General features: G+C 39.0%; 7 protein-coding genes across 13 annotated transcripts; 5 read left to right on the top strand and 2 right to left on the bottom strand.

Annotated features, from left to right (window-relative positions):
* Positions 1 to 90,563: 90,563 nt before the first annotated feature.
* On the bottom strand, positions 90,564 to 196,536 carry OTOG (otogelin). Its single transcript, XM_054068819.1, has 55 exons — positions 196,511 to 196,536; positions 192,290 to 192,359; positions 184,158 to 184,250; positions 183,776 to 183,930; positions 183,262 to 183,380; positions 182,676 to 182,881; positions 180,931 to 181,061; positions 180,045 to 180,151; positions 179,124 to 179,233; positions 178,164 to 178,289; positions 176,838 to 176,946; positions 175,987 to 176,033; positions 174,970 to 175,115; positions 168,388 to 168,520; positions 167,255 to 167,432; positions 165,883 to 166,007; positions 164,242 to 164,454; positions 162,494 to 162,659; positions 161,943 to 162,017; positions 156,363 to 156,406; positions 155,329 to 155,482; positions 148,418 to 148,525; positions 144,169 to 144,307; positions 143,789 to 143,923; positions 142,585 to 142,731; positions 141,786 to 141,905; positions 140,841 to 140,957; positions 139,408 to 139,564; positions 138,384 to 138,410; positions 135,452 to 135,619; positions 133,134 to 133,412; positions 125,189 to 125,306; positions 124,414 to 124,493; positions 120,207 to 124,003; positions 119,400 to 119,568; positions 118,281 to 118,417; positions 116,908 to 116,997; positions 116,356 to 116,539; positions 113,324 to 113,544; positions 112,292 to 112,430; positions 110,019 to 110,213; positions 107,833 to 108,045; positions 106,974 to 107,078; positions 106,485 to 106,595; positions 105,041 to 105,142; positions 104,456 to 104,554; positions 103,708 to 103,748; positions 102,489 to 102,564; positions 101,360 to 101,538; positions 100,473 to 100,577; positions 99,646 to 99,765; positions 98,402 to 98,447; positions 96,584 to 96,658; positions 93,384 to 93,463; positions 90,564 to 92,108 (listed from the first exon to the last, which is right to left on the bottom strand). Exons 2-55 carry the CDS (start codon positions 192,348 to 192,350, stop codon positions 91,908 to 91,910), a joined length of 10,578 nt encoding a protein of 3,525 aa, XP_053924794.1. The 5' UTR covers positions 192,351 to 192,359; positions 196,511 to 196,536; the 3' UTR covers positions 90,564 to 91,907.
* A 3,439-nt stretch (positions 196,537 to 199,975) lies between these two features.
* On the top strand, positions 199,976 to 252,855 carry USH1C (USH1 protein network component harmonin). 4 transcript variants are annotated; one of them, XM_054068366.1, is made up of 27 exons: positions 199,976 to 200,023; positions 204,003 to 204,070; positions 206,035 to 206,178; positions 206,679 to 206,817; positions 215,413 to 215,521; positions 215,625 to 215,649; positions 216,373 to 216,430; positions 217,156 to 217,259; positions 218,524 to 218,608; positions 219,011 to 219,070; positions 219,354 to 219,410; positions 220,983 to 221,125; positions 221,737 to 221,802; positions 224,631 to 224,755; positions 228,347 to 228,396; positions 231,169 to 231,321; positions 231,690 to 231,806; positions 234,101 to 234,346; positions 236,284 to 236,340; positions 239,617 to 239,736; positions 246,943 to 246,984; positions 247,249 to 247,302; positions 247,452 to 247,551; positions 248,961 to 249,070; positions 249,763 to 249,818; positions 250,698 to 250,818; positions 251,568 to 252,855. In XM_054068366.1, exons 1-26 carry the CDS (start codon positions 199,988 to 199,990, stop codon positions 250,795 to 250,797), a joined length of 2,424 nt encoding a protein of 807 aa, XP_053924341.1. In that variant the 5' UTR covers positions 199,976 to 199,987; the 3' UTR covers positions 250,798 to 250,818; positions 251,568 to 252,855. The 4 variants fall into 4 exon arrangements, with proteins under 4 accessions (XP_053924341.1, XP_053924339.1, XP_053924338.1 ...); XM_054068364.1 differs by lacking the exons at positions 228,347 to 228,396; positions 231,169 to 231,321; positions 231,690 to 231,806; ... (1 more) ...; positions 236,284 to 236,340; positions 239,617 to 239,736 and adding an exon at positions 227,514 to 227,587; XM_054068363.1 differs by lacking the exons at positions 228,347 to 228,396; positions 231,169 to 231,321; positions 231,690 to 231,806; ... (1 more) ...; positions 236,284 to 236,340; positions 239,617 to 239,736 and adding an exon at positions 227,511 to 227,587.
* Positions 252,856 to 266,332: 13,477 nt separating this feature from the next.
* Positions 266,333 to 343,612, top strand: ABCC8 (ATP binding cassette subfamily C member 8). Of its 2 annotated transcripts, XM_054067250.1 has the most exons (39): positions 266,338 to 266,672; positions 268,176 to 268,317; positions 270,912 to 271,033; positions 274,434 to 274,600; positions 277,228 to 277,470; positions 278,328 to 278,516; positions 284,894 to 285,058; positions 287,061 to 287,216; positions 292,022 to 292,156; positions 293,589 to 293,751; positions 298,412 to 298,452; positions 298,758 to 298,903; positions 303,297 to 303,402; positions 303,631 to 303,741; positions 306,117 to 306,192; positions 306,282 to 306,387; positions 310,758 to 310,793; positions 312,367 to 312,402; positions 315,683 to 315,781; positions 316,653 to 316,737; positions 317,975 to 318,055; positions 320,865 to 321,002; positions 323,373 to 323,498; positions 324,194 to 324,293; positions 325,297 to 325,544; positions 326,534 to 326,694; positions 327,807 to 327,876; positions 328,561 to 328,718; positions 329,917 to 330,009; positions 333,524 to 333,626; positions 335,052 to 335,165; positions 335,801 to 335,921; positions 336,082 to 336,212; positions 336,931 to 337,009; positions 337,894 to 338,002; positions 339,569 to 339,672; positions 340,435 to 340,568; positions 341,928 to 341,990; positions 342,997 to 343,612. In XM_054067250.1, the coding sequence occupies exons 1-39, from the start codon at positions 266,483 to 266,485 to the stop codon at positions 343,132 to 343,134; spliced, it is 4,785 nt and encodes a 1,594-aa protein (XP_053923225.1). In that variant the 5' UTR covers positions 266,338 to 266,482; the 3' UTR covers positions 343,135 to 343,612. The 2 variants fall into 2 exon arrangements, with proteins under 2 accessions (XP_053923226.1, XP_053923225.1); XM_054067251.1 differs by lacking the exons at positions 335,052 to 335,165; positions 335,801 to 335,921; positions 336,082 to 336,212; ... (4 more) ...; positions 341,928 to 341,990; positions 342,997 to 343,612 and adding an exon at positions 335,223 to 335,792 and having other exon boundaries at positions 266,333 to 266,672.
* Positions 343,613 to 350,285: 6,673 nt separating this feature from the next.
* KCNJ11 (potassium inwardly rectifying channel subfamily J member 11) lies at positions 350,286 to 367,579 on the top strand. Its single transcript, XM_054068643.1, has one exon. The coding sequence runs from the start codon at positions 350,442 to 350,444 to the stop codon at positions 351,633 to 351,635; it is 1,194 nt and encodes a 397-aa protein (XP_053924618.1). The 5' UTR covers positions 350,286 to 350,441; the 3' UTR covers positions 351,636 to 367,579.
* A 1,822-nt stretch (positions 367,580 to 369,401) lies between these two features.
* Positions 369,402 to 400,688, bottom strand: NUCB2 (nucleobindin 2). Of its 2 annotated transcripts, XM_054067100.1 has the most exons (14): positions 400,544 to 400,562; positions 396,975 to 397,054; positions 388,401 to 388,544; positions 387,915 to 388,022; positions 386,495 to 386,621; positions 383,329 to 383,432; positions 381,516 to 381,701; positions 380,873 to 380,963; positions 379,262 to 379,320; positions 377,678 to 377,770; positions 376,569 to 376,658; positions 375,804 to 375,974; positions 375,394 to 375,475; positions 369,402 to 373,618 (listed from the first exon to the last, which is right to left on the bottom strand). In XM_054067100.1, exons 2-14 carry the CDS (start codon positions 396,978 to 396,980, stop codon positions 373,506 to 373,508), a joined length of 1,374 nt encoding a protein of 457 aa, XP_053923075.1. In that variant the 5' UTR covers positions 396,981 to 397,054; positions 400,544 to 400,562; the 3' UTR covers positions 369,402 to 373,505. The 2 variants fall into 2 exon arrangements, with proteins under 2 accessions (XP_053923075.1, XP_053923076.1); XM_054067101.1 differs by lacking the exon at positions 396,975 to 397,054 and having other exon boundaries at positions 400,544 to 400,688.
* Positions 400,689 to 426,158: 25,470 nt separating this feature from the next.
* PIK3C2A (phosphatidylinositol-4-phosphate 3-kinase catalytic subunit type 2 alpha) lies at positions 426,159 to 480,059 on the top strand. 2 transcript variants are annotated; one of them, XM_054067713.1, is made up of 33 exons: positions 426,159 to 426,296; positions 437,394 to 438,568; positions 443,976 to 444,076; positions 445,775 to 445,932; positions 448,792 to 448,912; positions 449,550 to 449,661; positions 450,252 to 450,331; positions 450,436 to 450,499; positions 452,977 to 453,120; positions 455,225 to 455,267; positions 455,362 to 455,575; positions 455,659 to 455,781; positions 457,482 to 457,649; positions 461,053 to 461,161; positions 462,753 to 462,895; positions 463,495 to 463,683; positions 464,158 to 464,251; positions 464,446 to 464,540; positions 464,866 to 465,046; positions 465,636 to 465,740; positions 466,748 to 466,840; positions 467,174 to 467,303; positions 468,814 to 468,950; positions 469,643 to 469,812; positions 470,919 to 471,075; positions 471,474 to 471,583; positions 472,857 to 473,064; positions 475,584 to 475,708; positions 476,045 to 476,162; positions 476,259 to 476,340; positions 476,785 to 476,894; positions 477,130 to 477,255; positions 477,804 to 480,059. In XM_054067713.1, the coding sequence occupies exons 2-33, from the start codon at positions 437,459 to 437,461 to the stop codon at positions 477,984 to 477,986; spliced, it is 5,103 nt and encodes a 1,700-aa protein (XP_053923688.1). In that variant the 5' UTR covers positions 426,159 to 426,296; positions 437,394 to 437,458; the 3' UTR covers positions 477,987 to 480,059. The 2 variants fall into 2 exon arrangements, with proteins under 2 accessions (XP_053923688.1, XP_053923687.1); XM_054067712.1 differs by having other exon boundaries at positions 443,970 to 444,076.
* Positions 480,060 to 480,971: 912 nt separating this feature from the next.
* Positions 480,972 to 484,754, top strand: RPS13 (ribosomal protein S13). The gene is made up of 6 exons (XM_054068938.1): positions 480,972 to 481,078; positions 481,306 to 481,354; positions 482,703 to 482,781; positions 483,438 to 483,607; positions 483,964 to 484,064; positions 484,678 to 484,754. Exons 1-6 carry the CDS (start codon positions 481,056 to 481,058, stop codon positions 484,709 to 484,711), a joined length of 456 nt encoding a protein of 151 aa, XP_053924913.1. The 5' UTR covers positions 480,972 to 481,055; the 3' UTR covers positions 484,712 to 484,754.
* Positions 484,755 to 489,278: the final 4,524 nt, after the last annotated feature.

Here is a 489,278-nt window from a genome sequence, read left to right as displayed (position 1 = left end):
AGCAGCTGGAACACACACAGCTAGAAGTGACACCGGGCTGTAAACAATGGCTCCAGCCGCCCTTGTCAGATGGATCACAAATCACAGGGGCTGACAGGTGCCTGTGCCGGTGTCCTGCATGCAGGGTGTGCCTTGGTGTGGAGCAGCAGGTAGGAAACCTGCATGGTGGGTGGCCGCCTTGTGACTTCAGTGCAAATAACTCACATTCTCTGCTCAAGAGCAGCCTGTTGCACAACTTGGTGCAGAAACAGAAACATTTGCTTTTCTTTAAAGTGGGCTGACTGCTGTTCATGCTCTGACTTTGGGCTGGGTTGGCAGCACCATGTAGCTGCACTGCAAAGGAGGGATTTATTCTGCATCTCAGAGCAGAGCTGCTCAGACAGGTCCAGTAGCCTTGGTCAGACTAGTATTTCTGCATAAACAAAAACCTGCTGTCTTGCTCTTTGCACCAGCATTTCCTTCAAATGTGTCATTAAACTTCTGCCACTAACAAACTGGCATTAGTAGCTTCTAATTAGTAACCGTTACTTTAAAACTGGTTCTACATTCTGTAACAGTCATGATAACCTTAAAGTTAAGTTGTAGTGTTAAGGCAAGTGCTTTTTGTGGAACTCAAAACTGAGCTTGCAGTTGCTCATACTGGGATCCTGCCTTCAGCACCCCTGCTTCTTTCCCAAGGCGGGAGTTCTAGCATGTGAGAACTTTCCTTAGAGATATCTGGTCTGTCGCTGGGAGTAATTTCTCTTTTCTAAATGTAGCTGGAGGAATTGATGAGTCTCTCTACTGTGGGAACCTGAACCACAGTAAAGATTTGTGATTGTGATGATCTTCCAAAAATGCACATGACCCAATCTGCTGCCTGCTTAAAATTGTTTTTTACTGCCTTACCCTCTGCCCAGACACATTAATTTGTGTGCTGCTTTTATCCCCTCACCATCTCCTCCAGTATGTAATTTAAGGTCTTTAGGGTCTAATCCAAAGCAAGCAATCTGGAGCAGATTGCTGGTTTCACCTTAATGCCTTGTTCATGTTAACTGGAAGCAACTCTCACCCGTGTAGAGCCTTGTGGCAGGTCTGTGCTTTTACATCCCAGCCTTCAGTGAAGCGAGCAAGCTTTAGGTCAGAGTGAATAGTTTCTACATTGCTTTTTTTAGAACCACACGGCAAAGGCTGGGCCAACAGCTCTAAACACGCACTGCCTTTGGGAGAGGCTCCTCACTGCGATGCAGCTGTTGCGAGAGCTGGGGAGGACATGGGCCTCCATAGCAGAGTGCCATATGTGCTCAGGCAGGCCTTGGCAATCAGCAATCCCATCTGAAGTCAACTTCTGTTTAGGTGGTATTTTTTTTTTTTTCTTCCAGTGAGTCACTTGATAGGATGTAATCCTGTAAGATGCTCAGCGAAGAAGCTGATACAGTAAAGTATTTCTGCAGATGCTTAGTTTTCAGTGAATAAGTGGCCCTTTTATGTGGATGGGAGCACTCATGTGCTTAAAGTTAAGCATGTGCTTAAGTGCTTTCTTGGATCAGGGCCAAAATGCTAATGTGATGGAGGTTCCTTTGCTTTCTCAAGTAACATGCAGTGTTCAGGACCTTCATATGGACCCCTGGGCCTGGAGGATTACTGAAATACACCCATAGCTGACAAGTATTAGACACTTGCGTTCTTAAACTTTTCACTTTCTGCAAAAACTTCATGTTTGCGATGATTTTACACTTTGCGTGTGAAAATAGTCCTTGAGTAGACTTGTGGCAGACTTGAAGAAAAACCCATTTGCTGACTTCAAATTAGTTTTAATAGGATATTTTATTTTTCTTTTTGAGAACAAAAAAAAAAGATTCCTGCAGCATCTTCTGCTATGACCCCACTACCTTATCTTTGAACGCTTCCAGCTATGCTTCTGGAAGAAAATAAGCTATCAACAGGCACCACTAAGATGTTAAATCCAAATTCCCGGGTGTCTTTTGTGTGATGTTGCACTTACTGGTAATAGTCTGCTTTGATGACAACACTGGTAACGAGCCCAAAGGGCACATTTGGGATGTGACAGCAATGTGCACCTGTCTTAAGCAGGGGGCACTTGGGTCTTCCCTGCGGCAGCCTTCTTGTGCTAATCACCAAGAGTGACACTCGCCATCCTTGGCAGACAGAGGAGCCTAGCAGAGTGTTGTGAGTCTTAAATACACATCTGCTTCTCAAATTATGATGCAAAGGTGTAGAGGTCAGTGCAGTAAAAGCAGATAAAATTATGCTTTCTGCCACCACCATGCCACATCAGAATGGTAAGTTGTTTGTTTTGTAGCAGGTCTGTCAAGCTATTTGCCTCTGCTGAAGCAAACACATGAATTTTTCAGATCAGTTGTAGTGCTTTAAAAATAGAGGGGTTTGCTTTCTAAGTACTACTTTCTAAGTGCTTTCTAAGTATTAGAGGTTTCTTTCTATCCGCTGTTCTTCTTTGCTGCTGGAGAACTTTTTAGATTTCAAAGTGTTTGCTCAGTGGCCAAGCCTCAAGGCTAGGCAGTAGGGTGCGGGTGTGGAGCCAGCATTGCTACAGGACTTGTCCGCTGCAGTCATGCTCCATGTGGGCATAGCAGCCTGTGGGTTCTCCCTTAGATCCCTGGAACTTAAAGCTAAGCTGTGGCAGATGACTGTACACATGATGAGCCATCTAGGTTAATAATCTGGGCAATGATGTTGTCAGCCATTCTGTGCATAGCAAATAGGGCAGACCTTTATCCTGTGTGCAGCATCCGTTCACTTTTTCTCAAAGTGGGCTATTTGTTTGCACTCATGCCTTCTGTTAATCTTTTGCCATCAGCAGTGGTTTTCAAAGGACCTGTGTAAGTGTTGCTGTCCTCTCTTCCGAAATGTGGACTGCATGTCATGGATGCTTTCCTCCATACTGGGTGGTCCCAAGAAACCTGGGTGATGCTTCTTGTTGATTTGAGGTGGTGCTTTGTGTCAGTGCTCAGAATAATTCTGAACCTGTTGATCTTAAGGGTTTGTACAAGGTACATGTGTTGAATCATGTGAATTTTGGGGCAGTCCTCTACCAAGCTGCTGCCTGAGTCCTGTGGTGTTGTTCATCTAAGGAGCCAGCACTCAATATCAGCTAAGACTGCCTGCAGATCCTACTTGGCTCTCAGAAGAGTTGGGGGCAGGGGGACAGTACTTTTTAAGCTGTCATCCTTCATCACCATAGGGCAGATGGGAATAGCTAGAGGCCATGCAAAGTGCCCAGGGATGCTTTAAACTCTGGAAGCATTGAGGCTTCCCACAGGTGGTGGTGGTCATGAGTATGTTTCAATAAATGAAGTAGTAAGGATGTCTTTCTCTCTTCCTGGCTGGTCTATGGGGCAGTGTAGATATGGCCAGAAAAACAATTTGAAATGAGCTTGGTAAACACCTCTAGAACTTCTTGTTTAGTCACTTCGTATTTATTGGGAGGCTGAAGGGAAGAGCCTTTCCACTCCGGAATTTGTATTGAACAAGAGATGGGGTTTGTAAGAAAGTGCCTGAACTAAGAGTGAGAAGCAGGCTGGAAAAAAACAATGCAGGCATATAGGGTATGTGATGCTTTCTCCAGCTTTGGATTTTTTTGAGTTCCTTTTTATTGTGAATTGCTTGTTAATTTTTTGTTAAATTCTTTGAGCATAACTGTGACCAAAGAGAGGAATGCATTTGACAAGTGCAATAAAGCAACTGTTCCATGTTTATGGCAAGTGCTATACTTTTATGCTATTAATTTAAATTGCCTGGATTCTTATAAAACTGGGACAGTATAGGATTACCTACCTTGCTGGAACATAGGTGAAACGGATCATACTACAAAGTAGTACGCATCTCCCTATCAAATTTTAGAGGAAATAATTTTGGAGTCATAGGATAAGCATATGTTTCTGGAACACAACCATTTTAGATGCATTTTTTAATCCAGTTGGAGGCCTCTGCAGAGAAATAATGGAAAAATGCCATTAGGTAAAGTAGAATAGTTCAATGTAGAATAAATAACCATTACACTGCATGTGAGGTGATGACACTTCCTAGGATACAGGTAACTTCAAAAATGCATTTTGCTGTAGTGCTGTAAATAAGCAGAGAAACACTGCTGGGTGACTACAGTAGTCAGTTGTCTTCAAAGAGAGTTGAGAAGTGTATGTGGGGAAAAGTACTGAAGGCTACATGGTAAACACTCCTTTGAGCAGACTTCTGCTGAAAACTAGAGATGTGTGAATAATTGATTTTTTTTTTTTCCCCCCAGTTTGATAGCTGGACAGGCAAGGAAATGTATTTGGGGCCAGACAAACTGCAGAGAATAAGAGAAACATGAATGTGTTCAAAGAACAAGACAGTGCCTCTCTTTCAGGGATTGTAAAACTTTTTTTTCTAAATAAAAGTAAGAAATCTGTTTTTTGCAGGGTAGGATTCAGAAGTCATGTATAGTTCCAAGATACGCATGAGAGAGAGTGTGAGGGTCTCTACCCCTTCATGTGCAGGGTTGGGTGAGCATGTATGATACAGAGTTGCTGACACTGTCCTGTGGGCCTAGAAGAGGAAAAAAAGAATTCAAGTTTCTGTATCCAAAAATAGTTCTGACCATTGAATGAAGGGTATGAAGTGGGAAAATGAACATGAATGGCCAGAGTGATCAGTACCCGAGTTCCCATGCAGATTTAAAATCAAAATGTAGTGTTTTCTGTAACATGGGGTGAGGCGTTGGGGGTAGATGGGGCAAGGCAGGATGTACACTGCGATAAGCTTGGAAGACTTTTCTAGTTAAACCTTGCCCAACACCACTTGAGTTTAGGGTCAGCTCAGGTAAGTAATTAAATAGTAACTTTTGAGTTGAAACATGCTGAAGTATTCTCACATTTTCTTTGAAGGCTGGTTCAAAAAATTTCTGGTACTGAAACAAAGATAAGCTGCTCTGCTATCAGTGTCTCCTTCAAGGGAAGGACTATATGCTATTGTCTACTTGATCTTTGTGTCCATGGCGCTCTTGTCACTTCTGGTCAATGACTGCAACACAATAGCCAGGACTAAATCTTGAGTGTCTTGTTGAAATGACTCTACTGAAAAGCACAGGGCTAGTCACCTTGACAAGAATAGCTTGTACTTGCCTTAGGATCTTAGTAGGACCAAGGCACTTGGATTTCAGAGATGGCTGTGTGGCTAAATGGCTAATCTGTCTTTTTGACAACTCATTGCTTTAAGGGAAACTTCGCTACTTTGCTGCCTTAGTTCTCTTGTGGTGGCTATGAGTGTTAATCTAGATACCTGCAGTGTCTAGTATGTTAGTCTCAGCTCTAAGTACCTACTAAGGAGTTACTATGCAAATATATGGGTGGCTTCTTGAACTACAGTATTTGAGACTAAAGTGTCACTTGACCTCGAGGCCAATGAATGTCACTACTCATCTTGGACAGATTCTCTTCTCATTGTCAGACTTCTGTTCTGGAAGTGCCAATATCCTCCCTACTGTCACCCTCACCAGTGACAAATATAAGGCAAAAGGGACTTACCACTAATCCTGCAAAACTAATTTCATAAGAGTTGATTACTGAACAAGCAAATATAGCTGGGAAGATGGTGTAAGACATCCTCTTGTGGTTTGAGGCAACTCTCTTATTAACAAATACCAAATATTTTTACTTACGATACTGTTCTTGACACTAATAGCAAAAAGAACAATCTGATGATGCTTTGTAATTTTAAACTTGAGGTCTGTAGTACATTTCAGCATCAACCAGAGTGTGTCATTCCCTGCCTGTTGATTTTTAACTTGTGCATGAGAAGCAGGCTTGTCTTTGAGGTTTTTCCTTACACCTGTGTCCTCTCTTCTGAAAACAATGTCCCTGCTAATATTTAGCAACCATTTCTCTAAGCATTTCCTAAAGAAACTTTTCTTCAAAGATTTGGGAGGGTAGAGTTAGAATAGTTAAACTTTTGCAGCTTGGGCAGGCTTCCTTCCATATGTGCCTTTTTCAGAGTCCACTGTTAGATGCACTGTGGAGCCTGGGAGGTGTAGGTCATTGCATGCTGTGTGTTATTCTATAGCTAATGCCAACTGTAATTTCAAGTGCTCCATGCTAATCTCTTCCCCTCATGCATTATTTCCTTGTGCAGCATTAGTGAACCACATGCTGATCCACTGTTGCTTCATGGATTTAGAAAATAATCTGCAGGCCCGCAATGATGTAAAGCATTAAATATTGTTTTAAGTATTGGAGGCGCCATCCTGCCTACATGGTACTTAGGGTGGGCAGCATGCCAGCATGTTTGCTGGCATGTGGCTGAGGAATGGAGCATGCCCGCTCACAGTGAACAAAGCAAAGCCCAAGACAATAAGGCGAGAATGATGACAGACAGGAAAGAGCTGGTTTATGGGTTGTGCTATTTGACCATAATATCAGCTTTGGAGACTATACTGTCTGGAGGGCTAAAAGTTTCTTTCTACACTCCTGCCTTACTGCCTGCACCTGCCCATCTGAGGGCAGGCAAGAATGAAAAGACACTTCACAGATCTTCCAGGAGCTTGTCAGTTAGTTACCTCATAATGGGTTTGCACTATCTGCTTAATATTTGTTCTCGCACTCTCAGCATTGCCAAATAATACAAATGTTGAGTGCATTTCTCCTTGATTTGCTTCCCTCTTTGCAGCAGCAAAAAGCCTGTATGTTCATGCATACGGAAAGCTGAGAAAGCCTGTGTGCTGCCTCTGTGACTGATGATGGGAATCACTAGCTTGTAGGAGCTGTGACCCTAAGCATGGGAGCTGGGAATAACACTCTCATGCCCACCTAGGGGAATGCTGCTTCAAGGTTCCTCTGTATGTGTGTCCGAGGAGCATAGACGGGGTACTGCCTGCTGCATCATTTTTGTTTGTGGAGAACCTTTATGCCAACACCTCTGAGCTGTACGTTTTCTTTCTGCTCCAGAGAAGCCAACTGCCTCTACAGCCCTTCCTGTGGAGTGGCTCATCTTCGCTCTGTGATAACTATTCTAGCTAGTGTGCAAGGAATCCTGATGGGCTGCTCTTTGGCCCCTGGATTTCAGCAATGAATCCATGCCTAGGCTCACCTTTCAGACAGGACCAGCTAGGAAAGAGGATGTTTTTTCTTTTCCTTGTGTTGGTTTGGACCATGGAGGTATTAGTAACCATAGGGAGTTATCCTGTTTCCATATTGAAAAGCTGAAGTTGCATGGTGTCAGCCTAAAAGCTACAGAACCTCTGGTGGTCACAAGTGTGGTGTGTGCAACTGCTCACCCCTCCAAGCCTGCCTATTTGTGTGTATCCGCCAGGCATGAACTGTGCTAGGGTCTTCTGCCTCGTCCACTGCCTAAGGACTGGTCACTTTGTTCTTGTCTGGTTTCAGATGTTGGGAAATCGTCAATGACCTTTAATTTCCTCAGAACTACATCAGCTCCCATCTTTGCTCTCAAATTCTGAGAGGCTGAGCCCTCATCCTTTGCAAGGTGGTCCTGCGTGACTGAACTTGCAGCATGATGACTGGTTTTTGGAAGGAAAAAGCTTCAACTACTGTTGGAACTATCTACTTGTTAGCTAATTAATTTTAATGCAGTTCAGTATATTAAAGTGTCTGTATGGAAGAGATGGGAGAAAAGGGTTTCCCATGAATACTATTTGTACTCATAAGCATGGTATTAATATAGCCAAAGGTATGGTTTATTTATCTACCCACTCTTTAATGCATGTGAATGTGCTAATTCTGTGAGACCTTGTGTGAGCTGTATGAGCTTGGATGCCACACACTTCTTGATGCATTAGTTCTCCTTTTGTCTGTAGATCCTTCTAACACCAAAAGGCAAAAGAGCTTCAAAGACATATCTGTTCTTCATGCTTTCACTTCCTTCAACATCTTGCTGTGGCAAAGCCAACTTGTCACTGGTTGAAGATTCCAGGTTTTAAATATAAGCAAATTTTAACAGGTCATGTTGCCTGGCCCAACTGGACTAGAAATAGGCAAAACCCGGCATCTCTCTTCCACTCGACTCAAACTCCTCATTAGCCTTGAAATATTTCTCACAGGTTCCACCCCCCAAGTTACAGCTTATTTGGCCAATTCCATTAGTTCTTATTTCCATTAACTGCTATATTCAGAGGGCATCTGAACTGATTACAAGTGTGACTGTAGTGAAGGTAAGGTACTTGACCTAATTTTCATGTAATTGGCACAGATTAATTGCTGAAGCTGCTTTCATCTCTTGGAAAACAAAACAAGCCTTGCAGACTATTGGTGTGCAGTCATGGAAGTTTTATAGGACACAGAGGAGACTCCTGAATTTTTGCCTCCAATTGCTTGTCTGTGTTTGCTTAGACTGTCTTTTGGGGAGTTACTGTAACTAGTTACGTTGGAAGACAAAATGATTTAAAAGCAGAAATGCGACTTAGCTACAACCCTCTAAATGCAGTACCGTAATATTTTAACCTAGCGGAATCAATGTGACAGTAGGTATGTAAGCGATACTCTCTACTTGCGGCTGTCCCAGTGTGCTGCTCCTTCCCTTGCTAGCCAGCCGCAGGCAGTAGTGTCCTGTCACATTCAGGTGCACAGTGGGTCTCTAGCCTGAACTGCAGAGCTCAGTGACACTAGCTCTGAGTGTATTTGGTAGGATTGACAAAACAGAGAGCAAGAGGAAGCTATTACTATAAGGCGATATGTGTTGTCTGTAACGTAGAGTCACTCACTGTCTCTTCTTTCACCGAGCTGTGAGCAATCAAAAGATTCATGCGAAGTTGTTTGTAAAGAAGCCTCTAACTGTCCTGGATGCAGTGTTTCAGCCTGACGGTACATACTTGGCTTTGGGTGTATTGGAAAAATATCATATTGTGTAAAACTGAAAATTATGTGGGAAAGACTAGATGATGCACAATTTTAACTTGGTTTAGTTCTTCTCTTCTACCCCTCACCTCAATGTTGTATTCATAAGATAGGATGTTTTGTTCCACTAAGAAAATGGAGCATTAACCTGGAATACTGGACTACATAGAGCAGAAATATGGCTGTTATGTGCAAACTTCCTATGTTCTGCCAAGGTCATTTTGTGGGGGTTGAGATGAAACTGTTTCCTAAACTGAAAGTGATCCCAAGTATGCAGCCTCCTGGAATGCCTGGGAGGTTTTATGGATTCCTTCTCCTTTAAGCCTGCTAGCAGAGTATCTGCTAATGTAGGCTGCCTCTTCCCGCCTGCACCTCTCTAGCAAGGCTGACTTTTAAGAAAGGAAAGCACTGCTTTGTTTTGACTCTTAATTTTTTTTTATGACTCATTTGCTTCCAGAAGCATTTACAGCAGCCTTTTCAGTAGATAACTAAGGCAAAGGAACTCCAGATATTGGAACAGATGAAGGTAACAGATGCATATTTGACTATGACAGCAAACCCACAGTAGGAATTGGAGGGTGTTGGCTTATACTCATGTCTGCTGCCAGTAGTTCAGTGACACTCCTGCTGCTGACCTGGCTGGGCATCATGTGTGCTGCTGTGCAACCTTTGCCTTTGCCGAGGCAGAGAGCTGTGCTGAGTGCACAGAAGTTGTGTGGCACAAAAGTTGACTAGAGTGAGCCTAGATAATGAAGATAATGGTTCTTCAAGCAGGACTCACCAGGCCTGCCTTTAATTGGTGGTATCCCTTGAGATGAACCCATTTTCTGCCTATAAGACAGATAAAGTTAGAAATATGTGCTCAGAGTGAAACGAGGGAAATCCTGCTTTATGAGTCAGACCCAGATTATGTTCGTAAGTCTTCATTTATCTGCCTTCTGACTTTTTAAAATCATTCGCTCTTCACCTGTGTTATACAGGATGTTCACTCAGGGCTTAAAATTTTAAGGGACACCTGATTCTGCTGCAGTTTCCAGGCTTTCTCAGTGTAGCCAGCAGACGTGGATCCTGTGAGCTCTCTCAGGACCTGAAGATGAAGGTGCTGTGTAAGTACAGAAAATAGTACTAAATTTCAATCTGACTTAGAAATAAACAATGGTGAGCAGAAAGATGTCTTCCCTCAGCTGAAGGTAGATGCTCTTTTAGGACCTGTGAAGAGAACCGTGCCAGAAATCCCTGAACTAGCTTTAAAGTACAGCTGAGAAATAAAGTAGATCTCAGCTCTAATGTATTTACTGTCTGAACAGAAACACAATGCTCTACAGTATTGCCTTAATTTTATCTGAATCAGTTGCTACTACTCTGGAGCAGAAGCAAGAAAAAAAACCCCAACAAAATTAATATCTGAATAGACAGCCCATTAATTTGATGACAACTGTTGTTCTCCATTTCAGGATCCAGAAAGCTGCCCGGGCAGTGAGCTAATGAGGACACCAGAGCCATGCAGACTTGAGGGAGGTGGGGGTAGAGAAGAAAACAGAACAAACACTCTTTTTGTAGCTTGGAGCTAAGGGGATTCAGCCAAAGGTTAATTGCTTTCTACCCTAAAATGCTGTGAAGTGTTGCTCTGTGGTGTCATACAGCTGCTTCATTCCAGCCTTAGAGGTGTCTGTTTCAGTGGTGGGTGGCATAAGCCAATATCATTTTCTTAAACACACGGGGGTGTTGTGAGGTCTCTTGAGTTAAGACTCCCAAAAATCTGGTAGCGCTTGGTTGATATTATTTAGGATGTCACTGCACCATGGAAGCAGTGTGCAAAAATACCAAATGAGCAGCCTTTCTGTCTCCTCAGTTCTCCCTCACTGGCAAAAATATAGAGAGGGAGTGAGTGATAAATTCTTGATGGATGAGCCCTGCAAGTGCTGGGAGGAACTGGGGACTTGATCCTTTGAGGAAAGGGACAGACTCTATCACTCTGTGGTTACCCACTTGTGCAACAAGCATGTTTGCTACCTTCAGTGCCAGTGGCCAGCTAATCATCCAATTCTGGGAGGTCTTTGTGCAAGACCTGACTGTATGGCCACCGTTGTAGTGAAAGGCAGAGTCCTTTTGTTCTCCACTTGTGCTCAGCTTGATTCCAGAAACTTGCTTCTTACTCTTCAGTAGGAATTTTTTAGGGCATATAAGTTCATCATTTTCTCTAGTTCATCTTTAGACTATCGAGTAAAAGGTGCTACAGGAATTAAAAGATAAATACAGAAAGGAAATTTGGAGCAGAATTCTAGAATTAGAGGGATACAAAGTCATTCACAGAAGTCCTGGCCACCTGAAGTGAGACCAAAGTTAACGTTGAACTGTAGATCTCTGTAGTGGGAGCATTCCTGTTAGGGTCAACTGGCTGTACAGCAACCTAGGAGTGTTTGCTGTATTTATATAGTCTTGTCTTTACTGGAGCTCTACTTCTGGCGCATAAATCTGGAATAATAAATCCCACAAGTTTCCAAGTACTTTCAGTTTAGGACTCTTAAAACACTTGGGGTAGACCTTCAGTTGTGCAGAGAACACTGAACCTCTCATCTGTTGCGGTTCTTCCTAGACCCTGATGGCTGCTCGTGCTTGTCCCTGGGTATAGTCAAGAGACCTGGATCTAGTAGAGTCTAATAGTTAGCTTCCTGTCATTGTCAACTTTGTCTCTTTGCCAATGTTTCTTTTGTGAATGTTAACTTTAATGCTCAAATCTTTTATTCCTAAGACTTTTTTTGCCAAGCACAATTCTATCTGTCGTGCAGCTTTTACACTGTGCAGAACTTAAAGCAATAAAATAACTTTCTACTAGATTGAGGCTTTCATGACAGTGTGGAAGTCTCCTGCTGGCTGGTAGGAAACAAAAACTCAAAACCGGGAAGCTGGAAGAGGGAAAAATTGTCCTGCATTATTATGCAATCCTGTGGCACTGACCAGGTTTTCCTGTTTGGAGATCATCCTGGTGGAAGAGAATTAATAGTTGTGTATTAGGTGAAAGTAAATGGAAATGCTTCTGGCCTCTGGCCTGTCTGTGGAGTGGCTAAACTTTTGACTTAATGTTTGTAGATGAAGTGTCAATATTGGAAATGGTTCTGCTGCTATTGCTTTTGTGACCTGCTCGTCACTGTTTCTTCTGCCTGGTAATTCTGCCCCTTTACTTGTGAACATAGTTTCCTTGCTGGCTTTTACTTGTGCTTTCAACACCTATTTTAGTTCATGACCCCACATCTTAAGTTTATCTTATATAGGGTTTAAATTCATTACCTATCTTTTCTAGCTAGTTTCAAGACCACCTGTAATTGGATTCTGATGATTAAGCAGTGGCTGGTCTGGGACAGGAAAAGCATACAGGTTTGGTCTGTGCTGAAATCTGCCTGTGGTTGAAGGCAAATATATCAAACTAGTCATGGTTTTGATTACTAAAACAAATGTTTGTAGCCCGAACTACATGTCTGAACTTCAAAGCTACAAAGCTGTGTGGGTGGGGAGGATGCATTGTAGTAGCCTATGTGGGAATAGATTTTTAACTTCCACTACCCTTGCTGAGTGGATGGGAGCTCAGTCCTTTCCACTGTGGTGTTTGCTGTGGCAGTTGCAAAGAGTAGCAATAGAAACTCTTACCTGGGGAGGCTCGATCTACAGCAGCAGCACCTGATTCCTGGTGCTGTGTGCAGTGTTGGGTTTTTCCTTGAATATGTGTGTGTGCAAAGTCCTTTCTCTAGAAGTCTGTGAAATCTTAATGTTCTCTTCTGCTTCCTGTGTAGTCAGGATAGTATCGCTATTTTGCATGAAGCTCAGTGCAGACATCCTATTCACTCATGTTTCTGATAATGTCATGGACTAGATATGATTGTCTAGATATTTAACTCAGTTATGAGTATGTTTTAGTAAGGACTTAGAATAATTGCAACTGGCAACAGATATTGCTTTGAAGAATAAGCTTTCTGCCATGAAAAACCTGTCTTTGGTGCCTCTTGGTTGAAATTGCCCTGAACAAATATTTGAGCACCTTAGTGAAATTCTTCTTAAACTCTGTCTTGATCACTGTAAAACATTGCTGTCTCTTCTTGATCTTGCTAGTGTTTTCTGGTTGAAACTGAGCGCTAACATAAAAATCACCTTGCCTATTTCTGTACTATTAACTTGTGCTTGAACAAGTGTGTGCTCATTTAATGTCAGAACTAGGTTATTTTCAATGCCTAGTTGGATAAGGTGAAGTTGTTTCCTCTGTGAGTCATATACCGAATGACAGGATGGTCTGAGAAAGCCCTGGAGGTTTTCTCAGTGTCTGTTCTTATCTCTGTCATGTGTGCATGGCTCACCTAGCACTGCTGTGTGGCATGTCTCTGATTTGAAGTGAAGATAAAGTGAATAGACCTTTGCAGTTTTGCCTTATGTAAAGTGGTTAAAGGATCTTTTCATCAAGGTTTTGGTGTGTATTCTGATTTTGAAGTCCCCTATTGCAAGCAGGATGATGGACTCTGCTTTTGTTGGAGCTGGGTGTTGCAAATTGGATGAGACTGTCTTTCTGCATGTCAATACAACAGAAAACAATAAGTTTTTCTGGAAGAAATTTGTCTGAGTAGTCAGGATTGCCTAAATTCTTAGAGAAAACTACAGCCCACAGTACCAATGGTAGAATTGCATGGTATCAGTCTCCTAGTTTCTTTTCCCTACTTGCTTTCTTGTCTAACCCAAGGTGCTGAATCTGAGTGGTTAGTTTGTAACGTGAATGGTCACTGAACCTGTAATAGGAGTGGGGAGAGGGTTTGTAATCTTACTTGCCTGGCTTTATTAGCAGCACTTTGTATAAGTTGGTAGAATAGTGTTATGAGCCATCTGCCCGCATCTGCAGTTGCTCAGCAACTTGAAAGTGCACTTTGGAGTGAAGTCTAGTAGAGCCAGCCCTAGTAAGCTTTTATTTTTATTCTTGGAACTCTTACACATTAAGTATCAAAGAAGTCCTGGATCTTGTCAATGAAACGCATGGGAAGTCTGAAAGACTTTGCAGGGTCCAAGAGATCTCCAATGTGGCTTTAGAATTCTGTGACTACTGCATGGGAAACAAATCTTTCCTTGTTTTCTTTTTTTTTTTTTCCACTTGATAATACTATTTAAACTCATTTTCTGCAAACCTGCTTTCAACTGTCAGACTAATTTATACTGGAAATAATTGGACACACCTAATGAAAAGCATAATGGAATTTTGCTACGAACTGCAGTGTTCTCTCCAGGTCGCTGATCTCTTCCATTTGATAATTGTTGTAACAGCAGTTAAGTAACCCAGTTTCTCCCCTCCCCTGCCAGTGATGAAGGCTTAAAATAAGTCTTCAGGTCCATGACTATACTCCAAAGCTTCCTTAACAAAATGGCATTGATTATTCTGCTAATGTCCTGCCATCTGACGTTACGCTACTGCACAAACTTCAGAGAGATTTTACTGGAATAGATAACCATGGCAAGGGCTTTAGCTACTTTATGACTACTGCTTTTCTTGTGGAGGAGTTCACGGGGATTGTGGTGATTCTGTGTGTTTGACTGCAGTCTTTTTGTATAGAAACCATTTTCATCTACTCTCAAATCCATAATATTCGTATTATGTGCTTATCTACTCATTTCATCATGCGATCCTGGTCCATACCCAGGACTGCAGCATTCCTGGGCAACAGCAGTACTTATTCTGCTGTTCTGGTTGCAGCTCTTCCTAGTGAGCTCCTAGCATGGCAGGTGCCACCATGTACGGTGTGTTGACTTCCCACCCCAGTATTACAGGGTTTGTGTAATACTGCCTTTCTTGTGCTTTATTGAAGAGATCTCAATCATGTAGATTTCTTCAGCCTTTTGTGGTGATGAGTAAAAGCCCATTGGTGGCTTTTGAGCAACAGAGCTGTTAGCGAGCATGTTGCTGCCATCTACCAGCTAGTGTAGAGAGTTCCCACCCTGTATGGTGGGTTCTGTGGGCTTTGACTTCGCTCTGTAGGAGTGTGTCTCTACCTGGACCTGTTCTCAGCATTTGGGCCCTTCTTGTGATCTTCTGACAGAAGAAAATGTGTGTCCTGGTTGGACACATGCCATGAAGGCTTGGTGTGTCTCAGATGTCCTTCACCTCTTTCCAGCAGATGAAAGAACCTGAAGTACCAAGGTACTGCAGCTGGGTCTAACGTGCATTTGCCAGGCAGTGTGGCCAAGTCATTCCACCATCCACAAGCTTTAATTGCAGTGGGTCTCTCTGGGAAAGAGTGAGAGCTGAGCAGTAGACATGCAAATACTCAACAGCCTGTGTTAGTCTGCAAACCCCTGCTCTTTCCAAAACCAAAGCTTTAGGGTAGACCTGCCTCTGAGGGATTGCATACAGCACCAACCCTTTCAAAGACTTAGTAAGTGGCATTGCTTTTGTTAGCTTAGCAGACTGCATCCCTAACCACCTGTGGCTGTCTTCTCTCCACAAGAAACACTGTGGAGAAAACGCTTCTGAAGAAAAACTTGATTTCTCCCTTCATAGCTGCAGAGTTGCATCTTGATATTTCTTCTCCAGGTTGATGTATCTCCAGGTTGATGTATCTCTGAATGGTGTAGGTATTGATGGCTTCTGAGTTCTTGAGGTAGCTGAAGCAGGGCTGAGAGTCTGGCCAGAGGTGCTTCATGTCTCCAGAATCTAACTCTTGAAGGAGACGCATGCTTTGTCTTGATAGACAAACTAAGGCTTTTAAACAGTCATTATCTAGCATAAATTTATATGGGGCAGACTTTTGTTAAAGGGTCTGGTCTCAGAAGGTTTGTTAAGCCATCAAGAGGGCTGGAAGGCATTGAGCTGCTACAGTACAGCCAGCTCTCTGCAAGACCTTCTGCTCCATGTTCAGTCCAGCAGGGCTCTTAGCCTGTCTCTGTGGGAATAGCTGTAACGCTATTAATTATTTCTCGTGGAAACTTCAGCTATTGTGCTTAGTGGGTTTACAACAGCTTTTTGAGTCTGCTTTTAATGTATTTGTGTTGGTGGGGGTACTGAGTAGAATTACATGCCCAGGCTTTCGAATGACTGCTGTAAATACACAGATCCACTCTAGTCTCTTACTTCACAGGACCAGCTGCTGCAGTGTTACAGAAACTTCATAGCTTTGACTACATCTTATTAGTTCAGCACACTATTAATATCCCAGCAGCTTTCTGTATTAATTTCCACACTTAATATTGGTTGTTCTTCCTCTTCCCTGCTCCCCGCCTTTTTTTCTTCTCGTTCGGTGGTTAGGCTAAATCAGTCTTGAGGCTGTTTCATGTAAGATGCCTTCGCTTCCCACACCAAAGAGGGGAGCCAGACTGGAAGCAAAACAATCATGTTAACAGTCACTAGGTATATTTAGTGGCAGTGTCATCTGATATGCATTGATTGCTCAGAACTAGCATCTTTCTGCTTCCATATGGAGTGTTTGTACTGCTGGCAAAATCTTTCCAGAGAAACAGCTGCTGATTGGCTCTTCTTGTCTATTTGGGGAAGGATCTGCCCTTAAATACTTAGTTATTCTGCCTGCTAAAAATGGCATCAAGCACTTGGCAGTACCAGGATGGACTTGAAACTTTACTGAGATGTATTGACTGTGTTGCACCAATACCTAGTGAATCCTTGTGTTGCCCAGAGAAATGACTCCACAAGTACCAGCAAGAAAACTAGTGAGTGTAGGAGATACTTGGGCAAGTCACTGCCTGGGACTCTAAATTGCAAATTACAAGCTTCCTCTGAAGGGTTTTAAAACCAAATATTGCATTATTATGGTTAAGTGGCTGTAAAAAAAAAGGCTGCAAGACTGAGGTGCATCTCAGCCATTATATTTATAAAGAAATTATATCCCAAGTGGCAGCAATGCCTCTTCTTTGAGGTGCTGTATCTCTGTAAGGTGGAGAATACAGGTTGTCTTCTGAGTAGAAATTGGGAACCAACTTGCCTTTGCCAGTCTGCTAATAACCAGAAACAAGGCAGGAAGGATTTCTCCATCAAACATTTGGCATGACTTCCCCATCTGGTTGACAGCTAAATCTGAGTGAGGCATAAGGTCCTAAGCTGGGCAACTCAACAAGGTGAATAAAAGAATTTTACCCCTTTAGTTGAGGGTAAGTGCTTGCCACTTGTCCCCGAAGCTCACAAGGTCAGAGAAACATGACATCTAGACAACTGGTGGAACCTTAAGAAATGTTTCACCCCAGAGCCAAGAGGGTTTGCTCACCTCTGAGCTCTTGCTGTGACACCTCACACAACTGTAGGCAGTGAGTGAATTCATATGAAATCATCTTGAGAAAGAGGCTGATGTAGGGCACTTTGAGGGTTTAGGACACTGAAATACCTTCCTGCCCAAAATAGTTTGAATTAGTTTATCCACTTGGCATGCTGCCAGCGTTCAAGGAGAACTGGGGAGGCCTGGCTACTAGTCAGCAGGCTGGGCTGAGGGATAGGAAGTTATTAATAGCTGTTCTTCTGTGGAAATAATGAGCTTGTCTTAGATATGATGCAAAGCTGGTACTGCACACAAATGCTGAACGGCTTGTTTATTAACATTTGAATGAGCAGCTTTTGCCCTATGGAGAGCTTCAAGCCTCATGGCCTGAGGTCTCCTGGTATTGGCCTTTAAATCAGAGTTGTGTGGTCAGGCTATACAGGTGCTGGTCCGAAGAAAAGATGCTGCCAGCTCTTGGTCAGCCTCAGGGTCTGATAGGTGTTTCTTTTCCTCAATAACTTTAAGATTCTTCAAGTTTCCTTATGCTCCAGTTCTCACCTGTACGAGTTAGCTCTCTGCTTCTGAAGCAGCTTCATTTAAGGTCAAAGAAGTAAGGAAGGTGCTTTTCCTCACAGTGAAATTTTAGTAAAGAAAGTTTGTCTAAAAAATTAAACCCAAACATGACCAGTGTGGACAAATGGTGGAGGATATTTGGAGAAATAAACAAACAAAAGGTCCCCTTTTGAGTGGAACAGCATTCCGCTGAATCAAAGGTTGCCATGGAGAACACAAGTTTAATAGATTAGCTTTTCCAAGAATCATGCCTATCAGCGCAGTATGAACATTTCATCTTCTATGAATTTCCTCCACTGTAAGAATGTTCAAACCTAGCACCCTTTAGGGTCTGGAAAAGCCACTCTTCCTCAACTGAAATGGAAGTCTAGTTTTCTAGTTGCTTTAGACATGGTTTGTGTACAACTTCATTTGAGTATGATGAGGAAAATGCCATCAAGTCTCTGTTGAGACGAAAACACACGTCTGGAACTGAGCAGTCATGACAGCCGCTTGCCCAGCTTTGAAGACAACTGAAGTCAGGTGAAGGTTTCTGGTGTGCAGTAGCTATAATACACCCTGGCCCTCTCGGGTGTGACCAACTCCGAAGAAGAGGAGCTGGCAGAGCATTTCACTGAAGGTGCTTGGTGAGTGTCTTAGTCAAGCTGTACCAACAGGTCTTCTCCTTTAAATGGCTTTTGGGAAAACTATAATCAGACTTGCTTTAATAATTTTATTGCAGATGTCTGTTGGGTTTGTTCTTGTGCCTTTGATTAGAGTTTGCCACTGCGGTTTGTGTGTGGTTTTGGTTTTTTCCTCCACTTGGAGGAAACTAACACAAGGCTCTGGAGTAATACAGAGAGAACCACACCTTGTACATTTCCTGTAACAACTGGTGCTTCTTAAGGGAGCAGCTATCTCCCAGAATAATTCTGTGAATAAAGTTTTGTCCTCTTGCTTATCTTAAAGTTCATGCTTCTGATTTGTCCTGCTTAGAAAGAGTTGCCAACAGAGAAGGAGGGGAAATGAAAAGGAACCGATAGAATATCCATTTCTTCTTATTAAAAATGGTTCTTATGAGAGTTCTCCGAAGTCTTGCAGAGAAACTCTATTTCCTTGGTGCTTATGGCTGATCTATGTTCTTGTTAGTTTGATTTCCTCTGTGGAAAACAGGTGTAGAGATACTATAAGTAGCAAGAAGTTTAATGCATGCAGTGAGTTCCTTGCAGACTCTAAATTACAGTTTTCCTTCCTGTGCCACAACCTCAGGTCCCTGACCTGCAACTGCAGCATATTTTCTGTGACTAACAGCTGTAATTCCCTAATTATCATGCTCTGTCCTCCTGCTGTGCTGCAGATTTTGTTACAAGGAAGCAAACCAAGTTTCCTCATTTCTACCCTTGCTCTGTACACTTCCAACTGTTTTAAATCCACCATTTGATGCAGCCCATAAAGACAAATGACTGTCTCTTGTATTAGATATTCAGTCTCCAAAAACATATTACGTATCTACATGCTAGAGAGGAAAATGGCAAAGTAAGTCTTTCTGGCCTTTCTTTTAGTGAAGATAGCTGGTCAAAAGCTATTCCTAGGTTAGGAAAAGTACCTTTGTTAGCTGTAACCATCCTGTGCTGAGTGCTGGACTGAAAGTGGTCTCAGACAATTGGTCCAAGAAAATGGTACTTCTGTAAAACCCTGGAAAATGAAGGTGTGTCTTAAACTCCGATGGCAGGCTGTATGTGTGTGGTCTAATTGGCATATGAGCCTCATTGTTTAGGGATGACTGACATGGTAATGGGGCAAATGAGTTGTTTTTCTCTTGACCTCACCGTTTCTGAAGTTGGGGACAAATGATTGTGTGCCAGACAGAAATGAGAATAAGCCTTTTGCAGTTCTAGATGATTAGAGCAATTCAGCCAAACTGTTGTGACACATAAGCAACTCATTAAGATATCACAGAAACATGTTAAGCATCAGTAAAACTTAGCTTCTACAAAAAACCACAACTAAATATGGATCTGCTAAGCACCCAAAAGTATACTTGTCCACTGCATGCACCTTGGGCTTTATTGGATGATGCCCATCATCCTTTTGAAGGAGGCTCACAGGTAAGAATGCTCTAGATAATCATCAGTTTGGACTTGATCAGCCTGACGTGACTGTGTCGATACTTGTGTAAAGCCCATGTTGCCTTTGGTGGGAGTCACTTATGAATAGGAATGCTTTCCACTGGCCCAGCCTTCAGTGATTAATATTTCACATCTTGCTCCAGAAATATCATCCAAGTTGCAACATGAATGATGTCTCCGAGGTCACAGGATAAAAATTACTGACTCCAGGGGGATTTGCTGCATGACTGTTCTGTCCATTAAGCTAAGACAGAGGAGGATGCTTCTTCCTCTGGATCACTGGAGTTAAATCCACAACAACTGGGTCTACAAAACATGACACCCAAGGGCGGCAATAAAGGAAATTATCAGTTTGGCCTCAATCAGAGGAAAAGGAAAGATGAAATACAGCTGCCAAAGAAAAAGAATAAGTTTAGACAATACACCCGGTCTCCCTGAAAGTAAGACTGCCCAGCACTGCTTCATCTATAGACTTCATAAGGATCTTTATAGAGTGCATTTTATAGCTGGCAAGCATGAGTCAGGATGCACATAAATCTATATAGCCCAATGTAGATGTGTCTGCACTGCAGAATAATGATGGGAAGAACTAGATGTCTTCTGAAGATGCTTTTGTTCAGTTTCTGTGACTCTGGTCTTGTGTACAAGTGTTTATATGTTAAGTATCGTATACCTTAGCATATACTTTTGAGAATATATTAGTTTAACATAGAAACTTGTTTTTAAGATGCACTAAACTCAAGGTGAGAGGCAATAAAGTCAAACTGTACTTCATAGGAACTCAAGTTATAATGGTGGTAGCTCAGCAGATGTTTTGACTTCATGGCACCAGGACATGGCATTATGCTATAATATGCTTTGCTAGATTGTAGTTGTAACAATGCCTACTTTGTGGCAGCATGCACAGTCTGAATAAAATTTAAAGTAGTAAACCACTGGGTTTGCAAACTCTGTTGGATGAACTCCGCTTTACTTTCATCACTGTAAATCTTCAGATAAGAGTGCTGCTTGCATGAGCTCTGTGCAACAGAGGAATGTAATGAACTTGGAAGAAAAATTCTGGGTCTTGGTGCCTATGATATAACCTGTTCACACCTCTGCCTTGGAAGAAGAGTTGTTGAATAAGAGGTGCCAAGAGCTCATGGCTTTGACAGACACAATGGTTGTACTAATGACTTACCTGTAGGTCTTTACGTAAGGCAGAACTTACTGTTTGATGTGATTTTAAGGTTTAGTTTTTTCTGCCTGTTTTCTGAGCATACCTCTCCACACCTGTGAGGATTTCTGGGGTGTCTGGCAAGTTGCAGTGCATTTGCCTGAATCTTAGGATGGGAAAAGTCACCAGTGCCTGTTGTTACCTGTCCTTTTCATTGTGTGACCCTTCACCAGCAAGGTGTGCAGGTCCCACTCACCCATACCAGCAAGATCATTCTTTCTCACCAGTATTGAAAACCCTTCCAAAACAGGAGTTAGATGCATAATTTAAAACCTTTCTTTCAGGTATAAGAAAGGATCCGAGGTGCCTTTTCCCTTCAACATCGCCCAGGAGAAACTGCCTTGTACCACTCTACTCATGAAAGTGGTAGCAGTGCCTTGGAAGGGTATAGTTGAAGGTAGTCTCGTGCACTGAAGATGTGTACTCCTTATGAGGCAATTCTGAATTGTTCACTGTGTTCAGGTTTCATGAAATATGCAGATAAAGTCCTTCCCTACGCTGAGCTTGCATAGACATGTGCTGCTGATGGCCTCAAGCTGTGAGTGAGCAACTGCTGCTGGTGGATGGCTGTTGGTGAACCATGTGGCTCTTGGGTGCTGAAGGAGTTCAGATGGGAGGATGAGAAACACTCACTTGTTTCTGACTCAATGAATAAATAAATAATTTTTTTAAACTCCAGACCAAGAGAGCATTTACCTGTGCAGGAAAATGAGTGAGTAACCTAATGAATGATCCTAATAACGTAACTCATGTGGTAGCTCATTTGGAAACTGCTTGTCTTGACATAAGCTTTATAGACCAGAATCAGTGTGATGGACTTGACTGGTACTTGGCAGTACTGCTTCTGTACGTTGTGTAAGCATTAACTGTCAAGTGCTATGGTTGGCGCATGGGTACCTTCTCTTCAAACTTCAAGAAAAGTATTGTAGCTGAAATACATTCTAGATAAGCAAAAAGCAATGTTTTCATTAATCTTGAGTAACGTAGGTCTCAAACAGGAATGCTGGAGGCAGAAACTGGCTGAGTGCAGATTTTCTGCTCTTAAACTTGGAGATCTCCAGTGATGAGGTCCTGCAGCCATGAATGGGAGGCAGTTCATGGGGTGGCGGGCTATGCACAACGCTCGATTGCAAAGGCAGAGTGGGTCCTGTTCTCCTCAATTTCCGTGTGGCAGGGCTCAGGCCTGCACCCTAATGCAGAACATGCAGCAGCTCATAGGGCTTAATGGCTTTGGCTTTTTTCGAAGTGCGGACCTCCACCACAGCAATCCAGGTTTTCTACTCTATCCAGGCTTCAATAAAAATATGGCTCTTGCTCTAGACTTGGTTTGTTAACACCACCAGGAGAGGTTAAAATGTGAGAAAGCCGGGTGTACAATGCATCTGCCTGCGATGCATGGATGTGCCACAGGGAGCAGGAAGATGATGTGTGGGCAGCTTCTATATCAAAGCTATGCTTAGCATCCAGGAGCACTGTCCTGCAGTATTCCTGCGAAGGCATGCTCGCAGCTGAAATACTCGAGCTGTGGCACTGGGCAGCTGGGTTGCACAGAGAAGCAGGCTGACTCACTCATGGCTGAGCATCTGCCGTGCCACAGCACAAGCACAGACTGAGTTGCTTGCGGGCTACCTCTGACTGATTTTTGTGGAGGTAATGAAGGTGTCATACTGCATGTCTGGTTCTTCTGAAGGCGGAGGGAGGGTGTGCTGATAATCTGCGTGCTTAGATAGATGCTTTACGGGGGAAAGAGTACGCATACCTGGCAAATAAAATGAAGCTCTGACAAGAAAGTTGTGACTTAAGTAAGCCAAACTGAAACCTGAACTAAAGAGAGATGGTTGCTGTATGATAATGGTAAGATATAAAAGCTTACGGGTTTTGCTGTGTCTGGTTACCTTTTCAAACAGCTGAAGCAAAAGGAATACTTTATGATCATTGAAATTAACCACTGTTATTACATAGCTGGGGGGAAATGAGTGTCAGTCTCCAACTTCTACAGCCTTCTATTGCTCTGCTATCCAACTGTATTTTTAGTGCTTGGATTCTGGTATGCCAGCTACAGCATTGCCTCAAAGAATCCCTAAAAGCTAGCTAGTGTTGCTGAGCATCACAGGGATAAATGCTTTGGGAAAAGTAAAAGAATGAGATGGTCAAAGCAAATGTTATGGCTATTATTTGGTTGTGTATTTAAAGGTGGTGGGCAGAGGAAAGGAGTACATCTGGGTGGAGCTGGATGGATGCTGCCTTCTCCTCAGCTCTACTACAAGGCAGTGATGTGCTTTGCTTTTTCTTCTTGTCAATCCCATCAGTGGGAAGTAGCTGGGAAATGAAAACTGTAAAAGCATCCCTTGATGTATAGTGAGGTGGGCTGCTGACATGGGATGGATTGAGAGTGCCTGTACGATGTGCAGGCATGTCATTAAAGCGCAATAGTATAATGATAAAGTAAACATCTTTCAACATCCTCCCACAGTGGGGTTATGACATGAGGCTTTATTGAGCTTCAGTTATGCAACAACATCTTCCTTGCACAGTAAGTACCCATGGAAAAGGGACATGGGGGGTGGAGAAGAGGGTTAATGACATGGGGAAGCCTGTGCGTGGCAGAAGATGAATGTGTGAGCTACAGTGTGTGTGCAATGTGCAGGGCACAGGAGTGCTGTGTGCAGATGTGTTGGGTGAATGTGCAATGCACACATGTCATGTGGCTGTGTGTTCAGGGGACTGGTATTGTGGTTTGTGTCATGAGTAGTGTGTATGTTGGCACATGCCTGTGGAGTGGCAGGCAGCATGCATTTGTTGTGTGTCACGTCTGCAATCACATGTGGTGTCACATGTAGCAACACAATTGTGCGTTGGGTGTGTGGCATGTCATAATGTCACATGTGATGTTTCCTAGATGTGAAGCACATGCACAGCAGCAGCAGCAGGAGTGTTTTGTATGTGCAGCAAGTGTTTTGAGCGTGTGTGCAATACCCAAGTGTCTTGGGCTGAAAGTGTGCAATCCAAGAATTGTGTACTCACAAGTGTGGTGTGGTCCAAGTGGTATCTGTGTGGTGTTATGTAAGTGTGCAGCAGCTGTGGGTGTTGTGTAGCACACAGGTGTATAGTGAGCGCGGTTGGTGTGGTGCGCACACAGTGCACTGCTCCACTGTTCTGTGTCACACCTGTGCATTGCATAAGTAGCACACAGGTCCTGTGTCACTAGCGTGGTTTGTATCCCAGGCATGAAGCATAAGCCTATGCTTTCTCACATGTAAGTGCTGTGCAAGAGTGGGGTTTGTCTCCAGTGGATGTTGTGTGTGTTAGATGTGTGTGTTAGTGGTGTGTGTTTTGTGCCTCAGGTATGGTGTGCATGTGGGGCATACACAAGTGGTTGATGTCTTACATCTGCAGTATTAGTGATTTGTGCAGCACATGCAGAGGGCCCCCTGGGTGCCACTGAGGGTCTCCCCCACAGCTGCCCTCCAGCCTACTCTGACTGATTGCATCCCCTCCCTCCTGCCCCGCATGGGTGTTATCATGGCTGGCTGCAGCTGTCTGGGGATGAAGCACCTCGCTGGGGTGCCAGCCAGTCTGGCTGCTGTGCAACAGGAGCCTGCCTGCAGCTCTACTGGCATTTTTCAAGGCTGGAAGGGTTTTGTATGTCCCACTCCCTCTCACTGCACAGCTCTGCTCTGTGTAAGTTGTGTATCAGAGGAGGGCAGTGAAGCTGGAGAAGGGTCTGGAGAACAAGTCTTATGAGGAGCAGCTGAGGGAGCTGGGATCTCCCAAGTTGAGAGACGGCAGATATTACTCCTCTCTACAACTACCTGAAAGGAGCTTCTAGTGAGGTGGATGCTGGTCTCTTCTCTTAAGTAAAAAGTGATAGGATGAGAAGAAATGGCTTCAAGTTGTGCCAGGGGAGTTTTAGGAAGCTAGGAAAAAATTCTTTACGGAAAAAGTGGTCAAGCATTGGAACAGGCTGCCCAGGGAAGTGGTGGAGTCGCCATCCCTGGAGGTGTTCAAAAAGTATGTAGACGTGGCCCTTAAGGACATGATTTAGTAGGAGTGATGTTGGGCTGACAGTTGGACTTAATGATCTGGGAGGTCTTTTCCAAGCTCTGTGATTCTACAAAGCCCTACGGAAGGACATGGTGGGTAAATACTCCTGCTGTGCACATCACCAGGGCTCTGCTACAGCAAGACCCACCACATTGGCCACAGTCCTGAAGGAGAAGGCAACAGACATTGCAGACTGCTCCCATGCAGCACCTCCATCACAGCAGGATTGATGTTGAGGGTGTAGGAACATGTCCAAGCATGGTGAGACAGAACTATAGCTCCTACGGCCAAGCCTTCTGCTCTTCCTCCACCTGGCAGCACCTCTGTAAAAACCTAAATCCAAAGCAAGATGAATAGTTAGAGACATTGCTCACTGCACCAAATCTGGCTTTGTAACAGTTTGACTAAGGGTACTGTCACTCTGCTAGCACACAGGGGGTGAAAGTCTTGAAAGCATCTACCCTCATTGGGAACCAAAAACTCACTGGGCTTTGGCTCTGGAGCTGCTTGGATGCTTTTGACTACTTACCTTATGTTCTTACCCAAACATGGAGGAACACTGCTGGAAGGCCTTAAGTGCTTGTTTTCAGCCCATTTATCCTAGCTGACTTATGCCACCTCATCAACTGTTTATAATACCTTTTATCTGCTTAAGCCATTTTAACTTAGCTGAAAGAAAACCATGTCTGGTGGTCCAGTGTTTCACCATCCACCAGAAAAGGCTTATTTGGGCTGCTGGGCATGTGCAGAAGGGATGTCTTCACTGAAACTCCTTGCATAAAGGCTGTGGTCTCAGCTGCTGCCTGAAACAAGATTCATACATTAGAAAAGCTGCAAAGCTTTGATCCAAGAGCTGCTGCATCTTCTGCACGGATTTAAAGCACTGTGCCACTTTCTCAGCTGAGCAGCAGATCAGACCATTTGATTTTTTTTTCTTTTAAATATCTGCATGTGCACAAATGGTATTTATGTATACACACAGAGGCACAGATAAGTATGTATCTATTTATTTAGATGTATTTACATAGATAGATAGATAGATAGATAGATAGATAGATAGATGAAGATAGACGTATGCTTCACTAAGACAGTTGCCAATTAAAAACTGAGCACTTCGTTATCTAGTTCAGTGATGGGCTGAAATCCTGCACAGACCCATTTTCACCTCAGCAGCTGAAACTGTCGCCAGTGACATTTCAAAGCCTTCATGTCGTCATTTATAGACAAGGAACAAAATGAGGCTGCAGGTGAAGAGACGGGAGGAGTGGGGAAGGTTACATTTCCAGAGACACAATGGTTTGGCAACGGCAGACAAGATTTCCAGCCACTCCTCTGGGGCAAGGATTTGGGATGCCAGGCTCCACTGTCTCTGAGGGTATGGGAGATGGTTCACAGAATCACCAGGTTGGAAAAGACCTCTTGGATCATGAAGTCCAACCATTCCTATCAACCACTAAACCATGTCCCTGACTATCTCATCCACCCGTCTTTTAAATACCTCCAGGGAAGGTGACTCCACCACCTCCCTGGACAGCCTCTGCCAGTGCCCTGTGACCCCTTCTGTGAAATTTTTTTTTCTGATGTCCAGCCTGAACCTTCCCTGGCGGAGCTTGAGGCCATTCCCTCTTGTCCTGTCCCCTGTCACTTGGGAGAAGAGGCCAGCTCCCTCCTCTCTACAACCTCCTTTCAGGTAGCTGAGGAGAGCAATAAGGTCTCCCCTCAGCCTCCTCTTCTCAGGCTAAACAACCCCAGCTCACTCAGCCACTCCTCATAAGACTTGTTCTCCAGCCCCCTCACCAGCTTCGTTGCTCTTCTCTGGACATGCTCCAGAGCCTCAACATCCTTCTTGTGGTGAGGGGCCCAGAACTGAACACAGTATTTGAGGTGCGGTCTCACCAGTGCGGAGTACGGGGGGAGAATAACCTCCTTGGACCAGCTGGTCACACTTGGGTGAATGGCCCATCATTTCTTCCTGTGGTTTGTCCCACCTCCACATCTTCCTTCCCCTGGCCCAGTCTTAGGTACTCAGCTTTTGTTTGAGACACAAGCAATAGATTCAGCTGTTGTGCATTTGTAGTTGAAGTGTACTCAGCACCTACTGAAACTACCACAGCCCTTTATAGATATATAAAGCCTTATATATAATATATCCTGTTATGTATAATATATACTGTTATGTATAATATATATTTATTTATGAGGTCCAACACAAAAAAGAAATGAAACTAACCCTACAACTTGGGAACCATGAGTGGGAGGGGAGAAACAAAGAGGTGGTTATAGAACATGCTTTGACCCATCACAGTGAGACAAAGCTGAACTTGACCACCTTATTCTGTATGAGTGGACATGTGTTCAAATATAGACATTTCCTTACTCTCCGTTGGAAAATGTCTGCGTGCAAGAGTGAACAGGAAGTTAACAGCAAGACACCGCACCAGCCCACAACATTTTGTCTGTAAAACAGTTTTTCCGCAATAACTGCCTCTTCCCAAAGACCAAGCCAGTGCTCAAAGGAACCCATTTTTTGTTGGTAGATGCGAAAGCAAAAACAGAGGAGAGCCTCAAGTGCCTTTCAGAAAATAATTGGTGGAATTGCTTTGAATGTTGGCAGCACAAATATTTTTTCTTGACCTGGACAAAGATATCTGGCATAACAGCTGACCATCCAATACTGCCCAAACAATCCTGTCACCCACAAATGAGTGCAGCAATGTGTCGTCAAAACCATGGCAACTGGAAAAGCAGATGCCAAAGGTGCAGAGTATACTCCTGCACACAGAACAACTTCATGCATAGCTCACCTATGCTTGTTAGCCTGTTTCTTGGAAATGAAAGCATAGGGTAAGTTACACTGCAGCATATGTTTTTTCATAACAGGAAAGCATTCAAAATTTACAAGACAATTCTATAGCTGTAACAGGAGCTTATACTATACGTGCTGCTTATGACACCTTTTTACTAGACTCATGCTATAGAGACCTCACTGTTATCTGCACAAGATCTTGTCTCGGCGTTTTCTGCACCAAGCTTTGCATTCTTCCCCTTCTCCCCAACCATCCTTCCCCAACAAAGGCTCTTTTTTTTTTCAGGAGAATTAAGGCACAAATTGTCATATCTGTTCCAAGGGCAAAGTGTGTCAGTCTTATTTACTCTGTGAGGAGCACTGGCATTCGTGGGACACCAACAGCTGGATCTGAGCATTTCCTTTAATTGAACAGGTTTACAATCTTTCTGTGCTGAAGCAATTCTCCACATCACACAAGCCTGCATACCAGAATAAAATGAAAATTTAAGAGCGCTGGCTAACAAGACCGAGAAGCTCATTGTTTAAACAAGAGGCCGATTGTCTGGGTACTCCAGTGCCACATTTCTCCAACATTAAACCCACATGAGGGAGTGCAGCCTAATCCACAGCTTGCTGCCAGGTGGTATAGAAATTAATCTTCCACTTACGCGGGCTATTAGTTGCGGTATTCATAAAGGTTTGCAACCCAATGAGGCTACTGACTGAAATTTTCCCCTTGTCATGGAGGGTCATGGAAACGTGCTGATATGAAATATCAGCCTCTGGGGGTGTCCCCTGTGGTGAGGAAGGTATGGCCAATACGCGCCATGGGGAGACTGGGGGGAATGGCCCTCAGGACCTTCTCGTTCGACATACATAGCCCCTAACCCCCTAACCATGTAACAAATATGTTGGAAGACAGGGAATGGTCTGTGAAAGCCCAAGCTCACCAAGGGCCTGAGCATAGTCCACTGTAATGTACAAGGCTGAGTAAATTTGGTATTTATGAGGAAAGGAACTAAATACTGATTTTTCTTACCTTTCAGCAACACCAAAACTCCTGTTTCTAGTCTGACAGGGCTGCTGCGAATGCTGGGCATGCAACACAGGAACCCTCACTAGGTATTCCAGAAAGGGCATGCTTCGGATCTGCTTGCTGAGACATTTAACTCCCCTTCCTAACAGGGTACTAGTTGAACACAGGAGGAAAAGAAATCCAGTACTTCATTAGACTACTGCTCCATTAAAATCCAAGGAGCAAAGGCAAAAAATACTCAGCAGCAGGCAGGTGATCAAAATAGGGACAATGCAAGCCAGCCCACATGAACTTTGGAACAGTGAAACCTCACTAGTGTTTAGCTTGATCACTTCCAGCTTTCACCTGCTCCCATTTCACTGCAGACCTAATTCTTCACAAAGCACTGCCAAAGCTTTTCACAAGACCAAGATACATGCAGTTTAATGCAGATAATATTTACAAATACTACAACTGTTTTCCCTCTTCTTCTTAGTGTTTTCCCAGTAACTTACAGCCCCATTGGGCTACAGCTTTTATTACTACCCTCTCAATGACTTTCCTAGCCCCAGGAGCTCATGCTCCTGCCACAGGAAGCTGACAGCTTCTTAATTTGCCTGCATGGTGACCAATGTACTTGTAGTGCGAATGGTCAGGGTCAAGTGCAAGTCAGTCCCTTGACACGTGTTTGTGCATGACTCTGACTTGATGCCCAGGTATGTCTCCAGGGTGTCCCAGGTCATTCCCCATTCCAGAGAAACACTTTGCAAAACGCTACAGCTTTTTGCAAATGGTGGTGCCACAGTTCCCCTTCGCTCCTTATATTCCTCCTGTCCAGCTCCTCGCATGGCAGCAATTTAAGTTTATGCACCATGTCTGCTACCAGATTTCCAGCTACACCAAATTCTTATTTTCTCCAGGGTTTAATTAGGCTAAGGTCCAAAATCTGCAAGATACTAGAAGAACTCAACAACTCTGAAGGGCTTTAATGCCTCTTTTTTTTCATGGATCCCATGAATCTCAACAGAGCTAAAGCAGAGCTCGGTCTTAGAGGAATATGAATCCCAATTATTTTTGTTCCTCGTTTGGCTTGCTTTATAAAACATACAGCCAATAATTCCACAGCCTCTGTCGAACTCCTTGCTATAAATAACAATTTACCATTAAAAAGAAATGTAAGGGTCAAGAGCTGTGTTCAGAGATTCATGTATCATCCACAAAAGGACCTTCCAAGTGAGTTGGACACAGTAAATTTCCCCAATTGGGAAACAATGGGAAGAACTCAACAAATAAAGTAATCAATTCCTTCTGGTCCCACATCTCTACTTAACATGATGTTAATCCTACCTGCAAGCACTGCCCCGGGATGAGTCACTACACAACCGCACGCCCAGACCCAGCCTCCAGCCTAAACCAGAAAGGCAGAGCAAAGAGCAGAAGTCAGCCTACGGTCCTACCACTGACCTCCATCCTTAGCTGTCAGTAGATCTAACCTGTGGTAACTTGTTCTTCAATTAAAATTAACAAACCAGTTATGGGGACCAGATGGGGTCCTGGTAGTGGGAGCTGCAAGACTGGTTCTGTTTAGCAAGATAGTATATTTCTGACCAACACTGGACATGATAAAGCATTCTGATTTTCCTCAACCAACTTTGACTACAAAGTACAAGGATCCAAGAACTGAGCCAACAGCCTCTGCTTTTGTGAGCTGAGTATCTGTCTCAGCACTAATCACTGCCTTAATACTACGGAAGTGTTTAGTTCCATTTAGGAAAACTGAAACTTTGCCTTCCTCCCAAGAGGAGTAGGTTCCTGCCAGTTCTAGCTCTCATCCTACCTATGCAGGACTATGTTCCTACAATAAACGTGGATCTGAATCCCGTGTGTTGACAACCATAAATTCTACTCATAAACAAAGCCCCAAGCAGTAGACTAATTTACTCACAAACATGGCTGTTTCTGGCAAAAGCCGAAAAGAAATGTGTGCGTTTGCTAAAGCTAGCTTTTATCTTGTGGCTGCAAAATATTAAGAGATCCACTAATTATGTAGGCTCAACTACCTCTATTTTTCTGAAACAACCCTATTTCCCAACTTTGTTGCTAATCTTATAATCAATGGCAGCCTACCAGACAAGAGGAGAAGCCTCTGCATAGGACAGCAAAAATCTGCCCTTAAATTGCCTGGCTAAAACTGTTTTAAGGCAGCAGACTTAGGACAGCTTTCGTCTGAACCAGCCAGAAAGACACCAGTAACCTAAACCCTGACTCAGTGAATAGCGACAGCCAATCGTCCATGACTGGCTTTGAAAGAGTAGGGTGGCACTTAGTGATTGGACAAATCAGGAAAATTTTGAGTATTCACACATTGTGCTTACAGCCTGCAAGGTGCTTAGCAACTTTAAGGGACATACAATATAAACCCCTGCAGCTCTCCCTTTACAATTAGGGAAAAGCAGTGGCCAGATGAGGGCAGGATTCACCCAGCCTCCTGGAAATACCTCTTTCAGGAAGAGAAGCATTGTTATTTCTGTCCACTGACTGCTGAAGCGGAGCAGCTCCAATGTGAGTATCTCTTTGGTGGTTTAGGAGAGTCCATCTCCCCCCTCCAAATGGGAAGTGGCACTTCAGGGGAACCTTTTAGCTCTACAATAAGCTAAATACCTATTAATAACTACCAAAAGCTGAATATTTCCAAGTACTAAGGCATTTGAGGAAGAGAACACAGGAAATATTTACTGTTGCTCATTCTTCATGTGAGGAAGAGGAAGCTCCTTCTGGCCATTATCTAGCATTTAATTTCTAGATTTGTCACGTTCAATGTGGATTGCTGGGGTAAAGCAGAAGCAGAAGTCCTGGTTTTCTCACAACACATATAAGTTCGGGTTTGCTAGAAAAGAAATTAAATTTGGCAGAGCCTGTTTAGTCATGTAGGAAGGAGGGGGGCAGGAAGCACATCATAACTGACCCATTTTTGACATTTTGCCCAATAACACGCATAATGCATTTTCATGGGAATGTTACAAAGTCAACTACTAAATGGAAATGTTTTGTCCTGAAGTTGCTGAAGAGCTACAAAAGCCTCTCTGGAGAATCTGCCTGCTCATTGCTGCTTTGAGCTGTTGCAGGTACACTTTTCTAGAAAAGAATAACGTAAATTTTCAGAACACTACAAATTTTAATGAGAGAAATAAATCAAAATTAAATGCAATGTGTTTTTTTTGAAGACTATGGATTTCTTCTTCCAGTCATTGTCCATTGCAGAATATTCTTTATGTCCTTCATCAGTCTTGTACTGGGTTACAGATGGAAAATATTAGCTCTGGTTTACAAAACATGGCCCCATTTCCTGTAACACGGCACAGGTTGGACAAATCTGTCATTTGAGTAGTGTGTCTATTCTGTGGCCAATTCTGTAATCTACAAGCAATGTGATCCTAAACAAGGAATCTCATGTTAGCAGCCAAGATTGGAAAATCCCTGTTTAGTGCAATTGCTGCCAAAACCATCTCACTTGCTAAGGACAAACTAATTTTCAATCTGCAGTGTGGGAGCTGTTGCTTTTTCTTTTTAGCTCTTTTTTTTTAAATAAAGAAAACTTACCTCACTTTCTAAGATGACAAAAATACTTCATTTTAAAAAGTGCAAAATTGATCTAGAAAAATGTTTAAGGTATATGAAAAGTATCACACTATCTATAAAAACATTAGTCTGTTTTTTAATGCAACTTGAACAAATGCTGTTTTGCAAATTTGAAGAGTTGTATTTCAGAGCAACCAGCAGCCAGATTGTTGTGTACAAACAGGAGGAGAACAGCAAGGGAGTAAAAAAAAGGGTGTTATACAATACAGGTAGGACATAGATCAAGGATCATCTAGATTCAGCTTTAAATGAGAACGTGACTTCAAATTTCAGGATGGATCAGGGTGATATAAATAATGGCAATGAGGATATGATATGATCACAACTAAAATGGAAGCAAAACTCAATAATTTTAATATATCCAAGTTGGCAGACACAGAGTTGAAAGATCACCATTAAGTATCTATGATAAGTTTTCCAGGTCACAGATGATTGCAGATGATAATAGAGAATATAGTATAATAATATAGTGCCAATATTTAAAATAGAGCACGGAGAAATTACTCCAGAGAATTAGATATAAGTATTTAATGCTTTTAAGGAAATCTTGAAGGAAAGTGAGCGTACAGTGTAGCCCAAATTACCAAGCAGTGTGCGTACTCAGTTAAATGATTTTTTTCTTCTAGAAAACTTCTATCAAAGAAAGGCGACGTAAGAGATCTCTCATATTTGGACATTAATAAATCATTTGACATGGTGATACAGGAGAAACTAAATTACATGAAAAGTTGAGCCAAGACAAAATGAAAATGAGTATTTTTGAGAAGTATCAGGTTGGAAAAAATTACTGGTAAAAATTGTCAAGAACAGCTATCGGACAGGTATTTAAGTGTTTTTCTTTGCTATCTTGAGACAAAAATACAAAATCTTTCAATGAATGAAGTTGAAAAGCATTGCGAGCAGGAAGGAATTCAGGGGCTGCTGTATACAAGGAAATGGGTACAATTAAGAAAAAAATGCAAGCGAGGATGACTTTATTTTAGTGTAAAACTTTATTTTAGTGTATTTTAGTGTAAAACTCAATGTTAAGTGAATAAGACTAACTGCAAGGATTTATTTTTACAATCTGATAGCTCATTAAAATCTGCAAACGACTGAGAAGCAGCTGTGTGCTTGAGCTGATCCTGCAATAAATTTCAGCATCGACACGATGCACTTATGAAAAGAGTGAATGCTGTCTTATGCTTTATCACAAGAGAAGTCCTTGGCAGGCACGAGGAAGTATTCATGCCTCAATTCAAATGTCAATGGTATCTCCTTCAGTGAACTGGGTATGGTTCAACATTCTCAGTATTGAAGAAAGAGGAATTTCATCTGGAATATGTGCAAAAGTGTCACAAAAAAAATTGTGAGCCAGACCTTGCCTCTTTTGGTAATACACGTCCTTTCCAGGGTTTGAATTCTTCTTTCTTTGACCTTCTAAATGCTCCTTCTATGCTTTCCTGTGTGAAGAACCTGTTTCTGTTTTAAGAAAACAGGGCTGGGTGTTGTGAGTTCTTTGTGATGATTTGGTTTGGGTTTTTTAAAGTTAAATATTATTAATTTTTCCTGCCATTTCACTCCTTGCAGAAATTTGAATTTGTACATATTACAGCACCTGTAAAAGCAAACGTGGTAAGGTTAGGAGATGGGCAGTCCCATGTTTGCCACGACAGAAGGCCATCCATACAGGACAGGAATCCTGATTTTCCATGTGTTGCTGACATGGCATTGTCTGAACATTGCAATCCAGGTGCGATCATCAATGTGTGTCCAGTAGGTCTGTACTTCACCACCTGCCTTCAAATGAAAGGTCACCCTGGTCCTGCCTAATTTGAGAACACAACATGCAGAACAAAGTTCAGATTTAATTCCCCAAGCTGCCTCAACTCATGACATTTTTATCTCTTACTCAGTACATTTAATTACATTGAAGAAATGCTTCTCAGCAAAAAAATACTGCAAGTGTTGGACTCAGCTGTGGGGTTACCAAGCACATTTCTGCATCTATTGCCCTTTGTCTCTGCCATGGCAGGGCCTGGGCCAGCCTGGCTCCTGCTGGGACACACCGATTCTGGAAGATAGTGTGTGGGAGATGGGTACAGGAGCCTAGAAGAAATTTCCGTGGCTTCCTAATGAGCTTTTCGTATTCCCTGGATCTTCTCTAGCAGACTGTAGAAGCTAATAATATCCCTCTGCTTCTGTTATATAGCATTTCCTCCCCTTTATTTTAACTTTTACTGGTCGCATTACCAGCTGCTCTTTTGCCTCTGCTACATAACTGAATGTCAAAAGAAGCCATAAATCAGCTCTTGGTATTCAACAAACGATGAAATTGGCACTTTCTACCCTTCTACAGGACTAGAATTTTAAAGTGAAGCTTCTAAATACACTTTAAGATCTGATTATTTTATTTAATACTTAAAAGATTTTTAAAAGACAACACAAATCCAGCTTTCCTTGAAGAAGTCATGGACTGAGATTTCTTAAGAGTCACAGCCACCGACTGGCACAACAGGGACAAAGCCACAGCTCCCAGCCAAGGATGCACAGGGGTCCATAGCCCTAGCCACAACAGGCAAAACCCAGCACTGTCACACTTAAGAAGACATTTGTTGATGAAGCTGGAGCTTAAAAGAAGGATGGGCACAAGTCTACTAGGACCAAAACCTTGAGTCAAATCCTCCATGTATATCACCCTGACACTCTCATGTATCCCAGACCCTCAGCCTCTTTTTGTTAGCTGCAAAAACAAGCACATCTCACGGATGTGGGAAGCAACCTCCTGTGCAGTGCATCCCAGTCTGACCAGAGAGACTAGAGCCAAGAAGCCTCAATATGACACAACCATACAGGAAATGAAGAATTTCCAAAGGACTCTTTTGTGACCTGCTGCATGTTTTTCTTTCAATGGTTATTGCTAATAACACATACAAAGGATCAATGTAAGTATTGCTCAGCAATTGCATATTAAAAAGAATAAAGGTTATTATTATGACTCAATTATATAATTTATTCTTATCAACTTAACAAATAACCGTTCTCTTAAAATGTAAGTTAAAAGGCTTTGTCTAGATAGTTTCCTGAAATATTTTCTCAGCAACAGTGATTAGATTTCAAACCCTGGATATAAGCAATGAATGGTTGACCAAAGGTGGGGAGAGGAGGCCTAAACATTTCTTTTTTTAATACAGCAACTAATTTTGAACAACTGAAATTTAAGCTGCTTGCGTTCATCTAGGAAATACTAACAGGAGAAACAGTTTGCTATCTACTAGCAATCCATCTTTAGTTTCTCATGAATGATAATCCAGGCTGCTTTTGCCCTAGGAGCTGGGGGTAATATTTCCCACTGACCTTCCAGAGATTCCAAAAATAGGGAACCGGGAGAGGGATGGCACTGAGCACTGGCAGAGAACAGGCGGCTCTTCCTGCATCGCACCATGGATGCAAAGGATTTCAGCTTTCATTTTCTTGAATGCTTTTCCACCTTTTGTCTACAAAGATTACCCATGAAAACACAAACTAATGAAAGTCAAATGCCTTTTTTTTTTTTTTTCTGTCAGACAACTCATCTCCTTTTCTCTTCTAAGGAAATAATTTTAATATACTTCCACAAATGCTCAGGAATGACATTTGGAGCTGTCAGCTGAAAGATTCTTCTTTTTTTTTTTTCAGATACTTTCTTAATGCACGTATAAAATGTTTTCAGTGTAACAATTAAAATCTAATGACATCCATGTGATATGCAAGAATAAAATTAAGTGACTGAGGTCTTCCCCACCATGCCTCCAGAGAAACAGAGAGCGAACACTTGTGCAGCAAGGACAGGAGAAAGTGAACTGATATTTAACGTAAAAACTTGTGTGGTATCCCCTCTTCTACAGTTCCTTTTAGCCTAAAGATAGGTAGGAGAACAAAGAAGCTCTTCATTTTTGAGATGATTTTTACTACGTGTATCCAGTTCTCAATCAAAAGGCCAAATGGCACTGTACCTTTTCTTTTTTGTATCGCTTTTAAAAAACAAACAAAACCACGCAACTCTGTGTTACCATTCTTGAAAATCAAAAGCCTTTCACAAGGAATACTACAAAAATAAATGCAGCCTTTCATGTGACATGCTTACAAAGTTATTCTGGTTTTAATTTTGGGAATGAAAAGATATGTCAGAAAGTCTTTGACAGCACGTTTCCCATTTACCATACATTCTCCTTTAGCATATTTGTTTTCACTCCTGTAATATGCTCTTTGCTAAGGCACAATAGACTTATTTTAAGGAAGAAATATTAACTGTTTTAACTGTTTGGAATTTCATACCCTGTGCAGGTGTGAAAGGCTCCGGTGACTGTTCCTCCAGTTGGTGTACATTTCAATGGTAAAACATCACCAACTATCTAAATGTAAGTTACACTTTTCCGTTGTTCTTAAAACAAACAAAGAAACAAAACAAACCCACAAACAGTCCAATAAGAGTTTTATGTAGCACTGCCATTTCTGACATTTTATATGCAAGTTTTGTACTTTTATATCCATAAATAAAACTTCATAAGCAATTTTATTCAGATATCTGCTTCTTTAAGACATTTTCAGACTATGGACCTATTCCACTCAATGAATAATGGGTTTAAATAAAATAAGTATTAAGAGCATGCAAATAAGATTCTAGGCACTAAGAACTACCTAGAAGACGTAGTTCAACCACAACATAGCAGTCTGTCATAAATTCAGAGAATGCAATGAAACTCAAAATTCTTTTTCTGAGAGCCCCGTTAAACTGTGCTTATGTCTTACCCTACAAACTTGCATAATGAAGCTATAAACACTGCTGTAATGTCCATTGCAGGTTGGCTTAGCACAACAGATGAGCTAACTAAAAGAAGTTTTGTCTAGAGATAGGGAGGTATTCCCATCCCAAACAGGAGCACATTTTTTACCCTGCTGCCCATAGCAAAACTCCTAGAGTTGAATTTGCATTTGTATTGTTGAATTTACCCACAAAGTCGTGCACCAATCTACGACCGATGAACTAATTTATTCCACTAGGTAAGGAAAAAGAATGTCCTGAATACTGAACGTCGAAATGTCACCCAAGAACACAAGATTTTAGATAGTAACACATGGGAGCTTTACGGAGAGCCCCACAGGAGCCTCAAATCAACAAGAGGAGAAGATTTATTTGCACTGGCAAACCACAAAGAGGAAAGACGACAAAAAAGTCCTCTTTGGAGCTTAATCAAGCAGTGCATCAGTTACCCCTTTGCAAATGCAGATAACAGCCTTTCTTTGCTAATATCATGATGGTACTAGAGGGCATAAAATATTGACTATTGCTATGTCAATCTCTTGAATGCTTATACGCATAAAGAAGAATCAAATGACCCTCTCATACCTGTGAGCACAGGATATCAGAAAGATCTATGAGATCATGATGATATATAACATAACATAACAAAGCATAACATAAAACATAACATAACATAACATATCAGCCAGTTTCCATTCCTCTCACCTACTCCAAAAAGTCTTGGAATCTCTATTTTATAGAATAATTGAAATTAAACCATTTTCTTCCTGAAATATCCAAACATTTTGGGTAACTAAAGTGACATTGTTGATAAGTTCTATTTTTAAGGAAAATATTCTGTTTTCCTTTAAAATTCCCCTGAAATTATTGCAACTTTTGAAGGTACAGGGAATAAAAGTTTTCTTATCATTTATGGAAATTATTTCTTAGCTATCTCTATCAAACATGTGTGTGCTAGCACTGTACAACTTTTTCCAATAAAAATGCATATGCTAAATATCAGCTGCCTCTAAAGTGCACCATGAGACGTTGGTTAGACACGAGGCAGACTGAACCAGCCTGTCTATGCAATAGAGGCTGTCTAAAAATGACAGCATTGCAAAAAAAAGGCAGGAAAGGCCTGAATCTTTGCTAATTTATTTGCTAATTTATTTACAAGCACATACATAGATTCATAATATAGATAAATCTGCATTTAAGCTACCACATCCATTTCAAGATAACATAAATATACTTTCTCGCCTAGTGTTTAGTACAATTTATAGAAATCTTTGTTGTTCTTGTGAGAAAGAAACCCAAAGATTATTTTGGTTCAAATTATTTTCGATATATTTTGGTAAATCAATCTTCTGCATTTGCCTGAGACTTATCGCACATTGGGGTTGTACCAATTCCAATCTGTTACTTGGATATGGAAAGTATTGGCATCAAGAAGTTGCATGTAAACACCAGTATGTGCAAAGGTATTTTAGGGTGATTAAAAGAAGTATCACTTCAAAATTAAAACTAACAGCAAATTTAATTAAATTAATTTCCTGTCTAAAATAAATCTGAACATAAAATATCAGCTCATGTGAGAATGCAGCTGTGGAAGAACCTTAATCCAGGCAGAGGATGAGTGTCCCAGGGGATTTGTGCATGAAAGGTCACTGACAGCATGCAAGGGGTATCTTCATGTGTACATTATTTCCACAAGTCAGTGAAGTACATGGCCTTGATATAATCAAGACAACAGCGCTTGATTAAAAAAATTGGCAGCATCTCATGAAGAATGTAGTCTATATGTATGGAAAATGTCAAGAAATTATGATTTTCATCATATTTCTATATATCTGTAACTTTCTAGAAACAAAGCAACACAAATGTTAGCTACACAAAAAAAATTCAAAAATGTTTTCTTCAAAAAAACCTCCAGTACTTGAAATCCTAAATGACACTGTGATGAAGGACTGATGAAAATGGAATTAAATAATATATATTTTTATATATCATTTATAGATATAATTTCATATATATATATAAATAAGTGATACAGATAAAGAAAATCCTAACTTCATGCATGCAATTACAGACTCTGAAGTGACAGTGATCATTCAGGACTGAGATTTTAGAGTTTTAGTACCCCTTCTGTCAGTTTACCAAAATTTAAGAAACAGGCTGAATAGTAGGAAAATGGAATGGTGACAAATGAAATCCTTATGACTCTGAACAAAAACTCTCTTTGCAGCCAGACCATCCTGTTTCCTAACAGGCTGCGGGGGGACCTCCTGTCACACCTGCACAGCTCCTATGACAGTGTTTGGTGAGAGGATGCTCTTAAACTTAAAAAGGGCAAATAACAAGTTGCTGTCAGTGTTACTGGTACTACCTAAAAGGACTCAATGAAGCTCTCCTCTAACAAAATTTGTGTGGTTTTCATTATGCATGTAGAGTGAACAGAAGCACAGCTCCTCTCTGCCCACTGGGAAAGATTCCAAAAACCTAAGTCTCTTTCAGTCCCCCAAGACTATTGCAGTGCAATAGGCTGTTTCCACCACCATCTTATGCTTTCTCAGAATTTCACCAGCTTACGTCTTCCCAATACAGTATTACAAAAACAATTGCCAGTAGTGACTTTTTTTCTTTTATCAGTATCACTCCTTTTGCCTAAATAGGTGCAGTACATAAGAAAACTCTGCAGTGATAGTCTGGGTCCAGATCAAGTCTAAGACCCTCATCGGTTTTTCTTCCAGGTCTCAAACCCTTCGCTCAACAACATTGCTGGGCCAAACCCTGCCCCGCACCACCAACCATGTATCCAGCACATTGGTCCTGGAGCAGGGGGACCTCACAAGCTGCAAGCCATCATCAGCTGTCAACAGCCACAGCAAATCTCACAGACATCTGTGGCTTATCAAGCCAGCAGCATTTTTCCTACATTAATCTCCTCTAGGCCTGCCCCAGGTTTCATTTCAAAAGGCTTGGCATGGTATCTTTAAAAAAAAAAATAATAATTTTTTAAAAAACTTGCTCGATTTCTTCAGATGCAGCTGGTTGGGAGGACAGCCTTTGAAATGCGAGCACAGCGCAGAGATGTCGACATGCTCACTGCAGGCAGCTTGCGGCATGGAGGACAGTACTAATGACTGCAAAAGGCTTTTTCTGCCCTTGGATGAGCCCTCCCATTCCTTTGGGGGAGTTTGGGGAGTGCTTTTAGGCAGCTGTTGGTTTGGGGAGCTCAGCCAGATACAGCGCACTAGTGTTAAACACCCTCTATCAAACATTGGTTCTCCCAGCAGCTCTTAAAATCCAGCCAGGAGGGTTGTAGGATGCTCCTGCTGGTCACTAGTGATGCTGATGCACATGTTTTCCAACCCTGGTGTGGGCATGGAGCCCAAAGTAAGGCAACAGCCTTCACTACTGATTTTATGTGATGAAAGGTGAGGAAACTGCCCCACTTTGGACCTCTCACCCCACTGGTCACCCCCTTCCCCATGGCCCTGCCCACTGTGTGATCTCCATTGCCCTGGCTGTGCCCTGGTGCTCAGGGACATCCTAGTCTCTGCAAAGAGGCTCCTGAGGTCACATCTCCTCACTGCCCTGGAGATGCTCCTGCTACCATTACCTGTAGGCTCATGTTAAACCACATTAAAAAGGCAAAAACCCTCCACTGCACTGCTCTTACTAGACACTGAAATTAATCTTTAGTCAACAGAGATAACTACCAGAAGTTAAACTCCTGTTAGGACCAGATAGCGCCAGCCTGACCACCTGCCTAGTATAGCATATAGACTTTTCTCATTGCTCTTCAAGAGCAGTTTGTGTTAGATCCAAAGTGTTGCTTTATGGACAACAACAGGGTCTTACTTTTTTCTTGCCTCTTTTTAAATAATAAGCTGAAGGATAGCTTATGACCTTTTCATAAAAATCTTATGGCATAAGCAATAATTAACATTTATAGTTAATATTTGCACAGCCAAGAGATATTAACACAACCTCATGAACACAAAAGTGTAGCTGCCAGTATCTGTTTACCTCGCAGCCTTCAAGGTCCCTGTGGTGTGCGGGTAGGACAGGTAGACTGATGTCCTTACTGGAAATGTCTGTGTGCTCCAGTCGGGGGAAAAAAAGGACTAATGGTGTTTATAGTTACAGTCTGTCTTTAGCTCCAGCTGTCTCAAAGCAGAGTGATATAAAACACGTAAGAAGGTTATATTTCACAAGAGGATATCCATATGCTTTCATATCACATTAAAAATGTCAAAATAACTTTCTGTCTGGAGTGTGGATGCCAGGAAAGGGTCAGAGCAGCTTTTTTAACTTTGAGTGTGTGGTACCCATCACCAGGGCAACTCCCCTCTGCTATAAGTACGTCAAACTGAATCATCAACAGCCTTCCTCCTTAATTATACAGCAAAGTGATACATTTAAAAGCAGAAAGCTTAAAAAAAAAAAAAATATATATATATACACACACACACACACACACACACATACACGCACATGTTAGAGAGTACCACTTCATCAAAATAAAAAAACAGTTAGAAATGTAACCCAAACTTTAAATCAACCTGAAAACACATCACCTTCTCTGGTCAAGAGAATGTTAAAAATTTAAATTCTAGTTGCTCCAGAAATTCAGGTAAGTATTGTACATTGTTAGTGTGTTTGAGAAGAAGAAGTAGTAGCTCACTTATCTCTTTTTAGTGGTTTACATATGTTGGAGGAAAGATTTATTGCATTGTGGGCTTAAAGTTACTCACATTGAAGCAACCTGAAAACAGCTTTCATATCACCGATGTCCAATGTCTCCATTAAATGAATGGTTCACCAAGATGTTTGTTTCTTCACATAGTCAGGCAGGAATAATTGTGACTAAAAGTGTACTAACTTCAAGATGTCTTTTTTTACAAGAAACTTTTCAGCTGATTCATCCCAGTCCTGAAGTAGTGGAACATTTATAGCTCACTTACTGCCTTGAGGCAGGGTTATAATGAGGAGAGGTTGGAGTCCCATCAGATTTGACATAAGAATTTGTTATATTCAGAGACCGGGAATTTAATACAACTGGGGGTTTATTAAGAGAACTGCCAGAAACAACTAACCAATATCTCATGGGAACTCTGGTCTAGGCGCAACTCAGCAGAACTCAGAAAAATATAATCTGCACCAATTATCTAACAATTAATGAGAAAACAAAGCAAATCTGCCCAAAGGTCACATTTCTTTAAAAATTAGATTTCTATGTAACTAATGTGATGAGGATTCAAAAAGACAAGGAACTTCAGCCCTGTACACTGAGTTTACAGACTGTCCTGTCTCCTCTGGGTGATATTTCCAAAGCAGAAGAAAGCCTTAGAACACTGGGATGAGCACCACAGGGATAATGCACCCTTCTCCAATGTCCGTAATAAAAAAAAAAAAATAGTCACATTTGATGATAACGCCTACGTTTCATTTTCAGTCACAGTAGAAAAAAAAGTATTTCTAAATTAGACTTCCTTCACTCAGCTAAATAGGTAGCTCCCCATTGATAATATTCTTAAGAGACAAATTTGAAAGAATGATACCAAAATCAGGACAATTATATTAATCCAAACATTAAGCTCAACCATAATTAACTCTTCACTCTATTCTTAACATTTACTTTTCTCTGAGCTACTGTAAATCTTTATGGAGACGTGAGGGACCTACATCTTTGTCCAGGCTAACAACTCAACAACATAACCTCACCAAGATCACCTTAACAATTTCAGGACCAAGATTATGAACTACCAATTGTTTCTTGCTGGCTTGACCTTTAACGGAAGTTGTGACCATATAAGAACTTATAGCCTCACATATAATGCAAAGCAAAATAAAACTCCACAGGAAGACACTTGACTACTCTTAACTGATAGATTTTTTTTTTATACTTTTCACCCATGCTACCTCATCTTGACTGATTTCTTTATCTCAAGTGCTATTATTCTTAGTCATTTGGTTTACTAGAGACCAGCCTGCCATTCTTTCCAATGTCCATACATGTCCAACCACAGTTATCCCTCAGCTGTTTGCAATGAACCGGAGCCCTTTCTAGGTCTTATTTGAAGTAGCCTTGCCCATGCAAAAAGAGGACATTTCTTGGCTTGCTCTTGTTACAAGATTCTGTGTATATATATTATCTTATATATATAAAGTATGTATTTGAGTGACAGATTTCATTTCATCAAGTCTTCGCATAACTGGAGGATTCCAAACTGAAGCCGTATTGACTGTTCAAGTTCTAAAAGCCTTCTTGCTTACTAGTAGCTTCTCAAAATTCATGCTACTGAGTGCTAGCACAGTCATGACCTTGGCAGCTTCCCTTGGTGATGGGTTTGCCTGTCACCAACCAAAGCATAGAAAAAATAAACAAGTTTCATTTACATTTTGTCTGTTCTCAAGCTTGGTTTTAGGACATGTTTTAGTAGCTCTGCTTCTCACTCATAATAGCTTTTCTATATAAACCAGTAGGGTTGTTAAGCTGTTAGGCTCACACTTGCTCCAGGATTTAAGTCGACCAATAACAGTTTCGGGCTTAATGCAAGTGTTTGCTTTTGTAGCAGTAGCTTACAGCACTCCTCACTATATCCGATAACACTCTTCAACCCCACTGCACTCGCAGTACTAGGGAATGCTTTTTTGACATCGTTGCTGTAAGCCTGATGTCACCAAACAAGGGCTCCCATACAAAACCAAGAGTTTCACATTTTCTTTAATTCTCCCAGGCACCTTAAAGTCCCTTTGCTAAACTTATCACTCAGGTCTACATATCTTCTCTCTAAACGTATTCTATTTTTTGTGTTTTCTACATGTCCCATCTATTTTTACGACAGCTTCTAATTAATCAAAACCAGTAAAGAAGAATGGTGTTATTGTTCATTGTTTTTCTCCCCGAAAAATTTCTCTTTCCCCTTATTACATCGCAAGAAACTGGCTATGCCCAACACCATCAAGAACTTCAAAGCTGGCTCCTGTTGACATACTAATTCCCTATCACCTCAGAGATTTCATGTGCCAATTTCTTCAATAATTAGGCCCCGCTAGCAAAGAAGTGAAATTATTATTTTAATATTAGCCTTCCTTTTATCTTTGAAAAAGAGCATTTATTTTGGCACTATCGAGACAAACCTTAATAAACTCACTGGCAAACAGTATGTTTAGCAATGAAAATGATACCCGGGCAGGGATTATAATGTAAGCAATAAGAGGGAATAGAGAGATTTAGGAAAGGATGTGATTTATAATGACTTTAAGGAGGATAAGCTTCTACATCTGTGATTGCTTGATTCTATAATATTTTAATTGATTATCAGAGCTAACAGGTTTATTTTTTCATGTGAATTAAAGCTCTTTTACTTCAGCTTTCATTTGCATTTATTTTACAGCCTATATTAGCATGGATTTTTTTTCATAAATTTTGGCTCCATCATGTTGTACTCATTCCATAGGCTTAGGAACCTAAATTAGCTTGGACTGGGGGAGGGAGTGAGGAAAGTCTGTGGTTACACCTGTTACTCCACACAGTAGTGGAGGGGGTTTTGGGGATTTCAGTCCAAAAACAGTATCACTCTGCACTGACTCACCCTCCTTTTCTTTATTCTCTGACAGGTCCCCCACAATTGCTGCTCTCCCTTTCAGACCAGTTTTCAGCCTTGCTGGCAAATTCACTAAAAAAAAAGCCACAGAAAACCAACCAAAAAGCACGTTATCGCGGCAGTTGCAAGAGACACCTGAAACCATCCCAATGTAAATTGTTTGCATCCCGCTGAAAGCAAAAGGTGCTAAGCTGGTAACTGAGCCTCTACACCTTTTCCTGAACTGATGTAGGGGTGGTTATTATTTATTTCTCGATATACTAATCCTTTTCTCATGACTGAAAACTCTGAGAAGACTTTAGGTGCTGGTAAAATGGACAGAAATGCATGGTACTGCTCAGATTGGACTGCTCTCATACAACTGGTTTTAACTCACACTGGTGAAAAAAGGTGGGATTTGGAAATATTTTCATGAAAATTCTATTATTTATAGAATATATTGTTTACAATTCTTTGCTAACAGGGTGCAACTATGAGAAGGAGAGTACATCCTAAGCTGCTTTTACTCCCCTTAACGACTTGCGTGGAGTGGTCAAAGAGGCATCTGTGCTCACTTTTTATTTAGTGCAGATCAGGCCTCCAACAACATCTAAGGCAGGTGACTAACAAATGCCACCTGCATTGCAACCAAAAAGTGTCTTTTTCTCTCCGCTGGTTACAGGCTATCTCAGATAGAGCTTGTAGGTATCTAGTGTTGGGCAAGATGAATGCCATGCTGTACCCTCTACCAATTAAGAAGCTTATGAATTCACAATTTTTAAATTAAACAATCCAAATTAATTTCAGAATTAAGGACTTGTTTCCCAGCTGCACAATTCCCTGAGCTCTGTCATTGCTCGGTGAGATGAAGCAGTGATAAGGAGCAGTTACTGGATATGGCCAGAGGGCTGCTCAGCTCCAGCATTTGCCAGGCAGATCAGCAACAGGTTTCTGAGGCTTAGAAAAAAATTTTTGTATTTGTACACTTACCCAACCTCATTCGGCATTTGGGGACAGAGGTGATACAGCAGAACAAAGTTTTGGGGATCACAAAGGTACCAGTAAGGACATGACAAAATATGTCCTGGGGCAGCCCCTGGGATGCAGCCAGAAATAAGCAAGAGCTCAATGGCTTTAAGTAAAAATACTAACAGAAACTATTTACATATTTTCTGCTTCCCAGCTAAAAAATTCTGTCAGTAATGGCTTTTAAATCTAAACAGTGATAACATTTTGAAGATCTGACATTTAAGAGCTCTTATCTCCTTTTTCCAAATTGCATTTTTCATAGCACTGAATTTTCATGAAAATCATGTTATATTAAATTATTCTTGTGCATTTCCTTGTCCGTTTGTCCAATAGAGATTTTTCTAAATTTGTTGTTCTCTTGTAAGGGTTTCTGGGAAATTTTCAGTATAGTTTCTTAACAGAAAGCCCTAGCAGCCAAGAACTTTAGGAAAAATTTATTTCAGTTGATCCAAGTAGCTATGTGAGAATGGACTCATTTTGAAAAAAAAATAATAATTAAAAAAATCAAGGTCTACATGTAGATGCTAATCTTTTTTTAAGCAGTGAGAAACATAAATAATGAATAAACGAATAAGTAAAATATAGGTTCAGGTCCAGAGGGTTCTGGTTTCCGTGGTGGAAGTAAGCAAGAAAGCTTGCCATATATAAGCCTACAAATTATTTCAGTGACATTTTACATGTAGGCCAGCCTTTATATTTCTCAATTAAATACGCTCTTAAAATTCAAGATTAAATGACTGCTTACTTTTCTCTCCCTACAAATCTTTCCAGTCTTATCATATAGTTTCAAAGGAAAGCAAGTAAATATTTAAAATATGCAGCTGAATATGATTTGCATACATGCAAAACATTTGCTTTTAATAGAAATGTTCAAAAGAAAGAAAGATTTACCTTTAACGGGCTACTGCATTAGATTTTTCAGGGAGTAAACATCAAATTAAAACGGTTATCCCTTAAAATGTTATAACAGCTCTGAGCTAAATGTGTTGCTATGAAAATTAGTAGGCATTTTGCATATTTCAGCTGTGTGAAAAACTTGTAGAGCGCCTTGCTTCTGGCTCAAGGAAGACCTGTATTTTTAGTGTACTGCAGCGCTAGTTTTACCTTTCAACACTTGATGGAGCAGTTTCCCTGGCTTTCTATTTCTCCTGCGTCCCACTTTAGTCTACGTTCATGCTACCTCTATCCGTGAGGAGTGTTTTCTATCAGTTTACTCCCTTGGTGCTATTAACAAAACAAGCCCAGATTCAGTCTCTTGTCGAAAAGTGTGCACTTGCAACCATACACAGAAAAGAAAGTCAGAAGTTTAACATTCAACTTCTTACATTTCACAGAATCACAGAATAACCAGGTTGGAAAGGACCCACTGGATCATCGAGTCCAACCATTCCTAACACTCCCTAAACCATGTTCCCTAAGCACTTCATCCACCCGTTCCTTAAACACCTCCAGGGAAGGTGACTCGACCACCTCCCTGGGCAGCCTGTGCCAGTGCCCAATGACTCTTACTGTGAAGAATTTCTTTCTGATATCCAACCTGAACCTCCCCTGGCGGAGCTTCAGGCCATTCCCTCTTGTCCTGTCCCCTGTCACTTGGGAGAAGAGGCCAGCTCCCTCCTCTCCACAACCTCCTTTCAGGTAGTTGTAGAGAGTAATAAGGTCTCCCCTCAGCCTCCTCTTCTCCAGGCTAAACAACCCCAGCTCTCTCAGCCACTCCTCGTAAGACTTGTTCTCCAGCCCCTTCACCAGCTTCGTTGCTCTTCTCTGGACACGCTCCAGAGCCTCAACATCCTTCTTGTGGTGAGGGGTCCAGAACTGAACACAGTATTCAAGGTGCGGTCTCACCAGTGCTGAGTACAGAGGGAGAATAACCTCCCTGGACCTGCTGGTGACCCCATTTCTGATACAAGCCAAGATGCTGCTGGCCTTCTTGGCCACCTGGGCACACTGCTGGCTCATGTTCAGTCGGCTGTCAACCAGCACCCCCAGGTCCTTCTCTTCCAAGCAGCTCTCCAGCCATTCTTCCCCCAGTCTGTAGCACTGCACAGGGTTGTTGTGCCCCAAGTGCAGGACCCAGCATTTGGCCTTGTTAAACCTCATCCCATTGGTCTCAGCCCAGCAGTCCAGCCTGTTGAGATCCCTTTGCAGAGCCTCCCTACCCTCCAGCAGATCGACACTTCCACCCAGCTTAGTGTCATCTGCAAACTTGCTGAGGGTGCACTCAATGCCCTCATCCAGGTCATTGATAAAGACATTGAACAGGGCTGGACCCAATACTGAGCCCTGAGGAACCCCACTTGTCACTGGCCTCCAGCTGGAGTTAACTCCATTTACCACCCCTCTCTGGGCCCGGCCATCCAACCAGTTTTCAACCCAGGAGAGTGCGCCTGTCCAGGCCAGAGGCTGACAGTTTCTGAAGCAGAATGCTGTGAGAAACTGTGTCAAAGGCTTTACTGAAGTCCAAGAAGACTACATCCACAGCCCTTCCCCCATCCAGTAGTTGAGTCACTTTGTCACAGAAGGCGATCAGGTTAGTTTGGCAAGACCTGCCCTTTATAAACCCGTGTTGACTGGGCCTGATCACCCAGTTCTCTTGCATGTGCTTCATGATAGCACTCAAGATTACCTGTTCCATGACTTTCCCTGGCACTGAGGTCAGACTGACAGGCCTGTAGTTTGTATTGCTATTTTTAAAAAAAACTGAATTCCTCTGTTCTTTAAATAGAGGCATAACAGTATATTCTGACTTGGAAAAAATAATAAATTAAGCATAAAAATAAATTAAAGATTTGGATTACAAGCCTTAGGTCTCTATTCTGGAATGTTTTCCGGAAAAGAAATTGGATTGCAGGAAGGCAATGTCAGGTACAGCCAGTATCCTTTGAAGGCAACTGAAGGTTGCTCTTTCCTCGGTATAAGAACAGATTTCTGCACGTGTTTCTCTACTCATAATTTGTCAAAAATCTGGTTCTCTCTCACAACAAACCCTATAGGAAGAAAGAAAACCAAACAAATTCACAGATATCTACAGAAAACAGATCAAACTAATTGCATCTCGGCAACACGTTTCTTATGAAAGAAGGTCTCCATTTTACTAAAGACACACAGTTACAAGCTAAAATAGAAATAAGGATACAGGATGCTGTTCTGAAGGCTATAAAAAATCCTCTGTAATCAATATACTGGCAAATTACAACTTTAGCAGCAGCAGCATTTTGGTATCTGGCTTACTTTCTAATCCTTTAATCTTGTCTGCTAAAACCAAGCCAATACTGCCAGCAAATGCCATGCCATAAAAGGTGGGTATTCTCACATACTTTCCCGTGCTTTGCATGATTAGAGTTTAAATCTACTCATCGCGAACTTCCTGAATGATAATGGGATTTGGTCAGTCAAGATTTCATGGTGACACTTGTGACCTCTAGTCAGGTCTTTGGTTGAGAAGCTTCCCTTTAAGCTTATCAAGAAATAAATTGTCTTCTTTCCTTTTGGTTTTACAAATTTTAGCAGTCTTATTTTGTGGAAAGAGATTTTTATTTCTTATTTTTAATGTAAGTCCTTGTACAGCCCCAGTAGTTACTGCGAATAGAGCGGATGGCATAGGTGACCCATGGCATGAAAATAAGCAGTCACAGAACTGCAGAGACCCGCGTACAACATTGCTGACTGTTTGCCTGGATCTATTTTAAAAAAAAGCTGCTATAAGTTTCTTTTAGTCTTGTGCTGCAAAGTATCAATTACATATTTTGGTTAGGAGAAAGACATCCTAGGAACAGGCTACTGTCAGTTCACACCTCAGAAGTAAAGCCTGGACTTCTTATATTTCCACTGGAGTTGACATTCAAGAAGAAAACAAAGTCAGGGACAAATAAAAAAAAACCCAAACCAACAACTCTGCTTTGATTTAATTTGATGCATTTCCAAAGTTGACAAACAAAATGTATAAGAGCAGCAACAGAGGAGGGAGAAAAGAGAAAGGGGCAGCTCTAACATAGACATAGAGCTGCTGAATTAGAGAGTTTTTTAAAACAAGAGTCAGAGAGACTTCCTCCCGTCAATGTTTTAGCTTGACATCTTGGGCCAAGTTCCTGACTGGCATAAATCACAGTAGTTTCGCTGAAGTTGCCTCTATTTATAACAGATGGGGACCTGGCACTGCAGCCCTGCAGAAGGTAGAAGAGCTGGTTTGTATGTGTTCTTACCAAGTTCACAGTCGAGAAGTGCACTGGAGGCAAACATCACATACTACCATGGTGTAAAATACCAGTCCCTGCTTCTTCCTAAACCACCGCAGTAAACTGTCCAGGCTAGGCTGGAAAAAACATAGAATTTGCTCCTCTGCCTTTTTCCCCTACAGCCCTGGCACTACAGGCTTGCAAGGACATCTTCTAAATGATTTCTCTGTCTGAATGAAGGTTAGAAATTACCCTTGCCCAGGAAGATATTCGAGTTTCCTTCTCCCCCGACACACAGTGTGACTAAGAAAACATGAACATTTGTTCATCATCACTCCAGAGCTTGGCTGGGTACACCATGATCTACCCCACTTTCATTAAGTTGGAGAGCACCTCATAAACTTGCTTAGCTTATTCACTTTGTTTTTTAGCTTAAAGAAAAACAAAATCCCCCAAATACCCAAACAAGAACAACAGACCAATGAAGATTAAAGCAAAGAAAAGCAAGTTTCTTCCTCCACCACTTGCCAAACTCCATTAGGACAGTGGCAAATATAGACCCTTGAAACTGCTTGGCTTGAAGAGTTGCAGTGAAAGTAGAAGATAAGATAACAATATGAGACTGCACCCTGTCCCATCTTGCAGCAGAAAGGCAGTGATGCCTAGGCTCCTCACAAACTGTACAACTGACCATCCCAAAATTCCTGTGTTCATATCCCAAACTGAATTGTTCCTAGCTTTACATCCCCACTTTTGTCATACTTCTCCTGCATCATTAATGGATTTCTCTTTTCCAAACAGAAAGAACTTTCAAGCTCATTACTGAGCAGACTTTATCTGAAAGGAGCTACCATCCCTCAGGAATGTAGTGGAAAATATGAAATCACAATGGAAGTTATTTCTGGAAAATTCATTGTGATGAACTGAAACTTTGTTATGGAAAATATGTTGCTTCGGTTCAGCAACAACCTTGACAGAGTCATTTTTTTTCAACAGAAATAAAGTCCCACATTGCTATGTGACAAAAGTAAATAATGACTCATTAAATGATCGTAAGAAGGAAAACTGAAGGCTTGCTCCTCTCAAAGGTATTTGCACTGGGAAATTTGATAATGTCACCAACCACAGCAGCAAACATTACTTGAAGATTTTCTCTCTTCGTCGAGCCAGCCAGCAGCATGCTGAAACCACTGCTCTACATGGTTGTACAGTGACCTTCAAAACAAAGCTCTGTTTTCCCATCCTCAGACAAAGATCAATACAGAAGAAACTATACATCAAAAAGCCTGTATGAAGAATTGGACAGAAGCATTGCCACAGCTGGTTTTCTCAGTGCCAGACACACTGAGCTTAAGAGACCAACTCTCTCACTGGAAATCTTATTTTAAGTCTTCTTGAGTTTGACTAAATACTTCAAAAATATATACTTTAACACCCATTATCATAGTACTCACAGCCTTTATACCAAACCCAAAACTCACACAAGACTCTCAAAGGCAAGAGGCAGATTAAATTAAAAAACAGATAAATAGGAAAACACAACACAGAAAGTGTGTTATAGAAAGTCCACATGAAATACCTGATACTACACAGCAAATCCACCATGGAGCAGGGACTTGACACCAACTCTAAAGACATATTCAAAATAAAAAAAATATTATTACCCCCGATTTCACAGCAGTTAAAGCATCAGCACTTGCACGGGTTAAGCAGGCAATTAATTTACTTCTCCAGAGTTACCTCATCCATAGTAAGTTGTATTGGTCGGGGTTTTTCATTTGCAACTTTGGCACTGAAGGGTCTCTGCAACAATATTCTTAGCAAACTCTTTAGCACCTACCAGAATGGTGCCCTGGATTTTGATAGAGATAGCAGGAGCAAGAAGTCATATATATTAGATTGAAAACTAGGTAAGTTCTATTTAAGAACAAATTAAATCCTTTAATGCATTTCTGCAGCTAAAATCCATGACCTGGAACTTAAGTCAAGTCATTAAAATGCAAAAAAAATCAGATGTAACTATCTACAGTAATGACAGAATTTATATTTGCAGCTTGACTCTCAACTCTATTGAGATCTAGGAGATCCACACACAATCTTTGCCATGCCCAGCCATGAGCCCAGGTGCTATTCCAGCCCAAGTCTATTATCCCAAAATAAGCCTTAAATGCATTAACTTTAGGACAGAGCTCATCATCCTTTTCAACCTTTATTTGACAACAGAATATGACTGCGTCTGTCTTAGGAGAAACTATTTTGGTACCCACTGAAGAGGGGGCTACATCCACCAAGGGATGGGTGATGTTTCATAAGAACATGCTAGTGGTCATCTTGAAACCAGTAGAGGCAGGTTGATCCTTTCTAACTGCTTGCCATGCACTGCTCTGGGCCTGGATAACATTTGGCAAATGCAAAACTACCTTTTCCCAACTTTCACAAAAGGTGAGCTTTTTCTATTTAGGGCTCATAATCCTACTCAAGAAGGATTTTTAACATTCATATGCTTTGAGGTTCCAAAACTTTCTGGAAGACTTCTCCCATGCCCAAAAGTGACCTTTGGCTTGGGCTCTTTATTGTCTTTTCAATACCAATCTGTTTGACTTATCTCCTCCCACAATGCATAACTGCTTTTCAGACATTTAACACAAGCTTGTGTACTGTGTTTACTGCAAGAGGCAGAGTGGTGCAGTTTTCCTCAGTTTATAAATATGGACGTAGTCCTTAAGCCTTCCCTGGTAATTCCAGTGATATGGAAAAACAGGTTTTGTATCTACCTGTAAAGCCTTAGGTCTGCTATGTCTAAATAATTCCAGTAAGGAAAAAAGCTATTGAATTTTAGGAGTTTCTGTTCAGCAAGTGCCATGATGCTACACAAATATGTTTTTGTGTTCCGGACTCTAGCACACCCAACCAAATGCTTGTCATTCTTACAAGTGGCTGCAGTTTATTGCAATATTTTCCTTCAGTTGAGTTTCCTTTACAGCACCTAGATCACAAAAATCCTCCTGGATATTTAAGTGACTGAATTCTGAATGTTGCCAATGCCATGATCTTACATATAAACCAAGTTGCTGCTCTTTTACAGCTCCCTGGCACTTTTGCAAGCTGTCTGCTGCAACTTATCAAATATATTTAGGCTTAAATCAACTACTGTCAGTACCGCAGACACTAGTATTTACTTCTTCACATGTAAAACACTTTTATAACATTTGTTGCTATCTTCTGTTTCATGTGTAGGCAGTCATTTACATAGTGGAAATGCTTTACTGTTATCGGTGGGTTTGAAGCAGTTAATTTTGTTGCAGTTCCACAGTCTCAGCAAATATTTTTTTAAAAATAAGAAATATTTAGATGTTTTTGTACCCTCAACTGCTCAGCTCTGAATGTCTCTAAATTCTCTTTCATTTTCTCTTTTTTTGCTTCTCCACGGTCCACCTCTTTCTTTCTCACATCAGTCTGACAGCACTCAGAATATTTTGGTAGCAGGAAAAAAAAAGCAGTGTTTTTAAAATGCACTGAAAGCCAGAGCAGCATTCAGTTGATGTACAAAAGTCTTATCTCCAGAGTCAATATTTCTTGTGAATAGCATATGCATGTCAAAATTAACATGCCATTCCCGCATCCATGTTCATGTCCCATTTCTAATTCAGCCCTTCCAGCTAGGTTAGCATGAGCTGGAGGATGTGCCCACCCCTGCTTGTGGAAAGTGATGTCAAGTATCTCCAGCTCTCTCTCTTTGCTGCAGTCATTTCAGACCCAATGCCCAAAATGATCAACACTTGTAAGAGGACAACCTTTCTAGGGGAAAGGGATGGCTCCCACTTGCAAGAAGAGCAGGCACAGCCACCCATGCTTAGCTGATACCATGTACAGCATACCCTCCTAAAGCAACACCCAGCAACGTTAAAGCAGCGCCTCCAGCTGCAGAAATTAATCGAGTTCTGCTGAGGTGCATGAACTGGTGATAATTATCTCCACCTGACAACCTGCTCCAGAGGGCATCCTGCTGTATGAAGTTACATCAGCATGTACATTTGAACCATAGAATCCTAGAATAGCTTGGGTTGGAAGGGACCTTAAAGATCACCCAGTTCCAACCCCCCTGCCATGGGCAGAGACACACCCCACCAGATCAGGCTGCCCACAGTCCCATCCAACCTGGCTTTGGACACCTCCAGGGATGGGACATCCATAACTTCCCTGGGCAACCCGTGCCAGTGCCTCACCACCCTCGTCATGAAGAAATTGCTCTTTATGTCTAGTCTAAATCTGCCCCTCTCGTCTTTATACCCATTGCCCCTTGTCTTATCACTACACGACTCTGTAAAAAGTCCCTACACTACACGTCCCTCCACCACTGTGGACTCTCTAAGGAAAATCTGAAAGGAATAACTCAAGTTCTTGTCAGGGGCTACTTTGGCTAGAAATACCTAGTCAGGAAAAGTTAGCAGCAAGCATAAGGCTGTCTCTGACATAGAGCCTACCAGAGGTGCTAGTAAAGATTAAACAGCTGATCTTTCTGATAAGTAGTCCCTAACTTTCATATGAAGGTTGCTGTTTGAGTGAATTTTTTCTGAGCAGCTCAGGCTTGCCCTACACTGCCCTTCTCAAGGCAAGCTGCTGTCTGCTGCAGCATAAGGGAAATTGGCTTGGCCCGCAGCAGGGTAGAACTATTTTAAGTAATAGTGTCTGATAGTAGGAGAGTATGAAATTCAGTCCTATCATAGATGAAATACCTAAGCTGCCCTCCCCCCCCTCCCCGAAAAAAAAAAAGCTATTGCAAAAACCCGTCCAGAGGCACATAAACTGAACTCTGGGAATTGCTCTCATGTTGTAAGCCAGTAAAACTTAAGGTTTGTATCTCACAACTTACTATCAAAAAAAAAAAACCAAAACAAAATAATCTATCCAAATCACATAGATGTTTATCTATTGCTTGAGGACTGAGTTGTAGAGAAGAGCTTTCTTGTCTCTGTTCTAAGACCTGTTATTGTGTACACAACAGCAGCCCACATGGGCCCATGTAATGGGCAATACAGCTGGCTGAATTACACAAGGCAGCAGAAGATGCAGGGGAAAAATGCACTCTCGCAATAAATACCTACAGATGTGCAGCACCTCATTTTCTAATACAAAAACTAGGACAAAAGAGTCCCATTGATTTGGCTTTAGTCAAACCGTAAAACACACAGGATTCCATTTAAAAAGACTAAACTCAACCAACACCATAGACAAAGGAAGACTAAGATCCATGATTATTCTTGATATTAAATTCATCATCCCACATAAACAGTAAGAAAAAGGTCTACTAAATAATACTTCAAATTGATATCTGCCAAGTCCCCTAATAATTTTCCCCTCACAAAAAAAGCCACCAACAGTGCAATCAAGGGCAGCCAGGTTAGCCACACTCTGGTATATTCCTCTCTGAGGGTTTTTGGTTTCTTTATTTGAGTTTTGTTTTTTTTTTTTTGGTTTGGTTTAGTTTAAGTCCTGCAGAACCACAAATCTAAACTAAAATGATAGCTGAATATATGATCAAGAAAAAAAAAAAGTGATTTGCTTAATCATGACAAACCCAGCACCCAAATGCTCCAAACCAAAAGATGTTTAACCCCCTCATCAATAGAATTTCCACAGAGCCAGGGAAGCAGTATGTCTCTTGCCTGCTTGAAGGCACAGACAGAGAGCCAAAACCGAGATGATCAATGCCCCAGCACCCCAGAAGACCCCTTTTCCCTGGTGTGGGGCCACAGGTGCAGCTCCTGCCCCAAGCACTTGGGCGCCATGAGCATTATGGATAGACCACCTCAGGCCCAAGCCAGGCACAAAACACGCTGGGGTTTTAATTCTTTTCTTTTTTGGTTTTTTTTTCACACCTAATCCTTTTCTCCAGCTTCTTGCATCATTCTTCCTGATCTAATACACAATTTAACTCCCATGTCATGGGCTATTGGCATACTCAGCCCTTGCTTAATAGTGTAAGCAATATTTACACTCAGTCCTAACCTACTAATTTCCTTAACAGATATACTAAAATATCTGATTAAATGCATTTCTCATTCACTGTACATAAGTCACGCAAAAATAAAATGGAAGCTTTTTTTCGGAGCTGGTATTCAGCTGATGTTACTAATCAGAATTTGCTGCACTTTTCTGTTGCAAGCAGAATGCTTGGTCAATGTAATTCAATAGTTGTGGAGGAAAGGGCAGGCCCCTTGCTGGGGTAAGTTGTCAGAAATCCACTGAAAAACACTGAACCGTAGCGAGACACCAGCTGAACATTTGCCCTTAAACACAGCTCTTGCCATAAGATGCAAAAATAATGTCCCTGAATTGTCTTTGCATGATAGCATTCTATGTCTTAAAAATAGTAATAATACAAAAAAGAAAAGGATCAGGCAAATTTTGGCACATTGCGGAGAAGCAGTGACATTGCCAAGACTCAATAGACATTTGGCAAACGTATCAAAAGTGAATAGGAGGGAAAGTCAGTCCCACCTATCAGTATGGAGTAGAATTTTACTCCCATTTACAGCCTGAGTTGGCAATTAGTGGAAGACTATTATACAACCTCTTCAGAAGTGAGGAATGTAATTTTCTGGGATGCTTATTCTTCTTTTGAGAAGCTTAGAGGATGTCTAAGACTGAATAGAGCTGGGAGACCTGTTCACAAAGCAGTGGCAGAGCACAAAAACAGTATTACAAATCCAGGTTGCTGATAAACTCATATACTAGTATGAAGATGTAAAAATTGTTTTTGCACACACGTAACACTGCCTGTCTTGCTCAAATAAAAAAAAAAAAAATTTGTTTAAAATTTGTAATTTTGGGGGGATGGGGGAGGGATAAAACAGAAAGGCAGACATACAAGCAATAACCAATGGGAGACTTTTTTTCTAAATATTACCGTCATGAGTTGAGGTATTTTGCTGTTCCACTCATGAAAACAGCAGCATGTGTCACTGTCATGGGCTACAACCGAGGCATAGATTAAAAACAGGTTAAGGCAGTGATGCACCTTATTGGGCTTTTAGAAACTTTTTTCTTACTTGCCCTTCCCTCCTGCTTCTCTCTTGTGATGCCCAAAGCCTGAACCCACAAACAGCTTCCTCCTCTAATGCCCAGCATTTTCCTTCCTCACCACATTCAGATGTCAAGGGCAAATGCAAAAACGCTGCCAGCAAAAAAAGCTGAGTGCATAGCTCCAAAGGCAAATGTTTAGCACAATAGTAAATGATCATTTTGCTGTCCATGTGTTGCGTGTAATATTTTGAGACTTTAAAACTTTCATGTTTAATGGAGGAACAATGAATAAGCACACTTCAAAAGATCACAGAGGAGAAAGCCCTTCTTCAAAGCTTAAAACAAACCCCAGAACACACCTAAATACCGGTAGCACCTATCCATCCAGTAAGGGATCAGAGGACAGACGCGGTACAGACACACTTTCCTTATATCTCTTATGAATGAAGAAGCATTGTTTAAACAAAGCAAGAACAGCTGTTAAGCTGAACAGTGGCTCTTTGAAAGTTATGTGACATCTTTAGGAGGAAAAAAAACCCCAACTATATCCACAAAAATGTGTTGCTTATATAAGTGACAAAATAGAGAAAAGAGTTGAAGGATTATTTTTTTTAAAACTACGTACACCATGACTAATGCGAGCCCTCTTTTGTTACTTTCTACTGAAACATCAGAGTGTAAAAATATTACCCACCTATTTGGTGTCTCTTGGAATAAGTCACTTTGCCTGTGCTACACTATAAATAATGATATTAGTGACAGGGAGTCAACTGCCCAAATACTAGCAGATCCCCAGCACTTTACTTGTCTGGGCAAGAAAATGCTTCTACTCCACATGAGCAACTGTTGGCCACTAAATCTTATGCTCATACTTTTGGGTTGTGCTTTCTTTTGGGTTTTTCAAGAATTCAGTGGGAAGCACAATAACCCATAAGAGGTGGGGGGTTAACTGTTTTCTTTTCCTTTTGAAGGCTACTCCCATCTTTCTATTTTGTTTCATAATACACTTGCAAATGGATCATAGGTAGAAATAATTTATTACACCAATTCTGTAATAACAAACCCTCAAGAGGCTTATCACTATGAGCACAAACAGGTCAAGACTTATGAACCCAGGAAATGTTCAAAAATATATTTTAGAAATGTATTTTTCACCAGTGTTTTAAAGGTGTCCTGCATAGCCCAGCATTCGACTTGGCTGTCTGTTTACCTAAGAAATTACCTGAATTAAAATGAATAATGATTTACTTACTTGTGAGGTTAACTTGACAGTGCTTTTGACAAGATTCATAATATGATTCTTCTCTCTGCCTGGGAAGATGTGTTCAGTGAGGGCTTTTAGCCCCTTAGGCCACCCCTTTACTTCTACTCTGAAGCAAATGAGACATCTAGAAATTGCAGAACATTTGGTAGCATTAATAGCATGCACAGTTTTATGTGACCCATTTTAATAAGAGCATTCTGCAGCCAAATGCTTTAGTACAGTATCTCCTCTAGTTCTGCAAGTGTTTTTTCTAACCAAGAACATAGTACAGGACCTTTGCTGCTTTTTTTGGTCTGTTTTGTCTTACCTACATCCATGCCTAGCAACTGTAGAAGATAAACTGCGCAGAGACACTGCTTTAGTCAGGGATGGTGTCCATTGTTAACTCCACCCGCTTGTCCTGGGGAAAGGTAACTTAGTACCATTTTTCCCCACAGCATTCACAAATCAGAATTTCATAACAGAAATGTAGTTTTTTATAAATGGATGATTTGCCAAGTCTAATACAGGAACGTAGTTTAAATGTCATACACCCTTGGCCAAAGGCTTTACCACCAGCCGGCCTTGTTCATCTCCCCTACTTGTGCTTGCAAACATTGTCAACTCCTGAAAGAAAAAAATCTAAACCCCACAGACCACAAACACAAAAATACATTTTCACCATTTTGTGCTAACTGTTCCTCAAGTCGCTAAATCTGACACAACAGCCTTTCTTTGAGGTATGATTAGAAGGGCTAATATATGTAAGTTTCTCCACTTGAAGTTTAAGTATTTATCTTCTGTCCCAGTTGTCAACAAAAACTAATAACTTCTCTCTCTTGTTTCACCTCTTTCCTTCAAGGGAGAAGTTGCCGTGAAGTGCTTTGAGCCCTACCGTTATATACCAGGTTTCACTGTAAAGCATTGCTCTCACAATCAATAGTTCTTCATGCAGCACCACTGCCACATTCCTCCACTCAAATTTTCAGAAATGTTTTGGTCTATATCACTGTCTGGAAGTAGAACTTCGTAAAGCGTGTAATATGAAAGTACAGGGGAGATCTAAGGATCTAGTTGCGTATTGACTGGCTACCTGGCTGGTGCCATCATGAGGGTTTTGGCTTCTATGACAGAGGGACATTCTTTGATACCTATAATCTGTTAAAGTAGGATGCAATCCATCTATCTAGAAGAGGCAAGAGAATCGTTGGCAGCAGTTTGGCCAACTTGGTGAGACAGACTTTAAACTGAAAGAGTCAGGAGGTGAGATCCAAAATAACAATTGTCATGCCATCACATCCAGCTGAGGAATAAGTCAGGCCAGTCAGAGCCTGGCCACTTGGAAGGAATATAGGAACACTATCAGAGTATGAGGAAGTCTAAGGCCCACTTAGAATTCCATCTGGCAACTGACATCAAGGACAACAAGAAGGGCTTCTTCAAGTACCTCAGTAGCAAAAGGAAGACCACGGAAAATATGAGCCTGCTGCCAAATGGAGTGCCCCAATAACAGGGGATATAGAAGGTGGAGTTGCTGAATACCATCTTTGCTTCTCTACTGCTAAGGCTAGCCCTCAGGAATCCCAGATCCTGGAGGAAAGAGAGAAGGTCTGGAGGAAGGAAGACTGTGCCTTGGTCAAAGACGATTGGGTTAGAGATCTTCTAGGCAAACTGGAAACTTGTAGATCTATGGGCCCTGATGGGTTGCACTCAAGAGAGCTAAGAGAGCTGGCAGATGCTATTGCTAAGCTGCTCTCCATCATCTTTTAAAGATCGTGGAGGAGAGGATAAGTGCCTGAGAACAGGAAAAAATCAAATGTAACTGCAATCTTAAAAAACAGGCAAGAAGGAGGACCCAGGAAACTACAGGCCAGTCAGCCTGACTTTCATCCCTAGAAAGGTGATGGAATAGCTCATCCTGATGTCGCCTCCAAGCACCTAGAGGAAGTTATTGGGGGTGATAAACATGGGTTCACCAAGGGAAAATCGTGCTTGACCAACCTTCAGTGATTGACATAACTGTCTGGGTAGATGCAGGGGAGAGCAATGGATGTCGTCTACCTTGACTTTAGCAAGGCTTTTGGAACTGCCTCCCCTAATATCCTCTCAGAGGTAAGCTTAGGATGTGCAGGTTAGACAAGTGGACATTGAGATGGACTGAGAACTGGCTGTATGGCAGAGCTCAGAGGGTTGTCATCGACAGTGCAGAGTCTAGTCAGAAGCCTATAGCTAGCAGTGTTCCCTAGGGGTCAATGCCGAGCCCATTCTTGTTCAAGATGTTCAGCAGGCACAAATGGGATGACAGGAAGTTGCACCTGAAAAACTTCATTGTGAGGGTGACAGCACTGGAACAGGCTGGCCAGAGGGGTTGTGGAATCTGCTTCTCTGGAAGTATTCAAAACCCACTTGGACACATTCCTGCGCAACCTCCTCTAGGTGAAGCTGCTTTAGCAAGTGGACTGGACTAGATGATCTCCAGAGGCCCCTTCCAGTCACTACCATTCCGTGATTCTGTGATGTAACAAATATGGCGTTTGCTAGGAACAATTTCTGGGCTCATAGCCCTTGGCTGTTTTCTGATCTGATCAAGCCAAGAGTGCACGATGTGTTCCTCCATCAGTTCATGCAGAAAGCACCATCACAGCAACAATTATTAACATTTCATATAAATCACACAGAAATACCAGATACTGTATTATCGGGGCAGGTAGTCTTACAAGCAGTGGTAAATACAGTCTAGACTGGGATCAGACCTGGAAAAATACAGATTGCCATAGCACACAAGGCAGAAAATCAGCATGAAGAAATTGGGGAAGTCACTAAATATTAGGAACTCTTACCACAAGAAATAACAGAAACCCCTGCTGAAAAATAGAATAGAAACAATAGGTTATTTTATTTAATTAGCAGTACTTAGTAGGTTTCTATTGATATTTTATGTTGTAATTGAAATGATAATTCCAAATAAAGCCATTGTCCTATTTAAAAGCAGTGTTTCTAATACATTTTTTAATTTTATATGATAAACACACTTATTTATTTAGAGTTAAGCTTTGATTTACCTAAACCATTGTAGATTAAAAGTTGCTACTTTTTTAAAATAACAGGAGGCGCTAAATTTGACTACTCTAATTTAGAGTCTTCCCTCTGTTGGGAAGGATATATTAGTCTCTTAGGAAAAGAAAAAAAAAGAGAGAGAAACATTCACTTTCTCTCTCAAGTTGAATTATGGTAGGAGATTAAGAAGCAATCTGAGTGAGACTCGCTGGTTTCAGTTTTCATATTGAACTGAAACTGCTGCTTTTGTTGTTTAAGCATCATTCATGAAACTCTGAGAACTCCTTTTGAAGACAGACAGACTTAAGGTGAAGTTACAACTATCATACACATTCCTACTGTGTTTCACAAGCGTACATACACTACCAAAGACATTTTAGATATGTCACTATCTCACGTCATAACAACGTATCAATATTTATAAACAAGTCTAATGGATTTTTTAAATCCTTTAAATATGTAAGGGATGATGAAAGAAATTTGAAAGACAGGATAAAAAAGAAATGATGTTCCTTTTGTCTTCTACTGGATAACACAGTAGTCTGAAGTGTCTCCATGCTTGCAGGATAAATTGAAATAAATTGAAAATAAATCCATTGGTTTCAGCCTACAACCATACACCTCCTGCATTTCAGAAGTGATTCCCCTTGCTCGAGAGGCATTATACATTTTTGTGAAAAAAAAAGAATAAATAAAAGTAAGGCTCAGCCTCATGTATCTACCAACATCAATCCATGTCATCTTCTGGAAAAGTAACCCAATACTATTGCTAGGGCAACAAAAGATCCCATTTCATGGTCCATGACTTGTGAAAGTACTGATCTTTCCTTACAGCTGAAGAAAGCTGGCTAACATTGAATGCCTTGTTAAACACGGACGTTTCCTCCCTCAGCCACGCAGACCCACAGCAGCTGCCCAGCTCCACCTCTGCTCCCAGACTGCAGCTCCCTTGAAAGGCTGTGAGGACAAAGTTTTCCCCATGAGCAGAGCTGCCCTATGCACCTTCCCAAGAAAAGCAATCTGAGAACATCATTTCAGCTCCCCTTTTTTCCCCTCAACATATCTCTCTCTAACCCTCACATGAGCTATGGCAGTTCAGAATGCAGTCAGATCTATAGCACCTTTCATAGTTGGATGTCACTGCAGGAAAACTTACTCTTCTCTGTTGCTACAATTCCAGGGAGCTGTAACACTACAGATAAATAATAACGAATGAGACCACATGATACATTCTCCACTATCAATTTCCTCTGCATATTGCCATCCCAGGCTGTGGGCAGAGTTGCAGCCCTATTTACACAACACAAAGTTACAAGAGATCTTGTTAGGGAGACCAGTGATAGCCATGAACTCTCTAGTCACTCACAAATCATTTCCACCCTGCCACGCTACCCACAAGCCTCTGGCTGCAAGATGCTGCCACCCACAAAGGAGTGTGGGCATTGATTAGTTCTGCCCCATGCCCAGTGAGTACCGATAGCACAGTTAGGCTTTTTGCAATGGGGACCGCCAGCTGCTTTTTATTCAATGCTCATTGCAGGTCCACCAGACTATGCTGTATCTTCATATGCACCCTAATCTGCCCTCGAGGGGAAGGCACAACACACTGCTTTGGCAGCTGAAACAACTCTGCCATGATCTGACCTCCACTCTCCTACTCCACAGGTGACACTAAAAGGTGTCAGGGCACCCTCTGTCACTCCTCTGACCCTCAAAGTTTCTCGTACCACAGCCAAGGTGGTTGCTGCCATCTCCAGGGATGTGTGACAAGCGCAACCAGCTCCTTCCAGCAGCAAACAGCTTCCGAAAACCCAAATCCAGTGGGTCAATCTGACAATGAAACAGATTCTTTTCTGTCAGAGCTGTCATTTGCACTGGAGCAAAATGAAGGTCAAGAAGTGTCTATATAATATCACAATTTGCCATGATGTGGGTATATAAATGTGTTGAGTATAAGTTCTTTGCACAACGTAGAAGATAACACAGAAGTAAAACCAGTGCTTTTGTTCATAAGGAAAAGTAAATTAAATAGGAGCAAAATCCAGAGCATTTATAAAATGAACAGACAAATACAGACTTCAGGCAATGAAGTTTGATGTTTTTCATCCCTAAGTTTCTGAAAGATTTAGTTTAGTGCAACATTTATAACATAGTCTTACAGACCACATATTAGGTGACAGATGGAAGGTTAGCCAACTCAGACTCAAGAACATCTAACATAGATCTGAGGGATAAAAGTTTTCATTAAATAAGTGTTATCTCTACAGCCTAGCTTCAAGGGTAGTAAACTCAAAATGCTCAAGTGTAAGCAAAAGTTACTTAACTGGACATGCAGACACAAACAACAGTTGATTTAATATTATTCAAGATTTTTTTCCATTTTACAATTATAGTTGAGTCAACTAAGCAAAGGTTCTTTCCACAAAGTATTTTTTAAAATTTCTGGCATTTACGAGTGAAAGTTCCAGTAAAGAAATGAAGGTGTGGACAACTTTGAATTTAAATATCCATCAGGAGGACCATGAACCATTGTCTATTCAAGTTCATTTTTGTGTTCATGAGTGTGATATTCCCACTGTACAACAAAGATCTGGAATCCCACCTCTCGCATAGCTGGAGCCATGTAAAGGGGGCAGCAATTAAACAAGTGAATATAAAAAAAATTCTTGAAGAGTTTGAATTTTACTCTTGAGTACAATAGGAGCCTGACGCATGCATATGTGTATGTAGCATAATTTCTGTGCAGAACTTTTCACATCTTTCCATCATGCTGGAAGAAATTCTGACAGGGACACATATGTATATTCCAGCAGCTGAAGAGGTAAGGTGGCAATATGCCTCTGTGTGCTTTTTGCTAAATGAAGACCACACTAGTATTTCTGTGTCAACAGTCAAGAAAAGAAGGCACATTGATTTTTAAAATCTATAAACTGATTTTAACAGGTGGAAAATGTTAACATTACATTCTGACTTCCGTTGACAGACTAACCCTATGTCTAAAGGGAACAGAGAATTCAACAACATAGGCTTTCACTTATCCGCATAATTGTAAATGATTAGTCTCAACCTCTGTTAACACTGAGTGTTGAGCTTCTTTACAACCCCCATTTGGGCATAGGTATAGTAATAATAAAATTGTACAACCCAAAAATAAGGGGTTTTTTTGCCTATTATTTCAGCAATTACCTGGAATAGAATAGAAATAAGTAGCTGACACAAAGGCCTAGGAGACTATTAGAAACTTCAGTTAAAAATATTGCAGGCAGGCAAGCCCAGCACTAATCCCTAGTCAAGATTTAGAGGGGGGACAGCAAAGAGGTCTTGTGCCAGGTCCTGCCATGAGCTGCTAAGGAGTCTGCTCAATTTGTCTTCCCCGTAGACCACCCCCGGTAGCCCTTCAGGCAGCCACACAACCTGAATGATGATCATCTGCCACAGAGGTAAAACCGGCATTTGTGGGGGAGAAATGCACTGGGGCTCTGCAGGCACCACAGCAGGTAAAATGACCAGAGCTCCTGAGATTTCTTCTGATGGCTGAAGTAAGAGAGGACTTGTTAGTGAGGGATTAAATATCACCACTCAGGGAAAGTACCATAGATCATAGAATGTTTTGGGTTGGAAGGGACCTTAAGATCACCCAGTTCCAACTCCCCTGCCATGGGCAGGGACACCTCCCACCAGACCAGGCTGCTCAAGGCCCCGTCTAACATGGCCTTGAACACTTCCAGGGATGGAGAATCCACAACTTCCCTGAAAAATTTGTTTCACTGTCTCCCTACCCTCATCATGAAGAATTTCTTCCTAATCTCTAATCTAAACCTTCCACCTTCCAATTTAAAGCCATTCCCCCTTGTCCTATCACTACATGCACTTGAAAAAGGTCCCTCGCCAGCTTCCTTGTAGCCCCCTTTAGGTAGTGGAAGGTCTCTAAAAGGTCTCCTGAGAACTTTGTCTTCTCCAGGCTGAACAACCCCAATGCTCTCAGCCTGTCCTCATAGCAGAGGTGGTCCAACCCTCTGATCATCTTTGTAGCCCTCCTCTGGACCTGTTCCAACACTTCCATATCCTTCTGATGTTCGGGATTCCAAAACTGGACACAATACTTCAGGTGGGCTCTCACAAGAGAGAAGTTGATGGGCAGAATCACATCCCTTGACCAGCTGGCCACACTTCTTTTTTTGCAGCCCAGGATACGGTTGGTCTTTTGGGCTGCGAGCGCACATTGCTGGCTCATGTAGAGCTTCTCATCAGTCAGTACCCCAAAGTGCTTCTCCACAGAGCTGCTCTGAATCATGTATTAAAGCCTGTATTAAAACCACAGATTTCCCCCACCCAGGTGTAGGATCTTGCACTTGGCCTTATTGAACCTCACAAAATTCGCACAGCTTCTCTAGCTAGTCCAGGTCCCTCTGGCTGACATTCTGTCCTTCTGGTGTGACACTTGCACCACTCACTTAGTGGAGAGTACAAACTTCCTGATGGTGCACTTGACCTTGCTGTCTGTGTCATTAGTGATAACATCAAACAGCCCTGGTCCCAGTATGGACCCCTGAGAGACACCACTTGTCACAGATCTCCATACGGATATCAAGCCATTGACCTCTGCCTTCTGAGTGTGAGCATCCAACCAACTCTTTATCCACTGAAAAGTCCACCCATCAAATCCATATCTTTCCAATTTAGAGAGAAGTGTGTTGTGGTGGACCACATCACAGGCTTTACAGAAGTCCAGATAGATCACATCCATTGCTTTTCCCATGTCTATTGATGTGATCATGCTGTCACAGAAAGCCACTAGGTTGATCAGGCAGGATTTGCCCTTGGTGAAGCTGTGCTGGCTGTCTCTAATCATGTCCCTGTCCTCCATGGGCTTTAGCATAGCTTTTAAGAGGATCTGTTCCCTGATCTTCCCAGGCACAGAGGTGAGGCTGACAGGTCGGTAGTTCCCAGGGTCATCCTTTCACCCTTTCTTAAAAATGGGTACAATTTTGCCATTCTTCCAGTCTCCAGGGACTTCTCCTGACTGCCATGACTTTTCAAATACCATAGAGAATGACATATGTGAGGTGTTTCAGCAGTATCCAGAAGGGCAGCAGAGATTTTATTTACATAAAGCATTATTAGATGTTGCCTGATTTCAAGCTATGAACAAACCAAGAGTTGCCATAACTTCTGTGGTCATGCTGCCAGATCCAAGCCCTCAAAGTGACAGCCTAAGTAGTGACTAGGAGAATAACCAAGAAGAATTTCCAAGAAACTGGTGAGTATATCACCTCTGTGATTTCTGATATTTTTAACAAAAACAGACATAAAGAACTCAATAACAAAGAAAAAACTACTACTTCTCAGTAATTGCTAATGCACAGTGTTATGATAGTCATCTATCCTTATTTAAATACAGAGATGAGAGGGTAGTTGCATCTTAAATTAACACCATTGACTTGCAACTTCAGCTTAATTTTAGTTCTCATACATGTACATCTTATTGTCAGTAATAAGTGAAGCTAGGCATATATGGAGAAAAATATCCCAAAAACTTAAACCCCATACTTCAAATCTAGAGTACAGATCAAGTCAAAAGCATGAGTACAGCATTTCCTGATCCAAAAAGCATCAACTGACCTGAAATAGTGAAAAAGCCAAAAGGCATTACAACATGATTTTTTCCCTCATATGTCATTCAAGTCTGTCAGGAACAGAGAGAGGGAAAGGAGTAGCCTTACCAGGTATGATGCAACTAGTTATTCTTCTAACTTCTGTGTTATAAAGAATTAGATTTATTCCTCTATTGATGTTAATCCTTAGAATATTGACTAACATATATTAATTATAAAATAAGAAAGGACATTAAGTATTAATTTTCTAACATTAAAATCTGCATGGCCCGTAATTTAATTTACCCAAAATAATAAAATCCAGAGAGCCTTATTTTGGCAGTATATCATACTTCTGAATAATTTAATTAATCTGGTCTTAGCAAAACTTGGAATCAAAGTACAGCTGTTGAGACATAATGATTCTTGAATCCCTGGTATCATGCTGAAAAGTTTTCCTTTCTCGTATTACTGCAAGATCGTCTGATATTTGGGAAAGTTTGAAAAAATAGCATTGTAGTAAATTAATATTTGTCAAAAGCCTCGTCACTCTTTAAAGTATTGATAATTAGGACTGAAATATGGTGCCTTTCCTGGACACACCCTCCGATGATTGAAGTGGTCCCCAGTTTACACGCTTTCTCTTTTAGTGAGAGTCCAGATGGTATTTACTAGTGCAGAAGCAAGTATTGAAGGGGTATTTCAGTCAACAGTCTGAGGTTGTTTTTCCCTTTTATTCAACATTCCCAATATCCATCTTTTTGTTGCTGTTTGCTTGTGGCTAATGGTGTTTGACCCCACCAATAACAATCCACACTGGAGGCCAAAAAAATCACCCAAACCACACCCCACCACTGACCACTTTTAGCTTACACTTTAATTCTCTCTGCACACCCCCTGCATTACAACTGCAGGCAGAAACGCATTTCCTTTACAGCAGCTTTGAACCAGCCTTCACAGTTTATCTTTATGCTTAATTCCCCACAGCTGCTGGGGATGGCGGCCGGCACCAGCCACACACGGGACCTCTCCGCAGCACCCCAGCGCCGCAGAAGTGTTTTGTCATTTCTGCCTTTCTCCACCTAATCCCCTTTGCTGGCCACAATCCGACCAACGCCTCATGAAAAAACAGATGGCAGTAACCGATATGGTCTGTAATTGTGGCCAGTTAATAGCAGAGGATAAGAGTGAGATAAGGACCAAGCGCTGGTGGCCAGCTGCTGCTGAGTTAACCCTTCCCGGCATCACTTCAGTGGGGCTCAGCTGCCTGCAAAATCCCAGAGATGAATTATGGATATTTCCAGTTCCCCCCTCTCTGCTTTTTTTTTGCCATTTAATTAATTTCAGGGCTCCCATTATCCACTATCAGGATAATGAATTTTAAGCCTCATTATTCCCTTTCACCTTCCAGTTGGGGATCTCAACAGTTCCTGCTGCTACTTTAGTAATTCTTTAGTGGAACAGGTAATCCACACTCCATTTTAAAGAGGAGTCAAAAGGAGGAGAGAAGTTAAGTGACTTCTCCAAAAGTTCAGGACCAGATTTATGCTGCTGTACACCTAGCATAACCCAGTTTAAACAAAGGGGATGCTCTGTTTCAATCGAATTTCAGCCCTGTAAGTAATGATAAGCAGAAATTCCTCATCCGAAGCTAAGAATGCCAAACTGGAAAAAAAAAAGTAAGAATTGAAAAATAAACTTCAAAATAAAGTTAAAACACTTGAAGCATGACCATTTAATGCAAAAGCAAGCTCTATCCCAAATCAAGTGATCGAGATACTACAGCTATATTTTCTAATCATATTTTCTAAACATTTTATCCATCCAATAAAAAAACCAAACCATATATCACTTCATGAGGTCCTCATCATACACTGCTCATATGGTCAGTTTTTCACTCCAGGAAAAAAACCCAACTTTTGGTAAAATTTATTAAAAAACTTCATCATGTCTGTCTCACAGAATAGCACGGATTGGAGGGACTTCTGGAGATGATCCAGTCCAACCTCCTTGCTAAATCAGGTCCACTTACAGCAGGTTGCACAGCAACCTGTTCCAGGCAGGTTTTGAATACTTCTGGAGAAGGAGATTCCACAGCCTCCCTGGGCAGCCTATTCCAGTGCTCTGCCACCCTCACAGTGAAGAAGTTTTCCCTCATGTTCAAGTGCAACTTCCCATGCTCCAGTTTAAGCCCATTGCCCCTTGTCCGGTCACTGGGGGCCACTGCAAATAGTCAGGCCTCATTCTCTTGAAACTTGGCCTTTAGATACCATATATATCAGTAAGATCCCCTCTCAGCTTTCTCTTCTCCAGGCTAAACAGATCCAGCTCTCTCAGCCTCTCCTCATAAGAGTAGCTCCAATCCCCTGATCACTTTTAAGTGTTTTACTGAAAAGAATGAGATGCACACATTCAACTCACTTTGTATAACTGTCTCTGAATGCTAAAGGTTTAATTAGTACTTCATAGATTAATGACGAACACCTTGTTTAATAATGTGGTCCTCTGCTGGACTGTCTTCGGTAGTTCCTCGTCTTTCTTGAGCTGGGGAGCCCAAAATTGGACACAGAACTCCAGATGGGGCCTCACTAGGGCAGGGTAGAGAATAGCCTCCCTTGACCTGCTTGCTATGCAATTCTCAATGCATGCAAGGATACCATTGACCTTCTTGGCCACCAGGGCACATTGCTGGCTAACTTGCTGTCCATCAGGACTCCCACTTCCTTCTCCACAGCGCTGCTTTCAAGCCAGTTCTCAATCCACCTCACTGTTCACTCATTTAATTCTTGGGTGTTTTAAAGTCAAGGCTTCTGGAAAAATCTTAGTCAACACAGAGTAGGGGTAAGATGCTAAAACTCCATTCACATCAAAATATCTGTTTCAACCTTCTAAGAAGGAGAAATATCTAATTTTACTTCTGAAGTGTCTGGGAACATCTAGCATTACTGTCCAGACAGTGTGAACAGGAAAAGGTGAATTCAAATATAAATATTTTGTCAGGGTTTTTTTTCTGAATCAAAATGGTTTTAATAACATACTTGAAGTTTTCCTTAACAGAAAATTTAATTTATATCTTTTTCACTCCAAATCTAAAGACTGGTGTTCCAAGCTCTTAAAGCACTATGCTTACTCCCAGCTAACTCACTTAATGCAAAAGAGCAGTACTGGTCACGTTCAACAGGAAAATCTCCTACGTACAGCTTAGGGTGAAAGGAAGAAGTAGATACAAAGTAATTTTACCATATGACATAATATGTCACTATTTTAGTCTAAAGCCTGTGGTTTATCAAACTTCCCCATCTTTTTTAGCAAGTGAGATTGAAACATCATTGTCGCAGTTGTAGGTTGTCCCTGAGCACTCACAGACTGTACTCCAGTAGCACCTTCCCAATCCCACACCAGCTGGTATGCCAGCATGTGTGCACCCCTTAGGGAGCCAATGCCATTTTCACAGTTATCTCAGCTCTGAACATAATTTACAACAGAAAGAAATTAGAAAGTTCCCTTACTCTCTACGATAAGCACATGGTCTATATTGTCCTGCAAACAAAAAGCACTTGCTGCTGTTGAGCATCAGAGCAAGTAAAACCCAAACTTTGGCCTGTATGGACTTTCCATTTGCTATTCTCTGGCACCAGAAAGGTAGGTACAGTCTCCTATCTCAGCAACAGTGCATATCCCATCTTATTAACATTACCAGCATTCAGAAGGAAAACAGAACACAGTTTAATCACAACAGACCCCATGTTATAATATAAAACCATCACCAAAACAACTTTAGTAGATATAGCAGCAAGAAGTCACAGTGGGACTGTGTTCTGTGGGTCAAACAGAATGACAACATAGGAAGCTCACACTACTGTAAAAAGCATCCACTACAATTTTATCCACCATGTAACTAACCACGCATTTCCATTTGCCTCATGGAAAAACCTATGAAACTATTTCAAAGTATTCATCTTCTCCACCTTAATGGGAAATTCCTTGAGGATTTCTCTCCATTGTGCCTGCTTGGAAGGCAGAAATGCAGTTTGTGCTACTGTAGACCTCTGTATGACATTTGGGCATTCTGTGTAAAGACTGTCAAACAGACTCAAAGTCTATCCTGCAAGAAAAAATGAACTGCAGATATCTAAAATGTTATATTTAGGGCGATGCACGATACAAATACAGAGGAAGTCTTATATCTCTTAAGAGATGTTAAAAAATGCAGCAGATTTGAGTAACGAGGTTGTTTTGTTCATCAACTAGTAAAGAAATAAAGGTGTAGTTGCATATAATATTTCCCCTTCAGCCTTCTTCAGGCCTCTTAGAACTCTCTAAAACACAGCTTTTTACTTCAGCTCAGTTAGACCAGAAGTGAGTTTGGCCTCTAGCTCTTAATGACACTCTTTTTTATTTTTACTTCTACTTCTTTGTGGGTAAAAGGTATCTATTTCAGATATTCAGACTTTTCTTCTATTTATCAGTGAGATGTTTTGTTAACAATTTTATTGAGAATCAGTTTCCAAGAGAGTAATTTTTAAACTTGCCATTTGCATTAAGGTGGGTCTCTCCAGCAACACAATAGAAAAAGCATCTCCTTAAAACTATTGAGTTTAATTCTGCAGTGCCTCAGAGGTATTTGTTAGGTAAAACATCCCAATGACTATGGCTGGAGCCACATGGAGCAGATGAAGATTTTGCCCAAATACAGACTTTGATTACATTAAGCCATGCATGAGAGACACCAGCAATGGGAGAGCAACCGTCACTCGATGCTGTATAGTGCAAGGATTTTAATGATTATACATTTTCTAATCCTGATTCCTTCTGGTGAAACAATAGATTTACTATGACTTTATAGCCACCATTTGTCAATCAGTCGGGTTTCCATCACCAGCATTCCTCCCTTACTGCTGACACGTTGCTTCCACTTGGCCATAAGCCGCACACTAAACCCTTTCGTGCCGTGGAGTTTGATCCAGGCAGGAGGAACAGTCCAGCTCACGTGCCCCTCTTGCAAGTGCAGAAGGCTGCGGTTGAACATCTTGTTTTTTCATTTGCTATAGACATTTGTTCTTGCAGCTGACCATGTGCAGGAGAATATGCTCATGTTCCAGAAAAGGACAGCTGCACCACAAATTACCTTAAACCTCCTTGCTCCAGGGATTATCTGGGTACAGTAAAGTGTGTGTATCCAAGGGCAGAGATCTTTTCTTACTATAAACAGAATTGTTAACCTCTTATTTTCCAGAAGTATTTATAAGCTCAGTAATGGAAACAGTTTTTATATCACTAGTCACTCTCTGGTAGTAATTTTTTGGAGGATCCATTAGTCTGCTCACAGGGTGGTTTCCTTGACTACCTTTTTTAACAGTTTTCTCTCATTAATTACATCTCCTACTAGCTACTTGTACTTAGAAGACAACATACACCTCTTTGGGCTGTGGACAGCCAAGAGTGAGGACTCTAACCCATTTGCCACATTCCCCTTTTTGGATCCTGCCACACTAATCTCTCAGAGGTCTTCCACCATCCCTATTGAGCAATCTCTACAGTAATTACACCAAGCATCAGTCTTGGCTCTCAGCATACTTAATCTTGGCATTTACAAGAGGAGCTACAGGAGCAGAAGAACCACCATTAAAGACAAAGGTGATCCAAAGAAACATTTCCATCTCTAAATTTGTAAGCATCACTTCAGCAACACAACTACAGAAATAAATCCAAATGCAGGTAATGAGCACTGTCATCAGCTGACTACTGTTTAGCATCAGGTGAGGAACTAGTCAAGGGACAGTTAAAGACAAAGCCATTGATACAGGCCCAATAGCACTACCAACTCTTCACCAATCTAAGTAATAAAGAAGATATAACTATATAGACCTTCAAGACATAACTTCTGGACTGCTGGGCCGAGACCAATGGGATGAGGTTTAACAAGACCAAATGCCGGGTCCTGCACTTGGGGCACAACAACCCTATGCAGCGCTACAGACTGGGGGAAGAATGGCTGGAGAGCTGCACAGAAGAGAGGGACCTGGGGGTGCTGGTTGACAGCCGACTGAACATGAGCCAGCAGTGTGCCCAGGTGGCCAAGAAGGCCAATGGCATCTTGGCTTGTATCAGAAATGGGGTCACCAGCAGGTCCAGGGAGGTTATTCTCCCTCTGTACTCGGCACTGGTGAGGCCGCACCTCGAATACTGTGTTCAGTTCTGGGCCCCTCACCACAAGAAGGATGTTGAGGCTCTGGAGCGTGTCCAGAGAAGAGCAACAAAGCTGGTGAGGGGGCTGGAGAACAAGTCTTATGAGGAGCATCTGAGAGAGCTGGGGTTGTTTAGCCTTGAGAAGAGGAGGCTGAGGGGAGACCTTATTACTCTCTACAACTACCTGAAAGGAGGTTGTGGAGAGGAGGGAGCTGGCCTCTTCTCCCAAGTGACAGGGGACAGGACTAGAGGGAATGGCCTGAAGCTCCGTCAGGGGAGGTTCAGGTTGGATATCAGAAAAAAATTCTTCACAGTAAGAGTCATTGGGTACTGGAACAGGCTGCCCAGGGAGGTGGTCGAGTCGCCTTCCCTGGAGGTGTTTAAGGAACGGGTGGATGAAGTACTTAGGGACATGGTTTAGGGAGTGTTAGGAACGGTTGGACTCGATGATCCAATGGGTCCTTTCCAACCTTGTGATTCTGTGATTCTGTGATTCTGTGATAACAGCATTCTGGCTACTTAAAATTCATTATTTTAGTCTTCTATTTTTCTCCTTTTATGTGTTCCAGTAAGACAAAAAAAAAATTAAAGAGGCTTTTTACATGTGCTTCACATAAAAGTATTTAGCCTACCTCCAGCTGAGATCTGTGGACTACCTCTTGACTCCTGCTCTAAAACCAATATTTGCACTTTGACACTGCAGCAAATCCTCTGCTACTGCAAATAGACTCAGAGAAGCCCTATCCATTTCCAGCAGCAGAGGTCTTGGCTCACTCCCCTCAGAGTTCTTCACCTCTCTATTTAAAGCATCACAATAGGCAAGAGGTTGACATATTTGACACAAACATTTGTTTTATGAAACTTCTATCAGCAAGTAATGAAGCTAAAGCAAGAATGAAAAAATAGAAAAGGAGTTTAATAGTATCATAGTTCTCTGTTTTAACATCAACCATGCAAATATTTGGGCAACCAAAAGTGTGCCTTCAGTCTAACTTCAAACAGGACTCAAATAGAAATTTCATGCATTCTCCAACTTTTTGTTTGTAACTGGATGCCAACTTGGATGTTTAGAAACACATGTCAATTAAAAACCTGAATGATAAGAGATAAAGTGCAAATAAAAAGATACTAAAAGAACACTGGGATGAATAACTGTTTCCTCAAAATCATCTTTAAGAGTTACTGCTTTATTAGGCACAGCTGTGCAGTTGCCACTTTGCTCCAGTAGACATTGCATCCAGAAAATTTAATAGGCCTCATGGCAGTATATTCTCATCGCTAAGAGTTAACTGGCTACCTCGCGGCTTCAGCACACAGTTTAGATAAAGTACAGTGTCACATTTCAGTGTGGCTCCCAGGTACTAAACCAATTTGCACCAGCCAGGAAACCCGCTAGAATGGCAGAAGGCAGCATACACCCAGGGGCACTGACCCCACGTGGCAGTGCTGGCTTGATGACAATTCTCAAAATTTTCAGTTTTTCTCTGAGCTGATCCAAGATTAAGTTTTTTAAAATTTCTACAAGCTGAAATTGAACATAAGTTCATATTCAAAGCATCCCTCTTAGTGTGCATATCAATAGGTCAGATTTTTTAAGACAAATAAGATCTCGTGTAGATTTGACAGAGCACCAAATGCTGGATATATTTTGGGAGACATTTTTTACATACAGAAACTTAGAAATCAGATTCCAGCTGTCAGGGGAAAAAAATTAATCACAGCTTTTTCTTTCCTTTTTTTTTTTTTTAAAAAAAAAAAAAGGTCCTCAGCTTCCTACCAATAGAATTGGCTCTCTAAAGTGGATTTCAGTATTCCTAATAATAGGCTGCCCTAAAAAAGTACTATAACTCCCCATATTCAGTGGCCTGATGTGATTTGGAAGGACGTTGGCTGTTATATCTAAAGCCACACTTCCTAGATCCAGATAATTCTGTATTTAATTTTTAGGCCACCCTTTCATTCACAGCACTTGGTAGTAACAACTTTGAGTTATTTACATGTATCTCATAGTTTCAAGATCTTATCTAGTAAAAGTAAGAATATCACTCCATACTAATTCATCAAAGCTTTTGGAAGTACAATCTGTAGCATCTTTCTAAGAAGTATTTCCATCTGTTCCAAAACTTTCACTCTGATTCCAAGTAGCATTATCACTGTGATGCTTGTATTACACTTTTAGAAGTCAAAGGTTAGATCTTGCTGGGAAAACTATGCAATGTAAACTCCTGAAGTGTACTGGCATCCCACAGCCACATCAAACCAGTCTAGAAATAAGTCAGTTTGCTCTGGTTCAGAAAGTAAAGCAGCAACACCAGCTCCTTGAAACAATCTTCCTTCCACTATTACCAAACAAGCCAGAATCATTATGTGTCAAAGAAAGAAATCCTGAAAGGAAGCACAAACCACTGCTTTTTCTTATTGTACAAAGTTACAAGCAGAACACATCTGCAGGGAGATATATCCTATTCTGGCTTTCACTTTTTCAAGCCTTTTTCTCTTCGGTAGAATTTCATTGATCTAACAATGCTAAGCCATTGTTTGGACACCAAAATATGTCTAATCTGTACTGATTCACTTTCAAATCAGCATCTGAGGATGGAGAGGAGAGTATCTGCAACCTGGCAATCCTTTCCTGGTGTGTCAGACTATTAGGAAAAAAAGAAAAGTGGAATTTTATACTATAAGGATACATTTGAACTGGAATCAATAGGGGGGCACAATCAAAATGTACTTTGTACCATATATTTTCAGACTAAGTTTTTACGAATACTACCTAGTTCCGCTGCTGCTAGAAATATTCATTGATCAGTTCAGTCTTGCACAAGTCTGTGTGCTAGAAAAAACACACATCTCAGAAAACAAGAGCATATAATTCTGTCGTCTGGAAGACATGAAAGCATACTTAGTTTTCTCTGTCCTTCTGCACAAGAAAGGGCTCCCCAAAGAGCTGGCAGAGACGCCCCTTTCAAGATATCTTTGTTTCCTTATGGGGTCCCCAAAGCAGGAGGAAAGCAAGAATGTCCTTCTGTTCTTGCAGGATGGGGAAAAAAGCTGTATCTCAGAAGGGAACATAGCATTTCCTCCACCTGAGCCAGAACAGGAGGTGGGAGCTGAATACTCAGGGATGCCTGAAAGAGGCTGGAAACAAATAGGAAGAGTTTGGCTTCCTCAGAAAGTTTTGCAGGGTGAGGAAGAGGGAGGAGATGGAATAAACTGGAATGCCAAAATGCCGGAAGTTAATGCTTCAGCATTTATTATATTTCATTAACAGGCAGTTTCATATTTACGGAGCAGAAGCTATAGCATGTATACTGAATTTTATTCCCAGGAAGGAGCCACGCAGTGTCAGGATGTTTATGACCTGCAGATAGCTCTGGTGAAAAGCAGTGGCAGAGGCTCTTCAGATGTGCACCTACAGGGAGCAGAGCCCCTGCAGAGTCCTGTGCACTTTATCTGGGGCAACCAAGGGCAGAATTCACTCTTCGCATCTCCTTGCAGTTATAGGACCCACATAATACAGCAAAGCAAAAACGGGGGCAGTTACTGCTTCCAGGAGAACCATTTGAACACAGCCTGAAGCATATTCTAAAGTCCATTTTGATATACTCAACTTTAGAGATGCAGTCACATCACTGCTATGGGGGTCATTTAGCAACTTCTTAACTACAGGACTTTTGTGTAGAGCATGCAAGATGCTGCCAGGCTGTTCAATGACAAGGGAGCATCCCAGACTCTCACAGCACATCCAGTACATTTCAACAAGACAGGTAGACTGGAGTGACTGTGTTTTGCGGAATCAAACCCTATAACCCAAAATGAGTTATAAAGCAGGTATGTTTATTTCCAGTGCTGAGGTGCAAGGGCGTTTTCCTCCTAGCTTGCACACCGTATACCTTAACAAGCAGCTACTTATAGTGTAAAGACATGCATAGTTATAAGTGCCTACTACATATTCATAACCTTTCCCTGCTTCGTATTATAATTAGCTCTGGAAAGTTCGCTCCAGTCTTGTGCCTGCGTAGTGCCTCCTGGTGGTTGTGGGCTGGGGTCTTAGGGATGAAGTAAGAAGTCTCCCTCAGGATGAAAAAAAAAGTTTTTTTTCCTTGAACTGTGTACAAGCACAGTCTCTTCTGGTTGTTTTCCAGCTTTCTGCATTCCAATGCCCACTTATCAGTAAATTTCTGCTAGCTGGCTCCTTCATTATCGACTTCCAAGGTCTTCAAGGGGAACAATGCCAAGCTCTAACGAACACTCCCAACCCCCCTTGTCTGCTTTGGCTCATCAACTGAAGTGTCTTTTATACTGGCCTCAAACCGTTAAAAACTAAAGCCCATGCTTTCACAGTGTTAATTACTTTGTTTTGTAATAGAACAATAACATAAACCTCACTTACTTTTTTATGCTCCTTCCATCTTACTGAACCTGCTCTAGTTAAGGAAAGAAGGCAGCGTTACTGAACTCAGTAACTCCAATTTCCACGCAAAAAAAAGAAATAAAACATCCCAACCTGGACGTCTTTTCGAAAAAGTGTTGGGGGTTTCTGAAGCAGCTTTATTTTTCATGTGAGGGAACTGAGGCAATTATAAGAAGACAATCAAGCATCAGGAAAGGTGCACAGAGTAGACTATGATTTTCCTGGCATCTCGTGTCAGGCTCCATATTGTCCAGTGATTGACCCATTACAAAGCATTTGGAACCACATAAGATATTTTTATCTAAGTAGTATCTCTTGGCTTTTATCTCCTTCCCTTCATTAGGTCTAAAACAAAGCTACATTTTTAAGTACTTATACTCTCTGCAGAGAAAAAAAAAGAATGGGGCTGAAAGAGTTAAAGAGTTTATTGTGCTTTTACACATTTTAAGAGATCATCTTTCAACAATGGCAGTAAAATCAGCATGTAGTTTGAATTTTCTATGGTTGAACCTTGAACGTGAATCATTATATTACAATGTACTTATTTATTTCAACAGGAAGAGGATTAAGCCCAGAAAATCAGGTTAGGAACCTGAAACTGGACTGAGGAAAATGGAATTTTTCTGGTACTAAAACCCTCTTATGTTATGTAAAATACATTAGAATTTTAAATATGAGATTTGGCCATTTGGAAAATATTCTTAACATCTTGAAACCCGGCAGAGATGTGACAAGGTCATTGAACTGAAAATCTGATTAGCAACCAGCACTTTGCATAAACAAACTATTACTATACATATTATACAGTAATATCTGATTTTACCTACTTGCACAAACAGACATATACAAAATGGAACAAGTATAAAGAGAAAACATTTGTGGCCACTAAGTGTTGTTTGTTGGCCGACAGTTCCACATTATCACATTTCCATCGTGTGCATATATATAATATACACATGCAGAGTATACACAGTGTATGTATTCTTCAAATGCAAACATAATACCAAATAAGTGAAACAATTATCAGTTACCCATTTACTGAAAGTACCAGGCTGACTCAGCCACAGGTATTGGCACTTGCTCTTGCTACTTCCTCCCACCACCACTTATCTTCCTGTAGAGCAAGTAACACATATTAGCTGCCCAATCATTGACCCTCTGTGCATAATCAGTAGTAGAGTAGTATTTTGAGCTGGTGGCAGCACCCTACGAATAATTTGCCCAGAATGGTCTCTTGTAAAAACCCTGATTTTGAAAGTTTGCAGTTTTGACAAGCAAATAACATGGGCAGACACTGTCAGTAAAGGACACGTTCCTTTCTCTTTGTTATACGTGCTATGGAAGATCTCAGTTGAAAGAGTTACATGCTGCTTCTTATAATTAAAAGATATAGATTGGAATGATGGATGGATGGATGGATGGATGGATGGATGGATGGATGGATGGATGGATATCCATGGAGTCATTAGCTCAGAAGTTTTGAGTACTTACAGGCTTTGGAACAGAAACATGGCAAGGACCAGCCTGAGCACAAACATGATCCTTTCAGCACCTTTTGTTCAAATGGTTTAGAAGAAATTTTGCCCAAATTCCACATCTAACAAACATTTCTTAAAATGCTCTGGATAAGGATTTTCTTACACAGAGAACAGTAGTATCTTATTTTCAAGAGTATGCTGCAAATGTCTTCAACTACTTTGAACTTCTAATGACCTGGTAACAAAACCAGATTGTAAGCAATGAGCAAGTCACACGCTTCCATGAGTAAGCACACAACTCACTGAAATTTCCAACTTATTACAAATACTTAAATCAGAACTAGCTGTGTCAGAGAAGAGAGAAATTAATTCGTTAAAGTTTAGAAGGAGGCCAGGCATGCTGGTAACACACAGGTACAAATCACTCCCGTGGTTCTATATCAATTTTATTTGAAGAAGGTTGAGGCAAACATAAAAGGCTGATAAAAATATTTTGGTTGTGTAAGATAATTTGAACCAGAATATGGGAGTACTGGAAGTGACCTCAAGTGCCTTGAGATGTGACAGGGGAGACTTAGGTTGGGTATCAGGACGAATTGTTTTACTGAAACAGTTGTCAAGCATTGGAATACGCTGCCCAGGGAGGTGGTTTAGTCACCATTTCTGGAGGTGTTTAAAAGATGAGTAGATGTTGTACTTGGAGACATGGTCTAGTCACAGACTTAGCAGGGCTGGACTGGTGGTTTGGCTCTTAAAAGTCTTTTCCCAACGATGCCATTCTATGATTCTATGACAAACCTTTCATCGAGGCAAAAACATAGCAAGGATGGAAAATTAACCCAAATTCACAATCACAAGGTATCTCTCCTCTCTATCCACTTATGCCACCTCCCTAGCAGCTCCCAGCTACCTGCACACTGGTGATGCTTACTACCATCAGTGCTTTGGTTTGCCTCAGCGGTTCACAGGGTCTTCTTTGTCACCACCATAACTTGCACCCAGCTAACTGGCTCTCTACCAACCTTCAAAGAGCAGAAACCATTCTGTTGAATTCCAGTCCAGCAGTGCTTCACTGAAACTACAGATCAAGAGAGGTATATCCATGGGTTACACACATGCTTTCTTTGCCTCTGTCTTCAATACAGATGATGGGCTTGGGCCCCCCAGAGCCCTTGGCTAGAGGACCAAGACTATGTCTAAGATAAATCTGGACAAATACTTTAATTGTGGTTTGCATCATTTCATTGTTAATGGATTTAATTGCATAGTCTCTTGGGAACAAGCCCTTTGCCCTGAATTCAAAGGTAAAAAATTGCCTTATGGAAACAAGAAAGCACTTCCACTAACCACTTCTATCAAGTAATTGTCTAAGCCTTTTCAAAGTTAAACTAAAAACATAACCAATAAAACCACAATTTTCTTTGGATTTTGGCTTTCTAAGCATAACACGACATGTTTCCAAATCACTAAGGCATCAAGTCTGTCTTGGGTGCTGACACAGAGTAGTGCTGGAGGTACATCAGAGGAGGCAAGAGCCACGAGTACCTCTGTGCTAGCTCCAATGTTGCCAAAACAGAGCATGGAAACAAGTGTGGGTCAGGAGTGTTGACACCCAACTTGGGACACTCATTGTCAAAATGAAGCTTGATGTAAAGAATAGAATACTCGGGCTCCACAAAGTCATGGACAGGTTACATCCAGGTCATCTAGTCTTTGAGCACAACTGGCATGCACTACCTACCAGCAGCATGGCTCCCACTCAAGGTAAAAGAAGGCAATAATGGAGTTTGCCACCAATTATTCAGTCATACATGAAGTGGAGCATCTGAAAAATGTTGCTGCATTCGGGAAACATACTGCTCTTATTTGATATTGCTGTATAAGCATCAAACAATTTTGTTTTAAAAGCCATGGTAAATTTATGAATGAAACTGTGCAAGAGGGATTTAATAAGAGATCCATAGCAAGTGTTCAGTGGTCTGGATGTTGCCTGCCACCAGGGCAGCATGAAATCATTTGATAATTAGACCATGGCCATGCAGGATTAGTATACCATAAAAATATAGGGCTGCATTATTTATATTTCTATAACAGATGGATGCTTTAAAAGGTTGTGCTTTTTTAATGAATGCAACATCATGCCAGTGTTGACAGAAGATTTGAAAGTGTTACAATATGGCCAAATCTAAAGCTTAAAAATACTTCCTTCCCTTCCCCCATCTCCTCTTGTTATGGGGCTGTGAAAAAAATGTGCAATAGTGCTATGAATTTCATTCCAGAGATCAGCTTAGGCACAGTACGTAGGGCACTAGGTTATATTTTCATTACCTACATTGGACACGAAATGAAAGAAAAGACTCCCATGATGGGTGTTGGAACTAGATGATCTTTAAGTCCCTTCCAACACTAACTATTCTATGATTCTATGATTTTACTAGAGCTACCGGAAGGCCCAATACACTTTCTTTAGCTCCACAACACATAGATAAGATAGAAGAGGAATTACTACTAAAAAGTATGGAAAAGTGCTAAAACTATATTCAGAGCAGAGCAATATTTACAAAATTTTCCATTAAATAGAGGTGTGCAGAATATTTCTTCTTATTTAGAAAAAAAAAATACAGATTAGAGACCCAGTAATGAAGTACCAGTTCTTGGTATTTTAAACATCACACAAACAGCATCCTTCCATTAACTGTACTCTACAACTCTTTATTTTGGGGCAGCCCAAAACTTCACAGCTGAGCTATAACAGAGAATAAACTATGTGGCACTATACAGTGGCTACATCTCCATCACAGCCTAGACACAAGTACCAGACTGCAGCCCTGAGAAACCACAGACATGTCCGGATCTGAAATAATTCACAGACTCAGAACACTTTACCAAAAATCCTGCATGCATTTTGTAGGGAAAACAGCAGCAGTCTTCAGCCACTGCCTTTTTGGCTTACTCTGACCCTATTCTGGCACCACCAGCAAAACACACAGGCAGTGGGGACTGGGTACATGTGGCAGAAAGATTAATATACTATCCCAAGGGCTGCATGCAAGCCCATTACTATCCATGCAACCACAGAATATGTCGGTTTTCCTCCATTTCCTCCATTACCAAGGGAAGGCTTATGCCCTCTCTCCCCTTTTTAATGCTGAAACTTGTAACAGACCCCTTAGGTAAGGATTCCCACTTTCTCCTGTGTAACAACTTTGTGAGAATTGGACTTGCCAGTCCAATTTGAAGAGATAAACTTCTAAATGTTTTCATCAAAAATCTCATCCTCCTCCTTTCTCCTTCTCTTCCAGAGGGGAAGAGAAAAGGATGAGGGTCAGGATCTAAAATACTGATATCTCAAAAAAAAAAAATCTGAAAATAAGGAGGTTGCCACAAAACCATTCTTAACATTTCAGAGATTTTAAAGTAGTGGGAGCGTTCCACTTAAATTTATCCCGAGCAGATACAATAGCCATTTGTTTTTAAGCCAGCCTTTTTGTTAGGCCTTCGTTATCTTCAAAAGTTTTCACATGGAACACTTGGATTTCCAGAAAATCATATAACCAAGAATGCGATATGAACTTGCCCTCCTTTCCCCACAAGGTTCGTCCTTCCCTGGGCAGTACTACTGCAATCCTGTCAGACTGGCAGTATGAAAATGCTTTTAAAATTTCGTTTTAAACAGCACCTTCAGGTATAGCACTGGCAGAAGCCAAGAGGATTTCCTGATGTAGAGCCTGAAACAAGTGCAGGTTCGGGGAAGCTATTTACCAAACTGAGTATAAAAACTGAACCAGCAAAATGTGCTTCCAGCACGCTCTAGCTGCCTGCTCACAACATGGCCTTAAGGAGGGTTATGGTGAACCCAAGCATAACAATAAATGGTACTGATAGCCAGGGCCTATTCCTCTTCCATAAACTGAAACCCACCTAACTGTGCAGCCATGTGTTTTCTCACATAATCCAATTGGCCTGTAAAACTAGTTGCGAGCAAACACTATTGAACATTCTTTTATGTTTCATAAGAGATGAGAGACTTTGTTAAACAACCTGTCTGTATATTTGCCTAAAAATGCAAGTTTCATACACAAAACCACATTTTTCATTCCAAAATCACCGATCTAAAATTCTCCCCTTCTTGCAGTTTCCTCAGAAGCAAGAGATTGGAAAGAGGATGCTTGGCCAATACAAAATGATGTTCTTCATGTGCTGCTGACTGGGTTATCTTGCAAACTCTAATCCCTCAGCCATATTTAATAACACCATGTTGCTTTAGAGATTAATCATCATGCAGCTAACTTCTGCTACTCACCCAAAAAGGCTTTGCTTGGGCAGGAAAAAAATAAAAACAAACAACAAAAAAAAGGAAATCCAGCACCTATCATCTCCTGACAGGAAATGTAGAAGCACATAATTACTGATGCTCCTGTTTTACAGTCAAAGGATAACACTCTGCATCTAGCCAGCTTAGAGATCAAATCTATCAGGCATCTTGATGCCTTCTCAAAGGGTCCTTTCTCTGTTTTTCCCCCTACTTAGTAAAATAAAACATCAACGTGGAACTCAGTAGGGAATTTGTTCCAGAAAAGACAGTTGGACGATCAAGACTAGAGATCAAGGACAGGCATGCTCTCGACATCAAGCATAACTCTAGCTACTCTGCCTTTGATATTTCATGCTTAAGATCATACTCCTCAATTATTAGTAAAAAATAAATGCTACTAAAGTACTCTGCTATTTTTTTTCTTTCCAGTATTATATTACACAAAGTACATATTGGACAAATCTCACATATTCAACTCATGATCCAACATCAATCTTTAGAAAAACTAAACACCAAATCTGATGTTCCTTTCAAGTATGTAACTGAGGTCAGAATCTGCTCCTGGAAAATCGTATCAAAAAAATCAAACAGTCAGGAAAGGCCTCTCAGCTGCCTTGAACTCTGCTCCAGACACTCTAAAGAGCTAAAGCACAAAGATATTTCATAGGCAGTTTCATAACTTTCTGAAGAATCACCTTAAAAATCTTAGAAGCCAAAAGCTTTGAAAGCAAGATCACAAATCACCCACAAGACTCAAGCAAGCACCTGCATGAGAAAAGGTCTATAAAACAGAAGCACTTTTAAATCCACTCACCTTATAGATCTCCTCCAGCTAATACAACACCTTAATACGGCCATAAATGTGTCCCACCTTCCCAAATTCAGCTACAGTTTTTCATCTTGAACATTTGGCTGATGACATCTTTCTTCAGCTCTGGAGATACAAGGATAGTTTAGGTATAGCTGTCATATGAAATGAGTAAACTCTAAGATATAAAGGAAAAATTGTACAAAACAAATTACATTACATTCAGCTTCATGCAAATCAAATATTGCCATTCATCACCTCACATGAGGAGGTTGGATAAGATATGCCATATACACAGAGTGGTTTACTTTTCAGTCTGTTGAGATATCTTAAACCATTAAGAGTGAATTTCATTCCTACTAATTTTAACCACATTTTGCTAGCCAGGTTCTCTCCACAGTGAAAAGGAAATATAATATATCTGGAGGATGATTCGTCACATTAATCTCAGTTTAGGATTATCTCCTGGTTTAATCCCAGGCAACTAGGCACCACACAGCCACTCTCTCACTTCCCCTGAGTGGGATGAAGACTCAGAAGAGTAAAAGTGAAAAAACTCATGAGCCGAGATAAAGACAGTCTAATAGGTAAAGCAAAAGCCGTGCATGCAAGTAAAGCAAAATAAGGAATTCATTCACTACATCCCGTCAGAAGGCAGGTGTTCACCCAGGTCCAGGAAAGCAGGGCTGCATTATGCATAATTTGGGAAGACAAATGACATCACTCTGAATCACAGAATCACAAGGTTGGAAAGGACCCATTGGATCATCGAGTCCAACCATTCCTAACACTCCCTAAACCATGTCCCTAAGCACTTCATCCACCCGTTCCTTAAACACCTCCAGGGAAGGCGACTCAACCGCCTCCCTGGGCAGCCTGTTCCAGTGCCCGATGACTCTTACTGTGAAGAATTTTTTTCTGATATCCAACCTGAACCTCCCCTGACGGAGCTTCAGGCCATTCCCTCTTGTCCTGTCCCCTGTCACTTGGGAGAAGAGGCCAGCTCCCTCCTCTCCACAACCTCCTTTCAGGTAGTTGTAGAGAGTAATAAGGTCTCCCCTCAGCCTCCTCTTCTCCAGGCTAAACAACCCCAGCTCTCTCAGATGCTCCTCGTAAGACTTGTTCTCCAGCCCCCTCACCAGCTTTGTTGCTCTTCTCTGGACACGCTCCAGAGCCTCAACATCCTTCTTGTGGTGAGGGGTCCAGAACTGAACACAGTACTCAAGGTGCGGTCTCACCAGTGCTGAGTACAGAGGGAGAATAACCTCCCTGGACCTGCTGGTGACCCCATTTCTGATACAAGCCAAGATGCCGTTGGCCTTCTTGGCCACCTGGGCACACTGCTGGCTCATGTTCAGTCGGCTGTCAACCAGCACCCCCAGGTCCTTCTCTTCCAAGCAGCTCTCCAGCCATTCTTCCCCCAGTCTGTAGCGCTGCATAGGGTTGTTGTGCCCCAAGTGCAGGACCCGGCATTTGGCCTTGTTAAACCTCATGCCATTGGTCTCGGCCCAGCAGTCCAGCCTGTTCAGATCCCTTTGCAGAGCCTCCCTACCCTCCAGCAGATCGACACTTCCACCCAGCTTAGTGTCATCTGCAAACTTGCTGAGGGTGCACTCAATGCCTTCATCCAGGTCATTGATAAAGACATTGAACAGAGCTGGACCCAGTGCCGAGCCCCGAGGAACTCCACTTGTGACTGGCCTCCAGCTGGAGTTAACTCCATTTACCACCCCTCTCTGGGCCCGGCCATCCAACCAGTTTTCCACCCAGGAGAGTGTGCGCCTGTCCAGGCCAGAGGCTGACAGTTTCTGAAGCAGAATGCTGTGAGAAACTGTGTCAAAGGCTTTACTGAAGTCCAAGAAGACTACATCCACAGCCTTTCCCCCATCCAGTAGTCGAGTGATTTTGTCATAGAAGGTGATCAGGTTAGTTTGGCAAGATCTGCCTTTTGTAAACCCATGTTGACTGGGCCTGATCACCCAGTTCTCTTGCATGTGCTTCATGATCGCACTCAAGATTACCTGTTCCATGACTTTCCCTGGCACTGAGGTCAGACTGACAGGCCTGTAGTTCCCCAGATCCTCTCTGCAAACCTTCTTGTATATGGGCACAATGTCCCACCCTTTCTTCTTCCCCCAGCTTTATATGCCGAGTGGTGTGGAATATCCCTTTCATCAGTTGAGATCAGCTGTCCCAGCTACGTCCCCTCCCAACTTTTTGTGTACCCTCAACATCCTCACTGGTGGGGTGGGGCAAGAAGCAGAAAAGGCCTTGACTTGCTCAACAATAACAAAAACATCTCTGTACTATCAACTTTGTTTTCAGCACAAATCCAAAACATAGCTCCATACTAGCTACTAAGAAGAAAACCTAACCCTACCTCAGCCAAAATCAGCAGAGATGGGATGAATCAATCTCAGGATGTGCCTCTCTTCCCTCAATGACGGATGGAGCCTGGACACCTGAATTAATTCAGACATCTATGTTTTAAACAGCTAAAGTTAGCCAATACGATCAAAGCCTTAGTCAACAGTCCACACAGAATGCAGACCTGAGGATATGGCAGTCTGTCAGGCACTATTTCTAAAGAGGTTAGATGTCTCCATCACACTGAGAAGGGATTTTTCCAAAAAAAAAATCACCATCTGTGTAGCAGCTGTGACCTGATTTTAATTATTCATGGGTAGCCACTTGCACTGGGGGAAAAGATGATGGTGTGGGCAGAGGTAAGAGTGAGGATGAAATTTTTGAATTATTTTGGTCTGACTTCATGGACTGCATACTTGAGACCTTGTCTGAGGAGATGCAAGTTATTTAGCTTGTGACTAACAGTTAGTATTACACTGCTGACCAACAGATGCCAATAATTGAGATTAACTTACCAAACAACCAGGCAGCACTACCACTAATTAGAGAATGTGTTACTCTAGAGGCCATTATCCTGAGACCAGATCACGTACTAGTAACCCAGACAGTGAGAGTTTAGATAGCACGACTGATATCATTATATTTCTTTTTAAAGGCCTTTCTTAATGGCCAGTATTCATCATACTCGAGGCTCCAGCTGCCAAATCATTTATATTTTCCTGTGAGTCATGGCTGGGTAAGCTTATTTGAGATAATGTAAGTAAAGTGTTTTTTAAAGGAGGCAACACTGAACAATGAGCACCGCAGCAAATAAGCAATGTTTCCATAGGCAAATCACTAAATATTTTATTCAAAGACAGAAAGCAACCCAGCATTGGAAAGATTTTAAATCCTAGTTTTAACAAGATAGCTTGTGTTGTTTCTGTACCTACATTAGAAGTCACATTTGTGAAGAAACTTCACAAATAAGCAAACACATGTGAGGACAACATGACCCTCAGGAGTAAAGCTTTGAAACTTGTGAAGAAATGTAACAGACTTCAGTTTTGAGAAGTTCCAAGGTTTCACTATCAGAGCATTTTCATTTACATTAACCCAAAGAAGTTCTTTACTGAGATGCTAAACATCAAAACCAGAAAATTATTCCTGCCCACCTTTATCATATACTTATTTTCTCCCTATACATCCCCCCAAATTACTCAGCCTCTCTCTCATCTACCTTCCAAGGAGAATTTTTCAAAATTTATATCTGGTTGCTTTTATTTAGGATAAACAAATTTAAGACACTTCCAGCCTGCACAGCGGCAATCAGAACGTTTCTGCCAGAAGAGCAGCAATACAGTTCATTTGCTTGGAGGGATTATCTGAGCACCACTTTTGAGTCTCATCTACATTAATCAATCTCTAGAAGTCCATTGCTGCAGACAGCCTTGAAGCGAACAAAAGACAGGAAAATGAGAGGACGTTAGGAATTGTGTTTTCCTCCTAGCAATCACCATCAATTCGCTATACAGTGAGGCAGGTCTGCCCTCCAGATGAAGTCTGCCTTTCCCAACAGAGCCTGAAGGGCTAATTCCATGGGGTTGTACGAGTGCAAAAGCTACTAGCATTTTTACTTATTTATTTGCTGCTTTCACCACCTGGAATTCAGCTTTTACAAAATAAAAGATTACCTTTTCAAATCTTTCTCACAGCCATACTGAGGTAAGCACACTGAGATAAGCACATGGGAAAGAATAAAGACCTCTACCAGAGACAACAAGACCACACATCTCTTGTTCTCATGTTAGAGCCCACAGACCTCATATCAACAGTCATACTCTCTTCTAAGATAAGGGACTAACTAGTTCATGGAAAGAGCACACAACACTCACTGTTCTACATCTTTCAATTCTGCTTTTATCAGTCAGGACACCACCCCCAACATCTTCACCTGTATCAGCTCCCACAAACAGGCTTCGGTGGCATCCAATTTGTTTTTAAGTGGAGGGAGGGGAAACTTCCTCTCCATGAAGCAGCAGGTGCATGGCAGCAGCACAGGTGTTTTTTCCTGCCCTGTTCCTATGTTCACGAGGGGGTAAAGTCTCTCTACTCAGTTCTTTATACCAGTTGCTATCCCACCAGTCACCCAGCTGAGGTGGCTCTCCAAAAAGGCTATCCAGTATCTGCGGGGCAGGCAGCTTTTTTGTTTCTCTAGGGCTTCTAAACGCAGGTATTCTTTCTCTCTTCCTCCTTTTGGGTTGCTAAGAAACATTTCTACAAAATACTGCAAGAAATCTTGGTTGAACTCACTGAAGTATCCAGTCACAGTTTTGACTCTGACCCATGTGCATTCCACAGCTGCAACAGGCAAAACCATTAATACCAGAGCATGTTGCGTAAGCAGTACTTTTAGAAACCAAGCTCCCATCCAGCAATTTGTTTTACATGCTGAATGCAGGATTTAACTTTTTCTGCTATGAGAACTTACATAAAGGCTCCAATATTTCATGAGCTCCAGGTGCACATGACTTTAAGGTTAATAAAGACATAAATAAAGTTGTCATAGTAAAATGCGTGTATTCTGAAGAGTATTCTAAAGCCTTAGTGCTCTATACCCTTTCTATTGCATGTATATACTCAAGCAAAAGAGTATTTCCTAGGGCAAAAAAGTAAGGTTGTATTAGGACCCTGGTATTGTTACAATCCAAGTGCCTCCTGCATGGCAAGGCCAGATGAAATCCACAGCTTGTTGGAAGTCCCTTTGGTTTCCAAAGACTCAGAAGTATAAATAAGGCCAGATCTTTTTTCCAGCTGAGCCACTTTGGGCAAACACTGAGTGAGATAAATACACAGTAAGGGACCAGGTTGCTTTCAACTAGCCACAGGTTAAGCATCCATGAAGGAATTTAACATGGAGGCAGAGATAAAAGTAGCTTCCCCTGTTAAGTCATAGGCAGTTTGGATCTTGTCCCTTGTTTCTCTTAGCATAAGCCTAATTTTTACAAAATCAGAAATAGAGACTTAACGCAACATTTATTGTTTTACTCTTGAAGTACAAGCAGCAGCAGTGTTTGATTAAGGTTACTGGATATACTACAGTCCGCTATCTACTCTTACTGCCAATTTTAACTTGCTTTTCAATCAAGAGCTGAAAGTTTGGATCTTGAATGGTTTTCAGAGTAGCTGCCTTGTGCTGCTGGAAGCAATGAGCTTGAGTTAGCTTGATTGGCAAGAGGAGGGACCATGCCACAGCCATGGCAGCTGGCCTAATTTCTGCTCTAATTCTGTCCCTCATGGTGCTGGTTGGAACTTTACAGTAAGTATAATACCACCTTGCCTGAGAGAAAAGAAACAGCTCTCTTCATTAATTCCTACCCTCCAGGATGGCATCTGCCAGCTAGTACTACAGGAGGCTGAACTCCACCTTTGCAAATGCCAAAGCTTGAATTTTAGGCACTTAGGTTCAAGGACTTAGCTCTGCTCAATGTCTTGTAAACAGTATTTTTTTTTCTCTGCTCCTCAGTCCATGGTTTTCCAAAGGATGCACTCCTCCTTTCTCACTATTTAGAAGAAGTTTTTGAAGAAGGAACGTGTTTTGCTAAAGACATGTAGGTGAGGGACTGCACATATTACAGTTAGACCTCAATGACTTCTCTGACCTTAAGTACTTAAAGGGTAATCATCACTACGTAACAACTATATTATAACAAAGCGCCTACACTTACTCAAAACACACTGCTCATTGCAGTCAATCCTGAAGGACAGTTTAGGGAAAAAACGGTGGAAAGGAAATGTGCAGAAATTTACCGTTCTTTTTTTCCTGTTTTTCTGGAACAAACAGCCTACCAGACACTTAGTGTTGTTATACTTTGATAAGCAACAGTTTTACAGTTTTTGTTTTGAGTAAAATGACATAGTTGAATTTTGCATTTCTGAGGATGAAAGTGAACTGTGGTAAAATCAGAAAAAGATGTCCATTTTCAGAAACTCATATGCAGGTCTTCCTTGCATGATAATAAGCTGCTTTAACAACTACAGCAAAATTAATTGTAACAAAATAAGACTTCCTGATGTTTATTAGATATTGTAAGAATGAAATGTACAGTATACAAAATTAATATAAAAAATGTTTACAATTGATTTTAACAACACAGTTTTCTTTGGATTAACTGCAGACAAGCAGCTTTATAAGAAGTTATGTGGAGGTCTATTTTCTATTATAGAATCTCAAGCATATCACTATGTGCTGTCTACAATTTTAATCTACAAGCTACTGAATTTTTGCTGAATCTTGGTGGCATTTCTTGGAAAAGAACAGAACTGCAACATTAGCTTAGAGAAAAAAAATTCATTACAACAAAATGTTAATTGTTCAAGTTCATAAGCAAAATTGGTTTTGAAATTTCAAACCTTACAACTGTACATTTTCAATATCAAACATTAGCCAGGAGTTACAGTCTGCTGTACTGGTGACAAAGATTTTCAACTTTATTTTGGTTTCAGACAGATAGACAATCCTGGTTTTCTTTTTCCTAATGAATTTTCACATCTTTAAAATTAGCATTAAAGAAAGTTCATTCTCCTAAAGGAATAGTTAAAGCATGGTGCATTTCATAAGCCGAATTTAAGATCCATCTATATATAGGAATGTAAAATGGTTTTTCATTTGTTAAATATCTGTATTTTCAGTTTAAGTCATAGTGTTTAATAGAAAGATAGAGTAACTACCAAGGACTAATCTACACAACCTAAAACCTGTCTATCTGTTCCATATATTACATGTTTGCCATAATGCTTTTCACTACAATATAAAATACTCTTTTTCTAAAATGAAATTAGTACCGGGGAATACTATGCACAGTTATGAATATTGACAATATTTCCCTGAACAAGAAAAAAAATCTTTAATAGAATTTCTCATACATACTCTATTTTGCAATAGGAATATGATTTAAACTGAAAATTCCTCTCAAGTTGTCCACTTTTTCTTACTAGACACTGAATGTATTTACACAACTGCAATTAATTCAAAATGGTGAACTGCTGCCAGATGAGCTGGTGAATGACTTAGAACAGGAATGGGTCCCTTACAAAGAGTGGGCCAGCCTTCCAGAACCACCTTCTCTTGCCGTGTCTCTAATGTAAATCTCTTCACCTTTTAAGTTGGCACATATCACAAGAACTTTTAAAACAATCCCTGTGAATGAACATGGAGAGAAAACACAATACTAACGATGCAAAGCCATTCTTCAGAAATTTAGAAGAGTCCAAAATTATTTTTCTTCATCTTTTAGCATTAAACTGGTAAACTTCAGTGAATTGGGCATTGTATTTTTAATAGAGGAACTATTCAAATTATCTTGTGCTGGGAACAGCTGGGCTTGCTGGTTTCTTTCCTTTTACTTTCCTTTTTTTTTTAAGACCATTGGCAAGAACAATCTGTAGGCTCTTGGACTGAATAGCTGACCCAGCTTGAATTACTGGTGCAATACAATTGCACAGTTCGCCTCTGCAGCCCAAGCTCCCTGCAGCATTTGCAGAATCTTGCATATGTGTTGATGTTGTAGTTGTAAATGCTTGCAGACGGGCACTTTCCATCACATGAAACAATGTTCACCTGGTAACAAACATGAAGAATAATCAGCAAATGGAAGAAGCTAGGAAGTAAAGTTAGGAGTTCTCTAGGAAACTCCAAAGACATTAGGTACCCAAATCCAATGGCAAAGCAATGAAAAATTTGGAGGTATTTCCTCTAGGACCTTATGAAATCCCACTCTGTCTGAGTAATAAACTCTGAATTATATTGCCCAAATAGGTCATAATTTTTATCTTACAGAGACTAATGATGATTTTCCTGTCAGGCAGATTTTTGCTATTAAGACACAAAGAAACTATTTCAGTTTTGAATTTTTAACGTATTCGTAACAACTTTGGCTTGAACATAGCACCAAATGTTCTGTCTACAGCTCCCTACAGTATTCATTTCAGTGATACACTAATGCACTGTTGCTATACTGCTGTCAGTAAGGAGGAATATAGCAAATCAATCCTTTGGGAACCCAAGGGGAATTATTACTGATGATACCAAAACTGTAATACAGACTGTAACAGAAACAGTCATAGAAACTGATAATGTTTTCAAGTTTAATAGTCAGGATTTGTATTTCTGTTCAATGAGACACCGAGACTAAATTTCCTGGCTGCCTAACAATTCACTCTACCAAACATACTCTCAGAGTCATTTTAGATGTTACAGCTGTTTCCCTATACTCTTTTATTGCAGCTTTCCAGGCGCTCTTACACATCTCACCAGACATCTGTCTGCACCCTTGCCACTGCTCACACTGCCTTATTGCTCAGGAGGACATTGTTGGTGTCTTCCTACAGCAAATCCTTCAGTAGACACACAGATAGTGCCTCATTATTCCTACACATTTCACAGTATGCTCATGCTGCTGTCTAAAAAAACCCCTCAGGATCCAAGATTCCTGTCTTCATGAAGCTGGCATTTAAATACTTTCCTTAAACGGATGGAAAATTAAACACATCTGCAGTCATTTTAACTGTAGTATATCGAGTTATATGAAAGTTAATTTGCATACAATAATTGCACTTTTGGCTGAACTAAGACCTTGGATTTGGCACTGAACTAACGTGCCTAAATGCATACGAAAACAGAAGTCACATCCCCCTTTTTCTTATTATTTGAGAAGAAGATTGCTGTGAATGTAGGGAAACATTAAACCAGCTCTATGAAGCACAGAAACCTCTGCCTCCATGAGAGAAAGATGCAGACAATAGCCCTGTGGAATTTGTGTTCTCTTTTTCCTTCTTTTTATTTCTTATATTTTTCCCCTTCTATTAAAAGAAATGGTGGTAATTATTCACTTACTGGTGTGTTACTCCTGCAGTCATTCTTGCGGATAGTCATCCTAACAGTCACCTTTTTACAGAATTTTCCATCTTCCTTACCTGTAAATTGGGCATTGATTGAAAAATATCAGCTCAAAATTCTAAACATTTCAGAGACAAGAACATTCCTGAATGTTCTAGAGGATCAAGTGATACAAAAAGAAAACACCCAGTACATCACTACATATACAAAACTTTGGAAAAGTGACATTGGTTATGCATTGTATCACTTTTAAAACTATTCTATTTCATGCATTAAAGTATCTGTCTCCTTGTATCTTCAATAACAATTATAAAAGGTCCATTCTTCACTCAGAAGACTTCTAAGAATAAGGCCACTGTCTTTAAAAAAATTTTGTAAAATTGATCAACCATTCCTGAGAGAATGCTTGTAAATAATGCATAAAATGCATTTTCTATTAAATAACTGTAACAAACTTTAACAGCAGCAACTGCATTCCAGTGGTATAAATAAAGTTTTAAAATGAACAGCAGGATCTGATGAAGAATAGCACTTCAGAAGGTTTTACACTTCTGTATGTTTTTATTAAATAAGAGAAAGAACAACAGTGAACAAAGTAATTTTTTTATTTACATTTTCATTAGCATTATTTCCACATTTTTTCTCACAGAAGTATTTACAAATTATATGGATGAAATAAAATAGGAAATCATGAAATGACGTGAAATGAAATGAAATGAGGTGTTCAGCTTAATTTAAGGGAATCCTGAACATTTGAAGAAAAGCGAAGAAGTTCAGTATAAAGTTCAGTTGTTAGAGATGAGAAAATACAGTATCTTCTTATGATGGTCCTTTCTATGCTGAAGAAATCACATCACATTGCTGATCTGTAACAAAAATGAACAGTCCAGTCCATTATAACAGCTTCCACAGTTTCACAGCAGATTTTACACACTGTGATGCAGTTCTACATGATTCTCCACTTACAGAACAGCATTTTCTTTTAGCCAAGATATCCAAAGATGTTGACAAAACACGATTAGTGTTAGCTCCAGAAAAGCAAGGGAAACGAAACCAGTACCTAATACTGAACTGTGACAGAGGCTTATTACATTTTGATATGTGATGTCCAATTCCCTGCTCTAATTGCTGTCAAACCAGGTAATAATACTTCTCAAAGAGAAGCATTTTCTCTATTGTGGTTTGTTGGGTTTTTTTTAAATACATAAAAGCCTGTGACTGCTTCTAGACATAGCAGGGGGTTCTGGAATATGAAACAAAGGACAGAAATGAATCTTCTTGGAAGCAAATAAAAATCTACAATCAGAAATAGCTGGCTACTGCTTGATTATCATTGAATCATATTTGCTAAGGGAAAACTAAATCAAGAAATGAGGAAAAAAAATGGTTTTGAAAATAAAAAACTCACCATTATTTCACATTCCTTATGGTCTTATTTATGTCCTTTCTTCTTTTATATTATACAAGGCGTGTAGGATGGAGAATTCAGTGCAGCTGTGGCTATGACTTCATCCAGGCTATAGTCAAGATACATCATATCTCAAAAAATAAATTTACAATGTATTTCCAAGTAAGTACTTTAATGTCTAGTGACTTTTAATGCACTCTCCAACAAAATGTACTTTTCCATCAAAAACATTACAAAACATGTGAGTGTCTCATAATGTGTCCTGTTATGAGAAGATTCTTTTTCACTATCTGTATGGTTGAAGATCCTTGCTTGGTTTTTGAGTTGAGTCAGAACACCTTTTTTATTTGAAGTGATGTTGATATGAAAGAGTAATATAGATTTCAGTGTTGTACTCCTAGTGTTGTGAGCGTAATGAAGGACGTGCACATCATAGACAACATCATTTGTCTTACAGAAAAAGAGATGTTTTCACAAAATACTGTCTTGCCTCCCTATGAGGCCTCTTCCATAGAGATGTAAACAACACAGTGTATGTAAACAAATGCAGTCACGATAACATTCTCTTGAAAGTGCCCTATTTGATATAGAAAAAAATAAAACACACCCTATTTTCATTCAATGTGGCCCTCAAGCAACAGTAATTGGCTTCTACAAGTGCTCCTAGGAAGCAAAGGAAGGTAATAAGCCTGGAAACGAAAGAAAAAGTGATCAAGCAAAGCAAGGAAGGAAAAATTATTATTAAAACTGGCCGTGACCTAGGTTTGACAGAACTGATGACAAAAGAAATTTTGCAGTGTAATACACTACAGGACCATATTAAATGTCTATACATTACTTTGAAGGCATCCTCTATTGTGATGGCATTGAGTTCTTAAACAAGCCTTCAGCCTCACTTCGCAAGACAAGAGAATATAGGGAACTTCAGCTCCATGAGCAGTTGGTAAGTACAGTACATTACAGTATTATTATCATTACAGTATTACTGTATTGATATTGATGTTTTATTTTTACTGTATTTCAGTAATTATTACTAATTTATGTGAGGTATGTGTTACACTACTGTTGGGTTAGATGAGGTTAGGTTACTTGAGCTTCAGTTAGCTTAGGGCAGGTTACGTCAGGTCACGTGTATGCATCAACTCGCTTAACGACACTCTGATCAGAACCACCTACCGTTGTTAATCAAGGCACAACAGTAAGTGCCAAAACATTGGCATTCATACCTTGTTAGAATTCAAAAAATTATCATGTTCTACTAAAACCGTTAAAGATAATCTCCCGTTTTCATGGAGTAAACACAGGCTTGCTACTTTCAGTATACTGTCCTGACTATGGATGGAAAAGAAATGACCTGCTTCTGCTGTGTATGCCACTGGAAGCAAAACTGCATGATACATCATCTGCCAAAATGTTGTTTTGTTATAAGCTAAGCTTTAACAATTAAAGCCATTAGTCTCTATGTTCTACAGCACTGTAAACACACTGTAATTAGTTTACATTTTTAAAGATAGAAATTTTACACATGCAGCAAGCCAAAGACTATGCAAATGCTTACTACCAACAGTACATTGTTGGCTAACAACAATGCACTGCCCACACAGTGCAAAATGAAATACAAAACAAAACCAAAATGTGAGCCACTCTGAACCATGAGCAGTTATACTACACTGCAGCTTTTGGCATAATTGGGTAACACAAGGCCTGATGCTCCTATCAGGGAGTACATTGTTGGAAATCAACAATGATTCTGTTTGGGCTGGTCCTACTTATTTCCAGGAAAATGTACCTGTGTAACAGCTAGCATAGGCTGTAGGAGTGACTGGGCTAACAGGGAATGGGAGGAACATTGACTCTGAAGAACCTGGTAAGAATATCACATGTTGAACACAGTACATCTTACAGAGGACTCCCTATCAGTATTAAACACTTTGGAGTTACTAGATTTCATCATATTTGAGAAAAGAATTCAACCTTAGAACTGTATATCACAGGATCACAGAATAGCTGAGGTTAAAAGGGACCTTTAGAGGTCATCTGGTCCTACCTCCTACCTCCTACCTCAAGCAGGGGCCACTGTGCCAGCAGCTCAGAACTAACATCAAAACCAGGAAGCTTTTGCTCTAGATTGATTTAACTAAGACAATCTGGTACCCTAAATTTAAGTTGTCCATTAGGGCTACAAGAAAGAAATGATATAATTTCTTCTGAGCAATGTTTGTAAAAACCCCGTAGGTTTTGATGGAACTCCTGGGACTTAATTTTCAAATACTACTTAAAACTCAAAGCAAAAGTAGCTTAATGGATTTTTAATGGTCTTAATAAATTGTTTGTTCAGGAGCTGGCTTATTTGGCTGCTAAGGCATTGAAGAGTAATGTCATATAATCAAAAACTAATCTTAAAGACCCTATGGAGAATCAGCTACAGAACTAGGACAAATGCTTGAAACACTGGTCCATCAGAACGAAAAAAACTTGAAGGGATATTGCCATTCTCTTAGATTGATCAGGAGCATGAAAAAAGCAGACAAATCCTCTACAGTTTCAATAACATTTGTACTACAAATTGTAATATGTATAACTCCAAACAGTAAGTGTGCATGTGTTACCATATCTGGTAGTCATGATGGTTCTAGTCCCATCCCAACCAGCAGGAAATACTGGCACTTATTTCCAGCTCTCTCCCACACTTTATCCTCTCCCACACTTTATCCTCTACTATCTTTAGCCTCTAGGTCACTATTCCAGCAGCTTACACAAACAAAGTGCAATTTTTGCACCTTTTTAAAGATAATGAGACTGTCCAGTATAAAATCTCCTTTGCGATTACTTAAAACATTGTCAGCTTTAAGTAATTGAACTTAAATTCCTCAGGTTAAATGTCTGCCTCGAGCTAAGTTCTTCATGAAATCAGCCAAAGTGTGTCAGCTGTGTACCACTGTATTAATAAAAAATCAACTTAGCTCTTGATGTATATTAAGAATTTGCACATTTGGAACTTATTCTGTATAGAATTTTTTATTTTTTCCAGAGAACCTTTATTAGCTCTCATAGATGTCAAAACATATCTTGGTAATCAAGTAAGGGAGGATTTTTTTAATTGTAAGTTCTTTTAAAAGATATTGCCTGAAAGCTTCTGAACAATGTCTATTACGGAACGTAAAACTATACTACAATCAGTTAATTATTTAGAGCATTAACTTACAAACTGCATAAATTAATCTTCACTTTAACCAAATACGAAGATAAAAATGTAGATGAAGCATGTCTTAAGGTGCCTTCCAAAACACGGTGCCTTTCATTATACTAAATGCAGCAACTAATATTTTGAGGAGTTTTACAGGAGAACTACAAGACACTCAAGGTAACAATTTTAGTGACTTGGCCAGCTACTATCACTATCAGTGGAGTAAATCCTTCAATGTTAAACTAGTCTCTCTGATTTAGCTCCACTAGTTTCATTGATATTCACATGAGTAAGACTGGGAAAAGCATAGCTTTTGAGATCAGCGAATCAAGCTTTCATGCAGGGAAGAATCAACCTCATGTCTAAAGTAACAACAAATCAGACAGATTTGTGAGGCAGGAAGTGTCATTCATCACTTACATGTTTTACAGCATCCTTCTAAGAACGGCACAACATAGCCTCCAACCTGACCAAGAAAGAAATAAAGAGAAAAATCTTTGTTTTTGCAAACATTCATTCCCATGTATCTGCACTGTTAGAAATATACTTCAGATAAATCTCTGCAATGTTAATTCAGGCAAACGCAAAATTCTGGTGAATGAAGGTTTGGTTATAAATAATCTAACTCGACAGTTTCAGCACAAGTGAGTACAAAGTGGTTGTAACTGAAAGTCACTATACATCAGCAGCTATCAAAATGCCACGTGGAGAGGGAATGCCCATGTTAAGTCTGACTCCATCATATGTTACTTAGAGCAAACCTCTGACTTCCTGTAGAGGCCATATTGACAATCACAAAAAACCCCTGATTCTGATCTCAGTGCAGGAAGAAATCTCATCTAAATGAGAAGCCACACCTTTCCCATAGTGGAGAGTCAAGGCTGTCTTCAGTGGGAAGAATAGCTGCAGCTTTTTAAAAAGTGCTCTCAGGATTACATTGAAGGAGAGTTCCATTTTTTATTTTCACCTTGGTACCTCAAATCACAATGATCTAACTCTGCCTTAACTTTTTTAGTTTGCCTGGAACAGGGAAAAGCCTTCCACCAGCTATGTAACTGAGAATCTCTCTGAAGACCCAACCCATTGTATCTGTATGGAAGAATTACAGCCACCTAGTTCCTTTTGGACTGTTCCCTGCTTGTGTACCACCATTCATTAAGGTAAGTATCCTTCCATCCACATATAAATGTAGAATTACAGAGAGCAATATGAGATTGCTCCCTACGTACATTTCTGGCACTTAGTCTAATCTCATTCTGCAAATTAAAGAGAGCTTTTGCTTCTGCTTCAAAACTAGCCCACAAAACCTTATGTCCTACTGTAGAAAAGATTTCCCTGATATTCAGACGATCTTTTCTTTTCTTTTCTTCAATATTTTTGATCATTGTGATGAAGTTGCTATACACAGAAAATCAGAAAAATGCCTCTATTAAAAAAAACAACATATATTTTCTGAGAATAGCCCTCTCTGGCTGTGTAACTGGGCAGTCTGGTGGCAGAATGTATGTGTACAGCTTTTCACCTTCAAATATGGGCAAAAATGCAGGCATTGCAAGAATTTATAATTTCTCCATTCTTGAGGTAAAAATGTCTTTTGTCAGTATTAACCTTTTCATTCAAACATAAATGACAGCTAGAATGCAAACAATGCCTTGAACACTGACCTTCACACATTCAGTTTCATTAAAGGGTGGGCAGCCAACTGAAGAGGAAACCAGAACTGGTCCTACTTCTGTGTTAGTGCATTCATATCTGATGCAGTTTGAAGTCCAGACAGTACCAGGCTGTTAAAAATTATAAAACAGAAATTTTACTAAGCAGCTCTGCAAAAACAGTATTATAAGCGTGTATAATACAATTCCATTGAATGTGATCTTGTCTTAATCAAAAGTAATACATATAGCAAAACATAATTTAGATGCATGTTAAAGTTCTGCTTAAGTACAGAACTTAGAAGTCCACTAAATATATACTGTTAAGCTGGTTCTAAAAGAGTCAAGTTGAAGATAATTCTCTGATATATCAGAAGCCTCTTAATCTTTGTAGAAAGGTACATGATTGACTCTCCAATAAATTAATCCTAGAATCATAGAATGTCCTGAGTTGGATGGGAGCCACAGCAATCATCGAGTTGCTACATGGGACAAACACAAAATTCACACCATGAGCCCAAGGGCGTTGTCCAAATGCTTCTTGAATATTGTCAGGCTTGGCAGAATGACTACTTACTTCCCTGAGAAGCCTGTTCCAGCCCACCACCACCCTCTGAATGAAGAACCTTTTCCTAATATCCAACCTAAACCTCCCTAGCACATCTTCCTGCCATTCCCTTGGGTCCTATCATTGGTCACCAGAGAGAATGCAAAACTATTCTGAGTATTGGGCCACATAAGGCTCTTCTTTGCAAGTATTATATGGCAATGTGTGTACAGCATCTCATAATATTTTTATTTCTAATTATTTTGAGGGAATATGATATGCATAAACTTACCTTAAAATTAGAAACTGTGCCATTGCTGAAAGTGTAGAGACAAGACAAGTTCTTACAGCTACCACAGCAAGTTGTTACATCTTTTGGAGGCTGATAGACTTGGTTCTGCCAAAAACAAATAGATTATTCCTTGTATGAGACCACCTTGCAGCCCAATATTTTTCTACTGTAATGGGCAGATTTTTTTAATGTATCTGATTTTAGGGATGGCTTTAAAATAACTTCCAAAAGCACATAGCTTACATTTGTACACCTCCTACATTTAAGAAGCTTTTACAAAATGCCCTTCATTTTGAAGTAAAAAGGGAGAGGTTCCAACCCTGAGAGAATGAACTGGTCTTGCTATCATTTTCAAATGTAAGTCTGACAGCTTATTCAAGATCCACTGAAATTTTGACTTTTTACACATTAGACATCAAGTAACTACATAATTAGAAAAAGTAATCTATATAATATTCTCATGGTAATGTATCGTACTTTGTAAAAAGACAAGGCATCCTTTGCTTATTTTATAAAGTTGTTTTCAAGTTTTCATCTCATTTAGAATTATTCTTCTATTTATAATTATTGTCTTCCAAGTTCTTATTCAGTCAACATCTACCAGGAATGTGTAACAGTTTGCACATAATGCAGCTAAAGTTACACAGGGATGCAAGGTGGCAGTATGCTATATGCACTGGTTTCTATAAGATTTACACAGGGGCGAAAACAGTAAAGGGAATGAGACTTTCGTAAACCGCTGTCAGAAGTGTGGTATGACATCATCATAGGGAGATCTCAAAGTTACTTGCTTGTTCCTGTGACTGCAAACTAGTCAACAAAAGCCAATGAAATGTAATTAAGACCACCAGTCACAATATGCACATCTAAAATTCTGAATTTCTTACAGCTTTGCACTTGACAGCACAGTCTATTGAGGATGTGTTTATTCTGTAGTATTTAGTGGAGGGATCAATAACATTTGTACAATAAGATATACGGCAAACGCCATCTGAACCATGTTCCACAATTTTCTGTCCAGGAAGCAGCACACTCCTCTCATTACTCAGGCAAACTTTGTCTCTCACTACAAGAAAATATAAAATAAACAGCATACTCAGCACAATCAGCTTGATAGCAAAACTCTGTTTAAAAATGTTTCAAACAGTAAAACAGGAATGGGAAAAGCTACTCTACCTCTTTAAGTATTATGGGTCAGGTTTTCAAATATAAACTGTTAATAGCAGTTTAATATTTCACTAAAATCGCCAAACTATTTCAAATACAACCACACATGATATCTAATAAATAAATATATAATATTTATAATATTCTCTTAGCTGCACCACTAAAATGGCAGTGCAGGCTTCTTCAGCTGATATGTTTTATAAGCCTAAGATATGTACCTGAGAAACAGCTGGTTTTCCCCACAGGATAATTAGCTCAGAAGTATACGTACATCTTCATTGTAGAAATCCAGGCAAGGACAATCCCAACTCTATTGGCCAGAGGGGTGGCCCACAGAAATTAATTTTTTATTGCGCTTTTTATAGCGTATATTTATTTTAGAGTGTTTTCACAGACACTGTTAAGCATGTCCTAACATAAATTTGCATGGTGCTGAATGCTGTCCTTGATCTTTTAAAGTACCTAAGCATGTCGACCTGCTCCTGATAGTCTCATCATGGGGTTAGTGGAACTTTTGTTTAAGTGTGTGTTTTAGTTTCTTTCTGGAGTTCCTAGTCCAGCTCAGCAACACACAGGCTGCTTAGTCAACACCACCCAACTTTCGCAGTGCTATTGCACTGCACAGACCTGCTGCTGTAGGAGCTTAGAGAACACAAGGACAGGCCACAATCAACCAAATATTTCCTTGGGGGTCCTATTTTCTTAGATTTTTTTGTTACGCTACTTATGAATTACGTCAGTCAGTTCTTTCGTCCCTCCTCAGAACCATGTTCAAAGTTAACATCTGATTTATGATTTCTTTAGCATTTGAAAGTGTATTTCTTTAAATTAAATTATTTTCTGACTTACCACACTTGTACTTAACACAGTTACAGATATTTTCTGTACTATTCTGAAACTGTTCATCTATCTGAAGTTTCTGCCCCTAAATGTATAAAAGAAGAAAAAAACACAAGTGAGACAACAGTGTTTTCTTATCTGTACGATCTTTTAAACATTTTTCCTTCGGCATTTGAGTAGCAGCATCTTTTGCCCCTAGAAAGCGATTTTGAATACACTTTCATCACTCACAGGGACATTTAATTTTGTGAAGATAAGCAAATGGAATTTTTTTATACCTGAAAAACAGGAATGGTTGTTGGTTTCAGTATAGCAGATATTTAGGACAGAAAAGACTAAGGCAGGCTAACAATGAAATGCAATGGCTTGCCTTTGTAAAGAAATCTCCATGCCATATGGAGTGTATGCTTTCATGAAGCAACCTAATGAATATAAATAGCATCAAAATAGCATAGATGTACTTTTTGATTTTGCCTTTTATTGTTTATACATGTGTATATTAAGACTTTCTCCCAGTTTTCTGCAAGTCCTGATACCTTATACCCAAGTTTCTTCACCAATTAAATGAAAGTACAAACAATAACCTTATTTACAAAGCATTTTGAAGTTCCTCTATAAAAAATGAGTACTATTTCCAGTTCTTTCCTAGGACTCCAAATTATAACTTTTATAAATTATTCCCTTCGCAATATTATTTTCTGGATAAAATAATGACAAGCAGAACCAAAGCATGCCCAGTAATGACTGAGAACCTAACCCAGCAATGCTAATAAGCATATTTATAATGCAGAGCCAGTCACAATGAAATGCAGTTTAAAAGTTCTGCTTAGGCAGCAGTCTGAGTGGATGATGTATGTTAACATATACACTGTAACAAATAATGTTAACAAAACACCACTGCTTTAAAGTATTTTGTTCTGACAGTTTTAAAACAAAATTTTATCCTTGCATGCATGAAAGCAGTTCCACTCTACAAACACTTCAGGGCAGGATAAGGTCATAAAAACCTCTGAAAATACCAATGCTATATGGCCATTCTATTCTGCAACACATTTAAATTTAACTGATTTCTTATAGATGCATATAACTTTTTGTAAAGCAATTTTAAAACAGAGAGAATGACATGTCATTTTATATTTCATTGATGAAACTATTAATGAGATACTAATTAGATATATTAAGAAATGAATAAAAGAGTACTAAGTACTGACAAAGAAGAATTTCATACCAGTTTGCACTGAGGTTTGGGGATTGTTTCACATGCACATTCTAAAACAAAACACAATTACAGAAACAATAATTTAGAAAGTTGTATGCCACTTGCTTAAAATAGAACATCAGAAAGAACAGAAGTTCTAGATGTACAAGTGATAGCTGAAGTTCTGCTGAAATTTTGAAATACACCCATCTGGGGAGACCAGATTTACGTTTGATTTCTATTCCACCCTGACAACTAATATTAGCTTCTTTGACCACCTTTACTTATTATGATTTACAGCACTGTATCAACTGCAGTCCACCTGAACATCAAGAGATGATCATTCTAGCCACTATTCTTCTAGCTGTAATGACAATCATTACAATCAATATAAAGCAACGGAGAATTGTTTTTAAGTCATCACAGAGATGTATGATATACTACCATCTTCATAAACTGGCAAATTCCTGACCTGTGAACTTAACCTTTTTTTTTAAAAGCCATAAATAATCAACTACATTTTACAAAATTTTCAAGATTATAAGTCACCCAGTTTGCAGGTAAATGCTACAGGATATGATCACCCTTGAGAAGTACGAAAAAACCAAAACAGACAGATTAAGAAGTTCTGTACCATGAGATGACTTTTTTGTATCACTTGTTCATGATGAGACCACAATGGCACAGCTGGCTTAAACCAGACTTGAACCCAAAAGACCAAAGCTCTTGCTAGTGTCTTACTGTCTAAGACAACTAAAATGAAAATCAGTCATTTTACCACATGTCCGAAAGGGGCAGCACTTCTCTGGGCTCCACACCTCCACCAAAGACATGCCTAGCATACATTTGAATTCAGGACACCGATGTATTTCACAAACTAAAATCAAGGAAAAGAAAGTCCAATAAACTCAAGTTTGTCATGATTTGATGAATGGAAATATGAAATCATGAGATGGTAAATGACTTCTTAATATTAGATACCTTTAGAAAGTATCTTACTTGAAAAGGCTAATAATTTAAATGTAATCATTAGCCATCAGATAATAGTAGTGTGGAGTAGAAGTACTCTCGGTAAATATTTAAAACAGGTTTCAGTCTCCAGAATTTAGGCCCAGAAATTACTCATTTGTTTCCATGATACAGATATTCAGATAATGCTTTGGGCACATGAAGTTTTGAAACTAAAGACTATTTGTTCTGGACTGCAAATGATAGCTCGCTTATATACACAAGTGGAGCTGTATGTCTAATCTACCATTTTTGGCACTGAATGTCCACACTACCAAATTTGACATGTTATCTATTACTTAAAACATAAAAATTAAAATACTATTTACTTAAAATATAAAAAAGTCAAACTTACGACACTGGTATGTAGGGCAACATCTCTCTGTAGTGTTGCCAGCCACAATAAGAACTTCTCCTTCTTGACATTTGGGTATTTGATCAGAGCAAGCCCCGCATGCTGAAGAAAACAATTATTTAAATCTAAAACACAGGAGGAAATTTTACTGCTGCCTAGGAAACCAGCCCATAAGTTTCTCACAGAACCATGTGAAAGAGAACAGAGTTACTCTGCATTTACTCCTCATAGTCCTTACACAAGAGACTAATTTCCAGTGCAGCTTGCCTTTTCTTCGTCCCATGCTATAAAGAATGAACACATTGTGAGTCAGATCACAACAAATAAGATTTTCTCTCTCTTACTGTTATGAAAAATTTTGCTAGATTTTCTTCCTATCAATTTACCCTGTTGTATTAAGGAATGCTCCTCCGACCGAGTAGTAAGCTTTTTTATCCCTAATAAAGAGCATTTCCTGTGATTCTAATGTTATCCTCCCACTTGAACACTACAATAAGTATTTTTCAATACATACAGTGCAAAGACTCATTATATCAAAAAAGAGACAGAAAGATGATATGCAGACAGTGAGAAGAGCCAAACACAGCCGATAGAACGAATAATGAAATCATATAATTGTTTGGGTTGGAAGAGACTTTAAAGATCCCCTAGCTCCCATCCCCCAGTCATGGGCAGGAACACCTTCCACTCGATCACGTTGCTCCACCCAACCTGATCTTGGACACCTTCAGGGACAGGGCATCCATGGCATTTCCAGGCAACCTGTTCCAGTGCCTCACCACATTCACAGTAAAACATTCTTTCTAATATATAATCCAAATCTACCCTCTTTCAGCTTAAAATCGTTAGCTTTCATCCTATCACTGCACTCCCTGATAATAACATAAAAATAATAAGAGCCCCTTCTGAGCTTTCCTGTAGGGCCCCTTTGGCCCCCTACTACTGTAAATAACAGAAGTGTGATTCAAGTTTTCTATTAATGCTCAAATTTTTGCATATTAGAAAAGAGCTAATCAAGATCACTGAGCCTTTGATTTGTAGATATCTATGTGTAAAAATAAATTCAATAGGACCTTATTATCATATTATTATCATACAGAAAACAACCATATGGTAACATTGAAACTCCTATACTCATATCAGAAGTGCAATTTCATTATTGAATTAAGTCATTAAATGCCAAACAGCAAAAGAACTGAACTCCACCACTGTTCCTCTACATAACCTAAGAATACCACCCAGTTGCACAAAGCTGGTTTGTGACTCTTGGCAAGTGTTGCCATTTCTTGATTTTTGTAAACGTAATGCCCATTTTTTAAAATTGCAAGTTTTACTATGTTGGGAGAGCTAAAGGAAGTGCAAGGAGTCTTCATTGGCAAGATAATAGTAGACATTATTGCATATGCAAAAACATTTATAGTCTCCACTAGCCAGGATACTGCACCACAGATATAAGAAATGCAGCAGGTATTCTCCACCCGAGCAGCAATCAGTGTTTGATCATCTTGACAGCTTGGCATATGCTCTATTGGTTCACATTTTGCTGGATCACATTCTGCAAAAAAATACAATTAGATGTATTTCTTTATATGAAGTATAGCATTTCTCCTTTGTTACGCTACATCCCTAAGACACAGCAGTGCAGAGCGGAGAAATACTACAAGACACTTCAGAAAACCTTTTCCTTTAAATCGCAAGAGAGTAAAGATCCATTCTTGCCTGATAATTAAAATGCACAACCACTCCATCATTATATCTGCTCAAACTGAGGCAGAAACCAACATCAAGTTTTTAGACGAAAGAGAATTTTGTAAATGGCCATACTAATGATGTTATCTACACTACCTGTCTTTTTGCTTCTAAGTTGATCTATTTAGCTTATTCAATGTCTTTCTACAGGGTGAACTTTTTTATCTTTTCGGGAGAAACCTACCACAAACGTAGCTGGGACAACAGGATTCTTCACTGTAGTAAGTGACCAGCTTTTCCAAATCATTACACTCAGGGATCAGGGGTTCACAGAGGCTCTGATTACAAACTGTTACGTAAACGGAGAGAAAAAAATACATTCTTAACTACGTTATACATTTATAAGTTGTGCAGAGCACTGGTAAGCAGTATTTGCACTTTAGTACCTCAAATATCCAAATAACAACATGCATAGGAAACCCACAGCAAATTAACAAAAACCCTTAAGGCAATATTCAGAAATGTCCAGCATTTGCAACACTCTCCATGGAGGGAAAGTTAAACTAGAGCTGAGTTCCTCTGAGAATGTTAAAAAAAGCCAGAAAAATTCCTCTGGAAAACTCACTACAACATCATCCCAGGTGGTCAAAACATGAAAAATGCTTGCAATTTCTTTTTGAAGATGCACCTTCTAAGCTAAATAATGATTAAAAAAAACTTTTACATTCTTTTTTACTGCTCAGTTCATAAATTAGATAAACAATCATCTGATCTTTTTTTCTAGTAATTATTTGTATCATTTATTTGCATTTGGATTTTAAAAATAAATCAGTAGCCTGTACATCTGAGAGAAACACAATTCCCGTCCAAATCAACAGAGAGCTATTTCAGTTCTTATAACCCTTGCTCCTTTCCCCTACAACTCCTTCAAAACCTACTGGATATTGAGTATAAAGATTCTACAGTTTTCTGCAAAATCTGTAAATTCAAATCAAAATAGTTTCCATTTCACTTCAAAAGATGTTTAACAGGAAGACAACCGCAGAGAAAGGATATCTGCAAATTCCAGTGGGCTATATCTGTAATCATTAAAGAATACTTACTACAAATCTTCTGAGGACAACACGTCTGATCACTAGGAACAAGCAAGGGGACTTCTGCAAATCTCCGACACTCTAAATTCTGGATATCTGAGCAGTTGTACTCCACTGAAATAATGGTCTCACTGTCAACACATTTTTGCATACAGCATCCACTCAAAGAAGTTTTCCAGACTTCACCCACTGCACGAGGTGCTCCTGAGGTGTCTGTACAAGCTAGATCAAAACAACAGAAAATGGAAGTTACTCCTTTTGACTTCAAGTTTTGACCATTTTCTTCCACAGTGTGTGTGGAACTGTGAAGTATAAAAATCCCAGAGTTTTAAAGGCATCACCTATTCCCATCACCCCACTAAAACATGAAAGAGGAGACAGTGTAAGACTGAATTTGCATGGGAAAGCAAGACACTCAATACTCTCCAGAGGATCAGGGCCTCCACTTTGTTTTGTGTCTTCACAGCAAGGCGAGTCACTTAAAATCCCAATCCAATCCTTTGTTTTTAAAACAGTGATCTCAAAAGAAGCTACTCTTGTATTTCACATGTGGCAAAACTATTATTTTACTGTTCCTCATGTAATCTGATTTATAATAAAATGCATCTCTCAGGTTTGTGGTGTTAGTGTTAAGTATTGGTGCATAATTAGGTGTGCTCAGGCAGAACTGTAATGAGAATAAATATCAATACTGGCATAAAGAATGTAGGACATATATGTGTATTATTAAAAATGTGCAACTGATTCTTGCTGCATGTCTTTTGAATGCAGCCTACTATCAAGGTTGAATGCTGCCTAGGTTGGACCCCTTGGCAAAGGGCTAGGTGGAATGGAGGCCATGACTAATCATAGAATCATAGAACCACCAGGTTGGAAAGGACCCACCGCATCTTTGAGTCCAACCTTTCCTAATACTCCCTAAACCATGCCCCTAAGCACTTCATCCACCCGTTCCTTAAACACCTCCAGGGAAGGTGATTCCACCATCTCCCTGGACGGCCTCTGCCAGTGCCCGATGACTCTTTCCGTGAAAAATTTTTTCCTGATGTCCAGCCTGAACCTCCCCTGGCGGAGCTTCAGGCCATTCCCCCTTGTCCTGTCCCCTGTCACTTGGGAGAAGAGGCCAGCTGCCTCCTCTCCACAACCTCCTTTCAGGTAGTTGTAGAGAGTAATAAGGTCTCCCCTCAGCCTCCTCTTCTCCAGGCTAAACAACCCCAGCTCTCTCAGCCACTCCTCGTAAGACTTGTTCTCCAGCCCCTTCACCAGCTTCGTTGCTCTTCTCTGGACACGCTCCAGAGCCTCAACATCCTTCTTGTGGTGAGGAGCCCAGAACTGAACACAGTATTCGAGGTGTGGTCTCACCAGTGCCGAGTACAGAGGGAGAATAACCTCCCTGGACCTGCTGGTCACACCATTTCTGATGCCATTGGCCTTCTTGGCCACCTGGCACACTACTGGTTCATGTTCAGTCGTCTGTCAACCATTACCCCCAGGTCCTTCTCTTCCGTGCAACTTTCTAGCCACTCTTCCCCTAGTCCATAGCACTGCATAGGGTTGTTGTGCCCCAAGTGCAGGACCCGGCATTTGACCTCATGCCATTGGTCTCGGCCCAGCAGTCCAGCCTGTTCAGATCCCTTTGCAGAGCCTCCCTACCCTCCAGCAGATCCACGCTTCCACCCAGCTTAGTGTCATCCACAAACTTGCTGAGGGTGCACTCAATGCCTTCATCCAGGTCATTGATAAAGACATTGAACAGAGCTGGACCCAGTACCGAGCCCTGGGGAACCCCACTTGTGACTGGCCTCCAGCTGGAGTTAACTGCATTTACCACCACTCTCTGGGCCCGGCCATCCAACCAGTTTTCCACCCAGGAGAGTGTGCACCTGTCCAGTCCAGAGGCTGACAGTTTCTGAAGCAGAAAGCTGTGAGAACACACGTAGAACATGAGAATGCATAAACATAAGCAAAACCTTCCATCTTGAAGACCATCCTCCAGCTGAGAGAAGGTGACCAAAATTGTACGTCACAAGGATATTCCCAGTTTGCTCACCTGTAAAGTTAATTCATACTCACTACCTGGAGTCCTCAACTGAATAACATATACAGAACCCACAGAACATCAGGCCAGAAATTGACTTATTGCTAATGACTACCAAGTCGCAGATAATAAAGAGGAAAATCACATCCAAACATACCACATTTTTCTTCAGGAATACAGACAGCAGTGTGAGCTCGGTGCAGGATGGTCCCTCCAGCACAGACACAGCCTTCTGTCAACACTGAGCAGGAGTCTGAGTCCAGAGAAGCAACCTCGTTACTCTGACAACTATCTGCAACCTCACAGGCAGCTATACAAGCCTGATAGGAGAAGTTTTCAGGGCAGGGGAAGGCTAGGATGGAAATAAACAAATCACTTATTCTGAAGTTGTAATCACATGAAACATACTTAAAAGAAGACGTTATTGTCTTCTTAGCAACTTCCTGTGCTTCCCAACTCATTTGGATCTACCAGCCTAAAACAACCAACACGTGACCTTCTACATGACAAATTCAAGCAAAAGGAAGCTGTGAGCACTTTTACTTCTCTTCTTCTTGTAGTAACATTTTCATCAGGCTTTGGTTTGCATTTTGGCAGTATTCAAACCATGCACCAATGTTGACACAAAGTAATTTAGACTTCAAAAACATTTGAAAACACCACACAGATTAATACTACAGTGTTCTGAATCATTCTGTATACTTCGCAGTGGCTAAAGAAAATTTAGTGAGTACTAACAGGCAAAGCTTTGTCAGTTACAAGAATATACATGTAAAGTCAAATTCACCATTGTTTTATATGGAAAAACAAAGACTGGGATTAATTCATTACTACGTTTAATAGATATCCATATTAATTACTCTCTTGCGTGTGTTATTTTTAAGTCAATGAACACAGTTAAACTTAACACTCTTTATACTACTAATGTAAATGTATTGGCATGTTATGGGTGCATGCAGGAATTAACAAAAAAAAGCATCCAATTTGATCTAACTTAACCTTTCACAGCTTCAAACAGTGATTAAAGCTGCATAAATATGGCAAACAGAGGACAACTACAATTGCCAACAGCATGGTTCTGTAAACTACCAAAGTAGATGATCCTTATCATGTAATGATACACAAGTCATAGCACGATAATGAGACAAAGTCCAGTTCACAAAGGCACTGTCTGCTCAAAACTGATGAAGGTTCCAGTTTAGACTTTAACTGGGAGAGGAGGCTGACTTTATTCAGCTACTCACTACTAAAAATGGCCATAATAACCCACAGGAAATATTTGCTAGAGCTCTGTAAATAGAGGAGATTAAGCTTCTAAAAATCAGTCTACAGCACGTCACTTAGTGACTACAAAATCCAGGTGTGACTTCATGGTTCTTTGCTGGGCACACACCACCAGAGGTCACTGTGGTATAAAAATGAGTAATGATGGATGGAATACATAACTATATTCACAGATATATTTATTAGATTTTTTTAAACACTGCTTTGCTAAAATATACTTAAAGTACATTTAAAATATTTGCTAAAATCCATACAAACTGAAGGATTTAAAAAAAAAAAAGACTTTCCAAGCTTTAGATTCCACAACTATTATTTGCAGGGCATTACAACATGCCTTCGTGAAGCCTGTACATATACACCCACTTCAAATCACTTTAACGAAGACATCACTCAGGATTTCTGTGTACAGCAAGTTTTCTCATTTTTTTTGGATGACACTTCATCAGTAAGTCTTTTCTTTTCCAAGCACTGAAACCACAGATCTCCCTATGTTATTATAGCATAAGGCTTTACCTAGGTGATCATTGACAGCATAAAGAGATACTGTAATCCAAATTTTTTATTTACTGATAACCACAGGTCCCATTTGGCCTTACATTTTAGTATGTTGCTACAGGAGATGTCTTCTGCTAGGATACTGTAGCTCTCAGATTTTAGTTCTTACTTTCCATCAAATCTCAACGGTGTTTCATTGATCTAAGCCTTTCTCTGAAAACACAGCTTTTGGGAGCAGCATCAATCAGGCACTGCCAAATCAAAATACCACAGGCTTTTCTGCGGCTTCCTCCTTCCCACAACCAGTTCCATTGTGGTTTGGTTTTATCAGTGGAAAACAACTAAGAGAGACAAACGCTACACTGCAAGTGAGAAGATTTGACTAAAGTTAAGTACATTACAAACCAGAGGTAGGCTTCTGAGCAAAGTTCTTTAATGTACATTTTACATCTGTGAAATAGCTGTAATGATCTTGATCCCTTTTGCGCACTGCGTTGAATTGTGCAAAAGATTGCTGAATTTACTGTCTCAATAATGATTTCCTAAGTACATGAGGAGATCAAGCAGCAGTGAATTGGTATTTTCAACTAAGACTAAGACTTATATTAAGCCAGTTTGGTCTAGAGGTACACATATATGAAGAATACTTACGGCAGTAATCAGAGCTCCTCCATTCTATACAAATATTAAATTTGTTGCACATTGTCACATAGGCAGCTAGTGAAATGCAGGGATTTCGAATGTACTCAGTGTCCTGAACCCATATGTTACAGAATAACTCAGGTGGAACCTAATAAAGAAAAAATAAAAAATATCGCACCTTCATAGAGGCCATGCTAAGTAGGAAACACTGACCTTTTCAAATGTCAGCTACAAACAAAGAAGCCAAAAGTTCTTGGCTTGCAGTAAGCAAGAGGTCACCAGTCTTAATTGGTGTACAGAGAGACCCTACTATTATTTAAAAGTAAGGCTTCCTGAATGTTGAAAAAATATAAGACACCCATATATTCCTTATTTCATCTCTTAGAAGTGCCAAGGCAAGAGCTAATACATTTTTTTCCAACAGAAGGCACAATTATTCACTCTTCCTTGTTCTTCCTTACCTCTATGTTTCTGTCTATTAACTTCAACAATATACAAAAGGTGAAATGGTAAATGTACTCATATGAGCACAAACACATTCTCTATTTGCACTCTGTGAGTTTGTTATTTGCTTTAGGTTTGCTTTAAATGATCTGTTTTACTTTCTCAACTCTCTAAGCTGGAACCCCTTGTCTCTAGAGCCTTTGAGAATACAAGCTCTTAGATTACCTATTGTGACTTGGAACTTGTTAAATTACTGAACACTTAAAGATTAATTAAATCCTAACATTATTGTATTTTATTTTGGTCTACATCATATTGATGGCTGAATTAGCCAGGATTGCCTTATGAGATAGTATTGTCAAAAATAACAGAGATATATCAGGACTTCTGGAAGTATTAGTTGCTTATTGCAAGTCTCCTATAAAGCTGGCACATGCTTCAATTATTTTTACCTTGCAACTCTAGATTAAAAAAGCATCATCTCATTCCACAGATATTGTTACATGTAGTTTCACATTAATGAAATTATCAAGTATACAAAATTATATCAGAACTGCATCTCTCTCTAAATGTAACCTTCTGAACTAGTTAACATACATAAGGGTGACAGCTGCTGAAGGTCTGGTTCAACACCAGTCTTAAGCACTCTGAGCAGTCCACGACTGAGCAATTCGTTTCCTGGTGTCTGTCTTCTCCAACGTACTTTAACGTGTCTGGCACTTGCCAGCTGTCTATAAAAATCAATGGAGCATCACTTTTGCTTAAAACTGTCCTGTTGGGTAGCATCAGATCATTTTCCAAGCTTCTATCACAAACTCCTGTGTATAACCAGAAGAAAAAAGCAGGTTAACACCACATGGTTTATTCTGAAGTACATTTGAAATGTTATATTCAAACAAGTAAAAGCTTTTAAAAAACTTACACAACATGACATTATCACAACCCACCACAGATGTGGAAAGTCTCCGGTAGGATGAAAACACAAAAAAATTCAGACCAATTAAGAAAAGGAAAAGTAAAGACGCATTTATGAATTGAGATGGGTGAAAGGAACTCTACTGCATATCAAAAAACCGCTCAGAGAGCCCAGCTATGATACACAAGCTTCACCTCTCCAGCTGTGCAAGCAGTAAACAAAAAAAGTATTTCTAAAAAGGTTACAAAGCACCTCCATGTATAGCAACAAAGTAAAACTGTAAATGTTATGAGAATTGGGAACTCCCATAGAATGGCAAGATGTTTATCTGACACTGTACTCAGAAATTCTGTAGTATTCTACTTATGCTTCTGAGCAGTCTTAAGCATCTATTGGCTTAAGAGCTAGCATAAAAGTGCAGCTTTTTGCACTTCCAGGTACATTTATATTATGCCTCAGCAGGAAAAAAAAAAATCAAACTTTTCTGTATTCACTTCTCGGAAGGAAGTATCACATTTTTCATCTCTTTAAACTAAGGTAGTTGGCAATTTTGAAACCCTGGAGGAAAGGAAGCAAGGTAACAGAGATTGACTTTGGTGAGCACAGAACACCTAAGTATTACAGTAGTCTCCTCAGGAAGGTTTAGAAGCCAGCAGGTATGAAAAGGAGAATGATGGATCAGTCCGACATTCTTTCTTCCTAATTACAATTTCTGAGACTTTTGTGAATGTCTCTACAAACTTGCATGGCAATTCTAAACCTTTATGTGTTCAAAAACTATTTATGGATTTAACCCTTACTAGAGAACCTGTCTGTTTTACCATTTTTGCCAATCCTTGATGACACAAGCCAACCAATGACAATATGTGATACAGCAACAGGCATTCAAAGAGTAAAATAGCTTTTGAAACTGTTAAACATTACTTGACCAAAAATGCTTATGGGTTAACTTTTTGAGGCTATGAGTCTATGCAACACAAATAGGAAGTACTTGGTGGTTATGAAAGACTTCAAAGGATTGCTGGCATGTCTGGGATATCTTTTTTCACCACTTCTCTTACGCATTGACAAGGAGAATTAACACAGCAAAACTAAGGCTTCACATTTGGCTTGGTGGGATCTTGTTGCAGCTAAAACTGACATGCTCATACTCCCTTTCATCAGTTTTGCCATAGTGATGTCCATGTTCCCTCATCTCCCACATCAGCTCTTCACCAGCTGCCATGTTTGCCCAATCCTTCCACTGTATAAAGAAAATGCTGTCTGTAACAGAGATCCTGCTAAGAGATGCCTGCTGCCACAAAACTGTAATGGTGCCTTCCATTTTACCATTTCCATGAAGTCAAGAAGTCAGGATCTACCAATACTGCAGTTCAGCCACAAGGCATGTGAGAAAGTTCAAATATAAGAAGTAGACAAACACAGAAAGCATAGGAGATCAGGGGAGATTAATTTATCCTGAAAAGACGGAGTTCAACACCTCATTTAAAGCAGGCTCTGGTGAGTCACACCAGACAGCACTGTGCAGGCAGATCTATGCAGAGAATCCCAATCAGAGATGAATACCAGGAAAATACAGCACATTCTCTGAAGAAGTTGTACTTGGAACACCACCCACAGAAATGTGTTACCATCTAGTTAAAGCACTTTGTAAAACAGGAGCGTAATGTTCCCAGTTCTCCCTGTCACAGTAATCAAACAGGTAAAGGCAAAAGAGACTTTTCAGGACAATTTGTATCAGGCTTACTAAAAAATACTGTCTTCACTTTCTTGTTTCTGTATGATCTAATTACAATTAACCAAACAGAGCAAGAATTATGTTAAAAACAAAAGTTGGGGCAAATTACAGATAATAATCCAATTTCAAAATTGTAGTAAATCCAAACTCTCTTCCTTTGCAAGAAGCACATTACTGTCTGCAGGACGTGGAACTAGACTGAGCTATCACTGGTATTTGATACTGAGCTACAGGCATTTGCCCTTTCTGAAACTGGAAAGATATCCACTGTAATCATATGAACTCTGTAATCCTGGTTTCCAGCTCCAATTTACAGCAGATAAATTTACAGATTCGGGTGTCACAGAAGAGATTTACATCAACAAATACATGTTTGCAAAAGCTATAGCACCAAAAACTTATTTGAGGCTATGTTTTTTAAAAAGAAAGAAACTATGTGAAACTACTGAGCAGACCTAACAGAGTGCAATCTTATGGTTATTTAACCCATTACTATCAAGAAATTCCCTCTGAACTATTTCTTCCAGCAGACAAACTAAGATTAGTTCTCTCAAGTTAATGTTTCCTGTGAATTCTGACCTTTAGAAACTGCAAATAGCACATACCGCTTCCTATCAGATGGATATCAAACACTAAATCTGTAAATGACCTTATTTGACATTATGGATTTATGCCTGACTTACTTATTTTGTTTTGGTTGCAGCAGACATGTTTGTGACCAAATCAGGTTACAGTCAGAAGCAACACTATAGGTAAAAAGTGATTACATGTATGGGTATCAAACACCATTTCAACAACTAACAAAATTAATAATAATTAAATTTTAATAGTATTTTAAACTTTGCAATGATCTTCAGTAATTATTTTGGGCCAGATTCTGTAAAAGATAGTTTATACAATTACGGGGATGTGCTTTTCTAGTAAAGCATATGAATGCCTTTATTGCCTTTATTATTTGCACCACTCTATACTTACCACATAATCCCAAAGCTCTTGGTTCGCCGGTACTATTAGACTCAATAATCATCACTCCTGTGTTGTGAAACCACTGAATTCTGATTTTTGTTGGGGTCTCAACCGCATACTTGAAGCCTGAATCCTTGATTTTGTACCCATATTTTCTAACTGTAGGCCAAGCAAACCTTGAATTTACTGTTATCTAAGATATACACAGAAAACAGGTAAATGTCAGGTGACACGTGCATTAGGCTGAAGAACTAGGGCCAGATTCTTGACAGCTTAGAAATCTAACTCATAACTAATCTCAAAAGAAGTCAGGCTCACCTCCACAAAGATACTTAAAGAAACTAACAGTTTATGTGCTTTGCTCTGTGACTTACCTCATTAACTGTCCTCGTACCAGTTTGACTCTTCGAATTTACAAGCAGTTTACTAAAGTTGGAACAATGATTACATTACCTATTGTGTCCTACTCTAATCTTCAGTATCCACATAAAGAGGCAGTTGATTACAGAAGTGAGATGCTATCTAAAAGGCTAAAAAAAAGCTAACCCTCAAAATACTTACTTTTCTACTTAAACGATTGATAATAATCTGGTTTGATGAATAGGTTAAATTCAACATTGCCAGGCACAAAGAAGTTGAATTTGAATTACTCTGTGGAGAAAGCAAAAATACATCACTCACAGTCGTCTTGCACAAAATCTTTATACATTAGTTGCATCACCTAATCTTGAAATTACAACAGAATTAAATGTTTTCGGGGGGGGAGGGGGGGAAATGAGCTACATAGCTAAAGATGAGCAAGAACAAGACTGGGAATGATGAATGTATATGAGCTACGAACAATACAGAAGTAAGGGATCAGAAATAGAATCATATAATCATATAATAGTTTGGGTTGGAAGGGACCTTAAAGATCATCCAGTTCCAACCCCCCTGCCATGGGCAGGGACACCTCCCACTCGATCAGGCTGCCCAGGGCCCCATCCAACCTGGCCTTGAACACCTCCAGGGATGGGGCATCCTCAACCTTCCTGGGCAACGTGTGCCACTGCCTCACCACTCTCAAGGTGAAGAATTTCCTCCTTATGTCTAGTCTAAACCCACCCCTCTCCAGTTTATAGCCATTAATAAATTAATGCATACTCTCTGGGCTACAAGGTGCTGAACAAAATGGAAAGCACTGAATACAACATAAAAATAAATCTGAAAGTCATAAATAGATCTTCTTCATTTCAACTATACTGAGCTTTGGGGATTGACTTCCATAAGCAACTACTCAGATGTTGTGGTAGACATATGGACATCGCATAGCTCTCAGAAGAGACTAGAGTTTAAAGAGTCTGGTAAAGGCCCACAAGAAATTTAGTCTTTACAACATAAAGCCAATCTACACTACCCAATAGGCAGAATATGCATTAGGGTTTCTCTTCCCTCTCTGAAATAACAAATATTTGCCCTTTTCAGAGACTTTGAATGCACGGAATGTATAATTTAGTCTGACTATCCTGTAGGCTTTCATGGTGTTTCCAGTGCAAATGTCTCTATATGAATATAGATTAAAAACATGCACTGAAACACACTGGTGGTACGCAGGCATATTATGGTGGTACTTACTACATGATGGCATTCACAAAAGTGACTAACAAATATATATCCACTTAATCTGACCACAATGTCTATTTTACGCATATAATAACATTGACGTACCCTTCACCTTCCAGATGTTTCAGAAGGTGATATATACAGTGCATATACAGTCAGGTGATTAAGTGCTATATAATTCATAAACATTGTAAAGTACAAGTACAAATCATAAATAATGCACAGAAGTGAATAATTAACCGCAACTATGTAATATTGCTATGCCCTTTCTTTTAAGATATGGCTTATTAGCAGTACTGAACACCATGTGTTAACTGATAAATGTTAGTTACCATTCTACAGTCAAGGACATGGATGGTTATAGTTTCATTTTGAGTTTGACTAACAACGTAGGATGCTTCTTTGAATAAAGCCAAATGATTTCCATCATAAGTTACAATGCTCAGATCAGAGAAAATTGTGCAACGACCTAAGAAAAATAAAAACAAAGTTAACATTTTTCTAATTTATTTTAGAATTTCTGTAAATATTACTATATATGAAGATTAAACAATAAATTTTGTAAGGTTAATTAGCTCACTAGAGCTTCAAATAGGCAGCACACATTTTCAGCTATATTTGATAATGTTGCACCTCTGTAAATGGGCAGCAGGGTCAAATCCTGCATATTTCCATGGGACAGCCTGCAGGCCTCTGCAATCAGTCATTTTCTTACAGTTCTTGCCAGCAAAAGTTTGCAATTTTTATACAACCCAAACTAGCGAAAAACATGTATGATAGTGGATCATGCCAAATCCTTAGTTCTCTTCTAGTCTCATTCTTAAGACAGCTGCTCATGTTTCAAGTTTCCTTCTTCTCAGTCTTATCGCTAACACTTTTGTATCTCAAAGGGCTTGAAGTTCTAGTTATTTCAGACTGCAGAGCATTAGCAGAAATTTATATTGCGTATGTCTGCATCCTTTCTTTGATATTATGGACTGAAGTGTATTTCTTTTAAGGTTTGGATTCTTCCTAGATGGTTCTAGGCAATTGATGGGAGTGATTACTGTAAAGTTTTGACAGTCCCCATACTGTTAACAGAGGTAGTTAACAGTCTAGGAAATCTTCTCATCTTGAAGCAGATGCAAGAAGAACCAAAAATCCACTGACTCTACAGAGTAGGTGTCCTCTGATTAGTTTGTCTAAGTCAAACACAGGCATGTCCACTGCCGATACCTAAAGCTGGGTAGAAGGAATATCCTACATTAAAGAAGCATCTTGATTTCATTTCCTTGGATGAAGAACTACAATTATAAATTACATTCAACAATGAGTAACCAGTCCAATATGCATCTTCTATTTCTATACCATGGTACAGAAGTGTCAGTTCTTAGCCTCCTTACACATGGATTGTTACTTAAATTCATTTTGAAATAATAATTAAATATTAATAAATAATAATTAAAACTTACATGCACATTCCCACTTTGGGCAGCACTTGTCACCATTCATTTGAGTCGCAAATCCTAAAACTCCACAGCTGGGTTGAGTTGCATTATATGGGCAGTTCTGCGACTTATTAACTTGGATCAGTTGTCCATCCAAGCAAATGTGTTTTATGCACTCATTCTCTGTGATTGGCTAAGGCATATTTAATAAGAAACACAGGTTACCGTTCTTACCAAGCTAGTATCACAATATCGCAGAGTATTTCCTCCAAAAAAAAGCTCACATTCTTTCAGTACACAATACTTATGAGTTCCTGTGACACTGATGCAAGCTACAAGTGAAGAGCAACTTTGGAAACCCAACCATTCTTAGGACAGTTTAAAAACACTGTTCTGTTGTAAAGTGGAGAACAGCATTATTGAATTTTTTACTTTATGTTAAAAGAGGTTGAGAAGGAAAAGCATAGAAGGGCACAAGTAGGAATAATAACAGGATTCTCTAGAAAGACTTACTTCAAGGAGGGCGATGTGCCAAAAAACTTCCATTGAACAATACGAAGCAACTTATTTTGCAAAAAAAAATTCTTGTAACAGTTAGCAATTAGAAAACTGAGGCCCAAAATACAGTGTATTATAGCACTTACAAAAACTATTATGCACAATGAAATCATCCTAAGTTACAGATGTAATTGAGAAAATAATAAGGCTCCCTGCTTGATAGATATTTTAACTCCAAGAGACCTAAGCATGGGTCACAATTTATTTTATCAGCATGTAAAAATAATCAAGCCATGTTCAAAACCAACCAGATAGATATTTATAGTTACTCACTGTACACGTTTGAAGAGTTGCTGTCTCTTTAGGCAGCATAAAAGCTGATGCTGTGACTCCTGACATGGCTTCAGCTGTTGTCAGTCCATCTGAAAATGTAGTAGTCAAGCCATAAAGAGGTTTAGTAGATAAATAGGCAAATGAGGAAACTGATGGAGCTTTCGTGTCAATTGGATGGTCAGGTATCATTAGTGAACTCACAGAAGGCTTTTGCACCTCAGAAGTTATTTCAAGTTTTGAAGTTTGAGTAGTACTGACCGATGACGCAGCAATAGAAGAAAAAGGTTTTGGTTCAGAGGATGAATGTAGAGTGGACAGTACCAATACATTAGAAGAAACAGCAGTTGTGTTTGTGATATTTGGAGAGTAAAATCTCTCAGGTGTTTCTGGGGTAACGGTAGCACCTTGAGTATGAATGGCTTGGACTTTTGTTATTTCTGGCTCTTCAGATTTTACTGTATCAAGGGGCATGGCTCCTTTTGCTTGTGAAGTAACAGAAAAGTAGGTGGGCTCCACAGAGCTTGTGGTGGATTCTGTTACTGCTTCTGCTTTGCCTGAAGCTGCTGATACAATACTAACATTTTGCCCAGCACTGCTTACTACTGAAGAGGCTGAAGCTGCTGCTGATGAAGGGGCCACAGGTGACAACATTGTACTTGCTAGAAATGTGGAACTGTAGGCAGTGGTTGAAAGTGTTATTTGCTTGGGTAATACTGCAGTTTCCTCTGTATGACTTTTACCCATTGATGTGGATGGCCCACTACCTACCACAACGGGATTTTCTGTTGTTTCTGGTAACAAAACAGATGAAGAGGTTGATTTAGATTCTGGTGAAGCTGTAGCTGTTTCAAGAGCTTGACTTGAATCAAGTGATTCAGCAAATGAGGCCTGCCCTGTGAATTTTAGACTAGTACCTGCCTTTTGTGTGGAAAACAAAGGAAATTCTTCTTTTTTAATTGTTGCTAAAGAAGAGTAAGTTGCAAGCACTTCTGGTGAGGAAGGGAGAATTCTGGTGCCAAAAACCAAGTCAGTTGTTCTTCTGCCTGGGACTGTAGACCACAAAACAGAAGAAGTTTCAGATACATGTGGCTGTGTGACTGAACCAGTTAAATGCAATTCTTTTTCAATTGGTAAAAAAAGGTGGGTAGGACTTGCTGAGGCAGGTAATATACTTGAAGAAAAGCCTTCAGATAGTGAGGTGATTAAGGGGTATGAGGAAGTCAGTTCTACTGTAGCTTCAGTTGTGCTAAAGATATGTTGTGGCTGACCAGTGGATACTGTTAAAATTTCGGCAGGATACTGGTAAACTGGGGTACTGCTTTGGCTTGTCAACAAAGGCCTAGAAGTCTGATGCCCAAGTTCCCTAGCCTTCTGAGTAGAGACATGTGGTCTAGCCATGGTCTTTATGGTCGGTTCTGTAATTTTATCTCCTGATGATGTCTTCCAAGAAAAGGGTCCTACTGAAGATTGAGGAAAGGATGGCTGAGGTGTGACTGCTGTAACTTTTACTGCATCTGTTACACTTGGGACTGTAGATTTCAATACTGTAGAAACTTCTACTGGATACTTTGGTGTGGTTGTTATTTCTGGTATCATTTGTGTTAAAGAAGGTGAAGAAGTTGATTTATCTGCTAGATACTGAGAGACAGAGAAAGTGTAAGAAGACTTTGTTACCGGAAGAACAACAGAAGTAGGAAGAGTTGATTTTTCTTTGGCTGCCATTACTGTTTTAGTTGTCATGAGCTGACTGCTGAATTCAGGGGATGGGGAGAATGTAGCATAAGTGAGATTTAAAATGTCTTTGCCTGGTAATTTGTCATGTGATACTGTTGTCATTGGACTTGATTTTTCTGTTATAGTGGATAAAGTAGAGAAAGTCAGGACTGGAGAGGTCTTTTCCAGTGGTAACATAGATTTTGCCATAGTTGTTTTTGGATATAAAGAGATTGTTTCACGAGATGCATGCACAGGACTAAGAGCTGTCAGTGATGCTTCTTTGCCATATGAAGGTAGTGAAGGAAGAGAAATGTTTAGATAGGTTAAAGAACTTGATGATGAAGATGGGAAAGCAGATGGTATTTTAGCAGCGATGCTAGTAATTCTTTCAGCTCGTGATTTATCAGGCTGTGTTGTCAACAATGTGGTTTCAGTTGCACTAAGGACAGCAAGTGGAGATCCAGTGATGGATGTTCTTTGAGCTGATTCTGTAGCTCTGAAAGGAACTGTGCTTGTTTCTTCTGATGAGACAGAGGTTTTCATTGCTGATGTAGTAACAGTACTTGGATATCCTGAAGTGCTTGCCTTCACTGTACTTGAAAACAGAGTTGACTTGTATTCAGTAGATGTTTTTCCAGAAAACAACTTTGACTTGGTTGCTAATTCAAAAGGGGATGTCATTTTGGATATTACCTCAACAGACAAAGATGTGTCTCTGGTAGTCTCACCCACAATGGGATACTTAGTGTATAATGTAGTCAGGAACTCTGTGGTGTTTAGAGCTATGTACGAGGGATATTCTGTAGCTGAAACAGTTTTGAATGTTTTTTCTAATTCATCTAAAGCTGGAGAAGCAGGAGTAGGAACAGACGCTGAAGGTTTTTTTGTAGAAAGCTTGATGGATTTTTCAGGGAAATAGGAACTTGATGTATGCTCCACAGGAGATGTTGGTTTGGGAGTTTCCTTTTTATGAGCTGTAAATGAAAACAAAGTTGCTTCTGATGCTCTCTCTTGAATTTGAAAAGTTGTTGTCTTTGGACTTAGAGTTGTGGTGAAAGGTACCTCTGCAGCACCAGTCAGGTGTTGAAACATTTCAATAGGAGGTTCTGTAACTGCCTTTCCTAAAGAAATAGGTGGTGTAGATGTTGTTGAAAATGTAGACTTCACAGTTTGTTCAGTCAAAACAATTTCTGCTTTTGTTGCTGCTGAAGTCACTGGTTTTAACAAAGCAGTGATCACAGGTGAAAATGATGTTACTGTAACAGTAGCCTCCGTGGCAAAAGACTGTTCTATGCTTCCTTTTGTCCCTTCTGAAGTTCCTGTTATGTTTACTGGCAGTGTATGTGAAGGTGTGCCTGCAGGTGCTGCTGTGGAAAACTGGGGCAAATATGCAGTAGTTTTTTCGGCAATTGATTCAAATGAACTGGGCGTAAATGTTGTTAGTCCTTCTGGTTTTACTTGTGCTTCTTTTGTGGGAGGTATTCTTGTGGCTATTTCTGGTATTTCCATTGTTTTAGTTTGGATTGGCATTTCTGTTGTTCTGAGAGTAAGTGGTGTCCCAGTAAAAACAGAAGTAGAAATTAGTTTGCTTTCTGATTCTGTGCCTGCAGTCAATGCACGTGTAGCAGTCACTGTCTGAGGTTCTGTAGCCCTTAATAGCTTAGTGGAGCCACTGCTGATTGGTTGCATCTTTGTGGAAGCTTCTGAACTGACAGTAGACAGAAACAATGGAGAAACGTCAACAGGAGAAGACAAGCTTACACTAGATTTTGTTGTCCCAGGCATTGCTTTAATGGTTCTCCCAGATGTCATTCCTATTGACTGCGAAGAAATACTTGATGATAAAGTTATGGTTGGAAGTGTTTTATTAGATGTAACAGCTGAAAATTCAGTTTTCCCTGTAATTGCAGTGTGTTGCAGTTTTGAAGCAAGTGTTGTTTCCGTGTCCTTTGTGTCAGGTACAGGAAATGAAGTTACTACTTCACTGGTTACTGACAAACTTGTACTTGATGTTATGTGTGAAACTGCTGGTGTTTGAATGCTGGGTGGCAAAGGTGGGCTATCATCTGCAGGTTCAATGCCTGAAATTAGACACAAGTAAATATAAGTCTGATATTTATGAATAATTATTATCATGAAGCATGCAGAGCTAGAAGGAAGCTATGTTAACTCATATCTCTGATCTCGTTAATTGTCTTTAAGATTCTAAAATTCATAGGCAAATTAAAAAATACATTGATGAAATAATTTGCTCCACATCTAAAGTTACTGAAATAATTTGTGAAGAGCAACTTTCTTAGATTAACATTTTTCTCAGAATTTTGGTAAGTGCAATTATTTTAACTAAACTGTATGTTTAGTGAGTTAAAGAATTGTGTAACTAAGGTCAGAGGCATACAAATTTAAGCATCTGTTTGAAAAGTTGACTAAAGACCTAAGAAATGAATAATCTAAGTATCATACATAATATATAATTTTTTTTCAAACATACAATCTTCAAAATACACGCATCTTTGAGTGATTTCATCCAGCAACATATTGAGAGGACAGGCAGGGATGCATCCTTCCACTCTGAAAGAAAAACCATTAGTATCAACTAGTTGAACAGTATCTTCTGGATAAAGCATTTAATTTTAGGTAAATAGAATTTATTTATAAATTATTTTTAAGTAGACAGTCTTGTTCTATTTAAATCTCATCACCTCAGTGTACTCTTTCAAAATGTTATTGCCATGGGTTCCTTTTTCACTCAGATCTAAGCTAAAGCATGAACTTCGTGACACTCAGCCTTTGAAATGAACAGTCACAGGTTCAAAATGGAATAGCATTGCTTAAGAAATGCCAAACATTTAAGACCACAAAATCCAAATGCCAGTTTTACTGGAACTAGCACAAATTCCAATTGGGAGAAAAAGGCAAGGACAGATATGGCTACTTCAATGTCATAATAAAAAAAGTAGGGGCATCACTATTTGAAACAATCATGTAATCACCTCTGTTTATTAATACTCTATAATACTCACCCCAGCTTAAAAATTTAAAATATAATAGTCATTCCACAATCTAACAATCCTCACCTAACAACTGAAATGTCACTTTCATGTAGCTGCCATAGCAGGTTTTATTCCATTTCTTCTATCCTTCACTTAGGTACTTATACAAGAACACAGTCCTTCTATACTGAGCCTGCATCTGGTCCCTCATATTCTTATTATGCTGCATATTACCGAAACTATACACTTCTCCAAAGAAACAGCGATACTTACTTAGGTACTGCCTGACAGTTTTTTCCCAGAGGGTCCCTGCACGTTTTGAAACAAGGGCTTGTACAGGCATCGTAATGCCATTCACAGGCAGAACGGGATAGAAATTTAAAGTTGACATCTAGAAAACAATGAAGATATGTTATTCTCATGTATTTCTCGAAACACAGATACATATCACTAAGAGGCATATTTCAAGTTCATTGAAGCTCTAAATTTCTTACTGTTTCTATCTGTAATCTTTACAAATAAAATTGGTATTACTTTTATAACTGCTAAGGTCTTTAAAACATAGAAAACCAGTTCATGTTTATGCAGATAATATTAAAGAGTTCTGCAGCCTGTTTTACTCGTTGTAGTACAAAACATAATACTGAATTAGCCACACCTATTGCATATTACAATCGCTTGAAAATAAAACTAGGTAAGTTGGGTCTGTTGGTTTTTTAAGTCTTAAAAACTGTATAAACAACAAAACTATATGTTTGCTTATTCAAACAAAATGCAAAATTAAGGTTATGTTGGTTCAGTACAATTGTTGCAACTGAAATAAAAAACATCAGTTGGATACACTGATATTCTTTATAACATAATTTATCAGAACAGTTGGTTACTTAGTGTCTGCCACTATTAACTATTATGTCTTCTTTTTTTAACACAAATAATTATCTTAAATCAAAGGTATAAATCAATTTCAGACAAAGGAGTGTGTATGTTGCCATCTAGTGTAATCATTCTTACATGTCAGTCTAAGGACATGTCACTGCTTTTGAACACAAGACCCTTATGACAGTAATAAATGCATTTATAAAGTTACATACCCATAAAAAGCTAAGCACAAGTCACTGAATTATTCCATGACCCCTTCTAGTGAAACGAGCTTAAAAATGTAAAGGGGGAATGGAATTATTTCCATACATTTTGCTGACTGATGTACAGGACCTTGTATGCACCGACAGGTCAGTGTGGTAAGGTTTACAGACAAAAGAAGAAGACATATGATGAAAATACAGAACGTATCAGAGACCTGTTGGCACAGGCAATCACCAACAGTAGAAATAACCAGCAATAGCAGTATATCCAAGTGGAATCTAGGAACTGTCCTTTTCAGACACCTCTAGAATAAGTATAGAGACAGATTCATAATTTCTAATTCCTGCCACAAACCTCTCCATTAATGACAGAAGACATTTCAAGCACAATAAAGGCAACAAGCTTTGCAGAACACATACTGCAACCCAATGAAAAACGTTACTAGAATGAACAGTTCTTAGCAGAACAGTGATTGTGAGTTAACACTTCCAGTTGCTGGGATTAACGTACCATCTTCCATTCTCCAAATAAACTTTGAGTTTTATGAAATGATTGCAATGTTTTCCCTAAAGCTTTCCCACGGATTAAATTCACAGAGTTTGCTGATGTTGCATGCCTTGGTAGAGCAAATTTGTACATAATCACATAGCACTTGTTGAGTGGTTCCTAAGCACTGCTTTCAGCGAAGAAGAAAAAGGTTAAGCTTGTCCGCAATTTTTGTCTCTGCTGCTGCAGAAAGAAGTATGGACAACAGATGTATTCATGAACCTGATCATAGAAACTGTTTTCAAAGAAGAGCTGTAGAACCAATGCACATTTAGTTTTCCAGTCAAAGAATAGACCAAATCACCACAGAAAGAGCTGAACATGTTGCATGAATTGGTTTCCAGTATCTAAAAAGTTTTCAGTATGTCAACAGTAAACCCATGAGATATAATGAAATCTGTCTTTTACTATGAATTATGGAAAAATGCCTTTCCAGCATTAGGAGAATGTCAATTCAGTTCTTCATCATATTTAAAGTTTTCACTATAGGTAGTATCGCTGATTAAAACGTTTAGACTATTTAGAGACTAGACAGAAATGAAGGGAAAGAAAAACAGTCACAGAGCCATGTTCTGAACTAACATGAATTCAAGAATAAGCCAAGAGAACAATAAAGTATAGAATCATAGGATGGGTATGGTTGGAAAGGACTTTAAAGATCATCTAGTTCCAAATTACCTGCTATGGGTAGGGACACTTCCCATTCAATCACGTTGCTCAAAACCTCATTCAACCTGGTCTTGAACACCTGCAGTGTTGGGGTATCCATGACTTCTCTGGGCAACCTGTTCCAGTGCCTCACCACCCTCACACTAAAAAATTTCTTCCTAACATCTAATCTAAATCTTCCCTCTTTCAGCTTAAAACTATTCCTCTTCATCCTATCACTGTACTCCCTGATAAAGAGCCCCTCCCCATGTTTCCTGTAGGCCCCCTTTAAGTACTGGAAGGCTGCTACAATGTCTCTCCCCAGAGCCTTCCCTTCCCTAGGCTGAACAAGCCCGACCCTCTCAGTCTGTCCTTGGATGGGAGGTGAATATACCTAGCTAAAATAAAATTCGCCTCTTTTTAGTATATCTGTGTATTAACTACGATGCAAATACCCACAGTTAGGGTATAAGGAAAAGCAGTTAATAAAGTGCTGTAAATCCAAGCCAGACCAGTCTCAGCTTTATTGTTACTACAACGCTGCTATTCCCATGACAGAAACTGCCACAGCTTAGAACCTCTGGATTTCACCAGTGTCATGGCATGAACGCATTGTGCTAGCCAGGATGCTAATCAGCCACCTCTACCACATGCTTCCCTTTTTTTTAATACTCAAATTCTCCCTTCAGCAACCAGTAATATGAGCTTACTGTACTCCATGCAACAATACCATTCACTCACAACAAAAGAATGATACACAGTTTACAGACAACGAGTCAAGCTTCTTATAACAGGCATGTGTTCCTCAAAAGGATTTGTCATGGCATTTGAAAACAATCATGTGTCTCCCAGTGAAGTCTACTAGCATTTGTCTTATATTTGGTGACACAGCAAATCCTTCAAAAAATGGTAAATTATTCTCTGGATGACAGTCATTCCAGTTGACCTGCCAACTGATCCCACAGTTCTTTTATCTGACAGGAGCTGAGAATACCAACATGTTGCAGTACTGCTGAAATGCAGGTATTTGCACCGCCAAAGAATATATTAAAATATATTCCCCAACTCCATTGTTTTCTCACTTGCTTGGACATCAAAAAAGCATTTTGTTCCCCGTAACTTATTATTTTCACACTTTGTGGCTTTCAAAATTATTCTGTAGTAATGAGAACAGTTGAGACCACTTATTGAAGAAATTTTATTTTTTTATCAGTGACAGACTATGATGTTCTGGTGAGTCACAACAACCTTCCTTAGTAACTTGGCCACTTTTTTGTGTGTCGACAATTCCTGTTGTTCACAAGCCCATCCTACCTTTCTTTTCCATGCTGACTTTTACTTCATAGGGACAAAACTTGCCATTCTCAGAATATGCTTATTGTGAATAACTTCATGCTATGCTAAAAAAAATGGATATTTACTTTAAAAAAATCTAGAATTTGAAATGTTCTAATCTTAATTAAAGGTTTTACTGAAAACAAAGGCTTAAAAAATCATGAAAAAATTAAGCATTTGGATTTTCATTCTCATCTGACACTTTTTCTGTTTCGCAAGTTTCATCGAAGATTTAAAAAATCTAGTATGAACAAAATTTGCTTTAGAATTACTTCTATTTATAATGGCAGCAGAACTCTGCTTAGTAACATAGATTGCCTTTCTCCTCAGTTACAAGTTTAGAAACATGAAATCCTATCTACCCACTTAACACACACAAACTACTAACAAACTCTGCCCATGACATCTAAGTTTCTGCAACAAGAAATGTAAGCAAATATCACTGGAAAAATTGAACTTTGTGCCCAGCCAAAACATCACTGAAAGCAATGTATAATTATCTACCTCTCAAATACTTTTGTTTTAGTTTACTATTACAATGTTAATTAATATAATCTCATTAATATAACTATTTAATCTCCTCCTATTTATTCGGTCAAAAATTGGAGGTCAGATGTTTTTCTTTGTCGTATAAAAAGGTAAGATGTTATAATTCTACAGTAACCTCAGTCTGATTCCAAGAGCTACTGAGTAGATGTGTGAGTGAAATACCCAGGATTTGCAGGTACAACAGCAGTTGTCATGATCTTTTGGACTGACAAAGCATATGAGCTCAAATTAAACTCAAGAGCAACTCATTATTAGAAAAACAGGGCATTCTAGAAAATTAATCCAATGGATGGAGATAACCATCTGAAGTTAAAAGATGTATGCTGAAGTTAAAAGGATCGATGGTATCATATATAAAACTGACTTCAAGTGCAAGAGGCTTTTGTTAAAAAAGGTTTTTCGTTAAAATTAATTTAATTTTCCATTTTGCATTATGTTTTGGAATGTGTTTTAGTTAAGATACAAACATTTAAAGGAATCAAAAATGCTTAGTGGTAACAACGTAAGACATTGTCAAATACCTCTGAGCAGAGTGCATATACCTACTGCATCTTGAGATTTCAATTTTAACTGAAAATTCTCTCCAAGGGAGGCCCTATATTTACAGCAAGTTAACTATTAAATCACGTAAGTAACATTATTAAGAACTTTGCTGCTGAATTTCTATGGGACAAGTCACATTTTTATAATAGTAAAAAATTAACTCAGAGTGATCTTAACAGGGTAAAGCATATTATGATAGTTCTATGAAAGGTAAAAGGTAACTAGCTTGAGGCCATTATTTTAAAGAAGGGTAAGAAAACTTCAGCTACATCCAATAAAAAAATCATCAACTCTCTACATCCACTGATTTCCCAGCAATTTCAAATGTGAATTTATTATTCTTACATGACACCTCTGTGCTTGCCCATCTGGTAAGACTAAGTATATTCTCTTTTTTGATTGACTGCATACCAACCCATTGATGGTAAAAACTCCAGTATAGAATTCAAAATGTATTTTCCTGTAAGTATACTCTAGATATTAAATTCAGTTATTAATTCAAACACTCAAATGATTGTGGGAACAGGACAGCAGACAAATACAAGCACAATGAAAATAACCCAATTTAAAAGTTGAAGTGACTTCTCATGGAAAATACTTTGCAGTGTTAGTCCATCATATCTGTGCAATTTATAGTCGAAGTATTTCAATGTGAAAATATTTATTGCTATGAAACTGGAAAGAGTGACTCGTCTGCTGACTTTAAACAGACATGTATCTGTTGCTGTGGCAGTCAGGTCATTTAAAATTCTTCCTCCTGAATGTGCGTCACAGAGCATGAAGAAGTCTCACGAGGAACTTTCTGGCCAAGGGGATTTACTGGGCCTATTATTCTGCTCCCGATATTTATCCTCTGATTCCACAGGAATAGCTGTCCCTGGTTCAAGAGTTTCTGATCTAATATGCAAAGCATTTACAATAGTCAGCAGGAAACTCAATACTCTTTTGCCTGTGCACTCTGGAGCTGGTGTAGCTTTTCCATTAACTTAAACAAATGCTGCTGTATTTTTAGACCGTGTAATTACCCTACATCAGCAGGCTGGCCCTTGTGAAAGTACACTGGAGAAAGATTCGAGCCCTATGTTTCTCTGCTTATAAAACTCTGAAACCCAAGCCCTCGGATGTGGTGATTAATGAAATGCCTCTTGATCATTTGATCTGATCCCACTTGCTGAGGTAAATTGTTTTAGTTTTCCATTGGCATAGATAGGATTCTTTTGTATAATGACTAGGGGGTAAAGACTTCACACTTGAAAAGACATACCACTCTGTGTTAATGGATGACCACTGAGAATTGGAACATGTTTTAGCCTTCTTCATTCCTGTCTCAAAGATAAAAGACTAAGGAGATATTTTTGTTATGTCCAAAAAAAGTTCCTTGCTTGAAATGCCATACAAACTTCCTGGTAATAGCATTAGCTCTATAATTCTGCCATTCAGAAACCTCAACAGCTCTGTGATTACAAGTGTTTGTCAAGAGGCAACAGGCATTTGGCAATGACAAAATCTGTCATTTTTTCAGGAGTTGGAGTGTGCCAGTCAACAGCTGCATTAGGCTGTCAGCATAACGCACCACAAAACATCGGCAGATTCACAATGCCACCATTAACACTTTAATTCAATGTTTTGATAACAAGAAGTTCCACAAGGCACACAGTTGGCCTCTTCTGTCATAGAAGTCAGTGCCTGCTTCAGATTTGTCTGTGCTGAGATTCAATGCGGTCACTGTAAAACAGAGCCAGGTCATGTTTTATTTGTTACAATATTTCTTTTCTTTCTTTGCTTGTAAAACAAATTTCAGTTTCAGGGAATGAACAACTGATTTAAAAAAAACTAGATTGCCAGGTCCATCTATTAAAATACTCCTGCTACATGAATAGACAAATTACTAATGCATTTAAAATTATAGCACAACACAAAGCTTCTGAACATCAAATACTCGCAGTGATTTCAGAATTTTATAAACCACATAAAGGCCAGTGGTTTCAGCAAGTAGTAGTTGTTGCTGAAGTTTATAGATAAAGCTATATGAATGTGTTTGATGTACCTGATATATCAAGACAAGCAGATGCTAAACCAAGTGATGGTTTCATGAATAGTCTGCTTTGCTTTATTTTATGGGCCAATATAACTTCTTGCGTCTTGTTCTTGTCTCCATGTTTTAGCCTGGAGAAGAGGAGGCTGAGGGGTGACCTTATTACTCTCTACAACTACCTGAAAGGAGGTTGTGGAGAGAAGGGAGCTGGCCTCTTCTCCCAAGTGACTGAGGACAGGACAAGGGTGAATGGCCTGAAGCTCGGCCAGGGGAGGTTCAGGTTGGATATGAGAAAAAAATTCTTCACAGAAAGAGTCATTGGGCACTGGCACAGGCTGCCCAGGGAGGTGGTCAAGTCGCCTTCCCTGGAGATGTTCAAGGAACGGGTTGATGAAGTGCTTAGGGACATGGTTCAAGGGAGTGATAGGAATGGTTGGACTCAATGATCCAGTGGGTCCTTTCCAACCTGGTGATTCTATGATCTTCATTCCAGCACATGGTTCCCAAGGGTTTAAGAATATGTGAAAACAGTTGTTATTATTTCTTTTCCTTACTAATATAAAAAAGAAAGAGCTTGTGTGATTAGTGGTTTGTTTTTAATGTGTGTTTTTTATCATCATTCCTTGTAGAAGCAACTTCTGCATCCAGCTCCTACCAAGGTCCTAAGAATATCTCCTATATTTCTGATCCTTATGTCTGATCAGAATGGGACTACTATTGCAGGAATGGGAATCCCTCACATACGTAGAAACACTTCTACAACAATCTATGTTGTTCATTCAAGCGCTGTAGCTGTCCAAGAAACATTAGGGAAATGGACATCTAGATCCCCAAGAAGAGATATGTATCTCCACTTAGACGGCACCTGGGGATAACATTTCAAAAGACAGAGCGTCTCTGATTGGGTACATGGACAAAGGTTGAGGTGCTTTTCAGGGTAAACATGAGATTTGAGAGGTATAATCTACAGGCCATGTCCCTAGTGCTGAATGGCCTGACCTCTGAGAAGGTGACAAAGCTTGCAATGAGGATGTGCTTTGCAGAAAAGTCTCTCTTGATGGCAATCAGAGGGAACAGAGGACAAAATGTCATCAACAGACCTTAGGTATTAGAGATGCATTCAGGTTTTTTCTATTCCTTTTGTGAATCTGTTATTCATCAGCATGAACGTTCTATTTAAGAAAGTCCTCATCACCTGTAAAGCAAACATCGCCCAGATACTACACACTAGGCTATGTATTTCCAAAACCAATTGGCAAATATAGCAAAATTGTGTGTGAGGCTATTTAACAGCTTTTGACAAGAAAACAGGATCACTAGAAAACTCAAAGAAGATTTTCAGCCTGCATGTCACAGATTACCCACAGCTCCCAGTGATATACGGTAGAAGTAACCAATCTCTGAAAATATTAATACCATTTGCCTGTATTTTCACAGGGAGCAAACTGCTCTTCCTAAAATACAACTTTAATTACCTACCTACAAGTTTAAAAAGAGTTGACAGTCTAAACTCCTCTGAATGATGGTACTTCAAAAGCTCAACTGAAGAAGCTGAAAGGTGGATGAAGTATCCTGGTTTTGCAAATGACTCAAAGGAACTGTATCCTGAAAGCCATGTATCCTTGTGAATAACAAATGTAGAACTGTTGTGAAACTCTTCGCTTTTTTTCCATTTAGAAAGAACAAGAGTATTATTGGAGACCAACTGAAGAAAATAGTTCGGTCTCTCAGCTGTTTCAAATGAAATCAAGCTGGAATCTGAAAGAAACCACACAGAACTCATTTACTGCTGATATATGCATAATAAATGAAACTCATTCTGATGTACCACTACTGATATTAGCAGCAAAAACAATGAAAGCTTACTTTGGCCTTAACAGTGAAAAAAGCCTGAATCTTGTAAGAAAATATACAACACAGGGATTTCAGAAAGCTAGATTCTGAATTCAACAATAATACAAGCAAATGAAAATAATTCCCCACACCAGGATAAAGGAATAGAGCCCTGAAGTCAAGCAGAACTTCAGGGTATAGCCTTCACTAAGCCATTTATTCAATAAAAATTTAAACTTTATCTGCCTAGCTTTACAAGTAACATCTACCATCAGGAATTTATAGCATAAGAGCTCAGCCTTTCATTAAAAATCAATGACAAAAATGTATTTTGTATTCAGCTTTCTAATCAGTCAGCTCTTTAGCCCTTACCCTAAGAATATTAACAACACAGTCTGTTTTCTGACAAAGGTATCCACATGACACCTTATCCTGAAAACAGTACTGCTGATTTCAAGTAATCTTTCGCGTACAACCAGTTGCAAAATGGTGTATCTCGAGCCTGTTACAGGCATCTGTTGCTCACAGAATTACTTCATTCTCTTTTGCTGTAAACTCTGCTATTCTCTTGAAAGTAGCCATTAAACTACTGTAAAATCAACTAACCCTGCAGGCCAGGGTAGCATTTCTTGAAAAAAAGAACGCATGAAAACAAATGATCTCTATTAAACATATTACACTTTGACATTCTGCTTTAACACTTCTGGGAGACCAACTTGTTTTCTGAGCATAAGAAATACAATCAATTTGAAAAACATGGTTTGGGCACTTAGAATATCATTTTATAAATTAAGTAGCTATGTGATAAGTAACAATAGACTGCCAAATGTAGCTGTGTAGCTAATCGGTGCAATGCTCAAAACTTTCCATTGTCTACGAACTGTTCCAAATTTATAAAACATATCCATTTTTCTGAGGTACCAAAGAACCAAGAATGTCACATAAATGAAGACATGGATATGAAAAAAATCATATTGATTGTAGAAATTCCTCCACGGCCAAAAGATGAAATGCCATTCACTCAAATGGGACTATAAGGCACAAATTCCATTTGCCAAGTTAAATTCTGAGCCAGAGATTTTTATTTTGGAATACAACTGCAGAACTGACCTTCCTTTTCCAAACCTAAGTTGAACGCAATGCACAAGTGTCTCAAAACTATGACTAATAAAAGAAATCTGCCCCTGGATATTCTGTTACATGAGTTCTTGTGTCAGATCTACAGACAGCAGTATTACTAATCAAATGCTTGTAATTTTTTCAACTGACTCATATCCCTTCTTTGATTACATAAAGACAGCCACCTTCAGGCTGTCCGAAGACCTGATCAGGGGACTGTAAGCAGTAAAACTGTAGTGACTCAAGTGCTCTGTGGCCATTAAAGTTGTGTATGCAGACAACTCTAGCATTTAGTCAATGTCACAAAATGCTGAATATATTCTTGTAAGCTTTCACCACCTGCCTGAAGGTGTGCTAGACTTCTTTTGTTTGCTGAGTAAGCAACACATTCCTTCACTGGAAATTTAAGTTGGGACCTCAAGGAGACAAATTTGCAGTACAAACCCTTACACAGCTCATGTTAGTGCCAATGAGCAATTCTGTACAAGTGGGCAGACAATGAGCAACTGTGCCAAAGAAAGTGAATTAGGGACGACTTTTTTTTTTGTATCATTTCTCTCCCATTCTTTCCTACGTTCTAGTTCTGCCAGAGGAAAGGTGGAAGAAGCAACACATACCTGGAGCACTGAGCTACAACACCGGTTTGGTGTTTCTGGAGGTGTAAGGGGCTCTGTTTCTTTTCAACTAAAAACACTTGTTTACAAAGCTACAATCATCTAATTAAAACAAACTAAATGAAAATTTTAGTAGACAACATAGCTGACAGATAAAGAAAAGATTTTTTGATCCAGGTCTATTCTTAAATGTAAGTTCATACTCAACAGAATTTGCTCTTCCTTATTTACCATGTGCTTTGGGTCTATAAAGTCCTGAAGTCAGCATAAAGCTCACTGTATGTCCAGGAACAGTATCTTCTTCTCTCACTGGGAAAACACCACCATCCACCAGATTCACCATCATTACAAATTCTCCACCCACATAGCTGACCAGCTTGTATGGGCCCTTTCCCAGAGCTGTTGAGAAAAAAATTCAGAATTATTTCTAATGTCAAGTATAACGAATGCTTGAGCTTTAAATATGACACAGCACACAATGGAAAAAAAAAATCTCTCCACTCTGAAAACAGCGCTAGGTGCCATGCGCAGCCAAACCCTGCTAGAAAATACCAACAATATCTGTTCTGAAAACTATCCAAAGTACCTAGTTTCAATTTTCAAGATTCACGATTAGCCTTTTCTTTTCCTCCCTCTCATCCACTTCAGTTTCATAGTTACTTCATTAAAGTTAGCAGACTCCTTGGTTATTTAATTTAGAAATAAAGAGCATTCTACAGACATCCTGTATTTGTGTATTTAAATTGTGTATTTAAATGGAAGAACTGATTATACACTTCTCACTATTCCTTAAAGCCTTTTTTTTACTAGTGTCCAAAATGTCAGGCATTGTTCAGGGAATAAAATTTTGTTGTCATCAAATATCAAAGAACTCCTTGAACAGTGTAGATACAAACATAACCACTGGGAAGTGAGACAGTAAGAAATCAGCATCATAAGCAAAGGAATGGTCATATTTTACCTCTAAGTAAAAGAAAACAAAGAGCATGCAAAGTTACCATGTCACAAAACTCACAATGTCACATCTCCTCACTCAGTTCCAATTTGGCTGAAGAAAAGAATTTTGAAATTAATTTTTAAATGTTTTTTGAAATTGTTTCTGTGAACGCCTTTGTTAAAACCAAGCATTTTAGGCCACACTTGTGCAATACACCTCACTACCACTTTACCCACAAGCCAGAACATGGCAAGCTTACATCTCAGGTAGAAGTGCCCTAGAACTTCTCAGCTGATAGTTGCAGCTAATACCATGGACCATTAAAATCTGCTCCAACAGGTTAAAAGTTTGGACTGCTGATTGCAGCCTGCCCTCATACGCTGTTTCTCCCTAATCTTAAAATGTATTAAGAGTTTTGATAACCCGAGAAGGCTGCACTATCACCACAGTTTCAGATTCAGGTGGCCTGTTAGGACACAAGCCCATGACTAGCTAAACACGTACAACAATATCTGCTTACCTTCAGTGCAGGGAGTTGAAAATCATTTTACTTAAAACATTCAGGCACTCTGGAAATGTTATTATATGTTTGAGTCTCATATCTCAGGCCCATCCAAAACTTGAGAAATCACAGCTACCTGCTGAAAATTTCCCCTTACCAAAGACAAAAGGCTTCTGCTCCTGCTTCTAGTAGGACCAGAACTATTTAATTCCAACAAACTTACACAGAGAAAACCTCTCTCTAGTCTAAGACAGTTTCTTAAACTTCCTGTCTCCAAAACCAAGTAATTATGGGGAAAGTTACTATATTTGAGGTAGAGAAGAAAATCAGCACAGAGATTATTTTTCCCCCGTTGGCAGCTCTGAAACATCCTATGTTGAATACTGATAAGCTAGGTTTGCAAACAGTTGCAAGATACAAAGTGAGAAGTATATGATAATCATGTTTATTATAATCTGGTCACAGGCACAACTCTCCACTACTTCAACCAATTTCTGCCACTGAGGATTCAGTAACAAGTAAAACTAGTAACACGCTTTAAAAGTACACATTATCATCTCACTTCACTACTACAACAGATGATAGAGGCACTGCATTTTCAATCTATTACAATGCAATAGGATTATCTATTATCAGACTGTATTTCATTTAAAAAACAAAGCAAAAAGGAAATGTAAAACTGCAATCACCTTTTATATTCAACTGGTTTTTATTTAAATTAATTTAGAGGCTAAAATAGTGATTCAGATAAAATTCCACTGCATCAGCAATTTGGCCCCACTCAAAATTCTTCCAGTAGACAGTATATAAGAAAATGTAGACCTCTTGGCTGTATTGTTTGGGCCTGGCATGCTGCACAAGTCTCTTCTCCTTTAAACCCAGTCCCCCTCTGAAATTTTTCTGGGGGTGAGCTGCTGCAATATGGAGTCTAACAGAAGACCAAAATATCATGAACCATCTGGATAGACAGGCTTCTACATGAGCTTGATAAAAAGAGTAATAGAATAAATAGCAGGAGTCCTGACCATTCCTCACATCAGGCTGGCTTGTGGTGCTTATATGCATGTCATGTCTAACTATGCAGACACTCGCAATATAACTTTAAATTAGTCTGAATACAGATTCTAGTGTGAACACTGCAGTACAACACCCAGTGCAGACTCAAGGTTTACTCTAGCACCTCGTTCCAGTCTTGCATCTCTTTCTTGGAGCAATTCTATTGCAGCAGCAATGTTTGTTGCTCAGGAACTTAAAGCTGGGTCAGACATGCCCAAATGGAGAGTTATTCCCCATTTGAGCACAAAAAGTTGTAATATCTTAACAGCTAGCTCCCTCTGAAGTCTGCACAGGAACTCATGAGTGGTCTAACAGACCTACTGGGTATCAGTTTTGAACTGCAACATGTCATAAGCAAGTAGTGCCACCAGTGCTAATGAGTTGAATAGTCTACTAGTTACTTAATAATTTAATAGTTTAATCATTATCCATATATGCAAAGAAAATTAGTTAAATATGTGTTCTTGGGAAAGACTTATGAATTAAAAAATATATGAAATTAAAAGCCTTTGAAAAAGCAAAGTAAACCAGTAAAACACAATCCTGACTATTTAAAAAACATATCATTCACAAGTGTTTTCATTAACACAGTTATTTTTACAGTACTCAGAATTCTATAAGGAAACAAAAGATTCTATTGAAATTTTATCAGCTCCTTCAGGACTTACCTTTGTTGAAATATTCACAATCATAAGCTAAAAAAAATAAAAAGAAAAGAAATGCAGTTGCAGGCATTCTGCAGATAAACAGGTTTGCTATTATCCTTTACAGTTACAGGACAAGTCAAATGCTTGGACAAGTTAGACCATTCAAAAACATGTATTAAAAATTATTGCCAAATAATTAATTCAGTGCTTTAAATAAAATATTAATTTAAACTACACTAATATAAAAAAACATCGTTTTCTTGCGGGAAATACGAGGTTCACACACCTACAGCTGTCTTTTTGTGACCTCTAGTGGTTACAACGAAGCTCTGCTGTCTTTCTGTGCTCACATTAACACACACGTACCATTTCTATAAAAAATTAAAAGTAAGGCTCTCACTCCATGGCTATGTAACTTTGAGCAAGTTGCAAACTCTCTCTCTGCAACTGTGAAGTCAGAAAAACTCTTTCTATCTTGCCCTTTTTAATAACATCTTTAGGGAAAGATGTTATAGGGTCTCCTGTTAGGCATTTGCAGTCGGTGCCGCAGATTTTTTTAAGACTTCTAAGCATTGTTGAATAGGGATATTAAGGTACTGACAAAGTCCTGCTTTAAAACCTACTTGTTTTTCTTCACACTTGCTCTAGGAGCAGTAGTAAGGCAGCTATGTTGCCTAGACCCTGTTAATAGGGTTAGGTCCTCCTGCAGATGGAAATTCTTGAGCTGTTAACTTTATAACTTTGTTTCGAGGGAAGCATGCCATATCCTAATATAGATTTCCCGTGACTTTTCCTTTCACATTGTAGGACAAAGAATTAAAAATAGAAAAGTACCACCCACAAATATGGAAAAAAAAGCACCTAATCCAGCTAGACCAACATGAACACAGGAGGGCAGTGAGAGGCACCCACTCATCTTCCTACCAGTGTGGCTTAGTGATTCAGTTCTTGGCCCCAGGCAACTAAATGCGATTGATTTTTCAGGTTTGGGTCTCATGAATGCAGACAGTGGCAGCCGCTGGCAATGCTAGTTAAGTAAACTTACGACACACTCTAGGAGACCTCCAGTCTACAGCAACTCCATGCTGGCAGCACTGATGGGCATATGCTGATACACTTGTACAGAAGCACTCACAGTCACCTCCTTGGTTACAACCACACGTATCTGTCAAGCAGTTTGAGTAAAACCAGGTGACATCAATCTGGAAATACAAATATTCATACAGATACTGGCAACAATCACCTCAATACAAAGCTGTAATCTTTCAAAATTAATACATAAGAATTCAAAGTATTAAATATTTTAATTTAAATGTTTCCTGAAAAACATTAAAACCAGTTTATTAGAACACATCACAAAATGTTATACAGTACTTAGTAACACAATTAAATCAATGACCTATTATGAACACATACACTAAGATGTGAATGTGAGCTTGTGTTTTGTATGGTTTCGTAATATTTAAACCAGCTTAGAAAATAAGAGAAACTCTCTCAAAACTGATGACAAATCAATAAATCTCAGAAGTATTAATGTAGTAAGATATACGTAAAATGTAAGAAATAATAAACTAGATGGAAAACACTTTTTTCATGTGAGGGTGATTCATTCTCTTCATATTATTAGACAATTTGACAGGTCAATTTGTGATTTTTTTCCCTTATTTTGAAGTTTAAAGTGACAAAATTTCAAAGAAAACTGTCAATGCTGATTCACTCACTGAATTGTTACACATTCTACATGGAATTACACTTGAGTAGCATTTAGGCACTAACAAAGAACTTAGTTGCTACCTACCTTACACAGTAGATTAAACGAATGTTATGTTAATAAAATTTCAACATCAGCTTCCACTTTCTTCCAAAATAATATACAAAGCAACTCTGCAAGAGTCTTGGTTGTTCTTCATATGAAATCCCCTTCCTCCCTAGGAACCATTCTGACACACGCTCTTTAAGCCATGCACACAGTTTCAACATCTGAACATCTTGGGATATGTTATATTCCATATGGATACAGTTTTTGCTAGAAATGAGTTTTTCACATCTGATACTGCCTAGAAGAAACTGTCAGTTTATTTAAGTATACCTGAAAAACATGTGTGCTACATAATACATAATTTGAGCAAAATAGAGTAAGTTGTTATGCTTACGCAAGTAGTGCTTGGGATGACAAAAAGGTAACACAAATTTGGTATCATTTTGCCTGCATTAATTACAGAGGAGACTAAAAGGACTACACATATTGCAGAATGCTAAATTGGTTCCAAAGCATCTTACTATCTAGATCAACTAAGGGCAGATAGTCCAGTTAAACGCTGACATTTTAGAATAAGAAGATATCAATTAGACATTCCTTGTGTTCTCTTTTGCTATTGTAGTCCCAATTATCATTTTATGGAAGGCAAGATGAAGAGTAAAGTATCTCTCTAGTGATATGTTCACTTTCACATCTTTCTATAGATGACCACAACTCACCACTGGATGGCAAGCTTCAAACGCTTCACTTAACAGTATTCCACATTCCTTCTTGGCAAATGGCTCTCTAAGGGGATTCAGACTGCATGGATTTCGAATGTCAGAGCTGCCAACACACTTAACCAGAAAGTAAAATCAAGGTAAGAAACTTTTTTCGTAAGCACTTTGTGCACCGTTTTCTTTTTTTTTTTTTTTTAAAAAAGAGACAAACCTAAAACCAACTACATAATTTATGAAACTGAAGCCAGACCAAGATATGGAATCAAAAGGGGATGCAAATCCACAGAAAACATGAAGAAATGTTTCATTGTTCTGACTGCAGCAGAAAAATACATGTGTACATATAGGTCTAAATAGAGCTGCCATGCAGTCCCAGTCTGCAGTCCTTATACCTAAATAGTCTAACTTACATAAATAACAAAGATCACTGAGACACTGTATGATAGAAGTGTCAGAAATCTGATCTTTTTACTCCAACTACAAGGAAGGGACACTTCTATGAATGCAACCACAAACACGATGTTAAAAGGTTCAATTTTTAACTTCATAGCATATGGAAAGACTATTTATTCTTTCCATTGTTATGGCTTCACCATTAAATATTTCCCAGCTACCAAAGATCAGCTAAATTGGCAATACATTCTAAAGTAAACCCACAATTCTTCCATCATTTAAAAAAAGAGCTACTGTTCAAACATCTTTAAAAACATCTGTAGATTCAGAATATTGTTCAGCATTTTTCTCTACACTATAGCAATGTGTAGAAAAAAATAGTGATTATTTTCTTCTGAATGAATTATGATATCTGTAAGAACCATAGATACTGCTATTTGCATTGCTGCACGACTGATATTTCCAGGAATTATTTTCTGATTTCATTCTAGATAAATTATATGACATACCAGCAAAAAATCTACTAGCAAACTTACTAGTTTTACTACATACCTCAATAGCTGACCAGCTGTTTCCAAACTCTTGCAAGTTTGTTAATTCAAAATTATCAGGAGTCCTTAATTCATTTACTGTCTTCAAATCAAAATTTCCACATAATCCAGTCAATTCACCCTGAGGTGTGGGAGGGAATTATATATATAAAAGAAAAATTATGTGTGTATATGTGTGTGTATATATATAAATAAAAATATATTTCCACATGACACAAAACACTACCAGACACAACCATTTTCAAATCTTGCTCCTTAAGTTCCTGCCTTCATCTGCTTAATTATAAATTTGTCAGGATTTGATCCTTTTCCGCTACATTTCAGCCCAAACAGTTCAGGTCTTTGTGATAATAAAGCTGTGGAAAAACTTTTATTTTGATAACATCAATATCATTCCCTTTCAACACAATATCTCCAAGCCTTTGAGAAAGGAGCTGATCTTCTGCTCAGAGAAGTGGCCTGTTTGATAGTTATGTGCTTTATTATGCTGCAGCAAAATAACACCAAAATAATAATCCTGAACATAAGGAATGAGTACTGAAGGAGATTGTTGCCCCAAAGACATTTGGTTCTGTTGTTACAGAAGTTAGGCAGTAAATAATGAATGAAAAAAAGTAAATGAGAAGGAATATTATAATTGAGAAGGTGGTCAAATGTTTCTCTCCTTGATTCAGCCACTGAATTCCTCCATGATTTCTGACACATTGTCTATTCACTGAATAATGATAACATGTCTTATTAAGTAAGACTTACATATATACCTCAAAGAAATGGCAATAAGAGTGTTGAGCTCCACTCACCTGCCACTGATGACCCATCTGGACATGAACTGTTGTTCTCTGATCCCAAAGAATGGTGATGTGTTCGTGAGGAAAATGAACAACAGTGAAAAACCCAGCTTTCCATAACTGCATTCTTTGTAGTTTGTCTATGTAACTAGATAAGCTCTGTTCAAAATAAAACAAGACAGCTTACAATGGAAGTAATGTCTTCACAAAATGTTCACGTAACAGGAAATGAAACTCTGAAGTAAAACGAACGACACAGTTCTCAGACAGAAGTCCAGAAACTGACAGGAAACCACCAAGAGATAGATGCTTAAACAAAAGCGGTCTGGATTTTGAGTGTTAATTGAGTTGTATTTCTATGATTTTCCTATTTTAAAAGTTAATTTTATATCAAATATACAGGATATATAACAGCAACTGTTAATGGTTCATCTCAGAGGTAAAATATTCTTAAGATTCCTGGTTATGTTTTTCACTTAGTTATACATCTTCGCATTCAGAAGATCTTAGCTACATGCTGGTTTTGAATACGGTTAGGTGTAAAGAAGCATGGAGCAACTTCCTGAAATAAGAAATTGTTTAAATATGCCCAGAGATTGCCATCTTATTTCCATAAAGCAACAATCAGATTCCAAATTATTTGTAGCATGGACTAAGATGTCTGGTTTAATTACACAAAATCTCATACTAAAAGACACAAATTCTTTCATATAATCAGTCTATAAAATGTAAATAGTACTCTTTATACTAAAATTACTAAAAAAAATACTAAATATATACAGCAATGGAGTTTCCAGTCTGACCAAAACAAAAACGAAAATCAGGCTGTAGGGAACATACCAGGGATTGAAATTTATTTTTTACAACTCCATAGGAATATTCATCCTTTATACTCCAAACCACACTAAACTCTTAGTTCTAGTGGAACTAGCAACTCCCACTGACTTCAGAATATCTGGATTTTTCCTAAGACATTAAACAGGCATTAAGTCTAAAGAAAAGAACTACAACCATTTTATCTAACATTTTTGTTATATACAGACAAGATTTTGTTTAAGGTTTCCACTGAACAACCCAGATATGATCAGCATTCACAGTAAAGATATTTATGCCTCTGCTGCTTAAGAGACATGGTAAGATTTTGCTAACAAAAGGAAAAAACACCCAGAGAAGTACATATGCTACCTTCTGATCAGTGTTAAAGACTGAAACTTACTGGATTTCCAGTTTCATCATCAAATATTAAAAAAGATTTTCCAACATTAATGAAAATGTTTTTTCTGCAAATCATTCCAGTATTGAAGCAGTTAATATTCTCTATAATAACAGAAAGACTGGTTGAAGTAGTACCCTGAAGAAAAAAAAGAAAAGGTCACTTTTAAATACAGTAATATATGTCTGTTGTTACATAGTTCAATTGGCAGATACTTCAGTGTATAATAATTATGTTATGTATTATTCGAAGTCTAAACAACATGAATGCTTAAAAAATAGAATGTAGGACTCTAAAACATACAGATAGGAAATAAGTAGAAGGGTAGCATTTGACAGGAAGTTAAATCCAGTTTTAGAGGGGCTTTACAAAAGAAGTCTCACCTTAACTAGGTAAGCCTTACAAGTTCCAACAAAGTCAAAAGTTAGTCCATCGAATGTTCTGTAATGCCGATCCCCGTACGCAGTACACATTGACGGGCAAGGATGGAAGGTGCATTGAAATGATCCATGCCGGCAAATGCTGAAAAATGTATGACAAATAATGGTAATATCAACTGTAATCACAGACAAATGATTAAAACTATTGCACTGAGAAGCAAAAATCCAAAAACCACGCAAGCATGATGACTGTGGACAGAAGCATTTTAGCTGTTAACTAGAAGCACCGTATATAAATTGATTCTCTAGGGGGAGGGGGGAAAAAGTGCATCTTGAACTCATGCAGTCTGTGTTTTTTCCTGTTAGAATTCTACCTTCCAGAAAATAAAGACACCAAAAGGATATTTCTTTCATTGAAACAAGAAAACAAACAATGCCACCCAAAATAATACAATTTATTGATGTGAATTACTAGAGAATAATGTGTCACAAGGATAAAGCTTTCTTTTGCAGCATCTCACAGAACCTGAATCTTAGGATAAACAAGCAATGTGTCCTATTACTACAGTCTTCATTCACTCTTTGCTTGGGAGAGAACTTCACAAAAGTACAAAGGAAAACATTTAGTAGCACTGTTTTGGTGCTTAGGTTCAAAAAGAACAGTGTTTTGGGTTGTTGAGCTATTAACATACCCAAACCCTGGTCTAACACTTCAGGGGCTTCCACAATAGTTCAAGTTCCATCTATGTTCACCTTAATCAAAATGCTTCCATATACATAACATATACACTAAGAGAATGTTCAGAACTTTCTGAATTACCTTCGCTTTGCAACTGCCTAAGAGCCAGGCTTTGCTGAACTGGATAATACATCTCTTTCTGCACCACCCTCTTGCAATCTAAACAATATTCTCAGAAATAACGAAGGATTTATAAATAATGGATATAATTTCATTCTCTGTATCCACAAAACTTTTTGTTAGTTATTTTTTAAATTACCTGGACACTTAAGAAATGTTACTTGATAAAAAGAGCAGAGCTGGTGTCCTGGTACAGCTTTACTACAGGTATATTTATACATACAGGTTAAACTAAAACCAGCTTGTGACATAATTTTGGCACATATCTAAGTTTATTTCCGAAAATATTGAATTTTTAATTTCCTGATTAAATAAATGCTTTGCATTTTACAAATAAATTGTTAATCTCACTTATGGAAATACTTGATAAATCACTAATGTTTGGCATCTCATATACTGAAGCAACAAGCAGTATGATGTTTTTTGTTAGCATAAGTTTTTGTCAGTATAACTTTTCCTTTTCTGTTCACATTGCTATCATGGCATCAGCACGCCACTGTTTTCAGAAGAGCAGCAATTATACAGAAAATCCAGCCACCTCCAAATACTACACATTAATAATACATCACATTTTTTTCTGTTTCCTTACCATGTAACTTGCACCAACCTGCAGTAATTTTCCAGATTTTCCAAGACTCCGCTTATCCCATCATTGATTTGGCCCACTACTTGTGTTTTGTATAACTATACGTATAAATACACTGAGCACATTGCTAAAATAAGTTATAAGTATGACATGTGAAAAGTATTTGCTGTTCCAAAGCACAATTAGACAGCAGTAGGACTCATCCAGCTAACTCTTGTCACCTCAAAGTGGTACCTAAGGCAGGAACCTAATCAAGCTGACGGAGAGAGAGGCAAATAGAAATGATACTTGGACTGAAGGAATGAGTGCTGCTTCTCATGGTCTCTGTGAGACGGTTAATTTCATTTTTACTCTTGGTTTGCTCAAATACTCCTCCACATACTGGTCTGCTAAAGGCTCATGCAGAAATGATTCTTGACATGTAAAGAGTAGGAAGCTCCTTTGCGTACCTTCTTTTTCAGCAGTCTAAACACAGTCAGAAGGAAGGGCTTAGGAGGTATGCAATGTCTTCCAAGTCCTCTGCACTATTCTTGTTTCATGCAAAGCAAACTAACATTTAGTTACCAGAGCCTCCAGTCCTAGCTGGAAAAGCAGAGCTACTAGCACCTTCCAAACTTTGACTAGCTTTTAAGTATTTCCAAGAAGTACTTGTTTAAGAACACAGAAGACCCTATTCAGCATCCCACAGAGACTAACCAGCATTTGCTCAATGCTCTCAATGTATGACAGCAAACCAGCATAGCTAACCGCACCACTCATCTTACCTGACACAAACAGCACCAAAATGCAGCTTTGATACTTTCAGTTAGTGTAATAACCTTTTGTGTTTAATCTCACCAGCACATGCTCACAATTTCAGGCAGCTGCACTGAACACCAAACTTGGGAAACCTAAACCCACAACTCAGACAAACACTGAAGCTTTGGCTGAAAGTTCCTGGCATTCCACTGGTAGCTTTGCGAACTTAGTAAGTTATTTTATTTGCCATTTTACTATTTAATGGACAAATCAGATAGATAGTTACGTTGCTAATACTACATCCCATAAGAATAGATTTATATTTAGTATCAACCTGCATCATTTCTGTGGGCTAAAAAACACTAAAGTCATAACTGCTATGAATGCCTAAATGGGTTTGTTTGCACAAGAGTACTCTCATGCTCTTCATGAGCAAAAATGCACATTTCCCTTGATATATGGAATACACTCCTGCATACACACACGGCACTCCCAAAAACTTTACATACTTTGTATCAAACAGAACTTGTTTCAGACTTCCCATCTGTCAGTGGACAACTGATTGCCAAAAAGCCATTATCACTTAATCTGGTTTTGCTTCCAGTCCTGGAAGACTAGAAAAGCCATGACAGCCTTAAGGGTTTGTAAATGAATTAATGGGCCTGGCCTCAGACAAAAAAGAGCGAAGGCTAAATAGCCACTATCTGCCTGCACTGCTGCTGCTGCCTTTGGTGAAGTCCCATACAGATTAAATGGGACACAATAGTCTTTTTCTGCAATCCCACACCAGGTCCAGTTGGAGAGGTCTTTGGAAATAAGGGGGTGAATAACCCGGCTCGCTTTACCTGCCTGCCCAGTGGAGATGGCTTGTAAGTCGCTTCACCAGTCGACCAAAGGGCTACAAATATCTTCTAGAGCAGATACTGAGGACCTGACGAGAGGCAGAGGTAGGCAGTCAGCACAAGGCTGGAGGGGGCAACGACATCCAGACGAGGCAGTGATTAGCGCTGACTGGACAAGCCTTCACTGTACTGGGCTATACTGAGCTATGCAGGCCAGGAGCAGTAGTTTACCAGGTGGCACCAGTTAAATGTTCCTGGTAAGCTAAAAGAAGGGGACAAAAGGAAGGAACTGCTTTGCTGATGGGCTGGAGGCTACATCACTATCTTAGTATCTTGATGCTTGACAGTACAGCTGATTTTTCTGAGGCCCTCGTAAGACAAATAGTGCTGTTTCGTGCCAGCTTGCAACATTAAACAGTGGTCAGAGAAGAAAACAGGCAGGGACCATCAAGAAACAAGTCTGTTTCTGGATCGTGCAGATGGGGTATATTTTCACATCTTAGCACTTGTGAAGCTTATTAACATAGTTGTGTACCATTTTCTGCTGAGAGTGCTCAAGGAAACTTTGCAGAGTGAAGTAGCTATAGGGCATGTGCTGCATTACCACACTGGACTTTTTCCACATTTGAATGACCCTATCAACCCTTGACTATTGGAAAAACCTCCTTTTAAAGTCAATTGATTCATCAGTTACACACACACACACAAAATTAGCAACCAATTTATCTGTTACTGTGCTCAGCAGATGATGTCGCTCGGTACTCTCCTTAGTTTATCGTTCTAACAGCTGTATACTTATGGCTATATTATATTTTGAGTCTTTAGACTGCTCAGAGTCAATGTTAAATGTGAAAATTAATGAGTAGAAAGCTTTAACAAATGTCACTTAGAGGTAATATTTGAAGAATTTTACCTGTACTTTGGAGCACTGGCTATGGAATATGAATTCAAATTACTTTGGTAATAAAAAAATATATTTTTCTAAATAAAGCTTTCTAAAACAAAAAATCCCAAATAGCTGTTATTTTGTTATATAAAAGCTCCTTGAAACAACAAACCCTATAAAATGTCATTTTAATTGCTCTTTGAACAACTATAAATACAAAATTAGGGTAGATGATTTATCAGAATCTAGTATGAAATTTGTTATCAAAAACCATGAAGAAATAACAAATCCATAAATAAACATCTAAAACAAAACAATCACCTAAATAGATCTCTGCTTACCATGTATGACAGGAAGAAATTACTTTGTCACCTGGGAAGTATTCCTTTCCTTTCCATGAACATGGGCATTCCTCTGCATCCAAGCACACATCTCCATACTTAACAAGACTATCAGAAAAAAACCAAAAAAATACACAGTCAGCAGAGGTACACTTGGTATCCAGTTACAAAAATATTTTCCTAAACATTTAATTACTAGCATTATTACTATTAAAAAATAAGTATTACTTTAAATCTTCTGAAATTGAAAAAGCACAATTTTATTAATAACTATATATGAATAATTCGGTAATTTACATAGGTACCTGAATATTTTATCTTTAGTAACTGATAACACTTTGGGCACTAACCCTGTGAAGACTTATTCTTTAACAAACAAATATTAAGGTCAAGGAAACAAAGATCTTCCAGACCTCTAAATTTCACCAAATTTCTTGTAACTCAGCCAATTAACTTATATTCAACTAAAGCCAAGAGCTCTACCAAGAGATGTGGGAGCCATCAAGCTCCTTTGCTCTAGTCACGTGTTATTTATTCTAAGAATAAATAACTGTCAGCAGGTTATTTATTCTAAGATTTTTTTAATAAGGATTTCTTCTTATTCTCTTCTTTTCTTCACTTGATTTAAAGAGCCTTCATTTGCTGCATAATTTTCTTGTAGTTGTATGTAGTTACACCTCTTGCACTGTGAAAAATTTAATCAATATCAAAAGAGCTATCCTGGGTGTACAAAATTGATTGAGTACATGTTTCTGTGCAATTGGCACCTTCATGCAAGCAATCACAAGCATACTTAACTTTACTGGCAGAAATGTCTGCACACCCTTTGAAGGAGATTTTCATGATAACACAGACAACCATACGCATAGCTATTTAGAGTTCAAGACTAATGCTATAAATTTGTGCTTACAATCACAAATCCTAGAGTAACAGATGAACACTGAAAATGCAAAAAAAACCTGTAAAAAATATTCCATTAACACAGAAAGAACAGATGAATTCTTGTCTGGCAAGACTAAGTAAAGCAACTCGTCTAAATTGTCAAGTAAAACATTTATGGCTTTTAATAAAATTCCGAAAAAATGAAATATGAGAGTTAGGGGAAAAAAAGAGATTTCAAACAGATTCTACAAATAAATCTCAGGAAACATACAAGAAATATTGAATGATTTTATTCAAAAAGCTATCTTTTCACTGGGCCCAAGAAAGTTGCAATTCTTTCACAGATTAATTTTTAAAAAATACTGCAATATTATTGGATATGCAATCAAATATCTACATAGGACCTAAATCTCCAATAACAGATAGAAGAACACCTTCCATGACAAATCAATTTGCCAAATGAAAATTGTGAAATAAATTCTTGATAAGCTACAGCAATGTCTTTCACTCTAATCTGTTTTGTGTTCTGTATCTGTTACAACAAAGGATCCTGTTTGATACAACATAAGAAGCTAGAGCAACTAAAATGCTAGTTACATAGTACAAGGATTTCTTACAGGCACCATACAATCTACAGTTATCCTTGTTTCTAAATGCTAAGTCTTGAAATGTATTTGTATTAAGAAATAAATGGTTTCTTAAAATGTTACTGTTGGCTGATGAATTTTTTTCTTTTTCAAGATTAACTTGTTTAGAATTCCAGTAGCTCTCTGTAGTAATACAAATTGTATACAGGTTTTCCTCTGTTCCTAATAGTTTTCTGAAGAAAACAGATTTGGCATTTCTGATGTTTAGCACTGTAATTTGGGCAAGACACTGCACCATGCACAAGAAATTGTAGGTGTGAGGCACATCCATGACAAATAGGGTGATGACAACATTTTGTTTCCCTGGTCTCCAAAAGGAAAAATTTCATCATTCTCATGGAACATTTTATTTACTCATACTAATAAACTGGTAATTTGTGTACTATGACTTAGATTCTCCTTCAGTGCGTTATTTATTATCTGCTGTTCTTCTTAATGGCAATGTGCAGACATTATAAAACCTTCTCCCGCATTAAACTGAAAAAATGCCATTTTCCCCCAGTGTATGTGAAGTGTTCTTTGTAATCCATATTTATTTCAACTATTGTGCCACTTGAAGACAATGAACTGTGAGACTGAAATTCCCACTGGTTTAAAGCTGCTCAGAACTGAACAGGGCACATTCAGACACAAAGAGCATCATGCTGACAAGGTAACACTAACAAGGCTAAAACAAGTGATAACAGTTTTCTGTCTTGTAGAGCCAAGCAAACGGATAGATTTCAATGATCTAAGAATTCAACACAAATACTCTACAGAGAGGGCTTGCACAGCTCCTCTTTGAACTATCGAAGTTTTCTTGATGACTTTACTTACTGCCCAACCTACAAAGAATTGCAAAGATACAAGGAGAGCTATCATGCTTCACAACACTGAATGTTCAGTTTCACTACTATCTCATTATTCTCACTTCACCGTGCTGAATGTTCGGTTGCATGGCTATCTGATTGTTATCTACAGCTTTGTTCATTCACACACACATTCAGTAAATAGTCTTGGTAAAGACATCATTAGAAGCAAGGTGTGACCTGTGAGACAAAACATACTTCTTTGCTTCTGCAAAGCCCACAAATCTGGATCAGAACACTAAAAGATAACTCTCCTGCAGCTTCCACCAGAGAAGTTTTCAAGTGGTGGTGTATTGCATAGGTCTTTCCCCCTGCCAAGTGACTTACACAGCCACGAATACTTTTGCCCCAACAACAAATCTGCTCCCTGAGGATTTCACAAATCTTCCCACAAAGGTCTCTAATAGAGTTTAAGGAAGATTAAAAGAATGAAATCAGCAGTAGGTAACATTTCTAACACCAGAATTCCACACACAACCTTCCCGTGACTTCCCAAACCAGAAAACAGGATAAGCTATTTTTTAAGAAACACTAGATATTGATAACTTTACTCTAGCACTTAATTACTTCATTGTAGTTCACTCACTTTCTAGACAGGGAGAGCTACTATATTCCTGTTGAGCATTTTCTTACTTGTTTGGGGAGCTTTTTACAATCTACTTTCCCCTGCCCTTACCCCCCACGTTTATTGTAAAGAAATATTGGTAATTTGGCAGAAAGCTTGAAGGGGTTTTAGTGTCCTTGATGTACCCTTCTGTCCAACAATTTATTTTGATGTTTCAACTGAGATACAGTCAGATGCCTGCACATCTGCAATTTCACCCTGTACCGGGAATCCCCCCTGCATTCAGCTTTGCCATCAGCATCCAACTGGTGCTAAGCAGAGAGGGCCTTAAGAGAGAAAATTCACAGTAGCAGTAGTAGTAGTTTAAAGATCACAGGTAGGTGGGAGTAAGAAAAACAAGAGCAAGAAGTAGAATGATAGGGATTCATCTAGATTGCCACATTCTGCAACCTTTTCCACAGAGGCCTCTGAAAATTTGGTTCATCCATTGTCTGTGCCTTCTCTAATGTTTCCTCAAGCGAAAATAAGCTTCCGCCTCCACACACCTTCTACTCGAAGTTGTGGGCAGAAGAGGGAAAAATTATCTTACAAGCCACAAGTGCAATACTGAGAGATGTATAAAACCTGGGTACAGGGTTTGGTGCAATATCAGAGCAAATTAAGAGAGGGACTTCTTGAGGGACAGTCTTGACATCTCTCATTCTAAATAGAAAAATCCTATGTGAATTAAGCAAAGTGAGTGAAAGAATGAAGATAAGACCACTTTTATTAGCACTTCCCCTCCCCCCCCAACGATTTCGTTTTTAAGGAACACAAGTAGTGGGCAGGGACTGAAAACCATCAGAGGTTTTAAAGCACGGGTCTCTCCCACCCTGCTCAGTCACATAGGGGCTATAAGATGGGATTCATCACGAGCACTGGTAGCTCTCACAGCTGAATAAGGAAGTGGTACACACTGCGTCATCATCAGATAGCACATATCCCAAGGCAAGACTGAGGGATAGGAAGGCTGAGGTTTGGTTTTGTCCCAGCCTGTTTCACAGATAAAAACTGTCTGGACTGTCAGTCTGTTGGTGTGATGTTTGGTACCTTTCTTTGTCATGTCAGCTGTACCTCATATCTACCAATGTTATTTCAGGGCTATGACTCAAAATTATTTGAACTCTGAAAAAATTAATTAAGCACACTGGATTAAAACCTCTCTCTATTTGCCTTCAGATAATACTATTTACTCCAAGAACATTGTAGGTGCAGTTCAGTGCTAAAATCTTGTAAGGCAGGACTCCGTGGAAAAGTGAGATGCCAAAAAAATTGCCATTTGTGAATGGCCAGAAGGATACGAGCATCTCTCCTGATCTATCATCACTGATTCTTCTGAAAAGAATTCTACGCTTCGGGGGAATGAATATATATATTTTTTATTAATTATACTTTTGACTAATGAATGTGTATTTGCAGATATATGTAAAAGTAGATTCCTGGTATCTCAATTCTTAACCTGTAGTAAAAGAGGGTGACAATTTATGTGCTAGGTGACTAACAGTCGATAGCTGAAGCAGTTTTCAACATGGAAGATGATTCAACCAGAGCTGGTGGCTCTGCGGACTTACTCATCATTGCCAGTAAGTAAAACCATCATTTTTTTTACAGGCAGGTCAAATACCTTGCTTGAATTGTACTGGACATTAAAAATGACGCAAAAACACAGATTCAAGAACCTCAACTCCTCTCAAAGAAACCTACAAGAACTGAAATGCTCCATAACTACACTAGTGGCATTTAGTATGCAATTTTTCTGATTTAACGAACAAGTTTAAAAAGATAATGCATTTTTGTAATAAAAAGAACTTCACTAATTAACTCCAAAAGTAACAGAAGTCTTCCTTCCAAACCAAATGACAGAAAGTTCAATGATTCTCTTCTTAAAAATAAAATGGAAAAACAGAAAGTAACATGAAAAGGTGCTCAAGAATCTGAATGATACTGCTGAAGTTTTATTCTGAATTGAATAGAGGCACAGGAAAAAAAAAAAATATATTTGTTTGCAGATACAGTAAACTAGAAACAAGGAGCCCAAGAGGGTTTTGGGACTATTGCAAGAGGAAATAAGGAGCATTTAAAGAGAGCAGCAAGAAGAGAATGGAAAAGAACTGGGTTGCCTTTTCATGGCATTGCCATGGAGGTATTACACATTTATTCTCTGGAAATGGTTCCATCCCTTAGCATGCTGTAATCCTATAGCCTTCAGGAATAGAACCCAATGTGGATAAATACCAGTTCCTGATACACTCAAATACAGGAATGTTGATGTAGTCTTTATAACAGAATTGTATGTTCCTGAGGAAATAGCAGAGTACATAGCCAGGACTGTATCCGCATGGCGGTAATACTCATTTACGTGGAAAACATTATATCTTTCTGACAGACCTCTCCAAAACTCTGCCTAAACCAGAAAAACAAAACCGATAAAAATAATCAGCATGGTAGCAGCAGGAGGGCCACCCAGAAAAGAGGTTTGAACAGAATACTACTTTTATTCTCATCCTAATAATATTAAATTCTGAGATTTAAACTGAGGAGCAGTAGGTCTTCTGAAAAAAATGATACTAAACATATACCAGAAGAACAGGACTTTGAATTCATCTAAGCAGACATATTATAACCCAGGACACAGTCAATGTAATTACTTCTAATACAAATCAGTTTTCTAAAAATAGTTGAAACTGACTTGCATTCTTCCCCCATTATTAGGTTTGTTTGCCCATAGACACATTTATAAGATGACAAAATGAATCTTTTTGTTTGTGTAAATAAGAAAGTGATGAATTTTCTTTTCTTAAGAAAACCTTTCAAGAATGTGTTTAAGCTCCTTACATGTTATTTGATACAGTTCCCCACCACCGAAATACAGTGATGATTTATTTTTTGGAGGTAAAACCTGGCATAATATTCCTTTCTTAGTTACAAAATTCCATTAAAATTACAAGACACTACAGCTTACAGTCTACTATCTTTTCATAACTCTATTCTATGAGAGCAAAAACAGATGAAAAAGAAAAACCCAGATCTAAAAGCTCTTATTAAGTTCAATTGGCCCTAATTTAGTAGAGTCCAGGTTCAGCACAAAAGACAGTATTCTCTGTCATAGATGAAAACAGTTATCATTGCAGAGATAACATTTATTAACTCCAGATATGAAATCTTGCCCTAGCACGCTGGAAAACACTGTATCCAGCCTGGAAAGGCTATGTTACTCCACACCACTCATTTAAGAGAGAAACAGGTAGATTTTGGAACACTAGCTTCAAAACCTGGTCTCAGAAGAGTCTGTGATGCCTTAATGATTGTAACTCAGTGTGCCAACATTAGATTGTTTGGGATCTGGAAAAAAACATTGCATATACAGGACAATTGAAATGCCAGTTAACTTTTTCTGTTCTCTGATATGTCATCCACAAGCCCTGTCTACAGAAGTCTATGGCTGTAAAGTTGGTGAAATGAGATGTCAGCTTTTTGTGGGGTTTTTTGGTGGGCTTTTGTGGGTTGGGTTTCTTTTGTGTGTCTCTTTATTTAATGTTTGGTTGGTTGAGTTTTTTGATGGGGGGAGGGGAGCAGGCAGATAAAGAAGGACTGGGTTTTTTTTCTCAATGTACATAAAAAACATTCTCAGAGATGCTCTTAAAAAGGTGCCTCACACAGTTAAAGACAATTAAAGCATGTAGTGAAGGGGGAAAAAGAAATCATTGATACAGCAATGCCATCTTGTATTCTTGGTTCAAACAGACTCACAGACTATAAAAATAAATAAACATACTCAGAAAAATGGAACACAATATCTCAAAATAGTATGTAAGTGTTTTTTTGACACCTCAAATTCTCCAAATAGAAATATGGTATGTCCTCAGCAGAATTAATAACTCAATCACTGTTGAAGGCGGTCATCTCTGCTACAAATCTGTCTGTACTCACCCCAGTGGACAGACACAACCTGAAACACAAGGAGCGTGTGCTGAGAAAGTGAGGTTTAGCAGCTGATTCTCACAAGTTCTCTCTCTGCTGAGTTCAGGATCAACTTGTGGATTACTGCAGTTGATATAAATCTGTCCAACTGGGCAGCTGTGTGCTGAGGGAAAAAAATTACAAACATATTAGCCTTCACACCTGAAATTTTGTATTCCATACAAAAGTGTGCAATAGATTTTGATTGAGAATATGTGACGCAACAGTGCAACATCTATTAATACCAGCAATACCCAATTGCCTGTCTCTCCTGAGTATAGTTAGCTTCACAGAACCGCTATAAATCTCATACAAAATACTGAAACGAATACATCCGTTTAGTAAGGGACATGATTTTCTAAACAGTTAGTCAGGAATCAGCCCTCCAAAACAGAAAAGCTAAGTATTACCAACAGAGAAACAGAACGCAACAGAAAGCAAAAAACATAAAGAAAAAGTCTGAGAGCTAGAAGTGACTTTCTGTTGTGGAACCACTGACTATGAACACAACAACTCTACCACACAACTGCTTTTGAGTTGTGCTGAGCATACTATATATATGTAACATAAATGCCTGAAGTGGCGGCATTGTTTTAACATGTTTATTGTTGGTTGCTGGGATTTTGTTCATTTATTTATTAGGGAGGAAGATTCCGGATAATTGTCAGATCAGTACAACCGCCACCTTCAAGTGCATAGGGAACAGATTTCTGCAAAAGGCCAAAGAGCTGGATATTCTAAAACTGAGTGTCACATAAAAATCTTTCTCACTGAAGTAAAAGGAGCATCATAGCAAGAGTATGGACCATAATGCTTAATGACACAAAAGTATATTGTAATAGAAAAAGCACCTGTTGATATTCTTTTTGCTTAAGTATTACAAAAGAAATGTGGGGTTTTTTACACATTACACAATCTTCTACTACAGATAAGGGGTTCAACAGAGATTGGAGGATATATATCACTGGACTTAAAGTATCTTTTCCTTCTCTCTCTTCTCTCACCTATTACGTTGTTATCACAATTCATTACTCCACCCTTGCAATGGCTGCAATAAAAACACATAAAGATGTAATGAGAGCCAGGAAGATCTAAAATATTAATGTATTCTGTTTAATAATGAAGCATGCAATATGAGTCAATACAAAATAACAATGTTTGCACTGAACATTAGAACTACCAACTCTGAACATTAGAACATTGCCTTAAGACAAGGAATATTAATTGGACTTCAAACTTTTGCTTTCTACATAACATTACTATGCATTTAAATGCCTGGGCTGACATAAAAATACATATAGGATTATACCACTATACTGCTCCCAAAGACATCACTGCAGGAGGAACAAACCAGACCCTGTACGTGACAGAATCATCATTACCTACAACAAGAATGCAGGGAGCCATAGCATAGGTGGGATAAAGAAGGGGACTAACAAAACTATCACATTAAACTTCCAGAGGGCAGACTTTGGCCTGTTCAGAAGGTTGATTAGCAAAGTCCCGTGGGAAACAGTCCTTCAGGGCAAGGGAGCCCACGAGGGTTGGGCGCTCTTGAAAAATGAAATCCTAGCAGCTCAAGAGCAGGCCATCCCTGTGTTCCGGAAAAGGAGCAGGCCGGGGGGAAAAGCCAGCTTGGTGGAGCAGGGAGATCTCAAGATGTGTCAATAATAAGAAGAAGCTCTATGTGCTTTGGAGGAAAGGACAGGCATCTTGGGTGGACTACAGGGACGAAGTGAGATCGTGCAGGGAAAAAATCAGGAGGGCCAAGGCCCAACTAGAAATAAAACTGGCTAAGTCTGTGAAAGACAACAAAAAGTCTTTCTACAAATACATTAACAGGAAAAGGAGGACGAGGGAGAATATCCAGTCTCTATTGGATGCAGAAGGAATAACAGTGACAGGGGATAAGGACAAGGCTGAGGTACTTAATGCCTTCTTCGCCTCAGTCTTTAATAGCAAAGAAAGTTGTTCCTTCTGTTTACAAATCCAAGAGTTAGAGGGGCAGAATGAGGCTCCCATGATCCAAGAGGAGGCGGTTAGAGACTTGCTTGCCCAGCTAGACGCCCACAAGTCTATGAGGCCGGATGGGATCCACCCAAGAGTATTGAAGGAGCTGGCGGATGTCCTTTCCAAACACCTATCCATCATCTTCCAGAGGTCCTGGCTGACTGGGGAAGTTCCACTAGACTGGAGGCTGGCTGATGTTGTGCCCATATACAAGAAGGGTTGCAGAGAGGATCCAGGGAACTACAGGCCTGTCAGTCTCACCTCAGTGCCGGGGAAAGTCATGGAACAGGTAATCTTGAGTGCTATCGTGAAGCACATGCAAGAGAACTGGGTGATCAGGCCTAGTCAACATGGGTTTACAAAAGGCAGATCTTGCCAAACTAACCTGATCACCTTCTATGACAAAATCACTCGACTACTGGATGGGGAAAAGGCTGTGGATGTAGTCTTCTTGGACTTCAATAAAGCCTTTGACACAGTTTCTCACAGCATTCTGCTTCAGAAACTGTCAGCCTCTGGCCTGGACAGGCGCACACTCTCCTGGGTTGAAAACTGGTTGGATGGCCGGGCCCAGAGAGTGGTGGTAAATGGAGTTAACTCCAGCTGGAGGCCAGTTACAAATGGGGTTCCCCAGGGCTCGGTACTGGGTCCAGCTCTGTTCAATGTCTTTATCAATGACCTGGATGAAGGCATTGAGTACACCCTCAGCAAGTTTGCAGATGACACTAAGCTGGGAGGAAGTGTCGATCTGCTGGAGGGTAGGGAGGCTCTGCAAAGGGATCTGAACAGGCTGGACTGCTGGGCCGAGACCAATGGCATGAGGTTTAACAAGACCAAATGCCGGGTCCTGCACTTGGGGCACAACAACCCTATGCAGCGCTACAGACTGGGGGAAGAATGGCTGGAGAGCTGCACGGAAGAGAAGGACCTGGGGGTGCTGGTTGACAGCTGACTGAACATGAGCCAGCAGTGTGCCCAGGTGGCCAAGAAGGCCAATGGCATCTTGGCTTGTATCAGAAATGGGGTCACCAGCAGGTCCAGGGAGGATATTCTCCCTCTGTACTCGGCACTGGTGAGACTGCACCTCGAATACTGTGTTCAGTTCTGGGCCCCTCACCACAAGAAGGATGTTGAGGCTCTGGAGCGTGTCCAGAGAAGAGCAACGAAGCTGGTGAGGGGGCTGGAGAACAAGTCTTATGAGGAGTGGCTGAGAGAGCTGGGGTTGTTTAGCCTGGAGAAGAGGAGGCTGAGGGGTGACCTTATTACTCTCTACAACTACCTGAAAGGAGGTTGTGGAGAGGAGGGAGCTGGCCTCTTCTCCCAAGTGACAGGGGACAGGACAAGAGGGAATGGCCTCAAGCTCCGTCAGGGGAGGTTCAGGCTGGATATGAGAAAAAAATTCTTCACAGAAAGAGTCATTGGGTACTGGCACAGGCTGCCCAGGGAGGTGGTCGAGTCGCCTTCCCTGGAGGTGTTTAAGGAACGGGTGGATGAAGTGCTTAGGGACATGGTTTAGGGAGTGTTAGGAATGGTTGGACTCAATGATCCAATGGGTCCTTTCCAACCTTGTGATTCTGTGAAAACAAAACAGAACACTAAACATGCATACGGATATTTTACAGCAAGCCCTGGGTTGCTCTTCCTCTTAAAGGAAGGTTCTTAATATTATTAGTAATGCTCCATTTTCCTCACCATCAGCTTAGAACTCTGCTGAAAAGCAAGCTATCAGTTTATGTGAAAATATTGATGATACCAACAGTTCTTAAGTTATCTCACAGTTGAAGGCAATACAGTGTTGAGGGTAATACATCACAAGCTATTGTGACTGCAACAATTTTTTGTATTGGAGTGACTTTTTCCACAAGCAAAACAGTAGATTTATAAATTCGTCTTTTCTCAACCTCTCCTAACAGATCATGACCAACTATCCATCTGAAAACATCTCACAATATCATGAATTTCTCTCTCATTTACGGTAAAATGAATGTTTAAATTATTTTAGTTTTCTTGGCTCACAGGTGGAAATGTTGTTACGGTTGCACTGTCCCAAACTAACTTTGCTTCAGCAATATAAGAATCCAGAACAGCAATCCACTGTAACTGTTATCAGAGCCAACTGGAACTACAGTTTATAACCACAACCTAAAAAATTGAAGCAACACTGTGCTAAGAAAGATTCAAAATAAAAATTTTAAATCAGCATATCATAAAGCTTGCAGTATGTATACCCATTCACATTTGCAAAATTTTACACAGGCAGGAACCGGCACAACGTGTTTCCCCTACATGACACAGTTCAGCAAATAAACAAGTAAACTGCACAAAACTCAACCCTAACAAGACACTGTATGTAGGGAAGCATGGAGCAACATAACGCTGTCTGGTCCTGTCTAATTGCAGCTAAAAATAGTCCAGTACTTTTGTAAAATGGCAGCAGATCTCATAGCAACTCATTGTCAGGGAAAAACGTAGCAGCACTGGCTTCATTTCACTGTGCTTCATTAAAGAACCTGAGCCCATGAACTCCAGAACTATTCTCCCATTCTTTTGCAAGATCTAAGACATGCCCAATACACGTACTGGTAGTCAGCAGACTCAGAATCAAATCCTGTATGTGCTACAGCCGCTCTGCTATCATGTTTGGAGTTGTGTGTGTACCCCAAAGCACTGCAGGAAAAGTGCTCAAGGACGTGGAAGGATAACTCAGCTAATACACAAAGCAGTACCAAAGGGAATTGATAGGGTGGATACTCAAATACTGACATAATATGGGTATCACAATAAAAATATTTTAAAGAACTGGTTCAAAACAAGAGAGCAGAAAGTCTGCTCCATAAACAAGTGTAAGAAGAAATTCCAGTTTGAACGTGTAAGTTCCAAAGAGGAAGCAATTGGGAAGGAAAGGACGGAGAGAGCGTAATAAAGACCATAATTGTTTCTAATAGAAACACAATGACATATAAAAAACCCCAATACACTGTGTGTTTTTCCAGTTCATCCGCACATATATCCTACATGATTCCCAAAAGAAATTCAGAGGAGCTGACAATCTGTGCCTCCATGTTTGAAATCCTTTCCTTCCAACAAATCTGTATACAGCTTTTTTAAAACGTGGCAAATAAAAGTCATGACTAAATAGCAGACACAGGTCTCTTATTTTATCTTAAAGACTAGTAGCTGTAAACTAGTAAATATATTTTAATTAACACATTCACATGAAACATAAGCTGCCAGATCCAAATAACTCCACTGAAAACAACAGAAAGATGATTTTCATTTGTAGTAATTTCTAAAAAAATGCATTTGTGGATAATCACATGACCACTGTGCATTCAGCCATATATCCACCATAGTGGTCAGCATAATTAGCTAAACCACACGCTTGGAGAAGGATGACAGGCATCGCTCAAAGATCTACAGGAGAACCCATTCCTATGACTGCCAGTGCTGTCTGGCACATGGTCTGTGAACAAAAATACCCAGGAAGGCAGGCAACAGAGCACCTAGTCTTTGCACAGCCTCACATGCAGAATGGGTTGCCTGGTATTCTCCAGGGAATCTGCCCTAAGGTAAAAAGCTGATGATGACTAAGATATAGATTTACAATGATCAGTATTTATGGACAGTAGTCTAGTGACAAGAGTGAGTGTGAGAAGGAGTGTGCGTGTTTCCTAAATGTCCCTATTGCAATAGCTGTTTGACAACATTAATTTCTTATATGGCCTTTACAATAAACCAATTAATCTCTTACATGGCCTTTACAACAAACCAAAGTGTTACGCTGACCTATGACAGACATGATTCGGTCTGTTCTGCTTTTAACTAAATGCTGTAACAAATGATACAGGCAGTGAGAGTTCCAACGCTACTTCAAGATAAAGAATCCTGAAAGGTTGATTTTTACAGAATTGTTGTCCACATTATTTAACCTTCTCCATACAGAACTAACTGTTGAAAAGGATGCATCTTGCAGCAGCCAGAATAGTTTAACAAGTTTTGTTCTTTAATGTCATGACTACAATGATGCAAATGGAAGAGCAAGAGGAGAAGAAAAAATGTTAAATGTAAGGAATAATAACAGAGATGCTTATTTACTTTTGCCTGCAACTGACAGTAATTTGTGTTGTTTCCTAGTTGATAAAGACATATTGCTCTTTTACACTGATCCTATACTAATGGAAGACAGAGTCTTAATAATTCTTTATAGATGTGTTTACAATCTGATATAAAGAAGGAGAACAGCGGTGAAGGTCTACGTGAACAGACTTGAATGGACAGCCAGGAAATGTCTGGGGGGTCCTGGCGGTCTCCACATTAGTGTGAATCTACAAAATTATAATGGCTTTTCTCTCTACTTTGAACTTCAGTATATTTGATTATAAGCACAGCAGCCTGAAAATCTAAGTTCTAAAGAAGCTCTGTCCAAACATACATAGAAACCCAATATAGGCTTATTCTGTACGTTTCATTAAAAAACCACCAAAACAACAAGAAAAAAACCACAACAGTCTAGCCAGAATGATTTGACAGAGCTCTTAAAAAGAGACAGATGAAAAAATAATTTTCTATCTTACCATTTGCCCAAGGATGTCATAACATTTTCTCCAGGGGGATAGTCAATTCCTTGAAAATAACACGGGCATTCATTTCTGGAGTAGTGGAAAAACAAGTAACTGTGATTAACTCAGACAAAAGGAAGAAGAAAATATCCCGTTGACTTAATTGCTCTTCAAAGTTTAATTGGCTGCTTTTTTTTTGTTTTGGTGAGGCTTTTTTGGTTGGATTTTTTTGGTTTTTTTAAGCTACAAGAAATTGATCTGACTACTGCCATGTAACTCAAGTGTGTTCCAAACCAAATCAGTAACAAAGTACAGGGTCTATGCAACAAATTTTTTATGTCTTATATGCCAAAACCCATACAATATGTAGGAAGTAGCTTTGGTGTCTGTACTACAAAAGAGCTACTTCTGATCAACATACAGGTTCTACATAATTCTAAGATCCCACCAAGTTAATAGCTGCATCACATCTACAAGGTTACATGTTTATTAGCTTTTCACTGCAACTTGCAAATCCAGTGGTCTAAAGCACTAAATGTGACTATCAGAGCTGCAACTTTACCTACCTCTGTACACATCGTTCAGTCTTGGAATTCAAATACATTCCAGAGGGACAAGCACAGCCTTCAACACAGTCACTGCTGCATGTCTCTGGCACAGACAGTGCTTGGCAAGTTCTGCCACAGGTAGATACACAAGTACTGTACTCCTTTGTATCTTCACATGAAAGAGCTGTCCAAATGAAACAAATCTCTCAAATTACAGTGCAAGAGACTCAAGTTCCTCCCAACAGTTTTCTGATAAACATCTTTATTCTTTCATTCCCAATCACATTAAATTCCACTAAAATTGCTATCTTGGCACTATGCTGTGTAAACTACACAGATGTAAATCCACAGTAATAGTAGGCATGACGAATTCTGCACAGTTAATCCAGGTTTATACTGGTGAAACTGAATAGTTGAAGCTTTTTTCACCACTAACCCTAAAAATGCTTGGTGTTGGCATTGGGAAATGCTCAAAATGCTTTTGAGCGTTGGCATTGGGAAACGCACAGCATCTTAAAGAAAACATTGAAAGTAATAAACAAAATGTGTGTACTTTACAGATATACAATATCATCTTAAGTTTTTTTGATATGTATACATCTCCTATAAAGCTCTACTTACAAAAAAAAAAATCTGAAGTTCTTTAAATACTACGAATTTTCATACAGTTTAAACCCTACAAGCATGACTTTTTATGTGTGTTCTAATAAAATTGAACTTGCTTCTAGAAAAGCAAACTAAAATAAAATGGTTTGAATGATTCATCCACTCATAATGGATACAGCCATTCACACCTTGATGACTGCAAGAATGCCAGACATACAAACAAATACTTCAACTTGAGATACTTAAGCTGGACTAACTTTAAAATACCTTCTTTATCATGCATTGCAACATGCATAATTACATGGTGTGATGAAAACTACCAGATGTTCAATTCTTGAATGTTCCTTAGAAAAGATTTTTAGCATTGTTTATGGAGCTAAATCTACTGAAACATCAGAGGTGTCAGTTTAGGATTGTTCCATCTATTTCTGATTCTATAATTTTAAAAAATGTATGAGGGCACTACATGTCCTATTAACATTATTTGCATCACTAAAAGTTCATATGAACTAAAAAATTTAATACAACTATAACAATCCTGTACTTGTGAGGCTTCATGGAGCAGATTATAGATGTCACCTTTGACTATCTCTATGCTATCTGTATTCTTCCATTCATTTTAATTTAAATTTATCAACAATGCCAGCCTTCTACAGTAATTTCAGCACTCTATGTATTTCAGTATCACTAAGAGTAAGTGAACAAGCTAACAGAGATTGTGAGACAGCAGAAATTGACAATAATCCAGCTAAAACTACTAAATACCTCAACATCATTTCTCATTTCATTCATTTAAAGAATCAGATAAACCTAGCATCTATGAGAAAAAGAACAAATCTATTTATGCAGCTTATAAATAACATCAATTATTTATAAATTTATTTATTATTTATCAATTATAATAGTCTAACAACCTCAAAAAAATCTTTGTATCTTTTCTGAAGTCAAAAATCCTATAGAAGGCGAACTATAAAAGAACAGTCCTCTAAAAAGACTGGTACTAATTCTGTCTTGACAAAAAAAGCCCTTGTCCTGTACACAAAAGATAGTGCTACAATTAATTCTCTTCTCATTTAAAAGATTTTATTAATTTACTTTTATTTTCTGATTGCCATTCTAAAGCCCTCAAACAGTGAGACTAGAAAAGAAAGGCAACTCACCGCAGTCTGGGACACCTCCTCTGAAATCTATTACAACTCCAAATCTTCGGCAACGATGAGCATAATGGGAGAGAGCCGAGCAAAAACAAATCTGTCCACATTTGCAAGTGTCTCTTCTGCACTGCTCAAAATAGGGAACGGGACTCAAGTAGGGGTAGCATGGAGCAAAAAGTTCTTTTGTAAGGATGTTACAAGCTTCCGCTGCATAAGAGGCTAAACAAATAACAGATTAAATAGTGTTTCAGTGAAGGAATTTAGTAAGACTTAAAATAAAAGCATCTTCTAGACAATGCAACTGATCATGGTTATATACTATCGCCATATATACCTTTCTGTCTTCGATACCTATAAAGCTGTATAGAAGGACAGAGAAGAAGCTAGCTGTTCATAGTTTTGAACGTGGTCTGAGAATAATTTTAAGGTATTCAGAAAACTCTACAATAAGCAGAGAGTGTCTACTTACAGTGTCCTATCTTTAAACTCATTCATGGACGTGGGTGAGGTAACAGATGCTACACAGTACCCAGTGCCTTTCATAAACCCACAGGATTACATAACTCTTCAGTTTAAATCATTTGCAGTAACTACTTCAATAAGTCAATATTTAAAAGAATAATCTGTTATCAATTGTTTCAGTTGTGTTAGGCTACAAATACAGAGCTGCTAGCTTGGGATAGCACTATTGCACAGGAGAACAAAAGCAGTATCAAATAGTTACACAACCCCAAGCAGAATACTTATTTGAATATCTTTACTCTGAATGCACTAAATAATTGTGCAACAGTTGTGAAAAGAAACACACAAAGAGATAGTATTTCCCACAAAATGAGAGATACATAAACTAGGACTGCAACATTTCTTTTCCAGAACTTTTAACTTCCTGTATAGACCACTTTTGTCTACATTCATGTCCAAACCCATTACCAAGAATGTAGCTTCTTAGTACTGCACATTGTATAAATAAAAGACAGGATTATGTTGTAACAGGAGATATAACGATTTCCTAGCTCTGACATTTGCTGACATTAGAGGCAAAACCTTAATCAGTATCTTACCTTCATATGTTGCCTAAAAATACGTAGACTCCAAGACAAGAAATGGTAGAACTGTGAAATGGATACAATTGATGATCTACAAAGTTCATCACTATTAAAGATGTTTAGTGACCACTTCTGTTTCTCATGGCACCAGCCACTAGTACCTTTCTCCCAGTAAAATCTAAGGGCCATGCACAGGTAACTTTCTTGTACTCATTCTACTCCAGGCAACTAAATTAAATGTTTCATTTTTTTAGTATTTTCAAAAATGAATACTGAAATAATTTTGAGTCTCCATCTTAAGTAGCAGCATCACCACCAGCAGATGTACTACCAACCTTTAAAGCAAGTCTAACTTAACACAGTGCAACTGCAAATCATAAATAAAAATGGGGTATTTTGAGTGCCTCTGCAAGTATCACAAAATACTTAAACAATAAACTGCATAATTTATTATGGTATTGAACTCAAATGCTACGTGCAAGTATTAATTTTTTCAGTGAGTAGGACTGTTTATTACTTTACCTCATCTAACCAAGAAAACCAGCACAGATATAATAAGTAGAAATGCATTTGTCAATACTAATTGATTTTCACTGCCCACCTGCCTGGAGGTGAATATCACATGGATCCATTTGCGAACTATCATGCACAAGAACACATGCCAATGAAGTTTTCCATGTGTTTCCAAACAGCTCTGGAGTGCTTTCAGTTACTCCAACTGGGGATCTTTAAAAAACAGAAGTCAGTTACAAAAAATACAGTGAATTTACATAATGGTCTCAGTTTTACCACTCCCTTCAGCAGAGCTGATTCAAGTTTACCTTCCACTGCTCCATATTCTCTTGTACTCTCCTGTAAAGCACTGTCAGCTTAAGTTTCAGGACTCTTCTCTTTCTTTCCAGGCAAAGGACCAGAAATGAAAGAGAAGATGTGCTCCACAGCCATTAGATACTTTGTAAGGAAGGACAGATCAAAACAGACCAGGTTCCATTTTCACAAGAGAGGAAGGAGGCACCACTGCCCTGAACGTCTGCACTCTCTTATTCATCCCTGAGGAGGCAGAAGTATATCAGACCCATTTTTATCTCCCCTCTATCTGTAATTTCCTGTCTGTTCCTGAGTACCTGACTTCCCAGGCTCTCTAGTCCCTAAAAGAAAGAGGAAGGCACAGAAATCCAAGGGCCCAGAGATATAACTGTAGAAAGCATCGAACAGATATCCATAAGGTCCAGGTAAGTAGAGGGGCAGCAGAAGCTGAGAGATAAAAAGGCTTTGATTGAAATAACGAAGGCACATTAAGATTGCACAGGGAGAATGATCAAAACTGTGAATTTAAATATGGGAAAAGATTGCATTAGGCATACAACCAGATTCCATTAGGCTGCCCAGTCCCCTGGAAGCCAATTTGTTCTTTAGTATCTGCAGGAAATATGCTGCAAATAAGCTGTACAAACAGCAGTCTTGACTGTGGTGCTCGGGCAGCTCTGACTACTTTTCACTGCATCACAATAAAGCAAAGCTCAGGCGACAGCCAATTCCTGTTGTTGGACTGCAGGCACTGAACAATGGAGGCTCTGTCAGTAAGAGCAGACTATAAGTTGCAGCAGAAAATAGGAGATGGAAAGAGATAAAGAGACTTGCAGGGAGGCAGAAAGTCCATTATATAGGCTACTCCATAATTCGGAGAAAAGTTTTCAGATAAACTTGCACTTATGAATCATATATATTTCACTGTATTTTTATATTAAAATATATTAAGCAAAACTTGGCTGGATATCCTGTAGTTGAAGTTACAGATTTTCTGTTAGCAAAATAAAAACTACTAGTATCTTTCTCACTAAGACAAAACTTCAAAATAAGTTATTTTTGGTATCTATCCATTCAATATCTATCCAGCTTCAATACACAGTTGATCTACCACTAACTGGAGATATTCATATACTGGCAAATAGAAATCTTGTAGCTATTCATACAAAAAATCATCCTCCATATTTCCATTGAAGGTTCCACAAAGGCCTGCAGTATCATCTTTCCACCGTTCATCCACTTGAACATAAAGCCTCAGTCCTTCTCTGTCATACAGTATCTGTAATCCAATGCGTGTCTTTACTTGAAGAAATACAGAGGAGAGTTTCCGTATTTCAAATAACTCTGGTGAGTAAAAACAAAAATCATTGAAAGGCAAAGAAAATCTTGTAATTTGCATTTTGTTTTTTGTCATTTCACTATTTATGTTTGATTTTTATGTAAGTGGTATTTTTTTCTTATAAGGTCTTATTCTCCCCTAATCATCGATCTCTCACAAAATATTACACTGATTCAGACTTTAAAGAAGAAAACAAGAAAATTATGACAGCCACCCCACTTCTTAAAAATGCATCCAGAGTTCACTGGAGCATTCATAAAGATTAATTAAAACCAAATCAATTAAAGACACAAACATTGCGGGTCATTTCTTTTAGACAAAACAATCCTAACACTTGCAACGTGCTTCCTGTATTGGAGTCTTTTTTTGGGAAATTCAAAAGCCCTCACTGACATCAACTGTACTAGTCATTTGCAAATAAAGCTCTCATTAAAAATAACACTGAATCTCACAGAAAAGAGTCACATATTCACAGGTAGAATAGCTGGTAATATCTTCCAGAAGGAGATATTTAAAAAACCCACTGAATCAAAAAAAAAATACATTTGTTTGAAAATCTGTAAGGGACAAGAAGGCTCCTTCCACTTATATTTATTTAAGTTGCTTACAAAAAATTGAAAATTTACTCAGCTGAAGAATCAGAGAAAAGAATTCTCCCTCAGAAAAGAACTAATCAATCTTGTAAATGTAAGGGGTGGCACATGGACTTGTTAGAGACAGAACGCAATCTTAACATAAGAGACACTAGCCCAGTACAGCTACTGTACAACTACTGCAATTAGTGTAAAAGGCATATCAGCAGTTAATTTGTTAAACACTTCATAAAAAATTAAGTGATCATATTCACAATATACACTTCAATATGTTAGCAATATTAACAGTATCACAACATAGACATATGCCATTGGAATACTGCTTTAGTGCTTGGTAGGAGTTATATGCTTACATATTATTCCTTACCATCTCCATAAGGCAGGCTAATTTTGTATTGGTCATACACCAAAACATCTCCAGAATGAGTCAGAGTCACTTGCCTCTTGGGGTCCTGATTAAGAACAAGGCTGATTGATTGGATACATGATCCATCACGGTTCTACAAGTAAGAGCAAAACAAATTAAAAAAAAAATACTGAAGTAGGATGAATGTTAAATGAGAGTGCAAGTAAAGCTATCATTAGCAGAGAATTGAAAATTTTCAGCTGTATCTTGCTTCTTAGCAGAGTGCAATTGTAAAACATACAGCTTTACATGTAAGTAAGATACACTCGGTATTTTTAATGATCTCAAATGCATATTTAATATAACACTAACCTGTTATGCTAGTACAGCTCAAGTGGGATTTGGGAAGAGAAATAATTCTTACACAGCTTACCACAAAAGCATCTACAATTCATGATACCCCCTGATTAAAGACCCATTAAGGCCGAGTTAATCCTTACACACCAGGCTGCATTATCCGCATAGTAGTGCACAGAAATCCAAATCTATACTTAAAATTAAACTGTTCTGATACACCCAGGTTCTTTCAGACCATATTTAAGATATAAAATTCTTTCAAAGGCAAACAATAACAAAAGATAGAAGCATCTTGTGAATCATTATTTCAAACAACATCAAAATACATTATTTCAAACAACATCAAAGTACATTATTTCCAAGAGGAGCTGTGGAAGTAGGTTCATAAGCTCCCTGGATGAATATTGACGAAAGAAAGGCAGGATTGTGATAGCGCACAATATCACAACATACAACTAGTGCAGTTTGCTTGTTGTCACTACCATTGCTTATTCTTATTTTCATTTCAGTTCTCTAGGTCAAAAGATTACACAGAAAACACATGAAAAGGAATCTTGTATTTCAGTCTGGCTGAAACAGATTTCAAAAAACTCCTCAATCGACCTCCTCATCCACCTCACCTACACCCACCCTCCTCAGTGGCACTTAAATGTCAACATTACCAAACGAAACTCTAAAAAAACCCAAAGTATTGAGATTCATGTGCCAAAGCTTCATGACATAAAGAAGCTACATGGCCTACACAGGGAAATTTTACAACAGCTTAAGGGATCAAGAAGTGAATTCACGTTAACAGCTTTCATCAAAACAGAAGTCAACTGTAGCATACTTATTCAACGTTAGTTAGGCTGGATTGTTTTTTTTTCCACTCAAGCAAGTCCTGAAATTGATTTGTACCTAAATGAAGTCCCAAACTACTTAATATTGAAGAATCTCTTATGTTACTGTAGTGATCTTCAAACACCACACCTCATAAGGGGAAAGCAGCGCAAGTCTGAGGGCTATTGAATATTGAATGTTTTCAACATATCACAGTAACAAATGCATCCATACTAAGTAACATGGAAACTAACCAGATAGATAATTAACATTAATCAGTTCCTATCAGAGTTTCCATGCCAGGACTTCCACCTTTCAGGTACTTGGCTTTAAATGCAAATATTAAAGTACATTTACTAATCATAGAAGACTACCCGATTTTTCTTAACTGAATTAATGTGATAGCCATTTAATGTTTTTAAAAGACAAATCAAGCACAGAGGTGGATTCGGAGATGACTAGAGCTTAACCATGTCAGCATTCTGTAATCACAGTCCATCTTCTACTTTCTCTTTGTTCTAGGAAGGAATTAAGTTTCTGCCACTCCTGTGATACTCAAATCTCTTTACGACAGCTTCTGAGACATCACTTTATTTACATGGGCTTAGTATGACTGAATAAAGTTAAAAAACTACCTATTCCCTGCCCTCCACAGAGGAAAAGGGGAAGCACCCTACTGCTGTTTCTGCTGTTCAGCCTCCTTCACTGCATGATCTTTTAACTATTTTAAGAGGTATTTGAGAACAATGACAAAAACTGCATCTGGTCACTATTAGCACACTATTTGTTCATTTTACTCTCATCTTGATCGCGCACCTTCAATGTCTTGTAAAGTCTTACGTGCCAAAACATACACAGATGTCTGCAATCATTTCGTCAAAGAGCAGTCTAGGTCTCACTGCAGGAAATTTCTCATTGACTGGATTTTGCCCTGAGCTGCAGCCCAAAAGTGTCCAGCAGAGGAGCAGGAGGGTGCAGTTTTCAGTCCCACTGCCTGCAGTGAAGGCATAACTGATGATGAAATAGTAAAACATTACACATCTTCAGTGCTGAAAGAGGCACTGAACCAGATTTAGTTAAAATAACCCTGCCTTTGGACAGTTGCACTAACAGCAAAATCATACTGTGAATAGCGCCATTCACACTGCAAATAGATCAGGATGTTGAAGATCTGCACTTTTATCCAACTCTTGCTAGCTTTCACTGGGACTCTCCCAATACAGGGCAAACATCGCCCTACTCGCTGAAAACAATTAGTAGAGCTGTAAGGATCTCTGAACACTACCATGTGGCTTTGACAGATGCTGAACTAGAGCAGATCATCTGTCAGTCCTTAGTGTACCATGGACACACTAGTACACACAGTGGCGTGTAAAGATTAAAAACTACATTCATAACTTCCCTGTCTCTAAATAATGGTAAAACAGTGATCTTTCAACAACAGTTGAAATGATAAAATGAAACTTGAAAATAGTAAATTATAAAAATAACTGGACATATTTCATCAGCTCAACCAGCTCTCCTGAGCTGACAGTGAAGACAGACGTGTACATTGTGAAGCCATGCTCTTCAGCTTTTCGTTTTGTCTTGCCTTTTCACTAAGAAATTACAATTCTGTGCAAATCATTCAGCACCAGTGGCTATAAATGGACAATTCTGTAGACCTTTTAAGAAGCTGAAAATAAAAGAATACCAGCTAGTATGCATAGCAGACCAGAGCCAAGAGAACAACCCTCCATAGTATATACATTACTACATAATATTGACAAAAGTTTTGTTATTCCCTCATGCTGAAACTGAAGGAGAAATTCTGCCTTAGAATTATTCTCTGTTCCAATGAACTGTTTCTTTCACAGCACTGTCCTTGCCAAATTTCAACAAATGTTTTCATAGGTATGACCATTTCTTTCACTAGACACTTAAAAAAAAAATTCTATATTCAGAAAACCTTCTCATCACACAGACTACAAAGCCGGTGTAGTTGTCACTTGAAACTCAGATAAGGTTAAGCTGTGCTTATCACTTAACAGAGTCTCCTTCCAAAAAGTGATTAAACAAAATTTCACATCATTTTGAAATAACTTGTTGCCTGATGACTGTTTATGTCACCAGCTCTAAGGCTCTAGATGACTGGATTCTTTGTGATTCAGAGAGCTAAAATCTCCCCAGGTATTTTCTTTCTACATTTTTTAATCTGCTTGAATGAGATGGGACTGATAAGTGAGGTTTTTCTTAAAAAAAAAAAAAATAAAATCTCAAACCATCAAGAAATACAAGATTCTGCACTACAAATCTTTTAGCTTCCCATTTCAATTCATTAATTTTTATAAATTGGAAAAAGATAATGGATGCTACCTAGGGTATTGTAAAGCAGTTCTGCCCAATGGTACCAGCTAGCTGATAGTTAGACACTTGAACAGCAGCACTGAATCCCCACATTCTTGTGTTATAGTACACGAACTGTTCTCACTACCCTCTGACCACTTGTACATTGATAATTAAATGAGCATGTAGCCTTGGAACATAACACATAAGCCTCTGATCACCCACCTGGCTGTTAATGTCCAGAATGCTTCACTCAAACCTCTGTAAAAGTCTGTAATTATTAGGGACTGATCAGCTTTGTTAAAGGCTAGATGAATACAAAGCTCAAAATGTAGTAAAAGCCAAGAGAATTATTTCTTTCACCTATAAACTACTTGGACCAAGAGACAGATAAACAAAGTCCTTAAGTAAGGGTGAAGAAGATGCAGAATTACTGCAAGGCTTCTTGCAGTCTCACAAGTGCTGCAGAAACCCAACTAACTTGATTATCACTTCCTCTAATGGAAGTATCACTATCACAACTAAACTGAAAGGCACAGTTCTGTCTGTTTTGCAAAGAGATGTGCTCCGTAACACAAAAGGGAATGAGACCCATAAAGCATATCCTACACATTACCATAGCAGAAATTCACTCCAGACCTCTGTTGTTCGTCGATGGGCTTTTCAACAGGTTAGGCTGAAAGCTACATCGCTGTGGGCTTCTGCAAGAAATCAATCATGCCTCAACTTTGACTTGACAAAAAGTTGCCTAGAGTGTTTCTTTGGGGATCCTCTTTGCTCATTTTCAACCATATAATACAGGACAGAGCTTCAATATACAACCAGCTTTCTCAGGCTTCTTGGACTTTGCAAAGTTCTGAGAATATTATGCTGACTCCACAGATTCGTGTCTATGCTGAATGCCTATGTTTAGGTTTTGTTTCACAGCTGATATTTATTTTTCCTAGATGATGATACTAGTCAGTATCATAAAATCCTCAGGATCACAAGGTTAGCAGAAAATTAAGCCCACCAAACTCATTAAAACATAAATAAAACTAAGGCAAATATGCATTTGAAGTGGAGAATTGTAGCAACAATCAGATATATTGTCTCCTGAAACAGTACCAGTCTTCCTATGAACAGAAAACACTAGCAGGATCACCAGATTCTTCCAACCCAAAAAATGATGCACACACAGGTTAAAGCCTAAGTTTTTCTAATACATACATCCTCGCCAAGAGCTCATTTCAGCCTCCACTGTAACTCTTCTATCTCAAAGGCCTAGAGCCTACTAGAGCATAACAAAGCAGTCATATTCACAACACAGGAATCCACTTTTTCAGCACCACTGCCCTATCACATACTTCACTTGGTGTCCCAATACACTTCTCCAAGGAACTATAGAGAAGAGAGTGGGACATTTACTTGCATATCTTCTAGGTGAAAAATATACTTGGTCTCTATCCAATTAAGCTATTTTTCCTACCTCTCAACTTTTTTACTAAGACGAGAAGGGGACTCCATGCACTCAGTCTCCCATCTCTTACCTGGACTGCAAATAAATCAATTCTATTATAATAAATTTGTCAATGCTGCTTTAATATTACTTCCTGCTGCTTAAACGTCTTCTCTGTCATACAGAGAAGTAGCTTTTAGTGCACAAGTACAAAAAGACTTTACTGGATTATGTAGCGCACAAGTCCATTTTTCTTCCCAAGGAAATCTCAAGGCTATAAACAACACAAGCTACAGAGATGAATGAATGCAATCATTAGTATAAAAGGACTTACAGAATCATAGATTTAACTAGAACACAAAATAAAACTCTTATAATAAAGTGCAGTAGTTAACTCTACCGATTTAAAAAGCAAAGGTTCTAAATCTGATTTTATAAAACTGCAGCAATATGGAAGCTCTTCACACTAACAACTAAAATTTGGGCCTAACACATAGTAGATGGTCTAGAGATAAAGCAAGGAGTCATAGTTAAGTTTATACACATATTATTATTTATTACACTTCAAATATCTCTACAGTTGCTCCTAGGTAATATTGATACGCAAGACCATTGGAGAAAATGTAAATCTGGCCAAGATACAAAGCTTAACATCTTGCTCCTACAGCAAGTCCAGTAGTTTAGTAAGTGGGCATCCATAGTAGTATTATGGCTCTAACACAAATCCAGGCCAAATTCTGCCTTTACATACATATGTAGAACTCAAAGTCAGTGAGAAAAGCCTGACTCCAGAAAACAGCTCAACTCAATCAACTACACTTCTCACACTACCTATGCATGATTAAGATCTATTCTAACTTGCTTAAACTTCCTCAAAATTACAAGTCCTATCAGGCCTATGAATGAAATGCTGTAGTGAAAATCTTAACAGTGTTCCGTACCTCACACACACATTATACATACTCAGAAACCCACGTACACAACAAAAAAGGTAAGTGAATGGGTCTTGGACATGAAGTAGATAAATATTTGGTGACTTCTGTATACGATAACAGAAACTTCATATTTGAAAGTAGGAGCACACTTAGCATCAGATGGTTATATGCACATGCATGTTTGGCTGAAATTAACGGCACAGGATATCAACTTAACAACAGTTACACAGATGCATACATACACCCCAGTCAGAGAGAGCTGTCCCAAAGGCTATCCAAAGCTTCTTCTATCAATACATGTAAAAGTGACTTTCAAGCTGCAAAAACAAAGCTGAGAGAATTCTATATTCAAGGCACAAAATGTCATCCTTCTTTCAATCAGTAATAAGCAACTGCCTTATTTTATGCTGGCTGCAAATCCAGAAAGATGTTCTCAGAAAGCTGAAGAACATAATTCATCAGCCAGGGTTTGCTGCATGAACCACCAGATGCTATTGAATGACCTCAGTAAACAGTGAATCAGAATACTTGCATAATATTTTCTATTTATCACAAGTGAACTGCACTGTTGTTGTTTAACTATTTCATCACTGAGGAAAATTGTTGCTACTGATGAATTTGAACATATGCAATTGTAGGTAGCTTTCCTACATTTTTTTTCAATACTTCCCCCTCCAAATAAATAAACCCTGCAGGATATAAACATGACAAAAAGGTTCTAGGCCTTACGTGTCCACAAGGAGCATTTTGCAAGGATATGGTAAATGTTCCAGATGTACGGCTTTTTGCTAGAATATATTGGCAGGTAGCTTGGAAAGTGTATTTGCGGCCATCAAAGGTCATGAAATGAATGTCTCCTGAAACTGAACATTCAGCTGAAAAACACAACAAATAATGTATTTCAGTATGCAGAAAAGACCATGTACTGTCAACAGTTATACTGCTATAGAATTCATATATCTTGACACATGCTATAGTTTATAAAATTGAATTCATACTCTAAATATGTACTGGGAACGTGGTTAGGAACTGAACTTTATCCTTGCTTTTGTTATGGATTTCCTACCCAATGCCAAGTCAGGACACCTAAACAGTTCTTCCCCCAGAAAGAAGCAATAATATGCACAATCCTTACATTCCAGCTATTTTATTTGTGGCTCTAAAAACGGATTTGCAGAAACATTAAGCACTCCTCCAAACAACTCTGAGATCAGTGCCTGAATCTATTGGCAGTTATAAGAACCATGAAGCCATGGGTACCCTTAATATTAAAAATTCTCTTGACCTTAATCTCTACAGTTTAGCTGCCTATCTGTGAAGTGAGATAATGCCCCTTAGTGCAAAGGCATGTGAAAATAATTAACTGATATCTGTACAATAGCTAAATACTATATCACTAGCCAGCAGTACTGTGGTGGAATGAAGGTGATCTTGCTGTAAGTCTGACAAGTGAAAATTGCAGAAGAAACTTTAGTTGAATGACAAGAATGGCAAGGCAGTGCCACCTACCAGAGACTTTATGGTAATGTATAGGGAGACATGTTACTGCACTAATCTGAAAGGCAGATGCCCGCTATTCAGATCATTTTAATACTTAATCTTCTGTTTGTGCAGATGCATTTATATTTGACAGAAATAAAAATACAAATTACATAGTGAAAAATCACATAAAGATCTAACAGTAACATTTTATCCCAAGTGAAAATTCAGTTATTAAATAGAAGATCATTGAAGACTTTCACATACCTGGACAGGTAAGATTTGTACAAACCCACTTTCCTCCAATGCAAGTGCTGAAATAAAACAAAAGGGTTTCACACTTTTTTTTTTTTTTTTTTTTTTTTTTGTGAAGTATATACAGCTGTCCTTCTTTGGTCTTCCTGGATTCTTTATCTAAGAAATGAGCACCCAGTATCTCAAGCCTCACAAAAGGGTACAACAGAGGTACCACAGTCACTAGAATGGCAAGAGCTTGTCAAGAGGATATAACCAAGTGAATTTCATCCAGTAACATTTTTCTTTCTTCTTAGCTCCTTGATAACCATTATAAAAGTTAAGGATAATTAAAACTGAGAAAAATAAACACAAGCACTTTGAATCCTATTACTTAAAAAAAAAAAGAAGTGTTATGAAAATCATCTGTTTTCTTCAATTAAGTCAATCCAATAAAAAAAATCTCTTTTCAATATATAAAATTAACTCTGAATTTTCGGAAACAGCAACTTAGTGTCACAATGACATTAGGCTCCCTATGTCCAAGTGAAAAAACACAAAGAGGAGACAATGTAAAATCAAAATAAACCTCCTGTTAAGATTTTGAATTCTAGATTCCTTTCAGTTTGAAACAGAGATCAAGGTGAAAAGAGTTCTAAACATTATAGTATTCTCTGCAATATCTGTCATTTGGTCTTCTTCCACATTAATAACTCCATAGTTTCTTTCACCTTTCCCTCTATTGCAAAACTTATAAGCAACAACAGTTTTTGTATGTAGAAACAGTGAGGACTTAGCAATCTTATTCAATATTTAACTTAGGAAGTTGTCTTTCATGACCATGAAAGGATTACATTCACAGCATAAAAAGAAAAATTACTAACCAGTTATTACATTCCTCATAAACCACTGAGCCCATTTCAAAGAAACTTCCATGGTAGTCACAAGGACACTCCATAGGCTTGACACACAACTCATTTTCATAAATTAAACCTAGAAACAAACAAAAACAAAAAAAACCCAAACAAAAAAAAAAACAAGAAAAGAGTGAAATATTTGTATAAATGGCTGATGGAGCACTAACAACATTGACAAGTGTTACCAAGAACAAAAATGGTCATGCATGGTAACAGAAGTTACTAGTAACTTCTAGAAGTTACTAGAAGTTACTAGTTACTAAGAATTAGACTATTTGGTTGTCATTTTTGCAGAACAAGTCCCTAAATTGCTTGAGATACACTGAAAACAGTATGAATAAGAAGTATTTTAATACTGGGGGAGAGTGGGAGGAAACCATCCACACAAAAACCCCAAAACCAAACACATAAACACCGAAACATGCTGCTTTAAGTACCTTTGGCTTCTTTTTTGACACCTTTACAAATTTTTGCCTGTATGTTTAAGGGACTGTTTGGTCTTTATTTTACTATAATGTGTTTTTTTGCTTTGGGTGGTTTTGGTTATTTTATTATTCCATTATTAGAGAATTAGAAGTTAAAGAAATTACCAGACCACAAATGATACTACATATGACAAGGATGATTATACTTATAAATCATCAGGATATTTATAAGAGGCAGGACTTGAAGTTCCACAGCATAACATTCTCTCTCATTTTTTAGATAGGCTTACGTACCTGACAGAAGCCAGTAACAAGGGGAAAATTAGACATCAAAGTCTATTTTGGTAATAAGGGCAAATTTTTGCTGCAGGCCACAATTAAAATACATCACTTGCCAGAATCACACAACAATATAAGAATCTCAGTATCAAAATCTGTTCTGGCCACGTGAATGAGTCTCTCGTTCCACATTTTTGAGCTCTCCTAAGCACCTCACCTTGCAAGCATTCTTGGGGGTGGGGGTAACAGACAACCAACCCCCAAAAAAGAAAAAACATGTAGCAACCACCAGAATGAGGGGATGGCTGCCCTGTCAACAACAGAACAAACTCCATTTTTCAGTCAAATGATGGAGCTCTGCAGCTAGAATGTGGATCTGTGCTGAAACCTATTCCCACTTATTAGAAGGGGGAAAAGGCTTTTGTCAGTTATAAGGAAGACAAGGTTATTCATCCACGCTCTGTTGGCACTGCATTTATAAAGAGCTCTTGTGAATGCCTTAATCTAGCCAGGTCAAATAGGTACTTAAAACTGAAAGAGAACAATCTGAAAGATATACAGAATCAAATATTTGAGAAGCAAAACTTACCATCTGGACAGTAACATCCATCAATGCAGGGAAGCTCACTGTCAACACATTGTGACTGTTGATGACACGAAACAGGACAACAACTAACACACTCATTGTAGGTCAATGGTTCAGCACAGGCAATCACTAAAAAATGGAAACAGGCAGAGAAATGAAAAGGTATTGTGCTACTGCCTCAGAGCTTAAACAGACTGCACACATTTCTTTCAGGTATTTGCTTTTCAGTAAGTAAGTTGAGTATCTGTTGCCTAGAACAGTGAAACGATGGCTATCGTAATACACATACAGAATATGCACATATTCATATTCTGTCCACTAAAGGTCCATTGGGAAGGAATAACCTTAAACTACACCAAGGGAGACTCAGGGAAACCTTCTCACAGAAGATACATTTAAACACTCAGAGCAGCACAGGAAGTGGTGGAACAACCATTAACAAATATTTTCAGAAGAAAAGCAGAATTTTTTTGGCATGAATGTCAAAGCAGTTTTGGTCCTGTTTCAGACAGGTGAACAAATTAGATGATCTCTTTCAAACCTACTTTCTGTGACTTCTAAAATGAAGGTTTCGACAAGTGCAATTCAATGTTTATTTTAACACTCATGACACACATTTTATATATCAGAAAGCCATGCAGACTGGCAATATTTGAAAGAGTAGTTCTATGAAAAGAAAAATGGTTAGTCATCTTAAAGAATCTCTGATATTTTAGTAAGAAGATTCTTAAAACACATCCCAGCAAGCTTAGCTGCTTTAAATATATTCAGTAAAAATCACGCACATAAAAAAGAAACTCCATTGCATTTATGTGGCCTTGAAGTAAGTCCATAGTTATGCTTTCATTGAGAACTATACGAGTTTAAAATCGGAGAAGTGACAAAGAAGCAAAAGGACAAAGAGCACTCTCTTCAAAATAAAATTACTAAGCACTATTTCCAAAAATGAAAGCGTCTGCATACCACACTGCTGAAAGTGCATTCGCCATCCATGAAGTGGCTTTCCTGCTTGGGCACATGCTCTGGCATATTCAGTTAATGCTCGACACCAAGTTGCATTATCAACTGCTGACCTTACACAAATAAAAATTGACATATTATTTTCTACCTACACTCAAACATGAAATCATAACCTTATTAATGCCCCTGCAACCACATTGTTCAAATCTCCTTTAATAATGTTCTAAAGTACCGTGCTGTTTGGCTAGGTTAAAAGTCTTAAATGAGTAACACATTCTGCCACACTTAAAGACAGGTCACCAGTCTGATAGATACCTGGTGCTAATCTTCAGAATAAATCCACGAAAGCCAGAGATACCGCAGTATAAACAGACTTGAATTTTTACAAAAGAATAATATCTTTCAGAAATCTCACAAGAGAGAAGAACAAGGTTTCTACCAGCGACTACCTTCTCCTGTCCTGCCCGTTATTATAGCTAATCAAAACTGCACAGCAGGCTGTGATACAATAGCATAAATTCAAATTGTAATCAAATTCCTCTTTCCACTGGATTAACATACGGCTTGTGGATGCCAAACTGATCTATTCACTGTTACTTATCATAAAAGTTAGAAATATTAATGATGTCACACACTCAAAATCAAAGCAGATGCCACATTCAAAGGAAAGTACACTAACAAATCATAAAAATGTCTGGGTCTGATTTTGGTCATTCTTACACCAAGGAAAACAGGAACAACTCCACAGAAGTTTTGGCAGTAGAATTACAAATGAAAAACAGCAGGATAATAAAAGAATGTTAGATAAAATTGATATGCAGAAAGAGACACATTAGTACTGTTAACATTTACAATTTGTTCTCATGACAGAAGAACAATGGTTTTCATAATAGCTTTGGAACTACCCAAAAAACATTCACTTACATGCATAAATCATTGGTGCAGCTTGCCATAAAAGGAAGAGGACTCACATATTCATGACATTGTTCAAACGGGGGATATAACAGGATATTACACAGAGCATACACCGTCTGAAATGAATGAGATAGCTGTTGTGTAGAGGTTTCCAAAAATAAACTCAAGCAGAACAGAATATTACAGAAAATTGTAACAGACTTCTCAGACAGTGACCAGGCATCACGTCCCTCTCATCAACTAGAAGCAGTAATCACAACATCGAATCTTTTATCCTGATCACAACAATGGTAGCAAAACATATCCTTTCCCCAAGAAAGTCACAGAACATGTTGCATCCAAGCCCAGATGACCCTAAATAGTCTTTGTTTTAGTTAAATTACACAGTAAAAGGCAACAGAAATGAAACATGCCTGGCATAAGCTTTAATTTTGAAGCACTTCACTTCAGGGTTATATGTTGAAAATATTACTTAAAAAGAAAAGCTACTTTGATGTGATGGACATAAGGAGCAATAATCCATTTTCTAAACACTGGCAAATTAAGTGTGCTCTCATTCTGGTTTTGCATGCCTGCTTCTTTCTACCTTTCCTAAGGGAAGGAATTGGTGAAACTAGCTCTAGAATGCACACCTCCTTTCAACTTTGGACTCATTTAGTCCCAGATTCAAACACCTCTATTCACTGCTATGCAGAAAATGTAATATTTGAAAATATCAATAATTAAATACAGAAGAAAAGCAGGAAGGGGGGTAGGGACAAATGAAGCTCTTCTGCAGCAATCCGTTTAATCCCCCTCTCCAGAGAACAACAGCCTATTGCAAACTATTACTTCAAATTCTTGCTCTAATTAGAATCATCAACTACTGTAATAATCCTTTTGTGTTGATCCAAACCTGTAGAGATTCATGGCTTTGTGTCAAGCAGGGTGGTTCATTGAGAAGCGATTTATCCCAACTGGGTGTTTCTTGTGGAGGATTTTCCTGCCAACTCTCTACGAATTCTGTTATATCATCTGTCAGTTTTCCTAAACAAGACACAGATACACAGTGACTTGGAAGAACAACAACACTTCTATAGGATTTCCCAGTGAAACACCTCAATATTCAAAACACATCAAGCAGAGAGCACCAAACCCTTCCTACAACTAAATGAATGTTCGCCTGAAGACAATCTGGTCCTTTCATGAAACAAAGAAAATTTTAAAATGGACTTTAGTAGGAAGACATTAGAACGGCAGAAAGAAGCTTACTCAGGCAATTTGCCAAGGAAAGGCTTTAAGGAAGCAGGACTTGCCTGCCATAGTTCTGGAACGGAAGAAAGGCAAGCAAAGTTATAATAAACTGTATATAAATAGGTCTATACCATTTCTTTATATGAAAGTCCCAACAGACAATCTAAAAGCCGAGAAAAATGAGGCATTCCTGTCTCACTGCAAAAGTACAAAATGATTGTCCACGTTAACCTAGTAAACTAGTTAACCTAGTGACTTCTTCAAATATGTAGACATGTCCAAGCTAGCATTAAACTAGCTAAGAAGGGCATTATCCGTTATAGACAAGTGGTGATACTGATTACTACTTGGATTACCCATGAAAGTATATCATGGCATATCTTTATTACTACTGCTCTGCAAGCTACTTGGATAAAGTCAGTATGCAAAGTAACAACTTCTGCTTCAACCACAGCTTTATGAGACTGAGATATCATGAGATAGGTGGGAGAGTAGAGGAAAGTCTCTGCAGGGAATGAGGACAATAAGCTATTGATATTGGTTTTAATTTCAGCATTTTGATTTAGTGAATAAACTATTCAATAGGAGTAAAGACTTGTAATAGTGCATGGATGGTGCTTCCTGAAATGGAGCGGCATGCATAAACAACAGAGAAAATCTACCAAATATACTCTAAGCTTTGTCGTACTTTACAGAATTATCCTGATTTTAAAGAGGAGGAGCAAAAAGTTAAACAGCCCAAAGCAATGATTTCCATAAGTCTTTATCACCTAATTTGTGATACCTTTCAAGGGGCCTGGTTTCAACCGCCCCCCTCCGCACCCACCCCCCCCCCCCCCCCGACTCGATTACTCCACCCACCCTCCCAAACACCTCCCATTTCTCTTTAATTTATAGAAGTCTTCAATCAGAATTTATTGAAAACCAAGACTCTTAGTCATATTTGAAGTTGGTATTGAAGGATCACTGGTCACTTCTGAAAGAGTTAGGATAAACAAAATGCCAGATCAAACATGATCTGGCAGTCTTCATTTATTTGACTGACTAATTAAAATTATTGATTTATTTCCAATAGCAATATCTCAAAATTGCTAAGAGGGCAGGGAACATCTAAAAATAGATTTTACCTTTCAGGTCCCAAGAAGCTGAAGTACAAATACCATTGTAGGTAATTGAATAAGACAGCTTTTTAAATATCTTCCTCCCCAGAGCCCTATCTGTATTGAATGAAATTAGCCTTCTTCACTAACAAAATCATCTACCAGAAGTATTTCCAAATCATATGATCCATTTCAGAATATGGCCATCCTAAATTTAATTAGCATTAGATCTAAAAACTAAGCAAAGTAACATTTCACTTGAAAAGAACACTTGTATTACACAACAGAAAGTACTTTAAATACTCACCATAACTAGTTTCGAGATCATCTTGCAGGATAGCGTTATTGTTTCCACACAGTCCATGTGTTTTGCCCAGGTACTCTGGTGCCATTTTGATATACACTGCAGATGTACCATCCCAAGCCAGAGTAAACACATACTGGTGCCTGACTAGGAAGTATCCAGCCAGTTTCTGGATGTGTAAGTTTCCAATACTATAAGGTAACTGTATTCTGAAATTACATGGAATCAAAAAAAACTGTACATGAGAAAAACATCATTAAAAACTAATTTCTTGCTCATACATCTAAAAATTCCTGATGTAAATATTGAGGAACTCCGCTAAAAATATGAAGCTGCAAATAACAGTAAAAATCAAAGGAAGAATGTTCTTGGTTATACTTCTTAATATTATATACTGCTCATTCAGATATCACCTTCCTCAGACACTACTCTGTAGACGGGGTCGATACATTTGAGGTCTGGAATACTTTGTGGTCTGCATACTTTATTTAAGCTACCAACGCAATCTAGTTTACATCTCTGTCCTCAAAATGGTACCACAAGATTAATTCCAGTGTAACTACAGCACCAGAAACATGAGTGCAATTACCCAAATCCTTTATAGGTGACTTCACTGCTCATCTTTATCGGTTCATCTCCAGCAAAGTATAAACTAATGGATCGCTTGCAGGAATAAGGAGAAGAATGGCATTCAGGATCATTATTGACCTGCCAAATAAAATCATTATTGTCAAAGTCAACATTTTAATCAAATGCCTTGTGATTCTCAAGTTACACAACTAATACTCCCAATCCCACCCTCAACATATGAACAAGTAGTTTGGTCTAACCCTTCCACAAAAAAAAATTAGTATAATTGGCACTCTTCTTGGAGCGGTCTTTTCACAGCAGCGGCAAGCTTTGAAAGTACACCCATCAGTTTTCTTCCAGCTTTTTCTATTTTGTGCTATAGTAACTGGTAGCCCAAGTCATGTCAGAATTGCCTCTGGATTACATCCTAGAACCCCATACTATCATCTCAGTTATTTTTAATCTCTTAAAATGAATGCCTTATCAGCATGTTCAACAACAAATAAAAGGAATGTAAAAGTATAGTCCCCTACCTGTATGGAAAAACTCTGTTCATCTAATTCAGTATGTCTCACAAGTGCATATGTGGATTTCCCGGAAAAATAGTAATACAGTCCATCGAAAGTTTCAAAGTTATATTGACCCCACGTTCTGCATATATGGTCTCTTTCAGCACCTGTGTTATGCACTAACAAAAGGAGAGTCACTTGAGACATAGTGAGAGGTTTTTTTTGATTCAACCTGTAGTTCAGATGAATAGTGTATGTGGTACACTATGAAATACCAGCACAGAGAAGAAAGGGAGAGGAAAATACTAGGACACAAAGGAGCCTTTAGGCAGAGGACAGTTGCTCTTCTAGCTATGGGAACCTGAGTACAATCCCAGAAACCCATTAGTTTTCTCTCTTGACACACCTGTCTGGCATCTCGGTCCAGTTGCATTAAATCGACTGCAGTTGCACAGCTCTCTGTAGACACACTCACCTCCATTAAAACATGTAAATGAATCTAAGTGGAAAAAACAAGGCAGGTTAAAAATAAATTATGATAATTTTCATTCTTAAGACCCAGTTCTGTCACTGAAGGTAACTATGAATGACAGGAGATGCTGGAGAATCCAGGAGAATCCCACAGATGTCACGAACAGGAAACAAAAAGCTTCATCAAGAAATACAGCCAGATAGAATAAATATACTGCACAGTTAGAGAAGCCAAATCACAATGGCTGTGATTTAATGTGACATGCGTTCTAGTCCCCTAAGGAACAAATACAGGAAGTGAGCAAATATTACACAACAAAAAAGCACAACGACTGTGTCCTTATATAAGACTGATACAAGTAACACTCTATAGGTAAACTCTACCGGAATGAGAGCATACCACCCTAGAAACAACTAATGTTAAGATCCCAGCAGTAAATCTTTCAGCTGCCTGCCCTCCCTTCACCTTGCAACTTCTAAGTATAACAACCACAAACACGTTCCATAGACACAGACTGCTGCTCTTTTTCCTATTTTATTAGAGAAAGACTTTTAAGAAAGGAAAAAAATAATACTCATTTTCTATGAGCATCTTTTATGGTACATATTTAGTTCATTTGTCAGCATGAGAGAACATCAATAGAAGCACCATTACAGAAGTCAGTGATCCTTATCCTCTTACTAAGAGCTTTAAATACACTAAAATTATCCAGAAGCAAGGTGCACGTGGAGAATGTCCTGTTAATGTATCCCAGCCAAAAGCAACTAAACCTCTGACAAAAATCAGAAACAGCATTTTTAACAAGATACTACAAATAGTTTCCAACTTCCTTTTAAGCCCCTACTTTAATTCAGCAAGATTTCCAAAAGCTTCTTCAAAACCTTACCTGGTTCGCAAGTGTATCTACCACACACAAATTGCTTTCAAGTGCACACACCAAATGCTGCACACTCAGCATTTAATTCACATGCAAACTCTTCTCAGAATTCATGGACTGAATGCTGTTAAGACTTTGCCCTCTGTGAGGCTACCTCAAACATCAGCAGCAGCTGTTTTACCAAAGTGTGGTCAATTTAGAAGTTTAATGAGGAAAACTATCACATTTAAAGTTCCTTCTGCTTTGCGAGATCCTAGAAACTTAGAAGAACTTAGAGGCTCTATGCTGACTGCTGGCTATAATGTCAGAATGAGGAAGACTTCAAAAAATCTAGCTTACCATAATTTAAAAAAAAACCAAACAGGGCTTATATTTTCACCTACTTTGGGCCATAAGATTTTACCAACATTATCTTCAGATACAAGTTTACAGAACCTTTGCTGACTGAGTTCTGGCAAAATTTGCCAGTGCAGTTTATTGATGTTTACATGGCCATTTCCGTTTGCAAAATTGTTATAAATTCTTCTTACTTATATGAAGACTTAAAATATTCGAATCATTAATTTTGATTCCTTTGTTTTAAACACATACCACCCCCAAAAAAGACCATGCTGAAAAGCACAAGGCAGGCAGAAAAGTAAAAATGAACACCCCTTTGCCTACTTAGCCCAAATATCCAGCTCATTTCCCTGCCTGGCCACCCTGAGTTCAATTCAAAAACTAATGCAAGCACCATGTAGAAAGGTTCCAACTTATTCTGACTGAGCCATCTCATTTACATGCTCGCAGTGACCGATCCTGTCACTAATGCAAAAGCCTCATTCCTCTTGTCAAGAGAGGCAAACATAGATCTCTTTCATCAGGAGTGTTACGAGACCTATGTAATCTGATCCTAGGTCTCTGTTCTTTGCTTCTCTAAGAATATGCCCTATTGCCTGTCCAGTTACAATAATGTGCAATTAGACTGCAAGTCATATTGCTCGTAGCTGTAGAGGAAGTTAGCCCCCTTTTGATGTTTCAGGTTGAATAATTCCCCAGTAAGCATGGATCAGGTAACCTGCTTCAAGTCACATTTATTCAGATTGTGAACACATCAGCTGTTCTAGGGACCCTTGCTGTCACTGGGAAGGATCTCCCTGACTCACTTCTAGAGAGAAAGAGCGTTAGTCAAATCTGAATTGGAAGTCAAATGACTCTGTGATGAGCATTTTCTTCTTAAGAAAGTTCTCTTCCGTCTGTGCATGCATGATTCTAAGAAAAAGATAAATGTAGCTCTTGTATTTGTTTATATGCCTCTTTATATCACTGTATAGCATATTTCCTTACACTGCATGGAAGAGCTCTGTGTGCAAACATTAGTAATGCTTAACCAGGTAGTGAGAAGAATACAGTATTGATTCAGATCACATTTTGTGCTCTTACTATGTTAAACATGGTTGGCACCTTTGATCATCCAACTCTGCTCAAGTAATACAGAAATACTCCCTCAGGTATTGGAAACAAACATCCTGTAACAAAGGGTTTACGCTGATCTTAAAGGAATGTAAGTTAATCGATATGATTGTATCATAACTTTAGGCCTCCTCTGGGAACATTAGAAACATAGCACCCTCAGAAAGGTAATAAACACCAAGACTAAGTTAAAAATTAGGAAAGGTTATTGAACAATATTGCATCCCATTGTTCTTTTGTAAAAGTGATCTCTATCAAAGCAAGGTCCTTTTAGCTCCTCTTTTTCTTTTGACATTATACCACTTCAGTAAATTGGGTTGGAATTTGAAAGAGAAAATTGGTGAGAGTTGGAGAAAGTGGTAGGCCTAAGTAATATGATTTAACTCACATTAGTAATAATGGGGTTTCTAACCAGCAATGCTGTTACAGCCTGCAGATCATCTTAATAATAAGAGCATTGTTGACATGAAGCAACTTCCCCATGTTCCTTCTTTATCAAACAGAGTGAAGACTTAGGATCATCTTATAACACAGGTCTGAATTCTTCTCTGCTGCTCTCCTTGCCAAAATACTCTAACGATCTGGTAATTACTGACTAGGCTCGACCCCACTCAATACGTGGATAGGGTTATTTTACTCCTTGGGCAGATGGACCTCTCTTTAGTTCTTCTTCCTGAATTCTTCCATGTTGGGCAGTGAGAGCATTCACACCAGAGCTGACATACAACAAGCAGCAGCAGAACCTCATGCCCATTACTTATCATAGACTTTGAAAATGTGAGTCTGTAATCTAGACTGCTTGCATTTCACTGCAAGCGTTTACGGAGATCAGTGTCCAGGCTTCACAGAGGTGGTTACTGCTGTTACTTTCTCAGCACTGGTGAGGCCACAACTCAAATACTGTGTTGGGGTTTGGGCCACTGACTACAAGAAGGGCATTCACCTGCTCAAGCACGTACAGAGGATGACAAAGCTGGTGAAGCGTCTGGGGAACAAGTCTTACAAGGAACAGCTGAAGGAACTGGGCCTGTTTAGCCTGGAGAAAAGGAGGCTGAGGGGAGACACTATCACTTTCTACAACTACCTGAAAGGAGGCTGTAGCAAGGTGTTGGTCTCCCAAGCGACTAGCGACAGAACAAGGGGAAATGGCCTCAAGTTGTGCGAGGGGAGGTTTAGATTGGATATTAGGAAAAATTCCTTTACTGAAAGAGTGGTGAAGCACTGGAGCAGGCTGCCCAGGGAAGTGGTGGAGTCTCCATCCTCGGAGATATCCAAAAACATGTAGATATAGCACTTGAGGACATTGTTCAGTAGGCCTGGTAGAGTTGGGATGAGGGTTGGACTTGATCTTAGAGGTCTTGTCCAATCTTTATCATTCTATGATCATGTAGACCTGACAAAAGGAAGTTCTAAAATCCATTTTTAAATACGGTACAGTCCCACCCAGCTCTTGTTGGCCTTTCAAATGTTCTTCATCTAGGCTCCAAGCGCACGTTCTGCCAATTTCATATGAAAACTGTTCAAAGGCATCTTGCACTTTTGTCAAAATAACTGTTTATTTTGAAACATTATTATAGATGCAATACATTGTGTAGATTTGTTTCTAAGATATTAGGTTCACTTAGTCTATTACACTTTCATATATTAATACTGTAATGAGTACTTAAGATCTCTTCAATTTGTTTCAGCTGCAAAAATGCTGTATGTCCAGGTTTGCCCACCTATAATTTGTTCTTCTGATCTTTTAACATGTTTATTAGGAACAAAATAAATATAGCTGAAAGTAATTTATATAACATGAAACCATTGAGCATTAAGTGAGACACAATCACTGAAGAACAGCTCTCCTCTTGGAGCACAAAGAGGTGACTGCAAAGAAACCGCGTATCTGTACACCACATAAAAGCCAAGATACTAAATCAAAGTGACATCCTAATTAAAGTTTTTTCACTGAAGTAAAAGCAAGCCAACACCTTTAAGAACACGTCTGACTACTCAAATGCCAATGCATGTCTATTTTAAATACCTGATTCTTGTTTTAAGCATCATGTGAATCCTGATGTTTCAACTGAGTTTTGAGATTGTTGTAATACACCATTATCATCAATACACTTCTAATTCTTGAAGCAACTCATGTGGGCCATCCTACAGGTATTTTTTTTTTGAGATATTAAAGAGTTCTTAGGGTCAGAATTCTGTACCTCACGGCTCTTTTTAAGACATGAAAAATTAATCACAAGTCACTGAAGACAGTTTTCCTTTAGGGATATTCATTATTAGACTCGGACAGAAAAGGTGAAATATAAAAGATTAATTTAGAAATCTGAATGCAATCAAGTTTTACTTTAGCTAGGTAAGTACAAGGTCCAGTCTGTTCTCTCTGTTCTTATGACTGCCTGTTGACCAACTTTGGCCCAAAGAGTTTCAGAGCTCCAGAGCCATTTACATAAATAGCCACAAACTATATAGTTTTCAGGATCCTTTAAAAGATGGCATACTTTATGCAAGTATAGAAGAACAGTCTGCCTGAAGGTCATTGAACTATTAAAAAGATCAATTATTTTGAAATTACAAATTTTATTCGGAAATTGAAAAGTGAAGAAAACCAAAGAAACATCAGTGCTACATACAGTCATCAATAAAAGAGCAGAAGGTATTCTTAAAATTGAATATTTAAACTTCTGCTGTCAACATTTTTAAATTTAATATTTTAACTCTGCATAATCTCCATTGCACGTTTTATCTAGGAATCTTTCATGTGTTCCTTTGACTATGAAAGAACTAATACAAAGAATATTATCTTTTATCCTTCAACTTCATGGTCTTTCAAAGCAACTGCCTGTAATGGCACAAGTTTTCTGAGGCATGCAGGCTTCAACAGGATGCAACAGAGCCTTGAAATGAGGACAAAGATCTGATTACACCAGGATTCAAAATTTTCCTTTTTGAGATTCTGAGGTAAATGGGTAGGATGTAATTTTAATCCTTCAATTCAAAGAGCCTTCCAGTCAGCTGCAGATTTTCTGCTCTGGTGCATCTCTTGACATCAGGCTTTGAGCATACATATTGCAAGGGACAAGTACCTTCTGAAGAAAAAGTGACTTTAACAATTCATACCTGCTTTAGCATTCAACACAAGAAATTTGAAGTGTTTAATCTGTTAAGAATTTTCAGCAGTAGTTTGAAACTCACTTCCAAAAATAATTAGTTTTGCCTGTCCCAGGTTCTTAATATGCTTTAGCTCTAGTGGGTTTTGTTTCTATTTTCTTATTTTGTTGCTTTGTTTTCTTTATGTTTGTTTTTAACTTACCATGAGAAACAGACTTGTGTGGAAAGAAGTTAGAAGTTTATCAGCTATGTAAACTACATGTTAGCTACTGTCAGCTATTCTGATAATCATTTCAAAAGTCAAAGAATTTATCTCTTGACATTTACTTGTACTATAACAACTTCTTTGATCTGTTGACGTATAAGATATTACATCTCCTTCTGAACTGCCTTTTGTTGACTAATACAACACAAAGGTAAAGAGATCTATTGCATAATAAAGAATGCATCCATTGTACAAAAAATCCACATAAAATATGTCGGTTTATCTATACAGGCAGAGTTACAATAAGAAAGAAGAAATGTTATCGCAACAAAAATTGACTGTAATAGGATGAAATACAAGTCTATTATAATCACAGATTTATATTTGTGTCACAGAACAATTTTCATAGAGGCATCACTAAACTAAATAAAGAAACTGACAACCTACCTATCTTGCTGGGTTTAAAAAAAAAAATTACTATTTCATATATCTCCAGACTGCTGCAAAACGCAGTCCATGGGCAGAGCTACAGAAGTTTGCATCTCTCTTCAAACAGGACGGGCCAAAACAAAACTATTGTTCTAAGCATTTAGAGCGTGTTACTGAAACTATTGTACAAAATGGATCAGGTTGTTCTTTTGTTTTATTTTTATATGTCTTTCACACATGGGCAACGATGGATTCCATTTCCCACAGAGTCTACTATGACTTAAAAAGGAAACTTCCAAATCTAGGTATTCCACTGTTTAAAGAGTTCAATAATGCTTATTTTATTTGCCTTCAAGTATGGGCAATAATAATTTTTTAAGCATGTCTCCAACAGAACTGAAAAACAATGGTAAATTCTTATGAAATATTTTTGGCCCACAATAATAGTTAGAAAGAAAATGGGAATTTGTCCTATTACATCTGCAGAGGGTAATGAAACCTAATTCTTGCCATCATAACTACATCCTCCTTTACAAGCTTAAACATAATGAGTTAGCATGAGATACTTGCTACTCATTTCATTCTACCTCCTTCTAGATTTGTTCTTCCATTTCTTGAATATTAGATCTATTTAAGAAGCAATAAACCTTCACATAAAGCCTTTACAATAATTCTTTAACCAAAGTCTTGCGAAGAGTTTATGTGCAAGTTTATTATTGCACATTTTAACAGTAACACAAAGCATTCTAAGAATCTTTTTTTTTCCAGCTGGTTGCTCTGAAGCAGAACATGAAATCCACTACTCTTATTAAAGGAATTTTCACTGGGCAAAAAAATAAACCCAAGGAACTAAACACTTATTATGGCAATGAATTTCTCAGCCTGATTTGCACATCATCTTTTTGGAAGCTGCTTCATTGGGTTTAACAAAATAGAACCAAGAAAAGAACTATTTCCAGGTCAATAAGCTGGTGTATTCCTCAAAAGTAGAGCAAATTTTACTGGTTTGGACTGCTATACTTGCAGAGCAATTTTATCATACACAAATATATGATATTTTTCATAAATTAGAGATGTTCATAGGTAATTTTTTATAATTCACTAATATTAAGATTCTATAAACCTCTCTATTATTCCTCCACTTTCAGCTACATGCTCCGCAAAAGTTTCTGAAAACACTGTATATTAAAGAAATTACAAGCTTTTGGAGATTAAACAACACTAACCACAATTTTCAAGAGTCCAGTCCACACATCAGTCTTGCATTTTGTGCTATAAAGCCAGGGGATGCAACTCCAGACTGTTGATTACTAGCTCCGTCCCCTATGCAACGCAACCAATCAGGCTGACTGCAGAGAAACTAGAGGGTTTGCATCCTCTAATTATAATGACATCACTCTGAATTACTCTGCCTCATGTTCCTACTTTGTACAAGACAAAAATGACAAAAGCTCTACAGAAGAGCTAACACAGAGACTCTTAAGCCTTGAGCAAAGAGACTTAAGCCTGTGAACTTGAATGTGGAAAATAAGATAAACCAAAAAGGTCAAGACAAATTCCTCAAGCAAATGCCCACCACTGCAAGGTGGTAGCTAAGAGTACCTCATCCTGCTAACCCATAGACCACACAAACAAAAAGCACCCATAGATTCCCTCAGCAAAAAAGTAACAAACAAAGAAGAAGAGACATTGGACAGGTAATTTAATGGCATCTAGCTAGCAACAGATTTCCCTGATGAAAGCTCTTCGTTGGAAAAACTTCAGTTCCAGACAGTTTTTCAAATGTTCAAATCAGAATCAGATGTAAACTTACAGCTAGGTCAAAAACCATGATAAACTGCCATTCTCCTGTAGCCCTTTGAGACCAATCAAGGTAGAGACTCCTTACCCTGAAGGCCTGTACTAGCTACTTTAAGGGGTTTTCTTCATAAGAATAATTATACAGAATATAAAGAATAACTGAAGTTATTTCATGTAGAAATATAAATAACTTACTGGATGATCCACACTTCATACTGTGAAGTCTCCTGTTCCGAGATAAAGATATTGTAGCCATGCCAGATTCCTTTCAGAAAGAACAAAGAAATCAGCAGGTATAACCAAGACACTTTAAAAATCTCTTCACGTTATCAGTAAATTTACTATTTTTAGTAAGCTCACTGCTTCATATCAGTTTGCCAAAAATTTATCAAAAAACACCACTGAAAAGTAAAAAGCATAGTCATTCTACTCAAGACTCCAGTAAATGAGCAATAAGCCAAAATCTGTAAAGCTGTGTATCCAAATACTGTCCCCCTCTGTGCCCTTCTCCATACTTCTTTTACTGTCATAAGTAAAAGCCTGTGTATCATCATGTACATTTAACACACTTCTCAGTATAAATATTCTGCTCTTTTGGAAATTCTTATCACTCATTTACTGTTATTTTACATATTTTTAAAGGATATGCATGCATAAATCACTAACCAACATCACAATAATTAACAAAATGTCTTGTAAAGTCCTAAATTCACATTATTTTCCAAGAACCTGATGTAAAGCCCAGCAAAATCAACAGGTTTGCTTTGTGATGGGCTTACATTAGTTTAAAAAAAGCAAACAAACACACAAGTCAGCTTTCAAAATGTTTCCTATCATCTTTTCCATAATCTCTTCCTGTTGTTCCAACATTCAAAAAATACATGATGAGAGACTAAAGCTTTTATCCTCTTATGTTTCCTTCCACATTTCACTTCTACCATCAACAGTCAGCACCAAGGTATCTTGGGTTTTCTTGCATTAATTTTCAATATTGGAATAAATGAAGCTTCCTTTTTCTCCAATAAATTGCCCTTTGGAACCCCGGTGTGTCTAGCCTATTAGACCTTGGGAGTATTTTTTATAAATTTGTATGTCCTGATACTCTACCTCCCTCCCTCATTCTTGCCATATTTATCTATTAATCCAACTTCCACTTCATTCTTCTTCAGTGATGCCAGTAACAATGCTACCACTCTCCTTCAAATTTCAAATTATTTACACAGTGGGACCTGTATCACTTTGAGCTAGAAATACACTGAGTCTTACCAGAGTACCATGACAAGAATCTACATCAAAAAAAAAAAAGAAAAGGAAAAAGGAAACAAAAATAATCCTCTGGCTACTTGTTAACAGCTTAAAAGTCGATCATGATAGTCACTAGTCATACGACATCATCTAGATGAATTGGAAGGACAACATTCTTTCACACCATTTTGCCTAAGTGTAGTTCAGGTATGATGTATTGATGTGTAAACATAAGAGTTCGTGCCCATCTTACTTCAAGGGCAGCTTTAGCACATAACTTGAAACATATGACATTTGTCTGCCCCATTTACAGAGAGTGGGACTAAGTACAAAAGTTATTTACACAGAGATGTACAGTAGATAGGATTTTGGAAATTGTTCTTTAAGATGCTGCTTTGAATGCTCAGGTTTAAGGAAAGTTATGAAAAAAGACAAACCATCTTAAAGGGAGAATTTTAATGTTGGAAAGAAATAAGACAGCACCTGAGCAAGTATAACATTTAATATTCTCCACAGTTTTTAATAGGAAACAATATCCAAGGCAATTTAAGCATTACTCAGAAAACAATTTCCAAACCAGCTCTTGTAGATAATACTATAAGGCAATAACACTAACTTGTGGGTTTGGAGTGTACAAACAAACCAGTCCTGTAAAATGTACTCTTGTGCACAACAGAAAGCACTATCAGCACTGATCTATAAAGGTGCCTTAAAGGGTTCTTCAAAACAAATACTGACATTTCTTTTAATTAAGAAGAAAAAAAAGGCAGCAACACATCGAATCACAAAAGCCAACTCTGCTTATATCATCTACTTGAGAAAACATAAGAGCAGACCTGCTTAGCCAAATTACACTAATGTCTTGATATTTTGTCATAATATGATTACAGTGCCATGCTCCTGACTGGCAGAAGTATACCTCCTAATTAGTATGCCTTTGCTAAAACTATGCAGCTCACTTTCTCTGCAATCTCCTACCTTTTTTCTAGAACTGCCTACATCTATAGTGAGTAATATTTTTCTCCATTTAATATTAACTTTTTGATCATCAGAAGCCAATGACTTAAGATAGGAAGTTCTTCCTTACAGCCATTTCACGCAATTTCTTCATTTACTTTAACTCATGAAATATTCATAGTTCAGTGATACATTAATTATAGAATACATAATTTTCCAGGAAAATTCAATGACAAATAGGGTATCTGTTAAGAAACAACATTCGCTACAACATATCATGTCTAAGCTGATACAGATAACTGAGCAAAATATCTCCAAACTAACATTATAAACAACACCAGCTATGCCTACATAATTTTACCTAAGTACTTGTTTAGATTTATTGTGTTTAATTTTTAAATTTCTCAGTCCTATGCATGATTCTGCAAAATATTTTTAAATTAGAGGTGCTTTTTGAGTTCTAAATAACTATTTAGGCATTTGACTCGTCTCAGAAGCCATGTTATTAACTAAGTCTTCACAGACATAAAACTCTCAGAGGCCTTAACCACCATCACTTAGCATTCCTTTACCTCTTTCTCTTGAAGAGCCTTATTAAAAGCAAGAACATCTAAAAATACCTTATTGTTATTTTTAGACAGTTCAAATTTCTACAACAATGACCCTTCAGGTTCTCACATTTTTAAAACTAATATTGATTTTTTTTTTCCTTTCTCCTAGATATTTCTTACTGAACATTTCTGTTCAGTAGGCTAGCACAGAAGAAAACTAAGAGTCTATTACTGTATCTTGAATTCTTGCGGGGGGGGGGGAACCTCAATACACAAGCATTTGCTTTTATTGGTAATCGATTTTGTTACCTGCTTGCAATTATGTGGCATGTTTTTGTCTCCCCTAAGCTCTTTCCAGAAAGATCAGGGAAAAAGCAGAAAACAAGGCAGCTCCTCTGCAGATCTGTGAACAAGGGCTACAAAGCAAACTCTCCTTTTCCCACCCTCAAACAAGGGAGTGGGAACCACACACCCTCATTACATTTCAGCAACACACCATAATGATACAGTCAGGTTGCCAAAACAAACCGCATCCCCAAACCAGTACTGAGTTGTAGCGATCTGATACCGCCAGCTCATTGACTTTACTGAGAAGTAAAAAGGCTCCCACAAAGTGGTTATTGCTGCATGAACCAGACCAGATCATGGCTTTCCTTGGAGCAAGGGTGCTTCATACATCACGTAACTATTTCTGAAAGAGCTGAAGTTCTCGTTATCATCTTCCCTCACTGTTTAAACACTTTACACCCTAAGATTCCTTTCGTTTGTGACCAACGCCCCTTATGGCCTGGATAAAATACACATTTAATGCTGTTCAAAGGACAGGTCCTGAAGAACCACGAAGGTTAGCACAGCCCTTAGAAATATGACAGCATCATGACCATGTATCATAAAATCATAGACTAGATAGGGTTGAAAGGGACCTTAAAGATCATCTAGTTCCAACTCCCCTGCCATGGGCAGAGACATCCCACCAGATCAGGCTGCCCAAGGCCCCATCCAACCTGGCCTTGAACACCTCCAGGGATGGGGCAGCCACACCTTCCCTGGGCAACCTGGGCCAGTGCCTCACCACTCTCATGGTGAAGAAATTCTTCCTTATGTCTAGTCTAAATCTGCCCCTCTCCAGTTTATACCCATTGCCCCTCGTCCTATCACCACAAGCCTTTACAAGTAGTCCGTCCCCAGCTTTCTTGTAGCCCCTTTCAGGTACTGGAAGGTCATTATAAGGTCTCCTCAGAGCCTTCTCTTCTCCACGCTGAACAAGCCTGGCTCTCTCAGCCTGTTCTCATAACAGAGGTGCTCCAGCCCTCTGATCATCTTTATCTTTGTAGCCCTTCTCTGGACCTGTTCCAACAGTTCCATATTCTTCTGAAGTTGAGGATTCCAAAACTGGCCACGATACGCCTGGTGGGGTCTCACAAGAGAGGAACAGAGGGGCAGAACCTCCTCCCTCGCCACGCTTCTTTTGATGCATCGATGCATTCGTGTAAGATGGGAGAAACACACCGTCCCGAAGAACAACCAGGACACCAGTCCCTCAGACTGGCACAACCACCCCTCGCATCGCCTCTCCACAAGGCGGTTCCAGGCAAGGGACCGCAGGACGGGGTGGCTTTCGCACGCCCAACAGCCTCATCTCCCGGCCCCGCCGTGCCCCTACCTGCGCCGCCGCGGCGAGCCCGACCTCTCCGCGATGTCCCCCGGCGCCGCCTCGGCTGCGGGAGGGAGAAGAAGGCAGGGTTTAGGGGACCCGCGGCCGCCGGCGGGAGGCACCGCGCTGCGCCCGCTCTTACCTGCGAAGCCCTGGGTCCCCGCCGCTGGGCAGCCGCGCCCGGGCGCCCCACGGAGACAGAGCTGAAAGGCAAAGCCGCAGGGTTAGCGATGGCTGCGACCGCCTCGCCTTGCTCTCCCCCACACCCCGTCCCGTCCCGTCCCGTCCCTGCCCCGCGGGGCTCACCCGGCAGCAGCCCGGCGCACAGCAGCGCCCCGAGGAGCAGCCGCCTCTCCATGCGGGCTGCGGCTTCCGAGGAGCTGCGGACCCAGTGCCAGCGGCTACCTGCGCCCCGGGCTCATCCCGCCCCTCGGGCGGGGCGGCAGGGGGGGTTACGAGCTGCCACGGCCCTTCCCGAGCGCCTCGGGGGGCGCCGCCCCTCGCCCCGCGCTCGCATCTCCGCCTCTTCGCGCTTATTTCACTCTCCTGCCCTTCCAGGGTTTAGGAAACCACGAGGGTCGCCGCTTCTCAGCGGGGTGCGGTGTCACCTCTAAGGCGAACGCCCCCGGGCTTTGCCTTTGGGCACGTTGCGGGGCCGGGAGCCGCTGCCTGTGCCGCACGGGAGCGCTGGCCCTGACCCACGGGAACGGGGCAAAAGTTGCACAGTGAGGGGCGCGAGAAAGACATGAAGAGCGTGCAGCTAATGTCTATGGATTAGGTCCATCAGATAACTTCTAATAATATTTTCCACTGCAAAATCACACTCTTAAATGTGGAGTTCCCTCTTTTCCAGGGTTTCTTTTTTTTCTCATAATTAAATTTGCTGTGTGTTTTACTTTTCTTCTCTTATTATTCTTTCCTTTTCTCTTCCCTCTTCCTATCGCTGTTACCTACTTTCCTGCTCTTTTCCCTTTCCCATCTGCTACTGCCTCTCTCCCCATCATTCTTCAGGTTTGCATATCTTATAACGGAAGCTTTAGAAGCTGCCCATACCAGGTGAGAAACTGTCTCAGATGAAAAGGGGCCTTTTCTGACTGCTTTGGGAAGTCTGTTAACAGTAAGTCATTAAAAAGATCTCTTTTCTCCCTTTGTAATTTGTCCCCGTGGATTGTGTTTCTTGCTGCAACAAGTGTTTCATTTCTAATGAAATGATGGAAAGCTAGTGATGTTTTCACTGAGGATTCTGTTGTCTCCTGTAAATCTTGGAGGGAGAATATATATAAGAGAAAATAAAATGAGACAGAAAAGATATTCTTTAACTTCAGCGCAGCCTTTTTCCAATAAACCCAGATTTTTAGAATTATGTGCTAGCCTTAGAACGTAGCAGAACTCATCTTCTCCAAATCCACTGTGCACTTGGCTTTGGGGCACTTTCTCTGATCCACATTACATTAATGGAAGTAGACAAAGTAGATCCAAAGCAAGAGGCATCAGTTTACACAACAAACATAGTAATGTATATTTCCTTGCTTACTAAATGGGCTGTCCACTTTATTAATTTTCCCCAATGCAACGAGCAGCAAACAATAACTGAAGCTAGTTGAAAGATAACTTAGATGCAGTTTGATTTCTTGCTATGAAAAATTTCATTATTCAAAAATAGTAAACAGTCATAATTGTACCATCTTTTTAATATGACATATTCGAAGTAATGGAAACTTCAGAAACATCTCATAAATCTAGCGATTATCAAACTTCCAGTTTTGGAGCACGGGATAGCTTTGTGGGTTTGTTTGCTTTGTATTTATGCACAGTACAGCCCATGAATTCATGTAACACTGCAAACTAACAGCCCATCAGGTTCATTATCGTTTTTGGGGTGTGTCCTTTACTTGATGATTTAGAGCAGTTTTCACGTCACCAAATGAAGTGGATTACACAATGTTTTACTACATGAAGGAGTTTCTGGCTCCTGGAAAATTTATCTATATGATAAAAGGTTACTTTCTTTCATATGCTCATAACTTTCAGCTTGTAAATGATCTACTCCTGCAAAGTCTTCTAGAAGCGATTGATAGATATCAACGAGTAGTACAGTCTATATGTCTATTTAAAGGAAACATACATAGTATTTTATGTGTCCTTTAAATTTCACGTATCTCCTTCCTTTTCAAGTAGAAGACAATTTTGTTTTGCATATGCAGGGAAGAAATTCTATAGTTGTGTGTCTAATGCCTAGAAGGAATAGCTTTTCAATATAGTGTGGTACTGGAACTTGGGTAGAAGACAAATGATTTGTGTCCTAGTAGTTTAACTTCTAAGAGAAAACTGTTTTCTGAAAACAGTTTTTGTATTTATACACAGGCTTAAAGTGCATTCCTCTCGTATTCACGACACCTGATATGAGAAACGCACACACTATTTAAATGTTTTGAAACAGCAGAGCCATCTTCTGTAAGGGGTAAGAACAATGTAAAAAAGGAGCTGCTGTAACTTACAAAGGTTATCACACCAGTTTGTGCTTGGCAATATGGATTTATTTTTTTTTTTTTATCATGCCTTTAAATGTATTCATACTAGTTTGCACTGTGTTGGAAGGACGAGCAGCCATCCATGCTTATATAAAACCTGTTCTCTCTCAAGTTATGTTGGTAAAGCCGATTCTGCAGCAAGGCTGACCAGGGGTTAGCAGGTCTCCTCCACTTGCTCCCAGCCTTGGTTGCAGAGGTCTTTATTATTGTGTACTAGAGTAGGGAAAGTGGGAAGAACTAGCCAAGACAAAATAACCCCAGAGAGATTAGTCCGATATAGGCTCCGTTTCAGGTGCTCTGAGCTTGATTCTTATGCAGGTACTCACAGCGGGCATGTCAGGGGCTGCATTTCTAAGCAACAATATTCTGTTAGTGTTAAAGGCTGGTGGAAATCAGGCTGTGATCCACCCAATTCACCCTGCTTACCTAAAAATAGGGAAAAAAAAAAAGAGATTATTTGCAGTAGAGCAATTTATTGAAACAACTTTTTTTTTTTCCTTTTTGGTACCCTCTAGGTGTTAGCGTGCCTTCAACGTCCTATCTTTGTGCTTTTCTTAAATAGTAGGGCTAGTGACCTACACGCTCACAAATACCGAGGAGAAGTTCTGTGCGCTGTGCACTGTGTGAAAAGCACCAGCTGTAAAAACCAGCCGAGGGAGAAGGCGGTCGGTGCAAGGCCAGGTAGCGCACCGCGGGGGAAGGCTCTGTTGCTTTCTCTTTCTCTTTTGCTTTGGCCTTGAACAACCAAAGGGAGTTACTGCTGCCCAGCCCTGGAGTGCCACGGCGGAGGACGGCGCCCGCGGGTGCTGGAGGCGGCGGCGCGAGAGAGCGGCGGGCGCGCCTCCCTCCGCCCCGGGGCGCGGCCTCACCGGCGCAGCCGCCCCGCGCACCGCCCGCAGCCGCGCATCACCCGCGCGCTGCCCGCACCCTTGCAGCGCCCGCGCACCCCCGCACCATGGAGCGGCGCGTTGCCCGCGAGTTCCGGCACAAGGTAAGAAGGGTCGCAGAGCCGCTCCCGCGGGCGGCAGGGACCGGGGTCCGGGCGCGGCTCCCGGCGCCGGCTGAACGCGAGCGGCGGGGAAGGGAGAAGCTCGGGGAGCTTGGCGCTGGCAGTGCCGTGGAAAAGGGGGTGGCAGCCTGCTCTGAGAGGGTGGGAAAACTTAAAACCATTAAAAAGGGAAGGAGACAAGAGGAAGGACCTCAGGGCGTGCGCTGTTTCGGGCTCGATTTATCTCACTATAACCATAGAATGGTTTGGGTTAGAAGGGAACTTAAAGCCCATCCAGTTCCACCCCCCTGCTATGGGCAGGGACATCCCACCAGACCAGACTGCCCAGGGCCCCATCCAACCTGGCCTTGAACACCTCCAGGGATGGGGCAGCCACACCTTCCCTGGGCAACCTGGGCCAGTGCCTCACCACTCTCATGGTGAAGAAATTCTTATAGAACTTATAGAAATTCCAGAACTGGACACAATACTCCAGATGAGGTCTCAGTAGAGAGGACTAGAGGGGCAGAATCACCTAATAACGTCATGTCAAAAGCGTTGCACACAGTCCAGTTGAGGTGCCGCAACCTGGGCCCAGGCTGTTGCCATTCACAGCCCTGCTGTGCCCAGAAGGCTCGAGTTCCATCTTAACATTCCCGAGTGCCATTGTGCCTGTGCAGTCATCTGCAAATGCACTTGAGACACGGAGCTGCTCCGTTTGTCGTTTGCCCCGTTAAATATGTGCTCAGTGGAGCTCAGAATCGTATAAGCAAAGTTAGCTCAGAAAGCTCTATTTAAGGAAAGGAGGAGGATGTTTTTCCGTAGCCGCTCTCTCAGACTAAGGTTTTCAGTACTGTTTTGTTGTGCTCTGTTTTTTTTTTTTTTTTTTTTTTTTTTTGTGGTGGAGGTTGGTTGTTGTTTTTTTTTTCTCAGCTAGGGAGTGGAGTTTCTTTGCAGCAGTACGATGTGTTTTATAGAAGTATCCCTTAGTAATAAAGCCATTAAAGATTTGTTATAATGAAGTAGAGGGGCTGCAAAAAAACCACCTATATGACAAATTGAAGGACAAAAACGTTAAGGACCTGGTTACTCCATAGTGATAACTGTAGCCATCCAGCAGGTTATTCTGCCTTTCTACCTATTACTGTATAACTCAACAGTGGATTGTGCAACGTATCTGTAGAGACTGGTTCCTAGGCGAATAGTTACTGTCTTGAACTTTAAACCTTTTCCCTTTTGTTGCTGCTGTAATTCATAAATCACTCTAGTCCTACCCCTGATCGCGTAAGCCTTATTGCACTGTTTGTTGGTTCAAATAGGTAGGATGCATGTCTCAGTGAAAACTTTATCTGAGTAAAGGGATACTGGAACAGGTCTTTTGTTTAAATAATTGTGTATCATCATGCTTCTAGTGGCTTCTGCGGCAATTTTAATGTCTTGGATACTTTTTCTGTTTCAAAACAGTGAAAATATTCAGCAATAGGATAGCTCAACTATTTGCCACTTTCACTTTTTTCCCCTTAGTAATTGTAATTGGTTCTCCCTATCGACCAAACAGCAATGCAAAATATAAACATATGCAGATATATTGCCCAGATGTTCCATTTTCCTCAATAGTTTCTCAAAGGCTGTGTAGATGAAATAGAACTTTGTGTTGTTCTTTGAAAGCTGACAGATGGGGCTAATGCTACAGTACTGCATTACTGTACTCTGAACTTTTTCTGCACCAAAAAGTGTCTTTTCCCCCCCAACAATTTCTGTTCTACTGAATAAACTTATATAGACTTGTTGCCAGATTTTATTTTTTCTTTTGTAAGTAGATGCAGTTTTTCTAATGCTTCCTTACTGATTTCTATGAAAAATAGTGCAAGTTATTTAGTGAGAAATAGAGAATAACTAACTCTTTATTTGTGTTCTAGGATTGTAAATTATACAGCTACTATGAAGAAACCCTTAAATAATCACAGAAAGATTGAGGTTCAAAGTGACCACTGGAGGTCATCTGCTCCAAACCCCTAGGACCACTGAGAGCAGACTGTCCAGGGCTACATCCAGACATTTCTTGTTTTAAAAGCTGTAAAATCATCCATCCAATACCTCCACAGTTATTTTACTGAGAAACAGAGATACTAAAATAATTATCTTCTTCAAGTTACACTACATCACCACTGATTCTTTTGATATTTATTTTTTCTTAACGTGCAGGGGGATCTTTCAGGATTTTTGAACTTAGGGTCAGTATTTAGAAGCTGTTGATAAGCCTAGGCGAAGTGTATGTCCCAAGGAGTCAATGAATTAGGAAACCTGTAAGATCTGCAGGTGGCTACAATGAAGTTCCACCAATTACTATTACCAATTACTATTGATGGAACAGAAGGCAGCAGGAGAATGACCTAATTAAAGAGATGGCCTGGGAAGATTAACGCAGCTGTAACTTTCTGAACATATAAGAAGGCACTCCAGGGTTTGATTTTAATCAGAGAACAAGGAAGTTGCTGGTGCAGGTTGAGAAGTGCAGGAATCAAACATAAAGACCAACTGTTTTGTGGGATTAAATGGCAGAAGTTAGACCTGGCCCTCCAGTTCCCAACAGGGAATGGGAGATGTGTCCATCAGCTAGCATATCAGGAGAAAAATATTATGTTATTACTGGTTGCTTTGCAAATCAGGAGAAAAGATGATGATGGTTTTGCCCTTTGCAGTTCTAGGGTTGATGTCCTTAAACATTTAATGTTCTTTATGAGACTCTATTCATACAGTACCTTAGCGAGCACTAGCGATTGAGTTCTGTGTACCGGAACTGAAGCTGATTTATGTCTTGTATTTTTATGGGTGGGGGAGGGGAAAATGGGTATTGGTCTTAGTTTTACAAGTCACACCTTTCCTTGAGCCTGTGTACAGTATAGGTCAACAGTCATTTTTAATTGCAACCATTTGATTTTTTTTTTTTTTTAAGGCAGACTCTTTCTTCTGTGTTTTGAAATTCACTGTGAAGAAATTGGTTGCCCTGCATGTAGCTTTTTGGCTGTTTGGTGTTCTGAATGCATCTTTTTTCACAGGAGACAAGTAATATGAAACTACCTGTATGTGGAGTCTGGCTGGCTTTAGAGAGCCAAAAGGGGCAAAGGGAATATGAAGCATGTGTTTAGTTTGGAATATAATGCGAACCATTGCAAATCTAGAAAGAAAGGGCCTTTCTTTAAGTATGCAAATTGGTCCTCGGACTTCATGTCACAGTAATATTAGACTTTAGGTCAGATGTAAATTGTTTTCCTAAACATTAAGCTTGTCCAAATTTAAAACTAATGTGATGTGACTTCTCCCTGCAAATTCATTGAGGGTCTTACTGTGACCAAATATAAATTGAAATCCTCATATGAGAATTCCTGGGGGGGTTTTTTAGCTTTATTTTACTGTAATTATCCAAGAGCAGGCGCAGTAACATGACACTGCTTTAAGTAAATGTACTATTAGTGGGGGAGGAAAGAATAACTAGCAAGTTCTACCAGTTAAGAGCTGGAGCAAAGAGGAGCAGTAGAGTAGCAGTTTGCATAATAAGTGAAATCCTGAAATCGGTTGTTTGGATGACAGTACGTAGATTATAATCATCTCAGTGTGGTTTTATCCGTGGCGGCATGTGCTACATTAATGAATGGCCAAAAAGATTTCTGAAAACATTTATTCAACAATACAGTGATTATCAGGTAAGGTAAACATTATGATATTGTAATGATATTATTGCTGAGGGGAAATACAGAATATATCAGTATTTACCACCTTGTGCAATTGTTGTAATAACAATTTTAGAAAATCTTGTTTAAGTTTCACATTGTGAGGTAATACTCTATTGCAAAAGTGTGTTTATCTTTTAAAAAACTCAGTCTTTCCTTATTGCAATCTTTGCTTTATGGCTTAAGAATTTGTGAAAGTCTTGTGTATTCAAATTAGTCAGAGATTTACAATAACTTCCTTTGATTTTCAGGTTAATCTACTAATTGACAATGAAGCGGAGAAGGATTACCTTTATGATGTACTACGAATGTACCACCAGTAAGAATTAGCTTTATATATGTTTGTGTAGAATTTTATTAATGCTCTTAAATGCAAAGAGTAAATAATCAGTGAATAATTAAGTGGTGCTTCTATATGCTACTAGAAAAGTAGTTCAAGTAATAGTTTTTATGTTGTTTAATCAAATCTTATACTTTTACAGTGTAGTCTGCAGACAAGATAGGATCATGTCTGTAATAACCCATAAAGTTACTTTTGTTTTATGACTTGGCAGTTTTGTAAAACAATTTAATGGATTCATATTTTGGGGGGGGAAGCACTTAGATGGTAAGACAGGAAGAGAGCATTGATCAAATTAATTGCTATTTCCAAATAATGCTGATTTGCAATGGGGATTTTCATTGTGTTTGCTTTTCAAAGATTTTTGCTAACTGTTCAGGTAAAAATGTATTTGCAACTGTTTATCTGAAAGCTGAAAAATTTTATTCTGGGACTCTGGCATGTTTAATGCTTCTGGCTTATTATGACATAATTGAAGAAATTGATGGTAATAGGCCTATCAACTTACCTTTTGCTGAACTGATTTAAACCACAGTTGCTTAGGTCTTATATAATTGAGAATGAGAGCAGCATCTGATCTTTGCTTCCCAAAGAAGATGAGAATGTATTTTCCACTCATCATAGACAAGCAGCTCTGATAGACATTGTTTCCATTCATATCTTAATGAATAGCATCTTGGCTGAGTGAAATGTAGATGTTTCCATCTGATGTTTGCACTGAGCTACAGTTATGGATGTATTCAGCTGCATATCTGGTTCAGTTTCACACAGGTCTGTTTAATTGCTTCTCCATTCATAAAGTCTGTTGTTTGGAAAGCTGGTTGATTCAGTGGCTGTTAATTATTTAAAATCTTCTTGCGGTTACAAAATTAACAAGGCATATAGTAACTGTTCTTCAATTTCCAAAATCGTAATGACTTGAACAAAATTTCCAGTTTGTCTGTGAATATATGTTGATGATGTATCATTTTTTTTTAATGCATTATTAAGTATTCTAAGGCAAAAAAACACGCACAGTTGCTGTTGGAGTTTTCATTTAATGTCTGACTCACTGTGAATAGCATTTCCAGAAGTATTTGTCTTCTAGTCCCATGCCATATGCATTCCTGACCTCTATTTTCAGTGCATATACCTCAGAAACATTGTTTGCCAGGAAATGTAAATTATAAGAGTGGGAACAGTGAATAATATAGATTAAGTTTAACTGAATGTTGTGTAGGAATAGCCCCACTGAACCTTAGAAAGCTCTTTCTCCTCTCTTGCACTGGGTCAATGAAGTGTATTTTCTAGACCTGTAACTATCTCAGTGCTGACAATATCAAGGAGGCTACTTTGTATAGCTTTCATAAAACAAATGTTCACAGTAGTTTCATTTCTGTAGATGTTGTTAATTGGCTGATGGCCCTTCAATTTTGATTTAAAAAAATAAAATAAATTTTAAAACAAATCTTTGCTCTGGCTACTGAGCATCATGACATTTTCCTGGACCAAAACAATTTATCATTCCTCTATATTCAGGAGAGGAAGGAGCTTGTAGCCTCGATTCGCGTAGAAGGATTGCTCTAGTAAGGAAACAAAAATATAATAGGTGGGTATGTCTGATCTAGGAAGTTACTTGCAAATGGTTCCATAAATCTTTTGGGGACTCTGAAATGAAAGATGACATCTATAAAAGTGATGTTTGTGACCTTGAAACATAAAAGCAATATGTAGATTTCAGTTATTATATTTTGAAGAAGGTAGTTGTTATTCCTCTTTGCTTACAAAAGGTTTGCTTTGTCAGAGTCTATTTTCCTTCAGTTACTCTAATATCTGTGTAAATAACTTTATTAGTAAGTTGAAGGAGCATGTAAACTTTGAAGCCACGTATACAGCAAGTTATTAAATGATGCTTTGTGTTGGCACGTTGATTATCTGTGCCTGTTTTCGCACTGTTTTTGCAGATCTATGAATCTCCCAGTGCTTGTGGGGGACCTGAAACTTGTGATTAATGAACCAAGCAGATTGCCTCTGTTTGATGCTATCCGCCCACTTATCCCGTTAAAACACCAGGTGGAGTATGATCAGCTTACGCCCAAAAGATCACGGTAAGAGAAGGCAGAACAATGCAGCTAACTTAAGCCAAAGCAGGTTTTCAGACAAACTCCAAGTAAAACACCAGTCACCTGTGTAGAGCTGCCTGTAATTCTTTTACTTTTGCTGGATTTGCTAGAAGTGCAGTCTTGAAATGCCTGAAATTGGTTGCCAAGTAGTTTAATGTAGTAAAAGCAGTGTAAGGGAGTCAAAACCAATGTGTTCCAATTGAAACAATCTTTTTTCTCATTTTTCCTGCATTCAATAGTAATTAAAAAAATATTTTAGCTTTAACCCTCTAGAAGTCGACAGCTTTAGTAGTTGCAGATGTCTTATCTTATGAAAAATACTTGATGGCTTTAGCTAACACATCTATCCAAACTTCAGTCAACTTTCTTTCTTTTTTTCCTTGCTTAAATATTATAAGAGAAAAATAATGTGTGACTTTCATATGAAATATTATTGCCACAAGGTGTTATGCAGCTTAATAGACAAGTATCTTCCATTTTTGCAGAAAGCTGAAAGAAGTGAGATTGGATCGTTTGCATCCTGAAGGACTTGGGATAAGTGTGAGAGGTGGAGTGGAATTTAGCTGTGGCCTCTTCATCTCCCAGTTAGTTAAAGGCGGACAGGCAGACAATGTTGGACTTCAGGTAATAAAATTATATGTATGGCTGCTATGCTGCAAAAAGGTTTTTGCCACAGTGTTAGGGAAGTGGGCAGTGAGAATTGAATATTTAGAAGCAGCTGTTCTAAGGTGCTAATTGTTGCTTCTAGTAAAATTCATAAAATATGCAAGTCAGTGTCATAGCAAATACCATGATACCAATGGTGGATGGAGTTGTTGAAGCTGTTCTTTTCTTTTCACCAATTTTAATGATATTAAACCTTTTTTTTTTTTATACTTGGGATATGATAGCCCTTTTATCCTAAAAAATTTTCCGGAGTGGTTATACTTCGTAAGTAGCAACAGTTAAATGCAGGCAGGCAAAGATCTTTGACTAGATGTGGAAGAATGCTTTAAGTTGCCAAATACTGATTAAATTTAGAACAGAGCATATAAATACTAAAAATGTTAATTTGCCCTTGTACAGATATAATTTGTATAATGACATGTTTATTTGAACTTCATGTATAAATTATGGGCATTTTGGCTTATGAAATGGAAATATATAAAAGAGAGAACATTTTTAAACCATCTCCAGTATCCTCTGTACTCCATAGAATTGCACTTTCAGTGATTAAATTATAAACACATGAGCTGTGACAAGGTTGGCGATAATAATTCTGCATAGGGACACATCTTTTCTAAATCGGTACTTATGCAGCTTGCGTTAATGAAGGTTTGGGTGTTTGGGGTTTTTGAATGTCATTCGTTTCTCGCATATATATTAGTGAAGAGAGCAGTGAGCAATTGCTGTGGCAAGCACCTGCATGTTTCTATGCTTTCGAAGTTGATAAGCTGTATTAAAGGTCTGCGCTTGTGAGTAGAAAGGCTGACATGCCTGGCTAATTTCAATTTGTCTACTATGAATAGTTGCTGAAAGTATTGATGTTTTAAGGATTATATTCAATACTAGTCCATAATGTATTAGACTGGCATGATTCATCACAGCGTGTAATTAAATGAGTGTGTTTTGTAGATATGCTTCAGTGTACCTCCATGACTCTTGGATTAAAAAAAAAAAGTTCTGTTGAGAATATTGTCAAAGTTAGGTTTCCATGTTTGTGTAATTCATGCTGAGAGCTTTCAAAGATTTAAATACATGTTCCTGTCTGTTTGCATACATGCGTGTACCCTTTTGTTTGTGCAGTCGTACGTGTATATCCCTTTCACTAATTCAGAATCACCATCAAATTAGTCCCATCTTCTGGCAGCCTGCTCTGGAAAGGCACATGGTTGGTTATCTAGATACTTCTAGAAACTCTTTCTTATAACAACCGCAAATTCAAGGAATACACCCACAGGAATTCTGTGTTTAGTTAGAATTTGGAGGGTGGCATAGTATACCACAAACGCTGTACTGAATGTGTTGGTAGTCTACTTGTAAGCATGGGATTTGCCAGTGGGTGACTCCAGAAAAGGGCATTGATGCAGCTTCCCAGAGTTTGCACTACAAAAGCTTGTGTACTTTAAGCACTATGTTACACAGTGAGTATACGAAGTGTAGTAAAGAGAGCTGTACCTGGATTTTGATCAGCTTAGTAGAAAGATTCCAGCTACATCCTTCCTCTAATCCTAAAAAACTGAGAAGATGACTGGTCACTTATACTGCTTTTGAAAACGTGTCATGGAAAATACTAGAAGGCATTAATGATGCCAAGCAATAAAGGACTTAATAGCCACTGCCTTAAACTGTCATGCTAGTACATTCATCTTAATGCTGTGTCGCAGCTCTGCTTGTTTCAGACTAATTGTTTTGGCATGATTGATAGATAAGGAGTTGTGCTCAGTTGTTTAGCTGTTGTAAGGATGTCAATTTTCTTTTTATTTAATCGGTACACAAAAAGGCCCTACTGGCTTTCTATAACTGAGGCCATCATGCTGCTTCTTGGTGACAGTGCATGGGATTTGTAAATGATCTTTGGTCTCAGTTGTATGAATCATAGTGCAACTCTGAACATAGAGTTTGAAAGATAAACTAGGGAAAATAAGGGGGAAATACGCTTGAGACAATTCATTAGGCTTGGATTATGTGTATTAATGTGAACAGATGGTGCTTCACAGCTCGCATAACTGTCAGATTTCCTTTTTTTGATATGTGGTGCTAAAGTTCAGCCTAATGTGCCTTTGTTACAGGCGGCACTAGGCACTTTCTGAACCCTACTGAATAACAAGAGCTGACAGGCAGTCCATTGTTCTAAATTGCTGTCTCCCAGTAAAGCCAACTGCTTCTGAAATTTCACCAACCTGCTTTATTTTACTAAATCTCTACACATTTCTATCCCCAAAAATGCTGTCTGAGAAAGGTATAATGAACTTCTATTATGCCATCAGTTTTTTAAAAAAATCAGATTAATTTTGTCTGATTTTCTCCTTGACGTAGTTTTCAAGTTACATTAGAATGACCGAGTAATCATGAAGACTAGGTGAAGCATTTGTAGTTTTGACCTTTTTTAACTACAGTTTCTCTAAAAGGCAAGTGTTTTGTTCTTTCATGAAGAAATGTACTTCACCTTTTTTTTTTTCCTCTCTGCTTTCTGATACTTATGTCTGTGGGGATTCTGCTGAATACAAAGAGATGGAGACTGGGATGAGTGATGAAAGTGGAAGAAGTATATAAAATGAGAAATTTGAAACAGTGATGTTATTATGTAAAAACCCTTTGAGTTCCTGGAAGCGTGAAATATTATATTTCTTATGTTAAAAGTTATGAATAATGGGCATTTTACTTTGGAAAAGTTAGGTTTGCAGCTTTTCTTTTGAATGTCTGTAATATCCCTGTTTGATAGGGAAAGGGCAGACAGTGAGATATAATAAAATAATGGAACAGGATAGTACTACTGCCCAATCCCACAGAATTTTATCTCTACCGCTTCAGATTCAGGAGATTGGTATACAGTGATACCAATATGAAAGTAACAAAATATACGAAAACAGCTATTAAGTACGTCAGTGTAAAAGGGGGTTTTGGTAGGAAAAGCTGTTTGAGAGTCCTAAAGAGAAACAGTTTAAATGCTATGTCTCCTATAGTTCAGCCTAAACTGGATGTTTCTGAAGCACTATTGTGAATCAGTTAGAGAAATGTTGTTAGGGTGAGTGAAGAGTATTAGACAGTCTTTTCATTTAATTTCTGCTGCTCAGCAAAGGGAGCATTAAAAATATCTATATAGGAAAAACTCATTCTCATATAGGAGGAAAAAATAAAATATATTCTTGGCTGCACTTATAATTTTGCAAGCATGTTCCTCTTGTGAAGTTAATATAATACTAGCAGATATGACTCGCTGAGTGAATGATGACATCCTCAGAGCAACACTAGTTCTGCTGAGGCAGAAGCTGTGTGGAGACTCACAGATGGCACTGCCATTTGCATTCCTAAAACTGGGATGCTTTTATGTGTTGTGGCATTGCAGTAATAACACTAGGTTAGGTTATCCTTTTAAAAGCTGCATTTGTGCAAACTCAGGCTAAGTGGTCTGTGATAGCCTGCATGATATGGAAGATGTAAAAGACAAACCCTCCTCCCAACAACAGATATGTAAGATCCCCAAGAAAGTCTAGGTAGATCAAATGAGGTCAACGTTACATACTTGAGGTTAAACAGTTGTACACAAACTTCTGGTATTTTTGCAAGTTATTAATCCAGGGAAAGGCCAGAGATGGGAATGGAGAAAACTTTTTAAGGATTTTACTACTGAGGAACTCAACTCAACCTTCCTTTGAAAAGCAGAGATCACTTGCTTTCCTGCCGTTTCCTAGAATAACCAGTGAAATTATAAACAGCCTTAGAGTCTTTATGGTTTGTAGAGGATATTAAGAAGTCTTTACGCACAGTGCCACGAGTCTGACCTCTCCAACGCGTTTTGCTTCTTTGCGGTACAGTCAGCAGATTTCCTGAAGTATCAAGGGCAATGGAACAGCTCTCAACTGAAGTCTTGGGTTTTGGGGAACTAGCTTAGTTTAGGAGAAAAAATAGGATTGCAATAGCATAACTGCCAGACCTGTGGGGTGGCTGAGTAGATGTGGTTTTGAACATTTGGAACAAGCTGGTTGAGCGTTCTTTCATAGCGAGAGGTGTCAGGGTGCAACATTACACTGCAGAGCCCTTTTTCCTTGTCTGATTCTGCATTTTTACCACACTTTGTATGTTAAAAATACTGCATTACTTACCTATTTCTGCTCTTATTAAAGATCATAATACAAATCTGACTGGCTTAAATGAAAACAGTCGAGCTCTTAGGAATGCTGTAAATGCTGGATTGTGGATGTCCAGCAGGTGGAGCGGCAGTCCTGCTGGTTAGGGGCTGTAGGGGGACCACGGTCTTGTTCTTCCTCTGCAAGTGCATTCTCTCGCGCAGGGCAGTCACATATTGCTTTGTGTTTGCTTTTGTAGGCTGCTTATGCTGTGTTGTGTCAGCTGAAAAATCTTTACATTCAGTGAAGAGGAAACTGCACTACATGGGCTATGCTGGTACAGAGGACGTGGTGTGGATGTGGTGTTAATGTTTTGTCTGCTATTGCGGAGTATATGGCACTTTGCAGAAGAAGTTGAAAAGTTTGTGAAAGAAATGAAGAAGATGGGGGAGTTTCTTGGTTTGTTGTGTTGCTTTGGGTTGTTTTTTTTTTTAACATCACAATTTTTAACTATCGACTTTAAAGCATTATATCTCAGCTTAGAATAAAATTTATTAATCAGAATAAGAACACAGAATAAGAACATTAGAATATATGCATTTTTGTCAACAAGAAACAAGTCTGTTTATTCCAGTAGCATAGAATTCTGGAGTTCTGGAGCTAATGAACTCTTCAAAGGTGTTTTGAGCTGCTGTTTGGTTGTGAAAAATCTTCTCTTGCAGGAGTGTGTTGAGATACTTGAAAATGTGGTAATCAGTGGGAGACAGGTCTGGTAAGAAAGCTGGGTGAGGTTGTTTCATAGCCCAGTTTGTGCAGCTTCTACGGAGTTGTTTGTGAGATGTGTGGTTGGGCGTTGTCATGGAGGAGAATTGGTCCTTTTTGGTTGACCAATGTTGGATGTAAACATTGCAGTTCTGAGTGCTCACTGTTGATTTTCTCGCACTACTTCTCTGCTGTGATGATTTTGCCAGGATTCAAGGAATTGTAGTCGATGTTCCCACTTGCTGACCACCAAACAGTGGCCATGACCTTCTTTTGATGCAGCTTTGGTTTGGGGAAGTGGTTTGGTGCTTCACCTCATTTGAGCGACTGCACTGAATGCCATTGGTTGTCATATAGAAGCCATTTTTTATCATGTGACAGTGCAATCAAGAAACGGATAATTTTTGTTTCATGAAAGCACTGAGCAGACTTCCTAACAGTGATTTTTGGTTTGGGTTTTTTTTCAGCTCGTGCAGCACTCATTTGTCAAACTTTTTTTTGATTTTCCAGTTCGGTGCAAGTGTTGAATAACTGCAGTATGGTCAATGTTTAGTTCTGCAACCTCTTGAACTAATTTGTGTGGATCTGCTTCAGTTGTGGCCTTCAGTTGGCTGTCATCTATCACAGTGGGACGTCCACAGCCCTCCCCATCTTCAGGGTTTTCATTTCCATTATGGCCAATGTCATGCTGTATGTTCATTCATGGTCCCCTGGCCAAATGCTTAGTTGATATTGCTTAGCAGATTCCACTGCTCAGAGTCCCCTTTTGAGCTCATACAACAAAATAGCTTGAATTCACTTTTTTTTTTTCCATCTGTAATTTGACAGCATAATATAAAAAAGAATAAACAGTGAAAACAAAACTGTTAGCATAAATAAGTAGAATTAATTTCAGGCTTTAAGATGGTATTCCTGCATGAACACAGTTAACTAAAAGTTCAATCCAAAATAAGCAACACATTGACAAGAACACCACTTATTTTTGCACCAACCTGTACGTATGAAAAAAGACAGAAGGTGATGGCATTGGTGTCATGCCCAATGTCTTGTCACCTGAGGGTGGAGCTGGACTGTGACTTCTTCACTTTTTTTTTTTTTTTCACACATACTCCCATCAAACTTGTGTGATGGGAGAACAGTGGATACACTGTATGATTTAGTCTGTATGGTCACTGTAGATCACTTGCTCAGTCTGATGAAGGCTAGTGGTATTACCTTCCGTCCTTTGGGTGACGGTAAAGTTGGTAAGTTTCTATGGGGGAAATGATAAATATTTGGCTTAAAAGAAAACAAAAAACACTGTCATATTTTAAAAAAGGTTCACAAAAGGGTTGCAGCGTTATATAAGCTGGCAATTGCTCACACAGTATTAACACATATATTAAATATTACAATATTTATTGTAATACTGTTGTGAATATTAATATGAAGTCTTTAATTCTGTAAAGAGGTAGTGTTTTTTGCACAAAGACGTATTTTTTCACACCACCTTAGTGGTTAGTGCTGAATGAAGCTTCTTATCCTTTCCTGTTCCTGGTGAGTCTCCTGTGCCTCCTGCATTCTGGAAGAGCTAACTCTTCTGATCTTCTGCAGCAACAGCTGAAAACTTGCTCACAGCGCCGGGGCCTGGTGCACCACTGGTCCCGAAGCAAGTAGATGAAAGGGAAGTTCCCCCATATCAGAACTAGTATAGCCAGACTCTTTATATTAACCAGCTTTCATCATAGGTGTTATGATGAACCTACCTCTTCCCTTAAATTTTTTAGTCAATAAAGATGTTCACTAAGACTGTAAAAATTATGCTCTTAATTTGTAGTGTAAGGACCTTTTCCAAACAAAGTGGAAGCACAGAGCCACTCCCTATGTTACTTGTAAAGATTTATATTTTTTAATGAGCATGGCAATGCATTCCGTCCAAGTTTTATTGTTCAGAAGTAGTTGCTTTAAGTTTGCTAGAACTGTAAATCATCTTGATGCAAATTCCAGCGTGGGAAACTTAAGCCGAAGCTCAAATTTGACAGCTTGAAACTCGAGTCTTTAAGTGGAATGTGTTAGAAAATCATGAAAGCAGACATATTTGTGAGGTGGCACACGAAGTTTCACTAACTAAAGACAAAATCTTGTTCTGTTGACGTTAAGTCTTGCAGCGGTCAGGGTGACATTTTGACACATTTCACATAATAAATATTCCTAAGAAATGCTACTGGACAGCAGTAGAGCCAAAATCACTTTCTTTTTATGGAGATCAAGGTGCAGAGGTGTAAGAGGGTATTGTTGGTAGTTTGTTGTTAAAGCCATTCCCTGGTAATCACTTGTCTACCATAGTGTACAGAGGAATCATTTGCATTGCCTAGTGGCAGAGAGTGTGCACTAGTTTTCACACAGCCATGTCATGTGGTTCACATTAGGTGAAAGTCTCTCCTTATTACGCTATAGCCACGGCCAGGAATTTTTCAGTGTTAACTTGATCAGTTTATAAGGATACAGCCTTAAATGAAGTGGGCAATGTCTCCATCACTAATTTCTTCCCAGTCTATCTAGCTGACAGGATCATTAGGTGGAGTTCATAGAAACTGGGATATTTTTATTCTAGTCGTTGTGAGATATCAGATTAGGCTTTATATTGGAGGAAGCGTAGCCTTTTGAAATACAAGCTTTCCAATTATGTTCTGTTGTTTCATCACCAGATAAACATTAGCTCTGTTAGTTCTTCTGTGTATTCTGATAAATAGTATTTGAAATTTTACAGAAGCAGCTGAAACTTTACGCACCCTCTCTTTTCTGCACCGGTAAATTGATCACTGCCAGGGAATGTTCTTGGGGTGCTGCCATCTGATTGCTGATAAATGTTAGTGTGGTCCCCGGTGTGGCCTTTGGCCTATTCCAGCAAGCCCTCTCCATGAATTGCAGTTCAGGTGATAATACATGGCAGGGGTGATTCCTATAGGTCAGGTTACATTGAGCTACTCTGCTTTATAAGGATTGTTCTCTGTGCTAGAGAATAGTCTTTATATTGAATTTATGTACCTGGGCATATGTAGTTTCTGTGTAAAGCTGGCATAGTTTTGGATCAGACCATGAGTCTTAGAGATAAATTGAATGCACTGCATAGATTTGTTTCTGCAGTCTTTTGTTTCCAGATGTGCTACTTACTTTTTTCATACAGTATGCTAATACAAAGATGCTGGAGGAGAGTTGTTGGGGGATTTTTTTCTGCTCTCGTTTCTTCATGAGAGTTTTGTGGTCTATTGTTCTGTGATTTGTTCAGAACAACATTGAACTTTTTGGAGGCAGGTAGTACACAATGGCAGTGAGCGTTCTCTTTTAAACTAGTATGGTAAAAGCAAACTTAAACTGCTGGAGTATAAAGGAAGAAAATACCTCCAAAATTATTTGAATTGAAATATGGTCACTTGCATTAAAGATAATCTGTGGAGTGCAAGTCTGATGTGTAGAGACTAGGTATTATTTATAAAATTGTTATTTGGCCGTTAACTTGTCCTTTTGATGTTAAATACTAAGTTCAAACAGGTACAGGTGAATCTGATCTGGACATGACCTGAAATTAAAAAAATCTTCAGGACTCAACATTATCAAACATCTGCATCATAATGATCGCCAGATCACATCTTTTTACCTTTTATTGTGAATTCACAGTTTATTTTTTCTTCTCACTTTCATTTTTGAGGTTGGAGATGAGATAGTTCGCATAAATGGATATTCCATTTCATCATGCACACATGAAGAAGTCATAAACCTTATTCGTACAAAGAAAATAGTTTCCATAAAAGTAAGACGTAAGTAACATGAAAAAAAATCACTGTATCACTGAAATTGGTTTTGGTAGATTATTGGTGATCTGTTGAAAGTGTTACCTAAAGGAGTCTTTTTCTTTTCCAGATGTTGGCATGATACCTGTCAAAAGGTAATGGTGTTTAATTTGAAAACAAATTAGATTAAGCATTTTCATGTAGTCTCTTCGATATCCAAAGAATCCATCTGTTTTTCTGTGCATTTGAAAATGTGTTAATGGGCATCTCCATAGCCAATTAAAATGTCCCATCCTTTGTGATGAACAGGCAGAAGTCTTACTTGATGAATCTGACTTTTATGCCAGTTGCCTACTTAAATAAACCAATTTCTAATTCCCTACTGTTAGTGGATATTACCTGGAAATTTCATTATCAATGCACCGAGCTTAACAGAGCTCCACTGTTTCTCTGTGTGTAACATTTGTGGACTGCTTCAGAGCTTAGAAAAACTTGAAATTATTGTCCTTTTCCAATTTTTGATGGAAAGTTGAAACTTCAAGTGGAATGTTTGAGAAATGTTAATGGTGAGAGGTGTCTGTCTGCATAGACATTTATATAAGCTGTTCAAGTTGTTATTATTTTGACAGTCTTTCTCAGTGTTTCCCAGAATTGTTTCACTTGAGGTTTTCTCAATTTTATGTGACCAACTTTGCTAATATAGATAATTTTATGCTTGTTTGATGTTCTGTTTAAATTGCTGGAAAATAAAGCAGTTGTTGTGACTAGTATCCAAGGGAACTTCTGGATGCAAAATAGGAGGCCACATTCCAAAGTAGCAACTTGAGTACATTCACGTTTATTTATCCCTATTAATTTAAATCACTTTTTCTTTGCAGTTCAGCAGATGAACCCCTTAAATGGCAGTATGTGGACCAGTTTGTGTCAGAATCTGAGGTAAGACATCAATATATTATTAAGATGTCTTCTGGGAAATCTCTAGTGTTTCTGAAACTCTTGTCTGACCTTATCACAGAGGTTATTGTATGTATTTCTGTGATGCAATATCTTGTTACAAGTGTTGTCGTAGAAACATCTTTTCTGATAGTAAATTGTTCTAATATCATTAGATAAGGAAAGGACAGGATACAAATGAAATATCTTTTGCTCGTTAATTAGTACTTTATTTTGCTTGAGCTTATTAACAGGCTATAGTTCTATTGTATAAATCTTTAACAGATTATTTGGCCTATCTTAGCTATATCAGCGGAATGACAGGTACAAATGCAGGTGGGTTGCAGCAGTGAAAAGAGAAACCACAATTACCATTCTTTTGCTTTCAGTCAGTACTATCATGTATTTTTCCAGCTCTTTTGTCAAGGAACATCTAAAATTATTATTTTGCCATATCATTTTCCTCTATTTTTCCTTTGCTCTTTTCTGAAGACAAAATTCTACTATTTAAACAGTCTTCTCCAAACGGAAAGATAAGTTCAGTCTTTCACTTCAGCCATGCAGCTCCACTGAAATGACTGTACTTCACATTCATCTCCGGTAGGACCTCAGAGGAATCTTGTCTTGATTTTGGCAGGGTTTGATCCTGGGTTTGTGAAGTTTTGTCGTTGTCTTGATATGAGTGCAACAGAGTGACATCTGCAGCATTTTTTTATTTCCCCCTATAGGAAGGAAAGGGCAGCGTTGCTGGTCTTGCCTCATCTGGAGGGAGAGACAATAAAGAGAAGAAAGTCTTCATTAGCTTGATTGGCACAAAGGGCATGGGATGCAGGTGGGTATACATTTCTTATTTAATGTCACTGTTTTGTTAAGTGAGACATCGAAGGCAGTTATTTCCATTGTTCCTTGATACAATATCACCAAAATGGAAGATCCACACTGAATCAGGAAGACAAGTAAACAGACAAAGCGTAGATAAAGCATAAATGCAAGTTACACGTTCTGAATTAAAACAAAAAAAACCAAACCTTTTAAATTTAAAAATAAGAGCAGCAGGCTGGAAGAGACATGATGCAAGTAGTTGTGGAATTGCATTTTTTAAATGCTTTTACTTTTTAAAATACTTTTACGTGTTGCTCGGTGATGTAGTGTGTTCCAGCAGTGTCCACTGACAGGTTCGCTTCCTGAACTTGGATAGCTTTCTGTTGCCCTTTTGGAACTGAAAAACCATCACACAGCTATATCCAGTTCCTAAAAGTAATGTTGAATTTGCAAGGTTTAGAAGATGCTTCTCAGACTCCTGTCCTTGCAGCTAGTTCTGAAGCTTTTGAGGTAGATGGGATATTGTGGGATTTGTTTTAGATTTAGGGAGGTATAATTAAAGTTATTGAGATTGAACTGCACAGAGATTTGCTAAAGCATAAGTTTTCTTTCATATTATCTGGAAGATTTAAAGGTTTTGAAGAAATTATTTACAAACCTGGAGAGGCAGTTCAACATCACCTGCTGGATATATTATCTATAGAAATCATTGCTATGTTTGGGCCCAGCTAGGACGGCGGCTTAGAGTTTCCAGGCTAGACGTTGGTGCCTGGTTGAAACAGCCTTCTTGCTTCTAATAAGTAATACTGAAAAATAACGTTGTACTACACATAGTATTCCGCTGTTTAGTGAGTAAACCTAAAGCAATTAGTAATTCTTCATTGTGTTACGTATTTGCTTTTAAATATCATTAGTGTCCCAGTCACTTAGACGTTTTAGGTCCGTATACTATGTTAATTTCAACATCGAAGGAAAAAATCCAGAAGCTCAAGTGTTTTTTCTTTTAGCTTTTTCTTAAATCACAGTTTTGTGCTGTAAAGGATAGAAAAGAAGCCTGATAAACCATTGTGTGTTTACGGGCAAATGTCAGTGTTTGTTTCAGAGCAGGGTAATACAACAAAAATATTTTTAATTGGAAACAAATTATGAGAAAACAACTAAGACTTCTCACTGTATTATACTGTATTATTCTATAAATATTATCCTACAAATGTTTTAATATGTTATAATTAAATGTTAAATGTTATAATACAAATTTTTTTGTATTATACCAGTATTTCCAGTGGCCCAACACAAAAACCAGGCATTTTTATCAGCAGTGTTAAGCCGGGTTCTCTTTCAGCAGAGGTGGGCTTAGAGGTAAGTATGCCACCTTCCAAGGTAGTTACCACAAGGAAATCTAGTTTAGTATTTACTACTTCAAGGATTTTGAATCGCTGTGAAGTAAAAACCCCACAACTAATAACGATGAGAAAGAAAGACCTTGTAGATACATTTCTTTAATTTTAAGACCATGAAAGTTCCCTCTTGGGTCAGACCAACAGTCCATCAAGCTCAGTATTCAGTCTCAAACAGGGGCAATAGGAAATACCAATACAGGAGGATGTGCAAGCCTGGCCAGTTTCAAGTCTGTTCCCCTCATACTCTGGCAGTACCTATGATTATTGCATTAAGAATGTTAGAGAGTATATCTCTTTTTGTTTTCATTTAATATATGTACTAATTTAGCATGTCTACTAAAATTTGGGTTAATTCCTTTAGGTTGGTGATCAGATTGTTGAGGTAAATGGAGTGGACTTTTCTAATGTAGATCATAAAGAGGTAAGATCAAGTTTTCCAAATTCTTTGAATTTGTAGTTGTCAGCTTATAAAGCATCTGTCTGGTTTCTCTGGCTGCAAAAAATATGTTTTTACACAGGGCTACTTAACCAAAGTGGTTGTGCATTGAACATGGGAATATTGAGATTTGAATATCTATCACCCTTTTTTAGTTCATGTACATCTTCTAGAAAATCCAGCCTTCACAACCAGCATCTTTCATGCTATATATACAGGCCTTTTATCACTTAATTCAGACTGATTTTTGTTCTGTTTTAATTTGCAGGCAGTCAGAGTGCTCAAAAGTAGTCGTACTTTGACTATCACTGTGGTAGCAGGTGCTGTAAGTAGTATATTTATAAAAGCAGAAGATTTGTGGGCAAATAAATGGTAAAAATAAATAAATAAATAAGAAGTAAAGCTGTGGGGTTTTTTTGGTAATATCTGTACCATTGAATTCTGTAAAACCAGGGCTATGTTGAGTGGCTTTGGATTATTTTATCGATATCTACCTACAGTATTCCCAAATAAAACAATTTAATTACTGTGGGCTGCTGCAAAACTATTCCCTTGATAAGAAATGGAAATTAATTTTATTGTAATGTTTTCTTATGTTTGAGAGCTTCTGTTCTAATAGAGAATTGCTTCGCTGAAACATGAAATGTGTGTTGCATTGGATTCAATTAATTTTTCATCCTGAACAGAACTGTATGCCTGTGGGGCGTAATTGAAAGCCAGCTGAAATTGGTTAAATCTTCCCACTGACTTCAGTGTGACTTTCAATAAATGTTTTAATGTTTTTGCTGCTTTAATCCTTCTTATAGTAAAATGTGTAGCTATATACAAGAGGATATGAGTTCTGTACACTTATCAAAGAAGATGGTTTTTAATTGCTTTGCAACTGAATTAAATAGGGAAAACAAGATTTAAAAAATCATTTAAACAGCTTCCTAAGGGTTCGTGTATAATATGTAGCTATATTAAGGCATTCATTGTTTAATTAAACTAATCTTATAGTAACAAAAGATGCTATTGCCCAAAAGGCATTGTAGACATTGTTTAAACATATGCTCCAGACTAGTTGATTAAGCTTCAGGAACTCAGCATCTTAAGGGCTCAGTTTCATTCGCCAGATACGTTACCAGCTGTTAAAAAAGATGGGATCTACTCCAGGATATATTGCTGCAGTTGCATCCTTAAAATGGTGAATTGTTGCAATGCTCCACCCTGCTTCACCTTGCGTTTCTCTCCTTTCCTCAACACTGAGGAAGAGATTACAAAAGGAAACAGCTTCTGTACTCCTTTTTATTTGGTCAACAAAGACTGTGGGGCAAAGACATTGTTCACTGCCTGGTTTTGTTCGAGCTGCCTACCTTTGAGCATAAGAGACATGAAAAATCCTGCCTTCCTAATTAACATGGGTTTTAAATTTCATTAATGAAAATTAGACAAATGTCATCAAAGTGTTTCATAAAGAGCACCATGGAAATACCTTTCCTGAACAGAAAGTAGTGCTGGTATCTCAACTGTAAAATAAATGAAACAGTAACAGAACCGACTGAAACACATCAACTAGATCACCTTTTTGGCAATGTAGGTTTCCCCTGTATTTGGATTCCCTGAATGAAAGTATGTTTCCGCAGCAGCCAGGAACAAGAGCATTAAAACACAGGAACCGTGGTGTTGTCTTCCACGTTGGGATTCATTCAGTGTGCTGCTCTCTAGCATTGCATTGTTCATTTATATTTCAAGAAAGTATAATGTGGAGCGTTTTTCTGGCTGACACACTGAGCATGTCTTGGGTCTGGCCCCTATGCTATCGTTGCTGAGTTTAGTGATTGCATGCCTTTAGTGAGGTGAACTACATTCATGACACTTTTTTCACAACTGATTTGGGTGGTGGTTCTGATTGCAGGGAAAGGAGCTGTTCATGACTGAAGAAGAAAGGCAGAGAGAAGCACGTCTCCGTGAGCAAGAACGCCAGGAGTTAATGCATCAGAAGCGACTTGCGTTGGAGACTAACAAAATCATCAAAGAGCAGCAAGAGAAAGAGAGATTGTAAGGACTTTGTATAGGACAGTCTGAAAAATTAGCTCGGGTTTGGAAAGGGTATGGAAGAAAGAGGCAACAGTAAGAAGATTCCCAACTTAGATTAAGTTAATTTTTCTGCTGCAGGGTCTCTGTTTGTGCTTATCCGTTGGTGCTTTTGATGTTCTGAGTTTTCAAAGCTGATATCCTTCAAACATACCTTGAGTAGAAGGGTCACTTTGTTCTCCGACTGTCATACCCCTACGGTTCAGTGTGTTATTAGTTATTTTCCTGATGCCATTCCCTCATCCTTTTTTTTTAGCAGGATAGTTAAAATGTTATACTCTTAGAATAACACACTACCGAACCATCTCAGGAGGAGATAGTGACTTAGAGAGTTAAATAGATGATAAGCTTTTATTATCCAGATGGTCATGAATATCCTCAGGGTTCCTACAAAAGAATATTGAACCTCTGGTATCCTCTATAAAGATGACTTTTAAAAAGGAGTGTTTTTTTTCCCCAATTCATATCTATTTGTTTTCTATATCTTTTAGTAACTATATGCTGACACACTTTTTAGAAGTTCTAACTCATAAAATGCTATTTTTGTCACGGCGTCCTAATTCCTTTTATTATAGAAGAAAACTGGAGATTTCCCAGAAGGCTGCGGAGGAAGAGGAGAGATATCGCAGAGAAATAGAGCAGTAAGTAAAAACCTTACATAGGCTATGTGCTGCCTGAAAAAAGGGTTTTTATATATTAGATATGGCTGAAAACATTCTACGTGTTCTTTCAAGTGAAATTGTGTAATAATTCCATTAACGTAGGGTCCAATGCATATGGGTAAGTACAGCATGGTTACAGAATAGGAAACTGATCTGAAAACTGGCACCCGCAAAACATGTGGGCTATGGTTATAATGAGTTCATTGTGACATTGAAGTTGATTTCTTATTTAAAAAATGTTTTATAAATATATAAGAAACTTAAAATTAAGAAATTTCCTCATCTCAGAACTTGTTTACTCTGTGGTCATTGAACCACTACATTTAACTCTCACATCACAAAAAAGAAGTGAATACTGTAAGGACGTGCATCAGGGAAGAAACTGAAGAATGACTAAAGAGTTGGAAAACATACCTATACTCAGGGGCTTGATAACAGATCCACTTAGCTTATATTTTAAGAAACAAAATCCCAGAACAAAACACAGATAGTTTGTTCATGATCTCTAAGAGTGTTCACAACGTGGAATGTAATAATCTTTTTTAGTCTGTCAACCAGTTCTGAAAATAAAGCTACGTAGATTTAGACTAAAATAGGTACATGATGCTAATTGTCTTGTGCAGAAATTTCAGTCATGATAAGGTTTTAAGTAGTTTTTGCTTTTCTAAGGATAGAATTAATTAAATTAAAATTGTGGCACCGAAAGCCTTAAGTTCTATAACCTATTTTACTCAGGAAATTGATTTGTGCTATCAAAGTCTATTCTGGTTTTAAAAATCTGTGATTCTAGTTAATTTTCCTTCTAGATGACATTAGGAAGTTTCATGAAATATAGTGTGGAATCGCATAACATCTGTTTTGATGCGGCCTTTTAAAGCAAAGATTGAACCTAAAGTATTCAGCTTTGCACCTTTGACATCTTAAACAGTTTTTAATTCATATTCATTCAGTTAAGTCCCTTTTCATTGAGGGGGGAATTCTCTAATAGAAAAAGTGCAGTGATTTCTGAATCTGTGAGGTACAAAAAAGAATATATTTCCCAGCTGTGGACTCTACTGCAGCTTGTGGATGAATCCTTTACATGTTTTTCTTCTCTAATTCCTGTGGAATAGATAATATCCTGTTCTTTGTTGTGGTCTACTGTAGAGATTTCTGCAATAACCATGGAAAGCTTCTGTAAAAGCAGAACATTACAAGTGAAAAATGATTCCATTCTCCAAATCCAGATTGCCTGTCATAATGAATGTATCCTTCTGCAATAAGTACATCTTTACTCACTCAGGGAGGACTTTGACTAGGTTGCCTTGAGGGCGGTTCATTGTAAGGTCTAGCACATCTTTATACTTCCTTGTATAATTTCCAACTGCTGCTGGAGCACTTGTTAAGCTTTTCCATATAATAATCCAAACTGTTAAATCAGCATCAGCCTCATTGGTGTAAAGGAGGAAGGAATGTAGTATAGGAACTTAGATTTAATCTGAAGTTTATATTTAATAAGCAGTTGTAGGCACGCAGTTTCACTAGAATGTAATTCCTGTATAACCACTTTGTGAGGATGATGACCCTTTGCTCCGTTTTTAAAACCCTTTCTCCAGGAATTCCTTGTGCCCTTTATCAGTATACAGCATGTGTTGTAGGAGAAAAATTTAAATGTGCTTTAATAGCAGAGGTCCTTCACTCTGTGTACTTCAAGTTACGTTGTAACCCCATATTTTGTTTAATTAAAATGAAATATAAAAACAAATCAAAACATTCCATCCAATGTTCCCTGCTACTGACTGTGTTTCCAAGTTTAAATACTGACCTCAGCTGAAGGTTTAATAGTGCTTTGACCACATATGGATGTTTTTTTTATATTTATCTTAGCAAATATAGAAATGAAAAAGATAATCCAAGTATAAATAGCATCATATATACCTACGACTTGGTAAATGTTGACACTATACATCAGCTTACCAATTTAAGGCAGGCAACATTCAAGAATAGGTCTTTGATCATTCAAAGGCACCATATGTGAAGCTACAAGCTTTGGGTTACACAGCAGTTCTCTTGTGACCTGCTTGGGATTTGCTGAACTGTCCTTCAAAATGTGGGAGTTTTTTTATCACAGTGCCTTTTTAGATGCCTTCTAGGTAATTTACTTGTTTCATGATATGAGCTCCTTTGTCCTGATGTGTGGTAATTTGACTTCCCCACTTCCCCTGAACGCTGAACTTAATGTGGTTTACATCTCAACAGTATTTAGTTTTTTTCATGAAGAGTCACTTATTAGTGTAGCCTAGAACCGCGTGTTTAGGAAGCAGTCATCAAAATGGAGATAAGCAATAGCAATAAGACGCATGTCTTTTAGGTGTAATTTACCATTGTAACATCTGATTTTTAGGCCTGTGGTAGACATTTTCTCTTACAATTTTAGTTAAAACTGACTGGTTTTCCTATAGATACTTCTCATTTCTAAAAATGAAAAGGTGAGAGGTGGTTTTTTGCTTCAGTTCAGGTGACGGTCATTACTGTAATGATCACTTTGGGCCTAATATCTGTGCATCTCTTTATGTAACTGACTAAGAGTTCCCATACTAAATAAGAATCTTTTACTCAGTTACGTTATATTTTACATATTATCATGGTAGCTTAGTAAATGAAAATTTGATAAAAGGATTTTTTGGGGGGAGAAGGGCAGATTATTATGCTTTATATCAAAGAGAAAAAAACCCAAACATACCGAACACTAAATAATTGTAATGAGTTTATATTGATGCTACTGTTTGCAGCTAGGAAATCTGAGTATACATTTTTTTTTTCCATAGGATAACAGCAGAGGAAGAGAAATTTAAAAAGGAGTGGGAAGAAGACTGGGGTCCTAAAGAACCTCCCAAATCTCTGAAAACTGTAACTGCAGAAGTGCACTCTGCCCCTCATTCCAAACACAAAAGTAAGTAATAGATTTCAATCTCCTTCCTAGGGAAAGTATTTGTTTCAGTCACATCACTGAGCTATATGGTATATAACACCAGTTTGTGTCCAAGCCAAGGTACCTAAGATTTCGTTATTTTCAGAAAGTTTATGATAGATTATTGGCTTTTATTCAACAAGTACCTAGCTCAGAAATCTGCATCCACTGAAACAGCCATGGTTTTTAGCAAGCAGCAGCAGGAAGAAGAAAAAAAGTCATAAAGCTACTAAGAAATCATCTGAAATGTCAACCTCTTCAGTTTGAGGTTTTGGTGCATTGCTTTCCATGTTGCTTCTGTTTAGTATGTTGCCTGTCAGTCTTTTCACAGAGCAGTTCTTGCATCAGTAGACTTGTGCTGATTTCCACTATGTACCCAGAATGGAAGTAGTGCTGCATTTTTTTATATGATACGTTATTATGTTTCTGTGACTCTGTGGATGAGCGGCTATTCGGATATTAAATTGTATACATATGAGTACCTTTATCTCAGTGAAGGAAATATTATTTATAGTAATAAGTAATATTTTAAGTTTTATGGGTGCTTTCTTACTGGGTTTTATTACTTTTCAAAATGAAAATTTGAAGAAGAGGAGACAAGTGTTTGGTTTTGTTCTTTCATTTGGAATTATCTTTGTACTTTATGTGTTAATCATGTTGGCACATAATTTAACATCATTTTTATATTTGAGAAGAGATCTTGAGAGGTCAAGTGTTTGAAGGTAGAAAACTAGTACTAGACTTGCAGTCTTGTCTGGAGTGAGTAAATGCATGTTGTACTATTTCTATTGTTATCTTTTTTCCTTCTCCCTTATTCTAAATCAATGTATTATGGAGGGTGGAGATTATGGTATTGAATTCTTTTGCCTGCTTGCTTCTAACTAAAAAAGAAGGTATGGTATCCTTGCTTTTTACTTGGATGAAATTAATTCAATGTTTGGTTTTCAGAAAAATCTAAAGATCTTTTCCCTTATCTCTTTGGCAAGACCTTGGTCCTCTCTTACTTGGGCAGTCTTCTGGGGTTTGTAGGGCATGTCCTGAAGCTCCCTTGTCTCTCTTCCATGAGGAGGGTTAAACAACTTGAGTAAAAAACATATTGAATGTCATAAAAAAATGCAAATCCTGCTTCTTCAAATGTGGATTACATGTAGATTTTGCAGTGTCTTTTCCTTGCATTTCATTTTTCCTATTCCCTTATACTATCATTTTCCTTACTGACTCTGTCTATCCTCCCTGTCCTCTTTTCTTCTGTTTTTTTCTCTTTTCTTCTGTTTTTTTCTTTTCTTCTGTTTTTTCCTCTTTTCTTCTGTTTTTTCCTCTTTTCTTCTGTTTTTTCCTCTTTTCTTCTGTTTTTTCCTCTTTTCTTCTGTTTTTTCCTCTTTTCTTCTGTTTTTTTCCTCTTTTCTTCTGTTTTTTTCCTCTTTTCTTCTGTTTTTTCTCTTTTCTTCTGTTTTTTTTCTCTTTTCTTCTGTTTTTTCCTCTTTTCTTCTGTTTTTTCCTCTTTTCTTCTGTTTTTTTATCTTTTCTTCTGTTTTTTCCTCTTTTCTTCTGTTTTTTTCATCTTTTGTTCTTTTTTTTTTACTCTTTTCTTCTGTTTTTTTCCTCTTTTCTTCTGTTTTTTCCTCTTTTCTTCTGTTTTTTTCCTCTTTTCTTCTGTTTTTTTCCTCTTTTCTTCTGATTTTTTCCTCTTTTCTTCTGGTTTTTCCTCTTTTCTTCTGTTTTTTCCTCTTTTCTTCTGTTTTTTTCCTCTTTTCTTCTTTTCTTTTTCCTCTTTTCTTCTTTTCTTTTTCCTCTTTTCTTCTTTTTTTTTTCCTCTTTTCTTCTTTTTTTTTTCCTCTTTTTTTTCTGTTATTTTCCTCTTTTCTTCTGTTTTTTAGCTCTTTTCACCCATGGCAGCAAATCTTTCACGAACAGTATGTGGTGTGCACAGCCTTGAAAATTGATTTGGTGTCACTGGGCACTCTGCTTCAGAGTTAGTCAAGAGACTGAGGAGGTTGTGTTTGTACACTGCAACTTTTCCATGATGAACTGCCCTGAAGTGTAAGTCTGATTTAGTTGTCCAAAGGAATTTAAGACACTTGGAGCTTAGCTGCAAGAAGTTAAATTGGAAGCCACAAATAGTATGTGAAGAGTGTGCTAAGATCAAACAAAGGAAGAAGTAGAAATTGTTTGTCGCAAAACTTAAAGGAGACTCGGATCTGTTCTGAACCTGATTATGTTATTGTTTGTGTGGCTTTGAGGAAGTTATTTAACTTTTCATGGATGAGAAACTGACATGAGGAGGTGTTTCTTCTACAACCATCTTCTATCCATTTAGTTTTCTGATTCTTCAGGACAGTGTTTTCTCCCTATAGCGTTTACCCCAGGGACAGCACTGTAAAAGGCTGCTATTTGGTTTTGAAGTTGGATATATCAGAATTGCTGATGGCTTAATTACAGGAAAAGCCACCTACCTCTGCAGGCTTCCCTTCATAGCAGAGTAGACTAATTGGCCATATGTAGATCCTAACTGGTTTTCAGGGTTGGAAGAGGATGGAATTCGATTTGAGCAGCACTTTAGTTGTTGGTTTGTGTTTTGTTTTTTTTTTCAATTATGTGGATAAATGTCCTGTTGCTAACTTCTTTTTGTTTCATGGAAACTTCTAATCACACATTGCTGATCATTTTCATTTCATGGGAACCTCCATTAGACTGTCATTTCTACCTCCTCATTCCTTTCATTCCTTTGTTTCTCTAGTAGATTTAAAGGGAGTTGCACATGACCAACTTGAAACAGATGGCATGGATGAAGTGATCATGAAGCAGGACACACAGGTTTGCCGCTCAGCCTTAACTTCCTATCCTGATTCAAATTCTTCTACTTCATTTCCTCCTGACAGTCAGTCTTGACAGTGATCTGATCATTTGGTTTTGTTAGGGCAATATGTGTGGTCCTTTGGTAAATGATGACAGGTTACGACACTGTTACTGTCATTGCTTTCTAAAGATACCTTGATGCAAATAAAAAAATCTACCAGTCCTTTAGAAAAATGATTATATTGAGAGCTGTGTGTGATATCAGTATTTCTTATATAAACTTATGGTATTGGATTATTTTGTATGTTTTCACTTACCGATGTTTTTTTTAAAAAATTATGCGCTTGATTTGAAATATTTTATCCTAGGAAATGGAGCTTTTCTTGTCTCCTCAAACGTCAGTGTTCTGCCATGAGTTGAATGAGTTTGAATATCTATTTCATTTTAAGAAGTGGTGTTGTAACTAGTGCAAAGTAGGACTATGACTGTAGAAATCTTAGCAATATGTGTGGCTGTATGGTTTGTATGAAGATTACTTGTTGCATTTGCTTTGTTTGACATAAAATGGATATCAGTAAAATAAGGGTAATTTATAACTAAATGTACCAGCGCATTTGGTCAAGAAGTCGTCCGAGATCTTGTTGTGTAATAACGAAGCTTTGGTGTTGTGCCTTCAAATAAATTTTCATCAGTTAAACATATCACCATGGATTGATCCGAATCTGAACTAGCTCTTCACTTTTCTTCAAAAAGCAACTTTTCCTTTACCTTTTTTAGCTTTTGGATGGTTTTATCGGTATGACGGAAAATTTCCCACAATCCGCAAGGTACAAAGTTTGATATGTAAATTTGTTTGCTGTGCATTTGAATTTTAATTCTCTTTTTCTTCTTCTCTGTTATTACTAGACATTCTTTAGAGTTGAATGCTTCTTCTAATGTGTGCACAAATTAAGATGCATTTGGGATGCATCTGCTTGAGAGTTTGTCCTTTTGAAATCTTTGGACTTTTCAAGTTTTGCCAGCTGCAGTGGGAATTGTGTGTCAATAAATTGCAGAAGTTGTTCAGTATAGGTGGGAAGTGCATGTCTTTGTTCTCCAAAAGTCTTCAGAGCAATGCATTTAAAAAACCATATAGACACAAAAATTCAATGAAAACCAAGTATGTGGTTCCCAGTTACACCTTTGCAAATCTTCATGTAAGAGGGATGACAAAGGCAAAAGGCTTTTAGACATGTACATCATACAGAATGAGCAAAAACACCTGATGAAAATCTTTAAACCTCACTAGAATTCTTGTTATCTGTAGAGCTGCTGCTAGGTATTGCAATTTCAATTTATTAGTTTCAAATAAAATAACAGCAGGAATAAAGTATTTTCTTTCTTTCAATGTATCCTAGCTGTATTACAGGGTTTGTGGTTGTTATATGTTTTGGTGTGTGGTAATTAACTGGGGTAGAAATGACAAGAAGAGCTCCTATGTCTGTCTTCCGAGAACTCAAGGTTTCTGAGGAAGTCAGGTTTGTCTCACAGACAGAGTATTTGTGTCACTATTTGGGACTATTACTTTAACCATCTGTGTGGACGAAAAATGCTTGTTCTCCTTAGCAGAGAACAGGAAATGATGGTACACTGATACCATTTTGTAATGCTAGCAACTATGATTTGTAATGGATCTGTAACTTGTGTGAAATCCAATACGTGGGATTTCTATATGAAGACACTGTTATGAAAACTCAGTCTCTTCACACAAATAGGTGATGTTCTGTATTGACAAAAGTAGTTTACAGAGCATCCAAATACCTTTTCATATAGTAATGGAGATCTTGCCCAGTTCCTGTTGAACTCTACTACAGTGTGGAATAGAAGCTTGAAAAGATGTACTTTTAATCTTTTGTTTTTAGAAATATTTTTAAAACAAAGTGATGAATTTTCATCATAATCCAAACTGCTAATTGATTCTTTTGTTTTATTCTAAAACCAAAATTTCACTCCGTACTAAAAATGTCTCTAACTGAAGTTAACTGAATCCATGGGGAAAATGGATGGAAAGGATGACTCATCCTGTTGTATCTGAATGCTGTGAATGCAGCTGACATTGATATATGTTCATATTCTGGAACATTTTGTCATGTGTACTGCTTTGTGTGCTTTTAAAGTCAGTAATTTTTCAGATGTTGATACCTAGCAGATTAACCTGCCAGATGTTACGTTTAGTAAACAGTACTAAATGTATCTTCTAATTTATTAGAGTATAAGATAATATCAGCAATTGTTATTAAATTACAAACTAAATAGCCCTGAATAAGACATGCCAACATATTTATATTAAACATTAGTGTGGAAAAACTAGATATTTTACTTAAAGTTCTTTTACTTTTTGTCTCCAAAGTTTATTGCCTGTTTCCTCCCACCACCACTTGACCATGAAGCAATAGACGATATCCTGCTGAACTCAGTGGTACAACATTCCAATTAACTGCTTGGCAGGGAGAACTGTCTTTTTTAGCTGCCAGGGCAAATGTCTGTTTTCTGAGGATTTATTATTGATATTACGTGTAAAAGGTGGAAGGAAGTCAAATAATGCTACTTAAGGTGAAGCATGTTCATGCTCTGAATTCTCAAAACCACCATGAAAACTCAGATAATGAGCATAGCAAAATCAAAGCCTAAGTGTGGCCTATCTGGGCACTGGCAGTTATTCACGATAAGTGGCCAGCTGCTCCTCCTTTTTACACTTTCATAATTAAAAGGCAAATATGGGCTTTCCAATGTGAGCTAGGCTCCACCAGTACATGTGGGAGAGGGTAGCAGAAATGTAACATCATTAGAGTAGAAATAAGGAGCAGGGTGTATTTTGAACACAACAGGAATGGAAGTTTCAAAAAAGACTACATGTTTTCCCCTTTGGTTGCACTCTACATGTAAAATTTTAGAATTGCTTTCTGCTGGATTAGTTCACGAGTGAGTAGATTCTGTCCAGTGCTTGTAGGAGCTACTTGGCCTTCATGATACAGTGTTCTTCCTGGGAGCAATTAAGTTCATGCTCTGATCTAAGCGTTTCCTTTGTAATTGCTTATTTCGGTTATATTAAGGCATGCAATGCTGGTTTTAGGACACGTGCATGAAGATATTCTATGCATAGAATTTTCACATCTACTAGTACATGAGCATCTGTCACCTGAAAGCAGTTGGTCTTGGTTTTATATTAAAATGCCAGACCAGAGAGATGGGAAATCAAGACCTAACCCAACTGTTTGAATATTCAAAGTTTTGTAGTGGGCCTGTGTGGCCTAATATTGTAACTGCAGAGGAGAAGAAAGAAAAGCTGAACTGTCTGATCTTGTCCAACTTATGTTAATATGCACAGGCCTCCAAGTAAAGTTGAATTTCCTGCAAATTACTGGGGAAATGGACTTCAGATTTTCTCTTGAAAGACCATTCCCATGCTTACACAGACTAAAATTTTCAAGACAGGTGGTCATGTACTGAGCTTGAAGTTTGCAGTGTTTTAGCTAATGTAAAAATCTGTTTAACTTAAAAATAAACCAACAAAACTAAACACAAAATAAAACCAAAAATGAATCACCAAAACTGCCCAGAAAGGGAAAGAACGAAAGAAGTCAAAAAGTGACAGCCTATGTGAACTGAGGAAGAATAAAAAGGAAATGGAGTTTGAGCAAAAACTTGCCAAAGAGAAAGAAGAAATGTTGGAGAAAGAAAAACAGCTGAAAATAAATCGTCTCGTGCAAGAGGTATGTTGTGTTGTCCTATCAAGTGCAAAATTATATTGAAAGAAAATGAACTGAGTCTTCAGTGGAATTATCTTAGCAGGACACTTGTTTAATTATGTCAACTATAATTAAGTTTAAAAAAATAGCTGTTTCATTGTAAAACTCTGTTCCTGCATTCACTTGGTTTTACAGTCAGTTTTCACCCAAATGAGAATACCTCTGCAGATAGTGAGTATCTGTCTGTAGTGATGAGGGACAGCAGAATAGGAAATAGTTTCCAAAAGCATTACTAGGTTTAAAACTAATTTTAATGGCATGTCATACTCTTGAAAGATACGTGTACTGACTGTACCTATAACTATTTCTCATGCACTGATGTTACGGTTAAGGTATCTGAGACAGAACGAGAAGACCTGGAAGAATCTGAAAAGGTGCAGCACTGGGTGGAAAGACTTTGTCAGACACGGTTAGAACAGATTTCCTCTGTGGAGAATGAGTCTCCTGAGGTAAAATTCTGACTCCTGCATATATTGCATGATATCAAAATAACTCACTAGTTGTCTCTTAAAAGCAACAGCTTTTTACCAGAGAAAAATGTCTTGATCTTTCCCTCTCAGCTTTCTTTCTAAGATGGAGAAAATATGTCAATAATTGATGAATTACAATCTATAGCATTTGCTATTCCTATATTTGACAGAGAATTCTTTTCTATTTAATTGCACCAGTTTTATTTTGTCCTTTTTAGTTATATCAACACCATAAAATTAACAGTTTTATTGGCTTGTGACCTGTTCGGTGTATGTGGGACATGCTACCAATAATAAAGCTGAGACTAGGATGCCCAGCCATGTTCTTTAGTATCCTATGAAAATAAGAACTTCTTTGATGAGTTCTTGGATGCTTCCTTGTAATGCATGGAATAGAGAGACAGGTTAAGAAAATGACAAAAAAGATAAGAAACTCCCAAAGAATAGAGCTTGCATTTGTGTTTTAAGTAGTTGCCTTAAATGAAGGGAGTTTAAGATAGTGATTGTGCCTTAGAGTGATGGTTCTAGATGTGGAGTGAGACTTTCCCACCATCCTGCTACTCTGGCTGTCTTCCAAGCACAGCTGCTTTCAAGAGGAACACTGCAATCTGCTGAACTCCCCTGGGATCCCTAAGAAATTGCAACCACAAAGGAGACCCTTGGGGAACACTCTCGGGTGAATTCCCTTCAGGTCAATGTGGAGCAGCTGATGTTCTGTTCTTCCTGGCCTCAGGCTCAGATCTGTGTGGCCCCTCAGTGCAGTGGAATAATAATGCTGAGTTTTCTTTCACTGCCTAAATTTGGCTGCCTGGTTTTCTGCCAGATCTTTGTCCCCCTTTGCTTTGTAAAATAAGAGAGAACATTACAGATTAAATTCATTATTGTCATTTCCAGAGCTCTACCTTGATTTAAGACAACCCATCTGTGTTCTTTTTGTTCCACTGATTCTTTTTTTACATATTATATAACTATTCCATTACAATTCTTCTACAAAACTACCCAAGCAGTTAAACTCATGTAAAATACAAACCAGAGTGCTTGTGGGGGATAAATGTAGCTGAAGAATATTCAAGTACCAAAGGCTTGAACTGCTACTAGGGTACAAGAGCAGTCAAGGTATCTTGAACTTTGCCAAAGAAGTACGTATTTTTAATACCCACAATGCATCTGATATTCATTAACAGAAATTTGAAATTCCTGAGGATCATGCAATTTCACAGTAGCCTAAAGTTTTGTTTCGATAGCTGCTTAAGCTTGTTTCCCTCTCTTCTATTAGTGTGTTTTTGTATTTACATCAGATTTTACTCCCTTCCCCTTATTTAATGGCGTGGAATTTCAGGCCCCATCTTCAATTACTTTGCCTTTCTGCAATCATATTTGCAAGAAGCAATTTGTGCTTTCTCTTAATAAGAGCTGAAGAGGCAAGAGTTGTGTTATTTTGTTATTTGTCCTGTGATTCTGAAGACTCCAGGCAGTTGCGTTTGTGGGGCAAGGTTTGTGTCATGCCCCTTCCCCCAACAGCCAAGGCTGCTGCCACAGCACTCCAATTTTCTTTCTAAACTGGAATCACAAGTGCTTTTTAGAAGACTTCCAGAGAAAAAGTTTATGCATATGAGGTCCAAACCCAAAAAACAAGACTGTGCCTGTAACTAGCTTTAACAAATTAAGAAAATTAACTACAATAACCTTCAAAGTAGTTCCCATCTGAGTTGACAGACAGCTGCTGTGATGCTGCTAGCGTTCAAAGCAATTAAGCAGATCAGTTTCTGAAAGGCTGTTGAGGATCTCCATAGTTTTTGCTTTCACTTTAACTGACAAAAAATGTGTTCCTTTAAGCATTGATGTGATCTTTGGGAAGAGGGAGCCATGTCTGGCAAGTAAGATGGGTGCTTATGCACAGTGATGGCGGTACTAGCTGAAAACTGTTCCACAGACAAAGTGTTGTGGTCTGCTGCACACTGATATTTTCTGATGGAGGGAAGGGAAGCATCTATATTTGAAGGTGCATCCACTTGTACTGAGTGGTCTAGTTGAGCCTCATTGTGACGGATTAGATCATGCTCTGTAACCATGTCTCTGTCTCTCCCCTCCCACTCTTGGTTCCCAAGCTGTAGGGTTAGTCTCTTTTGTTTTGGTTTGGGGTTTTTTTGTGTCGGACCTTATATTCTGTGCAGGAGCAGTTAGGCTGAGTAATGTTATAGAATTTGCCATTAATTTCTTCGGAGCTGTTGCAGGCAGATAAGTTGTTAAAATTTCTGTTGTATTGCACATAGTTGGCAAGTGGACGTCCTTCCGCTTCTCCTTCTGTCACATCAATGCGGCGTTTCGCTGGTGGTCTGCAGCTTCATACCACAGATCTTGATGATATAAACTTAGATGAAGTTGACAAGCCTAAACGTGTGGCACCACCGCCACCACCCCCCCCCACTGTTACTCCAGCATCATCAGTCCATCCTCTTCCTACATCAACTGTTCCACCTACAAGAGGTCCGGCCCTGGCAGTAACACCAGCTTCCCAGGTGACCTCATGATCTGTTTGGATGCATGCATCTTTACCATTCCCCTGCCTGGCCTCCCTCCCCTTCTCCGTCACTTGAGTTTATCTATTGGATCTACCTATCTGCTATATGCAATAGTAAAAGAAGGGATGAGGTTATTTCATTGTTTCATAGTAGTGAATGCAATCCAGAAGTAGTTTTATTTCAATTATTTCAGAATTTAAGTCATGAGGGTTTTGCTCACCCCTTCTATTGCACATTGTAACCCTTGGGCAGAATGTATTAGTTAAACACTCAAGTCCAAATTGCCTTTATAAAGATTTCAATTTTTGTTTCAAAGGCAGGCGGCAGATTTAACTCATAGTTAAATTTGAGAAAAATATCTATGTAGTGAAAATGACTTGTAACATTATTTTAAATATTTCATCAAATTGCTTTGTTAGGTGAGAAGACAGGACAATGAAAATTATCTTAAAATTAGAGCTCAAACATCAAAACTCCGAATTACCAGTAAAATAGTTTTAAAGGAATAGGAGCTGGTAATCAGGTTTGACATTTTTTTGCACACACGGGAGTTAGAGATTTCTCTGAGAAAACACTCTGACTTTCTCCTTATTACATTCTCACTCCAAAAGTAGATCAAATATAAGAAATACCATGCTGGATCTTGCTTTAGGAGAGAAATGGCAGCTTTTTCGTCATAATTTCTTTTGCTAAGCGCTGTAGTGGAATGCGTGTGTTCATTTTTGTAGCAAATGATTCTTATTTGTTTCAAACAGCAGAAGTTGTTCCCATACAGTCACTTCTTTCCTATGTAGTTTTCTGCATCTGCATGGTTTGACTGACTGCATTGCTGGGTTTAATTTTGTTTTGCATGTTTACTTGGAAATACCGGGCTTTGTGTTTGCATGATTCTTGTTGGGGTGGGGAAAGATATACAAATTAATCACTTCTCAGGGGAAACTGGCAAATTATTTCTATGTTAATAATTGTCCTAATGTGAACTATTAATTTCTTCATATAAACTTAAGCAGGCTTCTGATAGTGCTCAATCTATGTGGTTTAGGTGTTTGAAATGACAAGAATATGCTAGATCCACTGAAATGGAGATGTCAGATGTCCTTATAGATAACAGGTTTCGCAGATTATTTGCAAGATAAAACTTATGTGAAATGACACAAGTGTAGAAAATACTAGTGTTCAGAGGAGAAATAATTTCTCCTTACACTAATAGAAAATTTTCAGATAAAAGAAGTAATATAGGAGCTGCCATGGTGGATCTGACCCCAAACTCATATATTCCAATATATATTTCTGGCAGTTTCTCACTGCTAAGTATGTTAGAGATAAGAGGTTAATGAAAAAAAGGAAAATACATCAGGCAACAAGAACAGAAAAATAACCCAACCTTCAAAAATAAGTTAGATTTCCCCGAATACAGTTAGTGTATAGAAGGAAAGAACTAAGCTCTTAGTAAAGCATTAATACTGAGCCAAAGCTGCTTTGTTTATCAGTAGGTAACTCTGTGTTCCTGATGTGGTTTTGGAAATGGAAGAAAAATTAGAAGCTGGACAATTTATCCTTGCTGCTTCTTAAAACACTTTTTTAACACCACAGAAACGCGCAAGCAGTGCGTTTATTTGACTTCAGTGATTAAAGATTTTGGTTTTTTTTTTTAATGCCTGCTAGAGCTGAAAAATAAGACAACTGGATTTGCACCATAAGTTTATTTCGCTAATATTAATCAAACTGGTATATCTTCTCCAGGTTTTTTTTTCCCCAGGTCATTTAATTTCAAATTCAGCTCAAACAAATACCTGGCAAAAGGAATGAAATCCTGTTAAATACATTCTTGACAACTAACTACCAAAATATCTGGTAGAAACTGATCTGTTTCTCAGAATTATTATTAGCTCTATACTTTATATGAACTCAATACTAAGTCTGTTGCTGTTTAGGTTGTAAGAAACACCTCCCACGTCGGCAAAGTATCTTCTGTGTCAAGCAATCCGCTGGTATGTTACATACTCTTAATGACCGTAGTTTTATGAATTTCCCATGAGATACTAATGTCAAGGAAATATCAGGGGTTTGACTCTGCATGGCTAATTCATTTAAAATTCAGCAGCTGTATCTGTGTGCATGGATCCATTGCTGTGTTACAGGACACCTAGTAACTAATCTAACTCACCCCTAATGGTCTGAGGACCATCATATTTCAACACTTCAGCAACATACAGTCTGTGTTTGTGTGGTCTGTATGTCATGGAGCATATACTTTTTCTTCTGTCAAAATAGAAAAAAGGAGCTGTGACCAAACCGTATTTTAAACACAACGGGAGCTAAGAAGCAAGCTTCCTTCTCAGAAGAACCAATATTTGTTTGATAACTTTTTACACTGATTTTGATTCAGGATGGCCAGATGTCAGATTTCCCCTTTCTAAATTGTGCAATTTCGGGCAAAATCATCTAGTTCAAGTGCAACTTTAACAAGTTGATATCTCTGAACCTGCTAATTCTTTTAAGACCAGAAAACTTAACAGTACAGTATATTTTGTGATGTGGAACAGTATTAGTTGGGGGATATTCACAGGGACTTTCAAAGATCTGATTCCAAAACTTTATCTTAAATTGTTTAAAAAAGAAAAAAAGAAGACAAACAACCCCCACCCTAAAAGTTCCCCTATTTAAAAAAAAAAAACCAAACAAAACAACAAAAAAAAGTGGCCTAACGAATTTGCTGGAATCAATTCAAATACTTTCAGAGGATACAACTTGTACTAGATGAATGGTATCTGCAGTATATCACATTTCCTATGAGAAACATTGACCAGAGTGTGCTGAAACTTGCTGGGGTTAAGTCAGGAACTGAACCCATGGGGCTTGGTTTTAAACTCTTTTCTTTAATAAAACTATGCTTGACGTCAGTGGGAGTTTTGACTAAGTAAGAAGCGTACCATTGGGTTAGTACGTAGTGGATCATTAGGTTTCAGATGCCTCTGGGTGTCTGTACTTTGTGGAGTCAAGGGTAGGTAATGAGCATAACTAATCCTTGCTCTTAAATCAAGATAATTTAACTTGAAATTCTTTATGGAAAGTTGATCACTGTAGTCCTTTTGATTTTAATCTTCTTAGACCTATTTAGCCATAGGTTAGTTTAAATCCCATTTTGGGTTCACTGTGATCTTACACTCAACTTTACCGTTTTTTTGCCCTGTAGTTTCTCATTCAGTTAATTGCCTTTATGGGATAAATACCAAAAGCAAGGATGAGATTTTTTAGAATCATAGAATAGTTAGGGTTGGAAGGGACCTTAAAGATCATCTAGTTACAACTCCTCTGCCAGGGACATCCCACTAAACCAGGCTGCCCAAGGCCTCATCCAACTGGCTTTGAACACTTCCAGGGATGGGGCATCCACAACCTCCCTGGGCAACCTGTTCCAGTGTCTCACCCTTCTCATAGTGAAGAAATTCTTCCTAATGTCTAGTCTAAATCTGCCCCTTTCAAGTTTATATCTGTTCTCCCTGGTCCTATCATAGAATCACCAGGTTAGAAAGGACCTACTGTATCATTGAGTCCAACCATTCCTATCAATCCCTAAACCATGCCCCTCAGCACCTTCTCCACCTGTCCTTTAAACAGCTCCAGGGAAGGTGACTCAACTACCTCCCTGGGCAGCCTGTTCCAGTGCCCAGTGACCCTTTCCTTGAAAAATTCTTTCCTGATGTCCAGCCTGAACCTCCCCTAGCAGAGCTTGAGGCCATTCCCTCTTGTCCTGTCCCCTGTCACTTGGGAGAAGAGCCCAGCTCCCTCCTCTCCACAACGTCCTTTCAGGTAGTTGTAGAGGGAATAAGGTCTCCCCTCAGCCTTCTCTTCTCCAGGCTAAACAACCCCAGCTCTCTCAGCCACTCCTTGTAAGACTTGTTCTCCAGCCCCTTCCCCAGCCTCATTGCTCTTCTCTGGACACGCTCCAGAGCCTCAACATCCTTCTTGTGGTGAGGGGCCCAGAACTGAACACAGTATTCAAGGTGCGGTCTCACCAGTGCCGAGTACAGAGGGAGAATAACCTCCCTGGACCTGCTGGTCACACCGTTTCTGATACAAGCCGAGATGCCATTGGCCTTCTTGGCCACGTGGGCACAGTGTCGGCTCATGGTCAGTCAGCTGTCAACCATTACCCCCAGGTCCTTCTCCTCCAGGCAGCTTTCTAGCCAGACTTCTCCTAGTCTGTAGCACTGCATAGGGTTGTTGTGCCCCAAGTGCAGGACCCGGCATTTCACCTTGTTAAACCTCATGCCATTGGTCTCAGCCCAGTGGTCCAGCCTGTTCAGATCCCTTTGCAGAGCCTCCCTACCCTCCCGCAGATCCATGCTTCCATCTGGCTTAGTGTCATCCACAAACTTGCTAAGGGTGCACTCAATGCCTTCATCCAGATGATTAATAAAGACATTGAACAGGGCTGGACCCAGTACCGAGCCCTCGGGAACCCCACTTGTAACTGGCCTCCTATTCCCACAAGCCTTTATGAGTAGCCCCTCTCCACCTTTCCTGTAGGCCCCCTTCGGATACTGGAAGGTCACTATAAGATGTCCTCTGAGCCTTCTTTCTCCAGGCTGAACAAGCCCAACTCTCTCAGCCTGTCCTCGTAGGGAAAGTGCTCCAGGCCTTTGTAGCCCTCCTGCCGGACCCGTTCCAGCAGCTCCGTATCCTTCTTATGTTGAGGATTCCAGAACTGGACACAGTATTCCAGATGAGGTCTCATAAGAGAGGAATAGAGGGGCAGAATCACTTCCCTTGACCTGCTGGCCACATTTCTTTTGATGCAGCCCAGGATACAGTGGGCCTTCTGGGCTGCATGCGCACATTGACGGCTCACGTCGAGCTTCTCATCCACCCCCAAGACCCTCTCTGCAGGGCTGCTCTCAAGCATGTCATCCCCCATCGTGTACTGAAAACAGGGATTACCTCGACCCAGGTGCAGGACCTTACACTTGGCCTTGTTGAACCTCATGAGGCTCACACAGGCCCACTTCTCCAGATTTCTCCATAATCTTGCTGGTGAGTGAAGTCAAAGTTTAGGGGGAAAACTACTGTTTGGATCCAAAAGAAATGAGATGTTTTGCCGTGTTGACTTTCTAAGTCTTAGTTAAAGTAACTGCGTAAGCTTTTTGTTGTATTAGTGTCATTAAATTGATCACCACAAACTATTTGAATTGAGATATCTTGGTGAAATGATGGATTTGCATGCTTTACATTTGAATTGTACTTTTCTTAAATTAACCCCATAGCAACTTGCTCCAAGTCCACCTACCCAGCGACATCCAGGGGTACCAATAGTCTCTAAACCAGTCATGCTGCATCCTGACCCAAACTTTACGGTCAGGCCAACAATCAAATCAGAGGCCCTGGTAAGCCTTTTAATGTTCTTTTTCTGAGTGCTGTGAAATTATCTGTTGACTTGTCCTTGCAGAATCAATGCTTGTCTCATTTTCTGCTAACTAAAATACATGTAGATTTTCGAGCATTCGCTAGTGATAAGTACAAAAATATTTTTCCATGATCTAAAATTCGCTATTAGTGGCAGTTCTTGTACTGGAGTGCATAATTCCAGAGCACTGTAGGGCCTTAGACTCTGTAGATATTATTTTTCATTTATTCACATGCTGGTTTGTATTTTTATAAATTTTGAATTAATTTGTGAGAAAGGAAAAAGTAAAAATTAATTACACTGTAGTTTTCCTTTGTAAGGAGTCATGAACATACTTGAAATGTAGATATGTATCTTATTATTTCATTTGCAGAGAAAAAAAGCTTTAATTGTTACACCTTAGGTTCCAATGTACTGGTCATGTAGTGTTACTGCAAAGTGGACTGATGGTCAGATTCTTATTTCTTTTCCATTTCTGCTCCGAATATCAATGAAGGAAAAACTCTTAGGCTAAATATTTTAGGATCAACCACGTAGCATTTTCTGAAACTGTGGTGTAAGAGAGAAGATGAGCCGAAGCTTACTGAAAAAAAGAGAAATACTGCTGTGACAAGTGATGGCTCCCAAGTGACAGCCCTGAAAATTCATCTGACATAGCTGATGGACCAATCAGTAGTTTTTATTCTTGAGAGTCATCATGACGTATGCTGTTAGAACTGGAGTTTTGTGTCCATTATGTCCATGCGTGTGGCCATGAGCGAGGCACTGTATTGCAACATGAGCTTTCCAAGTGATGGAAAAAACATCACATTGACATTTAATTCATTTAACTACCAGCTTATGCCATATCTGACAATAAATGATGAGCATGTCCTAGCTTTCATTAAAGTGCGATGGATTTTTTTTGTCATTTTCAGCTTTAATAAGTTAGATACTCTTGTTCCTTTATTTTCCCAGTTACAGTTTGAGCAAACTGAAGTGATACCTAGTACCCAGTTTTCCCACAGACATAGTGGATTAAAAGGATAAATTAAAGCAGTTTTTACAAGTTGCTCAAGCAGAGGCAGGTACACAAGCTAAAAATAAATTCAACTTGTATGCATTGGAGCTTTCATTTTGATTGCATTCAGTAATTCAGCCTCTCTAAGCAACATGAAATTCCTTAGGGGAGGAATGAACAGAGTAAAATCATAATTTACAGTCAAGATGATCTAGCTCTTAAAAACAAATACCTGATGCGCAAATATAAACTAATTTGCAAAATTGATAATACCCTTAATGTGTGATCAGATAGTCTTGGTACAAATAAAAACTGTTGCTCGTTATGTTTTTTTGTTACTGACTGATTACAGTTAGTTTGAGAAATTGCCAATAAGATCCACCTCCATAAGGAAATTTTGTATGATTTGTTATGTATGCACATTTTCCAAATCACAAGTCTGCTAAAATGTTTCAGATGTCAATCATCTTCATTCCCAAACTGCCTTACATTAGTTGGAAGATGATGATTTCAGTAGGACCAGTATTCTGATAGGATTTTGAGAGAAACATCAGGCTATAAATTGGTTGTGTAGACTTGTTGCTTCTTACTTCTTTTTATGACACACCTTTATGTCTTAATACACATAATTTCTTCTACTTTTTATCTCAATTTAGCTGTCATGAGTACCAAACTTTAGAAACTGATCTTGATGTTTTTACTTGATTCAAACAGCTAATCAAGTGAGTCTATACTGAAGCAATTCCCTAGTAAAGACGATGAAAAACCTGAACGTAACAATGAAATAAATGTGCAAGAATGGGTAAAACGGTCCTATTACATGGAAGGCAGTTGGGCCAGATAGGAACAGTGAAGTCTCTGTTGTGATTTATATCTTCATATTAACTGACTTCAGGTCAGCATTCCCAGGTCTTTTAACAGTTCATGAAAATGAAATTGATCTTACTTATAAATAGGGGAACGATGGGTGAGGATTAAACCTTGAATGTAGGCTGAATGCTGAGTGTTGCTCTGGGTCGAAATCGGTGTGAACTGTTTGTGTCTGCTGTACTAGAGTGAATACACTCATGGAAAAGCTAATTAAATTTTGGCTCAGACAAGACGAGAGGATTGTTATGATTTAGTGGTGGGGTTTTCAGGGAAAGCAAAACCAACATGAACATTAGTCTCTGTTCTCCCAACTATCACAAACATCCTGTTGTGAGTTAGAAGGCTTTGATGCGCTTGCTGCTGCTAAAGATGTTTCCTCCCTCACTCCTTTGTGGTTGGATGCAGCATTTCTGAAAGGAAGAACAAAGGTTTAAGCTTTCCTATAATTTGCAAGATTTGAAGCCAGATTCTGCGGGACTGCAGTCAAGGGACCCAAGACAGGTGCTTAGGTACTGTGTGGTAAGATGTGCAATTATTGGAAATTTCAATTACTATTTACCATAGCTATACCAAAACCATCTGTGTTAGAAAGGAATTTTTTTTTTTTTTTTTTTTGTTGTTGTAAGTGGCAAGAGAGGGAGAGTTTGCGGAAAATCTTGCCAGACTTGCACAGAAGTCCTTGATGGCAAAATTTCAGTCTTTGTATTAATTAAATGCAGACCACAAATCTTTCACTAACCCAGGAATACAGGCGTTTTTCCAAGCAGTGGTATGACTGTAGGACACTGGTAGAATCAATAGTGAGAAATATATATAGTCTTTTGTTTTAAAGTAAATTGAGTTTGGAAATGTAAATACCATAGTTTAGCCTGTAGAAAGTTGTTCTTGTTTCAGAAGATGCAAAATACGTTACCTGATTTGATGCAAGTTTCTGAGTGGAGTCGAGAGATGTGAGGAGTGTTTTGTGTAATTTAGGGGGGAGGTAGCACATTTTATTTTTGAAATTATTTGTAAGATAATAAGAGGTTCTGTCTTTTAAGTGATTCCAAGCAACAGCCCAAAGCAATAAAATAAAATCCAGCGGGTATTAATCAATATTGTAGATATCCAAATTAAAGCAGGACTACTCAAAAGTAAGTCAATTAAATTCAGGACGAATTTTTTTCTTTAAGTAGAATGAACCGATACTAATAATTGGTATTTAGGTACTTGCTTGTTTCAGGATAAGCCCGAACACACATATCTTTTCTTTCAGCTTATCAAGCTCATGAGGGAACTAGTAATGGAATTCGCCTTTCAGTATATGAAACCCCTGGTAGGAGAGCAAAATCATAAATGTAGAACACATATTTATCTTGATTTTTCAATATTTTGGAAGTTACTTTTCTAGTGTGTTGTCTGGGGTTTTTTTTCAATTATTTTTTCAAAAATCATGGAGAGCACTTTACTTTACAAACTGGGGATAAAAAGAGTAATGGAAAATGTTTTTCAGAAATCTTGTGGTATGGAAATATGCATTCTTTGTGTAGTTTATCTAGAATTCTCTGTGTGTTCAAGTACTATTTTACCATGTGTTCTCTCTCTTTTTGAAATGGTATAAGGAGCAAACACTAACAAGTGCAACTGTGATTCAGTCCCAAGGAAAAAAAAAATCAGTGACATTATTTGTGGGTAGGTAATAGTATTTACAGGAGAAACTTAATATCTGGTTTAGCAATTTTCTTTCTTTTGCAGCCACAAGAGATGTTTAAAAGGATGGTGGTTTACAATTCATCATTTAGATCTAACAAAAAACAAGTAAAATACCATTTTCCGTGTTTTGTGTGGTACTTCTTGTTTTGGCTGATCAAAGATTTAAAACTTTCCTTTCTAATCTGTTGCTCAGTTTTTAAAACGGAGAATACAAGACAGCCCTAGTGCATGAAAACTGCTAGTCTTTGTAAACTTTCAGTGTGTGTCTGTGGCTTCTGCTGGTCTAGGCGGATGGAGACTGAGAGGTTAGTACATCTTCAGGCTGAACCATCTGTAACTACTTCTGTGGTTAGTGCAGTCTTCAAGATAGTTAAAAGCTGAAACTGATTGCTTACTAGCAAATTACTATTTTTTTAATATTCCTAAGGTTTTCTTGTTTCTTTTAATCTCTAGTTGCAATGCTTTCAGTATTGAAATAGTTTCTGAGTTTAACAAATAATGCTGTTATAACAGTTATTGGTAGGAAATTAGAGAAACTGGTGGTGGAGAGTACTTATTCATATAGCCTTTCTGTATCATGTAAGATTTCTCTGCTGTATTGCTACTTTTATTGCTTTCTTCTGCCATAGTGATGAAGTTTTAATCTCTTCCTATTTGGTTGACTAATAGTTCAATAAATGGTGCTGCCATCAAATTTACCAGTTTCTGTGCAAAATACCTTTATTAGTGCAAGCTAAATCAGATGCATTGCCGTATTATATGAGAATGTTGGAGCGCAGTTGTGACCTCTGAGTGTGAGCTTTTGAGTCATAAAACATTAAGATTAATAATGAATTATTTCTTCTTTTGGTCAGTTTCAGTCTAGATCTAGAAAGAAAAACTAGATTTGACTGAGATAAATCAAACTTTGAGATTGTTCAACTGCCATTTAATGTTAGTGTGTTCTCAGCAAAGGTGTTTCGTTAAATCTTGTCATGTGTTTCTCCTTCAATTCTTTTCTTTCAGTCAGGATTCAGTTACTGTTAACTGTTGATGCTAGAAAGCTCAGTGAGCAGTACCACTGGCTTAGGTGTTTGTTTTCTTTTGAGTTTGGGATTTTCTTTTTTTTTTTTTTTCTTCAAAGTAGTACCTTTATGTTTCATTAGAAGTCCAGGTAGATAGTTGTTTCGGTTTGATCAAACGTTTTAATGTTCCAGATTATACTTACATTCAGTCCTGTAGATGATATAGTAAATCATGAAAGAATTAGAATGATTTCAACTCTTTCATCTGAGATGACCTAAGTAGTGTTAGGGTGGGCTTAGCACTGTGGTTTCCTCTTGGTGTTGCTTGGCTCATTAATCCCTACTTGGATATGGAGCACGCTCTGTGCTCTCTGGATTTGTGATGCCCTCTTTGGGAAAGATTTATTGCAGTTCAGCAGCTGCCTTTCTTGTATCATACCTGTTTCTATATTATTTGATCCAGATCATATCATTTCTTTGCTTGCAGATTTTTTTGTTGAGGAGTTTAGTTTTGGGGTTTTTTCCTGTTTAAAAATAATTTTCTCGGGAAAACTTTCTTCAGGGGTGATGTGTTTTTCATGAGGGCAACCTGGGACGTTGAGAGTTCTATGACTTCCTTTAGATTACATAATGAATTGGTGACTTGACTGAGATTGGAGTTCTTTCCTCTAAGTTTTTTGCTCTAAGACCTTAGATATCTACTCCAGCTGTGATTCCGAAGGTAAATACAAATTCAGCTATTCAAACTATTAGTTGTTTAGGTAGCTGTCATTGCAAAGTGTTTCTCTTATGGTTTTAACAAAACTATTCATAATATTAATACACTTTATAAATGAATGAATGATTGGGTTTTCTCACTCGGAGTGAAATTCTGTCCTCGCTGAAGGCTGTGACTGAATTCCAGTTTTAGTTCCTCAAAGTTAGCAATTAATGCAACCCCTACTAATTTAAATACTAAATAACAAGGTCTTCCATGCATACTTCTAATATGTATTCCCTAAAAGAAACCCAAAACAACAACAAAAAAATGAAAAAACAACAGAATAAAAAGCCTAAAATGAAACCAAACCACTTGTGGCAGTTAAGAGAAGTTCTGCAGTTGTGCGTTGAAGATTTAGGTCTCTGGAGCCTAGGGAGACAGTTATGCTACCACCCTTGCAAATGCTTTTTCTGTCTCAGAAAAAACACAAAATAAGTACGTGATTTGATTTAATCGGTCTTCTGATCTCAAGGAGAACATGGAGACAGGCAGTCTGGAGGGAGGCCAGGGTTCATGCTGTATGTTTTGGTATGCCTTTGTGTAATGACTGCCAATCTGCAAAAGAGAGATCAACACCGCTGTTGCATGGTCTGTGCGAGGGTGGTTAGCCAAATGGGCCGCACTGTTGTGCTTTTGAGGGTCTGCTAGTGCAAAATTGTATAGTAGTGTTCATTGACTTTATCGGAGGCAGTGGTGGTGTATGGATGAGATCTGACCCCAGAGGATCATTTGTAGTCATGTCACAATTAGGGAACTGAGAGAAATGATAACAGGAGGAGGCATTAGTGTTTTCTGCTACAACTTTGTTATTAAACAGCCAGCCCTTAAAAATACCAGAGGAACCTTAAACTGTGCATTTGGTTTAGAAGTGGAGAAAACGTATATCAGAGTCTGAGAGTGGAATTGACTGTCATCAGATGGATGCAGTAGAAAACAGGAATAACAATGAATTTATCAAGCTTGAAGACACGGTGAACTGCTGGTCTCTGTCAGATAACGGCTTGCCTGCTCTGTTGATAAAGGGTTGTGTAGTTCTGTGTTGTTTCCATATCTCCAAGTTATTGCAGCTTGAAGCCACATTTAGGGGCCTCAGTGAAGATTTATGTTAAGTCCTGAAGCCCTGTCTCCAGCATTGCCCACACAGTCTCATGCTGTAACGACTAATCCTCCTTAAGAAACCCTCACTCAAACACCTTTGATTTATGATTGTTGGCTCACGAACACTCATCTTTGCAGAAAAGGTAGTACCTCTTCCTCATTTCAGACACTCCCTGCCCAAACTTTTAAATCTTCCGTAGTACAATATGAAAACAAAATTGGTTGCTGTCCTGTGTTCATTTTTTGGAATAGAGCCAACTCCCTGAAACTCCATGGAAAGGAGGAGAGAAGGGAGGTGGAAGAGCATCCTACATCTGAGACACTGTGGAGTAGTGTTGCTGACAGGCGAACTGGAGCCTGTCACTTCTGCCCATCTTAGATAGTTCCCAACATGGTGACACTCTCAAGAAATGTTGCTTAGAAGAGTGTGGCAGAACATACCTGCCTGTGATGCTTTCAAAATTTGTTTCTGTTCTGTCAGGTGTAGAGAGGAACTGTGGAGCTGACAGAGGGGTAAACTATTCCTCAAAAGTGTTCTGTTGAATAACTAACTCAAACTGCTGATCTATCATAAAGTTTTGAAATGTCTTCTGACTGTCAGGATTGGACTATTTGCTGTCTTTCTATGCTTTTCTCCATTTACTGTCTTCTTCATAACTTACAGAATAAGGTGTTCTCTCACTAATAAATAAAATTGAGTTTGTGTTTTAAGTGTGCGCATGAGCCTGATGTTTTTACAATTGGTTATTTTTTTATTCTCAGGGCTTCCAGAAGTATGTGGAAGATTTTGATCCATATTCAATGGTAAGGAGAGAAATCTGCTGTGTTTCACTGTTTAATAGGAAATACACTAGAAAAAACACATCCTCAATTCTGAGAACTGGGAGGGAGTAAGATTCTTGCTTGTTGGGTTGTGGGACTTGTGTTGAAAAGGAGCTTTCTTACACGAAAAGATGATCTAGTGTTCTGATCTTCCTTCAACACTGTTGTGGTGGAGGGAAAGGTCCCTTTTCTCTCAGACTGCATAGATCAGCCTAATTGTTTTGTAATCATTTTATCTTTTCACAGTTTACCCCAGAGCAGATTGTGGGAAAAGATGTACGGCTATTACGAATTAAAAAGGTAAATCATGTAGTATTTGACTGATTGATATTTAAAGGTTTCATATAAGCATTTCAAGTATAATCCCATTTACTGGAAAGAAGGAAAGATGAAGCTCCTGTTGATGGCAAAAATTAACCACCTTTTCTGAACTACAACTCTTTTAATAGGAAGGATCACTAGACCTTGCAGTGGAGGGAGGAATTGATTCTCCAGTTGGGAAGATAGTTGTGTCTGCCATATATGAAGGTGGTGCTGCAGACAGACATGGTGAGTAACAGTGGGGAACTTGAGTGTTGCTGCACAATGGCTCGTTCCACTGACTGAGAGTTGTTTGCTGGCTTCTTAGCTGTGCCTAATAGTGAGAGGCACACGTAGATTGTCCAAGGCAGCCAAGTCCCCTCTTAGCTATAAGGGCAGTTCAGAGGGGCTCATGGTTTGAAGAGTGCTACTTAAATTAATAATTATGTCAAATTTATAAAGAACATTTAAGAAGAAATGATCGCTGCTCCTGTATTTTCATCATTACAGAACTTTCAGTAAAGTGGCCTGAAAATGTAGAGTTGTTCTCTTAATAAGGATTCTCCTTTTTACAGTGTGATAGAAAAAAAACCCAAAACAACAGAACAAAACGGAAAAAAAAAGAAAAAAATCTGAACATCACCACCTTGATTCTCTGGTGCTTTCTATTAATTAAGGAAAGCAGAATATCATCTCCATTTCACAGTTTCCAAGCAAAGACGTTTGTGGTACTTCCATGTGCAAAGCAATTACCTGACAATGGCTACACTACACTGCTTCTGTTGTTAATGCTACTTTGAATAGTAATTTATTTTGCAAAACAGCTGGCTTTACTCCCAAAATCCCACTAACCAGAGCCTTCTGGTTAACAGCTTAACTCTCCGGAGGGCATGAGAACATGCATACCAACACATCCAGGCTTTGCTCCTTGTAGCCAGTATCTCTCATTCTTTCCTTGAGAACTCTGGTTGTGACCAGGTAGACAGACAGGTCACTATCTCCTTATGCTGTCATTGCTGACCTTATCCCAGCCTGCATCTAAGCTCCAGTCACTCTTCCTGTGAAAACATCTCAGCCACTTGATCTCTCAAGTACTGTTTCCATGTGACTCTTCACTGTTGTGAGGTGGTGTCGTATTTAAGGCTGTCTGCTTACCAGCTGTGTTTTTCTCTCTTCAAATCCAGTCCCAGTTAGCTGATTGTGCTTCATTCTAGGTTAAAGTCAAAATCAGTTCTAAGAACTAAACATTATGTTACCCTTGGAAAATAATTACAGTCTTGTGAACCCTTAACAAGTGCCACTTAAACCTTCAGGTCTTTAGGTGATGCTGCCATTTTCATAGTCGTAGCAGCCTACAATCTAGCTCAGTTTGTAAGCTGTATAGGTGGATTACCCGGACAGGCAAACAGCTACTACAGAAAATCTTGCTGAACTAATTTCTTGCTGGTCATGATCAGTAAGAGATTAGTGGGGCTTTTGCATGCCTGAAAATTCCTTTTGCTTTTGCCTGTAGCAAACTTTCTTCTCTGTCAATTTTTAGTGTAAGCCTTTGCATCTAGTAAAGGCACTTTTCTTTGTACTTAGTACTGCATAAATATGGGACAGAGAAGACTCATGATTTTTTTTTTTTTGCTGGCATATATTGGTCTTTTCACTAGGAGGCATAGTGAAAGGGGATGAAATACTAGCTGTAAATGGCAAGATATTAATTGACAGCAAGCTGGCAGAAGCACAGGCAACTCTAGCAAAAGCTTGGAACATGGGTGGGGTAAGTGACCTTGAATACTTCTTCATTCTACATGTAACACTCATATTAGGTATGCTTTTCTTAAATTACATTGTCGCATCTACACAAATAAGGTTGCAAACATTGAAAGTAACAGATATGTACTACCAAAGTGAGCTGATATCTGCAGCAGATATTGGTACACAACATCTCTGAAAATCATGCATATAATTTACTGTGAAAGTTCATGACATTTAGCCACAGGTCAAGATTGGTATTTAAACAGATTACATTCTGAGTGCTTATCTTATGTTTATCTGTAGAATCTCTCTTTAATATTGAAAATTACTTGCAAACTGATTGAGATTTTTATGATAGTAGCTTATCTTTCATTTCTTAATGTAACACTGCACTTCAAGTACAGTGAGTGTTTTCTCAGCAAGAACTGTATTGATTGCTAAGGTGACCAAATACAGGATGATTGTTAGAGTAATTATTTTTAAAAGCTTGTTGCAAGACCAGTAGGTTTTTCTTTAATGTCAGGATATAAATCAAACATCTCAGTCTTGAAATGGTCATCCTCTAGAACTCTAATAGAGATACTTCTGCTGCTTCCTGTTGTTTTCCAGAACAGATTGCCATTCTGATTCTCTATCTGATTTTCCAAGTTGGTCCACTAACCATATCTAAAAGCTGTATTTAGCAGCGTGTTTGCTTGTGCGTTTCTTTTTCAGGATTGGATTGACTTAGTCATTGCAGCATCACCTCCAAAGGAATATGATGATGAAATGTAAGTACAAAAGCTATCTTTCTCTGGGGATTAAAAGGCTGGTAACATAGTCTATACAGTTTGGGGTTTTTACATACACATTTCAAGTATTTACTTCTTGTGGACTATATAACCTTCTGCATCACCTGGTTGCTAATTTGATAGTTGTAAGTAGCTATCGTGCATTACAGCAGTGGTTCCAAGACTTCTCAAAGTTACTATTCTCAGAATTGGTTGTATGTGATACACGCATACTCTAAGTTTAGAGTTTGAGAATTTGGGAGGGTGTGGTGGTTTAGAAATCACTTCAGTTTGGATCAGTTACTGTGGTCGCATGAATCCTAATTTGATGAAACAAATTCTCCTAAGCATTCTTCATCACAGCCAGACATTTAGTTCTGTTTTCTGGGGTTTTTTTCATTAGATTGCAGTTACTATCCTTGTCTAATTCAACTAAGTGTAAAATTTTCAGAAATTTAAGTGGATTGGGTGTCTTGCAAATTGTGATTCACAGAGTCCTTTTAAAGATAATCAGCATAGGTGTGAAACAGAAGAATCCATGGTTTAAAGTGTAGTAGAAGTATCAAGTCAATACAACTTGCTTTACTTTAGACAAAGTTTCAAAAGCAAGATCAACATTTTCTAGTTTTACTGAAGGAAAAGATTTGAAGATATGCTTACTAGCAAGCAAAATGGCAGAGGAAAGTTTCGTAGTCACTGTTAACCTAGCCTCTTGTTCTATGTGGAGTACTAGAGTACTAGTTGCTGTAAATCAGTATAGTTTTACTGGCTAATACAAGCTGAAGATTGCTGTAAAATTGTTTAATACTTTATGCATAAACTAACAAGCAAGGAAGTAACTGACACTGTCATTTTTGTTTTCATGTCCTGCATATTTAGCCCTACTATTCCCTCATCAACAGTCAGTCCCAACACACACAGAAAGGTTTTTGAAGGCAGTGCACCCGTGTACAGACAAGGGTATCTTCTGCAGCTGTAGCCACTGCAGTGTTCCCTCATGGTGAATAGCCAGACTTGGGTTAACATGACTGTCCATTGTGAGGCTGTGTTATTTTTTTAGCATGTGCCTGCCTGTGCATTGCATGCCACACTTGCCCTTGTTCCTGACATGCTGGAGTGTTCTTTGGGCTTTTGCCATGTCTGTCCTATTAAAATATAAGTATTTAGTTTCTTCTTAATATTGTCCTTGAGAGATCCTCTGCAGAATTGGTTTATCATCTGCCAGACTGTAAAATAAATAGCCCCTGCCTAAATGAGTAGGATTAATCTAATTTTTTTCCTCATCTATGGAGTACTGCTGTGGCTTTGTGAATTCTTAAGTATATAAGTACCTACAGATTACTTCCTTGTTAAGGCTTGTCCAAAGAACAAGTTTCCATGTGTATTATATGACACTATGCCTGTAAATAAGTATTCATGATTGTATGGTTTTCACTGAAGTTTGCCTGTATTAATTTGTCAATATACAATGGGTTTGTCCCAAAATTATACTTGTGTCACAAACTCAGTTTACTGTATATGGTTTCTCTATGTTATAAGTACAGTTATAGATCTCTACAATAACCAATGTAAGATTTCATGTTGCATGTGGGTATTTGTGGTCTTCTTAATTATTACTTATTATACAAATCAAAATGACTCATCTGAGATCCAGTTATATAAAATTATCCTTACCAGTAAAACTAAAAACTGCGCTACAGCTAACAGCATCTACTTCACTCTGGGTTTTTTGGTTGTTTTCCCCCGCAGGACATTTTTTTAAAGAAAGCTACACTGAAGAAATTAAGTCTTTGCTCTGTGGAAACCGACTGCTCTTTAAATTAGTAGAAAATCAATAATGACATGAAACACGTCTTTATTTGGAAGAAATGTGAGCAATCAGACCTGTAAATTAGACTAAAGGCTTCAGATTCTTCAGGTACTTCGAGTAATTTGAAATCATCCTATAGACATACATCAAGACATATTTGCGAAGGACTGCCAGAGAGCATAGTTTGGTCTGTGAGAACTCAATCTACTTTTTTTTTTTCTATTTTGGGAGGCTAAATTCTGAAAATTATCTTCCCATTTTCCTGGAAATAGACGCCAAAATGACAAATGAAGATAGAACACAGATGTCTGTTCCCACACGCCACACTTGTAATTACATGAACAGAGGCCAGTTGGGGTGTGAAAAGGATTATATTTTTACTCTGTACATAGTGATTTTCTGTGGGGAAACAGGAACGTATATAGGTAATTTCTATTCTCACTCATATTCTTGTAGCTCTCAACATCCATTTTTGTTGCTCAGTTGTGAGTTGTTTTGCGTGTAAAAATACTGCCAGTGGAATAACCAGTAATACCAGGAGTGCTAGAATTATAATGAATAATTTGGTGATGCATATACTGTAAGAAGAATCTTTTCTACCAGCATATTAAATAGCTATCAAGTAGTCCAGATAAAATCATTATGTGTAGTCACAGTTATACTGCTGAGTGTATTTATTGATGGTAAAAATTACTTCCTCTTACAGTCAACAGGTGGAAAATTTGTGTGATTCACGGTCTTCACTTTGTTCTCTGTGAGACCATATACGTGACTAAACTGTGCGGGAAGTCACTAAGCATAACATTTCAGTTATTTCAGATTACAGTTGTAGACTTAGACATTTCTTTACATTATCAAGATATCTCCTTGAAAGTGTCATTGTCTTCTTTCCTTCCTTGTATCTGCCAGTTTGTATTCTGTTTTTCATATTGTGTTTAGATTTTTTCTTACCTGGACTAACGAGAGCCATTTTTTAAGTTTTTTGCATATCATTTTCCTGCTGAAGTCTTACCTTTTCAAGGTTTGGTAACCCTCCCTTCTGTAACACAGAAAAATAACAATTACATTCCTGAGAACTCTGTACTTACACAGAGATGATTAATTACTTTGACTTTCTTCATTTGCAGTATTGTTCTAGTATGCCAATTAATGTGTCTGGCAGAGTACAAATGTTAGAATGTTTAAAATTTTAATTCTTACAACTAATCCAGAAATAAAATTGCATTTGCCAAACAGAAGAAGTCTTGTTTCCTCTTTGCCTCTGAGTTTGCACATCATAGTAATGTACTGTGTGCGCTAAAGTACGCAGATTTCTGAGTTGATCTTCAACAACAGACCCATTTGCAACAGAATGCCATCCTTGTGGAATTCAAAAGAAAATTCACTCTGCATGGTAGCAAATTTTCACATGGCTGAGCTGCAGTAATCCTTTACTGAGGTTTTTTATGGGCAAATCTAGTCATTCGGTAGTTGGCAAGCTTCTGAGTGCAGCTGCTCTAGTTCATTTCATTTGCTAGGTCTTCGGTGCATCTACCCAGAGGTATAGACTCCCTAACCAACAGACTAATCTAAATGCATCAAGATCAACACCAGAGATAAAGTTGCATCAGGATGTACTCCTCCTGCTGCTCTGGTTCCCAGTTGCCTACATACTGCAACCGTCTGGACTGTATGACAATGCAGATAGATGAGTGGTGCTATCAAATGTTCTCTAAAGGGATGCTCTGATGCTATGTACAAGCCAACAGAGAGCCACAGTAATGCACCAGTGATGAACTCAGCCTGCAGCCAGTGCTTGATGGTGCTAATTACTGTCTCAGCATGCTAAGAAACATAACAGAAAAATTGGAGAACAGATATTAGAAATATTTTTACTGATGTTATTTTTTCAAGACTGAGCTGGGAGATCTGTGGGTGTACCAACAGTTGAGTTGTAGCCTTGCTTCTTAGTCACAAAACTGTCTGTCTTCTTCCTATCTACCCTGTTAACTTGATTTGCTTGGATACAGCTTGAAATGTATGAGGCAGTTGAGGAAACCATTACTGCTCATTACTCCGTGTGTAAGTGTTACTTTGTGTGTTTAACCTGTGTTAGGATGACTGAGTTGATTTAGGTAATGTAAGAAGGTGGTGGTAGAAAAAATGAGACTGACGCTTTTGAAAACTTAAATCATCTTAAGCCATTAGTCAGGTAGCTTTGTACTTTATTTCTGGCTTTCAGTGCCCTGGGGCTGGATCACATCTTTCTTTTGCCAGCTAGCTCAAGGAGTTGAAGAACGCTAGAAGAAAATACAGTCTTCCTGCAAGTTCTCTTTCAGTTACTTTGGCGTGTATGAGCAGTGTTCCAGATCTAAGTCATATAAACAGGCATGCCCATTTGAATTGCTACCGTGTTGTTTTCTTGTGGCTCTAATAGCTGCTACGTGTGCCCATGCTTCACCCCATTCGATCAAACCAGCTGTGAAAAGATAACAGTAAGGGTAAATAGGACTTTCTCTTTTTTTCAGCCAATATTTAGTTTCCTTTGAGAGTATGGAAACTCTGATCTGATGCACAACAGGAAGAATTGCAAGCGCTTCACTGACAGTATCATGAATGCTTTAAACTGCTTTTAACATAAGATGGCTTTTTGTTTTTCATTCACTGTAATCTCAGAGGGAATAGATGTAGTTTCTCAGAGCTGTTTGTTTGGTTAAAACTGCTAAAACCCTCTATCTCTCTCTATGGGATAATAACCCACAGGAAGAGTTTCTCAGAACTGTTAATAATCATTTTTATTCTCTCAGGAATTTCTTGGCTGCATTAGTCATAGCGTTGTCTTCAGCATACCCTCACAGTCACTGAACTGGAGCATGAATTACATTACAGACTTCTGATTTTCATATCTGCTCTGTGAGCCTGTACGTGCCTGTGTGCAGGCAAAAATTGTGAAGCCTTAAGAATCAGAACCATGACATGCATTACAGGATAGGAAATACCACTGTTTATTTCTTATATGGATATTGACACAGGGAGGTCTTTGATTTTTTTAATTCTTTTTTACTGCTATTGTGCTACCTTAAGAACTCATAATTTAACCATTATTTAACTTTTAAAACATCTTTAAAAACTTTTAAGTACATTTCAAAGAAGTTAGAACTCTTAAAAAATGCTCTGTTCATGAACAAATTTATATACATAAAGGAGAGGTGTATATGTGTACACAGAGCAATAAGATTTTTTAATTTTTTAAAATTGTTTTAACAAGTTTGACTTTCACACATGTACAAATAATTTCCACACTTCACAAATGTGAGAAATAAACTCTGAATATAAATAAGTTGTTATAAACCTTCTTACCTTAAAAACAGGACTGAAAACCATGGTTTCGTATCAAAGGCTGTTTATGTGGTTGTAAGGATCTTGGTATGCAATAGCTGATACATGTTTTCTCTATGCCTTAGCTGTGTGTTTACTTTGAAGCAGGGTGACACAATAAGATTTCTATTCTCTAGGAAGCAATTCTTTGAAATATAAAGCGTGTTCAGCTTCAAGACGATCATGACTTACAGATAAGAAAAAGACTGGACTGGGATACTGGATATGTATGATAACGTCCAATAAAGGTTCTAAACTGTTAGAGTAACAACCACTGGAGGGAAGTTTTAACAAATTAATTCTGAACAAGTACATTGCAGTCTGGCAGCTCTTGGATATGTCTCAAGGACTGGTGTTCAATCAGACTTTTTGTCTACATGGAAAAAACGTGGAGTTGTGATTTACTGCAGATAGCTGCTTCATCTAGTATCACAAAACCTACTGTATGATTAGGAATGGTTATCTGAAAGGAATTTGTGCTGCGACAGGTTTCCCACTTACAAGGTAACTATAGACTAGAACAAGCAAGGTCCTAATCTAGCAAAGCACTTAAATACACATTTAAATTTAAGCATATGAGTCAATCCCATTGACATAGGTTGAGTTCAATAATACTGCTAAGGCTTAAGTACTTTGCTGGATTGGGGCCTGAAGTCAAAATCTGAAGGTAAAGGATGTCTTAGGCCTCCAGATGCTTATTATGGAAAGTCTTTATTGTTAATGCTGAGGTTCTAGTATTCGTATTGAATTTCAGTTCCTCTTTGTTTTCTCAAATAATTTTTGAGGGTCATTCTTCCTGCCAGACCTCACCGTCCATTTTCTTGGCTTGTCCTCCTCTTATTTTTTCTCACTATTTTTCAACCAGACATCAGTAAAACTCATTAGTCTTCAATAGCTGTAACAGAGTTTGTTTATATGGTGCTCAAAATAAAGTTTGGGAGGGAATGACTGAGGGCCTCCCAACATAAACTGTGTAAAATAGAAATTAGCATTTTTGAGGATAAGGATTTTTCTATACAATAGGGAAAAGTGAGGGAAAGTTGCTAGTGGTTAATTTCTACGTAAAGCTACCCTAACAACGCCCAGTCAAAAGTTTCAAATAGCTTTTCTCTGATTTTTTATTCTCTTCCTTCTGTGTTTCCCCTAAGCAGTCCTGGATGCTTTATCAAGAGGGGGACTGAGACCCCATGTTCGTGCTGGCAATAGCTTGAGGCTTTTGAGTGATAATGCCGCTTAGCAGAGAAAGAGTAACTAATACTAGATAGAAAACCTTCTTTTAGAAACACTGGGCATAAAATTAAGCTTTGATTAAAATTTTGTGCTAAATATTTCTTTGTCAGGGTGAAATAGCTTTTCAGGATTATCCTTTGAAACTGAGTAGATTATAATTTTTGAAGTAACATTTTTTTGTTACCCTTCCTCTTCCTCCCAGCATAAAACCTGACATTTTCAGTAGAAAGAGACCCAGAAACACTTTTTGATCAGCAACAATTCCAAGAGCAAGGAAGGACAGAGGAAAAGAAATAGATTTATGTTTATGTTTTGATTATTCACAAAGAATTATGATGAAACAGATCTTTGAGTGTGAAGTATCAGCCTGATAGGAGAGAAGAAAATTCATACTGTTTCTCAGTGAAAATCAGGTGCGTCCATCTTAGTGCAGATGAGGAGGAATGCATAGGAGGAATAAAAAACTGAAGAGTTCTTCAAGCTGGGTGAGAGAATTCCAGTTCAGAGCAATCACTTACAGCAGACAGGAAGCCATTTGTACAGACACTAGTTGTTTAAGACAGAAAGAAGTGTGTTCATTGTGCTCCTGACTCCAGGTTGCTTTTTCTTCACAAAGGGGAAGGCAGCTTCTCCATCACATCTCACACATCTAAGTATAGGCAAATATTCTATTTTTTATTAAATCAGCATTATTATAAAGAAGTCAATGCATGTGTCATGCTGTGACCTACAAATTATGCAAATGATTGAGAGACAAAGTCCAGATTGAGAGAATGACAACAGCAGAAACAAGTCCAACTCCAACTAACATACGAATTTCTCACCTGTGATTTCAGCATTAAAAGGTGGGTATGACATAACTTAAAATGTTGCTTTTCTCCTTGGAGTAGAGAATTTGATTGCAAAAAATTTGTGTTAGCACTCATAGGACGGATTAACTAGCATGGGTGGCATATTTTGTGGCTGGATGTTCGCAGGGAGAAGTTATTTGAGCGTATTAAGTTGCTTGGCTGACTTTCAATGATTTGTCCTAGGTTGTGTTGCTGCAGGAAAGCTGTGTTTGGTTGGTTGGTTTTTGACTATGTCAATATTCAAATTTCTATACCTCTAGCCAGACAAACTGATGCAGAGACATTTTTTTTCTGTTGCGTTACCGAAGTACTTCATGAATTACACACAATGGTAAAATTACCTTTTTAAAGGTACTTTTAAATACAATAAGATACCGCCTTTTCTAATGCTATACATAAACCCATGTGTACATAAATGGATGTGTTTACAATACCATAGTAAATCGATGGAGAAAAATGGCTAGATTTATAAATGACGGAAAGGGACTTCTTTACACTAGGACAGTGCAATTGACTTTTATACGAGGCAGATCACCATTTTCCTAGAAAGCAGATTACACCCAAGGATTAAATCTCAACTATTCTTTCTTTGTTATTGATGTAGCCTCTTAATTATGGGGTAATGACCAGTATAGCCAGCTATGTTCCTAATAGTGGAAGAGAGCAGAGTTTTTATTTAGTTCTAGCATGATCCATTCCTTATTGTACAGTATCTTGAGCTTTCGTGGCCCAAAGTACAAGTAAATGGGGAAATATCCAGTGTTATTTTGTGATGTGGTGAAAATAATAGGCAGTTCAGCATTTGTTAAAGAAGCCCTGGCCAGTTTCAGGATTAAGAATATGTAGAAGGCAATCTTACTTTTTCTGCACAGTTAAATCAAGCGTGTGCTGAGGATGTATCCCTGGCATGTCCAAGAATGTAATTGTTTGTCAGTGCTCTCCAGCTAGCTGTGGTTGTTCTTGTTGTCTCCATTGCATCGTGTTACACTGTGGATGAAAACCACACAGCAGATGATTGTATGTGAAAAAATTCCATGTCTGAGCCTCAGTGCTTGACATGTCCCTTCACATTTGGACTGCTAAAATGCAGATGTGCAGAAAGTTTCCACTAGCTCGTGTTCCGTTCTTATCACAGAAGACAAATATAGCCTGAGAACAGCACTCTGAGACAAGCTATCTATGACCAGGAGAAAAAGAGAGAATTGGGAATAATTCCATATAGGAGGAAAGATTAGAGCCTGGAAATTGAACCCTGTATAGGAGCTTCTGACACATCCACTTGTGGTATAGAGTGGGCAGACAGAGTGCTTGTGCCTGTACGTGGCTGCCCAGCTGCCTGCTGAGAAGCCATGAATTTAGGCTTAGAAGTACCTGGGACTATATTAGGACATAAGTCTTTACCAAGGAGACCCTGCAAGCTATTTCCTTGAAATTCTCTGCAAATTCCTGTAAATTGAGGCATTTTACTTTACTGTGTTTTGTGAACTGGCCTCATAGGATTTTTATTCTAAAAGATTACAAAACTAATCACAGTATTCATTCATGATACTTGTCAATTGTCATTATATCCTCAGCATGATTTTAACTCTAATAGTCACAATTTTGTGCAAATTTGAAGCTCTTTTACAGTTTCAGCACACTGCAAAAATTGTCCATTGTGTCATGAGTCAGGGTTGTTTTCTTAACTAATACAGGTTATTCACTCTTAACTATAGAGTGAAACGGGAACGTACACTATTAAGAAAAGAAAATATTCACCTTTGAGAAAATAGATTTTTTTTCCAGAAAATCTTCCACAACAAAAAACAGTGTTTCTCTTTTAAAAGATGTGTAATACAAAGCCTTATCTTTAGCCTTGTGTTGTCACCAGTCAGCAAAAATTTTTAATATATGTGCCAAAGAGGAGAATTACTTTTGAACAAAAAGGTATCATTCTCTTTATAACCATATTAGAAAAAAAAGCAACTTTTCCAACTCTTTTTAACCAAAACAGTTTATTTTTTTCATTAGATTGTGAGTTTTCATGTTTAGGTGCATAATGTTCCTACCAATGGCCCATAATTTCCTGAGAGCAGCTCTTATAGAGATCTACAGCTGTTGTACATCGTGCAGTGAAGTAGATGCCTAGAGTTGTTTGCTGTCATTTGTATGATAGTAGCGCACAAAAGTACCCCTCAGCATCAGACTTCTGATACATCTTAAACCTGGTCCCACCTCTAAATCAAAAAACAATCCTACATAGGAATAAGGTTAGCTGTAGTATTTTATTTTAAGTGCTGCTGGAAATTAATCTCTCTTTGTTATTTTCAAACCATTCTCTACCACATCGAGTATAGAGAGACGCTGTAGTTTTACAAAGCCCTTGTTTCCATTATTCACTCTTAAAAAAAAGCAACTTTTAAATGCACTGTGCAACACATGAAAACTAACCTGAATATTCACTACTCCCACCCACCCCTTATTTCAAACACTTAAGGAATCCTAGTCATAAGAGGGGAGTAAGAGTTCGAAGTATCAAGGGAGGATAACTCCGTGAGGTTAATCCTCAGAGTCACTCACTCACAGCATGAAGAATTCATGGCATTAACTTGAAGAGCTGGGGTTTCTTTGGCATTGACAAGACTCTACCTCCCTGACTCCTAAGGACAAACTATTGATCAGAGATTGGTAGCATCGCCTGTTTCAGTGAAGCCAGTTTTCTGTGTATTAATGAGGTTGGCACGGTGTTACGTGCTAGAGAGTTGCTTTTGCTCCTATTTAGAATTTTTCCTCTTCTCTTTGGCCAAAACCCACTAACTTAATGTGACCCAAACTTGCAAATAGTTTTAGCCCCCCTTAATATTGCATTATTTTGCCCAGTTTAAGGGTCTGGGGGTTTTTATAGCACACAATTATTGAAGGGTTTGATATTCAGTTTCTCTCGTTTATTCTTGTTACAAATTTTTGGGCAGGATCTACTTAATATTAAAGAAAAAAAGTTTATCTCCTGCTATCAAGGGCAAAGAATAGTACCAGGTTTCATTACTGGAGGGAGTTGTGAAGCTATCTTTTTTTCTCCTTTAATAAAAACTACTTGATTTTTTCTGAATCCTGATAGTATGAAGAATCCCTATCCAGAGAATAGAATATCTGTCTGGTTTGAAATTTGTGGCTGTTGACCCTCTGCCATAAGTGAGGACATTGAGAATTTACTCATGCCAGGTACCAGTGTCACAGACTACAATTATTTCCACGCAAAGCTTCTGCACCTACAAATTCAGCTACAGTGCTTCGCTGTACACAAACAATGCTGTACTACTCCAAGAGATAACAAGCTTCAGGCTAAAATCATCACAGAAAAAAATTTAAAAAATAGGAAAAAAAGGTTCTACTGGCTAGGAATTCAATTACGATGTAGAAGGTAAGTAAATTAATTTTCTTTTTATTTTGTGTGGGTATTTGTTGTTTTAATTCCCTTGAGTCTCTGAAAATCCCATATGTAATCTGCATGTGGGCTGCCCTCAAGAGGAAAGCCTCCTGAAATAGGCCCTTGACAATTAATTACCTATATAATAAATCCTGACATGGACTAAGCAGTTTTAGCTACAGAGGATCAAACCTTTTGTGCATACTTAAAGTTTTTTTGTGAATTCACAGTGTGACTTTTTGTCATTGTTTAATTTTAAGAACTCAAATAAATGCCACATCGCAGAAGAAGAATAAAATTGTAGACTAAAAGAATAAAACGAAGAAAAACATTGTAGACTAAAACCTCATTAAACTGCAACACTCCTGTTGTTAATTTTTTGCATAATTTTGCCAAATAGTGGCACAAGCAAAATACATTCCAAATCCAAGCCTGAATTGATAGCTTTAAGTTTCTCTCTAATTGTTTTGCACTGCAAAAATCAAGGATACGTGGGAACGATTCCCAGGTGGCAAACAAACAAATCAACTATATACAGCTCTTTGGTGTGCCTAAGCAGAAAACTGTTTTTGATTCTGAGAAGGAAAGATGTAGCTTCTTTTTGTTTCTAGTAATCTTCAAGAAACAATTCAAATCTTCATTTTCAGTCTAATAGGATCTTTTGGAAGACTTCCTATAAAGGCCAGTGACTTTTAGCCCTGTTATAATTTAGGAATTAATGCTGATTACGTGTTTGTTAGTGTGTATGATTCTTGTAGTCTAAACAGTCAAAATAATTTTGTATATACAAGAGTCCATGTACAAGGCAAGCATAGTAAAGACACTTAACTGAATCAATAACTAAAATAACATTTGCTGAAGAATAACACACTGGAGCTAGCACACAAGTTGTTTATTGGCATGAGTTAATCCACAGCACTCAACATATTCTCTTGAGGACAGCACAACACTTGTACCACAAGTACTACACAGGGAGTACTCAAAATATTAACCAGTTAACTGCTGGAAAATAAACTAAGGTACAGTGTGATCAGTGGGATCACGCGGAGATTGCAGGAGTACATCTATGTACAAGGATAGTAGTTAAGAGTGAATAAAGCTGTTTTAGGCCTGATTTTTCAAAAAAATACTGCTGCTTGTGTTGCATCATCATTTCTCGGCTCAACTGAAAATATTTTCACGTATTGACTTGACTAAGCTAACTGAAGCTGGGGTAATAAATTGCCTTCTTAACTACTTACAGGACAAATCTGAGTAGGTGGAGTAAGTGGGAAGGTAGGAGGAAAAGCAAACCTTGTGCTGAAAAGCTGGCTCTTTTTGGAAGTGCATGCCCAGAGGAGAGGGAACTGATGAGTGTCACAGTAACATCTCTGCCTAGTGAGAGCGAGAAGGGGAATACTGTCACTCGAGGAAAGTGCTGTACTTGGAGAGTTTTGTCCCATTGTGAAGAATCCTGGTGATGCAGGAGGGCGGTGCAGCATTTGGTGTATCCTTAGATCAGGCTGGTAAAGGAAATAGCCTCAGCCCTTGGGTTGATTCACCGCCAGGTTTGCCAAATGCATGAGTGTTTAGCATTTCAAAGGAGAGCGAGTGAAGAGAAAAGCAAGCTTTTTTCCCCAGTTTTCAAGTGGCATGTGGTACTGTCAAGTCAGCACAACTCTGGCTGTGTTGAAATAGGAAGCTAGTGTTCAGCTGAGGAGCTAATTCAAAGTATAACTGCTTGAATGTTATGCCATAAGTTGGAAAACGTGCTATATACAATGACTTAATGATAGAGGTCAGGTCATGTATATAGCTGAAGCCACAAGAAGCCTGAAGAGTATTCAAGGACCACATTAGCATAGGGTGGCTCCTCAGTCATAGATAAAAGAGAATGACATTCAGTGAAGAGCAAGCGGAGAAAAGAAGTGCTGATAACCATTCTTGTCTTGTAAAATACAGGAAACAAATAATATCTGGTTCAGCAATATGTACTATTGCTATTTTTGGTGATGAAACAAGTGGATGCAGAAGAGTTCCCATTCATTAGTTTCAATAGAACTCTGTGGCTCACCGTTAAAAATAAGCTGTTCAGATTTAAAACACTTATCCGAGTATTTGCCTAAAGATGATTATCCAATAAAGAGCTTGTGTTTTGTTTCCACTCTAAGATAGATCTGCTTACTCATAAGTTCTTTCTTTATTTTTAATGAGGGACAGCAATTAAAAATTAATAAGGTTTATTTAGAGAAAAACAGCTATTTCTGTGAACCTCTGCACTATTGTGCTTATTGCAATATTTTTAATAGTAGTACCTGAGACAAGTTTTACAAAGAAATTTCATTTGCTTTGTCATCTGGTATCTTCTATGGAATGATAGAATGGAGTGCTTGTTCCACAAGAATAAACTAACAGTTTTCTCAGGCGGTGATTTTCCTATTTTTTTTTCCTCTCAGCCTTTCCCAATGTGCTTTTGAAAGGGATTTGTAGTTTCCTTCCATTCATGTACATTACTTTTCCTCTTTGCCTCCAAGAGCAGAATTTAACAGGAAGCAGAAGTCATAGATCAGTACATCTTGTTTAGCAAATTCTAAATCACAGTAAGGGTGTTTTTCGGATTAAGATTTCCTCTTGATACTTCATCTCATTAATGACTTTAAAATACACAGGAAAGCAACATTTTCCTGCTTGGTGCCTAAATTTGCATGCCTAACTAATTTTGAGTATGAACTATGGTTGTTCAGAATGTTCAAAGCCTATTTTTCTTTTGTATCTGTGTTTCTAGGTGGGAACACAAGCAAAACAAACCTGCAAAGTGACCCATAATAGCAAAACATGATTTGTAGGGACAGATCACTTACCTTATACAGCACCATTAAGAAAGAGAGGTCAGTGCAAAGCAGCTGTGTAAGAGGAGCAAGAAACAAACAACAAAGGTAGAAAATAAAACCAAAAACTTTGACACAAATTAAAATTCTTACCTGTTAAACAGCCATCATGTTTTAAATTCTGAAGTGTCTGTACTTTACTGCAAAACCTGCCTGCATCCTGTAAACAAACTCAAATTCCAAAGCAAGTATAAAAGGTTATTTTTCCTTGAATAATTGCCCTTGACTGTCTGAAATGAAATTTCGAATAATCAAGGTGTTTCCAAAATACTTCCAGTCTCCTACCGAATATGCTGCTGGGTGCCAGGATCTAAACAGATTTCTTACTTCTAGCAGATATGCTGGAATGATGAAGTAGAAAACTGACTTCCTGGGATATAGAAATAGCCAGAAAAGAGTGAGGGGGACAAGATCTAATGGGAATCTTGTGAAAAATTAGGTTGCATTTACAACATGCAGAGAAACATAGCTGTCTTCCTGTTGATTTTGTATTATTCTTTGCCTTTTCTGTACTTTGAGAAGTAATTCTGTTCTCACAAAGCTTCACAAAAATGTACCTTTGAGAAAAAACTATTCCTCTGTTACCTGCTCCACAGTCCATTGGACTCAGGACAAGCAAAGACAGTCTGGGTAAGTAGATCTGGTCTTTTTACACCACAGGCAAACACATTTAAGTCCAAACTCTGTTTTAGGATTATTTTGTGGATTCACAGAATAGCTCTTTCATGATTTGTGAGTGAAAAAGACATCATCATTTGATGCTTTAATGAGCAAAACCAGTATTAGCCCAAATTCAGCACTCTTATCCCTGCTGTAACAATGAAATCAAAATTGTGGCGTTGTTATTGGAAGTGCGAGTTCTTTAAGGAGTTTGTGTGTTGCACATGCATGTTTATTGCCAAGAATGCTCAGCTTAGCAATTTCAGTTTACCAAATGTTTTGATTTCTGTCAGTGTGTGTTTCTTCAGTATTTCATTAATTAGCTAATTGTAATCCAGAACTCTTCCTCATTTAATCCATCACCTTTCTATTCAGGTTACCAACACACTTCTAAACTCCACTTCATCTCTGTCATGGGTTCACACTTACTGTAGCACCTGGACTGAGATCACTAGTTTTAAACCACAGTGTTAACTATGCAATCTTGGTTGCATTTAAGAACCGTTGAAAAGATAAATTTCAAATTCCAAACTATGGAGTCTCCTGATATTTTTCTGACTGAAAAACATTTTTTTTAAAAAAATACCTTGATTGATACCTTGTAGTAAAGGAAGATGGTATCAAGGTTCAGAGATCTTGCAGAGGCTGGGGATGTGAGCTCAGTTCCTGGATTTCTTTGGAGACTTTGGGAAACTTCAGTTTCAGTGTCTAGTTCTCTGGCCACTGTGAAGATGATGATGATGATGATGATTCCTCTCCCAAATCTTACCCCCTGATTTCAGTTTCTAGAGTATAAATTGTCAAGGGTTCTTTGCTGCTAATTGTTCATCTGTAACACAGAGCCCTTGTGTTACTTGGGGCCTCAGGAAATACTAAAATATAAATGATTTTAAAATTATCTGCATGAAAACTGCACATACTGTTTATTAGGATCACAGAGATGAGCTTAACCAGAAGCTCAGATGAATGCTGGGTTCTGTCCAAAACTTAAAATAATTATAGTCTTTCCAGTGTGGGAGTAACTTTAACATTTGAAAATACATTAACACAGGATTTGGCTTGGGGTTTGCCTTTTATTTTTTTATTCTTAAGCACACCACTGTAGCCCTAGAAGTCCCTATATAGGAAATAATCTTGCATGCAGGGAATCAGGTTTTGAGTTTTTTCCCTTGTCTGACAGCAAGATCAATAAAAGCAGCATGACAAAAGTAATTTTCAGGTCTATTAGTGGAGATGGCTGTCCTAGAAATCAAATACTCTCTGTTCTGTTGAATATTCATAGCTTGATCATTAAAGGAAACAAGGGGGGGGGGGGGGAAACCAAGGAATATCAAGGCATTTTCCTTAAAACAAGGAAAATTTTCATTTTTGGGGTCATTTTCCCTAGCAGCATCTAGCCAACTTGTATCTTTCGTGGTTTGAAGACTTGGGCCCGGATATGTGAGCATTATTTGGTTACATTTCTGTTTGTAGCATGTGGCTGATACTCAGCTAAGCAACAGATAAGCGTGACTGGGAATGAAAAAAGATCTAAGGTAAAGCATTTGGTTACAGCTCTTAATTCCATGGCTACATACCAGAGATATTTGAATCTCAGGCTTTGACTCGATCTGTGTTTGCAAGTCTGGTGCAGACTTCTGATGCACATCACATTTTACTTTCCAGTATTATCCCTCAGCAGGGGAAGTATTTGATTATTATTTGTGTTTGGCATTGGCTCAGCTGAGCCTAACTTCTACTCCGGACAAAAAGGTTTGAAAAGTTTGGTTTATAGATTGTTTTGGTATACATAAAATTGCTCTGGGAATGATGCAGAACCCACTCATATTAATGGTTTGATTCCCACAGACCGTAGCAATCTCAGGGAGTTAAAACGAAAAGTCTTGAACTCATTTCAGGGGTAAGAAAAGATAAAGCATGAACATAGCAGCTGTTTAGGAGATGGTGTTGAAGTCTGCTCTGAGGATAGGGTTGAGCCATTTATACGATTTAATCTAATAGCATCTTCAAGCTGCGCCGGGGGAGGTTCAGACTGGACATCAGGAAAAGATTTTTCCCAGAAAGGGTCATTGAGCACTGGCAGAGGCTGCCCAGGGAGGTGGTGGAGTCCCCGTCCCTGGAGGTATTTCAAAGATGGGTAGACAAGGTGCTCGGGGACATGGCTTAGTGGCAGATAGGGAAGGTGGGACTCAATGATCCGAGAGGTCATTTCCAACCCGGTGATTCTACGAGCGCCGAGGAACCCGGCCCGCTGCTGCGAGTCGCTCCGGGGTGTCGGAGAGCCCCCAGCCACGCGCTCGCCGCTCCCTCTCCCCCGCCCGGGGCGCTGCGGGGCGGGGCTGCGGGCGGGGCTGCACCCGGGGCGCCGCGAACCCGCGGCCGCGGCAGGTGCGGGCAGAGGCGCAGCCGGGCAGGTGCGGGAGAGCCGCGATCTCGCGGCCCCGGCACAGCCGCAGGTGCGGGAAAGCCGCGGCCACGCCTGGATGTGCGCGGAGGCGGTGCCGGGCTGCGCGCAGGGTCCCGCCATGGCCCTGGCTTTCTGCGGCGATGAGGGCAACTCCACCGCCTACAACGTGGACCACGGCGTGCTCAACAACGGCTGCTTCGTGGACGCGCTCAACGTGGTGCCGCACGTCTTCCTGCTCTTCATCACCTTCCCCATCCTCTTCATCGGTGAGCGACTGCGGGACTCCCGCGCCCTGTGTGCATTGGTGCCTCCCCTTCTCCTCCTTGCTTGGTGTCCCCCCTTCTCCACCTCATCGCTTGGTGATGCTGCATCCTCGCCCCTGCCTCGCTGTGTCGTGCCGTGGGTTTCCCTCCCCGTGGCGTGTGCTCCGTTTTCCCTTCTGTCTTCCTTTGCTGCGTGTCTCCCACCCCCACCTTCCCCCGTGGTTGCCTGGTTTGGTTGCGGGGAGGCTGCACCGGGCGAGCCCCGGGATGCTCCGGTCACCGCCTCTCCCGGGGACCGGGGATCCCCGTGCGCGGGGGATGCCTGGATGCTGCAGGATTTGCCTGCAGGTTTTGATGGGCAGCGTGGGAAGAAAAAATAAATGTGCTGTCGGGGAAAAAAAAAAATAAAAAGTTAAATAAAATTAAAAAAATAACAAAACCAAAAAAATCAAACAAAAAAAACCCAAAAATCAAACCAAAAAAGCAAAAATCAAACAAAAAAAAACCCCAAAAAATAAAAAACCCCAAAATCAAACAAAAAAATCCCCAAAATCAAACAAAAAATCCCAAAAATCAAACCAAAAAACTCCAAAATCAAACAAAAACACTCCAAGATAAAAAAAAAACCAAAAATAAAACAAAAAAAAACAAACAAAACCCCCAAACAAACAAACAAAAACCAACCAAACAAAAACAAAAAACCATAAAACCTGGCAAGTAATTTGGACATTATCAATGTCCGGAGCAGCCGGGCAGCACTTCCAGCCGTCCCCAGTCCAGCTGGCCGGCTGCTGTAAGTTGCCGTATCCGCAGTGGGTATTATTTGATAACATAAAAATGGGGTTACCAGTAGGTGGCCCAGTGGTTTAACGCATATGGCTGTCACTGCTTTGAGGACCATTCTCCGCAGCCTGTCCTCTGGATGGCCGTGGCAGGAGCTGCGTGGTTCAACACACGCTTTTCTTCATCAGAAGTGATTCAGTGCTAAAATAACAGCACAGCTGTTAAAACGAGGTCAGCTGAAAAACTGCTTAGGGGGTTGTGTGGCTGGCTGGTTTCTCTCATTGCCGAGTTTTACCTAGATGAAGAAAACGAGTTACCTTAAGAAAAATTGTAAGATAAGGTGTAAATTCTTTAATTAAATGCACTGAAGTGAAGAAATAGTGTGTCTATTAGAGTGTGCTTATCTGTCAAAATGTTCATTTGCTGCTAATTTAAATTGTTAGTATATTCGAAAAGTACTTAAAGTGTAATTTCTTAATAGTAAGTTGCTAATAGTATAGGAATTTAAGTCTGTGTCCTACCTGGATTGTTGATTTTATTCTGCATGAAGTTAAGCAGTGACGGCACAATTCCGAAAATATTCAAATATGTGCATATTTCACCACACAATTGTGCCAACTTCAGTACAGTAATTTGTTATGCATATGCTTTTCTGTATGCAGGAGCTTTGTACGTCACTCTTGTCATTAAGAAAGCTCTTTATCATTTTCTTTTCCTGTTTAGGATGGGGAAGTCAGAGTTCCAAAGTACATATACATCATAGCACATGGCTTCATTTTCCTGGCCACAATTTACGCTGGATACTGACTTTTATCCTCTTGTTTGTGCTGGTGTGTGAAATTGCAGAGGGCATAGTGTCTGATGGGTAAGTGTCTACCTTCTGACAGCGCTAAACATTTTAAAGGTTCCAGGGTATGTATTTTCTCCCTGTCTAAATTCTCATCTAGACCATATTCATTGTGGTTATAAATATATAATCCGTATTCTTGGTAATTAACCTACAGACCTTGTATCAGAAATTCCACAGACCTTGCCAAGTATGTACATACACACACAACTGACCTTAAAATTTTTAGTTCGGGTCAATGACACTATCTTTCCAAGGAGCAATCATAGATAAATACTAACAATTCAAGCAGATGGTGACATTTTTGTGATATGTTTTATGTCCGAGGAGCCAGTCCTACAGTCCTCACGCAGGTAGAACTCACACATGCACAGTAGTGTATCGTTCTTTTCACCATAATAAAATAAGTACATCTGTTGAGCCTTATCTTGCACCATAAAGTTTCTTCTGATGCTTGTGCAGTATGGCTGATCTGTTATTTCCAGCAGAGCAGCTCACATATGAGCATGATCCATCATCTGTTATTCAACGTAAGCTGTCATTAAACAGTAATCTGTGGGGGAAATTATTCCAAGTGAAACAAGTGATCCAGGAGAGTTATTTATCATGAAAAAAATGATGTTGTGTAACAATGACTATGATCGTCTTCCTCCAAAGAAAGGTCAGATTTTCATAACTGTTATGAATTTGGAACCCAAGGATTACAGAGTTGAAGCTCCCTACCAGATATGAAAAAGCCTTTCTGTTTAGCCATCAGTATAAGAACTGTCCACCAACCAGTGTGAAACGCACTGCAGTATTCTGCTGTAGAAGCTGATATCATCATTATTATTATAACTTCTCTTAAACTTATATATAAATAGGATGTTTCTTGGTGCCAGCTTTTAAAAAAAAAATTTTTCTCATGCTTATTTGGACTTACCAGGGTGTAGGATGCTCAAAGTAAAACCGCCTGCCTTGAGTTTTCTGTTTTATTTTGCTTTTAGCAGTCCCTCTCATTATGTTTATTTGCTATTTAACTTGACTCAGAGCACTGCTGTTAAGTAATAAGTGTCACCTGATGGGAATGAAAGCTCCTAGCTATACTGGGGGAGTGCCAACCCACAGTTCTGTCTCCTGAGCACTCCACAGGCTAGCAAGTGCTCTAGAGAATAAAAGCAGATTTGAGATTCATCAGCTTTCTAAGACCAAAATGCATTGTGTAGGTAAGTCCTTTTGACAGCAATTGAGTGTCAGAGGCTTTGGCACCTCAGCAATATAGGCAGTCTATTGGAGAGACGATTATAGGGAAATTCCAGCAACTTCTGTCTGTGAAATAAACTTAAAAAAAATATTCCTGCTCCTGCAGTATTACCTACTGAAGCTTAGGCTGTCTGAAGAAATCTGTTCCTCTTGCTTGTTTTTTCCTTCTTGAGGATTCAGTCCTGTTGTGCAAAAATCCCCTGGCGTTACTAGGAATTCAGAGACTGAAGAATCTTTTCTCATTCAGTTGTATATTCATGCAACTCATTGTTAACAATAAGAGGTAAGTATTCACGCCACAGGTTGTCAGCGTGGCTGCAGCCAGCACTTCAGACTTCACCACAATGTCCATGTGAGGGAGGGCTTTCCTTTCCTAGGCACAGATCTGGGGAATGTTCCTTCTGAGCTCTGTTGGACACGTGGGATGTTCTGTTCTTGGCTTCCTAATAGCACAGTCCCTTTTGTCTCTCCAAACTACACAAAGGTAGCTTTTGCTGCAGCAAGAACAAATCCAGAGACACTAATTTATTTTCCATGAGATTAGAGGGCAAAGTGTCGATTTCTCTGAGTGTTTGTGCCCTGAAGACTTCCTCTTGGTGCCTTTTCTCCCCACGCTGGCTGGAAGAAAGAGTTGTACCTTTTGTCAGCATGGGCTGCTCCATTACTTCTGTGAAAGAAAGAAAAGATGAGGAGGAGAAGATGATGAGTAGGAGGAAAAAGGGGGGAAACATGCTTCTACCCCTCTCTGCGCAATCCAACAACATTGCCCGTCAATTCCCATATTCCTAAAGAACTGTAGTTGCCAGGACTCAATCCGCTGTTACCTGAAGCAAAGTGTCAGGAAAGTTTTGTTTTGTAGGACAAAATTTAAAGTATATGATTGTTTCGTAGGTTTTGGTTGTTGGTTTGCAGCCACTGGAAACAGAACTTGCTGAAAGTAATTCTCATGCAGTAGTGCTGTTCTCTGTCCCGAGATGGAAAAAGAAAATTAAACATTTTCACAAAAAGTTTCTGTGGAAAAATCTTAAATTATGCTGTCAGTTGGTCTTATCCATGTATTTTGATGGATAGCTTCCAAACCAGTTTAGCTTGAATTAACTCTTCTTATTTTGGACCTGAGCTGCTTATCCCAATTTAAACAACATTCCAACTGATTTCAGTAGGAAATAGGAGTACACGCAGGGGAGGAATTTGAAATTCAACTCTGTGATTTAGGAGCATAAATCCAATTGAAAATCAGAGAGCTTTACATCCATAACTCACTCTGCATGCATCAGGACTGGGTACAGGATACAGTTCATAAATTAAAAGGGAAACAAAGGGAGCTGAGAGGGGTTGTTTTAATAGATGTTCACTTTTTTCTTTTTAAGGGTTTCAGAATCGCGCCATTTACACCTGTACATGCCGGCCGGGATGGCATTCTTGGCAGCCATCACATCAGTTGTCTATTACCACAATATCGAAACATCCAATTTTCCGAAGTTGTTAATCGGTATGTCTCACAACTTAAAACACTTGGAAGTGTGTCTGTTGTGCTGTGTGTCTGTTCATTCTGTGACAGGTCGTTGCATTCTTGGTGCTGGCTTATATGGATAAAGCTACACCTGTATTCTGGTTTGCTGTTTGCTATTACCTGACTGAGTTCGGAGTTTTTCTGAAACAGCTAATTGTTTTCAACACTTCTAACTTCTGCTAGCGTTGTGTATGGTGTCCTTAGGATCCAATGGGCTGAAGGCTTCCTAGGAAAAAGTCGTTATTGTAGGTCTGTCTTAGCATTCTGTTCTAGTTTTTGTCAGGTGGTAAAAAGTCACTAACAACTAGATTTAAAAAAGATTTTAAATATTGAAGATTATGTTGTAGTAAGCAAGCATCCTTCTCTGTAGGAGCCTGTAACTCCTGTGGGGGGAGGTCATCCCTCTTCAAAAACTTCAGATTTCTCTCCAGGCTTGGCGACATTTATGTCTTCTCCTTTGGGACAGTTTTTCTTCTTGTACCCTTCTTTTAAGTAGGGTCTTTTTTGGTTTTCATAACCAGATGTGGTCATTCAGTTAAATTTTAATAAGTCAATAGTCTCCTTAGTGCCTTCTCACATCACTAGATATTGTAGCTCAGGAAAGTGTTGCTAGCCTGTTACAATCACCCATGGAAAGCAAGAAGTAATTTTCTTGAGGTTTGGGGGTTTTTTTTGCCATTATTTCATATGTATAAAGCAGTGTTTAATAATTTAATGTCACTACCACTTTCCTGCTGTTAAGTCATTGAGAAGGGTAGCACAAATTTACAGCTGGTAGTTGATTACCCATTTTTTGCATAATCCGTTCTCTGTAGAGATTTTTATGACAATTTTGTTTAGTATTTGGAGCACTGATGCTAGATGAGCTCTGGATGATACTTGAATAGTAAACAGTTATACCAATGGAAACCAACACTTAAGTAAGTACTACTGATACTAAAATTAATAATTATGAATTTTCTTTTTGCAAGAATTTCCAAGGAATAGACTCCATTAGAAAATCTAAGCTTAATGGCTAACTCGGGCAAAAAAAGAAAATCGGACTACCACACTCTTTCCCAATTATTTGGTCTGATTTGAATTTTTATCTGAAGTCTTCGCAATAAGTGTCTTAGACGTTTATTTTATTTTTGGCTTTGTTGTCCTGTGTTTGTGAGAGAATCTAAGACAGACATTTCTGGGAAATCTCCATCCTTTATTCTTGACTGCGCACATTTATTGTTATCTAAACTGTGAGGATTGTCATCTTACAATGCTAATTGCAGCTACTCTATATTAACAACTGGGACTCAGCAATGACAACTTCAGGCAAATTACTGAGTATGAGAGAGTTAAACTATACCTATACTCAGCTATCAACCCACTAGAGTGCAGTGTGGCCATGAAGCAGCTTTCTTATAGAGCCTAACACAAATGAGGTAAATGGAAACCATAAGGAAAAGCTTAAGTTGTTGATAAACTTTTTGCTGAGTGTATGAAAAAGGAAACGGAAAGGAGGTTCTTCATTAGTAAAATGTTGCAAAGAAGACCTAATAATACACACAGAGTAAAGGAAATGACCTGATGTGGGATCTTCTGCTGCTTCTGAGTATCAGTGAAATTCCACCTAACAGTTTATTAATTCTGAACAGGCTAAAATTTTCCTACCTGTGAAACTTTGAGAAGTTTTCTTTTTAAAAATCTTTTTCACTCTGTACCTTAAACAAACCAAGTCCATTTGTAGTTCTTCATAAACAAGCAAGAGGCAGATGCCATGACAGACCTGGGGATTAGCATGTTCACTTGTGCCATGCAAGACAAGCATGCAAAGTTTCTGTACTGATCCTGCAGTTCAGCTTTATGCCCAGGCTGTGGGCTATTTTGAAGTAGTTGTTTGTATTATCTCTTATCAAAAAAAATGACAAGATTTGGAATGTTTTTCCTCTGAAGCTACTAATTGAGCCCAGGTTCTCAGCTGAGTGTCTAAACAGTTAGAACACTGTGGTCTGAATCTGGGTTTCTCTGTATGGTTTTGACCTGTAATTCTATTTCAACAAGCACTGCTTTTCTAGTGTTGCACTCTTTACTTTAGTAGGTGGCTCTCCTGGTAATGCTACTTTTAGTTTTCTTTGCACAGTTTTGCAAAAAAGGTGCAGAACGTAGGAGGACACATTTTAAAATGGTTTTCATACTGAATATGTAGTTGAATGGTAGCATCTGATTGCACTGTTTTTTGAGTTAGTGTTTATTTGTTTTATAGATAAATAAACCTCAGAAATGAAACAGTAGGAGAAAATTATGAGTCTTCATTTAAATTAGTTTTGAAGTTGTTCTCTACAGAGGCAGGATTGGCAGCCCCAAATCCCATACAGACTCTCCATGTTGAATTTAGTTTTGCTTGGAAAGGGTAGACCCAAGGTTCATCCCCACAGGGCTTTCTAGGGTGCCTCAGGGTAGCTGGAACACCATGAATTCTTTGAAATTTGTGCAATTTCCTGATGATTATCTGTACTTGTAAGTTAAGCTTACAGTTGCTAATGTCTTGGTTGAAGGCTTTCTCTGGTGTTGCAGCAAGACACTCAGAAAGCCATATCCACGTTTTTCTTGGCAGTTAGAACACGTTCCAGCTGTTGCACTGTGGCAGATACAGCAGCAGTGAAAGCTTCATGTAAAAGAACATAACCCTAGAAGGCATTTTCTTAAGAATGGGCAGCACAAGCTGGCTTATGGTGTGGCACAGAGTGTGTTTCTGAGTTACCAGAGCTTACTGCAAGGGTCATTTATCTATAACTGGCAGTAGCACTTTAGGCAATTCAGTAGAACTCTAAAAAGTTGAAGTTGTATTCTACAAATGCCAGGGCATCCTTCCTTGACATGCCTGTGTATCTGTGTTATCAATTACATATATGGAATTTGTGTTAAACAATAGAGCAGAAGAAAATATTTTACTACCTGTTTCTGCCTGCATCCCAGAGACCTGTAGAGGGAATGAGAACAATTTTCCTTCAATTTAAAATCGTAACAATCCTTTAGCATTAAGAAAATTTGAAGAACATTAGTCACAGCCACTTTCACTTGTTGGGTAACTCCTTCCCTTGAATTCATCATGTGGACGCGTGTTTACAACAGATGGAAATTTCCTTCAGCAGACTTCACTTTGTGACACTTTCCCATATCACCAAATTAAAAGGAAAGGTATAGGGAACTAGCATAATCTTAATATTTTCATATTTGTGGAATTGAGTTAGGCTTCTGTTTTGACATGAGAAAGTTCCTGTCTGTTTGGGTTTTTTTATAATATTGTTACCCTTTTTCTGAATGAATATTTACTACTGCTATTATATGTTTCTGCAACTGTGGAGCTGATTAACTTTTTCTTTTTTTTTTTACCCCCCCGTAGTACTGCTGTTCTACTGGACTTTAGCTTTTGTAACTAAAACCATCAAATTCGTAAAGTTCTGTGATAATGGGGTTGGATTTTCTCAGCTTCGATTTTGCCTCACAGGACTCCTGGTTATTCTATATGGAATGCTACTAGCTGTAGAAATCAATGTCATCAGAGTGAGGGTAAGTTAGTATTATAAAAGTCTCTTTCTGTGTTTTTTTTAATTGTTGTTTGTTTGGTTTTGTTTTCTTTATTCCCCTTTCCTGGGTTCTTGGTGTGAAATGCATCTCTAAAGGAGAGAGAAAAATCCAATTAGAAATAGAGATTTGAGGTAATCCAATTTTATTAGGCCAGATAAATCCATACTTTATAAAAATGCTTCCATTGTAGATGAAGATGAATTTAATCTTTTCAAGCTTGCTTTCAAAATGTCTATTATGATTCACAGTTTCAGTTACCAGAAACAAGTATTTCTGGTGAAAGGGAAGACTGGATTAAAGGGATTGTCTGTTCCATCAGAGAATACATTAGATGCAGAAATAACATCTCTCATTTTCCAGGAGACAATCGCAGTTAGCGATTTGCTGGGGCAGCTGGGCTTGCTATATAGCCTCCCAGCTATAGAATCATAGAATGGTTTGAGTTGGAAGGGACCTTAAAGGTCATCTAATTCCAACCTCCCTGCCCTGGGCAGGACACATCCCACCTGACCAGGCTGCTCAGGACCCCCATCCAACCTGGCCTTGAACACCTCCAGGGATGGGGCATCCACAAGTTCCCTGGGCAACCTGTGCCAGTGCCTCACCACCCTCATTGTGAAGAAATTCCTCCTTATGTCTAGTCTAAATCTGCCCCTCTCCTGTTTATACCCATTGCCCCTCATCCTATCACTACAAGTCCCTCCTCAGCTTTCTCATAGGCCTTCTTCAGGTGTTGGACGGTTGCTGTAAGGTCTTCTTGGAGCCTTCTTATCTCCAGGCTGAACAACCCCAACTCCCTCAGCCTGCCCTCATCTGGGAGGTGCTCCAGCCCTCTGATCGTACTGGTAGTTCTCCTCTCCTCTATGTGTATGCATTTCCACTCTGTGGTGTCTGCAGTCATAATCCGAACTGAGAGATGGCTTTGGAGACTGATGGATAGATAAATGCCAAAGTTCCTCCCCTTACTTGTCCCTCACTTAACTGTGTGCACAAAGGAAAATTAGTCTCAGGATGGAATGAAAAATTTCCATGTAAATTTTCTTGGTGCTTCCCTCGCTCTTTCCAGAAATGCGTTCAGCAATGTGAGTTACCTGTATCGCGTATTTATTATTTTGTGATTTTCTTGGGGGATTTTATGTGTCTGTATGTTTATTTGGTAACTTAGAGCAAAATTATGTCTAAAAGCAGCTTTTTCAGTAACATTTTTGAAAGAAAGTGTAATAAAACCCTCAATGCTGGACACTCAGTATTTGTATTGTAAATGTAAAACAGTGAATTGGCTTGTGGGAAAACTGAAATTCAGTTATGACATCAGAGACATTTGCTTGTAGACCTCATAATAGAACTGCTTAATTAAATGACATTTAATTACTATGAAATTATAGGACACAAAGAAGAATAAAAAATGCTCATTGCTTATTGTCATTATCTTTTATGTTGTATTTCTTTAGGTTTAATTATTAAAGAATGTCTTTGCATAGAATCATTTAGCCAGTGGTATGGATTTTTTTACTGCCTGTTGTGTCTATGGCAGAATTTGGAGAGCCAGGTTTGTTGCTGTGGCTGCTGAAGAGATTGGGTTGTGTTGAGAGTTGGCCACTGCTGAGGAAAGGGGAAAGAGAAAATGAAAATAAAGGGTGAGGCCTCTGTGCTAGCAGAACAGCAGGCATTTCGTTACCTTTTTTCTCCTGCCCATCTTCTTCCAGAAGACAGAGGGTTGACTTGGTTGACTTTCAGTCACAGCTGTACTGTCTCCCTTTCTTCTGCCGTTCCCATTGTTCATCTAGATGGCCTTTCCCAATCCTATCACTATTTTCTCCTACGATCTGTGAATATTTCTCCAACTATGGTTGGAGAAAAGATAGCAGTGAAACATATTCAGAAATCCTATTAAGATTAATAGGATTTTAGATACAGTCACGAGTACAGAATGGATAAATATGTGATTGAATACTTTCAGAAAGAAAAGTATTTTTGAGATGCTTCGCTTTTCATTCCCAAAAGTGAACAATGTCTGAAAACGTTGGGTTTTTTTCTTGACAGCAGGAAATCATCAGCAGTCTGCCCTTGCTTTTTCAGCATTTAAGCCGATGAAAGCATTTGTTAGTGTCATATGCACCCTCTAGTTCAGTGGTTTCCCAGACGCATTCAGGACAGCACAGGTAGCTCCCTGTTCTGAGATAATTAAATGTGATGCAGTATGGTTTGGGAATCACTGTGATAGCCCCAGGGCTGTGCCTCCTGAGCTAGTATGTCCTATGTTGCTCTGTCTAGAACTTGGAATGAGAGGCTGAGGCTGTACTATATGATACTTAAGGTGAGTATTTTTTTCCTACAAGTACGCAAACTTTAGTCCCGTAAACAAAGTAATAGTGAATGTTTAGGCTGATTTATTTCTAGACTGGATGCCTCTCGATTTTCCTCAGTACCTGAGGATACTGGGTTACTGTATTGATTGAATTTGAATGCCTGAATTCCTTGAGTACTTTTGAGAAACCAAGACTGATTGGTTGTTTACCTGCTATGTCCTTTATCTCTAACCTATTCTTTGAAGACTTTTATTTTCTATGCATTGTGTGTAATTGTTTTGATATTTTTCTGAATTTCAGAGATATGTTTTTTTCAAAACTCCTAAAGAAGTTAAACCTCCTGAGGATCTCCAGGACCTTGGCGTTCGATTCCTACAGCCATTTGTGAATTTGTTGTCCAAAGGAACATACTGGTGGATGAATACGTTTATCAAGACTGCCCATAAAAAACCAATAGACTTGAAAACCATAGGCAAGCTTCCCATTGCCATGAGAGCTTTGACCAATTACATTCGCCTTAATGAGGCTTTTGAAGCGCAGAAGGTATGCAAAGCATAGAATTATGCCCATCTGCTTACTCAGTGCTTATGTTTTTCATTACTTCTTATGCTATGAGCATGATATAAAGTTATTCCACTTGCATCATGTCTGTTTATATATCCACTAGTGTGGCTTTCTGTATGTTAAGAGGTAATGTATTCAGTTGTACCTCATACAAATAGTAAGATTTCTCTAAGTAAACCTGTGTGTCAAACACATTACTGGTTAAATGCATGTCAAATGGCCTCTATTTTTATGTGGAAAGTAATTATGGACTATATTAACTGAGCACCATTATCAGTCTTCCTAAATAAGACCCTGGAATCACTAAATTACAGAGTCAGTATTAGTGAGTCCTCACAGGGCTATTTTTTTCCATGGTATTCCAGTTACACTTTGTGGGAGAATTCAGGGCTGAAGTGCTCGAAGCTCAGATTCTGCTTCACTCCCTGGTGGGACCTCCGTGTATTCAGGATTAAGGAAGTCTCTTGCATCCTATCTAGAAAGAGTACAATTTTTCACTCTGTATGTCCTCAGGAACACAAAACCTGTCATTTCCCTCCCGCTTTTTTTTAAATTTGTCCCCCAGCAAGCAATAAGCAATGTGTTTATTTGATCTCTATTAAAGGTAAAAGAAGTAACACTTCTTTTTATGAAGTGGAGGAGACTACAAATTAGTGCTTTGTTCTCACTCTAAAAGCAAGTGAAATAGGAGTTGTAAGTCTTGTGCTTGTCTAGCTCATAGATTGCAATTAGTTTCCAATGAGTTAAATCGGGCGTAAAAATACCAATAATTTGTCAGACCTGAGGCTAATACATAACATAATGCTTTCTAATTACTTTTTTTTTTTCCTGAACAGAACAAAAGGTCATCATCTCCACAAGGATCCAGATCAATATGGCGTGCTCTCTGCTGTGCTTTTGGAAGACCCTTACTTCTCAGTAGCACATTCCGTATTCTGGCTGACTTGCTTGGATTTGCTGGTCCACTCTGCATCTCTGGGATTGTTCACAATGTTGGAAAAGGAAATAACACCATCCGCCCACAGGTACTGTCAAAATATGATAAAAATAAAGCAGTCAAAAAGTAACGCTATGACTACATCGTTTTTTGGCCTCAGTAAAGAAAGTGACTCTGCAATGTATTTGAGAATGCTAGAAATGACAGTGTGTAAGTAGTGCCTTTAATACACTTCTGTACTTCGACAGGAAGTGAAATGCATTACCCTTGTGTATACACAGGCTTGCATTCTGCAAAATAACCTTATTCAACATAGTGGTGAAGTATGTCCAGAATCTCACTAGTATGATCTTGAGATTAAATCAAGTGTGTGACCGAGTGCTTTTCAGAAAGGAAAAAAGCAACTTTTTAATAGGCTTGGCTTTTTCTTTCCAAAAACTAGTAATGTCTAAAAGGACTAGATCAGGCTTTTTTCATCACAAAAAAAAAAAAAAAATGCCAAGTAATTTAACAGTGACAAAGAATTGCCACTGATGTTTTTGGGAAGGTGTGGTTTTGAAAGATCAACTGAAATGTATTTTGAAAGGATAATACTTGAATGAATGTTCCCCAAGAAGAAACAGACATACTTGGTTAACTTAAAAAAACCCCAAAAATAAAAGACTTGGGGAGCATCTTCCTATTACAAGGTGAGGTCACTCAGGATGGATTTCTTTGACAAAGATCAGTTTATTTCTGCAGCTTGTGTATTGTTTGATATCAGACTTGATTTCCAAAGTCTGTTGACACTAGTGCAAACATATGCATTCACTCAGGTACACTGTGGATTAGATCCCCTGTAAATATTGAAATACATCATATGAGTTGCAGAAAATTTCACAAAGGCCTCAGGCTACAGTTAATTGTTTATCCATTTTGCAGTCCTTATCCAAATATTTAGAAATTTTAATATAGCAAGTAGATTTAATGGAAACCAGTTGAAGCAGGAAATGAAGAAATTAAGACTCTAGGGCCCTGTTGCAGCAAAGTACTGTGGAAGCTTTTGTGGAAGCTTGATAATTTGTTTGGAACACTGTTTGAGCTGAAATTGCACTGAATCACAATTTATGAATTATCCTGTTTAGTTTTGCTCTTAAAGTGTCAGCTAGTGCTTCTCTGTGAAAAATGCTCAGCTCTGGTCCAGATATGCCCTAAACAGAGCCCCATCCAACCATGACATCCTCACTGTGTCAAGCTAAGTGGTAGCCTCATTATTATTGTCATTTATACCGCTTTTTTGGGATCACCTAACAGCAATATTTGCTGATGGTGATAGTCCATGACTGACACTTAAGGGTGGTTTTTACCTTTCCTAAAAAGGTCTGCCGGAGGCTTTTCCTTCTGTTTTGACCTGGTTTGTTATGCACATTGTTTTTCTAGTAAGAAGCTATTTATCTTTACATGTGAAAATTGCTTTTGCTGGATTAGATGAACTATCTTTCTAAAATGTATGAAGACTGTTTAGTCAAACCGTCTGTAAACAGACTGCTGTGTTCAAGTAAACTCCCACATGTATGCACATATCTACCTAACTGCATCTGCTCTGGGAAAAAAATACACCAACTCTGCTGCAAAGAACGTTATATCCTTAATTGTAATGACTCAAAAAGGAGAACCTTGCCTTATTAATTGTTTGCCAAAGAGCTACATAGGTGTGGGAAACAAGACTTCTAAAACACTGTCTTATGAAGGCAAAGATAAGTTGGGGGAAATATTTTCTGACGTGCTGCTGAGTTTGCCATACAGCAGGGCTGGATCGGAAAACCAGAGTTGTGAGTACAGTGGAGAGTATCTTTTATTCATCCCTTAAAGTGACATTTCTTCATTTTAAATAGTTGAGATTGAGGAGATGTTGTAATCAGTCAACTGTGTTGTTCAAACACAAATTCTGTTCTGAAGCTGAAGGTAAAGAGATATAATATTCGCTTTATTCTTCAGTCCATTTGTGACAGATATAAACTGCCATGGAGCTGGAACTTGGAGATCACATGGATGTCACAGACAGTATTAACTGCTTTAGTTAGCGCCACAGTTAGTCAAAGCACGACAGGGTCTTAAATTCTGTCACGCTCTTCATGTGTATTTATAACTGCAGTATCAATATTTATGGCCACACTGGAACGTTCTTATGATATGAATTTCTCTGAGTGTTAATCATTTCACACCAAAGAAGAGACTGACGGAGTGATAACCTTTATATTTTGGTGGTAATATCTTCTTCATTGCAGTGTTAGGATTAGCAGTTCCAGTATTAGGAATACGTGCTGATACAACACGTTCAAATGATAGAGCAATCCTATAGACTTTATTTAAAAAACTCTAGAAGTCATAGGTTCCGGTACTGACATTTAGGACTATATTTTAACAGCGGCCTTTTCGCAGCCTTTTACTGTCCAGAGCCTACCGTCACTTTTAAAAAGTGAGATTTTCTTGAAGTCATCAGGGAGGTGGGACACTGAATGTCTTCAAAGCTGTTTCTGAAAATAGAACGACTAATTAGTTCCATTAACTTCTCAGACAAGGTTATTTGTCTTACATGCAAAAGGTTCAGTAGATGTTCCCTTAGTTCCTTATGTTTGCTGCAGGCTGACAAACGTACTTAAACATCATAGCTTAAGCACGCAGATGCTCAGTGACTTTGTAGACCATAATGACCTGATATTGCATCTCAGAGTCAGCAAAGATCTTGGTGCTTTCACCAAGTTTGTGATGTTTATATATATAATGTTTAAGTCCTCGTTTTCTCTCAAGTTGAGTACTGAAGAACTGATGAGGATATCAATCTCCCTTCTCTTCTTTATTTATCTAGTATATCTTGTTTTGATTTGAATCAACGCTGCACCAAAATCTCATTGCTAGTAAAGCATGATTTGTCAAAACATGGTTGTGCAAAAAATGGCATTCTTTTACATACAGTAAAAAGTAGTATCAGCTGCAGTGATAAGCAGTGGTGGCCAGGTGTATGTGTAGAGGAGCACTGAAATTGTGCAGCTTCTGTTACTGCCCTTGATGTTATACAGCATAATCTGTAACCTTCATAATCTGTAACTCTTTGCTGTCATGCGACTATGTTTGACAATCGGGATCTTCCAGTGTTACAGACTTACAGGTTGTTCTAGCTTTGCGTTCATTAGAAGCTTGTTTTAATTTTCATCATGTTACAGAGATGCCATTTTTTTCTGGATGCACTTGTATTGAATTTAAAAGAAAACCCAGTGAAGATTTATGAAAATAATAGCTAATCTGAGAAATGGTAGCTCAAAGGAGAGATTCTCACTGTTGCAAATTAGCAAGATATGTCCAAGGTGAAAACATTACAAATGTAAAAGATCCTGATTTTACCCAAATGTGCTTTTTCTTTATTTCATTTCTTTTCCAAAACCACTAAGTTTTGTGGTTATAGAATCTTTTGCATTTTGTTTTTTATTTTAGTATATCCCACTGCACAGCAAACAATAGGCAGCTCTTAAACTTGCACAGTTGAGCACCAAGTGTGGTTCTTCCACCTTCTGTGTGTCTTATGCTTTATGCTTATGAGCCTAAATATTAAAGAGCCTGAAAGATAAATTGGATGCATCTAAATTGGCCATAGACTTGGCCAATTCATGAATTTCCCTTTTCTTTTTCCACTATCAGGGCCTTAAAGGTAGCACAGGAGAAGGCTTGATTTTCTGGACCTGTGATGCATTTTCTAAAGCTTCCAAGGCTCAGTGTAGAGCCTTGGGTCTTCCTTTTTGTTCTTCAGAGTTATAGCAAGAATAAATTTACAGCCAGTTATATCTTGCAAGGATCGAAGGCCTAATTTGAAAAGATGAATGTGTAAGACTGTAAATAATCTGGAAGAGACACTCACTGTACCATGATTTCTTATAGTATCTAATTCTGCTGCAGGCTACTTGAATAAGTTATGGAATAAGTTATAATTTAGGGCTTAAAACCCCTTTAAGGTACAAATAACTAAACCTGTGGTTAAATGTCTCGTTATCTGGAGATAATTGCTGACCTGTACTGTAATTGTTCAGAGTTTTGCGCTTGATACAGATTCAAAAAGAGAAGTATGCCTACCTATTGCTTGCATTTTGTTGATTTGACTTTGAGGACTCCATATGCTGGAATACTTTTTCAGACAGCTTCTCTGAGAGCTAATTTCGTGTTTGGTTCTATGTCCTTAGAGGCTGCAGAAATGTTTATGTACATGGAGTTGAAGTCAAAGTACCTGGATGAACTGGAAAATACTAGTGTCTTACAATTTACCTATGAGAGCAGAAAACAAATTATTGAATGAACTAGTTTTTATTCCCTGTTTTCAATGCAAGAAACTTAGCATTGTTGTGTCACTGATGGGAATTTTCCATGTTCTTCTAAGTTACCAAATTGTATACTCCATAGAAGTAGTATATAATTATTAAGATGCCTCGTTGTGGAAATAAGGAGCATTTGCATGAATAAAGTTTTACAGGAATGGAATCATACTTGATTTTTTTTTGAGTCCAGCCTTGGTCTGAATCTCAGTTGGTTGTAACAATTGCCACATAAGTGAGAAAAGGGAGTAAACCTAAGAAGTCTACACAAGTCTGTGATGCATAGTAGATAAAAGTCCTTTGATGGCTGCTTAATTTGGCCCGTGTTTGAAGAATAGTCTACCACAGTTCATTTGAAACTGATCAGGTATTTGTGGAGAACTAAGCTTTGATGTAGATGAATGACCTCCTAGGCACCTCAAAAAGTGGTTAAACTGTTGTGTGGGCGGGTCAGACTAGTTTCACCTCATGAGAAGGAATGTTGTTGTGTGAAGTGTGGGAGGCACTGTGTCAGGAAACCTGTACTGAATGTGTTCTGCTAAGTGTGCATTCTTCTCCTGAAGTAAAACCAAGGATTCTTTGAAAAGCTGTTTTGCTCATTATCTTGTTTACTTATTTGCCAATTTAAGTGTACATATCTCTGCTTTTAAGTCTATAAATTACCCCACACGTGTCAAGGGGTTAGATAGTGTGCCTACTGGAGCAATGGCAGGAGTAATCATGAATGTTAAAAGATGGAGTAAAAGAGATGGAAAAAATACACTAAGGCTCTGGTTCCTCAAGAAGTAGTGGCAACCTGTTGGGTCACCACTGCTGGAATTACTTGCTCTCCCTCCTTTCACCTTCCCTGTCACACCAGCTCCTGTTCCCGCTTTTGCTCTAACTCTGGCACTGACTGAACACTTTTATGGTCTGATTTGACCCATTAAATTGAAAGAAAAATAGCAGATACTGTTTCCTGGGCTGATGTTCTTTTTCCTATGATTTGAATTGACTAAGGAAGAGTTGCATTAAGTTCCCAAACTAGTGCACAGTAAGAAGCAGAAGCAGGCAGCTTGGAGTAGCCCAGGTTCAGTTAGGGGTAGGATGGATTCCATTCCTCTTTCAGCTGGCTCAGCCTCGTCTTACAAAAGCAACGCTCTCAAAAACTAAGTTTAGCTTCTGTATTAACATGTCATGTGGTGTTTCTATAGACAGATAGTTGTAAGGTGCAGATCAGATCTAATAAAAATGTACAGAGTTTGTGAAAGATGGTTTATTAAGTGTTAGAGCCTTCTTGAAAATGTCAACTGCAAAGAAACTATGTAGGCAATAATTAATGCGCTGAGTAAGGAATACAGCAGGAGTGTAAATAACGAGCAGCCCACCGAGAGGGAACAGAAGAGACCTCTTCCTAATTTTACCTTTAAGGGCAGCATGAGCCAGCAATCAAAATTTTGAATGAGCCGAGGGGAGGAGGAGGAAGACAGAGACATTTTAGTTTCAGAAGGCTTCCCAAGGTGAAGCCAACATCTCAACCAGTTGTGGTGCCAAAGGTGTCGTCTTGTTAAACATAAACTAGAATAAATGCACTGCTTTCCCAGTAAACCACAGACATACTTTTAAATCCACTTTGGTGATCTCATGAACTTGCTAGGAGGTAATGACCATAAATAAAAATGCTGAACAAACCTGTTGGATGCTGCAAACCAAAATAATGTGCATTGTTCCCAGAGTGGGAAGGATGTGGTTTTGACAAGTTATGAAGGTCGTTTTTTTTAGTGTTCAGTAATCTGAAATGCTAAAACAAGAAGATTCGTTTTCTGAAGGACATTAACAAGTACTTTCTGAGAATGGGCAGTGCAGACCTTTTAGCAAACGACTGTATGGAGTTACTTAAAGTGCCCGTGAGTTTTGGAAGGATGTCAGAAATCCTAGAAATGTCATTCTTCATTTAAATAAAGCTTACTGAGTTGGCACATTATATGACTGTTCCCTTGAATTGATAAACCATGAGGTTTCAGGTCAGGTTGAGAGCACTTTCAAAGTAATAAAATAAACTGTGATTCTCTCTGCTTATTAAACATGCAAAACTGATAATTAAATTACCATTGCACCTGATTTCTACTTTTTTTTTTTTTTTTAGACTAAAATTCTTGGCGTTTTCTTTATTTCATCTCAAGAGTTCCTGTCCAATGCTTATGTTTTGGCTGTACTCCTGTTTTTTGCCCTTCTATTGCAAAGGACATTTCTCCAAGCATCGTACTATGTTGCCATTGAAACAGGAATCAACTTGAGAGGCGCAATACAGGTAGCCGATATATTATTAATTAACCTATTTTCATACAATCATGTATATTTGTAAATACAAATTATTGTTAATTACTGAAACATTTCTCTCCTGATACATATTGAATTTTACCATTTCTGTTAAAGATTGTGTTAACTTAGACCTCCATTCTTTCATCTGCATCTTATTTGATGGTTTTCTATAAACATTTATTTGTAGTATATAATGCTGTATTTCACCTTCCCTTTGAGAATAAATTTGCTGGCAGTAAAACAGAATTTAACTTTTGAAAGAACCTAGGTTCTGAACTGCACCTCTCCCATCTCAAAGGTGCATTTTAGTAGCATCCTATGTAAGTAATAGCAGCTTTAAGATGTCTTGTAAACGTACCTTGGACAAAAAGATAGGTTGTATTCCCAATTCATGGAGTAATGTCTTATTCCACAGGTCAGGCCACAAAATCTACCAGACATTACGGAGTCTGTAATTATTGAACATAAGACTGGCAAAATGGATTCTGTAATCATTGTATAACTGAACAGCAGGTCAGAGTTCTTTGTAGTTTACGAAGATCTGTGGCTACAAGGGAGAGAATTAGGTGTAAAATTACAGTGCGGTGTTGCCAAGTGCACTGGCTGAAACCTACCCTCTGACAGCTCAAAAGCCAGCCTTATGAGTTACACTATTTATCCACTGAACTACGTAGAGTCCATGTGATAGATGGATGCTTTCAATAGCAGCCTAATGGTTTAATCTTCTTTTGATCTTACGCTTGGAAGGACTTGTCAGCTGCCAGATTTCTGGATTCCATCCACTGTTTTTCCCTTATTGGGGTGAAGTAGAAAATTCCTAAAGAAATAAAAATGTGACCCAAAATATATATTAAAAAAATGAATGTCTTCATATCAAGTGGAAGAACTGCTGCTGACTGAAAAATACATGGACCACAATAAGTGTAAGAGGGGAATAGTTGGAAAACAGAGCTACATTCCCATCAGTTGTTTGGCATTTCTGTTGGGTTTTTTTAAGAAAAGCTTTATATTCCCTATGCTGGGTATTACGGAGGCCCAGATAACGCCAGAAGTTGGGCTGCTCAAACTGTAAAATTTCTAGCCATCACTCTAAGCAGCAGAACTAGTGTTAGTAGCAGGCTCTGTGCCAGTATTTTCATACAATTTTTTTCCTATTATTTTTTAATTTTCTTTAAATCTTTTATTTCTTTTCCTCCCCTGTGTAAACCTGCACTTGTTTGATGTGCCCTGTATGGCTTTATGATTCATGATGGACAGTTGGCACTTGATTCAAAGGCATTTACTGAATCAGGGTGCCTCCTATCAGCTGAGTCTCATGACTGCAGAGCATTGCTGTGTAGTCTTTTACCAGACCAGCTGGTAAAAGTACACTTTGATTGTTTTGTATTGTTATTTTTCCTCATGGTGCCTGACTCTACAGGGAGGCAACTACTTAATTCAGTGCAGAATGGGACCTGTTACATTGGTTGTCTGAGAATTAAACTTTGTAATGGGGCTGAGCTTTCCAGCCACAATGTAACAGTATTCTCAGCCAGGAATGTGGTTCTGAGGTTGAGTGGACCTGGATTAATTGCCAGAGAAAAATGAAAAGGATTATAAAATTACTATTACATATTTAATGTAATACTATGTTATTTTATTATCACCACTTACAGCAAGGGCGCTGTATGGAGAAGTTGGGAGTATAAATCAGAGCTACTAATGATTCTTGGACCTTTTGGGCAGTAAAGGTTTCATTCTCTTACTGATCCACAGGGATGCAAAAAGGGAGTACTTAGACAACCATTATATACCTAAATGCACTGTGCTTTTGGTGAATGAAAAAGAAGAGAGCTTAAAATGTTTCATCGTAGCACAAAAGTGAAACTTTAAGCTTTTCATTCAAGTTACTGGAAATGTTTTTTCCCTCAGCATGCTGGAGTGCACCTGTGCTTGAGGTGGAGCTAGATATTTTATTTCTATTTGCTAACACCTTTTGATCTCTCTTCCAGACAAAAATATACAATAAAATTATGCAGCTTTCAACCTCTAACATGTCTATGGGGGAGATGACTGCGGGCCAGATCTGTAACCTGGTTGCCATAGACACAAATCAGCTGATGTGGTTCTTTTTCCTCTGCCCTAACCTTTGGGCTATGCCAGTACAGGTGAGGAGATTGAACGGGCTTTTATTATTAATGTGCATTAGTATGTAGAGATTGCTTATGAATTTTGCAAAGGTAGAGGTATTAAACTTATTCTTTTACTTGAAATAATATTAAAGCTGATATTATCTAGAAACATTGTATGTAATATATTTCACATCTGTGACAGGGCTGCAGGTATTTAGGATTGTATTAGGAGCTTGACTGCTGCCAAGCATGCTTTGCATTTGTAACAAGAATTTATAGGATGCAGCAGGTTCTGCTATTCCAGTGCATCCAATTATTTACAATAGGGGAGTTCTGTATTGTGATCCTTTGTCTTCTGAATCAAGGGAAGAAGACAAGGGAAGTAGCAAGTTTTTAAAATACATGATTCTTAGAGATGATCCTTTGGATGTCTCTTAAAGCTACTGCTGCTTCATGGGTGACAAATGCTAGTGTACAAAATTCTACAGATTCATTTGTTATATAGAATTGTTTTCCTACTTTATCCCCTCTAGCGTCTTTGATCTTGTGTTTCTAAATACCACTCTCATCCATTCGGTCTCATTTCCAACGTGAATGACAGAGCAGATCACAGTTCTGAGTCATGCTCCATTGCCTGGAGACTCCTGGTTCCATGCCTTGTAGCATATGTAATGCCCCATGAAATACAACTTGTCTTATCAAGTCTTTAAGATGAGGGAAGCAGAGCCCTGTCTCAGAGGATACTTTCACAACTGATTTAAATTAAAGTTAACCTTGTTCCCTTACTGAAACAGGAATTGGTATGGGATGTGTGACATGGAAACACAGTATTTTTACCTCTTTTATTGTTCCAGCTCTATAGACTGTGCATTGTTTCACGTGAGTTTGCAGAGCCGCCAAAAAACTGGTCTGATGCAAACTAGTCTTTTTTTCGGGGAGGTAGTGTTCCTCTGAGTCTGTGAAGTGGTGAGTCTCACTGCGTGGCCATGTGATTAATTTTACGCTAGTAAGAGTGTAGAACAGACAGAGAGTAGTAGGAGGTCAGAGCAATCTCAGTACAACCTTGGATCATTTTTCAAAGTTCACCCTTGCTGACAGTGGAAAATTGCAAATTGCTTAGTTTGGAAGAGCTAGGACATAAACGAAACTGTAGAAACCTCCTGCCTTTCCATTCAGGAATTTCTTGAGAAAACTCACAATAAAGCCCATAGTTCCATCTGATATTAACGCAGTACCCTGCAATTCTTTCTGCTTTCTTCCAGCTACTTGGTGTATTTTTGAAGAGAATGTTTCAAAGCTAGAAGTCAATACAAACAAAAGAGGCAGCAGAGTTTAAATTCACTGAATATTTTCAAAATCTTTATCTTTTATTTTCAAAAATGTCATTAAAAACTCCATTGTGTTCGTGTCACAAAGGTGTTCTGGTCCCAGCACTATGCAGGAGCTAATTTGGCTGATGGAGAAGTCAGAAAGCTGCAAGTAATCTACCCAGCAGCTTTGCCTTTTGGGTTGTCTGCTTTTTCTCAAAAATGAAATAATTTCCATGAGACTATATATGCACTGCAAATGCAGATTGTATTTTCAGATTGTTTTTCCAGTCAGTTTCTAACACAGTTTAGGAGTGCCTTTGTCCATCAACTTCTCATGCTAGTGGTTTTCTTCTATAGGATGTTGAGCATATAAGAATACTACAGGAAAAAGCTGGGAGTGGGGAAGAGGATTTCCTGACAGTCATTTGAAGATATGGTTATATTTGTATTAAAATTGACCCTGCGATACTCCTTAGCAGATAGGGACTGTCAGTGTCAAAGTATCCTTCTGTTCTGTGGATGGTGCTTTGCACCATGTATGAGTTGTGGTGGTTCCAGAAGTTTCTCGAAAAAATAATTCCACAACATTCATTCAGTACCTTGTTTTATGAGGCAGTGAAAGCAATTATTAAATGCCCAAGAAATGGGTAGTAAAAAGTTGAATGAGCTTTATTGTTATTTAAAACAGGTTTTTAATTGTTTTGTAGCTCTTAACCTAATAATCAGCATTTCAGCACCTGCTGAAAAAAACCTGGGTTTTGTAATTATCCTTGACTATGAGACCCAGCCATTCATAACAAGTTAGGTTTTCTGTACGGTCCAGAAAATTTCAGCCTTATCTTTCCTCTGATTGGAGTCAATGGGAGCTTTATCATTGCCGTAAGTTACTGTTTGGAGGCTATTGAAACCAATGAAAAGAGACCTGGGGGTGCCCATCAGTTGAAAGATCCCCGTGGTGGTTTTGGCTCAAACCCTGGGAGCAAAATGAGGCCCTGTAAAGGCTTCCCCTGCCTCCATGTTATAAACACCCTTGTTTGATTTCATTGTGATTATTACAAAATCCTGTATTCTCATAGCTCTCCTTCATTACAGTTGTAATGAAAGGACATTTTGTCTCTTTCAAAACTGGACACAAACCAGTTTCTAGCTGAAAGTATTTTCTCCCTTCAATAAATAATCAAGACAAAATAACCAGAGCTATTGGTGAGTTTCTTGCTTGTGATACATGTCTCTGGCAGGTAAGAGCCTTGGGAGTTTGATGAAAAGGAAGTTTTCATCACACAGTTTTAAAAAAATATAATACTTACCTTCTCAGGAATATTATGAGAGCCTTCCCATCTGCCAGATACTGCCCTCCAGCAGTTCAGATATTATCTACATACTGTTTATTCTTGATTGTGTAGCGTGTGGTGTGGTAAATACAGAATTGCCTGCAGTAGTGTTTACAGATTTCAGCACTGTTTAGATACAACCATTCACATACTTACATGAAGAATATATTTTTTTGTCTCATACATGATGAACATAAACTTTAATTATGGGACCATTTCTAATGTAAAAACATAGGATTTTTATTGCAAAGACTGAGCCTTTAAATAGCCAGGATGGGGGCAGGGAAAGCAGTCGTGAGCTCACAACCCCTTCAGGATCCAATAGCTAGAACAGCTTTCCTCTTTTCTATGTGAGAAGCTGAGGCTCTATTTCTAGAACCAGAAAGTCAGTCAGTCCCATGATGTCCTTGACAATTAACCAGTAATGAGGGAAAGCAGGGTGTCACTGTTCTGCATTGACGTGGTATTTCTGAATATCTCAACTGTGCATTGTTCAATGCTTTCCTATATTCTATGTGCCTGGATTGCCCGCCTACGAAGAAGCAGTTGGGAATGAATAGCTTGCACTATAGACACCAAGACCGTTTCATATTTTGGAGGGGAGCTCTGCCAGGGCAGTCTGACAGAGACATTGAAAGTTTTCTTTGGCTTCATAGACTCATGGGTTTCCTGTCTTCAGATGGAAGTAGATTGCTCACTTACTGGTCACTAAAAGATTTTTATTTTGCAGTTTAGCCTTCGCTCTTATTAGAGCAACAAAACTTTACTTTCATGTTACTACATGTTTCCTAAGTGAATACTGTGACTCATTTTAAGAGTCACGTTTAGTTCATCTGTAGAGAGGCATCAAAGGATTGTTAAGGGGGTGGGGGGGTGGAGGGAATATTAATTTTCTCTCTGTGTGCCTTAAATTCATGAAAATGTGAAGATGGAAATGTGGAAACCAGGGGATCTGTTTTTCTTCACAGAAAAATGCAATTCCCATAAATCTGTGTGGGAATGGATGGGTGTATGACTACTGAGCTTTGCAATGATGGAGGACAGGGTTTCTATGAGGATTATGAAAGCATGTAAATACTTCCTTAAGGAAGTTTCCAAATTTTTTTTTTTTTTAATTAAGGGAAATGATGTATGAAACTAACTTTCTATCACTAGCTCTTCTGATTAATTATCAGCTTATACTAATAAATATATAGAGTGTCAATGTTCCAGATTGTTTGGGACTCAGTTAATAGTATAGTGGTAATTAACATTGGGAGCTTGTATGATGTTGTTTGCATTTATTGAGCTGCCTACAGTATCCCTTTCCATCCAGACTGTGGCTGTGTAGAATCTTATTTGTCCAAAGACAAATGGTTTTTTCTTAGGCTGTTTCTCTAACCTTTTTTTTAACAGTCATTGCTAATCTGGTGCTGTGCATCCCTTAACAGTTCCTTACAAGTTTATGTTAGAGTTTATTTGAAGTAAGGGCTCTTGTCAATAAGATTTTTGATGTTCCTTTTTTTTTTATGTACTTGTCAGCAATAATGTCATGTTAGCGTTTAGAAGATCAGTTTATTTTTAATAGTATTTCATATTAATTTCTATAGTAAGCAAAGAAGCATTCCTTCTTTGTGGAAGTCCCATGTGTTGTGCACTAGTGAGTTCTGATCAAACTGGGAGAGGTAATTCCTTCCTCAAAGTAAAAATGCTTAAATATCAAAGAAGGAAAAAAAAAATGTATGGCAAAGAAAATGCATGCTACATCGTCTGGCCAATGCGAAAAAATATTTAATAGTGATTGTAAAAGGAATATCTCAATGTGTTACTGGGAAGTATTCTAAAATAAGTTTTAAATTTTATTTAAAGATTTTTTTAATGTATCTGTGTTATTTTAAATAGCTGTGAGAGTTGTATTATAGAAGACACGCAAATCTGTACAACTGCCTTCATAATGGGGAGTCCATGAAGTAAAAATGCACAGAATCCACAAGCTAGGAAGGAATGCTAGAGGGGGTGTATGGTGTATTTAGTCCTCTGGCAGAATATCCTGGCTGTTTAAACCCTGCAGTACTAGCAATGCAGAACGTACAGCATTTGAGGGTAGATTTAACTGCGTGGCCATTGTTTTTGAATGTGCTGTCCAGTGGTCGGTCTTTGTGTTGCATACCCAAAGTGAAGTTATCCCAAACATTCCCCTCATTTACTTTTCTTCCAACAGATAATTGTAGGGATTCTTCTGCTCTACTACCTTCTTGGGATCAGTGCCTTAATTGGAGCGGCAGTAATCATAATCCTTGCTCCTGTTCAGTACTTTGTAGCAACAAAACTCTCACAGGCCCAGAGAAGTACATTGGTAAGTGTCTTCAAACTCATACATTAGACAAATGTCACCTCTGGTAGGCGTTGATCTGTGATTGGAATTATGAAGGTAACCATGGACGTTAACCAAGAACCACTTTTCATACTTCTCGTAATGTTCTAGAATGTCAGGTTCAAGACCGTGAAAAGTTAAGTGTAAGCAATAAAGATGCAGTTTTGGGGGTTTATATTTTTTTAACAAGTATGTGTTTCTGTAACAGCAAAAGAGCTTAAAAATCTTTCTAACTTGGATGGTCAGTAATCATTAACTGAAATAGCTTTTTACAGTCAGATGGTGCACAAGTAAATGAATTGTGCAGGTCAAGCTATTTAGGGGGAAAGGAAGTAGGAATGCTGCATCCAAACTCAGACCCTAGATACATCATATCTATGAAAATCTATCAAAGTTTAGAAATCTGCGCAGTCACAAGCTGTTCCTTGGTCCCTCACTTGGCTTGTCTAGTTTGAATCTCCTGTATCGCTGCTGAGAGTTACCTTGGTTCATTTGAACTGCCATGCCTAGCTGCTCTGAACTTTATCCTCACTTTCAGCAGCTGTTGCAGTGCCAAGAAAACCACAGGAACCTATAATGCAGCCAGACAACTTGCTGAAATCTTCTTCTACCACAAATCGTGTGTGGTAATGAGAGTTTTTTGCGTACCTTCCTGTGTGAAAATTAATGCCTTCACATCAATGGTACATACCCTTCTAGAAATGTAGACAGTTTTCATCCCTATAGCATCCAAGCAGACATTTAGCATCACCTAGAGATTCCTGCAGATGGGAGGAGCTAGAAATGTCTGTGCTAGAAACGTCTCCACTGTGCAGCGTAGTGTGGTACAAAGGTCCTTGAGCTAGTCTGAAACCTGGAAGCAGCATAGCTTCCTAGCTTCCAGTTACGCTTTGCTGGGAGTATAACTCTACCAGTGTACTATTTTGCCTGAGCCAGCTGGCCCTGCTCAAACTGAAGGTTCCCTACAGGATCACAGCTTCTTGCCAATGTGGTCTTGCTGCTTTGAAGGCTGGTGCTGTTGTTTCCATATCATGTTGACCGGGCAGAGCAGTGCACTCAGTCTAGGTTGTTGGCATAGTGTGGTCTTCTCTGTGTGCTGTCAGTGTGACTGTTGAAAATCCAGCCAGTGTGCTGGACAGTAGAAGTTGTGAGAGGCTGCCGTGCAGTGATCAGAAAGCTGACCGAGTAAAGTTCAGTATAATTTATACAACTTAGGAGTGCAAAAAAAGGCCTTCTCATTTGACCTCTAAGGAAGATCACCTTCATGAAAAACAACAAAACATCTGAATGGACAGAACTTTAAAGAATACCTGACTGATTATAAAGGGGTGCATAATTTTTTTGTGTGATCCTTGTGGTTAGGGGCAAGATACTTTAATTATACTCTTCAAGTAAACATGTGTAAATGTTGCAGGAGTACTCCAATGAGAGACTGAAGAAGACAAATGAGATGCTACGGGGCATTAAGCTCCTTAAACTCTATGCCTGGGAACACATCTTTCACAGCAGTGTAGAGGAAACCAGACAAAAAGAAATGACTAGCCTCAAGTCTTTTGCCCTTTATACCTCCATATCCAGTAAGTCTCTTCCTTTATTTTAATCCACTGTTTAGCTGAAGTGCTTTATTAGCTACTAATGAGTTTACCATTTCTCTGTTGAGATTGTTTCAGTTGCTTTAGGCTCTGATCCATGCTCCTCGCTTTCCATTTAGTCAGACTTTCCATTTAATTGAGTAGAATTTTGCCTGTATGGGAAATATGCCTTAAAGAGGAAGTCGGGATTAATGTTTCATAGCATTAACTTTTCCAGAGAGAAGCTTTTAAGGGAAGTTTCACAGGCTACCTCCAGCCAGCAATGTTCTCCTCTATAACGTAGCATTCAGGGGTTAGCCTTTGTTGATGGTTTGGGTTTTTTTTCTACTTGAGCATTTTGCACAATGCAGTGTGTTAGACTATGCGACAGGAATTGTCTTTGCATTGGCATTTACACTTTCTTACTAAAAATTCGTATTTCTTATAAAAATAAGTGATTCTTAAGGCCTCTTCTATATCCTGGAAAGGAAAAATAGGAGAAAACTGGTAATTCTATTGTTCCATATCCTTTTATCTCATGTAGTCTTTCAAGATGCTTTAGGGCATTTATCATCCTTTTAAAAAGACCTAAGGCCAGTTGAACTCTGGATTTGAGGAGATCATATGCAACATCCATATATTTGCTCCTGTAATACTTTAGAAATAATTGTTATGTCGTCCTGAAGAATGCTGTTCATGTAATTGGCGAGATATTAATGAAAATGGAACCTTTAGTGAGAAATATTCAAATGCCACAAGCAAGCTGTATAGATACTTTCTAGACTAATAAGGAAGACACCACGTTCAGCTTCCAGTCTGGTTAATATTATTTGATTACATTTGCCCAAGAGATGTGAAGGTGACTTTCTTCCCTGCCAAAATGACCGCATAGGTAATGCACTCTGAGGGAAAGGTCCTGATCCAACTGAATTTAACTGACACTAAGCTGAGGTTTTACTTGACTTCTGAGATCAGAATTTCTCTTTGGGGATCCTGAGCTATCTGTGCTCTGACAGTTGTTTCCATTTTGATGCAAACCAGAATTTAGCTGAGGTAGATTGTGTGACCTGGATCAACACAGCTGGGCTCCCTGTGTTTGCACTGCTTCATGTGGCATTAAAATCTATTTATACTCAGAACAACAGGTTCAGCTCTAGGACTGAAGGGGCTGTGGAGGCTTATTTGGTTTTAAATATTCACAGTAGCATTTGTAACAGCTACAAAAAGGTATATTCATCCCAAGAGTACTTGATTATTCTGTAAAGAAATAGTGACATAAATAAGAACATGTATTATTAAAAGCAATTCTGCATATTTACTGATACTTCTTGAAACATTCAATATTTCAATTCACATTCTTGTTTTGTATTATGCGTGATATTTATGTGTATGTAAGAAACAATAGATCAATTTATAAGCTGGGGCAAACCTGTACAGTTTTTTTTCATGTTGATGTTGCATATTGTTTTGGCTTACAAAAGGTTCTTGTAATTTCAGCCTAGGAGTTCCTTACACCCTCTGTCTTCAGTAGAAATTACACTGATCTATACAAAATTACACTTTAGCAGGCTAAAATGGCAACATAAATTTGGGAACTCGCTTTTTTCTTTACCGTGAATATAATTAGAATGACAGGTATACAGGTATAATCAGCACATAGAATGTCTGCTAATATTATAGTGAACTCATTATTTCATTTTTTGAAGAAAGCAAGAAAAGTGAAATATTTTAGGTATTACTGAGCAAGAGGAAGACAGACACTTTAAGAAACCAGAAGTGAGTTTTTTATATATACCTTTTTTTAAAGTATAGTTTTTAATAGACTCTGAAGTTCTTTTCTAAATACAGTTATCTGTTGACGTGAGAGAAAGTGTGGTTGGAGCCACTTCTATTCATGAGGAAAAGATTTACATTGGATAACAGAAAACCTACCTACAAGTGTGAAGGAAATGTTCTCTAGACCACGAGAAAATTCCATTTCAAGGCTTTGTGGAAATTGGATCTCATCTGTCTTGCCCTTGTGCCTGGATCCAGCTTGCGTGTATGTGGAATTGTTGATGATGAGCTATTATAGAAATCAGCTCTTCCTGTAGTTTTAATGAAATATACTCATCAGGATCAAAGCTAGGTTGCAAAGTTTTGTAGTGTGACACCTTTTGATTTTCAGCAGTGAATTCTTTAGCTGTAGCAAAGAAGATTCCTATGCAACTTTTCTTCTTTTACTTACTGATTAGTAAGATTTTCTGATGTTTAGTTTTACTGGATGTGATATACACAATATACATTCAGGAAAAGCGGAGAAAGAAAGCAATGGTTTTCCTTTTTGTATGAATTTTTGCCTGATCTGTCAGAAGCAAAGTAACTCCAGGCTTTTTCACAGGAAAATAACAGTAGTTACTATCCTAAAATATTTAGGGAATACTGAAAACATTTTTCCAAGTTTTTAGTCTGCCTTTTTCTAGTAACAATCTAACTAAACCAAAAGTCTTAGCTGCAAACTGAATTTGTGTTAAAAAATATTTCATTGCTTGAAAAGAAAGTATTTGAAGTGAAGTCCTTGGATGTACTTGTGATCTTGTAGAACAGCAAAATTCAGATCGGCTTCTTTGTGAGCTACCAAGTGACCCTCACTGCCTTAATTGCAGTGGGCTTTGCCAACCCTACAGTGTATTTAATCTATCCAACTCTGTCTGACAGGCATGATCTCATACTGCAGGCAGCAAAAGAGCAGGATCCATCTCTGAGAAGTTTATCAGCTTTGCTAGATTCCCTCATCAGATTCATTCATAAAAGCAAACTCATGTACTGCACCAGTCTCAAAGGCAAATTTTATAGGATTTAATAGAATTAAGTGCAAGGATTTAATAGAATTAAGTAGGCCATAGATGCAGGCATCAAGCTTCACTTCTCTTTCAAAATTTCCATGCCTTAACTTCGTGTATACAAAGTGTGACAACTGGGCAGGAAGTATTATACAAACATTAGGAGAAATGAGAATCTGAACTGAAGCTATTTTGTGTTCCAACACAGAAAAGAACGTTTTCCTTGGATTTTTTTTTTTCCCTGAGATGAGGACTAAGCTGTGAATTTCTAGGCTTTGATACCTATTCATCTTTCAAAGGCTGAGCTTTTATTTTGGAAATACATGTACAAATATACCTCTATTTTCAAACACTCTTCTGTCAAGGAATTAGAGCTACGTGAAATAACAGCCATTTTACTTATGCGTGAGTACAGAGGTTACAAGTGTGTTATAGCATTCATTAAACATCTTGTAAATGTAGGAAAAAGGAATGTCTGACAGCATTTTAAGTTCTTCAGGAGGGTTATGCAAGAAAAGGACGGCCAGGCAGTCAACCAGAAGTATTTATGGGTCAAATGGTGACACTTCGCTTCAGATGAAGTAACTGGGGAGAGGTTGTACTGTCTGAACATTGGCTGTATTTGTTGAGAAAAGGAAATATCAGGCACAGTTTAAACAAAAAAAGTGGCTAGCTTCTTTCTTTTCTGTTATGCATGTACTAATCTTGTAATTGTCTTTTAGCTGTAGATTCTATATTCTTTCTCTCTATTGTTTACTCCATGAAATAAAATTCAGCAAAGGTCAAAATAAAGAGTTGATTATTAAATATTACTCTCAAGTTGCGATAGCGGGGGCAGACATGGGATAGGATTGTAGCTCTGGTAACTCAAGCCCCCAGATGCATAATTGCTTTTTGTTACATTTTTAATCTGTATTCCTGCCCCATCTAAAAGAGATCCCTATACAGAAATGATATTTGCTTGCTTCTTCTGGGCCATCTGTTTAATAACCTCTGAATGCTATAGTGTGTGAGTTGCTATAGTGAGGGAATGCAGGGTGCCAAGACAGACACTGTTCAAGGTCAGGGAGGAAACTTCCATTGTCTGCATTTTAACACAGAGCCCAGCTGAAATTGAAGCTCCACCACATTTAGGTTCTGTTAGGACCTGTATTGAGCTCCGAAAGACATTCAGAAAGTAGCCAAGCCTGACAAACCAGGACTAATTATGAGTAAATCCTCCATAAGAATAAACTAAGTCAACAATGCAGTGCAAGGTTGCCAATCTTTCCTTACCCTTTGAACTGCACTGTGAAACCTAAGGGGACCACAAAGCCCTGTACTTCAGAAGTGGTGCCTCAGAAGTAGGTCACAATTTCACGTACATGGCAGTGGTTCTCCCCGGAGGTCCTACTGCTGGGCTGTGAGATGGGGCAGAGCTAGGTGGGCAGCTAGCCTGCAAGGCAGTCCCAGTGCTATGCCCTGTGCGAGCTCTGCTGGGTCTCCTTTCCTCTCATTGTCAGGTATTCAAGTTGCCCACCTGACTCTGTATAGTTCGGGGTTTTGGTCCATCATGAGGCAGAGACCTTTAGCATCCTTCACCTGAGCTACATGTGAGCTGATTGCAGCTCAAAAGCAGTAGGTGTGGTAGGCTGCACAAATTGGTTGTGTCTGTTCTGATGATATGAAGGGAAGTAACCTGTAGGCATTTTAAACCAATGTACTGATGCGTGTAGATAGTTGTGCATTTTTCCTGTGTTAAGCATAGAAAAATACCATTGTAAACCAGTGCTAGTAGTATTTTAACATTTAGCGTGTCTGAATGGAAATTGTTTCTAAATGTTCCTACATGTTTTCCTTCACAGTCTTTATGAATGCAGCAATACCAATTGCAGCTGTACTTATAGTAAGTATGGACTTTTGTAAGTAGAGTTAATTACAAATGCATTTTCAAGTGTAAGTGTTGTGGAAATGAGGAAGGAGAAGGACAGGACACAAACCTGCTACACATTTGCAATTGCTCTGGGAGAGAATGGAAAACACCCATTTGTCGTCTGTGACCAGAAGCAGCCAGGAGTACGCCGCACTCCATCAAACTGTTAAGAGAATGCAAATTAAGATTCTGTAAATTAAACGTTAATGAAATATGAAGTCTTTTTGCATTTCCTTCATTATGACAAAGCACTGATGATGATGCCTGTATCTTTGTAGACATTTGTAGTGCATGCTCATCTAACAAGAAAGGCTGACTTCTCCCCGTCCGTGGCATTTGCCTCCATCTCCCTGTTTCATATTCTCGTGTCTCCGTTGTTCCTGCTCTCCAGTGTGGTTAGATCCACAGTCAAAGCATTAGTAAGGTGAGATCTGTAAAATTAATATCTTTGCTGCCACCTCTCTGACTTTTGCGAATGTATCTGTTGCTCATTTTCCAAATGTAATTTTAGAAATAGTATGGTGACTCTTTATCTGTTGTGGTAAGTTGCTTCCTAACTGATCTTGTGTGGTTCCTTTGGTTGCACCATGTGGGCCAAGTTCTTTGCTGATACAGTTGTCACAGCCAATGTTTTGTGGTCCACAGTTCATTGTGTAGAATGAGTTGGGCTGTGTTGATACTGCATGCAAAAGAAAGTGAAAACTTACTGAAGATTTAGTTTTCAAAATCACTCAAATATGTCTCTCTGTCAAGCATGTAGAATGAAAGAGACCAATCACTGAAGCACAGGTATTTCACAGCGTATCACCTGGGCTGTGCTTGTCCTGCGCCCCTCTGCCTGAGAAGTTGCATGTTGGTAGAGAGTTAGACTTAAACAAACAAACAAAACCCATAAAAATCATCGTTGAGTGTGGGAGTAAGTTAATGACTAAATGTCTACTCCAAGCTTGATGAATTTTTACTTTCTTATGAATGTGTTAGTCTGAGTGTTTGAGAACTGAAATAATGACCAGTAAAAATGCTTTTGCACTGGGAATTTTATTTTTAGTATCAACAGATTTGTGTAAAAACCTCTTAATGCTTTTCATACACGGTGTAACTCTACCTGACTGGTAGGGGAGGAAGAAAGAGCTTGGGCTTCTTGCTTTATTAGGACCTCTTTGTGACCTCCAATTTAGCTGTCTTTAAAAGCTTGTCTAAACTATGAGACAGATACTGGGCACCAGCTCTTGCTTAACTTTGTGTCACTTTGAAGATGGAAAGGACACTACAGCAGGAGGCTGAGATTGCCCTCACTGTTTCAGAATTCTGACAGTGCAAAGTCACAGCTGTGTACTCTCTCCTAACAAGTGTGAAATCCGAGAGCATCAGCAGCTGGCATAAAATCTTCTGCAGCCACTGTGGTAGTCCCTAGAGTCATGGCAAATTGTCATGCAAAGATTGCAGCCAGCAAAGTGTCTGGGGGCCCACACTGGCCCTGGCAATGGATTATTTTGGCTTGTCTAATGATTTATTTGTAAATGAATTGCGTGCCTCTTAGTTCTGAAGGGGCAATTCTAAAGCAATTAGTATCAACCAAGTATTAATTGCTCTAGCTGGGAGTGTTCATGAGTTACTCTGTAGGTACGTTCTTGTTAGCAGGCTATTGCCTTGCCATTTGTTCTGCAGACAGGAATCACCCGGTTCAAACTCTGTGACAAAGCTGAACTGATCCTTGTCCTCCTGGCGATCTACATCACAGGAAGCTGGGTAGTGTTCCAGAGCGCATTGCTCCATAGTGCTGCTGGTGCTCTTCTAGCTGTGTCTTCTGAGCGCCCCATTATTCAGTGCAATATTTTGGAAGCATGGGCTAGATATTTTCAACCCATGCAAACAGGCTTGCTTAAATAGTTTGGTAAATATGAAAAAGCAGACAGAAAGCTGTTCGTGTGCCAGTTGAGCACAGGTAATGTTTGCTTGCTATTTCAGTGTCCTGCTGTTATATTTTAGGGCTAATAAATAGCTGATCAGTAAGGTCATGTGAAGGTAAACTAACTTCTTAAAGTTGTACTTCAGGTGTCTTTAAGCTGAGATGTTCTGCTTGGTTTTAACAAGTGTACTAAACAGCTTCTGCTGTGGAGACAGAAAGGGGCTAAGGGAAGATGATCGAGCATTGAAAGCAGCATATAAAGGATACTAAGAGGATGTTATTGAGTTCACGTCTTGGGCACTTCACAACCTCTACTGTTAATATTGGCTACAGCCTCTGATGCCCGGTGCTATTAAGGACAATAATCTTCACAAATAAACTTGTCAGTATCTTTTATCATTACACATGTCAACTAGAAAGAATCCTCATGGATTGTTATTGACACTATCAGAACGATTGTATGGCTCATTCCAGTGATAAAACAGATTTAAAGCTTCTCTTCCACATAGGGCTCCTGCAAACTTTCCAGGTTATGGGGCCAAGGTGTTTGCGACTAGGAGGAGGAACTGTAGAAAGTCTTTAGAAAGATGAGCAACTCTTATGTCTTCTAAAAGTTTATTTTCAAAGGAGTGTTTGGTGCCATTGGAATTTAAAACTAAGCAGCCAATTGATGTATTTCTTAAATGTGAGGCCTTCAAGGGCAAAGGTACAGTATACAGTTTTCCATCAGTAAAGGCCAAGTAGCGAAAGTGGTATTGTGTGTCTTACTGGGTTTAATATGAAACTGCTTTTTCAGTCAGCTGTGCAAATAACCATGTTTTAATCAATACGTCTATTCTGTGACTTAAAAATAAGCTCCCCCATGGAGATATTGGAATACTAGCGAAGTTGCAGTGTTGGCAAGAGCTCTGCAGAGAACATGCTTTTTTATTCCTTAAGAGTGTAGAACAGTGTGGCATCCTGAAATATGAGTTGCTAACTTTAACAAAAGATTTTTACAGCTATACTGTGTTTCCTTAGTAATTTCCCCAGCAGCAGCAGAGCGTTGGACAGAGGGCTCAGGGAGAGCAGTCTTGGCACTTCAAGTACAGCCAACTTGATACACAACCAGAGAGCAAAATCAAACTGTTCAAGAGCTTAATAGAGACCTGGTCTTATTTGGGTATGCGTGGTCCAAGAGTATGTTTGCTTATTTCTCTTCCTTCCCCTCTAGACCCTGGAGCAGATACACAGGGGATTCCTCTATATGTTCTTTATACCTTCAAGTGCAATCATTGAAATGTCAGTGTGATTGTCTTCTAGAGAATGTAGGTGAGGCTGCATACCAACCAATGTAAACCATCATTTTAGATGGTGGTTTGAAAGACAGTTCAAATGTTTTTTTTAAACTTCTGGTTCACTGAACAAAAATGGTAAGATTATTCCTAGCCCTGTTTTCCAGACCTTTGTGCAAATAGATACAGATATCTCTGGTGATGGAGCTTCATTTCTTCCTTTGAGATACTCGACCATATTATTAAGGAATTTTGGTTCAACGTTGATACTGAATTAATTAGTACTCCTCTTGTCCCATCCCAAATTATTATTTTCCTGCTTTTCAGTGACTTAGATGGTAGTACCTGCCCTAGGTAAATTCACCCCAGTGTATATCTCTTAGTCCTTAACTGCCATTAGCAAGTGCGCAGGCTGACAGGAAAACCATAGAAGAATTTTTCTCCTAAGGAGTCCTCAGGAGGCTTTGAACTCTGCTTGCAGGACAAGTGCTAACTGTACAGGGAGCCTGCCATAGGCATTACTGTAGATCCTGTAGTACTGTATAGGTCCAAGCATTTTTTTGTCACCAGTGCTCTATCTCTTGAGGTTCTTAGAGGAAAATAAGTCCCCTCTGAAGAAGAAATCGCTGGCAGTGGAACACAAAATAAATGTTAGGGAGGGTATTTTTATTTTTTAAGATTTGCAAACTAAAAGACAATCACTTTTGCTGCAGTGTCATTATTTGCCTGTTTCTCCCCAGCTAGCCTAAGGCTAAGTATTTAATTCAATTTTTTCAATCCTTGTCCATAAATTTATTTTTAGAAACTTAAGGCGTTCTGGCACTTTATCATTTTGGAGACTGATAGTTAACTTATTTCCAGCTAATTGAGCCCCTTTGATGTTGAGTTCATAATTCAATCCACTTCCTTTACAAATCTCATTTGCTGTCCCTATGAGTAGGTTAGACATGCATTTTATAAAGTCAGGTGCAGAGCTAAAATTGATGTAATGATCTGCTAAATGTCGTAATAAAGGCACATTATCTAAGCTAATTAAATCTTAAGCAGCTTATGAAGATTTTATGCTTTCTTCTTTGTTACTGGCCGTCAGAATTCCTTTTATACCTCATCTGTTGGACACTGTTCTGTTAAAGTATATTCTGCTATTATGTTACCTCATACACTTCATATTTCATCATAGCTGACTGAACTTACCTTATGGCGTACGGATATCAGCAGACTGCTGGTATTCATAAGACTGTTCAATAGAACTGACTGTGCGAACACTTCAGTAATATAAATGACATTAATTCTACTTTAGCACTTGGCTTCAAAATGAGCTACTGCTGTAGCTGGTCAGCATCCCACCAAATGCCAGAAAAAATCTTTTGTGTAATCTTTCAGAAAAGATAAGACTTGAGAAGCATCAGCAGAAACCATTGAAATATCGTAACTGTTAATAGGCAACAGGGTGGATTTTATCAGCTTCCTTGCAGTAACATCTCATCACACATTTTCATATACTTGAACCAAAATGAAGACAATGCAGTGGACAGTGGCTGAAGTACTAAAAGGGATGCTCTATAATAAACATTGCAGTGAACAAAAAGTTTTGCATTCCAGGTTGAGGTGTGATTTTGTTTTTTCCCTTTCAGTGTGCAGAAACTGAGTGAATTCCTGTCAAGTGAAGAAATTGGGGAAGAGCACGATAAGTCTTCAGAGCTAAGAAGTGCAGATGATCACAGCAAATACCAGGCAGTGGTGAGTAATGCTGCTTAACTGCGGGTGAAGTGGCTGGAGTAATTTGTACCTAGAATACTTTTTTTTTTTAACTTTTCCATTTCTTACGGATTATTTCTTTCAATTGCAAAAGCCTCTTTTTAACACCTTGAACTGTATAGGTAATTACATGGTAGCTTGTATTTAGGACGTTTTGGTGATGCTGCTACCAATTACCGCTTATTTCTGTCTTTCTGGTTTTGTACACAGCCACTTAAAGTTGTTAACCGCAAAAGGCCTGCGAGGGAGGACTGGAACAATTACAGCTCTCACATGAGAAGACCCATTAACATCACAGAAGCAGATGATTTTTGTGTAAAGGTGATATGAAGGTCTCTCTGATAACACTTACTATAGCTCACTAATAGTCACTTTGGTACTCTGATGGCAGTATAAAATTCAAGAATCAGCATGCAATGTGAACTGTCAGACAGTTGTGCTTATGTCACAGGAAGGTCACAAAAATGGACAGAGAGATGAAACACCTTTTTCTGTGAAGATAGGTTTAGAAATTTGGGATTGTTTACCCTGGAGAGAAGGCGGCTCTAGGAAGACATTATTTCAATACTTAAAGAGGAGTCATAAGAAGAATGAGGATGGACTTTTTAGTGGTGCCTGTTGTGGTAGGACAAGGGGTAATGTTCTTAAACTGAAAGAGGGTAGATTCATAATAGATATAAGGAAGTTATTTTTCACAGCGAGAGTGGTGAAACGCTGGAACGGGTTGCCCCGGGAGGTAGTAGATGCCCCATCCCTGGAAACATTCAAAGTCAGCTTGGAAAGGGCTCTGAGCAACCTGATCTGGTTGAAGGTGTCCCTGCTCACTGCAGGGAATGGAGGCTGAACTAGATGGCTTTTAAAGATCCCTTCCAACCCAAACCTTTCTATGATTCTATTAGCCTCCACCTTTCTTTTCTATGATTTCCATTTTAACAATTGTCTGCTGACCTCTGTATTGGAATTGCTGCGTTATATCCCTCTAGATTTCACTCAGCAATTTTCTGTTTGAAATGTTTAAGTCATTAGCCTTGTTCTTATAACAAAGATTTCAAACTTTGAACATAGAACAGCTCAGGTTGGAAGGAACCTCATATCATCTGGTCCAACCTTTTGTGTATGTCAGACTTTTTCTTCCATTTGCAATACCTGTACAGAAAGATGGTATGAAAAAATTGAAAAGAATTTGTTTTAGACATTCTTAAAATAATCTTGTCATGGATCTTTTGGAATTCCTAGTAGCCTTTCAAGATAAAGTTAAAAACTAATTCCCGGAGACCTAACTTCTTTGAAGAAAAAATTGAAATTCCCTATGCCACTTCAAAGACTGATGCTCTTGATTAGCTATAAAAATGGGCAGAAGCAATAAAAGTGCTGATGGTTGTTATAGTGATGGTGCTGTTTATTTAGGAAGTTTTCTATTACATTTGCATTTCTGGCACAAGAGAATGAATAATTCCATTTTGTGAGACTGAGTAGGACAACTGGTAGTGCTCTCAGGTTTTTTTTAGAGGCTGATATCTGACATGCTGCTTCAGTGCAGGTTGCTTCTTCAACAGACTTCCAGGAAAGGAAGAGGAATATTTGATAGAGGGTTTTGGAGGGGTGGTGTTGGATGAAAAGGCAGCCCAGAGTGACAACAGGAGTTTGTCACAAAGAAGGGACTAGAGCGGTAACCTTTACAAGGACAGTATTTATAAGGTATTGAATAGAAAGCCAGAGCCAGCTATAATCTTTGGTTTCATCTGCTCACATCATTGTCAGTGGCGGCACCTGGATCAGAGGACTTCTGCAGCTAGAAAGTACCGACTGTCTGCACCTCATTGCCCATGAAGGGGCATTTTTTGAGAGAAACTCCTCTGGCTGCCTTCAATAATCTAGAGGGAGAAACATGCACGGGTTTTTTGCTCATCTTTTTTTCAGGTTGTTTTCCAAGATAAAAGTATCACTTTTTTCTTCAGGGTAGGATAAAAGGGTCCCATTCCACAATTGTCAGAGAAAAAAATGTTGTACCTGGCATTGCTGAAAGGCTTTGGAGGCTTCAGTGGCTCTGAAATAGTGACAGGAGAATGTCAAATATGAATCTTTTAAAATTGTCTCCTGCTTCCTGTTTTTCACAGTATCCATGTAAATCACCTCCATTTAAAGTCCTCATTTTTAGTCTTTTTCAGTGAAAATATTTCTATACCTAGCAAAGCTAGATCTAGTTATCTGAGAATTATTTCAGAAGTATACAGAAAAATACTGTTATAGCAGCAACATCTGATTTCTGTGGAAAATTCTACAAATCTGCTTGGAATTTAGACCGTTTAATTGCTGTATGTGCTGCATTGTCGCTAGAGTGACATTAAGTGCTCTGCAGAGAGCAAACTAGCTTTGTATATAATTTAATCGCGTTGTGATTGTTTCAGTTATTTCATATGCCAAAGAAGAAAAGAAACCCTAAACAGAAACTTCTTTTTCCTCAGGAATTTTCCATAATTTACTAATTGTTATGCTTGCTTGAGTTCAGAGATTCTTGTACGTCAGAATACAGACATTTACAAAATTGATCACTTGAAGATTTGTTTCCTGCACTGAGCAAAGCCTAATGCTGTTCCTATGCTCAGTGTAATGATAAGAGAAGTATCTCTGTTGGAAAAAAGAAGTCTGCTCTAAAGCTGGTTTTTTGTTTCTTATTTCTCTCCATCTTGGCGTAGATCACAAATGGATTTTTCACTTGGACACCAGAAGGTCCTCCAGCATTGTCCAACATTGATATCCGAATCCCTCAAGGTACAAAATGACATCAGTTATACAGAATAAGATGTTTTTCATGAGTGTTTGGTAAACTGGGATCTTATTTATACCTTCCTGTCTCGCAGGTCAGCTAACAATGATTGTAGGACAAGTTGGCTGTGGTAAGTCATCTCTCTTGCTAGCCATACTTGGTGAGATGCAGAAGATCTCTGGAAACATATGCTGGAGCAGGTAGAGCTATTAAAAAATTCAAGCTTGAGCCAAGTAGTAATGCAGAAAAAAAAACCCAAAAATCTGTTCTGGGAACCTGTTTGTGGAGTCAGGGATTTTGTAGATAGACAGTTAAGATAAAAAAATCTTACCCTAAGTGATAGGGGGATGCATCAGAAAGAATCCCCAGCCAGGGGTCAAACAAGCTAGTTATTCCATTAACAGGAATAGATAACCATACTTGGGCATTCTGCATTCCAGCAACATAACCCGAGTGTAATTGTAACTATTTTGGAATCAGAATTAATTAGCCTGAAATGTTGTGCTGCTACAGAATAGCATTTGCATTCAGTCCTGAGATAGTGTCTTTGAATGTAACTATAAAGAGGTACTGGGTCGCTAGGAGTAGTCCCTGGTTGTGCTCTTAAGATGTGTGCTGTATTCCAGCACTAGTGCCTGAGAAATTGCAGGTTTTTTATAACTGGCAGTGACCTCAGGGTAGTCCTCTAGAGCATCCTGGTCATTTGACAAGAAGGTGACACTCATGTCCTTCCCTCCTTTCCCCAGGGGACACAGCAGCTGTGCTCTGATAGCCAGTTATAGATTATACTTGTGCTAACTTTTGTGCTCGCATGAATGGAGGAAAAAAAAAGCCACTGGACTCCTACAGCTGTACTATTGGGGCTTGGTGTCTTGGCCCTCAAATTAAGTGACAGGTGATATACTGCATTGCAACTCCTGTATGTGGTTTCCAGTAAATTACTACCATCTCTACTACACTATCTGATCAATGCGTGTGAACCCTTTGGGCTTGTTTATTTCACAGTACTAGACTTCCTAGCTATACAGACCACACTTTGCCTTTTGGGATATGAAAAAATTATTTGTAGGTAGAGCTTGAGAAATTGTTAGAAGAACCTAGAGAAACAATTGATGAGGGAGACGAGAACAGGAGCCAAAGTTCCAGAATGTGATGATATACTTCCCTAAGCAGAAAATCAAAATATGGTGAGGAGCCATACAGGATCCCTGCAGCCTTATTAGGTGAACTAATTTCATTTCAGCAAGGCTGTAATTTTTTACAAATGACATAACATGATTAAGAAGTGCAATTTGAATGTCTGATGCTAAACTAAAACAGATGACACGATGGTTCTGATCAGACTGTGTTTTTAAATAGCACTTGTTTAGAAGTATGTGCTTCATGAAAGAGTAAAAGTCAGAGCTGGTTTTCATGTCTTCTGTAAGTGCCAAAGTATCACAAGGTAAAATTCAGTTGTTATCACATTTGCTTCGCTGTCTGTCAGATATGCGGCTTGTGGCTGAAACAATCTTGGCACTGTAAGTGCTGGCTGTACTGGGACAGATTATGGTTTTGTCTCATCTTTCAGAGCTGCTGCCATGTCCACTCGTCTACTCAGAATGATAGATACAGTCAGTGTAGGCTGAACACCTGTCTTGTAAAGCTATCAGAGGAAAGCTTCCTTAATTTGATAAGAAAATACTAATGCCTGACCAGGTACATGCACCGTTATCTCAGGTTCAAGGAGTGTAGACTTATCAAGTAATCAGCAAAGCTCATAGCCTTAGCTGAGGCAGTAAAATGTCATCAAAGTAAGTAGGATCCTTTTTAGAGCTCTTTCACTGAGACAAATGCTTGGCTTCAGTCCTTCACATTATAGAATAGTCCTGAATTATTTCCTTCCAAATTTCCTTCCCCTTCCCTTCCTCCAGGGTCACAGATATGAAGATGAAGGATACATCCTGCTGACATGTCACTCGGTGCTCAGGAAATCTGGATTCTATTCCTGGCCCTTCCCTTGGTCTAGTGGAACACCTTGCACTAGTCATTTCCCTCCTCTGTGCCTCCATGCTCTAGTGATAAAAGACGATTGGCTGCATATCATCTTTATTTGTTGCTATAAAAATGATTTGTTTCAAAACCTCAAGAAAAGAAACCTAATTTATCCCTGAACTAGGAATCATCTAATCAGAAGTGAGCACTGGCTCATTTGTGATTTTATTTTGTTGTTTGTGTTACAGTGTGGACCTGGAAGATCCAGCTCAGATTACTGCCCCTTGTCCAGAGCAGGCTGAGAGCATCTCACCATAAATATTTTATGGTGTGGTTAGAGATTAACAAAAATAGAGAGATTTTTGTTTACATTTTGAACAGATGGCAAATAGTATTGATTTGACTGATTATTGAGTAAATAATTATAGTATATGTCATGCTAATTTCTTCTGGGTGGTATCTGACTTTAAATAGTTCAGGGAACAGTTTATAGTGTAAGTCTTTTTGGAGCAAATAATACCAGTTTTGATATTATGAAATGAAAAATAGTTTTCTCAAACAAAATTGTCATTTGTTTCTAAACAGGACGTGTATACTTCCATGTGAATCTAGAGTCCTTATATAATGTGATGGAAGTGCTGGATTAAGGTTGTCTGCTCAATGCGGAGTTGACTGCTTTCATCAAATGACAATATTTTAAAATTTATTTTGATACCTAAAAAGTACATGGATTTTTATAAATATGTGTTCACTGGGATTTTCAGAAACATCCAGGTACTTAATTTTATTTTTATTTAAATTGGAAATAGTAGTCTGAAGGCTTGAAAATCTCAGTAGACACATTTGCATCTTCAGACATACTTTGAAAAATTAGATTTAGATCTCATTATCAAACATACACTACTTCTGACATACTCCTGATACATAGGAGATAAATGTATCCTTAAATGTCAGGAGTATGGAGGAAAAGAGGGAGAGGAAGGATAAAACAAAGTCAAAATGGGAAAAAGTGGATTGAAACGACTGAGCTAAAACTCCAAATGGAGAATTTTTTTTTTTTCCCGCTACAGAACAGAAACAGATCAGAAACATTGATCTACCAATACTTGCATGAAGGTTGTGGCACCTGTGGCTGCATAGCAAAGAAGATGGTTAACAGAGTAGTCAGGGCATTGCTGTGTACTGCTGCGCCTCATGTTATTCTCTGAGAACAATTTATGTCCTGTGAGCATGGTGCTTTGCCCTGGTTTCCGAGTAGAAACTGGAGCTAAGTTGCACACATGCAGTAGACACAAATAAATTGTGCTAGTGATGAGGGATCCTGCCATTGCCTCTTGAGCTCCGTTGATGGATTATATAAGCTGCATGTATAATATGAGCTGCCTGTCTCTCAGGCTGGTGCAGGAAAAGAGCACAGTGGAAAGGGGGTTGCTGTCATGCACAAGGACTAGTTTTTGCAAGTTATCAGAGTGTTCCCCGGTAGAATGGATGCCTGACCTTCTTCTGGGTGGTACATGAAGCAGGAACCAATGTTTGTTGTTCAGGGTCCTTGTATTGTGCATGGGAGGGCTGGAAAAGATATTACCTATCACAGCCTCTTGATAGTTTCTGTAAGGATTACATTGCACCAGGTTGATATTATTATGGAGGGGTTTTGGAGAAGGTGCCACTGAATTCACACAGTCACTAAAGACCGGTGGAGTGTGGGTGATTGTGGAAAAGCTTTGTTTGGTACACTGACCATTGGAATAAAGATACCGGTGCCTGGCTGGCTCTCTCAGATTCTAGAGTAAATTGAACTTAGATACAGTCATTGCTTACTATGCATAGACTTTTTGGAAGTGTCTCAAACCAACCTTTAGAACTGCAGGTATTGTTTTCTTTCCTGGCTATTTATAAGCAAATGGTATTAGCATAAAGTTAATAAGATTGTTCCCTTTAAAGCATGAAGAACTTAGTTGTTCTTTGATTTTGTTTATATCGGTTCACACACAGGTTTCTCATTCTATTCAATGGAACTGAATTTAGCATCAGTAATAAGTATGGCCAGCAATTGTGTCAAAACAGCTCTGTGAACATCTCAGTTCATGTTCAAAAATAGCAAAACCAAAACCTGTCTGTGTCTCATACTTGCCCGTACTTACTTATACAGGTGCATCCCCCCAGGGGTAGGACTGATGTAGAATACAGCATGTTGCAAGTCAACTGAAGCTGGGATTTGGGGTTCAAACTAACCTGTTATATGCTGCATAGGTGCAATTACTGCCTTGGAAAAATACAGTATCACAAATAATCAGTTTGTTTTCCCTGAAAATGCAACTGCATTCTTGCCACATTAGGACTTCTCAGTTCTGTTAGCACCTTCAGGACAGAATGGTGGTGATTTTATTTGTTGAGCCAAAAAACCTGTCTACAAATTTTTTTAACTGCTAAAATCAAGTCCGTTTGTGTAGAAAGAACAGATGTTGTGCTGCAGCTTTGTGATAAATACTGTTTGCTGTCTGTGCACTAAGTGGAATTTAATAGTTTTTCTTTCTGGAGTAGATTGCCTGTGCTTACTTAAGTAAATAATCTCTGCTTTCTATTTGTGATGCAGCTGCACTTCTGACAGTGAGACGGGGGAAGAGGTCAGGTATAGTATCGTATGCAATTATTGGTCTTTCCTACTAAATCAATTGCAATAGAAAGAACAAAAAGTTTCCAAAATCCATGCTTAAGATTTTCAGAGTCAGAATTCTGAAAATCAGTGACACCTTCACTACATTTAATTAGCTTAGGGTGCAGTTTTTGAAACCACCTATGTGATTTAGAAAAATAAATGAAAACATTGCTGTTTGGTGATTTTGGATACAATTTTCAAACTTTCCTGTATGTCTTTGAAAATCCTTCTCTTAAATTAAGACTGAACCAAATTATTCCCTAATGGTATACATAAATGATCTTATCAATTATTATTTTACAGGTATCATTTATTAAGGCAAATTTTTCTCTTACTTTTTTACATCCTGTCATAATTTTATTTTCTCACCTAGCATTCTTCAGGCACACACAAACTGAGAAGTGAGGGGAGTAGCAGATTAGTCCATCTGTTGGCAAGGGATTCTTGCATAGAAATTATTTTTGCCAGACTAACGTAGCTCAGCCTGGATTTTGGGAATATCTACGAAATCAACTGAGAGCAAAGCTTTCTGAGATGGTGGTCATTTTAATGTGGCACACAAACCTCCAGAGCAGTCAACCTTGTAAAAAGTGGCAATCCTATCCCTGCTGAAGTCAGTGAGAACTTCATTACTGAAATCAGCAAAGGAAAAACATCATGATGTTTCTTTTCCTGACTTGCGCTATACCATGAGCCTCCTACCGACCAGAATATTTTCTTGTTTCTGTGATGCACCACCTGTTCTACTGCCTTTTCTTTAGACTTACCAGCCTCTTCTGTCCCATTTACCTTACTTCTCAGACTTGTTCCCTGGTTGTCAGACCTAGTCCTGCAAAACTTCTGCTCCCATCTGTGTGTAGTACAAGAGGGAGTTTCACTTATCTAATGACTGAGCCTTGTGGTAAAGATTCTTGGAAATCTCAGAGTCCTTCCTGTATAAGAGAGATGGCAATTTCTGGGCTGAGTTAAAGTAAAGCCCTTTGAACCCATTAAGTTACATGAGAAATATGATCAGAATTAGACATTCACATGTTTGAAACTGTTTGGGAATGGACAGCAAACAGTGAGATAACATGCACAACAGTATGATGAGCATATTAAAAAATAGGAAAGAATATTAAACTGTATGAAACAAATACCCATATTATCATAGATTCTGAGAATCCTAGTCATGTTGGGTAAGAGCTGTAGGAATATGTCTGATGTTTTTGTTGCACTAGCATCCCGTAGAACATATTTGGTGTTCTCAGAACAGAATATTTTAAGCCAAGGTCTTGTGAGGTCTTTAGCATTTGCTCATAGATGTTGAATACTTTCTACAAGGTTGTTTAGCACTTCTCAAAACCAAAGCTTCAACCATACTCTTTTTAGGTCAAGATCACCTAGTACGTAGTTTTAGTATATTTGAGTTTTAATTCGGTTATACAGTCATTTTGTTGTACTTTTAATTACAACATAATGATAATACTTTCATGTATTATTTGCATTTTCTGAAATCATTTAATTTAAAAAAAAACAAACCAAACCCTTTGTTTGTTTTCTGCAGCCCAGAGAGAGAGTCTCCCATTGACACAGAATTCAGGTACGCCACTTTAAAAACTTACGGGAACTTCCAGAGGTCCCTTCCAACCTCAGCCATTCTGTGATTGTGAATGTTCTTCAGGAGTGTCTGCCTTTAATCAGCTGTTCCTTCTTAGCAGGCAAATAGTTTGTCTCTGTATGCAGTCTACTGCAAGATTTAGAAGTACAAACAAGCAAGTGACCTTTGCAGTTTATTAACAGCAAAGAAGTATGCTCCTGAATGCGCGGATCTGGCTGTATCTGGGTGTTCTGTTACCTACCATTAAGCTCAAAATAATGGAAGCACTTTTTTTGTTGTTGTTCATGCAGTAATACTATATTCTGGGGATGCTGGTCAACAGCCGGTTGAACATGAGCCAGCAGTGTGCCCAGATGGCCAAGAAGGCCAATCGCATCTTGGCGTGTATCAGAAACAGCACGACCAGCAGGTCCAGGGAGGTTGTTCTGCCCCTGTACTCGGCACTGGTGAGGCCGCACCTCAAATACTGTGTTCAGTTGTGGGCCCCTCACTAGAAGAAAGACACTGATGTCCTGGAGTGTGTCCGGAGAAGGGCGACAAAGCTGTTGAAGGGGCTGGAAAACAAGTCTAATGAGGAGCAGCTGAGGGAACTCAGGTTGTTTAGCCTGGAGAAAAGGAGGTTGAGGGGAGACCTTGCCACTGCCTACAACTGCCTGAAAGGCCTCAAGTTGTGCCAGAGGAGGTTCAGGTTAGATGTTAGGAAAAATTTGTTCACTGGAAGAGTTATCAGGCACTGGCAGAGGCTGCCCAGGGAGGTGGTTGAGTCACTGTCCCTGGAGGTATTTAAAAGACAGGCAGACGAGGTGCTTAGGAATATGGTTTAGTATTGGACAGGTACAGTTGGACTCAGTGATCTCAAAGGTCTCCAACCTAGTGATTCTGTGATTATAGGACAGGACAGGACACATTTCTCTCTTAGCTGGAGAAGAGTTGATTTTTAATTGTTGACTGGTATTAGAAATTCGTGAATTGTGCGAAATAATCAAGATAAAACTGTAGTCATCAATCCAAAAAACCCCAGAAAAGTCTTTGCAACGTTATTTCCTCTGCCATTATAATGGTAACTCCATTGCAGGTAGGAGGCAAGTACTTCCCCCTGCAGAATAAATTCCTTATAAGTGCTTGTCTGCTAAGCCATTTGTTTGCATTCAGTCTTTTAAGTGTGAAACCTTAGGCAGGCTTAAGGCAGGCTTTCAGAGAAAGTGTTGCACAACCCAATTTCCAAAAGTTTTTTCTCTGGATTTTTGACCACACATTTCTCACGATTTTGTTTTGTAAAAGTAAAAAAGTTTTGTTTGATTGCCTCTTTACTGTAAGAAGCACTGTAAACTTGCAATAGAGTTCTCATACGATCAAGCATTTGTAAGCTTCTTATGTCAAAATATGATCTGACCTGATATGTCATCCTAATGTCAATTTGCAATTAAGATTAATTTAGAGTAGTTTACTAAATTCTATTACAAAGCACATTGCTTGTTCCAAGATTTCTTGAAGTATTTAGTTCCCACCAATGGCCTAAAAGTAGAATGTAAGCCAAACATGAATGCTGTTCCCTGACATCGTGTTGGTTCTCAGCATGGAAGGCGTCTTACTGGCAGTGCCCCTATCTTCATTGAACAAAAGAACGCTTTTTACAAAGTTTTACAAGTTATAAGAAGATTTTCTTGTTATACAAAACTTGTATAAAGTTTGACAAGTTATAAAAATGTTTTCCTCAAAACTTTGCTACTGTTTTTAAAAAATAAATCAGAATTAACTTTTCAATCACATTGAGAATTAAGGGCAGCAAAGGTACAGTTTCAAGTAATGAAAGTGAGGGGAAAGGAATACATGTTCACCTTGGAATACTCAGAGCAATATTTTCTCAGATATTGGGATGAGAATTTCATACCAATTAAAAAAAATGCTTCCCTCTTGAGGCAGAAATGAATGCTCTTTGAATTAGGTTTTGGGACTGTGGGCTGGGCTGTCTATGGGATTTTTTTTCTGTCTTTTTTTTCTTTTTTTCCTTGTTTCTGTTTCATTTTCCAATAGAGGGAGTTCATAAAGCGTAATTAAATTCTAATGAGCCATCAGACATTTGAACTTCGAAGCGTGTTAGCAAAATAGTGTAACTGTGTGTTCTTTCAGGTCACCACAGGAAATTGGATCCTGTAATGATTTCTAAGCAAGCTTGGTGAAAGCCTGAAAAAAAATAATAGGGCATGTGACCCTATCTTCTAGTAAAAAGAAAGATAAAGCGCCTGGTCTATTTTGGCAGCCCATAGTTTGGATTGTATTTAGATCCAACTAGTAAGAGGCTGCTGTAGTGGCTGTGTAACAGACAAAGGCTACGTTTGGGTGAGGGGTTCTATCTCTTTATTGGATTAGCTGATAGAGCTGGAAAGAAAACAGATATGCTTTTAGGCATGTGACCCGTTTTGGCCTTTTTCTTGGAGAAACATTGATATGCCATTGAGTTTCCCAGCAGTATCAGCGACTCTAATAAAAAACATTTCCTTTCTCCCAGTTCTGTCTCACTCAGATCCTCAGTGCACAAGAGCCAACAAAAGCACCACTGTTTCACTAGTAGGCAGATACTTTTATTTTTAAATAATAATAATAACCCTTATGACATAAAATATGAGTATCGAGATCCTGTTGACCTTACCTGATAAATTGTCTCCTCTGGTGGTACAGTATGGGGGCAACTCTACAGGGGAAAATTTAGCAAATGTTTTCCTCTGTTTTCTTGATTTCATAGAAAGATTTTACCCCTGGCTACACATTTACTTTATGGCTCTAGTTCCCTTCTTCGAATGAAGAAAATAAATGGGGGGGAGGGGGAGGAGTGATTGCCTTGTGCAGGTGTGGAGATGGGGTTTTTTTGAACACCTTAAAAATTTCTTTTTAGAATATCCCTCCTGAAACTAGTCTTCTGCTATACATTTTTTTTATTAGTCTATCCAAACAGAGCTGGGATTCAGTCTTTGGTAATTTTCTTCCTGCCATCCACACTGCTCAAGAGAGAGCTTTACTGCACTATCCTCTCCAAAACACACCTCACAGCAGAAAAAGATTGAACAACCTGAAATTTAGTTAGGTGGACAATTTCAGTATTCTGTTGGAAGTTCAACATCTTACCATTTCCTTGGTGGGAGAGCTATTGATTATCCTAAAGAAAAGAAGTGAAAGGCAGCATTTTTTAAGATTTATTACCAGTTTCTTTTTCCTAAAACACCTGCTGTAGTCTTTAGATGTCTTTCTTTTTTTTTAACCCTAGGAAAAGAGGATCAGTAGCATATGCATCACAGAAGCCTTGGTTGCTCAATGCCACAGTGGAAGAGAATATCACATTTGAAAGCCCTTTTAACAAACAGAGGTAACAGGTTTCAGCATTGTTACATGCTTTACTCCCCTTTTACCTTAATAGTGCAGTTGTGTAGGCATCAGTTTATGCATGGATTCCCATTCCCTCCAGTAAGAAATGTACTGCACCTGCCTGAACGTGACAGAAGACCTCGAGTTCTGCATGGTCCCCCTTTGACCATGTTTTTCCTGAAGGACAGAAGGGACAGAGTTCAGACTTGCTTGAGCTGAAGTGTAGAAGCATTTTCATTTCCAAGAACTGTGTGTGTTTAGCATACAATATTCTCTTCTTGCACCTAATTGGCTAGTTTAACTGTCTTAAAAGGACATTAGCTGCTTGGGAGTGGGAATGCTGTTTATCACAGTTTCAGTGTTTAGTACATTGTGAAGGATAAAAGGGCTGCCTTTTTATTCAGTGTAAGTGCCCACTAAAGAGTCTAAAAACATTCTGAAATATTTAGAAGTTGCTGGCATTCTGTCTGCCTTGCCCTTAAAAGAAATTATTAGCTATGTATTCACATCCTACACACATTTTTCCATCATTCTTGGATATTGAAACAAGAAACAAAGGCCCTGGGCATGGAAAAAGTTAAATGCTAAACAGTAGAAAGATACACAATAGAAGAAGTTGTGCTTATTTTGCCTGGTTTTAACTCTTAAATACTTTTATTTGGGAAGCTGATGTAAGATGCTTTTTCTTAGCTAAAGTATTATTTACTTGCCTGTAATTGAAAGAGATCCTATTAGAACAATTAGTGGCTAACAAATATGTTTTCCACTGTGTGATTTTTCCAGGTGGTTAATTTTTGTTCCTCTGTAGGTAGGAAATGTGCTTCTTTAGCAGTATCTATGTGGGGGTTGCGTTACCTTTTTTGTTTCCACAGGTACAAAGCAGTAATTGATGCTTGTTCTCTCCAGCCTGATATTGACATTCTCCCTCATGGAGACCAAACCCAGATTGGAGAGAGGGTCAGTAAACAGCTACAGGCTTCTATTTTTGTTTAAAATATATAGAGGGGGTTTTATTAGTTTGTTGTGTTCTTAAAATCTTGCTGGTTATTTGGCAACAAAGGTAATCTTTTTGTTAAGTGTATGTCTGGGTCATTAGTCTGAAAGCTTGTTGCTCAGTAAACATGGAAACACCATCATTTATATGAGATTCAGTGATTTAAATGTGCTATCAGAATGCGTGACTAGTTCTGCAGCCACTATGTCAGATATTCTGACTTGACAGTGCAATTTTTTGGTTTCTTCATGAGTAACATAAAATTAAATAATTCATAGATTTTTAGAGCCCCTTGATTTAGAAAAGGGACAGTGTTTACTCAATGGCAAACTAAGCTTTATCACGTCAGGGAAGTTTAATGAGTGACAAGAAAGAAAACAGAAGTCACAAATTTGTAACCAATTTACTCTGGCATATACTGGAACTGTCACAAAAAAATCCCAAGAAATCCCCAAACCACAACAAACCACCCCACACAAGGATACATTTCCGTGTCTAAACTTCACACTGTCTACCATGTTAATTTTAAATAGATTAGTTCCTAACCCAATTCATTCTCTAATCAAACAAATGTTTTTTGACAGAAGGAGGGAAGTGGAGGGGAGGGAGAAGGTGGGGCATCTTTTGGCAGCAGTGCTGGCTTTTGAGAGCTTAAGGTGTCTGTGCAGCTGCCGGTCAATCACAGAAGGGATGCTTAAATTAAAGCAGGATGATAGCAGGGGACTAATAGCCGAAAACGAGTACATTAGCAGTCAGGTGCTGTTCACCTTAGCATGGTCTGACCTCCCAGCTAGCCTATACCGTTACAGTAATAATGGAGCTGATATAGTACGACAACATACAACTATAAACATAAATAGAGAACAGGACACAGTCAGGCTCATAAGGCTAAGTTTTGGGTAGAAGTCTAGTTTAGTTTAGACTGTCTGTAGACTATGCCACCTACACCATTATGTCACTACAAACCACTAGACATTTCCTGTCTCTCTGGTATGTGGGGAGTATGTCTCTGGGCAGAGGCTTCTGCCCTTTCTAACAATTTGTGTACTGTGTTCCCAGCTGCGTTGCAGTCCCACACTTCTGAAAAATTTCTCTGGTCTCTTTGTCCAGAAAATCTTCTGTGGATAATCCAATCAGAATATGAATATTCAGTTGATATTTTTATAACTGACTGATTGTTTTCCTTCTGCTTATCTCCAGGGTATTAATCTGTCTGGAGGGCAGCGCCAACGTATCAGTGTGGCAAGAGCACTTTACCAGCAGACAAATGTTGTGTTCCTGGTGAGTAAGTGCCATTATGTTTATGCTCCAAACAGAAGAACAAAATGCAAGCATTTAGGGTATTTTGTGAGTAATGCACACAAAATGTTGTGCTTCACTTGGCTAAGCCAAATGTGCACTGTTTATTTTATATCTGTTGCTACCTAGCTTGCAAGTAGGTAGCGTTTTGTAAATGCTGCAGACAGACAGATAGGTATTAGGATACAAATTGAAATGCTGATGCTTCCCCTCTCAGTCTATTGAAATTTCTTTTTGACCCTTGTGTTTATCTTTAGTACTTAGAAATTTAATAGTTGCAACTGTATTCATGAAATTCCTAAGCTGTCTCAGGCCTAAAATTAATGTTGTCCTACGTCTGGGTTGTTTCCTTTCTGCAGCAAACTAAGCGGTCTTCCCACCCTGAACTGCTTGTTGCATATCCTGTCCTAGCTTCAGAAGAAGTGCTATGGAAAAACACGTGAGAACAGGCTCTAAAAACTTAGTAGGTGGAAAAATGGATGCATCCTACACAGTTGCTAGGAGTGAGCTTGCTGGCTTTCCATTTTAGAACTTCCTTCTTAGCTTGTTTTTCAAGGAGTTCTGAATCCAGCTGTTACGACAGAAAGACACGAGTCACATGGGATTAGAAAAGCTGTGAACGTTAGAGGTCATCCCTAAAAGTCTGGGATGTTACTTAGACCTTTCCTTGTAATTAGGCTGGTCGGTGTGTGCTTCATGTGTAAGGGCATCTCCAAGAAATGACAGGAATGTAGGAGAGTAGAAAGCAATTGGGCCAGGTGCCACAAATTAGCATATCTAGTCTTGGGCTGCAACTTTGTTTTGTCACTTTTGTCCTTTTGTGCAGGACACTCAATAATCTCCTTCCTAAACAGGTTCTCTTATGGTTTGGTAATGTAGAAGCATCTAGCAAGAAACTTTTTCCCAGTTATTAATCTTACAAGAATAACCAGGTATCCTGTGTGTTAGCATCTGCAAATGCTTGGTTCTTTTAAAACTGATTTTGGAAAACAAATGCTTATGAAACTTCTCTCTCACAGGCATACACCTCATATTCAATAACCTTTCATATTCCTTCAACTTCTTGTGGTCATTGCAGATATGAAAAAAAAGGTTATGAAGGTTATGTGATAATTCATTACGTGTTTTATTCCTAATGACATCCAGCCAGCATGTTTTATTTGTCATATGTCGGACTTGGGTTTTTTCAGGTGTTTTGTAATCAATGCAGCGTTACAATCATATATGGTGAGTGATGCCTTAATGACCAGTCTTGCCTGACTCCACGGTGCAATGTCATGTTCTCTGAGCTGGCATTTACAGTACAGCATTGTATACAAAGTGGCTGTGCACAATCTTGGGGCTCAGAATGATAGATAAGTCTATGCCAGATCAGAAGAGTATAACAGTAAAGCTGACAACACACATCCTTGCTCAGTGAGCACAGCACACACACGGTTGCACATACCTTGTTGAGAATAAACTATGTGCCACAATCTGAAGTTATAGTGTTTCAAAAGCACTTTTTAAGTGTTTGACCTTACGATGCTCTGATTTATTAGAATTTATCTTACTGTTGATTTCAAACAGTTTTGGTTTTGTAGAAACCAAAGTATTGTTGCATGAAAGCAACTGTAGTGAAGTATCTAATGCAGTCACAGTATAAATTGTTGCAAAATTGAAAGGAATAGAAGTTCAAGGGGATTTCTAAAGCACTCACCTTTTTGCTTGTATCTCTCCATAACTAGCTGCTGGCGATGATGTCGCTCAGAGAAAGCAGAGCTAATTCAAATTCAACCCTACTTTGTCAGCAAACATCTGGACAAAAGAAAACAAAATTTGATTTTTAAGAAATCCTGGTGTTAGTGTAACATAGTCATAAAATCGTTTGGGTTGGAAGGGACCTTAAAGATCATCTAGTTCCAACCCCCCTGCCATGGGCAGGGACACCTCCCACCAGACCAGGCTGCCCAAGGCCCCATCCAACCTGGCCTTGAACACCTCCAGGGATGGGGCAGCTACAACTTCCCTGGGCAACCTGTGCCAGTGCCTCACCACTCTCACAGTGAAGAATTTCCTCCTTATGTTTAGTCTAAATCTGCCCCTCTCCAGTTTACAGCCATTTAAACATTCCATAGTATAAAATGATAATACTAAATAAATCCTAAACTCAGTACTGGTAGTGCATGCAGGAATAATAGATTTGTAATTCCATATAAATGGAAGTAAGTAAACGAACCCTCCAATAGACAGTATGAATTAGTTTATACCTAAATTAATTGCATATAATTTGTTGATTCAGTAATATAATCTAAGTTGCAAATTAAGCGTCTGAGCAGAGTCATCAAACTGATGAGTATTTCTCCTTTTATGATTCTTTGTTCATAGGGTTTTGATTTATGTATCAATAAAAATCAGAAGGCAATTATGTACAAGGGAAATAAAAGTGTGCTCTTTGTCACTCTCCCTGGAGCAGAAATATGCCATAGGCATACTTTGCTGTATTGTCTTGAGTCTGACTGAAACAATGTACTGCAGTTGTGTAGGCTGTGAGGCACATCTGTTGAGAGGAGCAGTTCCTGGAAACCCTCAGAAAATCATAGCATTTACACAGCTAGTGTTACTGTATGTCTGATTACTCGCTGCAAAAGGACAGTTAAGAAAACCATTCCTCAGAACAATCTTGATCTTTTGATGGCCTTTTCTGATTGTCTGTATTGATCTAATTGATTTTACCAGTATTAAGATCCATCACTTTCATTAATTCCAATAAATGCTGGCTCCAAAAGCTGACCTCTTTTCCTCATGACAGGATGATCCATTTTCTGCACTGGATATCCACCTAAGCGACCATCTCATGCAAGAAGGAATCCTGAAAATGCTGCGGGAAGACAAGCGGACCATTGTGCTAGTAACTCACAAGCTGCAGTACTTACCCCATGCTGATTGGGTAAGAAAGCTCCTCCCATTTTTTTCAGAGGCGGCAAGAATATGGAATGAATATGTCTTTCTACAAACAAGGCCTTTGCTTCATCTCTCCAAGTGATCGTTTAGTGAGAAGAGACATAGTAAAGATATTTTGAAAATTAGCCTGGGAGTTTGGAGTGCCATAATTTTGGGATTCCCATCTTAGAACGCCAAAATAGGCTGGATTTTTATACAGCTAGGCTGCATTTAAAATATATTGAGTTTCCAAAACCATTAGTTACAGTATATTGGGAAATCTTGTTCATTTTTTTAATTTCAAAACAGTGAACTGTCCGAGTAACGTATTTGCCTCTGGAACATTAGTAGGAATGTGTCACTGTTGTCATGGAAAAAGGTATGTTTGTGGGTATTGAAGTGTATGAAAATACAAGGAAAAAAACAGTATTTCATTGTGGTTAGTCCTAGTACATAATGTATCAAGAACATTTTTACCCTTTGTGTGTTGGCAAAATTTTATGAAATGTGTAGTATTCAATTGTTTTGTTAGGTTTCTTTGATATATCTGGAAATTTACTGAAAAATTGGAGGTATACTTTCTATAACATTTTACAATTGCAAATGTCAAAGAAGCAAATTAAGTAGGATAACGAGCTTTGATTTTTTGGAGTTTCTTCTATTTCATTGGTTCACGCTGGCCTTGAGCTTAGTCCTCCTACTGTTATTCAGCTACAACATCATAGGTCTTCTTGCCCACAAGGATTGATGACTGCAGTTATGCCTCCTAGCGGGACTTCTCTCATTTGCAGCTTGCGCAAACTATAGCGGCTGTTACTCTGTCTCAACAATAATCGTGTTTCAGCTGCTCTCTTCTTCTGATTGGCTTGCTGTGAAGTTGTAGGCAGACATTAATTTTGTTCTGATCATGTTTTTGATGGGCGGCATTTATCTTTTGTGGTGTCTGCTGTGACCTTGTCACTCAGCTCTACATCACTTCTCAACACAGTTCTGGTTTTCTAGTTAGTGTCTCTTGAGATACAGAAATTCTCTGCCTTCTTCCCCTCTCTGTGAGATCCATTTTAGCTTTCTCTTTTTCAACTGCGTTTTCAATTGTTGTATTTGCATTTTTTTAAATACACACAACTATGGCCTTGAATCAGTATGATCTTTTTCATTTTTGTTAGGAATATCAGACTTGCTTCTAGATGTTTGTTGCTTTATGAGATACTCTGTGGGAATTATTTTTATTACTTTCTAATTGAGTTACAGCTTTATGAAATATACTGTTCCAAACATCCTGTAGACTGGAAGGATTTGTATTAAATTTAGAACTTAGAAATATTCATTAAGAAATAGTTCAGTTTTTATTTATAAGGACAGGTCTCATTAAGCCTTAGCAAATTTTGCCCAATGGACTGTAGCAGCAATTTTTATTTTGTTAAGGATTTTTAAATAAAACTATAATTTCAAGTATGTGATGGTCCTCCAAAATCTTTGTAGCAAAATCCTCGGAAGAATTCAAGGTCCAGCCCAATTACAGGCTTCCTGAATAAATTGACCAGAAAAAGATACTTGATTGCTTTATTTTTATTTTTGTCTTGTGTAAATTCTTAGCAGTAAGAGGAATAGAGAATTTCCTCATCCCTGGCCCATGGAAATTTCTGAGTTTCCAGGGAGAGAGAAAAATAAATACTGCATTAAGTGTTTTCTAATGATGTCACGTGGGTTTACAGTCCACACGCCTCATTTTCCAATTCTGCTTGTCACATCTGAAGTGAAGGTAGTTACACTGTGTATATAATGTAGTTACACTGATATAAACTGGAAAACGCACCCTTCAGACTTTGTCTTACGTATATGATTTTTTTAATTTCCTGAACTCTGTCCCCTGTTTAAGCTTTTAAAAGCTTTAGGAATTCAAATTCCCTAGCTGTTCCTTATCAGGTCCACGATATCAAGCAGACGGTGGAGCCAGCATGCTCAAATCTAATTGCCTGAATGAGGGCAAAACATGCTGTGCACAGTGTGTTGCTAAAAGCGTTTTCATTTCAGGAGGTAAGAGAACCCTGAAATCTTATCCTGCGAATTACTTACATTTAGGAAGAGTAATGCACTTTCCTGCCTGCTGACAGGGACCCTGTTCTTTTTTCTTACTTAAAAGCAGCCTTCCTTTCTGAGAGCATAAAGTTTGGAAAGTTTCTGGTTTTGCAGCATCTTGAGTAAAGGGGATAAAGTCAAGAGATGACTTTGCTGTCTTTTTAGAAGACTGATTTGTTCACAGAAATATACTTTATTTAAGAAAAGAGAAAATTCTGTCCAGGCACAGTAACATAGCTTTGAAATAAATAGAGAGATGTGGCTATTTATCTTACCGCTTGTGTTTCTAACTTTTTAGATAATTGCCATGAAAGATGGTAACATCCAGAGAGAAGGAACACTCAAGGACATTCAGAAATCAGAGACTGAGCTCTTTGAACACTGGAAGACATTAATGAATCGACAAGACCAAGAGTTGGAGAAGGTTTCTGTTGGGCAGGGAAATCAGCATTTGCAAAAAAAGTGACTTTTTTTTTCTTAGGTTGAAAGCCTTAGCAAGGATTTACATGCTGTGTGTGATTTTTTTTAACTCAGTATGAATGTAGCATTACTATTGCCGTTATTATTTATTTATAAAGATAAATTCCTTCATCAGGACATCTTATACTTCCTTGATACTGTTGCATCTGATCCATTCTTGATAGGAAGCTCTATCGAAATACTTTTGTCTAAAGAATATTAAAAAGGGCCATTTTAGGAAAAGCATTTTTAATGTGTAATACTGACAACTACTTCTATAAATATTTCTGAATTTAAACATTGCACTGGGTTTTTTCAGTTATGCCTATATTGAGCTTTCTAAATCATTAACACATTTTTTCTGTAATATTATAACACGGGAAAGATGAGATGGTAATCTTAGTTCTTATTAATTTAGGGATACCTGTCCAAATTAAGGCTCCAATAGGGTTGGGATTGACAGCCTGAAATTAATATCAAATATCTAATTTATATGCATTGATATTACACGGAAGTAGCAAATCAATCACTTAGGAACACCGGCTGTAAGAGTCTCACTTTTATTTTTCACTCATGTTCTGATTGGAAGCAAACTTTGTCACAGCTAGTATTTTTTAATTTATTCTCTGGTTGAAAACATATGAATTGTCCCCTTTTTAGGAGACTATTATTGAAAGAAAAACTGTTTTGGAAAGAACCAATCTTCAGAGGACTATGTATTCCCGTGAAGCACTGCTGAAAGATGATGAAGAGGATGAAGGTAAAAGAGCAACCTTTAATTCCAGTACCACTACATTACCGTTTCATGGTTAAATTATATTAGAATGAATTAACATAAGTCAAACTGGTAAGAGAATAATAATTCCTTTGGTGGGTTGTGATTCATAAGTGTGCTGTTTCCACTGATTTTACCGCTGGGCTACAGTGATTTCCAGCATTCAGAAGTCATAGCATCCTCCAGACTTGATTTGATAATGAAAAAGGAGTAACATGGAATAATTTATGCTGTGTGAGCTTCAAACCTGTCGATAGCTGAGCGCACTTGTTTAAGGTTTTACACAGGGAAAAATTGCAATTCATTTTTATCAAGCCAGTACTTCTAAATTACAAAAATGTGGCTGAATACATTGGGCACCTAGTTCTAAAGGGTTTTTGCATCTTCTTAGAATCATAGAATCACCAGGTTGGAACAGACCTCTAGGATCATCAAGTCCAACCATTCCTATCTGGCACTAAACCGTGGCCCTCAGCACCTCGTCTGCCCATCTTTTAAATACCTCGAGGGATGGTGACTCCACCCCCTCCCTGGGCAGCCTCTGCCAGTGCCTGGTGACCCTTTCTGTGAAAAATATTTTTCTGATGTCCAGCCTGAACCTTCCCCGGCGCAGGTTGAGGCCATTCCCCCTTGTCCTGTCCCCTGTCGCTTGGGAGAAGAGGCCAGCTCCCTCCTCCCTGCAGCCTCCTTTCAGATAGTTGTAGAGAGCAATAAGGTCTCCCCTCAGCCTCCTCTTCTCCAGGCTAAACAACCCCAGCTCTCTCAGCCGCTCCTCATAAGACTTGTTCTCCAGCCCCTTCACCAGCTTCGTTGCTCTTCTCTGGACACGCTCAGCAGGTTGATACATGCATGTCTAAGCAGATAATTTCACCTTAAAGCCACTCTTTATTCTGTGTGATAAGACCTGTTCTGTAGCTGCCACTTGCCAGTCTCTATGAAAGGTGTGTACAAGTTCAGCGTGGCTGTACTTTCTTTGTGCATATTGCAGAAGAAGTAACAGAAAGTGATGATGAAGACAACCTGTCTTCAGTGCTGCATCAGAGAGCAAAGATGCCCTGGAGAGCTTGTGGCAAGTACCTCAGTGCAGCAGGAATCCTTCTTCTGCCACTGCTGGTTCTGTCCCAGCTGCTGAAGCACACGGTGATGGTGGCCATCGACTACTGCCTGGCACGCTGGACCTCGGAAGCCATCTCTGGGAAGACAGAGCAAGAGCTGAGAAACTGCTCTCACTGCGAGGTATGCGACTCCTCATTGTCCTTCCTCTGATGATAACTGGTGGTCAGCTCCCACTGCCAAGCTCTGCTCCAAGATTTGTATACAATGTGCTATATTTCTAGTAATAAAGCCACTCCAGAGTATTTTGAAGGTTAATGCATTTTTGGATACACAGTGCAATAACACTAAGAATAGAGTTCTGCGCATTGTTATTCTTTTTTTTGCTAGATTTTTTGTATTTTTATCATCTAGCTGATATGCCTAAACCTTGGTCTCCAAAGTAATTTTTACATTGTAGTGCTTTTTTTCTTTTTCCTCTACTTTTGCATTCTCACTGCAAATTGGGCTGCAGATTTTGTAACATATGTGCAACATGGATTTTTTTTTATGCACCCTTTTTTGTGTGACTTTTTTTTATTAATGAATTCCACATGGAACTGATCAGTGTCACCTAGCAGGGTACTCTGTATGTATAAGGCAGTAGTGGAGGGATTTTGTTAGAACTGGGTTTCTTTGTTGGGAATTAGTAACTACAAATAATCCACTTTAATGTTTTGGAGGTGCATGAATGATTTCACTGGATTTATGCTTTCATCTGTAAAAGATACTGTATTAATGCTAGGTTTTAATATTAACTTAATATTTCAAAATAAAAACTATTCCATTCTGTTCCTGTTAAAAAAAAACAGACCAAAATAACAAAGCCATAATAAATGCTTTGAAGATGCTTTCTTCCTTCACATAAAATTATTAAAAATATCTTTTCAGGGGTGATTGTAGTATTTTGTGATTTAAAATTTCCGATTAAACTCTTATTTTCATGCACACACTCCTCTCTCCAATGGATAATAAATTTTGGTTGAAGATTGTTGAAAATCATTAGCAGTATAATTTAAGGAGGAAAAAGGGTTTACTCCTTCCATTTCTTCAGTCCTGTGTTTGTGTTTATACAATAAATTTTAAACATAATTTACAGTGAATTATTTTGTTACCCTTTCTTTGTTTCTTAGGATTTCAACCATTCTCCATACTCCAAAGTTTTCAGCATTCTCTGCTGTCTTGGGATTGCATTGTGTCTTGTGACATCCATTGCAGTGGAGTGGACCGGCTTAAAAGTCACCAAAAAGCTGCACTCTTCTTTACTAAATAAAATTATTTTGGCTCCAATGAGGTATTCCTCTGATTGTAATACAAATTGTATTGTAGTAATTTTGTGTTTCTTACTTCAAGGCAGTCTTCTAAGGACAGTTTTTTATTAAGAAGAGACTGTGAGGGGCGTTTTTTTTTTTAATATGTCATTAATAATCATCAGGTATCAAACTACTGAGTGATCTTTGAAATGCTACCGAGGCTGCTTGGGTTCCTACACACCAGGCAAATGCCTCTCCTGCCTGCGACTTTAGAGATTTACTTCCTTGCATATTTAATTTCTCTTTGCTGTTTCTAATTAGGGAGAAAACAGTTCATTCATAGCTTATATCCTAATCATTGGAAATATTTAGGCAGTAGTTGTACAAGCCTCTGGAAGATAAAGAGCTTAGACAAGTGTTGTCACAGACCTCATTAGAGCACACTGGGATGCACAGATACCTTTGTTTCATACGTTAGAAAGAAAACTTGGGCAGGAAAACAAAGGCTGTAGCTTGATTCAGATCTGCAGCTGTTACTGAACGTTAAGCAAAATACCTTCATATTTTTAAGTTAACTGTATTTGACCCCGAAATCATTAAAGGAACGTACATGGAAAACCTGAGACTTTTTTTAAAAGTCCCTTTTATTTTTTCAAGATAGAATTAGGCTTCAGGTTCAGCTTGAGTCATGGAACCTTTAACAATTACAGAGCAATGATGTATTTTGCCTTTTATATAAGCAAATATAAAGGAAAGGTTTTTCTGATATATTATTCCAACAATCGTTCATATGCATTTCTATTCCCAGAGGAATGCTTGACTTGTGATGTAATGTTGTTTGCATTTTTCATTAGTAGAAGAGGCTTCAAATTGCAAATCCGAAAGGATGTTTTAAAATGTAAATCATGTGATTTGCATATCTTAGGCAGTAGAGGGAGCTGAGGACAAGCTTGCTTTTGTTGCACTACATTCAAGACTGCCATTTTATTGGAAAGCCATGGTTACAGGGAAAAATGACGAGGTTTGCTCTGGTTCAATTTATTTGCTCATGTTTGAGATATAGAACCTAGCTTAAGGAAGACAAAACAGAAAGAAAAACTACCCTATTCTATTACCTGTGTCGTAATCTCTCCCGTTTCTTCTCTCATGTTAGATTTTTTGAAACAACACCTCTGGGAAGTATATTGAACAGATTTTCAGCTGACTGCAATACCATTGACCAGGTACTGAATGAATATGTTCAAGCTTCCAAGTTATCCTATCTTTCCCAGTCTGAAAGACTGTGGATTTTCATTTGACATAGATTTTGATGTATAATTTTGACTGCTATATCAGTTTGCATAATGATTTTCTAGGTTCAGAATTAATTCCTCATCTTAAATGCACATTAAAAAAACATTTAGGATATTAAGATACCCTGCATAGAAAAGGGAAGTGAAATTAGATCAGCAATGATATCCCCAAATTAAGAGGATCTACTTTTATTTTTAAAAGTGGGTAACATATTCACTTGACGCACCTGAGCAAATTAGATGAGAAAAAGGCAATCGCTGTTGCTCAAAATAGAATTGACTAACATTCAAATTATCAATATTTAGTCCAGATTGCACTGCCAGCTCATAGGATTGATGCAGACACTGAAATAGTCTGTTGCATCTCATCTGTAATCCCCTGACGGAGGATTGTAGTCCACAATGCAGACGTATGAAGCAGTGACATGGAAATCCCTTCAGGTTTTCCCAAAACCCAGCAGTTGTCAATTCAGAAGAAGACCTGTATGCTTAGTGCTTCAAATCCTCGACATTTTTCCCCTTGTGTAAATGGGATTATTGGAAATGAAATAATGCTGGTTTAAACTTGATATGTTATGGAAGACTCTGTGTGCTTATTCTTCTTTACCTATACAGCACATTCCAGCTACCTTGGAGTGCTTGAGTCGTTCTACTTTGCTGTGTGTATCTGCTCTTGCTGTTATCTCGTACGTCACACCAATGTTTGTCATTGCCCTGGTTCCCCTCGCAATCATGTGTTACTTCATCCAGAAGTACTTCCGAGTCGCCTCACGGTAAGGGCATAACCAGTGTCATTCTGGTGATAAAAACACCTTCTGCAATGCAATGATTGCATTGCAGAATTGCAGTGCTAAGGATCATCACGTCTAAATGCAGTCCTGTCAAGGCCATGGCCCCATCTGAAATTGAGCAAAATTCACTGTGATGAGAATATGTCGTTTTAGAAGTGCCTTTGTCTGCAACTCTTCAAGCAAACTTAAGGGAGGCATGAGAAGGATCTTTGTCCATTATCAAACTTTCTTAGAGTTCATAGGACTCAGAAAAACAATTGGATTGTCCATCCCAAGGGCTGCATGCTGGTCATGTCCAAGAAGATGTGATGACAGGAGAGTGAAATTGATGTCTGCCTACCCAGGTGGAGCTGGATATCTGTAAAGCCAGAGAGAGGCTGGAGAATAATGTATAGCCATGGTGATACTGCTGCCCATTAGAGATACAACATGCACTTGTTCCGAGTGCCTTGTAGTTTTTAACAAGTTGAAAAATTTTAGCCATACCTCTGATTTTTCTGCTTCTATAGTCATACAGCCTCCCGGCCAGTGGCACTTAAGAAGCATTTGCAGCAATGCTGCATTTATCCCTTCATGTATGCGTGGATTGAGAGGGGAGTCTGCAACCAATTTACTTGCTGCTGGAAAGAGCTGACACTCAATAGAATTTCGTTCCACATGTGCTTCCACTGATTTGATGACTAAATGTGAAACTGAGAGGCAAAACCTAATGTTGAGTGGGGGCTCTCATTTACTTTACTGGGTGTATAAGCTATACTCTTAGCTCAGTGAGAAGTCGTGCTGTCGTCTAGGAGTGGAGAGGGGACAGAAAGGAAGTTGCATTTTGCTTTCAAGCTCTTTTTTACAGTATTCCATTAAATTTATATTCAGTGTAGAGCCATAAATGTCTTTCAATAAACAATATACAATATAGGAATATAGGAGAAACAAGAGAAGGCAGCAAAGAGAAAAGACTCATTCAGAACTCCAGGACTGTTTGGATTCACATTTTAAAAGAAAAATCCTCCTGCTTTCTTCATTTCCTGCTCAGAGACATGCAGTAGTGACTTGCAATCTGTCCGAACCTTACATATATAATTATTGTGATGATATTCCCTTTCTCTTCCTGGGCCTGTTTCAAGAGAATAACTGCACAACAAAACTGACTTTTTTACACAGTTCTTTTCATAACCCTCTGCAGGGACCTGCAGCAGCTGGATGACAGCACTCAACTACCATTACTCTCCCATTTTTCAGAGACTGTTGAAGGTCTTACCACCATTCGAGCCTTCAGGTATAGCTTTTTAAGAAATGTACATTATCTTGCTTTTGAATATCTATCTCTGCTTCTGTTCTGCAATTGTGTAGATGTAAGTAATGGTTATTTGAGTCCCCAAAACACTGAAGAACAACTTTAAACATTTGGCATGTGAATGGGGTTGCTGTAGAATTACAAGCTAATGTGTCAGCTGTCCTGCAGTAACTCTCCATACACTTGCACACAACCTGAAAAAAACTTGTGGGCAAATGTGATTTAAGAAGCTAAATTAGCCTACAATTAGCACAGCATGTGGTATGGCAGTCTGTGTGCAGGGACAGTTTCCATGGAACACCTAATACGCACTAACTTGTTATTTGTATGTGAGTCGATGTCCTGGTAAGATAAACTGTGCATGTTAGTGACTTCAAGGATACAATAGCACCCAAGGTTATTTTTCAGGTTGCCAGCTGAAAATGTTGTTGTTTGTACTGATTTTGATAATACACAAGCTGGAGACAGTCTGTCATTGCCTGATTTGATTTGTTTTTCTGTCTATATAAGCTCGCAGGGGAGCAGCCCAGGAATACCAGATAACGTGTCTGGGTTGTGATTGTGTGACAAAAATGGCAGTCACACTCATACTAGTAAAAGTACCAATAAAACTACTGCTGAGCTTACCAGCTGCCTTCCCTACAATTGATTCTATTCCTGTCTTTTCCCAGTTGACTCAAATGTGATCGTCTTCCACATTCATCTCATTTAGGTGTCTATGCTTTTTGTTGGTTAATTATTACTGTTACCATTCTATCTTTGAAATAGTAGTGCCTATTCCTCCTAATGCATAATTTTAATTTTATAGTAGCAGTAATCCACAAAGTTAACTTTCCTTAAACTATTCTAAATAGCTTATAAATAGCTCAATGAAAGAACAACCAATTTAAGAGTTTGACCCTTTTTCGACAGAAGATAAATTCCTGAAGAGTGGTAGAACAGCATAATATTTTCTATTATTTATTACCATTAGTGGATATTTAATTTCTTAAGTGCCAGCAGTGTTTTCTAGTTTGTAGCTACATCTATGTTCAGTCTTAAGAAAATTCAGTTTCTCTTCTAACTTGCTTTTCTTATTTCTCCTACTACTTCAAGAGGCTCTTCAGAGTATTATGACTGTATATTTTCAGCTGTTGATACAATAAATAATATTCAATGCCATCTAGCTAATATTTTCATTGATTCTTCCGGTCACCTTGAAATGAATTCCTCTCCCAAAGAATTTTTGGTGCTTCCTTCTTCTTAAATCCTGCAGTAACTGATGTGTGTCTGACCCAATAGCCACGTGCATTAAGTTCTGTATTCCATTTGCCTGCCAGCCTCCCACATCAGCTGGTAACCTAGCTATTTTTAGGAGTGTGTAGCTTTTCGACTGCCTAACATATTAGCACGAGTAGACTTCAGACTTGCTAGCTTAAGCATCCCTAAAAATAACACTAATTCAGGAATCCAGTCATAAAGTTAGGAGGCGCCAGTTGTTCCTGGAGTGTCCTTAGCCTTGGTAACTCTGTCCTGCACTGATTCAGTATGAAAAAGGAAAGAAAAGTACAAAAAATCTAGGGGAAGGTTGAAGAGACAGCTACTCCTGCAGCTGTAAGGGCACCTTCATCAGATGCCCTGGCCAGATTTATAGTTTTCTGTCTGGCACTTTAGATAGCATTGGTGCTAAATAATCAATAAAATGTAAGTGTGTAGGCTGCTGCAAAGACTGGTTGGTATTCTGAGAGACCTGGTAATCTAAGGACACTTCCAGAAGAGAAATTCTGATATTTCTACAGTACTCCACCAACAGTGGTAACTTCGCATCCCCATTCCAGTGCATATGTGTGACTGACATGTGATGCATACCTCACATCGTCTAAGGCATATCTGCATCTTATAATACCTCACGGTATAGAGATATGAAGGTTAAATGTGTCTGAATTGGCTCCAGAAGCAGTGCAACCATCTCTGTGTGGTAGGGCACTGAGGGTAATTAGTCCTGAGGGAAACTCACTAGCTCTGACACTGCGCAACGCTAATGCCCACTCTCAGGAACAAGCATTCTAGGCTATGCAAACACACCAGCACACTCCAAGCCAGGCCATTTTCCACTGCAAACAGCAGGTGTCTCTTAGGATGTGCGTGGTATAGTTGTGAACAGCTGAATTATTTCCACAAAGTAGCACTTATTTCTTTTCCTCAAAATCATACATGATTTATATGAAGTTGTACCTTTATTATACTGTACTCAGAAGAATTAAGATACTCTGCAGTGAACAATTTGAAAGCTTCTCTAAGCCATGTACTTCATACTTAAACGAAACATTGTCATATGTTTTCTCCTACTGGGATAAGCTGAGTTTATAAACAAGTAGTGCTTCTTGCAGCCATAAAAGCTAAGGGTTATAAATAAAAGTAAATAAAGTTTTATAGAGGGAGATTTGCAAGTTTGTTAAAATTGCTTATGTAATAAAGGGGGGAAAAAGGTAAGCTTTAGGTGCTTAAGCTAGATCTTCAGGCCTCCCAGCTTCTGTTACTGTGCTGGAAAAGGCTTTTGTGCCAGACTTCATTATTATTAGACATAATTGTTCATTTGCGTTATTATTAACATCACATTAATTTAGGCCCATGCAAATAAGAATGCCCGGCTAAACAGGATGACTGGCTGACTTTCATGCTTGCCAAGACCCCAGTCTAAATAGGTGGTAGCAGGGAATCATCTTCTGTAACTGCTGAATTCAAGTCAGAATTCGTTAATACAGCTATTTTGATGAGTAATTGCAGATCCACTATAACAAACTGTAAACAGACCTATTTGCCATTAATCTTGTTTTTTATTCTGTGGCTGATTTATTTGGGGCAGGGGAAACACATTTCTTTCCAGTCTATTACTTTTCGTTGCACCATGTGCTTGGACTTCGGTTTTCCAAAGTGCTTCATTTGCTTAGTGATAAGGACAAACGTGTTTGTCTAACACTGGAGCTACTGTGACTGGAAGTACTTTGTTTTATAAATTGTTACAATTTCTAGGCCCTACAATAATATAAATTTTAAAACTTAAATTTGTATAATTAAGTGAGAAGAGGAACTGCATTCTGCAACCTTAATACTTCTTTTCACAAGTACATGTGTGTATTATTTCACTCTCATGTATATTTTTAATTTTTTTAGTTTCACATTTGTAATTTTCACAATTAGCATGCTATGAAATACATTTAGAATATGCCCAGTGTGATCCAGAGGTCCCATACAGAGTTTCGTCAATGTAATAACATCCATTTACTCTTGAAGCTGCTGTACAGTTTGCATATATCTAATACAACTCTAAAGGTGTTGTCACTGAACTATCAATAGACTGATTTGGACACTGTGTCAAACTGCCCACAAATATATACCCCCAGAAATTAAATTTTACTTTTCACTTTTCCAAGATCCCATGGCCTGACTCTTCTTTTCCTTTTTTCTTTTTTCTCTTTTTTCTTCCTTTTTTTTCTTTTTTTTTTTTTTTTTTTAGGTATGAAGCCAAATTTCGACAAAAACTTCTTGAATACACAGATTCCAACAACATTGCTTCCCTTTTCCTTACAGCTGCCAATCGTTGGCTGGAAGTCCGCATGGCAAGTACATTAGTTTTGTATATACACAATGAATTTGTTTGACCTCATCCCAAGCAATCTGATGAGGCATCCAACAGTTACCCAGCCTCATCTGGGTTTCGAAGCTACATCTTTACCCTTTGTGTCTATATCTCTTTATCTGTAGCAAACGCGTGCCCAAGCCATCCTGGAAACTAAATGGAGTATGAATTTTCCCCATAGCCTGCAGCTGTTTCACCAAGACGAGAATAGTATTTATAGGTCACATTGGCTCCTTTGTGTGTGAAGAGTGATCAGGGCTGGTCAAGCTGTGCTGCCAGCCAGGGCGCCTTTACGGGACTGTGTTAGTCAGTGTTAGCAGGTCTTTGCCTTGTGGCTCCTCTGAAACATTTCAACATCTTGAAAGCTCTGTTGATGAGCAGAAGGATGTAGACAGGTTTGTGCCCATTTTGGCCATCTGAAGAATACCAGAGATATGCAGCTGCCGATTTTCTTGGAGTGCTCAGTAAAGTGGCTTGGCATGAGAAGTTATTTATTCCCTAAGAAGCAAATCAAGGAATTTCATGTTGCGGATAGTTATATTTGTGTCAGACTTCGTTAGATAAAGGTGTAGTACTGCTGTTGTGGTGACGTGGGCTCCTTCTATATGTGCTAAGTGTATGTTAACTCATATTTCCTATCACACATTATACCTCCATTTTGGACTCTATTTTAGCTAGTACCTTCTGCTACTAAATTTGGAAATTTAGTATGACAAATAAAATGCTATTACACTTTTACATGATCAATCTTAGATCATCTGAAGTCCCTAATTCTGATCAATGCCTATAACACTAAACAGTACAAACACAGAGGAGTGAGAGTTTCCCTCCTACGGGGTTCATTTTCTAGTCAGTTACATAATTTTGCTCAAAGGCTTGTCTGTGGGAAGTTAAATTACTAATGCTTTAAATTAAAGCAGCAAAAGCCCATCATAGGTGGACACAGGCCCACTAGTAGATATATGCTGTGCAAGAACAGCTTGTTTGAACAAATATGGGTGGTAGCCACCCAGCACCAACTGCAGTGCCTCCCAGCAGTCAATCATCAGCCACAGAGAGGATCCACTCACAAAGGGGATCACATGAGCATTTCCCTCCTGTCCCAGGTAACATCAGCAGCATGATTTCAGCCACCTCCATTATACGCCTAAGATACCTGTGTTGACTTCTCCAGAAGAAGGTTAGGAGTATTGGTACGACTTCTGTGTACAACAGCATTTCCAAACAGCACAGCCATGCTAAAAGCAATGAAAATGGGTTCCTAGGCATACTTTGTATGGAGTTGTGGGGTTTTCTGCCTCTATTTCAAGCTGTGCAATGGGTTTGTTATTTGGTATGCAAAGTTATGAGAACGTTTTAATCATTTGTAGACTTGTAGTGATGGAGCTTATTCATATTCCTTCAGGAGTACATTGGAGCATGTGTGGTACTCATAGCAGCTGTCACTTCTATTACCAGTTGCCTGTATAGTAAACTCTCTTCAGGACTTGTAGGCTTGGGACTAACCTATGCACTTATGGTAAGAATCTCAGGACCCTTTTTGTCTCTCCCAAATGTTTTTTTTGTAATTCTTCAGGGCACAAAGATGAACAGGAAGATCGAAGGTGTCAGTACATCTATAGTGGGTACTGTAACATCACTGAAACCATGTGTTAACTTCAGTTCATATTCAGTGGTTGACATATTTGAGTGTATGCTTCCTTCAGTTTTTAGATAAAATATTTATTAAACTCTTAGTTCAAATATGTCAACAAAACGTGACCAAGTTGCATCATACCTTTTTTATATTGTCTTCCATTGTGAGGAATATTTTTTCAGTGTATCAGTTGCACTTGCCCTGGTACATCATCCCAGGTTGTCAAACCTTAAGTTACCAAGATGCTGTCTTTTCACCTGTCTTTACTGTTCCCCTCCCTCTTTCCTGTTGGTGTAGATCAGATTGCCATAATACCAAAGTATTTGTGCAGTGCAGTTAGGAAATTTAACCTTTAGTCGTTGTTGTCACCCTGTTGTTGCGTACTGTGCAGTTCACTCACAACTTCAGCTTACTAAGGCTGAACAAGAGTTTCTGTGGAGGAATATAAGCTGCATGCTGGTCAAATGATGCAAAATACTAAAAATCTGGAATTTAGTAGTGTATTTGCTTTACATTAGGTGTCTAACTATCTGAATTGGATGGTTCGTAACCTGGCTGACATGGAGATCCAGCTGGGTGCAGTGAAAAGAATCAATGGTCTTCTCAAAACAGAAGCTGAAAATTACGAAGGGCTCCTTTGTAAGTGCAGTTTTGTGCAGCATGCAGAAAGAGCCTGCTGAAATTTTAATGATTTTGCAGTGTATTACCATGAAAAATGTAGCAAACCACTTAACGATACAATTACTTTCTGTTGAGAGGATTGGTTGTCTGTTTTTTTTCCCCTATGCTTCTGGTACAGCTTCCTCACAGATTCCCCAGAACTGGCCAGACAGAGGAGAGATCCAAATCCAGAACCTCAGTGTCAGATATGACAGCAACTTAAAGCCAGTGCTGAAGCATGTCAATGCCCACATCTCTCCAGGACAAAAGGTAAAGAACTGCAGTGATTCTGAGAAGCTCTTTAGACTAGTACATCATACAGATCAGAGATGAAAAACACACCACAGTATATTTTGATGACAGGATTACAGCATTTTTGCTCTAAAATTATGTAGTACGCTATGAAGGAGTCAGTCTATGGGTTTCTTAGTTTGGTGTGTTACATTTATGTTAGAGTGAAAAGTCAGAACTACACACCGCTCGTTAGTATCCCAGTGCCCTGCTGTCAGCACGCTGTGCCAAAAGACAGTGACTCCTTACTGTGTTAGATCTCTTTTCCATCATTCCCACGTGGTACCCTTGGCTTTATTCCCATAGTTGCTCCTCTGGTTTGTCACATCTTTTCTCTCTGTTGTTTTTCTCTTCCTTAGTACCATTTACCTGTGTCCTTCTTGCTAACCAAAGCCACCTCAGGACCCTAAGTATTGCCTGCAGCTCTCCCAGCCCTTGTTCTGCTCCTACTTGTTGCTCTCCTGTTATTCCTGTTATTATATAGGGTTGCTCTTGATTTATCCGTAAATGCTCAGATCCCTAAAGACAAAGAGTGAACTTACGGGCTTTGTTATGGCCAGTTCAGTTTGACTGAACAGTCAGAAGGACATAGGATCACGTGGACCAGAACAGCTCCTCCATCCACTCGTCTTAAGTGTCAAATACAAGTATTATCCATTTTCATTCACCTGATATTCATCTGCTTTCTATGTCACAGATTGGCATCTGCGGTCGAACAGGCAGTGGAAAATCCTCCTTCTCTCTTGCATTTTTTAGAATGGTTGACACTTTTGAGGGTAAGATTACACTTTTTCGTATCTATCAAGCTTAGCTCCTGAATGTGCTTTGATAGTCCTTTCCTTAGCAGCAGGTTTGAAGTGTGATTTTTGAATCTGCAGGACACACTCTCTGGCCCTGCTTAAATAGGATATAATCTGTCACTTAACAGCTGTGCCACTGGTAAGGTGGATCAATAAAAATTGTACTTGACGGAAGCAAAAGTCCAAGAAGGACAGAGGACAGCCCTTTGTGCTGCTAAATCACAACAGCAGGACCAAAGTGTAAAAGGGGAAGGCATTCAAGTACAATGATGGACCCATGCACAAGGCACAGACAGGACCCACCGGGCTCAGAAAACTCAGCAACTGTGGACTACAGGTCGGCTTGCTGCCCTGGAATTTCCTGGCATATTTCCTGACATGCGTGCCATGCCCATGTGTCTCACAGAGTGTCTTCCTGTGCATCTCAGAAACTTTTAGCTTCGGTTTCCCAGCCATGGGGCCCTTATGCAGAGCCAGACAGTTGTACCCGGAGATGAAATTTCAAAGTACTCAATAGTAATTTGGCCTTCTGAAACATTTGTTTCCCCCAGTAATTAGTCCCTGATTGAATTAAACTCTTGTCTTGTTTGATAGATGTTTATAATGTTCAAGCAGATAAGTAGTGTGTCTACTCATTCATAAAACATTACAGGTATACTTCACATTCTTCCCAGCTAAGGCTTAGTCTCAAGAGAATTGTGGTTATTGCTTAACCAGAACTTGTTTTGTTAGTGAATAAGGGGATATGCAATTCTAGGCCTATTTCTGCTGTACTGTATTGCAAGCTGAAAGTAAGCCTTGTCTATGCTAGTAGCGGCATGATAAGCAGTCTAGCAGAATATCCATTTTCTTTTGAATAGGAAGGATTATCATTGATGGTATAGATATCGCTAAGCTCCCCTTACAGACGTTGAGATCCAGGCTGTCAATCATTCTCCAAGATCCTATTTTATTCAGTGGAACAATCCGGTAAGCATTAAGCACCAAATATGAAAAACATTATAATGGCTTATATGTCATTATATATTATAATTATACTATTTAATGACTTTTATAGAACCACAAATAACAGACTGTTCAGTTCTGATCTGCTCAGTTGGAGTAGGGAGGATCACTACCTTCTGTCTGTGCTTTTTACCCACTCCTGCCAGAGTGCATCTTCCCAGTGCCTGAGCCTGGTCAACGTGCTGTCAGCAGAAGGTACTTCATGCCTGCAAAGTAGGAAAAGTCACTATTTATTCTTCTAGGATTGAGTAATCAGTTCAGCTCACTGATCAAATACCCATAACCTCCTAGTACCTCTTGAAACACTTTCTCTTACATCTGTCTGCCTTAAAAAAATGAGATGGAAAAAAAGGCAGACTAAAAAATTAATGTAGGGGAAAAAAAAGGAAGCAATAGAACAATAAGTACTGTGGGGAGGTCTGGAAAATTTTATACTGAAGACTCTATCCTTGTTGCTTTTCTAGTCTTTGAGATATTCTTTCATCTGTGGGATCAACCCCCTTGAGGTGTTGGGTTTTTTTTTCCTTATTCTTCCTTCTTTGAGTGGATAATGCAGTAGAAACAGTGGCAAAAAGCTCCACAGTTTCCAACAAATGTCCTTCCCTATGTCTGTGGTGCTCACCTTAGGAAGGAACAGTACAGTCCTCAGTGCAGAGTTATGTCACCTGCAGCTATAGCTTCTACATAAAAGTCATTAGAGTTCACTGTAAATGATACAGGCTTCTGTTGTCTGCTGACTCCACACTAATACAGATCCCAAGACTATCCCCTTAATAAAGCATGATTATTTCATGTCAGAAAATGAGGTGAGTCTATATCTTTTATTAATCAACCTATTAAAAATTTATTTAGGCCCGCATCAGTCATACACAGCACATGCTGTAGGAGTAAAAAGTAAAAATAAAGTGTCACGCACAATTGAATCTTTTATTTCTTATTATTATTCCATATATTCATATGATCTGAGATTCATATTTGTTCCTATCGTTTCTGGGCTATGGCAAGCTAAAATAACATTTGTCTGCTCATGAATCTAAGATTTATTTGGTTGTAGTGGAAACTTGCATTTTGTAATTCAGCATGAAGTTCTGTTTAGCATTTCTATAGCAGTAAGGGATGAAGAGATACTGGATTTAACAGCAGAGACTAGAATTTTGGCCTTTGCTAAAAAATGAATGTTAATTTAAACTGATTATGTTCATAGCTTTTTTCCTTCAGAACTCTTCTAGTAAAACATAAGAATTTCTTTTTTTCAGAACAAACGAAACTCTAAAACCACAAAGCTGCAAAACATAAAGCTTTTCCTATTTTGCTTAACTGAGTCAAATTTTGTTCTTAATCACATTGGTATAAATATTGACCAAGTGTGCAAACTTCAGTGGTTTATATCAATGACAGATCAGAATCAGGCCCAGATCTTTAACACATGTTTCTGGTTATTTGCAGATTATTTTCTAAGCGCGTTAGAATTAAAAATACATTCCAGAAATTTATATTGACTGATATTCTTGAGTTGCACATTAACTGTAGGTTTAACTTGGACCCTGAGAAGAAGTGCACTGACAGCATGCTGTGGGAAGCATTGGAAATAGCACAACTCAAGCATGTGGTGAAAGCGCTCCCTGGGGGCCTAGGTAATGAGACTTCCTTCTTGAGAAGATTGCTTTAAGTGTTCACAACTTTGCTATTTCACATTTACTATTTATTTGTTGCTGAAGAAAAAGCTTTTTAGGTTTGTGGAAGGTGAGAAAAGGTGCTTGCCTACAGGCAAAGTCCCTACGTTAATCTAACTCCCTTCCCAACTCCACCTGTGGAGTGGAATCCTGTTACTATTCAAATCAATGGTAAAATTATTATTTTATTTCAGTACGTCCTCATTATGCATCATTGAGGTTTATGGGCCTTGTGAATTCAAATAAGGTGCCAACAAGTCAAGTGTTACCTAGAATATGTTCTTCTGTATTTTCCAATAGTTGTGTCCAGGGAAGAAGATTTCAGAAGCTTAAAGGTGTGAATAATTTGACCGTGAAAAAAAAATTAAAAAAATAAAACCAAAACAGTTTTAAAATGTTAAGCTATACAGCCTTAGGGTAGAGAAAGGGTAGATGCCACTACGACAGGAGGATGCGGTATCTTAGACTGCACTTTTTGCAGAGAAACTTACTTTTAAACATCCTTAGCTACTTTGATAAAGAATGTCATGAGGCTGATGTACTGGTTCTTTTGAACAATAGAAATAAACAGACAAAATTGGTCCACTGGCAGCTGTAGACCAAGGAAATGTTCGTTTGAAAATTTTGATGAGAAAGTGAGATATTATTTTCCAAGCGTGTGCTCTAATCTGATCTGAACATGTGTACACCCCATAAATACTGTTTTTACTTTCTCATTTCCAGATGCTATAGTCACAGAAGGGGGTGAAAACTTTAGTCAGGGCCAAAGACAGCTGTTCTGCCTAGCCAGGGCTTTTGTGCGGAAGACAAGCATCTTCATCATGGATGAAGCCACAGCATCTATTGACATGGCAACAGTGAGTGTGAAGTGTTTCTGGTTTCTTGATTTCCTAGAGGGGGAGACAACTGCTAATAAGCGACGAAAATGCTGGAAAGCAGTTCTTTTTATTCTGTAAAATGCTTACATCATATTTAGTGCAGACATGTTTACAAGTCCAGGTAATTGTGAGCCATTACTAACAAATCTAAAGAGCTCTAATCATTTTACTATGGGGTTTAATAGTTATTCCAGCATTGCTTGCATTAGGAAAATGAAGCATGTTATTTTCATTAGCAGTTTTATTTCCTAAAGTAAACAAAGGCTTTGGAAGGGTCAGCTGGGATGGTTAGTGAACGGTAAGTTGGCAAGCAAACAAATTTCCCCAGTATGGTGAACAGGACAAGTTAGGAAGTTAGAAGGCTTGAAAGTAGAGTCAAGGAAATAAACAGAGACATACCTGATTAATACATTAATTGCCTGAAATTGTTAGACAGAGGTTAAACCACACAATTATAGTCCACTGGCTGAGTTTCAGCCAAATCGAAAAGTACCTTCTTAGGATTTGTTTTTAACTTGTTGTGTTGTTACAAGAAATGTTTCAGTAGTCTTCGTGATTATTCTATGAGTAAAGAATATAATTGGAAGGAGTTATTATAACAGCCGCAATTTTTAATTCCATAAAATGTTAGTGTGTTGGATGTAAGTAAGGTTGGGAATTAGACTGTATGCAACCCAGTTAAAATACGTTTTGCATTTCGACACATAGAGGATATAGTTCCTCCTTTGAGATACATATCTGAAGAAAATATAATAGCAAATAAAAGTATCTATGCTAGTGACATTTCTGGGCAAAGTTTGGTATACAACATGTTTCCTAAATAGTAAAGGATGAGTACTTGTTGAGTGAGAACTGTATATTTTAAGACCATACTAAATATCATCTCCGATGTTAAATATGCCAGGTACAGTACACTCCTTTGCTTAGCCCTGCCGGCCCTTGGTGTTAGATATCCTCAGTGAGCTGGGACATACCTGGGCTTCCAGCAGGCTAAAGAACACACTGCAGAGGCACCAGCATGTGGAGAGTCTGGCAGGACCCTGAATTCACCTCTAATTTCCTCACTGCAAACCTGACATCAGGATAGCAGGGGTTTGGGAGGCAGAGCCCGGCTCTCACACATGCTGTGAGATGCCACTGTTGGGTGGTGGGAGTGAGCAGGGCTGCCTAACTGGAAACCAGGTCTGATTTAGTTCTGACGTGTAGTTAATTTTTCATTCTGCAAAAAAGGACCAATAAAAGCATGAAATAATCAATGTTTACTTCAGCCACCCTAGTGTCTGTGTGTCTTTTGTGTAACTTCCCTTTGAAAAGCAACAAATGTTTTTCTTTACGTAGGAAAACATACTCCAGAAGGTAGTCATGACTGCGTTTGCTGACCGTACTGTGGTTACAATAGCGGTAAGTACAGTCTCTGCTGCTATTGTAATGCAAACAATAATCATAAATACCACATCAGTCAATTATTGTCAGCGTTAATAAGTGTGTACATTTGACCATTAATCTTTTATTTTAAAACACTTTTCTAAGCATTGGCTTTCTTTTCCATTTTAAACTAATTTCTTTTTAAATACATAACAGCATCTTCTTGAATTTGTTGCATGATGCTAAGTCTGATTGCCTATAAAGGGATGTTATCTGAGTACATGGTCTATTTTCTGTTACCCATTTTAGGCTAATTTAAAATATAATATGACTTTGCTGTGAAATCTGAGAGTGAGTTTCATCAAGCTACAATAATCATTTAACTAAGCACAAGCAAAGTTGAATAATAGTTCTGCCACTGGACAAAGCAATTATGTTTCAGAATTGAAACAAATTAAAAGTTAGTAAGCTTCTCATTGAAAATAAGCATTCTGTACCTGTTGACAGTGATTGAATTTAAGTTTTCTTATTCTTGAAGTGCTTATACAAAGATCTCCATTATGTATAAAAAAATCGATTAGGAACCTTATGGATGAACGGTGACTGCGTAATGGGACCATGGTATTCTGAGATTAAATACCCCTGCAGGAATAAAGCAGTTACACTCAACTTTTAAAAGTGGAATTCTGTAAAAATTAAGAGGCTTGCTAAAAACAAGTCCCATAAATAAATGGGAAAAAAAGCTACAAGAGAAAGTGAAGAAAATTGAATCTGACAATGATCATGGAAATTACTTAAATGATTTTGTTCAAAAATTCCAGTGCCAACAGGGGGCAAACAAATAATAAAGACTATCAGAAACAAGGAGGCACTCTTGTAAAAGCTAAACTCGTAGCGAAATAAAGAAAACAGAAACTATCGCAAGTTCTGGCATGTTGCCTTAATCATACTTGTCAGGAAAACTAATTTCTGGAAGCTTGTCTTATCCTGGAATATATTTGGTAGATAGACTGAACTGGCATTTTGTTTATTTGTTTTTCAGCACCGCGTGCACACAATCCTCAATGCAGATTTGGTTATTGTAATGAAGAGAGGAGTTATTTTGGAATATGACAAGCCTGAGGTTCTGCTAGAACGAGAAGACAGTGTCTTTGCTTCTTTTGTACAAGCAGATAAGTAATAAAAATAAATGAAGCATTTTAAAGTACAATTGTATTATTTTCTATAAATGTAAAATGCCTGTAAATAAATATTATTTCATAATAAAAAGAGGTTTTCCTTTTTTAATGAGATAAACCATTTTTCTCTATCTGAACTGTTAATGACTTGTTCATGTACTTTCCTTTTTTGTATACTGTCTTTTTATTTGCTACCAAAGAATCATGAACTATAGTTGAAAAAAGACTACATGGGTGAAATATGACAGGATACACATCAGACGAACATAGCATGGAGTTTTTATGTAATTCTTAAACCCTCCTGTCATTTTATTAACATGTTATTTTTTGTGTCATAGCCCTAATGTAGATAACACTCATGATTGACTAAATGCAGAAGGAAAAATTATATACCAAAGGTATTTCTCAAAAGCTTGTCTCTCTGTTAATCATATGACTCTGTAAAGCTTTAATATACAAATACAAAATCTATAAAATTTTCTTAATATTGTGTTTTCTTGATAGTGCCTGTGTCTCTCAGTCTCTCCTTCAATACCTTCTAGAAATTAATCACAGTCAGATTCCTTTACTCTGTCTTCAGCTGCCTCACCTCCACCTCCATTAAATCATATTATACTGATCCATAATGAGATTCTGACAGACTCCCTCCTAAACTGTAAGGAATCTGAGAGGAGGCAGGTTGTGATAAATTATTATTATTTAATGCAGCGTATTTCCAAACCAGTATAGACATACCAATTCATCTGGACATTCTCCCTCCAAATCTGGTAAATAAACAGCATTAAACCTTTCAGTATAACTCAGAGCCATGACGGCTTGACTCATAGCCTCCTGGTTTTGCATACTTTGCCTGCTGTCACACTGTTTCTAGTTTTACTGTGATCTTTACCAATAAACTACATGTACTTATTAAGACAACTTGTAACCACTGAAATTGTCCTAATTTGGCTGGACAACTACTTGCACCCTGTCTATTCATTGTGACTATTGGTCCAGGACTTATTAATTGCTAAGGGCTTGGCAACTCAAGGACGCAATGGAAGGCTACAATGAATTCTTTAACATTATTCTTTTTATAGCAACTTTGGCTTTACATCCATTTTTGTTCTCTCCCTCCTTCTGAAAAATTCCTAACACTAGGGAAACCTTTCTGTTTTTAAACATCTTTATCCTACTCAGGTAATTTGGAATCTGTTTCTTAAAGGCCTTATTTTCTAGAAAAAGTGTTCTCATGTGATATGTGATATTTTGAATGCATTACTTTTAACACTGCAGCAGAAAGCAAGGAGGAATACTGAAGGAGTGTTGTTTCTTAAGTAGCGTTACCAGCTCCGCAGTGGAGCATTTGCAGCATCTGCCTGCTATTATTTGTGCAATACCTTAGAACATTAAACTGGGGGCAGAGAACATAAAACCAACTGAAGAGCGTAGGATAAACGACAGTAGAAGTTGGGGAGGCAAAATACAGCTGTGCAGATGAAATGCATGAGCTCTTTCATTGTCTACTACAGCTGAAGGAAGAAAATGGGTGGTTGGGAGATATCCCCTCCTCCAGGAAATCATTTTGCTGGGCAGTGTCAAATAAAAAATAGCCACAGAACTATTGATGTGTTTTCTTTCTGGGATACCAGGAATCCATTAGGGTTAGGAGAGAAGAAACAGGAAGCAGGGGGCTATCCTTCCAGGGTAGCAGAAGGGCACAGTGAGTGCACAGCTTCTGTGCATGCTGTCTCCTAGCTGCCCAGCATTGGTCTAAGGCAGGGTCTTGTCCTGTAAAGCCTTAGGAAAGTACCACTCTGCGGGTCATCTCAAACTTATGCTGCAGAGCTCGTCAGAAGCTTTGCAACCATCTGCTGAAGATCCAAAATCCTGATGGCAATGAAACCCATGGAGATACAGAGACAGTGAGGTTTCATATGCTTTTAATCGAGTGCTGGGGTTTTGGCACTGCAATTTGGACTAGCTCCTGTTCCATAAGCTTCTGACAACATTACCTGGAAAGGAAATCAAGGGAGTGAAGGACACAGCATATCACTACAAAGACTGAATTATATCTTACAGCATTAAGAAATAAGAACTCTTAAGTGCAAGTGTCATGCATTTCCATTGTAAAAGGGGCTTATATTTCACAAAGCAGCTTTATAAGAGAGTAAGGTAAGTAAGTTGGTTCATATCCAACAATTATGTATCTCTATGCATCTTTTTAATGGTACCATGGTGCTGGGTAAATATGTGTGAACAGGAGGCCTCTTAGCTACCACTTGGACAGAATACACTTCAGCACATTTTATCTTATCTGGATTATATGGGGCCAAGTCTCAGGGAGTTTCTGCCCCCTAACTCCAAAGGGTTAAGAATCTCAATGGTGACCAGAAGCAGTATCCAAGAAAAAATGTTTTATAGTGGGAGGCTTACTGTCATTATATGAGTCATTAAACCTGTTGCCTTGAGACAGGCATTTCAGAAGTCACTATTGAATCAGACTCACAAATGTATTTTGCATGGTAATGAGGCATTACTAAGAGAAGCGTTGTATTAAAATGGGTGCAAGGCAGCCCTAGACTAGCTAGGTCCAGAATTTCATTTCTCCTCTGGGATGAGACTCAGCTCAGTCCCAAAGGTGTTAGTGTAATAGGCTGCCTGTGGAGATGTAGCCAGCGTTTGTTTTATTTTCTTTGCTCCTTATAAATGCTCCCATTATAGAAGCCCATTTGCCCCTTTGTCTCAGTGTGGCCATCTCATCCTGTTCTACTTATTTCTAACAGAACACTGTTTCCTTGGAAGGCCAGGAAGCAGAGCATTCCTGCTCCATTATCCCTCTTCCCAGCTCTGCTTATGCTTCCCCCTATGGCTTTGCAGGGCAACTCTGATTTCATTTCTCCTGTCCAATCATACATACATCAAGGCAATTTATGAGCTTTAATTCATGTTAGGTTAACACTGTGTAGCCTTTGACAGAAAGGTCTGCTTCTAAAGGCAGTGTAATACTGTGGTGCAAACTAAATTTTAATCTAACAGTTACATCTTCTTTGATAGCCATTCAAATTTGGACAAATCAGAGTGGGGGGAGTTTTGAACCTATTATGTGAGTGGAAAAAACCCTTGCGATTCATTGCTGTAGAGTAGGATTGTTCGTTTCCATGAGCCCAATTTGTTCAGCAGCTCTTAACACAAATACATTGGCTCGCTCAGAAGATCTGTCACATTTTTCTTTCAAGTATCTGTCACTTGATCCACAAAGACAGGGCTTCTTTTTATTCTGCTCTAGAAATTCTTCAGCAGAAGCCACTTGCCTTGCTGTCCTATCTCAGCCAACAAGTGCTCAGAGTTGAAGGAGAAGAAGTGACAAATGATGGTCCCAATAAAGAACAGAAACGGAAACAAGGAAACACCCTTCTAGCTCTATAGAGTTTGTGATTCCTAAAACCAACATGGAGAGCGTGTTCATGCAAACACTCCTTGCTGGTTTAGGCTCCAAGGGTTGTTCCTAGCACCAGACTATGAAGCAATTTACCTTTCCCTTTAAAGCACTTCTCTCCAACACAGTTTTTCATTCTACATACATGTGCATCTCTGTAAAAGAATGTGAAATGTTACCAATGAACTGCATGGTCTTATAAAGCTCTTTTATGCTCACTTCAAAACGTTGGAATTAACTATGAGCTACCATCAGCTGGAGAACTGCACCTTTGACAAGTAAATCTTCAAATAGCTTCAACCATTTCCTTTAAAAAATTTAGAAATAAAATTATAAAAAATACAATATTGTTTAAGTTAAATTGTATATATAAATCATGTATTCAAGAAGTAAAATTGTAGTTGCAAGTGACACATTCACAACAAGCACACAAAAAAAGGGTCTAGCAGACAAAGTGATGTGGAAAAAGGGAAAGGATCTTTGGCTAAGCTCAGTGGCCTGGCAGTCAGGTACCAGGGCAACCTGTTCTTATTTTAGTTTTCTTTATCAAAGCAGCAAGAAAGACGACCCAGAACAAGAGAAAACATGGAGTATTGGGAAACTGACCTCTCCCAAAAGGGTGGTTTTGCCCAAGGACATGCAACTTTTCATACACAAAAAGTAGAAATAGTTTAAAGTAATAGTAATAGTTTAAATACAAACCCAATAATGACTGCTTAGAAAGCTCAGAGAGATTACTTAAAAATACTATTCTGAAATCTCTAGGTGGGCCACAACAAGTAGCCGTAGGTGGTGAAAATTAATTTTATCCCAGTTGTCTGGCTCCCAGCCATCAACTGGGCAATTGCCTTGCCCAGGCAATCAATGCCAGTAACTGTTTACATTATGTACCAAAGCACTGGAGACAAAACTGAAGGGAAAGTCCATGGACACATACAATTAGAAAACTAAAATTATAAACCCACTGGCACTAAAGAAAAAAATCTCATCTCCAGAAAATCCTAGGATGCTTCAGCAGCTCTACAACCTTAGTGTTTAAATGGAACTAGAAACAAATAAATCAGAGTAAGTTAACAAATGAATGAGAATATTGCTATTGAAGCAGTGGAGCGGTCACATCAGTGTTTTTAAGTAACACATCACAAAGATACATCTTTGTGCACATGCAGGTATATGCAATTACACACACACAGATGTTACGCTGCCACGCAGGAGTTCCAGCTTCCTGCCTCCTTTTGTTGCCTCTTTGGGCAATTTTGATATCTGCCTGAAGTTCATGTCACTGTTGGGTTAACCACTTGTGGACGGATCATTCTTGTGCAACTCCTACTGCTGTTTGGACAGCAGACATTTTCCCGTACTGTCAGCTGCCATTACAGCTCACGACATTTCATAAGCTCCTTCTTTCAGAAAAATCTTTCCTTAGTCAAGGCTAAATACCTCCAGCAAATTTTACAAGTGGGAACAAGCCCCTTTAGTTCCAGGTCTTTGTTTAATCATTAACATCCTTGGACTTGGCCTGTTTGACAAGGCTGAGAGGAAGGTCGGGGCAATCCCAAAAGGTCGGAGTGGAGAATGGATTGAGAGAAGCCCTGCAGAGAAGGACTTGGGGGTGCTGGTGCATGAGAAGCTCGACATGAGCCGGCAATGTGTGCTTGCAGCCACGAAAGCCAACCATATCCTGGGCTGCATCAAAAGAAATATAACTAGCAGGTTGAGGGAGGCAATACTGCCTCTCTGCTCTCATGAGACCTCATCTGGAGTACTGCATTCAGTTCTGGAGTCTTCAGCACAGGAAAGAGATGGATCTGTTGGAACGAGTGCAATGGAGAGCCACAAAGGTGATCAGAGAGCTGCAGCACCTCCTACACAAAGACGGGTTAGGAGAATTTGGGTTGTTTAGCCTAGAGAAGAGAAAGGTCTGGAGGGAGACCTTGTAGCAGCCTTCCAGTACTTAAAGGGGGCCTAGAGGAAAGGGGAGGAGCGGCTCTTTATCAAGGAGTGCAGTGCTAGGATGAGGGTAATGGTTTTAAGCTGAAAGAGAGTTGATTTAGGTTAGATATTAGGAAGAATTTTTTTATTGTGAGAGTGCTGAGGCACTGGAACGGGTTGCCCAGAGAAGCAGCAGATGGCCCATCCATGGAGGTGCTCAAACCCAGGTTAGATGAAGCTTTGAGCAACCTGATTGAATAGAAGGTGTCCCTGCCCATGGCAGGGGGGTTGTAACTGGATGATCATTAAAGTCCCTTCCCATCCAAACCATTTTATGATTCTCTTCAAGCAAATTTCCTACCACTGCCTGCCCAATGCACTAGATTCATGCCTTCTTTCTGCTTACAGAAACACACACAGGTGAATTTCAGGATTTTTTTTTCATTAAAGATGGCCTTTAGATAAACCCCCAGCACCATTTTCTTTTCTATTTCATGGAATAATCACCCAACTTGGAACTACACCATCCCACTGAGTAGCCACTGTTAACACAAGCCAGGTACTGGCAGCAAATCTGTCCTCAAGGGGCTGGAGAACAAGGCTGAGGGAACTGGGGTTCCCTCAGCCGAGGAGAAGAGGAGGCCGAGGGGAGACCTTACCCCTCTCTACAATTACCTGAAAGGAAGTTGTAGAGAGGTGGGTGTTGGTCTCTTCTCCCAGGTGAGAGGGGACAGGACAAGGGGGAATGGCCTCAAGCTGTGCCGGGGGAGGTTCAGGTTAGATATTAGGAAAAATTTGTTCACCAGATGGGTTATCAGGCACTAGCAGAGGCTACCCAGGGCGGTGGTGGAGTCACCACCCCTGGAGGTATTTGAAGGATGGGTAGATGAAGTGCTTAGGGATATGGTTTAATAGCGGACAGGTACGGTTGGACTTGATCTCAAAGGTCTTCACCAACCAACTGATACTACAAACAAGGCTGAGGGAACTAGGGTTTTTTTAGCTTGGAGGAGGCTGAAGGGAGACCTTACTGCTCTCCACAACTACCTGAAAGGAGGTTGTAGAGAGGGAGTTGCTGGTCTCTTCTCCCAAGTGACAGAAAGAGGAGAAACAGCTTCAAGTTGCGCTGGAGAGGTTCAGATTGGACATTAGGAAAAATTTCTTCAGTAAGAGGGTAACCAAGCACTGGCACAGGCTGCCCAGGGAGCTGTGATGGAGTCACTATCCCTGGAGGTATTTGAAGGATGGGCAGATGAATTGCTTAGAGACGATTTAGTAGCGGACAGGTACGGTTGGACTCAATGACCTCAGAGGTCTTTCCCAACCTAGGGATTCTATGATTCTATGTCTATGCTTGACTGCTCTGAGGGCCCTGGGCTGCTGCAAGAACCCTCCTGTGAGGATGCTGGGCTATCACAAGGCCCCTCGACTGCTGTGAGGGTACTGGGCTGCTGCTAGGACCCTGCTTGTTCCTGCTGCACTGGCAGAGGTGCCCGGGGAGGTGGTGGAGTCACCATCCCTGGAGGTATTTAAAAGACAGGTAGGTGAGGTGCTTAAGGATATGGTTTAGTGGCAGATAGGAATGATTGGACTCGATAACCTCAGAGGTCTTCCCCAACCTATGGATTCCATGATTCTATGACATATTTACAGCAGTCAGCTCCGCGAAAAGCGGAATCGCTCACACCAACACCTTCCTCGCGGGGGAGGGGGGGGCGCAGTAAACCCGAGATTAAAAGCTATAGAAACGCAGCAATGTGGGACTCCTCTCCCAACAGCGCCTAAGGCGGTCCCATCTCTCTCCGTGTCGGCGGGGGGGGAGGGGGCAGCGTCGGGACAGCGACACCGAAGCCGGGAGCGGGCGAGCCCGGCCCTGCACGCCGGGGCTCGGCCGCTCCCGGCCCCCGCCTTCGTCTCCACGGGGCGGTGCTGCTGGTCGGAGAGCGGCGGAGGGGAGCCATGCTGTCAAGGAAAGGGATCATCCCCGAGGAGTACGTGCTGACCCGGCTGGCAGAGGATGTGCCGGATCACGCCCGGTACCGGGCACGGGAGAGGCGGGCGCGTTTCGTGGGGAAAAACGGTGCCTGCAACGTGGCTCATAAAAACATCCGGGAGCAAGGACGGTTCCTCCAGGACGTATTCACCACCTTGGTGGACCTCAAGTGGCCGCACACCTTGCTTATCTTCACCATGTCCTTCCTCTGCAGCTGGCTGCTCTTCGGCATGGTTTGGTGGCTCATCGCCTTCGCCCATGGAGACCTGGACCACAGCACACGGCTGCAGCGCGACCCCGGCGAGGCCGCCCCAGGTGCCTTCGTGCCCTGCGTGACCAGCATCCACTCCTTCACCTCCGCCTTCCTCTTCTCCATCGAGGTACAGGTGACCATCGGCTTCGGGGGACGCATGGTGACAGAGGAGTGCGCGGCCGCCATCCTGGTGCTGATCGTGCAGAACATTGTGGGGCTGGTGATCAACGCCATCATGCTGGGCTGCATCTTCATGAAGACCTCACAGGCCCACCGTCGAGCGGAGACCCTCATCTTCAGCAAGCACGCAGTCATCGCCTTGCGGGAGGGCAAGCTCTGCTTCATGCTGCGAGTGGGTGACCTCCGGAAGAGCATGATCATCAGCGCCACCATACGTATGCAGGTGGTGAAGAAGACCGCCAGCCTGGAGGGAGAGGTGGTGCCCCTCAACCAGATCGACATCCAGATGGAGAACCCTGTGGGGGGCAACAGCATCTTCCTCGTCTCCCCACTCATCATCTACCACGTGATAGACAAGAACAGTCCCCTCTATGATATCTCCCCTGTGAACCTTCACCACCACGAGGACCTGGAGATCATCGTCATCTTGGAAGGGGTGGTGGAGACCACCGGCATCACTACTCAAGCCAGAACATCCTACCTGGCAGATGAAATCCTTTGGGGCCAAAGGTTTGTGCCTATCGTGGCAGAGGAAGATGGACGATACTCTGTGGACTACTCTAAATTTGGCAACACAGTGAAAGTGCCCACCCCTTCCTGCACTGCTAGGCAGCTGGAGGAGGACAAGAGCATCATGGACACCATGCCATTGTCCCCTAAAGGCACAATAAGGAAGAGGTCTGTGAAGCTAAAGCCCAAGTTTACCATAAGTGATGAGCCTTCCTGATGCCTTTTGACTAGGAAACTGTTAGGGCTTTGTATTTGAAAGATCTCATAAACTCAAAACACTGAGGTGGCCTCTTTACTTTTTTTTAAATTCAGGTTGGTAGCACAAGGTATGTTCTGGTGTTATTTATTGTGTGATAAATCTAAAGCTAATTATATTTTTTTAAAAGAGTGAGAGATTCCGAGCAGCACTGGAAATAGGAAAATAATGGTCTGCAGCTTTAAATTTCAATTCAAACTGTTCTATTTAATTGCACGATCATTTTGCATTGATTAATCTGCAGGTAATGACATATCTTCTCAAAAAATAAATGTATGTTTATCCTCAGAGATCACAGCATTTAGGATCTTGCAGTGTTCTTAAGTCCGTAGTTTTTAACTGTTTTTTTTTCTAACTTAAACTATATAGCAAAATAGTAATAATTAATAAAGTAGACTGGATTTAACTTATAACAAAAAGGTCAGGCGATGTTATATGTGACACAGGACCATATCTGGAAGTGCCTATGTATTATACACTATTTCTCAAAGAAATTAACTGCCAGATATGCTTCATCCAGATGGTATTGTATGGAGCCACTCCTACCACATGTAATATGAAATGTATTTGAGTATTTACTTCTGTTTATTTTAAAACCCCTTACACTTCTGAAATAAAACATCCAGGAATACAGGTTTTTTGGACTATACATTTCTGATAGTAAGCAATGCTTTGTCTTTAAAAAGAGTAGAAGATAGTATAGGGCTGAAATCAATTATGAAGAGGAAAAAATCTGTATTGCCTGAAAGAAAAGAAGCAGCATCCTGCACACACACAGCGAGATGGCAATAGGACAGGCAGTAAAAAATTAATCTCTCCCGTAGATCAGCATGAATTCGGTTAGATAATCAGTGAATATAAATAGATATTTTGAATGGAAGGGCAGTGCTGAATGCTGAAATTATATCTGCATGCAGCAGGCAAAGTATTTCATTCCTTTCCCCTTTGTAAAAGAAGCCAAGGTTTTCGTGCTTAGGGAAAGGAAAGATGTGTAGGACAGTGTGGTCACTTCTGGGATGCTGTGTCACAAAATATACTCCTGCTGAGGAAACAACCTGACCTTCCTACACTGCCTGTGCCTGCCTTGGTTTTCAGACGCATTCAAGGTCTGGCAAGCATTTATGGCAAACACGGAGGAGCCATGTTCACCTCTCGGCTCCACAGTGACAAAAGGAGCAGTTCCCCTTAGCTCTCTCTGGCAAATCCTCTATCTGGGGATACTAGTAACAATAGCAATTTTATTTCTATGCAGCGTTATTAGGAGATAGCAGTAGTATTAACTACAGTGTGCTATTAATATGGCAAACTGCCACTCAAGTAAAAAAAATAATATTGTCCAAATAAATCTCACATAAGCATTACAGCATTGATCCAAAGCCTTGTTACACATGCTGTGCCGAGAGGCACCAAGTTACTTTCAAACTAAATTATTTAAGGAACTTGTGCTCACAAGATCTCACGTGTTACATAGTTCATGACACCTGAAATGGTTTGTGTTTGTAATAACATTTTAGATTTTTGATGCCTTGTCAGTAAATCAATATGACAAATATTCAAAAGTGTGGTAAAACTTCCATATTGACTATGGAATGTTTTCAGGCATATAGAATAAAATTAAATAATGTTTGGTTAAAATAAAAGGTTGTTTTAAAATGATAAAATAGTAGTTTTCAGGTTTATATATTTCAGTTTTATGGAGACCTGTATCAGCATTATCAGACTGACAGTTAAGAGAATAAATACCTGATCATTTTCCAAATTCCCTATGTACCAACAGTATTCTGTGAACAGCTCTAAAAATGCAGTATGTGTTTCACAATGAAAAGTAGTCAGCGAAGAAAATTCAGAAAAACGTTTTTTCCACTCGTAATCATTAAAATAACCTTTTTAAAAAAATAATTATTAAATACCATTGATGATTAAATTACTTCCGTAAGACTAATTGTCACATTATTTTCTGTCTTTCCATTTTACTGCCTCTTTTCCATCACCTATTGGAAAGGCACTTAAAGTAGAGCTACTTGCATTTTCTAGACTCCTTTGTTCCTTTGAAATTTCAGTGTTTCTTTATTTCTTGTCACAATACCACTGTTCTGTTCTTGTAAGAGGCATAGATAAAATATTTGAGTTAGCTTTCCAGTGACTTGAAATCATTGGCTTCTCAGTAGTCTCCTTAGTGCCTTGTTTCAATATGTAAGATACACCTTAAGGTTCTTGCATAAAACCTTCAGCTCTGGTAGCATTTTAAAGCTCTTGTAAAGGTTTGACCTAAATATGAAGCAATTTCAGTAGCACTACCATGCAACTATTTTCAGAAACCTACGCAAGCCTCTTTTTACCTCAGGGAAATCTGTGCTGCAGAGAGGTAGAAAATTCTTTGTTCACTGTGAGGTAGGAAATGAAAGGTGAGAGGAAACAGCTTGCATTTGCTGGGCTGCTTTGAGGACATCCTTTATGTTACTTTAACAAGAATCTGCCTAATTTTCTGAAGTCTGGCAATAAATAAGCATCATTATGAGAAAGGCAGATTTGTACTATTAAAATCACCATAGTGAATTATTTCAATTAAAGTTTTGGTGATTTTGAATTCCAGGATTCTTGTCATTTTTAATTTTTCTGTTCTTTCACGATTTAAAATATTAAGGAGCATTTCAGAGGCAGAGCCAGGAAGAATAAGTGTATTTATTTTGTACTAGGGATATTACTTCACTGGGAGGATCCTTTCATTTTGCCATTTACAAAGTATTTGGTAACACAAATGTCTTAAATCGTTCCTGAAGTTGTACATAGGCTGACCACCCCCATTCTTTGTAGGAAGGTTCTGAAGAAGGCATCAGTGCTATCATTAGATGTAGAAAAGTCCTTATTCTTGGCAATGAGAAAATGCTGCGTTTTTTGTAGATGAGGTCCAAAGTAAGTGGGTTTTTGAACTTTCTCAACCTACATCTTCTTTTTGGTAGGTGATATCGCTGTTGGGGTATTGCCAAGCAGACGGGGGGAGTGTGGTACGGCTTCTAGCACTACCGCCTCTCCATGTCCTCTGCACAGAAACCAGCGTGAGGGGAGCTGGGGGCTACATGCTCAGGGCTTGCTCTGACTGAGAGGGGGACGTGGACACAAGTGGAAAGCGGTAGGTTTTGTAGCAACCCTCAACTGAATTTAGGGTGTGGTGGAACCACCTGTGTCCATGGGAATTGCCTTTCATGTGCTTCAGAGACTAGAGACCATTGTCAGTTCATACTCATGGTTCATACTGTTTAGTCCACTCAAATTGGAGTTTGTTAAGCTGTTTGGATAGACAGAAGGATTACAGAGCTTACTAATCAGAGACTGGAGAACACTTAGGTTATATTGCCATAGTTTTAAAATACTTCTAGTGACTACTGGTGAGACCATAGCCACAGAGTGTATCAGTTTCATGATGCATTTCCTAATGAAATCAAGTGACATATGTATACAGAATTAGAGAATAACAAGATCTGACTTTGCCTCTTTATCCCCCAAGGCACATGATAAGTGTGGTATTGTAACAGTGTACTTTAGTAGGAAAATCTCCCTGTATAATAGATACAAACCAGAAGTGAACTCAACGGAGTCAGTGTCAAAATTCAGTCTGCCCTGTAATGCGAGACTGCAGGCTGGGCATGATCAGTGTCGATCAATCCAGTGGGTAAATATTGCTGTGTGTTGAGCAAGGTACAAGTCACAACAGAGCCCTGTTGGAAGCAGTGTCAGGAGGGCTTTGTGGTGACTGATTCTTGTGATTAGTTATTTATTAATAGTTAATAATATCAGTCTAATGAATAATTAATAATTGTTTGAAAATTGTATTTGTTTTTTCATGTTTTTCTTCCTCTTCTACTCTTTCTTCGTACATCAGTTTTCCCTACAGGTAATTATTATAGGCCTGCTAGCGCAGATTGCTTTGGTTTTGGATAAAGCACAAAAGTGCTTTGGGAAATCAAATACAAAAATAAAATAGGTATTAGAAACCCAAAAACCTCTGTGAAATTGCCAAGCTTGCAACTTTCACTTTGATTCCTTGTAAAAAGCATAGAAATATTTATTCCTAGGAATTGGATATTGATAAGCTACCATAGATTATTCCCTGTTCATTTTGCAGGTCTCTGCAGAAGGGAAGGTGGTTTAGCTCTTCGTGTTAGGGTTGAGGGAGAAGAGAAAGTTCAAAATCACTGCATTTTATGCTCCTTGGTTATAGTCTCCGCGCACTCAAAGTCATACTGATGTTGCCACTGCAAACAGGCAGGGTCAATGTTCTTTGCACTGCATGTTCCTCTGTGGCCCTGCATTCATCCAGGCCAGTTGCCCCATTCCAAGGTGGACATCTCAAACCGAACAGCCTTGTCCCAAGGTTCCTGGAAGTCAATAGAAAAAAAATCCCACCTCTTGCAGTGGATTTTTGGATCAAAGGATGTAATCTGCCAACATGCTGAAAGCCTGTGCTGCAGCAGAAAGGGATTTAATCAGTGCTGCAGACCTCACTCAAGCAAAGCTGCTGTTTGTGGTGAGAAGACCTTGTGGGAAGGAGGCCTTGGGCAAGCTGGACCAGAGAGAGTGGTGGGGCATGTGCTCAGGGTGGCTGGTGACTGTCTAACTGCCTGTAACAAATGACTCAGTGTACTATTTTTGATTCCGCAACAGGAGAAAGATACATGATACAAACCTCCACACCCCTCAAGGAGAACTATTAAAAGAGCTGAAGACATTCTTGAGAGGCTGCAGATACTGCTGCCTCCGTCCTGCTCCTAGCAAAGCTGGGTGCCCACAGAGGATGGTTTGCTATATGTTTTTTATGGCTTACACCCCTGTTTTAATATATAATGTGACTTTAAAGGATCATGACAGGGAAATGCTTGGTTTAAAGGTAATTTTGTAAAATCAAAACCTGCAGGCCCTCTTCCCCACTTGCCCCTGCAAGCCCTTGTGCCTGCCCGACTTACTGAGTTTAAACGCAGATGGCAACTCTGTAGGAGATTTCTTAATCAGCTCCCTACTGCAAACATGAGCAGTCTTAAATAATGAACTCCACTTGAACTGAGGGGGCTCCAGAGACCTTGTGGTGGTGGTTCTGCAGAAGAACACATCTCCTCTTTCCTCCCCTCACAGGAATTGGAGTCTGCCTTGGCGGGAGGCATTGGGTATCCCACCCCTCCACCCCTGCTGCTGTGAGAGCGGTGGGGCCCTAAGCTGGGGGTAGGGCTGCCACATGCCAGAGAAGAGAAGGCTCTGAGGAGACCTTATAGCGACCTTCCAGCACCTGGAGGGGCTACAAGAAAGCTGGGGAGGGACTTTTTGCAAAGGCTTGTAGTGATAGGACTAGGGGCAATGGGTATAAACTGGAGAGGGGCAGATTTAGACTAGACATAAGGGATAATTTCTTCACAATGAGGGTGGTGAGGCACTGGCACAGGTTGCCCAGGGAAGCTGTGGCTGCCCCATCCCTGGAGGTGTTCAAGGCCAGGCTGGATTGGGCCTTGGGCAGCCTGATCTAGTGAGACATCTCTGCTCATCACAGAGGGGTGGAACTAGATGATCTTTAAGGTCCCTTCCAACCCAAACTATTCTATTATTCTATGCTGTCGCAACAGGTGGGAGCTACCCTTTCCCTTCCTTGGCTGTTCCTTGTTCAGTTGCTATTTTACATGGCAAATACCTGCTTATTGTTTTACCTTTATGTTTTTTCTGCCCAAGTGAAGGTAAGCACAGTGTTTAAAGAGAAGTGTTATTGTTACAATAATGTTATTCCTGAGCAGAGCCGAGGCACAGACATTGACAGGGAGCATCAATATCAGCAACACAAGCCCTCAACTTCAGTGAGCTTTGGGTCAGGACCCCATGTTAAATCCTGAGCCTTTAAATCCAAGAGAGCTTGCCAAGGAGTTCATTAGCACTAGGGTTTTCCCTCTTAGGGCTGGGAACTATTAGGTTAATGGGGTAGGCAGCTGATTGAAATAGTCTCTGATGGTGCCTTTGCTGCAACAGTGATACTGTTCCCCATGTTTTATGCTAAAAGTTTCCTGCATCTCCTGGGAACTTCCTCCTGTGCCTTGTGAGTAAATACCTGGTTTTGTTTCCTTTTGCTCTAGTATACAACAATATTGCCATCGTGTGTATTGTATAATCCTACATGCTAAGGTGTTTGAATGACTTCAATGTTTATGTCATGGTCTGAGATCAGCTTGCCCTGTTTGTCAGCTACCTGGAAGGAGGTTGTAGTGTGATGGGTGTTGATCTCTTCTCCCAGGTAACAAGTGATAGGATGAGAGGCAACAGCCTCAAGTTGTGCCAGAGGAGGTTTATATTGGATATTAGGAGAACTTTCTTCACAGAAAGGGCTATTGAGCACTGGAACAGCCTCTCCAGGGAAGCGATTGACTCACCATCCCTGAGGATCTTTAAAAGACATGTAGATATGGCACTTAGGAAGGCGGTTTAGTGATGGACTTGGCAGTGTTAGGTTTATAGCTGGACTCGATCTTTTCCAACCTAAAAGATTCTGAGTTTAAGTTCTCTCTGTCTCCTGGTGACTGCATACAAGTAACAGGGACAATATTTTCCACAACCTGCCTTTGTCCCATATACATTTTTCCAGTGTTGTTAGATCTTCTTTAGCTTTAAAGCTTAAGGAAAAAAGTTAGCAAGGTAATGCTTCTTTTATAAGATGCATGGAAAATAGCAGTAAGATGAGCAGGAAGATTGGAGTGTTCTTTCAAAATGTATGGATTTTGTTGGAGCAAAGTGCCCAGAGAGCAGCAGAGAGCAGCTTACTTATGTAAAATGATGGTGAATTTTGGCTCTGAGGGTAAAGAGGCTATCCTATACAGCCATCTCCAGCAATGTTATAGAAGGTGACTAGCAGTCTGTGATTGTGCTCATCACTGAATACTCGAGAGTGACTTGTTTTGAAAAACTAATGGCTGACTTTAACTGTGGGGAAAACTCCTGCTTGCTGAGAATGTATATAGAATTCTGGACAATAAACAGATATTTTTCCAAAGGCAGTAATTATCTTTAGAAATACCTCTGTAGGAAGTAGCCATTATTCTCTCACAGATTTTTTTCTATCAGGTGGTGTCTGGACATCCATGGTGGAAATCTTTACACTTAGAATCTGATATTTTTTAGTGATATTTGATCACTCAGTTTGAAAGCTTGTCCTTTCATGTTTCCTTTTTTTAATTGTGGCAAAGTTGTTATGCCTTTATTTGCTTTTTTTTTTCTAATTATTTTGCTCATTACTGTACATAGACTGAAAAGCATGTCACTTTGGTTCTTCTAAGGGAAAAAAAGAAAATAAAAAATTCAGTAGCATGTCATAGCCCTGTGACCCACACTTGTAAATTACAGTACTACTATTCAAGATATTTCAGTGGTACCGCAAGTGTTCCTGCTGTGATGTGCAGACAGATCTTCGCTGAAGAGTCTCTTTCCTTTGCTAAGTAGAACTCTGTCAGGTTTTAAAACGTAGGTTTCCTCAGAAGTTTTATCTTCAGTAGAAAGCTCACATCTGCTCACATGTGATCCCCACATTCTTCACTCTGCTTTTCTGTTTTGCAAGACACACAGGAGATTAAAACGTATCCATCCTCATAGTCCTTATTTTCTAATGCTTCCTCAATTGGGAACAGTCCCTTAAACCAAGTAACTAAATTCACCCTCTTTCTTTTCCTTCAAGATATACAGCACATTCATGCTAGCATTTGAATGTACAGTAATGCATTTTGTCCTCAAAGTGGTAACTGCTTCTTTGCTAGATGGACCAGAATCTTTGTTTTTATTTTTTCAGAGAGAAGAAGGTAAAGGTCTTGGCACCAAAGCCACTCCGTAGATAGATCACATTGGCTAGTGGTTTGTGTTCACCATTAAAACTATATTTTTCACATTTCCCTGATGTTCTGTAACATTAAGTAACATTAAATACCTACCTGAAGAGACTAGTGTAAATATAAGATTCCCTGCCTGCTAGTTCTGCTTCTTTGTACTTGGCCTTTGCAGTCACAATGTGAAACTGTTGAGTGTTCAAAAACCTTCTTTGTATCTCTGTGAACCTCTTCTCTGGATCATCAGAGATCTCTTACTGCCTCCTTCAGGCGACTTCCATTTCACAAAAAGGTCTGTGTTTAATACCTGTTAGTACTACCAACTTCTTTGGCGGTGGTGGACGATATACATCCTGCCAGTTTCTTACCCTCCTACATGCATATTGCTGATCCCAAGCAAACAGTCCTGTAGGAGGTATAGGAGCATGCAGCTGCTGCATAAGCTATCCTGTCACTTCCCGTACCTCCCAGTAACGTTTGCCTGGTGAGGTAAGGATCATGCACGGGAACGATACTATCAGAATTATATTTTTGTTCTGGTTTAAAGCTATTACTTTAAGGGTTCTGTGTGTCTCTGATTTCCAGTCAGAAACAGTTTATTAGCAGCTCTGTAAGGTTCTTCTACAAATTAGGAAGAAATACAATTATTTACAATAAGAGCAAACTTATACCAGTCAATCATAAAGGGAGTTAATGTACCCATAGAAAAATCCACAATCTTGTATAAAAAGTATTTGCCCAATTTACACCAGTCCACAAAATTTTTGTAGTATGTTCTCATTACTCAGTATTCAGTCATCACTGGTTTTCACACTGACTCTCAGAGAAACTATTCCAAAGTATGCTAAACTCAAGAAATATCTTCTTACTGACTTAAAGAAATACGGATGCAGTTCAGAGAATGCCTGACTGAAAGGGTGTGCTGGCACTCATCTGTCATTCATGTTTCTGAAAGAGTTTAAATAAGACAAAAAGTACTGATCATCATTAGTTGAGAAGTTTGATTTGACCCTTAGTGATAGGGGAAAGTTCTTTCAGTTCATTTTTGAAGTTTACTGTGTAGCTGTAGCTCATTCGGTGCGCAACTGTGGGATGGAAAATTGGATATTTTCCACGTTATTCTGACATAGAAATACTTCCTTAAAGATAATCTCCCTTAGCTGAAACTCCAATACCTTTTATAGCTTTTTGGGGTCTCTTACTCCATCATCCAGCCACACTAAAAGAAGCTTGAGTATTTGCACACTAGCATCCAAATTTGAACTAACTTGTAAGAGATAATAAACAATAAGAAAACAATGGAGTTTACCTGCAAGTTTCAGTTGAACGGCTTGTTCTACACAGTATTAAATTGCTGGGTGAAAAAACTCACATCTTACTGTTTTAATATTGTCAGATGCCTTTGGAGAGAACTGCTCATACAAAAATATAATACATTTTCTCCAGTGTTAGTTTTTTATGACTTGGTTGGCTTCATGTAGCTCTGTCTGGTCTTTGTGGCTCTGAGACATACAACTCTTCATGTTGTCAAGTCCAAAATTTGATACGGAAAGTTCAAGACAGACACTGTTATTGACTATGGTTTGTGCAGGAATTTATCTTATCTCAAGACAAGAGGAGACTTTGATAAAGTAAGAGAGAGAGTCTTCCATTAAAAAGATGCTGCAATAAAATGCTCCTAGGACACTAAGACAGGAGTGATTTATTACAGACGAAAGAATTAAGCAGAAAAAAGTATATACCTGCTGTTCTTTGAGTCCTCGGAACCTGAACTCAGTAAGACGCTGCAGTACATACATGCATATTGTATCATACTGCATGTGTTAAAAGAGAGAAGTTTTTCTCTTTGTTAAAGGATGTGGGGGTTTGGGTTTGGTTTTATTTTTAGCAGCACTCATACATTGGTCTTATTCCTGCTATTAATGTGATAGTGATTAAGCACTTGTCTTAAATGGGCTGTTTTCAGCTCATATATATATATAAAAATAATGTTTTCAGCCCATTTATCATTGCTTCCACCAGCTAAATTGTTCTGTTACTTTGCTACAAAAGCAGAGAAAGTTCTACAGTTTGAAGTCAAGTGATTTGAGAAGTACAACCCAGACAAGGGTTTGATGCAAACACTGCTCAAGTCTGAAATCTAAAATACATATTGCTTCCTTGTCACTAGAATTTTACAGCAGGGTAAATAGAAAATTTCATCTCCCTTCTCAACAGCAAGATGTAAAGTTAAATTGCTCCTGTCAGGTATGTTATCTCCTGGAAAGCAAGCTGTTGATGAAGTGGCTGGATTAAACATAACATGATGACAATTTTTGGCTTTTATGTTTTTTTACCATCCACTCTACTTCTAGCAGATTTCATAGTGGGGAATATAAAATTCTTCACTTATTTGAAATAAAAAGCAAAAATCCAACCTTAAATTCAACCTTTGTTTATACCAGTTTGTTGGAACTTTTGTAGAGTGCCTGAGAGTCAAAAATAATGTGCCAAATAAGTGCACTTACTGGAGCACTGAGCTGAGTAGTTCAATAGCCAACTACAGCTAGGGTTTCCTGGGGCTGAATTGTGCTTGCACAGTGACTCATAAGTTATACATTCTTGTCTCAAACAACTCTGTACACCTGAAACAAAATTCCTTTGTCCCCTCAAGATACATTAAATAGTGCTCTCATCAATGTATTATACATTCCTGGAAGCAATAGAAATATCTCCTTTGTGATGGGTTTCTTGGGCTTTGTACATTACTTTGCCAAACATGAATGCTGTAGGTGTTATCTGAAGCATGGATTGCAAGCAGAAGCAGTCACCCAAGTTGTTGGATGTTACCCCATATTATATCCTTCTCCAGTGAGCACTGGATTTGAATATGTTCGGGGCAGAAAACACTTCATACATAGAAAGGCTCGGAGAGATGTTACCATATTTGCTAATGCTAGGTAAGCAGATAAAGGCATGAAAGGAGGTCGAATACCTTGATTTTTTTTGGCTCTTTATAGCCTTGTTGTATGTATATGTTGTTATTTATAAAGAAAATGGAGTATTCAGCCTCAGTGAGGAATGCAATAAGTATGAGAAATAACATTCTTTTGACAGCTTAAACACAATGAGCCTTTAGTCCTCTGAATATGAAAATGTACTTACTTATAACTAGCTACAGGGCTTCTGTAACAAACGTAATATGTAATTATGTATTTTATTATCTTTTCCCTGGCTTATGAAGTTTCTAGTTCCCCCTTGCTAGTCCTCTTCATGGTCTCCAAAACAGCTATGTGAGCACAGTTTTAAAGGTGGTGCACGATGGAGTACAAATGCTTTCCCTGCTGCAGGGGAAACAATACATTTGCTTTCTTGTAAATCATCTGTGTCATCCTATTAAAAAAATTTCCTCGGGAAACTACTTCACAGACTCCAAGAGCTATTCTTTCCCTTTTTAGTTTTGGTTTTGGTTTTTGTTTTTTTTTTTTTTTATGTAAGAGTTTCTTAAAACCTTCTAAGAGATAGTGTCAAGTGTGCTCAAGGGATTAGGGTCCCTGTTCTCCAGGTAGGCAGGAATACAGATGCTCTGGACACTGAAATTCTCAGGCTAGCTCTGTTTCTCCAGCTGAATCTAGACCTCAAGCTAGGTATAGATCTATTTCTGGAACACTATCACGTGTGTTAGTTTGCAAGTACAGTGCTATGTAGGTGTCTCATACTGAAACAAACAATCAGATCTGAGTGGGATTGTTTATTCCTTTTAATACGTTATTAAGATCATTTTTGACGAAGCTTGTGAAATCTTATGAGTAGCAGTACTTTTGTTGCTCCCTAGGTTCAGCCCTCTAAAAACTATTTCTGGCATGTCTATGCATATAAAGCTGGACGTCCAGGACACAGCTGCACTGATCTCACTCCAGAGCAGACTTCCAGCAAGCCTAACTCACGGCAGAGCTAACAGAAATTTAAAGGTAGTGTGTCCACTCCAGATGTTTTCAAGTTGGCTGATGAGGAAAGCATAAATAGGCTGCCCAAAGAACACAGGATAAAAGGGTCACCTAGTAAACTAAGGCAATAGGATTTCCTTGTAGTACCATTTGAATATGTGACATCAGCGGTGAACTGCACTGCATGGGCATGTAAATGGAATTTAGTTTTCTTTACAGTACAGTTTTGTCTTCACCAGGATGAGACCTTCTGGTTTTAGTTCAGCATCTGTGAAGGATCTTTCAGAGCGCTGCTCATCATCTTTATACCTGAAGAGTTTTATACCTTCAGGAAAAAAGGAATGGGCTCTGCAAGTTAAAGTGAGTGACCCCACAGCAGTTGGCACATCTGTTAAACATTGTGCTGCGTCCAGTGCTGGCGGGGCTAAAAAGAAAATCACCAGATTTCTTTAAGTATTATCAATATATGATACAGCACTGCAAGCTGCTGCCTGGGGGTTCTCCTCTCTCCGAGGCGCCGTGAGCCTCGGAGAAACATAAGTTGGAAGCTCATAATGTAGGCAAAAAGAAAAGGATTGGGGAGGGATGGGTTTCACAGTTACAGCCTGTGCAGCTGTGAAATTCCTCTGAAGAAAAACCGAGGATTTGTTCAAAGTGTATTTACTTCTGCAGTTAGAGAGATCTGATGACTGCAACTAGCCAGTTCTTCAGAGTTTAAGCTGCCTTCCGTCAACAGAACTTGCATTCTTTCTGGAAATGGTTTATGTACATCTTACTTAAGATCTATGGAAATGCTCTGCAGCCTCATAGTTCCTGAGGGCCTGTAAGGGAAATAACCAGCTGTTGTAGAACTGAGTTGAGTGGGTAAGACAGCTATCTGGAGAAAATTTACAGAATTACAAAGAGTAATTCTGTTTGAGCACATAGGAGAAACTGTGTGTTCATATGTGAGTGTCTGGGTTAGGAGGAATTACTGTCACAGCTCTGGAGACAAAGAACACCCATCCTTGTAACAGTGAGATGAAAATTTGGGAATCCTGAAGTGGATAACAGTTGCTTTGAAAAATTGTCTTGTTTAACACCAATTGTAGCCCTACCAACTGTAAATCCAGACAGCTACTGTCTTCCAGAAATTAAACCATACACTTGCTGCAAGGCAAAGCAATTTTCTTACCTATGATAATCAGTGGCATTGTCCACTCAAGAGGATGCCACTTAAGAGTGTCATGAATTATTTCAGTGGAAAGCTCTGCCCTGTTGTGCTTGCAAACACTTGGAGAAACATGAACAGTATGCAGAGCCACAAAAGTGCCATTCTCTTCTGTGTGTGCCTGAAACTGAAAAGCTTTCAGATCCTACTGGTCCTTTAGCAGAACTGCCTTCTCTTCTCTTGCAGCATTACATTGTATGTCACTCCATAAAAAAAATTGTACCTTTCTTTCTTGTGGGTACTTCAGATAAAAAGTTTAGTTTTAATGGTTTGGGATGAAAATCCACAATCTAGTGATTCAAAACTGTCTTCCAAATGCTTCATTTCTATGCTTTCTTGGAACACTAGTATATTTTGAGGAACTGTAAGGAAAAAATAGATACATTTGGGTTTCTAGATGCACATTAAATTAAAAAGAGCAAGAAAAAGAAATGAATGCTAATGAATTGTTCTCTTTTCTGCATGAGCGACACACAGTCTGCAGTATGCACGCTATCACGAGGGGCTTGGGATGGTACACAGCTTGCTTCTCCCATGCCCCTGTCCAGGCAGGTGATGCTGTGCCAGAACAGTCTTCTCTGCTGCCCAACATATGCAGGACGTCCTGCATCCCCAAAACGTGGCAGGAGGCCACTCTCTGCATCACTGGGTGGCTTTGCCCCTTCCTTGCCAGCTGTGGGCAGATCCTGTCCGCTCTCTCCAGCAGCGAGAGTGCTGGGAAGCCAGTGGCAGGAGCTGGCCCAGGAGTTTGCCCCAAGTGTTGGACAGACTGCAGCCAGATTCTGGGCAGTGTTGAGGGCAATAGCTCCATTTATACAGCGCAAATGTCTGCCTAAAGTAATCTTAAGTTAGCTTTTATCTTTTTCAAGTCATAAATACGAGTTGGTTTCTCCCTTTACAAAGGTTTAGATGATATACTGGGATAGCGCATAAAAATATTTTGTTGCCTAAAATATGCAATTAAATTCTCTCGACAGAAGAGCTGCAATGTTTCAGCAATGTTGCACTTACAGTCCACCACTGTTGCCAGGTATGTGACTGTATAGACAGCTACACCCAGCCAGCCTCCAAAGTTTCTTCCACATGAATTTGTTTGCAAAAGGGCTATTTAGATGCATAAATTTGTCACAGTTTCCTTTTAATAATGAAGAAACCATATCATCAAGCAGTTGGGAATTACCACTTTGAAGTTCTGCTGATGACGTGTGCGCATCAGGCGTGGGCAGGGTCTCAGGTATTAGCCACTGTCCAAGTCAGACTGCATCTTTGCAGTTAATCCTTTGTGGTAGCGTGCGAATGCATTGCATCTAATCCCAGTGCTGCTTTTTGTTTGTTTCATAACTACTGTGTTGCAGTGTGGTTTTTTGGAGGTTTTGCAGTTGCTTTAGGTTTTTATTTTTGATAAATAAAAACAAACTATGCATATGTGGTGCGAGACTAGTGCAAACCTGGCTTTGTCCTGAGGAGCCTGAGGGGCATTTATGTCATGTCTAGACTGAAAGGAAATAGCATAATGTAAGAAATGGATTCTTGCAGAAGGAAATAACAAATAAGTCCTTTTGAAATATGTCAGCTGTTGTTCAGCTTTGAGGGATCATTCAGTTTTCAACATCCTATTTTATTATGCCCCCATGCTGCTGCTTAATTAGCTCTGAAAAGTGCTCAGTAATCTTTGTCTTAGACTCCCTCCAGTGGAGAAACAGTAAGCAACTTTATGTGCTGATTGGGTGAAGAATCACTGTGTGCTATAGATGTTGCGTCATTTCTCCATGGCAAGGTCTGCACAGTCCATACAATAAACAGGGGATCTGGAACTTCACTCATTGCTACTGAAGTATCTAGTGTCTTTCTGTGACTGCGGAAATTTCTGTACATACAAGTTTGCACAGGACTCTGTTCCATGGCTGAATAACTCATCCAATAGGTAGGCTCTGAATTCATGCAGAGGACTAGCTTGGTATGATGCACTGTGGAGGTGGACCTCAATCGCACTTTCTCCACTGTCACTGGCAGTAGAGAATACAAAAATTGAAGACCTCTTCTCAATGTAGCATTAACAGCAATGATAAGTTTGTGGGAGAGGGTGTGAAATCCGATATTAGAAGTGAAACTCTCGTGTATTGTGTGCACCATCACCTTTTACAAGACAGAAATGGCTCAATGAGCAGTTTGTCAGAAGATACGAGCTGTGAGCTACTATGTGTTAAAGAATTGATTGTATAAGTAAATACAAATTGTTTGCAACAGAGACTGGACAGCAGTCACAGCTGCTTGAATTGATGGAATAGGTGTGACAAATACAGAGGTCAGCTTTGTAGTGTTGCTCTATCCCTTGCATTTGTCACTGAAAAATATATCACTTGAGTACCTGGGAAAGAAATTACTTTCCCTCATTGTTACTGTATCAGGTTGATGCAAAAACAGTTGCTGTTTACATCCTTGTGGACTGTGATGCTTATTTTGGATTAAACTTTCATTTAACTCTGTTCATGTTGCACGCCTGTAAAGCATGAAATCCATTCTACTTACTTCTGGTAATGGTTTTGTTTTCACTGTCTATTCTTTTTTTGATATTATGCTGTCAAATTAAAGATAGGGAAAAAAAGCAAATTCCAAGGGATTTTGTTGTGTGAATTCAAAAGGGGATGTAAACCAGCAGAATCTGCTAGCAATATGGACAAAGCATTTGGCCAGGGGACCATCAATGAATGTAGAGATTGACATTGGTCCCCAAAATTTTGTAACAGAAACGAGAACCTTGATGATCAGAAGGGTGGCAGACATCCTTCTGCAATAGATGACAACCAGTTGAGGGCCAGTATTGAAGTGGACCTACACAACACAGCTTGAAAGGTTGCTGAAGAACTAAACATTGACCATTTAAAAGTTATTTGACATTTCACCAAATTGGAAAATCACGGTTTTGACAAATGGGTGCTGCACGAGCTGAAATAAAATAAAAAATGAAAAATAAAAAATTAAAAAATAATAATAAAAAAATCACTATTGCAAAGTCTCCTCTGTGCTGCTTTTTGCATAACAAAACTGATCAATTTCTTGATGGCATTGTGACAGGAGACAAAAAAATGCATTCTGTAAAACAGCTGACAGTGTTCCATACAGTGGCTGAACCAAGGTGAAACACCAAAACACTTTCCAAAACCAAAGCTGCATCAAAAGAAGGTCATGGCCACTGTTTGGCGGTCAGCAAGTGGAATCTCCCACTACTACTTCTTGAATCCTGGCAAAACCATTACAGCAGAGAAGTTGTGCCAGGAAATCGACAAAATGCACCCAGAACTGCACCATTTATGTCCAGTATTGGTCAATCAAAAAGGACCAGTTCTTCTCCATGACAACATCTGATTACACATGTAACAAAAGACTCTGCAGAAGCGGCACAAACTGGGCTACAAAACTCTGCCAAACCCAGCTTAACAGACCTCTCTTCCACTGATTAACACATTTTTAAGCATCGTGACAGCTTCCTGCAAGGTTTTCTACAACCAAGTAGCAGCTCAAGATGCCTTTGAAGGATTTATCAGTTCCAGGATTGCAGAATTCTGTGCTACTGGTGTAGACTTGTTTCTTGTTGACAAAAATGTATAGATTCTAATGGTTTGCATTTTGATTCATATATTTTATTCTAGGCTGAGATATATTGCTTTAAAATTGATGGCTAAAACCCGCAATTATTTTTGCACCAAGGTAACATTTTACTACACAAGCAAGTATGCAGGCTGTGATTTAGCAGTGTTGGACTGCATAATTATAAGAAATGGTACCATTGGATATAAAGTGATTCCAGCAAGTACAGCTTTTAAGGCATTAGAAAACATCAGGGTAACTGTAGATGGTTTTCATATTTGCTATCTGTGGATGCTTAAAACATTGGACTCAAGCTAGTTCCCAATCTCCCATTATACAAAGAAAAAAGTAAGTCCATTTTGTTGATATGTTTTCAGATAGGACTCTCATTTCATTACCTTGGCACAATTACCTCTCAATTTCAATAAGAAACTGGTATTTGAGGATGTAAGCACATAGTGTTTACAACCTTAGTGACAGCTCCTGGCAGCTGCTGTCTACTGTTGCATAAATTACAAGACTACCCATAGCTCAGAGCTTCACTTTGCAAAATTCCACCATACATCAAATATTTCTCAATCAAGACAGATACTTTTACAAAATGGAAAAGTCTAATAAGTATTAGAGGTGAAGGGGCTGGAGAACAAGTCTTACGAGGAGTGGCTGAGAGAGCTGGGGTTGTTTAGCCTGGAAGAGGCTGAAGGGAGACCTTATTGTTCTCTACAACTACCTGAAAGGAGGTTGTGGAGAGGAGGGAGCTGGCCTCTTCTCCCAGGTGACACGGGACAGGACAAGGGGGAATGGCCTCAAGCTCCGCCAGGGGAGGTTCAGGCTGGACATGAGGAATTTTTCATGGAAAGGGTCATTGGGCATTGGAACAGACTGCCCAGGGAGGTGGCTGGGTCACCTTCCCTGGGGGTGTTTAACAGATGGGTGGATGAGGTGCTGAAGGGCATGGTTTAGGGATTGATAGGAATGGTTGGACTCTATGATCCGGTGGGTCCTTTCCAACCTAGTGATTCTATGATTCTATATGGTAGCACGTCCTGTGGATCTCCCCAAGTGACACATTGCCACAACCATTCTGACACCCTGAAATGGCTGATGCCTGGTTTTCAAGGCAAAATCTGTAAGTAAAGAGAAAACAACCTGCAGCAAAATCTATTACTAAACCTTCGTTGTTTTTAATTTGAACAAGTCAGGGAAGTGTGGGGGGTTGTCAAGGTTTTGTAATGCAGTAGAAGTAGCTTTTTAATTAGTTGATTTTGTATTTTTATGAATACAGAAAACTGAACATTCAAGTACCTAATCAGTGAATAGCTATTGCAGTGAGGAAGCTGGAGCCAGAGAATAACACAAGATACTTACGCAAAAAGGAATTAGTAAAAAGGTATCTTTTTTACGAAAAGAAAGCAAAAATTAAAGGGAAAAGGGGAAGGGCCTCTAAGCAGAAATACAAAGTTGGGCTAATAGACAAGATCTAAACCCACCTCTTTTCCACCTGCTTAAAATAAAACACTTGACATCTTCCACTGTACTGAATTTCAGTTTAATCCAGTTAAAAACTAATCTATACAAAGTATGGAGCGGGGCTTTTTTTTTTTTACATATACTGCACTGAAGGATATGAATTTGTACATCAACCAAATCTTACCCCTCCATCCTCCTACCAAAATCCTAGCCAAGTACAAACCCAAATCTCTACAGCTTTGTCTTGGAACTGGTGTCTGTAAGAAGTTACACACGGATTTCTTGTCATTGCCTCCTAAATGAAAAGCGGAGTACAGGTGAAAGCACTGGTGCCCATGCTATTCCTGTCCTTTATTTATCTGTGATTATAGCTTTCTACTTCCACGCTTAGCTGTAAGCTTAGTTTTATATTTTTTTTTTCAACTTCAAAAAGCTCCTGCAAAATCAGTATCATGGCAGAAACATGCTTCTATTGGGTAATATTTTTTGTCTCTTTTATGGAAGAAAGAATCCAATTAAAAGAAGACATCAGCATAAAACCCAAACACATTAAAAAGCAACACATCAGTTAAATATTTCACGTGTATGCATGACTTCAGCACACTGCATAACCTCTAAGGCAGATGTTCCTCACAGGGAAATAATTCTTAATTAAATCACACTTCAGAAATGATACACAAAAATAGTTTGGTGACTTTATTACACTCAGACAGAGACCTCCTTTAGCCTGGGCCTGAAGGACAATACCCTTCCTCTACAGAGGAAGATAAGATGGACAGCATTGGGTGAACCTTGTTTCATCATAGACCAGATGTAACAGACAATCTTTTGAAAGAACACCCACTCAGTCCTTGCTGTCTATGAGACTCTGAATTGGGTAGATGAGCATGAAGTTGCAATTTGGGCTCTCATCTCAAAAACATCTAGGCAAAAAAATTAAGATGTGTTCAGTAGGAGTTCAATAACTTAAGCGTTATTGAGGACTGAGGCTTTGACTTTCACATAATTTAGGGCAAATAATTGACAGTTTGACTTAACTCTGATTATTTTTAGAGACAAATTGGATGAACAATTCTAAGATTTTAAAAAAACTGCCTGTTTCCAGTTCTAAAAAAAATTAACAGAAAGTCTGTAGTATATTGCTAAACTGCAAAGCTACTACTTAAATTAACACTGATAAGAACAACATTTAGGTATCAGACAGCAATTGAAGGAAAGCTGTGCACCACTTTACACGGAGCGCACCTCAATGGGTAGTTGAAATGCAAAACGAAGAACTTCTGCTAATGCTAATTTACAATGCAATGACAAATGAAAACTCTGGCTTCTCACAGTGGCTTCTCAAACTCTGGCTGCCTCAGAGTCACCACCGACACTCACTACACCGTGGCAAGCAGAACCTGAGTTAAGCACCCAAGTTACGATGGATCTTTACAAAACTCTGGATGTTTCAAAGCAAGTGGTATAATGGAGATCGAATACCTATCTGCAACAGCTGGGAGAGTAAGGATCTTACAATGGAAATATAAGAGGCTCCACTGAAACCAAAGCTTGAGCATCACGTTACAAAGCATACCATTACATATAAGGAGGCAGATGTAGAACGAAAGAATTATTCATATGGTAGAAATGCCTTCACACCAAAGGTTTCAGTCCTTAATTCTCTACAAACATTCCTGACTGTTTGTTTCTGTTTCTTCTCCGTAAACTTTCAGGTGGGATGAAGAGAACATAAGAAAATTCCCCTCACCTTTTTCACAACGTTTGAATAATTCCCCCTTTGTTTCCCTTCTCGCTCCATTACCCATTATCAGGATACAATTCCAAAGCCAGGGCTGTGCACAGAGGAACTCTATTAGTCTTGATGTAGCTGTAACTATGTCTGGAACTCCTAGCAAACAGATGAAGTTGTTGAAAGGTATTTTAGTCTCCTGACAAAGACATAATCAAACCAATGCTGGAATTGCATGGAAATTACAAACAGTGGAGACACTGTTTTTGGAAACTAAATTGTTAGCACCTCGTGTAGAGAACAACAACAACAAAAAGAAAAAAAACAGCAAAAGAAGTCCAATCGTTTGAGTAGTATAAATGAAGGAAATGCGACATGACAACTCTGAAGATGAAACAGATAAAAACTTAATCTGTTCCAGCAGTGACTTCATTTTGTTGTGTGGAGAACAAGAATATGCTCAGGTTTGATGAAAGAAGCCTTAAATATGGAAGAAATATGCCTAGCTTCTATCAATCAGCTCTCCAGAGTGAGAAACTTCCCAAATGTTAATACAAAATGTTAGTAATTGCCTCCTGTCTTTTTTTGACTTTGCCTAAAATATTCTTATTCTGAAAGAAATAGAAAAGTCTTATTCTGAAAGAAACATCTTTCTGTAACAGAGGCTTGCCTCTGTTTCTTTGCTCAAAACCCAAATGACCTGCTTTAATAACATTGTCAACAGCTACCCACAGAACAGGAAGGAAACGCAAAGAGTGCTTGCCAAGGTGTGTGTCTATCAGTTCAAAGCCAGCATTGTACGATCAGAACATCTTGTTTTAAAAAAAAACAAAAACCCAAGCAAAATAAACCCAAACAGGGTTTACACTTCAGGATACTTTGAAATGAATGACAAGAAAGGACTATCACAAAACTTCCTGATGGTATAGTGAAACCCACAGGAAAATCAACTTATTCTTCTAAAATCTTGGCTTACAATATTTGGGACCTATCCTGGTTCAATACCAAAATAATACAATCAAGTAGCACCCCTGTTTTAGGACACTTCAGAAACTTACACCAACTGCTGAGAGACTTTAGTAAGAGTTAATAGCGAGATTCTTAACAAGTCAAAGGTTCATGTGTGAGAAGAGCTTTCTGAAGCACACTGTGCATTTCGAAAAATCTAGTATTATCATAGGAGGTAGGACAATCCGTACAGAAAAAAGACAAAGAGTCTTGTTCTGTTTTGCACAATAATTCCATCAACATAAAAAGCTTACTTACTAATATGCAAAATTTTGAGATCAGCTGGCACCTGATGAAAGAAACAGGGACAAAAGCACTGCCCCAAGAGCCACTCGAGTATTCAACTGCTACAAAGAATTAATCTCAACAAGGAGGATGGTTCAGATCAATACACCAGAAGTACAGTATTCCTTTTGAAGGCTTACAGTGAAATTCTTAGGCTTCTGTAAACGTGAACAATATTCACCATTCCACATAATTCTTTGCTGTGTTTAGATTTTAGAAAGTGCAAATTTTCTGTGATTAAGGATTAGAAGTTTGATTTTTATTTGGTCTTCAAGAAGAAAGGGTTTGGTAGTGCTGGAAATGGTAGGCCTTTACCTATGGTTTTCATTTTGCCACGTTTAGCTTCTCAGCACTTCTGGAAAGAGTTTCTGCATAAAACTAGACCTAACTTGACACTCAGGCCAGTTCCTTGCTTTCTCTCTGAGAAGATTTCTATTCATGCCTAAACACAGAATAACAGACATCTTCTCCCTTTTTGTAAGAGAAGAGTTCCAACAGCTCAGTCTCCTGGCCATAAAAAACTTTACTATTAAGTTTCCTTAATTCCCTCTTCCATTATACCTGCTAAATGATCCCATCGTTAATTCTGACTGATGCACTGGAGAGAAAAATAGTTTAATTTACGATTCAAATCTGATTAATACTATATCTCTAACATTCCAAATGATTTTACAGTTCAGGGAAGAAAGTGGAGAGTTCGTGTTTCACTCTTATTTCCTGGCCCCCACCCCCCCAAATAATAAAGACGCTATAAATTTGAGGCACAAGTGGTTAAGGGTGAACTTCATCAGTTCTAGCAGCTGTTTCTTGGACATGTCCTGGTGGTAAAGGCTGATCACCTCCCGCAGGATGTTTTGGTGCATCTCCAACTTTGTGTTCCCCAGCTGTAAAACAAGAGTAAAGCCATTTATAACTTCTCAATTAAGTTGACTCCCAGTGTGAAGTCTCTAAAGGAAACCTTTTAGTGTAGGGACAATCAAATAAAACCACCTACATTTGGGATTGTAAGTGGAATCAACAATTTTACGTGACTAGCAATTAAATCGGATTGAGATTCCTCAACAGACTCTACTATTACAATAGTCAGAGTTTCCACTTAGATTACTAGTTGTTTCTGTGAAATGTTTTTACTTTGGAAATTGTTCTTCCTGAAATATATCATGTTTTTACAAAACTTTTAATTCTAATACAGGAAGCCTGAAAAAGAAAACAAGAGCAACTGTATTCTATTCTTCTCCGCGTTGACAATATTGAAAACATTATCCCCTTGCCTAGCCTTGAATAATACTAATTTTCATAGTTTGCCGGAGATTTCAGAACTTGCTGCTGCACTTCTGTGACAATCTTTTTTTTCCCTAATTTACCTTTAGTAGCTCCAGTGGCCTACAGAGTAGAAATACTGTCTACCTGCATCTCCTTAACTCCGTGAACGAGTAGTGGCTAGTTCTGGCTAATAAAATCCATTCTATGACACCAAATGACATTGCACACAGTTTTTACATAAAGTAATATATGTATTAAGAACAATATCTCCTACAATATTGCCACTATCAAAAGATGTATCATTAGTCCAATTCCCAAGGCACCTGCTATTACACGTTTTTACTGAAAGTTAGGGGAAGTGAGGCTCTCAAAACTAAGGATCATAAAATGAAATTATGCACAGGCAATTTTGAAGCAAATAGAAGACCTAATTAAACTGGTACCAAAATGTCATTATTTTTCTTCATAGAACAGAGTGGCTGAGGGATAGACTTTCCGACTACCCAACAAAGTGAGCTGTCACCATTGAAGACAGCATTTAAGTTTTGAAGTTCCAGTGCTGGCCCTGCAGGAGCAGTTCAGAGCTTCCAGTGTCAAAAGACTGCCTGGTTGTAGTTCCAGGCCCTATGCTCGAGATGAATGTCAAGAAGTTCTTGAGCTCTACAGATAATGTTAGCAAGGAACATGGAAGCCAATGAAGCCATATTAGTTTCAACCCTTCTAGAGGGGGAGGAAAAGCTAAGTTAGGATGTATAGGAGACCAGAGCCCCTTTGAAGCACAAAAGAAAGATGGACAATGTGTTATGAAGTTCTAATATATAGCTGACCGATTTGTCTCCACCAATGAGCAAATGCAACTATTTATTGTGACACTATCTTCTTCTGAGGGTGTTGAAGCAACTGGTCATTCATACTGTCCAAAACTAACTTGTCATGTCAAGTTATGCCCAACTGCTGGTAAACTGGTGACAGAGAATAGACTCGTGGAAAGCTTTTAAATGCTTTTTTCTGCAGTCTGAGACTGGTAATGCAGCCATAGAACATCAGAAAGACCTGGTCATTTGCATGTCTCAACTATTCTCTGGACGCTCAGAAATCCCGGATACCCTAGATCTCAGTATTTTTAGTCTGACAGGCAGAGTACAATCCTCATTCTCTGCCCATTTGATGCCTTACGTTAGAACTCTGTTATTATACTATGGACTTAAAAACACTGATATTTCAGGAGTACTTTAGAGTTCAATACTTCCCTCTTAAAGACAGTTTAGTGAACTTCTGTACAGAGATCATTAAAATCACATTATACTATCAGCTTCAACAGAAAACATAGTTTTAATGACTTTTACATTGGAGATCTTATTTTAAAGTCTGTGTATCTACACAGAAAGATACATACGAGGTTGGAATTTTAGTTCTCCATCTGGTCCTGCTGGAGGATTTCCTTGCTGTAGTTTCTTTTGTTCCATCTGCTTTACGACCTGGTGAAAAAAAAAATACCACAGTGAAAAATTTAAATCTGTCAACTTTCTCTGACGTGATATCAATGAATAAACGTAAAACAAATTTTGCAGTCATTATGTAAAGGCATTGTTAATGGGTATACTACTCAGCTGAGATGCTTGCATTGTTTGCTATAATCCTAAATACTGGATTATGTTTTGCTGTGGTACCGTTATTTTAGCATTCAGCTGTGACTCATTTGAGAAACCAAGGTAAAGAAATCTCCAGAGTCAAGGATTATCATGTGCCAGTACATATATAAGGTTACGAAAATCAAAAAAACACCTTCAGTTCTCCTAAGTGTACCTGCTGAAGCTCTTGTTTCTGAGCCTGAAGCTGGTCATGCTGCCTCTGTAGCTCTTCTTTCTGCTTCTGAAGATCTTCTGCCTTCTTTCTAAGTTCATCTTCCTGCTGGGAAATGTGACTTTCAAATTCCTTAAGCTCGTCCTCAGTGAAGAGCTGCTGTTGATCTAGTGTCTGCAAGAAAAATACAAATGTGAATACTTAGGCAGGAATGCATATATATATATGTGTGTATATATATATACATATTATCTTCCCACTGAGGTTATTAGCTGAATTGTAGAGTTCACTAACAACCCTCAGAATTTCCATCAAAATACCCAGACACGACACTGTAAAGGGGTACTACACACACTGTAAGAAATGGCAGAGTCTGTTTCTCATATCTTTTTTCATGAAAATTCTATTACAGATTTAGAGGTAGGAGAAAAAAATTCCTCTTGCTTCCAGCTGAGCTCCTATCATGCCTTTAAAGTGATTCATAAACAAAATGTCCACTTCCTATTTGAAAAGCGCGTGAGAAAAGCTCTTCTAGGATCCACAGGGTGGCGCAAGACCCTTTCTGTTTGTGTGCAGACTATACACATTGCATCTGCATTTCATTAGTCTGCTACATTTTGTGCATTACATTTAGCTAAGGTGCTTAACTACACATACACTCCAAAACAGAACTGAAAAAAAGCAAAGGTTAGAGACATGCCATTTGGTTTCCTGGCCAGAGTGATGGTAATAGTATTTTATGTTGCACTTGGAACATGTTTTCATTACCTCCCAGCTATCTGGCTCCAAAAATTCTTTTTTCTCTGTAGCCCGCAGGAACTCTTCCAAAGTCACTAGCCGGTCCTTGTTGATGTCAACCTATTTGAAGCAAAAAATTAAACTCAATGTAAAGGACAGGTTTTGGTGGAGCTAATGTTAAATTTCATTATGCAAATATCTTCACGAATATAATCACTTTGTTTTTAAACTGTCCCATTTTCAAGGGACAGCTCTAAAGCTCATATAGCTTATCAAAAATGGGACTGGAAAGTAAATCCTCATGCTGTAGTTCAAAATTCATTGGCTTTATTGGAAACGTTATTTGTTGTCACAGGCCCAACGCTAACAGTGGCACACAGGATTATTTTGAGAAAAATGTTTTGTAGCTTTCTGGTAGTAATTTTGTAATAGTGAGTCAGAGTAATCTTCACTGCTAGATAGGGAGGTTTTAAACCATCAACCAAAAAAAACCCACAACTAAACTGTGTCCAAATCCTTGAACGGGAAGGTAGGAAACACTTCCCTTTATGACTAATAGAGGACCAGGCTTGCTCCGTCCTTCAAGCTTAAGGAATATAGTTGAATACAGAAAAGATACGAATGAAAAACATGGTGGCTTAAAACATCCTCTTCCCTTTCCTCAGTCTCTTGGATTAAAAATCTGTCAGAACCAGTAAAGCTATTCACTGTCACAGGCGATAACTTCAGCTCTGAGCCATCTTCTGAAGGGAACTACATGAAAGAAGACACTTGTTCGGCTCCCTCTTCGCACACCTAAATCTTACCTATTTGACAGCTGCAGAAGCATACTTAGTCTTCCATGTTTGACATAAAATTCACATAGAATTTCTATTGAATTTAAGTATCTACAAAAGATGGAGGCTACAGAAAAATTCCTTCTCTGGAACTTCTCAAATAAAAAAAAAAGTCAGCAGGCATTTGCATCAGAATACAAGGACAGGGCTTGAGAATTGTAACTATGTGAATCCCAGCACGAGCAGCATTCAGTGTGGCAGGTTGTCCCTTTCTGCTGTACTTGGACAACCCTTCATGTTAGGAGGACTCTTTTTCTTGAACACAATAGGAATTCAGCAGCTCTACTGAACATCAGCCCCCACCTCATTCATTACATGCTCTCTCATTCTCAGTCTTTCTTCTTCCATTTCAACCATGTCATCCTCTTCATTTTTGGGATCATAAACTTTTTCTAGCTGAAATTCAAAAGTAGCAAATGTTAGTTTGAAAAAAAGAGCTGCTCATTCAAATGACAGAACAAATTTGGAACAGTAGTGAGATATAGCTAAAAACACGAGTTCACCCTTTTTCCAATAGAGAGAGAATGTGTGTGTGTAATTCTCTTTTGGCACAGTATATAAGTAACAAGTGAGTTTTTCACTGCTAAGAATGAAGTCTTCAACTAATTCACATGGGCTGTTGTAATTCAGCACTGTGGACATTACAGTGAAATTGACCTTGGCATGCACAGTCTGATCCTACATTTGATCCAAAACAGGCAGTTTCCATGTGGTTTCTGGAACAGGAGAGAGTATTTTTTTCTACCAGAGCGTGCAGCTGATCCTGTAAGCGTTCAGGATATCACAAGACAAACTGAGTGTTTAATTTAACAGTCCACTTCTCTTCTTGCACAATGTCTTTCTGGTGAGCTTATGCTAATTTGCTTCTACTTAGCTTTCTCAGCCCTAGACAATTCTAAGGCCCCTGACTATTTGGTTTTAAACTACAAAGCTGCAAAACGATGAGATCTCTCAAAAAAAACTGCCATATATCTTCTTTTTATTAGAGGGGATTATGGCAAAGTGTTGTTAGAAATTTGCATTTACAAATTTAATTTCTTCAAAAAATTACGGTAGTTTGGATTTATAAACTTCTCTATACACTTTATAACGTTTCCTCCCCAACTGATGAAATACAGAAAAAAGTGTAGAACTATATAGTGACAGCCATAGTATTGGATCTTTTCAGTGTGAAGTTTAGGTTTTTTTATTCTGTGAAACAGAATCTACTGGAAAAATTATGACCAAGCCCTTTAGTTTCCTCATTCATTCTGTAATTCCCATCACTGTATAATATCAGTACATTACTATCATTAACCCTCTGGGAGACATAGTAGTACTAATAAATGCATTTTCACAGACAACAAATAAAGGGTTAAAGGGACTAAAAGTCTGTCTACTTTATCAGATATACACGTGCTCCAAACTAGCCAGATACAAAACATGGGAAATTTCTGCAGCCACTTCCACAACATGCTGTCTTTGCACCAATTCACACAAGCGTAACTCTTTATCTTTCAACAAGTCTTATAACTTTAAAATAGCACAGAATGAGCACAGCTACCCAGCTACCAGGCTGCATCTAGCCAGAGCGGGAGTGCAGATCTCTGCAGTGCAATTTAAATAAGTATAGCTATCCCATGGCTAAATACATACATAGATGAGTATTAATTATAAAATCTCAAACAAGCCTGTGGCAGAAAAAATCATGAACACTAGATCTCTGTGTCTGAGTCCCGTGCTTCAACTATTTTTCTTTCCCTCTTTTGCAGAAACATTAAGGATGCACAAAACTTAGCACGAATACTCTAATCTGTAGTCCAAAGCCCACAAATATACTTGGAAATACAGATATCCCTGTAACCATTTACTGAAACAAGTTAAGTTTCTAAACTTTTTTTTTTTTACCTCTTTAGTAAATAGGGCCTCCAGCTCCTGCTCATCCAGGAACCCATCATTATTGACATCTACAAAATGAAGTGTTGAAAATACAAGTTGAGTAAGTACACAAAGTAATACATGTAACAGTTCTCCACGAATCAAGTATCAGCATATGCATTTCACGTGGATTAAAAACCTCATTTAACAAGATGCTGGTTACATAAATCATCTTTCTCTTTAGGTTTTTATCAGGCATTGGCTGAACTGTATTGTCATTTTTCGTTGGTTGGTTGGACGAGTCTGGAGCAATCCCCCTACCTCGTTAGATCAGCAAAATTAAATAGGTCACAACAGGATTGTACAGATTGCAAACGCCAAAAAATATTGCTGAGAACAAGTCCCAATTCAATAACTAAATTTGTAAATATATTCAGGAGTAACAAAAATCTGCAGGAAAAACTTGGTTAACCAACAGCATGACTGTCCAAGAAACTAAATTACGTAAATATCTATATAAATACAGAGCACTTGAGAAGAGATCACTGTAAAATGGCTTTTCATAACAAACGCAGAGAGAATACTTGGTAACTAACAATCCATCTTTTATCCTACATTCTACTCTGAATATCCTTATACAACCTCTGAAATTGAAAGAGAACGTCTATTTCAAGTAAGTCTTATTATGAAATATTTTTGTTTAATTGCTTTGAATTTTTTTTTATACAGTAAACTCTAAAGCAAAAGGTTATTTCAGCTATTTCTGTTTTGGTGAGATTTGCACAAAAAAGCTACCAAAACATTTCGGAAAATTATCTTTCAAGATCTCTTTCTAGAAAGAATTAAGGTTTAATAACTATAATAAAGATATATTTTATAAACCAAGATAAAAGCTCAAACTGAAGCTGGAATACTTTTCTTCAGCTGAATTATCATCCTGGGATTAGTCAAAATCTATGTACTGCTCAGCCCTTCACAGCCCAGTGCCAAGCAGGATCTGCTTAAGGGTACTTTATGATGAAGCATTTAGCACTGTCAGAATATAAGGTTATTCATTTATATGATCACCCTTAAAGCAAAATGCCCAGTGAGATGCATCCTTATCTCTGTTACTATTTTACTGTCTCTAGCTGCACAATGCACTGAAATAGAGAGAAGGGATCGGGGAGCATTTGGAGGTTTGTTTTATTAAGAGAATCTTGAAACTTCTGAAGAGGCTTGGCACTTCTATGGCCATTCCAAAGATAAGGGGTATCTGGCACTTCCCTGCAGCGATGATGAGAAAGCAAGAGTCCCTACACACACCTCTGAGGATTTATTCCTAATACATAGTGTATAAGCAAAGCCATAGTTATGGACAGCCCTCTAAATACCCATACTTCCCTGAGAAATCACTACTGGTTATTGGCTGTATGATTTTATGAGTAGTTAAACAAAAACCTGTCTTCAACATTTAAGCTTCATTTAAAACTTCGCAGTAAACATATATGCATTAACATACATATTTTCTCCTCTACACTCTGCAGATTCATCCAAATTGCTTGAGGTATATGACTTCATCCTAGCAGAAGATAAACTTGCCTTCAGCAGAAGATAACTAAGTCACTTCACTTGTTCACTAAATTAAGCTAAACCGCTTACCGTGCAATTTGAAAAATGTTTTGGGGTCAAATTCATTAGGATCTAGTCCATCTGCTTCTTCCCACACCTCTTTCAGTTGATCTTTGCTTCCCTATAGATTGGTTACAAAGAAAAACTATTCAAAAGACAGTTAAGTGTAATTTTTCTGCATTAACTTTGCATTACAGTTTCTCTGAAAGGTTTTATTTTCTCATTAGTCATGTTGCAAATGGAATCAATGGAATTTTCGGTAATTCCCTTTTGGTTTAATATTTTCATTAGGCAGAAAGGCCGAGGGAAAAAGGGAATATCAAGGAAATGCATATTTTGTAGAAAGGGATACCTGTAATAATCAGTCACGGCTACACAGACTTCATCTAGAAACAATAACTGGAGGGAGGTAAATCAGGTAAATTCTGGCTTCTTCCTCATTAGTTCTAGCTTTCTCATAAATAGTAATTCTGTCAGCAAACAGTATAGAAAAAGTGGGGTATGTGTAGTGGGATTTGTAATGCTCTCAGCAAGGTTTCCACACTCTGCTGCCATGTCAAAGAGAAGAGGTAAAAGCTGAGAGTAAACACGATATACCCTTCATTTTATTAGCTTTTTCTCTCTGGAAAGGAAAGCTTTCACTCCATCATGTAGGAACAGACTGTGGCCTTACAGGATGGTGAACTTTAGGGTGATCTCCATGTTTTTTCTTCATCTCCTGAAATTTGGATTCTTCTCGTTGCCTCTTTTCTTCATCCAATGTTTTCAAATACTCTCTCCTCTCATGTTCTTTCATCATCTCATATTTCTTAAACTCCTCATGCCGCGTCTTATCATAGTTTTCCAGGTCACTTGTAGCCTAAGAATATAAATATACGTAGACAAGACTTATGCCACCTGATTATGTTAACACATATGACATTAAAAACACTGTATTGTTCAGATCTGTGGGCAAGGCTGGCCATATGGCAATTCTCCTTTAAACAAGAGGTAGACTAGTTGGGGGGTTTCCTTTCACGAGACAGCGATGCAAAAACTTCTCTTCTCACTTTGTTAATAGAAATTTGTAAGTTCAACTGCTAGAAAATTCTTGCAACTACACAGCACTGCAAGAAGTCATCAAAGTGTCCCCTCTCATCAACTAATTCAAGTTTAGTATGTTCCATTCTAATTGAGTGCAGCTTAATTTATTCCTCGTTTATTTCAGAATGAGAACATTTGTAGCTTATCCTAGAGTTTAACAAAAAACTGCCTTTGTAATTAATGGGAGTTAGTTTGCAGTAGCTTAATACAGATTACATTAAAAAAACAATTATGGGGAAAGAAAGGGTGTGAGGGAAGAATTTCTGACAAGTATTTGTATAGAGTTCAGAGATGTATCGTTTTAGACAGCTCAAGTTATTAAAGGATGTTTTGCTACTGCTTTTCAAAGTAACATGCTCAGACCTGATTCAGTGTCTCCAGTATTTACATTTTAATTTTCAGATTCACTCTACGTTTTCAAAAACACCCCCCTAAATGGCCCATTATGCTTTGTCAATATTGCAGCTGAGAAATGACAAGAAAAATAATATCATAAGAGAAAGAACTACCCCACTGAGGATATACTTCCCCTAGACAACCTGAATTTTCCCAGAAGCAATGCTCAGAAATGGTGAGAAACTTTACAATATCTACATAGAAAATAATTTTATAGAAAATTTTCTAAGAGTAAAAGAAGTCCACAAAATTCAAAGAACTCTTAAAATATACCTTATCTTTCAATTTATTTTGAAAATATAAAAATTGTCAGATGCTCATGAGAGACATGCACTGCTCTCTAAAGCATATTTGAGGTTAAAGGTTTTTTTCCCTTGGGGAAGGGTATTCTTCCCAGCAGTGGAAAGAAGCCATGCCGTGCTTAGCTTAACTGCATCCCCTTAAAAAACATGCATCGAACCCTACACACACCTCTGATCAATACTGAATCTGCTAAACAGACACTAAATGCCGTGCCCAGCAAATGCAATTTCTAATATTGGTATCTTAAATTCTAGTCTTCTGAAGCTTTGCAGCTTGGCGTATCTAGAAATAGATCCCAAAATTCAAATGGCTAGTTTAGGGATGATTGTTTATATCATTCTGTGAGACATCTCAATCACTTAGAAGGAGAAATCATAAAATACACTTGGGAAAAATGTACCCCTACAAAACTGTATTTAATTTAAATGGTCCCAGAAAGGCCTTTCATTCCCAAAGCTGATTGTACTGGTACATGAATCTAAGTCATCTTAAGATTTTTTTTGTTAAGCCTGAAATTTATGGGCATTAACACACACTGACACCAGTTTAGATGTTCAGTGGAGACAACTGACTTTTCTCTGAAAACTAAAGCCGCATGTCATTCTTGAAAAAGTGGTACACATAGAAGTATTTGCCTTCAGCTAAGAAAAAAAAAAGCACAGTAATACCAAAAAACCTCACAGTAGTTTCTATCTAACACTCACTGCTTTGATCAACATATCCAAGTCTTTAGGTTCAAACGTGTCAGGATTCTGATGGTTCAGGTGCTCAAACTGTTTAAGGAGAGCCTGATGGTCTATGCCTGTGTCTGAAAAAAACAAGGTACAAATGTAAAACATTAAAATAAGTTTGAAATCAAGCAAGATCAGGAAGATACAAACTCTCATAGGCAAGCTTGTGCATTTTAAATGCTTGAGGTTCCCTGAGGACTAGGTAATTTTTTCACTGTTGGAGGAAACTATAGCAACACTTCTAAAGTTGCTTTTCCCGAACGATATCGGCAAACTTGATAGCAGTTTGCACTACATTCCTTTTGAAGCATTACACCAATAATTTAATACACACAAATTAAGGCTTCTGTTTCAGCAAGGAAACACACAACCAATTTGAGCTTCACAAACCAAGCAAAACATTTTATTCCCTTTTATATAAATGAGGAAGTTGAAGTTATGTGCATATCAAAGCTAACAACTTGCACCTTTTTCCTGAACCGGGAGAAAAGTCTGACTCTTCTATTCCCTGTACATTTTGCAAACAATTTACACGTGGCCAAAGATGCATGCATGATAGGAGGTATAATTACATCAAACTGGATAAGCAGGTATTAAAATTTCCTTTGCGCAAAACAATTAGTGCAAGAAAGTGGAGAGTCAGGTGCTATGTCTAAAAGATACAAATGCTCCTCTTTTCCTTATGACAGAAACTATACCCAACAATGTCAACACACAACGCACTAACAACAAAGCACATTTCTACAACAGACTTTTCTAGCTGTCACCGTGGTTTCTGACTGCTAATGCTAGATAATAATGCTATCTTGAGCAGCATACCCTTTGATATGTTATGTATAACAATTTTAACGAGCTTTTACAAGATGACTTAGCAAAGAATACTTTGTTTTAAAAAAAATGTAAAACACAATTCTGAAAATGTTATTTTTTGTTAAACTATGTCTTACACTCAATGCTGCATTTATATTATCACAAAACAGCAAACACTGCCTGGGGCAGACTTCAACCATCATTCCTTCCTGGTGAGATCATAATTTCTGTCGAAGTATATGGGGCTTAGCCTGTTTTTGAAACATTTTTTAGAAGTGTAATAATAGGCTTTAAAAAAAAAAAAAAAAAACCCAAACCAAAACAAACAGAAAACCCACAAAAAAAAAAAAAGCTCCCGAACCTATTTTCCTCTATTCTTTATATTTATGGGAAAAGATTAATTCTATTTGACAGTATTTACTTGCCATACTTCTGTATTATCTGAGACCCAAACCCTAACATTATTCTGTCCTGTACTGATCAGTCTAGCATGATCTTGGCGCACATGTCTAAAAACACATCTGGATTGGGACTGAATATATGCGGAATATAATCTCAAATCTGTTTTTTTCTTAAGCCTAATCCATCTGAGAAGGAAGAAATCAGGGGTGGGTGTACTTTTTTGTTTGTTTGTTTTAGACCAAATAGAAGACTAAGATAGTAAGTGGTGTTGCAGGGGAAAGAGTAACAGAAGAAATAACAACTCTGTCCGCTGTTACTATAGAATGCTCTTTTGTAAATGTTCCAAGATGTGGGACAGGTGTACAGCTGCAGCTGTATTTTATAGATAATCCGGCCATACTTGTTGTATGTCATGTGAAGTACTCGCTGGCAGGGCTGATTATAGGCTTTACAAAATATTTTCCTACTCCCAACGTTTTCACATCCAAGTGGCCATCTGAAATTCGTAACTGGAATAATCTGTTCTTGTTCTTTCCCAAATGTAAGATCTTACACTTATACCGCAACAGATCTGGTCTGTTGGGGGGAATTATTTTTCCAAAGCACATTCTGTTAGTTACTCTTCATTTATGGAAGTAGAGAGGGTTAGAAGTAATCAGTCCATTAAAATATTAAAAAAATTCAAAATACCCAAAATTACTATATACACAATCGGTATCGTTAGCTGAGGAAGATGAACATGAGGTCTAGCAGGTACACAAGGCAATGCACTGACTCCTGAGAAGAGGATACCATTGGACTGGGCTAGAACTTTCATTAAAAGGAAGCAAAGAAGAGAAAGGTTATCTAATGCCCTCAGCCAATTCTATAGTATTATTCATTAATTATACTATGGTAGCACCTAAAGACTTAATTGTAAGGGTACTACACTGTAAATATCTTTTTTCCTCAACTAATCTGATGCTTTCCTGACTCTAGTAACATCCTCATATACTTGCACACGCATACTTCTTCAGTATATTTGCAACCTCGAAATTCAGCTTAGCCTAGAAGACAGATCCTTATTCTTGGAGTATTTTAAATTGATACACTACTTATTCAATTCAGCGGGACCCTTCAACATTATTGTATTGTTATTAAAAAGTTATCTGCCCAAGCAAATTAATGATCTTTGTTTATGAGCAACTAATTATCTTCAAAAAGAAACCACTAGTTAGAAATTTACAGAACTAGTTCTAAATGCAAATTTCAAAAATTCTTCAGTAGTAAGAAATGAAAAGGCATAGCACCTCTTCCCACACAAACGTACAGTAATCAGAATCACTAGAAACCTGTGTTCTTTATTCATTAAGAATTAAGAAAATGCCACGGAGAAGTTTTTTCACTTCAAATGTTTCTCATTATTCAGGACCTTAAAATTGCTCCTAAAGTAAGAAAAATAATCTTCTAAACTGAAATTCTTAATATTTGCTATAAATCTGTACAATAACTAACTGATGGAAAAGAGCCTTAAAAGAAGGAAAACTTCTGTCTTAACTGACTGTTAAAAAAACTTATCTTCTACCCTTAAAGACATGAAATGCTAAGTCATCTTGTATTCTTAAACACAGTCCTACTATGTTACTAGTTCTCAATAAGTAATCTATAAAGTGATGCACCACAAAACCAAAAAAAGAGGATGAGAAAGGATTAGGAAAAATCCATAGCCAGAATCAAGTTTAGTTATTTATAAAACACAGATGGCCTTTCTCCCCAGTTTCCTATAAAGGTGGGTCTTTACTGGCCTGAGGCCAGCTCAAAAAGGACACTCACTTTCAGCTTACAGTCATTTTTGTTGACAGCAAACAAACCATAACTGATGGACTTTGGGCACTTCTCCAATACAATCCCATCTGTTAACTCACCTAGTTAAATTTTATATTCTTACCTTGAACAGAATCCATTTTAGCTTTAATTAACATTCTTAATCTTGCCAACTCTTGTCTTTTCAGTTCATCCAGCCGCGTTCTCACATGGTGGCTTACTAAATCAAGTTCTCTGCTAAGTTTTCCACTCTGTCAAAAAGAAAAAGTTATGTATAAAAAATAGAAGAAAGTAGCCTTTAGGATAGATATGAGCTGCAAGACAGCAGACTAGTGACAGTTTTTGACAATACATAGCCCACACTGTAAGAATCTCAAAATATTTTCAAAGAGCAGATTCAAAAAATTTTAAGCCTATGATTACAGAAACAGAGGGGAATCCTAAAAGCTTTTTGGAAAGAGAATTTCTAAGTATCTTGCTACTCCAAAGAGAAAAAGCATGACCTTGAAGCAGCAGTACCTAATAATACATAAGAAGTGAAAATTTATTCATCAAATGTTCTCAAATTAGTTCAAAAGATCTGTGAGATGCACACAGAGAGTTGTGTTCTTCATCCACTTGATGATGGCTGTAAGACTTGAGAGAAGGTACAAGTGCAGCAACAGCCAACAAGTATACTTACCAGGATCTGGAAAATGATAGTAACCTTCAAGCGTTAAACTAGATGTGGCACAAATGCAAGAGGAGCCAAATGCTGCCAGTGGCAATATGAAAGACTAAAGGAAATGCAAAAGGCAGGAACTCCTCTTTAAGGCTATCACTTTAGACTGTTTCCTACCAGCGCCATGATGAATTTCTAACTCGTAAAAGGAAATGCAGAACAGACAGCACCTATAGCCAGAAACTACACTAGAAAAGACAAGAATGTGGTAAAGTTTTGGAGAGAGTGCTGCGTGGATTGGCACAAAAGGAAGGACAGCAGCGGAGAAAGACAGATTTCTATTTTATTCCTATATACGCTGACTTTACCTCTAGCACAACTCCTCAATTTCTCCAGCCTTTAAAGTCTGACTTTCTAGCAATTCTCTTCCATGTCATCATATTCATTTGTGATACACTTATCTTATTCTCACAAGGCAGATAACCTCAATGTTTAAAACAGCGTTCCAAATTACTCAGCAGGCAACAGCGAATGAGAGCTATGCTTGCTGCTGTTTTGATGTACATGAAGGTTCACCTACCTTTAGGACGTCTTGAAACTGGCTATCTAGTAGACAGGCAGAAGGGAGAAATTATACATTCAAGTATACATTGTTGAGGGTTTTTTGTGTGCTATGAGATATTCTTTAATGAATGGAAGTTCTGCTGTCCCTTAACTAGAGACAAAGACCTAGTAAGAGTTAAATACCTAAACAAAAATTAGAGGAAATTTAAGCTCACTAAAACTGAGAATACGAAGAAAGAAAAGGAAGAAAGAATGCAAGATACATGGCTCACGATTGTGGATTTAATTAACCTTAATTTATCTCTGGTTTTGTACCTACCTTTATTTCCTCTATATCAGCAGTCTGGAGCTTCTCCCTGAAATGCTTATCTGTTTCCAAGACATCTATTACTTGCCTGAGATATTCATCATAATAAAGTCCTGTATCCTTAAAAAAAAAAAAAAAGAATGTGAAATGAGAAAAGAATATACGACCAAAATTTCCTTTTGTTTAAATACAATGATAAAACTGAAACTCAAATCTCAGGAACACAGGCATTGTAATCTCTTACATATCTTCATTTTTTTTGATTTGCATTATTGCCCTAATAACAATTTATTCTTATGATTCATTTGTTTCAATTCAATTTAAATGGAACATCACCACAGTAAACAGTAGACTGTATGACAATACTGGCTAATGTTAGTTTCCTTCCTTCAAGTAATTCCAGTAAAGAACATCTAATTTTCAGGAAGGGATTTCGCCATAGCCAGACTACTAACAATTAGGAAAAAATACCTATCAGTTAAATTTCATTATACTTACTGGATTTTCTACCTTCTCTCCTTCAACGTGGCCTTCTCCTTTGACTTTTGTCTTATCTATGTCTATAGGTACAGCTTCCAAGGCCACTAGGATACATGTCATCAGCAAAATACACTGTTGGGGCAAGACAGATAGCCACTTCATCTGAAATGAGACCAAGACACAAAAATTAACATAAACAACATTATTGTACTGTTACGATTAGAATTTTTTTACATTCCCAGATAGATACCTGTAATAACCCACTTTCCACGTTCTACTGCTGTCATGGAACATTAAAGCTCAAAGAATTAAATACAGCTTTAATTTTTAAAAGCCATTATTACACAAGCAGATTTCCTCTGAATATCTTACAGTTGTGTGTCAAATCTAAGTTGTACTGTAAAAGCTCAGAGGTTTTTAACATGTTGAGGTATTATCAGTGGTTCCACAGAACCAGTGGCAACACCCAATGTTCAGACACTTGTTCAGCATGACCAAGTCTTACACAACTAATACTGACACTCCTACTCTAAACATATCTTTGCTGAAGTTATTGGAAAACTCCTAAGGATAGTCATGGACACTGAATCAGATCTTAGTGCAACAATGCCAGCAGTATTTATCTTACAGCAATGGAGTATGCCTAATTTGGAGTCAAGATCCCCTCAAAAATTTATTTGCAAGAATAATATTTTACCATCCTGGTATGGGCTCGGTACTGGGTCCAGTCCTGTTCAATGCCTTTATCGATGACCTGGATGAAGGCATTCAGTGCACCCTCAGCAAGTTTGCAGATGACACTAAGCTGGGTGGAAGTGTCGATCTGCTGGAGGGTAGGGAGGCTCTGCAAAGGGATCTTAACAGGCTGGACTGCTGGGCTGAGGCCAATGGGATGAGGTTTAACAAGGCCAAATGCCGGGTCCTGCACTTGGGGCACAACGACCCTGTGCAGTGCTACAGACTGGGGGAAGAGTGGCTGGAGAGCTGTACAGAGGAGTAGGACCTGGGGGTAATGGTTGACAGCCGACTGAACATGAGCCAGCAGTGTGCCCAGGTGGCCAAGAAGGCCAATGGCATCTTGGCTTGTATCGGAAACGGACCAGCAGGTCCAGCAAGGTTATTCTCCCTCTGTACTCGGCACTGGTGAGACCACACCTTGAGTACTGTGTTCAGTTCTGGGCCCCTCACCACAAGAAGGATGTTGAGGCTCTGGAGAGTGTCCAGAGAAGAGCAACAAAGCTGGTGAGGGGGCTGGAGAACAAGTCTTATGAGGAGCAGCTGAGAGAGCAGGGGTTGTTTAGCCTGGAGAAGAGGAGGCTGAGGGGAGACCTTATTGCTCTCTACAACTACCTGAAAGGAGGTTGTGGAGAGGAGGGAGCTGGCCTCGTCTCCCAAGTGACTGAGGACAGGACAAGGGGGAATGGCCTCAAGCTCTGCCAGGGGAGGTTCAGGCTGGATATCAGAAAAAAATTCTTCACAGAAAGAGTCATCGGGCACTGGAACAGGCTGCCCAGGGAGGTGGTCGAGTCACCTTCCCTGGAGGTGTTTAAGGAACGGGTTGATGAAGTGCTTAGGGACATGGTTTAAGGGAGTGTTAGGAATGGTTGCACTCGATGATCCAGTGGGTCCTTTCCAACCTGGTGATTCTATGATTCTATGATCCGTGTTGTATCCATATTTCAAGTTGACAGAGACTCCTGAAAAAAACAATCTTCACTCATCCTGAAATTGTTTCTGAGGCTGGGGCTTTATTAAGCCAATCTCCTCTAGACTTTCTTTGGTGTCTTACATGGACCTAATTTGCACATAGTTTGATATGAACCGAGCACTTTTGAGAGTTCTTGACCTCTGCCTTCTCCCGTCCTATTAAATTTGTTTGAAAATAGAATACTTAAACAGTGTTAATTACAGGAAATCCAGCTACAAAAGTAATGATGGTAATCTGGTATCTGACAGCAAAGTCAGGCTCTTGAGACAATTCAGCCAATTCAGCCTTTGACAGTCCACAGTCTCTGAATATTCTATAAAAAAACTTCAGTAAACTCCACTATTATGCTAGTAACATAAACCACCTCCTGGAAAGTGAAAGCTGCCAGTCAAATACTGTCTAAAATCAGCTTGGGTGTGTCAAATAAAAAGACATAATATTCAAGAAATGTGCACTCAAACAAATCAAAAGTATACCTACTACAAGAAGAATTTCTGTACAGGTGCCTTAACTAGTCAAGCACATAATTCTGTCAGAAGTACTTATGTCTACCAGCTGCAAATCTTTTTTTCGGGGGGAATGGGTAGTGGATGGCAGAGGGGAAAACAAATTGTAACTACAGTGTCAGCGCTAGTTTTCCTGACTACATGTTCTAGTACTTGACAGTGAAGGATTATTTTTGCTTGGATTAAGCTGCCTCTTCACTAAGGCAATAAACGTAGATAATGGTATGTACTTAATATTAAGCACTGTTGACACCTTTTATTCATAAAAGTATTGTGTAAAAGAAAGCACTCTTATTATAAAAAAACCTGAAATGCATACAAGACGTACAAGATGCACAGAGATATTCTTTATTTTGTTGCAGATGAGGAAATAGCTGGAGATAAAAATATACCCACATATCCATCTTTTGTTTTATATGTCAAAGGCTCCAGGACAACAAGAATTCTCTGAAACTGTTCTCTCTTACTCACTTCTCCAGCAGAAAGAGCCTAAAAGGATTCTGCCCAGTTATAGCAAATACCTGTTACTTTCCTTTAAAGAATGGCTAACATCTGATCCTTACCAGATGGGACAACAGCAGCTACTGCTACTGCCATATTGAGCATATCAGATTCAATGTCAGCACTACTGTAAGCTCCACAACAGCAAGTATAATCAGCTTTGCCTAGGTCATTCCTTTAAAACAAGCAAACTCACAAACGCAAACTAAAACTTAAACTGATTTGCTGAACTACTAAGTTAATTTCTACACTTCTACACAAGCTGCTGTCTTGCAGTGACTTTAAAGAATTGGTGAATCGAGGAGTTAATTATTCACTATAACTTTAAAAAATGCCAATATTCCAATACTTCAGATGTTTTAAATTACAGAATATTGTATGAAAGATATGCCTAGGTTTGTCATTTCAAGAGGATTTAATCACAGGAAATTATAATAGCAATCAAATAGCAGGGCTTAAAATTCCTAATCTTGAAGTAGATATCAAGCCTGAATATTTTTGAGTGCTAACTGGATACTTCTATAAACTAAATCACCAAGTTAATGGACTTGCCCAGAAGTCTCTCTTTCTGGCCCCATACTGGATCTTCAGTCCCAGATAGGTTACTAGGGCAGATCAGCAATGCTGATGTGAAGTCCTGAGCTAGAGCTATCATTTTTTATCTGCTAATGGCACAGCTCATTTTATGTACAAACATCATGGATAACATTAATAAGTTAACAAATGTTATGCAGGTGATCGGTTTTTATCTGGCAGATAGTCATCGCTCTACCGTCACTTGATTTTCTCTGTTTTGCATGGACAAGATCACCTGATTTTGTCCTGTTTTCCAAAAGCAGATTGCCATGTCTAATGTTAGAGTCATTCTTTGAATGCCGTTGCCTGTTATTTTAGCCTTACCAAGGCATTTTTTATATACCTGTAAACATATGAACACAGTTAGATCACCATGTAGGCTTAAATACGACAAATGGAAAGTGGAAACAGCTTAACCTATGCAGCAGGTTTGACAGAATTAGAAAATGGTGTTTCTGTAACAGGCTATCTATAATATGACAAGAATGGCAAGTAGTTCTACAGATAATGTGCTGTGTGAAACTTCTCTGTGAAACATCTGAACCTGTCATTCACTTACCTCATTCACCACTTATCAAAGGCCTAAACAAACTAAGTGCATGGGTCTGCTGACTTTCTGTGGGATTTGTGCTCATGGGCAATTTGGGTTCCCTTGGAAACAGCGAAATTTGTAATTACATGCTGTCATATATAATGGGAAAGATAGGATGACATCACAACACGTTCTTCACATCTATTTGATGTAATCAGCCACTCTGAAAAGAAGGCTATCTTCTGCCCATTAAGCAGTTTTGTTTCAGGTTATGCATAGGGTGTTTTTATTGCAGCTCTTTTGATAAAAGAAGCCAAAAAATCCACATGTACTAGGAATAATTAAAAGCAGATAAGATCAAAATGGAAAAGCATAAAATATCTCAATCATTGCAGCTAGCTTTGCAGACTACTATGCTTAATACAGGATTTCCACTAGCATTTTGAGGAACCCAACCGTTTACACAATCTGTGCTATAACAAGTACATGGGAAATACAGTTATTAGAATAAAAAATAATTACATAGTAAAAACACAGTTACTGTATTTAGATTCTATTAGTTCAAGACTAGATTCATCACAATTCCCTCAATAAAAGTAGATGACTAAGACATGTCATCTTTAGACGATTAGAGTGCGACAGTCACTAAACATACTATATTCTGACACGTATTAGAAAGAGAGAAACCAGACCCATTGCAAATTCTAACATTAATCACCTGCAAGAAAAAACTCAACACAATTCTCAAATTCAGCAACTGGAGGGAAGACAAGGGGCAGGATGAGACGAATACTAGTGTTCCAGTTTTTGTTCCACTAAACACTACTACTAGAAGCTCATTCCACTCTCAGCCTGTTACTAGCTACCTTCAAGAGTTCCTGACTTTTGAGAAACCCATTCCTGGATGCTCATCCCTTCTCAGGCATTCTAGGGTGAATCTAGATGTCTGTCCTTCTTCTGTAAGGACTAGGAGCCACCAAGTCAACAGACAATCTAAGTGCTGCAGAAGAGGTGCAATGTCAATGCGATCATTGTCATCAGTGGTACACAACACAGAGCACATAACCTCATGCCCTGCCACAGATGCAATGCTTTGAAACTATTTTATTACTGTTCTTCCTACTGCTATATAGTTTAATAGAAATACAAATCGTTATGGATCTGCCCAGCTGACTGATTACTTTCTTAAAGACAAGTGGGCAGAGCTAATAGTCCAGTTGTCATCTGGGAATTAAGTGATTTTAGTCAAAGCCATGTAGCCCACACAGGTAGCAAAGAAAGGCAGCACAACTCTAATCTACTAGTATCAGAAATCAATCTCATTTTTCCTATAGGTATAAACAAACAACTCTACTTGTGATACATAAAGAGAACTAATCTAAAAGCAGGGCTTTAGAATTGACAAATACTGTAGTTTATAAACAAAGTCAATATCCTAAGCTTTCAGGAAAATGAAAAATTAAGACCCTCTCTGAGTAGAAAGTATTTTAAAAAAACAGAGCAAGAGCTGAAAGAATGAGATAGTCAGCAGAAAACAGAGCCACTAATGTACTTGCATGAACAGAAAAATACAATTGGAAAAGAAAAGCAGACTGTCTGCCAGAAACCTTCATCGTGATCCCACTAAGGTTAAACACAAATTCCTATCACCTTCAGTGTAACAGGATCAGACATTTGAATTATAAAGACTTATGGGCTTTGAAAGATAAGTACAAAATGCAGCTTCTAAATTTTGTTCTAGCAACACTAGCACAAGCAGCTAAAGATGGCATTAGCACACCTATTTTACACAACTGCCAGGTGTTTATAATGTAAAACTGAAAATTTACCTTTTTATTAACACCTATTGCCTAGAAAACAGCATAATTCTGGTACCGATGTCTCTATCACCTTCCTAGCAAAGCACAAATATTTTTAAAGAAGTAACGCTCAACGTCAAATTTTCTGAAACTGAGATATTAAAAACATACAGCGGTATCAGTGCAGAATGTGTAGTGCCTGCAAGTCTAGAAGGTCAGTGGACAATTATGAGGCAAGAGAGCACAACACTATAAATGTCAGATTGCACATTTGCTCTTGCCAAACCCATGCACACCATGATGGGCAACATAAACATAAATCCAGACTTACAGAACATACAAATAACCCTACTTATTCATAACACTTCATGCACACCCGCTGTATCTGACATGGAAGTAACTAAACTTGTGTGAGGTACAGTGCAGACATGCAGGATGATAGCAATATTCTCTACAGTCATGACTGTACTGTGGCTTCCTGTTTCAATGCTGTACACTGGAGAAGTGAGCAATCTGCATATGCAGTGCTGCGTTTAAAGTAAAAACAGGAAAGAGATAAAATAGATCTACTTATTTTCATATTTCTAAGATTATTCTAACCTCAGCACTAGAATGGGAGTATTACAAAGATTACATATGAACTATGTAAAGTATTCCTTTGCAGTTTGTCCTAGTCATCTAATAGCTTGAATCTGTTTTCACATCTCTGAAATTGATATATACCTGTCCATACATGACAGTTTAAATAGAGTATGTTTAATTAATTCCATTAGTTTTCCCCATTTCTTTAAAAAAATTGCAAAGATATAAATTTATTAGCTTATAAAACCTTAAAAAATACATTAAATGTTTGAAATTAAGCGAAACATCTTAGTCTTCTGCCATATTTTCTGTTCGGAAATACCTGAAATATCAGTGTTAGTTCCTCTCTGTTCTTTCAGGAGGACTTGCTGCACAGACACTGTAAGCTATCATACCTTAAGCAATGATGGAAGTCAATGACTCTGTAGCTAATGTATCTTCTTCACAATGTTAGTTTATGAGTTAAACTGTTATTAGCACAGATAAAACATGGTAACAATTTTGAGAAGCAAGTGCAAACCCATTTCAGCTCAAGACGCCAAGCAAAACCTCTGCTTGCCGTGAAGACACCTTTTCACTAGGTCATCTTGTTTACCTTGCTTAAATTCTTCTCTTTTTACTTGTATTTACTACATTTTACTCACTGCACCTTATCTGCTTTGTTCTCTTTAAAGTACTGGCTGATAAAACAGCTTTTTTTTTCAGTTTCTTAGAAAAGATAGCATGCCTCAGTACTGCGTAGTACAACATTTACTGACAGAACCTTTTTTTAAAAAATATACACTTCAGCTCTTTTATTAAATGAGTCACTCTAATGCTGGGGAAACCACACAGTAACACAAACCATGAATAGTCCAGTGGGAAAGAAGCAAGTGCTATTTACAATACAACTGTATGTCAAGCAAAACGTATGGTTGCTGCTACACATGCTTTGCTCTGTCATAAGGCAAGTTTGAAAAGATAGCTGTTTTCCTTCTTGTTGCAGTGTTAACGGTTCATTATTCTAAAAACCTGTGTGGGCATACACAAATATACATACATATTTACAATACTACTTTCCTCCAAGGAGCTTCCCTAGAACTTTTGTATCATTATTTCAGAAAAATAAATATCATTGTCTACCAAGCTATCTTACTAAGTGAAGAATTCTGAAATATTAGTCCTGTCTCTAAAGGAACTTGCATGATTTTATCAATTCTTTCCAATAAAGTGGACTCAAAAAAAAAATTAAGCCAGTACTCAATCAAAATCTTGTACTGAATTCATAAAATCACAGAATGCTTTGGGTTGGAAGCGACCATAAAGATCACCCAGTTCCAAACCTCTGCCAGAGGCAATGACACCACCCACTAGATCAGGTTGCTCACAGCCTCATCCAAACTGGCCTTGAACACCTCCAGGGATGGGGCAACCACAACTTCCCTGGGCAACCTGTGCCAGTGCCTCACCACCCTCACATTGAAAAATTGCTTCCTAATATCTAATCTAAATCAACTCCCTTTCACCTTAAAATCATTACCCCTGGTCCTATCACTGCACTCCTTGATAAAGACTCCCCCTCTACCCTTCCTGCAGGCCCCCTTCAAGTACTGGAAGGCTGCTATAAGCTCTCCCTGGAGCCTTCTCTTCTCTAGGCCAAACAGCCTAGAGACAGTCAGAGGTGGTCCAGCCCTCTAATCAGCTTCGTGGCCCTCCTTTGGACTCAATTCAACAGATCCATGTCCTTCCTTTGCTGAGGACTCCAGAACTGAACACAGTACTCCAAGTAAGGTCTCATGAGAGCAGAGTTAGAGGGGGAAAATCACCTCCCTCGACCTGCTGGTCACACTTCTTTTGATGCAGGCCAGGATATGGTTGACTTTCTGGGCTGCAAGAGCACATTGATGGATCATTTTGAGCTTCTCATCCACCAACAGCCTCAAGTTCTTTTCTTCAGGACTACTTCAAACCATGCTCTGCCCAGCCTGAAACTGTGCTTGGGATTGTGCTGACCCACATGGGGGACCTTGCACTTGGCCTTGTTAAACTTCACGAGCTTCAGACAGGCCCACCTCTCAAGTCTGTCAAAGTCCCTCTGGATGTATGCAATTCAATGCATATTCGATAAAACTCTTACCAACTTCAAAAGCAAATTTAAAAAAAAAAAAAACAAACAAAAAAAACCACTACAAATACAGCTTCCTGCATTAAAGGTTCAGTTCCCATACAGGAAAAAAAAAAAACAGCACACCTGGAATCTCACAAATTCATTTTGTATAAATGTGAACAGCAATTCTGTCAGTGCTGGTATAAAAAGCAGCCTCATTTCAAATACGCTACTACAAGCAACTAAAGCATTTGCTCAAACCCTAATCTCAAATCAAGAAGTATTTCAGTTCTTATACTAACCTGCATTTTGCTCTAGTCAACAACAGACGATGCTAAAGTAAACCTTGGATGCTTCATTACTTCAAGGTACTTGCTTTCTCCTTTCAAAAGGAAATGCAAATTAGCTAACAAGAATAAATCTAGATCTAATGATATCGAACCAGACTGAAAAATATTTAGGCACTTAATTATAGCTTCCTAATGAGATTTATTTCCCTTATTTGCTAATTCCATTGATTTCTACTTGCTTAGGAATCCAAATACACAAAAATGTCCCACTTTCATTTTATAAAGACTAAAAAGCATGCAAAATGTTATCATGAAGTCTATATACCTCCTGAATTACCTGAGATGAAGAACAATATTTACAACTAAATATGATTAAAACAGTTCTAAGAAAATCCAGCTTCCTTCATTCTTCCAACTCTCAAATCATGTGTAGTACAAAAGAATAAAAGCTGTTGAAATTAACATGAATTCTGCCTCTGATTTAATTTGACTTGCCTTAAGTACCTGACCATGGTTTTAGCTCCATACAAGCATACCACTATCCAGAAGGCTTGTGGATACTATGTACCTAACAGGAACTTCATAGAGATCTCTTCTGCTTACCAAGCAATAAAACAGACCTAAGAGTACAACACCTCACTAGAAAAACACCTTTGTTGCACACGAGTTTAAATCAAGGCAACACTGATACAGGCTTTTAGCTTAACAGTAAAGGATTTTATCTATCTTTGGTAAATTGCATTTGTTTAGTCAGTGTATCACTAGAAACGTAAGTCAATATTTCCACATCTCTGACATTTGAGTCAATATATAATAATATTTTCCATTATTATCTAAGAGTACCACTGCTCTCCCCTGTCATGATTACAATTTCATTTATATATGTATCACTTGTGGACAGCTTTTGACAGAAAACCTTTAACTTGGTTTATATGAACCAAAAGTTTATGTTCAGCACTACTAGTATTACTACATAGCCAAATCATGGAAACTTCTCCTTAGTCTTATAAAACCAAAAAAAAAAAAAAACAAAAAAAAAAAGAGTTCTTTTTGTCATTGTTGCCTAGTTTTTATTTGCTTGATGGAGTTTTCTGAATATAATTTCAGACACCAAATAACGGTATCTCAAGCTGTATTATAGAATCAAATCGGAAGCAAATTTACATCAGCCTACATTAGATGCCTTCACATCCAAAAGCTAATGGAATTTTTAAGCAGACTCAATGGGCAATGTTAATTGATGATTTTGTTTTCCCCTTTTTTATGCTTATGCTAGTTATCTTGGTTGGAAGTGAATGAGATTTCCTTGTTTAAAGATAGACTTACGTTATTACATTTTTAATGTAAGTATCTTTCTTATTCTAAAAATAAACACTGCTACCATCAAAAGATTACAGTAGCAAATAAAAGGGAAAATACAGTTAGGAGATACTGTATGTAACCAGGCTAATAATTTGCAGCGTGTGTTGGATGTTGCACTGCGACTGTACAAGATCATTGTGTGGCAAATGACAGTAGAGATATAAGTGGATCTTAAATGTTCACAGAAATTTGGGCATGTCCCACAAGTCTTTTGTGAGTTTTAAGCAGAGGCCCATAAAAGTTTCAACAAAACCTGGTTTCAAACAATTTTTGAGCAGCCCTTCATCTCGTATCCAGTTTTTAGAGTAGGAATCCTTCCCATGTTGCTCTGTTAAGTTGCGAGGGCCAGTCACTTCAGAATTTGGGGCAGAACTGCATCAATACTGAGTCACCTACAGGACTTTTCTCCAGACCAGGTGTATTGGGTTGGCATGGCAGGGTTTTGGTAGCAGAGAGGCTACACAGGTGGCTTCTGTGAGGAGCTGAGAGAAGCTTCCCCCATGTCCAACAGAGCCAATGCCAGCTGGCTTCAAGACCCATTGCTGGCCAAAGCTGAGCCAATCCGCAACAGTGAGCCTCTGTAACATATATAGAAAGGTAAAGAAAAAAAAAAAAAAACTGCTGGGAAACAACAACAGCAGAAAACGGAGTGAAAATATATGAAAGAGCCAAGTGTACACCAAGGTCAGTGAAGATGGAAGGAGAGGAGGTGCTCCAAGCGCCAGAGCAGATTCCCCTGCAGCCCGTAGTGAAGACCATGGTAAGGCAGGCCATGAAGGTCCACAATGGAGCAGATATCCAGCCTGTGGAGGATCCCACACCTCAGCAGCAGATGTACCCGAAGGAGGCTGTGACCTAGTGGGAAATCTGTGCTAGAGCAGGCAGGCTCCTGGCAGGACCTGTGGACCCATGATGAGAGAAGCCAATGCTAGAGCAGGATTGCTGGCTGTATTCGTGACCCTGTGGGGACCCACGCTGAAGCAGTCTGATCCTGAAGGACAGCCTGCTCCCACAAGGGTCCCCCACAGGATCACAAGGAGGGAGAAGAGGCAGAGAAACTGGGAGTGAAGTTGAGCCAGAGAAGAATAGAGCGGTGGAGGGAAGATGTTTTAAGATTGGTTTTATTTTCTCATTATGGTACTCTGATTTTGATTGATAATAAATTAAATTAATATTCCTCAAGTCGAATTTGTTTTGCCTGTGACATTAACTGGTGAGTGATCTCTCCCTGCCTCTATCTAGATCCACAAGCTTTTTGGTATAGTTTCTCTCTCCTTTCCAGATGAGGAAGGGGAATGATGGAAAGGCTTTGGTGGGCACCTGGCACCCAGCCAAGGTCAATCCACCAAAGGGGGAGAAAACAAGATGACAAAGTAAATCTAAACCAAACCTCTACACTGAACTTGATGCTGTGCTTCATTGTTGTTACTACAATGGTCTAACTTTCAAAATGCTAGACATTATTTCTCCACAGCAAATACTTACAACTCAAACAGCAGAGTCTTTTTCTCCTACAGGATGACGGAAAACTGTTGCCAAATGTGAAATCTTTTGAAAACCACAGCCACGTTCACTTCAGAAAAGTTAGCTCTGTACAGCCACATTTCATAGAATGGTTTGGGCTGGAGACCTTAAAGATCATCCAGTTCTACCCCCCCGCCATGGGCAGGAAACCTTCCACTGGAGCAGGTTGCTCAAAGCTCCATCCAACCTGGTCTTGAACACCTCCAGGGACGGGGCAGCCACGATTTCTCTCGGCAATCTGCTCTAGTGCCTCACCACCCCGCACAGTAAAAAATTTCTTCCTAATAGCTAATCTAAATCTCTCTCTTTCAGCTTAAAACCCTTCCCCCTCATCCTACGACCGCACTCCCTGATAAAGAGCCCCTCCCCAGCTTTCAACCTCTTCTGGAACATTTCCCAAGCGTTTGGGCTGACACCGGAGGGCGGAACAAACGCAGGACTGGGAAGGTTCACCCTTTATAAAGGACCCAGCCCAGCCCCGGACAAAGCCCCGCCGCCTCTCCGGAGCCGCCAGGTGTCCCGGTCCCTCGCGGTGCGAGGCTCTCGCGTCCATCCACGGCAGAGAGGTGGAACGGGATGATCTTTAAGGTCCCTTCCAACCTCACTATTCTATGATCACCCCGATCAGCCCCCGTGAGGAGCCTCCCCTGCTTCCCGCCCTCCACCCCGTCTCCTCCCTCCCCCCGCGGCGCTACCTTGGGGCGCGCGAGGCCGAGGCGGCTGCTGCGCGCGGACGGACACGCGGACGGCCTGCCGGGACTCGCGGCGCGCTGCGACAGCCGCACGGCGGCCGTTGCTATGGGCACATGTCCCGCCCCTCGCGCCGCGGCGATTGGCCGGGACGGACCCCCCCGGGGCGGCGCGGAGGGATCTGATTGGGCAGCTCCGGGCGCCGCGGAGAGAGATGGCGCGTGGCGGGACGTGGCGGGAGCGGAGCCGCGCGGCGGTGACGTCACGGGGAGCGGGTGACGCTGTCGCTGAAGGGAGGTGCGTCCGCATCGGGCAGAGAGGGTCATGGAATGGTTCGAGTTGGAAGGGGTGTGAAAGATCATCCACTTCCAACATCCCTGCCGTGGGCAGGGACACCTTCCACCAGACCAGGCTGCGCAAGGTCCTATCCAACCTGGCCTTGAACACCTCCAGGGATGGGGCAGCCACAGCTTCCCTGGGCAACCCGTGCCAGGGCCTCACCACCCTCATCGTGAAGAAATTCTTCCTTATGTCTAGCCTAAATCTGCCCCTCTCCAGTTTATACCCATTGCTCCTAGTCCTATCACCACAAGCCTTTGTAAACAGTCCCTCCCCAGCTTTCCTGTAGCCCCTTCAGGTACTGGAAGGTCACTATAAGATCTCCTCAGAGCCTTCTCTCCTCCAGGCTGAACAACCCCAGCTCTCTCAGCCTGTCCTCGTATGGGAGGTGCTTCAGCCCTCTGAGCAAAGAATCACAGAATCATAGTATCATAGAATCACTAGGTTGGATAAGACTTCTTGGATCACTGAGTCCAACTTTTCCTATCTGCCACTAAACCATGTCCCCAGGTACCTCATCTACCCATCTTTCCAATATCTCCAGGGATGGTGACCCTGTGGGTGGGTCACCTGTGCCCGGGCCCGATCATCTTTGTAGCCCTCCTCTGGACCTGTTCCAACAGCTCCATATCCTTTCATATCCAACTGGGAATTCCAGAACTGGACGTAATACTCCAGATGACATCTCATAAGAGAGGAATAGAGGGGCAGAACCACCTCTCTGAGGTATCCTTTGCAGGACTCCTGTTGCGTACATTGACACATCCATGAACGTTCGCTGTGAACCTCTCAACTGACATGTTGTTGTTACAGGTCCAGTTGTGAGTAGATGTGTGGAACTTGAAACTGTATTTTTCAGAGACTGCTCCTTTTTGCTTGTTCTTTTTCACCCATTTGAGCCTTATTGAGTTCAGGCTTGGTTTTCCTTACTTTGGCGGGGGGGGGGGGGGGGGGGGGGGGGGGGAGGGGGGCGGGGACGGTCAGGGAGAATCTTGTCGATTAAACAAGTTAGGAAACAGTTTTCAAACTGTACATTTGCTTATGCTCAGTGTAATCTTGGGATGCGATTTTGTGCATCTCCGTTCCTGCTCTGTTCTGAAGTGCAGGACCTGTGGTTTTGGACTGATGTCTTCTCTGCATTCTGGGCACTAACAGTGCTTTATGCAGAAAAATTATTTTTAGTGTATATGTAAATGATATAGCAAATACTCCCTACTTCCTATAAAAAAATATATAGTTATGGAATCAGGATAGATTCCAGTTGTAAACTATTACCTCTTTAGATTCTGTGAGCCTGTAGTCATATTTAAACACATACAGGTCCTTAAAAAAGTTTTATCACTGTGCATTGTGTTTCTGTTATTCTGATTTATGAGATAATTAAATATCTATAAGTTGTTTAAGTTTTGTTTAAGAAACTTTGTAATGGTTTACACAAATGAGAGAAAAAAATAAATGATTGAGGGATTTGTGCAGTCTGGGCAAGATACTTGTAACTGTCATGGGGTTTTGGATGCTTAACTATAATGAGAATGGGAGTCCAAAGTGGTGGTTGAAATTGTAGCTGCTGGGTTATGCATGTGAAAGAAAAATGGGAATGCAAACTATCTGTAATGACATCTGCGGTAATAGAAAGCTATTAAAGTCATAGGGCTGGCACTACTTGTACTTTTCCCTCTCTCTCAAGGAAATACCGTTCAGTACTATAAAGTCATTTTTCCATAGTATTTTTCACTTTAGAAACTGAGTTTTGTGGTCAGTTAGCATTCTTTACTAGTTTGTAAACTATAATTTGGGGGATCTAGAAGCTGGAATTTACTAAGCTTAATTCATATTTGCTTCAGTAATCACAAACAGGTTATAGCAAATAAATAAACAGCCCTGCTGGTGGGAACAGGTGAAACAAACATACAAGCGTACTTAAAAGTTCTGTTGAAATCATGCCATGAATATGTGCAAAAAGAACCTGTAACCTTCCAGTTCTGTATTTTATCAGGGTAAACCACAACATTGCACAAGGAGAGTGAGTTGGGACCAGACCTTTTGACATGTCACAGGCTCCACGTGCATGACTCACTGCTGGCAGGGAGATGATGCTCTGCCTGCGTGGCAGTGACCCAGAGTCTTCACCTACGCATTCTCAGGAGCTGGTTATGTGCTATCTGCTGAGGCAGGAAAGGAAACCTCTAGTACTGTGGGTGGTGTTTGGCTGTAACTGACTCAGTTGGCCTTCTGGGAACACGATTGTCCTCACCTTCTGCAGCTTAGTTTAAGCCTCATGCTACTCTGCCATACTGTTTTTTTGCCTCCTGTATTTGAACAGGTGTTTGCAAGGCTACAGGTCAGATCAATTTGCTGCTAGGTTTTTGAAGATATGCCTTTTTATCCCTGCTCTTACAAGCAACAGTCAAGAAGGGGAGTATGGGGGAGAGCTGGAAATTCTCTAAACAAGTATTGGCACCAAGAGGAAAAAAGCTGGGGAGGGACTGTTCAGAAAGGCTTGTAGTGATATGACTAGGGGCAATGGCTGTAAACTGGAGACAGGCAGATTTAGACTAGATATAAGGAAGAATTTCTTCATGATGAAAGTGGTGAGGCACTGTGTGTAGCTGTGCCCTTGTGATGGGCACATTTTGCCCTCATAAATATGGGATAGCCCACGTTTTCTCCAGTCAGGCATGATGTCAAGCTCTTTAATGGCAGATCTAGAATATAGAGAGGTAAAAATGTTTGTGGCCAGTTTATGCAAATAGGCTGCAAACCAACAGGGTACCCAAACAGTAGTGCAATCGCTGTACTGACACTGGCCAATACATGCATGAAAAGCCCTAGTATATCTGAATGCAAGAAAATTCATCTTGGTGTATACCATGAGATTAAAACACACTCACTACAATACAATTACAAGGTTTGTTCTGTTACAATTTCCTGCTTTATTTCTAAATCATTTTCTAAATTTCTAAAGCATATTTTCCCTTCTGTTATACGTTACAAGATGGTGTTATGCTTCTTGAGATTGATTCTTCTTTTTCTGGCCCTTGCCTTTTTTTTTTTTTTCCCCAACCTTTCACTTAATTGCTTTGGGTTTGTGTGTTGGTTTTTTTGGGTCTGTCTAGCTCAGACCTCTCCTGGGTTTAGTCACACAGCTTGTGTGATTGCTGGTTTAGATGGTTTAGAATATGCTTTTTGGGTGCTTAAGCGTTACTCCAGTTTCAACACGTAGGAAGCTGCAAGGTTCGAAAACTGGCAAATTTCAATTTTGCAACTGAAGCAGTTACCTTAATCTGATATTGAGAAACAATGTTCTTAATGCTGGACATACCATGGCAGAGTGGAAGAAAGGACTGACTGTGGCTACTGTTATGTTACAATGTTCCAGTACTTTAGTGAAAATGGGTAGGATTTCTAGAGAGCTCCTATATATCAGGATGTCGTTGATAGTTTTTTTGCTGTTACTTTTGTTTTGTGGGAGGTTATTGATATTAAAACTCTTGGCAGCAGAATGAAGAATTAGGTAGTCAAATGCCTCTGAAGCAGTAGTCCTAAACTCTGGCTCCTAAATGTCCCTCTTCTGTCTCTCTGCTCTGGGAAACAGTGACAGATGCTACTTTTGCCATTGGCAGCTGCAAGTGGTGTTTTCTCAGAGTGAAAGTGGTTAGAATAGCGTTAGTTTGTGGTTTAAGGACAGAGTAAGCTGATAAGTTCAAGGCTGGTGCTAAAGTACTTGGGTTTTTTTTCCACGCAGTTCTGTCCATCAGAAGAAACAGTAGTGACAGAAGCCATATTAAAAAATGTTTCATTTGAGTTAGGAAAAAATGAGAACAGAGTTTATTCTCAATGCATGTATGGCCATGGCAATGCTGGTATTGAAAAACTCAACTAGGACAATGTGTGGTTTCCTGTGATGTGTATGAGTACTTGCTAGCCACAGAGCTGCTGAAGTCATTTGCTGTGTTTCCTAACAGCAATAGTTAATAGACATAACCACCCTGGAATGGAAACAAAATAGTGATCGTAAAGTTAAGAGTGCCATTGTTAAGCACCTAATTTATTCCGCACGCAGGAGGGCTGTTGACTTCATGTGAAAGTGGCAGACAAGAATGCAATTGAGTCACTGGTGAGAATTAAGCTGTGGCTCATGTCTCCTTGAGGAGGCATTGGTTTCAGATGAATTATACAAGTTGCTACTTAGCTTACTGTATGGCCCATAAGTTTTATTTCTCTGGCGAACCTCCACCTGCAATCTTTGCCCAGTTTGAACAAGCACAGCTCACATCCTCCTTGATTAATTTTTTTTTTTTTTTTAATATGTAAACCACCTGGAAATTTTTATCCAAATATAGTTACTGGTTCTATGAGTTTATCAGTTATGGGCATATCCTGGCTTTCAGCAGACTGTCCTGTACTAGAGTTACGTATTTTGTGGGCTTTGTCTCCTGTTGTAACAGGGTTAGGTTTTTCTCTCAACAAAATTACTTCCTCACATTCAAGTCCTGGTACAAGTATCACGAGTGAGATGGAAGTAAAGAAATTATGCCTTTAGTAATTTTTTTATTGCATAGTCTCTTTTAGACTGAGAAGAATATTACTCTTAAAGTTTGCCAGATCTTCTGTTGTTAACTCACGTGTAGCCAGTCTTACTCTCCTACTTGATATATAGCACTGATTTACTGTTCCTTGTACAACTGTGACAAATTTACTGAGGCAAGACATGTCTTTCTGTTGTAAAATTGCAATAGCATTTTATATTACTTTAGGCTAGTACAAGCCTCTCTAGAAAATTAAAATTAGAACAAAAGATTTCGGATAGAATTAATCCAAATATTGCAATTCAGAACTGAAAATTGCAGTCACTTTTAAGAACACCTTCCAGACTGTGAAGGGGCAAGATTTCTAACCTGTTGTTTCATAAGCCAGAAGTATGAATTCATAAATGGATTAATAAATTCCAATGAATTAAACCACAATATGCTCTTACATGACAGATATTCTATGCTAAATGCAAGATACCTCACCCCTTAGTAGAAAAAACAAGAAGCAATATTTTTTAGTTCTAGAAACAAATAACCAACAGCTTAAAGTTGATATCTTTTCCTCCTTCCTCTTATAGGTCCTATGCTGTTGTTAAGCCTGCTGCTTGGAGCGGAGAAGATTTCTATCATTGCTTTGACTATTTCAAGATTGTTTTCACCTTCTCTCAATCACAAGCTGATAAGTACTGTAGCCTAGTTAGTTATGTTACTTATTTTTCTCTCTCTCACTTTGGTCTGGAACCTGCTTTAACTGAAGGGTGGAGAACCTCTGAGTAGGGTGGATTCCTGGCTTTCTGGGGCTGTGCCAGTGCCCCTCCCATGATGGGGGCCACATCTGGCAGCATGAATGCAGCCACGGGGTGGAATCTCTGCCTGTTTGTGACTAGGAGTCCCTGTAGTTTGGTCCCTTGATGGATCTGATTCTGGTCATGTCATGTAGTTAATTGAAACAAAAAAAAATGAGATGGATTATTCTAGTTAGTTATTAGACACTTCTCATTCCTGTTTGGGACTTAATCATCTATTCAATCACACATAATGAGAGCCTACTTATTGCATCTTTTGAGGAGAATTGCATTACACTAGTCAATTTGTAGTCTGTAGTCTTCTAATGTTGCCCAAACCGCAAATTCTAGAACAAAGATGAGTTATCAGTGTAACTGCTATTATTTATATTGCAGTAGTAGAAATTCCAGGACCCTTTTCTGTTACCTACTGAACAGCTTGGACACAGTAGAAGAATGTTCTTTGTCTATGAAAGTTTCTAAGTCTAAAACTATCCTACATTATCTCTCGTCTTCTCCCTATCCTTTCTTCGGCATGTACCTAGCTGGCCTTCTGTTGCAGATTTCAGAATGATGTATTCATTTTCAGACTGATTTTCTAATTTTAAAATGATAAAAAATATTTTTTCTCTTTATGTATAACGTAAGTAAAAGGAAAATGAAAAATAAAATACACTGTGAACTTAGAAAGGCTTGGAAAAGATGAGGAGAAATAAGTTTTCACAATATAAAGTTTACTGAATTTTAATAAGGTGGCTACCCTAGAAAAAAAATAATAAATCTTAGTCTAATCAAATTGGGTTCTGTTTCAATTGGATATACTTTATAAAGGTAAACATGCTTAATCAAATTCAGCTATTAAACTCAGCAGTTCTTAAACATAAATTCATCAGCCAATTAACTTTGTGTGGAAACAAGAATATTCAGGCCTTGGTGCAGTGAATTGCTTAAACATATGTTTGGATCAAGGCCTACTTCCTTTTGAGTATTTGTTTACAGTTCTGTAAGATTTTATAAAATATGTTTTTCTATATGAGCAAATCAGTGATCCAGGACTTTAGATTAGATATCGGAGAAGGGAGGCTTCCTTGAAAATTTCAGTTCTGTACTGATTAATAAGGGCAATAGACAGTTTTTTTTCTGTAGAGGAAGATTATTTACATGCACTTTTACTAATACCTGGTAATATGCAGGGTGCTTTAGAAACAAAGAAGGAGATGTGGTCAGAGAAACAGGTGCAATCTTGCCTCCAAAATGCTTATTGTTAGAACTGAGGCAAGAACCATAATATAATCAGAAGGAAAGGACAGAGTAAATTGAGGAAGAAAGCCTAGTCTCAAAAAGAAAACAACCAACCCAGGTTTCACTGTTTTGAAGGTGTAGAAAAATGTGAATAAAAAAATGTGAATGTACAGGATATGAAGATAACTTCACACTTGAAGCAACATGGAAGAGTTGCAAAGAGAAGGCAGAAGAGGAATGATATCTTGCTTAAGGAGGTAAGACATCTGTGTTGGTACAAACTATTTTGGTGCTTTCAACTGAAGAAAAGGTGGATTGGAAATGAGATAATAATGAACAGAAGAAAAACAAGAAGTAAAAGATAGGGTACTGTGGTTGCAGTAAGAAAGGTATCACTTACAGCACTTTTCTCGCTTCTCATTTCCACTAATGGAAATATTAAAAAAGTAGATCAAAAGGCTTGTGGCTAAGGACATAGATGTATGTATATCACACAAATCTCACACAGAACAAGAAGTACCATAAATCTCTCATTCAAGGAAAATGAAGCACTTCATTCCTGATGCAGTTTTTATTTGGTTTCTCATGTAAATCAATATATTATTGCATATTTTTTCAAGTAATCTACAGTTTATATAGTGCCACTGTTATCAAAAGCAGATGAATAGCATCTGAACATTCATCAAAGGCTAAATATCAACCACATATTTACAAGGTTGTGGTAGTGATTTTTTTAAAAAAGCCTGTCTTTTAAAATTATATCTGTCATAATTATGTGCATGTGATTATCTCTCAGTTGTTGCAGGGAAAAATTGAGGGAGTCAGCATGGGGGGTTTATTTTTTGTGGTGTTTGTGTTTTTTTTCACAGAATCACAGAATCACAAGGTTGGAAAGGACCCATTGGATCATCGAGTCCAACCATTCCTAACACTCCCTAAACCATGTCCCTAAGCACTTCATCCACCCATTCCTTAAACACCTCCAGGGAAGGCGACTCGACCACCTCCCTGGGCAGCCTGTTCCAGTGCCTAATGACTCTTACTGTGAAGAATTTTTTTCTGATATCCAACCTGAACCTCCCCTGACGGAGCTTCAGGCCATTCCCTCTTGTCCTGTCCTCTGTCACTTGGGAGAAGAGGCCAGCTCCCTCCTCTCCACAACCTCCTTTCAGGTAGTTGTAGAGAGTAATAAGGTCTCCCCTCAGCCTCCTCTTCTCCAGGCTAAACAACCCCAGCTCTCTCAGCCGCTCCTCATAAGACTTGTTCTCCAGCCCCCTCACCAGCTTTGTTGCTCTTCTCTGGACACACTCCAGAGCCTCAACATCCTTCTTGTGGTGAGGGGTCCAGAACTGAACACAGTATTCAAGGTGCGGTCTCACCAGTGCTGAGTACAGAGGGAGAATAACCTCCCTGGACCTGCTGGTGACCCCATTTCTGATACAAGCCAAGATGCCGTTGGCCTTCTTGGCCACCTGGGCACACTGCTGGCTCATGTTCAGTCGGCTGTCAACCAGCACCCCCAGGTCCTTCTCTTCCGTGCAGCTCTCCAGCCATTCTTCCCCCAGTCTGTAGCACTGCATAGGGTTGTTGTGCCCCAAGTGCAGGACCCAGCATTTGGCCTTGTTAAACCTCATCCCATTGGTCTCGGCCCAGCAGTCCAGCCTTTTCAGATCCCTTTGCAGAGCCTCCCTACCCTTCAGCAGATCGACACTTCCTCCCAGCTTAGTGTCATCTGCAAACTTGCTGAGGGTGCACTCAATGCCTTCATCCAGGTCATTGATAAAGACATTGAACAGAGCTGGACCCAGTACTGAGCCCTGAGGAACTCCACTTGTAACTGGCCTTCAGCTGGAGTTAACTCCATTGACCACCACTCTCTGGGCCCGGCCATCCAACCAGTTTTCAACCCAGGAGAGTGTGCGCCTGTCCAGGCCAGAGGCTGACAGTTTCTGAAGCAGAATGCTGTGAGAAACTCTGTCAAAGGCTTTACTGAAGTCCAAGAAGACTACATCCACAGCCTTTCCCCCATCCAGTAGTCGAGTGATTTTGTCATAGAAGGTGATCAGGTTAGTTTGGCAAGATCTGCCTTTTGTAAACCCATGTTGACTGGGCCTGATCACCCAGTTCTCTTGCATGTGCTTCATGATAGCACTCAAGATTACCTGTTCCATGACTTTCCCTGGCACTGAGGTGAGACTGACAGGCCTGTAGTTCTCCGGATCCTCCCTGCAACCCTTCTTGTATATGGGCACAACATCAGCCAGCCTCCAGTCTAGTGGAACTTCCCCAGTCAGCCAGGACCTCTGGAAGATGATGGATAGGGGTTTGGGAAGGACATCCGCCAGCTCCTTCAATACTCTTGGGTGGATCCCATCCGGCCCCATAGACTTGTGGGCGTCTAGCTGGGCGAGCAAGTCTCTAACCGCCTCCTCTTGGATCATGGGAGCCTCAATCTGCCCCTCTAACTCTTGGATTTGTAAACAGAAGGAACAACTTTCTTTGCTATTAAAGACTGAGGCGAAGAAGGCATTAAGTACCTCAGCCTTGTCCTTATCCCCTGTCACTGTTATTCCTTCTGCATCCAATAGAGACTGGATATTCTCCCTCGTCCTCCTTTTCCTGTTAATGTACTTGTAGAAAGACTTTTTGTTGTCTTTCACAGACTTAGCGAGTTTTATTTCTAGTTGGGCCTTGGCCCTCCTGATTTTTTCCCTGCACGATCTCACTTCGTCCCTGTAGTCCACCCAAGATGCCTGTCCTTTCCTCCAAAGCACATAGAGCTTCTTCTTATTATTGACGCATCTTGAGATCTCCCTGCTCACCAAGCTGGCTTTTCCCCCCGCCGGCTCCTTTTCCGGAACACAGGGATGGCCTGCTCTTGAGCTGATAGGATTTCATTTTTCAAGAGCGCCCAACCCTCGTGGGCTCCCTTGCCCTGAAGGACTGTTTCCCACGGGACTTTGCTAATCAACCTTCTGAACAGGCCAAAGTCTGCCCTCTGGAAGTTTAATGTGACTGTTTTGCTAACCCCCTTCTTAATCTCACCTAGAACTGAAAACCCTATCATCTCATGATCGCTTAATCCCAGGCGTCCTCCAACCCAAATCCCCAACAAGACCTTCTCTATTCACAAACAGCAGGTCTAGGAAGGCACCCTCCCTTGTTGGTTCGCTAACCAGTTGTGCAAGGAAGTTGTCTTCGATGCACTCCAGAAACCTCCTAGACTGTTTCCTTTCTGCTGTATTGTACTCCCAGCAGACATCCAGAAAGTTAAAGTCTCCCACAAGGACAAGAGGCAGAGATTTAGAGACTGTCCCCAGCTGTTTATAGAAGAGCTCATCAGCAGCTTCTTCTTGGCTGGGTGGTCTGTAACAGACCCCTATCACAAAGTCCCCCTTCTTGTGGGCTCCTCTGATTTTAACCCATAGGCACTCGATCCCATCCTCACCGTAATCCAGTTCAAGAGTATCAAAGCACTCTTTAACATAGAGGGCTACCCCGCCTCCTTTCCTACCCTTCCTGTCCCGCCTGAAGAGTTTATATCCCAACATAGCTGTAGTCCAGTTATGTGAGTCATCTCACCACGTTTCTGTGATGGCAATGACATCATAGTCACCTTGCCCTACAACAGCTTCCAGCTCATCCTTCTTATTGCCCATGCTGCGTGCATTTGTGTAAATGCACTTTTTGTTTATTTATTATAATTTTTTTTATAAATCTTGGACTAATGGAGGCAAGTCAGCAGTGATATTTCCCAGGAATTTGTACCAGGCCTCTGTGCTTCACTGTTATCATAAATGATTCCAAAGGAGGTGCAAACTGATGAGAGAATGTTTGCTCATGACAGGGAATTACTTATAGCAATAAAACCGAAAGCTGACCTTTTACTAACATCTGCGGAGTATCTTGTGATACTCAGTAGCTGGGTGATAAAGCAGCAAATGATATGTTAATAATGTAAGCTGATTTGCTTTGGAGAAAAGGCAGTCTTGTTTTCTCTTCATTCAAAATGACGAGCTCTGGACTATCTCTCTTACTGCTCAAATTGTGGACATGTAGTAAGAAAATTCTGTCAAAACATCAGTGCAATGTTCAGTGGTGGTCAAAATGGAAAATATTAGGAATTGCTAGGGAAATGATAGCATAAAATGCAAAAGATTGTTATATTACTGCATATATTACTTATAGAAATCCATTGTACACCTACATTGCAAATATGACATGCATGTCTACTCCTATAATGACTGGCATGATGGAGGTAAGTAGAAATAGTTACTGTTTCTCATAACACAAGAAAAAAGCAGTCAAATCAGGTGGCAGATTCAAAGCAGATTCAAATGCTGAGCATTGCTACTCTGCCTTTCGTTGGTATTACATGTTGCAAATTCTCAGCTATCTTCTGCTCTGTGAAGTTATCCGACCTCTTGGGCTGGATTGCCCTTCAGAGCTAAAGTACAAGCTTTTTAACTGCTTTATGGAGAAAGATGTGGTAGGATCTAATTTATCTTTGAGAGATTAAAGTTCAGAGCACAGGTTTCACTTCCCTATGTAAATTATGAAAAGTACAGTTCTGTTCTTTGGGCACTGTGGATGAAAAGTCCTATTACCTTGTGTTGTCATGAATTGTATGAATCAAAGGTCTTCTGTTTCATTTAGGTTTTTAAATTATGATGCTGAGTTCGCTGTTAGAATTTATCTTCAATTGCAGATAAAATAATAGTGTCCTTAGCCAAACTTGGTGTTGAAAATACAAAATGCATAGCCAAAGATCAAATGATTAGTTGTGCTAGCAAGAAAAATCTCAAAGGGTGAGGGGAAAGTCCACATGAGTACATGGGGGTGCAGCTGTGTGACCGAGTGAGTGTGAGTGTGTACGTGTGAGCATGGGCATGAGCCCAAACAGGAGTTGCTGTGTATAAGCAAATGGGCACACAGGAGGTGCGTGAGTGAATGTAAAGATGTGCGTACATATCAGTCAGTGTGAACATGCATAGGTGTGAGCAAGCATGCAGGTGAATGTGTGTATTGAGGGTTTCTCAGGAAATAAGAAAGTGGGGATTTAAACCAGAATTTATCACCTTTCATTTTTGCGCTCCAGAGAGATGTTTGTGAAGGGTGGGTCTCACCCCACAGACCCACTCCTGTCCCGAAACTATTTGTTTGTCTTTGCTATTCTTCCATGGGGGATTGCTGAAGACCCACTCTTCCTGTGAAAGAGGAGCAAAAGCATTTCTGTTCTGGAAGCTGATTCCCCAACCTTTCTAGACCCTTCACAGCTTGAAGCACCCTTTTGTCCACTGTTTTACCTGGTTATGCTGAAATGAAATAGAATCACAGAATCATTAAGGCTGAAAAAGACTTCTGAGGTGGACATCTGTAGACTAGAGCTGACAGTGTTTACAGCTTTGGAAGCTTAAAATAAAATAGACAAGAAAATATATATGTGTGCTCATTGGAACAATGTATTATTTGTTTCCTCACACTGTAAAAAAAAAGGAACACTATTTAGCAAAAAGTATTGTTGGTGTCCTTGTTGGACCCCAACATTATCTGGTTCCCAAAAAACTTGCTGAGGAAAATTGAACATTACAAGAATGGGAGGATACGGTTGCAAGTTCTGCTCCATCCGGCAGTGTTTTGGACCCTGGCCATCAGGAAATACTTTGTCTATTTCAGAGATGAAACACTTTCTCTTCAGTAGTAGTATTAGGAGCAAGATATATAAATAATCTGTGCCAAGGGGCAACTTAATTACAGAAAGGGAAATAATCCCAACTTTGCCTTTCTTTGCTTAAATTTTAAAAAGGCATTTCTACAAAAGATGAGCTGTGAGGAATTTACGTTCTGTATCAAATTACGTAAACCCTAGTTAAACATACAAGTAGCTTAGAAGTTGTTTCACTCTGCTTCTGTCATCTTTTGTACTTTATCAGCCATTGATCTTTATTCATTGTCAATTCATCCATGTTTAATACTGCATTGGAAATATTTTTCCTCACCTTAGTTTTATAATACAGTATTATCACAGTATTAATAAAAATCAGGCTGGGTGAAAATATTTGGAAGAATATTGTTTGTAATTTGCTTGCCTTTGCTGAGCTGTGTGTCTAGAAAATGGAAATACAGGGTTCTACCTGCTGTAGAGGAATGGAAACAAGTCGTAACATAAGCTTTATTTTAAAAAAATATATATTTTTTCTGGAGTAGGAAAACTCACAGGTCAGTATAACATTTTGTTGCATAGCTTGAGTTTCTTTCAAAAGGGGGATCCTACATAAACATTTGCTTTGGCATCTAACTGGTAATTTTACCAAATAGATCTAATATGGATGAAAAGTTTTGTGGCTGACCTGAATGACTCATATTGCAGGAAAGGAAGCAGGGGAGGGGCAGTGTGAAGAAAACCTTGTGTAGAAAGAAAATCATGATTACTACATACTCCTGCAACAAACACTTTAAGAATGTATTTAATTCAATAGTGATATGAATAGAAAAGTAATACCTTTAAAATAATTTTGGAAGACCAACATCAAATCAATTGTGCAACTTACTGTTGCCGGCACACTGTAATTACTTAGATAATGTTTCTTCTTACAGGCAGTTTTAATATGAAATGTTTTACAGTAGTGAGTGTTCATACTTATTCTGTGAAAGAGGTAAATATTAAGCTAAGATTTTCATAGACTGCGAAGCAAAGAAGTTATTTCATGTTGCGAAGTAACTAGCACATTGGAAATAAACAGAAGCTTTGATTCCAGATCTGTTGATACAGCTTAGAGTGGAAAAACACCCAAGAGCTTTTTAGAAGTGGTTAGATACACACTGCCTACTTTTCTGGTGTTGACACTGGATTAAAGATAGCTAATATTGCCTTTCTTTATGGTACTTGCTGCAATTGCTACCAGTGTTTACAGTTGTGAAAGACAGTGGAGATGGAAATGTCTGAGAGACAGACTGACCTATAAAACAGATCAGGACAATAACAACTCTTCTTCTGAACCTTTTTTTCTTTGCTGATGTTGTCAATTCTTCCGGCCTCACTCCCACATCCTTCCATATTCTATACCCTCCACCAACAAAAATGTAATGTACAAAGCAAAAGCTTTCATCAGTCTATCCGAAAGCACTCTGCAATTGTTCCTCATTTCACAAAACCACAGTTAGATAACATCCACTTTGCAGGCTAGTGAACTGAAGCCAAGACAAACTGGTTTACTTAAACAAACTCTATTTGTTGTAAAAGCATTATCAAACTCTGTGAGCCTTGGGCTGCAGATGTTTAATTTCATCTAAGAAATGGTGCAGGTTCAGTTGCTTCATTACCAGGTGACTAGAAGGCCTGTCTCACAACAAATCCTTTTCATTCATCCTTCTCTGGTATGTCTGAGCCTCTCCCCAAAACGCCTTGTTCAAAGGGATGTGTGGAGCCCCTGCAAGTTCTCCTAAAGAGTCATCTTTTCCCAGCCTACCCGACAAATCACATAGGCTGCATGTTAAGTAGAATTGCTGTATCTGCAGACATGGAAAGAAACATTGTTTCCTATACAATTTTTAAACTAATACTGTTTTCTGTGGTTTTAAGGAACTTTAACAGCTGAAGTGACTGCCAAAACCCTTTTTTACATACTCAGTGTCTTAAGGCTTTATCATATGATTCTAAGGCAAAATTCCTTTCATGTTAATGACTGCAGACATAGGTTCCCTCCCAGGACTCAGAGTTTGGGCAAGGATTGATATCTTGCATCAAAATATTCTGACTTTTGTACCACTAAGGGTTAGTATTAGGCTGCAACCATGTTATTTAATAATTTAAGAGTTTTCAAAGCAAGTAAAAATATCAGCATCAGAGTTCTACCCAAAGCATTAATTCTTAGTGCTTAATGATCAGAGAGGTACATACAGTTTAAGCATGGATTTAAAAAAAAAAACAAAACAAAAACAACCAAACAAAAGCTTTCAATACAAGCTTTACTTCTGTCATCACATCTATCTGCTTTTAGCCATTAGGCAGTGTATTTATCTTTGAAGTCCTTTATTTGCTAAGGTGCTAGTCGTGCTATATTCATAGAATGGTTTGGGTTGGAAAGGACGTTAAAGACCATACAGTTCCAATCCCTCTGCCATGGGCAGGGACACCTTCCACTAGATCAGATTGCTGAAAGCCTCATCCAGCCTGGCCTTGAACACCTCCAGGGAAAGGGCATCTACTGCTTCCCTGGGCAACGTATTCCAGTGTCTCACCACCCTCAAGGTGAAGAATTTCTTCCTTTAATCTAAATTTACCCTCTTACAGTTTAAAGCCATTACCACTTGTCCTGACACTACATATCCTTGTAAAATGTCCCTCTCCAGCTTTCCTCTAGGCCCCTTTTAGGTACTGGAAAGCTACTCTAAGATCTCCCCAGAGCCTTCTCTTCTCCAGGCTGAACAACTCCAACTCTTCCAAGCTATTCTTATAAGGGAGGTGCTCCAGCCCTCTGATCATCTTTCTGGCACTACTCAGGATGTGCTCCAACAGGTCCATGTCCTTCTTATGCTGGGGGCACCAGAGCTGAACACAGTTCTCCAGGTGGGGTCTAACAAGAGTGGAGTGATGAAATAACCTAGCATGCTTGTTTGAGCCTGCTTAATCTATATGCTCATTTAAGAAAATGAAAGAAGGAAAAAAAAATACAGCAGTGCAAAAATATTATTGGTGATTATACTTCAAAAGTTTAGCGAATTCTCCCAAGTGTCATACCTGAAAGGAGATTAAAAAATTATGAGTATTTCTAAAGTAGTTTAGAGTTAAAGAAAATTTCTGGAAACAATCTAATAGTTATAGAAGAGCCTATGGGATGTGGGATACCCGAGGTCTGGTCTTAACCACATGCCACAATGCAGCCTGGTTTTCAGAGACTGAACAGGGTTTGCTGCAAATCTCTTTTATTGAGGGGTCAGATGGAATCTTAGTGAACAACATTAGGATACACACTGTCATGGAAACAGATATTTTCAGGTTTTTTTCTCTGTTTCTTTCTTTCTTCCTTTTTTTTTTTGTCTGATGCAACACAATGATGGCTTTTGAGACTGCACGTAACAGATACCAAATTTCTGGGGAACGTTTCAGTTATCTGTGAGATCAACCCTGTTAATTTTGGTGAAAATAGGAAATGAGCAAAGTTTAATTTCCACTAAAATCAGATTAAAAGATTCTTTAAATCTTTCAGTACAGCTGTCAGGCGATCTGTCCTTTTCCTTAGAAAACTGCATGGTGGCTACAAAGCTCATGAAAGTGTGATGTGGGAAAAACTAAGCACATAGAAGTAGTAGTATTGAGAATAGACTGTTTAGCCTGAGTATTCCAAACTGTAGGATTTATGATAGAAATGACTTTGGGGAAAAAAAGGCTTGGGATTTAGTTAAAATGAGGTAGCTGAAGATTTTTTCCATTAGGAAGTTTCAAAGAGTCACTAACCCACTCTATACTTTCACCACACATGCATAAACTTAAATACTTGCTGCAGGGTTGCAAATTAGGTATGGTGTCACAGGCAGAATTAACCAATGACACTATATTAAAGTGCCATTCCTGTAACCATATCCTTGTCTGTATTATTCAGCTATTCTTGAGTATATTTCTCAAGCAAAGGGCCATTACGATTTAAAGCTTAATATTACATTTGTTTTTGTAAAATGGGTAGCTTCTTAACCTTAATACTGGGTTTGCCAATGCTTCAATACTGCCTGAGAACTGCACTTAGTAAGGATAAGTGCTGTATTTCTCCATGGCCCGACGTGTCACTGCCTCATTGTAGAAGGATGACCGTGGATCCTGAGATGGTTTGCTGATAGGTGATTTCTCTGACACCTTAGAAGATGACAAGTGATGTTCTTTACCTCTTCTGCACACCCACACTGGGTGTATAAGCCTGATCCTGACAAAGTTCCCGATACTTTCAGCAGAATTATTCTGATGGGTGGGTAGTATCCACAAAGACAAGGTTAGTAATGAGGCCAGAACTGTGAGGTATGATGATCAGCTGTCCTCGAAGTTTCTCAGCGAGCAGTGTGTATATGAACACACTACTTTTTTCCTCACATGCACACAAGCTCTGCAACAAGTTGAGTTGTGACATGTATTAATAGTTGCTGACTACTGCAATCCTATCTGCAAAGTTTTCCACCAAACTTGGAGATAATTTTCATTAAAACAATACCCAATGTCCCTCAAGCATGGGTGTCTTTGTATTCATGAATACAAACAGCAAAGGCAAGCAATAAATCCCTTTGAATAATGTGCCAGATCTCTATTCTTACGTAACTGTCATTCCTAACTAGAAGATGCTTATTTAACAATTAAGCATCTTGGCAAGGATTTCAGGCATTTTCAATTAATTCTGCTGCTTCAAGAACATCCATCAGATAAAATCTGTTGAATTTGTATCATTGACCCTTAACCTGAGAACAAGTTTTACAAATATTCTCCGGGAAACACATTGTGCACTTAACTTCCCCTATAAAAACTATAAAAAAATCATATACCAAAATACAAGGCTTAAAGGCCAGCACCGTGACACAATTAGACTTGGACAGGGATATGAAAACTGCCTCACTGAAAGTACTTGATAAGATAAAATATTCTCAACAGTATACGCTGTGTGACTACAAATAAATACATGACATAAGGAATGGTTTGGGGTTTTTTTAACACTAGAATATTTCCATTGACTTGCAATGCTTAAAGAAGAACTGGGAAGTTGTGTTACTGATAAACACAGAGTCACTACAAGAAGCACCATGCAATTAGCTCATACCAAAAAAGAGAGGGCTTGGATCTTCCATGGAGCTGCAGGAATCTGGGCAGCTGGGAGAAGACCTTGGAGCCTCTCTCTCAGCAGCTTGCTAAAAAGATCACTGCAGAAGCCTCTTGATCTAGGATTCCTAGTGGTAGTGACAGTTTATTTTTTTTATTTCAATTCTTTGATGCAGGATAGTTCAAGTGAGTAGTCAATATGAAGTTTTATCATCCCCTGCATTCAGATATCTGATTAAGCATGACTTGCTGTGACTGGGATTTTAAATACCAGAAGTCTTCCCAATTACCTCAATTACCTTTACCCAAGGAATGATTGCTATTTCCAGGTACACATCCTGTTGCCCACAGTTTCTCCCTCAGGATTTTCTGGCATCATACCTACATTAGTAGCCCTTACCAAAGCATACTATAGACTAACAACTATCCCAGCGTACCTCCTGAGCATATTGCAGCACAGAGACAGTTTCTGCATGCATTTTCTAACTCTTCTACTTCCAATCTCTTTTAGGAATATTCAGAAACTTCACTTTATTTAAGGCCTTCAAATGACAGAAATTGTGTATATCTATGCACAACACATCCTATCCAAAAAACATTTCTTATAAGTTCTTCTCTGATTATATAAACCATCTATAAAATTATAAAAGAAAGTTGTATGAAAAAATACATAAAGTGACAAATTCTCACAAAAGATTTACAGTAAAACAAGTAGTGAAATGTTTTAAATTCCTTCTCTTTTTCAGTTCCCTGATCCAGTAGCTCTTCCGGACATAATTTATTCATTTAAATTGGGGTAAGTACAAAAAATCTTTTGTGGATTTCAGATGTATACTTTGTCATGCCATTTTGAAGAGAATGTTGCCTAAATGGTGTGTGACATACCTAAGTTTCTGTGCCAAGATCTATAATGGTATTTTGGCTTCTGATGCTTAAATTCTCACTTACTGAAACAGGACCTGGCTCCTAAGAAATTACCCTAAGAGGAGGTTTTACTTGCAGTTGAAACTATTAGTGGTATTTTTCAATTGCAGAACAGAATTTTCTTCTTATGTTTGAGCCTTAAATATGTATCTCACATATATAGTCAGATGAAATTATTCTTTGGATTTTGAGAGCCATATGCAGACCTTGCACATGCTGAAAACACATACAAGCTGTTGCATAACAGTGAAACAATAAAAAGATAACCATGGCCTAATTTTCTCTTTCATTCATTACTAACACTGATATACCCTTTCTCACTGAAAGAAATCCTCTGTGAAATATTAATAGGAACATACTATGGAATAAACATCTGCGAATATTAGCAATAGCCATTTAAGCTTGAATATACACTCAGAACACGAAAAGTGAGTATTAATAATAAAATTCAAAATTACCAAGAAAAGGCATTGTGAGACTAATCTAGGAAATTATACTGAATTTTTAGAAGGTATATTTCTGGGGAAGTAATACAGAAATTTACAGTCCTTTGCTTTCTTTAGGACTAAAAAAGAGCCTGTCTCCCTCTGCTGGTTTTCAGAGAAAAAAAAAGGATTTTATAGAGACTAAAAAAATCATAGCTGAAATTTTGATACAAATTACCAGATGTTCCAGAATTTGGTCTTAAAACTTAGAATCTTAGAATCATAGAATAGTTCAGGTTGGAAGGGACCTTAAAGATCATCTAGTTCCAACCCCCTTGCCATGGTCAAGACATGTCCCACTAGATCAGGCTGCCCCATCCAACCTGGCCTTGAACACCTCCAAGGATGGGCAGCCATAACTTCCCTGGGCAACCTGTGCCAATGTCTCACCACCCTCATCGTGAAGGAATTCTTCCTTATGTCTAGTCTAAATCTGCCCCTCTCCAGTTTATAGCAGTTGGCCATAGTCCAATCATTACAAGCCTTTGTGAACAGTCCCTCCCCAGCATTCTTGTAGCCCCTTCAGGTACTGGAAGGTCGCTATAAGGTCTCCTCGGAACCTGCTCTTCTCCAGACTGAACAACGCCAACTCTCTCAGCCTGTCCTTGTAGGGAAGGTGCTCCAACCCTCTGATCATCTTTGTAGCCCTCCTCTGGACCTGAGCAACAAAGCTAGTGAGGGGGCTGGAGAACAAGTCTTAACGAGAAGCGGCTGCGAGAGCTGGGGTTGTTTAGCCTGGAGAAGGGGAGGCTGAGGGGAGATCTTATTACTCTCTACAGCTACCTGAAAGGAGGTTGTGGAGAGGAGGCAGCTGGCCTCTTCTCCCAAGTAACAGAGGACAGGACAAGGGGGATGGCCTGAAGCTCCGTCAGGGGAGGTTCAGGCTGGATATCAGAAAAAAATTCTTCACAGAAAGAGTCATCGGGCACTGGAACAGGCTGCCCAGGGAGGTGGTCGAGTCGCCTGCCCTGGAGGTGTTTAAGGAACGGGTGGATGAAGTGCTTAGGGACATGGTTTAAGGGAGTGTTAGAAATGGTTGGACTCAATGATCCAGTGGGTCCTTTCCAACCTGGTGATTCTATGATTCTGTTCCCACAACAGTTTCCTTTAAATGCACAGTAGTCACCATGAGGGCATTAGAACTACCTGTCTAGATTAGATGAGGATCAGTGGATTTTTGTAGTCGTTACTCTGTTTAAGCTAACAGTTTCTCAGTATATTTAATGTGATTTCTTTATATGTGCATCTTAAAGATAATAGAAGTTATGATCAAGTTAAACTGTTTAGCTCTTAAATCAAACATCAGTGAATCTTGGAGCTGTCCTGGAGACCAGCTTAATATTTGAGTCGTAAATGTAGATACATAATCTTCCTTTCCTGCATTGTCTGAGTTAGTGTACTTTATAATTCAAATTAAGTTTTTTTTCTTTCAAATATGAGTTTCTAAACAGCTCCATAAATATAAGCCACAGGTCATAATTCTTTTGAAGACCTCACATGTAAGAATAGCCATAGCGCTGAGAATAACTCACCAGTTGTGACAACTGGATGAGGTGTCTTAGAATTGTGCTAGGATGCAATGTTGAGGCTGGTTGCTCCAGGGTGGGCGCTTGCACCTGGCCAAAGTGCAGCCTTATCTGCCCTGCTGAGCTGTGGGCCCCCGCAGTGCCATTCCCTCAGATCACTCCATGAGGCACTGAGACACCAGCATGTGGTATATGCCAAGGAAAGTGTGTCAGCAGGGTGGGGGTGAACTTTGTGTTGTAATCTCCACCCCAATGAACAAACGTTTGGGGATTTCCATGGAACAGACATGCTGCACAAAGTAGGTACCATGCTCTGGTACACACCGTGATCTGCAAAGAGGTTTTTGTCCTTGGCACAGTGTGCTCCATCTTCCAGTTTTCAGAGGAAACACATTTGTTCTTTAATAATCCCTGTGCTACTACTAATGATGTCTCATTCACAAAAAGGATACTTTAACAATACACAGTGTTCGTTCCTTCCTGTTAAAGGCAAGTAGCAATTCCAGTAGAATTGCTGAATTTACTTAATTCCAGTAAATTAAGGGGTTCATCTGTTAAATTTGGAGGGTTTAAATTAATGAATTTTAGGCTGAGAAGAATATTAAGGCAATTTTGGTTTTAACGTGATCTGTTTGTTTGTTTGTTTGTTTTTAACTTCCCATGTATTATCTTCCCCAAAACATAGTTGTTATGCCTCATTACATGTAACCATCCTTTTGATCTAGTTATACATCAAGCTTCCTTGTATCCTAAGTATTGTTTTAAATGGGATCTGCCAGCTGCAGTTTGTCATATTTCCAGTTAATACCAGTGTCAGTATAGTTACACAAGTTACTTTGTTTTTTTGCTTATGTTGTGTTGGAATTCTTCTGTGAAGTTTGAGCATTGGGGTAGTGAGCACAGCACTTACTTTCTCCATGCACCAAATTCTCTCATGTTTATTCTACGTGTAGTACGCAATTTCAATTTTGATAAAAATGTTAGTTAATGAAACTCTATGGAGTTTTACTGCTTGTCTATCTGCAACACACTTTGGGTTTTTTTACAAGATATAGCTTTATCAAGTGTCTTCTGAAAACTCTCGGGGCATCTATGACATTTGCTAAATGTATCACAGACAACGCCTATGGTAGCAAAGTACTGAAACTGATGAGACTCACACCTTGTGCACTGTATTTACATGGAATTATTAATAACTTCCTGTATAGGAAATACTTTTAAACTGATGTAATGTGTTCATGCGGGAATGTGTAACTTGTAATTATCCATTCATAAGCAAGTCTGCAGGCTACCTCATTGTTCCCTCCATTGACTCCACTGTCTAAGGGATCGTGTCATTTCACCTAGAAGCTGGGCTTCTGATGTCAAGCAGTTATCTCTCTTGAAGCAGAACTATTTTGGTTGCCAAGCTATGGAGAATGCCATTTCTAAAACTGGCTGGTACTGCTTTTAGAGTACACCTGATAATTGGTATATATTTAATATGAATGTAGCTGAGAAACTATGAAAGCAAATGCAAAAGTACCAGCACTGGAGTTGCTCTTCAGTGTAAGGGATGAAAGACAAGAAAGGAATAGCATATTCAGTTTGTAATTTGGTGTGAAAAAAGCAAATCAGTACCTATTTAACATGTAGCAGAATTTGGGGTTTATGCAATCTTTCATAACCTAGAATTTTTGCAAAAATGAGATACTGCTAAAAAGGATGGGCTGAAGTTATTAAAATATATGCAAAATGGCAGAAAAAAGTCCTGACAAGAAGGAAATAATTTCTAAGGAAAGTCACAGGAGGTTCTTAACATGGGATGGATAGACGGGCTTGATAATTGTCTAAAATTCTGCACTAACCCATAGAACGAACCAAATCATCTTTCATATCTTGACTTTTATGATTCACATATGACCTATTCATACATGACAGGTGTTAGTCAATCAAATAGTCATGAACTTGTTGAAATTGTTGGATATGGTAGCTGCCTTTCATTTAGGCTAATAGATGAAACATAGAAAAACAGTTGTCCCAGGACTAAACTCTGTGGCCAGTGACTCAGCTATGTAATCCAGAACAGTTTAGTGTGGCATGTGTCAGAGGGAAAGCAGTGCAAACGCCGTGGGAACTGTTTTGAACCAGGAAGTGCTGGTCCATTAGGAGGTGCTGGTCCAATAGGTTCCCAGTAAGAAAGGTACTCCAACTCTGTGAAGTATCATTTAAACTGCTGTTCATTAGAGTGAGCACTATAAAGAAAGATAGGATAGCATAAATAATCCTACACCCTTGGAGATGCTGGGAACTCTTGGCTGCGTAGCCTGGAACAGGCACAGCACACTCTGCAGACTCCAACCATAGAAAAGGGTTTCCCATTTCGGTCATTATAGGATCTTAATAGAAAACTTTTCTAGTGATAATTTCTACTGCTGGACAGAAAGGGTGTTCCCATGGGGACCTCTGGCTGCACTTTTAGATAAAAGCAAGGACGTGTAGGTGGTGTAATCACCAGCACCAAGTGGGAGCTGCCTGTGGACTCCTGTTACAATGAACCATGAGGTTTATTCTGCTGTCACAGGATAGGCACAGCACAACACAGGTCTGCAGGCCAGGCTGTACAGGCAGCACAGCACAGCACAGTCCTCCTCTATGTAACAGTGGTCTCCTCGCCAGGATCACTACAGGAGCTCAACAGAAGGAGTGGCCAGGAAACTTGACTGGCAAGACAAAAACTCTAAAATGCAATCCAGAAAGAAGATAAATTGGGAGAGACAGTCTGGAAAGAAACCTGAATCTCGAGACCAAAACAGATGTCTTCTACTGATGCTTCATTCGTTCTTCAAAATTGGAGCAGAATTGGCTTATTGATTGTAAATACTGGAATGGCGTTAGAAAGGATTTATCCTCTTAATAACTGACAACCTGAAAATTTCTTGATAGCTTATATCACAAGGGTAGTGAGAATTCTGTTAATTTTTTTAAATCTGTGTAATTAAAGAGTCATGCCTATGATGCTTCTACAAGAACACATTTTGTGTCAGCTCTCCAGTCTCCATTTTCTTCCTGTTGAAGTCACCTGTGAGGGCTTTCATTGACCTCAATGGTGCTTGGTCAAGATTTAGCCAATAGGAAATGCTTAGATGCTAAAATGGTGGGGTTTATTTAGAGTCGCTCAGAAAATGCTGTCACCAGTAAAGTATTTATGGCTTGTTTCTATTAATTCATTTATTATTGTAACCTCTAAGCTGACACTTTTTCATGTGTCTTCTATGTTCCGTTATGCATCTATTTTTTTGGAACTTCAGTGTTCTAAACGGGCTGAATAAAACACCAATAGTCATAAACTGAACTCCTCGATTATTTCAAGGAGTAGTCCCTGAATAAATGGAATGTAAAGTTATTCTCTCAAGAATTCTTTCACATCTACATTAAAAATCAGATTGTTACTTTTAAATGCTTGTTACATGTTTTAATTTGATCTTATATCTGACATCCTCAGCATAAGAAGGATATGGAACTGTTGGAACAGGTCTAGAGGAGGGCTACAAGGATGCTCAGAGGGCTGGAGCACCTCCCATATGAGGACAGGCTGAGGGAGTTGGGGTTGTTCAGCCTGGAGAAGGCTCCAAGGAGACCTTATAGCGACCTTCCAGTACCTGAAGGGGCTACAGGAAAGCTGGGGAGGGGTTGTTCACAAAGGTTTGTGGTCACAGGACGAGGGGCAATGGGTATAAACTGGAGAGGGGCAGATTTAGGCTAGACATAAGGAGGAATTTCTTCACGATGAGGGTGGTGAGGCCCTGGAACAGGGAAGCTGTGGCTGCCCCATCCCTGGAGGTGTTCAAGGCCAGGCTGGATGGGGCCTTAGGCAGCCTGGTCTGGTGGGAGGTCTCCCTGCCCATGGCAGGGGGGTTGGAAGTGTATGAGCTTTAAGGTTCCTTCCAACCCAAACTATTCTATGATTCTTACAAAAGGTCCATTGTGTAAACTGTGTATAGAATCGCACATGCAATACTTTTGAGCATACTCAGACCACTATATGCTTTTGAAGCCATTGTGAAGGTCAAACCAAAACATCGTGGTTTTGGGACGCGCTGGTTTGTCGGGGAGGCGGGGCTGACCCCGGGGGCCGGGCGGGCAGCTTCACAAGTTAGTTTAGGGAAAGTTCCGTTTCGTGGCACATGTTGCTCCAAACCACTGGAGTCGTCAGGGGGCAAGGGACAAAGGCGGTTCTTTCCACAACGAAAACCAGCCCCCCGCACGGGCACTTCGGGACGTTGTGCAAGTTCCCGCTCATGCCGGGCATTCTCGGCGAGATGGGGCGATAAGGGGAGGAAATGCGGCGACTCACCCCACCGCCAGCGCCCCGCGTGCCCGCCGGGGGCGGAACAAAGCCCGCCCCGCCCGAGCGGAGCCGGCGCCGGCCGCGGGCGGTGCCGAGGGCCTCAGACAGGGCGGGGACCGAGCGCGGCGCATGGTGCCACGCCCACCCTCACAGGCCACGCCCACCCTCAAACCGCCGAAGTCCCCCATGGCCACGCCCATCTCCACAGCCTAAGCCCATCTCGCAAATGACCACGCCCGCCTCGTCAGACCATGCCTATCTCCGCCGGCTTCGTTCATCTCTCCGTAGCCACGCCCATCTCCCTATAGCTCCGCCCATCTCATTAAGGCCCTGCCCATCTCCCAGAGGGACACACATATCTCCCCCACAGACCCGCCCATCTCTCTCAATGGCCCCGCCCACTGCCCCGATGTCCACGGCCATATCAACCGGGCCCCGCCCCTCGCCCCGCCCAGATGCTCGGGGCCCCGCCCCATCTCCCTCTCCACCTCCTCCATCCCCTCAGTGTCCCGCCCCTTCCATCCCCTCAGTATCCCGCCCCTTCCATCCCCTCAGTATCCCGCCCCTTCTATCCCCCCAGGGCTCCTTCCATCCCTCAGTTGCCCCGCCTCTTCATCTCCTCAGGGGTCCGCCCCTTCTATCCCTCAGGGCCCCGCCCCCCGCCCAGCGCCGCGGGCCGGAAGTGCGGGGGCGCGCGGCGGCGGCGGCAGTGGCGGGAGGGGGGCTGCGTCTATTGCGGCGCGCGCTCCCGGCGGCGGGAGGGAAGGAGCGGAATGGCCGCGGGACGGCGGCGCCCACAGGTAGGCGCGGGAGCGGTCCTGCCCGCTCCCTTTCCCTCTCTCCCCCCGCAGGGGCCTCGGGGAGCCGGGGCGGCACCTGCGAGCGGCGGGGCCGGGCAGGGGGCAGCGGGGAGCCGAGAGCCGCTCCGAGGGGGCTGTCGCGGCGCTGAGCCGGTGGCGCCGGGGAGCCGCAGTGCTGCCCTGGAAGCGGGGAGACCCGCCGGGTTTACGTTCCCTTTTTGTTCATCTTCTTTTTGGCTTTCTGAGCCGGGTAACTAAGCCCGGGGTAACTCAGCCCAGGTCGGCGCGTTACCCTGGTTCCGGAGAAGTTGGCTGTTTGTAGAGCTGATCCTTCGACAGTTCTGCTGTTTCCGCCGGGAGCCTTTGGGATATGGGTGGTAATACAGGGAAGCCTGTAAGTGCCTTGCTATTCACAGCTCGATCGAGTTTATTATTCTGTACCAATGCACTAAAACGAGGTATGCTTGCGTCTTTCTTACCACAAATAACGTCCCGCTCTGCTCTTGTTGGGGAAGGACAATATGGTGGCAAGATGTACACTTTATTTGGATGAAGATTCTGATGCTCTTCTTCATCGTTGTATTTCTTGCTACCAGTGTGCTCCTAGGTCATAGAGCAGTGAAGCTGATTTGGGGTACAGGAAAGAGGCAGAGGTTTTAAATAGCAACTTTTCATGTGTAATCCCTCTTTCTGAAGGGACCTGAAAATTCAAGAAAAATTGTGTGATGTTTGTGAAAGATGTTGTGCAATACCTACTGAGAATATCAACTGTGTTCAAGAGTAGTAGTGACGGATGATTTATGAAGAATCCAAAGGGGAAACAGAAAATGGGGCAGGGAGAATGAAGTCTGACGAGTGAAAGTATTTTCCTAGTTGGTTTTGTTAGCTTTAAAGATGGTTCTGCCCTTCATTCCCCCAACGCTGAGAGTGAGCCTGAAAAAAACTTGTGTTATGCATCTGAGAGGAAGAGAAGTTGCTTAAATTGGGCTTATTTACCACATTTAGGGGTGGGGACACTGTAATGCCCATCAAGTTGTTGTTTGGTGGTTTTTTTTAAACTGAAACCAAGTTGGAGGAAAACTAATAAGATTAAATGTATGGTGAAATGCATGAAAGTTAAAGGCAGAGACCAAGTAACAAATACTTGAAGTTAAATGGCCTCTTGTTGATGAAAAAAAACCCAAACCAGCAAAATAATAAACTGTTTAGGGCCTTATTAAATGCTATGGAATCATAGAATCATAGAAGAGTTAGGGTTGGAAGGGACCTTAAAGATTATCGAGTTCCAACCTCTCTGCCATGTGGGTTGCTGTATTTGAACAATCTTTTACATAAAGTTGCTTGTTTATAAAAAAATACATAGGAGGGTTCAAGAAAGGCTTAATCTTGTGTTTGACTTAATAAAATAGATTTGTACTACTTGGTTATGATGAAATAGTAATCTTGACTTTTAAACCTAAAGTTCCTCTTTCCTTTTGGAGTAGTATTGTCATTGTTGAACTCGAACATAAAGGTTCATCAGTCAGATAATCACTGTATGTAAATTGGTGGTTTAGTTAGTTTTATGTTTTTGAGCAGCTCTCAATATTGCAACAAAGAAAATTGAATGCCTTAAATGGCAAATAATGCATTTCAAAACGTCAAGTAAAAAAAAATCTTTTCTGAATTTGTGTCCCTGTTTCTTACTTCTCAAACTAAGTTAACTTGAAACTGCTGATATTCCTTATCCAGTGCTGCTACTAGATCTGCTATCTAGCTGAAGAAACTTGAATTAAAAGATTGTTTAACAAATGCAAATGCTGAGGTGATGTTTTAGGGTTTGGGTTTTTTTGTTGTGTTTAGGCTTTTATGTGGAAACAGAACCTAACAAGTAAGGGGCCATCTAGCCCAGTGGATGCTTGATTTTAATTTGATTAGAGCAAGATTGTATGTTGCTTATCTTTCAACTCTTGAGCAGTCTTAAGGCTATTTTATGGAAGCTTTAAAAATTGCAGTACATTAACATTGATTGGTAGGACAGTGTAAGCATAACACTGACATGACTAGAATTCATAAAATATAGTATATAATTTAAGATCAGCCTTAATGACATTCAGATCTTCCATTTTTTATAAGTATTGCCTTTTAGTGTTCACAGGTAATGCAGAAACTATGTACTTTTTTTTTTGAAGACTAGTACAACACACTTAACTGAGACAGTATTGCACAAATGTAAATTGTTTGCTTCATGGAAGTGTATCTGTAAAATATTCGTCTATTTGAAGTAGAAGATGTTGATGTGCAGTTATTAGAGCCAGGATTCAGTTTTTATCAGCAGTAGTCAGTAACATCAATCATCTAATGCAGCATTTATATACGAGAAGGTTGCTGTGGTGTCTGTTTTTTCAGAAGAATGCAGAAGTTGTTTCCAGACTGGACAAGTAAGTGAAGGAGGAAATGTTTCAAAGCTTGCCGGTAATGATAAGCCTCACTTTAACGTATTAAGGATTTAGGATAAAATGTTTTACTTAAAGTTCATTAAAAAGACTTCTGACAAATATTACTTTCATCATCACCCTAGTAGCAATGCAACTTGAAGTTATTTACTTTACGTTTAGTTTGTTCCAAATTATGGACACTTCAGAGGGCTTTCATCAAAGAAACTGAAGTAGAAAGAGATTATGTCTGCACGTTTGGTATAACTTGTAATTTTCAGGTGTGTAGCACCAAAGATATAAACAAAACATCACCTACTGCAAGTTGCCAATTATGGTTGTTTGTATGTTGTGTTTGAGGGCCTCATGGTATTTGTGTTAGAGTATGTTACTAGTTCAGATCTAGGGGTTGGTTACGGCATAGTGACCTAAATGAAATAATTTGGCCAAAACAGAGTTTGTAGCTTGTAGGTTTCAATATTGTGGTTGATGTTAGTAGTTACAGGAGACACATCAAGAACAGGTCATTGGTAACTGATATCATCTTCTACTTAGACGATAGTCACAGCAGAAAAATGGAGTGCTGAGTTATTAGGTGAGTGCTGAAAGTTTACGTGAGTTCTACATGCATCTGGACAAATTACTGGAGGAAAAAAAATCCACCAGGAGTCTTAATAGTAGAGAAGTTACTTCAGGATTCAGGAAGTCCTTGAGTGGCAAATTAGTGAAGATGAGAGGAGTATTTTGAGGAAGTGTTATTAAGTACTTGCCTTGGTTTAACTTTTTTTTCCGTTTACATTTCTGAAGTCAACTTAGAGACAAATTAAGGATGAGATTAAGCTGTAGTCTGAGTATAGCCATCCTGTTCAGTTCTGTACTAGTGTAGTTTTTTTTTTTAGAAAAGTAATCGTTGAATCAATACATCTCATAAGTATTTAGTGTTGCATAATGTATAAAACAAAATGGTACGTGTAAACAGGACATTCATTCTGTCTGTTAATAATCAACAATTCTGCTTAATGCTCCTGTAAATACTAGATTTGTGACTAAGAAGCATCTGCTGGTTATAACTGAAACTGTGTAAGTTTCCTGCCTGAGGGGAAACTCATCTGCTGAAGCAAGTGGTAGAAATAATTGGACTGCTGTGGCAGAGTTGCATTTGGTTAGGCTGATAGGTTGATACTAATACAGTGATATAGACTTACATGTGGAACAGAGCTGTGGTGACATGGTTTTCTCTCTCTGCCCTTCTAATGTTTTTGATTTTGTTGAAGGTGTGTACTATGCACTGCTGCACAGGGAATAGAATAGGATCTTTTGTGGGGGAGGGTTGTTTTCATCTCCCTGTATTAGTAGCCACTGTACATTGCGTCATGAACTTCCTGCATTTTGCTGCATTTTGAATGCTTTGTGACATTTGCAGGTATTACTTCAGGGTTATAGCTTAAGAAAATTTGGGAGTTTACCGTGGTTCTCTGTCTATGTTGTGAGGTGTTATGAAACTATATGGAAGGTATATATATATATATATCTGTTCAGCTGTTCAGATGGGACAATTGTTTCTTTCTTCTTTTCTCTGCCCTCCTCACCTTCTAGATACTTTCTATATTTCAGATTGAATTGGATACATAGTTTAAAATGTTGTCTATTTTCAGTTTAGTACCGCTGGTATTGGAATTAGTGGAAATATTAGCGTAGATAAATATTCCAGGTAAATTGTCACGCTCTACTGTGATCAGGCCTGTGCTGTATAGATAACTAAAGCTGCCCGAGATATTGCTGCCAGCACAAAGCCCAAAGCACGCTTGTCACTTCTCATAGCTGACCCTGCTTTGAGCAGATAAGGGAACTAGAGACCCCCTAAGGGCCCTTCCAGTCCTAATTCCATGAAAGTGCTATTCCAGAGTATAATTATTTAGCAAATCATGGATTACAGCACAGATTATTCAGATGGGGAATCAAAATATTTGGGGCAATGGAATTACTTTACAAATTAAAAAAAAACTGAAAGAGTAGATAATGTTCATTTTGTGTGGAATATTTTGTATTGCATGAATGTTTTCAAGTACCTTTTGAAAAGACGGATTGGTGGAAGAGTGTGAAATCACAAGGGTGACATGGAAGAAAGCACAACTTTAGAGGCAGCTGAAAAGCAAGAGAACCAGTAAAGTTTTTGAAGGCAAACTTGTGAAATATACGGAGTGGATATGAAAGCATTATTCTGTACAGAGAAACATTGCAACAGAACTGAAATTCTTAGCCTTTGTCAAACAATGCTGGTAATAGACTTGGCTGTAAGGCATGGAAAAAAATCTTGGCCGAGTACATCAGAATGAAACAGCCTGGGATGCCATCAGTTTCATTACTGCTTTTTCTGGTATCTGCATTCAGGAAATACTGGGCAGAAACAGAATTGCAGGTATGCTGTTAGAGAGCTGAGAACAAAATAGGGAGAAATATGGAAATGCAAAAGTTGGTGAGTTGTTCTACAGCTGATGAAACCAGTGTCGAGTTTCCTGTTGTTTTGTCTTCAGCTGATTTGCCTTAAGGACTTCTTGCCATTATTCAAACATTTACAAAGTTTATCCTGGTAATAAATCCATGCTGTCTAATAATATGAACTTATGCTACTGTTCTTTTCTAGCTTTGTGTTTTTGGTTGCTCGATTTTATCAAACTTATATGTAACTTATTTATCTTTTAAGACTCCCATTTCTTTGGCAGCATTAAATGAAATGGTGACGGGGGTTCCAGATTTGAGGGAAGGAGTATAACAGCACAAATACACTGTGAAGAAGCTTGCAAATGTACTGCACCAAATCTGTGCATATCCACATCTGCTGGTGGAGTGGCTTGCAGTGGCTAATGGTGCAAATCACTGGTTTAAGAAGGGGAAGAGCACTTTGTGGCAATGGAGAACGTATGATCTGTAGGTAGCTGTAGCTGCCTGCACTGATTTGGCTGGAACATTACAGTGGATGCTTCAACCCTTTGTCTCTCTTGGAGCATTGATTAAAAAAAAAATAAAGATTCTACAGTTACAAAGCACGAAATGTCTAGTAGCAGTTTTCTGCACAGTATCATGGATAAAAATTGAATTAAGTAGAAGAGTTAATAAGTATTTTTATAATCACTGAAACATCTGGATTTTTTGATTTGTTGCCAGTATTGAAAGACCTTGAAACATTCCTGGAGGCTTCCTGTACTGGAAACACCCTATTCTTACCTAGCTCTCAAGATCAGAAGTTTTGTGATAAAATAGTACATTGTAGATGTAAATGAATTTTCAAAATCAAAGTTAACAGATGCAGTTGCTAAGGTATTTCAGGCTGCTTAGGTATTTACAGGCTGAATGAGTTGAGCAAAATAGAAATGAGTGTTATTTCAAAGTTTGTGCCCCATTAAAAATTGCACTTGTATTTAAGCTAGTTAATTTGTCTTTGAAAATTCTGTAGATACGACCAAAAATGAAATGGATTCAGTCTTTTGGTTAGCTGTGTTAATCTCATCTGTAAGGGGGTGCCTTCTAATTTTGCTAAGATGGCTAGATTAAAGAAGCTGTTAAATGTTTACTGGAAAGATGGCATGATAGAACTATATACCTGAAACACTAACCTTTTAGGACCACCTATGTACTCATTATTGAGAAACTTCTAATTTAAACCTAATAGTATTTTAGTTAGTATTGGACTCTTAAGAACTCATGTCATGAATATCTGTTCGGTAGCAAGCTGAATGCATCTGGCAGAGAGGGCTTTTGAACATCAAAGTTCTTGTGTGTTTTTTCTTGCTAAGAAGTTTTCCTGCTGTGGCAAATGTCTTGCTATGAATTCCTTTCCAGATGATTAGTACTTTCCATACTGTGTTACTGCTGTCTTACTTTGCTAAGTTTTCCCTGTTATCCTGTAAAACTGCTACGTTCTCTGGTATGCAGAGAAGATCTGTTAGTTTGTAAGTTAGCTGTCATTCAGTGTTAGGCAAATGCCTCAAATCTTTTAATTAATGGCAAAGTAACCAAAAAGTTAGCGTGAAAACTACATTTGTTGTGAGGAAGCTGTGGCTGCTGTGTGTCAGGGCATTACTTCATGAAGAATGCAGGAAATGGTCTGACTTGTTATTGCTTCTGCATTTAGTGCTTAAACTCTAGGGAGTTTGTGCACTGATTTGCGATAACTATGAAGTATTTATTTAGACTGAATTACCAATTAATATATTCTGTGCTTGTTTAGTACTAGAACAAATCATAAATAGAATGTTAAAAGCCTTGTTTCTTTGAAAAAAGAATATTGTGCCACTCATCTTAAGTAGAGAAGAATATTAACATGTAAATGAGCAGATCATGAGATAACCTCTGCTTATGGTAACAGGGTTTCTCTAGTAAAGTCATCCCTTGCTTATTAGGATAGCATACTAGTTTAGATTTTGGGAGTCTGTGTCCTGGTAGAGATGCAATATCCTGTATTGATTCACCTGAAGTTTTTCACTAGAACCTATAAATTCCTGGTGAGAAAGTAATTGTTTGATTTCATGTGTTTGGTAGAATAACGTGTATGTAAATATATTTTGGTTTTATGGAAGTCTCAAAGTGAAAATCTGGTTTGAAGTGAGTTTCTATTCCATGTAGAGGCTTTGATCTGAAGGAGACGGTGAGACATCTTGCTGTTTGTTGGTTCTTGATATTAATAAAGTCTCATTGCTGAGTATTTTTTTTTAAAAAAGAATGTTTTACTCATTTGAAATAATGAATAATGAGCAGTGCTCAAAATTACATAGCAGTACACAGGTTCTGAATGGAGCAAATTAACTTTAGACTATAAACGTATTTCTTCAAAATCGCCACCAAGGGCGTATTCTAGCAGAAAGCTCTGCTAGACTGGAGGCAGAGTAAGAGGCCTACAGACTCATGTTGGATCACAGCTGGTCAAATACTTAAAGAAAATGTTTCTTAAAGTTAACCAAATCTCAGTGCAAGAGGCAGATTACCTTTTGTCAAGGCTGTAGATAAATTGGGTGGCTGAGATTTTTAGACCTGATTTTAAGTGAAGCAGGCAGTTCTGGTGAGTTACTGCTGGGGCAGTATAAATACGGTGACTTTGCAAAGTATCCATTAAACTTCAAATCTAGGAGAGAATTAAGTGGTGTAGGAGATTATCTCTTTCAGCTTTCTATTATAATGCCTTCAGTTGCTTCTAGATTTCTTTTTACTTTAAAAAATTAAAAAAGAGGCACACAACCCGTTCTTTAAGAGCTTGGAAAAAGTTGTGTTCTTGAAGGTGAAGAGATTAATGGTTGAAAACTGGTTATTACTGTTATTTAAAGTAGTGTACAGCAGTTGCAATTATAACAATCCTGACTTTTAGGATTACTTCTAAATCTGATGACTTCCAATTGCTGCAGACTTTTCATGAATTCCTACGGTATGGTCAGTAATGGCTCAGGTGTCTGGTTTTCCAGTTTCTGGGATTTGAATTGAAACATTCTTCTGAGTGTATGAGAGGAGGTGGTACAAATGGAATTTTCTCTTTTTGAAAGTGCTGGAGAAGTTTAAATTCGGGTCACTTTTTGCCTTGGAATGTAAATGGCTACAAAATCAGAAGTTAAAAGTGAAGCTAAACTTCTGTGAAAATGTTAACTGATGCAGTGTAGTTTGCATTTAAAAGAAAGTCTTTGTTTTAATCATGCTTAAGCATGGGGCGCTTCGAACTGACAATTGCAGTCTGCTTATAAAACTTAACAGAACTTTATACGCTGATTTGATTTTTAGATGTTTCAGAAGGATGGGATTTAAATACAAAGATACGTACATATATATGTACATCTGTGTATGTATGCTGATGACTGTTTTCAAAAAAATAAAAGTAAAATTCAACTTTTCAGGTCCTCATTAATAGTATTCTTCCATCTTGTATACTAGAAGCCAGTCGTTTGTCAGTGCAAGTGCGTGATCATATACTGACAAAAAAGCAACACTGTAGTTAAAAATTGTAAAATAAGCAAGCAGTTACTGAGCGATTGGGGTTTTCTAAATGTTGCAAACAAATGTGCTGCAGTAGCTGTACACTGTGCTTCTAAGTGCAAAGGAACGTATAGTTTTCTGCAATCCTGACTCTGTGGAACAATGACTCCTTGTAAGTAGGAGACTGCTTGGCAAGTATGGAGATCAAAGCCATCAATTTCAGCAGAAAAAAAGACAGCTCGCTACTTTTTTTAATGAGCTGGATTTGTTATAAATAGTTAATTTGATGGAACTATAATCTTGATATTTTTTCCTTAAGAAAAATCACTTGTTCTTTATGCTGTAGTTAGAATGCATTGATAATCTTCTTCAAAGTTGCAGATCAAGCAGTTCAGAAAGTATGATCCTATTTTAACTTTCTGAAATAATTCAAAATTTTTAATAAAATTCAGGAAAAAAGTCCTGCCATTATTTAGAATTCTTAGCAACTGGTGAAAATTGCACTTGCCTCTTGCTGCTGCTTCTTGGAAAAGTGGGAAATATTGTGGGGATTTCAGAAGTCAAAGTCTTCTTGGATCTGAAAGTTTGACATGGCAATTTTAACTAGCCCTAAGTTAATGGAGAGATTTAAGCCTGCTTGGATATCTAGGCTATCTGAGCACTTGGTGTAATGTATACTAGACTTCTCATTAGGATGTTATCTATGGGTAGAAGACTTAGACCATCTACAAAATGTTCAGTACGTCTTCAGGAGATGATTTAGTATGACTGTCCGGCTAACAGGAGGATAGTAAATAACCAAATGGCACTGAACTCCACAGCTTGCTGTAAATGGGACTAGGAACCTGCACTTTCTGTAAAAGAACCCAGCAAAAAGGTTTAGGGTATCATTCTTTTAATCAATTCCCCGACTGGGTTCAACACTCAGCTGTGAAAATAGGGAGCAGAGAGGACTTCTTTGTAATGGCAATATTTGTGGCTTTGATGAATGTCAAACTCTGCAGCTTAATATATTGTATGGAAAAGAATCTAGTGTCTGCTTTTTTTTTTGGTAGGCCTAATTTGTGCTGAATATCATTATTTCATAGAATGAATACGTACTCTTAACCTCCAAAGCTCCTCCTGAAGATTTTGTTTCACAGGACTTCAGCTGTGTGGGTTTTGGGACGGTTTATAACTTCCTTAGTCTGTCACTGTTATACTCTTTCTGAAGACACCCTCTTTCATTTAAAACTTGTATCGGTACTTGTACCATCAGTTCTGGTTTAATCTTACTTTGTGAAGCGTTTCACCTGAATTTGTTTACAGATTTAGCTGAAATGTGTAGAACCTTTTATAAAGATGTTTGTCCTTCACAATATGAGCCACTGAAATGAAGCAGATAAAACAAAAGCTTGGCCAGAGTCTGAAAGAATTTTAAAAATCTGTTAGAAAACTGCTAAGAATCTTGCTCTCTATGTGGTCAGTCCACAGAAGTACAGTCAGTGTGTTTTAAGTACATGTGTCTAGTCTGATTCAAGGAAAGAAAAAACCCAACACCTAATGGGTGTGAATAGCGAGGGAACATAAAGACAGACTTTTGAGTTATCTACGTTATTTGCTGCAGAGAACTCTCTTAATTTGTAGATTGTTGCATGACTTATGCTCATGATAATTTACATCTAAAGGGCTCATCTAGTTTAGTGGAACTGTGTTTTAATGAGGATTGCTGTTTATATAACTGTCCTAGCAGAAACTTGTTATTCATGATTTTATCTTGCTACCTGATATGCATGCTAGCTGTTGCTAGAAGACATCTTCTGGATTAATTTCTAACCTGTGTGTGTCTAAAAGCTGTAGAATAAAGTAGAAATAATATTGAAAAATAACATAGTTCTTGTAAGCTTATTTTAATAAAGAGGCATAGATATTGTGGTGAATATGGAAAGTTGTGTAACAGTACTGAGCACAAGATTGGAATTGGAGAAATGTTAGATGTCATTTTCTTGTTGGTGGCCTTAAGCAAAAGTGACCTTTCAGAGTTTCTGTCCTTACATGGCATTGAATGACATTTCCTTTAAGGGGCTGTTAAAGGGTTTACTTAATGAGCAGCTGTACTTAAATCACTTACTTTACTTTTCTGAGAAATAGTATTTTGTAAGCATTATTTCTCTTGTTAGGTGGGTAAAGTACAACAGTATTTTCCAAAGGAGGGGAGGTCCTTTATTGCCATTATAACCACCATAAAACACAGTAGAGCAGTTTGGCTTGGTAATACATTGAAGAAAACTGGTAGTCCTCTTGAATGTGCTTTATGAACGCTATGTACTTGTATGGTCTCTAGAACAATTTCTGTTTCTGAGATTCAACCTGGCTAAGTTTGCAGAATTAATCACCTATGAAAACAGATAGGTACCTTACTGTGGCTTTCTGCATCTTGGGTTTAGTGTTACAAAAAGAAACCAAGTACTTACTCTACCTACTGGTAAGTAATAGTGAGAAAAATAAATGGGTCTCCCATAATTCAAAAGCTATGAATTTAATTATGTGGCTTATCTTTTTAAGCTTGAAACCTTCCCCCCTTCCCCCCCCAAAAAAAAAAAGCCCAAAAGCAAACCAATCTCTTCAAAATTTCATATCCTGGGTTTCTGAAGGACATATGCAGCCATGTTGGTTGGTGATGTATGACTTAGTAGTTCCTCACATATGATTTGTTTTAGGAGTTTCTAATGTTTCTTTTCCTTTTCAGATCTGCTAAATCTAGTTTGAAGCTAAGAGTGGACAGCCAGTACAAGAGAAGTGTTGCTTCTTTAAATGGACATCTGCTCTTGCGGCATGGCCCAGGTTTCCAGTAGCAATGGCTTTAAACAGCGCTCATCACCCTCTTTGGCAGCTACCAGGTCAAAAGATGTGGGCAAAGAGGAAGCATTGCAGATGGAAGCTGAGGCATTAGCTAAGATGCAGAAAGAAAGAGGTGTAGCTGGTAAGAAGCAAACCTCTCATTCTTTAAGCAGCACCGGACAAAAAGCACAGACTCATAACAAGCAGGACCATGATCTCATGGTGTTTCCAGAGTCAGATGCCAAAAGCGTGGAAGATAAACTAAGTACCATTGACATAGAGAAACTTACTCATGCTGAACTAGAGAAACTGCTGCTGGATGACAGTTTTGAGTCTAGTAAACTGCCTACATTACCAGTGAGCCCTATTTTGAGCCCATCTGTGTCTTCACAATTTTATCTTGGGCATATGGGTCAGAGAAGACAATGGATGCCTGGGATACCAGCACCTGTGACATGCACTTTACCTACTATTTACCCTTCAGCTTCTTACACAAAACAAACTGGTGTATTTCAAAATGGGTTTCATCCAACTATGTCCTCCTGCCACTCTAGAGAACCTATTTATCTTGGTCTTCCAAGACAGTCGCAATACATTTCATACCCGTTGGCAGCTACTACACCTTTCCATCCACGAGGAAGCCTACCTATATATCCTCCAGTACTTACACCAGAAATGGCAAAAGTATTTGACAAAATCGCAAGCACCTCAGAATTTCTGAAAAATGGGAAGTCAAGCACAGACTTAGAAATGACTGCTATAAAGTCTGCAGTTTCTAACCTACCAGCCTCGGAAAGCTGCAGGGATGTTAGTAAATTTGATTGGTTAGATTTGGATCCCCTAAGTAAACCAAAAGTGGATAGTGTGGACACTTTAAATAAGGCAGAGAATGATGGAGGGAGGGCTTCAAGCATCACTGCTGAAGATCCATGGGATGCTGTGCTGTTAGAAGAAAAGCCATTATTAGCCTGTCATCTGGAAAGAAAAATTAATGGGAAATCTTCTGGAGCAACAGTTATGAGGAGCCAATCCTTAAACATGCGAACAAGTCAAATTGCAAAGTTACAGGGTCAAACATCGCAGGTATGTAATCAGTATTTTTAAATTGCAGGATAATAGTGAAAATGAATCACAGTATTCAAAGACACTTTAGGGTCTGGATTTGTTTGTTAAATATTATTTGGCTTGAGCAAGGTGCAAATAATGTGATGTTACTGGTGTATGTATGTATTAGTGTTTTTTTTAAAAAAAAAAAAGCATAAAAAAAGTTTTGACTATGCCACGTTTCTTCTCTCCCAGGATCGCTTGCAGTCTTTCACAGGATGACTATAGTTCTCTTTCATAGGTAGAAGTAATTCCTTCTGTGCAGGAATGCTAGAGAGATTGTAACCAAGCATTTTGTTTATTTTGTCCTGGAAGGTGGGATGCCTGTTGGGTCAGAAACCCTGTATTTCTGTTCTGGAAGATGGAAAATCATCTTTGCGTGTTGTTACTTTTACCAGGGCAATTTCTGCTCTAGGATCAGGATCACTTTCATCAAAATGTCAATACAAAAATATCAAAGGGGGCTTTAGTTATTTCACTCATCATTTTGGCTGTTGAGCATATGTGGTTCGTATCAAAACTTAACTGTATAGCAGATGATCAATACTGTACTGATCGCATCTGCTTAATTATGCCCCTGTAAGTGTGTCCCACCCTTTTCCCAGTCCAATAAATGTAGGTTATTTAACTCCACCTATCTTTTAAATATCTTTCTGTGATAATTCCATCATAAGTCATTAAATTTTAAAATATTAGCCACCTCACTAGAAAGTGAATATGAATACCTCTGGGAGTTTATTTTTTGGTAGAGAGTACAAACACTGGAGGAGAAATCTTCAGTGGAAGAGTTAACACCCTGGCAAGGGTGATAATGGCAGGAAAAATCACATATGCAGAAACTGGTTAAGGAGGCGTAAAAGATTTGTTTGCCTTGGAGACTTTGGATTACAGCTGATTTGGATTTTATGTATTGTCTTTTTAGGTGTTTTTAATAGGCTAGGGACATGCCATGAAAACCAACTGTTATCAGTCAAGGATATTTTCCAAATTGTTCTTTAATACTTCACTCCCCCTAAACTGAGAGTGTTTTTTTCCCTCAGAAAAAGGAATATTTACTAGACTTTGACTTTAAAGGCTGTCTAAATTTCCATTGAAGTAAATTTTTTCACCCCTCATTTGAAGGATTTCCTGGTTTTCTAGGCTAACTGTCAGTAATCTGGCAAAAGTTTAATTATAGGTTAGTGGAGAAGGACCAAAAAAAAAAAAAAAACAAACCCCTTTACCTCTGTTTTTAAGGGATCATATTTTTAACATCACATGTGTGAAGATCTTGTGTGTAACTTTAGTTTTTTCCACTCACTGTTGAGCTGTGATATGTGAGCTCAGTTATTTCCTAGGATTTGGAGAGGCATGTGAATTTGGGCCCTACATCGGCTTGCTGCTTCAGTTTATCTAGTGATGTGTTTTGACAGTTTTCCAGTGATGTTTCGTTGGTTGTAATGCAGCTGTTGACTGGAATAGCTAAACTGTTTTGAATCAGTACTTCTGAGGTGTTGTCTGTAGAAAGTAATAATTCACTGTTGCTGAATGATATCTGTTCTTATGAATTCCAATTTTAATTTCAGGAAGGCAGGATTTAAAATGATCTTTCCTGTTCATCAGGTTCAATCCCATGCTATTTGCAAGTCTCATGTTAATGGATTCATAAAATACTCAAGCACTGCCTTCATGTGTGGTCTTTTCTTCCTGCTACTTTTGATTTAAAGGCTGTTCCAAAACAGTGTCCTCATCAGTGATAGGATTTTCATCAGAAATGCATTCATAACTAGCTCTTAGAAAATGTTCTTCTTAGCAGAATGGAACAATAGGTATTGAACTATTGATGAAGAACCAATTTGATGTTTACATTAACACATTGTAAGAGGCAGTGACTTCCTTTCAGCTTTCATTGCAAGCTCTGTGACAGCTTCTCTATTTCCTGTTGCTACTTTTTTTGAAGATGGTTTATAAGAATTTTAGTTCCTATTTGATAGGATAGTGTATCATCTGTCTCCACGGGCATGAATAAACCCTAAGTATAGGTAGGGGCGTCCTGCTGGATATACTTTGATTGCATTTGCTTTATTCATGATGTCATCACAACAGCACATATTGATCCTTTAGTCAATTGAAATATCTGATTTTCTTAAGCAACCATCTTTTTCTAGCAAGTTCTTAATTTGTAGCATGCTCCTGCAGTGAATGCCCAATTGAAAATTTGAGGATTATTTTCCACTTGTGTTCCTCCAGTCTGTGGTTAACTAGTTTAAGAATAATACTACAGTTCTAGTCTATCTCATAAAGTTAGCTGATGATACAAGACCATAAATTATCAGAAGCTTTGTTCCTGTTGCTTATGCTGAGTTATTAAAAAAGATAAATAGATTTAAAGATGAGACTCTAAAATGGATATCTCTTAACATAAAGCAAATGCTACAGATTCTTTTGCCCATCCTGTGCTACTACTTTATTTTCTAGTTTAAATAATTTTCCGTCTGGCATAGTAGGAAGCAGAGTTATTTAGTCTCAGTTTTTGGCTGGTATTTATTTTATTCCACTTACCTCCAGGTATGCATTTCCTTCAAAGTGTATTCCGAAGTCTTGCATCCTAACTAATCTGGATTGTTTTCTTCCCCTGAATAACTCAGTTTCACTGTCCCTTTAGACGAAACTGGTAGTAAAAATTTCTAGTCACATATCTTGATTCTATCATGTTTTTAATACCTTGAATCAGTAGGTTGCTTTGAGTGTTGCTTCATGCTTGATGAATTACCTAAATCTTCAGTATTGCCCTTTTAGTAATTGTGTTTGTCACTCTCCTGTTTGCCTGTTCTCAGAATCATAATTTTTTCCTGTTTTAGGTCTTGTCTACCTTTCCTCTCCACAGAGCTTTCTAAGAATCTTGTGGCTTTATATACTCATGGGATTTAATTTAACTTGACTTTTGGGGATTGTGGTGGGGTTTTTTTTGTTGTTGTTTTGGTTTTTTTTGTTGTTGTTAAGAGTAGCAGTATTTGTAGACTACTTCTATTTTTGCAGGCTGTGCTGATATGAACTATTTATCTAGTTTGTCCTGAAGTCCTTTCTTACAAGCTACTTCTTGTTTGACTAATAGCTTTTGCACGGCTTAAATTTGGTCATTTGGAAGTTAAAGAAATTCAAATACTACGTGTTGCTCGAAACCCCTGATCATCTGCGTCCAATGGATTTTAAATAGATTTCTTAATTGATAAAAGCTTGTCCTCCTGAAATTATCCTTCAAAAAGTGACCAAAAAATAGTATTGAGATTAATCTAAAAAGGAAATATTTAATTTTCTAAATTTTCCACCAGGAGGTAATTTCTAATGATACATTTTTGTAATAACAGTAAGTTTCTTGGCTAAATGTGACCCTGAGGTCAACTATGGGTAACCAAATAAATCTTTTTTTTTTCTCCTTTGCTCATTACATTACAATTTATTGTTTACCCTGGCTGAGCTTGTGTGTGTACAAATGCATTGTAGTTCCCTAAACTTCTTTGAATTTAGCGGCAGAATAGCCTTCAAATTTTGCTATAAATAATTGAAAAGTGTGACATAGTGGCATCCATCACTAGTGTGACTTTATTTTAAGTAATCCCCTTGTGTAGTGCGTTTGTGCTCTACTTAGAGTTGCAGAGTGCTTTGAGAAGTTATTTGTAGTATTACTTCTTTTAAGAGTTCTTAAATAGAGAAAATTTAACATTTGTACACCCAGCTTCTTGATTTGAAATGACTGAGTTGTGTTGAGTGCTTGCCAGCAGTTAGTTGAACCTTTGTCAAAGGTGTTTACCTTTCACTCGATATGTTAACTTCCTGTTTCCTTGTAGGAATTGGTTTTGTTATTGTGCAATTGCTTAAAGAACAGGTGTACTAGATACAGTTGCATGGGTTTGTCAGCAGGTTTTGTGCATTTGCCCAGAAGGGTTTTTGTGCTAGAACTTGCCTGAGATGTTAGAATGGAAGAACACTTAAATTTAAGCCATATACATGCTTCTGAATTTCATTCCAAGTTTTGTGGCTTTACAGCTTCCTGCTCTAATTGCTTCCCCTGGTATGGCTAATCCCCAATTATATAGAATTTATCCTTTTAAACTGATCAGTGTTTATGAAACCAGTATTTTAGCTGAAATAACTAGGTTTAAATGCAGTTTAAGTGGCAATTATGGGCTGAATATATTAGCTCCAAGTTTATGCTATACTGCTTAAATGTGTTAATTTGAGCAAAAAAAGTTGTAAAAGACCTGACAGTCTCTAGCTCTGCATGTGTTTCAGATTTGACCCTTTTTCTGTGACAGTATAATTTGACTGATATGCTGTAATGAAATTAAATGCTCAGCTAACTTTGTCATCTAATAATAAATAACCCACGTACTAGTTAAGTAGTTCTTCGCTATTTCAAGTTTTAGTTGTGATTTTCAGAAAAGGTACAATGCAGTCTTTTTGTGTAAGCATTGTGAAAGCTCTGGGTGTAAAATGTCACTGGTCAGGAGGCTTGATCCTCTGTGCCCAATGGCACTAGCAAATGCTTTAATACCAACTTATTCCAGGGAGTATCCAGCTGGTATTTCATGAGTGCTTCTGGCTGGTGGAGGCTGTTGGACTATAGATGATCAGAGTTCCACTTCAAGCCCACTGGTTGTTCCAGGCGCTCTCCTTTTTGCTTACGCTAGCATTTGTATGGCTCTATTGTGAATTGGATCAGAAAGATAAGGATTAAAAGCTGCTGCAGTTTTCTGTTTGGTTTTTGTAAGTTTATTAGAGTTTGTTGTTTGAAACCGTAGTTCTGTTTTAGCAATTGGTTTTTAATTTGAATACTTTAAAGGTTGTGGGTTACTTTTTTGGGAGCTGGCAAATGCATATGGCATCAGAAAGCAAAACAGCAATAGTTTGATTGATACCACAAGTTGAGTCCTGAGTTTAGCATTTGGAATGCTACATCCTTCCAGTGTACAATGTATCTTTTCCTGCTTTGTAGGAAAAGGTACTTGTGGGCAGAACTGCTGTGTAATGGTTCTTCCTGTGACTGTACTGAAGGCTGAATTGCAGAAGCGGAAGAAAAAACATTAATCTGTTCCTCCTCTGGTTCAGCAAAAGCTAGTCAAACTGTAACATAACAGGTCACTGCTGAGAACTCGAGACTGTTACACTTGCAACTTAGGATTAACAAATAATGATGTTGTCAAATTACCTTATGAAAAGGTGTCTCCAGTCCAGTGAATCCTTACTTTTCAAATTAATAATGATATAATTTTTTCTCCTTATAGAAGTAGACATAAAACTAATAGTAAACCTTGGACTCCTGAAAATCTATCATCTACATGTGGCTTTGTTGGCTACAGGAATATGTTTGCAGCTATTTAAAAACAGTATTATCTTTGAGTTGCAGAAAGACAATGGGACCACTGGCATGCTGACAGAAAACGTGCTTCTCCAAGAAATTGAAGGGCAGAATCAAGAACTATCAGCTTTTTCTCAAGCAGTTACGAAGTAAGAAATTACTCAACACAAATTAGCTTGTAGAACCAAAAAAAAAAATGAAATAACTCATTTTCAGCCAATGCAGAAAAGCCCTGCATTGACAGGCTAGCCCTGTCAAACCTTGTGCTTAATGGGGGTAGATTTTATTATGTGTCCTTTTCCTTTGTTATCCTTGTTTTTCCTGGATTTGTCTTGTTTAGTTTTGTTGGGGTTGTTTTTGTTTTTTTTTTTTTTTAAGAATGCAAGAGAAATCTCTTTGGCACTGAGGTTTTTTAATTATCAAATCTCCTCTTTATTCTTTTGGTCATGTCACTTTCTTCTCACTTTTTCCTTATTTTTACAGTACTCTTTTATCCTCAAACTACAATAAATGTTTTCATATATCTGTAGCTCTTTTATATTTTTAATATATTTTCTTTTGAAAGAATTTGAAGTCTTTTTTTCTTAGTTATGTATCTCACTAAATCCTGTCACATGATGGCTTTCTAACCCTTAAATGCTCTCATTGTTATTACTTCCACAACCGGAATTCTGTAATAAACGAAACCTTAAAACTTGTTCCTGATTTGATCGGGTAGTGAAGTTTCTTAAAGGTCATGCCAAAGAAGATGGAACTTGATAACCCAGAGTGGTCCTTCTATTTATTCTTTTTTTTGCTTACTGCCAAAATTTAATGAGGGATATTTTTTTTTTAATTCCTAGAGAAGGCAATCTAGGAGTCTTGCTTTTTTTTCTCTAAAGATCAAAATCCAAGAAATAATGGGGAGAAAGAGAGAGCTCTTTGAATCTGAAGGAAACAAATGCTTTTTTAAAAAGGAATGTTTATTAAATGAAAACCAAATTCTGTAAGACCAATGAGACCTCTTATACCTGTGAAATTCTGATGAGCACAGTAAGACAAAACTGACATAACTAGAAACTGTTGCAACAAGCCTGAATGTAATTGTTACCCTTTCTCTCAGGACTTGCTGCTTACAATGCTGACAGGACAACTCTTGCTAGGGCGATCTTATCTATTGTCAAGATGATTAAATGGATGACAATTGTAGATTATAGACATTATAGATTAGTTCTGTTCTTAATCTCCTATAATACTACCTTAATGATGGCAGAAGGTTACGGTTAAATTGTTTTATCTGTGCTAAATAGCAGAAAACAAAAAGCCAGTATCAAAATACTGTCTGTCATTACTAGGTGAATGTTTTGTACTGTTTGTGTCCTAGTAAATAAAGGCTTTTTCCTTAATTTAGGCCTCTTTCTCAACTTCCACCACTTAGAATTTCAGATTAGAATTCCAAAAACTGAAACACGTAAAGAACTTTATGATCTTTTGTATATTAAAAAAATACTCTTTTAAAAACTTATTTTTAGCGAATGCTATGGATTAGCTTTTTCAGAACTGGTTTAGACCTTAGCTTCTACAGAAACTGGATGTGTCCTGTAAGCGTTGACTTGTTACTATAGCATAAAATATGGAGCACCTGCCTAATTATAAGCTAGGGTTTCCCCCCCCAACTACTACTTCTATAATTATTATGGGCAATGCTCTGATGAGAGTAGAAATATTAAATGGTGTTTTGTACATACAATTTACGTAAAGAGCAAAAGGTAGTCTTTACTGTTCTGGCTTGTGGTTATTAGCATGTTTTTTTGATTTAGTCTTAGACTTATCCATTGCAATGTTTCATAAACCTTCTCTGCTTTCAGACTGAGGACCAAGTTTCCTTATTCTAATGAGCAAACAAATCCAGGCTTTGTGCTGAGTCCAATCATGCTGCAAAGAAATATAAGTGGGGAGAGTGCCAGTATCAAGGTTTCTATAGAAATCGAAGAATTCCAGCAACCAGTAACTTTTACGTGTGATGGTATGTTTCTGCTTTTTAAATAGGAGTTTGGTTGTAAGATTTAGAATGGTGGGTTATGTCTGTATACTCAGCCTAGTTTAATGGCTTTCAGGTTTTATAATCCTTGGTCTCGGGTGTGTTGACTGCTTGTTGGGAATGTGGAAGAGGTAACTGAAGAAAGAACCTAATTCTGGGTCAGTGCCTCCATCAGAAAATATTTAGAGGCTGACAAAGTTTAAATATTTTTTTTAAAAAAGAAAAGCTAAGCAAACCAGCAGCTCTGTTCTATCCATGGCTGTTAACAGTTTTTTCAAGAGTTTGACCTAGTTGATGGTAATTGAGGGGAGGATGACACTAGGACTGAAATTCTTAACTTTTAGTTTAATTTTTTATTTCAACACTTTTAACGTGTATGAAACTGTTGCAGGCTGTCTAAAAATTCAGACAAATTGCTTTTGGGAAATATGAATAAATGCTGCAGTTATCTACTACTCTACTTCAGTATATGCTTATGAACACAAATGCTAAAATAATACTTTTGCATTAGGGCAGCTAGCTGTGGTACAGTTTTGTGGGTAACCAGAAGTATTTGTTTAGGGCAGAACTTACAGGTTTGTCTTGTTCTTGTACATGAATTCTTGTTCTCTGTGCAATCAAGACTGGACAGCAGGTTTATATTAAAGGCTGTAATTCTGGATGCTGTTGGTGGTAAAATAACTGATAATAATTTACCTCAGGAGCAATTTACTTTTTACCCTCTATACTACTGTAGTCCTTGTGAGGGTTCCCATCCCCAGACTCTTTCACCTGGTATGGATCTGTGCTGTGGTGTTGTTTGTTTGGGTTTTTTTAATCATTTGGTTCTCTATCTGTAACTGTGTAGATGCCTTAGAGCTGGTTGTTTTCAAAAGAAAAAGCTGCTCTATTATTCACTTAAACTAGCTGCTTTATTGGAAAACAAGTTCTGAATACATAAGTGTTTTCATTCTATATTAATTTGCTGGGCCTTATAGTTATTCTGCTCTTTTATTAAGAAATGAGGTGAACCGTAAGTGTAGCCTAGGAGGGTTTCTGCTCTTGATCCTTAGTAAGATTATGCTTTTCTAATGTTACAGGCTTAACCCCCATCCTTTCCTACAGAAGGCTTTGGTAGTGTAACAAAAATGTTACCGTTTCAGTCCTTTATTTCTAGAAGCTCTGTGAATATCTTGGAATGTGCTTTGCATTGTAGCAGCATGTATCTTATTCTTTGTGCTTTCTGCTCTCTTCCTTTTTCTGATGCTGAAGATAAGCACAGTTAAACTGTTAAACTACTTGTCTTCATGGCTAATGAAAGATAAGCATGTATAACTCATAATGTGACTAGTAATAGGCATATTTAATGTCATTCTCTTTCTTTTAATTCCTTCTGTTCTTTGTCAAATTGTTGCATACTTTAGCATCCTAATGCCAGAACTACTTTAGTATGGCTTTCAGTCCTGCTCAGAAGTAACTGCAGCCTTTCAGTGTTCTGACAACTCCGTGCTCAGTGTGTAGAAAGGACCTAGGAGAGAAACAGATGACCTTTAGAGGCTACTTGAGTATACCTATTCATTCTGTATTCGTTTATTAGACTTTAATGGAAGTACAAGTTCACCTGAGCAATCATTGTGTGTCAGCAAGAAATTAATGCTTTCAATGAGATGGAGAGCCAGAAAAAGGCGGTAACCTTATCTGTGCGTTACTGCATTAGGGTTTGCAGTACTGGTAAACCTTCACCAATGCAGCCTGTTGACTATAGCCCATAAACAGCTACTGCATCTTTTTTCTCCTGTCACCCACTATATTCTCTGATGAAAGTACTATACTAGTTTCACTCTAGATTAATAGTAAGTTTAATAGTCTTATTAAACTAGTATTTTGGAATTCATACTTCTTATTCCTTGATCTTGAAATTCGCACACTCATTCTTCATATGCTGTCAAATACGTCTGTGCTTGTACTAAGTAGTTATCTGTTAATGAGATGAAGCACTTGTGTTGTCGTGTGGAAAAGATTGTAGTGGCATTACCTCTTTGTCTAACATAGTAATAACTTTACTTTCTTAAAAAAAAAACCAAAAAGAATTCAGGAAAATTAGGAAGGTCCCTGGAGAGGAAAAAAAACCCAACCCCTTGTGAAGGTACTAATGAAAAAATAAAATGCTTTTGTACAGTGTTTTTTATGGAATTTAGTGACATGGTTTGCAAATTATCTAAAGGAGAAGATGAGCAACTAGGTAGAAAGGTGTAGAGATTATTTTGTGCTTTAAATGTTTATGGTATTAAAACATGTCTGTGTATTTTTCGTCAGTGACAGCTGATGGCTGTGGGGAGTGGATTTTGGGTTTGACTGGGATTATTTCTTTTGCTCTGTAGTTACTGGAAGGAAGAGAGACTGTTTTCAAAAAAGCCTGATATGAAAGTACTGATAATTAGGCTGCTTTTTGTAAAGGCTTGGTGATGCTTCCTGAGATCTCATCTGTATAATGCAGCAACTGCCCTAGACAAATGGAAAGGAAGAATAACTAAGGACTTTCAGTAGGATTTGTCTGCTACAGCTGATACTCTCTTTCTCAAAAGCAGAACAGAAGGAGAATTTCCGTTTCCAAATCTTCGGATGATGATTTTTAAATATATTTAGCTTTAGGATCACTTACGTATTTGAGTCCTTGCTAAATAAGGCAAATGTATGGTTAAAAAAGGCCTATTTTCATATAAAAAATCCTGGAAAGCAGACTGCAGACTGTTGTTCAAGTGACTGCACTGTATCTTAATTTATAAAGGATTTATTGATTTCTTAAACTTAATATCACATGCTGAAGATCTGTATTTAACATTTGGATGTAATTTCTTTAAACAGTGAGTTCCCCTGTCGAGCTTATAATAATGCAGGCACTTTGCTGGGTGCATGATGACTTGAATGAAGTGGACATTGGCAGCTATAACCTGAAAGTCTGTGGCCAAGAAGAAGTTTTACAGAAGTAAGCAAACCTTTTCTTTAGTATTTGCCTTTGTGCTTTTTCATGGCACAGTTACTGGAAAGTATATCTTTAACAATTAAATGTGTGAAAGCAGAGATCTTAAAGAGTAGAAGAGTCACACTTTGCATGAAGATCGTAAGTATTTAGAGTTGCTCTGGGATACAACAAAGTAGGTTCTCAGCAGCTTCCTAAAATCTGTTCTGATCTACCATCTGTTGTGTTGAACACAAATGGTTTTTTTCAGATGCAGATTTGTACCACATATCTGTAGATGAATATCGTTTTCAACTGCTCTTCAAATCCTAGCAACTAGGAAAAAAAACCTAGTGATGATTTTTGATAATCTGAAATAATCTGTTCTGGGCTTTTTTGAAAGCTAATGGTTTACAAATCCCCATTAGTTCTCTTGGTTTGAATATTTGGTTTCGATGTTAGCTGCAGCAGCTGAGAGCTTTAGCTTATAGGTATTTGTGATAGTATACTAGAACTTCTGCAGAAGTAAAAATTGGATCAAGAAGTATGGTGTGGAGGTTGATTCACCATGTCCTTATTTTGAACCAACAGATTGTTTTAAATACTGTGTGAGCTTTTTGCAAGACATTGCATGCTTTTGATACAGCTTTCTTTTGTTTAACAGTAAGCACTGTGTAGGAAGTCATGAATATATTCAGAATTGTCGGAAGTGGGATACAGAAATCAAACTGCAGCTCTTGACTGGCAGTGTAATATGCAGAGATCTGGCACGAACAGTAAGTACCTCCTGAACTGCAGCAGTAATATAAATCTTAAAGAAATTGGGGCTGTGCATCCAAGTTTATGAATCCGAAGCGTGTGACTAGCAAATTAGTATATCTACTTGGTGTTGGGAATTGTATTCTCTTATACTAAGAGGGAGTGAAACACATACTGAATTTTCACTAGGCAAATAATATAAATGTGGATAATCTCTCTTATTAGTCCAACTACTGTAACTGGAGAAATTATGCAAGAATTTGGACTAAACTTGAGGCCTGAAAGAGAAGCAGCAAATTTCAGAGTTAAAAGTTGCGAACTGTTTTGTTTGGTTTTTTTATTTTAATTAGATAAGTATCAGGCAATCAAAGAAGGGAGGAATATTTTGATGTCTGCATAGGCAGGCACTTGATTGCAGTTTCTTCCTTTTTCCCTGTCCCAATGTTTATGCATTTCATAAGCTATTAATTAGTTATTTTTCCTTCAAAGACATCACCTTATATCTTTCCCGTTCTACTCCACAGGTATTAGTAATTAAACATCTAAAGCAGTGTTACAAATAATAGAAAGGTGAGAACTGAACTTAATATCTACTATTTTATTGCAGGAAGATGACGATAGAACACCTGTACATCTAACCAAACACCTCTACAAAGTAGAAAAGCCTTTCAGAGAACCTATTATAAGGTAATGTTACGTGGTTATTTTAGTCATCAAGCCCACAGCTGATTTAGTGACCTAGGTTGTGTTTTGCTCTTGCACTTGTGTTTAATAACTACTGTTTCTTGCAGGTCTTCTGTTGGAGAGCTTCTTGATGTGTATCACAAGCAAGTTAGCATAGCTCTTAAAAATGAGGTAAGTTCATAGTAAATTATTGCTGAACCAAAAGTTAGCATAAGAAAGTTCACTGATGTGATAGTTAGAAAAAAGACTTGTAGGTATTCTTGGGGAAACTGAGGTCTGAATAAGCTGTCAGATGTAAATTTGGAATGATGGATTTTTAGATTGTTTTTCTTCCTAGCTTTTCTTGCAAACTAATTGTTACTAAATTATCACAATTAGAAATTTATCTTCTAAGTCCTGGGGTGAAAAACAACTTTTTCTACAAAAATAGGAATAGGGGAAAAGGTCTGAATCCTGACAATCCTGTTATCAGCCATGAATGATACATGGATAAGAGGTAAAAATCTACACAAAAGTGAGCAGTGATATTTGTGTATAATGGAAGTGATAACTGAAGCATGTTTGGGACATAAAAGTAAGTTTTTAAAACAGCGTAATAACGTTCTCCATTACTGGATTAATTTAAAATACACTGGCAAAAACATTGGCTATTTCAGTGTATGATAGCTAGCTTTAATAATTTACACGTGAAATAGGTGTGATTTCCCAACTGCAAAAGCTGGCTGAAAATAACCTGCTTTGCCTATTTCTAAAAGGAGACACTTAGTTTAACTGTCAATAGTAATGTAATTTGGATACTTAAGTTTGTAAGCATTAGATAACTATTTCATAAACAGTTGCTATAAAAACAGTCTCAAAATTAATAAATTACAGCCATTTTTATTCCCACGATACTTGTTTGTCTCTCTGGGAATGCAGATCTGAACAAGCAGGTGTCTACTGTTTACATATTCCCTTAATGTTATTTAATTCCCTTGATAGTGATTCACCATGTTATCAAGGCTAGTTTTGAAAACAGTCTTTTTGTTTAAGAGCACGGTGTTACTGTTCCTTGATATGGTGGTGGTTTTGTTGCTTTGCTCTTGCAGCTGCTTAAGCTTACTTGCTTTAGCTGTGATTTCACAGGCTGGGGTGAGGTGTGTAAAACATCTCAGTTCAGACTTAGGTTTTATTCTTTCTACGGTCTTTTTGAGCATGGGAGATGTTGCCTGTAAGTGATGATGGTTAGGTCCAGATATCAGCAGTTGTTACATTTGAAATTTTTCACTTCCTGAAGTGAATTCCTGGACATATTCAGTAGCTGAAGCTTGTTAATCAAAGTGAAACAGCGTGAAGTAATTAATAAGTAACTTGTACATATAGTCTTTGATTTCACATAATTGGAAACTTTAAAACGTTATCAATTGTCTTTTTATTGAGATTAATTTGAGATCCTGTGAAGAAAATAATGGAAATGTTGCTTTTCCTACATTAAAACAGCTGTTATCTTCCAAGTGCTAGGTTTGAAAATATGGCTTAAATATTTACAATGTCTTCTGACTTATGTGGTTGTTTTCTTACCAGGACAAAGTTAATTGTTTCCAGGTAATTGCCAATCCAAAAACTTTGATTCAAGTGGCTTTATTGCTATCCATTTGTAGGATGGTCATGAGAATGCCTGGGAAGGGTGGGGGTTTACGTCTCACCAAGAGGATAATTACACTAACCCCTCTTATTTAGTTATAAGTGCTCACAACTGATTGTGAAAGAAGCTTATACATTAAGCCTTTAAAACTCAACAGATATTCTGAAGCAAATATTTTAATTTCTGCATGTGTTCTTTAAATTTGGACGAAGACTTTGCTTATATTAAAGAACAGAAACCAAGGAACCTAGGATAATATAGATTTAAATTAAGTGGCTTTCCTTCTATTGGAAGAGAAGGAAGGGACTATTACGAGCATATTGACTTTGTCTTAAGCAGCCTACCAGCATTTTCCTTCTCTAAGAAGCTGATCTACTCCTTTCAAAAGACCTCCTATTTAGTGTTTTCCTTTCCTTCTTCAAGACAAGTTTGCAATTGCTTCATCTGGAAGAACCAGTTAAATTAAATAACACATAAGGCAAAAGTTGCAACAAACTTTTCTCTGAAGCGTATTGAAGTGAAGTAAAAAAGATCAGGTTCCATTACAGAGCCTGTACTGCAAGCTTAAGTGTAATTTTAGCCTATATCTTTAAGACGGTTGAAATTGAAATACTACTTCCTTAGCATTCCTTCTTTATACTACTTGAATATCCTTTTTTTAAACTACGCTTTCTTTCTATGCCACAAGGGAATTGGAGCTCAATATTGTTAAAAAATACTTATCTGCCTACAGCTTAATAGAAAAATGGTTGGAAATCTCCCAATGTTTCCTTGGATTCCATTTTAGAATCTGCACTGCTCCTATGTTTTTGTCACTTATAACTGAGCTATAAGGAAGTTGACAATAGCAAGATTTTTGTTTAATCATGTTATTATACCACAGTTCAATGTAATTGAGATATGCATCTCATAATGAAATTTCCTTGGCAATTCATTCTGAAAAAAAGGAATAGCAAAATTAAAGCAATACTATGTTTCACAGTTGTGATCGGATCAATCTATTCTCTCATACATTCTTTATTAGAACCACCATAAAGCAGTAGATCACATAATTAAGACTGTCAGAAAAATCTGTTCTACGTTGGATTACGTAGAGACTCCTGCAATAACGGAATCTGTAAAGAAGCTAAGGAGGGCTGTTAATCTTCCAAGGATTAAAAATGCTGAGGTAAGCTTTCACACTACAGACTGCATTCTGAGATATGCTTTTTAACACTTACAGAAACAATTTCATAATCTTTAGTAATTGCAAATACCAGTATATTGTCCATTTATTTTAACATCTGGTGCTGTTAATGATCACTTGATCTTGGAATCCTTTCCTGTTCTAAATAGTAATTTTTTAAAAAAACCTGATTTTAAAATACTGTTTTCTGGTTCCATAACGACAGACTTGTGTCTCAGTAGGTGCTGCTAAATCTGACCAAGGAAAACTGGCAGCTCGCTCGTGCCCTGTAAGATCAAGGCAGTTATGCTTACAGGAGGAATTCACATCCTGTATTTTCTGTGCAGTATTTATGTGAATAGCAATAGCATCTTGAAATGCTAAGTTTGTGCTCCTGCATTCCTTTGCATATGGAGAAAAGTAAAAATCTCGCAAGTAGCTCAGATGATAAAACTGCATTACAACGAACAGTTCACTTCAGTAGAATTTGTCTCAAGTCCCACTGTCAAAACCAGTCATTAAATAGAGAAGTGTGCAGATAGAAGCTAAATAGTCTTGTAAGCTATTTGTTGTCCTGCAGCCTTATTAGAGTGCTAATTCTTGGGCTCTTCTATTCACTTTCAGCTTCATCAGTTCAGTGATAATGCTTGTAGAACAGAGCAGAAGTCTTGCAAGATGCACAGACCAAATAAATACAGTTGTCACAAGAAGGAGACTTACTAAGAAAACTTAGTGAATGTTTCCTCAGTACTTACTTCTTGATAGGAGAAAGCTATAGAAATAATTAGGTTACAGTGTAAAAATAACTTCCAAAGATAACACTATCCCAGTAGAATTTGAAAAAGGTACTTCTATATCAATAAAACCCTGCAATTCTCCTGTGATGAACACTAGCTTAATCATTAATGTGTATGAAGGCATATGGGATTGCGTTAAGAAACAAAATTGCTGTAAAGATTGTAGCTGGTTGCATTTAAACCTTGTGTAAGATATTGTTTGATTTTTTTTTTTTAAAGTAATTGTTTTGTGGTTGGAAGAAGTGGCCAAAGAGTAAAAGAAAACAGTAGATTGTAGAGTAGAAAATTAGAGATATAGTGTTATTTCAACAATTTGGGATCCTGTGATCCAAAAATACTTGGATTACTCTACAAGTTTGATAGAAACAGCAGGTTTTTTTGAAAGGGGAAAAATATGTGATTTCTGTTTTTCCCTGAAGTTTCTAGATGTTTTTTATAAGAATGTGAGGTTTTTAGTAATTAAAACTTCACAAGACAAAATGGTCAATTCATACGCTGAAATTATAAGGAGAGCTTTCATTCTTCTACAGCAGTTGTGACAAACCTAGACTTTCTCTGAACTAGTAGGAATTTGACAAGTTCTGTTTTTAAATTGCAAACTTAGTTTTCCTTGAAAATTTTAGTATTATCAGAAGTTGAATTTGGCATGGAACCCTTCCTTACTGGAAGGGAGTAAATTCCCATTCTTTGTCATGTTTTGACTTCAAAGGTGTCCTTGTTCAGGTTAGACATTGCTGTAATATTGTGTCATGTTTAGACTTCCAGTTTAGCAGACCAAGAAGCAAACACAGCAGATAGTATGAAGTGACAATATTTGCTGTTCAGTTTTCTCAGTTGTTTAACATTTTTTTTATTCAATAAGTTTATAGTAACTCTGCCTGCAAAAGATAATTTAACAAATACTGCAAACAAAACAACTGCTCAGACTTAAAACTACTGGGTAATAGATTTAACGGTTTGTGCTTTCATCTGCATTAGCCCTGACCAAATTTTATCCCTACTCAGAGAAGTTAAGAGTACCCTGAGCAATATTCCCATATACTGTTTCATTTTTAAGAGTTCATAAAGACCATCAGAATAGTTGTGACTTAAAAACACATGAGCTTTTGAACTTGATGAATAGTTGCTGCATGAAATTATGATGCTGTCGGTTAACTGTTGAGGAACTTTGAGTAAAAAGGTGTGATACATAAATCTAAATATGGGCTTAATTCAGATGTTTCATAATTTTCTTTACAAGATACTTAAGAGCAGTAGAAAATTAATATGGATTTCTTGGTACTGAAATTTGCTCTAACTTTACTGTCTAGATATCCTTAAAATGTGCTGCTGACTCAAGCAAGAACTCATCTGGTGAGTAAAGTTCTTTGATTTTATTTAAAAACTGCTTTCAGGTGCCTCTTCTAGGAAGATATGCATTAAAGATAAATTATAAATTATAATTCAGATTCACTGCAGCCTGAAAACCCTCTGAAAGTGAGTATAGACCAGTTAACAAGAGCGGTTGAGGCCCTTCTGCAACTCCACATGAATTCATGTAGCAGTTCTGCGGCAATTTCTCCAAAAGATACCAAGAGTACCAAGGAGGCATCGACTGCCACAGAACATCTCCAGTTCACAATATTTGCTGCACATGGAATTTCTCCTGCTTGGGTATCAAAGTGAGTAATTTATTAATTGTAAATTTCATCCTTTTGTAGATTTTTTGTTTGCTTGTTTAATTTACTTTCTTTTCCTTATCCAGTTATGAAAAATACTACTTGATTTGTTCTCTGACCCATAACGGAAAAGATCTCTTTAAACCTGTTCAGTCCAAGAAGGTTGGCACATACAAGAACTTCTTCTACTTGATTAAGTGGGATGAACTGTAAGTGTTTAGCATGTTAAAACTTACTGAAATATTAGCTAGTACCTAACAAGCTAGCTGCTGAATGCAGTCATTCAACAGTTGCTTCTGATTCTGTTTGAAGGGTTGAAAGAACAGTGTGAGAGACTTAGTTGCCAAAATAAAAAATGCTTTTCCAAATGGTATTTTGCTACTCATTTTAAAGGTGGGAGTGGAAGTGCTGGACAAGTGACCTTTGTTAATGTATTTGTAGTTTAAATTATGAGGGGTTGAGAAGATTGTAGATTCCTTGTAATGAGAACAGCTTGTGCTGCTTAAAGGAAGGTGAAAATTTTGCTTATAAGCGGTACTGTAATTATGTAAATGCAGAGGAAAAGCAACTTGCTTTTACTAACATTGAGTCTTTGTTCCAAATGCATGGTTACAACTTTGTATCTGAATTAAAACCTGTAATTTAGTATTATTTCTACAAAGAGAGCAGATGCAGGAGTGCTTAAAGAGTATCTGTCTACAGCATATGAGAATGTCTAGTTTGACCTGCTAAACTTGAGCTTCTCTCCGGTGCAGCGGAGAAGGTAGACAGGAAGAAGGGGCCTGCAGACAAGAAATGAGGAGAAGGATGGGAGGTGATATCTGGAAGCTTAGAGGGGAACATTTTTCATTATAGAATCATAGAATAGTTAGGGTTGAAAGGGACCTTAAATATCACCTAGTTCCAACCCCCCTGCCATGGGCAGGGACATCCCACTAAAGCAGGCTGCCCAAGGCCTGGTAAAGTTCATTATCTATGAACATTATCCACTTACTAGTTATCAGGCATCCTCTTGTAACTGGAACTTTAGATGAGCTCCATGTTGTCCTGTATCTGTTTTCCTGACTGTTTTTGAAGGTCAGACCCTGAGGAGTGCTTTGAAAGTCTACAGTGGCAAATTATTTCAGACCAGGAATGATAGCTTCAGGTTCTAGAATATCTACCTTCAGAGACTACACCAACTACCCTTTTTTTTTTTTTTCTGAAGATGCAAGGGATTAATTGTCAGGTCTTTTGCTGGCATTTACTACTGTATTACAGTGAAAGATGTTAGTTTTCTTATAAGCTACTTAATATATTTGTAAAGTTTTATAGTGTAAATACAATAGTAATTAGTAATATATTGTGATAACTTTTAGAATGATATTTTGGTGTATCACATAAAAGAAAATAATACTTTAAGCAATAAAAATGGTGTAAAAAGTATTCTAAGTTACTTGGTGAGGTGTAAACTCCTCAGCTGCTTTCTTTACAGGTGCTGGTTTTGCAGCATGTGTATTTAGCTTTCAGTAATTGTTAGATGTGGATGGAAAGCTGTTGTCAGCTGACTCTAAATCTGAGAGTTAAGAGGTGGCTAACATGAAGTTGTGTCCTCATAATGACTAGAGTGGGGAGACTGGTTATGCTGGACAGTGCGGTTCTGTGTAAGGAATGTGATTTCATGGACAAAGTTTAAAAAGGGTTGCTCCAAATCTGGCTGGGGTGCAGAAGTGTAATTTATAGGTTTTGCAAACTATTGCTGTGGTAGATAAAGTGGAGCTAAATATAATTGCATGGAAACGTAACACTTGTTCTGCAGTGTTAATTAACTTCTGGAACGCACAAGACATCAACAGATTATATGGATAAGCATGTAGTTTTCTAACAACTGTCTTTCCTCTGACTTACTTTTAACAATTTTGTTTTGCAGAATAATTTTCCCCATCCAGATTTCACAGCTGCCTTTGGAATCAGTTTTATGTCTGACTTTGTTTGGAATGCTAAATCAAAGTAGTGGGAATTCTCCTGACTCAAATAAGCAGAGAAAGGGCCCAGAAATTTTGGGTCAGGTTTCTCTACCTCTTTTTGATTTTAGACGGTACGTATTGAAAATATGGGTAAGATTGTTAGTATGATTTACTCTGTATAAACCATACTCCACTCCCATGACTATAGAAACTGCTTCTCTGTCACTGAATGTAGTAGACAATGATAAAGACAAAAATTGTAAATTATGCTGTTACAAGGATAATAAATTAAATAAGGTACAAAACACAGTTGTGTGTTATAATATTTCCATCTGACTGGCTGAAAAAACTTACCTGCTGGATGAAATTGAATATTGTTTGGATGAAAGCAGTTCTATTTGCAGGAAATCTTCATAGTAATGTGGGCCAAAAGAGGTCATGTTAGTACTAAATGTTTATAAATATGTAACAGTTGTGTGTAAGCATAACTCAAGTTGTCCTTATGAGGAACTCACTGACATTCAGGTGTTAACCTGTAAGTCATCTACTGTTGAAGCATCTTCAGGCATTAGTCTCTACTGAATTGATAACCTCTCTTCTACTGAAGGAATATTGTCTTGGTAGATGGCATTTCATGAGTTCTAATATCTGATTAGGAGACATTGAAGTACATATTGGCTTGAGGCAGTTCAGTCAGTGTTCAGGTTATCTTAGTAGAAATGCAAACACCAGTTCTCAGCCATTTCCTGAGTCATAATGATAGAGAATGCAGCTTGCAATGGGAAGTGTTTGCAGCAAGCCTTAGATTCAGCAGGAATAGTGTCTAGTGCAATACATAACAGAATTCTGGCAGCAAGTAAACAATGTGCTATGCTTCCATCATATCACTGAGAAGGAAGCACTTCTGTCTTAAAACTGTCTTAAGACAGGAAAGTATGCCTCTTATCTTCACCCAGTCCTGTTTGTAGAACAAAATATGGTGATGGCACAAATTTTTAGAAATAAAAGGCCTTTAAATTAAAGTCTGTAGAATTTGTAAGTACTGTTATCCTTAACAAACATCTTTGCCTTGACTGCAAAAATACTCAGTGCTGCGTGTTTTTAAGTTCACATATGCTGGGCCCAAACTGGAGAACTTTGACTGTATTGATTTTGGGTTTATTTATTTTAGTCCTTTTTAAAATTACTAGATCTGATAGGAGTGGTGATATGTAAGGCACAAAGAATCAAAATACTAGATATAGAATTTAAATATGATATAAAATACAGGTGTCTTTTCATAGATAGCAAAAATAAGCCATTTCTTCAATCAACCTGTTTCTGAGTAACAGTGGTGCCAGGATGTCCTGAAAATATTCCTCTTGTTTCAAAGCTGGATTTATTTAAAAAATTAAAGGGATAATTAACTACTGTGTTGTTATGGCATATTTCTAGCTTGAGCTGGCCTTCCTTCAGGTACAGCTGCTGGATCATGTTATACTTTGTTCACTAAGAATGAAAAACCTACTGTAATTTTCCTTAGTTAAGTATTCGTGGATTTGTTCAAGTTGCCTTCTCCTTGACACCTTCCTTATGCAGAGTATTCCTAAATGCTTACCACTTTGGTAGAAACATTAACCAATAGACTTGAGCCACAGGTGCCAGAGTGGGCCATGATGTTGCAGAAGTGATCACAACATTGCAAAATAGCTTCAGGATTTATGTTTAAGATTTTCTGTTTATACGTCCTTCTGACTTCTAGGTCTTACTGACTTACCTAATTGTCAACCAAGGCCGCATGTCTTTTCCATGCGGTTTGTGTCCTCTGGTTCTAGATATGGCTCTACTTGTTCGGCTTCCCCTTTTGTATGGCGGTGGTTCCAATAGCTTGAGGGTGCTTAGGCTTTCTTGCATTGCTACGATGGCCTGTAGCTGCTTTCAGTCTTCAGACACTCAGATTTCTTTTCATAAACGATGCTTATTTCGGCCTTCTGTTCAAATGTTGCATTTCACTTTCCTGTCTCAATAGCATGTTTCCCAGTATTTGATTGAAAATGTAGCTTCTATTTTGATTTGAATTGCAGATTTATCTTGTCTTCATACTTCTTGGTGTTTTCATAGTAGTTTGGGGAGAAAACTGGTCTTTTTGTTTATGCAGAGCACTGCAATAGAATGTGTTGGGCCAGGGTTTACTGAATGGCCTGTATATGGCAGCTGTAGAGATACAAGGGGTCTGATCCACTTACAGAAATTAAATCCAGACCTAGATAATTAAAGATGGTAACCAGATATTCCAGTTAAAGTTGAGAACACTGTTAATAGCAGACAGGAGTTAAAACTTGTAGCTACCTAAAACATAGGAAGAATAAAAAGTCGTATAAGTGCTTTGTAAGAATCTGTAGTCAAGTTAAAATCCTTCAGATGAAGCGTGTTAAGTGCCTTAATATCTTTACTTGTGGATGAGACTGTGGCAAGTATGTGAAACTGGAGTGTTATTAAAATGAACAAGCTGTTCGTGCCATAGTTGCGTGATTTAGTAATTTCTGTTGGCATCCCAATAGATGGCATAAGCTCCCAATTAATCAATATTTACATAAAAAGAACTGTCCTTTATTTGAAACAAATATGAACCCTAAAACCATCTTTCAAAACCTACTAAAGGCTTCACCTTCAAGCAGTCTTTAGAGACTGTATTTTGATTTGTAAAGACTGATAGAAATTTTTTGTGACTAACATTCAGCACTTAACTGATATATGAAGTGTTCTCAGTTGTGCCTTACTACAATTGGAAAAGGTATTAGTAATGGGAATAAACTGGCAAATATGGATGTCATCTGATATGCACTTGCAGAATTAAGTAATGTGGAAAGTCCAGGCTAATGGCAGTCTGTAATATTCATAATGACTATGACTTTTTTACTGAGGGAGTATGGAAGTGTCTGTGTGTGCGCATGTGCCTGTGTGTGTTCAGTTTATTCCTCACAGGCAAAAGTATTCCTTTTCTCCCTTATTTCTTAAAGGAACACTTCATTTAGCTAGGTCTGTTGTGTCAGCACTGAACTACTTCCTCTGCCTTTTACACCTAAAGATTGCATGTAACATTTTAAAGTTTAAGGAATGAGTGGATGAAGTGCTTAAGGGCATGGTTTAGAGAGTGTTAGGAATGGTTGGACTCAATGATCCGGTGGGTCCTTTCCAACTTGGTGATTCTATGAAAGGACTTAAAGTACAGAAGGTATCCAGTGGGAGAAATAAATTCATTTTGCACTTGATGGTCAAAGTTCCCTTTTTAAGCTCCAGATTGTATTAGCTAGTACAGTTTTATTTCCCATATTCTTTTCTGGACATCAATGTTGAAACACTAGTCATGAGATATTCTTATCTCTGCAGTAGAAACACATAATCAGTTTGAACTATCCTCTTATACCGTGCTAATATTTTGGAGTTGTTTCATTGTTGTGACCATTGATCTTCTCCAAATAGTATTCTAATAACTAATATTCTGTTGAAGTAAACTGACCGTGATACTAACACTTGTACATGCTTTCTTCTCAGATTGTTAACTTGTGGCACAAAGCTCTTGCAACTGTGGATCTCATCACATCCACATCATGCTTCAGGGATGGCCAGTAAGAAAGGAAATATGGAAAGAATAGTATTGCAGGTTGTATCTAATTCTGACTTGATTTATGTTTTGTTTGAATGTTGTGACTTGTAACTCTTATGAGTGATGATATATCAATGAATGTTTTGGTAAGAGTGTCAGTATTACTAAAACATATTTGAAAGCCAATATAAAATAGTGATTATTAAGCATTAAAGGCAAAGCTGCTGTAAGTGAATACAAGTCAGTTATTGAATTACTATCTTGAAATGAGGGAAACTAGGGATGCCTGGGTGGTATGGGCTGTCAGTACTGGGAGAGAACATCTTTGAAAAGCCATCTGAAGATGGCTTACATAGAAGTGTATGCTGAGATTAGAGTTTAGGCCCAAACAATAGCAACACCAGTTTATTTACATAACATAAGGGTGGGATATCATCCAGAGAGACCTGGACAGGCTAGAGAAGTGGGCCTGTGCGAACCTCATGAGGTTCAACAAGGCCAAGTGCAAGGTCATATACCTGAGTTGGGGCAATCCCCGATTTCAATACAGGATGGGGGATGATGTGATTGAGAGCAGCCCTGCAGATAAGGACTTGGGGGTGCTGGGGGCTAAGAAGCTCGGCATGAGCCGGCAGTGTGCACTCGCAGCCCAGAAGGCCAACCATATCCTGGGCTGCATCAAAAGAAGCATGGCCTGCAAGTCGAGGAAGGTGATTCTGCTCCTCTGTTCCTCTTGCGAGACCTCATCTGGAGTATTGTGTCCAGTTCTGGAATCCTCAACATAAGAAGGATATGGAACTGTTGGAACAGCTCCAGAGGAGGGCTACAAAGATGATCAGAGGGTTGGAGCACCTCCTATATGAGGACAAGCTGGGGGAGTTGGGATTGTTCAGCCTGGAGAAGAGAAGGCTCAGAGGCGATCTTATAGCAAACTTCCAGTCCCTGAAGGGGCTACAAGAAAGCTGATGAGGGACTTCTTACAAAGGCACATAGTGATAGGACTAGCGGCAATGGGTATAAACTGGAGAGGGGCAGGTTTAGACTAGACATAAGGAAGAATTTTTTCACTATGAGAGTGGTGAGGCACTGGCACAGGCTGCCCAGGAAGCTGTGGATGCCCCATCCCTGGGGACATTGAAGGCCAGGTTAGATGGGGCCTTGGGCAGCCTGATCTAGTGGGATGTGTCTCTGCCCATGGCAGAGGGGTTGGAACTAGATGATCTTTAAGGTCCCTTCCAACCCAAATGATTCGATGATTCTGTAAGCACCTCATTCTAAATTCAGAGTCCGAATTTCTCTTGGAAGAGAAAGGACCTGGTTAGGCATGGCTTAGCAGTCCCAAAACATGGTTGCAGTTGGTGGTTGTGTTGAAACCACTGGTGCAGGCTTTAATTATTCTGTGATTAATCTCTTCTCCAAGGATTCTCACTTCTGAGGAGTACTCCAGCTGCTGGATTGTGCAACAACACAGTCATATGTTTAAGGATCATAGTTGTGTAGAAGAATTGAGATGAAAAACTTACTTGGTTAATAGTATCTCAAAACTGTTACATATGTATAACTAAAGAGTTCAGATGCCTAAATGTCTGAGGCTGCTGGAAGGGAAAGGGAAACTTCTATCTCTTCCTTTTTTTTTTTTTTTTGTTAGATTGACTTCCCATCCCATGCTTTTGATATTGAATATAAAATTCCTCAAGCTTTGAAAACTACTGTGCATCATTCCATAGAAACATTAGAAAAACCATTGAGAGAACGTCTCCTTGCCATTCTCTCGAAGGATAACACTATTGGGTATGTTCATCTCTTTATAGCTATGTAACAATTTGTGTCTAGGGTACGGAGTAGTTATTTATTCTTCTTTAATATTGTTGTAGTATATTTTGAAGACTTGTGGAGACTTAAAATATTTAATTAAATTGCAAAATAAAGGTGCTGATTTAATTTACTTGTGCTTCCTGTGGCTGATGTCATTCTCCTGTTACAAAATTCCTACCCTTTTGGCTTTCTGATACATATACCTATTCCTACTTGGCAGTTCTTCAGTTACAAAGAGGAGTGGTAGTTTCAGCAGTGGCTGTTCGTATGCCATGAATGCTTTTCTTGGCTGTCTTTCCCACTCATCTGCATGAAACTTAACGTTTTGGTTTATTTCAGATTATAATAAAACTTATTTTTGTCCTGCCCAAATTATAACTTTGAACAACTGTTTTTGTAATGCTTGAGGCTGTTATTTGCTTCTCATCTTGACTTTTATGGAGCAAATAGCCATTTTAATTGAATTCCTTTTTCTGTGTTAAATTACGTGTGCATATACGATGACCAGTAGCACTGAGGCTATTCAAGCGATGGTCTCTAATGTGTGTTATAAACTGAAATGCCTTTGTCTGCAGGCTGTCAAAAGAAGATAAAGAATTTTTGTGGGACAAGAGGCATTATTGTTATAATCACACTAGTGGTCTACCAAAAATATTGGTCAGTGCCCCTCACTGGGACTGGGCAAGTCTTCCAGAAATATACTCGTTACTTCAGCAGTGGCCTCCTTTATCACCATTAGCTGCACTGGAACTACTTGATTCAAAGTAAGAAAAGCAATATAAATAAGTTCTCTGTGTGTTGTGCATTAAAAGACTTTTCTTCGGTTGCTTTTGAATGGCCTTCTTGTGCAAAAAATGTTGCCGTCTTTCTTGTGTAAAAGCTAAGATGTGAGGGGTTTTTTTCAATTTTAAAGAAGACAGGCTTACTTTTTACTTTATTGATGTGGATTTAACCAACTCATGTAGTGAAAGATTAGCAAATGTAGTTAGGATTCAGAAATCTAATTTGGAGAGCAAGCTCTACAGCCAGGCCATCAGTACTGAAGTTTTGAGAGATTAGTATGCTTGTCCTAAACATGCCCATCTGTTTGCATCTTGGGACCTCAAACTTGTAGGTCCTTTATTAAGCCATTACAGACTTCAGTTTGGTTCTTCTGTATGCAGGTGATCTCAAAAAAAAGAAAAAAAATTACATATGAAAGGAATAAATTTAATGTGGATCTGTGGTTGACTTCCTAGGTTTGCTGATCAGGAAGTACGGAATACAGCTGTGAATTGGATAGAAGCATTAAGTGATGATGAGTTAACGGATTTCCTCCCTCAGTTTGTGCAGGTAGGACTTTCTGCCTACACAAAGTTCGAATTTTCTTTGCTTGACTTGAATGCATAGTATGGAAAGTGGTTTGACTCAGTAATCACTCTGTGACTGTCCTATGGATTTGGGGTGATTCTGTCTGTGCATTAGTCATAAAATCTCTGTCTAGATTTAAATCTAGACTCAATTTATTTCATTTTCTTTGGTTTTAGGCATTGAAATATGAAACCTACCTTGACAGTGCTCTTGTCAAATTTCTTTTGTCTCGGGCACTGGGAAGCATTCGAATAGCACACTACCTATATTGGTAAGATGTTCTTTGTTCCATTGCTTGTGTAATGTGTTTACTATAAGATTACTACTTCCAGAAAAAAAATTCTTTTGTAATATCATAATTCATAAGAGTGAATGTTACAAATGGAGAGTGTACAAAATGTAGATCCTGGGGGGTGTTTTATGAAAAAACAGACAGTGCTTCTGTAAGGCACAAATTTGTTGCCTTTTTTATCCTGTATATCAGTAACTTTGGAGATATATATAGTACTGACTCATTAAAATACTTTATTGCCTTAATATTTCATTGTTTGCACTATTTTACTTTGGGAAAAAATAATTTAAATCCTTTATTTCAGGCTTCTTAAGGATACACTCTATGATACAAAGTTTGGTGTACGATATGAGCAGATTCTAGGAGCTTTTCTTTCAGTCTGTGGAAAAAGACTGAGGGAAGAGCTGGAGAAGCAAACCAGACTAGTGCAGCTTTTTGGAATGGTAGCAGAAAAAGTAAAGCAAACAAGTGGATCTACTCGTCAGGTGTGTATATATATATGTATTTCTTTGAGTTTACCCTCAAAAGAATCCACTCAATTGCCTTTTTAGTCTAAGTTGTATAAAATGATACTTATAATATATGGGGAGATGTATGAATCTTGTTGTGCATTTTATTAGGTTAATGGCTTAATGAAGTTGATGTATTTGATTATCAGAGTTGTCATCTGAAGCATAAGATTGTGTGAGGTGATAGGGTAAGAAAGTAGCATGACTTCTGTGTACAGTAAGCTGGAATTGGATTTAGACCTATTGCTGCTAAAGAATGATCCCACTATGCAAAAGAATGAGATCCTTTTTTGTATGCTAATATAAAATTACACAAATATGAATTTACAGTTTCATAGAGTGGAATGCTGTCACCTGGTTCAGTCAAAAAAAACCCACAGAGTTGTTGTGTTATACGACTGGACTAGTGTATTTTTAATAGCTAAAATGGCAATTATAATACCTAACATTCCTTTGACACTGAGATGTTAAAACATTGACTTCAGGATAGCTTTGTCTGGAAGTTTTCTGTAGACTCTTCAGATACGAAAATGTGGCTGAATTTTTTTTTGTTGTTTGTCTTCAGCTTGCCTTGCAAAATGGTATGGAGCGTGTGCAGTTGTTTTTCTTGAAGAACAAATGCCGTTTGCCTCTCAATCCTAGTCTTGTGGCAAAAGAGCTAAATATTAAGGTACTGCACATTCAGAGTTTCAAAACCTTTTTGTAAAAATTACATACAGGTAAAGCTTTTGCAAATAGAAAAAAAAATTAGTTGAGGTACTTGAAAAGTCTTTCTGCTGGGGGAAGAGATATTAAAAATTCTGATTGAACAAGGCAGTGAAATTAGCTAGGCAAAGATAAAATTTATACAAATACTTGTGTAAAACTAATAAGAGTACTTTATATTAATATTATACATGGGGGTTTTTATTTCTTCAGACCCTGTCTCTTTTGAGGCCAGCAATTCTGGCTGTAGTAAAGCAGGGGACTATTAAAAGTGCATGAAAACATCCTGTTTGCAGTAGTACTCAAAAGAGAAAATTGAACAAGGCTGTAAAGTTCAAACAATGAGTAGATATTGAAATAGGTGAAACTACCTGTTAATGGTTGTGTCCAAGAGATGTACTAAATTCAGGGAGGCAGACAGTAGCTTTATATTATTGTGAAAGTCCAGCAAGTAATAATGTAGGAGAAACCTCTTCAAGGTTTGACAATGCGTGCTCAGCCACAACCTTGATTATATTATCATGCATGACTGAAAGCCTAAAGGTCTCTGAACACTGGCTTTAATCCTGTGGGGAGACAGTTCTTCTTGCTTTCCTTCCCTTCTGTAACTATTAAATCGTGAGTATGTACTTGAAAGCAGATAATGTGAAAAAATCCTGTGAAACATACACATTTTTTATAATATCTTCTAGATTTCGAAAAAACTGCTGATAAAATATTTATCCATGTTTTATTCACTCTTCACTTAAAAATGTATAAAACATCACTGTGCAGCACTGTTGGCTTTTGTACAAGAATTCAACAAGTTAGAGCCAAAGATCTTTATTCAAAAAGAAGCACGTATTTGCCACAGTTGCGATGTTGAAAGTCTGAATAGGCACATTGTGTGTCAGACCTGCTTGTCAGAATGTCTTGTTTTCTGGGCTAGTAGGAACAGTCCTTTCTGATTATTAACACTGAATCTACTTGTAGGCATGTTCTTTCTTCAGCTCCAATGCAGTACCACTGAAAATTGCGCTGATAAATGCAGACCCTCTGGGAGAAGAAATTAATGTGATGTTTAAGGTAGGCCTTATATGTTTATAGGAGAAAAAAAGTTGAATGATAATCGCTGTGTCATTGGTATCAATCAACTTTAGCACAGACCAACAAGCTTAGTTATTTTGTGAGTTTGCTCCTGTGTATCTAAAGACCAACATCTGAACAGGTTGTGAAATGTGAAAGTAAGTCTACCACATGTGAAAGCTTAAACGTAGCCCACTTCTCTTTTTAAGTGTATAGTAAGGAGGAAAGTAGCATAATATATCACTTCCTAGAAATATAAAGCAATTAAAATCTGTGTTTAGTTTTGCTAAAAATGTATTAGATCTCCAGTTAACTTTTACTTTTCCACTTAAGGTTGGAGAAGATCTGAGACAAGATATGTTGGCTTTGCAAATGATTAAGATTATGGATAAGATCTGGCTGCAGGAGGGACTGGATCTGCGGATGGTTATCTTCAAGTGTCTCTCAACTGGAAAAGACCGAGGTGAAAAACCAAAAACCAGTGCCACCTATAATCTTTGCTTCCCTACTTCAATTTCTTGTCACACTGATAGTGAAAAATTTCTGTGGAGAGGCAGGCCCAAGGAACAGTGGAAGGCCAAAAGCCTTCCAAGCAAGGAACTTCAGTATTCAAGAGTATAGCAAGTTAAATTGTTCCTGACTTCCTATGGCTGAGTTGCATTTAAATGTGTTTCTTCTCTTGAGATTTTTGTGTTCTGTTGTCAATGAACATTGTTGCAAACAAGTAAATATAATGATAAAAGCTAACATTTCTCTTGACGCCCTTACTGCAACACAAGCAAATAATGATGCCGGAGCAATCCTGATTTTGAAAGTTTAATTACTGTGAAAGTAAATATTCAAGTGAAAACTGAAATTCTGAAGTGTTTAGAATCTGCTGCAGTTGAGTCAGGGAGTATCATTCATGCACTGAAATGTGCAAAAAGAAGAAAAATTCAAACCACAACCCTTTACACACACACTGTCCCCCAGAATTAGTGTCATACACTGGTAAAAGTTCCTTGACGATACGAGGCTGTCTTTTAGGTTTGAAACCAGGTCACAGAACTCTAAAGTTTGAGTGTAAATATCACCCTACACCTTGACCTTTTGCTAGTTTTCACCAGTTCTCTAGGCAATAGGAACCATGAGATTTTTAAGATGATAAACAGTAACTTAAATATACAGTCAGATGCTGGAACAGTGTGATGAAAACTCTTAAGTACATGGAAATGTAGGTTGGCAAAACTATGCGAAAAGCTTCTATTTCTGTAAGACTTGCTTTTTAGAGAAACAGATGGCTTTTCTTCCTGCTTTGAACGATGACTTGATTGTATAGCATGTAACATTTTTTTTTTTGTTGCTGCTAATAATGCTATTCCTAAAGTATTTGAAGGATTAAAGTGGAAAAGAAAAATGAATGTAAATTACCGATTTGCCTTTAGTAGTTCTTGCCAAGATAGAAGTAGTTCTGTTAATCAAATGAATGTTTTCGTTTTGTGTTTTAGCTATACAAATATTTTTAGCAAATATCTCCAAAATAAGTTCACATGTAAAGCCACTGCCGTATTTCTGGAGGAACAATCTGGTCTCTTTCAAGTCTTGACAGCAGTTAGCATTACCAGATGACTTAAGCGTCAGTGTATGAGACATGTCAGCATGAAAATATTTTGTGGTTATTACTTATAGACCAATAGTAGTTTAGGTAGTAGAAAGTAATTATTCAAACTGTAATTTACATGCGCATTCTGGCAGCTGTAACTATTTGTAGCGAAGTTTAACTTGGATTGCTACGTGCATTTGATAACGCTTTGTAATATAGTCTGCAGAAATGCTTACTAGACTAATAGCACTGTTTTTACACCTAGCTGGTATTTGAAAGAAACTAATCTAAGATTATAAAATTCATCATTGTCGAAGTTTCTACTGAATAATGAAAATGCAGTATAACTTAAGGAGATGATTAAATATGCTCTCTTGTGTTTTATATAAAGGCATGGTGGAGCTTGTTCCTGCTTCAGATACTCTTAGGAAAATTCAAGTGGAATATGGAGTGACAGGTTCCTTTAAAGACAAGCCTCTGGCAGAATGGCTGCGAAAGTATAATCCTACAGAGGAGGAATATGAAAAGGTAAGTTTTTAAGTGCTGTTCTTTTCTTGAAGGCCTTGTAAAAGGGATAAATACCATCTTCTGAAAGAAATCATGTTCTTATTCCAGCTCTTCCATTGAAATTTTTGTTTTCTATCTTTAGGAAACTTTTTTTTTGGCCTATATTTGAAAAAGAGGAAATGAAAATCACTTATATAACTAAAACCAAGCCAGGTGGATTCTAAGGATTCACATGAGGAGATTTCATTGGATGGAGAGAAAAAAAAATGTACTTAAATTTAAGATGGGGATGAATGGTGGCTCTTCTTAATTGTGGTTTAGGAGCAATGGCCTGTTCTCATACAAGCACACGGGATTCAAAAACCAAAATATTTTGTTTTGGCTAAAATGTTGTGATAATACATTGGAAAAAGAAGTCTTATATACTTTTCTTTTCTCTGCTAACATATTTATTTCTTTTTGTGATTTGTCTCCAACTCCTGTTTTCTCTTATTTATTTCAAAAACAAAACAACTGATTGTGCTGGAAGGTGCGATAGCTGAAGATTTATTCAAAGCTATCTGTTTGAAGAACACTTGTGGAAAAAAACTAATTTTGGGGCCTGTTTTGCCTGGCTTGGATTTTACATGTGTCAAGATTAACTGTTGAATGTACGAATGCTTTTTTCACAGCGGTATTTGATCTCAATTCACTTTTTTCTCTTTCCTTTCCAGGCTTCAGAAAATTTCATTTACTCCTGTGCAGGATGCTGCGTAGCTACTTATGTGTTGGGAATTTGTGACCGTCACAATGATAACATAATGCTCCGAAACACAGGCCATATGTTTCACATTGATTTTGGAAAATTTTTGGGTCATGCACAAATGTTTGGTAGCTTTAAAAGGTATTTTCTGTAGCTAAGTAATGTAGACAATTAAGTGATTTTTAGTATATTTTAATAAGCATTATAATTCTAAGTAATAACTTCTAAATTCCTCTTATCTGCTATTCTCATTCTGAAGCCAGTATCTTACGATTTAACCACAGAGTTTCCAGAATGCTTTCAACCTTACCTGTATGGAATTAATTTTTAAAAGGCTCCAGCTTCCTGTTTCCATGTTCTGATCTCTAGAACTGTTTTAAGTCAAGGCACATAGGCATAGCTTTCAAATGAAATTGCTGTTCTAGTCACTGGTAGGTTGAAATAAGGAATTTGGTCTCCTAAGCATCATTTAACTTCAATGCTTCCAAACTGCATTCATTCCTTGGGAACTTTGTGCTACACACTCTTGGCAAATCTCAATGGGAATTTCTTTACGGTAGTTATGAAAGCCCATTATTTTGGTACAGGGAAAGTTTAATGTAACTTTTTATTGATATTTGGGAGCCTTACATTTTACACAAAGCTTGCTGTCATACTTTTTAAGGGATATTGGATAAAACTGTAGTGTGGTCTCACCTTTTCAGCTATATTCATGCAGTTATTTAGCACATGCTTGTTAGGTAAACTTTACCACCAAGTGAGAAATTGAGTGCCAGAATCTTCGTCATCTGTATATCTTGAGTGTGAAACAAATGACAACAGACTCTGGCTCATAAAACCAGCAGCGAATACCAACATTATGGGAAAGAGTGAACAGCAAGTTTGTTTTTGCTACTCTGTGGAGGGGAAGATGATCTATTTCTAGGATAGAGGACTTGTTGTAGTCGGGTGATAATATAGTCGTTACATCTGGTTTAGTGTGTCATGTCATCCAGAAATGAGGGATGGAAGGCATTGTAAGGTAACCTGGCCTCCAAGTGTTGCTCCAGATCTGCTGTAGGTCCACTACCATGTGAATGTTCTGGGAATCTGAGAATAGCACTAAGCAGCTGAACCCAACCCAAAAAGTAGAATGGCGTTACTGGATTATTTAAGATGGTTACCTTGGGGTGGGGATGGAGGACAAAGCACATGACAAAGCAAATAGACCTTAGAACTAACATATGAATTTTGTGCTTTTTGAACAGGGATCGAGCTCCTTTTGTGCTAACATCAGATATGGCTTATGTCATTAATGGCGGTGAAAAACCCACTATTCGCTTTCAGTTGTTCGTGGATCTCTGTTGTCAAGCATACAATTTGATAAGGAAACATGCAAGCCTCTTCCTTAACTTACTTTCATTGGTAATAATTTTATTAAATGAAATGGAAACTTGATAGGTCTATCATGTTGGGTTGTAATAAATGCTCTGCTTTTTATGCTGCAGAAACTCTTAATGCGTGGTTTTAAAAGCTGGAAACATGAGATGCTCTTTTTAGGGAGGTTGTAGTAGGAATTTTTTCAAGCTTTTTTACTGCCTCTGTTTCCTGAAAAATTTATAAGATGATACCATAAGTTACACCACAAAGAGTTTTTAACTGCTTTTAATTCAGCGGAAATGGTAACTGCTGATTATCAGTAATGTTTTGTTTTAGCAATTTAGTGCAGCTTCAAATGAATCTGAGGGTCTTAAGTTTTAATCATTTCAGTGTAAAATCATTTGTTTTATTGCCTTAAACCTGTAAGTTGTAATTTCTTGCAGATGCTTTCTTCTGGATTACCAGAACTAAGTGGAGTTCAGGATCTGAAGTATGTCCAGGATGCCCTCCAGCCTCAAACGACGGATGCAGAAGCTACCATATTCTTTACAAGGTTACTGGAAAAGTGGACACTAAAATATCTCCTAGCATTGCCCTCTTAATGGGAGCTTTCTGCTATGAAAAAATGTGCCAAAGATGTTTGCAAACATGTTTATAGAATAGTTAGTGTACAATCCAAAAATATTGGTTAACCAGTGAACTACATAAATAGGATCAGTTTCATGTAAGATTAACGCTTGTGCTAAAATACTTCACCTTTAAGAGTAACCTTGAGCAAAAAAAAAAAAAAAATTTCTTGGAACAGTGAGAATATAGATAGCTGGTTGTTTGAGACTTCCATTTTCAATACACCCTAAATTGCTTAATAGCAGTGTGTGTAATGGAAACCTTGTAATGCATTGTAAAGTTCTCTCTTCAAGAAGTGCTTTTGCACACTAGGGAGGGAGAGATGATGCTTCATTGTAGCAAGTGGAGGTGTGTGCATAGCCTGAGCTGTTGCTGTGTTACAAAATGTGTTATTGTACATACTTCTAAATACATGGGGGAAACTGAAGTACTGTGCATGCAATTTAGAATCATAGGATGGTTTGGGTTGGAAGGGACTTATAAAAGGTCATCTAGTCCAGCTGCCCTGCATTGTGCCGGAATATCTTCAGCTAGTGAAGGTTGCTCAGAGCCCCATCGAGCCTGACCTTGAATGTTTCCAGGGATGAGGCATCTGCCACCTTTCTGGGCAGCCTGTTCCAGTGTTTTGCCACCCTCATCGTAAAGATTTCTTCTTTATATCTAGCCTGATTCTACCGTATTAGTTTACATCATTATCCCTTGTGCTATTGCAATAGGCCCTGCTAAAAGTCTGTCCCCATCTTTCTTATAAGCCCCTTCTAAGTATTGAAAAGCTGCAATAAGGTCTCCCTGGAGCCTTCTCTTCTCCAGGCTGAACAACCCCAACTCTCTCAGCTTTTTTTTCATAGAAAATGTGTTCCATCCCTCTGATCAACTTTGTAGCCCTCCTCTGGACCCACTCCAACAGGTCCATGTTTTTCCTGCACTGAGGATTACAGAGCTGGATGCAGTGCTCCAGGTTTTTGTTTTTTTTTTTTTTTACCAAGTCTGGAAATCCTTCACATCTTGGATAACAACCTATTCCCAAGTTTGAGTGCTGAATCTTCTATTAAATGCTGATATGATGCCCTTTATGTAGCCCACTGATCTCCCTTAAGTTAAAAACTCTTTGTCAGAAAGAATTTTTTTTCTTAGACTTAAATCTGATACATTGACAGAACCACTTTTGTGGGTTTTGATTTCTTTTTTATTTTTTTTAGGTTGATTGAATCCAGTCTGGGAAGTGTTGCCACAAAGTTTAATTTCTTCATTCACAATTTGGCTCAGCTGCGTTTCTCAGGTCTACCTTCTAATGATGAACCCATCCTCTCATTTTCTGCTAAAACATATTCCCTTAAACAAGATGGCCGAATCAAGCAAGTGTCTGTGTTTACATATCAGAAGAGATATAACCCAGATAAACACTATGTAAGTATGTGGAATCTGTTTCCACTTAGTGGAGATACTGTGCGTTTTCTTCCAACAAGATACATTCTCCTTCTTGCCATAAATTCAGTACTTAATCATAGAGAATGAGTCCAGAGGAAACTTGCCTTGTTTAGCCTTAAGTAGCAAGCTTCGAGGTAGATAACTTAGGTTCCTTTTATTGACAGAGATTTCATAAATACAGTTATAGATACTAACTTATTCACTTAGGCACTGATGTCAGATTTGGGATGGGCTGAAGTGTTCTCTGAAGTCTGACTCATTGACTATAGTGGGAGCCTAGAAACCTACACCGATGTTGACACCAAGACTGAGCCTCACTGTGGATGACTTGAAAGTAGAACAAAAACCCATAACTGAAATGTAGATCTTGCTGGGAATGGGCTGGTTTGCTTGCTTCTTGGAGAAGGGAGTTGTATTGGTTCTGGCTGGAATGGACTTACCTTTCTTCATAGCAACCCACACAGTGCTGTCTTTTGGACGTTTAACTGAAGCTGTTGATAACATGCAACTGAGCAGTGCTTGTAGACTGTTGGGGCTTTTTCTCTTTCTTCCAGTTTGCCCCTGTCCCCCCGGCAGCGAGTAGGCTGTGGATGGGCAAGGAGTTGGGAAGGGACAGCAGGGGCAGCTGACTCATACTGGCTAAAGAGATACTCCATAGCATATAATGTCATCCTTAAGAATAAAAGCTGAGGGTAGAGGAAGAAAGCAGGGGACAGGCGAGTGTTTTCTTCGAATATGGCTGTTGCCTGGGAACTGGCTGGGCATGGGTCTGCTTGTGGGAGGTGGTGAGAGATTGTCTTGCGTCACCTCCCCTCCCAAGGACTATCTTCATCTCAGCCCACAGATCTTCTCACTTTTGCTCTTGTTCTGTCTCCTGTCCCACTGGTGAGGGAGTGGGAGTGAGCAAGCAGCTGTGGGGGTGCTTAGCTGCTCACCAGGGTAAACCAGTCACAGGGGTGCTAGAGTATAGATTGGTATTCTTAGCATCCAATAATATTCTACAAAATGAAGACACTTCTTGAAAAGGATCTAGAAGGAAGCAGAAAGGACAGAAGTAGTGTTGGTGGAGATGGTTTTAAAAGATGGGGATTTGAGTTGTACTTAAGGGCTAATGTAGCCACCTTCTGCAAAATGGCTTCCATTGAAGTTGTATTTGCTCCTCCTAAGTAAAAGCATAGTTTCCTATGTTAATGCACCTGCTTTCATCGTCGGTCTTAATAGAGGCAGGCAAGCATCACAATTTGCCATCGTGATTTTGATAGACTTGGGTTACACTTTAAGACTTGTATTAATATTTGTGTTCCTATACAGATGTGAAACCATCTTCAATTTATTTTTTACTTCTCTACTGCCCTTTGGCCTAGAATAGTCGGCTCAAGTTACATTTTCCTCAAGTTGTTTAAAGAGTGAGCTATATTGATATATGCAAATGTACATCTCTTTCCAAGTTATATTTGCTGTATATGTCTTAGTCTAGTAAGACACCAGATAGGGAAGCTAGAACAAAGTTGAATAATGCTACAAGTGAAGAAGAGCTTTGTAGCGAATCACTGTATTTTAAATGTACTTCAATGTTCCTTGTCTAAGCCAAAACAGCCTTTTATATTTCGGGAAACTGCCAACATGATGTAGTCTCCTTCTGTCTAGGTATTTTAAACCTCTGCCCAGTTACATGATTTTAAATACACACTTAATGCATCTGCCCATAAAATAAGTCCACAGAATTGAATCTTCATTTCCTTTTCATAGTAACGTGAATAACTACGTCCTGGGATTTAAAAAAAAATAAATTTGTAAAAATTCCTTTTGTATAATGCAGTGCACTTGTACCTGCCCACCAAATTATCACTTTAAAAGTGGAGTCCTCTAGAATCCTGAGAGAATTAGATTGGAAAAATTAGGCATTAGTTTCCTCCGTAGTCCAGTTCTGAAAAAAATTCGTGGTAGTTCTGGCCCCTCAGGTAAATGTCTAGCTATAGTCCTGCACTGACGTGTTAAAATTTTGTACACCTGTGTGGCATGAACTTACAGTGAGGCTTAAAAGGCAGAATGTGGACAGCTTAGCCTTAACTACTTTTTATCACACCGTCAGATGTGGATCTACCTTATAGAATCATAGAATCATAGAACAGTTTGGGTTGGAAGGGACCTTAAAGATCATCTGGCTCCAAGCCCCCTGCCATGGGAAGGGACATCTCATTAGATCAGGCTGCCCGATCATCCAACCTGGCCTTGAACACCTCCAGGGATGGAGCATCCACAACTTCCCTGGGCCACCTGTGCCAGTGCTTACCTTATGGAAAGATTATTTGATGTTTCTCAGTGTTAGGGCCGTTTATAATTATAATTTTACTGTAAACTGCAAATGCTGTTACTGAGATATGTACGCAGGAGGATTACCACAGCAGAAAATGTTAGTTGTTAAACAAATTGTATTATGAAGTCAGTTTTATAATATTGTTACTATATTATCTTTGGGTTTTTTGTGTTTTGGACAGATATATGTAGTGAGAGTTTTGAGAGACGGGCAAGTTGAGCCAACATTTGTCTTCCGAACGTTTGATGAGTTTCAGGAGCTCCACAACAAACTTGGCATTCTCTTTCCTCTCTGGAAGTTACCAGGGTATGTTCTGAACTTGCTTATTTATTATAATGGAAGCAAGAAAACTGCTCCCAGCTGGGTGGAGGAAGAAATAGCTTGAAATGGAGACAAAATTGTTCAGGGGCAAACTAGACCTCAGAGTTGGTAATAAAGGGAGAAGATTCTGGTCACTTGAGTTTTAAGGAGGAGAAGCAGAGGAGCAACTGAGTCTTTAGTCTGTGTGTTGTACCAGATGTAACAGTGACCTGTAAATGTTTCCTCACCTTTCTATGATGCTAGCAGGATGGAAATGACAATGAAATCTAACTGTATTTACTTCAATGAAATTAACAGAAAACTCTTGTTCTTCCCTTGTAGCTTTCCTAACAAGATGGTTCTGGGAAGAACACATATAAAAGATGTAGCAGCTAAGAGAAAAGTGGAGCTCAATAGCTACATACAGAGTCTGATGAATAGTTCTTCAGAGGTGGCAGAAGTGAGTTCAAGTAACTTAAGCAAATCCAATGCAACTTTACAGATGTTGGTGCTTGCTAACAATTAAACTAATGCGTAATGTTTCTTCCAAATTTAGTGTGATCTTGTTTATACTTTTTTCCATCCATTACTTCGTGATGACAAAGTGGAAGGAATAGATGGAATAGCAAGACCTACAGGTAGGTGGTGGGTTTGGGGTTGTTTATAAATTGGATGACAGTAGTATGGCACCATTACAATGTGTTTTTAATATTTTTTTTATTAACTGTACTTTTCTCTTGTTGAAAACTTTGCATCACTATTTTTCCAAAATGTGCCTGCATACAGTTTCAAGGAATTAAAACCATACAAAAACCAGCAACAGTGTATGTGATCACTTAGGCTTACTTACGGCTAGACTAAATAATTTGAGTGTTTGCTTTAAACCTCTAAGCTGATTCTTACAAGAGAATACAAAAATCTTTAAAAAGTATGGCCTTGCCCTTTTATTAGGGAACTAGAAATAAACTCGGAAACCAAATTTGGTCTAAAACTTGTATTTTTCCTCCTATATAATATATCAGTGCAGTACTGAGGAACATACAGATATTACAGAGGAAATAATTGTTCTGTTTTTTTTTTAGATGCAAGTCCATCAAGCCCTACCTCAGGCAAAGTGGGAGGAGAAGTGAAGCTATCGATATCATACAGAAATAGCACTCTATTTATCATGGTGATGCACATTAAAGACCTGGTAAGTAGAGATACTAAACCCACTACCAAAATCTGTTTCTATTTTATCAATTTTCCTTCTTGACATACTTCCACCATTCCTACATTAATCTATCTCCCTTCAAATTTTCCAACTGCCAACTTAACTAACTGCTGCTTTGATTAGCTTTGATTGCAAAGTCTAGGTACTTGAAAATATAAATTCAAAAAGGTATGCACTAACCTGATTTCTAACTCGTCTTGGTTTTGGATTGTAGGTTACAGAAGATGGTGCAGATCCAAATCCCTATGTAAAAACATACTTACTTCCTGATACACACAAAACATCCAAACGCAAAACCAAAATCTCCCGGAAGACAAGAAATCCAACTTTCAATGAAATGGCAAGTTAAAATCTGTGTAGTAACTCCCTGTTGTTTGCTATTGTCTCTTATTCTAAGCAGTAGTTAAAATATTGTCTAAAAAATCTGCAAAGATACATAAACAGAAAAGGAACTTGTTTGAAAAACCTAGTGCCCTGTTTAAAAAAACAACCAACCCCAGAACCCAAAAGCAATTGAGTAAGTAAACGTCCTGTTACAAGTAAGGAGAAATTCTCAAACTGACTGAGTAATGATGGGGAGAAGGGAAGAAATCTTAACACTGATTCCCCTGCCCTAGCTTCAATTTGTGATGTGGAGAAGAATGAATTCAGAAGTCTTGGCATGTAAATAGTTCTTCCATCTAAAAACACTGGTCCTTTTAAACACTTAACATTGGGAGCAGAAAATTAAATACAGAGGTACTTCAGCCTGTCCTCTGAGAAAGAGACATACTGAATGGTTGTTACGTGCTGCTAAGACATCTGTCAGTGGCTAGCCACTCAGAAGAAAGGGCAATCTGTGTAATTGCATTTGGATAACCTAAAAATTCTTGACTTCTTACCTTCTAGCTTGTATACAGTGGATATAGCATGGAGACTCTGAAACAGAGAGAACTTCAGTTAAGTGTGCTCAGTGCAGAATCATTACGTGAAAACTTTTTCTTGGGTGGAATTACGCTTTCACTGAAGGACTTCAACTTGAGCAAGGAGACTGTTAACTGGTATCGACTAACTGCTGTACCCTATCTGTGAACTCATTTCTATCTACACCTGAGTAAGACCAGATGTATTCACTTGTGCTTTGTGCATCTTCCTAATTGAAGATAACTTGTACATCTTTAAGAGACTCTGCATTTCAACTGAAATGTTGGACCAACGTTCATGTAGCATAATTTGGAGGATTTCAAGAAAACCTGGTTTATGCTTATGCAATATTATCAAAGCATCATTATACATGTTTGAGTTGTGGGTAAAGGAAGGGTTTAACCCATGCATGAAAGTGAGATGAACAGTTCGACCACGCTGGCTGGTTAAACCATAACCTAATCATTAGGCCTGTGGATATAGTACTACTTTGCTTATTGTTACCCATGTTGTCATCCATGGCATGATGCTGGAAAACATCAAAGAAATGACATACTTTAGGATTACATTCCCACTACTAACTAGACATCACAGAAGACAGCAACGGGTAAAATTTTGGTGGCTTCATGCACACCTGTAGAAATGAAGGTTGAAGGGCTGGAACAATTCCTTAGCATTGCATTTAATCTCAGATTCATGCTTCTCTAAGACTTATTGGAGTGAGTGCCAATAATGGAAGTTGTAAATAATGGTGCCTTATAATTCCAATGCTTCTCATTTACCTCATTTATGGTATTTAAATATGTATACATGTTAACTTTCAGCTCCTTAAAAAAGGGGAAGTATTTTCATATTTGACTTTGCAGGTTCTACTGGAAGAATCTTCCTGAGATGTTACTTAAAAATAGCATCACTTGTACTGATCTTCATCGTTAGTGCAACTTACAAATTTTTCTACCCCATCTTCTACCCAGTACCTCCAAAAAAATGAATGAAGACTGGCTGAATGTGGTGCACAGGGAATGTGCCCAGCTTCTCAGTGTTTTGAAATGTCTTAATTTCTAGAACTTTTTAATAACGCAGTGATTAAATGCAGAATGGATTCAAACAGTAAATCCAAAGTGGCATTTGCACCTGTACCTCCAAGTGAAGGCTGGCCTTTAGTTAAAAAGCACAACTGCTGGATGATTTGCAGGACAAGAAATTAGTTGCATTAACAGAGCTTTGAGAAAGGAACTTGGTCACTTTCTTGCTGTGAACTGTTAAAAAAAAAAAAAAAAAGCCTGGTTCTCACTCACAATAAGAATTAATTCCACTAAAAATACTTCATTCCAGGGAACTTACTATCTCCTGTTAATACCACTGGTTACTTAATTAGTTTCTGCATTACAGGTGTAGCCTTTTTATTCACCTTGTTCGATGTTCAGGATGATCATGGTCTGTCTAAAAGCTAAAGAGTAAAGTTGCACACTTTTTTTGGCACTAAATCTTGAAGCAAGACAGACTGTCACCACTGACTGTGACTAGAATGAAATTTTAAAAGTCAAATATGCAACTATGACTGAAAACACACTATGGGGAAAACCTTTTATATACCCAACACTAAAAACCTATTTCATAATCTGATTTTTTTCCTTCCCTTGCTACTGTCCAGTCTCCCTTTCCTACAGAACAGAGAAGTAAACTTGAATCTCCTGGTGCCTAAAATATTCACGGTCCAATTTTGTAGGAATTACTACAATTAAAAAGCTAAGAATATCTTGAATGTTAGAAACTGGGTTGACGTAATGGGCACTAACAAATCCCAGTTTTACTAGGCATCTTCTGCATATTTTTCATTTAATATATAGCCTGTAAATAATAAACTATATAACTAACTAGATCTATTTCCTGCTCACTTGATGCTTTTTGAGACTTACTCCATTCCATCATTAGAATCACAAGTCACTTAAACACAGGAAAGTAGATTACTGTTTTTGTGAAACGTTCCATTGTGAAATAAAATGAAAGCAATATGTACTGCCTTTTTTGCAGTTTGCTATTAAAGCACAGTGTCTTACAGCACAAAAATACAAATAAACTAAAATAATTTAAAAAATGATTTGCAGTTTTAACAGTTGTCTGGACTCTGGAAAAAAAAGTATAGTACTGTATTTGTAGTTAGCACTCCGCCTGACTTCTGCTTTAACTTTATCCATAGCTTAACTCAGTTTGTGCCTTTTCCCTTCCTTTTCACAATAGTCACTGGCTGAAGCTTTTTCTGCTCATGGGTTTTGTCTGTGGGCTCTGGCCTCGGCCTCTCCTCGCGCAGAGGGAACAGCACCAACCTCGTGACTCTTTGCACTATTCTCAGCGAAGAAAAAAGCGATTGTTGCAATAAGACTTTTAATGTACTCATCCTTCCCCCCCCCCCCCCCGTAAGTGAAAGAGGAAAACATTCATTTAGGATGGAATTTACCAGTACAGTGAGTAGCTTAAATACGTTTTAACTGCGTTTTGTCTCTTGTTTAACGTAAATAAAACCCTTTTCGGCGGCTGCGAATGCCCGCCTCAGCCCTGCCGCTGCGCCTCGCCCTCTCTGCAACCGAGGACTTTGCACTGAAACTTTTATTTCTGCCTTTTTCCGATCTGCAGCGCCCTCTCTCCGGTCTTGAAGTCATTCTCCCCCGTTTGTACGAGCAGGGCCTCTCGCCTGCCTTAAGGCACTTCAATGAACGAGCTCCTTACTAGAGACGTTCGGTGCGGCCCGCGCTCGGCGGGTTCGCTGTCGCTCCGCAGCTCTCCTGTAATTCCATTAAACGCTGTTCTGGGGACGAAAAGTGAGCGTTCTGGTCTTCGTCTTGGCTGTGCGCGGGAGGGGCGGGAGCGGCCGTGGGCGGCCGCCGCTGATTGGCTGGCGGGAGGGCGGGGGCGGGAGATCAGCGCCACTGACTGCCGGGCGGATGAGGGGTGGGGCCAGGAGCTGCTCTCGAGCCAATGACTGGCGGGCGGGGAAGGGGCGGGGCTAGGCGTGCCTGATTGGCGGGCGCGGGGCCGGCCGCCCGCGACTGATTGGCTGACGGGCGCGAGCTGCACGACGGCGGAGACGCTGATTGGCTGGAAGGGAGCGAGGGGCGCGGCGAAACCTACTGCTTGGCTGGGGCGGGGCGGGGCCAGACGCCGGACAGCCCTTTCCGGCGGAAGTGGAGGGGGAACAGGCACCGCCTCGCGTCGCTCCTTCTTTCTGCCGGCGCCATCATGGGTCGCATGCACGCTCCTGGGTAGGCGGCCGCCGCCGGTTTGGGCCGGGGTGTTGAGGGGACTGGAAGGGTGCGGGACCGGGAGCGGGACCGGAGAGGTTGCAGGGAAAGTGGCGCGGCTTGTGGGGAGGGGCTCGGGCTGGTGCTGTGGTGCTTGTCCCTCACCTGGGCCGCACTCACCGTGCCTGCGCTCCTGCCCCGTGGCGAGTCCGGCCCTGCTCAGCGTGTGATCTGTTTCTTCCCCACAGGAAGGGTTTGTCCCAGTCAGCCCTGCCCTACCGGCGCAGCGTGCCCACGGTAAGTGTCTGCCCCGGCGGCCCCGGGAGTATACTGCATCTTTGCTTGATATTGACTGTGTTATCCTTGGCGCGATGCTGGAGAACATCAAAGGAATGACATATTTTAGCTTTGCGTTCCCAATACTGAGTAGTCATCACAGAAAGCAGCGCCGGGTGAAATTTTGGTGGCGTCACGCACACTCGTAGCAATAAAGGTTGAAGGGCTGAAACAATTTGTCAGTGTTGCATTTAATCTCAGATTCATGCTTCTGCAGGACTTACTGGAGAGAGTGCTAGTAATGGAAGTTGTACATAATGGTGCTTTATAATTGTAATGACGACACAAACTGAAGAGAGCTGGCATATTTTGTCTGGTTTTAGTTGTGGTCCGATAAAATGCGAACTTAGTCTGTAGTCATTAGGATACTAAGGAAGCAAGTGTGGTTTCACGGGCAGATGATTTGTAGAGGAAAAAACCTTTTCGTCTTTTTGTCTCCCTGTATTTAAGTGTAACTGCGATTATTCTTAGTCTGAATACTGATTGTTCCTAGAGATTAAACGACTCTTTGTCACACTCGAGTTTGTCCTTCGACATTGTGGAATAAACCAACTGTTTTCTACAATTTTTACAACGGTGATTTGCTGGTCAGACCAAACTAACTTAAATAATTTCATTGTGCTCTTAGTTTGTTTGCAGTACGTCCACTTTAAAGGCTTACCTGTCAGCTACACGAATAGCTGCTTTATCGATCTTGCAAATCAAGACTCTGTCTTGGAGGATCTGTTTCTTCGCAGAAAGATAAATTTGTGGTGCATGTGGAAAAAGCATGTACTGAAAAACAATTAAATGGAAACACTAAATTATTAAAGCACAAAGCATGAAAATAAAGACATACTTTTTAAAGTAAGATAACTTGAAGTTTCTTGATATGCTGCTGATGGTTGAAAAGTTTAATAATTATTAAGATGCTCAAATGCTAAAGCTGTGGGTTTTTTCTTAATTTTATTTGTATTTCATTTTTAATTGTAATCTATAGAGCACTTCCAAGTATGTTTTTTGCTGCGATTTTCTGTTTCATAATGTGGCAGTATTAAAAAGGATTTAAAAATCATGAGCTTTCACAGGTTGTTGATAGATCATAGGTAACCTAGCAGATTCTTACTGGTGTCTTCCCGTTCATAATCATGGGGGCATTTGCTTTATGAGCACAGTTTCGGGTCTTGATTGTTTTTTTAAGCATTAGAAACCATCTATTTCTACCATTTATAAAGTTTTCCTATAGGTAACATGTATTAAGGCTCCGTATGTCTGTATTAAGGAGTGTTCAATTGTTTTGTTTTGGGGTTTTTTTGTTATTTTTCTTTAGTGGCTGAAACTTACTTCTGATGACGTAAAGGAACAAATCTACAAGTTGGCTAAAAAAGGCCTGACTCCCTCACAAATCGGTAAGGCTTATTAATATAATTCCTATATGGAGAAAACCATTGCTTTCTGACTAGTAATGTAGTTGTTTTTCAATGTGTTAAATAACATGCTAAAACCCATACAATTTTCTTGATGTACCATGTATGCATTGTATGGATACCACTGAAAATGTAATATGTCTCATTCTTGCAAGAAACACATTTGGTAGAGTGGTGTTGAGTATTCTTTTTTTCAAACAGAAAATGTGAACCATCTGTTTAATCTTGTAACCTGCCCTAAGAAATAGCAATTATAGATGTGATGGGGATGTTTGGTCTGCCCGGTTTCTTGGATGTCTATGACATCTTTGTTACCCTAAGAGAAAAGAGTGATAGCATACCTAGTCTGAGTCCTGTTGAAAATTTCCCAATAATGTCATTGCACTTAATGTGTTACCTGCCTAAATGCAATGGGTGGGTTAGTTGGCTGTTAAGTGCTATCTGATGAAGTGTTTCGGCTTCTCTTAAGTTCTGTTTTGCTCGCTCATTGTTTACCATTTGTTCGCAGTTTCCATCAGGAAAGTTTTTAATTTATGGAAGACCTTTTTTTGATATCTTGTAACTCCCAAGGTTGGTTTCACAAGATTTGTTTGTGCAAGGTTTTTATTCTCAGAGTGGGATGTACATGTTTGTTTCAGGTGTGATCCTGAGGGACTCCCATGGGGTTGCCCAGGTTCGCTTTGTTACTGGCAACAAAATTTTGAGAATCCTTAAATCGAAGGGACTGGCCCCAGACCTTCCTGAGGATCTTTATCACTTGATTAAGAAAGCTGTTGCTGTTCGCAAACATCTTGAGAGAAACAGAAAGGTGAGTGCTAGTTTAAGTAGATAACTCGCTCTGTGTGGTTTTTGAAATAAAACAGTAGTTTATTTGCAACTTGACAAAGTAAGGACTTTTAGCGTGCTTCCTGTTTGAGTAGACTTCGAGGTTTGAGGAGGCATTTTGATAAAGGAGAGTGGCCTTAGTGAAAAGGATCTTGAAGGCATTGATTAAACTATATATTTCTGTACCTGTTCTGATTTTGCCCAACTCATCAGACTTTGGTAATTGAAATGTGGAGTTTGTAGCAGCAGCTCTGGATTTATTTTGTGTAAGCTCATATGAATTGTATATCATTGAGAAGTTCAAGTAGTCTTTGGTCATAATGCAACTTTCTTTTCAAGGATAAAGATGCCAAGTTCCGCCTGATCCTCATTGAAAGCAGAATCCACAGGCTGGCTCGCTACTACAAGACTAAGAGAGTGCTGCCACCCAATTGGAAGTAGTAAGTCTCCGTCCACATTACTGTTTTACTGAGGTCTTGTAGGTTTTGTACACAACATGCTCTGTGAAGAGTGCATTGTAATCGGGTATATAGATAAACCAGGCAGCAAAGAATTGGTATTTCCAGAAATATTAACGGATAAATTAATGGAACTTAATGCTGGGTAAAATGATTGTCACAACACTTGCCAAAAATATCTAACTCAACGAGTGAATTCACTACTGGATAAATTTTGTAATACTTTATACAAACTGCGGTCTGTGTTCTCACTTGGATACTTCTGTAGTCATTCTGCTTTAAAAAAATTATAGAGAAATGGCTTAGCTGTGACAAAAAATGAAAGTCTTTTGTAGTTTTTCTCTAGGAAAAGCTAGCCAGTGTAGGAGGATTCCCATAGATACCAGGGTGAGATTTTTTTAATATATGGGTTTGTGCCGTTATCCCGGTATTTGTGGTTTAAGAGGAAGAGCGAAATCTTTACCGTAAACATTTTAAATGGGTAGTGATTAAGCTCATGACTAGTTGTTAAAGCTTTAAACTGAAGCATGATTTTTGGCACCTAGTTTGAAAAAATGCCTTTGCAATTAATATTTCTCTTTTTTTCTCTCCCTAGTGAATCGTCGACAGCTTCTGCCCTGGTCGCATAAGAGCTGACTGTGACTTAATGAAAGAATAAATTTTCATTAACTACGTTTTGTGTTGTCTTTAATGGTTGGTGCCTTATAAACTTGCTCCTTTCGGGAAGCTGCATGTAAATGGTCAGTTTTCAAGGTGAAGCAGACGTGTGGCTATGGTTTCCATATTGCTTTCCTGCAGTGTCAAACCTGGGTAGTGGTGATTGCTGTTCTAGACCAACTTTGCGGTTTGTGTCTGTGCTTAAACAGGATTTTTGATCACTAGGTTAGTGACCTAGTCATTCTCACCAAATATATTTTATTCATGTGGGTCTGTATCTCTGTGTCCTACAGGAAGAACTGGGAAAGGAAACAATGACAGAAGAAAAAAATTGAAAATGTAGAAAATGCAGAAAGGAAAGGCGGGGGGGGGGGGGGGGGGGGGGGGGGGGAAGACCAAGTTGGAGAAGTTGATGGAATTATTGCAGGTGGTGTGTGTCTGCTCCTGCTTAAGCAGACCTCAGCCACACTCTGAGAGTAACTTATTGTCATTTGCAAGAAATTTTAAGAATACTCTTTGAGATTTGGATGAAGACAGACAACAGTTTAGCTCTCCTCAGGTGTTCTGTCTTTGCTGAGGTATTTTCCCTAAACCACAAGGGCAGTGACTTTGTGTAGTCATTGTTGGTGAGATTGTGACCGTAAAGGTACACTTTCTGGTGGTCAAGAGGCTGTTGGGTTTTTCCTTTTCTAGGAGAAAATTCTAAATAGAGTTTTTCTGAGCTGTTTTAGCTGTTGATTTGAAGTTTCAGTGTATGTCCAGAAAGATGGGATTCCTCTGCCTTGATTATGAAGCTAAAATACACTGATGATTGAGACAGTTTTAAAAGAAAAGCACTGCACTCCAGTTGAACTTGAAAGTGCTACTTTCTGGTCCCTCTTGAAAGTTAATTTGCTACCCTCTGTGCTGTCAAAATACTTGCTTTCAATTCTGAAAGAAGCTGATAATTACTTGCCAGGCTGTCACAATGATAATAACTGTTGTGGGATGTAAATGCAATAAACTACTTCCATGATAGCAGAGAAAAAAAACTTGCTGTCCGTTGGGGTTGGAGGTTTTGCCAGCTGCAGAGCACACGGGCTGTTTCTACTCATCCTCTGAAATAGCTGTGTGTACATAATGAAAGTACCAGCAGGTGGCACTTTGAAACGTTAAAAAGTTACATATTGCAGATGGTGCCACCTTGAGATGGAGCCTCGGGGCCGACAGTCCGGGCCAGCAAAAATGATTTATTTGGAATTGCAATATTGCTATGGGTGTGGTGCCAATGGATACACTGGTTTTAAGTACAGTTGTGTTAAGGTGTACACAGCTATTGTATTTATTTATTTATCATCTATATCATGGCACTGAGATGTTTTTGTCTAAATGCAGCTCATACTGTGTCTTTTCTGGCACTGGTTTGCTAGAGGGGCTGAAAGCAGGCTGGGCTGTGCCGGCATTTTGCCCACCCAGTGGCACTGGAAGTGGCTGACCTTGCCAGAAGGGAAGAAGGGCAGGGTTGTTACAGTGATGGAGTCTGTCTCAGGAATGGAGGAGGGGGAGTACTGTGTCACTAATTACCTTGTGGTGTACTGTCAGGAGTTAAACTGACCAGGGCCAGATCCTGAGTGTGCAGTAAGGTCAGATCTGGGTGTTGAAGGTATTCCTGAGGACAGAGAGAAGAGACTGATGCAGCATGTTTACTGCCTGCAGCACTTGGCAGTCTCTCGTCAAAGGACGGTAGCTGTGTGGTGATTTTTACTGTTACACACAGTATCTACTGCTTACCTTGCTAAAGAGTCTACATTTCCTGTAAATCATAAAGACTCGCTTAAGTAAGCTGTCCATTCTCGTTAAGATCATTAGTCCCTCCCCCTCTTTGATTACCAGGAGAGGTACACTATCAGTTGAACTCGTTTGCCCCAGGGCACGCAGGTTGTCTGCTCATTTGCTGCAGGCAGTGGGTGCCTGGCCAGGCATGGGAACAGGGGAGGCAAGGCATGGGCAGGGGTCAGTCCTGGGGAGTGAACCCTCACGAACCATGATGGTGAGCAGCGCTTTTGGAGGATGTGGTCCTACAGCGTGTGTTTGAAGAGAGGAGTGTGGCAGTAGGAGGAACATAGTCCTGTGGGAGCATCAGGTAAGTTACCATTTGGGGCTGTGGTAACTGCTGACTGTAATACCATTCGGGACTGTCTGGGTGAAACTTTCAGGTAGCCTCTGAAGTCTCCTGCCACACAGCCATCACCAGCACTGCCCCAGGCACCTCAGGACTTGTGGTCCAGGCGCTTGGGTATGATACATCTCGTGGCAGCTGCTTTGGGTAAAGGCACTGTAACTTCCCTTAGCTGGAGAGATGCAATAATGGGAATAAATTCAGAACTGCAAATTCTTGCCCAAAATTAATTCTTATACAAACCAGCACAAGCTGACTCTGTCCTGTGGTTGTCTGCAGGCACCACCGTGGCTTCTCTCACCCCAGCAGTCTGGGGTGTTCCCTGAGCTTTGGACCTCACTGCCGTCTTGCTTTCTCCCGTCACAATGTCTCATCTCTTTATGGTTTCTTTTGCCTTGACTTACCCTTCAGAAGCTGTTCCTGTTTCTGCCTCATTCCCAACAGCCTTTTCTGAATTTCTGGTGTTGCCATTTTCCTCCTGTGTTTTGTTTTTTTTTTTCCTCCTGGCAGGTACAAATCTGAGCAATGATTAATTTTTTTTCCCTATCCCAATGGGAGTTTTTTCCTGTGTTGTGCCAGGACTCGCATCAGAAAGAAGCTCACAACCTCTTCCATTTCCATACTTGGCCTCTGTGCCACAGTGAATCCTGCCTTTCCCTCCTCAGCGAGGCACAGCCCCAGAGCCTCTGTGAGACACGAGGGCCCCTGGGCAGCCACTTTGTGCTCTGCTGCTCCATACGGGGCTTCGTCACATCGTGAGTTTGCTTCACAAAAGCCTCCTGCTAGACTATAGCCCTTGCTGGTGCTGCAGCTCTTCCAGGGCCGTGGGATGTAAGGTGGAGGCTGCTTCCCTTTGGCTGATCAACAACTGGGTCTGAAGGCTGGCTGCTGAAGCACCTTTTCTTCATGCAGGGCCTCCAGTGACCAGGGCTGTCTGCTCTTTCCAGGGAAGATGTGTCGTTGGGTTGTTTTAGGAAGAACAAAGATTCTTGCACTCACTGCTGGATCGCTGAGTCTGGTAAGGAGGGAGCTGGTTTCCCTCAGGTCTGAAGCATCAAGTTTTCCTTTGGGAATGGCCCAGGGAGATGGCGCAAGGGCACTCTTTGGGTTTTAGGTATTCTTTCTAATCCATCTGTCATCTTGGGAGCATGAGGCTCTTCCCCCTCTTGCTTCCCTTTTGCCTTGGCCTGCACCTTTCTTCTTCTCTTCATGACTCTACAACCCACACCACCCCGCACCAGTTTCTATGCTGTAAATGTTTGACCTGACACTGCTGGTTGTTTCCTGTGACTTTATGTTTTTTCTCCTCACTTCTGCAGTTTATCCTGGAATAGTAAGTCCAGGAAAGTGAGTCTTTATTCCATTCCTATGGTTAAATCAAAAAGTGATTGCTGCCACCCAGTTTCTACCCTTATTCTTAGGAAAGAATTTGAGAGGTGACTGGTTAAGTGTGAGAAAGATTAACCCTGACAGGGATTTAAGGGGAAGCTTTGAATCGTGTCCAGAGGTTGCTTTGAGTGCTAGATGTCTGTTTATTCTGAAGGATTTTATGATGTATGGCTGGCTCCCTCATGGAGGTAAATAAACCATCTTTTACCGCTGTGAGTTTTTCTAATTGACAGTTCCTGTATGCAAGTACTTCAGTGAAAAATAAGAAAGTTCTAGTAATTTATTTCAAGCAAGGAAACTTAAAGACCAGTTATTCTGCTGATAAGTCACTACCATTGCTGGAAACCTTGAATTTCTCTAGCTGAAAAGGGCAAAAAAAAGTCAATCAAGCTATAGTAATAACAACCAGAAAAGGCAAGAAATAATTTGGTTTTATAAATTTACTACTGCAAGTCTATGCTCTATGGCTTCTTCTGGAAAACAACTTCTAAAGTGTATTTACTGTAGTGTTTTCTGCAAGAGTAAGAATTTTACACTTTTCAACTCAAAACCATGGCATGCAAGTTAATCCTGAGAAGCAAAATGTGAATGAAACCTGCACTCTGGTTTGTCTGAGCTAAGGTTTGTGTGTCACTTTCTTCCACTGTTTCCAGTGTCACTTGCAGCTCATGAAAAACAGTGTAGTTAAAAAGCACTGCACATGTTTCTTGGGACTCAAGGGCTGATTTCTTTCCCTGTTCCCATTTAATAAAGAGCAGTAGGGCCAATTGAACTCACCAAAGGCAGGTTTGGTACTCCCACAGCTCTTGGAGAGCTGATGTTTCTGGCTTGGGCCAATGCTGCTTCACGTTCACGCAGTTGTTTTGTTTCCTTTTCAATGCTGGGATCAAGCTAGTGAAAAAATGTGGGCTGTTGCTGGGAAATCCCTTCAATAATTCTGCATCATTTGCATGACAATCCCTTGTTGTGCCCTGGTAACTTCCCTCTGCCAG

This window comes from Cuculus canorus, chromosome 5 (assembly GCF_017976375.1).
Source record: "Cuculus canorus isolate bCucCan1 chromosome 5, bCucCan1.pri, whole genome shotgun sequence".
Lineage (NCBI taxonomy): Eukaryota > Metazoa > Chordata > Aves > Cuculiformes > Cuculidae > Cuculus > Cuculus canorus.
Note: the sequence above shows the minus strand (reverse complement) of the source record. Positions and strands in the feature narration are given on the sequence as shown.

Bases quoted from the DNA above. Each gene is read 5' to 3' on its own strand.
- OTOG (XM_054068819.1), bottom strand. From the start codon at position 192,350: ATGGCTACAATATCTTTATCTCGGAACAGGAGACTTCACAGTATGAAG. The intron at 162,018-162,493 runs GTAGGTAAAGTT...CCACTACTCCAG, and splicing joins ACTGAACGATGTGTACAGAG to AAATGAATGCCCGTGTTATT. The intron at 100,578-101,359 runs GTAAGAAATTCA...TGTTTTTGGCAG, and splicing joins GTGCTGTCAAGTGCAAAGCT to AACCAAGTCTATCAGCCTCC.
- USH1C (XM_054068366.1), top strand. From the start codon at position 199,988: ATGGAGCGGCGCGTTGCCCGCGAGTTCCGGCACAAG. The intron at 239,737-246,942 runs GTAAGCCTTTTA...TTTTATTCTCAG, and splicing joins CAATCAAATCAGAGGCCCTG to GGCTTCCAGAAGTATGTGGA. The intron at 246,985-247,248 runs GTAAGGAGAGAA...ATCTTTTCACAG, and splicing joins ATTTTGATCCATATTCAATG to TTTACCCCAGAGCAGATTGT.
- ABCC8 (XM_054067250.1), top strand. From the start codon at position 266,483: ATGTGCGCGGAGGCGGTGCCGGGCTGCGCGCAGGGTCCCGCCATGGCC. The intron at 323,499-324,193 runs GTTTCTGTTGGG...TCCCCTTTTTAG, and splicing joins AAGACCAAGAGTTGGAGAAG to GAGACTATTATTGAAAGAAA. The intron at 330,010-333,523 runs GTATAGCTTTTT...TTTTTTTTTTAG, and splicing joins ACCACCATTCGAGCCTTCAG to GTATGAAGCCAAATTTCGAC.
- KCNJ11 (XM_054068643.1), top strand. From the start codon at position 350,442: ATGCTGTCAAGGAAAGGGATCATCCCCGAGGAGTACGTGCTGACCCGG.
- NUCB2 (XM_054067100.1), bottom strand. The intron at 380,964-381,515 runs GTAAGGCCACAG...ACCAATCTATAG, and splicing joins ACCCTAAAGTTCACCATCCT to GGAAGCAAAGATCAACTGAA. The intron at 375,476-375,803 runs GTACACTTAGGA...TTTTTTCACCAG, and splicing joins AGAAACAAGAGCTTCAGCAG to GTCGTAAAGCAGATGGAACA.
- PIK3C2A (XM_054067712.1), top strand. From the start codon at position 437,459: ATGGACATCTGCTCTTGCGGCATGGCCCAGGTTTCCAGTAGCAATGGC. The intron at 455,268-455,361 runs GTGAGTAAAGTT...ATTATAATTCAG, and splicing joins CTCAAGCAAGAACTCATCTG to ATTCACTGCAGCCTGAAAAC. The intron at 468,951-469,642 runs GTAAGTTTTTAA...TTTCCTTTCCAG, and splicing joins CAGAGGAGGAATATGAAAAG to GCTTCAGAAAATTTCATTTA.
- RPS13 (XM_054068938.1), top strand. From the start codon at position 481,056: ATGGGTCGCATGCACGCTCCTGG. The intron at 481,079-481,305 runs GTAGGCGGCCGC...TCTTCCCCACAG, and splicing joins GGTCGCATGCACGCTCCTGG to GAAGGGTTTGTCCCAGTCAG. The intron at 481,355-482,702 runs GTAAGTGTCTGC...ATTTTTCTTTAG, and splicing joins ACCGGCGCAGCGTGCCCACG to TGGCTGAAACTTACTTCTGA.